The 576,716-nt window shown below is 39.5% G+C and overlaps 9 protein-coding genes, 1 long non-coding RNA gene and 2 other non-coding genes across 29 annotated transcripts; 7 read left to right on the forward strand and 5 right to left on the reverse strand.

Annotated features, from left to right (window-relative positions):
• The first annotated feature begins 934 nt into the window (after positions 1-934).
• Positions 935-6,496, forward strand: HSPA5 (heat shock protein family A (Hsp70) member 5). The gene is made up of 9 exons (XM_020967568.2): positions 935-1,044; positions 1,236-1,480; positions 1,911-2,142; positions 2,822-2,959; positions 3,636-3,748; positions 3,835-4,225; positions 4,350-4,587; positions 4,838-5,005; positions 5,787-6,496. The coding sequence occupies exons 2-9, from the start codon at positions 1,347-1,349 to the stop codon at positions 6,344-6,346; spliced, it is 1,974 nt and encodes a 657-aa protein (XP_020823227.1). The 5' UTR covers positions 935-1,044; positions 1,236-1,346; the 3' UTR covers positions 6,347-6,496.
• Positions 6,497-12,679: 6,183 nt separating this feature from the next.
• On the reverse strand, positions 12,680-41,047 carry RABEPK (Rab9 effector protein with kelch motifs). Of its 7 annotated transcripts, none has more exons than XM_020967554.2 (9): positions 40,290-41,043; positions 34,638-34,801; positions 33,944-34,002; positions 29,297-29,454; positions 27,268-27,420; positions 20,093-20,254; positions 16,751-16,900; positions 15,529-15,678; positions 12,680-12,988 (listed from the first exon to the last, which is right to left on the reverse strand). In XM_020967554.2, exons 3-9 carry the CDS (start codon positions 33,994-33,996, stop codon positions 12,702-12,704), a joined length of 1,113 nt encoding a protein of 370 aa, XP_020823213.1. In that variant the 5' UTR covers positions 33,997-34,002; positions 34,638-34,801; positions 40,290-41,043; the 3' UTR covers positions 12,680-12,701. The 7 variants fall into 7 exon arrangements, with proteins under 7 accessions (XP_020823213.1, XP_020823212.1, XP_020823211.1 ...); XM_020967553.2 differs by having other exon boundaries at positions 34,565-34,801; XM_020967552.2 differs by having other exon boundaries at positions 34,642-34,801; positions 40,290-41,042.
• A 161-nt stretch (positions 41,048-41,208) lies between these two features.
• Positions 41,209-84,648, forward strand: PPP6C (protein phosphatase 6 catalytic subunit). The gene is made up of 7 exons (XM_020967557.2): positions 41,209-41,362; positions 66,736-66,831; positions 70,053-70,118; positions 71,638-71,779; positions 76,912-76,991; positions 79,678-79,887; positions 81,863-84,648. Exons 1-7 carry the CDS (start codon positions 41,288-41,290, stop codon positions 82,109-82,111), a joined length of 918 nt encoding a protein of 305 aa, XP_020823216.1. The 5' UTR covers positions 41,209-41,287; the 3' UTR covers positions 82,112-84,648.
• A 4,058-nt stretch (positions 84,649-88,706) lies between these two features.
• SCAI (suppressor of cancer cell invasion) lies at positions 88,707-293,695 on the forward strand. Of its 2 annotated transcripts, none has more exons than XM_020967566.2 (18): positions 88,707-88,845; positions 94,338-94,382; positions 182,701-182,832; positions 219,617-219,712; positions 221,270-221,356; positions 227,971-228,069; positions 230,065-230,161; positions 231,323-231,421; positions 231,604-231,756; positions 242,860-242,961; positions 243,569-243,670; positions 245,193-245,271; positions 248,084-248,183; positions 252,456-252,537; positions 276,543-276,615; positions 278,586-278,759; positions 278,954-279,054; positions 283,699-293,695. In XM_020967566.2, exons 1-18 carry the CDS (start codon positions 88,796-88,798, stop codon positions 283,846-283,848), a joined length of 1,821 nt encoding a protein of 606 aa, XP_020823225.1. In that variant the 5' UTR covers positions 88,707-88,795; the 3' UTR covers positions 283,849-293,695. The 2 variants fall into 2 exon arrangements, with proteins under 2 accessions (XP_020823225.1, XP_020823226.1); XM_020967567.2 differs by having other exon boundaries at positions 283,702-293,695.
• Positions 218,693-218,796, forward strand: LOC144456010 (U6 spliceosomal RNA). The gene has a single exon (XR_013484922.1). It is a non-coding gene; the product is annotated as a U6 spliceosomal RNA (small nuclear RNA).
• Positions 293,696-296,124: 2,429 nt separating the features above from the next.
• Positions 296,125-357,859, forward strand: GOLGA1 (golgin A1). Of its 7 annotated transcripts, none has more exons than XM_020967559.2 (25): positions 296,125-296,213; positions 297,525-297,573; positions 298,344-298,661; positions 300,575-300,665; positions 303,918-303,992; positions 304,982-305,079; positions 307,112-307,144; positions 309,009-309,137; positions 309,933-310,102; positions 310,611-310,722; positions 318,413-318,508; positions 324,492-324,617; positions 325,668-325,763; positions 326,250-326,345; positions 326,439-326,534; positions 327,400-327,549; positions 328,092-328,187; positions 331,510-331,599; positions 332,576-332,678; positions 334,349-334,521; positions 350,530-350,688; positions 351,348-351,407; positions 352,028-352,198; positions 354,498-354,584; positions 355,425-357,859. In XM_020967559.2, the coding sequence occupies exons 3-25, from the start codon at positions 298,527-298,529 to the stop codon at positions 355,503-355,505; spliced, it is 2,523 nt and encodes an 840-aa protein (XP_020823218.1). In that variant the 5' UTR covers positions 296,125-296,213; positions 297,525-297,573; positions 298,344-298,526; the 3' UTR covers positions 355,506-357,859. The 7 variants fall into 7 exon arrangements, with proteins under 7 accessions (XP_020823218.1, XP_020823220.1, XP_020823219.1 ...); XM_078150128.1 differs by lacking the exon at positions 296,125-296,213 and adding an exon at positions 296,393-296,490; XM_020967561.2 differs by lacking the exon at positions 326,250-326,345.
• LOC144455918 (uncharacterized) lies at positions 307,101-345,740 on the reverse strand. The gene is made up of 3 exons (XR_013484772.1): positions 345,666-345,740; positions 327,203-327,266; positions 307,101-307,528 (listed from the first exon to the last, which is right to left on the reverse strand). It is a non-coding gene; the product is annotated as an uncharacterized LOC144455918 (long non-coding RNA).
• A 1,526-nt stretch (positions 357,860-359,385) lies between the features above and the next one.
• On the reverse strand, positions 359,386-375,192 carry ARPC5L (actin related protein 2/3 complex subunit 5 like). The gene is made up of 4 exons (XM_078150129.1): positions 374,865-375,192; positions 367,142-367,213; positions 365,225-365,401; positions 359,386-360,275 (listed from the first exon to the last, which is right to left on the reverse strand). Exons 1-4 carry the CDS (start codon positions 375,027-375,029, stop codon positions 360,213-360,215), a joined length of 477 nt encoding a protein of 158 aa, XP_078006255.1. The 5' UTR covers positions 375,030-375,192; the 3' UTR covers positions 359,386-360,212.
• Positions 375,193-379,090: 3,898 nt separating this feature from the next.
• On the forward strand, positions 379,091-384,095 carry RPL35 (ribosomal protein L35). The gene is made up of 4 exons (XM_020967526.2): positions 379,091-379,197; positions 380,142-380,278; positions 381,123-381,204; positions 383,908-384,095. The coding sequence occupies exons 1-4, from the start codon at positions 379,195-379,197 to the stop codon at positions 384,055-384,057; spliced, it is 372 nt and encodes a 123-aa protein (XP_020823185.1). The 5' UTR covers positions 379,091-379,194; the 3' UTR covers positions 384,058-384,095.
• Positions 384,096-384,148: 53 nt separating this feature from the next.
• On the reverse strand, positions 384,149-404,682 carry WDR38 (WD repeat domain 38). Of its 5 annotated transcripts, none has more exons than XM_020967521.2 (9): positions 404,388-404,682; positions 401,508-401,628; positions 395,557-395,673; positions 392,489-392,660; positions 391,709-391,789; positions 389,317-389,378; positions 385,903-386,111; positions 384,869-384,916; positions 384,149-384,573 (listed from the first exon to the last, which is right to left on the reverse strand). In XM_020967521.2, the coding sequence occupies exons 1-9, from the start codon at positions 404,601-404,603 to the stop codon at positions 384,301-384,303; spliced, it is 1,299 nt and encodes a 432-aa protein (XP_020823180.1). In that variant the 5' UTR covers positions 404,604-404,682; the 3' UTR covers positions 384,149-384,300. The 5 variants fall into 5 exon arrangements, with proteins under 5 accessions (XP_020823180.1, XP_020823179.1, XP_020823181.1 ...); XM_020967520.2 differs by lacking the exon at positions 389,317-389,378 and adding an exon at positions 386,142-386,274 and having other exon boundaries at positions 385,903-386,052; positions 404,388-404,680; XM_020967522.2 differs by lacking the exon at positions 389,317-389,378 and adding an exon at positions 386,142-386,270 and having other exon boundaries at positions 385,903-386,052; positions 392,489-392,586; positions 404,388-404,675.
• A 30,663-nt stretch (positions 404,683-435,345) lies between these two features.
• LOC144456080 (U6atac minor spliceosomal RNA) lies at positions 435,346-435,470 on the forward strand. The gene has a single exon (XR_013484986.1). It is a non-coding gene; the product is annotated as a U6atac minor spliceosomal RNA (small nuclear RNA).
• Positions 435,471-520,360: 84,890 nt separating this feature from the next.
• OLFML2A (olfactomedin like 2A) lies at positions 520,361-569,784 on the reverse strand. Its single transcript, XM_020967573.2, has 8 exons — positions 569,610-569,784; positions 548,961-549,224; positions 545,405-545,512; positions 541,632-541,817; positions 537,997-538,246; positions 530,637-530,903; positions 527,793-527,978; positions 520,361-525,672 (listed from the first exon to the last, which is right to left on the reverse strand). Exons 1-8 carry the CDS (start codon positions 569,676-569,678, stop codon positions 525,068-525,070), a joined length of 1,935 nt encoding a protein of 644 aa, XP_020823232.1. The 5' UTR covers positions 569,679-569,784; the 3' UTR covers positions 520,361-525,067.
• Between the last annotated feature and the right edge of the window lie 6,932 nt (positions 569,785-576,716).

The raw sequence follows: 576,716 nt of genomic DNA on the forward strand, positions 1-576,716 counted from the left end.
GAGTTAGGCTGCTTCAGATTTAGGTTCTGTGTTACACGAGCAAAGGCTGGTCAGCAGTATTGCAGAAGGGATTCAGGTGGCCGTGGAGGATCGCCTTCTCAAGTATTTTCCAACTATGCGATTCTAGGAAACGTAGTGCAGTGGGAAGATCCTAGGGCCTAGAAAGGGACCATTTGGTCCCAACCCCATTTTACAGAGAGGTTGTTAATCCCACAGCCGGGGCACCTGAATTCTACTCTGGAGATACCACAATTTACCGTGTCAACACAAGCAAAAACCTTGTCTTCCCCGGGCCTCAGTTTCCCCATTTGTAAAATGAAAAGCTAGAACTCTCTACGGAAACTTCCAGCTCAAAACATTACGTGAGTCTTCCCTAGATGCTTGGTGCTGATTCTAGTTTTGGGAGGGAGGCATTAATGCTCCGGGGCAAGAATATTTAATGTTTTGGAACTGTAGCGCCAATAGGCAGCTTAAGCAGAGATTACAACACAGAAGCGAGGATCGAAGGAGCCAAAGGGAAGGCCGGGAATGCTTGAAGGGGCGGGGACCTGAGCTCCCATCACCCCAACAGGTAAACCGCCTCCCAGCCTACACCCACAGCAGCTCCATAGGGGCTCCAGAGAAAAGGTGGGACCAGGGCGGTAACCAGCGGAAACTGCCCAGAGGGTTGAGAGGCCGGCGCACGCCACGCTCTGGCGATTGACAGCGGCTAGACCAATGGGATGCTTCCGCAGGGCCCAAACGCCTCTTCGATTGGTTCTCTTGGGCGCAAATTGAGACCAATGATACCCCGGGGGGAGGGTCGAGGCGATGACGTAGTCTGCGGCTGCGGCCGCCTCGAATCGGCGGTGGCCAGCTTGGTGTTTGAGGCCAATGAGCGGCGTCCAACGCGCGGGGACTCCACCAATCGGAGGCCTCCACGACGGGGTTGGGGGGTGGGTATATAAGAGAAGTCGGCGGCGGCTTGGGGCCCAGACTTAACCAACGGACCAACAGAAAAGGAGTGAGAAACTATTGAGACTTCCTCCGAACGAGCCGTGTGAGGTAAGCGCCACGACCTTGGGCCCTAAGCTGGGGAAGGGAGGAGGAGAAGAGAAGCGAACTGAGCTAGGCCTCGTCCAGACCCGCCGCCGGGGCCTGGCCGGTCCTGCGGGAGCTTCCGCTCATAGGCAGCCACGATGGGGCCCTGGTCGGCCCTGGCCTCCCCTCAGCGAGCGCGGCCCGTGTCTCCGCAGGTTGTCCGCTGTTCTCACCCCGGTCACCCCCATTGAGGGAATCTTCTCTGGCGAGCAGAGCGGCGGGCGGAAGCGCAGAGAGGCAGGAGGGCGGGCGGACCGACGGACAGGATGAGGCGCTCGCTCTTGGCGGCGGCGGCCGCTCTGCTGCTCCTGGTGGCCGTGGGGGCGCGGGCCGAAGAGGACGACAAGAAGGAGGACGTGGGCACTGTGGTGGGCATCGATCTGGGCACCACCTACTCGTGGTAAGAGCAGCAGCCGCTCCTGTTCGGCAGTCGGGGGTGATGGTCGGGAGCAGCCCTGGCTTCTCACAGCCATCTCCGGGCCTGGGCTCGCGGTTGGGTGGGTCCAGTCTGGAAAATTTCCGCAGGCCTTTGTTAGGCCTTTCTCCTCTTCCCTGGAAGGTGGGGATGGAGGCCAGAGACAGGGTCCTGGAGAGGGGCGCAGGCCCAGCCTACGTGCCCTTCCCAGGGATGAGATGGAAGCATCCCTTAGGCCCAGGCAGGTGTCTGGGCAGAAACCCGGCTTCTCAAGGTCGGGGCAGGAGGAGGGTCAGCGGGGAGGACGCTTTTTCAGCCTTTTTTTTTTTTTTACCTATTCCCACTATTAGTGGCTTCTTTCTCAACAACTGTATCCAAGGCTCATGTGTTTTCTCTGGCATGTTCCTACCTCTAGTGTTGGCGTGTTTAAGAATGGCCGTGTGGAAATTATTGCTAATGACCAGGGCAACCGAATCACACCTTCCTATGTGGCCTTCACCCCAGAGGGAGAGCGGCTCATTGGTGATGCTGCCAAAAACCAGCTCACTTCGAACCCCGAGAATACTGTCTTTGATGCCAAGCGGCTGATTGGCCGCACGTGGAATGACCCCTCTGTGCAGCAGGACATTAAATATCTGCCTTTCAAGGTCTGTTTTTCTCTCCTAATGTGAGTTAATAATCTATTGGTAGGATGAAGGAAGTTAAACCTCAGCTGATTAGAAGAACTCTAGGATGTAGTTTTGAACCTCAGCTCTGTTACTGAACTTTGAATTCTTAGAAAAGTGATTTAAAGCAAGTAGCTTCTTCCTGAGCCTTACTTGATATTAGTTTAACATGACTCCCTTGTTTTAAAGATCTCTAGTTCTATGATCTTTAAAATGGTTTAAACCATTAGAACACTAAGGGTGCTTGAACAAGCAGTGTTCCAGTAGAACTAAGCCTGGGAAGAACACAAGTTCTTTGTGAGGCAGTAATATTGGGCCAACCATATTACAAAGGAGTTATTTTTGGAATGTGGTCAGTATTGGCTTGGATTAAAATCACCAAAAATTCTTGGAAGGTATATTTAATTCAACAGAAACCTATATGACTACTTTGGACAGCATAGTACTAGTACTAGAAGGGCAAGTTAGACTAGTCTGAGTTCTCATGGTATCTAGTACGTAATTTAAGGCACTAATATAGAATTAACTTAATGGGGGGAAATTTAAGACCAAAATACCTCAATAATAGGTTAGATTCTTGTAACAAAGTGGACATGTGCCCATATTTAATACAGTTCATTTGTATGTAAATAATTAGATCTTCTTAATTCTTTTAAAATAGGTGGTTGAAAAGAAGACCAAACCATACATTCAGGTGGATGTTGGGGGTGGACAAACAAAGACATTTGCTCCTGAAGAAATTTCTGCCATGGTTCTGACTAAGATGAAGGAAACAGCTGAGGCATATCTAGGCAAAAAGGTAATAACTGTAGAAAATCGATAGTCATTTGGGGAAAATGTAGGACTCATAACGTTTGACATTGTTACTGTAACATAGTTTTGAAGAGAGGTAGAGTAGCATACTACATAAAAAAACTGGCTTTGAATGATGTATTGTTTCTGACACACATGAGCTATGTGAACTGTGGACAAGTAAATTATTTCAGCATTCCAAGCAGTTCTGTCAGACTTGATTTTAGAGTAGGTGGGAGTTTCTTATGCCAATGAAATTACAGGTCCTTTCACCATGTAGTGTAACCTTAAAACTGGTATGATAGGTGATGGAAGTGACAGGCAAGATGCAGCAGTAGAAAGCCCTTTACTAATTAGGAAAAAAATCAAGACATAAGTTTATATACCAGATGTATTACTTAACATGATTTTTGGAAAGATTACAATTTCCTCAATGCTCTTTTTCCTGTAAAATGAGAAAATAGAATAGACCAATAAGATCTCTAAAAATCTATGACTCTATGGCAGCTACTGACATAATCATGGCCTCAAATGAGGGATGTTCTTCCCTGAGCGCACTATGGTCCAAAACAAAAGCTTAGGCTGGGATGATATCTTCATGGACATGAAGTTCCAGTTCAGAACTATAATTATGAGTAGATAAAAATCACAGTGGAATTTAAAAGGACAACTTTTTGTTTTAGGTTACTCATGCAGTTGTTACTGTTCCTGCTTATTTCAATGATGCGCAGCGCCAAGCAACCAAAGATGCTGGTACTATTGCTGGTCTTAATGTTATGAGGATCATCAATGAACCGTAAGTATTGAAAACCTTGGAGATTAAAAATGTTTTGGAAATAGGGGGAATCCTAATCTGACCTAGCCCTGTTCTTTTCTCACCAGTACGGCGGCTGCCATTGCCTACGGCCTAGACAAGAGGGAGGGAGAAAAGAACATCCTTGTGTTTGATCTGGGTGGTGGCACCTTCGATGTGTCCTTGCTCACCATTGACAATGGAGTGTTTGAAGTGGTGGCCACAAATGGTGACACTCACCTGGGTGGAGAAGATTTTGATCAACGAGTCATGGAGCATTTTATTAAGTTGTACAAAAAGAAAACTGGAAAAGATGTGAGGAAAGACAACAGAGCTGTGCAGAAACTTCGACGGGAAGTTGAGAAAGCTAAACGGGCCTTGTCTTCTCAACATCAGGCTAGAATTGAAATTGAATCTTTCTTTGAAGGTGAAGACTTCTCTGAGACACTCACTCGTGCCAAGTTTGAAGAACTAAACATGGTGGGTTTATAGGGGATATGGTATGGTATTGTGAACTATGGTGGGATAACAGATTTTACTTACCCTGTTAATTATGGTGTGATAAAGACATCCAAGTGATTACATATTACTGGTTCTGTTTTAGGATTTGTTCCGGTCTACTATGAAGCCTGTCCAGAAAGTACTAGAAGATTCAGACTTAAAGAAGTCTGACATTGATGAAATTGTTCTTGTTGGGGGCTCTACCCGGATCCCTAAAATACAGCTATTAGTGAAAGAGTTCTTCAATGGCAAAGAGCCATCACGGGGCATTAATCCAGATGAAGCTGTTGCTTATGGTGCTGCTGTCCAGGCTGGTGTGTTGTCTGGTGACCAAGATACTGGTAGGTCAACATCTTAGCATTTCCAAAAGACTTTAATAGAATTCCCAACATATTTCTTTTTGGAGCCATTATCAAGAACTAGCTTATGATTTGTGACCTGTATTTGATGCAAGAATATCGAGATAGATTAGAAATTATCCACAGTGCTAACTGTGGTGATGTGGTATACATAAATTATTTTGTGTGGTCATTAAAGGACTATTACTAATGTAGAATTTACTTTGAAACTAATTCTTTTTTTGTCTCATAGGTGATCTTGTGCTCCTTGATGTGTGTCCTCTTACACTTGGCATTGAAACTGTTGGTGGTGTTATGACCAAACTGATTCCAAGAAATACTGTTGTGCCCACCAAGAAATCTCAGATCTTTTCCACTGCTTCTGATAATCAGCCAACTGTCACTATCAAAGTCTATGAAGGTAATATATTTTAATATAAAGAAATAAACCATATTAAGTGACCTTGACTATTAAGTGTTTTCCTTAGAATAGTATCATAATTAGAGATGAGAAAATTGAGACTAAAGAAAAATATTTGCCTGTGGCCCCAGCTAGTAAAATACCAGTTGGGATGTAGATACTTGTATATTATTCTGCCTACCATCTTGGGCACTGGGAAATGGGATGTTGCTCTGTTTAATTTCTAGTCATTGACACATCCAAAGTAACACTAAAATTTGGTTTTCCCAATTCCTGCCTCATTGCCTTCTTATTGAAACCATACTGCCTTTTGCTCTTAACTTTTTGAAATAAGATACTAAGCTAAGTATTTTGCTTATACACAAAACAAAGATTGGAACATTCAATTTTGATAGAGCTACCTTTGGGGAAGGAAGTTCTTGCCAGTGGTATACTTGGCTAAGGTTGAATGAACATAAAGGTATTAACTCTAAAGACAATGATAAAATATTAAGTTAAGAGTTGGAAGACTTGGGTTTGAGTCAGATATGTTTATTTTGATTAACCATGGGCTTGTCTCCCTTCTCAGTGACTTTCAGACTTCTCAGTTTCCTTACCTGTAAAATTAATTGTTGGACTAGTTAGCACCTGACAATTTGTCAGGTGTGTTGTAGAAGGAATAGGGGTTAGCCTAGATAAAGTGATCTAAAAGTTAAATGTGGTACTCTTCTATAGCCTGTGTGCAACTTGTACCAATTTGTATCCTAGCAGCATTGTAAGTAATGATGGAATATCTTTGTAGGTGAGCGACCTCTGACCAAGGATAACCACCTCCTGGGAACATTTGACCTAACGGGAATTCCTCCTGCTCCTCGTGGGGTCCCTCAGATTGAAGTCACCTTTGAAATAGATGTGAATGGTATTCTTCGGGTCACAGCTGAGGACAAAGGCACAGGGAACAAGAACAAGATCACAATCACCAATGACCAAAACCGACTCACACCAGAAGAGATTGAGAGGATGGTAAATGATGCAGAGAAGTTTGCAGAGGAGGACAAGAAACTTAAGGAGCGTATTGATAGCCGAAATGAGCTGGAGAGTTATGCCTATTCACTAAAGAACCAGATTGGTGATAAGGAAAAGCTGGGTGGAAAGCTCTCCTCTGAAGACAAGGAAATTGTAGAAAAGGCAGTGGAAGAAAAGATTGAGTGGCTTGAGAGTCACCAAGATGCAGAGATTGAAGATTTCAAAGCAAAAAAGAAGGAACTTGAAGAGATCGTCCAGCCTATTGTTAGCAAGCTCTATGGTGGTGCAGGCCCTCCCCCAGGGAGTGAAGAAACAGGAGAAAAAGATGAGTTGTAGACGCCATTTGTGTGCGCTGTAATATTGTAAATACTGGACTCAGGAACTTTTTGTTAGAAGAAATGGAGAGAACTCAATCTCGAATGTAATTGGAATCTTCACTATGGAGTGGAGTTGAAAATGCTATAGCCCAAGTGGCTGTTTGCTGCTTTTGTTAGCAGTTACTCATGGGGGTGGGGGTGGGGGGTGGGGGGAATGGTGGGAAGGGGAAGGGGATAGTGGACTAAAATTGGCTTAAGGGGGGAGGGGCAAAGAAACCTGGGTTGGGAAATGTGTTCACCTTGGAAATGTTCTATTTAACAATTGGGTCATGTGCATTTTGGTGTAGAACTTTTTTTCTACCATTAAGTGATACCAATAAATGTTTGTTATTTACACAGTGGTTTTAGTGACTTTAAAAAACTGACTTCTGTAACACATTTGAAGTTTACAAATAACCCGATGAAAGGTAAAGAGATTGCTAGTATTAGGACTCACTTTATAAGAGAGCAAGTGATGAATCAGCTTTCAGTCTTCAAGCCTAGTGGTAGAAGTTGGATACTGGAGTTAGAGCTGCCTTAGGACCTTGTCCACTTAGACACAACTAGTCAATGGCAGAAGTAATAAAACAGGATTTCTGAGTTCTAGGCCAATATTTTCTATTCCATCAAATAGTCCTTTCCAAATGGGCTAGAAACTAATTTAGTACTCTTACTTTCCATGTAGTAATATGGTTTCATTTATCCTCTAGGACAAGGATTCTTAATCTGGGATACACAAACTCAAATAGGGAAAAAACTACATCTTTAGTCTCAGTGCCCTTTGTTTTCCTTTCATAAGCTCGTGTGTGTGTGTATATATATGTCCATGCATTTAAAAACATTCTGAGGAGTCCATAGGCTTTACTATACTACTACCAAAGGAGTTCGTGACAAGAAACAAGGTTAATAACTCCTGCTCTGGGGCAGCTAAGTGGCACAGTGGATAGAGCACTGGCCCTGGATTCAGGAGGACCTGAGTTCAAATCCAGCCTCAAGACATATAACACTAGCTGTGTGACCCTGGGGAAGTCACTTAACCCCATTGCCTAACCAAATAAAAAAGTAAAAAAGAACTGCTCTAGGAAAGCCAGACTCAATATAGAAAGAAATAAGGTATTTATTGAGGAACAGATAAGACAGTGGGGCAAGTTCATTTATGTTTAGATATCTGTCAAATGAGGGCTGAACTAGATTAATAAAAAAGGTGCCTTTTAGCCCTACTCTTGATTTTTTTTTACCTTTTCAGAGATTTTTCAAAAGGGGTTACACTGCGAAGAGCCTATTAAGGTTAAACACAGCTACATATTCATTACTAGAATTGTTAAGTATGTTAAAACGAAAAGGGGCTTTAAAGAGCATCTATGAAACTCAAAGGAGGAAAAAAAGGACCAGAGAGATAACAGGACTTAGGAAAGGTTAGTTAACAGTTAAACATGGATCACGACTCTTGATCTGTGGTACATAGTTATTTTTTCTCTGCCAGGGCACCTTTGAAAATGACAACAAATTACTTGGATCTTAAAGTGCTTAATATTTATTTTGGTGCTAATTCTTCAATCTTTTCAAAAGTAATTCTAAGCACATATTGACATTTGATGGGAAGGGATGGATGACACTCAATTAGAGAATGATAATTACAAATACTCAACTAAAAGTTTAACTTTTAAATAAGGTTTTTAGGATTGTCATCTAAATACTTTAACCTAACAGTAACTTTCATGCTTCTGTTAACTAAAAGAACAGTCATAAAGCAATAGTGGGGTTTAAGTACAAGTTGGTTTCTAAGTTCCCCAAGATTTGTTTCTAACAAGTTTATTTCAGAAAATGCTCAGAAGGACCTAGACTTCAGTCTTCAGTATTTGTGTGTAACAAGGCAAATTAGATAATATCTGAAATTGAAGTGATCTGGTCTTAGGTCACTAGCTTCTGGATATGGTATACAGTTCACAAAGCTTAACAACTCTACCACAAAGGTATTATCACAGTTTTCTACATAAGAAAAAGGCTCATGAGTTTATATGACTTGCTTATTTATCACAGCTAATTACAAGTGAGTTTGCACAGTTTGCATTTTTTAGTTCACACAGTAACCTCACGGAAGATAATAAAGGTATTGCCCATTTTACAGGTATAAAAGGAGCTTGTAAGTTGCCTATGCTTAAATATCTAGGAAATTTCAGAGGCAGAAACTGAACCCAGGTCTTCCCAACAGTGAAGTTGGAGTGAGAATTCACATTTAAATGTTCCAAAATTAAGTTCCATGCTTTTTCTTCTATAGCTGTCTTACCAGATGACACTTTAGACTGGCTGCTGCTAGTTAATATTTTCAATTCAAACTCGTAGCAGCAGCAATACTCAATGACTTAGTATTCAAATTCTACAGTTATTTACATGTCCAAACACAACTCGGTACCTTCTCCCTCTCAAGACATTTCCCCCCAAACTTCCTTATTAATGTTGACACCACCATCCTTCTAGTCACCCAAGTTGACAGCGTCAGAGGATCAGTCTTAACTCTTCCCTGTGCCTTACTCCCGATAGTCAGATGAAAATTCTTGTCAATTCAATGTGCACAGCACCTTAATCCCCTTCTCCCCACTCTGACACTACCCTTCTTTCTCCTGGATAACTGCAATAGCCTCCCAATTAGAGGAGCTTTTAGTCTCCCCTTACCTTTATCTGCACAGTTGCCAAGATAATCTTACCAAAAAAAAAAGTCACTTTCCTGCTCATAGAATCTTCAGTGATTTCCTTATTGCCTCTAGGATAAAACGCAAACTCTCCAGCTTGACCTTCAAAGCTCTTCACAATTTTGACACTAATTCATCTTTTTAGATATTTCATACTGCTTGCCAGCCAGATTGATCCAGTAGCTCTTCCCCAAACCCAACATACATATCTTGCTCCTATTTTTATGTATAGATTGTCCTAAAATATGTCCCCTCTTCACAGCTCCCTCTTAAGAATTTTTAGTTTCCTTCAGTCCTCAACTCAGGTGGCACCCCACCCCAATAAGGAAAGCCTTTTTTTGACCTCCCTCAGTTGTTAACACTCCCTTCCTCTTCAAATTATATTTATTAAACTGTTTACTTGTATCTTCTAAAAAATGTAAGCTCCTTGAGGGCAGAGACTGTATGTCGTTTGTATCCTTAATACCTATCCCAGTACAATTACACATAATAGATGCTTTAAAATCATTATCAAATTCGAGTGCCCATCACACCCAACATCCTGTGCTAAACTCTGGGATTACAGAAATGAGATACCAACCTTATTCAAAATTTTTCACTACAGAAAGAGTGTGGGTTAGGGTTAGGGAGATAAACCATGCATAGAGATTTTTTTTAAAAAAATGCACATAAGTGAAATTCCATTTTGAGTGAGTTTTTCTGTTTAGAAAAGTGAGAATCATCCTTCTTGTGAAAATAAAGTCAAATGCTTAAATACTATATATTTAAACAGGTATGGAACTGTATGCCTTGATACAATCTATGGGAATTCAGGGAAGGGGGAGATCAACGTGATTTCTCCAGAGTTCCAGATATACATTATTAAGTCCAGAAAACACCCACACCCACACACACATCCCTGATGAGGTAGTATGTAACAGTATGAAGAATAGATTTAGTCCCAATTGCTGCTTATCTGTGTGACCCTGGGGAAAAAAAACTTCTCTGGGCCTCAGTTTCTCCATCTATTAAATGGGGGTGTTAAACTAGCTAGCCAGTAAGGTATCTACCAGTTCTAAATCTACAATCCCTTATTCTCTAGCTACTTATAGAATATCTCCACTTGGTCATCCCACTGGTCCATCAACATGCCCTAAATTGAATTCATTATCTTTCCTTCCTAAATATGCTCCTCCTGTCTTCACACCTCTGCCTCTTAGACTCCCTGGTTTCCTTCAAGAGTCAAGTGACACCTGCATGAAGCCTTTCCTTATCGCTCATCCCCAGCTACTATAGCTACAACCTACCCCCAAATTATTGTGTATCTTATGTAAATACCTATGCCACATACATAGTGTCTCCCTAAGCTTCTAAGCGCAGGAAATGTTTCCCTTGTTTCTTTATATTTCTATTTCCTCTAGCATTTGTCACATAGTAGGAATTGATCACACAGTGAGCTCTTTACAAATGCTTGTTGATTATTTGTCTGCAGTAGCACCAGTGATTCATCCAGTTTTCCACGTTCATAAGCCTGAAGTTATTTGCCTTCCTTCACCTCTCATATACAATCAATTATCAAGTCCTGTCAATTATACCTCTGCATATCTGCTTCTGTCCTGTTCCCTCTACCACCAACCTTCATAACCATCTGCCTAGGTTACTGTAATAGCTTCCTAGCAGAGATTTCTGCTCCCACTCTTTGCTTCTACCAATCCATACTTCATATTCTGCCAGAACACTGTTTTTTTTGTTTTGTTCTTACAAATAAATCTATTCATGTCATTCTTCTACTAAAAAATATTCTAGCGCTTTCTATTGCCTCTTGAGTAAGACTGATTCCTTTGCTTGGCATCCAAGGTCCTTCACAATCTGTTATGATTTTCCTCTACATACTCTATACTCCAGGAAAAAACGAACTGCTTCCCTGTCTCTAGAATCCACCATCTTCCTATGACTGCTATTGTTTACAGTTCCTTACACCTGCCATGCCCATCCTATCTAACCAAATCCTCAGCCATTATTTAATCTCAGCCCGAATGTCAGCTCCCCCATGAAGTTGTGCTTGATCCCCTAACATCTGTTAATGAATTTTCCCTTAAAACTCACATAACACTTTCTTTTGTGCCTAATTTATGTCATGTGCAATATAACTATGGGTGCTGATGTCTTATCCCTCTACTAGAGTGTAAACAGCTGAAAATAGAACTTGTGTCTTATTTAAACTTTCTCCTGGTATGTTGTACACAGTAAACATTTAATAAATGTCGAATATAAATGAATACTTATTATTATTATTATTATTTTTATCTTAGGCAATTGGGGTTAAGTGACTTGCCCAGGGTCACACAGCTAGTAAGCGTCAAGTGTTTGGTCTGAGGCCAGATTTGAACTCAGGTCTTCATTATGAATAAATACTCAAAGCAGAAAGCTGGTGTCTGGAATAGTGACATTAGGTAGATGAGGGTAGAACTAGGGACTTGAAAGTGAGGTAGAAATTTATATGTGATATGGTTATTAATAGGTACCAATTGTAGGTTATGTCTATAGAGTTGTAAGAAACAGAGCATGAAGGGTCCTTACAGATCATCTAGGCTAACCTTCTCATTTTGCACTTGAGGAAAATGAGACCAAGAGGGATTAAATGACTAAGGTCATGCAGTAAAGCAGTCTAGCCAACATTTGAAATGAGGTTTTCTGATTCCAGTATTCTTTGGATTAAATCATCTTTGTTTCTGAGAACTAAATTGTCTAAAGGCAAATTTCATAGTGACTTGCAAGATGTGGGACAGGGAGAGACAGGAATCAGGGAAGAAACCATTGCTTTGAAAAGAGACATCCTCCCAAGAACAGTAGGACCAGTCCTACCATACAAAACTCAATAAAGCTAATGAATGTTCAATCCCTCTCCTTGAATGGATAGCCTTTTGCTGAAAACTGTTAAGTAGTTTGAGATCTCTTTTCAGTTCAAGCTGCAATTAAGGCATTTGCTGCCGAACTACAGTTTAATACAAACCACCTGATTGTATTGGTATTTGTGAAACATAGGCATATTGGTTGATAAGTAGTTCTTGCAACATCTACGTCTTGCTGCTATGCAAGATAGGATTTCCATGATCGTAGGGAGAAAATGTGATAGAGGGGGAAAAGTACTGGACTAAATGTCAGGAAATGATGAAAGTCCTAGTTCTCTTACTAGTTGGTGTGACCTCAGGCAAGTCACTGAGCCAACCACTAAGTCTTAATTTCCTTATAAGTAAAATAAGAGAGTTGGACCAGGTGATCTCTAAGCCTGTTTGGAATTCCAACATCTTGTGTTTCATCTTCTAATAGTCTATATTCTAAGGCAGAGGTTCTTAACATTGGGTTTGCAAACTTGTTTATTCGTTTTTGTTTTTGTTCTTTAACATCCATGATGCACACACAAGTTTAGTCTAAGGTCCCCTTCCATCTCTAACGTTCTATGATTCATGAAGTTTTTTACTTTTATAGATAATCTCTTTATCTGGTCAATCTGACTGTGCCAATATGGAAACATCATACAGCACAAAACACTTAAGCTTCTAGCATAAAATTAGTATTGCAGTTCTATCTACCCCTAACAGTTGTTCACTTCTAATTTCTAAACATAGAAAATTTGAAAAGTATTAAGAAAGCATGTGAATTTTATTAGTCAACTAGTGTCACAACACAGTCATTGTAGATTTCCCCTTCAGTATTCATCCCACCAAACACTAAGCACAGGAATGTGTCTGTCTCCTTCTGATCTAAGTCATCACCTTTCACAATTTCATCAGCTAAGCCTTCTTTCTCTACATTGCTATTGACACTGCCTACATGTGTATGTTCTTCTGCAGAGGCAGGAGCCACATGCCAAGGAATGACGCACATTGAATGATCCAGTCGTCCAGGGGGTGAATATGTATCAAATTTAAGCAGGCTCCAATGTTGTTTTTCTGTGTTTGAAAACAAAAACAAAAAACAACAACCTAGAAACATTCATACATTATTATTGGAATTTAAAACTGGTAAAAAAAATTTTCAGGGGGCATTTTGGTAATATACAAACATCATAAGATGTTATCTGTTGTTCTAATAATTCTGTTATTGAGAATAAACTCAAAGTATTATCATAAAGAAAAAATGATATATGTCCATATGTTGTTGTTCAGTTGTTTTCAGTTATGTTGGACTCTTCATAACCTCATTTAGGGTTTTCTTAGCAAAAATGCTAGAGTAGTTTGCCATTTCCTTCTCCAGCTTTTTTACAGATGAGGAAACTGAGGCAGAGTTAAGTGACTTACCCAGGATCACACAGCTAGTAAGTGTCTGAAGCCAGATTTGAACTCAGGAAAATGAGTCTTCCTGACTACAGGCCTGGCACTCTATCCATTGCACCATTAAGCTGTCCCTATGTTCATGTATCTATATGTTATTAGCAATGTTTATAATTAGAAACTAGAAAAAAACCTAAATACCCCAAAATTCAGCTATTGAATAAACTATGAAATATGAAAATAATACTACAATGTCATTGAAATGATACTTAAAAAATACAAAAAGCAGCACAGTATAGCTAGAATCTAACACAGTACCTGATATGAGACATTTAGTTAGATGGTTATTGAATTCATTTGAAGAAATAGATGTAATTGTCCTGTCCCTACACATACTAGCTATGTACCATGGGCAATAAATATACTTAACCTGTCAGTGTCCAGACAACTCTCTATGGAAGAGCCACAAAGCTGCATTAATGGAGGGAGTTCCATATTGGAAGCTCTTTACTTCAATGAACTCATAGATCCGGAATCCTCCCTCCAAAAAGAAAAAAGAGACAAATATAAAGGCAGCTGAAAAGACATATAAAATGATGTGTAGGGAAAGTAGAACCAAAACAGTAATCACATTGATTTAAATCAGATTTTTAAAAAATGTATGAAAATATGTATAAGAAATGTATAAAGGTTGTGTAGATAGGACTACCTGCCTCAGAGTCAGGACCATGTACATTCAAGTTCTACCTCTGATACCTGCTGGCTGTGTGAACCTGGACAGAGTACAGCTTCTCAATGGTTCAGGCAACTCTCTAACAGGGACAAAATGCAGAACAGTTACTATTTGCACTGGTAGAGGGAATTTCCTTAAAGTTCTCTGCACTGATAAAATCACAAGTTCAGACAAATATTTAAAATGGATATGTTATATGTAGAAAGTATTTTTTAGGTATAAATAGTCATAAATGCATTTTATTTGGTGTTTCTGTTGTTGGAAATTAAGAGGTCAATAAATTATTTTAAAATGAAGAACAAAAAAGAGAAATAGAGAGAAAGGGAAAAAGTCAAAGGAATCAGTATTTATAGCAAGGGTTCTTAACCTGTGGTCCATGAATTTTTAAAAAATGTTTTTATAATGGTATTTCAATATAATCGACTTCCTTTGTAATTCTATGTATTTCATTTTATGCACTTAAAAATATTATTCTGAGAAGGGGTCCATAGGTTTCAATAGACTGCCCAAGGGACCCTGGACACAAACAAAGATTATGAACCATAGTTCTACACAGCATGAAACCCACCCCCTTCTCAGCCCAGGTACTCTGGGACTCACTGAATATGCCAGGCCTTTAAGATCTGCACAACAGTAATAAAGAAAAAGGCCTATAGTAGTTACTTTTATGTCAAAATTTCCTCATAGAAGACTTATGTGAACTGATGCAAAGTGGAGTGAACAGAATCAGGACATTGTACACAGTAACCTCAGTATTGTAAGGATGATCAACAGCATAAGACTTAGTTACTCTAATCAAGACAATGATCCAACATAATTCCAAAGGACCTATGATGAAAAATGGTATCCCTGTCCACAAAAAGAACTAATTAACTCTGAGTGCAGACTGAAGCATACTTCTGTGTATGTCTTTTCTTTTGCAACATGGCTAATATGGAAATGGGGCAGCTAAGTGGTGCAGGGGATAGAAAACCAGGCCAGGAATCAAGAAGTCTCATCTGCCTGAGATCAAATGTGATCTCAGACACTTAACTGTCTATGTAACCCTGGGCAAGTCACATAATCCTGCTTGCCTCAGTTTCCTTATCTGTAAAATGAACTGGAGAAAGAAATGGCAAATCACCCCATTATCTTTCCCAAGAAAACCCCAAATAGGGTCACAAGGAGTTGGACATGATTGAAACGACTGAACAACAATAAAATATGGAAATATGTTTTGTGTGACTTTATATCATATTGCTTGCCTTCTCAAAGGGTAAGAGAGGGCAGGAGGGAGAGAAAATTTGGAACTCAAAAATTTTTTAAACGAATGCTAAAATTTGTTTACATGTAATTAGAAAATAGTTAATGAAATAAAAACATATCACCATAATCCCTCAGACTCATTGCTACTCATATAGCCTCACTGAAAAATCAAAGTAATGTAGCATTTTCCAGAGTAACAGTTGAAACATTGGTTTAAAGAGGTAAAAATTGAACTTCCTACCTATGTGATATTGGTACATTGTAGCCAGTGCCCCTGTGGGAGCCATTCCTCCAAAGATGTATATGTGCTTCCCAATGGCCACAGCAGAATGGGCAGCACAGCCTGATGGGACATCCCCTGTGGCTTCCAACTTCTCCCATTTCATGTCATCTACCAAAAGAGTGAACACCATTTTAGAAGCAAATGAGAAAACAAGGGTTTCAGTTTAGGTAGATTTCCCTAATTCTCCACCCAGCTGAAAACATTATCTTACTCTTCAAGTCTTCCCAGAACATTTTGTAACTCTCTCCTTTGCTACCACATTTACCCTTTCCTGTAGACTGTAAGTTTCTTAAAAGCATGGACTATTTTGCTTCTCTAACACCTAGGACGATGAACATCGGTTTTAGAGCTAGAAAGGACTTTAGAGAGTCCCTCACTCATTTAAATCTTTGTTGTAAAAGCCACATTTCTATTTTACCTGCTGTTTGCCCAAGAGAACAAACATGACACAATGAAGTGACACTGACAAACACTGTCCAGTAGCCAGAATCATGAGGAAACCAAGGAGATGGCTAAGGGTGGTTGTTGCAAATTGTCCTTATGTAAAATCTGAGTTCTTTCTGGTGTTCTCAGAGCAGAATAGTGGGTCCTAAAAGCCACTAAATCTAGCTTCTTAATGGGTAGTGCTCTCTCAACTACAATGAACAGTAGTAGAAAGAATGCTGGAACTTCAGAGTATGGAAATCTGGGCTGAGATAAGAGCCAATACATCTGTAAAATGGGCAAAATTATACTTTTTCTACACATTTTGCAGGATTGATGAGAAGAAAAGTTCTTTATAAACTTTAAAACACCACAAGCAGCAGCACGGTGTAGTAGAGGGGGCACTGGCCTTGGAGTCAGGAAAGAACTAATCCCATCCATGAACTTATTAGTAGCATAACTATGGGAAAGTTGCTTAACTTCTCTGAGCCTCAGTTTCCTTATCTGTAAAATGAGGGGAAATAATGCCTATAGTACCTATCTCATGGAGGTGATTGTGAGGTTTAAATAAGAATATACCTTAACAGCTCTGCAAATCTTAAAGCATTATAATACTAACACTAATTGGTATTAAGTAAAGATTTAACAATTAATATTCAGCATGATTACCTGCTTGCAAATTTATGTATCTGGTATACCACAAATTGTTTTTAAAAGTCATTGTTCTCTTTCCCACCCCCATTTCTACTCCACTTACTTGTGTCTATGCAATACAGATCATTATAGAATTCATCCCCTGCCAAACCACCATGAACAAAGAGCTTTGGCCCCAATGCCACCATCACATGGCCATGACGGGGTAGGGGTGGTTCCCCACAGGTTTCTGGATGTGACCAGCTCAATGTTGCTGAAAATATAAAATACAATGACATTAGGCAGCAGTACTTTGGAAATACACAGGCACCCCTCAACTGCATGTATTACATTGGCATCATCTGAAATAGCAAACTTTTAAAGTTTTCTGAGAATAGATGTATCTCATTTCATGCTGAAGGTCATTCCTGAAAAGTTATGTTTAAATAGGATCTTGGTGAATAAACTGTCATAATGGGAAAAGCATAGTACATGGGCTCAAATGAGCCAGGTTCAACTCTCAGGTCTGGCATCTCTTGGCTATGTCACCTCATCCCTTAGAGGCCCAGCTTCCTCTTTTGTAAAATGGAGATAATAAAATTTGCAATATATACCTTATAGGTCTATTGTGAGCAAAGTGCTTCATAAACATTAAAGTGTTCTGGAAATTGGAGCTATTATTATACCCACAGATGTACAGCTAGAAGAGAACTCAGCATCTAGAGACCATCCATAGTCACAAAATTTGAAGATGCAGAAGAAATGTTAGAAAAGATTGTCACCATCATAGCATTTTGCTTGGCTTTTATCTTCCCCTAAACATTCTACTTTGTATCCTATTTGTGTGCACAGAAATATTTTTTTTGGAGTGGGGGATAGGGAAGGCAGCTAGGTGTCAGAGTCCTAGCCTTGAAATCAGGAAGACTTGCATACAAATTCTGCCTTAGACACATATTAAGCTATGTGACCCGAGGCAAATCATTTAACCGCTCTGTCTGCGCTTTCCTCATCTGTGAAATGGGGATAATAATAGCACCACCTCTCCGAGTTGCGAAGATCACATGAGATTTTATATATACATGCGTGTGTATACATATATAAATGGGCTTTACAAACCTTGAAATACTATGTAAATATTAGCTATTATTATTGCTGTTGCTATTTAATCAATATACAGCATGGCAGGTGTGGTAATTCTTTCCACTGATAAAGATTAGCAAATGGTCTGTATCTTGTAGTTTTAGGGAGTTGCCTGGAAGCACTGAGAGGTTAAATGATGACAGGAAGTCGATGTATGAGGGAGTACTTATACTCAATTCTTCCTGACTCTAGCTCTATGCATGCCACATCCTCTCGTTTTAAGCTTGCAGGTCTATGTCACTTTTCACCTTTGAAATTCAGTGCCTAGCACATGGCCTTGCATAAGTGCTTGCTAAATGTTTGTTGAATTATTATTTAAAATTATTCTATACTACTTCTATCTATCAGTTCTTTCTCTGGATGCAGATAGGGGGTGGGGGGAGGGGGGAAAAAGGAACAAAATTACATGATAATTTTGTTGTACACTTGAAGGGAATAGCAAGTTGTATATAGTAGATTTGCAGTTTCATATACAATCATCTTTTTTATTGTACAATGTTATGGAAATGCTTGTTTTATTCCATAAATTAATAAATGTTTTTAAAGTGATCTTGGGCTCTTGGAGGCTGTCTCAATGGTGTTAGGTTCTGTTAGGTTCTACCCAGCTGGAAAGATTTTGAATACAGGCTCAAAGAAGGACCACACTAACACAGTTCAAGGACCAGGCTAGCTAAGAGCAAAGAGGCTCAATGCTAAAAGGTTGGCTGAAAGGTGATGGGTTTTTTTTTTGGCCAAAGCCACTAACGAAATAGATAACTGCTATTATGTAAAAGAACTCTCATGGTGGAGTCTTTTTTGAAAGTAAGAAAATCCTTTGGTGATGTGAACAAATCCCTCTTTTTCCCTCCACTAAATTTATCTGCTCTGTAGCTTAAGATTTTGTCTGTTAGGTTTTCTCAAAGCAAGCCCCATCTGGAATGGAAGATGCAAATGAAAATTATATTTTACACCTGTCATTACTCTTTTTAAATCTCATTCAAAACTGCCCACTGCCAAAAGAAAGAAATGTAAATGAAATCACTGTTGGGAGTTTCCAATGAGAACTTGAAAGCAGGTCTAGAACACAGATGACAGATTGTTAGAGCTGGAAGGGATCTCTGAACACAGAATGTGAGAATATAGATTCTAGAATATCTGAGCTGGAATGGACCTTAGAACATGGAATTTTAAAATACAGAAAGAGAAGATCAGAGCTGGAAGGAACTTTAGTGATCATCTAATCCAGCCTTCTCATTTTAAAGATGAGAAATCTGAGATAGACATAGAAGAAAATCTAGACCCACCCAGCATTTAATTTTGTGGCTGAGGCTCATAAGCTTTCCAGAAAAAACAAACCTCAGAGTTCAAGCACATTTGAGCTTTATGTCCAAAAGATGCCAAATGACTTACCTAGTAGTGGTAGAATAGAAATTAGAACTCAGACTTTCCAAACAGAAATCTTTCCATGCTCCCACACTGTCTGATATTTGTATTGTCTCCCTGACTTAACTGTAAGCTCCTTTGATCAGGGAGCAGGTGCCCTATATCTGTCTCCCTCATAACACCTGATACCATGTTTTGCAAAGAAAGTACCTAATTTCAATTCAGTTCAACAAATATCATTTAAATGACTATTATGTGCTCAGCCCTGTGGTCAGTACTACAGATACAAAGATAAAAAATTGACAATTCCTAACCTCAAGAAATTTTCAGTCTACTAGGGGTTTGGGTGGGTATACAATAATGATATAAATAAATGTGAAACAAAGCAGGATATGATTTGGGGAGGGGGAAGAAAACTCCAAAGTACTCCAGAAAAATATGAGGAAGGAAAGACTACTTTCAGAAGAGGAAATCAGAAAAGGCTTCATTGAGGAGGTGGCAGCTAAGCTGGATCTTGAATTAAGAAAAGGTTCTCAAAAGTTGGAGATGAAGAAAGGCACTTCAGTCATTGGGGGTGGCCTATGTGGTTGCACAGTAAGAGGACACAGCTGCACAAAACCAGGGAACAGCTGAGTAATCCAGTTTGGTCAGCACCTAGAATGTATTAAGGGAAGATAATATAAAATTACTCATTTGAAGCCATGTAGTAGAAGGTCATGAATGCCAAGATATGCCATTTATATTTTATCTTATGGGAAATGGCGAATCATTGAAGGATTTTGGTCAGAGGAAGGCCATGATTAGATTTGTATATTAGAAAAATTATCTTGGCATCAGTATGAAGGACAGATTCAAGAAGAGAAAGTTGATGCAATGAGGCTATTAAGAAATAGTGTAAGAAAAAGGTGATGAGGGCTTGAAGCTTGTTGGATGACTGAATAAACGAATCATTTGTTAGCCATACTTGCGTCAAATATGTGGAGCTGCGTGTCCTGAACAGGCTTGGCACCTTTCTCTCCACCACCAAAAACATATAGCTGGTTTCCGATGACTGCTGATGCTGTGTGAAATGTTCTTGGGGATGGCGGTGTGCCAGTGACATTAGGAGTGCTCCATATCCTGGTTTCTGATCCACATGTAATTTTTATAAAACAATTTTGGGTTAGCAGGATTGCTATACTATCATCATCATCATATTGCAAGGCCATGAGCCAATTCTATATTTAATAAGAACCAATATTTATACCGCAACTGACTGTTTGCAAAGAGCTTTAAATATGTTATTTGATCTTCACAACAAACCTGTAAAGTAAGCATTTAAAATTATCCCTATTTTGTCCATCAATTGAAGAATGGCTGAAAACGTTATGTATATGAATGTAATGGAAAACTATTGTGCTGTAAGAAATGATGAAGGGGATGGTTTCAGGAAAACCTGGTAGGTCCTGAACTGATGTAGAATGAGGTGAGCAAAACCAAGAGAACAATGTACACAGTAACGGCAATATTATAAAGAGAATCAACTCTGAAAGACTTAGTGAATCTGATCAATACAATGATCTACCACCATTCCAAGATTCATGATGAAAAATGCTATTCACCTTTAGATAGAAAACTGACTCAGAGTAAAGACTGAACCATATTATTTTCTCTTTCTTCCTTTTTCTTTTCTTTTTTCACTCTTTTGGAATATAACTAATATCAAAATATGTTTTGCATGATTTCATATTTATAATGGATATTGTAATTCTTGTGTTCTCTTGGGATGCAGAGGAATAAAGGGAGGAAGAAAATCAGGAACTGAAAATAAAAATGAAATTGAATAAAAAAGTAAAATGATCCCCATTTTATTGATGAGAAAATTGAGGCTGAGAGGTTAAATGATTTGCCCAGGTTACACAGCAACTAAATGTCTGAGGAAGGATTTGAACTCAGGTCTTCCTGACTCCAAGTGCAGCATTCTTATCTATTGTGCCATCTAGCTGCCACCAATAGTATTTCAATATTTCGGAGATCTGTGCATGCTCTACTGATGTAGGATACAACCTCTCTGTACTTCAGTAGATGATCAAAATAAAGTAGATGATCATAATGAAACACTGTGGGCAAAGACATTCATTCCCTGGTGGCCAACTCCCTGGGGATAAACTTTTCTGCACTTAGCAGGGCTGGTCTTCTGACAGACACGCAGTCCCTTGTTAGGCCTAAACTTGTAGCTTTTCCATCTTTGTTTGCATTTTGGTAGTTATAGTCCTTAAGAACTCACAGCTCTTATTATAAGCAATAATAAAATTATTATTCAATTCAATGAATGAACCTTTATTTAGCCCTTACAGTTTGTATAACACTGTGCCTGGTGCTGGGGCGAGACATGATTGCCTCAAAGACTGCTCTGCACATGATAATGTCTTAATTAAAGTACTGTTGAATTTATATTTTAAATAAGGGATCAATGGAGCTAATTACCTTTAAAGTGGAATTCTAGGCAATGGGACGTAGGGGTATAAGAGTTATGGTGGTGACATTTTAATAACAACTCACATTTCTATTGGGTTTAAAGGTTTATAAAATACTTTCCTCCCAACATCACTTGGGAGGTTACGCAAAGATTATCATCCCCATTGTACTGATGAGGAAATTGAAGTTCATAAAGCAAAATAACTTGCCCTGGGTCATATGACTAACAAATATCAGAGACAAGACTTGAACTCAGACCTTCCCAATCAAAATCCTGGTAACTGTTATCTACAGATCCCCAGGTCACTCCTCTTCTTTCTTCAACGAGTTCAATATCTGACTCTCAATATTTCTCTCCTCCCCAATTCCTGCCGTCATACTAGGGGACTTCAACATACACATTAATTTTGCCTCAAAAACCCTAACCACTAAGTCCATCAATCTATTCACTTCTCATGAGCTATTCTTCCAGCCTACCTCAGCCACATACAAAGATGGTCATACCCTTGATCTTGCCATCACTCACAAATGTACCATGTCTATGTTAGAGAATCCTTAATTTCCCTTATCTGATTATAATCTGATTGGCTTTTTATCTCCCCCTCTGCTTTCTCTTACAAAACCCTACTCTTTGCACTGTGACCTTCAATCCTTTGACCCCTCAATTATCTCCTCAGCCATTTCCCCTGTACTAACTACTCTTTCCTCTTCTCCCCATCTTGACCACTTCGTGAATTAATTCAACTCTATACTGTCCTCCTCTTTTGAATCTCCAGCCCCCTTATCATATTAGCAATTGTGCCTTAGCAAAGCCTCAGTTTTGGATCATTCCCACCATTTGTCACCTTCACTCTTACATATGTGCTACTAAATGATGGTGGAAGAAATCACACCACTTTTCTGACTGGGTCCATTATAAATATATGTTACACAGTCTCAACTGGGTCTTCATTGCTGCTAAGCATACCTACCATACCTCCCTTATCAAGTCACTCTCCCATTCTCCACAGCAGCTCTTCCAAGCCTTTTCATCCCTTCTCAAACCTCTCATAGCTCCCCTTCTCACCAGCCTGTCAGCGGAGAACTTTGCCTTACATTTCACAGAAAAAATTGAGGCCAGTCACTGTAAACTCTCTCTTCTCCCCTCATCTACCCTCAGCTGCTTCTGCCACTTTCTCTTTCTTCACCCCTATCTCACATGATGAAGTGGCCTTACTCCTTACCAAGGCTAACCCCTCTACTTGTTCAAGTGATCTCATTCCATCCTGTCTCCTCCAACAGATTGCCCCCTATGTCATTCCCATTCTTTCACTTTTAATTCTCTCCCTTTCTACTGGCTCATTTCTTACTGTTTCCAAACATGTCCATGTCTCATCCATCCTGAAAAAACCCTCATTTGATTCTTCCATCCCCATTAATTACCATCCTATATCTCTTCCCCTTTGTAATTAAACTCTTCAAAAAATCTGCCTACAATAGGTTACTACACTTTCTCTCTTCTCTCTCTCTTCTTAACCTCTTACAATCCACCTTGTGACCTTATCTTTCCACTGAAACTGCTCTCTCCAAACTTACTAATGATCTCTTAGTTGCCAAATCCAATGGCTTTTTCTCAGTCTTCATTGACTACTCTACAGCTTTTGACACTGATGATTACTCTCCCCTCCTGGATACTCTCTTCTCTCTAGGTTTTTTGAATACCCCTCTCTCCTGGTTCTCCTCATACCTATCCGACTGCTCCTTCTCTGTCTCCTTTGCTGTATCCTCTTCCAGTCAATGCCCTCTAACCATAGATGTCCATTAGGTTTCTGTCCTGGGCCCTCTTTTCTTCCCCTATAATATTTTACTTGGTGATTTCACCACTTTCCATGGATTTAGTTACCATCTCTATGCTGATGATTCTCAAATCTATTTATCTTGCCCCAAACTCTCTGCTGACCTCCAATTTCCAACTGCCTTTCAGTCATTTCGAACTGGATGTCCAGTAGTCATCTTAAACACAACATGTCCAAAATAAAACTCATTATCTTCCCCCCTAAACCTTCCCTCCACTCCAACCCTCCCTATTATTCTAGAGGGCAGCACCATCCTCCCAGTCTCTTAGACTCAAAATGTGGGGGTCATCTGGGACTTATTACTATCTCTCACTCCCCACAGCCAGTCTGTTGCCAAAGCCTGTCAATTTCACCTTTACAAACCCTTCTACCCTCTGACACTGCCATCACTCTAGTGCAGGCCTTCATCATCTCACATCTGAATTACTGCAGTAACCTGCTGGTGAGTCAGCTTGCTTCAAACCTCTTTTCACTCCAGTAGATCCTCCATTCAACCACTAATGTGATCTTCCTAAAGCACGAGTCCAATCATATCACACACGCACCTCTATTTAATAAACTCCAGTGGCTTCCTATTGCCTCTAGAACCAAATGCAAAATGCTTTATTCAGCATTCAAAACCCTTATATCCTGGCCTCTCCTACATTTCCAGTCTTCTTACATCTTTCCTACCCAACATGAACTCTTCAATCCAGTGATACTGATTGTTACACAAACAAGACTATCTATCTCTCAGGTCCCAGATTTTCTCTGGCTGTCCCCCATGCCTGGAATGTTCTCCCTCCTCTACTTCAACTACTGACTTCTCTGGCTTCTATTAAGTCCCAACTAAAATCTCCAAGGCAAAACTGAAGTAGAGCATTCCGAGCTCCTATTGTTCTGATCAGCCACAGTCCGACCCACTGTAACTTGACTCTATAACAGTGATATCATTTTGGTCCTCTTTGAGAATGAAGGATAACAACCTAATTCTCCAAGCCCTCCTAATTTCACTGCCTTCCCTGTCAATTATTTCTTTTTTTATGCTGTATTATAGCTTGCTTTGTATAGATTTGTTTGCATGCTGTCTCCCCCATTAGATTATAAGCTCCTTGAGGGCAGGGACTATATTTTGTCTCTTTTTGTATCTCCAGCACTAAGCACAGTGCCTAGCACATGGTAGGTACTTAATAAATGTTTACTGATTGATTATAAGACCAAGACTAGTATATATCTTATATAACCTAGTCTTTTTCATTAATTAAACTATAATGTTTAATTATAGTTTACATTACCCCCCCATCCCATTAAACTATAATGTTCTTGAGGTCAGAGACCATGTTTTTGCCTTTCTTTGTATTCTCAGAGTTTAGCACAGAACACAGCATATCATAAGTATTTAATAAATGCTTGTTAACTGATTGACTTTCACCATTATACAACAATGCCTCAGTAAGAGAGAGAGAGAAAGTTAGTTTCTGGCTCCCCTCAAATTGTAACATGTAAGAAACCACCACATTTATCTTATTGTCCCTACGAATACCAGTTATGGAAGAAACCTGCCAGAGTTCTCTAAACCTCATAGTTGTTATAAAGTTGAGCAAAATATTAATAAAAATCCTGTGTATGTGTGTGTATGTCTACAAAGCTTTAATAGCTTAAAATTGCATTAAGACTTTTTGTGATTAGATACACATACATACACACACACACATCTAGAATAAAATATATAAATGTAAACACATATATGTATGTAGATGCAAAAATATAAACATACATATGCATATATGCATACTACATACACATATAAGTGTAGTGACATATGTGCATCTATGTAGTGATTTGTGAGGACAAACCAAGTACTTTCAACATATACTACTTTATTTATACAAACAGCCTCTGATGGAAAGTGTGAAGTAACTGATAGTTCAGAAACCTAAAGTGATTTGGCCCAAGTCATGCTGCTGCCAAGTGTAAGAGCTGGCATTGGTACACGGTGTTCTAATCCAGAGCCCAATGCTAAGGAGATAAAGCACACTATTGTGGAAAGGGTAGTAGAGGGGCAGCTAGGTGGCACAGTGGCTAGAGCACTGGTCCTGAAGTCAGGAGGAACTGTGTTCAAATATGGCCTCAGACCAAACACTTGACTCTTACTAGCTGTGTGACCCTGGGCAAGTCACTTAACCCCAACTGCCTTAAAAAAAAAAAGAGAGAGAGGGAAAGAGTACTGGACTTGGAACTCGAATCTTGGCTTTGACATATGACCTCACAGCCTCACTTTTCTCATTTGTAAAAAAGAGAAAATCCCATTCACACTATCTCCCTTACAGGAATGTCTCATGGAGGAATGTTCTGTAAAGTATTGAGAAATGTGAATTGTCACTGAGAAATCAGTTCCTGACTCTCCTACTCACCAGCTTTGTGACCATGTACAAGCCACTTGTCCTTGTTGGGCCTCAGTTTCCTAGTATATAAAATGCATTACTTTGTGCCACTTAGCTGCCTTTGAGTACAACTCTTGTGTTCTTTCCTCTATCCTACACTGGATCTCAGAGTATGGTGCCATCTCTGCAACTTGTCTTAATTATAAAAGTCATCCACAATGTTCTTTGTCTTTGATATTTCTTGGCCTATTGTCAAATTTATATTTTCTAGGGAAGGGACAGGAGCTGATGTAGGATCAGTTTCTATAACAGAAAATTTCAATTCTATCAATATCTATATTCTACTATAACTCCTACCAGACTTAGCTTATATAAGGTCAAGGCCCTAATTCTGTTCTCTATCCTGACCAGTTAGATTTGCACAGGCAGAATATTCTTTCCCTTCTCCTTAACTTTGAAAATGATTTACAAGTGGCTAAGAGAAGTGGGTGAGTGGGTAGGGCTAACACTTGGGTCTTGGAAGGCATAGAGAGAAATAGGATAGCTGTCTTAAAGGGGGACCACTTGTGGGTTGTTGTTCAAGGTTGGTTGGTCTTCCAAAGTCTCTTATAAACCTAGAATTCTGTGAAGGACTGCTCTGTGAAAGAGGAATAGACTTATTCTTATAGGAACAGTGTGTGGGAAGTAGCAGAGAGTCAGATTTCTACTTCATATGAAGAAAAACATCCTAATAATCAGAGTTATCCAAAAACAGGATGAGTTGACTTGAGAGGTAAAGAACTCCCTGTCCTTGGACATTTTTTTATAGAAGCTAGATGAATACTTGTGATACTTCCTGGCTCTGAGATTCTGAAAAATATATTGTTCACAAGGGAAACTGGGCAAAATTGTATAAATGGTTCAGTACATCTCATGCCCTATCCTGAAAAACCAACTCAGATGCAACCATTCCAACAGCTGATCAACAGAGAGTCAAACAATGCTGGAGTTGGAGAGGAACTTAGGGGTATTTAGCCCAACTCCCTACTCAGGGTAAGAATTCCTTCTATAATATCCTGCCACATACTTGAATTATAGGATTTAAATCTAGAAAGAATTCATTCTAATCTCTTTATTTGATAGATGAAAAAACTGAGGCCTAGATAAGCTAAGTGACATACTGAGGTGAGAGGCAGGATTCAAACCTGTATTTCCTCACCTACTGTCTCTCTCCTCTGGATATACCCTGGTTTTTCAATGTCCTTCCAAAATGTGGAGAACAGAATAGAATAAAACATGTGAAGTACTGCACATTTTCTCAAACATAAATCAAGAAAATCTAATCTACTTTCAGATTATTCTAGGAAATATAATTCTTATTTTCTGTAACATATTTTCTGTAACAGCTTTGACATACAGTTATTCACTACAATCCAAATAATTTCCTCCATAGGGAATGATATGATTTCCTCATCAGGTAATGCAGGTGGCCATGAGGCACTTACCAAGATCCAATGCTTGTAAACAATTTCGGTTCCCTGACTGGTCTGCTCCTCCAAATACCCAGATCCTGCCAGGGGTGCTGAGGGGAAGGAAGCTGGCATGCTCATAGCGGGCCAATAGACCCTCACAGTCTACTTCCTTCCATCGATAGGTAGCTGTAAAATATTTTCAACAATTATTGGGCTGGTTGGTCAGTCTCCTCTCCTGGATAACCTGGCTTATGCTGCTTGTGGCAAAGAAGTAATCTTCTGTGTATATGTCAATTGTAAATTCAGTCAGCCAACTGACCTTACATATAATAGACAATTAGTACATATTCATTGAAGTGATCGAAATAGTTCACAAGAAGGCATCTACTAAGCGTATGTTAATAATGATACAAAGTATAATTTACTGAGAATACTTTTCATGAGTCTATAGAAGACAAACTCAACATCCCAAGACTTTTACTTGACTACAAAAAAAGCTATTTTATTCAAGGATCAAGAATATAAAAGAGTAATAAGTGAATGACTGATTCCAGGAACTCCCTTAAACATGATGAAAACAATGAATTTTCTTTTCTTTTGCTTGGCAATTGGGGTTAAGTGACTTGCCCAGGGTCACAAAGCTAGTAAGTATTGTGTATCTGAGATCAGATTTGAACTCAGGTCCTCTTGACTTTAAGGCGTGCCACCTAGCTCCCAGAATGATCAATTTTCTATAATAATAATAGCTCACTAGAACCAGGAGAACATTGTATACAGTAACAGCAACATTGTGGGATGACCAACTTTGAGAGACTTGGCTCTTCTCAGCAATACAATGATCTAAGACAATTCCAAAAGACTCATGGTGGAAGATGCAACCCATATCCAGAGAAAGAACTATGGAGTCTGAATACAAATGAAGTATATTATTTTTTCTTTCTCTTTTTTTTCTTTCTTGTGGTCTTTTCCTTTTGTTCAGATTCTTCTTTCACAACATGGCTAATGTGAAAACATGTTTCATATGATTATACATTTACAGCCTATATCAGATTGATTGTCATCTTGAGGAGGGGGGAAGGAAGGGAGGGAGAAAAAAAATCTTATATAGCTAACATTTATATTAATGTTTACTGGTTCTTCTATAATATGAGAAAGACTAGAGGGAAGTCTTCAATATATTGGGTTAAATCCTATTTGGAGATTTTAGGGAAAGATATGGGCAAGAATTGCATAGCAAGAGGTAAAGAGTTTGGTCTTCACCAGTGAAGGCTCTCTGTATACACACTGAGATTTATCTGAAGTTGAAAGCTTATTAAGAATTTTATGACCATTATCTCATTTGAATGAATGAATAAATGAAAAAGCATTTATTGTTTCCTATATGAAAACAATCCTGGAAGATTGCTAATAATATAATAATGATAGCTTACACATATAGAGCACTTCATATATTAACAGGTCTCTCAGATTGTTTCTGGGAGGTTAACAGTGCAAATATTACCCCCATTTTACAAATGAGGAAGCTGAGGCACAGGGAGCCACATAATTGTAAGTTGTGTAGCTGCAAGGGACCTTACAGATCATCTTGTCAAGCCTCCTCATGTTATGGATGAAGTAATTGAAGCTTAGAGAGTTAAGTGACTTGTCCAAAGTCACACAGATAATAAGTAATAAAGTCAGGATTCACCCTCAATATACCTGACTGCAAGAGAAACATAAATGTCCTTACCTCTATAAAGGACATTTTTATTTTTTCAGTGTTTTCACTCCTTTTAACTTCACAGTAATGTTAGGACTGGTCATAGGACCCCAAGGTAATAGAGCTGAAAGAGACCTTAGAGCTTATGAATCTAGCCTCCTCACTTTACAGATGAGAAAACTGAGGCTCAGAGTTTAAAGGATTTGCTCAAAGTCACACAGTAAGTGGTAAAGCTGGGGTTCAAACCATAAGCCCAGTTCAAACTGAATTGGCTGAGAATTCTGTAGAAATTCCTTTTCGGCAACCCCAATCAAAGGGACAGTACAGTTTGAAATCAAGACACTCTGCAGTTCTCAATCTTACCCAGATCAATGTAGTACACATCCGAGAAGCTGCCATTAGGATTTGCTCCCCCAACCACGAAGACTTTTCCTTGATCTGTATCTTGACCAGGGGGAAGGTAGAGGCAGTTATGGCCAACTCGAGCACAGGGGCCATGTCCAGGGGGAGCCAAGGCATACCTGCCAACAGGATTTTGTGTTCAAGAGACCAAGGTGATAAATAAATGAAGCGGTGTGTGCTTTCCTTCACCATTAAATATGCACCAGGGAAAAGGAGTCTTGTGCACAGTGTGATTGTCTAATTCAAAAGAGCATTTTTCCATGTGAATAGAAGCAGTGTGGTGGTGTAGTTGAAACAGAACTGGAAGTAGAGTCAATGGAGCTGGGTTATACTAGCTCTGTGACCATATAAAAATCAGTTGATCTTTTTTGAGCTTTTGTTTTCTCTTCTGTAAAATGAGGGCAATACAGCTTGTATCATCCATGTCATTATATATATATACACCTATATATGTACATGTATATATATGCATATATATGTACGTGTATATATATATGCATATATATATGTATGTATATATATATGCATATATATTCATTAGAGCTAATTTGCTGCCTGACTTCTATATAGTAGCACCTTTGTATGTTTGTGTGTGTGTGTGTGTGTGTATGTGTGTGTTTTCACTCTTTTTCACTTCACAATAACCAGTTAAAATTAGTCATAGGATCCCAGGGTAACAGTTGGAAGGGATTTTTTTTTTTAGGCAATTGGGGTTAAGTGACTTGCCCAGGGTCACACAGCTAATAAGCGTCAAGTGTTTGGTCTGAGGCCGGAATTGAACTCAGGTCCTCCTGACTTCAGGGTCAGTGCTCTATCCACTGCACCACCTAGCCACCCCAGAAGGGAATTTTTAAAAGGCCATCATCTCTCATTCCCTCATTTTAAAGATGAAGCAACTGAGGTCAAGTGATGTACAAGGTCATGCTTTTGTATATAGTGGAAGAGTCAGAATTCAAACTCAGAGCCTCTGACTCTCAATCCAACTTTCATTCCTGGACTTCTCATTTTGTAGAAATTCAGGTTCAGAAATGTCAGAAGAACTTATTCAAGGTACATTTATCTAGGGTGTACTAGAACTGGGTCTAGAACTGTGGCCTCTTGACTCCTCTGGGCCCAGGGAATTTTCATTAAAATAAATTTTGTAGGACCACCTGCTTTCATAGATCTGCTATGGGGAAAGTACTTTGTAGATCAAATAAACGTCAGTTATTATTATTGCCAGACCTTGCTACCTTCTATTAACCATCTTTTTCATAGGTGACCATGACCAAAAAAACCCAATTACTTAGTGGCCAACTTTCAATACTTAGCTAGATTGGTTCTTGGACAGAAGACGGTTTTTTGAGCACCCCCCCCATTACCTTGTACTTATTTTGTATATATACATACATATGTACACACATACATACATACATATCTCCACCAATAGAATGTAAGTCTCAAAGGCAGGAACTGTTTCATTTTTTTATTTTTGTATCTCTAGCAACTAGTATAGTGCCTGACACATAATAGGCTTAATTTATGTTTGTTGGTTGATTGATTGAAATGAATGCATATGTGGTTGATTGACTGACCTTTACCCAAAGCCTTTCCACTTTGACAGGACCTACCAGAGCCTGGATTTTGCTGGAGCTGCCTTCAAGAATCCAGAGGCATCTCTAATACATGATGAGGCATCCAAGGAGGACATTAGTGTAAGCTTATTAACCCTAATGTCATGAAATATTATCTGAGAAATACTAGTTAATATGTTTCCTAAGTAACTGTAAAGCAGAAACTGATGAATCTTTGACAAATAAAATAATTTATTTTATTAATTTTAATTTATTAATTTTAATCATTAAATTGTTTTGAATGTGGATGTCATTTAGTCCTTTTTCAGTCATGACTCTCCCTGACCCCATTTGGGATTTGCTTGGCAAAGATATTAGAGTGGTTTGCCATTTCCTTCTCCAGCTCATTTTACAGATATGGAAACTGAGGCAAACAGGATTAAGTGATTGCCCTGGGTTACACAGCTAGTAAGCATCTGAGGCTGGATTTGAACTCAGGCAGATGAGTCTTCCTAACTCCAGGCCCAGAACTCTATCTGCTGTACCACCTAGCTTCTCTTTGTTGTTGTTTGTCCTTCATTTTCAAAGAAGACCAGGACATGTGGAAGGTAATGTCGTGACTTGCAAGTGAATTGGATTTAAGTGAGGCAGGGCTGTGCAAAGTCACCTGCTTTATTCTCTCCTCTGGAGCCATCTGGGTCCAGAGGCAAGATATAGATCAGGATGACTGGGGATGGCCCCTGATGCAGTGGGATGCCTTAGCCTTTTTAAGTTAAGGTCTTTCCAAGGTCTCAGTTTGTCTGAGACAATGCCCATTTGATGATTAAGTCTGGGTAAGAAATGAGGCAAAGAATGGCCCCTTTTACCAAGTCAAAAAAAAAATCAATCTGTCAGGGGAAGACCCTCAGGGTTTCTGGCCAAAACAGAAACAGTTGCTATTTATGCACTCTGAACCATCAGAGGCCAAATGATAACCAAATGAGGCTTGGGCTGGGACCTATTATTGGCCAATCAATGCTTTGGGTTTAAAGCATGGTCCCTAAAAAGAAATCTAACCTGTAAACCCCAAGATGTCTTGCAAGGTTTCAGAGATCAAAATTTATATTCCTTTGGGCAGAGTACCTGCAGGTAAGGGTATGATTCCCTATGTGGACAGAGGGAGAGGAGGCAGGGAGAAAAGGAGTTCAGAGGAGGAGAAAGGGAGGGAAAAGAGGAAGGAAGGGAGGGAGGAGGAAGGAAGGAAGGAAAGAAAGAAAGGAGGAAGGAAGGAGCTGAGTTGCCCAACTGGAACTGGCCAGTTGGGTCCCAAGTGGAGTTGCCCTTTGAACATGGATAGGACAAGCATAACCATAGCTATCACATATATAGCTCTTCACAAATTGATTAGACATATTATCTCTTTTGAGTCTTACAATCATCCTAGGAGGTAGGTAGTAGGAGCATTATTACTTGCCAATTTTATATAGGAAATAACTGAGTCTCAGAGACATAAAATGAACTTAGAGGGAATCTCATCATAGAATCATGAAATTTAGAGTAGGAGGGGACCTTGGAGATTATCTCATCAACCTTTTTCTTTTATAGATTAGAATACTAGGGTTCAGAGAGATTAAATGATTTACCCAAAGTCAGCTAATTAGTGTAGAAGAAAGGTACATGTTTTTACCTCCATCCAAATCCTTTTTTTACTGACTACAGTAACTTGCCTAGGGTCACACAGTCAGGAAGTGTTGGGGCTGGGATTCCAACTATAGGTTTCTGACTCTAAAAACAGGGCCCTTTCTATTATACTGCACTGCTTCTGAAGAGTACCCCATTGCTATTCTGAGCAATGGGTAGAGGAACAGTGATGCCAATTTAACTGAAACCATATTCTCATATTGGAAAATCTTTTGGTGAAATAATAACGCATGGTAAGAAATCACCAGCATTAGCTTTAAAACTGAGAACATTAGATAGTCATTGATTTAATTCTACCCAATAAATGCACTGAAGTAAAATGATGTCTGCTTTGCAATAATTATGCCTCTGATCCTCTTAAAAAAGTCAGTTTGAAACTAAATACAGAGGGTGCTCTTATCATAGAGGAAGCATGGAGTAGTAGATAGAGAAGTAGGCTTAGAGTCAGGGAAAGCTAGCTTCATAGTCCTTTTTCTGACACAAAGTAACTTTGTAACTCTGGGAAAGTCACTTAATTTTCTAAAACTCTAAGTCACAGAGCTGCATAAGTAAATGGAGTTTCCTATACTGACGAAATAATAAGTCCAAACAAAATTTATGACTGCAGGAAGATCTATATAGTCTACAGAGTTCTACAGGGTCTCTATCCATCTTTTTTTTTTAATGTAAACTATTTCATTTCAATCATAGAACTGTGGAACTGGATGGGGCCTTAATGGTTATGGAATACAACCCTCTGATTTGACAGGTGAGCAAACAGGCCCATAAAAGGGAACGGGAGGATGGAAAGAACACTGGGAGTCAAACAGAAGACCTGAGTTCAAACTGATGCCACTCCCCTGACTACTTTAGCTGTATGAACTAGGACAGAGGTGTCAACCAGCAGCCTATAGGCTATATGTGGCCCACAAACCTTTCCAGTGCAGCTGAATGAAATTAAAATGTAATTGGGAAATATTTAACAAATAAGTAAACATACAATAAAACACAGATAATTTTAAAATGTGGTTTTCTAAGTCAATATGCAGCCTTCAGGGATCCATATATACATATAGTGGCCTCTTTCTGTTTCAGTTTGACACCACTGACCTTGGACAAGTATTTTCTCCTTGCTGTACTTGAGTTTTCTCATTTGTAAAATGACCAGTTTGGACTACTATAGATGATTCCTAAGGTCCCTTCCAGTGACTCCTGACTCTGTCACTAGCTAGCTAGCTGTATGACTTTAGGTAAGCTGCTTTACTTGGTTTTCTCACCTGAAGACTAGATGCCCTCTAAGCTCCCTTCCAACTCTTAATATTCTCTAAAGCACTTTGTCCAATATGCTATAGCTAGTTATCGGCAAAAGTATGTACTCAAATCTTCTATTACTGACCATGTTGCCTTCTGCGGGCAGTCTCCAGGTTCCAAGACTTGAAGTAGCTTCATGGTATCCTAGAAAGGTGAAATGGAGGGACTTTTTAGCAACTCACTGTTGTTACCAGCAGCCTTGAGATAATGCCAGGCTCAGGAAAGCTGTAAGTTTTGACATGAGGACTTTTGTGCGGCCATTCATGCCCACTGTGGCATTAAAAAACAAAAACAAAAGTCCTGATCTTTGTAGACTTTAATTGCATAGGACCTCAAAGATGCAGTTCTCAATAAGCTACCAAGCTATACTCCTTGGGGAGTGAGTGGTCAACCCCTTTGGACTTGTGGAATTAAGGGAATAAAAGAGTGAAGGAGGTGGCGCGTGTGCTCTCGATTAGTAAATATGCAACAGCAGAAGCTTTAACACGGGGATAGATAACTTGTTTTCAAGTACTCATCCCTTAACATGCTGCTCTCCCATTCTAGTTTCAATGATCCTTCTCTCGGATCGAAGCTGTCCATCCTCTGTTGTCACCTTTTCAAACCTCCCAGTTCCCGCCTCCCCACCCCCACCCCCAATCCCGTAGCTCCACTCCACCCCCTCCCTCTCACCCCAAAAATTGTTTCCTGTATATTGAGCTCTCGCCTGCTATCGGCTCGATCTGGTGGCTGGGGAAGCTCCGGAATGTGTGGGGCCCATGACCGCGTTACCACGATACCTGCCTTGCTCAGGCGAGCGAGTGGCCTCAGTCTCTCCGGGCCACAGGATCCGCCCCGCTTACAGCCTGGGGCTCCACCTTCCGCCTGCACTGATAGACGGGGGAGGGGAAAGCGGAGAGGTTTGGCTTCTGTGGCTGAGTGTAAAGTAGTTGCTTTGGCGGTTCTGTAATAACAATAACAACTTATATTTCTAGAGCGGTTTAAGACTTATAATAATAACAGCTTTTATTTTTTTTAGCGCATTAAGGTTTGCTAAGTGGTTTACCTACTTTATCTCTTTTGATCCTCAGAATGATCCTGTAAGGTTATGTGTGCTTTACCCTGAAAGCACTGAAATATGACTTATTATAATGTCTTTTGTCCTTGAACCATGGTTTCAGTGGAGTATGGAACTCTCAGCAAGTAAACCCCCTGTGAAGATCTGCTGTTCTGTAATTTATAGTCTTGGAAAATTGTCTGGAGCACTGAGAGATTAAGAACCTGACTTTCTCTGAGTCAAACAGGAGCTATTATATGGCAGAGCCAGGCCTTGAAGCTAGGTCTTCTGACTCCAGAAGCAACACTCTTTCCAGTACACCTTATTGCTACCCTAAAAATTGTTCAAACGCTGCTCATTTTGCTCTTCCTGGAAAGACTAGCTAACTTGTTTCCCCATTTAGCTGAAAAACAACAATAAAAGCTCACATTTCTACAGTGCATGGTTCTCAAAGCATGAAGCGTTCCTGAGACCCTTTTAGGGTTCTGGAGGTAAAAATTATTTTCATAATCATACTAAGACATTTTAATTTCTAACATATATAGTAAATAACCACAAACGTATCCCATACAAACAAAAGCTTTTTGGGAGAGGGTCCTCAATAAAATCTAAGAGTAAAAAGGAATCCTGAGACCCCTGTAATGCTTTAAGGTGTACAAAGCATTTTCCTTAAAACCCTTACAAAGAGGCAGGTAGTAGAAGTATTATAATGACCACTTTATAGACGAAGAAACTGAGATACAGAGAGAGAGGTGAAATGATTTGCTGGTGGTCAGGACTAAAATTGTCTTTCCAGGAAGCTGTAAACACAGTTGGGGTAGTCAGCTTCTAGACCCTTCCTCTGTGCTCATCTCCTTCCTGGGGTGTCCCTACTGAAGCAGTATTCAGGACATTTAGGGGTTGGTAGCCAAAAACGTCCACAAGAAGGTTTAGAGTTGTTAGGGACCTTAGACATCATTTAGTCCATTCATTCATTTTACAGGTTTGGAAACTGAGGTTCAGAGAGAGAGATTAACAAGTAACATGAGAAGTATCATTAAGTAATGGAAAGAGCACTGTCCAGTTAAAAAAAAAAAGAGCCAGTAACTTTCTAACCTTCAGATTCCTAGTATTCTAAAGAGGACATTTCCCCATTCAAAAAAAAATATGAAGGATTATCCCCGAAGTAATTCTTTTTTCTTTCAGTTACTTTAAGGCATTGCTTTTTTCATGTCTTTATCAACTCATTCTAGAAACATTTAGGGCCTACAATGAGCAGAATGCTCTGTGGTAGATTCTGATTGCTAGATACTGAGCAAGACAAAAAGCTAATTAAGACAGGTACTACTCTCATGAAATTTATCACAATCCACTAAGTCACATATATTATACAGCATCCTGCTGTCTGCAAATGAAGATATTTAAACAAAGCTCTATGCTATAACTTCTCTTACTAAGCTCTTGATTAAGAGCTTTCCTCAAAATTATTATTCTGTTACTATCCCTATTTTCCAGATCAGGAAACTGAATGTCAGGGAAGAGAAATGTCTTCTTTTAGGGACATACCATTAGTAAATGTTCCAAATAAAAACAAGTTCTTCTGGCTCCGAATCCAGGGCTCTTTCCCTTATACCAATGTACTTTGTAGTACATCTGCTGTCCAGAGTCATGTTAAGCCAATTTTTTTTAAGGGAACTTAAAAAGCTAGGTGAAGCTTGAAAGCAATAGCAACAACCTATTCTCATAATACAATGAAGACTTTTGCCAGCAAGATCATGTTTGAAAGGGAGGAACTAGCTGGAGCCTATGGCATTCAAGAAAACTTGCCCAAGTTCAGTCATTCAATGCTATGATAAAAGTAACAGATTACATATAGAGCTCATTACTGTTGCCACAATTTTTAATGATCAAAACTTCCTTCTGAAATAAGAAGTACAGGCATTATCATCCTTGTTTTACAGATGAAGAAATGAGGCTCAAAGAGATTATTTAATTTACTTCAAGTCTCATGTCTGGCAATTGAACTCAGATCTTCGGACTCTGGGACCACCACATTTTCTACTAAGCCACACTGCACAAATTACCTCTCTACCAAACAACCTTTACATTTCACTCTGTCACATTTCCCATCCCAGGCACTTACCTACCATTCCAGGAGAATTTCCCTTCCAATTTCTAGTAAATGTCTGCTATAGAGAGAGAAAGATCCATCTTCCTGAGGGACCTTCACATTGTAAGGCACTTAAGAAAAGTGAGTAGTACAATACTTTGCTTGGAGACAAAACAGACACCTCAGACTTTAGTTGCCAAACTGGTAACTGACCCAGACCAATGAAGGAGGGTGGCTTGTAACAGTAATCCTTCACGCTTGTATTACACTTTATATTTTTCACAACTATTTCACAGCTAACATCTTGTGTGATCCCTACAACAACCTAGTGAGGGAAGCAGGTTGGGCATTGAAGCCCCTGATATTTTACATTTCTCCCATATCTCCTATTAATAATCCCCTCCACCTACTTTCTACTACAGTCAAACTTCACTCTTCTCTGTGCTCTAAGTATACCTCACCCTTTCCCTGCCTTTGGGCATCTCCTTATGATGTTTCCCATGCCTGGAATACCCTCTTAAGCTATCCAATTTCGACGTATATTTAAAACCCAACTCAGATGTGAACTTCTCCAAGAAGCCTTTCCTTATTCCTTCTATTGGTAAGGACCTTTCCTGCCAGAGCAGTTTGTTTGCATGTCTCTCATTCACTTATCATGGACTAGAGTTAACTGTATTGGTATCTTATTCCTCTTAGCTAAAGATAAGCACTATTAGGAGAGAGGGAGAGAGAGAGAGAGAGAGAAAAAGAGAGAGAGAGACAGTAAGAGAGTATCTTGAGTATGAGTTTTCCTGCCATGGCTAAAGATCAAAGCCCTTTCCACATGGTCTTCATGAGTTGATGTGGCTAAAATTTCATGCACTGATGGCCAACCTTCTTGGTGATGAGTTTCTCTGTAGCTGGCTAGGTTAGTCCCCTAATAGCAGACAAACACTTTGTCACCAGGCTGTACTCAAAGCCTTTACAATTGGGTGTAGGACTTTCTAGGCCTTTCCCTCTAATGGTGGAGAATATTGGAGGGGATAAATATAGAAAGGCTTTGTATGTCAGCTTTATGCAAGTAAAACCTTTTGCTAATAATTACAACTGTCCAAAAGTGGAATGAGTTCCAACCCATTGGAGGTGTCCAGGTTTCTATTGGATGATTGCCTGACTGAAGAAAAAACCTCCATTTATTAAGCATTTACTATGTGCCAGGCACCATGCTAAGCACTGAAAATACAAATACTAAAGTGAGTTAGTTCCTGCTTTCAAGGATTTTAATGTTCTAATGGGAGAGTGGTGGTCAGGGGAGCATGTTTTGGTCTAGGTAAGTCATAGGGGTGGTGAGCAATGCCATAGGGAAGTCTTACTAACATATCCTTTCATGAAGTAATGGTAGTCTTGATTTAAATACAGCTTCCAGAACAAGATGAGGAAGGAAATGAGGGTGAGAAAGATATATAGTCATGTCAGCATGATGGAAAATGGCTGGAGTTAAGAAGTATGGTCCCAATGAACAGGTGGACTTTAGAAAAACCTGAAAAGACTTACATGACCTGATGTTGAGTGAAGTGAGCAGAACCAGAACATTGTACACAGTAACAGTAGCATTGTAGGATGACCAGCTTTGATAGACTTAACTCTCTTATCAATACAAGGATCTAAGACAATTCCAAAACTTATGATGGAAAATGCTATCCGCGTCCAGAGAAAGAGCTATGGAATCTGAATGCAGATCAAAGCATGTTATTTTCTCTCTCTCTCTCTTTTTTGGCTTCTTCTTTCTCGTGGCTTTTCCCTTGGGTTTTAATTCTTTCAGTCAGAGAGAAAGTTTATTAAAACATGGATTGAGGTGGGCGAGATTTTAAGAATCGGAGCTATTTGGTGATGCTTGTATTGACAAGCAGGCCAGACTCTTAAGGAATCTGAGCCTTTGTGATGCCAGTACAACTGGGCTAGACTCTTAAGGAATCTGAGCAATTTAACAGAAAGACAGTGGGAAGATCTGGATGTGATCAAGAAGTGGCCAAGCAGTGTGGGGTTACTGGGAGGTAACAGAGAAGGACCCAAAAGGCCTGGGGTGCCCCAGGTGAATGCCAAGGACCTAGGCGCAAGGGGTCCAGGTTCAGATAATGAGGGCGGGGCTGGGTTAGAAGTAACGGAGATTGGGGCAGGGTCAAAGCCATAATGCAAAGACAATTGAAAGGATTATATTGAGAAGAGCCTCAGGCAAAAGCCAGGGTCACATGGGAGAGTTCAGGGCAAGTTGGGGGGGGCAGGGAGGGTTTCCAGGACCTATACCCTGTCACAACCATTTTTTTCCCCTGAGAAGGTCAGAGCCTACTATACAGACTCATTTCTCATTAGTAATCACAACATTTAAAGCTTGAAGTCTGAGCCTTTCATTCTGAAGGTGAAGAAAGTGGGGCCCAGAAAGAAGAGATTTGCTCAAGGTCACAAAGGTAGGAGGTTACAGTCAGTATATGAATTCAGATCTTCTGACTTTAAATATATTGACTGATTAAAAGATCCTAAAGGCCACAGTCCTATGTGGCTCCTATCCACTTTAAAAGTGACTTTGGCAAAGTGGCAAAAAGGGTTCAAAGGGTGCTAGGCATTATGTAATTTTTAGATGATCCACAAATTTTAAAAATAGCTTCAATGCATATTTCACAGGACTGTTGTAAATAGCAAATGAGATAATGCAAAGCTTTAAAAGCTTTTAAAAAAGGCATATAAATGTCAACAGTTATTACACCTATCTTTAAAAAATCACAGAATTCACAGCCTCACTTCTGACTCATTCTTGTATGTTAAAAGAGCAGTCCAGAGTCTTGGAATGCGGGTCAGTCATATACAGAGAATCCAGAGTGCTGGGTCTGTGTACTTTCGGACTGAGGGGACTTCATCGAGCATCTACTACAATCGACTCATTTTAAAGAGGCAAAAACTGAGACGCAGAGAAGGGAAGTGACTTGCTGAAGTTAACTGCCGAGGTAGGCAGAGTGTGTAGAACGACGGAACTGGGAGGCAGCTTGAAGATAATATGGTTCAAACCCCTCATTTGAAAGATGAGGACAACTGAGGCCCAGAGAGAGGCCAGAGTCCAGACTGGAACCTAGATCTCATGTCTCCTAGGACGCTTTCTATGATGCCACTTATTTGTTTTCCTGGATTGGGATCCCAGTCCAGAGTCAGTTAGTTCCCTCCAGTATCTGGGGCTGTCCTCTGCTTGGTGCCGCCGGGCGGGCCTAGGTGCAGCCCCCAGGCCTATGACGCGGAGGGGATTCCCCTCCCTTCTCCCCCTCCCCCCCACCTCCGTACCTGGAGATCAGTCAGTCCGCCCACAAGTTCCTACTTGGTGCCCGGCATTTGCTAAACCCTGGGGATACAAAGAAAGACAAAAAACAACCCCTGCTCTCTAGGAGCTCACAGTCCAGCGGGGAGACAACACGCAAACAACTATGTACAAACAAGATATGTACAGGATAGATTGCATGTAATCTCAAAGAGAAGGCACTAGCAATAAAGGGGATCGGGAAAGACTTCTTGAAAGAAGGTGGAATCTGTGCAACGATCTGAAGGAAGCCAGGGAAAGTAGAAGGCGGAGACAAGGAGGGAGAGTGTTCCAGAGATGGAGAACCGCTAGCGAAAACGTTCTGTGTCGGGAGATGGAGTGTCTTGTGGGAGGAACAGAAAGGAAGCCTGTGTAACTGGATTGTAGAGTATATGGAGGAGAATAAAGCGTAAGAAGCCTGGAAAAGTACGAAGGGACCAGAGTGTGAACTAGTTTCTGAGCTGGGGGACGCGGGGAAAGGTGAGGCGAGGGACAGAGAATCACGCAGGGAGGGGAGGGTTAAAGTGGAGGGCTCCACGGCGTGGATGTCCAGAGAAGGTTCTCCCACGTCACAATTCAGCATCGATCCCCTGCACGGCACAAGGCAGCCTTAGCCCGGTGCGTGCAGGTGTATGTGCAAGTCTCCCCGAAAGTGCGTTTACGTGCACAAACCAGAGGTATAACAAGAGCTGCTTGACATGGGAAACTACAAGTCCCAGCCGGCTTAGCGGCTCCTAGGAAGGCCCTACGGGTCCTGAGAAGTTTCGAGAGACCCACAGGTCCTTCTCTCCTGTGTAACTCCCGCGACTTTCAGTTTTGAGCCATTCAGAAGTAGGGTCGTAGGGGCGGGCAAAAGGAAGAAGCGGAAGGGCAAACTTTCACGCCCGACGCAGAGACGCTTCGCGTCTACGGGAAGTGACGTTGCACTGAGTTCCGGCTTCGGCCTTCTCCGCCGCCGCCGCCACTGCGGGTTGTTATTCCTAAAATGGCGCCCCTGGACTTGGACAAGTATGTGGAGATCGCGCGGCTGTGCAAGTATCTTCCGGAGAACGACCTGAAGGTAAGGGCCGAGCTTCGGGGCCGGGCCGGCGGGGCCGCAGGGCGCTGACTCCGGGGCCCCGCGTCTTCCGGGAGCAGTGCAGCTGAGAGTCCTCCCGCCCTTCTTCCCTCCTTCTTTCGGTCCCGGCCCCCGCCCCTGTCAGCTCCGGGAGCCCCGGGAAGAGGGGGCGGGCGGCGGCGCTGGCGCCTCCCCGGCCCCCGGCGGCTTCTGTGCCCCTTCCCTTCCCACCCCCGATTTCGCCTTCCCTCCACCCCGTGGAGCCGACATGCAGAGAAGGGGGGAGTAGCCACAGAAAGAGCTAGAGGGGACTTGAGACACTATCTGGTCCAGCTACTCCCTCGCTTTAACAGATGGGGAAACTGAGATACACAGAAGGGGACCCAAGAAGTCAGCGGCAGAGGTTGGCATGGGGGTAGGGGATAAGGGGGCATGGACAGTCGCCTGAGGTCCACTGGTGCCTCCCGGGGTCGGATCTTCCAGCTCGCTCGCCTGGCAGCTCCCCGCTGAGACCTGGGGATGCCTCTTCCTTGCTAGTCCTACATCAGGGGCGGGATGCCTGCTTGTTTGCTTGCTCCACAAGGAGATCCGCGGGATGCTTCCTAAAGCCCCTGTCAGTTCTGAGATGCACTGATTCTGTCATTTAAGGGGAAAGTTACAGTTCAAGTGTTTGAAAGGTTGTCATGTGCGAGAGGTATCGAACTTGTTCCGCTTGGCCCCCGGGAGCAGAATTAGGAGCAGTAATGGAAGTTGCAGCGATTGAGCCTCGATGTAAGGAAAAACTTCCTGCCAGACCACAGCTGACCAAAAGTGGAATGGGCCACATCAGATCTGTCCTTCCCTAGAGGTCTTCAAATAGAATCTTGATGGCCTAACTTCTTGGGGAAGCTGTAGAAAGTATTGCTGCTCAGGTATGAGTTGGTGCAGATAATTTCTGAAGGTCTTCTAGGTTTTAGATATTGGGGTTTTGCTAGCCGTTTGTACTGAAGAATTTGAAGGTTCTCCCCCCCCCCGGAGAATAGGGATTAGGTTTGTTTTACTTGGCCCCAGGGGGCAGAAGTAGGAACAAGTGGGTACAAGTTTTCAGAGTGGCAAATTTTTGAAATTTCCTAAAAATGAGGAGAGGTATGGGGCAGTATTATGGACAGAGAACCGGGGTCCAAGCCACGAAGATCAGGATTTAAGTCTTAAATCTTTGAAACACACAGTGCTTGTGGCCTTGGGTAAATCACTTAACCTCTTAGTGCTTAGGCAGCTGTTTAAGACTATGAATTGCTGAGAAGGTGCCAACTTAAATTGGTAAGAGTTTCCTCATCTGGGATTTCTGTACACCAAGTCAAAGCTTCAGCCCCTGTTCCTTCTTTGCTAGAAAAATAGACCAGTTCTATAATGGAGTCTACTCCCAGAATAAGTGGGAGTTTCCAGGTGCTGGATTTCTTCAAGCAAACAGTAATAGAGCTCACTTATTGAGGAAGATTTAGAGGGAATTTATGTTTCAGTTATGGTACGACTAGGTAATTTCTGAGGTCCTTTCTGACCAGGGGTTTTTTAATTTATTTTATTAATTTATTTATCAGTAATCACTTTCATATGCTTTTGAGTTTAAAATTTTTTCCCCCTTCCTCCCCACCACCCTCCCTAAGACAGAGCACAATGTGATATATGCTATACATGTACATTCCTGTTGAACATATTTTCACATTAGTGAAGCTGTAAGTACAAATTCTCACTAGTGTTTTGCTTTTGACCAATGCCTCCCTCAGACCCTCCCTCCCTTTCCCTTTTCTTCCCCTTTAGCCTTAACTGCTTCCCTCCCCTCTTCCCCCCTCCCCTTTCTTTCCTCTTTTCCCTACTGCTGCCTATAGGGCAAGTTAGATTTTTATACCTAACTGATTATGAGCCAAATCTGATGAGAGTAAGGTTCAAACAATGCTCACTCTCCTCCCTTCTTTCCCTGTGCTGTAATAGGATTTTCTGTCTTTTCCTGTAATGTAATTTACCCTTGTCTGCCTCCTCCTTTCTCAGTACGTTTTCTAAGATCAGACTAATCCACTTATTTGGATCCATTTAACCCACTTGATTAGATTTTTTTGTCATTACATTAAAGTCAACTAATATCCACCCCCTTTATGTATACTCCTTTAACATGGTGAAATAAAAATACAGTTCTCAAGAGATACAGGTGTCATCTTCCCTTGTAGGGATGTAAACAGTCCACCTTATTAACGACATATTGTATCTTTCTGTCCCATTTACCTTTTCATGTCTTTCTTGAATCTTGTACTTGAAAATTACCAGATGAAGAGAAGGTGCTGCAAGCAACCAGAAAGAAACAATTTAAATATCATGGAACCATAGTCAGGATTACACAGGACCTTGCAGCTTCTACATTAAAAGACGGCAGGGTGTGGAACATGATATTCCATAGGGCAAAGGAGCTTGGATTACAGCCAAGGATCAACTACTCTGCAAAAATGAGCATGATTTTTCAAGGGAGGAAATGGTTATTCAGCGAAATAGGGGACTTCCAAGCCTTCCTGATAAAAAAGACCAGAGCTCAACAAAAAATTTGATCTTCAAGTACAAGATTCATGACCAAGGGTTTTTGATTTTACTGTTGTTTCCCTCTTCTTAGAGGAGGAAAAGCCATTTTTTGATCAGATTCAGGTATTAAGATCAAACTTTTTATCTCTGTTTTAGATTCCAGTAGCCTGCCTTGTTTTGATTGAGCTGCTAATGATAGCCTCTTTTTAGACTTAACCATATTTACAGGGAAAGAAAGTTTTCTACTTTGTTGCAGAGTTTGAGTGTACAGTATTTAGGTTATTGTTAAAATAGGGTAGCAGATAGAGATTGTAATTTTAATTCAGGAAGGTGAAATAAACCATGTTTCCTTATTTGTCTCCCATCCCCCAAATTGGGGTTGGTTATCAGACATAGCAAGAGAAACTTACTTGCTGGTTGTATTTGTCTAAAGGTGTGGTAACATAAACTCTTTGTTAGAATATAAAATCCTTGACTGTACAGATTGTTTCATTCTTTATATTTTTATCTCCAGTGTCTGTCTCAGTGCCTAGTATAGTGCACCTACATAGTAGTGCTTAATAAATGTTTATTGATTGACTGGTGCTACTTTTAGCTGTTTTAAAGTTTAATTCCCCCCAAGTTGTTTCTGGTATACTACCATGTTTTAGTAATTTGAGAATGAAGGAATTTAAATCTCTGGAATATTTTTTTTTCTAAGTGGTTTCTGTGTTTGTGTGGTGCTTAGTGTTTGTGCTTACAAGTGGATACTAGTGCCAGAATATTGGTTTACTCAGTAAACTTTGATCAGGTGTTTGCTAAGTGGTTAGCCTGCAGTCAGATTTCTATCCCTTTTTGAGATATTAAAGGAATTTGTCAATGTGAAATGCATAAATTCTGTTCTTATGAGAGAGTCTTGCTTCTTTTGCTTTGTGAGTCTGCTCAGTTCATGAAATTTACACTTAAGTGTAACAATTATGGGTAAGCTCACTATTATATTTTCTGTTTGGAAGAAATTTAGGGCAACTTATTTTTAAATAAGATGTCTAGAAACAAATGACAAGTCAAAAGGTCGTTTCAGTAGTAACAGTTGTGCACATTTATATAGGTAGTACTTTGCAACTTACGAAGCACTTTCCTCATAATACTCTCATGAAGTAGATTATATAAATACTATCCTAGTATCCTCCAGAGAAGTGAAGTGACTTGTCTGTAGTCATGCAGCTAGTGATAGAGTTGTGATTGCAACTGAGGCCTTCTTCCTTCCATTTCCAGTACTATTTCCTTGAAAATTTTGCATTCAGCATTAGATACCATTGCCTACATTTTCTTTTGGAATGTATTCTTCTCCTTTAGCTTCAGAGATTTCCACGCTTTCCTGGCCTACCTTTCTAACTTCTCTGACACCTCATCTCAGTGTCTGAAAGTGTGCGTCCATTAAAGTTTTATCCTTGATTCCCCTCTCTTGGCAATCTCACTTCCACAGTTTCAGCTATTACTATATTACAGATGACACCCAAATCTTTTTCCACTCCTGGCCTCTCCTGAGTTCTGGATATACATGAATCCTTCTAGGGCATGTCAACCGAAACAGGACCTCTCACTGGCACTTCAAACTCAATACACCCCAAATTGAATTTCTTATCTTTTTCCCCAGTGCAGTGGAAAAAGCATTAATTTAGAGTAAGGGGACCTGGATCTGAGTCTAACTTCTGTTGTATGTCAGCTATGAGACCTTGTTTACACTTCCCCTGGTCTCTGGGCCTGACATTCAGAGACCTGAGTTCAATTAGCCTCAGAGGTCCTTAATAGCTTTGTGACCCTGACAAGTCACTTAACTTCTGCCTGCTCAATTCCTTCTTTTGTATAATGGGAAAAATAATAGAACCTACCTTACAGGGTTGTTATGAGGATCAAATGAGAAATTGTAAACCACTTAGTACAGTGCCTGGTACGTGGTAGGATCTTAATAAATGTTCCCTCCTTTCTTCCCCTCCCTTATGCACTTAGGTTGATTATGTGTCATTTTGTATTATAGTTGTAGGTGTATATATTTATTAGAGGCAGCTAGGTGGTGAAGTGGTTAGAGTACTTGACCTGTAGTTAGGAAGACCTTGAGTGCAAATCTAGCCCCAAACACTTACTGTGTGAACCCAGGCAAGTCACTTAACTTTCTGTCTCAGAGTCATCATCTGTAAAATAGGGATAATAATGGCACCAACTTCACAGGTTTGTTATGAAGATAAAATGAAATAACACTTCTAAAGTGCTTCACAAACCTTAAAGTGATATAGAATTATTATTTATTATTGTATCTATTATTGTGTCCTATCAGCCACCTAGAATCTAAACTCTGAGGGCAGGGATTATTTCTTACCTAAATTTTACAACTCCTCTAGTTCCCATTTACAAGGTGCTGCAGCTGTTCAAATAAATCTTTGTTGAATTGAATTAAGTTCCAAATTTAATTTTAAACTAATTTGTTTTTTGTTGGTAGCATTGCGCAGACTATACCAAACAGTTTAAACTTTTACCAGTGGTGGAACTAATGATAATAACTAATAGTAATAACTCATTGCTTTTAGAAATCAAATGTGTCAGTTGATTTGCCTTATGGCTGGACTCACTGTCTCTTTGATCTCTCAGATCAAACTCCTATCCTTTCCATAGTCACTACATCTTTCTATGTAGTGTCTCCTTCATTAGAATGTGGGAAGATTAAGGGGCAGCTAGGTGGCGAAGTGGATAGAGCTCTGGCCTTGGAGTCAAGAGGGCCTGAGTTCAAATTCGTCCTCAGACTCTTGACACTTAACCACCAGTATGAGCCTGGGCAAGTTGCTTAACCCCAATTGTCTTACCAAAAAGCAAAAAGAAGAAGAAAAAAAAAAGGAAAGTTAGGGACTGTTTTTTAAAATCCTATCCTTAGCACTTAGCTCAGAGCCTGACACATAATAACTGTTTATTAAATACTTTTTCATTTATCCTTTAGCACTTTAAGGTGTATAGAGTACTCTCAGTATAACCCTGGGAGGTAGGCAGTTCAAGTCTCTTATCTCCATTTTACAGACGAGGAAATTGAGGCGTTAAGAGAAGTTAATTGAGTTGCCCAAGGCCAAGTGACAAAGCAAGGATTAAAATCTGCCTCTTGGATCCTATTCTAGAGCTCTTTCCTTTATACTACCTTGTTTCCGTTAATATTATAAAAGTCACTACTAAATTTAAGAGCAGGGAATGGATGTGAGGTTTGGTTTTTCTTTTTCTTTATTAGGTACAAAGCTGTTCTAATAATTATATTTGCCAGTAATTAACTATTGCTTCTCATATTAAAGTTAGTCTGTTTTTGAAGTCTGATACCAACTTGAATTGTGCATTAAAATGTTTTCGGAAATAACCTGTTATTGTCTTAGACTTTAGAAAGCCATGATGTGCTCGACTTAGCTTTCTGTCCCACCCCTTCAAACTAAGGAAAAGTGTAGTTGTCATCACATTTTGTTTCCTTTTTGAACCCAGTTATTTTCTACCTAGTTTAAACTGTTATGACTTGCTGGGCAACAACAGATGAGGAAGTTTTTGGGTTTGCCTACAAAACGAGATCTCCCTGTTGGAAGGGCTTTGTGGAATGCATTTTCTGGGATTGCTAACTTTTTGCTTGCAGAAATCAGCTTTTCATGGGCGATCATGGTCAAAGAATTCATTGATTGATTCTTCCCCCTATTGGTGATAGCTAGGTTGTACTTAACTAGGCTGGTCCATGGATGGCAGACAGGTCAACTGTTGCTGGATTTATACTGGAAGTTCTTTCAGGTTGGTGGGACTTGCCAGAGCTTGCACTATGCTTATATAGCCTTTGGGAATACAAGATCATCTCTTTACCACAATCATCATAGTGAGACTTGTACAGTTTGACAGATTTCAGTTTGTTTCATTTCATGGAATTGATATAGAAATAAAAAGTATGGGCCAAAGAAAGGTTCAGGGTTTCCTTATCTGCAAAGTGAGGTTGGACTAGATCTTCTCTGGGGTCCCCTTCTTATCTAGCACTGCTACCTAAGGGATTCCAAGACCAATGTGCGGTATATTAAAGAGGAGGCAGATAGATGAGCTTTGAGATCACTTAATGATCATAGATGCCATCCCTTGCATGAAGGCTTCCCTCATAGCTGTCCTCTTCCTTATTCATCACTCAAGTAGTTATTTTGCTCTGCTCTAATATGTCTTGTCAATCAGTAAGCATTTATTGTCTATTGTGTGCCAGACATTGGATATACAAAGAAAAGAGACAACTCCTACCTTCAGGAAACTTATATTCTATTAGAGGAGATAATATATTTGCAGATGAAAATAATGGGCACATACAAAACAATACCTAGTAATGGACAGTACTAACAACTGAGGTACTAAAAGTGAGAGTTTTTAGAGTTGGTGCTTTTTAGAGTTGGTGCTTGAGGAGGAAAGTTCAGAGTGAGGAGGGAGGCTATTTCAGGCAGGAGAGACTGTCTTTGCATGAAGACAGGAGATGGCATGTTGTGTTAGAGGAGCAGCAAGCAAATCAGTTTGACTGAAGTGGAGTGTGCTTGAGGTAGGGTGAGTGGGAGGGTTAGAGTAATGTTTTGTCTGGAGCTAGATAGGAAGGAGTCTTTTAACTGCCAAATGAAGGAGTGTGGTTTTGATCATAAGAGCCAGTAGGGAGCCGTTGAAGCTTCTTGAGCCAAGGTACATGGTTAAGAATATCAATTTGGTAACCATGTGGAAGATAGATTGGATATAGGAGATCCTGGATGCAGGATGAGCTAAGATAATATTGAGAGCCCCCCTTATTTAATCTTTGTATCTCTCTGAGGACTTGTCACAGTGCTTTTGCATGATAGGTGCCTAATAAATGTTTGTTGAATGAAATCCAGAGGAAAAAAAAGTTTGTTCTGGTATGGAAATTAAATTAATTTCTCACCTAAATTATTACTTGACTTTTGAAGTGACTAAATTGGAGGTCCCTACTAATATCAAATGGATCTGTGACTTCATTGATTGGAAAGTTCCTTCCCAACAAACATGGAAACCCAACCATGGTAGCCCATTCTGTGTGATTTTTTTGTCCATGCCTACTCATAAGTTTGCACAAGGGAGTCCACCCAACATATTGGAGGCCTTTCTTAGTTTTTGCTATTGGAAGTACTAGATTAAATGGTAAATGCCAGGGTATTTAGGCTAATCAGCAAGATGTAGATATCCAGCACTAGATGGCAGCATGAAAATCTCTCAAGTTGGAATGTATAGGACTGTAGCCCGCAATCTATATCCTGCTTTACAAATAAGCTGTGTACGGAATAATGGATTATACTCATTATACATTTTTGGGAACAGGTGGCCTTGACCTATAACTTAATTGATATAAAGAAATCTTTGGTGAGGAAACTCCCTCTACTCGCTTAGATCTACAGCTGTATTTCAGCTTAGTTTGCGTATTGCCTAGAGCACCCAGAAGTGACTTAATAGGGAGCCAGTTTGTCAGAGATGAGACTTGAACCGAGGTCTTCTGATTTCCTGATTCTGAGGCCAAATCACTATTCACCATGTCCTGTTGTCTTTCCTATCAAACTTAGAATTAAATAAAATATTAAGCACCTTATATACAAAGCAGTGGGTTTAGACAGGATGCAAAGAGGAAATGTGACAGATTCAGAGTGTTAGAATTAGCAGAGGCCATAGAGACCATCTGTTGTAGCCTCATTTTACCAACAAGGAAAATGAGACTCAGAAAGATGAAGTGACTTGCCCTGGTCACTTAGATATCAGAAACAGTATTTGAACCTCAGGTTGTCTGACTCTTGTCAAGGGCTATTTAAAGTTAATTATACTGTATCTGCTACCCTACAGGTGCTGACATCTTTATAGTGTCTATTATAATCCTGCTGGATTGAAAACTATGAGGATAGAAGCCTTTTCTTATTTTTTGTCTCCTTGCAGTCAGCACAGTGCTCTGTACGTAGTATATATTTAATTGAATATTTGCTGCATTTAATTGTTCATTAGCATTCTGTCTTTGTTACTATCTGTGGGACTTGGGGTAAAGTTACTTGCCCCAACTAACTTTAAACAAACCTTTAAAAAAAGCCTTGTGTCATAACTGTAGTCAGCCACTTTCCTAAAGTTAGGAGGGAGTCATGTTTCACCTTCAGTCCTCCAAAGTTAAGACTGGTTACTTTCACAACTTGATTATTATCAGTCAAGCAGACAATACATATTTGCTGTGTCTTTTATGTGCCCGGCATTGTACTAATTATTGGAGATACCGGAAAAAAAAAAGTAAGAACAATCTCTGTCCTTGGAGATTTTATTTCGAATAGTAGAGATGACAAATAGGTGTATACAAGATACATGCAAAAGAGGTGGAAGGTAACCTTAGGGAGGAAGGCACTAGCAATTTGGTGGGAAGCAGGAAAGGTCTTATGTAGAAGGTGGCATTTGCGCGGAGTCTTGAAGGAAGCTAAGGATTGTAAGAGACGGGGGTTGAAGAGTGAGAACATTACAGGAATGAGGGACAGCCCGTGTCCAATGATAGGAAATGAAACTTATGTGAGGAACCAACATGGACCATTGGACCACCATGGGTAGACTGTAACGTACTTGGAGGGAAATAATACATTATAACCAACACCTACCCCAACATTGTTATATTTATAACAGTTTTTAAGGGACTGCTCCCTGTAACACTGTTCAATGAATATATTTTAGTGAGTTTGCATCAGAAGTTGCTAGATCAGTTTGCTACTGTGGCCAAGAAACCATCAGGAAGGTATTAGAAATGACAGACACATTGTCCTATCCCTGTATGAATAAAAGGTTTGATCGGAGTTCTGAAGTCTTTCAATACTATTTTCTTTGTGTGGTTGTGGTCATTGTGTTCACTTAACCTCTTCAGATCTTATTCTTTCAAATGAGATTGTTGAACTAATTGATCTTTTAGATCCTTTCCAGATCTTAAATCCTATAATTTTGTGATTTTTTTTTGCGGGGGTGGGGGGGGAAGAGGAAGGTCAGCCACTTAGTCCATCCAGGCTAGTATTCTCTGTGTTAGAGGTGTCAAATGATGCTTTGTCAGACAACTGAGGGAGTGAGAAATTTTAGATTTCCTTACTATCCATTGTGGTTCAGTCGTTCAGACTAGCTTTGTTGGGGTCCATTTATAAGTATATATCCCTTCCCATTGAACTTTGTCTTGTTAGAGTTTAAGCTTCTTAAGAGCAGGGGCTGTTTTTGCTTTGTCTTTGTATCAGTTCTTAGAACAGTGCCTGGCACATAGTAATAATTCAGTAAATATTTATTAATTTGTTAAAGAAGTGCACTTGATTATGAAGTAGCAATTCTCTTTTTTTGTTCAAAGCTTAACTCTCCACAGCTTCCAAAAAATGGCCCCTTGTTCTTGTATTCTGGAATTAGGTTAACAACTGGGTTTTGGTTATAATGAATTTTTTTGAAAAATGTTTTTATTGGTATTTTATTAGTATCCCATGTATCTCTCCCCCTCACAGAGATCCATCCCATATGATAAATAGTATTTTTAGAGAGGAAAAAAAAAGTTAGCATAACTGATTGGTTTATTGAAAAAGCCTAAAACTGCATTGTGTAACACATGTGGACCTCCTACCTCTATGAAGGTTGGGGGTATCTTCTCATATGTTTATATGAGTCCCACTTGATCTTTGTAATTTTGTTACATTTACTTTTGATCTTTTGATGTGTCATTCTTGCCATTTACATCATTGTAGTTGCTGTATATTCTTCTCCCTGCCCCTCTGCCCTTTGGTCAGTTACCTTCCCCTCCCCCCCACTTGTTATAATGTAGTCCCATAAATGAAGCATTCAACTGTAGGCAGGGTGTTGCCATGTTCTGGCCATAGTGGCTGCTGTCCGGCTCTTCACTGTTACTCCTAGATTTTTGCCTTAAATCTGTCTCCCAGGGTACATTTAGAAAACGTCTCTTGCTGGTCTCTTGTCACACTGTTGCTGTATTTATTCCTTTTTCTCACATTTCTCTTGTTTGGTATATTTGAGAAGTAAATAATTTCTTCAGTTCTGAGTTTCTTTATAAAAATGTTTCAAACTCTTTTATTGAATAGCTGTCTTTTGTCTTGTATGGTTAAGTTCAGATTTGTGGGATAAGTCACTCTGGTCTGCATCCTGAGCACTCCTGCTATTCTGAACACATTGTTCTATTTCCTCAACCTTTTTCTAGTTGGTGAAGAATAATCTTGCATTGTTTGAATGTTCTTTTCTTTGTATTTGAAGGTCTTTCTCCTAATGGCTCTAAGTACTTGTTTCTGAATCGAATTGTTAAATTTAACCATTTTGTGTCTTGGACTTGGAAGCCTTGTTCTTTTTTTAATTTTTTTTCCCCTGGAAGCAATCTGTGAATTCTTTCCATTGAAATTTCATTTTCTGTGTTCAGAAGTTCTGGGCAGTTCTTGTCTATGATTTCCTTTGTTATGGTGTTAAGGTTTTTTGTCCTATTATGTTCTTCTGGGAGACCTCTAATTGTTAGGCTGTCTCTGCATCCTGTCTTTTCTTTTTTAAGGCAGTTGGGGTTAAGTGACTTGCCCAGGGTCACACAGCTAGTAACTGTAAAGTGTCTGGTCTGAGGCTGGATTTGAACTCAGGTCCTCCTGACTTCAGGGCTGGTGCTCTATCCACTGCGCCACCTATCTGCCCCTAGATCAGTGTGTTTTGCTTGCGTGGTTTCCTTTATGTTATTGTTTTTTGCTTCTGTTTTTCTAGGTTGTCCATCACTTCTTTGCATTTGCATTCTGGATCTATTGTTCTCTCTTGTAATCTTTGGTGAATCTTGCCATTGCAGATTTGAGTTTGTCTTTTCTGCTCATTGTTTTTACTGTATAGGCCATAAAATTCTGCTCTTATAATTCTCATTTTTCTTTTAAACCATCCAGGATAGGCATGTTTGGTTCCATGTTCTCAAATTCCTCAGGGTCCTCTGTCTTATCAAGTGTTGGATCATTTTCCTTTATTTTACAGTATTTATTCATAGATTCCTAAACTTGTTTACTAGGACTTGAGGCCATATTTCCTTCCGTTTTAGTTTTTGTTGTTGTTGATTTATCTGTTTATGTTCAGACTCTTTGAGATTTCTTCTTTTTGAAATCTTTAGTACTTTCAGTCCCCATCCTCCTGTCACCCCCTCTCCCCCATTTTCCTTATCACTCATTTTCTGACTCTCCCCTCTGGTTGTGGTGTTCAGCCTCCTTCCACACTGGGCAATTTATGGTTTATTAGCCTAGGTGTCTGGATGGTTAGAACTGGCCCCAGCTGGTTGCAGTGCCCTTTTAGTTTTGGTGGAATGCTACACAGCCCTTAAAATTCCATTCCCTCCCCCATACAGGATGTCCTATACTGGTGACCTGTCCCACTTTCTTTATTCCTCAGTTCTCTGGCCTGGCAGTAGCAGTTCAGAGTTTTGCAGCATTGGTGCTTCTAGGTTACCACCTCCATCATGCTTTTGCTCTTGAAGGGCTGTGGCCAAACTGGCTATCCAGGCCTGAAAAAACTTAAGCAGGCTCGCAAACTTCTGAAAACCAGAGTTTCCATGGCATTGGAAAAAAAAAAGGAGGAGGGACCTGGGTGTAGAGGTAGGTTTTGATATGTGTTTTGTTTTTTTTTTTAATTCTGGATGTCCTACCACAGAAACAGCTAAAGTTACTTTATCTTTGGTGCGTAATTCCTTTTTTTTTTTGAAGAGGTTTAAAAGGTCATGGGGATTGAAGAAAATATCTGGTCCTCTATCTTGTTGCTCATGTGGTCTAGATATTGGTTATAATACATTAAGAACAGTCATTATGACTGTCTTGCAAAAGAAAAAACCAACCTTGGTTGGAATATACTGGGTTTTCTGTAAAGTTCCTTTCCTGCAGAAACAGAAATTTTTACCCCATCCATGATTTTATAGATTCTCATCTGTTAATAGATTGAATTCAGCACACATTTATTAAGTATCGACCATGTGCAAGACATTGGGGATACAAAAACAGAAGCAAAGTCTCCACCCTCAGAAGCTTACGTGCCTTTACCTAATTTACATGCCTTTAGCCTAATTGATGTAGTCTTTTTCTTCCCCATATAGTGTCGCTCTCTTCTTTTAATCATTTTATTCACACCTCTGTGGATCCCTGATGTTAAATTTTATCTTTCTTGAGGTAGTACATTGGAAACTGCATGCCTCATTCCAGGTGTGGAATTCATATGGCATTTTCTTTGTTATTTCCAGTACCCTTTCTGATCCCCGCTCCCTTTTTTGGACACAGTAGTACACTGAGGCATGAAATGGGAGATGGAATGTCAGGTTCAGGGAGTTTGGCTGGAGTGTAGACTGTGTGGTGAGAAGTAATGTGAATAAGCTTAGAAAGGTGTATTGGAATCAGATTGCAGAAGGCTTTAAATGTGTTATTTTATCCTGATAGTATTAAAAAACCACTGGACGTTTCTGAATAAGGGGTGACAGTGGCACATTTTTGCCTTGAAAATTTTTTTTTTTTGGACAGTCATTCAGTTGACAGATTGCAGAGTGGAGTGACTAGAATCCCGGAGACTAATCAGTAGACTATCACAGTAGTCTAGGTAAGAATGAGAGTATTAAGGAAAATAGTGTGTTTGGAGAGAAGGAAAGAGACTTTGTGGAGGAGAATTGGCAGTTTGGCCTGATGAGGGAGAGGGAAAAGTGAACTTCAGTAGTACCAGGATCTTTGATTGTGGGTCCTTCATGCTAGGTCTTGAAGCAGTCTGGTAGCCCTCATTCCCTCTTACTAGGATGTAATTAATAAGATGACTTAGGAGATAGGTATTATTACATACAGCGCTTTAAGGTATGCAAAGTGCTCTTAAAGTGCTTAAAGGTAATGTTGGTAAAAAGTCTTATGTGGAAGGGAATTGGTTCTGCTTAGTCCTAGAGTACAGAACTAGGAACAGTTGGTAACAATTGTGCAGTGATAGATTTACAATTGACGTAAAGAAAAATTTCCTAGCAATGAGAGCTATTGAAACATCAAATGGGCAGCTTCTGGAGATAGTGGGGTCTTCTTCACCAAGCGTCTTTAAAACAAAGGGCAGATAGCCATTTGCCTAGGATCTTTAGAGGGAGTTCTTCGGGTTGCTTCTGAGGTTTCTTCCAGTCATAAGATTCCTTGACTCTGTAACTCCAGGGTTAGGAACTTGGGTAACTTGTGAAGTCTGTAGAATCTCAGTGACTGAAGAAACAGATCCTATGTTTTAGTTGAATTTTTAATCTTCTTCAGTGTCCCAGCAATGCCCAGGACTTTGCACATAGTACTGGTTTAATAAATATTTGTTGAATGAAATAATCAGTCTTGTCTTGAATTGTTGCCTACAGCTCATATAATTTAAATTTTCTGTGTTATTGTCCCTTGAGCAATTCAAGCAAAACATTTGTTGAGCGCCACGGAGTTTAAATAAGCTGTGGGTAAGGAGATGTCTCTTCCCAGATAGATTTTAAGTGGTCACTTAGAAAGTAGAGAAAATATTCAGTTGTGTGTACCCCACAGTGAATGGCATAATGCTTTGCACTCACTAAAGATGAAACATCATTTAATGGAAAAAAAACAACATCGAACTGGGAGTTCACTGTATCACAGAATATGGGGGAAGAAGGAGTAAAAAAGACCAGAAAGGTGCCAGGTTATAAAGGACTTTAAAAGTGAGACAGATGATTGTGTATTTGCTTCTGGAGGTGTTAGGGAGCCACTGAAGTTTGTTGAATTGGTAGTGGTGGTGGATGACGTGGTCAGGTCTGTGCTTTATAGAAAGACTAGTTAGACAGCTGAGCAGAAGATGGATTGGAGTGGAGTTGGGAGAGACTTGAGGTAGGGAGACTAACTGGAAGGCTGTTGTAGTCTTTCAGGCAGGAGATGACATGGGTCTACACCAGGGTGCTGGCAGTGTCAGAGGAAAGAGGGGGGTTATATGAGATGTTTCAAAGGTAAAACTGACAGGAGTAGTCAGCTGACTGAGGAGGGAGGAGGAATAAGTAGTAGAGGATGACACCTAGGTTTTGAGCCTGGATAATTGGGAGGATGGTATCCTAATACTCATAGGGAAGTTAGGGAAAAGGGAGGATTCAGGCATGAAGTTATTTAGTTTGGTTTTGGACAAGTTGAAATTAAGATGTGTCTTAGACATCCAGTTTGAGATGTATAACAGACACTTAACACAATGTCTGGTACATAGTAGTTGCTTAATAAATGTGTATTGAATTAGAGATAAGGAGAAAAGTTGAAGCTAGACTAATTTGAGAATCATCTGTATGAAGATGATAATTGAATCTATGGAAGCTGATGAGATTACCAAGGGAAATAATAAACAGGGAGAAGAAAAGAGGGTACAGCATAGAGCCTTGGGAGACACCCATGGTTATTAGGAAAGACTAAGCTGTCAGATAAGTAGGAAAAGGAATCAGGAGAGAAGACTACACAAAAATCTAGAGAGAGAGTATCAAGAAGAGTATGAGTAAATTAAATTTGTTTTACGTATATATGGTAGAAAGCTAATGTAGGTATATCCAAAGATGAACAACTTAAGTATTTCAGTTAAGTGTTGGGCACGCAGCATGGCATGCATGATGCATGAGGTTCTGGACTTAACCAAAGTCAAACCAGGGATGCAGTGACATAATCAGGTTTGTTTTTTTAAAGTTCCTATTATGTGTCAGCCACTGTGCTAAGCCTCTGGATACAAAGAAAGGCAAACAAAACAAAACTACCCCCACCAGCAAAAAAGCCAGAAAACCAAACCCCAAAACACTCAGTCCCTGCTCTCAGGGAGCTCACATTATAATGAGAGAGACAACATATAGACAGTTATACACAAACAAGGTATGTGGTAGGATTTTGGGGAGTAATTGGGGCTAATCTCAGAGGGAAGGCACTAAATTTACAGGGAACTAGCCTCCTTGCCATTCTTCTTACCAGAATGCTTCTGTTTTCTATGCATTTTCACTGCCTGTCTCCTGTGCCAGGAACTCTCTCTCTCCTCATATGTGCTTTCTGACTTCCTTCAAGTCTCACCTGAAGTCCAGCCATCTGCAAGAATGCTTTCCTGGTCCTCCTTACTTAACTTGCCTTTCTTCTGAGATTATTCAAAATAGCTTGTATATATCTTGTTTTTACATAATTATTTTCGGGTTGTCTCCCCCTCTCCCTCCCATTAGAAGATGAACTTCTTGAGAGTAGGGGCTGTTTGTTGTTTGTATTTGCCTGTCTCTGTTTTCCAAGTGCTTAGTACATTTCACTGCTTGACACTAGGTGCTTAATAATGCTTGTTGTCCCATCAAGGTACTATGCTAGGAGCTTCAGGGAATATAAAGACCAAGAGAATATGACATACACAGAGATACACATAACACAAAGTATGATGTGAAAGTGTATTTAGAGGTACAAAATATTCAGAGAAAAGAGAAACAACATCTGGCTTAGGGATGTTTCAAGTCAAAATCTGTCATTGAAAATTTATTAATATACAAGCATTTCTTCTGGAAAGGGATCCAGATGGGCAGTTTCTCTTGCTGATTGAAATTCTCTCTGTAGCTTAAACAACATCCAGCTTATATTTCATAGTGATCATGAAGCAAGAGGTGAAATTCTACCAAGTAAAACCAAGATAAGTTTTAAGTTTAGAGTTTTTGTTTTACGAATCAGAACAGTTGTGATGTTAATACAAGATACTCTTTTTAAAAATTTTTAAAATTAATTTATTTTGAATTATCAACATTCACTTCCATAAGCTTTTGAGTTTTAAATTTTTCTCCCACTTCCTCGCTACCTCCCTCCCCAAGATGGCAAGCAATCTCATATAGGCTATACATATACATTCATATTAAATATATTTTCACATTAGTGATGTTGTAAATAAGAATTAGAACCAATAGGAAGAACCACCAGAAAGAGGAAACAAAACACAACAGATGAAAAAAAATAGCAAATAGTATTCTTCGATCTGCATTCAAACTACATAGTTCTTTCTTTGGACATGGATAGCATTTTCCATCGTGAGGCCTTTGGAGATGTCTTAGATCCTTAATACAAGATACTCTTGAAGGGAACTATGTCCCTGAAACCAGTTGTTCTTTTTCAGAACTTTTTTTTAAGGTTTCCCTTTCAGCCTGGTCGTAGGTGAACAAAGGGATCCCTCTCTTAAATTGATTAAATAAAAAGACATTTCCTTTCCATTTGATTATCATAATTGTTACTCTGTATGATTCTGAATCAACTTCCAGAATGTTTGGACTAATTCATAGCTCTACCAGCTGTTCATTAGTGTACTTATTTCTCCACAATCTTTTAACATTGACTATTCCCATTTTTTGTCATCTTTGCCAGTTTAATGGGTATATGGATGAGGCTGGGAGTTGTTTTGATTTGTACTTCTCTTATTTGGAGCATTCTTTCATATACTTATTTAATAACTTGTGTTTCTTATTTTGAGAAGAGTTGTTCATCAACCTAGAGCACTTAGAAGAAAATAATTTTCATAGTCTTTGTTTCTGTTTTCTGTATAACTGGTTATAGGAGTTATATCAGAAATATTTGATATGAAGATTTTTTCCCCCCTGGTGATAGCTTCCCTTTTTATCCTACCTGTGTTAATTTTATTCCTGCAAAAGTTTTAAATCTGGTGTAGTTGGAATTATCCATTTTGTCTTTTGTAATTTCCTCAATCCCTTGTTTAAGAATTTATACTCTCCCCATAGCTGTGAAAAGTATGATCAACTTCTTCTAATTTTTCTTTAATGATATGAACTTTAATGTTCAGGTCATATCATTTTGTGTTTATTGTGGTCTATGGCATAAGTATGCTTTCTGCCATATTACTTTGCAGTTTTCCTAGCGGTCCCTACTCCAATAGGGAGTTCTTTCCTAGGTAATTTGTTTTCAGTTTTATAAATTACTAAGTAATTAAATTCAATTATGTTTGATTTTTCTTTGTCTAGTCATTTCCACTGATCTAGTTTTCTGTTTGTTTTTTTTTGTTCTTACAAATTAGTTTTGTTATTATTTTATCTAGTTCTGTAAAGTGTCCCTTTGATAGTTTGGTTGGTCTGACACTAAATCTGTAGATTAACTTTGGTAATACTGTCATTTTATCATATTGACAGGGCTAGCCATTAGCACTAGTATTCCTCTAGTTATTTAAGGTGTTCTTTATTTCTTCAAAGAACATTTTCGTAATTGCATTTGTAAGAAATGACACCCAGATATTTTGTGTATTTTATAGTTATTTTGAATGAGACTTCCTTTTCTGTTATTGGCCCTTGGGTTTTAATAGACATGTTGATTTTTTAAAAATGAGTTTATTTTATAACCTTTACAGGTTTACTTTAACCTTTGCAGCTTTACTAAATCCATTGTTTCAATTAGTATCTTTGCTGATTCTTTAGGGTTTTCTAAGTAAAAACATTTTCTAAGTAAAATCATCAGCAAATAGGAATTGTTTTGTTTCATCTCTGTGTATCTTTATGACTCTAATTTCTTTCTCTTTTCTTATTGCCATTACTAGCATTTCTAGGATCACATCAAATAGAGACCAGGATAATTACAGTGCCATTTATTTATTTGTTCATTCATTCATTTATTTACTCACCCATTTATTTATTTATTTACTCACTCGCTCATTCATTCATTTATATATTTTTGCGAGGCAATGGGGTGAAGTGAGTTGCCCAGGGTCACACAGCTAGTAAGTGTCAAGTATCGGAGTCCAAATTTGAACTTGGGTCCTTCTGACTCCAGGGCTGGTGCTCTATCCACTGTGCCATCTAGCTGCCCCTACAATGCTTTTTTAAAAAGATACATAAGTAGAGAAACTTGTTTTGAGATGCCATTGTCCATGGGCCTTTTCAGTCTATCATGATATAAAAAAAGGTTAAGAACTCCTCCTTTAAGTACTCTTCTAATGCCTCATTTTGCATAGAAATTATCCTTAATTCTTAAAGGCTGTGTCATTGAAGTATAAGTTCTAGAATATCCTACAAAGTTGAAGAAGCTTCCATTATAGGTCTCTCTCTCTCCTTGGGATCAGCCTATCAAAATTTAGAGAAGCTTATGATCAAGTATCAGTGACTAGGTGATGAAGTTTTTAGGCTACAACAACTCATGAAGACTGCAGAATGCATAGGAAGGTAGGAAGTAACTGTACTTAGGAAATTAGAGATCCTTGAAGTAAGGGCAAATACAGGTTAAAAAAAAATGAATACACCAAAAACTCAGTACATGTTTGGCCAACATTAGCACTAGACCATATTCTTGCTTTTTGGTGAGGCAATTGGGGTTAAGTGACTTGCCCAGGGTCCCACAGCTAGTAAGTGTCAAGTGTCTGAGGTCACATTTGAACTCAGGTCCTCTTGACTCCAAGGCCAGAGCTCTATCCACTGCGCCACCTAGCTGCCCCCCTTTCCCCACTAGACCCCATTTTATTCCTTCCATGTATGTTTTTCTTTTTTCTTCTCCCTCTTTTAACAGCCAAGTCTCCTGTAGCTCATCTTTCTTTCTGAAGGATTGATAGCTCTCTTAATTGTCAAGAGCTCTTCTGTTTTTAGGTAACACAATAGACAATTTTTATCTTCCTGGGTCGCTGTATATGAAAATTATTTACCACTCATTCAGAGGCAGAACACTACAAATAAGTTCTCCACCAAAATCCATTTACTTTTAGACAGATACATTGTCCTTTAGAATTTCATCTGTACTATTATGCCCTGCTTTGTGCTTCTCATTTTAGGAATGGTTTTGATAACCCTGAGTGTGTCCTAAGAATGGGGCTAGGATAGTGAGGGAATTTGAAATATCATTCAGGGTTCAGCCCAGTGCTACTTCTCTGTAGTTTTCACTTTTCCTTCCTGTTAGTGGTCCCTTTCTCCTTGAATTTTCCTAAAGTGCTTTGTCTGATTCTTTCCTTGCTCCCTTTTACTTTTTATACTTATTATGCTTATCTGTGTACATGAAAGGTAGCCTGCTATAGTGGTTTCCATTTGGTGGTTCAGGAACTCCCATGATGGTCCAAGGGATTTGCACTAAAAATTCTTTAATGGTGTTTTAATCAATGAATAATTGCCCAGTTAGGTTACAAATACATTTTTTTCCCTCTCAGACAACAAGTATGTGCATACTTGAAGCATTATAGGTTTTGTTTCTGCAGGAATTCGGAACCGTCATGATTGTGAGCGCAATGATTTTGGTGTTTGTTCATTGATTGCACTAAGTGCAGTGTATTTTTGCAGTTTCTCAGCCGTTCACCAAGTTGTTTCCACAGTTGCCATAAGGGTTAAGCATTCCAGCTTAAGCCGATTCTCAACTGATAGATACATGTTCATACCTTCATTTGTGTACTGTTATCCCTCATTGCCCTCTGTTACCCTGTAATTACATCTCATAAGCTGTGGAATCATTTGATCAAGATGTTATGAATGATTGTGTTTTTGCAGTGCAAATGTCAGGCTGCTTGAAAACCACGATTGCTGGGCACGTGCATCATAAGCCGTCTTGAAACCGTCAAAACAAACCTTTTAATGTAGTATTAAAACCTTTCTGTTTTAAACCTATTCTTTTATTATGTTGCTATTCTTGTGTTGGAGGATTTTCAAATGATCTGGTTGGCCACACTGGTTCAGTTTTATCTATGTGAGAGTATAGTGATGTGCCAGCTACGTGGCACAGTGGATAGAGCGCTGACTCTGTAGTCAGGAGGGCCTGAATTCAAATCTGGCTTCAGACACTTACTAATTGTTGACCGTAGGCAAGTCACTTAACCCTGTTTGCCTCAGTTTTCTCAGCTGTAGAATGAGGAGGAAATGACAAACCCCTCTAGTGTCTTTGCCAAGAAAACCCCACATGGAGTCATGAAATGTTGGACGTGATTAATGGGTTAAACAAGAAAACTGATATGCCAGTCGTAGAAGAGAAGAAAGTCATATCTAAAGAAATTCTTTCCTGGGATGGTGGAATAAAAGCAGTGACTTGCTTGAGCTCTCCCCCAAACCCCTCCAAATACCTGTAAAAAATGACTCTAGACAAATTGAAGAGCAGCAGAACCCACAAAAAGACAGTGAAACAAATTTCCAGCACAAGACAGCCTGGATGGTTGATGAGAAAGGTTTGTTATGCAAGACGTGTGTGTGTGTGTATATCTATATATGTACACATATGTATGTGTATACACATACAGAGGGCACAAGGTGAGTTGAATATGAAGGGATGTTATCTAAAAAATAAAATTAAGGGGTGAGAGAGAGGATCGTATTGGGAGAAGGAGAAAGGGAGAGGTAAAAGGGGTAAATTATCTCACATAAAAGAGGCAAGAAAAGCTTTTATAGTAGAAGGGTAGAGGGGGGACGTGAGAAGGAATGAGTGAATCTTACTCATCAAATTTGGCTTAAGGAGGGAATAACTTATATACACACTCTATTGGGTATGGAAATCTATCTTATCCTACAGGAAAGTGAGAGGGAGGATTGGGGGAGGGGTAGTCAAAAGTAAACACTTTTGAGGAGGGACAGGGTCAAAGGAGAGGATAGAATAAATGGGGGACAGGATAGGATGGAGGGAAGTATAGTTAATCTTTCTCAACATGACTATTACGTGTTTTGTATGGCTACACATGTATAACCTATATTGAATTGCTTGCCTTCTCAATGAGGGTGGGTGGGGAGCGAGGAAGGGAGAGAATTATAACTCAAGAGTTTTGAAAATGAATGTTAAAAATTGTTTTTTACATGCAACTGGAAAATAAGACATAGGCAATAGAAATAGAAGGGGAAGGGGTTAAGAGAAGGGGGTGGGGAAGTGATAGAAGGAAGAACAGATTAAGAGAAGGGGTATTCGGAGTGCACACCATCTTGGGATGGAGGGAGGGAAGAGATGGGGAGAGAATTTGGAACTCAAAATCTTGTGGAAATGAATGTTGAGCACTAAAAATAAATAAATTCATAAAAAAAAGAAATTCTTTCCTCACTAAGGTTAGTTTATATATAGTAGAGCATCCCCAAAATTTTAAATTACGATAGCTTAGAACTCCACTAGGATTTTGGGATGCTCTGTGTAAACATTGTTTCTTTCTGGCTGCTTGCAGTATTTTCTCTTTGACCTGATAACTTTGCAATTTGACTGCAATATTCCTTGGAGTTTTCAATTTGGGATCTCTTTCAGGAGGTGATTCTTTTGATGATTATTTTACCCTCTGGTTCTAGGACTTTGGGCAGTTTTCCTTGATGATTTCTTGGAAGATGCTGTCCAGGCTCTTTTTTTCATCACGGTTTTCACAGAGATCAATAATTTTTAGATTATCTCTCCTGCATCTGTTTTCCAGGTGTGTTTTTCCAATGAGGTATTTTATATTTTCTTCTATTTTTTCATTCTTTTGATTTTGACTGAATCTTGCTATCTTAGAGAGTCATTAGCTTCTACTTGCCCAATTTTAATTTTTAACAAATTGTTTTCTTCAGTTAGATTTTGTACCTCCTTTTCCATTTGGCCCATTTTACTTTTTAAGGAGTTCTTCTCTTCAGTGAATTTTTCTGCCTCCTTTTCCATATGGCCAATTCTGCTTTTTAAGGAATTGTTTTCTGCAGTCAATTTTTGTCCTTCTTTTTCCAAGCTATTGACTCTCTCTTGCATATGTCTCATTTCTTTTCCCAGTTTTTCTTCTACCTCTCTCATTTGACTTTTAAAATCCTTCTCGAGTGCTTTCAAGAAGGCTTTTTGGGCTTGAGACCAGTTCACATTCCCCTTTGAGGTTTTCGATGTGGGTATGTTGACAGTGTTGTCCTCTTCTGAATTTGTGTTTTGATATTCCCTGTCCCCATAGTAAGAATCTATGGTCGTTGTCAGTTTCTGCTTTTTGCTTATGGTGTTTGCCTATTTCCTGGCTTTTTAAGTCGAGCTCTCCTGCTGGAGCACAAGGGTCACAGAGCCAAGCTTCTTGTGCTGTGGCACAGGGATCTGGTCACTGGCCTTGGGCTCTGGGGCCTCAGATGCTGGCAACTGGAGGCTGTGGGGGTCTGGCAGCTTACCTGTTGCTAAGCTGAGGTGAACCACACTGAAGCTCTTAGGGTGGTGGGGGGATTTCTGGCCCCTGGAGGATGCCTGCTGACCTGGGCTGCTTTGAAGCTACCTGCCTGCCAGTGCACATGTTGGTTTTCCAAACTAGAGTCTTCTAGTTCCCCTCCCTATGCCAAAACAGTTGGGGGTGGGGGGAGACCTGGTGTTGGTGCTTGCCTGCTCCACCACCATCCTGGGGTTCAGGGTCTTCCCCTAGTTTGCTGAGGTGGGGCAGAGTCATTCTGAAATGACCTCATGTTTTTACCTTACTGGGATGCCTCCTTCCACCAGGGTGAGAGGGAGCTTTCCCCTAATCCTCCCAGCTTTCTGGGCTGCAAAGACTGCTGCACCCCATCTTTTTGCTGGCTCGGCTGTTTCAGGGTTTTTCCTGGGATGATATTTTCTGGGTTTTTAGAGGTCAGTAAGGGAGGGAAGGAGTGACTTACTTCTTACTCTGCCATCTTGGCTCCTGGAAGTTGATCTCTGATTCTTTTTAGTTCTTACTGAATGTCCCATATAAACTATTTGTAATTATTTTGTAATTTTATATTTAGAATTTTCTTAATTATAGGCATAATGAAGTTTTATATATTATAATTGTATAGTATAAATTTTAACTTGGAACTTTTTTGGGCAAAAGTTATTGTAGTTATTGTAAATGCTTAATAAATCTAAAATAAGTAGTACATTAAATTTCCTTGGGGATTTATACCTTATTTTTGTTATTGAAAGGGTTTTGCTGAACAAATGACATTGTTTGTTGCATAGTTGTTTGCATAGTTTGTTGCATGGTTGCAGAGAAGTACTGACCTGTGCTGGTAGATGTTCCTCATCTCGAATTACCCTTTACCAGTGAAATCACAGGGTTGGCCCCTGACTCTGTATTTATAATAACCCCTCAGCAGAGTGTAAGCAAGCTGAGGGCATTTTTTCTTTAAATCTGCAGTGCCTAGCAGAGTGCTTGATGTGTATAATACTTCATTTTTTTGAGAATGTAGGTACTCCTAGTCATACATGTCGCAACTCATTTGTTACTTTACTTTCTTTTTAGATAGATAAGCATTTATGAATCAGGTTACTATATACTCTGCTAATCACATGGAATACAAATACAAACACAAAGAATGACAGCCCTTGCCCTGAACGACCTTACATTCTAATTTGAGAAGATTGTAAAGAGGTCTTGATGGGAAAATGGAAAAAGTAGTCCAAAAGTGTGGCTCTCAGCTCATCCTGTTTTTGAAGTGATTGTGGCTGGCCTAGGTACTTTCCCAAACGGAGGTACTAGAGAGGAACTCACCATTTGGAGGCAGGGTGGGTAGAGATGGAGAAGTAGTCAGGTGGTAAGTCACAGGGCTAATTAGAGTTTGAAGCACTATTCTTGTTTAGATGTCTTTTTATAAATCTTCTACAAGGGATGGACCCAAGAGTTTTCCTCCTAGGTCTTCTACTATTTCACGAGTACAAAAGCAGCATTTAACATTTGTTGTGTCTCATTCTTGCTACATGACCAGCTAACTTGCCTCCTTTTCAGTTGTCCAGATGCTATCTTTTATGCTATTACTTACGCAAGTTATCATTGAGTCACTTGCAGTTTTGGTTCTTTGGTAATTGTGCTGTAGCATCATTCCTAGCCATATAGTATCATTAGGAGACTGTTGTACATAGATGCTTAATAAATATTTGCTGATTTTAGTTTAAGCCATGATGAACTTTTTTTTTCTTTTTCTTTTTGGTGAGGCAGAGTTAAGTGACTTGCCCAGGGTCACATAGCTAGTAAGTGTCAAGTGTTTGGTCTGAGGTCTTATTTGAACTCAGGTCATCCTGGCCTGGTGCTCTTATCTACTATGCCACCTAGCTGCCCCCATAGTGAATTGTTAAATGTTGTTTGTAGGATTGTAGATTAAAAGGGGCCTGAGAAACTGTCTGGTCCAGGAAACTGAGATTCAGAGAAATTAGGTGATTGCCCTAGGTCACAGGCCTTTAATAGAGGCTTGATTTGAATGAGGGTTTTCAGACTGCACAGCCAGTGGTCTTTCTGCCATATTTTTCAGCTTTCCATCCACTGAAAGAACTGGGATCATTTAGCCTGGAGAGTAGAAGACTTAAGGGAGCTCAAGGGTGACTTGATCATGAAAGGTTATTACATGGAGTAAGAATTATCCTTGTACTAATTGGCTCTAGAGGGCATAAATAGAGAAATGGGTAGAAGTTATAAAGAAGCATATTTAGTCTCGTTAGGAGGGAAAAAAAGTATCTAACAATTAGAACTGTCCAGAAATGGAATAGGCTGATTTTACAGGGTAGTAGATTTCTGTAACTGGAGATCTTGGGCCAGAGTTTTGGTAACTTATTGTAGGGAATGTTATAGAAGAAATTCAAGTTGGAGTCAGGCTAGATGATCTCTAGTGTCCCTTTAAATTCTATGATTTTGTTTCATTTTTAGTTTTATTTACCAGGTCTTTATGAACTGCTACCTCTCATTTAAATGAGTGGGATTTAAAATTTAATTTAACCTCTCATTTAAATGAATGAGTAGGATTTTTGTTTTTTAAATAATTACTGATAATATTTTTTGGGAGCCCAGATTGTAAGAGTTTTAAAACACCACGACCAGCATAAATCTGACAGATTAATCCACAGCAATTGCAAGTTAATTTAATTTATGTCAAAAAATGTTATTAGTGATACCTGCTCATTTTTGTTAACATTGTGCTAATATTCTCAAGCTTTCTTTTTTTTTCCTAGCGATTATGTGACTACGTTTGTGACCTCCTGTTGGAAGAGTCAAATGTTCAGCCAGTATCTACACCAGTCACAGTTTGTGGAGACATACACGGACAGGTAAAAATCCCATGAGCAGATGTTTGTACTGTCCGTGTGTGTTTCTACTCGTTCTGCAAATTTTGACATGTAGCAGCTTCTGGTTGTCTAGGTTGCCTCAATTACTGTGATTTCCTGAGTCAGTGTTATGGTGAGTAAATGTGTAGTGGGAGGGTCATCCCTTTGGGATATTGAAATTTAGAATTTGAAAATGAAAATGAAAAATCACTCACTGGCCCTGAAGGAGAAATCGTAGGATTTAGAGCTGTAATGGACTTTAGAAATTGTCTAGTTTAATCACTTCATTTTGTTTTGAGGAAACTGGTGAATTGTCTCATCCAGTGAGTCACAAAGGTAGTGATTATTATCATAATTCACATTTATATAGTGTGTTAAGGTTCACAAACCTTTTTTCCTTCATATCAGTCCTATGACATAGTGCCATTATTATTATTTTAAAGATGAGACTTAGGACTGGCAAGTGAGAATCATAGAAATGTAGGTCTTCTGAATCTTACTCTACTGCTCTTTCCACTATATCACATCTTCAAAAGAGCTATAATATAAAGTCATTTTAATTGCCCTTTATTAACTTGAAATTTGGTTCTAAGTACTGTCTTCCCTTATTAATTTTTGAAACCTTTGAAAATCCTGTAGTTTTGTTAGTGAGAATAAATGTGGAATAACTGTCCTAAACAAATGGTTTTGGCTTACAGTGCTTAACCTAGAGGGTTAGGTTTAGAAATCTTCAGTGTCTTCATTTATCTGCTGACTAATAGAATATTCTAGCAGGAACAGACAATTGAGATCATCGATATAGTATAAAGCTCTGGACTGGGATTTAGGACACTTGTTTTTGAGTTTCAGCTTTTTAACTTTTTTTGGGAGAGTGAGTACAAGTGGGTCTCTCACTCAAAGTAGAAGTGTAGCAGCCATTCATAGTCCCAACTGCTTATTGGCAAAGAAACTTTGACCTGCTTGATTTGGGACTGGTTCATCCCTCCTTGGACAGGTTGGTGACCCTCTTTCCTCTTTTCAGTGGCTTATTATATTAGTGCCAGACTTAGGGTGTACACCTGATTGTCTTTAGCCCAGAACTCAAGTGATTTACCAGCCTTCTTTTCTTCAGTAACGGGGACTACAGGTGAGTGACCACCTGGCTGCCACTATCTTATAATGTGACCTTGGACATATCACTTCTCCTAATTTTTCTCTGTTGTCAAATGCATGGATTGATCTAGGTGATCTTGAAGATCTCCTCCAGCCCTAACATTATATGATTCTATCATCTAGTCTTAATGCCATTTTGTAGATGATGACACTGAGACCCATAGAGATATAGTGACTTGCCAAAGGTCACAGAGTTAGTAAATAAATGACAGAGTTGAAATTTGACTAATCATCTGATTTAAGAATATTGGGGAAATTGCTGACTTGTAAATACAGCTATTTGAAGAATAAAATTTTGATAGAGAATTGAAGGGTTATTTCTGACTTCGGGGAAAATAGAGTTGAAAGCGGACCCACCCATCAGTCTACCAATAGTTGTTTATTGAGTGAATGCTATTTGTGTGTGTCAGACTGTGTAGAGATACAAAAAAGTATATGACATGGCCTACTTCTTATTTGTACAGGATTTTTGGGAGTCAAAGTATTAGAATTTGAACTGAGTTGATAATTGATCTTGTAACATGCTGAAGATGATGTTTCTTGAATAAATCCTTTAGATGATTTTGTCTAAGTGGCCTATATTAGGCTTTTAATAAATTTTGATGAATGAATAAGTTTAACTCTCTCGTAAGAGAGTTCTCTGGTCCTACATTCTGCATCACCAACTTCCTGTTAAACATTTTGAATCTTATGTTCCAACAACACCTCAAACTCGTATCTAAAATAGAATACTCATCTTTCCCTCAAAAACCTATTCCACCTAGTAATATTCCTATTTTTGTCAGGTGCAGCCATGTTTCCAGTCACTCTAGTTTGTAGTCTTGGAGTCATTATAGAGTCTCGTACTTCTTTTCCTCTCAGATCCAGTCATTTAATCAGCATTTCTTGGTTCTATCACTACAGCTTCCCACTTACATATCTGCCACCCTATTTCAGGGTCTCATCAACTTTCTCCTGTGTTATTGTAGCACTATTCTTATCAGTTTGCATCATATCTTTCCCATTTCACTCCATCCTTCTCTACACAATTGCCAGAATGCTAGTCCTAAAACATCAGTCTTACCACGCCACTGTTTAGCTCAAAAAACTTCAAGAGCTCTTTTCTGCCTCTATGTTAAAATGCAAACGCCTTTGTTGGACATTTTAAACCCTTCACAGTCTGGCTTTAGCCTACTTTTGTAGGCTTATAACATATTATTCCCCTGCACACATTCTGTGTTCCAGCCTAGCTGACTTATTTGGTTTTGCTAGTATGTGATATTTTATCTTCCCCCCCATGCATAGATTGCATTTTTTCGGTCACCTCCAACTCTTAGAATGCCTTCCCTTCCTTCGAAGCTCAGCTCAGATGCAACCTTCTAAAGGAAACCTTTCTTGATCCCCTAGCAACTAGTGCCCCACTCCCATAATTCTTCTTAAACCTCTTATGTACTTTGCATTTAATTATATGTGTTTTCTTTCACTCATAAAAATGTAAACTCCTTGAGGGCAGAGACTGATACATTTTTGCTTTTGTATCCCTAGTCCCTAGCACAGTGCTGTTGTATAGTGGTTATCTAATTGCTTGTTGGTTCATTAATTGATATTTGAATCCCATTATAGGCTATGAGATTTTCTTAATTGTTGGAAGATAGAAACTTCCAACAATTGGATGCTTTAAGGTTCCACCCTGTTAAAGATCTAGTAGTAATTGTAATATTATCTGTTTGTAGTAGTAGTAGTGACTCTTAAAGTCATGTAGTGTAATGATTTATTTAGGTTTTTTCTGAGCTTAGGTTTTTAGGAGCTCATTGCTGCCATCATTTTTTCTCTACTCCATTTTTAGTATTATGTGTGGAAATTCTTAGGTTCTCCTTAGTCAGAAGATCTGTGTATTTAGAATCCTACCTCTGTTCCTTTTTGTCTGCACGACCCAGTACAATCTGCCTCTCTTCTTTGGGCCTCATTTTCTTCTTTTGTAAAATGTGGATATCTCAAAGATTTTTCAAAATTTATGTATTTTAGTTACTGGTTTTATAATTTTGCTTGCTAACAAGAATACATGATAGAGTTATCTTATTTTTCTTTTCTAGTTCTATGACCTTTGTGAACTCTTCAGAACTGGAGGTCAAGTTCCAGACACAAACTACATATTTATGGTATGTAAATACTGGTGATAAGTGTTTAGCTGAATGTTAATATAATTGAGTGTTTTAGTGATTTATATGATTAACAGGAGAGGTACTTATTCCTTAGGGGAATAAGCTTGTTCTCTTTGATCCTAGAGACCAAAGGGATGATCATTGGTCAGAAACTATAGGGAAACATATTTTGCTTCCCTGTAAGGAAAAATCTCATATCAATTCAGGCTTTCCAAAAGAGGAAACCTGAGCAGTTAGAGAGTTCTCTGTCACTGGAATTCTTCAAGTAAGTGACTGGATGATCACTTGTTGGAAAGGTTGAGGAGAAAATTCCTCCTTTTTCAGCTGGCTTTGGACTAGATTCTCTTCGAGGTGCCTTTGAACTCAAGGTTTTTTTGAGTTTTCATTTTGCTTTTTTAATGGTACATGTCTACAGAGATATTTTACAGAAAGTATTTTTGTTTCAGTGTTGTTTCCCTTAAGGTGACAATTCACTTATTTTCTCTTTGTGATTCTAAAAATATTTCTGATGCCAAGTTAATGTAAGGTGCATTTACTGTTTTCAGAGACCTAGAATTTTCCATTAGATGAGACATTAGAAATCATCTATTTTAATCTCCTTATATAAATGAGGAACTAAGACTAAGAAGTCAGATAACTTGTTCAAAGTCACAAAGCTGGTTAGGGTCTTGTGTCCTGTCATTTTTCTTCCTGATTGTCATTTAAAATGAACTGTTACTTTTACGTAACTTTCACATGACAAGCTTCTAATCTTGCAGACTTATAGATTACCTCCGTTTTAGTTGGTATATGTGCTCGTAATTTAATGCTGGCCTAAACAAAACTTAAGGGGAGTGTTAAATAGGGCAGAAATGTGAAACATGTGGTATTTGAAAAGTTGTGAACTCAGGAGACTGAGAAATCAGGTTTTGAAATCATTCTAAGTGTGTGTATTGGTCTTCATTTAAAAAAATTTTGTCATTCTCTTTTGTTTTTACATCTTCATTTTTGAATATACCTTCCCCTTTTATATCCATTGTAACATCCCTTATAACAAAAAAGAAAAGTAGTTGAGCAAAACCAACCAGCACATCAGCTGAGTCTGCTATTATCTGTCTATGCAGTGTTCCATGTCTGTGTTACCCCGCCTCTCCAGTGAAGGGGCGGGAAGTGCTTCAAGAAGCCTCAGGGTCATTGTTGTAGACATTCTGTACCAAAGCAGTTGCAACCCCTTCATGTCTTAGGAGACAGTTTGATGGGTTTCTGTAGTCAAAAATAATGCTTACTTGATAGGTAACTATCTAGTACTGAGCCTCTTCCAGTTTAATTATGTTTATATTGGTACTTGGAAGACAGACCTGCTCTTTTGTCACCTAGCCTATCTTGGGAGTCTTTCTAGAACATCTGCTTTGCTAACATAGCTTTTAGGAGTGCAGGAGAACTTGGCACAGTGAGGTCTATTGAAGGAAAGCTTTAATAGATGGTAGGATCATCCCGACTGCTATATTGCTAATACCTTTGTGCTTTTAATTTGCAGGGCGATTTTGTAGACAGAGGTTACTACAGTTTGGAGACCTTCACTTACCTTCTTGCACTAAAGGCTAAATGGCCTGATCGTATTACACTCTTACGAGGAAATCATGAGAGTAGACAGATAACACAGGTTTATGGATTTTATGGTAAGATTTTTCTCCCATTCTTTTTGTTTTGTATTTTTCCCTTCAGAGTATACGCTTTTCAACTTTCTTTTTTTTTCCACGTTTTAAAAAACACCTTTCATCATCTTCAAAATGTGAGTGTTGTAGTCTTTGTCAATAAATGTTAAATAATGAAATATTCCAGAGTTGGGGCAGTATCATTCATTTCAGGTGTATAGCTCACTAATTAAAACAGAATTCTGTATATTTTTCTGGAAGTGAAAATTTTCTTCACGTTCCTTGAAGAAAAGCTGTCATGCCACTGAGAATCCAAAGACTATCATGCTGGAAGCCAGGGTTAGAAAAGCTGGACATGAAAGTATTGAATACTAGATTTCAGAAGAATTTTGTCTTTCAGTGAGTTAGCTCTCTTCTAAGCAAATCTTTAAGCACTAATAGGATCAAGTGAACTGAACTTTACAACTAATTTAACATTGAAAGAAAATCTTTTAATTCATAAGATATTATGTTCAAGTGCAAACAGTATTGGATTCAGTATTAGAGGACCTGGGTTGGAAACCCAGTTCTGCTGTTTAATACTTCTCTTTCTTTGGGAAATTCACTTTCTCTCTCTGGGCCTCATTTTCTTTATCACTAAAATTAAAGAGTGGGGTTGTCCTAGATAACCTTTAAAAGCCCTTTCTAGAACTAATTCCTTTGAGTATTTCCCTTCTGTGACTTTTTCCATCATCATTTATTTGTTCACTTTCCTCAGTATTTGTGTGTATATTTTCCATTTATGTAATTCCAGATCATGTATAAGCTATTTTCATTTAGCATTATTTCATGTCTTTATTACTTCTTTTTATTTGAGTCAATGCAACAAGCATGTAGTAAGTATATCTGTATAGAGAGTACCTTGCGGGAAATACAAAGTTTAGATAATACTTAGTCCTTGCCCTCTTGAGTCTTAAGGAAGACCTGACACATGTGCTGAGAATGATGATTCAGAATAATATATAAGAATATATACCAACTGTAACGCTTTAGAAATATATGTATGCATATATGGGGGGGGTGAGAAAGGGAGAGGTTCTTTTAAAATATTCCATATTCCATTAGGCTGATTATACCACAGTTTGTTCAGCTGTTTCTCCATTGTAGAACATTTAAGGAGTTTTCAACTTTATTGCAGCTTCAAATAATGGCTATTATAAAGGAGATCATAGTATTGTATTTGTTATTGTGCTTTGCATGTTTACTTAAAGAGTGTAAGAGTTAGCACAAAATTTATCATCTTAAATGTCCACCCCCCAGTTCAACAGCCATCAGCAGTTGAAGCTGTTTTTAAGCTCAAATATTCCATCAGTTCTGATGTAAAATAGTGAATCTTTGAAAGACCTAGTCTTATAACTATAAATATTGCAAGATATCAATGTGGTTAACTAAGATCTCAGCCCAATATAGAACTAAGATCTCAGCTCAGTATAAAACAATTTTAAAAATTATTTTAATTTTTAAAAAAGTTTTTATTGATGTCTCCTATTTTTTACTTCATTGTAGTTATCCCAAGTATCCCTTGCGAAGCTTCCCACCTCTCAGATATATATCCCATATAACAAATAATATTTTTTGAAAAGGGGAAAAAAAATCAGCACAACTCATGAATGAATACATTGAAAAAGTATGAAAACATGTGCAATATTTAACACATGTGGACCTTCAACCTCCACAAAAGGGTGGGTTAAGGGTGTCTTTTTATATCTCTTCATTAGAGTTCTACTAGATCTTTATAATTTTGTTATTCATTTCTGGTTTTGGTATGTAGTTCTTTCATTTACATTGTTGTATTCGTTGTGTATATTGCTTTCATGGCCTTACTCTTTATCAGTTCTTGTAGATCTTTCCGTGTTTTTCTGTATTCATCACATAATTTCTTACAGCACAGTTATATTGTTACATTCACATACCACAATTTATTTAGCCATTCTCCAATCAATGGGCATTTACTTTGTTCCATTTCTTTGTTATCACAAAAAGTGCTGCTGTAAATATTTTGGAATATGTGAGAACTTTTTTCTTATCATTGGCTTCCTTGGTGTGTAAGTCCAGTAATGAAGTCTCTGAGATGAAGGGTATGGATTAACATTTTAGTCCCTTTATTTGCATAATTCCAAATTGCTTTCCAAAATGGTTGTATCCTTTCACAGTGGCTCTACCAATAATGTATGAGGTCTCATTTCACATTCTCATTCTACAACTCCTCCAAAATTAAGTATTGTTATTTTTTGTCAGTTTTTCCAAGTTTCAGAGTGTGAGGTGAAACCTCAGGGTTGTTTATGATTTGCTTTTCTCAATTCCTAGTGTTTTAGAGCATTTTTTATGTGGTTATGAATACTTTGCTATCCTTATTTTGAGAACTGTTTGTTCACATCTATTGGCGGGGAATGGCTACTAGTTTCTCTCTTTCTCTCTCTCTCTCTCTCTCTCTCTCTCTCTCTCTCTCTCTCTCTCTCACACACCACACACACACACACACACACACACACACACACACATTGATTGTTTGTTTATCTTGGATACCAAACTAAATCTGAGAAAAAGATTTTTTCCTATTCAGCCTCTTCCCTTCTTGTCCCTATGTGCATTCATTTTTGTCTGTGCAGAAGCTTTTCAGTTTCATATTACCAGTTGTCTATTTTATTTTTTTGTAATTGTATTTATCTCTTGTTTGCTTAAAAATATATCTCCTGTGCAAAACTATGAGATGTTTATGATCTGCTTCTCTTTTTATTTTTATGTAGTATGATATTTAATATTAAGGTGGCAGGCATATCCAATTAGAACGTATTGTGGAAAATGTGTAAGGTGTTGATGTCAACAGCACAATATAGGCAACTTCAAAAGACAAGCTCTTAGGACCTCTTAACATTCCTTAACATTGTCTATGCTTAATTTCTGCCAGATTACTTTCTAGTTTTCCCAGCAGCTTCTTTAAAACCAAATAAGGAGGTTTTTCCTAGATAATTTGTATTTTCCACTTTATCAAACACTGGGTTATTGAATTCTATTGTTTCTGATTCTCCCCTGTCTAATCTGTTCCATTGATCTGTCTCTCTATTTTTAAACTAATACCAGAGAGTTATGATGACTGTCATACTATGATTTTTATTATATTGGCCTAGCCATGAGCACTGAATATTCCTTCAGTTATGTAAGTTATTCTTTATTTCTTTAAGGAGCACTTTATAGTTGAATCTATACAAGTCTTTTGTGTGCATTGGTAGGTTGATCTCCAGATATTCTGTGCATTTAAGATCATAATATCTTACTGCTGGAATGGGCCTTAGGAATCATCTAGTCTAACCTCCTCGTTTTTGGGGGAAGGAGAGGTTTACTCAAGTTTTATTTCTTCTCTCCCTCAACCCCCCAATTTGGCTTTTTTTTTTCATTTTCTTATTTAATATTTTATTTTTCCTCAGTTATGTGTAAAAACAATTTTTAACATTCCTTTTTAAAACTTTGAGTTCCAAATTCTCTTCCTTTCTCTCCACCCCTCCTCATTGAGAAGTCAAGCAGTTCTATGTAGGTTATACATGTGTAGTCATGCAAAACGTATCTATAATAGTCATATTGTGAAAGAAAACATAGACAGGAAAAAGAACTCAAGAAAAATAAAGTAAAAATTAATTCTTCAATCTGTATTCAGATACCATCAGTTCTTTCTCTGGGGATGAGTAGCATTTTTCATCCTAAGTCTTTCAGAGTTGTCTTGGGTTGTTGCATTGCTGAGAATAGCCAAGTCATTCACAGCTGATCATCTTATTCCTGCCTCCCTCCCTCTATTCTGTCTTTCCTTTCACTCTGTCCCTCCTCAAAAGTATTTTATTTCTGACTATCCCCTCCCCCAATCTGTCCTCCCTTCTATCACTCCCCTTACTTTGTCTTATCCCCTTCCCCTCCTGCTTTCATGTAGGGTAAGTAAGATAGATTTCTATGCTCAACTGAGTGTATGTTATTCCCTCTTTGAGCCATTTCTGAAAAGAGTAAGGTTCGCTCACTCTCCTCCACCTTCCCCTCTTTTATGTGCCTCTTTTATGTGAGATACTTTACCCCATCCTACTTCTCCCTTTCTCTTTCTTCCAGTACATTCCTCTCTCACCCTGTAATTTTATTTTTTAGATATCATCCTTTCATAGTCAACTCACACCTGTGCATTTATTTAGAGTCATTTTTTTTTGGTTTTGTTTTTTGCTTTCTCGTGAGACAATCGAGGTTAAGTGACTTGCCCAGGGTCACACAACTAGTAATTGTCAAGTGTCTGAGGCTGGATTTGAATTCAAGTCCTCCTGCCTTCAAGGCTGGAGCTTTATCCACTATGCCACCTAGCTGCCCCTGAGAGTAATTTTTTTTTTAAGTTAACTAGAGTTAAGTGACTTGTCCAGAGTCACACAGCTAGTCAGTGTCTAGTGTTTGGTCTGAGGCCAGATTTGAACTCGGGTCCTCCTGACTTCAGGGCCGGTGCTCTATCCACTGCGCAACCTTGCTGCCCCAAGAGTAATTTTTAAAAAGTATTTGGAGAGGTTTTGGGGAGGGCTCAGGTGAGTCCCTACCTTTACTCCGCCATCTTGGTTCTGCTTCCACCTCCTCATTTTATAGATGAAGAAACTCACCTGCCTAAGCTCACACAGAGAGTAAATGGCAGAGCTAAGATTTGTCTTATTCCTTGTGATTTCAAATACATTGCTTTGTCTGTTACACCATACCTTCCCAGAGCTGAGATGATGAAACAAAATGATATTGGAAATCTTAATTGCCAGTTCAAATGGCCTCCTTATTCTACTTCTTGGGAATTTAGTCATACCTAAAATTGAGAGGTGGCAGTAACTGATTTCTATATACATCCCTTTTTTAAAATTAGTTAAAACATAGTGAGAGAATTAATATCTCTTTACTTCCAAATTTTTCAGTTACCTCAGCTGTTCCATACACATACTAGACTAACATTTGAAAATTTTAATCCTTTGTGGGATTGTTTGGAATGACCTAAAATTGTGAAGGAACCTTACAACATTGAATGCTAGAGTGAGGCATTTTATTGATTTTTACCTTTCAGTTCTAGAATTTAATCATTAATTTATGGAAAGATACTGATACTCTTATTTCTTTTGCAGATGAGTGCCAAACCAAATATGGGAATGCTAATGCTTGGAGATACTGTACCAAAGTCTTTGATATGCTCACAGTAGCAGCTGTAAGTTTATAAAGACACTTTTATATTTTCCTTCCTAAGTCTCATAAATGTGAATTCACAGTGCTTAATGTTTAGTTATCTTATTGAAGACCATAGAGTTTGAAGAGACTTAAGTCACATGGTCATAGATTTATAGAGAGAAGAGGCCTTGAGGTCATCTAGTCATAGTAGCATATATTTTGAATTAGAAAATGCAGATAAGGGAACAGGCTTAGAGAGTGAAATTGATTGCCTGTCCATGGTCTTGTAGTTGGTAAGTGTTAGAGATGAGATCTGAACCCAGGTCTTTCTTACTGCATGTACAGCATTTTATCTATTACATCATGTCTCCATACTGCAAAACTGCTCTCCTTATTTTAGAAATGTGAATATTGAGGACAAGAGTGGCTTATTGACGTGCTTAGGCTCACAGATATTAAGTAGGAAAGCACATTTAAACCCAAGGCCCTCTTCCATCAAATCTAGCACTTTTTTTCATGCTGCCTCTTTAATCTAACTGTCCCTGCCTGGTATATAATTTCTTTTCTCTGATTGCACAGCATTTCAGAACTAGAAGAGATTTCGGGAGTGTGTAACTAAATAAGAATCTTCTTTACAACATATTAGATAAATGTTCATCTAATCTTTGTTGGGTGGAAAACCTTCACTGAAAGGCCATTTCCTTAGCTAATTCCACATTTGGATAGTTCTAATTGTTAGGAATTTTTTCCTTACTTTAAGCCCAGATTTACCTTTTTGTAATATCCACCCCTTGTTCTTACTTGTGCCTTTGACAGCTAAGTGGGACAAATCTAATTTTTCTAAATGTCAGTTCTTTAGAGACTTGAAGATGGTTAGAATGCTCTCAACCTGCTCCCCATGTCTTTTTTTTCCCCCTACACTAGACATTTGTATTTCCTTCACATAATCCTAATCTTTTTCTCCTGGTTGTCTTCCTTTATACTATGGCATATCAATGTCCTTTCTAAAATATATCATCTAGAACTGAATCTAGTACTCCAAATGAGATCTGACCACAGCAGAGTACCAGATGGCTATCATCTAGTCAGGGTTGATGCAGCCTCAGAATGCGTTAACTTTGTTGGCCATCATTGGAAACTGTTGTGTCATTTGAGTTTGCAGTTCGTTAAAATTCCTAGACAATTTTTTCAGATAAATTCCAGTCTAGCCACTTTAACTTGAATTTGTGCTTGAAAAATTGATTTTTTTCTTAACTCAACTGTGCAGCTTTACATAATTCTTGTTAAATGTCATCATCTTAGAGTGATGGTCCTATATTCTATTCTGTATAATTCCTCTACAGACTAGAACATAGTACCATATCTGAAATAATATTCTTTCTTCCTAACATACAGCGTATTAGCAATCTTCCTTATCCAAGTCATTGGAAAAATATTAAATGTCATAGGAATAAACAGATTTTGGTAGTAGATACCTTCTTCCAGGTTGTCATTGACCTACTAATCACTTTTCTGCAACCAGCTCTGAAGCCATGTAACCACTATTGTCTGGCCCACATCTATCTTTTTTATAAGAATAACACGACAGATTTTGTCAGATACATCGATAAAATTTAAGTCACCTGTATCTTCAGCATTCCTCAATTTATAAATTTAGTGACTCTGTCAGTAAAGGAAATGCGGTTATTTTGGCACGACCCATTTTTTATAAAACTATGCTGGCTCCTTGTGATCACTATTTACTTTTCCAGGTATTTACTGGGAAATGTTTTCTATTAATGCAGACTGGCACTTGACAGTTGCCTGGGGCATCTGAGAGGAACTGAGATTTGCCTGGGCTCACAAACCCATTTTGCCAGAGGTCATTCTTTTTGGCAGAGAAAACAGAACCAAAATAATTGCTCAGACCTGCATTCTTGCTGTTGTTTGTTTTCATGACCCTACCCATCCTGAATGGAAGGAGGTCATGTCTCTTTCTTGATTCATCTCTTTTCTTCAGTATATCTTAAAACAAAAACAGCAAGAGCACGTTTTGTTGTCCTTAGCTGTTTCTTTACCACCTTTAGCCCTTTCTGAGATTTCACCCTCCTAAGATTAGTCTTAGAGAATACATCTCACGAGTACATGTCTCTTAAATATCCAAATTGGGTGGAACCAGGGTATTTCTTTTTTCACAGTCCTTCCTTTTCCCCATTGGAATTGCTTCTCTTTGGAGTCTTCATAATTTTGTTCTTGAGTTTTTCCTTCTTGTACTAACTTCTCTTAATATAATTTTAGACCTTGGGAACCTCTCTGCTCCCTTCATTTACCCTCTGACATGTGTGCCTGTTCTTGCTCAGTGGTCATCTAGCTTCTCAACTACTTCAGTAATGGTGAACTCATTACCTCATCAGACAGCTTTTTTATATTGTTTTAGCATGTTACTTTTACTCCTTGCTTTTGGTTCTGTCCCCTGGAGCTAAGCAGCTTAAACTGCTATTTCTTCTAAACGACAAGCCTTCAAATACTTGAAGAAGCAAAAGTCATGTTCCCCGTAAGTCTTTTTGACTTCATGATAAACATCTCCATTTTCTTTAATCAGTCCTGGTTTGTGTGGTTTTGAGCCTCCTCTTGATCGGAGTTACAGGGTTGTTAACTTGATTACATTAGAGTCTTTCTGTAATTATAACCTTGAATCTTACTTAAAAACATTTCACCCTAACCTTTTTGTTCACATTTTTCTCCAGTTAATAGATGAGCAGATTTTATGCGTCCATGGTGGTCTCTCTCCAGACATCAAAACACTGGATCAAATCCGAACCATTGAAAGGAATCAGGAAATTCCTCACAAAGGAGCATTTTGTGACTTGGTGTGGTCAGATCCTGAAGATGTGGATACTTGGGCAATCAGTCCACGGGGAGCAGGGTGGCTTTTTGGAGCAAAGGTCACAAACGAGGTAAAAGTCATTCTGGATTAATCTAGCATAAATTGAATTAAAGAATTGTAGAGCTAAAAGGGATCTTAGGATCATAGTTCCTCCCCTCTCTTGATTGTCTCCAGTTTATTCTGTCTATATCTTGTTTGTGCTTAGTCATTTGTATGTTGTCTCCCCCATTAGACTTTTAGTTCCTTGAGAGCAGGGCCTGTCTTATTTTTTTTTGGTGAGGCAGTTGGGGTTTAGTGACTTGCCCAGGGTCACACAGCTAGTAAGTGTCAAGTGTCTAGTCTGAAACCGAATTAGAACTCAGGTCTTCCTGATTTCAGAGTTGGTGCCACCTGGCTGCCCACTCAGGGCCTGTCTTTTGCCTTTCTTTGTATCCTGATGCTTAGCACAGTGCCTGTCACATCATAGTAAAATCTTAATAAATGTTTATTGACTGACTGTGACTGACTCTTAGAGTTGAAGGGAACCTTAGCATATGTCATATTCAAGGTGAAAGGGACCTAAAGAGATTCTTTAGTCCAGCTCCCTCATTTTATAGATGAGGAAATAGATCAGTAGAGGGCAAGTGACTTAGAGGATCACATAGCTAATAAGTGGCAGATCTGAGATCAAAAGTACAGATATCCGAGCCTCCTGGCTCCAAATCTAGTGCTTTTTAGATTGGTCAGTTACTGGTTGGTTGATCATAGAAATAATGGCTTTGTATTGGTGACTGTGGGTAGGTAACCTTTTGTTTAGCTGAGGAGAGTGGTAGGAGTAGAAACATATTTTATACAGCACTTCTTAAATTGTTCTTGCTTGGTGGTCATCTAGCTTCTCAACTACTTCAGTAATGGTGAACTCATTACCTTATCAGACAGCTTTTTTTATATTGTTTTAGCATGTTACTTTTACTCCTTGCTTTTGGTTCTGTCCCCTGGAGCTAAGCAGCTTAAACTGCTATTTCTTCTAAATGACAAGCTTTCAGATAGGGTTGAAACCCCATATGGGGTTGAAAAAAATTTGGCAATAGTAAAAGGTTTCTGAACGTGCAACGACCAAAAATTAATTTAAAAGTCAACCTTGTAATGAATTTGAGGTATTTCTGGCAGCACTGGCAACTTCACTGCAGCCTTGGTTCTGAACGCAAAGCACTGGCAGTTTGCACTGTACATGCAATGTTCTGAAACGTGAAAAGGGGTTGGGAGTGGAAAAAGTTTAAGGAGCCCTGATAGAGTATTAGATACATTATCTAATTGGATCTTCAGAGCTGCATTGGACGTATAGGTTCTGGTATTCTATTTGAAAAGATGAGAATACTCTCCTTAGTGATAAATTGACTTACTGACTGGATTCTGTCTTTTCCTACTCATTCAGTGGCTTTTAGTAATAAACATTTTAAGCCTTACAAATTGTATTCCTCACAACAATTCTGAGTAGGCAGTAGTGCAGGCTTTCTCTCTGTATGACTGGTTAGGAAACTGAGGTTCGAGGACCTCTCATTGAGTTTCCCGTGGTCACACAATCAACAAACATTTATTAAATGCTTACTGTGTGGCAGACACTGAGCTAATTCAGCATTGAGGGTATAAGTAAAAGGAACAAAGTGATCTTTAGTTATATCATCATGATACCTGACAGCTTGATGTACGGTTTAAGGCTTACAAATCACTTTACATTATGTTATCACATTTGATGACTGAAAACCACCCTTTTAGTCAGGCATTGCCAACATCATCACCTCTGTTTTATATATGAAGAAATTTTGACCCACTAAGGGAAGTGACTTGTCAAAAGTCTGTTTTTAGGTAAGATATTTGGCAACTGCTGGAGTTACTGTAAATAAGATTTTTGAAGCTTGATTTTCTGATGGAAAGCATACCTCTTTATGTAGAATTGAATAAGGATTTGCTAATTTAGTTGGCTACAGGTCTTATTCTCTCTGTACGTTGCATTTTTATTATCTGAATGTTTACAAGACCTATCTATATTTTTTTTAATATTTCAGTTTGTTCACATCAACAACTTAAAACTCATCTGCAGAGCACATCAACTGGTGCATGAAGGGTATAAATTTATGTTTGATGAAAAGCTGGTGACAGTATGGTCAGCTCCCAATTATTGCTACCGTTGTGGAAATATCGCCTCAATCATGGTCTTCAAAGATGTAAATACAAGAGAACCAAAGTTATTCCGGGCAGTTCCAGACTCAGAACGTGTAATTCCTCCTAGAACAACTACGCCGTATTTCCTTTGAGGCCTTCGCCCATCCTGCTGATCCCTTTTCCTACCCATCCCCCAAATTCCTTGTATTTACCCCTCTACAATATACTTTTTATTGAGCACTTTGCTGCTGAAATGCTGCCTCTTGCCTCCCCTCCCCCCTTTTTTATTTTAAATTATCTAAATTTATTGTGTATTATGGTGTCTATAGCAATGTTTCTCTATTGATTTCCTCCCCATCCCATCCCCACCTTGGACTTATTTGCAAAGACTTTGAGAAATGTCTTAACATCCACACTGCTGCATGTAGTTCTTGCTTATTACTGGTTTGGGGGGAAACAGGACATTTTTCCTTTTTTTAAAAAGCAAATTGGAAAGAACAGACCACACCGAAATATTCCCCTCCTCTTGTATTGTTCAGCTTTTTTTTTTTAAGTTTGGTAAGTTTTAAGAAATTTCAGCAGCAAAGTTATTATTCAGTGGGCACGATGGATTGTAAATGCCTTTGCGTTGTGTACACCTGTCCCAGCTGTAAACATTGTCCTTTGTTGGATGATATTTTAAGTGGCTACAAAATAAATTGGTCGAAAGGGCTGCCCTCTTTGTTGTTCTTTTAAATTCCAGGCAAAATGCAAATCCTGCTCCAGCTTATGACTTTGTACGTTAAAATAATTGTATCAATCCTTTTCAAATTTCCTTGTATTTTTTAATAAAATAATCTTAAATGAAACCCAGCTAGGTTAAATATTAGAAATTTCAACAACAACCTCCATTGTTAGCTTAAAAGTATACCTTGTTTGTTTTCCTAAGTAAGAATATCTTAACTCTTTGGTTATCAGGTTTAGAACTTGAATTGAAATTCAATGGTATTTATATTTTAAAAATCACTAAACTGTGCCTAAAGAACATAACTGCCATATGAATATTTTGGTTCTATCTTCTGTAGGTAGTATTGAAACATTTAATACTTGTAATGCTGATGTGTTAATTTGATACCAGTTAGTGGATTGAGATTAACTCAGTTTACAATCCATCCACGAGTACCATTAAGTAAAGTCATGATTTCTCTTGCTGTAACACTTGCCTTTCACCTTAAGAAAGAGTTTTGATTTGGTTGCAACTGGAAAAGTAAAAAGAGTCGAGGCTTCTTGTAAATGTGAAATGTAAATTCCTAAAAACCTTGAAGCTTAAGAGGAAGACAAGTCAGAGCTTTACTTAAAAGTTCTCTATCATATTTGAGGCTTTGTGTGAGTAGTCTGAACACCTACAGTGGTGTGATGATCACTTCTTAATATGCAACTGTCTGCTAAAGAAGGACAAGTGTTCCAGTAGCCCATCTCAGAGCTGTGGGTGTGAGTCATGTTGGCTTTGACCATTTTGTGAACTATCTTGGTATTCCTTGACTGTGGTTCATTTTTGTCATTCCAGGAATCTTGTGAAGCCAGCCAATTTTAATAAAGCACTTTAGTATCTGTTCAGGTAGTTTTGAAAATCAACTTTTCCCCTCTAGGTAAATAACCTCCAGGTCATCCTGAAATGCAATAAAAAAAAATCACTGTAGCTAAAGTTCTCCTTGGCACATTGTTTTTCATGGACACTCTTGGTTTGGTTTTGTGTTTGGGGAAATGAAGAGCACAATTCCCTTTGGATTTCAATTTTCTTCAATAGTTGGAGATTCCGTTTTTCTTCCTCCTTCACTTCACCCCTTCCCTAACAGTTTCCTTTGTGTAACTTTTGATTATGTAGCTATTATCAGAAAAAGAAGTGGCTTGGACACTTTTCTGCACACACTTGAACTAATGTCAGGTCAGTAGCTTTGAATTACTGACTTGACCCCAGTTGAATTCAGGGGGAAAAAAGGTATTTTTGTCTTATGGGACTGTCCGTAGTTGTGTATTTTACTAATTGTGGAACACTGGAAATCGATGATCTTTTGATATATGATGCAAATAACTCTTGTTTGTTTTGAACACCTCCTTATTACAGTATTTTTTCCGTTATAAATTGTATTGAATTGTTCAGCCTCTACTGCTTTTAAGTTGTACCAATAAAACTAGTTATACCTAGTACCCTGCCCTACCCTCTGACACTTCTATTCCTGTATCAATGTCATTGTTTAAATTCTCTCTCCAATGTGACTATTTCTTTTATGAGACTGCACTTGTATGTCACTGGTAAGGCATATGCTAATGATAATCCTGCATCCATTGCTCAATTGTGGACATGCCTAATTTCTTGTCAACGAAAGTGTAATAGCTTTTTGACTCAAAGAAAAAGGAACGTTTAGATTTACGAAGTTGCAAAGAAAAGTGAATGTATTAGACTTTTGTAAACTTAAGAAGGAATATTTCAGCTCCATCTCATGAAAAAGGGCTATGTACTATATCGAACAATAAATGTCTTTTGGTGTGGGAGCTAATTGACAGTCTTGATATGTTTGTAGGCAGGAGGATCTGTTACTCCCTTTGTAGGCTGTATGTGAAATCTTTTGTGTTGTATTAATGGGGGTGACTTATTTTTTACTTTTTTCAACATACTTGGTTTCTAATAAAATATCCTAGGCTGTAGTGAGCACTGTCTGCTTCTAATTGCCATCGACTCTCTTTTGCTGACATCCTATTATATATTTTAACCTTTTATTGCTTGATGCTTTTCACAGGAAAATCCTACTACTGTAAGTGGATTAAACTGGGTGCAGTGATAAGGGGCCTGGGTCTACAATTACAGGTAGTATATAGCCTGCATCATCTCCTTTGTACCTGCATGTCTAGAAGTGATAGAAGACATCAGCATCTACCTCAGGCATTTGAGGTAGACTATGGTGTTTCTGAAATAGTGTTGGCTGCTTTTGTAAGTTGTATTTGGGTGGTGCCGACTGTCCTTCGAATTCTCCCTTTTTTGAGGCTGGGCCGATTTTCTTTTCTTGTCCTCTTTTTAAAACTGATGCTTATATTGTGAAAGGATTTGGGACTATGCCTTTTTTCCAATTTGATTTATAACACAGAAACAGTATTCGTTTCCTGAAAACATCATTGGTCGGACTGCTATATGACAGCTTCCGGAGAATGGTGCACTTTGAATCAGAGACTGATTGCAAGACTCCTTGTTCTTTGTGTGATTGTTTTAAAATGTTGACATTTGTAAAAACACCTTCAGCTCTTCAGATGAAAGGTGCTATTATTATGCCCTTTGTAAATGAAAAATAAAAAGCTTACAGGAAGTTTGTCAAGTAAGTATTTTATCCATTGTATGATTTTTTTAGTAGGTATATATGAAGAAAATACTTCTGACAGTTGAAAAATGAAACCTATTTTCATTCTTACCATCCTAGAATCCTAGAATTATAAACCAGTAGAGGTATTAGGTCATCTAATCCAATCCTCTCATTTTACAAATGAAAAAACATTGTGAAATGAAATGACTTGTCATGACTAGTAAAGCATGGCAGCTGGAACTTGAACCCAGAACTCCTGAATCAGGGTTGAGCCCTTTTGTGTTTTATAGTGAGCAGAATTGAACCTGTTGTATATTATTTGGATGGTCTAACTCTTAACCATGTGCCACTTGCTTAATCCAGTTAGATGGGGCTTTACAAAGCTTTGCTTCCTCAGACCTTCAGGCTTAGCTTGGGGTTATTACAAAGTACTTTGTGTAACATTCTTTTTCTAATCCTCTTAGCCCTGTCAGATGGTTAATAATAGTCATAATTGTGAACATGTTTTATAAAGTGCTTTACTCACATTTACCCTTTGAAGTAGGTAATAGAAGTTGTTCTCCTATTGGACAGATGAAACTGCCTTCCTAGAGAGAGCAGAGATTTGAACCCCAGCTTTCTAATTCCAAGTTCTTTGCCCTTCCCGTCCCATCACCCCCTTTTTGTACTTTATTGCTGTTTTACAGATGAGGAAACTTGAAGCTTTGAAAGGGGACATGACTTGTTCAAGGCCATAAGGCTAAAAAGTGTGAGAGTTGGAAGTTAAATCCATATCCTGTGAATCCACTCCTTACCACCATGCCATGCTGCCTTATTCATTCTGGATTTCTTATGTGTAACAACAGTACAGTTTGGGGTTTCTCAGGGACTGTTTGAGTATGTTTAGTAACCAGAGGACTTGGTTTGAATCTGCATTTTACAGGAAAAATATCAGTTCAAGCAGTTGCTAGATGCTTTAAGGCTATGGGACCATAGGATTTAGAGCTGAAAGAAGACCTAGATATCTAGTGCAACCCCTTCATTTGACAGATTAGTTGTCTAAGGTCACCGAGGTAGTTAAGTTGTATAGCTAGGATTTGAATATAAGTTCCCTGACTCCAAATCCCCAGTGCTCTTTCCACAATACTATGCTGGTTCACTGTTTCAGATTAGAGCAGTACTAGAAGTATTAGAAAACCTGGCTGAGAAATAGGAATTCAGTTCTTGCTTTTATCTGACTTTCTGGTAGGACAGTGCCTGACACTTAAAAATATTAAGGTACACTGGACTTTTCTTCTGAGCTTCAGCTTTTTGAATGAGGGAATGGAATTTATTCTCACGGATAACTAACAACTCCATTTTAGCAAAATCCTGCAGCTGTTTTAGAAATCTAGCAGTCCCTTTAGCAGTCTAGTTCAGTCCAAAAGTAATCAAGTACCTACTCAATCGATGTGTTTCTTAAGTGCTGCCTATCTCATGCAATGCCCTGTGCTTGCTTAATGTTGGGAATATTAAAATGGAAGAACTGTATGTACACAGGTCTTTCCCTCAAGAAAATTTTAATTCATAGATAGTAAGACATTGCACATAGGATAGATACAATGGGGAGGGAAATTTGAGGATTGTTCAAAATCCAAAGAAGGAACATTTGGGGATCACTTTCAGTGGTGGGTAGGGGTAGTCTGTGGGGTCAGTGGTGGCTTCACGAAGGAGGTGGTAGTTGAGCTGAGCCTTTGAAGGACGACTAGGATTTTAACAGGTAGAGGTGTGGAGAGAGGGTGTTTCAGTTAGGTGGGCAGCTTACAAAAATGCATGAAGTTATGATGAGTCGTCTTGGGTTGAACTATAGGTGTCAAAGTGAATCACTGAATAAGACTGGAGGTAGGGTGGAGCCGCAGTGTAGATAGCCTTGAATGCAAGGCTAAGGAGCTGTTCATTAGATAATAAGGAATCACTAAGCCTTTTTGAGTGAGTGAGGAGGTTATATCTCTTCACCACAGGGAGATTATGAAGGAGGTTATGGAAGGAATGGAGTGGGGGAAAAAACTGGACAGGAGGCTGTTGAAATAGTTGTTGAACTATTGGTCTGAGTTGAACTGTTGGTTGAGACTAGTTGGTGTCTTGGCTACACATCTATACTACAGAACACTTCATCCCAAAGGATATGTAGGAAAAAGCTTGGGTACGTCGGGTGAAGTCAGACTTCTGTACCTAATTATTTAATCTGAATGGGTTTAACAAATGTTACACCATGAGATTTAGGTGCTTTAGTCCGCCTTTCTGTGTTTTGTGTGGTGATCCTTGAGTCTTTCAATGGATAGCATTTCCACGTGGGCTTTTAGTATAAGGCTAAATGGGTCATAGGATGATACAAAATCGAGCACCAAACTGAAAGGAGGGATGGGAAGAGGTTTTCATAATAGCACCTTAGATAAGCACAATTGCTGCCCTTTCCCTGAAGTTCTACACTTTACAAATTTACTTCCTCACAACCCTCCTGAGGCACATAAAGGCACATTAAAAATGTAAATTGCTTTGCAAACCTCAAAACACTATACATGTTATCTTACTATTAATGCAAATTTTATCCTGTTTTACAAGGAAAGAGACTGATGCCCACAGAACTCAACAGAATGGCAAAAAAAAACCCAAACAAAACAAAACACCAAGCCAGTCAGGAGAGGTGGGTTGAAGTTCACTGCCTGCCATAGTCACACATTGTGTGACCTTGGGCAGGTCCACTAACCTGGGCACGTCTCTTCATCTGTAAAATGAAGATGTCTTAGGAACTTAAGAATTTTGATTGGGGAAGCTACTTGCCCAGGGTCACACGACTCCTATCAATCAACAATTAAGCACCTACTATTTGCCAGGCTCTGCTCAACTCTGGTCAGGATTGGACCTGATTTCCCGTTCTCCCTCTTTTACCCCTACGCTACTTACCCCCCCAGGCCCAGCCCTAGTCCCATCCCCCCTCGCTGGAGGGCAGCAGGAGGCTTGAATGAGAACTTCACTAGGGTGCACCACCTCTGTGGTGCATAGGGGAGGTGCAGGAAGTTAGGGGATGTGGGCTTGGGGGAGGGAGTTGCGTGCAGGTGCTTGGTACGCTCCTTGCAGTTCCTCTCTGGGGCGCACGATGGCGCTTTAACTCTCTCCTCGCCCCGACTCGCTTAGCGGTAGCTAAGGCGCCTTTGCCGTCACCTGCAACCTCAACCGAACCGTCTGGACAGGCAAATCCAGAGGGACGGTGGCGCGAGCCACTCAGCAAGCGAGTGGGCTGCCACTCTAGCCACCCAGCCAATGGGGGGCGACAAGAATAGGCGGAGGGGGCGGATCTACGACAAGTTAGGTTGAGGCGTGGGGGGTGCTATCTCCCACCCCTCGGCAGCTACCGCCGCCGCCGCCGCCGCCGCTGCTGCTGCCGCCGCTGCCTCCGTCGCCGCCTCCGCCGCCGCCGCCGCCTCAGCCTCGTGAGCGCAGCGGCCGCCGGAGCAGCTCCCGCGGCGGAGCCGGGGCCGGGGACGGATGGTCAGAGGAGGCCGCCAGCAGCAGCCGCGGACCCGCCTGCCCTCCAGGTGAGCTGGGGGCCCGGGCGGTGGGGCGAGAAGGACCGGGGCGGCGATCAGCCGCGGGGAGGAAGGTCGAGGCCGAGGGGGGCGTGAGGGGCAGCGGCCGGGAGGGCGCCAGGGCCGGGGGGCGGCGGCATCGGGGGCCGTGGCCGGGGGGCGGCAGCAGGCAGCGGCCGGGAGGGCGCGCTGCCCCCCCGGCTACCCCGGTCAGGTCCCCGATGGAGTATTGTGCTCCAGTCTGGGCTGCACATTTTGGGAAGGATGATGACGAGCTGGAGAAGGTCCAGAGCAGAGCCGAGAGGATGGGGACAGCACCGGGCAGCGGCTGCGGGAGGTCGGTGCGAGGAGGCAGGACGGGTGACACGGATGCTGCCGCCCTGGAGGCTCGGAGGGGCTGCCCGGCAGGATGAGGACGACGAGGAGGCTCAGACTTGTTCGTGTTGGCCCCAAAGGGAGCGATGGGGGCAGTGGCCGAGGTAGAGCCGCTTGTAAGGAAAGGCTTCTGACCTGGAGAGCTGTCCAGAAGTGCCTCGGAGGGGAGCGAGTTCTCCATCACCTGGAGGGCTTTGAATGGAGGCTGGATGACCACTTGTTAAGGAAGTTGGAGAGCTGGGGGGTTCTTGACCTTTTTTTGTGTTGTCGTAGACCCCTTCTCAGAATGTTGTTTTTAATTGCGTAAATTAAGATACTGAGGATGAGAAAGGAGACCAACAGATACAATTATCAAATATATATTAAAACAAACAAGTTCACAGAACCCAGGTCAAGAACTGCTGTTGTAGAGGGAATTTCTGCTTTGGTACAGGTTCCATTCGAGTCAACAAGCATGTATTACATTGGTCACAACATGCCAGTCACTGTGCTAGGCTCTGATGATACAAATGAGCAGCGCTTGAACATGCAATTCTCTCCGTCTTCTCTTCCTAGCTCCCCTGGCTTCCTTCAAGTCTTAGCTAAAATCCCACCTTCCATAAGAATCCTTTCCAGACTCTCCTCTGATGGTTCTGTCTCCCCTCTGTGATGATTCCCAATTTAACCTGGAAATACTGTGTTTATATATAGTTATTTGCGTGTTGTCTTACCCCTTAGACTGTGAGCTCCTTGAGAGCAGCGGCTGTTTTTGGCTTTCTTTGTATCCTCGGCTTTTAGCACAGTCTTAGCACATACGTGCTTAATAAATAACTTTGTTGACTTGCTTTTCCCCAGGTTGGATACAACATAGATACAATTAGTCTAAAATAAGTATGTAGATTAGTAAATGTAAAATATACGAAAAGTAAATGCAAAGTTATTTTGACAGGGAGGGGAAAGAACTGTTAACAGATGAGGGAATTATGAAAGGCCTCTTGTAGAAGGTGGCATTTGAGCTTTGGGTTGAGGAAAACTCAACTCACAGATGGACGTGAGATGAGAGAGCAGTTCAGATATAAGAGATGCACTGTGGAAAGGCACTGGGGTGAAAGATAGAATGTTTTGTATAAGGAACTTTAACTAGGACACTTTGGCTGGAACATAGAGTACATGAGAGAATAATATGGCAACTTTATAAAAATAGGATAGTCAGGTCATGAAGGGTTTTAAATGCCAAATGGAGGAGTTTGCTTTTTTTCCTAAACGCACTGCGGAGCCACTAAACCTTCATGAGCAGGGGAGTGGCATGGTCAGACTTGAGTTTTAGGAGTATCCATTTGGCAAAGGGTGTAGCAGATTCCTTAAGGAAAGGGAGAGATGTAAGCAGAAAGACCAATTCAGGAGTTATTGTAGTAGTCCATGATGAGGATTTGAATAGAAAAAAGGAGGTGGTTATGAGAGATATTGTGGAGATAAAGTCTGTGACAGAGGTGGGGAACCTGCGGCCTCAAGGCCACATGTGGCCTTCCAGGTCCTTGGGTGCAGCCTTTTGACTGAGTCCAAGTTTTACAAAACAAATCCTTTTATTAAGGGGATTTATTCTGTAAAGTATGGAGTCAGTCTGAGAGCCACACTTGAGGACCCAGAGGGCCACCCCACCCCTGGTCTATGAGATTTGGCAACCGATTGTATATGGTGGGGGGTGAGGGAGAGGAAGAATTGAGGATATTTCTTGGGTGATTGGATGTGTGGTGGTGCCCTTGACAGAAATAAGGAGGTCAGGAAGAAGGATGGATTGAGGGGAAAAGATAATGAATTCTACTCTGGTTATGTGGAGTTAGGATTGCCTTTGAGACATTCAGGTAGAGATGCCCAGCAGGTAGTTGTTGATAGGGACTAGAGCTCAGGAAAGATGAAGAGTGGGTATATAGATTGGGGATCCATCTGCATAGAAATAATTGAATATAGAGTTTGATTGTACATAGTAACAGCAACATTGTGTGATGATCAAGTGTGATAGACTTAGCTGTTCTCAGCAATACAATGATCTAAGACTTCCAAAAGACTCATGATGGAAAATGCTGTTCACATCCAGAGAAAGAACTATGGCGTCTGAATGCAGATTGAAACAGACTATTTTCACTTTTTGTTTTTTCTTTCTTGTGGTTTTTCCCTTTTGTTCTGATTCTTCTTTCACAACATGACTAATGTGGAAATATGATTAATATGATTGTACATGTATAATCTATATCAGATTGCTTGCTGTCTTGGAGAGGGGAGGGGAGGAGAGGAAGAAGGGAGAAAAATTTGGAACTCAAAATTTTATAGAAGTGAATGTTGAAAACTATTTTTACATGTAATTGGAAAAAAATAAAATACTACTTAGTGGAAAAAGAAAGAATATGGAGTTTGCCAGTAGTGTTAAATGCCATGGAGGGACCAAGAAGCATGAAGACTGTTAAAAAGTTATTAGGTTGAGCAGTTAAGAGATTGTTGCTAATCTTGGAGAGAGCAATTTCAGTTGAGTGGTGGGTCTGGAGTTGGATTGCGAAAAGTTAATAATTAGAATCATGAGTAAGTGGAGGCAAAGAGTATAGATAGCTTTTTCTAGGAGTTAGGCTGTGAAAAAGGAGCATAGGGAAAGGGAAAAGAATGAATGGTAGGTTGAAGGGATAACAGGGTCAAGTGAAGTTTTTTTTTTCTTTGTTTGTTTAAATCTGGGATCCCTTAGCATGTCTTTAGGCAGCGGGGAAGGAGTTAGTGGATAAAGAGAGGTTGAAAATTAGAGGGATCTTTAAGGACCATCCTTCTTCTGTTTCCCAGGAGACTAATGGGGATAAGATCAAAGGCAAAAGTAGAAGGATTGGCCTTTGCTAGGAAAAGGACCATTTCTTTTTTACAGACTGGAATAAAGGACAGAAGAATAGGGGTGATGATGAAGCAATCTGAGCAGTGGAGTAGGGGAGAAGAGAAAGGCCATGATGAATGACCTTGATTTTTAAAATTTAATTTAATTTTTTTCAGTGAACAAAAATCTTTTTTTTCCTCTCCATCTTACCTCCCCCTCCCATTGGAAAAAAAGAAAAAGAAAAACAAAATCCTTATTACAAATATGTATAGTCAAACAAAACAAATTCCAACATTGATGTCTCAGTTTTCTCTGTAAAATCCTTTGCTGAGAGTAAGTAGGAAAATGGTGGTGTTAGGGACTTGAGCAGAGAAGGTTTGGAATAGATATTGTGGGATCCTGCAATAGAGTCAGAGTCAATCAGGGAAGAGTAAAAGGATTGCTATGTAGCTGTAATGGCCAAGGTGAGATGAGATGACATAAATTTGTGGTAGGCCCAATTAACACAGTTTTGTGACTTTCTCCAGCTGTTTCCAGAGGCATATGAGTAGAAGCGGAGGAGGTGTGTGATGAAGGTAATCTGGGATTAGAATTTGGGCAAGGATGAGCCAAACAAAATAAGACAAGGGGGCAAACAGTTAAAGGGTAGGTGCAAAGTTGAATTAGTTAACTACATATTAGGATTCTGAAGGGATAAAAGTAAGGCAGGAAGAGGGGTGATAGATTGGGAAAGGTTGAAAGGATAGAGTGACTGAAGGTTTCCGTAAGGATGAAGAATAAATTTAGAAGGGGTGAGGTACAGGGGGAGATGGCAAAATAGGAGGTTATGTTAGGTATTTCAAAGTTCTGGATTTTGGGGCTGGAGCATCCATAAGTGATAATGAGATTAAGGGTATGACCATCTCTGCATTTCAGCTGTGCTGATGTGAAGAGGCAGCTCCTGTGAGTTATGATCTTGATGCATTGGGTATATGAGGAAGCATCAGCACTTTTTATCAGAAGAGGTTGGGGTACAGAATAAGACCAAGCCAGTTGTTGAATTCCGTGAGAAAAGAGGGAGATTGTTGTGGAAGTGGGTAGATAATTAGATATAGGCTATTCACATTTGGATGATGAGGTTGTTGAGTGATGTAGGCAGGTTGGACTATAAAAGATCTCTTAGATTCTGTGATGAAATGATGAGGCAGTGGCTGTGAGGTAAGAGGAGCTGGGGGGTTGTGATGGAGAAAGTTGGGTTGGGGGTGAGAAGTGGGAGAATAGCTTTGTCAGTAGCTTTGAGGTCCTGAGCTGTGAGAGGAAGGAGACTGAAGGCATGAAGTTGTGACCGAATAACCTTTGAGGGACAGTAGATGTGGTTAGCCATGGATATAAGCAGTTTGAGTGAGGGGCTTTGGACCCAGAGAACCAAGCTTGAGGGGCATTTGGCGTAGAGGGACATTAGTTAATAAAAGCAGTGGTAATTAGGGACCAGGCTGTTAGGGTCAGTGGGCATGGAGGGGTCAGAATATAAGGGGGTTAGTTGGTTATATGGATAGGCTGAACTGTGAATAACTGTGGGTACTGGCACTGGACTATAAAGAGCAGAGATGACGGGTGGTCTGGATTGTAAAGAGTAGAAGAGTGGGACTATATAACCTGGACTGTGAGAGATAGAGAGCATGGAAGACTGTACTCTAGGGGGTTATTGGACTCTGCTGTCAGCATAGTGAGCATAGGTGGTTTGGGTTTGGGTTTCTTTGCTTACTTTTTATCTGGATATCTGAAAGTTAATGAACTGAAGAGGAGGGGAAAAAAAGGGCCCAGATGACCAAAAACTAGAGGATTGTTAATGGGAAGTTCATTGTGCTTTATAGATGTCATGAACAGGTCACAGCAACTTTACACAGTCATGAAGGACTGAATATGAAGTTCATAAGGCCCTTTAGGCATGATTGTGAATGGCAATAGGTATATATGGGGCTGATCTGGTCTGTGAGGGACGGTGTACAGTGGTACCTGGCATGAAGGTTAGTATGTGGGATTTTAAGTTTGCTCAAGTGATAAAAGTATTTAAGCACTGTGATATGAGCAGGCATTGTATTATAGGGTACAGTGGTCATAAGGGAGCAGTAGTCCTCATTTGGTATGAATAGTAAATGTGGTACCATTGCACTCAGGATTTTCCAGGCTGGGGTTATGAATTGGTTTAGAGAGAATGAGATTAATTCTGAATTGATACAAGAGGCTCAGGGTACCTTCCCTCTACCCTGTCCCTAGCCCCTTCACTATCTAATAACTGCTTTATCTATTTGGTCTCTAGACTAACTGGCACAGTGGAGAAACCACCTCGAAAACGGAAAACCAGGTAAGCTTTGGGTTTTATTTGCTTGTAGTATTTGGCTTCTGGGGCTCAGCCTTGCCTTTTTGCTCTGTTTCAGTGGATGGTGGGTACACCCTGTCCAAATTCTTCCTTGACTTATTTAATATGTACACTATAAATACATAAAGCACCTATCTTTTGAGTATTGTCTTTCTCTTAGTGTAAACTTTTGATTATCTGGGACAGTGTAGGTCATGGATAATTGAAATCCATTAATATTCCTAAATTCTTATTTTAGCCTGTAATTTTTTTTCCTCGAATTAATTTTTTTCATTCAATTAAAGTCTGCCTTCTCTCCTCCCCACATTCTTCCCCCACTGAGAAAGCAAGAAAAACAAAACCCCTATTATAGACACATAATGTCCAGGAAAACAAATTTCAAAGTTGGTCATATCCAAAACAAAATGTCTCATTCTGCACCCTGAATCCATTCCCCTTGCTCTCTGAACGTAGGTAGCATTTGTCCTCTGGAATCATTAACTTGTAATTTAATTTTTTTAGAAAGTGTTGCTAGGTTTTTGTTTTTACATCATCTATATTCCCAATTTTATTCTTCCCTCTCAGAAGGCTATCCCTAATAATAAAGAAAGGAAAAAAAGAGGAAGAAAGAAAGAAATTAACTAATATGTGAGAAAAGTCCTGTTATATGCAGTGTACCACACACATGGTCCCCCACCTCTGCAAAAAGTTGAGGAAGTATCTTCTTATATCTGTTCTTTGGGGCTGAGTTTGATTGTTATCATTTTGCAGTTTTCAGTTTGATAGTTTCATTGTTCTTTCTGTTTACATTGTTATAATTGCTATTTATGTTGTTTTTCTAGTTTTTTTATTTCCCTTTGTAGTAGTTCATATAAGTATTTTTATGCTTCTGTGTTCATCGTATTCATTGTTTCTTACAGCACAATAGCATTCCACTACATTCATGTACATTAATTTGTTTAACTGTCTTATCTACTTTGTTTGTAGTTCTTTGCTATTACAAGAAGTGGTTTGTAATTTTACCTTCTTTCCTGCAACTCTTTTATTAGAACTGTAGCAAGTTTATTATTTCATTATTAAAGTCATTGCCTTTTTTGGCTTGCTCGTTGAAATAAGCAATGGAGTATCTAAAATATAGGGAACTGGAGAGGAGAAGCAGAAGAATTTGATAACCCACAGATTAGAGAATTGTCCCTTGAATCCTGAAAGTTAAAGTTGCCCTTTAAATATGCCACTAAGAGACCTCTGTAGTTATGTAGTTATTTTAAATGGAGGCCCAGAAATAAGTCATTTAGAGTGAAATGTTCAATCTGTAACTATTGCCATGAGTAGGCTTATTAAATGATTGGAATTATTTTGAATAAACTTCATAGGTGGCCATTTTATTGATAAGCTATTAATGATAGAAATGAAAATGGCCAGCCACCTTTTCTAACTCCTTACAATGGTAGAATATTATTAGTGATGGATGAAACTTTGCTGTCAATATACTAGTGGTTATACCACTTGTAGAATAAAACATTTTTGAAGGTAAATATAAAAGTTTATATGATAATATGATATAGAGACCTCAGGCTATTAGTTCCAGCTGCCTCATAGCTGAGAAAACTGAAGCCCAGAGAAGTTTGTAACTTGCCAACATTTCATGGGTAGTAAGCTTCAGAGATATTTTTGTCTAATATATGTAATGGATGTATTTATGTATATAATTACATACATATGTATCTGTCTGCATCTTTCTCTATCTCTCTCTATCTCTCCTTCCCACCTCCATCCCCCACCAGGGCCTTCTGATAATATTTTGGACATGACTGTTAGTTCTTAAAAGGTCTTGGAGTCTTGAAGGTTCTGGTAGGTCCTACCAAAATGGATGAGTTTCAGGTATAGCCTTGGCCCTGTTTTTTATCCAAAGAACAGCCTGGCTTCTTTCAGGTAACCTTATTTCTAGAAGGTTAGTCAAGAGATGATGAGTATTTTTTGGCTACAGCAGTTCATAAAGAATATCTTTTCATGGGACAGCTAGGTGGTAGAGGGGACGTAGTGCAGGACCTAGAGTGAGAGAGGCCTGAGCTGAAATCCAGCTTCTGATTTATTAGCTGAGTGACCCTAGACAAGTCACTTAACCTTTGTTTATCTTAGTTTATTCTACTATAAAAGGGGGATAATATTAGCTCCCTACCTCCCAGGGTTGTTGTGAGGATCAAATGAAACAATATTTGTAAAGCACTTAGCGCAGTGCCTGGCACGTGGTAAGTGTTACGTAAATGTTACCTATTACTATTAATTATCATAATTGTCTCTTGGTTTACTTAGTTGTCATCTATATTGATGATAGGAGTAGCTGCATTGTTGAAATTGTGAATCTCGAAATATTAGCCTAGGTAGTGAAATTAATAAAATTCATCATTCTCTTGCTTTATTTTTTTTCTGGGGCAAATAAAAAATAATCTGAGTGTGTGGTTGCTGTCATTTCCAGCAAATGACCCTCACTTGTAACAAAAAGTATTATTAAGCCAAACAAAAATGATAAAAATGAGATAATAATTTGTTAAATTGCTTTGCAAATCTTAATGTGCTATAGAAATGTTATTATTATTGTTGTTAATATCTGACAACATGTGCTCTAGCATATGCATCTATAATTCAGCACCTCTCTACTGAGAACATGGAGGTACAGTTCACCATCAGTCTCTTGGTAACTGCATTGATCTGAGTTCAGTTGTTTTTTAGCGTTTTGCTGTGCATTACTGGGGTCACTGAATATGTTGTTGTTTTGTTCCTTCTTATTTCATTATACATTAATTCATATGAGTCTTCTCTGGTGGTTCTTAATGCTGTGACCATGACATATTAATTGTGCTAGTAATCTGGGCTAATGCTAAGGCCTTGTTCTGTGGGTGATTTTAGGGAAAGATGTCCAAAACAAGGAAATTCTTTCTTGCTTTTCAGTAACTACTGTCAGTAATGGCTGTGTAGGAAGGGAGTAAGTCTTTTCTTATTCTGCTGGAGACATGCTGGTTATTATATACACTAATAAAGATTTTCTTCACACTGTAGGGTTTGGGTTTTTTTTCTTTTTGGTTATAATCTTAAAACACAAGAGACTCAGGCATTATAATAGTTTTGGGAGATGGAATATGTGCATTTGTTATGCCATGTAAAGCAGAATAAATTGACTTCTCTCCAAGGTAGCTGCTTGCTGTTACCTGTTTTTCCTGAAGCACTTACTTCAGTAAGTCATCAGCATATGCAGCCTGAATCCCTTGAGACTGGGGCCATGTGCTACACAATGAGGAACGGAGAGGATCTGTTTGCTGCTCCATAGGAAAATGGGAGAAATTTGTCAGTCTAACCAAAGAAAGGAAAACAATGTGGATTTGTCTTCCACATTCCAGAATTTCTTTTACTGATATAGTGTCTATTTTTAAGAATAGTTTTATATGACATTGTAACTTACTGAATATTGAAGATGTACAGGTAGACAGAGAAACCTAGTTTAAATTCAATTATGGTTTTCTGTTAAAAAAACAAACAAACCCCAAAACTACGGCAGTGCAGTATTGATGTGAGTCCTTGGTCTTAGACTGGGAGTCACAAAGATATGCATTCAGATCCTTCCTCTGACACTTAGGAGCACTGTGACCAGAGGCACCCATTTTACTTCTTAGAACCTTAGTTTCTATGTCCACAAAGTGAACTCATTTGTAGTCCACTTATACCTGCAGTACTTGTCTCATAGAGTTGTTCTGAGGAGCAAATGGGGGTATGTAAAGCACTTTGAAAACTTTAAACCCTTTATAAATGCAAGTTTGGTGTGCAGATTGACTGAGACAAACTAAAGTTTATTGACTTTTGAGTTCTAAATTTTAACATACGCAACCTTACATTTTTGTACATCTTCAAAACATCTTTTAATATGAATTATATCCTTTCACTGTAATCATTTGTTTTACACAATTTATTTAGTTTACAAGATTTTTTGACATATTTTTAAGTTCTTTATCTTTATACTTTACTTCTGTCACATTGGATACTGTGTTCCTTTAAAAGAGAGTCCATTTTTCCCGACCTAACCTTGATTATAATCTATAGGTTTTTTTAACAGGCTTTAAACAAGGTGACTTTATAGGCCAGTGAATCATGTGTAATTTCCATTTCCTCTAAGGCTTGCTTAACTTTTCCTAAAATATGGCATGGTGCAGTGGAGTGTTGTTATATCCCATCTCCATTTGAAAATTTTTGTAAGTCCAAGACAATTATGCATCTGTGTATTTAATGGAGTTAATCATTCCCACAAGGGGAACAAGACTTCCAGGTCCACTGGAATTCTCACATTATTTTTATGGGTATTTTACAGTCTGATGAAGATGCCTGTGTCTTCTAGGCTTGCTTGGAATTCTGACAACAATTTTGGTGTCTATAAACTTGAATGGAAAAGTGAGTTTTGTTACTTGATTAAAATAATATAAGTGAAGTGGTCTGTAAACCCTGAAGCTGTATATAATAATTAGCTATTATCAGTTAAAATTATCTTTTTCTATTCTTTAGTATTTTGTTTCTGTATTATCTTGTCCATGACAAGCATTATTTCTTTATAGCAAGTTAGATTTTCCTTCCACTCCCTCCCATTTTTCCCTGTGTGCCACTGTAGAGAAATCAACTTTCCCCAGCTTCCAGGTCCTTCGTCAAATGTAAGCTTATTTTCTGATGATTAGTTAGGCTGTTTTGCAGCAATAGTGTCAATTCTTGGAATTGGTCTTTTTATTTTGACCTCATTTTCCTTTCAACTTTGGTGAGACTAATTCTGTTTCAATGTGGACTTGAATAATCCTTGAAACCCTTGACTTTCCCAGATCAGTAGCCATTGCAATAGCTCTAACAGTCATTGAAGTGTGCTCTTTAAAGCTACAACTTTTACACATTTCTTTTGAGAAATATCTGTTATTAAAAACTGCAGAATTTAAAACATAAAAGAGAGCAATAAAATATGTTTGGCACAAAATCTGGCGTTCAAGTATTTAAATATGGGGTAATAGCTAAATCTGGTTTCATCTGCTTAAGGTCAGACTTAAGGAGTCATTCTGGTGTTAGTAGTAGAAGCATGTATACAGTCACAAAATGAAACCATATAAAAATTATTGCTTATTTGAGGGAATTGGTGCACCACTGAATTATTACATTGCTAATAAAGTAGGAGGGGAAAATCATAGGTAACATTTCTTTTAGAAACACTTATAAAAATTGAAGTGGCATAATTTTTATACTTCTTTAATTCAGTGGATCTGAGACCTCATTGCTGTGAGTTATTCCCTCCAGGGATTCTGTATTACAGTCCATTCATGTCCTTACATCGTGTGTGACTTTTGTCCATGTCCTTTAGGAAATCCTTTGAAAAGCATCCAACATATGTGCTGGAAGCCTTCTTTTGATCCGTTTGGCTGTGTGGACACCAGTGGAACATGAGAGTTATCCAGTTATATCTTGCTCTCTCTACTTGATTATTCAGTCATGTGTCTCTCTGATAACATCATCTCTGCCATTATTTTTCTCTTACAAAATTTTTGGTTATCAATGGGGCTGTATCTCACTCACGCTCATCATGTGCTTCTCTGTTGCCCTCTGGGTGACCTTTGGTTCTTTGGAGACTCTGGTATCATATGATTTGGAGCCATACCATCACTGGACAAACATTGTTTAAAAGATGATGAGCCTTTATTTCAAGGAGAAGCTTGGGATCATTAAAAGTACTGACCAGTTTTCTGAAAGCTGTCTAGTCCATGTTCTGGCAATTTTGGTCCCAGATCATTGTTCATTCACAGTGCTTGTTAAAGAACTGTATACTGATGGACCAATTCTTTGAGTTGTCCATAGAATTGCATACTGTAGTCTGGATAATAAATATTTTTATCCACTTTTTTTCAATCAAGATTGTTAAGTCAAATTCTTTTTAATAATTATGGATCTTATTTAGGAGAGTCTGCAATGTTCTGGAGCTTGATTCAGTTAGCCTAATGTCATCTATAAACAGGAGCTTATGGAGGAAATCTCCATCTGTAGGACATCTCTCTTCCACTTGGGCTGTGCACTAAATATCCTCAATGACAGTGGCAAGCACCTTTTATAAGCATATATCTACCTGTTTTATTCCTTGCCTGATATTAATGATCAGAGGGTCATTGAACAAAGTTATCTCTGTTAACACCTTTTAGAGAATCTTGTATAATTTTAGCATATGCATAGGAGACACTTGGCTGGGGAAAGCCTTACCTGACGTCAAGGTATCCTTTACTCTGACAGTTGGCCTGTGTAACTTATTAGTGTCTTTATACCCTTCCTTTGTTCTCCACTGCCCCCTGGTGAGTGCTTGTAGCACAATTCCACCTATACAGACTGCTTACTTTTCTTCTTTTAATATTTATTTTTTGTTTTCAACATTCACTTCCATAAGATTTTGAGTTCTAAATTTTAACCCCCCTCCTTTCCCTTCCCCCTTGCCTCATCTGATACAGGCCCTACATTTATTCGTATTAAACATATTTTTACATTAGTCATGTTGCAAAGAACCAATGGGAGGAACCACAATAAAGAAGAAACAAAAACAAAACAACAACAACAGCAAAAGAGCGTAAATAATATACTTTGATCTACATTCAGACTCCATAGTTCTTTTTCTGGATGTGAATAGTATTTTCCATCATAAGTCTTTTGGAGTTGTCTTAGATCCTTGCATTGCTGAGAAAAACTAAGTCTATCAAAGGTAGTCATTGCACAATGTTGCTTTTACTGTGTACAATGTTCTCCTGGTTCTGTTCACTTCACTCAGCATCAGTTCGTGTAAGTCTTTCCAGGTTTTTCTGAAGTCTTCCTGCTCATCATTTCTTTTATTTTCTTAATTTATTTTGAATGATCAGCAATCACTTCCATAAACTTTTGAGTTTTAAATTTTTCTTCCCTTCCCTCTCCACCCCGGCACCCCCCAAAGACGGTGTACAATCTGATATGGGTTATACATATACATTCCTATTAAACATATTTTCACATTAGTGATGTTGTAAGGAAGAATTAGAACCAATAGGAGGAACCAGCAGAAAGAGGAAACAAAACACAACAGAAGAAAAAAAATAGCAGATGATATGCTTCAATCTGCATTCCAACTCCATAGTTCTTTCTTCTTTGTGAATAGCATTTTCCATCATGAGGCCTTTGGAGATGTCTTAGAGCCTTGTATTGCTGAGAAGGGTTAAATCTATCAATATTAGTCATCACATAATGTTGCTGTTACTGTGTACAATATTCTCCTGGTTCTGCTCACTTCACTCAGCATCACCATACAAGTCTTTCCAGGTTGTTCTGAAGTCTGCCTGCTCATCATTTCTTACAGCACCATAGTATTCCATTACATTCATATACCACAACTTGTTCAGCCATTCCGCAGTTGATGGGCATCCCCTCGATTTCTAATTCTTGGATACCACAAAAAAAGGTTCTATAAATATTTTGTAGATGTAGTTCCCTTTCCCATTTTTATGATCTCTTTGGGATACAGACTTAGAAGTGGTATTGCTGGGTTGAAGGGTATGGACTGACTGCTTATCCTTAATTAATTCTTAATGTGCTGGCTGCAGTTGTTGAGAGCTTACACAGTCTCCTACTCAATATAGAAATTCTTTCTATAACATCCCTGAGAAGCAGTCATTAAAGTCTTTTTAAATTCTTTTCCCTTTATACACCAACAATTTTAAAGAGTGTTTCAGTTCATCACATTTTCATTTCAAACATTCAAAAGTCTTATTTTAAGACTTGATTTTTCATTTCTAAATGTTCCTGTAATTTTTCCATGACTTAAGAATGGACCATAGAACTGATTTTAAAAATATGTAGCAATAATACACTGGATGTCATAGCTAGTATTATTTATTCTGATTTTAGTATTTGTTATTTGAACTACAATATTTTCACTGTAAAATATGAACAGTCCCCATGCCTGGAATGCTGTCCCTCCCTTTCACTTCCTTCTGGCTTCTTTCAACTCTTCGCTTTTTGCAAGAAGTCTTTCCAAATCCCTCTTAATGCTAGTGCCTGCCCCCTGTTGATTATCTCCAATATATCTATATGTATCTTGTTTATAAATGGTTGGTTGTGTGTTCCTCCCTTCCCCATTAGATTGTAAGTTCCTTGGGAACAATGACCTGTTTTTGCCTTTTTTTTTTTTTGTATTCTCAGCACTTAGCATAGTTTCTGGCACATAGTGCTTAATTAATACTAATTAACTGTTTAATCTTAACTAACCTCTTTGCTTTCTTGGCTCTTCAAAATTCCTGATTTTGCCCAATTGGTTTTTTTTTATGATTTATGGAATAAGAGAAGCATTTCCATAACATAGTAAAATAAAAAAGACTTGAAACTGCAAATTTACTATGCACAACTTCTTGTTCCTTTCAAATACATGACAATTATTATATAAATTTCTTTTTTTCTTCCTTCTCTCTCACCCCCATCCTAGAAATGGTTACCATTAGACACAAAAAGGTATATGTATGTAAAATTATTCTATACATACTTCTGTTTATCAGTTCTTTCTCTGGATGCAGATAGCATCTTCATATGTCATTTATAGTTAGAGTATTTGTAATAGACAAAATAACTTATTTGTTAGGGGGCAGCTAGGTGGCGCAGTGAATACAGCACTGGCACAGACCAAGCACTTGACACTTGCTAGTTGTGTGACCCTGGGCAAGTCACTTAACCCCAATTGCCTAAAAAAAAAAGTTATTTGCTCAAAGTTGTTATTAAAACAATACTGCTAGTACTGTATACAGTGTTCTCTTGGTTCTGCTTATTTTGCTCTTCATTATTTCATGCAGGTCTTTCTGTGTTTTTTTAAAATCATTGAGACCATCGTTACTTATAGCAGAGTAGAATTCCATCACAATTATATACCACAACTTGCTCAGCCATGCATCAATTGATAGGCATCCCTGCAGTTTCCAGTTCTTTGTCACCACAAAGAGTTGCCATAAATATTCCAGAACATATAGGCTCTTTTCTTTTTTCCCTAATCAGGTTTGGAAATAGACCAAGTAGTAGAATGGCTGGGTCAAAGGGGATAGGTAGTTTAATAACTCTTTGAGCATATTTCTAGATTGTTCTCCGAAATGGTTGGATCATTTCACAATTCTACCAACGATGAATTAGAGTCCCAGTTTTTCCACATTCTCTCCAACATTTGTCATTTCTTCTATCATTTTAGCCAATCTGTTAGGTGTAAAATGATATCTCAAGGTTGTTTTAATCTGTATTTATCTAATCGATAATGATTTAGAACTTTTTAAAATATGACTATGAATTGCTTTGATTTCTCCATTAGAATACTGCCTATTCATACCCTTTCACCATTTATCAATTGGAGAATGACTCACATTCTTATGTTTGACAAAGTTCTTTATATTTTTGAAATATTATATGAGACCTTTATCTAATAAACTACCTATAAAAATTTTTCTAATCTTGCCTATATTTGTTTTATTTGTACAAAACCTTTTTAATTTAATGTAATTGAAATTATCCATTTATACCTAATTTTGCTCTTTATCTCTTGTTCATTCATAAATTGTTTACCTATCCATAAGTCTGGTAAGTAATATATTCCATGTTTCCCTAATTTTCTTGTAAAATTTCTCTTTATATCTAGGTCATGTATTCATTTTGACCTTATCTTGGTAAATGGTGTGAGATTTTGTTCTATGCTCAGTTTCTGCCATACTGTTTTCCAATTGTCCCAACAAAATTTTTACCAAATAATGAATTTTTATCCCAAATCTTAAGTTTCTATGCTTGTCAAATACAAGGTTATTGTGTTTATTTGCTGCTGTAAATCTATTCCATTGATTTTAGCCTGTACCAGATAGTTTTGATAATTACTGCCTTATAATACAGTTTAAGATCTGGTACTGCTAAACCTCCTTCATTTATACGTTTTTCATTATTTCCTTTGATATTCTTGACTTTTTGTTTTTCCAAATGAATTTTGTTATTATTTTCTCTAATTCAGTAAAATAATTTTTTTAGTAATTTAATTGGGATAGTATTGAGTATATATACATTAGTTTGGGTAAAATTGTCATTTTTATTATATTAGCCCTGTCTACCCACAAACAGTTAATATTCCTCTAATTATTTAAATCTGATTTTATTTGTATAAAAACTTTTTTTATAATTTTGTTTATATAGTTCCTGAGTTTGTTTTGGCAGGTATACTCCCAGGTGCTTTATACTGTCTAGTGTTATTTTAAATGGGGTATTTTCCTTCTTGCAAAATTTTGTTTGTGATATATGAGTGCTGATGATTTATGTGTATTCACTTTATATTCTACCCAATTATTTTTGATGGACATTGGATCCTAACCTTAAAAAGCATTTAGAGTTAAAAGAAAACAACTTCTTAAAATAAGAAATAACCCTAAGGATATATATGGATACTGATTGTTTTGCATGCAGGTAGAACAAATGGACAGTCAGCTATGCCTCATACATTACTGGATACATTGGACAATAGTTGTACTGTATTCATAAGTTACCTTTTGGTAACAAGAATGGTTTTGACCAATCTTGAGTATCTTTTTTTTTTGCATTAACTGAATGGACATATTGCATATGACATACATAGGCAGTAAAGCACATGGTTTTCATTTGTGCTTGTCTGTCATTGAAGTAGAACCCCATGGGTGACTTAACAGAATCCCAGAGTTCTACAGAATGAGAAACTTTGGGATACAGTGTTTTGAAGACCCGATTTAATTCTAAACTTTTATGATTTTATGACAAAGAAGATTTTTCAATACTAGAGGATTTAAGATCTAAAATATAGCATGCCTACTTAATTGATCATTTTTTTTATTGGACAGATTAGCCGAGATTAAAGTTCAGTTAGAAATATGAATACCTGACTGAGGGTGGTAGTAAGAAATTGAGGGTAAAATGAGATTTTCATTATGTTCCCATATATAGTGAAGGATGGAAAACTCCAATTTGGGTTATAATTTTAACCATGTAATGTCAAAAGAACTGATAGAATATGGCTAGCAGGTTGGGTGGACTCCCTGTGTCAAATTTATGAGAGGACATGATAAAGGTCCTGGGGAATGGACAGATATGGATGGGGTATAATTAGATTTGTTATAGAGAATTATCTTGCCAATTAAAATACGGATTCATTGGAGTATTAAATAAAATGTTTAAGATAAAATGATTATATAATGTCATATTTATTTTTATTCCAGTGGAATATGTTCAAAAACTATATAATAATTTCCATCTATTTTCATTGTTTTCTGATACCTTCTTGTGGTGTGTAGGTGACTTTTGTTCTCAAAGGCTGACCTAATGGGACTGAAGCTTCTAGCACATGAGTTCTCAAAGTATAGTCCCCAGACTCTTGGGGTACCCAAGACCCTTTCAGGAAGTCCTCAAAATCAGAACTTTCATTAGGTATTATTTGCCTTTTAGAATACTCATTCACTTTCCAACTACATATCTGTGTGAGTCTCGATTTTTTTCATATACTTCAACACTTTTTTTTTTCATATACTTTATTTTTTCCCACATGTTTCAACTAAGACAATATGACACTAGATGGAATGCAAAAGCAGATATAGGGTGGCAGCTAGGTGGCGCAGTGGACAGAGCACTGGCCCTGGAGCCATGGGCGAGTCACTTAACCCCACTGCCTAGCCCTCTCCCCCCAAAAAAGCGAATACGAATCTAGGCTGTCTTCTACTAAGCCAAACATAAAAGAGAGTTGCAAAAATATATAAAACGTTACCATTCTTCTTACTAATTTTTTTTGTTTTGGAAAATATAGTTTTGAAAAAAAATAAAAATGTTATTTGTCAACATATCCTAATCTTATTGTTATTTTAAATGAATTAATATATTAAACAATTATCGGTCTTGATTTCTAGTAACAGTAAATATTCATAGATATAACCCATATAGAGAAAAGCTTTTGGAGTTCTTTAATAATTTTTAAGAGTGTAAGAGGGTTCTGAAACCAAAAGGTTTGAGAACTGCTGCTCTAGCAAAACCTACCAATCAGGAAAGCCTCTGGAGAGGCTTATCATTAGAAGATTGGCCATTAACTGATACATTTCTTTTGACTACAGAAGCTCATGAAGACTGATAGTGAGGGATTTTGAGTTAGATGAAACCATGGGCAGTATAGACATTGAAACATACTGTACAGCTTTACAAAAAACATTTTCATTCTTACACAGTGAGAACAAGTTCTTAGCTGCTGTTTTTTGTCATATTATTTAGGGGAGAGAATAATATTGAACTGAAGTGCTAAAAGCAGTCACTAAATTATAATTATTAGTTATAAGAGCATGGTACTTTTGTGAGTCTGGAAGCCACTGCCATTTTCTTAAGTGAAGGAAAAAAAAGATTTCATTGTTCCATTAGTTTGTGGGCCATTAGTTACTGAGTCTGAATCTGAGCATTAGTGGACATATGTTCTTATCTTCCTTACTAGATCTCAAAGAAGAATGTGGAATATATAATGAATATTGCCTATAAGAAGAATATGAAGAGAAAAGAATAGTGACGCTGCATATTAACGTTAAAACTTGATGGAGTGGTGTGGAAGTGTGAAACTTGATAATACCTTCCAAATACAGGGAGCATTATACTTTGATAAGGAGGTCTTTAGTGTTTTAGCAGCGAGGTGGCACAGTAGCTGGAGACTTAGGCCTGGAGTCAAGAGAACTTGAGTTCAAATGAAGCCTGACAGTTAATATTTATGTGACTCTGGGCAAGTCACTTAACCTTTATCTGTCACAGATTCCTTAACTATAAAATGAGAGATTATAATAGCACCTGCCTTCCAGGGTTGATTGAGGATCAGCTGAGATAATAATTGTAAAGTACTTAGCACAGAATCTGGCACATAATTGGCCCTTACTTAATACTTGTTCATTTCTCTTCCTTCTCCCTTCAGTAATGATTCACATTTACCTAAGATCGTAGAATATTAGAATTGGACAGAATGATAGAAATTATATAGCTTAACTGTATCATTTTATACAATACTCTATAGTTTATGGAAGGCTTTTTTCCCCACAACAATTCTGTGAGATGGATAGTAGAGGGATTGCTATCCCTATTGGATAGGGAAGAAACCTTGATTACAGAGCAGTGAAGAGACATGCTTAGGGCCTAGCAAGTTGGCAAGCCATTACCAAGCAATTTCTTCACAATCACCTAATGAAAGTAGGTAGCATATTAGTATCCTTCTTTTACAAATTAAGAAACTCAGGCTCAGAGAAGCTAAGTGATTTGCCACGAATCGCAACACTGGCAGAATCAGGACTGAAACCCAGTGCTCTTTCTACAACATTAATATTATTTCAGTATGAGCAATATCCTAACCACTGCTCCCAGGCAAGTTAAGCTAGTTTGCTTGTTGAATTTGAATATAGATTCTTGCATGGCTATTAGTATTTAAATCCATATCTTTTGACCATAAGTCTAGTATTCTTTCCATTATATTCCATTGCCTTGAAGGACTTCTTAAAAATTGCAAAGCCAGGGGGCAGCTAGGTGTCACAGTTGCTAGAGCACTGGCCCTGAAGTCAGAAGTACCTGAGTTCAAAATCCGGCCTCAGACCAAATGCTTGACACTTACTAGCTGTGTGACCCTAGGCAAGTCACTTAACCCCAATTGCCTGTAAAAAAAAAATTGCAAAGCTAATGGCTTTTTTTAAAGTTCTGTTGTTGGTTTTTGTTTTTACATTAGTCATTTCCAGTTATAGCACCTCCTCCCCACCCCCCAGCCCCTCCAACACCCCTCCAACACTGGACCTTTCCTTATAACATAGAAAAACATTTAAGCAAAAGACAATACAGCTATTGCATTTGATAGCGTATGTAACATTCTGTCTTATGTTGCCCGCCTATCACCTGAGAGGAGGCCAAATATGTTTCTTTATCTGCTTTCTGGAACAAGGATTGATCATTATAGTATTGTTTGATGTCCTTTTAATGTTCTTTTCATTTACATTATTCTGGTCATTGTTTGTTTTTCTTCTCCATACTTCACTCAGTTTATAAAGTCTTTCTGTGTTCCTCTGGATTACTTATATTCACCCAATCTTCACACTATTATTCTATTACATGTATATGTATACCATAGTTGTTCAGTCCTATATATAGGCACCCAACTTCTCGTATTTGCTACCATAAAAAAGTGTTACTGTGACTATTTTGTATTTAGGGCTGCCTTTCTGTCTTTCATTTCTTTTACATCATAGTGTTGTCAAGCAGTGAGATTTTATTGTTCATGTAGTCATGTTGGCAGTGATGCAGTGATGCCACTCCTACTGCATTTGGCTGGTTTACTAGATAGGTAGCACACTTATGACTCCATGTTGGAGAGGTTATTTTAACTGTTGAAGGAAGCAGAACATCTTTAGGTGTTGTTTTTAGGAATTCACAGGCATATGTGTATAGCACAGCTTCTGATTCTTTGCTTCTGGCATTTTTTTTTTTTTAGATTTCTGTAGACTCTGTAGCATGTCGAAAAAAATTGTTCTATATTTGGAAAAAATCACATCAAATTGAATTAATGTATGGTAGAGTAGAGAACCTTATCTCAGTCCTGGCAAGGATTCAGTTCTCAGAAGTCACAGGATTGTAGAATGTTAGAGGTCATTTAGTGGAGACCCCTTCAGCTTATTCCTCTTCTCCTCCTCCATCCATGAAAACATAGCTGTAATAGGCAAGTTTGAGCCATGCTAGTATCCTGTTTACATTTAGTACTGAATGAAATGAGACATTCAGGGTCATTCAGCAGTTAATAAAAGGAAATTTACTTAGCCAAAGCAGGAGAGGAATATTTAAGAAGAATATGTATTGATGACACCAAAGTTGATTCAGCTAAGCAAAGCTGATTTCCCCGAGTTGCCCATTGTGGAATACTAGCCAGGTATCAGAGTGGGCCTGGAGATTCCCTTGGCTATTTGTGTTCAGGGGACCCAGAAATGATGTCCACAATTTGAGCATCTTTAATACCTTTTAAGGAAACTACTAGCTTAACTTGCCTGGGAGCAGTGGTTAGGATATTGCTCATACTGAAATAACATCAATGTTGTAGAAAGAGCACTGGGTTTGAGTCCTGATTCTGCCAGTGTTGCGATACGTGGCCAATCACTTAGCTTCTCTGAGCCTGAGTTTCTTAATTTGTAAAAGAAGGATACTAACATGCTACCTGCTTTGTTAGGTGATTGTGAGGAAATTGTTTGGTCAATCTTGAATTACTATAAAAATATTAACTATTATTATAAATGAGGAAAGTGAGACAGAAAGGACAAGGGACCTGCTTAGTACCAGTGGGATGTGTAGTAGAAAGAGCCTGGGACTTCAGTCAGGAGAGAACAGAACTGAAATTTGACCTCATCTTCATTAGCTTTGTGACCACAGTGAAGTTATTTAACCTTATGAGCCTTAGTTCTTTTTTGTCTGTATAATGGGGTTAATAGCATTTGCCTCACTGGGTTGTTGTGAGGATAAAATGAGTAATAATAATGATAGCTAGCTTTTTTATAGTGCTTTAAAGTTTGCAAAGCGCTTTACAAAGATTATCCCATTAATCTTTGCAACAACCCTAGGAAGTAAATGCTATTATTATCCCCATTTTGCAAATGAGGACCTGGGAGAGACTGGTTAAATGAGTTGCCAAGGGTCTGAGGCTGGATTTGAACTCAGGTCTTTCTGACTTCAGATTTAGCGCTCTCTGCACTGCACTACCTAGCTGTTTAGGTAAGGTGTGAAAAGTGATTTGCAAACCTTGAAGTCCTATATAATGCCAACTTTTGTTATTGTTGCCATTTAGTCTCCTAGAGCTGAGATTAGAATCCAGGTCCAATGCTCTTTGCATTTAACCATCCTGCATTTTGTTGCAGGACTAAAAATGCAGGGCATTTGGGAACTATGTCTTAGATATTATTAACCTTAGCTAAATGCTTTGCATATGACTAGTACTAAATCTGTCAGTCAGGACACATTTATTAAGCACCTGCTAGGTGCTACGCACTGTGTTAAATGCTAGGAGCACAAAAAGAGGCTCACAGTCTAATGGAGGAGGCAATAAGCAAGCAAATATGTACAAACAAGCTATACACAGGAAATAAATAAGGCATTAGAATAAAGGGGAGATGAGAAACCTTTCCTGCAGAAGATTGGATTTTAGGTGGGACTTACAGGAGCCACGGAATCCAGTAGGCAGAGATGAGGAAGGGGGACATTCCAGGCATGGGGAACAGCCAGAGAAAATTCCACAAAGTGAGAGATTGTCTTGTTCATGGAACAGCAAGAAAGCCAATGTCACTGGGTGTAAGAATGTTGTGGGGAGAAGGTATAAGAAGACTGGAAAGATAGGAAGGGGTTGGATTATGAAGCTCCTTGAAGAGCAAACAGAAGATTTTGTTTTTGATCCTGGAAGCAGTAGGGACCCACTGGAGTTTATCGAGTAGGAGGGTGATGTGGTCAGATGTGCACTTGAAGAAAATCGCTTTGCTGATTGAATTGGAGGATTGGAGGAGGGAGAGACTTGGGGCAGGCAGACCTACCAGCAAGCTAGTATTACAGTATAATGAGGGCCTGCACCAGAGAAGTGACAGTGTCAGAGAAGGGATTTGATGAACAAATGACTGTGATTTAACAAAATTTCATTTAAGTAAGGACAACAGAATTTCATCTTGAAACTATCAGTCTCTACAAATGGGCTTTAAAGTTGGCTGAGGTATGTTAGTGCTGCTCAGAGAAGTATATATGTTAGGGTAGGTAAATATTAATTTAAGGTGTAAAAAGAATTACTCTTGGGGCAGAATATCAAGAAGTGTTTATGTTAAACTCTTCTAGTAAAAATAGTTCTTTTCCATGGTCATTGTTATCCTTTTGGGCTTAGTTAAGCTATTTGGTTCTACTGGCTTTTGATTTTTCTTTTCTGAAATCTATTTGTCTTTAGTTCCAGATTAAAATCTTGAATAAATGTTATAAAACTTTTCAGGCAAATAAATGAAAAAAAAGATTAAGTTCCATTCGGGTGAAATACTGATGTGTTTTACAAAATAAAAAAAAATATGAAAATGAGTGTTATTTAGAATTAATCCCCTAGAAACCTAAAGATACTTTTGATAAACATGTAGTATTTTAGTATCTTTAAAATATCTAGCTTGGTGCAGTAGACCACAGGGTTTCTTTCTTATAAAATGCTAGAAAAGGAAAGCATGTGGGTTAAGGGGGGAGGGGTCAATTGGAGGTCTGTTTCTACAAAGTATGTTAGGTTGCTGCCAAAAGAAATATTACCTAGCAGCCATTTACATGTGCCAAGAGAGAGGCCAGGGTAGTCTTGCAGGGGAAATTGTGCAGAGGAGCTGTCAAATTGGATCCCTGAGGATATCAGACAGGAAACAAGGAATGTGATGGTAAAAACCTCTTTGGATGACTGGGCCCTGCAAGAAGAAAAATTCCCATGTTCAGATTTTAATTTTGTTTTAGCACTGAATATTTTCTTTAAATAAAAATGTTTTCTGAATTCTAATTAGAGAGTAAGGAATCCACCAAGATACTAATAATGTATTGGCTTAGGGTTTCCCCTAAAAAGTTTCTCTTAACAATAGCCTGTTTGTTAGCTTGAATGCTGTTTCAGGAGACATGAACGATAAGTTGTTTTGAGCAGCAGGTAAAATTGCTGTATAAATCTTTTATTATCTCTCATTTTTGTGTTCTAAAATTTTGTATTTGAAGCTTATTCATGGTGAGCTTTAAATAGACAACATGGGAAACTGTAGAGACCTTTAGGTATAATTTTGAAACATAGCACTTTTATGTTTATAAAGCACTTTATATACATTTTAAAATTTTATCTTCACAATAATCCTGTGAATTAGGTAGTACAGATTTTGTTATTGATGTTTTTTAAAAAACAAATGACAAAACCTAGGCAACAGTGTTGAATGATGTACCCAAGAACACACAGTAAGTGGTAGCATTGTGACTCGAACCCAGATCTTATATGAAGTGACGTGTTCTTTTTACTACACTACACTGCATATTCTTGGAGATAAAATTGTACAGTGTAAGCTCTTTCCTCTTGTCAAAGAAAATGGAAGTTACAAACTATGGGAGTAGCTAAACTGGAATTTGATCTTTGAAGTGTGTCTTTCAGTAAATGTTCACATTCTGCCCCCCCCATGTTTCCCTACCCCCTGTCTTTCACATATACATATTTAGAATTTTGGAATCATGGCATTTTGAAGCAGGAAGGGATCTTAGAGATTTAATCCAATTTCTTATTTTTCAGATAAGGAAATTAAGTTACAGAATGGCTAAATGACTTGTTCAGGATCATACCACAGAGCTAGAATGTTTCTTCACACAGAACCACATTGATAACTGATGTATCTGACCCTTAGTTTGCAGCTAGAAGTTATTGAGGCTTGTATGTAGGTGAATAAGATGATCAAAATTATAAGGAAAACCATTTGAGAAACAAATACAGTGCAGACAGTGTAATTTAGATATCACAATACTAATTATTAGATCTATCTATTCTCTAATATATGCTTTTATCTATTAGTGACTGGGTAGTGCAGTGGATAGAGTATTGGATCTGGAGCCAGGAAGACCCACGTTCAAATGTGGCCTCAGATACTTAGTAGCTGTGGGACCCTGGGCAACTTATTTAACCTCTGTCTTGACTTAGTTTCCTTGTCTATAAAAGAGGGATGATAACAATAGTACTTACTTCCTCTAGTTTTTATGAGGATAAAGTGATATAATATTTGTAAAGCAGTATAAAAACCTTAAAGTGCTATATAAATGCTAAATATCAATGTCATTATTTTAAAAAATTATTGTAATTTTACTGAATTATTTCTTTTCTATGGATTGAAACTTTGTGCTTTGAATGTTGTGAATGAGTTCTTAATTGAAAAAAAGGTTATGAAATACAAGGAAAAAAAGCTACTATCTCCTCCACTATGGTCACAAATCCTCATGGAAAGTGTTGACCTAGTTTGAAAAACCCCATCTTAAACAGTAGAGTACCTTGCTGATCTGTGTAGCTTATCTCTAATGGAAATGTTAAAATAATAGGTATCTTAAGACTCTTATGCTATTTTTGCCTTCCTGGTGAGTAGCTCTTCTAAGTATTGGTGAAATTGCTAATCAGGATTAGTAATGAGTTCATATTGGTAAAATTTGAAGGGAGGAACTCTTAAGTTTAACTTGTCTAGAAATGTAATTTTGAAGTTGTAGAACTTCGTAGTAAAGGATGGTCTTTTAAGCAGCCAGGAAGAATCAGTTTATATATCAGTAGACAATAGTTTTGATTATGTAAAGACTATGTAACACAAGAAATGAATAAATAAGCTGAAATGTGATACATGAAGGAGAAATAATCCTACATCTCAACATCATCTGTTTTGCAAAATGGAACTTACTCCATCATAGAGAAATGTAGTTCTTTGATAAAGTCATATTAATTATTTTCCAAAGAGACGTCTGGATTTTGGTGGGCAGGTAGAACTTTCAGTAATTTAGAGTTGAATGTAAATAAGGAGTCTGCAGTAAAAAGATAACAAGCCCATTTTAGCTTGAAAGACAAAAGTTAGGAATCTGAGGGAAGTATCCCTTGAAGAGGGAATACACAGAACCATCATCCTGAAGACTTGAAATGAAGGAGTATGGGAGAGAAACAAAATGATATTTCTTTCAGTTATTGACACAAGAATGACCTTATGAAGATTATAAAGTAATCTTACCTTTTTTGAAAAGGTTACTCAAATCAGCAAAGGAATATTGTAGGTATACTTTACATAAGTTTTAACAAAGCATGTGACAAAATCTCATGCTATTCTTGTGGAAAAGTTGGAAAGATGTGAGCTAGATGTTGGTACATTTAGATAGAATCACAGCTGGATGAATCATAAATGTTCGCTGTCAGCTTGGATGGTCTCTCGTGGAGTGCTCTAGGGATCTGCGCTGCTTAACATTTTCATCTTTACCTTGAATAAAGGTAAAAATGGTGTGCTTATCAAATTTTCAGATGACCCAGTGAGTAGCACAGTGCCTAACACTACATGCCTGGCACATGTAGTAGCTGCTTAATAAATGTTTATTGAATTCATTATAGACCAAGATAGCAAATAGAGTCAATGACTGAATTGGGTTCCAGCAAGATCTCAAGAACTAGCATTTTAAAAAATATGTATTTTTTTGTTTAGTATTTTCTTTTTCCCCAATTACATGTAAAAACAGTTTTCAACATTTGTTTTTAAAATTGAGAAGCACTAGCATGTTATGCTGATTTAATGAAATGCAATTTAATAGGGATAAATGTCAAGTTTTGCATTTGATTAAAAACTCAGCTTCAGAAGTACAAGATGAGGGAAGTATTGCTAGGTAGCTTTTTTTGTCTTCTCAAAAAGAGCAGAGAGTTTTGGTGGACAATTATCTCAAAACAAGGCAGCAGTGTGCTAGGCAGAAAAGAACGGTAATGAAGTGTTAGGGTGTCCCGGCCTAGGTAATAGTCCTATTGTACTTTGCCCTGGTTGAACCACATTCGGAGTATTGTGGTTAGTTCTCAGCACTGTATTTTTAGGAAGGACACTGGTAACCTTAAGAGTGTCCAGACGAAGACATCTTTGATGTGGGGGCTTATAGCACATGCCATAGGAGGATTGATCCCGGAACTGGGGCTATTTTACTTGGAGGAGAAAAGACTTAGGGGATATACGATAACTGTCTTTAAGTATTTTAAGGGCTATAACTTGGAAAAGGGATTGGTTTTTTAACTTTAACAAAGTTTCAGGTTATAAAATAAATATACAGAAATGATCAGGATTTTCATATATTACCAACATAACTCAGCAGGAAGAGATAAATTCCATTTAAAATAACTAACAGAAGAATGAAATACTTGAGAATCTATTTACCAGGGCACAAAAAGGAGCTACATGACTATAACTACAAAATATTTTTTACAGAAAAAGTGATTTGGTTTTTTTTTGTTTTTGGTTGTTTCAGTCGTGTCCAACTGTGTGACTGCATTTGGGGTTTTCTTGGCAAAGATTCTGGAATGGTTTGCCATTTCCTTCTTCAGCTCATTTTACAGATGAGGAAACTGAGGCAAGCAGGATTAAGGGATTTGCCCAGGGTCACACAGCTAGTAAGTATTTAAGGCCAGATTTGAACTTGGGAAGAGTCTTCCTGACTTCAGACCTGGCACTCTCTACATTGTACCACCTAAATAATGATAGACCTAAATAATTGGAGGAATATTAATTGCTCATGGATAGGCAAAGTCAATATAATAAGAGAGACAATATTACTTAAATTAATTTACTTATTCAGTGCCATACCAATCAAACCACCAAAAGATTACTTCATAGAGTGAGAAACAAAATAAAATTCTTCTATAGGAAGAAAAGGTCAAGACTCAAGGGAAATAATTGAAAAAAGTAGGAAAGAAAGGAGCCTAGCATTACTGTATCTCAAACTATACTACAAAATAGTAATCATAAAAACAGTTTGGCCCTGGCTAAGAAATAGAAAGGTTCATCACAGCAGCATATTTAATATATTGAAGCAAATGAACTTAGTAGCCAAGTGTTTGGTAAACCTGCAGAATCTCTATCTACTGGAGTAAGGACTTACTGTTGGATAAAAACTCCCAGGAAAACTGGAAGTAGTCTGTTAGAAATTAGGTTTAGACTGACACCTCATTCCATAAACCAAGATAAGGTAAAAATGAATCCATGACTTAGATATAAAAGGTCACACTATAAACAAAGTATAAGATACAGGAAGAATTTACATTTGGATCTATGGATAGGGGAAGAGTTTGTGACCAAAGGATAGAGAGGTCACAGAAGGTAAAATGAAAAATTTTGAGTACATAAATTTAAAGGTTTTACACAAACAAAATCAATTCAGCTACAACTAGAAGAGAAACAATTAAATGGGGAAAAATTCTTGTAGCAAGTTTCTTTGATAAAGATCTTCTCTCCAAAATACATAAAAAGCTGATTCGAATTTGTAAGAATAAGAGCCATTTCTCAATTTGTAAATGTTAAAGGATATGAGTGGACGTTTTTGAAGGGAGAAAGTTAGGCTATCAGTGGCCACATAAATGCTCCAAATCACTAATAGTTAGAGAATACTAATTGAAGCAGCTCTGAGTTTCTACCTTTATTGCCATTAGGTTAGTGAAAAAAGAAAATGACAGAGAGAAAAAAGATAGTTCTTGGCAGGGTGATGGGAAAACAGTCACAGCAATATATTGTTGGTGGAGATCTGAACTGGTCTAGTGAGTCATTCTGAAAATCAGTGCAGAACAATGCTTAGATATTCAGTAAATTGTATATACCTATTGACTCAGTGATACCAGTAAGTAGGCCTATAAAAGAGATCAAAGAAAGAGGGAAAGGTTTTATATAATAATAATGATAATGATGATGACTATAATGATAGCTTGTATTTATATAGCATCTTCTGTGTGCTAACTGCTTTTCAAATATTATCTCATTTGTTCCTCATAACAACCCTGGGAGGTAGGTGCTATTTTTATCCCCATTTTGCAGCTGAGGAAACCGAAGGAAATATTTGTAAGCCTCTCTTTTTGTAGTGGCATAGAATTAGAAACGAAGAGGATCGCCATCAATTGGGGAATGATTGAACAAATTATAGTTTATAATTTGTAATGTATATGTAATGTATAGTAATGGAATTGTATTGTGTCCTAAGAAATGACAAAAGGAATGGTATCAAAGAGACCTGGAAAAATTTGCATGAAAAGACATTTTGGAGGACTTAAGCATTCTCTGATCAGTGCTATGATAAACAGTGATTATAGGGATCAGATGATGATTTATGCTATCATTCTGGTAGATAGGAGAAGAACTCAAGATGTGGAAACGAGACACATGATTTTAGACATGGCTAATGTGGGAATTTGTTTTACTCGATTATATACTATGTTATAGAGATCTGTTTTTCAGTGTCAGGGAGGTGAGAGAGAGAAAAAATAAATTATTATTGATTGAAAGTTTTTTTTAAAAAAACCACCTGATTACTATGCCGTAAGAATAAACTGTCCAGAATTTTTGAACAACAAAGCTCAAATTGACCAAATCCATAAATTGCCACTCTAGAGAAAAACCCTATTCTGGAAACTCCAAGGCAGGTTCTATTTAAATTTAGTAATTTTAATAACAACCAGTTTTTCGGTTACAAGGAGAAAGATCTTTAAACATAAAGAAATGCCAATTCAAATAATCCAGTATTCTTTTGTAGCCATGGGAATTTGGAGAAGGGAATGGAATAGTGTATTCCAAAATTTCAAGGAGCTCAACCTGTGACCCAGGTGGATATTTAACAAAAGAGAGGTATCTGAAGCATTTCTTCAAAAAACTCTTAGTGTATTTGACCTCAAATGATAGAAACACAGGAAAGATAAATAAGTATAATCATCAAGAAATGACCAAGCAATCAGTTTTCACACATTTTATAGCCTTTGAAAAACACATTTTTATTGATATCTTTTGTTTTTATATTACGTATATCCCACTATGTGACTTCCTTCATCCCCTCTGAGAGAGTTAACTTTTTACAATAAAGTATAAATAACACAAGAGGAGAAAGTGTGCAAAACTAAGTAACTTCAACAAAGTTGAATGTTATATATATTATCTCAGTTTCACGTTCCCCCACTTCTGTAAAGGATTGGTGTGAGGGTTTTGTCTTAGATATCTTCTTTGCAGCCAAGCTTGGTCATTATAATTTAGGAGCATTTAATTTTTATTGTTTCTCTGTATACGTTGAAGTCATTGGATATGTTGTTTTCCTGGTTATGCTTACTTCATTTTGCATCAGTTCAGATAAATTTTTCAATGCTTTCCTATATTCATTGTTTATTATTTCTTAAAGCACAGTACCATTTTGTTACATTCGTGCACCACATCTTGTTTAGCCATTCCCCAAATGATGAGCATCACATTGTTTTCAGGTTTTTGTGTAGGCTTGTACTTCCTTCCTTCCTTCCTTCCTTCCTTCCTTCTTTCTTCCTTCCTTCCTTCCTTCCTTCCTTCCTTCCTAACTTCCTTCCTTCCTTCCTTCCTTCCAATTGAACTGAAGGGTAAATGAAGGGATAAAAAGAAAAATCATTCAAATAAAAAACAGACCGAGGAGACTAAGAATTTGTGGGGAAATGAAAGAAGAGCTGAATTACTACTTCATGCACTGAATTCCTCTTTAGGTTAATCATTTTGGGGTGGGCAAGTGAACAGATAGGGAGAGAGAAAGTAATTGAGAGAAGAAAACTGGAAATTTACTACCATAGGTGAACAGAAAATGGACAGTAATTTCTCTAATCTTTTGAAGAGAGTTTGAGCTATGAGAGATTGATGGCACTAAAAACAATGGAGAGTAGGGACTGGGATGGGGGAAGGGGGATAGAAAACTATCTGCCCCTAAAAGAGGAGGGACCATTTCTATTGTAATGGGAAGTAAAGTATTTTATCTGGAGGGGAATTTTCACCTTAGGAGGTCACCTTCCCTGAGAAAAGATTGTACTTCTGGGGATTTTTTTCTGTACTGCAGCAGAAGGATGAAATCCTAAGGTTGCTAGTCCCCAGAGTGGTAAAGAGGGATGTAGGGAAGTAGAACTAATGGGTAGGATAACCTGGGATTAGGAGTGTTAGGACAAGACCTTATTGTTGAGGTCAGGGGTGCTGGGAACCCTGAAATTCAAACACAGAAGACACAGGTCCTGCCTTGAATGAAATTGACTCAAGCCTTTCAGTCAGACACAAGATTTATTAAAACACCAATTGAGGTGGGCAAGATTTTAAGAATCTATTGGCCAGATTTTAAGAATCTGAGCTTTTGTAATGAGAAAACCACCAGGCTAGACTCTTAAGGAATCTGAGAGGTTTAATGGGGGCAAGATTGACACTTATATCCAGAAAGACTATGGGAAGATCTGGATGTGATCTAGGAGTGGTCAAGTGGTCTGAGGTGACTGTGAGAAGAGTTCTAGAAGGGATTAAGGAATTCCAGACAATGAAGAGCTGGGCTAGGTTAGAGGTAATAGAGAATTTGAGATTGGGGCTGGGTCAAAGTCACAAAGGACAGTTAAAAGGATTATACTGAGATGAGCCTCAGGTGAATGCCAGGGCCACATGGGAGAGTTCAGAGGTAGTTGGGGGGGCAGGGTTTCCAGGGCCTATACCCCATCATTATGACTTGACACAAAGGAATTTCTACCATGTGAAACTGCTTCTATTCAGCATTATTTCTTACATGAATTGATTTTTTCCCCCTTAACAGTGAGGTATAGCAGAAAAAAGGGAAGAATCAGTAAAATCTATATATCTACGTAGAAATGGGGTAGAAGAGGGAGTTCATATTTTGTGCTCTATAAACTCAAATCTCATGAAGGACCCAGAGAAAATGAAGGTAAAGTAAGGGTATAGCTTGTATTTGGAGACTGCAATACCGTATTGTTTGAAGAACAGATAAATAAGGACAGGCAAAGGAAAACTTCTTGGAAAAGGGCACTGCTAAATAATGTTACTTAAAATAAGAGATTGGAGGGGAGGAGAAAGGAAGATTTTTGAAGCATATGCTTATTAACTGGACAAGAAAAGAGATCAAAAAGGGGAAGAGGGGTCGGAGCCAAGATGGCAGAGTAAAAGCAGTGACTTGCTTGAGCTCTCCCCCAAACCCCTCTAAATACCTGTAAAAAATGACTCTAAACAAATTCTAGAGCAGCAGAACCCACAAAAAGACAGAGTGAAACACATTTCCAGGCCCAGACAACTTAAATGGTTGATAGGAAAGGTCTGTTGTGCTGAGCTGAGAGAGGAGCACAGTTCAGCGTGGGCCTCGCAGGAAAGATGGGATCAGGGCAAACCCAGAGCAGGCCTCAGGAGACTGAATCCTCAGGGGCAGCTGTGATGGTTTCTAGACTTCTCAACCTACAGATGCCTAAGACAGCTTAGAAGGTGAGTAGGAAAGGTCTGTTGGACCTGGGTGAGAGAGGAGCTCAGTCCAGTCCTGGCTCTAGTGCAGCCCTGGGGTGGCAGCCAAAGCAGCAGCGGTTGCTTCCAGAGCTCTTGGCCTACAGATGGTGGGGAGATTGAGTGATTGATCAGAGGGGGATTGCAGGGATCTCTTTGCTGGCACTGAGGTAGGATTCTCTTGCTTTGCCTGTGCTTGGATCTGGGTCCCAGTCCTGGGTGGCGGTCTTGGGGAGAGGAGGAGCGCTGGCATGGTGGAGCTTGTGGTGGTGGTGGTGCAGAGAGAATCCTCACAGTTTCAAGGCAGAAAAGAGTGCTTGTTGTCACTCATAGAGCAGAATACAGGCAAGAAAAGGAATAAACAACTCTCCTTTGATCATACCACCTTGAAAGAACTGAAAATTTACAAGTCCCTAGAAGTGTCTCTGAAAACAGCTGCACAAAAACCCTGAAGCTTGGGACAATACACCCTCCACACTGGAAGCATAGCCCTACCTTAACAAAGAGTTAAAAAGTCAAGTAATTGGCTGAGAACATGAGCGAACAGCAGAAAAAAACCTTAGACTATAGAATCTTACTTTGATGATAAAGAAGATCAAAACATATAACTAGAAGAAGACAATAAAGTCAAATCTCCCATATCCAAAGCCTCCATGAAAGATGTAAATTGGTCTCAGGCCATGGAAGAGCTCAAGGAGGATTTTGAAAAGCAAGTCAGAGAAGTAGAGGAAAAATTGGGAAGGGAAATGAGAATGATGGAAGAAAATAATGAAAAATGGAGTCAACAGCTTACTAAAGGAGACCCCAAAAAAATACCGAAGAAAATAACACCTTAAAAAAAAATAACCTAGCCCAAATAGCAAAAGAGGTCCAAAAAGCCAGGAAGGAGAAGAATGCCTTAAAAATCAGAATTGATCAAATGGAAAAGGAGTTTCAAAAGTTCACTGAAGAAAATAATTCCTTAAAAATTAGAATGGAGCAAATAGAAACTAATGACTCTATGAGAAATCAAGAAATTATAAAAACAAAACCAAAAGAATGAAAAACCAGAAGACAATGTGAAATATCTCATTGGAAAAACAACTGACCAGGAAAATAGATCCAAGAGAGAGAATTTAAAAATTATTGGACTACCTGAAAGCCATGATAAAAAAAAAGAGCCTAGATATCATCTTTCAAGAAATTATCAAGGAAAACTGCCCTGATATTCTAGAACCAGAGGGTAAAATAGAAATTGAAAGAATCCACTGATTACCTCCTGAAAGAGATCCCAAAGGGAAAACTCCTAGGAATATTGTAGCCAAATTCTAGAGTTCCCAGGTCAAGGAGAAAATATTGCAAGCAGCCAGAAAGAAACAATTCAAGTATCGTAGAAACACAATCAGGATAACATAAGATTTAGCAGCTTCTACATTAAGAGGGCTTAGAATATGATATTCTAGAGGTCAGAGGAGCTAGGATTAAAACCAAGAATCATCTACCCAGCAAAACTGAGTATAATCCTTCAGGGGAAAAAATAGACATTCAATGAAATAGAGGACTTTCAAGCATTCTTGATGAAAAGACCAGAGCTGAATAGAAAATTTGACTTTCAGATACATGACTCAAGAGAAGCATGAAAAGATAAACAGGAAAGAGAAATCATGAGGGACTTATTAAAGTTAAACTGTTTATATTCCTACATGGAGAGATTATATTTGTAACTCACGATACCTTTTTCAGTATTAGGGTAGTTGGAGGATATATATACATACATACATACATACACACACACATACAGAGGGCACAGGATGAGTTGAATATGAAGGGATGATATCTAAAAAATAAAATTAAGGGGTGAGAGGATTCTACTGGGAGAAGGAGAAAGGGACAGGTAGAATGGGGTAAATTGTCTCACATAAAAGAGTGAAGAAAAGGCTTTTGCAGTGGAGGGGAACGGGGGGGAGATGAGAAGGAATGAGTGAATCTGACACTTCTCAGATTTGGCTTAAGGAGGGAATAACATACACACTCAGTTGGAAATGGAAATCTTACCTTACAGGAAAACAGGGGGGAAGGCGATAAGAGAGAGGGGAATAATAGAAGGGAGGGCAGATTGCGGGGGTGGAGGGCGGGTAATCAGAAACAAACACTTTTGAGGAGGGATAGGGTCGAAGAAGAGAATTAGAAAAATGGGCGGGATAGGATGGAGGGAAATAGAGTTAGTCTTTCACAACATGACAATTATGGAAGTGTTTTACATGAGTCTACATGTATAACCTATATTGAATTGCTTGCCTTCTCAATGAGGGTGGGTGGGGAGGAAAGGAGAGAATTTGGAACTCAAGAGTTTTAAAAACAAATGTTAAAAATTGTTTTTACATGCAACTGGGAAATAAGTTATATGGGCAATGGGGTATAGAAATCTGTCTTGCCCTACAGGAAAATAGAGGGGGAAGAGGTTAAAAGAAATGCGGGGAGATAGAAGGGAGGGCAGATTAGGGTAAAGGGTATGCAGTCTTAGGGTGGGGGAGGGGAGAGATGGGGAGAAAATTTGGAACTCAAAATCTTGTGGAAGAATGTTGAAAACTGAAAGAATTAAATGAATTAATAAAAAAATAGGAGGAAAGAATGACTTAAAAGAGAAATTAACAATTTAAGAAAAGTTGACGAACTTGGGATAGTGCAGCTAAATAGAAGTGATGAGGGCTAGGGAAGGGACTGTGGGAATAGACTAGACTAGAGTCAAAGTTATGGTAAGTAAAACTAATTGTAGAGACAAAATGTTCACTTAAAATAATGGGATAAAGATAAACACAAAAGTATAAATGGTGAAAAACATGCCTAATAATCACAGCCTTAAGCTTATGCTTGGAGAATAGTGTTCTGATTAGTCTCCCTTCCTCAAGTTTCTTCCTCCTCCAGTCTATCTACCACTCAGCTTCTGGAGTGATTTTTTCTAAAGTGGAGATCTGACTATTTCACTTAACTACTCAGTAAATTTCAGTTATTTCTAAGGATCAAAAACAGAATTCTCTGGCAATTGAAAGCCTTCATAACCTTGCTCCTTCTTAACTTTCTGGGTTTTTTTACACTTTACTCCCCCCATATTGTCTACCATCCAGCAAAACACCAACCTTCTTGCTGTTCTCTTGCACAAGACACTCTCATAATTTGACTTTGTAACTTTTCACCTGCTGTTCTTCTTGCCTGGAATGCTTTCCCTTATTTTCACATCCTGTTTTTCCTAGTTTCTGTTGATTCTGCTCAAATTCTGCCTTCTGCTGGAGACCTTTCCTGGTATCTTTCCTCCTCTCTCCTCTCCATTCCTTCTGAAATTGCCTTCTCTATACTCTGTATATAATAGTTGTTTTTGGATTCTTGCCGCTATTAGAATGTGAGCTCCTTGAGTGCAGGGACTGTGGTTTTGCCTCTCTTTGTATTCTCAGTGCTTAGCATAGTACCTGGTAAATGTTTTTCAGTCATTTTTCAATTGTATCCAACTCTTTATGACCTTCCTCCTTTTTTCTTTTTTTTGGCAAAAGTACTGGAGTGGTTTGCCATTTCCTTCTCTGTCTCATTTTTACAGATGAAGAACTGAGGCAAACAGGGTTAAGTGACTTGCCCGGGATCACATAGCTAGTAAGTGCCTAATAAATGTATGTTGACTGGTTAACTAAAGTATAAATGGATTAAGCAGTCCAACAAAATGAAAGGGTAGAAGAATGAAAAAGAAAACAAAATTCAACAGTTTACTGTGAGAAGAAACATATCTAAAAATAAAGACATATAAAATGAAAATGAATAGCTTGGCCAAAATTTATTATGCACAAGTGATTTTCCCCAAAATCCTTGGTGCAGTCATGATTCCAGAATCATTACTTTTCCGCCAAATGATGCTATGCTTCCCTGATTTATTAATAAAGATTAAACTGAACCTTAATTAAATTTAGCTGCTATCATAAATACTGTAACATATAGGTTTAAATGACATGCCTTTGAAGATTTCTATGCCCAAGGCCAATCTAAGAAAGACTTTGAGAATGGCCTGTATATAGAATGGTTGAGTGAACACTGCCTTCACTTAAAAGTCATCCTGATATTATTCTTGCTTCCTTTTCTCCCAGATCCCTGGTCTTCCCTCCTTTTATTCTCTTTCCTCCTTCCACCCTCAAGTCCACTCTGAGCAGTATCTAAGTGATGCCACTTTGAGTCCCTTCCAATTCTAATGTTCTGTGCTCTGTGATCAAAATTTGGAAGAGCTAGAAAGAAGGTTAAAGAGGATATTTGTGAGGAAGAGACTACCTAAAATGGAATCAGAACTAGACTAAGGCATTTTAATACTCTGGTGTGCTCTGAACATTGGGCCCCTTTATTTTTTGAGGCTTCAGCAAAATACCATATCATAAAATGAATTCTATGCTATGGAGAAAAGTTTTTTTTTCTGGTCATTAGCAAGGTATGCATTAAAACATATTAAAAAATATTCCTCATTATATTCCTTGCTGATTCCTAGCTGGGCTCTAGGTGGAATTAACTAAACTATTTCAGAAAGAAGAGAGAGGCAGTGGTAGTGTTTGTTAGGGGTCAGGGTTGGAGAGAGGAACGCAGTTTGTAAGGAAGGTAGTCAGAAAGAGTGTGTGGTATAAAGGAAAAAAACATTAGTTTCATATTAGCTTATATTCATATGGTACTTTAAGATTTGCAAAGTTATCTTCTTCATAACAACCTTATATATATGATAGGTATAATGAAATAGTATGATCCCTATTTTACAGATGAGAAGACTTAAGCAGAGAGGGGTCAAGTAACTTGGATAGGGTCACAAAACTATGAAATGTCAGAGCTGGGAATTGAGTCCAAGTCTCCTGACTCTGGATCCAGTCTCTATCACATCATATTTGTATCAAGTATGAATTACAATGCTTTTTTGCTTTTGGAGTTAGAAGACATGGGTTTGAAGTCTGGTTCTCTGTGCCCCTGAGCAAGTCTCTTAACTTTTCTGATCCTAGTTTCCTGTTGGGTGAAAGGAAGGGTTGAACAAGATGATGGCTTAGATACCTCTCCAGTTCTTGATGCTACAGTTCTGTGAAATGATAAGAGCTCTTCACTACATTGGTTTTCAGGTAGCACACTTACAATTTAGTTACTTACTATACAGTGTAGGGATCTGTGAAGAGAAAAAGCAGAAACTGTTTTTGCAGAGAAGGAAGAAAATACCAGGAGTGATTCTATGTGAAGAAGACAGAATATAAAACATCAGGGCTGGAAGAGACCTTTAGAAATTTCTAGTCTAATGTTTTTATTTTTTAGATGAAGATCAAAGCCAGAGAATTGCAGTGTTTAGTCTGGTGTCACATAGCTTCACAGTGGCAGGGTGGACAATAGATACTAGGGCTTTTGCCTTTTGATCTTGCACTTTTTCCACTGTATTATACGCAGTTATGTTAGAAAATCTCTCTTCCATTTTCTCCCTCACCTTCAGTACATTTTCAAGCCAAGAAATGATGCTTGTCAGGGCTGCTAGATGATTTTAATACACCTGGACTGGGGAAAGGGAAGCCTCTAAGCACTGAAGTGAAATTTACCCAATTCCAGCAAGATTGAAGGTCCTTGAAAGTGCCTGGTGATCACCTTCAAAATCTCCATAGAAATTTCCCTCTATCCTTATCTTTGACCACTTAAACCTGCTTTTCATTAAGCATCTGAATTGATGATAGCCATTTAAATTCAATTTTGTGTTTTGGTTTGTTTTTATGAAAGGGAAAAGTAAACAAGCATTTATTAAATGCCTTATACATATTATCTCATTTGATTCTCACAGAACTCTGGGAGGGAGTTCCTATTATTACCTCCCCCCTTTTATGGTTGAGGAAACTGAGGCAAAGAGAGGTTAAATGACTTGCCCAGAGTCACACAGCTAGTAAGTGTATGAAGCTGGATTTGAACTTGGGTCTTCCCGACTTTAGAACCAGCACTGTGGTCAGCTAGTCACCTAGCTCCCTAATTATGGATACCAAGTACACTAATATTGTTTTCTCCTGTTTTTCACTTCAAATGCATTAGTATTTCAGATTTACATTCAATATGTATATATCAAATATCTTCTAATTGTGAGGTACCGTATTTGGTGCTGGGGCTATGAAAATGAAAAAATTCATAGTTCCTGCCTACAATGGGGGGAAACCCATGCAAAAATTACTGTAATACAGATTAGAATATATGTGTAGAAGAAATACCAAACAGTTGCCTGAGAGATTTCAGGAGCAAAGAATCATAAGATACTTTTGCCTTTACGGCAACAGGGAAGGTATCATGTAGGATGTGCCATGGAGGTTTGTAGGGCAAGAGGGTGAGGGGAGAAGATTTCCACTGAGGATCAAGGACAGTGTGTATAAATATGCACAGGTGGAAGAGGGGAGGAAAAAGATTGGAGAAGAGCTAGCGGTGTCATTTATTATTTATTTGTTTTTGGAAGCATTCTTAATCTCTCCCTCTCACAGGCACCTCCTCCCTTGTCCAGATGTCTATGTCTCGTTCTGCATTTTAAATTTATCACCTTGCTGGTAGGAATTGGGTGGTGTGTTTAATCTTCAGTACTCTGGACTTATGGTTTATCATCACAGCAATCAGATTTCTGAAATATTTCAAAGTTGTTTTTCTTTATAATGTCATTGTATGAATTGTTTTCCTGGTTCTGCTCACTTTACTCTGCGTCAATTAATAGGATTTATGCCCAATTTCCTCGAAATTGTCTATTTCATAATTTCTTGTAGCGCAGTAATATTCTGTTACAATCATGTACTGGATTTGTTGAGAGCCATCCCCTAATAGATGGCCTCCCTTTTAGTTTTCGGTTTGCAGCTGTTACAAAAAGAGCTAGCAGTGTGGTTTGGTTGTTGTTGTTCATTCTCCTTTCTCCACTTGCTGGTGAATTGGATTTAAGTGAGGCAGAGTTGCAAAATCAGCCTCACTGCCGCCTCCAGAATCATTAAAGTCAAGTGGCAAGACCAAAGGCAAGGTGACAGCAATGGCCCAGCATGCAATGGATGACCTCAGCCTTTCTAAACTAAAAGCTAGAGCAGACTACCTGAAGGGAAATAGTGCAATATGGCTTGAAAAGTAGTTTGAAACAAAATTGTGGAGGGCTTTGCTGTGGCATGTATATGTTATTCATGCAATGAGGAAAACCCTGTAGTTTTTTGACTCGTTATAACTGTACATTAAGAACGAAGGGTAGTAACGTGAAAAGGCTTGTGCATGAAGTTTAATTTTTTGGTAAAGGCGGTGGTGGCTTAGAGTCAGGAAGACCTGAGTTCAAATTTGACCTTAGACACTTACTACCTGTGTGACCCTGGGCAAGTCATTTAACCCTGTTTGCCTTAGTACCTTGTCTGTAATATGAGTGGATTTAAAGGAAATGGCAAACCACTTCAGTATCTTTGCCAATAAAATATCAAATGGGCTGATGAAGAGTTGGATACAATTGAAAAATGACTCAACAACAAGTAAAGGATTTGGGTGAGAAGAGGAAAAAATTTTTTTTATTAATTTATTTTTAGTTTTCAACAATTGCTTCCATAAGCTTTTGAGTTTTAAATTTTCTCCCCTTCCCTTCCCACCTGCTTCCCTAAGATGATGTGCAATCTGATATCCTATTAAACATATTTTCACATTAGTTATGTTGTAAGGAAGAATTAGAACCAATAGGAGGAACCACAAGAAAGAGGAAACAAAACAAAACAGAAGAAAAAAGTGAGCAAATAGTATGCTTCGATCTGCATTCCAGTTCCTTATTTCTTTCTCTGGATGTCGATAGCATTTTTCCATTATGAGACTTTTGGAGATGTCTTAAATCCTTGCATTGTAGAGCTAAGTCTATCCAAGATAGTCATCACACAATGTGGCTATTGCTGTGTACGACGTTCTCCTGGTTCTGCTCACTTAACTCAGCATCAGTCCATGCAAGTCTTTCAGGGTTTTTCTGAAGTCTGCTTGCTCATCATTTTTTATAGCATAATAGTGTTCCATTAAATTCATATACCACAATTGTTCAGCCATTCCGCAGTTGATGGGCATCGCCTCAATTTCCAATTCTTTGCAAAGAAAAGAGGAAAATTAAAAAAAAGTATTTTATAAATGTTTTATTGATGCCTTTAAAAAGCCCCCACATTCTGTCACTTCCCAATATGTCCTTCTCTACCAGCCTAGTAGTATAGCTGTAACAAAGTATAGTTAAGCAAAACCAACATATTGATCAGCTGCTTACTTTTTTAAAAAAAATTCTTTTTTAATTTTGATAGTAAACCAAGAAATAATTTCTTTATATATAGTAGAATAGAAAAAGGATATTATATATATGAAATAATTTACATTTCACATTCTTTTCTTTTTTTCCTTTTTTGCTAGGCAGTCAGGGTTAAGTGACTTGCCCAAGGTTATACAGCTAGTAAGTGTCAAGTGTTTGAAGTGGGATTTAAACTCAGGTCCTCCTGACACCAAGGCCAGAACTCTATCCACTGTGCCACCTAGCTGTCCCACATTATTTTCTTTTCTAAAGAAGTACGTAATAGTGCATGTTAGTGTGTACCTGTAATCCTTTCTGTTGGGGAGGCTGAGGCTGGTGGATTGCTTGAATTTGGGACCTGTGAGCTGTAGTGGACAAAGCCAATTGCAGTGGGCAAGTCTGCACTGTCAGGTATCGATATGGTGAGACCCCAGGAGCAGGGGGCCGTCCAGCTGTCTAAAGAGGAGTGACAGCCCAGATCATAAATGGAGCAGGTCAAAGCTACTGTACATCAGTTGTGGGATCAGACCTGTGAGTGTCTGACTCTTGCACTTCTAGTCTGGACAAGATATATATGTTTAGTCTCAAAAAAAAAGTGTAATAAATTCTACACATTTCTTTCAGAATTGTGCTGCTTGTCTGTTCTTCCTTCTCTGCTTCTTTCTGTTCTGTGCATTTTCAAAAATATTTTAGGGGCTGTTTTTGACATTAGAATTGCTTGTATTTCTCCCAGCCCTGCAAGTGAAAAACCAAGGGGGAAAAAAATAACACTTTGTAGCAAAAAGGCACTGTTAAGCAAAGCAAATCCACACAGTGGCTACCTCCAAAAATGTACGCCTCTTTCTGTACCTTGAGTCCATCACCTCAATGTCAGGTGTATGACGTATTTCATTGTAGGTCCTCTGAAGTTTTGATTGCTCATCAGAGTTCTTTAATCTTTCAAAGTTGTTTTTCTTTATGATTGTTGTTGTCCTTGTATAATTTGTTCCCTTAGTTCTGCTCACTTAACTCTTATATTACTTCATTGTGCCTAGCTTTCTCTGAAATAGCCTCTTTCATCATTTCTTACAATGTAATAGTATTCCATTTTTTATATGCTACAATTTATTCATCCATTTACCAGATTATAGACACCACCATCTTGGATTCTAGCTTTCTTCCCCACCCCCCCTTTGTTAATCCTCCCTTTCAAGTTTGTTTTGCTTATAACTTTTTTTTGGGGGGGGCTAAGCAATGGGGTTAAGTGACTTGCCCAGGGTCACACAGCTAGTAAGTGTCAAGTGTCTGAGGCCAGATTTGAACTCAGGTCCTACTGATTCCAGGGCCGGTGCTCTATCCACTGTGCCACCTAGCTGCCTTTACTTGTAGCTATTCTTGCCCTGGGATTTTTCTCCTTAACCCCTTTCCCTCCACTGCGACCTGTTGAATTGGGTATAATTCTGTACTAAATTGTTTGTGTTCAACTTTCTTTTGTTTGATTCACCTTAGAGTGAAGTTCATCTGCTGCCTTCTTCCTGAGCTCCTTCCTGCATGTCTGTATACTTTTTTTTCTCATCCAGTCCAATTATGAGAAACAAAAAGTTTTATTCCCTCTTACCTCATTTCTATAGTAGTATATTCCTTTTATTCTTCCTTCTTAAAATTAGTAGAACAGAACCAGTCCATCCCAGGTCCTTGGTTTTTTTTTTAATTTAACTTGCCCAATGCAAGTTGTCAGAGACTTTAAGGTTCTTATGTAACACAATTCTTTTCTGTCTTTTAGAATGTTAACATTGCATCATCACGTACCCCTTCTAATTGCTCAAATAAATTTACCTTTCAGGGTTTCTCTTGGCTATTGTGTTTGCATTTCAGAGTTTCTACTCAGTTTTGGTCTTTTTATAAAAAATGCTTGAAAGTTCTGTATTTGCTTAAAGATCCATTTTTTTTCCTGTAGGATACTGTTCACCTTTGCAAGGTATGTTATTCTTGGTTGTAAGTGTATCTCTTTTTTACTTTTGGGATATTATATCCCAAGATCTCTCTCATTTTTAGTAGAAGCTGCCAGGTTTTATGTGATCCTGACTACACTTTGGTATTTGAGCTACTTCTTTTTGGATGCTTGAAACATTTTTTCTTAGATATGATAATCCTAAGACTTTTCCTTTTGAAGTTTCTTTCAGGAGGCAGTTGGTAGATTTTTTCTGTTTACACTTTGACCACTAGTTCTAACAAACAGATTTAGGTAGTTTTCATTTATGATTTCTTGATATAGTATCCAGGCTCTAAAACAAAAATCTAACTTCTTTTAAACATTTTTTCTTGGAAAATAAGATCCAAACTACTACCTTCTGAATGAAATGTTGGGATACAGCTACTTTGTAAATTTGATATGTCCTCTGTTTGAGAGTTTTGGGGTTTGAGAAATTGGTTTATGATATACTTTTTAGTATTACCTTTCATAAAGCTTTATCACGGAATTTTTTCAAACTGGTGTGTTATATAGAGAAATCAAGCTTTTTAGGCATTCAGGTAGAGGAGTTTAGATTTGGAAGAGAAAATTTTATCATATCAACAACACCTCTCAGATATAATATTCTGGTCACAGTCACAGCTTTTTAAGCTCCCACTCTTTCTTGTAGTAATATTCTGACACATTTCACCAACAGTATGCGAAGGCATAAATACACAGAGCATAAAATTAGACTGCCCCCTTCTCGTTGGGCTTATGAGCTAAATTAAGGATGTCGTTATACACTGGAATTGGCAATGGTGTCCTTAAAAATAGTTTAGATACCCGTATCTGGAGGGGTTTAAGTAGAATTCTGCCATAGGCATGAGGATAGACTACATAACTTCAATTTCCTCTGCAGCTTTGAGGATTCTCTGAAAAAATGTTGGACTTAATGCAGAGTCCAGGAATGCAGTGTTGTTGAAATGGTTCCATTTATCTTCTGAGGTTTTAGTAGCTCTGGAGGAACCAATAGCAGTGAGTTTTATGGAAATGTTTAAAGGGAAAGAATGTTAATACTTTTGATTCACTTTCATTCTAAGAAGAATTCATTTGTAGACATATTAATATTAATATGCTCATGATATGTAAAAAAAGTATGTGGTAGTTGATGCTTTACTTTTAGAAAGCTAGCTGTTGTGATTGGTGAAGATTTCTCATAAATATGATTTCATTTTCTATTCCATCAGTAGGGAAAAAGTTGAAGAATGCATTTGGAACTTAGAGTACTTTGGCCATTCTCCTTATTCCCTAGCAGGTTCTAGGAGTCTATTTTTTTTCTTATTGCTAAAAATAATAGCCCACATTTATATATTACATTCTGGTTAGTGAAGTATTTCCCTCACAACAACATTGTGAAGTATGTATTATCCCATAGAATCTCAGAGTTGGAAGGGACCTCTGGCCATCTAGTATATTCTGTACCTAAGTGGGAATCTTCTCATAGATGAGGAAACTGATGCCCAGAAGAGGTAAAATGGCCTGCTTAGAATCATCTGGTTAGAAATTGTCAGAGCCATTTCTATTATGACACACTCACTCTCTCTGTGTGGAACCAATACACAGTCGTATAGTACATGCTATTTACTTTATAAATTGCTCTGCTCCCTGGCCACTGTTTCTACCTCTAAACCTCATCATAAAGGGGAATAGTGAGAATGTGGATAAATCAGCAGGAATTCATTACCATTACTAGATAAATAAAGCATACTCTACTAAGATAATTTAATTATTCTATGTGAAGGACAGAGTATTATTATTTTTAATGTAGCTTAATTAACATTTTGTTTCATATTCAGAAATTTTTTATTTCATTAATATGATTGGGTGTGGTGTGTGCTGTCTACTAATGCTTAATGCCTTGGAATATAGTTTCTATACTACTGTTGCAAAAAAACAAAACAAAATAAAACCCCTCAAATCATTAATTATCTGGTAGCTAAATTTTGGTGATAAGCCTCCATACATTTAGCTAGGCTGATTCTTGGAAATAGACAACCTTTTCTCAAAACCTTTCCTTCTTGCTTAGGACATGCCAAAAACTTGCTGTTCTGTGGGCATGCCCTTTAAGAATCATAGTCAGCTCCATACCACGATGACGTGAGCCTTGGTGGTAAAGTTTGGTTCATGTAGGAACAGTTTTGTTTGTAGCATAACTTAATTTGATGCCTATATCTTATTTTTCTTCTAAGTGATAAATCATGGAGTCTATTTTTAACCTTTGTACTGTAATTTCTAAAAAAATTTATAGTGTCTAAATTCCCACTGCTTTTCTGGGACCTTGAAGGCAACTGAGAGAGCCCTTTCTCCTCCCAAATCCATAGAATGCAGTTACTTTGGCTTAAAAACTCCACACCAGGATATTTAGTGATGGCCAAAACACAATCAAGGGCATTGCAGATGGTTTGTGCAAATGCTTCAAAATGATCAGCAGGGAGTAGTTTGATACTATGGATACTTGAACAGATGCACAGGAAGGGAAGTGTCAAATAAAGAGACATTCGTAAAAGATGTACAAGAAATAAATTTATTACTTTAGAGAGTGGTTAATAGCAGTTTAACAGCCTTTACTGACAGGCACTTATTCCCAAACTTAGCACTTATCCAGAAAATTAGGAATTTGGGGGCTCTGCCAGAACCTGAGTCTGGTCTTTGGGATAGTTCTCACATTTTGTTCAAATCATAATGTGTATTCATTTATGTTACACAAAGACTAAAGTGACTTTTCTTGCATTCAGTATAAGCGATTATCAGTCATAGTATACATTCATTTATGTTACACAAAAACCAAAGTGGCTTTTCTTGCATTTCAACACTCAGTGGAAATTACATTCTAGTTAGCTGTTTCCTTTGGGGAAGAATTTCTCCCAGTCTTAGTTTGGAACATGTAGTTTTAGAGGTAATCAAAAATGTAGCAGCACCAGAATTAAATTGCAGTTATTTTGTATAGTATGACTGTATCTCTTAAGAAAAATCAGGTTTTCTCGTTTTAACGGTATGAGTTTGCATCAAATGTTACAAATGCTGGAAACTTCTGTAAGGTGCTGCTTATCTTTGAGTTTTCAAAGGCAAAACTTCAGTGGAGCCATGATTTTGTGGGCATAGCTACTCTATACCCTATTATCTTGGGTGATTATTATCTGTATTGTTCTCTAAATCTTGCAGGTTTTTCTCTGATAAAAATTTTTTTTGTAGATACTAATGCAATCTTCAAGCTGTCCCTTTGTTATTTCTTACCTCTTTGTGCCAATTATGCATTCAAAGAATGAGAGAAATGGAAACAGTTGGATAAATTTTAAAATACAGTATTTACCTGCTGATTAAGGAAAAAACCCCCCATAAGAACTAGAAAATGATCTTGTTCATGTGTAGGGGGAAGAAAACTCCACAACTGTTTGAATCTCTACTCCTAGATCATTTAATTGCTTTTGCCATAGTAGCTATTACCACAGACAAACTGAAAGTTTAATTACTAGATTGGTGATTTCCTTCTGCAGTATACAAATAGGAAAAACACCACCACAGAAGTTAATTAAACAAACTCTGCCACTCTAAGTTACTCCCTCTCTTATTCTCCAAATGTTGTGTGTCATACCTCTTTTTCAAGTTGTTCAATTAGAATGTCATTGGGTATTGGCAGTGCCAGATTTTTGTCCTGTAAAGTCAACCGGTTGCAAAAGAGTTTAAAACTCTTGCCACTCTTAAGAGACGTCTTTTGGAAGCAACAGCTGGATTGTTTGCATAATTTAGAGATATCAAATTGACTTAGTTGTTTTCTGGAGAAAAAAAATGTGCCATCTTAGGAACTCTTTTTATTAACCCATTTGAAAACTTTTATTGGCTACCATTTTGTTTTCACCATAAATCAAATTAAGTTGTTCCTTTAGTCTATTATAGAGTACCAAATTTAGTTACAAACAGTTCTTTTGAAAATTAGTACCAACTCAGAAATCAGAATGAAAAATGAGAACTACTAAGCTTTGTATTTGAGAGTGAGAGATCTCCCATTCTTGAATCAACAATTGGTTAGGAATATCTGTCCTTTCCAGCCTTTTTATTTATGAAAATAGACTATATTGCTTTTGTCACATTATTTAACATTTTGAATTTCTTAGTGTGATTTATACTTACCTAATTTATCAGGTTGTAAAAATGTATGTATATTTTATTTCAAGTAAACACTCTCTTGAAGTCTTTGGAAAATTTTTCCAGTCACAGGTGATGTTAGTTAGATGCATGTGGTTCCAAACCTCTAGAATAAGAGATTTCTATATATTAGCATCAAGGAAGTTATTGGATGTGGTGGAAGGGATATTGCACTGGGCATCAGCAAACCTAGATTCTGGTCCTATCTCTGCCACTATCTAGTTGTGGACAAATCACTTGACTGCTTTGGGTACCTTCTTTGGCACTCAGTTTCCTCGCTGTAAAATTGAAGGGTTTGGTTTGGTTGAACTCTAAAGTTTTTTCCTGCTCTGAAATTCTTTAATTACTACTTTAGGTTTTTTCTTCTTCCTCATTCTACCAAAATTATTATAGTCTTTTTTTTTTCCTTCTTTCTTTGAAAGTGAAGCTTTTTGATGTATCATATGGCAAAATTTCAGGTCACTTTAAACTCCTAAGTTGTTTTGAATGCAAGACTGCGAGAGTAAAATCTATGCACAAAAGGGGCATGAAATGTGGCAAGTAGTTGTGATTTTTTTTTGTAAGTTCTACATTATTTTCTACAAGAGCTCCCAAAATGAGGTGTTGGGTTTTTTTTGATGAGGCAGTTGGGGTTAAGTGACTTGCCCAGAGTCACACAACTAGTGAGTACTATGTGTCTGAGGCCACATTTGAACTCAGGTACTCCTGACTCCAGGGCCAGTGCTGTATCCACTGTGTCAGCTAGCTGCCCTTCTAAAATAACCTTTTAATATAATTTTTATACTTATTGAGCCTATCCAGTAACTTTTCATTCCCTCATTGGAGTACAGAACTGAAGGATGGACTAAAATAGTTTATTTCTTTTTTTTTTTAAAGGCAATTGGGGTTAAGTCACACAGCTAGTAAATGTCAAGCGTTTGGTCTGAGGCCAGATTTGAACTCCGGTCCTCCTGACTTCAGGGCTGGTGCTCTATCCATAGCACCACCTAGCTGCCTCCTTCATTTCTTTAAAAAAAAAAACCCTTCCCACAAAATCCAGCAACACAAAATACATTATCATGTATTTTTATGTTCTTGTGATTATTATTTAGGACTTATTCTTATACTAGAAACTTTTTTTAAGTAAAATAATTGACTTTTTTCATTTAAATCTCTTTTTACCCTATTGTAGAGTTAGAAAAAGCTCTATCTTTAGTATAGTAACAGATGAAAAAATATGCCTATGATCTAATATTCTTCCTGCCTGTAATCCATTATCATTTTACCTTGGTCTAATTGTTTTATTAAGAAAGTAACTTGTTATAATATAAAAAACATAAGACTTGGAATCAGAGAACTTGGGTTTGAGTCCAGGCATTGTCACTTACTAGCCAAGTCACTTAAACTGTAAGCTTCAATTTCCTCATCTGTAGAATGGATATAATAATATTCATATTCCTTGTCTTACAAAGTTGTTTTCAGGAAAATTCTTTGTAAATTGTAATGTATTATAGAGATGTGAGCTGTTATTATTAAGATGGGTTGCTTTAGCCATTATGGTGATGAGTTTCTCTGTGTTTAGTTTTACATATTCAGACAATATGTAGTTTGGGGTCTATATTTGAACTTCTCTAGCTTGGTAGAATGTGCTGCAGCATGTTGTCTTTTGGAATAGCTTTTGAGAACCCAAGGTTGTGAAACATCAGAATTAAACTTCTAAAGAGGTGTTAGGGAGATATTATTTGGGATATGGAAATATACTTCACAAGTATTCAAGACATGGTGTAACATGACCTACAGAATTAGTGGCTACTACTCTGGCTAGGTGTCAAAGACATAGCATACAGCAAAAAGTCTGTCATTTCCTTCTGGAGAAGGCTTACAATGAATTTCCATCATAATACAGTGAAAAAAATAGTGGAATTGGCAGTCAGAAGACTTGGTTTAGCTCTGACACTTATTAGATATGTATATGTTGGCAAGACATTTCACCTCCCTGAGCCTATTTCCTCATTTGTAAAATAGAGGTAATAATACTTCAAAGCTCAACTACCTTCTACAGAAAGGCTCTCCTAATCTCCTTGTTACCCCTAGCTTCTAGTTTCTCAGTCTTCCTCTCCTTTATCTTGTATCCTCTGTCTGTTTTTTATCTCTCTCTCTCTGTGTATATATTATCTCTGCTGGCTGGATTGTGAGCTCTTTGAGGGTTATTTCACTGTTGTTTTTGTATCACTCTATCTAGTACAGTGGAGCCCAGCACATAGTAGACATTTAAGAAATGCTTGGATTTTTTTGAAAATTAATTTATTTTGATTTATCAACAATCATGTCCATAAGCTTTTGAGTTTTAAAATTTTCTCCCCATCCCTCCCCACCTCCCTCTGATATAGGCTATACATATACATTCCTATTAAATATATTTTCACATTAATGATGTTGTAAATAAGAATTAGAACCAATAAGAAGAACCACCAGAAAGAGGATAAGAAATGCTTGTTAATGGATTGCATAGTATGCCTTGAAATGTTATGAGGGAAGTACTTTGTAAAACCCTAAAAATATATGAAGTTACTGTGTACTGCTATTTGAGCCTACAAGATATAGTGTGAATGAAGCATTACATTTAGAATCAGAAGATCTTGCTTAAAATTCCGTCTTGACTACTTAGGTCTCTTATTTCTCTGAGACTTTTTTCATGTAAAAAGTGGTGTTAATTATGCTTGTTTACCTCCTGAAGTGGCTATGAGAATCAGTGAAATAATCCACTTAAAAATGCTATTTAAACTGAGCTGTTATTATTAGTAATTTTTATAATTAGAAATAGTAATAATAACTAACTTTACCTATTGTTTTAAAGTTTTCAAAGTGCTTTACGTGTTAGTATAATTGGTAATAAAAATTCTGACATTTAGGGAAGAATATATTCTTTAGTTACTAGTTCATTGTTATTTGAATGACTATGTTATTATGTCATCCAAGCTCTTTCTGTAATGGAAATTGAAGACAATTTGTAGGTTGAGGAAAAGGACAGTGGAGCTGCTTTAGTCAAATAAAATGTTGACTTGTTTTCTAATTTTAGGCAGACTCTCAGGAGTGGGTCATTTTGAATAGCTCTGTTGGTCTTTATAATCAGTTAACCAACAAGCATTTATTAAACATCTGCTATACGCCAGGCATCATACTAAGCACTGAGGATATAGAGATTAAATGTAAAACAATCCCTACCTTTAAACAGCTGGTGTTCTCAGGTGGTGGCTAGGGGAAGGGGAAGCTACAACGTATACATGTCTAAGTATATTCAAAATATGTTTAAAAAAATGAATCAAGGTAGTTTTTTTGGGGGGGAGGGGAACAGGAACGTCTTACTGTAGAAGGTGGCATGATTTTAGTTTTTTAAAAAATAAATTTTTATTGATCTGTTTTGCCTGTTTATGTCATCAAAATTTCCCCCGGTGTTTTTTCTCCTCTTACGTCACAGAGAGCCATCCCTTATAACAAATATTTTTAAATAAAAAAAGAAAAAAATTTAGTAAAACTGATCAGTGTATTGAAAAAATTTGAAAGTATATGAAATGTACTACTCCTGTGGACCTGCTGTGATTACGAAGGAGTGGGGTAAGAGTGTCTTCTCTCTTTTCTTTGGAGCTATGCTTGCTCATTGTAATTTTGCAACATTTACTTTTGATTGTTTAGACTGTGCAGCTAGATGGTGAATAGGAGTTAGGACAACCAGAGTTCATATTATACCTCAGATACTTACTAGATATGTGATACTGGACACATTACTTAACCTCTCTCAGTTTCAGTTTCCTCATTAGTAAAAAGAAAATTAGCATCACCTACCTCATAAGGTTATTCTGAGGATCAAATGAGATAATATATGTATAGTGCTTTGCAAACTTAAAACTACTATGTAAATGCTAACTTTTTACTATTATTATCCTCATTGTTTCTGTTTATATTATTGGAATCATTGAGTGTTATTGTTTTCTTGGCCCTCTTCATTCTGCATCAGATTGTATAAATTTTTTTCTCTGTATTCATCATATTCATCATTTCTCACTACAATGTAATATTCTGTTATGTTCATGTACCATTGTTTGTTTAGCTGTTCTCTAAGTGATGGGCATCTATTTTGTTTCCAATTCTTTGATATCACAAAAAATACTGCCATAAATATTTTGGTGTATATAAGGACTTTCTTTATATCAATGACTTGAGCTGATTTTTTTTTTTGCTTTTTTGGTGAGGCAATTGGGGTTAAGTGACTTGCCCAGGGATCACATAGGTATAAGTGTTAAGTGTCTGAGGCTAGATTTGAACTCAGTTCCTCCTGACTCCCAAGGCCAGAGCTCTATCCACTGCGCAGCCTAGCTGCCACTGACTTGAGCTGATTTTTGAAACAAAACAGCACTTCCAAGAGGCAGAATTGAGGAGAGATATCATTCTAGGTGTAGACAGCTAGTATAAAGGCCCAAAGATAACAGATAATGTGTTCTGTGTAAGAAACAGCTAAAAGGCAAGTATGGTTGCATTGTAAAACATGTAGTGGGCAGTAATTTAGAAGACTGAAAAGGTAGAAAGAGGCCAGATTGAAAAGAACTTTTCATGGCAGATAAGTTGGTTGGTTGGTGGTTGTCCTTTCTTGAAGAGGACCAAAATGACATCACTATGCTAGAGTCAAGTTTCATTGTGTCTGACTGTGGCTGATCAGACCAATATGAGCTCAGATTGCTCTACCACAGGTTGGTCACAGATAATCCACATGCACATTTGGGGTGGATTCTCTAAATTTGCCCATCCTGTGTTTAGTCTGAACTATTTCAATTCTGCTTTGCTCATAGAGCCCAGCACTTCCTCTGTTGTAGGTGTGCCATGCTGAGCAGTCCTGTGCCAGTGTCTTCTATGTCATACAATCAATTCCAAAGTTCTTAAGAGATACCTTGAGAGTATCCTTGTATCGCTTCTTCTGACCACCACGTGAACGCTTGCCCTGCGTGAGTTCTGCATAAAATAGGGTTTTTGGCAAGTGTACATTTTGCATTCGAACAACTTGGTTAGCCCATCAGAGTTGCACTCTCTGTAGCAGAATTTGAATGCTTGGCAGTTTACTTCGAGAAAGGACTTCGGTGTCTGGTATGGTATCCTGCCAGGTGATCTTCAGAATCTTCCCAAGGCAATTCAAATGGAAGCAATTCAGTTTCCTAGCATGGCTCTGGTATACTGTCCAGGTTTTAGAGGCATACAACAATGAGGTCAGCACAACAGTTTTGTAGACCTTAAGTTTGGTAGTCAGTCTAATACATCTTCTCTCCCATACTTTCCTTTGGAGCTTCCCAAACACTGAACTAGCTCTGTCAATGCGTGTGTCAATCTTATTATCATTGTGTACATCCCTGGAAAGTACGCTGCTAAGGTAAGTGAACTTATCCACAGCATTCAAAACTTCTCTGTTTGCTGTTACCGATGGTTCCAAATATGGATGGTGGTGGTGGCTGATGGAGCACCTGTGTTTTCTTGGTGTTAATTGTTAGGCCAAAATTAGCATAAGCAGCAGAGAATTGATCCATACTTTGTTGAATCTCAGCTTCAGAGGCTGCATTGAGTGTACAATCATCTGCAAACAAAAATCACACACCAACACTCCCTCCACTTTGGTCTTGTATTGTAGCCTTTTCAAGTTGAAGAATTTACCATCAGAGCAGTAGCTGACCTTGATGCTGTGTTTATCCTCATTGAAAGCATTTGACAACATGGCTGAAAACATCATGCTAAAAAAGCACGGGAGCAAGCACACAGCCTTGTTTTACTTCATTGGTGACTGGGAAAGCACTAGAGGATTGTCCATTATCTAGAACCTAGACAAGCATGCCGTCATGAAGTTGACATACAATGCTGATGAACTTCTCCAGGCAACCAAATTTTGATAAGTAGAGGTAATAGAGAACCACTGGAATTAGGAGGGGCTGGTGACATGATCAAACCTATGCTTTAGGAAAGTCACTTTGGCTTCCATGGGGAACGATGGATTGGAGTGGTGACCAAATAGGAGGCTATTAGACCGGTTGAGAGGTGATGACAGCCTGAACTAGTGTGGTGATTTTATGAGTAAAGAGAAAGGCATGGATATAGAAATGCTGATGGTAATAGGGATTTAATAAAATCTACTATTATAAGAGATCTTAGGACATAGAATTTTATAATAGAATATAGTAGGTCATGGAAACTGAATAAATTGAGGGACTGGGAGATTAGAGTATTTGAGGGAACATCAACGTGCACGTTAAAATCAGTTAGTTAACATTTCTGGAGTGTCTGCTGTTGTGCCAGATACTCTGTTTAGCACTTAGGATCAAAGAAAGGCAAAAAACAGTCCATGCTCTCAAGGAACTCACAGTCTAATGGAGGAGGCAATGTGAAAATGACTACATACAAACAACATATAGACAGGTAACACTGGAGATAATCAACAGAAGGAGGGCACTAGAATTAAGGCAGGGGTGGAGGGAGAAGGAAAGGTTTACTGTAGAAAATGGGATTTAGGGGCAGCTAGATGGCGCAGGAGGACCTGAGTTCAAATTCGGCCTCAGACACATAACACATAGTAGCTGTGTGACCCTGGGCAAGTCACTTAACCCCATTGCCTAGCCAAAAAGTAAATGGGATTTGAACTGAGACATGAAGGAAGCCAGGGAAACCAGAAGGTAGAGATGAGGTGGGAGAATATTCCAGGCAAGGGAACCAGCTAGTGAACATGTCCAGAATCAGGAGATTGAGGTCTGGTGGGAGGGATCGCAAGAAGGCCACTGTCACTGGATTTCAGAGTATATGGGGGGGGTGTAAAGTATAAGAAAAAAGGAAAGGTTATGAAAGTCTTTGAACAATAAACAGAGAATTTTCTATTTAATCCTGGAGGTATTAGGGAGCCAATGATGTTTATTGACATGGTTACACCAGCACTTTAAGAAAATCACTTTGACAGTTGAGTAGAGGATGTTTTGGAGTAGGGAGAGACTTATGGCAGCAAGCCCAGCCAGCAAAGTATTGCAGTAATCTAGGCGTGAGGTGATGAGGCCTGCACCAGGATAGTGGCATAGAGGAGAGATGTTATGAAGGTAAAATTGGCAACAGATTGGATGTGGGGGAGGTGAGACAGTGAGGACTCAAGGATGAAACCTTGGTTTCTTGCCTGAGTAACTTGGAGGATGATGCTACCTTCAACAGTAATAAGGAAGTTAAGAAGAGGAGAGGGTTTGAAGAGGAAAGATATTGAGTTTAGTTTTAGCAATGTTAAGTTTAAGATGTCTATAGAAAATCCAATTTGAGATGTCTAATAGGCAGTTGGAGATGTGACTGAGGTCAGCAGAGAGGTTAGGACTGGATGTATAGATTTGAGTATCATCAACATAAAGGAGATAATTGAATCCATGGCAGCTGATGAGATTACCAAGTGAAATGGTATAGAGGGAGAAGAGAAGGAAGAAGAACAGAGCTCTGGGAGGATGTCCATAATTAGAGGGCATAATCTGAATGAGGATCCTGCAAAGGACACTGTGACTGAGCAATAAGTTAGGTAGGAAGAAACTAGGAGAGAGGGGTGTCACAAAAACCTAGAGAAGAGAGAATTTCTAGGAGAAAAGAGGGTGATTGACAGTGTCAAAGTCTACAGAGAGGTTAAGAAGGATCAGAATTGAAAAAAGATGATTAGATTTGGCAATTAAGAATTTATTGGTAACTTGGAGATAGCATTTTCAGTCTTTTAGTATGAGGATGTAGATGTTGGGGGTGGAGAGGGAAACTGAACCAAGCACTGAACTCATGGAGAAAGGAAGGAGAATGTTTGGAGAGTCAGTAGGTATCAGCTGCCAAGACCTAGCTGGGGTGATTAATTTGGATAGAATGAACTTGAAAGGACTGGAACACTTTGGTGACTTGGTTGGTATTCAGATTTTTAGTTCTTAGATCGAACTGTCATTTTTGAAAATTCTAAATTTTGATAAAACTTTAAAAAGTTAAGCAATTGAAAGAGATGGATGGCTTCCTGACATATTTCAACTTTCATTATGCAAAGAAAAATCTTTCTGTCACTGACCTCCTTGAGGCATATGCCTAGCAGTGGAATTTCTGGGCTAAAAGATGTGGTCATTTTATCATAGCTTTCAGGTAGTCCAGTAATTCTTAAATTATCTCTCTTTGATGTATTTCTAGATCAGTTGTTTTTCCAGTGAGATATTTCACATTTTCTTTTATTTTTTCCTTCTTTTGACTTTGTTTTATTGTTTCTTGATGTCTCATGGAATCATTAGCTTCCACTGTCCAGTTCTAATTTGTAAGAGTGTATTTTCTTTATTGAGCTTTTCCATTTGGCTAATTCTACTCTTTAAGGAGTTGTTTTCTTCAGTGGCTGCAAGAAGTTGTAGCATGTACAGTGCCCCCCCCCCGTAAACCCTTTCAGCAGACAGGCTAAACCAGGTTGAGGGTAACAGAGTGGCCTCAAACCTGTCGGTGAGTTAGGGGATGTCTAAAGGAAGGACCTAGAAAGTATTGTTAAATTTAAGAGTTTTTCTGCTCTTGTTGATATGATTTATTATATTTATTTTACTGGGTTTAAAAGTCCTTGCATTTCTTGTTATCCTGCTTGCCTCCGACTGGTAATTTTTTGGATATACTGTTATATTCTATTTGTAGGTATTTTGTTTAATATTTTTCTCTTAAGTTTTTTTTCTAATTTTTAGGCAATTTTGGGGTTAAGTGACTTGCCCAGGGTCACACAGCCAGTAAGTGTCAAGTGTTTGGTCTGACACTGGATTTGAACTCAGGTCCTCCTGACTTTAGGGCCGGTGCTGTATCCACTGCGCCACCTAGCTGCCCCTTTGTTTAATATTTTTATGTCAATATTCATTAATTATTTTGGCCCATAGTCTTCTTTTCAATTAAAACTATATTTTACCTTCAAGAAATCCTATTTCTCTATGTTTTGAAATATTTTATATGGCACAGGAGTTATTGTCAAATTTTCTTATGAATCTATCTAGATGTAGAGCCTTTATATAGAGCTTTTCTTTAGTGACCTATCTGACTTCTCCTCCTTAGATTGATCTATCTAGGTAATTCATTTCTTGTTTTGTTAATGTTGGTATATTATGTATCTGTAGATAACAATTTATTTCTCTTAGATCCCCAAATGTATTAGTATAGACTTCTATATAGTACTTTTGGCAGTTATATTTATTTTGTACTTGTACTCCCTCCTTTATTATTTCTTATTTTCGTGGTTTTAAGTTTACTCTCTTCTTTCATTTTAGACTTTCTTAGTTTGATCAGTTTTGTTAGTCTTAAAAACTAACTCTTGAATTTACCTATTTAATTTTTTTCTTGTTTTCTATTTCATTGTTCTCAGCTCTTGAGCTAGTTTTTCTTGTTTTTGTTTTTGTTGTTTTGTTTTGTTTTCTGTTGCTTTATTCCTTTTCTCAGTTTAAGTACAGATTCAGTTTTATGAGTTCTATCTATTTCTTATTGATTTAGGCATGCATTGTAAATTTGCCTCTGTTGATTTGTTTTTATCACATAGATTTTGATATGTAGTATCAGTATTGTCATTATCTTTGATGTATTCAGCTCTTGTTTTTATAATGTCCTCCCCCCAGTCATTATTTAATACTTTAAAAACTTTTCAATACATTTTGTTCATTTTATCATTATTTACTACTCTGTCAATAAACATGTATGAAGATGGTCTGTACTCTCGAGGAGCTCACAGTCTAATGATGAAGACAATATGCAAACATATGTAGAAATGAGATATATACAGAACACATTGGAGATAATCAACAGGGAAGGTGTTCTTATTAACAAATGTAGCGTATAACATTTCTGTCTATATTTACCCATTAGCTCTTTTGATGAGGCATGCTAATGTTGATCTTACATAAAACATTACTATTTAGCAGATTTTTTCATAGACTTATAGAATTAAATGGGACCTTTTGAGGTCATATAGTCCACTTCCTCTCATCCTCTTACAAATAAAGCATTTAAAATGTAGAGAATAGAAGGGATTTGGCCCATGGTCATTGAACTAATTAGTGGGAGAGCCTAATTCCCAAACCATTGCTTTTTTTTTTAACTGCACCATAGTGTCTCCCTGCTGTTTTCTGTCCATCCTTTGGTTAATCTAGTAAGTCTTTGGCATTGAATCTTTTTTTTTTTAAATAAACCTTTCTTCATTTTGGTAGTGACTTTACTAGCTGCTTTGTAACTTGTTTTATTTGACTTCCTGTTGCTAAATATATAGCATCTCCAGTGTCTCTAATTCTTCTAGATCACGTATTAGGAAAATTCACTGTCATTTTGGCTTAAACAACAGAATGCATTTAGTTTTACTGAGATTTGAAAGAATAAGTTTAGGTCTCTTTATTAAGAAATTAGGGCTGGAGAGGATTCTGGAAAGATGGTGGAGGAGGTCAGAAAACTCATCTCTCCAAATTTCTTCCGCAAAAAAAGACAGAATATCACCTCAGAGCAATAGATATAAATACCAGCTAAAGCAGTTGTCCTCCTAAGAGAATTTGAGAAGACCCCAGCAAAGACCAGACCCCCAAGGGTGGAGGTTCAGTCCTGAGTGCAAATACCTTCAGGCTGACTCTGCAGAATTAACAAACGACAAGCCCTAGGGGCAGCTGGGTTGAGAGGCAACCACAACCTTAGAAAATTCGCCTTGAAGACAGTGTTGGGGGGTGTGGTGGGGTCTGACAGCTGACTAGAAGATTTGAAGGACGTCCCCTTGTTGAAGGATGCCAAGCACGGCTATGCGGACCAAATGTATCCTGGGCTGTGCCTGCAGGAAAAGGAGCTAGCACATACCTGGTGAGTGCAGTAGCAAGGGGCAGGGATCTTTGGCTCTGGGCACTTACGGTAGAGTAGAACCTCTAGTTTCAGTTTCAGGGCGGAAAGGACAGTTGTAGTTTGCAGCCATTAGAGGGACTGTAGGAAGCAAGATCATTCAAAGTACAGTGTAGCTGGGGTCCCTAGCCATGGCTTATTAATGGAGAGGAGAGCCCAAGATTGGGCCCTGACACAATCTTCAGAAAATAACAGTAAGAAGGACCTGAGGCTTGGGGCATCATTCCCCATACCTTGGGACTACAACTTGATTACACTAATAGCTGCTTAAAACAAAAAATAAATTAAAAAAAATGAGTAAGCAAAGGAGAAATAACCTAACCATAGATAGTAACTATGGGGATAGAGAATATCGGGGTTCATATTCACAGGAAGATAATGGCGCTAAAAAAGCCACGCCTTTTTCAATGAGAAACGTCAAATGGTCCCAAACACAAAAAGAGTTCTTGGAAGAACTTAAAAAGAACTTTAAAAGTCAAATAAGAGAGATTGAGGAAAAAAATTAGGAAGAAAAAAAGAGCAATCCAAGAAAATAAATTTATGAAAAGAAAGTCCCAATTAGAAATGGATAATCAAAAACTTAAGGAAAAAAAATAATTCCTTGAAAACTAGAATTGGGCAAGGTGAAGCTAATGATATTCTAAGATACTAAAAAAATCATAAAATAAAATCAGAAGAATGAAAAAACAGAAGAGAAAGTGAGATATCTCATCAGAAAAACAACTGATCTGGAGAACAGATTGAAGAGAAATAATATAAGAATAGTTGGACTACCTGAAAATTACCAAAAAAAAGAATCTTGATAAAATACTACAAGAAATTATCTAGGAAAATTGTCCTGAAGTTCTAGAACAAGAAGGCAAAGTAGAAATAGAAAAAAATCCACTGCTTACCACTGTTCCAGGAGGAAAACTTACAGGAATGTCATAGCCAAGTTTCAAAGCTCCCAGGTCAAGGAGAAAATATTAGAAGTAACAAGAGAAAAAAACCATTTAAATATCATGGAGCTACAATAAGGATTACACAAGACCTAGCAGCTACTACGTTAAAGAACTGTAGGTCTTGGAATACGATATTCTGTAGAGCAAAAGAGCTGGGGTTACAACCAAGGGTAACTTACCCAGCAAAGTTAAGTGTGATCTTGAATGAAAAAACAGGGTATTTAACAAACTGAAAGACTTTCAGGGTTTTTTTGTGACAAACCCCCCACAACTTAAGGGAGAGTGTGACATATAACATCCAGGAGAAATACAGGTAAACACTAAAGATCAATGATAAGGGATTCAATAAGGTCAAATTATTTACTCTGTATATGTGAAAATATTAGCAGTATTCTTATGATTGTCATCATTATTTGGGTAGTTTGAAAGAAAGGCATGGGCTGAGATGACTATAATGGGGTGATTCTAGAAAAATAAAACTGTGTAGGGAGAGATAAAAAGGAGTAATCATCTCATACAAATGAGACATAAAAGGAAAAACTGATACAGAAGAAACTAGTAGGGGGAAGGGTAGATGGTTATGGAATCTTACTCTCATCAGGAATGGGTTAAAGAAGGAACAACATATATATCTAGAAGGGTATTAAAATCTTCCAAATTCAGAAAGAAATAAGAGGGCAAGGGGTATAGGATAAGGGGAGAGAATAAAGGAGGGACTCTTAGAGGAATGGGTAGGTTAAGGCAAAGTATAGGTAGAAGTAAAGCAGAAGAGTGAGAAGGGATAGGGTAAATAGGGTGAAGGGGATAGTGAGGAGAAATAGGTTGGAGGAAAATACACAATAAGTAATTGTAGCTTAGAATGTGAATGGGATAACTTTACATATAAAACAGAAATGGATTACAGATTAAAAAATTGAATTCAACAATATATTGCTTTCAGGAAACATTGTAAAATGAGAAATAAAATATAGAGATAAATATAAAGTAATAAAATATAAAGATAAAATAATACGAAGGTAAAATAAAGGGCAGGAGTAGAATTTATTATGTAAAAAAAGCAGGGATGGTAATAATGATCTCAGTCAAAGTTAAAGTTAAAATAGATTTAATCAAAAGTAAAAAATAGAGATACTACACTATGTGTCAGCAATATTGTTCAGTATTGTTTTAGATCATTTAAAATACCTAGACAGTGTAAAATACCTGAGCGTATACCTGCCAAAACAGACACAGGAACTATATGAACATAAATATAAAACACTTTTTATACAGGTAAACTCAGGTCTAAATAATTGAAGTAATATTTATTGTTCGTGGGTAGGTAAAGACAATATAATTTTTAAAATGACAAGTTTACCTGACTATTCTATTTATTCAATGTTATACCAATTGAATTACTAAAACATTATTTTGCTGAATTAGAAAAATAATAACAAAGTTCATGTGGAAGAGCGAAAGGTCAGGAACTTAAAAAAAAACCAGGAAAAATGATATAAAGGAAGTAGATTCAACAGTATCACACCTTAGACTATATTACAAGGTAAGAGCATTGTTGAAATGTAAAAAGGATAATTTTAAGTATTTTAAATTAAAATTTTCTTATATAAATAAAAGCTATGTAGCCAAGAAAAGAAATGGCAAATTTAAAGCTCATTACAAGGAGAAACTTCTTTTGTTGAAAAATAAGTTTTTATTGTTATCTTTTGTTTTTATACCACCTAAATTTCCTGCTGTATTCCATCTATTCATCTCCCTAGCCATCTCTTATAACAAATAAATATTTTAAAAGAAAAAAGATGAAAAATGCTGACAATAAAAGTAATGTTCTATACCTGTGGACCCCTCCTTTCTTTTTTTTTTCTTTGGTGAGGGCAGTTGGGGTTAAGTGACTTGCCCAGGGTCATACAGCTAGTGATGTTTTGTGTCTGAGGCGTCATTAGAATTCAGGTCCTCCTGACTCTAAGGCTGGTGCTTTATCTACTACGCCACCTAGTTGCCCCTGGACCCTTCCTTTCTGCGAAAGAGTAAAGGGAACCATCTTCTCTTTTCTCTTCTTTGAACCCTGCTTGTTTGTAATTTTGTAACATTCAATTTTGGTTGTTGTGTGGTTGTTGTTCTGTCAGTTTACAGTGTTGTAGTCATTGGAAATGGCAAACCATTCCACTGTCTTTGCCAAGAAAACCCCAGATGGGCTCGCGACATGACTGAACAACAAAATTTGCTGTATTAGAAATGAAAACATCTTACTGTTATTATGGAAATAATTTTGACTTCATGGACCATCTGAGGTCCTTGTACTACACTTTGAGAACCACTGGGATAGATGAACTTTGCTATGCCTTGCAGCTCTGAGATGTTATGATTCTATTCATTCTTAACCTCCCCTTTTTTTCCCTACTGTCCTCTCAGAAGCACAATGGGATGTAGGGGGAAGTGTGGGAGACAGAAGACCTAATTTATCAGTCTTAGGACTTTGGGAAAGTAACTTACATTCTCTGAGCCTGAGTTTCTCTTTCTATAAAGTTGGATTGATAATTGTATTAGCTGTCTTAAAGGTTGGTTGTGAAGAAAGCATTGTAAACTTTAAATTGCTTTAGAATTGGACTTGTTATTCTTACCAGAGATAGCTGTTTGTTGTTGAATAAAAAAAAAAACCCAAAACTTATTTCTATGAACCTTTTTCTTTTTTCTTTCTTTCTTTTTTTTTTGGCTAGGCAGTGGGGTTAAGTGACTTGCCCAGGGTCACACAGCTAGTAAGTGTTACGTGTCTGAGGCCGAATTTGAGCTCAGGTCCTCCTGAATCCAGGGCCTGTGCTCTATCCACTGTGCCACCTAGCTGCCCCCCCATAAACTTTTTTCAAAGAAAAGTTATCTATCTCTTGTTCTAGGTAGTTTTAAACACATTAAACACATTATCGGCCTTTATTAGGAATCTTTCTCTCTCTTGTTTTTCTCTTTTCTGTGTTATAGTAATTTTCTTCTAATGGAGAAGGTCTTAACCTTTTTGGAAAGTCTGATGAAGCCTATGGATCTCTTCTTAGAAAAATGTTTTTATTTTATTTTTCATAGGTTTTTATTGATATCTTATGTTTTTTACATCACTGTAATTATCCCAAAGGTCCTTCTTCCCCTCTTGGAGGACCTTCGCATATGACAAATAGTAGTTTTTTAGAGAGGAAAAACCCCAGTGCAACTGATCTGTACATTGAAAAAGTACAAAAACATGTTCAATGTGTTGTTATTCATGTGGACCTCCCACTTCCACTAAGGGGTAGGTTGAGAGTGTCTTCTTATATTTCTTTATTCAAGTCTTCTTGATTTTTATAATTTTGTTATGTTTACTTTTGATTTTTTTGTATGTAGTTCTTTCCATTTACATCACTGTGGTTGCTGTGTAAACTGTGGTCTTGGTTCTGCTTACTTCATTCTGGCTCAGTTCATATAGATCTTTCCATGCTTCTCTGTATTCATCACGCATATCATTAATTACAGTACAGTAATATTACTGTACTTTGTTTAGCTGTTCCCTAGAATAATGTTTTAAATGAGTGAAATACATAGGGTTAAAAGGCAAGCCAATTATGTTAAATTTCATTTATCAAAATATTAAAAAAAATTTAACCCCAAATTAAAAACCCCTGTGATCTAATACTTACTTTGTATCTTTAGGGGTGCTACATATACTTAAAATATAGATACATTTACACTTCGTCCTATTCAGTGCACTAGTGATACTCGTGGCAAGACAGGTTTTTTACATTTTCAGTTTCCAGTAACTTCCATCATTTGTTGGATTGTTGTTCGTCTCTGCATCACACCTATCCCCACTTCCCTGCCAGAAACACTCTAGTGACCTTCCTTGTTCATATTCCCTTCAGAAGATCATAGTGGAAAATGTTAGGCAATTTCTTAGTGTAGTAAATTTACAACTCTTATTATAAGAGTGTTGAGGATACTTTGTCTAAAATTAGGTTTTTGTGAAGTTCAATTTAACATGTTACGCAGACTGGTAAATTAGATACTTTCACTTGTATTAAGTTTCTGAGTAAGTCACTGACACAAAAATATGCATTTGGAACAATTGGAAGAGGAGCAAAAATTTACATTCTACTGTCAAAAGATAGCCTTTTGAAATGTAAATTTTATAACATGCCCAATTTCTAGTTTCTTAGTGTCTTCTGAACTCCCTGTTAAGTTACATTGGTTACTTTATGACTACGCTAGAAATGGGCTTGACAAAAAGAAGTAATTTCTTAAGGTGGATCAGAGTAGTAGTTTATCTTTCAGAATCAACACATGCACAAATTACACTGGAATGGAGTGTCACTTTTTATTCAAACTTAGATATTCTATGCTGGTTCACATTTGTTAAAATCATGGCTACTGGAAGACATTCTAAATTGATTTCTTAAAAGTTGATTGTATTACCAAAAAAAAAGTTGATTGTATTAGAAGACGCTTGCAATTTTATTTATAAAACTGAGTACTTTCGTAAGTTGATATACATGTATGCAGTTCTTGAAGATGTTAGAACAAAAAAGTTGCTTCAGATTTGTAATCTTCTAGATGTCCAATTGGTGGAAGTTTGACATTTGAGAAGCTTTCAATGAAAATAATAGCTTTCAAGATTGCTGGTGTCAAATATAGAATCCTATTTAAGTATTAAGGCCAAAAGATACTCAATTCATAAATTATAGGATTATGATTTAGGAGATTAGGGCCTTTAACTCCACATCTTCTACATTTCCCACCGTACCATACTGCCTGGATGGTTTTTGAGTATGAGAGAGAAAGAGATTGAATATACTTATTGGTCTACTTAGAAAAAAGGTCACCTCCTTTTTCATAGTCTGTGTTGGTTCCTTTTTTGTTTCTGGGAGTGTGATTCAGTATGTTTAGTCTTTATGGCTATCTATGGTTTGGTTTTTGGCTACCTTGTCATATGTATTTCGATTTCTGCCTAATTATTACTATGTGTGAAATCTTTCAGTTGAGTATATGAGAGTATGAGAGTCAAGGCACTCAGTTGTGAAACAGTTTCACAAAATTGTGAAAGGCAACCAGGTATAGTGTAAGTATTGCTTAAATGTATATTCAGAAGACCTAGGTTTGAGTATTGCCTCTATAAATTTCAGAACCCCATCCCAGCAGTGGATTATCTCTATCACTTGTGTGTCACTATGTGTCTTTTCATTTAAAAAAGAAAGCACTCTGTAAACTGTAAACCACTATATAAAAGTGAGCCTCAGCAACCATTAAACCCCTAGCACACAATAAACATTGTTTAGGTGGTTGAAAAGAGCCTAATTTCTTTTGTCCGAATTCTTACCTTGTATTCATTCAGCTACTTATTGAGCTTCTGTTATATGTATAAAACTGTGCTTGATGCTATGGAATTGTGATTCTTGTTCCAGCTAAGTAGGTTTTGATATACAAGGCTAACCTTCAGAGGCTGTTTTTGTCTTACATTCCTTAAATTTAGTGACTTCCACCAGATGACTACAACCAGGTCCCTCTTTGTAGGTGTTGGGTTTTTTGTTGTTGTTGTTTTAGGTTTTTGGTGAGGCAGTCAGGGTTAAGTGACTTGCCCGGGGTCACACAGCTAGTGAGTGGCAAGTGTCTGGTCTGAGACCAGATTTGAACTCAGGTCCACCTGACTCCAAGGTCAGAGCTTTATCCATTATGCCACCCAGCTGCCCCCCCCTTTTTTTATAGGTCCCTCTTACTGTGGGGAAGATCCTGTGATCCTCTGAAGTGGTCACATGTATTTGAGTGCACACTTTTGTTATAATTATGTAAAATATGATAATTGCTTCCAGCCCAATGGAAATGTGCAGTGGGAATTCAAATAATTTGTCCACTTCCTGGTATTCATTATTCTCACTAATTGGAACCTAGCTGTAGTGGTACCTGACCCTTGCTTAGTAGACTAACTGTATAGGCTTTTCCCAGGCATGAATAACTAAAGTCATTTAAATTCAGCAAATTATTATATGATCCAGTTTTATTGAATAATTATATTGGTTTTCAATTTCAATTCTCAGCCTGTGAATTACTGCAAGAATCATTATCTCTATTTTATAGATTAGGAGGAGAGATTGTAAATTGCTTATATCTAGTAAGTGTTGGATTTTGAATTCAGACCTCGGTTTTAAAATTTTCAAATCTAATGTTCTTTCAATTATGCCCCACTGTCCACTTTCTAATTAGCTTACTATAGTAATTTACATGTTTAGTGATCTTAAATAGGTCATATGTATAAGTATTTAAGTCCTTTAAGAGTCCATATTTCATTGGTGTGGATGTTCTTTGTATTGATGAAGATCACATCTTCCACCCAATCAAAATCCTGGTAGCTGTCGTGACCTCCAGGGCATACTCTTTCCTTCCCCTGTCAGTTTGCATCTGCCTCGCAGTCTTTCTCTCCTCTCCAACTTCTGCCCTTATACTAGGAGGCTTTAACATATGTATTGATATTCCCTCAAACACTAATCTCCTAGTTCCTCAGCTTCCTAGTTTATCATGATGTACTCCTCCACATCACCTCAGCTACACACAGAGGTGGTCATACCCTTGATCTTCCTGTCACAGGTAAGTATTTCATGTTCGCAAATTCTGAAATTCCCTTATTTGATCACAGTTTGTTCTCATTCCACCTCTCCTGCCTTGCAACCCTAAACCTACCTCTGAGACTTTTTTCTTATGTTCAATTATATTTTATTGTCTGTTTTGAATTTCTTCCTTCCCACCTCCCCTAAGTCACTAATTGAGAAAGCAAGAAAAACAAAACCTGTTACAGGTATGTATAGTCAAATAATACAAATTTTCACATTAACCATGTTCCCTTTCCCTTCTCCTCCTGATACTTTACTCTGCACTTTGAGTTTATCACTTCTCTCTTTGAACCTGGATAGCATGTTTCATTGTTGAACCCCGTGGAACTGTGGTTGGTTCCATTGTGTTGTGTAATTTGCGGCTACCAAATTGGGCTTCTAGCTTTTCCTCTAGCTTTTGGCTTCTGGAGGTGGAGTCTGTAATATCTATTCAGAAAGAAGTTTCCTAATAAGCTATCTGGTGGCCATGTAAATTCAGGTTACCAGACGCAGACCTCTCTCATATCTGCATACACTTAGGCTGCCTGCCTGGATCACTCTGTTTGTATGTGTATTTTTTAAAATTCTGAATTTAAAAAACACTAAATAAAAGGAGTATTTCCATATGCAATTTAGAACAGAAAAAAAGGGTTGTGCTAGAAACTATGAATTTGTTGTGGTTGACTTGATTTTCTTTTTAAATATATAATAAACCTGGATTACTTAGCATATAACAGGAGGTATTTTCAGTCTTCCTTGCCTGTCTGGTTTCCTTTTTACTCAATCTAGGGTTTGTTGCCCTGAAGTCAGGTTTAAAATAGAAGAATCATATCTTATAATACTTCATAAATTTATTATAATTGGCTTCTCCATCCATTTCCTATTGCCTCATATTTATTTTCCAACTTCATATTTTCCGGAGAAAAATACACTTGTATAATATCTAAGAGTACACTTACTGAAGGGAATTAGAATTAAAAGACAGATTTCACCATGGGAAAGATCTGAAAAAATTCTACTTTCCTTCTCCCTGTCTTCATCTAGATATTCCCAATGCACTAGAACGATCTTGTAGGAGGGCACATTCCTGTGTTCCATTGTCACAATAAATCAGTAAAATAGAAGAAAGCATCTCAGTAACATCTACTCTGGCTCCAGCCTCTTGTCTGGGGGACCAAGGGAGAGGGAGAGACAGGAATTGGCATGTATCAGACAGATCAGAGCACCACCATCACCTTGACCACTACTTGCTCTGACATGCTACCGCATGTCAGACAGCCCAGGAGCACAGAGAATACAAGCATTCCCCAAACCACTGGTCATGTTTGCAGCCTAGTACCCATCCAAGGGAGCAGACGTGGTGAAGCTGTAACCTGGCAACCCCTGCCTCCTCAAGAGCCATGGTTACTGACTATGCAGAAAAGAAAAATCTCACCAAAGCCCTTGGCACACTCAAAGCTCTGTGTCAGAAATGGGTATGGTTTTATCAATGGAAATGACACTTAGTAAGATGCATTACCATCTGCTTGGCTGTTGCACTCTAAGTACTATTGGGCCTTTCCATCTGTTTTACATTTGAAATTTCTTGAATGTGTTGTCTTTGTCATTATAATGTGAGCCCCTTGAGAGCTGGGATTGTTTTACTTTTCTTTCTCTCCCCAGAGTTTAGCAGAGTGCTTTGTACCTAATAAGTGCTTAGTAAATGCAAGGTAGGTCAAGAATCCAGCTGTATATATGTCAGAGGCAGGTTTAATAATAATACTCCACCCTACCATCCACCCCCTACTCCACCCCCAACCCTGGGCTCTGCATACTACTGGATGCATTATTTCCTCTTTTTTGTGTGAAGTGTTTCATAAACCTTAAAGTGCTATATAAATGTTAGCTATTATTATTCTCTGATTGGTCTCTAGTGGGTTTCTGTAGCATTTAAGCATCAGGGGTCACTGACATATGAATGTCTTAAGTGAAGGATTTGGAGGCCTCCACCCAGTGGCTAGAACCAGCTTTACCTGGCAAGCATTAGGTTCATTGTCCATGTGATTTTTCTTCTGCAAGTCTCCCTAGTATTTTCTGTATTCTCTTAGTTTTAAATGCTCTGTTCAAGACAACAACTAAGCTTTCTTTGTATGTTAACAGTTCTAGACAATTCATTTTTTTCCCTGTGTTACAAAGATACAAGGGAATGTTAAGGAAAACAGAGTGTCTAAGCAAGTGTTAAACAAGATTGCTGTTTTTCTAAGGATTGAATCATATTAATCTGTCTCTCTCTAGCTACTAGCAGGGTTCTTTATAATTTCTTTAATGTTAAATTTCTGATGAGGGAGCTCCCTCTATTCATGCAGATCTGAATCTGTCCTTCAAGTTATAGCCTTAAAGAGCTCCTTTGGGGGCACTGAGAGGTTAAGTGACTTTCCCAGGATCACATAGCCAGTATGTATAAACAAATAAGACATGAATCCAGGTCTTCCTGAGTTTGAGGCCTGGTACCTATTGGGTGTCTAATAAATATTTATGGAATTGAATGCAATTTCTTGCATGGGAGATAAATTAAGTATGTGCAATGAAATGTAATCTATAAATGCTTTATCACTTCAGAGGACTGATAGCAGTGTACCATATGAGAAAAAATCAAGTGTTTTAAAAATGATTTTAACATTTTAATGTTTTAGAAGATGGAACTTGACTATGAACCATAACAGTTTTAAAATCTTTGTTATATTTTGACATTAATTACTTCCCAGCTAATCTCTAAACGTATTTGCTTTTAATGAAATAATATTCTACATCTTGGTAGAGAGAGAGGTGATGAACGAGAGGGTCTTAATCTAGGTTTCACAGACCCCCAAGATATCCATGGATAGTTTTCAGGGGCTCTCTGAACTTGGATTAAAAAATATCTATTTACAGATAGCTTTATTTTCAAGAATCTTTGTTTTCTGGGGGCAGCTAGGTGGCACAGTGGATAGAGCACTGGCTCTGGAATCAGGAGGATCTGAGTTCAAATCCAGCCTCAGACACTTGCTATGTGTGTGACCTTAGGCAAGTCACTTAACCCCCAATTACCTCCCAAAAAAATCCCCCCCCCAATCTTTGATTTCCTTTCTAATCTTATGTATTTTGTGCTTTTTTATTGTTGTTGTTTTGGCAAGGCAATTGGGGTTAAGTAACTTGCCCAGGGTCGCACAGCTAGTAAATGTTAAGGGTCTGGTCTGAGACTGGTATAGAACTAGATATGCATTCTCAGATATGGGTAATATTTGTTAAGTTTGACTAGACATATTTGTTGCAAGGATGCATTTCTTCTTGAAGGAAAAGGAAAGATAATCCCTTCCAGACCTTATATTCTTTATGTAATTTTGACTTTCAGTTGGTGTAATCAGGAGAGTTCTAGGAGGAGGGGACATTTAAGTGGTCTTTAATTGGAATTGAATTGAATCGGATACAAATATTGCTGCCAGGATTTTTTACCTGACTTGTTGAGGTGGTGGTCCAAGAAAAGCACTTTTCATGGTTACAGCCTGATAAGAAAAAACCCAAGACAAATTTGGCTTACTCTCCTGGAAGTCCTAAGTCAGCAGTTCTTCTCTGTTTCGATGACATCATCATCTTAGCACATTTTGACCCCCAGGTGGACAGTTAGCACCAGGAACAGATGGAGCCCTTTAATAGCAAGGAATTTTCTTTCCTGTCTGTGGAAATCTGAAAAACACACCACACCTTTCACATTGTAAGCCTGAATTAAAAGTTTTTAGCTAATGTGAACTTAGATTGAAAGGTACGAATTAATAGAAGCTTTAGCTTGCTTTTGTTGTGGGACAAATGTTCATGTAAATTATCTTTTTTTAAAATTTAACTTTTAAATTACTGGAAAATTGATTTTCTTTCTCCATTTCATAGGTAAATCAAAATAGAGCAAAGTAATGGATATAGAGATTTTATCTCATATGCAAGTAAAATACTGTTTAAGTGCCTAGCTCAGTATTTAATCACACTTATATACTTATACTCAACACTCACATAAGTAATGGAAGTATTGTCCTCATTTTACAGATTAGAAAAAAGCTCAGAGAGATTAAGTAACTCATCCATGATCATTCAGCTCAATTAGTATTAGAGTTGTAATTTGAGCCCAGGTCTTCTGATTCCACTGTTGCTGACACTGCTTTGTAAGTAATCATTCAACAAGCACGTGTTAAGGTATTCCTTTTACCAGGCATTGTGCTAGCTGCTGGGAATCCAACAACTGAAATGAAATATTTCCTTGAGTCAAGGAATTTATATTCTAACAGAATGAAATTTTTCCTTATCCTATCCCCCAGCCCAAATTGATACTCCTTTGCCAGTGTGTATGTGTAAATTCTATTGGGAGAGAAATCACAGATAGCAGATATCTTTACAAGTCCTTGTTGCTCTTGTTCATCCTTTGCTTTGGAAGTATCAGTGTGTTTAAAGAATTGGTTATTCAGTAAAGTTATTGCATATATAAATAGGCTTCATGCCCTCAGAGAGCTATAGTGACACAGATAAATGTAATAATAAGCAACTTGGTACGGTGGAAAAATTACTGAAGATTATACTTGTTGAAAGGGAAGACTGAGGGGGGAGCCAAGATGGTAGGAAGCAGTACAGCTGAGCTCCTTTCCATAATTCTCCAGACAAACATAAACTTAATCTTGATCAGGAAATTCAGAAAAAGTCGTAGTGAGTCATTTGTCCAGCCCAGGTTGGCTTAGGAAGATGGACAGGTCTGCAGACACTGGGGTCAGGTCAGGAGTATACCATTTGTGCACTCCAGTGCACAAGGAGGTCCTAGATCCATAGCAGACATCCTCAGACCCATACTGAGGCACTGTGATGGGGACAGGTGCCAAATGGCAGCTTTATCACCTGCTATCTAGTTCTGGGTCACAGATCCAGGGCAGACTGAAAATGAGACTTGTACCCAGGGGTGATGTTCCTAGGTAGGGAGGCCCTGGGGGAATACATGGAGAAAGGAGGAAGTTTAGAAGCAAGTAGTAGTGATATAGCTGAGACATTCGGAGCAGTACAGGGTCTCAATTCCAGCATCCACGTCTCAATTCCAAGTCTCCCAAGGAGTAACCAGAGCAGGAATCCTAGACCAAAGAAAAGCCTACAATTCTGTCACTGAACTAAAAGAGATTTCCATGGGACTGACAGAGGCTGAGTCCATTAGCAGTCTATTGTTGCTCAGCCCTAACCCCAGGTTAGCATCCAGACTTGCCCTAGATCAGGCCACTTCAGGAGCACTGAAAGCTTGGGAGTCCCTAGCCTGAGCTGTCTCTGAGATCCTGGAATAACACAACACTCAGTACTCCAAGAAGATGGCAACAGGACCAACCCAGACCTTCCATCCTGAAGTGCCACAGAGCCCAGCCCTAACATCAAATCCAAAGTTAGTAAGTAGGATTGGAAGACTGGCCAAACATAAAAAAAATCCTCCCTGAAAGAGCTGTAACTTGAAAATGTCTACAAGGAAAGTATCAGAGAAAAACACAGCTTGGTCACAATTAGAATTCTTGGAAGAGATGAAGCAACAGTTAAAAAAGTTTAAAAATATTTATTTTTTTTAATCAATGAAGTAAGAGCATGAGGAAAATATTGGAAAAGAAATGGGCACTTTGGAAGGAAGAATTGCAAAAAGAATGGTTTGGTATGAAAAATACAAAACTTTGCTCAAACAACAAACTCATTTAAAATTAGAATGGACCAAATGAAAACCAGTTATTCTGCAAGACAAAAGAAATATTGAAACAAAGTAAAAAAGACTGAAAAAATAGAAGAAAATGTAATGTGATATCTCATAGCAAAAATACCTCACCTGGAAGATTGATCAAGGTGAAATTTTTTTTTGGCTTTTTTTTTGGGTGAGGCAGTCGGGGGTTAAGTGACTTGCCCATGGTCTGAGTGGCAGCTAGGTTGCGCAGTGGATAGAGCTCTGGCCTTGGACTCAGGTGGACGTGAGTTTAAATCCAGTCTCAGACACTTGACACTTACTAGCTGTGTGACCATGTAGACATATACCCGAGTGGATATCTATATAGACAAGGAAGGAGGAGTTGGCGAAGCAGGTGACAGTTCAGTGTCACTCTCATCTGAACTGATTTAGAACAGAAGGAAGAATACACACACACACACACACACACACACACGCACACACACACACACACACCCCACTCACACATACACGCATACACATACAGATACAGAAGTACCTTTCATTCACCATAGAAATAGGGGAAGGGAAAAAGGGAGAGGGAAAGAGAAGAGGGAGAAGAAAACTTTGGGGAGGGCAGATTAAGAGAGAGGGATTAGTCCTAAGCAAAATAAACTTTAATGATATACAAAAAAATATTTATAGCTGTTTCTGAGGTGGCAAAAGAATGGGAATTTGAGGAGGTGCCCATAAGTTGAGGAATGGATGAACAAGTTTTATGGTATATAAATGTGAAGGAATACCATTGTACTGTAAGAAATGATGGAGACTTTCAGAGAATCCTGGGAAGTCTTAAATGAAGTGATAAAGAATGAAATGGTCAGAACAACATAGAATGATGACAGCAAAATGGTAAAGGCAAACACACGTTTTCTACCTGTCTGAACTCTTCTGGACTTCTTTGGACTTCTCTATTTTGCCATCATGCTCCAGGGGCCTCATCATTAAAAATCATATCTTCTTGTAGGATCCAGTCAGTGTTCTTTGCCCCTCTGATTTGGAAGGCAGAGCCACAAATTCCAAAGCCTCCATTTAAGGAAGGGGTCCAGGCCATCTCTTTTCATTTTCCACATGCCTGTACTCTTTTGAACTTCTTTGGATTTCTCCATTATGTATTTGGGTTCCTCCTCTCCCCCTACCACTTTTCCAGAATCCTTTTTCTGTTGTCTTATCACAGCTTTATCAGGGCAAAGACTGATTTTTTTTTTGTTTTGTTTTTTGTATTTGTATCCTTTGCACTTAGCACAGTGCCTTTCACATAGTAAATGCTTAATAAGTGCTTATTGATTGACAACTGTGAAGTAATCATGGAACTCTTATCAGCGTAATGACCAACCACAATTCCAAAGGATTAATGATGAAATATATGAAGCCACCTCCTGATAGAGAGGTGAAGAACTTAAAATACAGAGTGAGAAAGATATTTTTTGGACATGGCCAATGTGGAAATTTGTTTTGATTGACTCTAGGTTTACAGTTGATTGTTTTTCTTTAGTTATCAGTTGTTCCAGGATGAGGTGCGAGGGCAAAAGGACAAACTATTTTAAAAGGGGGGCATTGGTGACAATTAAAAACTCCACAATAACGTAAGGTAGGCATTTCTATTTGAGGCAAAGAGAGTTGGTAGGTAGTGATGGTAATTAAAGAAAAGAAAAGAAAAGGAAAGAGAGTCAATGAAACATTTAAAAGAATAAAAGAAAGCAGAAGGAAATTGAGAAGAGGAAATAGTGCATTTCTGTTACTATAGTATTAAGTTAAAATATACTTTAGAAAAAAATCTCATATTCTCTTTTCTTTTTGTGTATTGCGGTGTTTATATTGATGTTGGTTATGTTCATAACAAATAGGAAATTGAGAAAAAGAAAAATTACTGAATCATACAGCTTTTTTTTAAATAAAGGTTTTTAAATATCTTTTGTTTCCTAAAATATTATAGTTATCCCAAGTATCCCTTCTACTTCCCCACTGAGAGAACATAAGTAGTATTGTTTTTGTTTTTGTTTTTGTTTTTTTAATATTTTATTAATTTATTTTGATTTATCATCAGTCACTTCCATATGCTTTTGAGTTGAAAATTTTTCTCCCCCTTCTTCCCCCCCCCCACACTCCCCAAGACGGCACACAATCTGATATAGGCTTTGCATTTACATACCCATTAAACATATTTTTCACATTAGTGAAGTTGTAAGTAAAAATTAAAACCAATAGGAGGAACCATCAGAAAGTTGAAACAAAACTCAACAGAAGGTAAAAATAAGTGATAGCGATTCGACTTCCATAGTTCTTTCTTTGGATATGGACAGCATTTTCCATCCCGAGGCCTCTGGAGATGTCTTAGATCCTCATAATGCTGAGAAAGGTTCAGTTTAACAATCTTAGTCCTTGCATAACGTGGCTTTTATTGTGTACAAAGTCCTCTTGGTTCTGCTCACTTCACTCAGCATCAGATCATATAAGTCTTTCCAGGTTTTTCCGAAGTCAGCCTGTTCATCATTTCTTATAGCACAATAGTTTTCCATTACGTTCATGTACCACAACTTACTCAGCCATTCCCCAATTGATGGGCATCCTCTCACTTTCCAATTCTTTGCCACCACAAAAAGAACTGCTATGAATATTTTTGTACATGTGGGTCCTTTTCCCATTTGTTTGATCTCTTTGGGATATAGCCCTAGAAGTGCTATTGCTGGATCAAAGGGTATGCACATTTTTGTAGCCCTTTGGGCATAGTTCCAAATTGTTCTCCAAAATGGTTGGATCATTTCACAACTCCACCAACAATGTATTAGTGTTCCAATTTTCCCACATCCTCTCCAACATTTATTATTTTCCTGTTTTGTCATGTTGGCCAATCTGATAGGTGTGATGTGGTACCTCGGAGTTGTTTTGATTTGCATTTCTCTAATCAATAACAACTTAGAGCATTTTTACATACGACTATAGATGGTTTTAATTTCTTTATCTGAGAACTGTCTGTTCATATCCTTTGACCATTTATCAGTTGGGGAATGGCTTGTGTTCTTATAAATTTGTCTTAATTCTCTATATATTTTAGAAATGAGGCCTTTATCAGAGAGACTGGTTGTAAAAATTCTTTCCCAATTTTCTACCTTCCTTCTAATCTTAGCTGCATTGGCTTTGTGCAAAAACTTTTCAATTTATATGTAATCAAAATGATCTATTTTGCATTTCATAATGTTCTCTGTCTTCTGTTTGGTCATGAATTCTTCTGTTCTCCATAGATCTGATAGGTAAACTATTTACAAGTAGTATTTTTTTAAGAGGAAAAAAAATCAGCACAACTGATCAGTGCATTGAGAAAAGGCCAAAACTATATGCAATTCCTAACGTGTGTGGACATCCCAGCACAATGAAGAGATGGATAGGGAATGTCCTCTCTTAAGTATCCATTCACTTCTTACTTAATCTTTGTGATCTTCTTACATTTACTTTTGCTTTTTGGGATCTGATTGTTTTTTTCATTTCCATTATAGGTTCATATATAACGTGTTTTCTTGTCTCTGTTTACTTCACTCTGCATCAGTTCATATAGCTCTTTCCATGTTTTTCTGTATTCATCACAAACATTTTTTCCTTACAGCACATAATATTCCATTACATTCATGTGCTACAATTTGTTTAGCCATTCCCCAGTCTATGGGCATTTTCTTTGTTTCCAATTCTTAGCTATTACAAAAAGTAGTAATATAAATATTTTGGAGTATATAGGGACTTTTTACTTATTGATGGCTTTTTTGGTGTGTAAGCCTAGCAACAGAGTCCCTTGTTCAAAGGGTATGATCATTTTAGTCACTTTATCTGCATAATTTCAAATTGCTTTCCAAAATTATTATACCATTTAACAGCTCCACCAACAATGTACTAGTGTGCCTCTCATTTCACATCTTTAGTAGTGACTATTGCCATTTTTAATCATTTTTGCCAGTTTGCAGGGTATGAGGTAAAACCCCAGGGTCATTTTGATTTACATTTTCTCTTATCATTAGTTACTTGGAGCCTTTTTCATGTGGTTGTGAATACTTCTTTTGAGAACTTTTTTGTATCCTTTGACCCTTTATACATAAGGGAATGGGTATTTGTATTATGTATTTATTAATTGTTTATATATCTTGGGTACAAACCCTTATCAGAGAAATTTCATACACAGATTTTCCCCCTATTCAGCCACTTCCCATCTTATCATAGGTGCATTAATTTTGTCTGTGTAGAAACTTTTCAGTTAGAACTGAACATGAAACAAGTAATTGGTTCAGGATTGGAAAAGGAATATGATAAGGCTGTATATTGTCAACTTACTTATTTAACTTATATGCAGAGTACATCATGTAAAATTCCAAACTGGGCAAATCAAAAGCCAGAATTAAGGTTGCCTAAAGAAATATCAACAGCTTCGGATATGCAGACCATACCACTTTGATGGTAGAAAGTGAAGAAGAATTAAGAAACATCTTGGTGAGGGTGAAAAAAGGACAGTATAAAAGCTGACTTCAAGCTTAACATAACAAAAAAGCAAAAATGAATTTAGATCATTGCAAGTGGTCCCATCACTTGCTGGCAAATAGGAGAAGAAATGAAAGTAGTGTCAGATTTAATATTCTTGGGCTCAAAGATCATTGCAGATGGCGACTGCAACAATGAAGTTAAAAGATGTGTGCTCCTTGGAAGGAATGCTATGGCAAATCTGGACAGCATACTAAAAATAGCAGAAAAATCACCTTGCCAACAAAGGTCTGTATAGTCAAAGTTGTGGTTTTCCCAGTAGCAATGTATGGCTCTGAGAGTTGGATTGTAAGGAAAGCTGAGCACAGCAGAATAAATGCTTTCAAATTCTGGTGTTGGAGAGTACTTTAGAGTCCATTGGACAGCAAGGAGATCAAATCAATCAATACTTAAAGAAATTAGTTCAGGTTATTCATTGAAAAGTCAAATATTGAAGCTGAAGTTTAAGTACTTTGGCTACATAATGAGAAGATGGGACTTATTTGGAGAAAAAAGCCTGATGTTGGGAAAAATTGAAAACAAAAGGAGAAGGAGATGGCAGAGGATGAAATGGATAGATAGCTCCATGGAAGCAATGAATATGAGCTTAGACAGACTTTAGGAGGAAGAGGACAATAGAAGAGCCAGACGTGCTATGATTGATGGAGTCGCAGAGTTAGAAATGACTGAACGACTAAACAACAACAAAGAAGCTTTTCTGTTTCAAGTAATAAAAATAATCTATTTCATCTTTTGTAATTGCCTGTATCTCGTTTGACTAAGAATACGTAGTGAGAAGACAGTACCCAATGTAAAAGACCCTGATGTTGAGAAATATTGACAGCAAAAGGAAAAGGGGACAGCAGAAAATGAGATGGACAGATAGTGTCATGGAAACAATCAACATGAACTTGGACAGAGTTTGAGAGATGGTGGATAGAAGGGCCTGTCATGCCATGGTACGTGGGGTCACTAAGAATTAGACACTACTGAACAACAACAACAACAATAACAACAACAACAACAACATCTTTTTCACATAGCGGCAAGAGGTTAACCCTAACCCTAACCCTGTATGATCGGTTTCTCTTCTAATTTTTGTATAGTATGATCTTTAATATTGAGGTGGTGTATCCATTTAGAATATATGTGTCTCTGGCCTCCTCCTCCTACTCTCCTCCCCCTCCTCCTCTTTCTTCTTCCCCTATCTCCTTTTCCTTTTACTCTTTCTCCTCCTCCTTCCCCTCCTCCTCTCTCTCTTCCTTCTTGAATATTGTAAGGTGTCAGCCTAAGACTAATTTCTGCCAGACTACTTTTCCCAACAGTTTTAAAAAAATTAAATAAAGAGTTTTTTCCTAAGCAATTTATATTTTCCACTTTATCAAACACTGTTATCTAGTTCTATTGTTTTTTATTCTTCCTTGTCCAGTGTGTTCCATTGATTTTTTTTCCCTCTATTTTAAATTAATATCAGGTAGTTTTGACAACTGCTGCATTATAATGTAGTTCAAGGCCTGGAAGTGCCATTCCCCCTTCATCTTTATTTCTTTTCATCATTTTCCTTGATATTCTAGATCTTTGGTTTTTCCAAATGAATTTTGTTAGTATTTTATCAAGTTCTGTATTCTCTTGATAATTTTGTTGGTATAGCATTAAAAGTATAAATTAATTTTGGTAGTATTGTAATTTTTATTGGCATTGCCCAGAGCACTCAATATTCCTCTAGCCATATAAGTTGTTCTTTATTTGTTTAAGGAGCACTTTTGAATCTATATCAACCTTTTGTGTGTTTTGGTAGATTGGTTCTCAGATATTTTGTACATTTTTATGCTTATTTGGAATGGTGTTTTCCTTTCTATTATTGCGTCTTGTGTTTTGTTATTATTGTTATGATTATATAGAGATGCTGTTGATTTTTGAGGATGTATTTTGTAGCCTGCAACTTTGTAGAAGCCATTGTTTCAGTTAGTATCTTTGCTGATTCTCTGGGGTTTTCCAAGTTAATGTCATAGCTTCAGCAAAAAGAGATAATTTTATTTCCTCTTTACTTATCTCTATTCCTTTAATTCCTTTCTCTTACTGCTATTGCTAGCTTTTTCAGAACTATATCAAATAATAGTGAGGAGAGTGGGCATTCTTGCTTCACTTCCATATTTATTGGAAAAGGGTCTGTTGTATCCCCATTGCATGTAATGCCTGCTTTTCATTTTAGAGAGATGTCTTTTATGGTATTTTTAAAAAATCCCTCTTCTGTGCCTGTACTTTGTAGGATTTTTAGCATAAAAGAATGTTGTACTTTGTCAAAGACTTTTTCTACATCTGTTGAAATGATCATGTAGTTTTGGATGTTTTGGTTTTTAATATATTAAGTCTTTTATATCTGTCTGGGAAGGTTACTTCCGAGATATTTAATGCATTTTGTTTTCAGTATTTCCTTTTCTAACAATCTTCCTTGATTTTTGTTAATAAAGTATAGAAATGTTGATGATTTCTGTGAATTTTTTATCTTGCTAAAGCCATTATCTCCATTGATTTTTGTTGATTCTTTTCAATTTTCTAAGTTAACTTTCATATCATTTGCAAGTATCAAGTTGTTGTTTTTTTTACCCTTTTTTGATTGATATTTTATTCCTTTGTTTTCTTGTTTTCTGGGGAGAAGAGAGGGGAGCTTCCTATGAGGCAGGATCTCAGTGTTTCAATCTGCCTTTGATTCACACTGGTTGTGTGAATTGGGCAAGTCATTTAACATCTCAGTGCCACAGGCAACTATATCCCTTAAAGACTGTTGGTTTCCAAGCCTGTGCAGATCTACATTGGAAGGAGTTTCCCATAACAGTGAAATTAGGTCTGGTTAAAAAAAAAGTGTTGTGTATCTTTGTTAATGCTTTGTATTTTTCCTTCCACTTTGAACTCATTACTATTCATGATTTTTTTGGAGTCAGATGAGTCATAATAGATTATTTTGGTTTTGGATTGTCTTTCTTTTAATACAGTGCCTGGCACATAGTAAGTTTTAAATAATTACTTTTTGCCTGACTGATTGAATGAATGAATGAAACCATTGTGAGACTACTAAATGTTACATGATCTGCAGTAATTATCTTAAAAGATAAAATTTTATAGGTGACCCAAAAGACATATGGTGGGAATAACTAAGTGGACTACAGCTTTCTGAAGATCACTTTCACATGAGAAATCAAGGACACTTGGGATTTAAAACGCACTGGGCTAGTAATTTTGTGAGTGAGAGATAACAGATGGAGTGCTATAGTTCTCTAATGGTATTTATAGAATGTTTAAAGAGCCAGAGAAACTCCTCCAATGCATAGATTACCTATAAAAGATTTATAGAAAGGCAGGAATGCATTGCATAGGATTTGAAAATGGAGAGTTTTTAGTTGGATTGTTGAAAGCACAGGTCCTTTGAAGCATTCAAGAATATTGTGACACTGTTTGTGACACTATGATCCAGTAACCATTCAGCTAGTGTTTTGTGACTCTGAATTCTCAAAGGTTATGTTAACTTAAAAGTCCTGCTAGCAGATGCCAGGAGGAAGGCTGTAAGAAGGCAGGCTTTAAGGGTCAACTTCCTCCACTGTAAGTGTCTACCTGGCACAGACAAGGACAGATTTTTATAGAAAGATTCATCACCAGAATTTTGGGCCACCATGTAATGCATAGCAACTCATGGAATATGGAAGGATTTCAGTCTACACTAGCAGGACATTCATTTACTTTATTCTCAAGATTATTCCCACCAACTGCCAATCAATTTCCTCACAAAAGCAGCTTAGCTGAAGCAGCAAGTTACCCTGCAGGAGAGATAGGAGACAACGTGTTCCAGGTTGATCACTGCCTTGACCACCTTGTCCCCTTAGGCCCAGACCATTTAAGCCCAATCTTGTGGAGATTGAGCCTGAATAGTCAACAGATCACAGTATTCAGCTAAGGACTATGGGACTTTTCCATCTGATTTGCACTTGAAACATTCCATATATGTTATTTTCTCTAGAATGTGAGCCTTGAGAGCAGGTACTGTTTCATTTTTCTGTTTATATTCCCAGAGCTTATAGTAAGAACTTAATAAATGCCTCCCTTCCACCCGCCAGTCTTCTTACACCTTTCCCCTTCAACCCCTACCCATTTACTCTTCAATCCAGGGTCATTGACCTCCTTGCTGTTCCCAGAACAAGACAATCCATCTCTTGGCTCCAAGCATGTTTTCTGGATGTCCCTCATGCTTGGAATGCTCTCCTTCCTCATCTCTTCCTCCTGGTTTCCCTGGCTTCTATCAAATCTCAGCTAAAATTCTACCTTGTCCAGGTAGTCTTTGCCAACCCCATTTAATTCTAGTGCTTTCCTTTTGTTGATTATTTCAAATTTATCCAACATATAATTTGTCTGTACAGAATTATTTGCATGTTGTCTCCTCTATTAGTTTATTTGCTCCTGGAGGGCAGGGACTGCCTTTTAGCTTTTTTTAAATATCCCCAAGTACTTAGTATATAATGCCTGGCACATAGTAAGCACTTAATAAATGCTCACTGAATTATTGATAAGTAATTCTAATGGGAGAGCCAACATGTAATAACTGTATAAATACAAGATATTTTCTGAAAATATGGAATATAATCTTAAAAGATAGACTTAGGGAGGTGGAGCAATCAAGAAAGGCCTGCTGCAAAGATTAAATTTTAGTTATTTTGAAGGCAATGAAGGAAGCCAGGAGGTGGAAGTGAAGAGACCAAGCATTACATACGTGAGTAACAGACGGTGCTGAGGCACAGAGATGAGTTCATGGAGGGGAATAAAATGTAACAGAAAGAGTCCAGGTTGTGGAAAATTTTAAATGCTAAACATAGAACTTTATATTTGATCCTGTAGGTAAAATGGAGCCAATAGATCTCATTGTACAGGGATGTGACATGGTCAGACCTTTGCTGTAGAAAAGTATTTTGGCAGCTGAGGGGATAATGGACTGGAATGGGGAGAAACTTGAATCAGGGAGACCAACAAGAAGGCTATTGCAGTAGTGCAGACATGGGGTGATGAGGGTCTACATGAAGGTGGTGCCATGTCAGAGGATGTAAGGGGGATTATATGAAAGATGTTATAAAAGTAGAATTGATGGGACTTGGCAACTGCTTAGATGTGGGAATTGAGAGTGAGGGGTCAAGAATGACATAGAGAGGGGGCAGCTAGGTGGTACAGTGGAAAGTGCACCGGCCCTGAAGTCAGGAAGACCTGAGTTCAAATCTGGCCTTAGACCAAACACTTGACACTTACTAGCTGTGCAAACCTGGGCAAGTCACTTAACCCCAATTGCTTTAAAAAAAAAAAAAAGAATGACAGAGATTATGAGCCTAGGTGAATGGGAGGAAGTTGGTGCCCTTGACTGTATTAAGGAAGTTTGGAAGAAGGAAGAAATTGTGGATTGGGGGAAGAGTATGAGTTCTGTTTGGGCCATGTTAAGTTTGAGATAGGTTTAGGACATCCAGTTTGAAGTGCCCAAGAGGCTGTTGGTGATGTGGGACAGAGACAGTCAGACAGTCAAGAGAGAAGTTAGGGCTGGATATATAGATATGTAGATGTGGGAAGTGTAGGGATGATAATTTAACCTATGAGACCTTATAGGATCACCAAGAGAGATAGCATAGAGGCAGAAGAAGGGAGGCTAAGGATGTAGCCTTAGGTTAGTAGGCATGACCTGTATAAAGAGTCTTCAGAGGAGACTACAAAGAAGCAGCCATACAAATAGGAGGAGAACCAGAAGAGAATAATGTCATATGAAAACTGAGGAGGAGAGTATCTCCAGGAGCAGAAGGGAGTCAGTGTTGGAGGCTGCAGGGAGGTCAAGAAGGATGAGGACTAGTAGATTAGATTTGGTCATTAAGAGATCAGTGGTGATTATGTAGAGAGTAGATTCACTTGAATGATGAGGTTGGAGGCCAGACTGCAGAGTTTAGGATTGAATGAGAGGAGAGGAAATGGGGCTACTGAGTATTGATGGCTTTCTCAAGGATCATAGGCCAAGAAGGGGAGGAGCCATGCAGGATGACAGTTTACAGGGATGATTGGATCAACTAGGATGTTAAAGACATGAGTATGTTTGTAGGCAGCAAGGAAAGACCACTTGGATAAGAAGAGATTGAAGGTTAGCCAGACATCCAGGATAATAGGAGGTATAATCTGCTGGAAAACTCAGTAGATGATGATTTCAAAGGTACAGATTTTGCCTTGGGGTTTGTCTTGGCAAGGAAAAGAAGCTCTTCATTAGAGACCACAGTGAAAGAGGAGATAGGGGAATATGTCTGAATGATGTGAGATGAGGAGAGTAGAAAGATCTCTTGGTAAATAGCCTTAATTTTTCTGTGCAGTATGAGGTGAAGTCCTCAGGTGAGAAGTTGCCATTGCAGTCTTGAGGAGGGATGAAAAAACTTGGAATAGGTTTACTGTTGAGTGGGATGTAGAATTGATTGGGATGTATAAAAATGTTGTCTGCCTTTAGTGAGGGCCCTGTGAAGATTATGTGATAAATTTGTAGTGGATCTAATCAGCACAGTTTTATTATTTTCTTATGCTCTATTTAGCAGCATATGAATGTTTATCAGCACAGGAGGCAGATGGTGGGAATAATCCAGGATGGGGTTGCTGTGATTGATGATAGAATAAGAGACAAGGTATTCAGGAGTAGAAGATAGTGTAGAGTTGAGTTGGCTTATCCAAGGGTTCAGGTAGGGAAGGGAGGAGAAATGTATATAACCTGTTGTAGGGGGTGGTAGCCTGGGGAGGAAATGAAAGGTGGAAGGAATGGAGTTCATAGTGTGGATAAAACAGAGGTTGTAAGAAATAGTGAAAATGGAACAATGAAAGATTATGACCAGAAAAAGAATTTCATAATTTGTGAATATGGAAGTAGAACAGTTGTGAATAGTGACACAGTTAAGGATTTGACTATCCCTGTGTATAGCTGAGATTGGGTGAGGGAGTATTTAATGGGAATCGAGTAGATAGAGGGATTAGGAAGTTGGTCTATTTCAAAGGAGCATCAAATAAATGTATTGAAATTCCCTAGCATGAGGCATGAAATAGTGTGAGAGACTATAAACTATTTATTGAACTCATTGAGAAGGGAACAAGAATGTCCTGAATGGCAGAAATCATGAAGTTGGGAGGAGGAGTGTGTATAAGGGAAAAGATAATAAGCTCAATTATGGACATAATACTTTCAGCTAAACCCCACGTTCAGCAAGAAGCCTTTCCCAGTTCTTAATCTTAGTGACTTCCTTCTCAGATTACCCCGAGTTTATTCTGTATATTTTTCTTTGTAAGCAGTTAGGTGGCACAGTGGATAGAGCACTGGGCTTGGAATCAGGAAGACTCATCTCTATGAGTTCAAGTATGGCCTCAGACACGTCCTAGCTGTGTGACCCTGGGCAAATCACCTAATCCTGTTTGCCTCAGTTTCCTCATCCGTAAAAGTGAGCTGGAAAAGGAAATGACAAACCACTCCAGTATCTTTGCCAAGGAAACCCCCAAATGGGGTCATGAAGAGTTGGACATGCCTGAAGGACAACAAATTTTTTTTTGTATCTTCTCTGGAGGATTTACAGGAAGACACAGACAAGACTTTTTCTTTATTGGAAGGAATGACAGGGTGTACTAGTGGAAAGAGTAACCCCATCAGTGAGACTATGACTCATTTGGAATATATTGAGGTATTCCTTGTCTAAATCAATGCTTCTTATTTCACATATTCTGGTAGGTCTGTGATCTCATTGCTTTTGCCATAGGTAAAGCCTGCAATTCCTCCTTGCCTTCTAATCGTATCTGATTCTCATTCATGGAAGTAGCACAGCATAGATACGGAAGCTTTGGTTCTGGAATTAGAGGACCTGAGCTATAAGCCCACCTTCAATACATGTGTGCCTCTGTAACTTTGGGCAAATCACTTAACCTTTCTGTGCCAGAGAGCCTTCAAACTAGTGGTCTTTATCACAGAGCTCTAGATCACAAGATCACAAGATCACAGAATAATGCATTTATTGCCCAAAGGGCTCTTAGACACCACCTGGTCCATCTCCTTTATTTGTAAAATGAGGGGAATTTAGTACAGAGAACTTAAATGATCTGTCCAAGGTCATACAGGTAATATATCTGAGATGGAATTTGTACCCATGTCACTTTGACTACCACATGGTGTGCTTTGTACTACACAATATTGTCTCCCCACAAATCTATGATCCTGTCGTCTTCAGAAGGTCCACCTAACATTCTGGGGGCCACTTTCCTCTTAGTTTCTCAATGTCATGTGGGTACCAGTACATTACATAGGCAGTATCTCTTCTTCCTCACTCTCAATACATAATCTGTCTACTTTTTCAATCATACCTTTCTTTGATATTATCTTTTATCCTACTTTTTGAATGCAACTCATTGCTCATAATATGCTGAAACCTTTTCACTTTCTATTTTGTCTCTCTTTTGTACTTTGGGTGACCCAGAATTTTTATTTCTCTAAGATTATAGTATTTCGTGATTCACTGTCATGTTAGAAAATGTTGGGATTTGGTTCTCAGAAGAGTTAAAATCTCATGATTTTCTGATGACTCTGGACTGGCATTCTGACTTCACCTCTTCCCCAGAGGCTTCTGTTTTGGAGCCTTTGTCACTTAGCATTGTAGGGCTCAGTTAGCAACCAAATGTTTCCCAAAGGGTGACAGACTCCTGCCACACATTCCCATGAGTGCTGCTACTCTGTAGGAAGCTGTGCTTGTAAGAGCACTTTTGGATTTTGTTCCATATGCCTAAATAGGCCAATATCCAGGCAACCGTGCCCTTGAATATAGCGAGTACCCTATGGGATCTGGTGAGATACATTAGTTTGTATCTGATATGACAGGTATGTCTTTATGAATAAAGAGTTTTTGTGGACCATGTGAATCCTAGAAGACTGAAAAGTTCTTAATAATTATGTATGAAAATTAAACACTATAGTTCAAGAAAAAAAATCAAAGGATTTATTGGGTGACTTTTGCTCTGATTAAACAAGGATTATCAGTCTTTAAAGTATGTTTTGGTGTAATTGTTTGGTCCCTTTTGCCAATAAAGTATTCAGAAGCATCATTGATGACAGGACAAGTAGTCTCCAAATCAGATGCCACTTAAAAATATGTATAGCTTGGCAAAGCTGTAGGAAAAAAAATTCTTGGCTGAAATGTGAGTTGAAAAAGTCACTCTCTAGGGTCACTGTGCTTAAGTACAGTGGCATTTGAAGAATCTTGCTTTCCAGAGAAAGCAAGTCACAAGGGAAAGAGAATGATAGTAGACAGGAAGAAAGATAGTTCTTTCTTCAGTTTTAATGCCCTCTGCCTTCTACTTGATAATTTGGGGGCCTGGGCTATAGCATTTTAACTATGCAGATGCTGAAACAAATAGGTCTATGTGGAGGGTTAGATTGCTTGAATTGAAAGGAATATCCAATATAGTGGTACAGTGTAGCTAATTGGCATAATGTGGTCATTCACTTACACTAAATGGAACCCTTGTAGGGGTAATTCAAAGGAACTTCTATTTAACTGGATGGAAGATTTTTGGGACCTCTTTGGGACCTCTACCCAGTATTTTAACATTTTGGAGACAAAAGCTCTCAGGTTAAATGCAGGTACATTTATCTGGCAAAGGCAATGAATGCTTCTAAATCTAAAGGATATTCCTGGCATTCCAGATGGAAAACAAGGTGAGCAAATCACCTTTTAACATCATTTTTATCAAAACAAGAAAAACTTGAATCATTGTAGGCTACCTAGGATATGCCAAAAAACACTATGAAAGGATGATCATGGTTCTAATGGAAGAAGTGACATCATTTTTGTTTTTAAGGAGAAAAGAACAGTTATTGTCACTATAATTAAGCAAACTGGCAATTCATATATTGCAGGCAAAAAAGCTCATACAGATTTACCCAGAATTAATAGGTATGGTGTCCAGGACCAGAAGTGCTGTACCATTAATCATATCATATTTGTACCAAATTTTAGAAAGAACACTAATTAGATAGAAAGTGTCCAGATGAGACAAAGGAAGCCAAGATAGTGAAGGGATCAGGATCATGTGATATGAAGAATAGTTGATGGAAATGAAAATACTTATTACAAAGAAGAGAACCCTTCAGAGGACATAATAGCTGATTTTGAGTATTTTAAAGTCTTTATGGAGAATAAAGGATTAGATTTGGTCTGCTTGGTCCTCTAGGGAAAAAGTAGAAACAATAGGTAGAAGCTGCACAGGGACAAGTATAGACTTGATGCCAAGAAAATCTTCCAAATAATTATAGCTATCCAAATATGGAATGGGCTGTCTAAAGTAGTAGATAATGGGTTCCCCCTAACTGGAAGGCTTCAAATTGAAGCTGGATAAGCTCTTGTTAGGAATATTTTAGAGTGAATCCTTGTTTAGGTATAAGTTGTACCAGATGGCTTCTGAAATCACTCCTTTTAAATTCAGATTTTTTGATTTTAGAAACTGGAGAAGAGGTTGAAGTAAGAAAGTATGCCTGTATAAGAAAGTATAACAGGAAGGAATAACCTGATCAATGAGATCATGACCTTTTTGGAATGTATTGAGTATGTAGACTTTTATGATAAATTATTTTTATAATTCTAACACTCTTTATGGTCAATATTAAAAATCTAAATATATTTCAGGTAACTAACAGAAGTTTAATCAGGTCGTAAAGTTCCCAGCACTGGAAGTATTCTTGCAGGTACTGGATGACTAATTTTTAATTTTTAGGATGAGATTCCTACATCAAGTGGGTAGTTGGATCACTTAAAAAAATGTTTTTTTAAATTTTATTTTCTTCTCAATTATGTATAAAAAGTCTTTAACATTCTTTTTATAAAAATGATTTTTGAGTTCCAAATTCCCTCCCTCCCTATTTAGCCTCCCCCATCCTTGAGAAGGCAAACACTCTGATATAGATTATACATGTGCAGTTAGGTAAAACATATTTCCATATTAGCCATATTGCAAAGTAAAACACAGACCAAAAAAAGAAAAAAGGAAAAAAAAGGAAAAAACCCAAGAAAAATGAAGTTAAAAAAAGCATGCTTCAATCTGCATTCAGATTCCATTAGTTATTTCTCTGGAGGTGGATAGGATTTTTCATAATAAGTCCTTTAGAATTGTCTTAGATTATTGTATTGCTGAGAATAGCTCACTCATTCACATTTGATATTGCTGTTACTGTGTGCAATGATCTTCTGCCTTGACTCCTTTCACTTTGCAGTTCATATAAGTCTTCCTGGGTTTTTCTAAAAGCATCCTGCTTGTCATTACTTATAGCACAGTAGCATTCCATCACAATCATATACTACAGCTTGTTCGGTCACTCCCCAATTGATGAACATCCCCTTAATTTCCAATTCTTTGCCACCACGAAAAGAGCTGTTACAAATATTTTTGTACCTATAGGTCTTTTTCTTTTTCCTTTTTAAAAAGACCTTTTTTGGGGGCAGCTAGGTGGTGCAGTGGATAGAGCACCAGCCCCTGGAGTCAGGAGGACCTGAGTTCAAATCCAGTTTCAGACCAGACACTTGACATTGACACTTACTAACTGTATGACCCTGGGCAAGTTACTCAACCACAATTGCCTCACCAAAAAAAAACAAAACAAAAAAAACCCCCTCTTTTGGATATACACCTAGTAGTGGTATTACTGGGCCCAAAGGGTATGCATAATTTTAAAGTCTTTTGGAAATGGTTCCAAACTGCTCTTCAGAGTGGTTGGATCAGTTTACAACTCAACCAAGAGTGCATTAGTGTCTCAGTTTTTCTGTATCTTCTCCAACATTTGTTGTTTTCCTTTTCTATCATATTAGCCAATCTGATAGGTGTGAGGTGATATCTCAGAGTTGCTTTAATTTGTATTTCCATAGTAAGTAGAGATTTAGGGCATTTTTTCATATGACTATAAATAGTTTTGATTTCTTCTTCTGAAAACTGCCTGTTCATATCCTCTAACCATTTATCAGCTGGGGAATGAGTCATATTCTTATAAATCTGATTCAGTTCTCTATATATTTGAGAAATGAGGCCTTTATCAGAGAAACTTTCTATAACATTCTCTCCCCTCTCCCCCATTTCCTGCTTTTCTTCTAATCTTAGCAACACTGGTTTTGTTTTTGCAAAACCTTTTTAAGGTAATGTGACCAAAATTACCCATTTTGCATTTCATAATGCTCTCCATCTTTTGTTTGACCATAAATTCTTCCCCTAAGCATAGATCTGACAAGTAAATTATTCCATGCTCCCTTACTTTGCTTGTGGTATCACCCTTTATGTCTAAATCATATACTCATTTTGATTTTATCTTGGTATATGCCATGAGATGTTGGTCTATACCTAGTTTCTGCCAAATTTCTTCCCAGTTTTCCAAGCAATTTTTGTCAAATATTGACAAATACTGAGTCCTTGTGCCCAAAGGTTGGACCTTGCATTTATTAAATACTAGATTACTGTGGTCGTTTGGTTCTATGTATTGTATACCTAATCTATTCCATTGATGCCCCCAGGGCTTGTTTGTTGATTCATCTGAGTTTGCCTGGAGGTTGTTTGCACTTTAATCAGGCCAAACCACTGCCTTTGGAAGTCAGGTCTTTCCTAAGGTCCTCTCAAGTTGTCTTATGAGTACAGCTGCTTTTCCCTGACTTAATTATTTCTGCTGCTCAAAGTTCACTTCACAAATATTTTATCTTGTTTGTCAGAGAATTTGGGAGAGAGTGGTATTTCCTGTCGTAGTCTGCCATCTTCCCAGAATCCTCTCTGACCCAATCATTCTTTAGGATTAGATTATTTAGTTTCCAATTTTTAATCTGTGTCTCTGTGGTCCTTTATTGAATGTAATTTTTATTATATTATGATCTGAAAAAGACATATTTAATATTTCTGCTTTTCTGAATTTGTGTGTGAGGTTTTTATGCCCTAATATATTGTCAGTTTTGTGAAAGTGCCAGGTACAGCTGAGAAAAAGGCATATTCCTTTCTGTTCCCATTCAGTTTTCTCCAGAAGTCCATCTTAACTTTTCTAAAATTCTATTCATCATGATCCAACCATTTTGGAGAACAATTTGGAACTATGCCCAAAGGGCTACAAAAAGGTACATACCCTTTGATCCAGCAATAGCACTTCTAGGGCTATATCCCAAAGAGATCAAACAAATGGGAAAAGGACCCACATGTACAAAAATATTCATTGCAGCTCTTTTTGTGGTGGCAAAGAATTGGAAATTGAGAGGATGCCCATCAATTGGGGAATGGCTGAGCAAGTTGTGGTACATGAATGTAATGGAATACTATTGTGGTATAAGAAATGATGAACAGGCTGACTTCAGAAAAACCTGGAAAGACTTATATGATCTGATGCTGAGTGAAGTGAGCAGAACCAAGAGGACTTTGTACACAATAACAGCCACGTTATGCAAGAACTAAGATTGTTAAACTGAACCCTTCTCAGCATTATGAGGATCTAAGACATCTCCAGAGGCCTCGGGATGGAAAATGCTGTCCACATCCAAAGAAGGAACTATGGAAGTCGAATCGCTATCACTTATTTTTACCTTCTGTTGAGTTTTGTTTCAACTTTCTGATGGTTCCTCCTATTGGTTTTAATTTTTACTTACAACTTCACTAATGTGAAAATATGTTTAATGGGTATGTAAATGTAAAGCCTATATCAGATTGTGTGCCGTCTTGGGGAGTGTGGGGGGGAGGAAGGGGGAGAAAAATTTTCAACTCAAAAGCATATGGAAGTGACTGATGATAAATCAAAATAAATTAATAAAAAAAATAAAATTCTATTCATCTCTTTAAGTTCTTATTTATTTTTAGTTTTATTTATCTAATTCTGAGAGGGGAAAGTTGAGGTTCCCCACTATTAGTTTTACTGTTTATTTCCCCCCTGCAATTCTTTTAACTTTTCTTTAAGAATTTGAATTCTAGGGGCAGCTAGGTGATGCAGTGGATAGAGCACTGGCCCTGGAGTCAGGAAGACCTGAGTTCAAATCTGGTCTTAGACCAGACACTTGGTACTTACTAGCTGTGTGACCCTGGGCAAGTCATTTAACCCCAATTGCCTCACCAAAAATAAAACAACAAAAAAACAAACAAAAAATTTGGATTTTATACCATTTGGTGAATATATGTTTAATATTGTTATTACTTCATTGTATATGGTACTTTTTAGCGAGTTATAGTTTCTCTGCATATCTCTTTTAATTAGATCTATTTTTGCTTTTATTTTGTCTTGGATCATGATTGCTACTACTGCTTTTTTTTTTTTTACTTCAGCTGAAGCATAATAGATACTGCTCCAGCCCCTTATTTTCATTCTGTGTGGATCTCTCTGTTTCAAGTGTGTTTCTTGTGAATACCATATTGTCTCGTTCTGTTTTTTTAATCCATTCTGCTATCAGCTTCCATTTTATGGGTCAGTTCCTGTCAGGATTAATTCACTTATAAGGTCCCCTGCAATTCTGACTACATTCACAGAAACTTAGAGCTAGCATTAAGTTGCCTTCCTGCTTTTCCTACTTATTTCTCTGAGCACAGAGACTCCTGAGCACTCAGGAATTCTGGGTTTATTTTTTAACATTGTTTTCTAACATTATCAAAATATCAGAAGAAGAAAAAAAATAGTCCTTTTATATATGAAAGTCCATGTTTACCTGTCTCAAATCACAGAGAAGTTGTCTTTGCTGCTTGAAGGTCTGTACTCTGATTAGTAACTTATTAGAGTATAATGAATTTAACTAAATCTTAATTGATTCCATAACAAGAATCACATGGGTAGAATTAAATAGAAACTTGCTTCTTTGGTATGAAGTTTTGTCCTCTGTAGTGACTGTTACCCAATTTAATTGCACAAACATCTGCTAAATATATACTGTATGGAATGCATTGTTGATGCAAGAAAAAAATGAAATGGACCTGTCCCACAAAAATCTCATGTTCATTCTACTATAGAGATGTAACCCATTTGTACATAGATAGGTAAATGCAAGGAAATTTGAGGAGGTAGAGTACCAATAACTGTGAAGAACAGGAAAGGCTTTCCATAACAGGTGGTAAGTGATTTGAGCCTTGAAAGAAGCTAAGGAATCTAAGGTGTGGAAGTAATGTTGTAGGAATGCATTTTAGGGAAGGGAGACAGCTTGTGCAAAGGCATAGGGAAAGGAAGATGGAATACTGAGATCAGGAAACAGCAAGCAGGCCAGTTTGGCTGACATGGAGAGTGCCTGAAAGGGAATAATATGAATATTAATAGACTGGAAAAGCAGATGGGAACCAGATTTTGGAGGGCTTTTAAAATGCCAGGTTGAGAAGTTTGTGTTTTATCTCATAGGCAGTAGGATTTTAAAACTGAAAGGCATTTGAGAGCCTCTATTTTACGCTTAGTGTGTGGTCATGGGTGGGAATGTGGAATGCATTGGACCCTCCTTCTGACTTAATTACCCTCAATGCAGTTGGAATTTTGTTGCAGTAGTGATGTTGGTTAAACACACACACATACACACACACACACGCATGTAGGCATGCATGAACACACATACATACACACCCCTTATAGCATGCTGCTGGTGCTTGCCTTGCCATGAAATGTAATAGTGAATCTAACAGAAGCTAACTTGTATATTGAGAAGCTATTTATTACCACAATTTGCAAGTTGATTTTAAAATAAAGTAAACCAAATAGTGAATATATGGTTAGCTGTTCTTTGTGTTTGTAGGGTGAATAAATGAATTATAGTTGAAGAGGGAGGTAGGTTTCCTATCATAGTGATACTTCTAGTGGTGGTTTTTATGGTATTTATTAATGCAAAATACCTTATGTTATCCTCCTCTCCAACTAATGTAATTTCCCAATGATGCAGCTGAACCCTTTATAACCAGTCCTTCCTATACCGTTGCAACCTAGGATGGGATATAATCCTGACCTTAGCTCAGTGAAAAGTCTAGGTTCAAAATGCACCTTTACCACTTGTTATTAGCTTTGTTGCTTGGACAAGTTACTTTTCTTTTCTGAGACTTATTTGTCTCATGTGCAAAATGGGGATAACAAGCCAGTCTTATAAAAGTTTTTCTTGGTTACAAAAGATAATAGGTAAGAAAGTGTGAGTTATTCAGTGCAAGATACTGCTTAACGCTATATGAAAAACAATCCAGGTTCTATTTTGAATTTATTGTGCAGTATGTTATAAGATATTGATCTAAACCTAATTTCTGTCAAATTGTTTTCCAGTTTTCCTGGCAATTCTTTTCAAATAGGGAATCTTTTCATAGGTAATTCACATTTTCAGATTTATCAAATGCTGGATTATGAAGTTCAATCATTTCCAATACTTCCTTGTCTAATCTGTTGCATTAATATATTTTTTTCAGTTTTTTTCTTTATAATATCATAATGAAAAAAATCCACGACAGTATCTGTTTTTCCATACTCCCTCCTACATTGACTATTTCCATTTTTATCATCTTTGCCACTTTACTTGGTATGAGGTGAAACCTCAGGTTTGTTTTGATTTGAATTTCTCCTATTTATTTAGAGTATTCTTTTTTTGTGGATCTTAATAGCTTGTAATTCTTTTGAGAATTGTTTGTTTATACCCTTTGGCAAGAGCAGTTAGGTGGCTCAGTGGATAGCTTGCTTAGTCTGGAATTAGGAAGACTCATCTTCTTGAATTCAAATCTGGCCTCAGACACTTAACTAGCTATGTGACCCTGGGCAAGTCACTTGACATCTGTAAAATGAGCTGCAGAAGGAAATAGCATTCAAATATATTTGCAAGAAAACCTCAAATGGAGTTATGAAGTTGGGTGCAATTGAAAAACTGAACAACAACAGCAACAAAATCCTTTGACAACTTATCTATTGGGAAATTGATTTTGGTCTTATATATTTTTAAGGGTCTAATATTCAGGATAGATAGACAGCTGTCATAGGTATAAGATACAAAATTTTCCCCCAATTTACCACTTACCTTGTTAGCCTAATTGTATTACTTTTGTTAATGTAAAAACTTTTCAATGTCAAGTAATCAAAATTGTGTGTTTTATTTTTTGTAATAACTTCTATACCTTATTTTTTTTATAAGAATTCATCCCTTAATAGCTGTGTGACCCTGGGCAAGTCACTTAACCCCAATTATCTAAAAAAAAGAAAAAGAATTCACCCCTCAGCCATAGCTGTGAATAGTACTTAATAGATTGTCTTCTAGTTTTTTAATGGCTTCATCTTCAATATTCAGGTCATATATGTATATGTATACATAGATTTTGAATTTATTGTATAATATATAGTAAGTTGTTGATCTAAAGTCAATTTCTGCCAGATTGCTTTCCAGTTTTCCTGGCAATTCTTCTCAAATAAGGAGTCCCTTCCCAGATAATTCATAGGTTTAGATTTATCATGTAGTGGACTATTGAATTCAATAACTTCTGATTCTTCCTTATCTAATCTGGTACTGTAATATATTTTTTCCATTTTTGGGGGGGTGGTAATACTGGACCAAATGATTTCGATGATCACTGTTTTAAGAATATTGTTTGAAATCTGGAAGTATTATTAGTCTTTTATTACTACCTTTTTCATGATTTCCCTTGATATTCTAATTTTTTTTCTACAAATACAATTGTGAATTGGTATAGCCATTTTGGAAAACAAATTGGAATTATTCAAAAAAAGTGACTAAAATGCACAAAGCCTTTGCCTCAGAAATTCCATTGCTACGCTTGTACCCCAAGGAGGTTGGTGACAAATAGAAATGTCCCATATAACCCAAGTTATTTTTGGCAGCACTTTTTATTGTAGAAATAAGTGAAAACGAAGTAAATGCCCATCAGTCAGAGAGTGGCCAAGCAAAATATAACTATAATGTAATATTACTGTGCTGTAAGGAATGATGAACGTTGATTAAAAAGAAAAAAATGTATTTACTGATGAAAAATGAAGTGAACTGGGCCAAGAGCCAGGAAAACAACATATCCCTTCTCTGAAAAAAGGAAAAAAGAGATACAGTGTGAAATATAAAACCAAAATATGTCAATAAAAAGTGTACTTAAAGAAAAATGATCCAAGTACTGTTATGAGCTATGCATCTTTTTCTTCAGCTACCACATACATATAAAATGATATCATTGATATAAGTTTCATAAAAATATTGATTAATATTGTGATTTTACTTAACATAACTTTGTACTTACTTTGCTGTTCCTATAATAGTATATGCAAAAAGGTTTTCAAATGAGTAACTATTTGGAAGCATCCAAATAGAGTAGAAGGGACACTGGATTTGGAATCATAAGACATTTACTTAAAGTTCTGTCTCTACCATTTATTAAGCTTGAAATATTGAAAAATTACTTATTTTTTCAAAACCTCAGTTTCCTCATATTTCAAATGTAGATAATACATGCATACCTATTTCAAAGGTTTCTTGTGAAGAAGATGTTTTATAAACTATATGCTATTATACTGTCAACTGTGAGCTACCATAGTTATTTTGTATTGTCTTTTTAAAGCTGATTATTTTATAGTTGACCAAACATCTTCTGTTTGTTTTTTTTAATTTCAGAATATCTGTGATATCAGTTGTTTCAATATTCCCTGCACTGATGCAGATTGTAATATCACTAATAATGGTTTTGTGAGTTGTGGCTCTTCCAAAGTCTTACCTGATATCCAACCTTTTGGTGATGAACCCTTGGAATCTTATCCATTCTCTTTCTTAAATAACGATTCATATTCTTTCATCTAATTCAGTTCAGTTTAGTTAACATTAATTGAGCACTTACTATGTATAAAGTACTGATCTTGGTTGGATTTGCCAGAGTTTATGTTAGGCTAGTATAGTTTTTAGGCCAAAGTCACATCATGATGAAATATCAAAGTAAGACTTCAGTTCAGTGGTTATAATATTTGAGAATATTCTTTCTTTAACTGGTGCAGTTGCATGTATGTAGTCTTTTAACCTTTTTTGAACTCGTTTAGCTTAAAGCACAAATCTGTGCTTTTTAAAAAATTTTTTTGGAAAAAGTTGAACAAATAATTGGAATATTAAAATCTAATCTCTCTTTTTGTCTTTACCTAATGTACGTATGAATATGAGCTTTTTTTTTTTTTAAACACATATAGGACTGAGTTTGCTCTTAAAGAAATCATGTCCTCTGGAGGAGCTGAAGATGATATCCCACAGGGAGAGAGAAAGACAGTCACTGATTTTTGTTACCTACTGGATAAATCTAAGCAGCTGTTCAATGGGTTAAGGTCAGTGAATTCTTAATACTTTATTGTGAATGGCAAATGACCCCAAATATTCTGTAGCATCGAATTTTTGTGGACCTGAATGTGCCAAAGTTTTCTAAAATTAATGTATAATATATTTTGTAAAGATCTGGGAGAAAACAGATGAACAGATGAAGTTTTTCCTCATTAAAGCTTCCTCTTAAAACGTATGTGAATTAAACACATTTGAAAAATGGATTGTTTGTAATATTGAACCTAAATTGAGGTCTATGATTATTTTAAACGATTACAAGACTATTATTGATTATTGTAAATGATTACAAGACTATCATTCTTAATATCTTGGTAGTGCATGAGGTTTGAGATTGAGAATTCCCTTTTACCAAACTTTGGAGTATAAAACATATCAGTATAAATGCGTGATCTGCTTTCTGCATGGTTAAGGAAGAAGCTACCATGTGGGACCAGCACAGAGATGGGGTATTTTTGCTTTTAAATATTTTTGTTTTTTTCTTTCTTTCTTTTTTCTTTTCTTTCTTTTTTTTTTTTTTTTGATTAGGCAATGGGGTTAAGTGACTTACCCAAGGTCACACAGCTAATAAGTGTTATGTGTCTGGGGCTGGATTTGAACCCAGGTCCTTCTGGATCCAGGGCCAGTGCTCTACTCACTGCTCCACCTGGCTGCTCCTCTTTTATTTCTCTAATTTCCTATATTCACATTTCATTGAGAGGATAACTTCTTTATTTCTTCATTTTTCTGTCCTTACAACAAGAGTCAGCCTGATTTCTTCAGGAATAAGTCAGTCTAGATTAACCAGATTTCCTCTTTTGACAAGATTAGTTGTTGATCAATTGTTTTTTCAGTCACGTCTGACTCTTTGTGACCCCATTTGGTGTTTCTTGGAAAGATACTAGAGTGGTTTGCCATTTCCTTCTCCAGTTCATTTTACAAATGAGGAAACTGACTTGCCCAGGGTCACACATCTAGAAATGTCTGACTCCAGTCCTAGGACTCTGTCCACTATGCCACCTTATTGTAAGACACATCTAACCAAGTGCGTAGGTGAGGGGAATGCTGTAGATGTAATTTACTTGTATTTTTTAGTAAAGCTTTCAATGAAGTCTCACGTAATTTTCTTGTGGAGAAGATTACATGTTATGAATTAAACAGTAATACAATCAGATGGATTCAGAATGGTTGGATGGCCAGACTCAGAATTAATGGGTTAGTGTTAGCATGGCAAGGGTCTCCAGTGGATTACCCCATGTATCTCTACATGGCCTTGTGTAATTTAACATTTTTATTAATGACTTGGATAAAGGCATAGATGGTATTCTCCTCAGTTTTGTAAAATTACGCATTTGGAAGGCATAGTTAACATACTGGATGACAGAATCAGGATCCAAAGTTGAATAAGATGAAATTCAATAGGGATGAATATAAAGTTTTATATCTGGGTACAACAGAAATCAGCTCCATAAGTTTGTGGGAGGCATGGAGAAAAAGCAGTTGTTCTGAAAAGGATCTGGGAGTTTTAGTGGACCGCAAGCTCAACATGAGTCAGCAGTATGATGTGGCAGCCAGAAAAAACTGGTACAAGCTTGTATTGCAGTAGGAGGGGCACAGCTTTCAGGAACAGTGAGTTGATACTCCTGCTATACTTTGCCCTTGTCAGACCTTATCTGTGGTATTGTCTTTAATTCTGAGCACTATGATTTAAGGACATTTATAATCAAATGAGATTAGATTTATTAAAAACAAGCAAACAAATCTCTTAGCACAGTAATGGGCACATCATCATTATCATCATCATCTTCTTCATCATCATAACTAACATTTATATAGCATTTACTGTGTGCTAGGCACTGCACTAAGCACTTTATAATTATTATCTTATTTGATCCTCCCAATAACCCGGGGAGGCGGGTGCTTTTATTACCCCCATTTTCCAGATGAGGAAACTGAGTCAAACAGAGGTTAATGACTTGCCCAGGGTTACACAGCTAGTAAGTGTCTGAAGCTGGATTTGAACTCAGGTCTTCCTGTCTCCAGGCTCAGTGTTTTATCCAGTGCTGCCCAGCTGTCCTAGTGGTGCTGTATAAGTGCTTATTTCTTCCTCTACCTTCTTCTCCACAAGTAAACTGGAGATTGTCCAGAGGAGGGCAACCAGGATGATGAATATATTTGTGTTTTATGACAATTGGTTGAATGGAGTGAGGATATTTAACCTGGAGAAGGGGAAACTCTGGGGTGGTGGGGAACATGATAGTCACTTTAATATTTGAAGTGCTGTTCTGTGAAGTTAGGATGAGACTTGTATTATTTGGTCTCACAGGGCAAAACCAGGAGCAACAGATAGAAACTGCAAAGACGTAAATTTAGACTGCATATCAGGGGAAAATGTCTGAATAAATAGAGGGTCCAAAAGTGGAAGGGCTTGCTCTAAGAGTTCTGCCTTTTTGTTACTTGGACATCTTCAGGCAGCGGCTAGACATCACCTTGGTGGATCCTGTGTAGTGATGCGTCATTCATTTCTGGGTTGGCCTCAATGGGTGCTGAAGTCTGCCAACTGTCAAATTCTGTATGTTTGTGAAACCAACATGCACACCAGGGATGGATAAAAAGAGAAAACCTGTGTATAGCAGGTAGGTGACCAAATGAAATCATAAGGTAGGGTCATGGATTTGGAGCTGGGAAGGACCTTAGAGACCATCTAACCTTCTCCTGTCACAGATGAAGAAACTAAGGCTCGGAGTTGTTAAGAAAGTTGCCCAGGGTCACACAGTTAGTAAATATCAGAAGTAGGATTGGAAATTAGGTCTTGCTGTCTCCAAGTCTAACTCTTGATATCAACTACGCTTCTTAAAGGATATTGTGAACTGCCAAGTAGGATCTTAGGACTGTTGGAGGTAGGTGGGGTCTGTTTTCCTCCAACATGTATTGAGATTGAAGTAGTGAGGTGGTAAATGCTGCAAAACGACTTCTGATTTTTTTCTTTTGTACAGGAAAAATCCCTTCTCTGACATGTGTTAGGGATGCTCCCTCAGTTTTCAGGGGCTCCATGGTGGTGATTGGTAATGAAGCAAAATATTATCTGATACTTAACATTTCTAAATCCAAATTTTGGAGGATCTCTGACTGTTGTTTGATGGGGCAAAAGACAGAGAAAGAGAAGTCAGGAGAGAATTTTTCCGATAGATGATTTGGGATCTGTTCTTTATGGTTTTTGCTGTATTTTTGAGAAACTGTCCCTTGCACAGATAGTCATGAGATTATACATAGAATAATGATGCCTAAGTTTGTTCAACATGCTTTTCTGATTTAACTCTTAACTTTTCCATTCATTTGTGATAAGATATATACTTATGTCTGTTTCTCAGCTGTATGTAGGATGGATATAAGGATGCCAATCAGGAGGATTTTATAACTCTTCAGGAAGGAGGTGATGAGTACCTGAACTGGGTTGGCGGCTGTATGAGTAGAAAGGGAGGTGGATGTGAGGGATGCAGTCAACAAGATTTAACAGCTGATTGACTAGGGGCAGAGGGACACACATATACAAACACATATGTGAGTTAGGGGCAGCTGGGTGGCCCAGTAGATAGATTTAGCCCTGGAGTTAAGAGGACCCAAGTTCAAATATGGCCTCAGACACTTACTAGCTGTGTGATCCTGGGCAAGTCACTTAACTTTGTTTGTCTTAGTTCCTTGTCTGTAAAATGAGCTGGAGAAGGAAATGGCAAATTCTAGTATTTTTGCCAAGAAAACCCCAAATGGGGTCACAAAGAGTCAGACACAACTGAAACAACTCAACATCATGTATATTTATAGAAGTATACGTACACAAATACATGCACATTTTTATTAATGAAAAAATTTAAGTTCATGCATTTTGGCAGGGTGTTGTATTTATGGTAATATTTTTTTAAACATTCCCAATATAAAAATACATGGGAACATTTGATGACCAATATTGGTAGATCTTTACTTCTGAGCAACTTTGCCATACTTGACCACGGTATATAGAGTCAAATAACTTAATCTAATAAATTAGAGTCTATCCATCAAGTCTAAAAGTGAATGGGAAACTATATCATCATGGCTTGAGGCTACCAGGAAACTGTCAATACCTAGGAAGCTTGAGCCTTCATGCCTAGGTCAGTTGCGTATTGGGGACAGCATACTTACTGTTTAAGAAAACAAACCTACACTGCATAATGGGGAAGACCCTGATAATGAACCTCACAACACATCTGTCCAGCTTTACAACCTTCAAGTCATCCTTTACTTTTCATATTCCCTTGCTCTCCATCATTTACCCAAGTCTTGCTGATTTTACCTTTACAATATCTCCAACCATCTCCTTTTTTCCCTGCTCACACTCCTATCATCTAGTTTAGTCACTTATGACCTTTCACTGGGAGTATTATAATGTCCTCCTAACTTGTCTCCATCACTCCAGTCACTGCCTCCTCTAATCCATCCTGCGTACAGGGGCTACATTGATAAGTTTAAAGCACAAATCTGACCATGTTACTCCCTTTCAAAATGTTTTAGTGTAAGTGTTCTTAACCTTTTTTATGTCATAGATTCTTTGGCAGTCTGATAAAGCCAATAGATCCCCTTTCAGGATACTGTTTTTTAAATAATTGGAGGGAATGCTAAATTTTAGTTAGAGGTTAGTGAAAATAGAGATGTAATTTTTTTTCTCCATCCAATTTCAAAGATCCCTTGAAATATACACACAGAAGGCTTGGGGTCTGTGGATCATAGATTAAGTCTTACTCCTAGGATAAAGTACCTTGCACTCTTTAAGGCACATAAAAAGATCAGTTATCATTATTATCATCATCATCATCATCACTATTTTCATAAATTAGTGAAAAGTGGTATGTGTATGTGTGTGTATATGCACATGTATGTATAATTGGTAGTTCAGATGGACTTCTGTCAGGAATTGTTCTAGAGAATGACTGGGTTGATAAAGACCCTTGAGACCATGTGATAGGATGTGTTGAAGTAAATGGGGACATACAGTCTTGAGAAGAGACTTGGCAAACATGATTGAGATTTCTGGGTCATGTGACCGACAGGATAGGAGATTAGACACATTCTCTTCTTACAACTTCACAAACCTTTCTAAAATAAGAATTATGCCCAAGAGATAAAGACATTTCATCTGCCTCCACAATGTAAGGCATGAAGAACTGCAAAGAGGTAACTACAACTCCACGAACTTACAACAGAGAAGACTAATCCCGAATGTGCTTACTCAGCACCTCTTCCCTAACAGCTACTATCCGCTGGGCAGGTCTGCACAAGCCAATCCTTGACTTGGAACAGAACTTAACACTCCCCCACCCTCATCCTTTCCCAGTGCTGTGGAAGGGCAAGAGCAGAAGCTTGCTCTGCCATGGACTACAGTGAGGCCATACTCTATGCTTCAACAGTACTCTGCTAGAGAACTGAAGGACAGAGGGAACTAGGGCAGGATGCCACTGTGTGTGTGTGTGTGTGTGTGTGTGTGTGTGTGTGTGTGTGTGCTGTATGTTTGTGTGTGTATTTATTCACTAGGCCTGAAGTAAAAGGGACTGGCATCCAACTGGCACCAGTTTTGTCTTTTGGATGTCATTTGGGACAAAAACTGAGGCCAGTGAAAAATAGTTGCCCAGTTTGAGAATAATCTGAGACAACTCTGAGGCCCAACTTCCAGGAATATCGAAGGGGGAGAAGTCAGAAAGCAATAGTGGAATATAAGGAAGAAGTCTGAAATTATCAAAGACTTCAGGAGGAAGAAAACTCAGTCAAAGTCCTGAGTACAAGGAGATAAACCAACAGGGAAGATATTATTAACAGAAGGGAAAATGGCCTCCAGATCATCTAAATGAGACCAGACATCTGTGAATAAATATAATATGACAAAGGAAAATGAATCAACATCTGTCGAGGCAGAAAGCCTGGTAGTTTCTCAAGAGAGCATGAAACCAACAGCAGAATGTTCTTGAATGGCTTAAGAATTAGGAATTGGGAAGGTAAAATTTGTGCCTTGCACAGTAGAAATAATGAGCAGAATAGAAAAACTTGAATCCGTAGTGACAAGTGTCAGAATATATTGATCTTGAAGACAGAATATGTAGGTACAACTTAAGGATTATAAGCCATGTTCTGAAATGAACATAGCAGGCCACGTAACCTGATCACCATAATGTAAGAAATAATACAAGAAAACTTCCTAGAAAACAGAACACAGTGGAAATTGAAAGAATGTAGAGTACATACAGAACAACAAACAAAACCCTAAACTACAAATTCCATGACACATAGCATTCAGTTTAACAACAAGTTCTGCAAATGACCAGGAGAAAGACCTTCAAAATAAAGAAAGGGAAATTTGAATGATATAAGTCTATTCTGCACCCACCGGAAAATGCAGGAGAGAGTGGGATAAGATGTTCCATAGAACAAAGGTGCTCAAGATGCAACCCAGAGTAATTTCCTGAAAACCCTAGACAAAGTATTAATGAAAAGTAGATGGACATTCAGAAAAAAAGAGGCATTTGAAGCATTCCTATAAAGAAAACCAGACCTGAACAAATTAATTTGTTCTGAAAACAGAAATATGAGAAAGGTAAACAAATACAGCAACCAAAGGAAGCAAATTTACCCTACACAAAAAGAGCACAAACTAAAAAGAGGACACCTATGAAATTAACAACTGTACAGCAGAAAAAGACCATTAAGAAATTTCTTTTTGAAAGGACACAAGGATGAAAGTGAAAGTTAAATAAAAGAAGTGATGGAGGAACATATCCTGAAAGATCATGGACTGAACCTCACAACGCCCCACCTATAGGTGAAATCAGTCAGGTTTTTTTTTTGTGGGACTAAACTATAGAATGAGAGGGCATATTAGACTATGATAGAGGGGATGATGTGAGGTACCTTAATCAAGTGCATGGTTAACAAAGAAAGGAAAATAATACCCTTATCCTCTTAGGAAAAAGGAGGCCTTCAGGAAATTGGGTGAGGTTGCAAAAGTGGAATTTGGCACACAGGGAGAAAAAAGGGGGAAATCTTGTTTCAGTGGTGGTAGTGTGTCCCACTGAGCTTTGAAGAAACTCAAAATAGGTACCTTAGAAGATTTAATTCCTTAAAGAATACAGAAACTAAGGAATAAGTAAGTACAAGGGCCATGAATCAAAGAATAAAGTCTGGAGTATAATGAACTGTGCTTTACAATTTATTGAAATAAATTGAGGTCGCTCATAAAGAGCTCCCTCTTCTCCCTTTCTTCTAATTTCACATCACCCAGATAACCTTTTGCCACTATTTCTGACTTCACTCCTCTCTCACATGATTATGTGGCTCTTCTTGCCAGTGCTAATCCCTCTGCCTCCATATTTTATCCCCTTTTTCTCCAGCAGATTTCTCCCTTTCTCTTCTCCACTGTCTCAACTATCTTCAGTCTCTCCCTCTCTACTGCCTGCTTCCCTACTGCCTATAAACATTTTGATGTGTTCCTCATCCTTAAAAACCCCTCATTTGATCCATCTATGCCTGCTAGCTTTCATCCTCTGATGGCTAAATCTCTTCTCTTTTGTGGCTAAACTTAAGAAGGCTATTTGCAATAAATGCCTCTACCACTTCTCTTACTCTCTTAACTATATTCTGGATTCTGACCTCATCGTTCAACTGAAATTTCTCTATCCAAAGTCACCAGTGATCTCTTAATTGTCAAAGCAAATGACCTTTTCTCAATCTTCATCCTTCTTGACCTCTGTGCAGCCTTTGACACTGTTGACCATCCTTTTCTTCTCTTCTCTTTAGGTTTTCAGGATACTACTTTCCTGGTTTTCCTCATACCTTTCTGATTATTCCTTCTCAGTCTGCTTTGTTAGATCTTCATCTAGGTCATGCTTGCCAATAGTGGGTGTCTCACAGGCCCCTGTCCTAACCTTCACTTCTCTGTCTATACTATGTTACTTGGTTATCTTATCAGTTCCTGTGAATTGAATTATTATCTCTATGTTGATAATTTTCAAATCTACTTTTTCTGCTGACCTCCAGACTTGTATCTTGAACTGGATGTCCTCTAGTCATGTTAAACTCAACAAGGCCAAAACAAAACTCATTATCTTTCCTAACTTCTCTATTACTGGTGAAGATACTATTATCCTCCAAGTCACACAGATGAGCTAGCAAGTTGTTATCCTTGACTCTTCACTCTCTCTTGTAATGAGGAAAGAGATGCCACCATAGATTAGACAGATGGGTGTCCTTTTCTTGCAGTCAGAAACCCTTGGATGTTGTGTTGTCTCTAGTTCTTTTATAAAGCCTGCCGAGCAATAGTACTGGGCAAATATTCCTAGCTACCAGTTCTACTTTGTGTCTCCTCCCTAATAATTTTTAGCATAGAAGGATATCTGATATTTGAACACAGATGGTTAGTCAAGTCCTCTACTTATTTTCAATGAACTATTGATAATATTCTTCATTTGCTTAATGAATTGGATGTTTGGACATAAAGTAATACAATCTTTAATCCAGAACTCCAGTTTATCCACTCAATGAAAAGTAAATAAGAGCTGTAAGGCATGCCAGTACCATATTGTGGAAGGTCAGTTGTAGGTAGTCCATGAAGTTTTGATAAAACATATTGTATGGTTCTTCTGCTGTCTTGGAAATGCCCTAACCAGGGGTCGGTTTACTTGGTGTCCACCACATACCTGCTGAACAGCCTGCTTTGCTAGCTTTGTACACAATGCATTATTTTCAGTAGAATTGCTAAGATGCTCCTTTGGGGTAGGGTAGAAGAGAGGGAAGCAGCAGCATGAACTAAGATAATATTGGTGCATGGCATGATTCCTGTTACCATCATCAGTGTGTTGAGAATGAGAATCTCTGCTACTTAATCAATACTGGGAATGATAAAGTACCAGCCATTGGTTTAGAAGGGAGACACTTGTTAGAGGACTGACTGGAAGCTAAGGGAGGTCAATTTGGAAAATTTTTGAAAAATCCAAGTTTCACGATAGGAAGTTATAATTTTTCGTGACAATAAATTATGCTATCTTTTTTCCTACATATAACTGAATAAAATGAATGCAGCTTCTTATTTTACCATAACCCATTAACACGCTCACTGCAGTGCTTCTTAGGCTTACTTTCAGAGCTGAGAATAAACAGTTGTCCTACTTTCCCTACCCCAGGTGTTTGAAATTTGTGTTCCTTGTGTTACTATCAGCTAGGGCCTTTGTGCCCTTGCTAAAAAACACATGTGATTTGGCTTGCTGCAAAATAAATGCTTGTGTGCTATAGAGAATAGAATTTCCTGGCATTGACTATATGTATATGTATATGTATATGTATATGTATATGTATATATATATATATATATATGTAAACTCATTATGGATTTCTGGAAAGATGCGAACAAGGACTGGAGAGATAATAGGCACAAAAAAGTGTCGTGATTTGCATTAGTGGAGAGAGTATCCATCTAAGTAAACTCTCAGATCCCTATGCACCATTTATTTAAACTTCTTAAAATGCTTTCTTTGGAAAGCTATCTTGGGTCAAATTTCCCCCTTAAACATTTGTTGATGTTTATTTTTATCATCTTAATATTCTAGGAGAGATCTTCCACCCGTAATCAGTAAGTCATGTCTCATAACAGAGAATTTAAAAAGAAGAAATGTGTTTAGAAAACCAGCTAGCACATGTAACTGAGTCTGACAGTATATGCAGTTTTCCATGTCTATAATCTCTTATCTCTAGAAAGGAAGGAGGTATATTTTATTTTAATTTTCTTCTTTATGATGAAAAACTTGACAAAAATGAAAAACACTGACATTTTCTTATGTAAATATGATCATAAAAAGGTGAGTGTATGAAATACCATGAATCTCTGTTACATACAATTTATTCTCTTAAAAGTATACAGCAAATTTTTCTGAGTACTTGCCTCGGCTTAGCTGTTCCCACTTCTGCACATTTCCACTCTTACGCTTATTTTTAAATGATTAATTGACATTTTTCTTTCATTTTTGGTATCATTATCATTATCCTCTCATTCCTCCTATACTGCCCCAGTAAAAGCCTTTCCTTTTTTAACAATTACAGTTAGATACAACAAAACAACACATTGGCCATGTCTGGAAATGTATCTTATTCTGTACCAAGGAGGTGCATTTTCAGATTGGTCATTATAATTGTATTTTCATAGTCTTTGTGTTTATTATTTTCCTTGTTCTTTCTTGCTTCACTTTGCATTGGTTCATGTAAGTCTTTATATGCTTTTGTTAAATCTTCATCTTTTCCATTTGTTATGTTGTAGTAATAGTCATGTTTTAATGTACCAGAACTTGTTTGCCCATTACTTAATCTCTGGTTAGCTACCTTGTTTCTAATTCTTTGCTACTACAAAGTATACTACTATGTATATTTTGGTGTGGGGGGGGACATTTTTTTCTACCTTTCACCTTTTGGGGCTATATGTCTAATAGGATCATAGGATATGGACATTCTGGTCCCTTTTTGAGTATAATTCGTAATTGCTTTCCAGAATGGTGGACCATTTTTTACTTAGCTCTATCAACAGTGTGCTAGAGTTCCTCTCTAATGTTGATTATTTCCATCTTTTGTTATCTTTGCTAATCTTCTGAGTGTGAGGTAAGAATCTCAGATTATTAATGATTTATAATAATTTTTCACATGGTTATTTATAGTTTGTAGTTCTTTTGAGAACTGTTATGTATTTTGACCGCTTGCCTGTTGGGGAAAGATTTTTATTCTTATAAATTTGTGTTAATTTTGTATATACCTTGGACATAACCACTTACAATGAATATTTGATACACAGTTTTTTTCCTCTCGACTAACAGAGAGCATGTTATACTGCATAGAGAGCTGGATTCAAACGTAGGAAGAGCTGGCTTCAAATTTTGCCTCTGACATATTCTGGTTTTGTGATCCTGGATAGATCATGTAGCTTCTCAATGATCTGGGCAACTCTTTAAGACTCTGAGTTGCAGAGAAGGATGGAGACATTATTGTTAGAAGGAGTTTTGTCAATTTGAATGAAATGAGGTTCAATCATTATCCTTATCTTTTACTTTTTGCCTTCGGGGTGGGGACTATTCTTTTTCTTATTTAGGGTTATTCCAACCATTTCTTGTTTGAATACTATTTATTTTAGCTGCTTCAAAATCATGACGGTTCTATTCCTCAAGCATAGTTCTGTCATACCTGTGCATAGCACAGAATTGCACTCTGCATGTCCTCTATTATTTGCAGAGTCAGTCTTTGATCCTTCCTTTGAATTATCTCCAAGCATCACCAGAGAACCAGTTCATTATGACAAATACAATTTCTTCACTTTCTTGATCAAAACTTTCATTCCCTTCGTGCCAAGATTTCAGCTGGGTGTGAATTGTGGAAGGCAGTAGCTCTGTAAATCAGTGTTTTAAAAAGCTTGAGAATCATATTCATTTCACTAAATGCATTCAAGTGCCTCCTATATTTAGACCACTGTGATCAATCCTGTGGAGGATTCCCTTCCTTTTATACCCCCAACTTGCAAGTCCAAGAGACACATACATAGACATCTGTACAGCGATACTTGAAGGATCTGTGATTTCATTAATACTCCCTCCATTGAGGAGGATTAGAGCCTCCCTGTGGTTCATAGTTGGTAGTTGGTCTTTAGGAATTATTGTGGTTGGAAAAAATCTACATTATCCTGTGGTCAATTTGTGGATCGGTCTATCTAAACTTCACTAACTGGTCCTAAGGCAACAGACATTCAGTCCATTGCTGGGTCCATGCTTGAAGCCTTTCTAGCTTTGTAGGAACTGCCAGAGCTGGCACTTGTCTAGGTTATCTTCAAGTTCTTCCAGACAACTATACTTTGTATAATAGTAACACATGTTAAGTGCAGTAGAGAGTTCCTTTTCCCCAGTAGAATAAGACATGAACTTTGTAGGTTGTCTTTAAGACCTGATTCAATCCTTCTCCAACTGACCTTTCCATTCTTATTTCACATTACTTACTGAACTTGATATCCCATCCCACAATACCTTGAAGTTAGGGATTGCATAATTTAAAATATCTTTGTATCTTTGAGGCCTTGCACAATGACTTGCACAAATTAGACAATTAAACATTTGTTGACAACTTTATCAAATATTTGTTGAATTTTGTTGAATTATAAAAGTGTGCAAGATAAAACCCTCAGACCAGGATTAGCAGTTGTGTCATGGAGGATATTTGAGTTGAGTTTTAAAGGAAGGGTAGGAATTCAGTAAGCAAAATGGGAAAGGAAGGCATTTCCAGCTTTAAATGCCATTGGGAGCAAAACAAACATCTTAACCATATAATAATCCCATAGACTCCTCCACCATCATTAATTCAACAAAATAAAACACCAAGACAAATCATGAAGGACCATTTCTCATTTCTTTCCTTACATACCCACTCAAGGCGATCCTTTTGGTACTAGCAAATTTTTATTTTTATTTTTATTTATTTATTTTTTTTACTAGCAAATTTTTAAACAAATATTAATTAAGTACTTGTGTGCCAAGCACCTTTTAGGTGCTGGTCTAAATCAAACATTTTGCTAACATAACTTTGCTTGCCTTCATGGAACTTGCATTCTAGTAGATCTACTTTCCTTTTCTACTTTCCTTAATATATGCCTCCCTACTAAGGTATGCATGATTGAAAGTATCTTTTCCTAAGTAGTTGCTTTTTAAACTAAATAAATTTGTAATTCTTCATATGAATTTTTTCATTAATTCATTATCATGGCATGGATGTGAATCTCGGTTGAGTGCAGACACTAGCAGGTCCCACTAAGAAGATGAAATGGGATTTATACTAGGAATTAAAAAATGGTTTCACATAAGGAAAACTATTAACATAATTGATTACATCAATAATAATAGTAAAAAAAATCATGAGTATATCAATAAATACAAAAAAGACTTTTGATAAAGTTCAACACTCATTTCTATTGAAAATATTTGAAAGCGTTTCATGGATGGGTTTTTCCTTAAATTGATAAAAAGGCATTTATCTAAAATCATCAGCAAGCATTATTTGTAATGGGGATAAACTAGAAGCCTTCCTGGTAAGCTCAATTGTGAAACAAGGATGCCTATTGTTACTAATATTATTCAACACTGTATTGGAAATCCTAGCAATAACAATAAAATAAGAAAAAGAAATAGAAGGAATTAGGATAGGGAATGCGCTATCTTTTCTCTGGTTAACAATATCTGAACTTTTAAAAATCATCTCTTCTAAGACCTATGATGGGTATATCAAACACAGTGGGCTGCATGTGGCCCAGGATACTCCCAAGTACAGACAGAACTAGAGTAAAATATAGTTGGGAACTATTTGACAAAATAAGTAAAAATATAATGAAACATAGATAATATTAGATTTTAAAATTAAGTCAATATGTGGCCCTCAGGATTCCTTATGTATGGATTAGTGGTCCCCATTTCTATTTGAGTTTGATACCACTGATGTAGAGCTTTTCCAATATTCTCCTTCAATCTACATTTTTTTGTTTTTGTACAATTCATGGTAGGTGGTCTTAGTGGATATTTGAGGTGGTTTTATTCAGTCTTTCGCAGAAGTCAGTCTAATGTCATGGCATCTTTTAAAAATGTTTTAAAATAAATTTTAATTTTAATGAATAAAAACAATTTTATCTCTTTCCTGCCTCTAGTCTCACCATGAAAAAAAATTAAAACAAGTATGTTCATGTAATATCCACTACCTCTAATTATAGAATTTACAAAGTAGAAATATAATTCAGTATAAGTATATATAAATAGTTTTGTATCAATAATCTTTAATGTTAGAGTAGACTATATAAATAATTTCATATAGATAATCTGTAATGTTAGGCTAGACTACTTATTTTCTGGAGTGAAGTTGTGCTTTTTATGGCAAGACAAAGTGATGTCATAGAAAAAGCACTTCTGAAATTTTCATTTAAGCTGTTGAAATGTTGGGCAAATAAAGTAACTGTTTTGTCTCTGTGATGTGAAACAAAATTTTATTTTCTTTTTCTTCCCTTTTTTCTTTTTCTTCGTTTTCTTTCCTCTTTTCTTTATGAATTGATTCAATAAACTGACTTTTCAGAGAATGTTAATACATGTCTTATTTTAATAGTGAATATCCAATTAGGAATTACTCTAAAACAAGAAGAGTGAAAATAAAAGCATCTACCCATTGGAGGCTTATTGGGTTTTGTTAATTGGATTGTGCTAACACAATTTGTATTAAGAAGTATATAAAGCAGATTAAAAGAATTAATTAATTAATTAATTAAAGGAATGAAATGCGTAGCATTTTAGGTTTTATTGATATTAAACCTAGACCTCAAAGTATAAAACCTTAAAATAATGAATTATGCATTCTTTTACTTTTTTTAGCTCAGTAAAATTGTAATGAATTTTTAGAACTTTAATCTTATTTTAGGATATCAAAAGGTGTTAGAAGTTTATACTCTTTCATTCAACAAATATCCTTCTAGCACTTTTCATGTGCAGTGCAATAAGTTGTTAAAAATTAGAAGTCAACTTTTTTTTCCCTCAAATTTAAATTGAAGTGTTAACTTTAATGAATCGCAAATGGGCCACTAACTGTAACTATCATTTTTCAAAGTAGGTTCCATTTCCCAAAATGAAGAGATGAAAAATTGCCATTAGCCTCAACTATCCAAATTCCACAATTAATAAATCTTACTGTAGTTTTCAAACTAGTCAGAGCTAGTCATGGTTTACTCAGTGGATTGTAAACCTCCATTATTGGTTCTGTTCTGATTTCTCACCCCTGCTTTCTCCCTCTCTAATTAATCATGTCACTTAAAAAAAAATCTTCCTTGAGTATAAATCTAATCTTCTGTTGGACTGAAACATCCATAGTTCTCATGAATCCTAGGAGCTGGCTGTGAGCAACTTTTTTTCTACAACCTGAAAATGTATGATTTATAATTTGTTATTTGTATAATTTGTTAAGATTATCTTCCCAGAGTAAGAGGAAAAGAGTGGGCATTTATATAATAAATTTACTGAAGACTTCTGGGTCAGGTGATCTAGAAGATGGAGGTCCAGAGATTTTCATTGATGCTCACAACTTTTCATATCTACCCAAAATAGTTATGCTGTGCCACAGATAAAACAATTTTAGTGCTCTCTGTGATCTAGGATACACCAACCTAGACAAGGTAAAAACTCAATGAACTAACAGCAGAGAAGACCAATATTCCCTAATCCCCAAGGAACACTCACTCAGCACCCTCTTACATACTTCCTGCAAAGCTCTAAGCAATAAGGCTGCACAAATCAACCCCTGGAATTGTAACATACCTCAGCTCTTTATCCAGTCCCTCCTTCACAGTGCTTCAGAGATCCAGATTCCAAAAAGGCAGAAGTATGCTCGGGCCTCAATAGCCCCATGGCAATGTTATGTACTGGAACAGAACTTGGCCCTAGTGAAGGATCAGAGGGAACAGGAAAGGACACATTTTTGCACTCACAACAGAGTTCAACTCTCTCTCACACCCCTACCCCTCTTCCTCTAAGTGCCAAAGAGATCCAAATTCCAAAAAGCAGAAAATTGTTGAGGCCATGATAACCATATTACAGCACTCTGCTTATAAAAAACTCAACTTGATGTCCTTCCCTCCTTCCTCCCTCTTCTCCTAGAACTAAGGAGATCCAAATTCCAAAAGACAGAAATTTGCATACCAGTGCTCTGTGCCATTGGGCTAGAGAACTGAGTAACTGAGGGACCAAGATATGATGTGTGTTGGGGATAGGGAGTGGGGGGACTGGGAACTGTGTGGCACTCCACTAAGCCTGAGGGAAAGAACATCCAGCTGGGGCTGGTTCTGTCCAGAGACAGAAGTGCCAGAGACCTAGGCTGGTAAACCATGAATTGCTCAGTATGGGAGGAGGCTGAGATACTTTGAGATTAGCACCCAAGGAAACTGCCATTAGAAGAGAGGGAGTCAAAAAGTGAGCAATAAGAGAAAATAAAGGAAAAAAGATTGAAATTACCAAAGATTACACACAGGAGGAAGAAAACTCAAAGACCTTTAATATAAGGAGATAAACCAATGTGGAAGATGTGAACAGCAGAAGGAAATATAGATCTCAGATCTAGAAAAAGTGTTCAGGCATCTATGAATAAATAATGCAAAGCAAAGGAAAATTATTCAACACTTGATGAGGACCCTGTGGATTTTGTGTGGAGCATGGAACCACAGCATGCTGTTCTTGAATATCTTAAAAGAGAAATAAGAAAAACAAAAACAAAGATAGGAGCAACTAGGTGGCGCAGTGTATAGAGCACTGGCCCTAGAGTCAGGAGAATCTGAGTTCAAATCCGGCCTCAGACATTTGACATTTACTGGCTATGTGACCCTGGGCAAGTCACTTAATCCCATAGCCTAGTGAGAGAGAGAGAGAAGAATTGTGAGAGCAGAATTTTTGGCCTGCACAGCAGAAATAATCAGCAGAATAGAAAAATTTGAATCTTTGGTGGCAAGGGTCACCAAAGAAACAACAGAGAGGATAATTGAACTGATTGAGAATGCAGATACACAGAAGCAAAAGACAATGTGGAAGAAGAGATGCAAAAAACAGTAACATGAAAAGATAGCATTTTCTCTATACAAGCGAAAAATATTAATTTCAAAACCTGTCTCAAAGACAGGTTCTGTAGAGATAACTTAAGGATAATAGTTCTCCCCCCACCCCAAACCCAACCACAAAGTAGGAATAATACAAGAAAACTGCCTAGAACTTCTTAACGCAGAATACAAAGTGCCCATTGAAAGTATCCATAGATGTCTTCCAGGAGGGGAAAAAAAAACCCTCAACAAAAACAAGAACAACCTAAGCTGCAAACTCATGGTTAAATTTAATGATTCCATTGAGAAACAAATTTTGCAAGGGACAAAGAGAAAGACCTTCAAATATAAAGGAAAGGTAATTTGAATAACACAAAATTATTCCAAACCTACCAGAAAATGTAGGAGGGAATTGAATAAATGTTCCAAAGAGTAATAAAATTCAGGATGCATCCCAAGGTGTACCTTGTATCCTGCCAATCTAATCTTAGAATAAATGAAAAAGATAGACAATAACATTAAAGAATATAGAAGTATTTGAAGCATTCTTTAGAAGCAGACCTAAAAAGATAATTTGCTTCTCAAACACCCCAAAGATCAGAAGTATGAGAAGGGTAAACAAATGCAAGGAATGACAACAACAATAACAAAATAACAACAAAAACTATTAAAAGCTTCTTTTTACAGATAGACTTTTGTCTAAGAGAAGTGATGTTGAAGAAACTGGCCTGAAGCATCATGGGCTAAGCATATTCATAGATCACATTTGTTTTGCAGCTTTCCTATTGTTTCCAGTTCTGAACTCTAGAACCATGTTGAATAATTTTAATCCTTCAGATTAAATAATTTTGTCCTCATATAGTTGTGGAGTCATGTCAACACCCTGATTGCTGTCCTCTGGGTATGCTTCAGTCTGTCCATGTTCTTCCTAAAATGTGGTATACAGATGCAAATATTATATTCCCTAGGATCCTAGATTTACAGGAACATACCTTAGAGGTCATCTAGTCTCACCCCCCATTTTATAATATAGATAAGGTGTCTAAGGTTCAGAGAAGTTGACTTGATCAATTTTCTAATACACTAACAGGATTTGAACTTGGGTCATCAGATCATAGGAACAGAGATCCATACAGATGAGGAAACAGAGACAGATCCAGGTTAAGTGACTTGCCCGGGGTTACATAAATAGTAAGCATCTGAGTCCAGATTTGAACTCAGTTTTTCCTGATTCCAGGTCCAGCACTCTGTCCACTGTACTGCCTCCTTGCCTCTTACCAGGGAAGAATACAGTGAATTACTACTTTCCTTTTTTTTTTCTGAATTCTATAACTCTCTTAATGGTAGATTAAGATTTTCTGATCTTTTTGTTATGATATCATACTCTTGACTCAATGAGTTTTCAGTCCACTAAAACCCTGAGACCTTTTCCACGTGAATTATTGTTCAGTCCTAGCAAATAGCCTATATTTGCATGTGGTAGTTTCTTGGCATAGTCCCATCCTACCCTGCTTTAGCTTACTGGTTTTTTTTTCATTCCCCGATTCTTGTTAGTTTGTTCTCTAAGACCTATTTATAGGTATGTCCTGCATAACATAGCTCCAGTCAACATCATACTCCAATAATTTCATTAATACAGTATACCAAACATCACAACATCATATCAACCCACTATAACATTACTTGGGCAGTCCCCTATTTATCACAGTATTCCTGTAGAGCTAATTTCCTCCTGTAAAGTTGTTTTCCGTAATATCATATTTTTGTAGAACTCCTTAATAGCTTTCAGAGGAATATCCCTGTATTCTTTCCTCAAACCAAGCAGAATTTTATCTCCCTTAGATGGCCTATAAGTGTGGCGTATTTTTAGACCCAGTCCTCTTCTCATTTGAATTCCTCACTCTAATTACTTTTTTTTTTCTGTTTCTTGCCTTCCCTCCTCCTCATCTCCCCAGTCACATACTACACAGGGAGCTATCAGCATTAAAGATCTCACTCTAGGGATATAGTCACCTTTTGTTTATCTAAGTCACAGCATTGCTTGTTATTTTGATTATATAGTAGATAGGATGTATCAACATAAGTATATATGATAATTTTGAGAATAATACTTGTGGTATTTTAAACAATCCATTATTTTATCAATGTAAGTACTCCTTTTAAAAATCAAATTTATTATTTATTTTTAACATTCATTTAAAAATTTTCGAGTTCCAAATTCTCTCCCTCTCTTTGGTCCCTTCCCCACCCATTAAGTAGGCAAGCAATATAATATTAATTGTGTGTATGAAATAATGCAACACATATTTCCATGTTAACCATTTTTGCAAATAGAAAAGCAAGAAAAGTAAAGATAGGGGAAAATTGTACTTCACTTTGTACTTAGAGTTCATCAGTTCTCTTTCTGGAGGTGGATAGTATGTTTCATCATGAGTCCTTTGGAATTGTCTTGGATCATTGTATTGATGTGAGTGGCTACTGTGTACAATGATCTCCTGGTTCTGCTCCTTTCACTCTGCATTAATTCCTACGGGATTTCTCAGGTTTTTCTGAAACCATCCCTGTTATCACTTCTTATAGCACAATAGCATTCTATCATAATCATATGTCACAACATGTTCAGCCATTCCCCAGTTGATGAGCATCCCCTCTATTTCCAGTTCTTTGCCACCACAAAAAGAGTTGCTATAAATATTTTTGTACTTATGAATCTTTTCCTTTTTCTTTCCTCTCTTTGAGATACACATCTGGTAGTGGCATCAAAGTATATACACAGTTTTATAGTCCTTTGGGCATAGTTCCAGATTGTTCTGTACAATGATTGAACCAGTTCAGAATTTACCCAACAGTGCATTAGTGACCCTATTTTTTCAAATTCCTTCCAGCATTTGTCATTTTTCTTTTCTGTCATGTTAGCCAATTTGATAGATGCAAGATGTGTGTTTAGAGATGTTTTAATTTGCATTTCTCTAATCACTAGTGATTAAGAACATTTTTTCAAATGACTGTAGACAGCTTTGATCTTTTTCTTCTGAAAATTGCCTCTTCATATCCTTTGACCATTTATCAACTGAAGAAATATGAGTACTCTTATTTGGGTTGTTCCTTGCTTAGTGAGAGCATGGTCCATTACTATGTGTATACTTAAAGTTTTTCACTTTGATAAGATTTGACAGAATTTGTGCTTAGCTGGTATACCTTCAAAAACTTAGGATCTCTCCCATGTCCTGATGAGGCAGTAGAATATGATATTGGAGAAATGATAATAATAATAATGATAGTTCACATTTATGTAGCAGTTGACATTTTGAGATACTTTCCTGAAAATTACCCTATAGATATCAAGTGCAAAAGCCCAGAAATTATTTTATGTCCTCCCTTATTGCCATTGATGCACACTTAATAATCACTGGGTCTTAACCTTTAAAAGGAGATTAGAGAAAGAATAAGAGTTTAGAGTGGGTCTTCACCATAGCTTGCTGACTCTATAGCAGCCTGAAGTTCTTTCTCCCCAGGGTTGATGGTGGTGGTAGTAATAATACCATAAATCAGAAGGATTAGGGAGGTGCCTGTTATATGAGATAGAAATTGCAGTATCTTCACTCTTTTTTGGCCTGGGGTATGAGTTCTTCTTGCTTTGCTGCTTTTTTTTTAATGTTGGGCTAAATAAAGTTTGTCCCTTTTCTGTGTTACTTTAGCCTAAGTCTTTTCATGGAAGCTCAGAGTCCTTTTCCTTTTTGTTGTGCCTAGTTAGGAACAATCAAATTCTGAAGTGCCTCAAGGGAAAACCTGTGTGGGAGACCAAGCCAAAGAATGGAATTATTGAGAAGCTGATTATAGCTTTTACCCACACCACTTCCTGCATATAAATCATCAGAGGTAATATGCTATAGCCTGTGTATGACCATCATACAGCTTTCCATTACACTTTGGATCATCATGTTCCCTAAGAAATAGAATCCTTCAAAAAGACTAAATAATCCTCTGAACATTTTATTATTTTTTACCACAAAAATCCTACTCCCCATTCCCCTCTGTCTTCTCTATCTCATGTACTAATTATAACAGGGAATCTCCCTACAGGGATCATAAGATTGTGGTGGGTTTTTATTTTAACCAACCCTCGACAACTTAAGTCCTAAAGGAATTAATCGGATTTCAAGAAACAAGGATGAAAGGAAGGATAGAAAAGATCTATGCTGCAGTAGGAGTAAATGAACATGAAGGCTGTAAGTGAATCAATTTAAGGCAATGATTTGAATATTTAAGTTATAGTCAGAAGACCTGAGGTCAAATCCTTGCTATGCTACTTAGTAGAAGTGAGCCTGAGAAAATAATTTAATTTCTTTGAACCTCAGATTCCTTACTTTTAAAATAGAGATAATAATCCTTACCTGTCTACTTAACAGGGCTATCTGAAGCCATGCATTAGTGGATAGAGGGCTACTGGCCTTAGAGTAAAGCAGATCTGAGTTCAAGTACTACCTCTGATTATGTGACTTTAGACAAATCACTTATGCGGGTGTTTATTTTTCATACTACTCTTAACACACACACTCTTTCTCTCTCTCATTCTCTCTCTCCCTCTCTTTCTCTCTCTCTCTCTTTCTGTCCCTCCCCAACTCTCTTTTTCTTTTTAAAATTTTTCTATCAAAAATTTTTTTATTTCAAAAATAAATTTTATTAATTTTTGTTAATATAATCATTTCAGTTAAATAAGCATTTATTAAATTCTTCTTATGTGCTATATATTGAGATTACAAAGACAAAAATGATAAAGTATCCTGCTTTCAAGGAGCTTACATTCTTCTAGGTGGGAGGCAAGAGATACATATACACAGATAAGTAAATGCAAGATATATACAAAATAAAATACAAAGTAATTTTGGCTGAAGGGAAGGAGATTAACAACTGAGGGAATTAGGTGACACTTAGCTGAACCTTGAAGGGAGTTGAGTATTGTATAAGACTGGATGAGGATAGGAAGCAGTTCTGACTCGTAGGCCAGCCTGTGGAAAGGCATAGAAGCAAGAGATGGAGTTTTGGAAACATCAAAAAATTAGTTTGGCCAGACTGCAGAACGCTTGTGATGGGGTAACATTAAATCAGTCTCAAAAGATAAGTAGGCTCTAGATTGTGAAGGGTGTTAAATGTTAAAAGGAATTTATAGTTACCTTAAAACAATAAGGAGCCAAGGAAGCTTTTTGAATACAAGAATGACATTGTCAAATCTGTGGATAAAGGATCAGAGAAGAGAGAATGAAAGTTGAAAAACCAATTAGGAAACTATTGCAAGAGGCTATGGAGGGTTTTTGATTTAGGATTGAGACAGAAAGGCAAAACTTAGAAGATTTGGCAACTGAGTATGAGAGGAAGTGATTAGTGAGAGTGCAAGGTTGGGAATGTTGCCTAAGTTATAAACTTGAATAACTGGGAAAATGGTGGTGCTCTCAACAGAAAGGGGAAGTTAGGAGGGAGAGGGTGGGTTTGGCAGAAAAAAAAATGAGTTCGTTTTGGATATGTTAATTTTTGAGACACCTGTGGTACCTTCAGATGTACAACAGCCACTGAAACTGCCAGACTGGGGCTCTGAAGAGAGTTGAGGGCTGGATATGCATATTTGGGGATCATCTGCTTTGATATGATAGTTGAAAACTGATGAGATTATGGAACAGTAAATATAGAGCAGTGGGCCCATGGTACAACTTTGGGATACATTCATACCTAAAGGACAGAACACGTGTAATGATCCTTCTAAAGAGACCGAGAAGTGTTGGTCAGACAAGTAGGTGAAGAAGTAGGAGAGAGCAATGTCACGAAAACCCAGGGAGAAGAGAGTATACAATCACATCACAGTCATAGTTTTCCCTAGCAATATACCTTCCCTTGAAACAAAGAAAAACATTTAAGTAAAAATAACTAGTACAATGATCGTGCTTGGCCATGTATACAGTATCCTTTCTCTGCAGTCCCACACCTTTCAGCGGAGGGAAAAAAGGTTTGTTTCATTACCTAACCTATTGTACCATAAATAGTCAACGTAACTACTCATGGATTTTGGCTCCTTTTTTTGTGTCTTTTTAATTTAAAATATTATAGTCATTTTGTATGTCGTTCTCCTGATTCTCCTTGCTCCATTCTGTATCAGTTTGGATGTCTGCATATTTTTTATTTTTGGAATTCATCATATTTTACTGCATGATAATATCCCATTACATTTATATACCACACTTTGTTCAGCCTTTTCTCAATTAGTGGGTGGCTACTAGGTTTTCAGTTCTTTGCAAAAAATGATGCTATGAATATTTTGTCACAAAAAGGAGCTGTCTTTAACCTCTTTGGGAGGATCACTTTAGTGGGATCACAGGAACAAAGATTATTATCAGGGTAATAATTTTTTCACATCTTTCCGAATTATTTTCTTTCTTATTTTGAACTTCACAAATCAACAAATATGAACATTTCAACATATAAAGAACAGAAAAGAAAATTGTATATAAAAACATAAACCTCTGTAAATAGTTTTAAAGTATACATTAAATTTAACAAAAGAGTAACTTGTCTGTATCCTCTTTGGAACTACCCTCTGTTCCCTTCTGAGTATTTTAAAAAATGGTGTGGGTTTTTTTTGAGTATTGGTAGCTTAAGAGCAAACAGAGTTTTATTTGTGTTGTGTGTAATATAGAATGTGTCATGTTAGCATTGGGTATATTCTGTGTCTTACTAAATCCAGCTGATTTTTTTCCTGAGTGTTGCTCAGTCAATGGACAAAGGATAAAAAAAGTCAGAATGTTTCTACTGAAGTTTTAAAACCTCCAAAATATAGTCTTATCATTGTGTTCATAATTTCTGCTAAGTTGGAGAAAGAGAGACAGACATAGAGAGTCTTTCCTCATTTGCAGAAATTTATGACATGACAAACTACAGACTACATTTATGACTGAAATGTCATTTGTTTAATGTATAATTTCAAAATTGTGATGGGAGTATAGTTTTAGTGGTATATATTGAAATAGCTTAATAGGTTTTTGAGAATGCAGCTCTTTGGACCATTGAAAGTAGAGATTTTGTGAATTTTACATACAAATAGCATTTCCTTCCCTGAGGAGTGAAATTTTTTTTGTTTTGAAAGAAGGTGATTTCACCAACTACAGAATGTTTAGTCCTAAACTAAACCAAAGCCAGACCAAAAATTTTGTTCCTAGTAATTCTAAAAGCAAAGGGAAAAAGCAGCTTTGCAGTTGAAACTTTCAGAATGTCAGCTGGAGCTTGAGAAATGTCTTAGTTCAAGTATTAGCTTGCTCTTCTTGAAAGAGGCTTGTTTAGTAAAAGGCAAATAATTTAGAAAAAGGTAAAAAAACATTTTGAAAGTGAATATTTATGGTCTTCTCTGAATGATTTGGTAGAATTTAATTGGCTAAGTAAATTAGAAGCAAGAGCACTTAAAGGAAATTAAAATACAACATACATTTGTAGGCTCTTAAGTAAGAAAAAAATTGGAATCATTTTACTTGGCAAAATGAGGAACTGCCCATAATCCTTCCAGTTTCCATTTCGATTAGGGAAAATAAAAGTTTTGCAATGAATTTCAGATGTAAGTTAAAATTAGTTTTGAGATAGGGCAGTGGGCAGTTAGGTGGCACAATAGATACAGCACTGGTCCTGGAGTCAGGAGGACCTGAGTTCAAATCTGGCCTCAGACACTTGACACATACTAGCTGTGTTACCCTGGGCAAGTCTCTTAACCCTGATTGCCTCACCAAAAAGCAAAAAAAAATGAAAAAAAAAGTTTTGGGATTTCTAAGCTTTACTTCACAAATTTTGATCTTTTTGTGGATGGGGAAAAGTACCTGGAATCATGTAGTGATATTTAGAATTGAGCAATTTAAAATGTGGACTCATGTTGGGTTTGGATAAATTGATTGAGGAAAATTATTATTGTGCTCTGAAGAATAACTGCTGACACCACCTTTGTAACCATAAGAGCACACTGCTTCACTTTCCTCAACTGTAAATGGGGATAATAATAGCAATTACCTCCCAGGGTTGTTGTGAGGATCAAATGAGATAAAATAGTTATTTTTTAAAAAGTGCTTAGCACAGTGCTTATACATTTCCCTTTTTACATCATTATCATTACTCAGAAGCTTCCTGTCTCTTGTAACAAATAGGTATAGGAAAGCAAAACAAACAAACACATTTGTGGTGTATAAAAAGTTTGAGAGACATTGTTTCTGGGTAATTAATAATTTTATTAATCATGCTAGCAGATAATTAATAAAAGGGGTCAGTGGCACTCTCAAATGCCAAACATCCTTCGTGGAACCTACTCAGTGCTTATGTGCCTTTGGAATAGTGGGTGTTCCTGAGAGTGGTAATCAAGTCTGATTAGTTAACAATTAATGAGAAGAATGACTATTATAATGAGAGGTGGACTTATTCTAATGAGGGGCTGGGGGATGTGACTCTGATCCCAGCCTCAGGCAATCTAGACAAAGGATCTACACTCCCTGCCCAAACCTTCCAGAGTAGAACACAATGGGCCAGAATTCACCTTATATTACATTCTTTGTCAAGTTTTCTAGTTGGATGGGGCAACATCTAGGTGGGATAAATTTTTGGGAAAGGTCAGGATAATAATTTGTTATTTAATAATCATTTATCTCACATTTGCTGTCAGTAAAAATATGTCTCATTATGTACCCTTACTCCTTCACTGCTCTGTCAAGAGGCGGGATGTTTGTTTTATTATTAATTTGAACTCATTATTCATCATTGCATTGATCAAGAGTTCTCAAGTATTTCAAAATTGTTTCACTTTCCATTCTCTTGCTTTTTTCTCATTTCACTTTTGTGTCAGTTAATACAGGTCTTCCCAGGTTTTTCTGAATCTGTCCCTTACCTTATTTCTCATAGTACAGTACTATTTTATTATGTCAACAGACCATTATTTGTTCAGCCATTCCCCAGTTGGTGGGTACCAACTTTTCTTTCAGATCTTTGCTCCAACAATAAATGTTGCAATAAATATTTTTGTACATGTGGTTCCTTTCCCTCTTTCTTTGATCTCTTCTTGGCATATATAACTAGTAGTGGTATTGGTGTGTTAAAGTGCATGTATACTTTAGTGATTTTTTTTGGTATTGTTCCAAATGTATTTCCAAAATGTTTGGACCAATCGATTGTCCTATCTCTATGGCTGTTTTCTCACATAGTACTTTCAGCAGCTGCTGCTGTTGTATTGAGAAATCAATGAGCGAGACCCAGACGTAATTTAAAATGTGGGTTTATTAGCACGTGGCTGCAAGGGGTATGCACACCCAAATCAAACAGCCCCGATCAGGGGTCGAGCTAGGGTTTATGTGGAAAAGAGCATGGGAAAGAAATGCCAGGAACACTGATGAGGTAATCCAAAGGTGCAGGTGTCTTTGGGGGCTATGGATGGGAAAGTACAGGGAGTATACCGGACAAGGAGGGAGATGGATCTTTGGAGTCTGGAAGGAGGAAGAGTCCTTGGGCTGGCCAAGGACACCCCTCTCCCTTTGTCTTGATGAGAGAATGCTCTGCAACAAGGGAAAGCTTTCTCACAACACGGGAACTTACTAAGGAATTGGGAGGCTTCCAGAGACATGATCTGAGGGCTGGGGCCTGAGCAGCCCAGCTCTGTGTAGCTGTACCAGGGAGAGAGATAAGGGTCATGCTGAGGCCCATGCATGAATAACTGCTAGGCACAGTGTCCTTGGGCTGGGGAGTGGTTGTCAGAGACAGTGTTTCTGAGACTAGGGAGAAATTGGGGCACAAGTACAAGCACAAGCACCCAAGCATCCCATCATTACAGGTCAGAGATCACACAAACTAGACCAGGTGTCCTGGTCTCTGGTATAAACATAATTATCTAAAGCAATTATACTGCAAGCTTTCTTATCCATTTGCGTTAGAGATATGGGCTGTGCTGAGCTATGCAAGAGTACATCTCACTATTGTTTAGATTTAGGAGAAAAGAGGTCTGGGGCAAGATTAAGCAGTAATTTCTGCTTTCCATGACTTAAAGGGCCCTACTACCTAAATGGTAAAATAATGTTCTGCATTACACTACTTTGCTCTTTCATGGTCACTATTCTCATGGGAGCAAAGTTAAAATCTTAAGAATTGTTTTTAATCTGTATTTCTCTTGTTAGTGATTTGGAGAATTTTTTTTCTTTTGGTTGATAGTTTGAATTTCTTCTGAGAAGTCTTGTTCATATCATTTAACCATTTACTTATAACATTTATTTTTCAGAATAATTGCACTGATTCACAACTCTTCCAACAGTGTGTTAGTTTGCCTGTCTTTCCACGATCCCTCCCAATTACTTTTTTCTGTCAATGTTGTTGAGATTGTATAAATTGATCTCCTGACTCTCCTTTTGTCACTTGATATCAGTTCATATGAATCTTCCCAAGTTTCTCTGAAACCATCCCTTTCACTATTTCTTAGAGCACAGTAGTCTTCATTCATATACCATAATTTGTTTAGCTATTCTCCAACTGAAGAGTACTCCCTAAATTTCTAGTTCTGTGTCGTTACGAAAAGAGCTACTATAAATATTTATGTTCAAATGGGTCCTTTGACCCTTTCTTTGACCACTTCAGGGTATTGGCCTGGTAGTAGTAACTTTGCTATGTCAAAGGGTATGCATAGTTGAGTGGTTTTTTGGGCATAGTTCCAATTTACTTTTCAGAATTGCTGGCCCAATTCATAGTTCTATAAACAGTGCGTTAACAAGTCTGTTTCCCCATAGCCCTTCCAGTAATTGTAATTTTCCTTTTTTGTCATCTTTGCTGATGTATTACATGTAAAGAATCCATCATTATCTCAAGGTAGCCCATTCCACTTTTGCAGAGCTGTAATTGTTAGGAAATCTAAATCTACCTCTTGGAAACTTCTGTTCATTTTCTCTGGGTTTGCCCTGTGTGTCAAACAGAAGTCTAATTCCTCTTGCACATGACAGCTCTTCAGATTTTTGAACATAGTTGTCATATTTCCCATGTGCCTTCTATATGTCAAGAATTCCTACATCTAAAAAAATTTTAAAATAATTCCTACTTCTGTCAACCAATCCTCATATGATGTGGGTTCATTATCCCTGTTGACCTTGGCAGGATGCGTTTTATGATCCCTTTCAGATGTCCCAAGCTCAGGAGATATCTTGGCTCACACAAGTTTACATAATCACATAACCATGAATACTTAGTGTAGCACTTGAGCTGTCTATAATCCCTCACTAATGTACTATTATTAATATACCTCATTTTCCATTTTCTCACAGTATTACCCATCCACCTCATTTTGCAATCATACATTGTCCATAATTATGTCATTTACACCAGTAGTGTCAAACGGATCCCTGCAGGCTGCGTTTTGACTTAGAAAACCACAAGTTAAAATCATCTATGTTTTTTTGTATTTTTATTTATTTTGTTAAAGATTTCCTAATTACATTTTTAATCTGATTCAGGCTGGGCTTTGGAGTTTTGCCTGCTACATATAGGCTATGAGTTTGACACCTTTAATTTACACCATTCTCATGGGTAATCATTGTTAATGTGCTATATTCTGTCAAAATCCATCATGCATATTTCTGTTGCTCTTCAGGTCCTCTGCAGTTTTGTTTCTTGTGAAATTATGATACTTATGGTAGAAAACATCACCGAGAAAGTATTAGTGTTAAAAAAAATATATGCTTTTATGACATGGAGTAGCTTGTGATCATTGAAAGCATTGCACAATTTCCCTAATATGATCCAGCCTGATTTTCTCCTTGTATTCGGTTTTGAGTTTAGTTTATTTCTTATCTATAGCACCTATCCAACAAATAATTTAGTCTACAGATAGACTAATTTAGTATACTTCAGAGCACTCTGAAAACCCATTTGATTTCTATTTACTGCAGTTCTTTCTAGGAAAAATTGAGGCATGACTCAGGACAGTGTTCTTCCTTATTTGACCAACCAAAGTAAAATATTTTGTTTTATCCTTGACTAAGATATGGCCAAACTCTTTTTTTGGAAGGCCCAGATCAGCCTGTTCATGATATAGATACCTTTGCAGAATGTGAAATCCAAGGTTATTTGAGCTTATGAGGCAATTCGCCAAGTCCCATTTAATTTAATTCTCTGGGCCATTAATTTTCCATCTCTGCTGACAATAATAATGACCAGAAGATATATTCAGTGTTTTAAAGAAGAGCCAAATCCCGGCCTGTAAAGAAATTAATCTTCAGCTTTTTTGGACAAAACCTTGGTCTGTTATGTACCATGGCCATCCTTTCAATATTTCATGTTTTAGCCCACATGAATGTTTTTCATTAGAAAATCTTTCTCTTTAGTTATTTTAAAATATAGAAAAGCAACCACATAACTTTAGGGAAGAAATTTTACTTTTATAAGGGAGCATTAGATCTAAATATTTATGTTCCTTTGTAAAATAATATCTTTTTTCTTTTTTTTTAAATTTGGTATTTTATTTTTCCCTAGTTACATGTAGAAACAATTTTTAACATTCATTTTTAAAACTTTGAGTTCCTAATTTTCTCCCTTCTTCCCTCTCCAGCCGCCCACCCCCATTGAGAAGGCAAGCAATTCAATATAGGTTATACGTGTGTAGTCATGCAAAATATATCCGTAATAGTCATGTGAAAGAAAACTTAGACCAAAAAAAAAACCCCAACTCAAGAAAAATGAAGAAAGTTAAAAAAAAGTATCTTCAGTCTGTATTCAGATACCATCAGTTCTTTCTCTGGGGATGGATAGCATTTTTTCATTGTTAAAGCCTTCAGAGTTGTTTTGGATTGTTGTGTTGCTGAGAATAGCTAAGTCATTCACAGCTATCTTCTTACAATATTGCTGTTACTTTGTACACAGTACGTTTCACTTTGTATCAGCCCATGCAAGTCTTTCCAGGTTTTTCTGAGAGCATACTGCTCATCATTTCTTATAGGTATAATAGTATTCCATCATAGTCACATATCGCAACTTGTTCAGCCATTCCCCAGTTGATGGGCTTCCCTTCAACTTCTAATTCGTTACTCCCAGAAAAGAGCTACTGTAAATTTTTTTGAACATGTTAAGTCCTTTTCCTTTTTGTTTTTTTATCTCTTTTGGGATACAGACCAAGGAGTGGTATTGCTAGGTCAAAGGGTATGCATGGTTTTATAGCCCCTTGAGCATAGTTCCAAATTGTTTTACAGAATGATTGAATCAGTTCACAACTCCACCAACAGTGCATTAAAGTTTCATTTTTTTTTCCATGAACCCTCCAACATTTGTCATTTACCTTTTCTGTCCTGTTAGCCAATCTAATAGATTTAATAGGTTTTAATTTGCATTTCTCCAATCAGTGGTGAGTTGGAGTATTTTTTCATATGGCTGTAGATGGCTTTGATTACTTCACCTGAAAACTGATCATATCTTGATCATTTATCTATTGGGGAATGGCTCCCTTTTTTTTTTAAATTTGACTCTGTTCTCTATATATTTGAGAAATGAGGCCTTTATCAGAGAAACTTGCTTCAAAAATTTTTTTCACAGTTACTATTGCTAATTGTATTTTCCTCCATTCTAATCCCTCCTCCCCCTTTCATTCTGTTGTCTCTCCTTTCATCCTGTCCCTCCTTGAAAGTGGTAAAACAGTATCTTTTTAGATTAGGTCTTATTTAGAAGCACTTTATAATCTGGAGCCTACTATTTAGTGCTGAATAAGTTTTTCATAATGACTAAAAATCATAAAGTAGAAGCTACATGGCCACTTGTTGGGGATGTTCTAAAGGGTTTTTCCATTAAAGTGTATACCTAAGGATTTGTTGACGTCTGAGACTTCAGGTCTGTGATTTTATGAGTTATTTTTGAAAGGAGTATACAAAAAAACAACAACAACTTTATGTTCTTCTGAGGCAGCTAAGTAGCATAGTAAATAGAGTGCTAGGTCTGGAGTCTTCAGAAGAGCTGAATTCAAATATAGTCTTGGAAACAAGCTCTGTGACCCTGGGCAAATCACTTAACCTCTGCTTTGCTCTTCTTAAGTGCAAAATGGTGTAATGTAAATGTAAATGCAAAAAGTGTAAAATAATAGCACCTACTTCCTAGAGTTGTCTGAGGATCAAATGAGATATTTGTAAAGTGCTTTTTAGTGTAGTACCTAGCACACAGTTGAAGCCCAATAAATGCTTGTTTCCTTTTCTTAACTAATAGCTGTTAAAGAAGATGCTGCCATTCCACATCTGGTTACAAAATAAAAGTTTTATATTCTCTATAATAGACTGTCTGAAGAGAAAACAAAACAGAGAACTTTGAGCCTAAATAATCTGGCCCACTCTGTCAATCCAAACCTTTTTCTCAGTTCCCCAACATATACTGTCTACTCTTGTCAGGCCTGTAACATCACTGTATACGTCATCTCTTGTGTTCATTCTCTTCTCTCCACTAAAAATCCAGTGCCTAAGTTCAATAACTTACCACTTTTTCTTGGACTATTTTAATAGACTCCTAATTGGTGTTCCAACTTTCATGTCATGATCAAAATAATCATTCTAAGGCACAGTTTCCACAATTTGATTCCTACCCAATAAGTTTACAATCTTATTTATATTCCACTCAAATTGAACTAATTCTTATCTGAAACTGAGATTGTCTTCTTCATTCCATTTCTTTGCACAACTCCTCTTCATGCCTGAAATGCACTCCCTTCTTACCTTTTGCCTTTCTGAATCATTGTCATCTTTCCAGGCTCAGTTTAGGGGTTACTTCCATGTAGCTTTCTCTGATCCTTCCACTTAATACCTTTCTTTCCTTCCACAATTTACCATTTAATTATTTACTTCTATGCCTGTTATGTTCCTCCTTGAAAACTAGGACTGCTTTTAAAAAATATGCTTTCTGTGACTTGGACTTGTAGCCATTACTTGAATTGACTTTTAAAAGTTTCTTCACTGTCTAATATTCTTGTGACTATGAGAAAGTTATATGTCGTCTCTTAGCCTGTTTTTTTTTAACTCTAAAATGAAAGGGCCAGATTAGCTCTCCATAGTTTCTTCTAGTGCTGACATTTGGTTATTCTGTGATTTGGCAGGGAAAAGTTAAACTATGAGCTACCAACAGTTACAAACTAGGTCAAGAAGCTTGCATCATATTTAACTGAAAAATAGAGACCATTCACCAAAAGCTCCCTCTTCTTCCTTTTTCCTCATCTCACATCACCCAGATGCTTTCTACCATTATCTATCTCCTTTACCGCTGTTTTACATGAAGAGGTGACTTCTTGTCATGACAGATACTTCTACATGCAGAAGTGATCCCATTGCCTTTCTTCTTCTCTAGCAGATTACCCCTTCTATCATCCCTGCTCTTTCACTTACCATTCTTTCTTTGTCTGCTGGCTATTTCCCTGCTGCTGAGAAACATGCCCTTGCCTCCCTCATCCTCAAAAAAACTCTCACTTGATCCATCCATCCCTGCTAGCTCTCATCCCATATCTCTCCTCTCTTTTGTGGCTAACTTCCTTTAGGGTGGGCCATCTACCTGTTATTTCCTCTCAACTCTTACTGTGCAATGCAAACTGCTCTTTCCAAAGTTACTGTTTCTTATTTGCCAAACAGAACGGTCTTTTCTCAATCCTCATCTTTCTTGATTTCTCTACAGCCTTTGACACTGGTCAGTCACTGTAATAATTTTAAATTTTATATTGTTGATGTGATAGTTATTGCTTGATGTCATAGTTATTCTTTGGTTTTATATTCATAATGATAATATTCCAAAATGGAGTCATTTAGGCTAAGCAGTTCTAATGTTTACAGGGACAAATAGGAAAAAACAGATAGTTTGTACTTTTCTACCATTAATTAAATCTATGTCAGTTGGGTAAGGCTAGCAGATTTTTGATTGAATGAATTTTCAACCTGCTGCAAGGGTCTTAAGTCATGCTGTTTCTGCTGCCTTGGTTAACATTAGATCCTCCTACCAGTTTGTAGTTTAGATAAAGAAACAACCCCTATCCAAACTTCACTCAAGCTTAGTATCAATAAGGGATGCTAAGACTTTTGTCAGATGCCTTTAGTGAGGACAAAAATGGCATCAAGGTCAGCTGCACAGATGGCAAATTGTTTAACTTGAAAAGGCTATAAGCCAAGACTAAAATGGAAGAAGAGTTGGTGCATGACTTTTTGTTTGCACTGAATGCAGCCTCTGAGGTTGAGATGGGTCGATTCTCAGCTGCTTGTGCTAATTTTGGCCTAACAATAAATACCAAAAACAGCAGAGGTTCTCCACCAGCCAGCACCACACCATCCATTTATGGAACCACTTGTTATGGCAAATGGAGAAATTTTGAATGCTGTGGATAAGTTCACTTACCTTAGCAGTGTACTTTCCAGAAATATACACATAGATGATGAGGTTGACACATGCATTGCCAGAGCTAGCTCAGTTTTTGAGAGGCTCTGAAGGAAACTGTAAGAGAGTAAAGGCATTAGACTGTCTACTAAACTGAAGGTCTACAGAGCCATTGTGCTGACTTCATTGCTATATGCCTGTGAAACCTGGACATTATACCAGCCTCATGCCAGGAAACTGAATCACTTCCATTTGAATTATCTGAGGAAGATTCTGAAGACTACTTGGCAAGATAAAATACTGGACACTGAGGTCCTTTCTCGAGCTGAACTGCCAAGTATTCAGACTTTATTGCAGAGCACCACTCTGATAGGCTGGACATGTTGTTCAAATGCCAAATGTACATTTGCCTAAAAGATTATTTTATGGAGAGCTCATGCAAGGCAAGCTCACACATGGCAGTAAGAAGTGACACTCTCAGGGGCAGCTAGGTGGTGCAGTGGATAGAGCACTGGCCCTGGAGCCAGGAGGATCTGAGTTCAAATCCAGCCCCAGGCACATCATACTCACTAGCTTTGTGACCCTGGGCAAGTCACTTAATCCTGATTGCCTTGCCCCCCTTCCCCCCAAAAAAGTGACACTCTCAAGATCTTTCTAAAGAACTTTGGAATCGATTGAGACATGTGAGATACTGGCACAGAACTACGCAGCATGGCATGCCCACATCAAAGAAAGCATTGTTCTTTATGAGCAAAACAGAATTGCAGTACCTCAAAAGAAACATGAGATCTGTAAATTTGGAGACATCTCCACTCCAAACATGTATGTGGACTATTTGTGCCCAGCCTGTGGTAGAACCTTCTGGCTTCTGCTGGTCTGCTCAGCCACATTTGGACATGCTGTACGTTGGCCCCGACACAGTGATGCCGTTTTGGTCCTTTGTGAGAATGAAGGACGACAGCCAGCTAACTGCCATCTCGGGGTCTGATTGGAATGCCCTCTCCTACAGCTGGCACCAATTCTCTGTTCTTAGCCAAGTCCATTCTTAGGGTCTATAATTTTGCCACCTGGACCCCAACTTTGAGCAGGTTTTCTTCCCCACAGGGCTACTTCACCCTCCAAGTGGGGTGAGTTAATTGCATGTGGGGACAAACCTCTGTCTGTTTCTATTGCCATCGTGTATATATGCTTTGTTTGCCTGCTTGCTGCATCACGTAACAATAAGCTTGTGTTTACATCATTTTCCTGAGTACCATATGAACCCAGATATTTGCTTTACCCTGAGCCATGAGGCCAAATAAAGCAATCCCTGTCTTCTCCTTGATCCTCTCTTCTTTCTAGGTGTTCTTGACACTACTCTCTCCTGGTCCTCTTCCTACCTACCTGACCTCTCTTCATTCTTCTTTACTGGTCCTTCATTCCCGTTATTCCCACTAACGGTAGAGGTAGACTCTATCCTGGGCCTTCTTCACTTCTCCCCCTACACTGTGTCACTTGGTGATTTCATCATCTCCTGTGGATTGGATTATCATTTCTATGTTGGTGGTTTTCAAATCTGCTTATCCAACCCCAATCTCTCTGCTGACCTTCAGACTTGCATCTCCAACTACATATTGGATATCTTAAACTGGGTGTCCCTTGGACATCTTAAAACCTAATACATTCAAAATTTAACTCATTTTATTTCTCTCCAAACTCTTGCCTCTTCCTAACTTCCCTATACCTATTGTTGAAAGCACCACCTTCCCCCTTACCCTTGTTCATTCTGGATGTCATTCTTGACTCCTTACCCTCTTTCCTATCTCCATATCCAGTCTTTTGCTAAGACTGTTGATTTTACTTTGCAGCATCTGTGCATAGGCCCCCTTCTCTTCTCTAACCTTGCCATTATTCTGATACGGGCCTTCATCGCCTCATTACACAACAAGCAGTAACCTGATGATTGTCTGCCTGCTGTGGGTCTTTCTCTACTTCAGTCTTTCCTCTATTCGGTTCTCAAAGTGATCTTCCTAAAGTATAGGTCTGTCCATGTCACTCCCCTCTTTGATAATCTTTAGAGGCTTCCTATCACTTCCTGGATCAAATATAAAATCCCGTTTATTGTTCAAAGCCCTTCATAACCTACCTATCCCTACACCTTTCCGGTCTTCTTATTCCTTACATTTTCCACATACTCTGTGATCCAGTGACACTGGCCTCCTTGTTCTTTGAGCAAGACACTCCATCTCCCGACTCTGATAAATGGCTGTCTCCCTCCTCTGCTCCACCATGCCTGGAATGTTTCCCTTCTCATATCTACTTCTTAGCTTTCCTGGCTTCTTTCAAGTCCCAGCTAAAACTTCACCTTCTGCAGGAAGCCTTTCTTGGCCCTCTTTAATTCTAATGCCTTTCCCTCTGTTGCTTATTTCCATTGTGTCCTGTCAGTAGCTTGTTTGTACATAGTCATTTGTATGTTGTCTTCCCCCATTAGATTTTAAGCTTTTTGAAGGTGGCAGTTTTGCCTTTCTTTGTATCCCAAGCACTTAATACATTACCTTGTTCATGGTAGATGCTTAATAAGTGTTTATTGACTGACTAGGTGTGAAAGCCAGCAGAGGATCCATCATTCAGTCTAGTTAGTGGTTTGCCTTTGTTTATGAGATTATTAGAGATTTTCCGTAGACAAAGATGAAGAAGAAATATTGGGGAAAAAAATTCTTGAAGTATTGGTTGAGCAACAGTCTGAAATAAGCAAGTTCTCATTCATTGTTTGATTCTTAATGCTTTTGTTGTAAACTCCTTGGGAATAGGGTCTTTTATCCCATATACCCAATCCAAGGATTTGGACATAGTAGGTACTTGAAAAGTACTTGCCAAATGTTCACTTTAGCAGCACATATTTTAAATTAGAATGATACAGAGAAAATTAGCATGGTTTCTGTACAAGGATAACATGCAAATTTGTGAAGTGTTCCAAATTTAAAAAACGAAACAAAACTTGTTGAATGAATGAATAAATTTCATCTGTATTTATATAATAATAATAATAATAAATGGCTTATAGTCTATAGGTTTTTTTATTGTTTACAAGAAGTTGCTTTTATAACAACCCTTTGAGGCATAAGTAGTATACATGTTTCCCTGTTATACAAATGAGGAAACTAAGGCTAAGAGAAGCTGCTTGGATGCAGCAAGGTTGTGTATAGTGAGATGCTGGGCTTGGGAGTCAGGAAAACTTAAGTTCAAATCCCACTTCATATACCTGGTGGCTGTCAGGTGACCTGGCAGGGTCACTAAACCTCTCTTAGTCTCATCTGGAAAATAGTGCAAATAGTACTTGGGTTGCTGTTGGGCTCAAATGAGAAAATATTTATAAAATGCTTTGCAAACCTTAAAGTGCTATATAAATGTTAGCTATTATTTTCCTCAAATGATTAGTCTGTGGCTACACGGATAGTGCCACTTTATATTAGAACACAGATTTCTTGACTGAAAATTCAGTGCTTTTGCCATGGTACCATGTTGGTTTTCTCTATGTACAGTATACACTTAAAACTAGGAATTTCATATTTTCAGCATAAGCACATTCCTATGTAGAGAAAAACATACAAGGTGATCAAATTATAGTCAATTAGTGGGTGACCTTATAGCATCCCTATTTCTACCGTGATATGCCATATTTTTTTTAATAAAGCCTCATCAGAAGTGTTTCTGAACTGTCAATATGTATTAAGATTGTATGTGTTTTTTTAAAACGTTTAACTTGGTGCAGGTTACAAATAAATATACCCTTGCTATTACAGAGACTTGCCACAGTATGGACAAAAGCAGTGGCAGTCCTACTTTGGGCGAACTTTTGATGTCTATACCAAACTCTGGAAGTTCCAACAGCAACATCGGTAAGAAACTGAATCCTGTTAGATTTTCTAGCTAGAGATCATTATTGCAAACCACAAAGGATTTGTTGAGACAATGACTACTACTTCTTGTGATGATAATTTAGTCTTCATAAATTGCTGTGGCCATAAAAATCATCACTTACTGATCAGCCTTCAGGGGCTGAGCCCTCTTTAGCTAGTTGATAGTCAAAGATAGTTCATACATAATCTGTTGGGTATGGGGAAGTAGTACTGGAAGTCTTTTCAGCTGACTAAGATCTACTAGCTCTACTATTGCAGTTTTCAAAAACCTGGGTAACCTCCACACTATGATGACATAGTGAATATGTTTTAGAGGATTAATGACTGAATGAATGAGTTAAAAAAAATATTAAATGCTTACTATATACCATGTATTGTGTTAAGCTCTGGGAATAAAAATATTTTAAAAATCGACTCCTTATTTTCAAGTAACTTATTTTTTAATAGGGAAAACAATATACATAGGGAAGAGATGACTAGGTAAGGGTTTTGTTTTTGTTTTTCCTGGGGGACAAAAATGGAATGGGGGGGTGTGCATTGGGGAGGGATTAGGCAGATGATGAGATAGCTGGATGGAATGTGATACTGGAGAGGTAGCCAGTAAATATAGCTTACTAGATTGTACATCCTTAGTCAGTAGTCACTGGGTTGGGCCCTTGAATGGGAGCTCCAAAGATGAGTGGATTAACTTCTTCATAGACCAGTGCATACATTTAAGAAGACCTGAATATGGAGGTCCAAGTGTTGAGTCTGGTGTGGGTAAAGGGTGCTAGTCTAGGTAAGGAGGAACAGATTGGTGATGGCAGATGGTAAGAAGGTCCAGTGAATGGCTGGATGGCCAGGGTAATTCTGCTTTCATTCTGATTGTGACCCTCATTATTTTGGTGGCCAAAGACACCACATTTCATTGTCCTGCCTCATATGTGTGTGTGTGTGTTTTTACTGGCCGAATGATAGTAATGGTTTGCTGGATTTTTATAAGTTAGAATAGGAAGAAAGAAATGTAAAAATGAATATTTGAAAATGTAGCACATTTATCTGACCTTTACAGAAATGTTACTTAACATTTGTAATTGTGCAGAAGGAACTCCTGTAATAAATAGATCATATTTTTAAATTTTAAAATAGTTTTCCTTGTTACTTATAGAATGACATTCATAGAATTTTTAAGTTGGGAGGTGCCTTTGAGAGCATCTAATCCAACCCTACTAATTTTAAAGATAACTTTGTCAAGGTAACATAGTGGCAGTCTTGAACTTAGAGTTTTCTAATATAATATGCCAAGCATGATTTTACTTTGCATTGGTTTTAACTTTGTCCAGCATACTGTATCTTTGGGATGTTTCATCAGCTTGTCCTAGATATCACTTGTCCCATCTAGAATCCATAAGACTAGATAATGAATGCTTTTTGAAGTGGTCATATAGCTCACTTTGAAAATTTTGAATAGTACAAATGTATTGTACTTGTAAACTTGTGTTTTCTTCCCTCTTCTTCAACCCTCATGTCTTCTCCCCTCCCTTTTTTTTTAAACAGTCAAGTCTTGGATAATCGGTATGGCTTGAAGCGGTGGCAGATAGGGGAAATTGCTTCCAAGATTGGACAGCTTTACTACCATTATTAGTAAGTAAACAACTTATATATAGACTCATGTGTTATACTGAGAGGAGTGAATTAAAACATGTAGGAGTTGAAGTGTGGTTTAACCTCGATTCCTAGTGTAGGAAGAGAGCAGCTAATCAGACAGAACATTCTGAGAGCTTAGAAAACAAAGAACAGATGGGGATGACATGAAATGACTGACACTAAAACTACATGTCAAGGAATCACCAGTCTGTCTCAGAGACCTCCATACTTCATGGATTGTATTTGCAGACCTATATGTAGTGTTTAGGAGTCTGCTCATAATTTCAGACAAATGATTTTTCATTTGTCTGGAGGTTTTATTACTCTTCTAGGAGCTCTAATGATATGTGTGTGTATACATGTACATACATGTCTGTATCTTTCTATATATTACATACATATACATGTATATATATTATATATATTTAAATATGTATGTTTATATATTTAAATTTATATATAAGTATGTATATTTAAAAACAGAAAACTTACAGAGTAATGAGGTATTTATTAAAAATGATGTGTGGTGGTAATCATTTTATAGTTGACTATGTCCTTAGAACAATAATATCTGGGAAAAGGGGGGGACCCCCTTTTGGGAGCCTCTCTTCATCATGTAGTTATTTATTAAGTTAAAAAAAAGCTTTACATATACAACATAAGGTAGGTATAGCTGGACAAATCATTCATATAAAAAAGACATGAGGATTTAGTGAACTATGAACTCAAACAGGAGTCAGTACTGTAACATTGCAGCCTAGGATGGCATCAGCATTTTGAGTTGCATTAATAAGAGCATAGTGTAGAATAAGAGTGGAGATAGTCTCCTGGCACTTGGCTGTAGTCAGATCACATCTAGAATATTGTGGCTGATTCACAGCAATGTATTTTAGGAAGGATATTGGCAAGTTGAAGTTTTTCTGAGCATAGTGATTTCTTTACAATTTCCTGTAATTCCTATAATATATGAGTCCATGATGTATGGCTAAGACCAGCCCTCTTTTGGGTGCCATCAAAAGTATTTTGAGAGGCACCAGACTCCCTTTTCCCCCCTCACATATGTTCTCCACAAATATGCTGCTTGCAACCTTCACAATTAAAACCACTTTTTGGTTACATCTATTGTCTCAGGAATGCCATTATTAATATACAAACTGCTCATTTAGGAGCCATTAAAATGCAGAGCCCAAGAGACTAGGCAACTCCTAAAATTCATTGGCAGAATTCCTACAGAACCATAAAATCTTTGAGATTTATGTCATCTAGTCCAACCTGTCTCTGAACAGGAAACTTTTCTACAATATTCTGAAGAAGTCATCCAACTTTTGCTTAAAGACTTTCAATAATGGAGAACTCACTAATACCTGAAATAGTCCATTCCTTTTGTGGACAGATTCTTAGTATGTTTTTTCCTTTTATCAAGCCAAAATTTTCTATTTGACTTCTACCCCTTGTTTTCAATTCTTCCGTTTCAAACCCAAGCAAAACAAATGTAATCTGTTCTAATATGACTTTTCCATAGTAGCCCTTTAAATGCTGGAAGGCAGCAATTCTTACCCCAGTCTTCTCTTCTCCGAGTGGCATGGTCACCATCCTCTAGTATCAGCTTCCCAAAATGTAGCTAAGGACTGAATCAAGCAGTCAGGGATTGTTCTGATGAAGAGGGATAAGTATTTAATACTCACTGAGCACATTAACTTTGATTACGTTTAAAACTAGATGAAGCTAGGTGGTGCAGTGGAGAGAGTACCAGCCCTGGAGTCAGGAGAACTTGAGTTTAAATCCAGCCCCTGACACATAACACTCACTAGCTGTGTGAGTCTGGGCAAGTCATTTAACCCCCCAACTGCCTCACCAAAAAGCAAAAAAAAACCCAAACAAACCAAAAAACAAGACTAGATGAAAATAAGGTCATGAAAGAAAGAGATAAAAAGGACAGATGAATTTTGATTAAGAAGTTGTAGATCAGGAACTATTTTAGAACATAACTATCTAGGGAATGACTAGAGAAAAACCTGTCCTCGGATGTCTCCTTTCCCTGTTATGAGTTGATGAAATTATGCTAGTGATAGCAGTAGGATAAGAGAAAGAAATTAGGGCATAAACATAAGGAAAGAAGAGATAAAATTACTCCTATTTATTTGATGATATGATGATTTACTTAGAAAACTCCAGAGAAACATCAAAGAAACTAAGGGAGAATTGGCTAACTTTGAGTGAATTAGTCAGATACAAAACAACTAACAAAAATAATGAATATTAAAGTTCTCATGTTTTAAAAAAAATTTAAAAAAGATTAAGTATCTTTCACTAGGTAATAGTGGAAGACCATGGGGGAACTCTTAAACAAGGTAAAAAGGAGATGCCAAAGAATAAAATAAATAACTTCAGGTACATGAAAGTGGAAAACTTTCACAAGCACAAAATTAACAAAAGAAGGGGAGCATTTGACTGGAAAAAATTTTTTTTTATCATCTATCTCTCAGAAGGGTCTGATATATCCAAGATATATAGGCAACAAACATAAATTAATGAGGCCAAAAACTTATTTTCTAAGAGATAAGTGGTCAAAGGGTAAGAACAAATGGTTCTCAAAAGAATTGCAGATCATTAGCAACTACATAAAAGATTGCTCCACATCATTAATATTAAGATTTTTTTTTTTGGTGGGGGGCCCAAGATGGTGAAAGAATAGCAGGAAGAATTAAAGTGAGCTCTCTTCCACAGTTCCTCCAAACAGACCTTTAAATGTATAAAACCTAATCCTGCTTGGAAAATCCAAAAAAAAATTTTACACTAAGTCATTTTTCCAGTTCATGTTGTAATAGGAAAATAGACAGAGAGATCTGTGGCAGCTGGGGAAGGGGTGTAGATAGGAACAGCCACAGGGAGAGGCTGTGTACTAGGGCAAAGAGATTACAGATCTCAGAGAGCAGACTAAGCTTGTTCATAGTGCTGGAAAAGGTGCCAGTGTGCAGCTCTGTTGCTCATTATCCTTTTCTAGGTAACATATCCAGGGTGGATGAGGAGGGGACCTGTGCCTAGGGGTGGCATTCCAGTATGAGGAGAATTTACACGCCGCAGGCTATGTATAGAACAAGGAGCAAAGTCAGAATCAAGCCATAGCAGCGAACAGCTGTCTGCGGGGTTGGAGGATGGGAGTGGAGAGAAGGTCTCAGTTCCAATTTCCAACCCAGTCTGAAACCTGCAACAGAATAACCAGGACAGGAATCTCAGATCTAAGGGGAGCCTATAATTTTGTTACTCGGAACCAACAGAGCTTTCCAGTTGTCTAGTGGTGGCCGAATCCAAGCGCATGCTACTAAAACCTCAAATAAGGGGATCCCATGGTCAGGAACTTGTACAGTTCAGACCAGGAGGGCAAAAATTAGACTTTGCTGTGAATCAGACCACTTTGGGAGCACTGAAAGTTTTTAGGTACCTAGCCCAAATTGTTTATAAGATCCTGGAATAACAACACATTTACTCCCCCAAGAAAGCTACAGCAAGATCAGACCAGCCATTCCCTCCAGAAATACACAGAGCTCAGGCCTAACATAAAATCCAAAGTCGGGAAGAAGTCTGGAAGAAAGAGAAGAAAAAAGGAATGTCACCATAAAAAAACTATCATGGTGACAGGGAGGTTCAAGATACAAACCCAGAAAAAGAGAATGATTCCATTACATCTACAAGCAGAGCCTCAAAGAAAAACAGATCTTCAGCATGTTCAACTGGAAAGAGTTGAAGCAAGAGTTTAAAAAAGTTTTTAATCAATAAAATGAGTGTACTAGAGGAAAAAAATTGGAAAGGAAATGAGAGCTATAGGAGGAAGAAGTGGAAGGGGAATTAGCAGCTTGTCACAAGAGATACAAAATCATGCCCAAACAACAAATTCCTTGAAAATTAGAATGAATCAAATAGAAGTCAATGAATTCATGAAACAAGAAATGTTAAAACAAAGTCAAAAGACTGAAAAAGTAAAAGAAAATGTAAAGTCTTTCATCCAAAAACAACTGACCTGGAAGAGATTGAGGATAGATGATTTAAGAGTTACTGAATTGCATGAAAGATCTGACCAAAAAAAAAAGACTTGACATCCTATTTCAAGAAATATTAGGAGAAATCTTCCCAGTTCTCTTAGAACCAAAGACCAAAGTGGAAATTAAAAAAAAAAAACGTCAGTTACATCATGAAAGAAACCCCAGTAACAAAATTGCTAAAATCTAGAACTTCCAGGTCTAAGAACAAATAGTGCAAGCATCTTAAAGAAAGAATTCATATACTGAGGAGTCAAAGTCAGGATCACACATATTTTAGTAACCACCATTCTAAAGGAATGAAGAACTTGCAATACAATATTTAAGAAGGCAAAGGATATGGGCTATAGCTAAGAATACCTACCTAGCATAACTGATTATATTGGTGGGTGCAGGGTGGGAATGAATCTTTAATAAAATAAAGGACTTTCAATTATTCCTATGAAAAGGAGCTGCATAGGTACTTTGAAGTGCAAACACAGGAGTCAAAAGAAACACAAAAAAGTAAACGTGAGTGTAAGTCATAAGGAACTGAAAAAGGACAAACTGCTTATATCCTGATATGGGTTGATAATAATTGTGTTCTGTTTCCCCACCCCAACCCCAGAACCCTATCATTAGGGATCATAAAGGGAGATTAATTAGACTCAGAGCTTGGGAACAGTTCTATTATGTCTTAATGAATGAACGAAGGATGGAAAGTGAGGGGAAGAAGAACATACAGGGGGAGAAAGGAAGGGTGGAGAAAATGATCTCACATAATCAGGGCATATAAATAGAAGTTTATGCAAAAAAATGACAGAAGGGGTGTGGGAGGGGAGTGTACCACTGAAACCTAACTCATCTAAACCAGCCAAAGGAGAGAGGATCTCTCTCTCTCTCTCTCTTTCTCTCTCTCTCTCTCTCTCTCTCTCTCTCTCTCTCTCTCTCTCTCTCTCACACACACACACACACACACACACACACAACAAATACACACACGTACAGAAAAAACATTTTACCTAAGGGAAACAGGAGGGAAAAGGAAGGCAGGAGAAAGGAAAATAAGGAGAGCATATTAAGGGAGGGAACAGTCCTAAGCAAAACAAACACTAAGAAGTTCAAAAATCTTTGTTGTAGCTCTTCATGTGTAACAAAGAATTGGAAACTGAGGGGGTGACCATTAATTGAGGAATGACCAAACAAGATGTAGTATATAAATGTGATGGGATACTACTGGGTTGTAAGAAATGATGAAAGGGATGGTTTCAGAGAAAACTGAAAAGACTGATGCAGAATGAAGTAAGCAGAACCAGGAGAACAATTTATGCAGTGACGTCAATACTGTAAAAGCAAACAACTTTGAAAGACTTAAGAGCTCTGATCATTGTAATGACCAAACATGATTCTAGAGGACTCATGAAACATGCTGCCATCTCTTGATAGAAAAGTGAAAGACTGAGTACTATTTAAGATTTTTTTTTAAAAAAAGACATGAGGGGAAAAAAAGGCATGGACTATACAGGAATTTGTTTTGCTTGACTAAACATGTAGCAGGGTTTTTGTTTTTCTCAATTGGGGAGGGGCATGAGAGGGAGAGGTTTTTGCTAACTGAAAAAAATAAAAATTTAAAAAAAAGAAATGCAGATCAAAACAACCTTGAGGTTCTACTTTATACCTAGCAAATAGGTAAAGATGAGAAAAGAGGGAAGCAGTCCATGTTAGAAGGGCCATGGAAAGACAGATTCATTGATCCCCCTTTGGGGGATATATATGAATTGGTCCATCTGTTCTGGAAATGAATTTGGAATTATACTTATAAAGTGACTAAAATGTCACTTTTTAAAATGACCCAGAGATCTCACTTCTAGGTGTTTACCCTAAGAATACCCTAAGTGAAACAGAAAGAAAAGCTCCATATACACTAAAATATTCATAATTTTTATAGTAACAATATATAGATGCCTGTCATTTGAGGAATGGTTAAAAACAATGGTATATTAATATTTTGGCCTATTGTTATGCTGTAAGAAATGATGACTGAAAAATCTAGGGAGGGCTGGCTTGGTTGAAGCACTACAGTGGGACAAGTTAAGTAAGATGAGAATACTCCTTCAGTACTTGGACTAGGTGGTACAAGCAGGAGACACACACCTCAGAAAGTGTGAAGGTGAAGGAGCCTAAAGACAAGTTTTGCTTGTTTGACAGTTTCCCAATTTTTTTTTTACATTGAAGAATCTTGTTCATGCTCACAGCACTAGAGGTCATTTAGTTTAACCCATATCTAAAGTATGAATCCCCTTTACAACTTCTCCAACAAATGGTCATCCAGCTTATTTGAAGATGACAAATAGCTAGTTACTTTCCAAGGCAGCCCACTTTATTTTGGTGCAGTGCTGGTTTCTAGGAAGTTTTTCTTATATTGAGCTGAAATTTGAATTCAAGAAGGTGTGCTTCCTCCCGTTGAGGAGCTTATAGTATGGAAAAGAAGCTCCAATATTTTAGTAGACAGTAGAAGAATCAAGTACCTATATATTTGGAGAGTTTGAGATACACCCAGGTATAGAGAATTAAGATGATATATTTCTCCTACAGCCTGCGTACATCTGAGACCAGCTATCTGAATGAGGCCTTTTCCTTCTACTCTGCAATCAGACAGAGATCTTATTACTCTCAAGTCAGTAAAGAGGACAGGTATGGTGGAAGTAACACAATACCTATCAGTTTATAAATATGCTATCTAACACTCATGAACTACACTTTATTTAGTTTCTGCATCTAAGTGAGTGTATCACACAGAATAGTTGATTAATATTGATTGAATTGAATTATATAACAAAATTAGGTAGAAGAGCTCAAATTTTTGTGATATTTTTGTGTTCATCTGAATAACTTCAAATTTCAATTCTGTCAAAAGAGAGGAAAGATTTAAAGGTAACTTGATGATTAAATGTTTAATTGTGTACTTTGTAACCACTGTTTGACTGATTGTATCTTGAGATAACTCCGAGTACGAAATCAAAAGAGAATGATTCTTCTTGTTACTTATACTTTAGCAAAACTTGCCTGTACCTTTTGAAATTTAACAGCCTCAGTAGAGCAAACACAAGCTATCTAATATAGCCTCTTCATTGCCTAGTTTCAACCATTTCATAGTGTTATTGCCACAGGATAGTGATTATAGAATGTGTGTATGTATGTGTACACATATACATATATGTATGGATGGAAAGAATATATAATTTAATTATTGGTTTCTTCATATGATGAGGAAATGAAAACCTTGGAATAGTGATGATGATCCCTTATATTTATATAGAGTTTTACATGTTACAGAGTACTTCATAATCTTACTTAATCTTCGTAACAAGACAAATGTTATTATACCCATTTTATTGACAAGAAAACTGAGTTTCAAAAAAATTAACTGACTTTCTAAACCACATAGTTAATAAGTAGCAGTGTTGAGACTAGAACAAAGTTCTTAGAATGAGTATTGTGGTGTAAATTCAGTTGTCTCAAGGTGACACTGGGAAGCCTTTTATTTTCAGGCTGGTAGAGAAAGGATAAAATCTTTGTCTCTACTTTCTGTGTAATAACAATGCGTATTTGAGATTACACCAATGTGTTCTAAAGGACTAATTAGTGTCTTATAGCAATCCTGGCTTTCCTTATCATTTTTTTTTATACCCAGCGTCCTTATCTCTCTCCCTACTCTCAAAATAATTTGAATGCCTTGTAATTTTAAACATGGAGTGAGTGCAGCTTGTACTTGCCATTTGCTGTGCAGCTCACAAAAAACATGTCTTAATACACCCTCCTGAGTGAAACTCAGATCTATTAATTCTTGTAGAAGTCCATATGATGCCAACCACAGGCATGCACAGGTGCCACGCCTCATCCTTCTTCACTCATATAGCCTTTAATCATACAGGTTCGTAGGATCATAGAGATTCTTTATCCACACCTCCCCCTACCTTACTGTACTTGTACTATGGATCTCTCCAGCTTCATTTTATTCTTTTTAATCCTAGTAAGTTCTCCTTTAATTTCACTTTCTCTTTAGGTAGCCTTAAAATCAAACTTCCCTGCAAGCATTCAATTCTCAGCCAAGTAGTGTATACAGCTTTCCTACTGCTTTTGTATACTCTTCATTGCAAACTCCCCATGTGCCCTGCTGACCCCTGCTCCATTCCTATAAGCCATTTTTTCTCCATTTCTGGTCTTAGGCTGTATATGTATATAAAATATTCCATCTTGCCTTCCTTTTCTTTCCTTGTCTTCCATAAAAACTCCTTCTTTCTCCACCCTCCAGAAGTAGACTCTAACTTGAGGCTTGCTTCAGGTTTGGGAGATTTTTTATATATAATATGAACCCCTATGGCAAACAAGTCATGATGGATACTTTTTTTTCCTTTCATGTATCATAGCCAAAGCTATTTCAGATCCTGCCTGTACCACTAGCACTGCCATATATCCATATGAGGTCACCACCTTCTCTCACCAGTTCAGATATTGTCACAAGTATACCACAGAAGGAGAATGTTTGGGGAAAACTACTATATTATATCTCATCACAGGATCTGACATATTGATGATATAATGGCTTATGAAATGCCATGGAAAACAAGGGTGGTTAAATATGTATTTTTAAAAAAATGATAGTTATTTCATCTTTTCCTGCTGTAGACCTGAGTTGGTGGTTAAGAAGCTACGGTACTATGCAAGATTTATAGTGGTTTGCCTTCTCCTTAATAAAATGGATGTTGTGAAGGATCTGGTCAAGGTATGTGGAAATTGGAACAATGAAGAACTTCAAACCTATTATCACTATTTTTTCTTTTATTGATTATATATATATATATATATATATATATATATATATACACACACATGTATAGGCACATATATTTGTATATGTTGGTTATAAAATGATAAATAATTGAGCTTAGCCAAGATTTTCAACCTGGTTCTTCCATCCTAAGTAATAATAATGTATTAAACTGAGAGCCATTAATGTCCCATTTTGGGGGTATCAGATTGAATTTTAAAATGACTTCTATAGTCTCAGTTATTCTTAGAACCTAGGTTAGTTTTTTACTGACAGAGTAATAGCAAAAGTCAGTAATATCTCAAGCAAAAAAAATTTAAGTATTAGCCTGGCATTCAGAGCTCTCCAGACAGAGCTCTATCTGCTTTTCCAACTTTATCTCCTTATTAACCTTCATTCACTCTGTATTTCTGTCAGACTAGATTAGCCGTTATTTACTTGCTTCATCCTGCCCTCTTCCCATGCTTGTACATGTATACAGGTATGCCTGGAGAACACTACCTCCATCCCCTTCCCATCTCTACCTTTCAAAATTTTTACTTTTCTTTAATGTCTATCTCATCTGTCACTTTTCCCATAAATCTTTTCCTCATTCCCCAACCCCTCCATTCCCTCTACCCTCACCTAGAAGGATTCTCCCATTTTTCCTCTCTGTTCTGATATTCTGGTTGGATCTTTCCTCTGTACTTATATTCTAACTTAAGTAGTCAGGAGGAGGTGGCGTATGAACTGATGGGTATAAGAATTTCTCATGAATGTGCAATGCCATGTTCTAGTTTTGGCTCGAAGACATATTTAGGTTCCATTCTTTCCTTCTTTTTGGGAGTTTTGCAGTGGATTTATCATAGAATCTTAAAGTTGAGTTGAAAGGGCTCGAAAAGATTCTATGAGGTCATCTAGTTCAAACAGTACTAGAATAGTAATCCTATCTATAATATCCCTGGAATATAGTTATTCGGCTGTACTTAAAGAGCTTCTGTGATGACAACATTTTCAAAATAAGATTGTCTGCATATGTCAATTCCATTCTTTTAGGTATTGATGATTTTTAAATGTTCAGATACCCTTAAGTGAGTTGTCTAAAGTCTTTCTTCCTTTGTGGATTTTTAAAATCAGGAATTATCCGATGAAATTGAAGATTACACTCATCGCTTTAATACTGAAGATCAGGTGGAGTGGAACCTGGTACTTCAGGAGGTTGCAGCCTTTATCGAGGTTGGCTTACTTGGTTGTTTATATCAGACTATGCATTTGTATGGGGTCATGTTTTTACCATATAGAGTATGTGTATATGTTTGTCTTTGCACCAAAAAGAGAAGCTTTATTGTTTGCATCTATAAGTTTTTTCCTTTGTAAATATTTTTGTATAGTTAACTTGTGACTGGTTCTTTTTCTAGGCAGATCCAGTCATGGTTTTAAATGATGACAATACCATTGTTATCACATCTAATCGATTGGCTGAAGCAGGGGCCCCCTTGTTGGAGCAAGGGATGATTGTAGGACAGTTGACTCTGGCTGATGCACTCATTATTGGCAACTGTAATAATCAGGTAAAGAATTGCCATGGAATATTTAAATTTGACCTAGAAAAATAGGAGACTTGTCAAAGTAGGATTGGTAATATTATTTCCTAATCATTTATCACATTTTCTTGAAGTATATGAGGATTCAAAATCAAATATTAGATGCCTACTGTTTGCATAATACTATGTCAGGAATCTGGAAAGATACATGGCTTGATTAAAAATATGATCCTTGCCCCCTTTGAGCTTATAGTCCAGTACAGTGATAGAGCATCTACAGAAATAACTACATATGTTTCTTGGAAAACTTAGGAAGAATAGAATAGACCTCCGTCATTAAGCACAACCCTATATCTATGTATCAGTGTGTTGTGTTAGTTCCCTAGCATCCTATGCCTTTTAATTACTATAGCTTTTTGGAAGAAATTTAGATTTATTAAAAAAGAAGTATTTAAGAAAATGAATTTTGTACTTCAAGACCTTTTGTTATTTATTGTACAGATTTTTGAAATCTAACATTTAATTTTGTGTTGTAGACACTAAAATAATTAATTGCAAAAGTTCTTAAACATTTCTTAAATTTGAAAAAGAAGCAAAGTATATAATTTTGCAACTATCTTTTCTTTACAGAGAATTTTATCCCATGTTCTAGCAAAGTGGAGGGAACATGTGGTTCAGAACGAAAAATTTTAATGTTGTCATTTGGGAGTAAATCATAGAGCTGGAAGCTAATAAGTTAGATGATCTTGAAAGTGCCTTTTACCTCTTGCTCCTATGATGCTAGTACAATTTCTTCCTTTTTTCACAAAGGAGAAAACTGAGATCCAGAGAGTAGCCCAAAATCATTCATGTAGTAAGTATGGCTAGGATTTGAACATCTGATACCAAAATCAGTCTTCTTTCCAGTACACTGTTCACCTTTCTGTACTGTGCATATGCTGACATTCATGAAACCATGCTGACAGGGTCCTTCTTTTATAAGTTTATGTTGGATAACCTCAACTGGATCCTCATATCTATAAGGCAACCCTTTTAGACCTCCCCAAATAACTTATTCTCTCATTCAGTGTGATAATTCTTCCAAATCTTTTCATTTCTCCTCAAACCTCCCACTCTTCCTTCTGCCCCTACCCTCTCAATGGAGATGCTTGCCTCATATTTCACTGAAAAACTGAGGCCATTCACCAAAAGCTCCCTCTTCTCCCTTTCTCCTAATCTCTCATTATCCTTCTGCCTTCTGCCATTATCTCTTCCTTCACCCTTGTTTCACACAAAGAGATGATTCTTCTCCTTGCCAACGCAAATATTTCTACATGCACACGTGATCCAGTTCTATCCCCTCTTCTCCAGCAGATTGTCCCTTCTCTCATTCCCACTGTCTCATTTATCTTCATTCTCTCCTTGTCTACTGGCTGCTTCCCTGCTGCTAAGAAACATGCGCAATGTCTCTCCTGTCCTCAAAATCCTCTCACTTGATCCATCCATCCCTGCTAGATTTTGTCTCATATCTTCCCTCTATTTGTGACTAAACTTCTTAATATTAGGCCATCTGCATACAGTACTTCCATTGTATTTCTTCTTACTCTCTTAACTCTCTACAGTCTGGCTTCTAGTCTTTCTAGTCAACTCAAACTGCTCTTTCTAAAGTTACTTTAATGATTTCTTAATTGCCAAATGGAATGGCCTTTTCTTAATCCTCATCTTTCTTGAACTCTCGGTGGTCTTTGTCAATCACCCTCTTCTCCTTGATACTCTCTTCTTTCTAGGTTTTCTTGACACTACTTTCTCCTGGTCCTCTTCCTACTGTGGTGGTGAAATCTAAAATAACTGAAGAAACAAAGGCTCAAGCTTCCAAATCTATTGATTTATTAAGCAGTGAATTCCAATTGCATAACAAATTGGGACCAGGCCTCCTCAGCTTGGCGCTGGACACCACATATAGTGGGAGACAGATTTATATGCATTAAAAGATAAAATTAGGTAATCTCTTCTAGATTTTGAAGTGGGGACAGTGAACAGGTGGACTTTTCTGGATGTTAAACAGGATGTTACTCAATTCTCATCATTAGCAAGCAGGTGGAATTTACAGAAAAATGAAACTTAGGTCTCAAAATGGGGTCAGTTTTACAAGATGGAGTCATTTTGGTTCATACAATTCCCACACTTCTTTCAAATGCCCCTTTTGATTCATAGGGGAGGGACCAGCCCACTCCCTCCCATAGTTCCCTTAAATGTAAGCCAAATTTATAAAGTTTTTGATGTGCTCATTCTCACTGTCAATATTATATAATAAGAAAAGACCACTGGGAAGCATCTTCTCTCGTAACTTAGTACAACAGCTATCACAGAGTTTAAGAGCAATAATAATGGGAGCGGCTAGGTGGTACAGTGGATAGAGCACCAGCTCTGGAGTCAGGAGAACCTGAGGTCAAATCTGGCCTTAGGCACTTACTAGCTGTGTGACCCTGGGCAAGTCACTTAATTCTGATTGCCTCAGGGAAAAAAAAAAGAACAATGATGACAATATACAAACCTTGTTAAATAGACTAAAAGTAAACTAAATTGGGCTACAGATTAAACCACTTAGAGGACTCAGAATAGATCAGTTTTAGGAGTGGAGAGTTATGTGTCACCAAGGTAACCAAGAAAACAGCATAAATACCAAGAAACAAAAAGCTAAAACAATATAATGATGATCATCAATATTAAATAACATCAGCTCTCCTGGTATCCTAGTAACCTACTATCAATGTTTGTTTATTTATTTATGTATTTTAGGCAATTGGGGTTAAGTGACTTGCCCAGGGTCACACAGCTAGTAATTGTCACGTATTTGGTCTGAGATCGGATTTGAACTCAGGTCTTCCTGACTTCAAGGCTGATGCTCTATCCACTGTGCCACCCAGCTGCCCCCAACCAGTGTATATTTCATCAACATCTTGAGTCAGATGTTCCATGTAGTTGTCTAGTCCCTGGAAATAGCTTTTCTTGGACATTCTGGAATAGACCTCCTTCTTAGGACAGTTCTGAAGGAGGCTCTCCCTCTTTGGTTCCAGATCACTTGCAGAGATTCTTAGGTAATTCTGCTAAAATCTGCCTATAACAAGACAATCCCAATTTAGTGCAGCTTCCTTAATTTGGTTTTCGAAACCTGAAACTTTAGAGAATTTTAGTTTTTATGTACTACTTGCTAAACCCTGTATGTGATCTAAGAAACTTTTAAAAAAAAGTTCACGAGTGTCTAACTTGTAAAATGAACCTGTCTTTTAAAAATTATCAGACAGATACCTGAAAAATGAGAAAATAATTGCATTTTCTTTACAATTATCAGTGTAATTTTATGTGTAAAATCTTAATCCAATGTTGAGAACTCATTTCTAAAACATAAGCAAAGGCTGAATTTCCATATTAGTTACATTTTGAAGTCAAAAGTCATTATACACACACACATACACACACACACACACATATACACACACAAAATAGAGAAAACAGTCTAATACTGTTGCTTTCTCAAAACTTACTATTCCATTAAGTAGAAAACTTTTACATTGCATCTTTGTCTTATTACTTTGTCTAATTCCCCTCTTAGGAGTATGTCATTCTTATATTATAATTTGACCACAAATATAGATTAATATTGTAAGATATTTCATATTTGCATCATATTACAGTAACTCAGAGATGTTCCAGTATCAATCTGTTAATTAACAGATTTAATTTTATACTTATAAACCTCTACTGCTCATCGGGCCAGATTATAGAAATTTACTAAGAAGGAAAAGGAGGGACGTAGTTATAGCAGTGTCAAGACTTGTCCCCTCCAGGGTGCAGACTAACCTGACATCAACTATAACAGGAAGAACTACCTTATCTCTGTTTGATACCAAGCATGAGTCATATCTGATAGCCAGTCATGTGGTAAAGCTCCACATTATTCACAGGATATCAAAAGCCAGGCTCAGGTTTAACCAGGTAGGGTAATTTCCTATGCAGAAAGGCAGTAGCATAATGGGGAAATTGAGTCAATAAGGTCCGACCTTAGGTCATACCAAGGTTATCCTCTCAACTTTTCCCAGGGACAGAAATCCACAGACATCCAGTTCTCAGACTGCATCACATGCCATTTTCTTGTCTTGTCTTCATGATAATCCCTGTAATTCTAACTCAGGAGAACATTGTACACAGTAACAGCCACATTGTGCAATGACTAATGTCGATAGCCTTAGCTCTTCTCAGCAATGCAAGGATCTAAGACATCTCCAAAGGTCTCATGATGGAAAATGCTATCCACATCCAAAGAAAGAACTAAGGAGTTTGAATGCAGATTGAAGCATATTATTTGCTGTTTTTTTTCTTCTATTTTGTTTCCTCTTTCTGATGGTTCCTCCTATTGGTTCTAATACTTCCTTACAATATCACTAATGTGAAAATATGTTTAATAGGAATGTATATGTATAGCTTATATCAGATTGTGAGCTGTCCTGGGGGGAGAAGGGGGAAGGGAGAAGGAGAAAAATTTAACACTCAAAAGGTTGTGGAAGTGATTGATGATAAATCAAAATAAATTAATGAGAGACTCTTCTAGTGCTGAGCCTAGAATCAGGAAAATTCGTCTTCCTGATTTCAAATCCAATCTCAGACACTTACGAGCTGTGTGATCCTGAGCAAGTGACTTAACCATGTTTACCTTAGTTTCCTCATCTGTAAAATAAGTGGGAGAAAGAAATGGCAAACCACTCCATTATTTTTGCTAAGAAAACCCCAAATGGGGTCACAAAGAGTTGGACATGACTGAAACAACTGAATAATGACAACAAAAGTTCCTGGTCACCTCCTCCTCTCTTGTCATTGTGAATATCTATCCCTATTATCCAGAACAGGGTGTGAGCCAAGATGATGGTTGGGTGAGTTAGGCCTCTTTGGTTTAAATCACCCTTTCTATTCCTTAATTAAATTTTGCTCATCTTTTAAGTTACTCCCTAATTTAAACCAGCTTTTCTCTTTTGATGGTCAAGAAAGGTTTACTGCCAGGTAAATTTCAACTGCAAACTGCAGATTTATGTTTTCTGCCTCTAATCAGTGAAACTGCTTTTCTTTATTGCACAAAAGTAATAGCTCTCTCAATTTCCAGGGAAAGGGTAATAAATCTCTGTAACTTTCACTCTCAAAATCTTATTCTTATTTTTCCTTAAAACAATTCTACAGAATAGTCCCCCAGAACTCATTTCAGTATTTCAGCATATATTAAGTTACTGCTAAGTGTTTTGTCAGATAAGACAAAGTGAAGGGGGTAAGTTCCTGCAAATACCTAAAGCCCCAGGAGTTCTCCCTTGCGGTCTTAAAATAATTAATCTCCAATCTCTCTAGTCTCCAAACCTCCAAAATCTACTAAGGTGTTTTTTAGCAGTTACCATAATTTAGAAATGTGTGGGACAGCGACCCTAACCCAAATTAAACCCAGAGACTTCTCAATGTGGAAAGTAAAAGTTATTTTTATTACAATCTCAAGAGAAGGGGTATCTGCTCCCCCTGGTATACTTCCAAGAGGAGAAAGGCAAGGCACAGAAAGCAAAATGAGATTATATACCTTCACCCACCACTATCCCTTACTCCCATTGGCTGGGGAGGTGGGCTTACATTCTAGGCACGAAAATTCAAAGACAAGGAAACAGGGTATAGCTAATCCAAACATACATGTCCTTAATTAGTAAACCTAATGCTGACATAGCAGTGGTGTGATGATCAGGAGGGGTTTAGGGCCAAATTCCCATGAGTTAGGTAATTCCTGGGAAACCAAAATCCACTGCAGTCTCCTCTCCCCAACCCCCTTCTCCCTTATCCCAGAGACAAGAGAAAGGTGGGAAGCTAAGGGCAAACAGTTCAGGTTGGGGGCAGGGCTTATTCTTTCTGTTATGTGCTTGAAAACGGGGTCTGAGTGGGGGATGATTTTGAAAGCAATAATCAAGAAGTATTGACCTTTGAGGAGACTTCACTTCTGAGAGTTCATCTCTCACAGAAATTTACAGTAAACTTATTACATATCGATTACAAATTCAATCATTTATAATGCCACAAATTTCTACAAACCAGGAAAAAGTTTTCCTTTCTTTGATTATCTGATTTAATTTCTGTAACAACTATATCCTAGACAGGGTTGATATAACAGAGAGAAAATATTTTGCAGGGTTTTTTTCTTTTTACCTTAATCTCCAGCAGAAAGCCTAAGGTGGGAATGAGTTCTGCTTACTGGGACAGGGATCTTAGCATCAGATTACAGAAAGTTCAGAGAACTGGTTCAAGTATAAAACTTCATTAATCTTCCCTAGCATGCTAAATTCTTTGGCTGCAGCTTTTTAGCAGTCTTTCTGGCTGGCGGCATTTTTCCTCAGAAATCTTTCAAGGTAACAGAATCTACAGACAACACTAAATATGACACAGAATATAGTTTTTCTGAGCATTTTGCAAAGACATAAAAAATCAAAATCATAAGATATACTTGGAGACCTTATCTTCTGCTGAAAGTCTAATCTCAAAACCTTTAATTTGCTGCAATTAAAAGTCCCTTTTTCAGGCCAATTTTGTGACCCATTTAGATTTTTATATATTTTAGCATAATTTGGAAGTTCTATCTTTTAGTCACCCCCTCCACTGCTGTGTGGAAATTTCCCTGAGGGGGTGTCAGTTTGACATGCACTCTTTCCCTGGTCTTATGCCAAAAGACATTTTTCAGGGGGCTTTCCCATCAGAATGCTACATTTGGATCCCATAATTTCCCCAAGGGAACTTGCCCAACAGTGTGGAGGCTTACCCTAGCTTATATTTCCTAAGGGGATTTCTCCTACATTGAGGAAGCTTATCTTTATCTGTTACCTTAAAGGGACTTCCCAGGGCTATCTACTTCCCCCACAGTGTGGGAGTTAACCTTCTCAAGGAGTATGGGGGAATTATCTTTCCCAGTGACATAGGATCTTTCCCAGTCTTCCCCAACAAACAATGTATGGGGTTTGCTTTTCCTAGCAAACAGTGTGTGTGTGTGTGTGGGAAGTTTACCTTAGCTTGGAAAAAATGTAATTGAGACAGGGGTTGGGGGGGGGTCTGATATCCAGGGCAATCTTCTGTAAAAAAGTCCCTCAGTGAAAGGTTAACCAGATTATTCTGGTTTTCTGAAAGACTCTTCTGGTAGTCAGGATCCTGTATTTCAACCTGCATCAAAAACTGGTGGGTAAAATCTGAAATAACTGAGGAAACAAAGGTTCAAAGTCCCAAGCATGTTGATTTATTAAGCAGTGCATGCCAATTGCATAACAAATTGGAACTAGGCCATCTCAGTTTCACACTGAACCCTAAAAACAAGGAGAGACAGAGTTGTATGCATTAAAAGACAAAATTAGGTAATCTGATTGAGAATTGGTAGTGGGGAGAGTGATCAGGTGGACTTTTCTGGATGTGAAACAGGATGTTACTCAATTCCCATGATTAGCAAGCAGATGGAATTTATAGGAAAATGAAACTTAAGTCTCAAAATGGAATCAGTTTTACAAGATGGAATTAATTTGGTTCACATACTACCTAACTGACTTCTCTCCATTCTCCATGACCATCCTTCAGGTCATGCCCACTAATGGTAGGATTCCTATAGGACTCTCTTAGGTCATCTTCTTTTCTCCCTCTCTGCTATGTTACTTGATGATCTTATTGGCTCCTATGAATTGGATTATCATCTCCATGTTGATGATTTTCAAATCTTATCCAACCCTAACCTCTCTGCTGACCTCTAGCATCTCCAACTCCCTATTGGATATCTTGAACTGTATGTCTTTTCAACATCTTAAAACTCAGCATGTCCAAAATTGAACTAATTTTATTTCTTTCCAAACCCTCCCTTCTTCCTAACTTCCATACTACTACTGTTGAGGGCACCACCACCCTTCTAATTTCTCTTGTTCACAGTTTTGGTGTCATCCTTGACTCTTCGTTCTTCCTCCTCCATAGCTAATCTTTTTTGAAGCCTGTTGATTTTACCTTTGCAACATCTCTGCATAGACCCCCTTCTTTTCTCTAACCCTGCCACCACTCTGGTGCAGGCCTTCATCACCTCATTACACAATAGGCAATAGCTTGCTGGTTGTGTATCTGCCATAAATCTTTTCCTACTTTAATTCATCCTCTACTTAGCTGTCAAAGTGATCTTCTTAAAGTACAATTCTGACCATGTCACTCCACTCTGATAAATTCTAGAGGCTCCCTACCACTTCTGGGATCAAATATAAAATCCTCTCTTTGACATTCAAAGTCCTTCATAACTTGTCTGTCCTCCCTCCCATTTTCAGCTTCTTATTCTTTACCCTCTCTACATAATCTTTGATCCAATGACACTGACCTCCTTGCTCTTCCTTGATTAAGTAACATGCTGTCTCCTTATTCCAATAATATTTTAAAATGTCTTTTTTAAAAATTGTTGAACTTTTTTTTTAAAGGCAGTTGGGGTTAAGTGACTTGCCCAGGGTCACACAGCTAGTAAGCATCAAGTGTTTGGTCTGAGGCCGGATTTGAACTCAGGTCCTCCTGACTTCAGGGCAGGTGCTCTATTCACTGTGCCACCTAGCTGCCCCTTGAACTTTATTTTTGATATTCTGAACTTACCAAACTAGCAAGCATGAACATTTCTACACAAGGAAGAACAGAAAAAAAAGGTTAGAGACAAAATCACAAATCCCTATGTACACCTTGGCCCTTTTTTCACTTTAAAGTCTGCCCTCCTTGCCTCCCTGCCTCATTTTCACCTCTACTGTAAAAGCTTTTCCTTGTGTGTTGTATTTGGAAGTCAAATTTTCTATTCAACACTGGTCTTTTCATCCGTAATACTTGAAAATCTTCTATTTCATTAAATGTCCATTCCCCAATCCTCTTGCCCCCCAAAAAAGATTTATGCTCCGTTTTTCTGAGTAATTTATTCTTGGTTGTAATCCTAGCTCCATTGCCTTCTGAAATATCATATTCCAAGCCCTCAGCTCCTTTATCCTGACAGCTGTTAAATCTTTTGTGATACTGACTATGGCCCCACAATATTTGAATTGTTTCTTTCTGGCTGCTTGCAGTATTTTCTCCTTGATCTGGGAGCTCTGGGATTTGGTGATAATATTCCTGGGAGTTTTCTTTTTGGGTTCTCTTTCTGGATGTGATGGTTGGATTCTTTCAGTTTCTATTTTACCCTCTGGTTCTTGGATATCTGGGCAGTTTCCCTTTATAATTCTTGAAATATGATGTCTAGGCTCTTGATCATGACTTTCAGGTAGTCCATTCATTCTTAAATGATGTCTCTTTGACTATTTTCCATGTCAGTTGTTTTCCCAATGAGGTATTTCATATTTTCTTCTTTTTTTTTCATTCTTCTGACTTTGTTTTGTTGTTTCTCCATGTCTCATGGAGTCATTATCTTCTACTTGCCAAATTCTAATTTGTAAAGAATCATTTTCTTCAGTGAACTTTTGTACTTCTTTTTCCACTTGACCAATTCTTCTTTTTAAGTTCTTTTCATCAATGAAGCTTTGTACCTCTTTTACCATTTGGCTAATTTTTTTTTAAGGTGTTATTTTTTTCAGTATTTTTTGTGTCTTCTTTACTGCACTGTTAATTGTCTTTTCTTACTTTTCTTGCATTGTTCTCATTTCTTTTCCCAATTTTTCCTCTGCCACTTCTTTGAGTTTTTAAATAATTTTTAGCTGTTTTAGGAGTTCTTGTTGGACCTGTGTCCTATTTGCATTTTTTTCCTTGAAGCTTTGCTTATAGCTATTTTGACATCATTGTCTTCTCTTGAATTTGTGTCTTGATCTTTGCTGTCACTATAGTCCTTTTTTATAGTTGGGTTCTTTTTTGGTTGTTTGCTCATTTCCCCAGCCTATGTCTTAACTTGAATTTTATGTTAAAGTTGAGATCTGTTCACCTGAGGGAGGGAGTATAGCACTGCCCCAAGCTTCAGGCTTTTTTGCTGTGCTATTTTCAGAGCTAGTTCTAAGGGTTTGGAAGTTTTCAGTGCTTCCATGATAATGTGATTTGGAGGGAGGTCACAGCTCTCCTGGTCTTTGTTCTCATCTTTACTCAGAAAGGGTCCCTCATCCCCTGCAGCCACAGGCACTACTGCTCCTCAGGTTCCGTAATCCTTTGTGTCAGAAAGGGCTCCTCTTTGCCCTCCAACTGCAATTCAGAAGTGGATATGTGCAATGGAGTTGCCTAACAGTGCCCTGTTCTGTGCCCAGTGCTAGCACAGGGGTCCCTTGTAATCTCTTTCTAACTGTTTTTCCAATTCCCTTACCATCTCTGGGCTGAAAGCTCCTGGAACTCCTGCTGCTGTCATATCTCACAGCTAGTATTGCTGTTATGTATGCTCTGTGCCAGCCCCCATTCCGGTGTCACAGACCTCTCTGACCTCCTGGTTGTCTTGGACTGGAAAAATGTCTCACCCCAACCTTTTCTTGGCTTTGTCCTTCCAGAAATTAAATTTGATGCATTTATCTTAAAGTTGTTTGGAAGGGAACATTGAGAGAGTAGTGCTTCCTCTATTCTCCATGTTTGCTTCCGCCACACATGCACTTCAGTCATTTTCAATGACTGTTTCCCTTTTCTCTGCCACTCCCCCTTCACTCCCCTACTCCCATGCCCAGAATGATTCCCCTCCTTATTTCTACCTCCTGGCTTCCTTCAAGTCACAACTAAAATCCCACCTACTATAAGAAATCTTTCCTAATTCCTCTTAATTCTAATGCCTTCCCTCTGTTGATTATTTCCAATTCATACTATATTTAGCTTGTTTGAACATAATTGTTTGCGCATTGTCTCTCCCATTAGACTGTGAGTTCCTTAAAAGCAAGAACTGACTTTTACCTTTTCTTGTATACTCAGTGCTTAGCACAGTGCATGACACATAGTATGTGCTTAATCAATGTTTATTGACTGACTAGTTACTTATGGGGCTTCTTTATAGTTAAGAGAACTTAAGAAAAGGAGTTAAAGTTGACAGTAGCCTTCTTCAGCATGTTATAATTAAGTTCTTTGGTTTACTGGGCTTTGCTTAAGACTGTATCTTTCCCTTGACCAATGTATTAATGTTTTGGTCTATTTCTTTTGTAGGTGAAGTTCAGTGAACTAACGGTTGACATGTTCCGGATGTTACAAGCCTTAGAACGAGAGCCAATGAATTTAGCTTCACAGATGAACAAACCTGGAATGCAGGTGACACTCCTCTGTGGTTTTTAAGCTAGATAAAACACTTTGAGCTGCTTGTACTACATACAGAAGGAAGTCTATATTTCTTTATAACCCAGGGATTGGTGTACAGTAAAAGCAATTCTTCAGGCCTTCAAAAGATCTGTGTTTTCATTACTATGGATGTTTCTTTCACAGATGTAGATTGCAACCCCTCTACTACTTGTACAGTCTTCTTTTTTTTTTTTTTACTATGATCAGAATATGTTTCATCAACTAACTGGTATTCTGGTAGTGAGCCTTTTGCATTGGGCTAGGCTCATCCTCAAATGACACATAGTTCCTCCCTGAATCTGTAATCAGAGCTAGAAATATCAAAGCTAGACACTACTAGAAGTAGCTTTCAAGATGTAGATCTACCTTTATACCATGTTCATATATCAGAGGAGGTCTTCTGTGAAAGGCCTTAAGCCATAAAAGTTTTTCTTTCATAAGCAACGTGAGTAGGAAGGTCCAATAAAATAGCATTTGTTAGTTAGTGTACCAGAACGTATTTGCTTCATGAAAAACATTGAAAATTGTCCATTAAAATAAACTTGAGTTATTTATTTTTTGGTATTTTGTATGGTTACAGGAATCTGCTGACAAGCCTGCCCGGCGAGAAAACCCTCATAAATATCTGCTGTACAAACCAACCTTCAGCCAGCTATATACATTTTTAGCAGCTTCTTTTAAGGTTTGTGTGATCACATTTTCTATTGCCTAGAAAAAAAATGGGTCCTCTAAGAAACAGATCATTAACTATTCTAGTGACAAATTTGGTGAGCCATATTAAAATGAAACACCTACTTTTGAACTGGGAAAATACGAATCCTAAGTATCACTGTGTAGCATAGAAAGAGCTTGTGATACATATTTTCCTGAGGAAAATTAATGAATTTTTTTTTCAACAAAGTTAATGAAATGTGTTGGTGAACTACCACTGTGCTTACTATTAAGTGTTCATGCCCCAAACACTGCAGGCATAATAGTTATTGCCAGTACCCCATCAGGAGAAACAGTGTCTTATTATGTATATTTGTCAGATATCAAGAAGCACCCTAAATATACTTTTGCTTCATTTGTAGCAACTTGGGAGATTAAAGATCTCAGATTTTTTTTTCTCAGCCCCAATATAGATGCTTTTTAAACATGCCTGAGAGGAGAGTTTGTCTTTTAGCCCAGTAATTATTATGTATCTATTTTAGGCAGAGCTGGAACAAGGCATTTTTGCAACCTAGGAAGACTTGAGTGTTATACCCTTTTACTTTTGAAAAGGGTGCCATTTATGTATGAATAAGTGTTCACTGGGGCATTCATGCAGTTATAAAAATCTGTACCTTAAAAGCTGTCTCTTGTACCACCCTTTCCATTTGCTGTGTATTAGACCCCTGCCTTTTTTTTTTTAACCTAACTCTAGCTCTGAATCTGAATTTGTTGTTAATTTTTCGGTCATGTCTGACTCTTCATGAACACATTTGGAGTTTTCTTGGCAAAGATGCTGGAGTGGTTTTCCATTTCCTTCTTTAGCTCATTTTACAGATGAGAAACTGAGGCAAACAGGGTTAAGTGACTTGCCTAGGGTCACACAGCTCTTAAGTTTCTGAGGTTGGATTTGAACTCAGGACAATAAATCTTCCTGATTCCCAGTCCAGTACTCTATCCATGGCACCACCCAACTACTTCCAAATCTGAATTTAGGTATGCAAAAGATACTTATTACTTGGGTGTTAGTGTCTAAAAATAATCTTTATAACTTGCGATGATATATATACATTGATTAGTGGTTAGCTTTTTGATTATTTGTTGTGTAGACAGTTACGAAACAAGTAGAAATTACAGAGTAGAAGTGTTGTTAGTGGTAAGGCCGTTAAACTTGAGCCAGAAGACCTGTGTATGGGTCCACCTCTGCTATTTAATAGTTGTGTGACCTTGAGCTAGTCATTTAGTTTTCTAAGCTTCAGTTTTACTATCTTTAAAATGAGGGGATTGGACCAAGATGATTACTAAGCCCCGTGCACCTCTCATGTTCTGTGATCTCTAAGCCAACAAAACTAAAATTTCTGCTGGAAAATAGAATAGGATTTTAAATTTGGCTCTAGCTGTCACCACATTGTGGTAGGGGAATTTATTGCTCTTGAATATGTCACAAATTGTTTTTTAAAAAGCACATTTCTCCTTATTTATTGTTTTATATATGTGTATGTCTTAAATTCCAGGAGCTGCCAGCCAACAGTGTGCTCCTGATTTACCTGTCAGCCACTGGAGTTTTTCCCACAGGTCGTTCTGATAGTGAAGGTATAATAAAGGAATGCTCCCTGTCATGAGCAAGGCTTGAATTCTCTTTATATTCTGCAAGATGATGGCCTGTGGCCTCCTGACTGTCTCAAAATGCCTTTCTCAAGAGGCATCCAATTTAAAGTTCCAGTTTATCTTTGAATGTAATGCTTCTGTAGACCCCCAGCTAATTTTATTTGCTTAAACAGTATATATAGAAATGTGTTAGTCACATGAAAGAGCCCTAGACTGAGTCCAAAGACCTGTAGATTTGAAATCATGCTCAATTGCTTTTTAGTTATGACCATTTAGTGTCTTTACTTCCCTGGGCCTCAATTTCCTTCTATAAAATGGAATTTGATAAGATCATCATCTCTAAAATACAATCTAGCTCTAAATTCTATGTTTCTATGAACCTATTGATCACACATTAAGAGCATGCCTCAGTTTTTGCCTGAATATCATCTGAACATTGTTGATTTTGAAGACCCCCAAAAGCTCATTTGGTTTGTTGTTCTGGATTTCATAACATGATTTTCTCCTTCATGATCATGTTCCCTGAACCCCTAGTGAATTATAGTTGGGTCTGTGGCTGCAGTGTGGCTGAGAATCTTTGTAGAAATTATTGTATTTTTATTACTGTGAAAGTTCAAGCCCTTGTCATGATTTTGTTGATTCTGTCCTTCTTTACATTTCTCTTTTTTTTTTAAACCAAGTTGAATATTAGGGTGTTGCTGGTAAAACTGAAAACTCTCTGATAGGAATAGAATGGTCAGAATATTTAGATAAGTTGATTTAAGTAATTAAAACAGTTTCTTTGGTGGAAAGAAATTCTATCTCATTTTCTTAATATTTTTTTCAACTCATTTCTGTTTTGAAACTTGCATTCCTTTATATGAAGCATGCTGTTTTCCTCTTCCTTGCATGACTCATAGACTCTCTTAAAATGCTGAAAAGAAAATCTCTGAGGTTTTTTTGTTGCAGTGATTTTTTTTGAGGGGGTAAGAAAAATACAATTTGATATTTCATGTATTATTTGCATCAGTGTATGCTGGTTTATATTTCTTGTACCTAGGCTAGCCAGTTTGACTTTGGGTTCCTCCCTATTTGCCTCTCCTTCTTAAACCTGAAAACTTGAAGTGAATTTTTCGTTAAAGAGGATTCTGTTTGTTCCACAGTGTGTTTATTTTTACTATTTCTAGTAACTACTCTTGAAAGCCTCTGTGGACAAGTAACTTGGATTCTATACTGTGTCTAATGTGTGATTGGTAAAAACATTAATGCCTAGGATATTGGACCTTTACTAATTTGCTCATTTTCTAACTTCTTATAGTGAAATACCATATTTTTAGTCATGTTTCACAGTAGCTAAGTCATCCTAGAAGCTAACTTCAGAAGTATGTTTGATTATATTAAATATACCTAGTTCTGGATTTATAGATTCTTTTGTGGATCCTTATTTTTGCTTGGTTAGTTATTCCCTCCACTGATGCATATTGTAAACCCCTGTCCTCCATCTTATTATTTTGTACAATTTTTATTCAAGTCTTTCCTCTAGTCTTCCAGTGTGTTGAAGGATTTCCTCTGATCTTACAGACTTCTCAGAATATGCAGAATAAGAAAAACAATGATGATGATTTATAAAACATTTTCCAAAGAATGACCCTGTAAGATAGAGCATGTAAACATGATCATTCCCATTTTTAGATGAGAAAACCGAGGCCTATAATGGGGAATTGATGTGCCCAAAGTCACATGGCTTGAAGGTATCAGAGCCAGTTTGAACAGCACATTTTCTATTATGCCACATTGCTTCATGATGAAATAGTTTGAAAAATAATATTTCATAATATTAAAGTGTAACTTCAGAAAGGGGCAGAGGATAGGAACTGGAGATCTCATTGATATAGAGAACTTCAGGTGAGAAATGTAAGTCTGCAACTTATAGTCCTAGAGAATTTCTTAGAACAGAGATGTCAAACTCACAGCCTGTGAGGCCCAAATCAGATTAAAATGTAACTGAAAAATGTTTAGGAAAATAAAAACACAGTACAGTATAGATGATGTTATTTTGTGGTTTTCTAAGTCAATATGTGGCCTGCAGGATTTGAGTTTGATGACACTGGTCTAGAACACTGAGAGGTTAAGTGATTTGTGCAGGGTCACACTCCTCGAATATTTTAGACATAGGACTTGAACCTGGGTTCTTCTTGCTTTATGTATGTCTCTCTGTGTACTATGCCATGCTCACCTTAACAAGGCACTTGATATAGCACTGACATTTGCTGCTGTTTCCTTGATACTGAAATATTTATCATTATGAGACTTCCCAAACTTCTAAAATAGTTCAGTAATGTTTGCTTATAGAGCAAACCTAAAAATAGGTAAATTTTCCCATAGCTCTTTATAAGAGATTATTAGGAAAAATTTCAATTCTTATGTCTATTGTTTCACATAATATTTAGGACCTGTTGACTTTAATTTTCATATGAAATGTTAGGAGGTTTTTTTTGGAAGTTTAATTATAATAATTCAAGTTTTCCATCACTTTTGTTATTCCCAATAATGTCATATAGTAAGTTTTTACTTTGTTTCTCATTATTCCCTAATTTAGAAACAAACAAATAATGCAAAAAACCCTTAATAATGTTGAAGTAAACACTACTTGAAATTGTTTAGAATAGATGCTGCATTATATAATGTGATTAGAAAATGTGTACTTTTCTTTCTCTCCTGATGAGAATGTATGTTAACTTGTTTTCATTTTGTTTGAACCTAAGATAAACAGTAACATTCCAACTAATGTCAGGTTTTATTCCCTTTCGTTTTACAGGCCCATATGATTTTGGAGGAGTCCTCACTAATAGTAATCGAGATATTATAAATGGAGATGCCATCCACAAACGAAATCAGACCCATAAAGAAATGCACTGGTAAGAGAGCTGAGCTAACTTTCAGCTATTCCTTTCGGGGGTGGGGAGAGAAGGAAGGAAACAAGCATTTATATAGCACCTACTATGTGCAGTTCACTATTCTAAGCACTTAACAGTTATTATCTGGTTTGGTCCTCAGAATAACCCTAGGAGGTAGTTACTAGTTGCTATTATTCTCCCCATTTTACAGTTGAGGACTTTGTGGCAAATAGAGGTTGAGAGTTGCTTAGAGTTATACAGCTGTGTCTGAGGCCAGATTTCAACTCAGGTCTTCCTGACCCCAGGCTCAGAGCTCTATCTTTTGTGACACCTAAGTATGTCAGTCCTGTTGTATACTTCCTATTGAAATAGAAGATTTCCAGTAATAGAGAGATGCAACAGAATATAATTAAGCATTCATTAAAATCCAAAATTAACCTAGAAATAGGTTTGCTGGGAAGGGATCTTTGAAATGTAAAGTGTGAAGGCATACGGACCTAAGAACATGGAATGGTAGGTAATCAGAACTTAAAATATTAGAGCTATATAGTACTTTGCAGAGCAAAGATGAGGAAACTGAGGCTCAGAAAGTCAGAATGATTTCCTTAAGTTCACTTAATCAGTGAATGACAGAGCCAATTGATACCAGTTACTGAAGGCTTTTTGTTGATTATCCAAGAAAGAAAGAATCCTTTTATTCATACTGATCTTAACATGAGTAAGATCTCTGAAACTGAGAGCTCTGGTAATTGATATAAGCAGAATTGTAGGTAGAAAGTCATATTCCAAAGACCCTCTTCACAACAATGTTGTTCTTTTCCTTTGTCTTCCTACTAATGGCTTGATGTTGAATAGTAAGAGGGCAAACCTATATTTGACAGCTAGAAAGGTGGGACTTAATGGTATTGGCATGGGAAGAGAAACATTCTGCCATCCAAAAGCCAATCTCTGCTCCAGAGAGAGAAGGGACAATATGGTTTAATGGAAAGGACACCTACCTGGTAATCAGGAGACCTTGGTCTTCTCTTAGCGCTTCTTTTCCTGATCTCTCTGGTCAGGAATCATTTTTATTCCTCAGATCTTCCATAACGCCTTATACCTCTCATATTCTGCATTCTAGTTATTTAGTATCATTATTGCATGCTAGTATATATGTATATCCCACTTTGAGAGATTGAAAGCTAGGAAAGGGTGAGGGCTCTATCTTAATTCTATCTCCTAACTACTAAAACAGTGCTGTAAGTGACTGAATCCTACTATCTGTTTTACATGGTGCAAATCATAGTCTTGCTTTAATTTCCTCATTTAAACAGTGAAAAAGGTGAATCAGATAATCTCTAAGGTCATTTCCAGTAATAATGTTTTATTAATATATAATTACTATTATTCAGAGAGAGTAAAGGAAATCCTTATTTATATTTCTAACATCTTAGAAACATATATAGATTTTAAGGTTTAAGGAGCTTGAGAATTTAAGTTGTGCTAATGGTTTTTGTAATCCCTTCCCTTTTTGTCAAGACAAGCACTTGGAATCACTTTCTGAAAAACAAGAAATAGATACCCTCTCCTAAAGTTCATAGCATTTCAAATCTTTCTATTTCAGTGGGAAGGGTTCTGCCCTTGGAATCTAGAGGCCTTTTTTCATATCTCACTTCAGACACTACTTGTGTAACCCTCAAGACTTTAGGTTCCCCAAGCTAGCTTTAATTCTTTTCCTATTAAATTACCAAAGAATTACTTTATAGAACTAGAAAAATAATAACAAAATTCATTTAAAGAAATAAAAGGTCAAGAAAATCAAGGGGAATCAATTAAAAAAACAAACAAACAGTGAAGGAAGAGGGCCTAGCAGTACCAGATCTCAAACTATGTTAGGAAGCTCTAATTGTCAAAACAGCTTGGTAACTGGGCAAGAAACAGAGAAGTTGATCAATGGGATAGACTAGGCCACAATATACAGAAACAAATGAGCATAGTAGCCTAGTGTTTGATAAACCCAAAGATTCCAGCTATTGAGGTGAGAATTTGATATTTGACAAAAACTACTGGGAAAACTGAAAAATAGTCTGGCAGAAACTAGGCATAGATCAACATCTCACACCATGTACCAAGACAAGCTTACAATGGTACATGATTTAGACATAAAGGGTTATTTAAACAAGCTAGTGAAACATGGAATAAATTACCTGTCAGGTCTATGCATGGGGAAGAATTCATGACCAAGCAAGAGACAGAGAGGTTCATGAAAGGTAAAATGGATAATTTTGATTACATAAAATTTTAAAAGTTTCTGCACAAAGCCAATGTAGCCAAAATTAGAAGAAAAATAGGAAACGGGGAGAGGGGGGAATTACAGCAAGTTTCTTTAATAAAGGTCTCATTTCTCAGGTGTATAGAAAATTGAGACAAATTTATAAAAATAGGAGCCATTCCACAGTTAATAAATGGTCAGATGATGTGAACCGGCAGTTTCCAGAGGAAGAAATCAAAGCTATCAATAGTCATATGAAAAAATGCTCTAAAGCACTAATAATTAGAGAAATGCAAATTAAAAGGATTCTGAGGCACCACCTCACACCTGCTAGATTGGAAAATGACAAATGCTGAAGGGCATGTGGGAAAAAAGGTACATTGATGCACTGCTGGTAGAGTTGTGATCTAGTCCAGCCATTCTGGAGTACGATTTGTAGCAATGCCCAAAGGGTGATAAAACTGTGCATATACCAGCATATCTCCAGCAATACCTCTACTAGGTCTGTATCCCAAAGAAATCATAAATAGGGGAAAAGGACCCACAATGTACAAAAATATTTATAGTAGTTCTTTTTGTGGTGGTAAAGAATTGGAAACTGAGGGGATGCCCATCAGTTGGTGAAATGATGAACAAGTTATGGTATATGATGGTGATGGAATACTATTGTGGTATAAGAAATGATGAAGGGAATGTTTTCAGAGACACTTGGAAAGATTTGTCTGAACTGATGCAAAATGAAGTGAGCAGAACCAAAAGAACAGTCTGTGTACAGTAACTGCAATATCATAAGGAAATCAACTATAAAAAGCTTAATAACTCTGATCAACACAATGATCTACCACAACTCGAAAGCACTCATAATATAAATTGCTATCCACTTCCAGATAGATAATTGATGGGCTACAGTGCAGATTGAAACATTTTCTCGCTTTCTTTAATTTTCTTGCTTCCTTCCTCCCTCCAAACATAGCTAATGCAGAAATGTTTTGCATGACTGTGGGTGTAAGGGAAACTGAGGAGGATAGAACCTCCCCAGATCCCTGTGTAACCATCTCATGACCTAACAGTGTAACTGCCTCATGACCTCACATAAAGATAAATTGTAGTTATCATGCATGGCCGGAGCTGACCATGGAGACAAAACATTAAGTAACAAACCAACAAGCCATGTTACCTGGGAAACCAACTTATCTCAAGGAACATTTTTCTTGAGAAAAGTGTGTAACTGTCCAAGGAATTGATCACTCCTTGGAGACTTACACAACAAACAGGTATTTGTGGCTCTGATCAAGCCCCAACTTTTGTTAGAGATGTGTGTGTGCCTGGACGTGAGCGCTCACCAAGGATACGTACACAAAACAAAATATCCAGATTATCTTTCCCTGGTTTACATGGATATAAAAAGGGTCATTGGATAGGGAGATTTTGGAGACTTTGATTGCAGAGATAGGGACGCCAGCTCTCTGCCGGAAGCGGATCACGTGCAGGGCTTTCATTGTGTCTCGGGGTAGGATGCTCCCTGTTGCCTCCCTTGACCAGACCTTTTGGCCATTCTCTGGTCTCCCTGGTCTATTAGATATTTGAGCTCGCCTGGTCAGTGAGTATGTGTCCTTTCTTTTCTTATTCCTACTTTCCTTTATGTTGATTATTACTTATTGCATTGAATGTTATTCTTACCATTATTGCTTGTGTGGTTTTTAATCATTATTAATCATTGTAAATAAATGTGATTATTTGTTAAGTTTATCCTGAGTACGTGTCATTATATCTTGAGATCCGAACCTAAATTGAATCTTCGCGATACGTAATCCTTTTGATTACAGTGGGTATCATATTTCTTTCTCAGTGGGCAGGGGAGAGGGTTAGGGAGAGAAAAAATGTGGAAGTGAAAATATAAATAAAAAAATAAAAACTGACAAAAATTTAAAAATTCTTTTTCTTATGTATTAGCTAAAAAAAGAAGCATTAAAAAAAGAACAAGGCCTGTAATATTTGACTTGGATGGTTGGGCTTACTGAGTTCTTTATTTCTCTTCCTAGCCTTCATCCTGGAGATCTCTATCCTTTTACCAGAAAACCTCTGTTTATCATTGTGGACTCATCTAATAGTGTTGCATACAAGGTAAGTCCAGCAAGAGCTAATGATAATATGTTGGTTATAAAATTCTAGTCCCAGGACTCCCTTCTTTTTACTGTGTGTTTTGTGTCTTGCTTTTTTTATTTTATTTCTTTTACACAGTTTGTATTTAGTCTTTCTTTTCTTTTGAGGTTGTGCATGCTAGTAAGGATCTGGTGCTATGAATAGAAACAAGAAGAAAACTGCATGAATGGACGCTCAGTGGAAAGTAATAAATCCTGCAGAAAAAAAAATCAAGATTTCCAAGATCTCTGGTGGGAGGTTCATTTATGTTATATACCCTAGGATGTCTGCTTTTGTGGAGGTGGGGATATTGTGGAGAATTTTTTCTTTTTTTTCTCACTTTTCAAAAAATTTTTTACCCCCTGTACTCCAAGTTACTTTTAGTTTTTGAGTGAGCTTGCTGTGCCATATTTTTGCCATATAACCTATTCAAATTATTGTCCTGGCATAGAGATGGATGACTATAGATATGTACACCATTAAGGTTTTTTTCAGTCACAACAATGAGATGATGATGGCAGTAGACTTTGAGTCAAAACTTTTGGTCGGCTTACACAAATCCTATAACTAGTCTGGGCCTTACTTTCCTAATGTGTAAAATGAGGAATTTGGACTGGAGAGTCTTTTTAATTTCTTTCTGTTTCTATATGCTTTGATCCTTTTAATCCTATATCCTACGGCAGTCATTTAAACTTCTTCGAGGTTTAGGTTCCTTATCTATAAAATAGGATATTAATGTTTAGCTTTCCCTCCTCCTGTGGTTATGCAGATCAAATGAAATAATGGACCTAAAGTAGCTTGTGAACCGTGAATCAATTTGTCAGCTATTATAAAAATAGAGGAAAGTTATGGCACAGGATACTAAAATAAGATCTTTTCTTATACATTGTGAAAGTAAAGTTTTAGTTTTTTATACATAAATAAAATTTTTAGTTTTTTATAGTAGTTGAACACTTTATAACTCAGTAATTATTATGATTCAAACCAGGTAATTCCCAGAAAAATGCCAACAAAAACTGTGGAGTCTACTGGATCTGTGTAGAATTATTTCGTTAGTGAACATTATGCCCAAAAATATGCAGGGTATGCAGAGCTGCCACTTTTCCCTACTTTCTATTGTATGTTCTCGTATTTATGACCAGATCAGAGGAACTTGAATTTGCAGATTTATTTCTAGAGAGTGATAGGGACATCTGTTGACCAAGAAATCTGACCCTAACTATATGTTTCCCATCTGGTTTCCATGTTTAGTTTTACCTTTTAGGATTGAACTATGAATTTTAGCAGTACTTTCATACCAAGCAGTTGTTAGTACATGCCCTGATATTCCATTCTGTTAATTAAATTTCAGGCCTTTCAGTTGCTAGGAAAGTTAGCTATATCTGTGTGTTTGTTTGATTTTGGATTTGGAGTTGTGATTACTCAGGGGTGTTTTGTTTTGTTTTTAAAGAGTGGAAAAAGATGGCTGGTGGCTTTTCAGGCAATATGTTTTAAAAAGAAGCTTAAACAAAACAAAGGAATGAGCTGATGTTGTATAATAAAAGAATAGAATATTCCTATTGTGTGGGACAGTGACTCTAAATCAGTTAAACCCAGAGACTTCTCAAGGTGGAAGCAAAAGCTACTTTTTATTACAATCTCGGGAGAAGGGGCGTCTGCTCCTCTGGTATACCACCAGGAGGAGAGGGCGAGGCACAGAAAGCAAAATGAGATTATATACCCTAACACAAACAAACCTCCACCCATCACTATCCCTTACTCCCATTGGTTGAGAGGCGGGCTTACATTCTAGGTGGGAAAATTCAAAGACAAAGAACAAGAAAACAGGATATAGCCAATTCAAACATACATGTCCTTATTTAGTAAACCTAATGCTGACATAGCAGTGGTGTGGTGATCAGGAGGGGGTTTAGGGCCGAATTCCTATGAGTTAGGTAATTCCTAGGAAACCAAAATTTACTGCAATTTCCCCTCCCTAACCCCCTTCCCCCTTATCCCGGAGACAAGAAAAGGGGGGAAGCTTTTGAAAGGGCAAGCAGTTGAGGTTGGGGGCAGGGCTATTCTTTCTGCTAAGCATTTAAAAAAAAACAACAACCAGGGTCTGAGCGGAGGAGGGTTTTGAAAGCAACCATCAAGAAATATTAACAACAACTATTGATCCCCTGAGGAGGCTTCACTTTTGAGAGATCATCTCTCACACTGTGGACAAGTTGAAAAATGTTTCTCTAATGTAGAGAAGTTCCTTTATTTTGTTGTTTTAATGCAGCTAGGTACATAGTGTTGGACTTTGTGAGTCAGAAAGACTTGAGTTCAAATCCTGCCTCAGTTCTTATCTGTATGACCATAGGCAAGTTATTGAACTTCTCAACTTCAGTTTTCTCATCTGTGAAGGAGGGATGATAATAGTGCCAACCTCACAGGATTTTGTGAGGATCAAATAAGATATATATGTGTAAAGCACTTTGTAAACCTTAAAAGTGTTATATAAATGCTAGACATTATTATGAAGAGTAGTAGTACTAATGAAATGTATTAACTTCAGCTAATGGAAATCTTTATATCTCCAGTACTTCATTTTAAAAATTTTCTCTATTATGAACTTAAATAATAACAAACACAAACATTTCCATATACAAAAGATAATGGGAAAGATGTCCTTCATGGAAGTTAAAAAATAAACTGAGATACAGCTGCAAGGAGACGTGGCTTGACAGCAAGCAGTTCATTAAAAAAACAAATACTCAAAACGTGGGGACTTTAGTTGAAGTGGTGAGTTATCCATTCCTACGTGTATTTAGGCAAATACCAAATGATGATGTGTCAGCAATGTTGTAGAGTATGTTCCCTAGTTGGGTGAAAACTTGACTTAGACGATGTCTAATGTCCTTTCCAATTTTAAGACTAAAACTTAGTTCAGAAAAGGAGATTGCATGAAATTCTATGACCTGAGCATTGGACATTTTGTAACCTGCTATTCTCATCATTCTTGTGGAGCAGTAGCTAGTTACATGTTTAAGTGATACCATTTGTTAGTAGTGGTATATTTAATGGGAGTAAGGGTGAAATATTCTGAGCTATTCTGTGATGTGGTTTTCTGTTTTTCTTCTTTCTTTCCTTTTGAAAGAAGAAACCCCTTTGAAGAACTGAAGTGTAATGAAAAAGATGGATCCTTGCCAAGAAATGATTTGCATCTTTATCAAATTCGACATAATTATGCACAGAGCCTTATTTTTAAAGCACTTGGCTCATCAGGCAGACAGCTGCAGCCTGTTCATAATTTCTGATTTTCAGGAAAACTACTAAAAAGTTAAAACTTTTGATGGCAAGAGGTGATTTAAGAAGACTGAAATATACAGCAGATGCTGATGCACTATCCCATTGTGTCACCGCAACATAGCTTATGGAGAGATGGCTTTGAGATTCAGATGATCAAAGATCTGGAGCTGGGAGGGACTTTGAAGACTACTTAGTTCAACCTTCTCATTTTACAAATGAATAAACTGGGGCCGTGGAAGGTTAAATGACTTGACCAAGGTCAGCTTTATAGCCAGCATCAGGAAGAAGGAAGTCCAGGAGGTGGGCAGCCAGTATGGAGAGAATTAGTATTCAGGAAATGTCACTGGGAGGCTACCAGTTTAGGATGTCACCAGCTCCAGCTTGCCAGTAAGATTTTTGGAGAATCATTTTTGACAATCTACTTCCCATGACAATAAGACCCTATTAATATTTCATAAATGCCCGTCTATTTGCCTGTAAATCTGTGTCAGCTACTCTTCTTGCTCCCTGAGGAAAATGTGTTGGTCTACATGGGCTTTTGCTGTTCTGCTGAAGGCAGCGTAATGGCTTAAACATTGAAACAAATCCTTGCTCCTCTGTAGCATTCTGTTCAAAGTAGGAGCCTCCTGCCAGGGGTCATATTTGCATATGACCCTTTGCATATTAGCCTTTTTTACTTTCCCCATGAAATGAATTTTGAATTTTTTCCCCTTTTCTCTCCTACCTGAGTATAACATGTAAAGTACAGATAATTTAAATAAATTACCTAGACTATATTGGTTTTTAGCTTTTTTCCCACAGAGCAGCTTTTAGTTTAATCTATTATCCTCTCACTCACTTTTGTACGCCAATGTGGATGTTTGTGCTACTTTTAAGCTTTTGTAATACTTTTTATCTTTATTACATTAATAATCTGCTGCTATTTTGTAATAATGTGTTCCATTTTGTAAGTCTCTATTAAACTTTGATATCTATATTAGGTTAATTAGACCAAGCTATTCTAACATTTTAACCTTTAATTTATGACAAGCAGATTAGGTAAACACAACCCACTAGAACTCCTAAATTGAATTAGATTAGTACCAAATAATGCAAAAATACGATGTCTTTTCCCTGAATATCATTTTGTTGGTGTTTCTTTTGGGGAGGGGGTTGAGGATAGGAGTTGAGTATGGACTATAACACTTTGATTAAATGTAATTTTAAAAATTCTACTCTGCCCTCTTCTGTCCTTATGTTGAATTAACTTTCTGTGAGTGTTTTAAATTATTACGTAGGAGTTTGAGTTTTATGTGATTTGTATTTTCTGTGGTTTATGTGAACCAGGTTAACTGACATAGTACAGACGCACCTGCTCTATTTTTTTTTAATGAATACTAGCTTCTTGTTATCTTTGCAAGAGGCTGTAAGTGATGAAAAAAGGAACAGAATCCATTCACCCAAAGTGTTGTGCTTTTACATAAAGTATGCCATTAACTGACAACAATCTAAGCAGAACAGATCTTAACTTACATGACTTAAAGCAAAGGCAACGTTCTTATGTCTAGTGGTGTATGTTTGTAGTACTTCTCTAAGAATTTAGTAAGAAAATAAAGTAGAAAAGCTGTCCCTCATCTCTTTCTCATAATTTTTTTTGAAAATGTACAGATAGCGGTTAATCTTTATTTTCTCCCAGCACATTTTTTTTTACCTGAAAATGTTTTAAAATGTATTGCCCATTCAAATGAACAGATTCTAAATGGAAGCCATTCTTGTTTTAAAAGTATGTGTTAAAAGTTTTCCTTGTTTTCACTTCATGATATTGCCACCTGCAGGACATACATGAAGATTGATAGACATACCCCAAAAGAAATAACTCACATTTCCATGCTTGTGAAAATTTGCCATTTCTTTATGCCATTGAATTTACCAAAGCATATTTTTTTATTCTAAAGCAGATCACTCAAACCAACTCTTAATACGATATGAAAAACAGTTACCCTGTTATTATGCTAATTTCAGGAAATGATGATCTTACTGTCAATATAAGCTTTCAGTTTTATTGGATGGAAGTTTTACTATTTATTGTTAAATTTCTAAGTTTTACCATGCATCTGTTTCAGATCAAAGTACTTACATGTTATGTAGATAGAAGTCTTTTAAAATTTTAATTTATTTCTTTTGTTTTTATATCACCTACTTTGACATTATGCAAGAGGAGGAGAAAGTAGTTCAGCCCAAGTATCTAACATCATTCACGTCCTACCGAACTTTGGTAGTTCCACAATCAAAGTCTCTTCCTTTCTCCCTTGAAAAAATAGCAAGGAGGTGTATTCACATGCCTCTTTTGGAGGGCCAAGCTTGGTTATTATAATTTCAGAACATTCAGCTTCATTTAATTTGTTTTTGTTTCTATTTACATTGTTGAAGTCATTGTGCATGTTATTTTCCTGATTTTCTTATTTCATTTCGCATTCATATAAATGATCCCTTGCTTTTCTGTATTTACCATTTTCATAATTTCTTACATCACCATTACATTCATGTATTAAAATTTTTTTTGACTGTTCTTCAAATTTATGGACATCTAATTTGTTTCTAATTCTTTGCTACCACACACAAAAGATGTGTTGTTGTTTTTCAGTCGTGTCCAGCTCTTCATGACCACATTTGGGGCTTTCTTGGCAAAGATAGTGGAGTGGTTTCCCATTTCCTTCTTCTGCTCATTTTGCAAATGAAGAAATGAGCCACACAGGGATAAATGACTTGCCCAGAGTCACACAGCTAATAAATATCTGAAGCTGGATTTGAACACAGGAAGCTGAGTCTCCTGACTCCAGCCCAGCACTCTGTCCACTGTGCCTCCTAGCTCCCCTAGTACCAAAACAATAACAAAAAAAATGCTGCTTTAAATTCTTTGGCATATGTGGAACTTTTCTTTGAGCACTTGACATCCTTGGGGTATATGTCTAGATCTCTAAGTCAAAGAGAATGGACCTTTAAGTCACTTTCTTAATATAATTCCAAATTGTTTTCTAGAATAGGTCTATATTAATTTACAGCCCTACCAAAAATGCCTTTCTATGTCTTCCAACATTTAATATCGTAACAGTGACAACAACCACCACCACAATAATAATAATAATAAAAAGAAGACAAAGAACAAGTAGCATTTCTATATAGCACTTTAAAATTTGCAAAGTACTTTACAAGTATTATCTAATTTTATCCTTACAACATCTCTGGGAGATAGGTGCTCTGATTGTCCCAATAAAACAGATGATGAAATTTAGGAAGACAGAGGTTAAGTGACTTGCCCAGGGTCATACAGCTAGTGAGTTTGTGAGGTAGAATTTGAACTCAGGTCTTCCTAATACCAGGTCCAGTATTCTCTCTACTGTGCCACCTAGGTGGCACTTCTCAGCATTCTCAACTCTTATCATCTTTGCCAACTTGCTTGGTGTAAAGTTAAACCTCAGGGTTGTTTTGATTTGTATTTTGCTTGTTATTAGTAACTTGGAGCTTTCTTTCATATGGTTGTTAATAATTTGCAATTCTTCGTTTGAGAACTGTTTGCTCTTATCCTTTGACCACTTATCTATTGGGAAATGGCTTTTGTTCTTCTAAATGCTGTTGGTTGTCTATGTATCTTGAATATCAAACCCTACTAGAGATAATTGATTCGAACATTTTCCCCAGCCAATGGTTTTTCTTTTTATCCTATTTGCTTTAATTTAGTTTTGTGAAAGCTTTTTAATGTCATATAATTTACCTGTTCAATCTCTTTTGTTCTCCCTTATTTCTTTTTTTGTGATGAATTTGCCCACTAGCCATAACTGTAACTGGTACTTGATCTGGTTCTCTTCAAATTTTGGTAAGATATTATCTTAATATTCAGGTCACATATCCATTTTAAGCTTATTATAGCATATGTCGTAAGATAAAGTAAGCATTTATTAAGAGTTTATGATGTTCCAGGCCCTGTGCTAGGCTCTGGGGACACAAACCAAAAAGCAAGATAGTGCCTGTCTTCAAGGTCTTTGGATTCTAGAATCTTCAAGGATTCTGATGGAGGAAGACATTTAAAGGGGAACATGCTCTGGAGTTGGTGGCCAGGAAGTGAGGAGGAGGCCAGGTTCTGGGGAAGCTAAAGTGAAAGATTAAAGTGAAAGAGCCCAGATTGGTTCCAGAAGCATAGTCCATGGTTCCATTGGGGAAGATGTGGGGATGATGACTGGAGTGGAAATGGCATGGTTTGGAGCTGGTGGCTGAGGAGTGCAGTGGAAGCCTGATTGTTCTAAGCCTAATTTTTGCTCAGCTCTTTTCTAGTTTTCCCATCAGTTCTTGGCAAATAGGGAGTTCTTCCCCAAATAATTTAATTTATAACCCAATGGAGTTTTTGAGATAAGTTGTTTCTGATTCTTCCTTATCTGTTTTGTTCTACTTTTCTACTTGTTCTACTCTTCTACTTTTCCTTTTTAACCATTAAAATTTTTTATGATCACTGCTTTATAATGTAATTTGAGGCTTAGGAGTGCTATTTCCCCTTTGTCCTTTGTTTCCATTGAAATTCTAGACCCTTTGTTTTTTTCCAAATGATCCTTTTGTTATTCTTCTCTAACTCTGTGAAGTATTCCCTCAGTGGTATTTCAGTTCTGAGCATTTAAAATGTTTATAAAATTTTCAGTTGTTAAAAGATATGTTTATTTTTGGTTTTTGAACATCAGATATATTGAAATATATTGAAACCCTAGTTGTCCATAAGAGACAATGATAATGTACCTATGATTAATCTTTAGTGATCTTGAAGTAAAGAATATGTTGTAGACTGTCCAAAAGTAGAATGGGCTGCTTTTTAATATTGTACTGTTTTGGCTGTACCTAACTCAATATTGGAACAAAATGAGACACTCATAAGTCATCCACCAGTTAACAAAAAGGTTTACTTAGTTAGCAAGAGGAGGATCTGCGAAAGGAAATGTAAGCACTGAAGTCATCTCAAGTTGATTTAGCTGACTGAACCTGCTTTGCCATCATGATCCACAGTTTAAGTCTGCAGGCACTCCTTCAGCTCCTCATGGTTGCTTTTTACCCAAGCAGTGAGGCAGCAACGTCAACAGCCTTTAATCCCCTGAACCAACCTAGTCTCAAAGAATGCCTTAACACTTTTAAGGAAAAACCAGCCTAACTTGCCTAGGGGAAGGGTTAAGATATGTCTTTTTGCTCTTGCCACAGAGGGGTTCTCTGTCTCTGGAGGTCTTCTTATAAAACTTGGATGCCTACTTTGTGGGGATCATAAATTCTAAAAAAGAAGGAAGTGGAGTAAGCATTTATATAGTGCCTACTTTGTGCCAGGCACTGTGCTGAGTGCTTTACAAATATCTCATTTGAGCCTCACAACTATTCTGTGAGGTAGGTAATTATTCCCATTTTACAGCTGAGGAAACTGAGTTAAATAGAAGCTAAGTGACTTGCCTGGGATGATACAGCTGGCAAGCATCTGAGGCTAGATTTTAACTCACGTCTTCCTGACTTCAGGCCCAGGCCTATATCCATTGGGCCATCTGGCTGCCTTGTGCTACTTGTGTGTTAGAACAAGTACCTTCTAGAGATATTATTATTTTATTACATTATTTACATTTAGTTACATTAGTTAACTAATTTTAATTATGTAAGTTAACTACATGAATTAACTAATTAGTTAACTCTAATTTAGTTAAATTAGTTACATTTGGTGTTGGGCTTCTGCTTGATTAGGCTCAGATTGATTAGGGCTGAGTGCTTGCCGAACGTCTGGGGTATCTTCTGGGCACTTCATTTGGGGGTGCTGTGAATTCACTTTGGCCCAAGGAACCAGTTTCACTTAAGTCACCTGTGTTTAGAGTGATCTGCTGTGGAAGCATAGCCCTACTATAGGCATCACAGGACCCAAGTGGGTAGGGAGCTCTGATCAAGTGGTTTTTCTACCATTTTAAAAAAGAGATTGGCCCTTCTGACCTCTGCCAAAGTTGCCATATCTTTATGTTCTTGATTATCTATCCTGTCAGCCTTCTAAGAGCTTGGCTCATATCATTCCCTTCCTTCCTTTTTCTTTTCTAACTGGCTCTGTCCCTGCTGGTTACAAACATGTCTTATCCTTAAAATACCTTTACTTGACCCAGTGATATATCAAGTTATCATTCTGTGTTTCCTTCCTTTTATGGCCAAACTCTGACAAAGAATCTTCTATACTTACTGCTTCCAATTCTTTACCAACCCTTCCTTCTCAATCCCTTACAATCTGACTTCACCTCACAATTGAAAAATGCTGTCAAGGCTGACAGTAATCCCTATGGCTAAATCAATGGCCTTTTCTCATCTCTACTCCTGCTTGATGTCAGTGAAGCTTACCAACCACCACCTCTTCCTCCTAGATGCTCTTCCTTGTCTTTGATGACATTGTTCTCTCTGGATCATAGCATTGCCTCCCTGACCACTTCTTTTTAAGATTCCTTGCTGGCTTGTCCTCCAGTTGGAAAGGACCTCAGAAGCCATCTAGATCAAGAATATAATTCTCATATTCTATGAGTTAGCTTGCTTGAATCGTATTCTTTAAACAGTCAAAAAGTATGCTTTCGTGAATACAGTGGTATGAAAGAATGCTAACATGTTTATGCGTGAAAAGAAACAATTTGAGTTTTCTTTCCTTTGAGTACATTGCCAGAGGAGGACTTTATGAACAAAAACTTTCCTTTTAAAAATATCTTAATGTTGGAGAGGCAAGGTATATTCACAGTGGATGAGTTGGAGTCTATAGGCATCTTCCAGTAGTCTTGATTTGTCCAAAGCAATGCATCTTGTAGATTCCTGGCTTGTTTTGCATAGCAATTTCAGCTCAAAGATGGTAGAGAAAGCAGTGACTGAAACTGCTTCTCTGTACTTCATTCTGATTAATAAAGTGGAATGAGTTAGTAAAGTAAAAATGATTGGGACTCCTTGGAATCATGAACATGATGACAATAAATAAGGGAACACAAGCTTGGCATAGTTAGTCGTAAGCCCTGTGCTTTAAAAATAACCAAACTAACAGATATCCAAAGGTTCAAAGAATACTTGAGTCTGATCCCCTGGCCAGAGACTCTTGAAGTGAGGATGCCTTAAGAAGAATAGGTCTCAAAAATGAAACTGAAAAAAAAATCTAAAAATAATCAAGATGAATGCTCCTAAAATAAAGTTAAGTGATCACTGTAGCTAAACAGATTTTTCTGAGATGTTGAAATTTTCAAACTACACATGCTCAAGATAGAAGGAGGGCTATATAACTAAGGATAAATATGAAGAAATGGCATGGCCCTATTAGAAGAGTGTCAGCAAAGTGAAAACACAGAAGGAGCTTTTAGAAATATTTAGGGACAATAAAGAGGGTTTGGATTTTGTTTTGTTTTTTAAATTATGCTTTTTGCTAATGAACCATGAACTAGGCCCAGAATTGAATAAGTAAAAGTGATCAGGCTGGATTACATGGGGGAAATTGCTCCAAAACCAGTCTTTGTAACACCACTATTCCCATAGTATAATAGCAAATCATGTTATACCATTATCAAAAAAGAAAAACATATATAAGTGACCTAAAGGATAATGGAAAGATACACACTCAGTGTAAGGATGCAGAAGATTACCAGTAATGATTTGTTCACCAGTATTTTGGTTCTGGAGCTTGTCCAGAGAAGGGTGTTTTGTTGATGAAGAAGCTAGGGACCATGTCACAAAGGCTCAGGTGAAATAATTAAGTGTGATGGGCCTGGAGAATAGGAGGTATTGTGTGTGCAGGGGGAGGGTAATAGCATGGGGTGACATGATATGCTTATATTCATGTATTTGAAAGGCTATTATACACCTGGAGGAAAGATTTGACACATTCTGTTTGGCTCCAGAACAGAACTAGGAACACTGGGTTGAAGTTGCAGAGTGTCAGGTTTTAGCTCCATGAAACTTCTAAATAATTAAAGCTATCCAGAATAAGGATGGGCTGCCCCTTGAGGATGTAGGCTCTTCACTGGACGTCTTCAGTTGGAGACTGGGTGACCACTTTACAGAGATTTTGTTGAAGGACTTCTTGGTCAGGTGTAGGTTAAACTAGATTACATCTGAAGTCCTTTCTGCTTTTAGCACCTGTAATCTCCAACAAATGATCATTGCCTCTTCACTTAAAGACTGCCAGTGAAGCACAACCTATGACCTCCCTGGCCAGCACATTCTAATTCGGGACAGCTCTACAGTTTTCCCTTAATCAAGCCCAAATCTGCCTTTTTGTAGCTTCTATTCATTACTAATAGTTCTACCCCCTTGGGCCAAGAAGAACAAGTTTAATGCCTCTTAGAAAATGAAGGTCTTGGAATACTTGAATGTGGTTCTTCTGTCCACTTTTAGTTGTTTTTATCTCCAAACTAAACATGCTCATTTTCTTTAGCCTATCCTCATAAGACAGGATGGTCCTCTCACCAACCTGGTTGTAATCTTCTGAACATACTCCAACTTGCCTACTTCTTTCCTAAAATGTTGTGCCTGTAAGAGTTTCTACAATCATGGACTGATTAGGGAAGAGTATAATGGAACTATTCCCATGCTTTTTCTGGATACTATACCTTTATTAATGCAGCATAGCATAGAATTAGCTTTTTTGACTGCCATGTCACACTGTTGAGCTATATTGTGTTTGAAGTTCACTAAAACTCCTAGACCTTTTTCACAGGAAATGTTATCTAGTCACATTTCCCTCATCCTGTACTTGTGAAATTAATTTTTTAACCCAAATGTGGAATTTTGTTATTATCCATGTTAATGTCATTTTATTTGATATATCCATTGTTCTAGCCTGACACTCAATAGACAGTCATCTATTGTTAACAGCTTTCCCTTCAAGTTTATGATCTGATTCCCAAGCTCCTTCCTTCCTTCCAAGTCTTTAGTACTATTCTCCTATGACAGTATAACATGTTTTTTTAAATTCTCTTGATCCTGGGGCAGCTAGGTGGCGCAGTGGACAGAGCACCGGCCCTGAAGTCAGGAGGACCTGAGTTCAAATCCGGCCTCAGACCAAGCACTTGCCACTTACTAGCTGCGTGTCCCTGGGCAAGTCACTTAACCCCAATTGCCTAAAAAAAAAGAGAGAGAGAGAGAAATAAAGTCTCTTGATCCTTACTCAAATGATTCTCCCCTTATATACCTGGATTTCTTAACATAATGTAATATAAATAGGTAATACTAACTTCCCCATTTAAAAAATCTGTTCTTAGTATATCCTACCATGTTGTAAGTCCCATTTTCCTACCAATTCTATTGTTAACTTTGAGGTGAAGTTCCCTTTCTTATGTCTGATTTACCCTGTTTATTACCCATCCTTTGTAACCAGACCTCTGAGGCCAGGGTTTTATTGCTTTCTCACAGGCATTCAGGCAAATACATTTTTACTAGTCCCCATTAGGTGTTCTCTTTCCCTCGCTAAGAGCTTATTATTCCTAAGTTGTGCTCCAAAAATCCAGATGCTCTTCAGATACCATCTTCTTAGCTAGTTGTTCACATTCCATTTCTTCCTTTTTCCCCTAAATCATTTAACTTAGATTGGAATAGAGATGGAAGCACCATTGTGGTCCAGAAGCATTCAGGTTTTCTTCTCCCCTGGGACTTAATAATAAACTAGATATCTTAATGGATAGAGTTCTGGGTCAAGGGTCAGGACAAGCTCAGTTCAAATCCTACCTCAGTTGCTTACTAGCAGTGTGACTCTGGGCAAGTCACTTAATTGCTATCTGCCTCAATTTCCTCCACTATAAAATTGGGATAATAATAACATCTGCCTCCTAGGGTTGTTGTGAGGACCAAGTGACATAACAGTTTTAAAGTGTTTAGCACATAGTAGGTACTTAATTAATGCTTGCTTCCTTCCTTCCTTGGCGATCTAGCTTTCTTCCTTCTGGTTATACAGTTTGTCCTCACATGTTATCCGGTTTGGCAGTTTGGAGGATGTTCTCATTCACATCCTGGATAAAGGCCTCAGGAGTTGACAGGCCTCCCTCTTGTTTGTGCCTGGTAGACAAGGCACCTCTCAGCATGGAGTCACGAACCACTATCTTTGTTTGATGTTGGATGTTATAGAGCAGTGGTGTCAAACTCATAGAAATGGATTGCGGCAGCCCGCATGTTGACTTAGAAAACCACAAATGAACATCATCTGTGTTGTGTTGTATTTTTATTTTTTTTTATACATTTCCTAATTACATTTTAATCTGATTTGGACTTACTCAGAGGTGCGTGTTTGAAACCTGTATTGTAAAGGGCATTTCTGTTAGTTACAGATGTGACTGGGAACCTCTGAGATCTCTTTCTCCTTTGAGAGCCTCTGACATGGTATAAGAGACTTCATCAAGGACATATATAACCAGAAAATAAGTTGAGCTAGTTATTGAATGAGAATGAAATAGTAGATGAAGTCTACAGGTGTTGTCATTATCCACTAAATGTTAAAAGAATCAGAGGCAAAGTTACTAATGAGCTTTAAGTGGATTGTCTGTGGAGGATTTGCATACAGACATGGACAAGAATTTCATAGAGTGAGAAGCTGAAAATGAATCCATCAAACTAATCTTAGATCAAGAGAAGAATATGGAAGGGATACTCCTATTGCTCGGGTCAGTGTTAGGGGCCAGGGTAATACCCAAGTTCCTGAACCCCTAGACCTAATCTATAGGGAGTAACTAAATTTCTGGATATGTATGTCAGTTTAGAGGATTTCTGTTTTCTTTTCCAAGCAGATTCTCAGCACACCATGTGGACCTCAGGCAGCTCCTGCATTTTCTTAGGGTTGAGAAAGACCTAAGGAATCTCACGCCCCACAGGCCTACATTCCCTACTCTGTGGCTCAAAATATGAAGATCTTCCCTTAAGGCTAAGATTTTTATAGAGACAAAATGATCTTTGGTGGCTCTTCAGCATTTGATTTCAAAGCTCTGATGCAAGCCTTGGAAATACCCAAGTGTTTTTTCCAACCTTAGTTTTAGATCTACTCACCCCAGCCTTAAAACTCCCAACACTAATCTCTGATATATCTGCCTAGTCTTCCTCTGCCCAGCTCTGTGAGCCTAGTTACTCCTATTATTGGACTCTGCCCTATTCGCCTGGCACATCACCAACTACCTGTCACCTGTTTTCCTGAAGCCCAGACTCCTCTGTATCAAATCCACACTTACTCGACCTTACATTGCCCAGTCACTATCAGGATAAAGCAGATCCCACACCTGCCCCAGCTACTGTCACCTGATCCTCCTCCACCCATCACTGTGAACTGTCCATTGAAGCAGCTTGTTCAAAGGATGCTTCCACAGCCCCACCTGCTGGCTGGTTTTTCCTTTACTACTCTACTTTTGCTGAAAGGTAACAGAGGGATAAATCTTGAGTCAGATTTTCTAAGTTAGAATCCTGGCTTTGCCGCTTAATAACACTATGACTCTGAGCAAGGCACTTAACCTCTCTAGGCCTCAGTTTCCTCATTCCTAAAAAGGGAGTTGGACTAGATGGTAAAGTCCCTTCTTTCTCTAGCTTTATGATCCTACATAGTGCTAACAGATGACAAAGAAAAGAGGATATTGTAGTCAGGTTCTAAATTTTGGAGTGAGAGGATTTGATAATGAGTTCTAGCTCTGGCACCCACTAATTGGGAGCTTCTGTAAGTAATTTAACCTCCCTGATCCTCAGCTTCATTATCCACAGAATGATTAGTTGTGCCTCCCTAAATAGTTGTTTATCACAAAATTGTTTTGAGGAAAAAGCAACATCAAACCTGATGTTTACAAAGACATTGTGGCATTAAGGGGGTACCAGTCGTCTTGCCCCATGGACTGTCCCCTTCCCCCCATGTACTCAGCAGTCCAGTGACACTGGCCTCCTTGCTATTCCCCACACAAGACACTCTGTCTCTCAAATCTGGGCCTTTTCTGCGGCTGTCCTCTATGTCTTGAATGCTCTTCCTCCTCATCTCTGCCCGCTGGCTTCCCTGGCTTCTTTCAAGGCCTAGAAAAAATCTCATCCTCTGCAGGAAACCTTTCCTGATTCCCCTTAATTCTAGTGCCTTCTCTCTGTTTATTATTTCCAATTTGTCGTGTTTGTGCATAGTTCTTTGCATGTTGTCTCCTTCATCCTCCATTAGACTGAAGCATCTTGAGAGCAGGGACTATCTTTTGTTTTTCTTGGTATCCACACTACTTATTACAGTGCCTGGCACATAGTAGGTGCTTAATAAATGTTTATTGACTGACCTGAACAATCCAAAGGGCTGGGTTCCATACAATTCTGCCACTTCCTGGCCATATAACTTTAAATAAAATCACTTAATCTCTCTTAAGCCTAAATGTCCTCATTTACAGAAAAGACAGTAATGATTTTTGTGCTACTCCCTCCTTGGGCTAGTCTTTCATCAGATTTAAAGTGCTGTGGAAATGTGAGTTGTTGATGCTGTTAGCAGTAGTAGTAGAAATAGATAATTTATACTTTGCATTCTCTAGCTAATAGCCGTAGGATCATAGAACTAGAACTGGAAGGTGCCATAAAGATCTACTATACCAACCTTCTCAGTTTGCAAATGGGAAAACTGAGGTCTAAAAAGATTGAATGACATGTTCGAATTCACACACAGTAAGTAGCAGAGCCACTGATGAATAGTAGAGATAAAATTTTATTTTTCTCCTAACTGTGATACTCTTCCCCTTTCCCCCTCCCCTACCTTCACCTCACTTTATTCCACAGTACTCTCCCAAGCCATCACCATGACTCTGGCTTTGCTTTTCTACCCTCCTACTTTCAACTCTGTAGTTAACTTATTCAATATTAAATTGTCCCCTACTCTCAACTCCCTTTTTAACTAGTCCTATCACAGCTCATACCTTGCCAAACCCCAACCCTAGGTTATTCCCACCAGCAGTCTCTGCTCCTACTCACATGCCACTGAAAGGAACTGAAAAATATTAAGCAACCACTCATCTAGCTTGGATTCACTATAAAATTATGCTATTTAATCTCAACTGGTCACTCGATGCAGTAAAGCAATCTTTTTTACTCCTCCCTAATTGATTCTCCATCACACTCCTCACAGTTCCAAACCTTCTCTTCTCTTTTCAAGCCTTCCCTACTACCCTAACTCCACCCTTATAACTGAGGACCTTGCTTCTCACTTTACTCAGAAAACAGAAAGCCATTATTTGTAAGCTCCCTCTTATCCCCTTCTCTACTTCTCAAAACAACTGGACATTAGCCTCCTTTATTCCACTCTCTGAAAAGGTGACCCTTCTCCTATCCATTTACATAGACCCTTGAACAACTGTTTTAGCAGACTGCTCTCCCACTAATTGCCTCTCTCCCTAATCTTTGGCTCTTCCTCTCTGCTGTTTTCTCCTTCTTTGCCTAAAAATACACCCAGGTGTCCTGATGTATACTTAAAAAACCCAGAAACTTTAGATGCCCTTGCTGTCCTCTCAAGCTATTGTCCTTTATCTCTAATTCTTTTCTTAGCCAAACTCCTAGAAAAATCTTTCTGCTCTATTGGAGCTTTCTCTCTTCTCACTCCTCAACTATTTGTGATCCAGCCTCATTGGTCGTTTCAAAATCCTTTTTCCAAAATCACCAATGTTCTCTTCATTGCTAAATATGATTCCTTTTTCCTCATCTTCCTTGACCTCTCTGCAGCATTTGACATGTGGACCATCTTTTCCTGGACACTCTTTCCTCCCTGGGTTTTTGTGACACTGCTATTTCTCTTCCTTCCTCCTTCCCTCCCTCCCTCCCTCTCTCCTTCTCTCTCTCTCTCTCTCTTTCTTTTTCTTTCTTTCTTTCTTTCTTTCTTTCTTTCTTCTTCTTCTTTCTTTCTTTCCTTCCTTCTTCCTTCCTTCCTTCCTTCCTTCCTTCCTTCCTTCCTTCCTTCCTTCCTTCCTTCCTTCCTTCCTTCCTTCCTTCCAGTGGAGTTAAGTGACTTGCCTACAGTCACACAGCTAATAAGTGTTATGTGTCTGAGGCCAGATTTGAACTCCTGAATCCAGGGCAGGTGCTCTATCTACTGCACTGCCTAGCTGCCCCTCCTCCCCTCTTTCTAAGCTAACCATTCCTCAAATCTTCTTTGCATTATTACTATTCGTGTCACATTCACTGTCTTTATGTGCACCCTAAAGCTCCGTCCTGTATACACTTCTTTTTTCTCTCAGTTGGTGACCTCATTAGCTCCAGCAGGTTTAATGTTCCCTCTGCAGATGACTCAGATTGAGATATATATATATATACACACACACATATAGGCATAGTCGCTTTCTCTGTAGCTCCAGTCCTGGATCATAAACTGCTTATTGGACTATTAAAACTGGATGTTCCTGAGGCATCTCAAACTTAATGGCTGTGATCTTTTCCCCAAACCTACCCCTCTTCTAACCTTACTCTTTTTCAATCAGTGATGGTACCACTATACTTCAGTTATCTAGGTTTGCAGCCTCTAATGTATTTTTGACTCTTCACTGTCCTTTAATTCACCCTATTTATTTCCTAAGCTTCCTTCATCCTTAGAAAGCCTTCTCTAGGTTCTACTCTCCCTCAGGTTATTATATTTTATCTCTCCTTTCTCAGCCAAATTCCTAGAAAAAGCTGTCTACTCTACTGCATTGTTGCTTTTCCCTTCATCTCACTTATTCCTCAACCCTTTGCAGTCTAGCTTCTTACTTCATCATTCAAATGAAACAGCTATCTCCAAAGTTATCAATGATTTCCCAGTTGCATGATCTGATGGCCTTTTCTCAGTAATTCTTGACTTTATCTGTTGCATTTGACACTGTGGACTATCCTTTCCTGCTTACTCTTTTCCTTTTTTTTAAATATTATGTTATATTTTTTCCAGTCAGCAAAACAAAGAGCCTTTTCACCCTCCCACTCCAACACTTTAACCATTGAAAACAAAAGAAAAAACAAAACAAAAACCATCACAAATACATATAGTCAGTCAAAACAAATTTCCACATTAGCTATATCCAAAAATATATTTGTCTTATTGTGCCCTCTGAGTCCTCCTCATTCTCAGGAGGTAGGAAGCATATTTCATTATTAGTCCTCTGGAATTACGGTTGATCATTACAATGATAAAGAGTTCCCAAATCTTTCAGACTTAATGCCTTTAACGCCTTGTTTATTGTATAAATTTTTCTGGTTTTATTCACTTTCCTTTCTATCAGTTTATATAAGTCTTCCGAGGTTTCTCTGAAATCCTTTCTATCATTTCTTATAGCACAATAATATTCCATCACATTCATATGCCATAACTGGTTCATCTAATCACCAATTTATGGGCACCCCCTTAAATTCCCATTCTTTGCTACCTCAAAAAGAGCTATAAATATTTTTGAACATCCTTAGTTAGTTGGTTTTGCTTAGGACTTTATCTCACCTTTAATTTGCCCTTCTAATTCCCCTGCTTCTTCCCTTTCCCTCCTATTTCGCTTTTGAGTGAAATATATTTCTGTACCCAAGAGTGTGTGTTTGTGTTTGTGTGTGTTTATTCTTCCTTCCTTTAACCAATTCAAAGGAAAGTGAGGTTATAGTGTCGGCTGCTCCTTTCATCCCTCCCTTTGTGTCTCCCTATGCCAACCTGGGCTGGACAAACGACTCACTGTGACTTTTCCTGGATTTCCCTATCAGAATTTGATCTGGTGCATTTTCTAAGTCAGAAGTTTTGTAGAGGGGACTTCAGCTGTACTGCTTCCTGCTACTCTGCTTTTTCCTCTCTTCCCGTTTTGGTTTTTGTGGTGTTGTCCCCTCCTGGTTCTCCTTCTCCCTGATTGCCCCTTCTCTGTCTCCTTTATTGGCTCCATCCTCCATATGCCCATTAACTATGGCTGTTCGTCAGGGCTCTGTCCTTTACCTTCTTTTATATTTTCTCTACATTCTCTCTCGGGGACCTCATTACTTCCATAGGCTTAAGGATAATCTCTATGCAGATGACTTATATCTACTATATCCAACGCTAACAACTTCCATGAGCTTTAGTTCTGCATCACCCCCCACATGCCTACATTCTCCAATCTGTGACTCAAAATCTGAAGCTCTCCCCTTAAGGCTAAGACACCATACTTTTATAGAGCCAAAATGATCTTTGGTGGCCCTTCAGCACTTGATTTCAAAGCTCTGATGAAAGCCTGGGGAATACCTTAACCCTGGTTTTAGATCTACTCACCCCAACCTTAAAACGCCCAACACTAATCTCTGATATATCTGCCTGTTAGACATTTCAAACTATATATTCTGGTGGCATCTCAACCTCAGTATGCCTCAAACAGACCTTATTTGTTTTCTTCCATTTTTTTTCAGACTTTTGACTTTAATATTTTTTTGTTGTCTCATGGAGTCATTGTTTTCTATTTGGACCATTCTAATTTTCAGGGAGTATATTACTTGGGTGAGGTTTTATACCTCTTATGCTAAGCTGTTAATTCCCTTCCCAATTCTTTCTTCCAGAGCTCTCATTTTCCATTTTTTCCCTCTAATTCTCTTATTTCATTTATAAAAACATTTTTAAATTTAAAAGAAAAACAAACCTTCCTTCACTTCTTCAAGGAATTCTAGTAAAATTTGTGTCCATGTTGCATTTTTCTTTGAGGCTTTGCTTGTAGATGTTTTGAGCCATTCTCTTGTTCTAGGTTTGTGTCGTGATCATCCCACTATAATAGCTTTTTATGGTAGTATTCTTTTTTTCTTTGTTTGCTCATTCTTCCAACCAGCTTTCTGATTCAATGAAACTTATTTTTACTCCCAAACCCATCCTTTGTGTTTCTGCTGAAGATACCATTTTCACTATCTTTCTCAATGCCTCAATCTCTCTCCCTCACTGCAAATATCCAATTTGTTATAAAATCTTGCCATTTCAACTTCTTCTCAACATCTTACTTATCCAGCTGATTCTCTCTGCTCATACTGCTGCCACCTCAGTCCAAGCCTTTATTACCTTTCACTGAAACTTTTGCAAGGGCTACCTAATTGGTCTCCTTGCTTCAAATCACCCCTCCTCTGCTCCATACTGTCCTCTACGTAGCTGCCAAGATGTTTTTCCTTAATGAGAAATCTGACTATCTGACTTATTCACTCAGTAAATTCCAGGTCTTTGCATTTTTTTTAGGATGAAATATAAAGTCCTCTGTTTAGCTTTTGAACCTGATTACATTTTGGTCCCAACCTATCTATCTTTTCAGCCTAATTATGCATAAATCCTCTTCCCATAGGTGATAATCCTATTCAAACTGGCCTTTTTTTCACTGACTTTCCCATGCCTGGAATACATTCCCTCCTTATCACCACCTCAGAGAATCCCTTTATTTCTTCAAGAAGCAGCTTAAATGTCTTATACATGCAGTTTTTACTGATTCCCCTAACTTCTTGGAAACCTCTTTAGCTTATATTTGTTTATATATGTTGTCTTTATACTTATTCTGTAAATACTTATATATGTGACAGAGTGGAAAAAAGAGAGCCTGCCTCAAAACTAGGAAGACCATAGGTTCAAATCCTTTCTCTGATACATACTATATGAACCTGGGTAAAGCCCTTAACCTCTCAGTGCTCTAGTCCAGAGTTGTCCCAGAATAACTAAAAATACAATGAAACATAGATAATGTTAATATGTGTTTTTCTAAGTCAATATGCAGCCCTGAGGGATCCTTACGTGTAGTTTAGCTGGCTGTTTCTTTTTGATTTTGACATGACTGCTCCAGGCAATTCTCTAAGAGAAGGTTCTGACTTTTAAAGAAAGTTCATCCATTGGGAGTTCCTTATACTAATGAAATAACAGGTCCATTCCCTATCCATATGTGTGTGTGTGTGTGTGTGTGTGTGTGTGTACATATATATATATATATATATATATATATATATATGTACACACACACATATGTATATACACTTATATACTTGTCTCCCCTGTTAGAAAATGTTGAAGCATATCAAAAACTTTTTAGTACAACTGCAGATATCAAGAAATGATATTTTCTCCAGCCTAAAACCTGTTTCAGATTTTTCCTTTTAGGAAAATGTGTAAGAGATCAAGAACAAAAGCTAAGGTAGAAGGATAAATATCTCTTTTCTAATAAAGATTATTGCTTTGCCTGTTCCCAGAAGGGAAGATACTATGATCAACCCTTCTCCATTCAGAAACAGTTAAGTATTAAGCAAGGTAGAAATCGAGAAGTTCTAGTTTAAGATTAAGTAACTGTCTTAGTGACTATTGTTTTGGATTGTTAGCTTAAAACTATATTTTAACATGTTGTGACTTTTTTTCTTCAGGATGCCTATAAATATTACTTCACATTTTCTTGGGGTAGAGACATGTCCCAGGGCATGGAGGTGGGGAGTACTATAACAGTTCAGATCTTACTCTGAGCAGGGCTTGGATTTTGAATAATGTTTAATTAATCAGACTTGTACTTAAAATGTACCTATAGTACAGTATTAAAATTTTTTGTTTGACAATGTAAGCTCCCTTGAGAGTAAGGTTTCATTCTCTGTATTGGTAACTCCAGCACCTACCACATTGCCTGGCGATATAGTAGATGCTTAATAAGTGTTTATTGGTTTATTAAAAGGTAGCAGGCTAGATGATTTTTAGCGCAATGTAGAATTGGTGTTAAGTAAACTTGTATAGGCAGTTTTTATCTTTGCTTTTACTTTTCTATCTGCATTCCTTCCTTTTCTCCCTGAGTTATCTCTTCCACTTCTCAGTTTCTGTTCTCTTGGTACCATTAAATCTTTGCTCAGGAGTTAACTGTAATTAAGGCATTAACTAGTAACTCCTTCTGGGTTGGTCCTTCCCAACTGTATTTGCATATTAAATGAAAAGCCGTTAAAACTCAAAGGAGTGAAGCTATAATGTTGGAATAGCTGATAAATTTGATATTTTGGAATAGGGGCTGCCTGCCTTTAAAATCACCACTGGGCGTGATATACAGGACAATGGAGAATAATACTTAATCTGAAAGACAATTACCTTGGAAGCCATTGTACTATTTCTGTTGTGTTTTGGTTATTAAGAGAGATTATGTAGAGTATGTAATGATTTGAGTCAATAAATCCTGGATTCAAATCCTATATCTGACACATAACTGTATGACCATGGACAAATGACTTAAACTCAGGTGCCTATTGAAGACTGTAAATTATAGACAGATTATCATAGGTATAGGGACATTACATGTAACTTTATATTATTTTAATTATGCTATATTTGATATTTAAAACACCCTCTACCCACAGATATACAAAAGTGACACATTAAGGTGTTTGTATTTGAGGGGAACGGGTTGCATTCTGTCATCCTCCCTTTTCTTCCCAACATTTTGTTAGTTCCATTGCCTGGAATCCAAGGTTCCCTAGGGCATCCCTGACCATTTCTATTAAAAAACCCTCTTCCACTGCCTTGTCATACCTTGTTGATGATCCTGGAATCTTTAAGATAATTCAGGGAGAACAAAGTTTCTGGCAAATCCCAGCAGCCTAGAAAAACTCAAGAGAATTTGCCAAGTTAAGAGATGTTCCTTACCAGAGAGTTAGCCATCTGGTGATAACGTTTTTGGCCCTAGCACATATCTGGTAAAGTGTGATGACTATATGCAGACCATATCAGGTAACAGAGGACTACCTTTACACATATAAAATCATGACTATCTTGAAATACCCTGACAATCATGCTGACAGATCTTCTCAGGAAGCACTAAGTTACTACTGCCCTATCTCCTTCTTCTCTCATACATGTAAATAAATAGACACTAGATAAGGAGAGAATAAAAGAAGATATACTCCCTCCCACAGGCTGTCTGCCTCATCTAGGTAATCCTTTGAATTAATGGAGTCATTTGCTACATTAATTTCTTAACTTGAAATTATAATCTGAGTGTATGTAACTGATTCTCCTAAGCAGTTTCTTGGGTTTTAATTGCTTTTACTTTACTTTTCCTACTTTTTTCCCCTAGATTTCTAGTTCATCAGAGCATTTGGATCATAATTATATCAGAAAAATTTAATAATAGGACATAGTGTGATATAGAAAAAAGGATGCTAAGATTAAGATCCAGAGGAATTTGGTTCAAATCCTAGTTTGATTCAAGTCTCTTCTCTGTGATTTGCTACCTGTTTGACCTCAAGTTTGTAACTTCATCTCCCTTGCCCACAGTTTCTTTATAAAATGAGGGCTTTAGCATCTAAGGTCCTTTTCAACTTTAAATCTATGATCCTATGAATAAGTATCTATTATGTTTAAGACTACAGGCAGACTGGAATAGATAGCTTGGCATAGACCAAACCTCAGAGCCAAGAAGTCCTGGGTTCAAGAAGTTCTGCCTCAGACATATCCTGGCTTTGTAACCCTGGCCAAGTCACCTAACTTTCAGTGCCCTGGGTAACTTCCTCTGAAAATAAATAGCAAAGCAGGTGCCAATCTGCTGTATTTCATCAGGAGTTCCCTAATCTAATGAAATCACAGGTCTGATTTTTTTTTAAAATGTTACAGGTTACTTTCCTAGCCAAGTAAAATTTTGACCTTTCCATTATTAATGTTCTAGTTTCTGATGTGCTATGTGTGTTTATAAGTAACTAATCATTGAGAAACAAATTTGTTCATTGGGTATATTACTGAGAAACTAATTTTGGCCAGAGCCTTAATGCTTGTTTTAAATTGTTATATGTTACAGAATTTCACAAACTTGTTCGGACAACCTCTAGTCTGCTTGCTTTCTCCAACAACATATCCAAAAGCATTACAAGGTATGTTTTGTGCTGATATACCTAGGTCTAATTTAAACTGGTTTGTTTTTTGGGGTTTTTTTTGCTTTGTATTTTTAAACTTGATTTTCCTTTCTAAGGGACACGTGTAGCACTCATTGATGAAAAACAGATACGTGGCATATGTCAGACTAGAATTGGCTTAGCAATGAGGTTATTTGCTAAATTTTAGCTCTTTGCTAAAAGTAGACTCTTTGATTCAGAGGGTCTAGGCAATACTCCAGTTTCCGTATGCTAGCTATCTTCCAAGAAATACCATACAATATTATTAGAAGAAATATTGACTATCATTAGATTTTTTTTTTTGCCTTCTGCTGTTTTGGAAATTTTCATGGTTTATGGCCTTTTTGTTTATGAGGTATTTATTTTGAAAATCAAGAGATTCACCTTGATTTTACATCTCTCCCATGTAAACTTTTAATTTAAATTTTATCTATGTCATTTTGTTTTTTAAACTAGTCATTTCCCATAAAAACTGCTCTGCATTGAACTTTTTTTCATGTAGCTAAAATTTAGACAAAAGGAAAATGAGAGTCTATGTCAGTTAATATTGTGTTCAACAGCTATAATCTCTTCCGTCTCTACTGAGATTACTCAATATTCTTGACACACCATGTAAACTATTAAAATGTTTATCTTGGCTTGAAGAAGTTCACCTGGCTCCTAAACACGTAGCCAAATTGGCAGAACTTAAGCGAATTTTTGATTTTTGTTTTTTACATTTTTGTTGTAAAGAGACCCTCTCTCTGAGTGTTTTACCCATTTATCATGTGGCTGTGTGAAAATTAGAAACATTCAAATTTATCCACTGGTTGTATACACTCTAATACCAGCCAACACCTGTGAGGTCTTATTCTGCTCATTCATTCTAGCACGAGGCAACATGAGCACAAAACAAAGCTTAGAAACAAAAGCAGAGAGATTTTGAGAACTGTTTTAGCAGGACCTTCACTGTTTCACTGTCTCCCTAACTGTGAATAGTGTTGGTGTCTCTCAGTGAGAGATGGCAATTTACTGCTACTTCCCAGCCAGAAGTCCAGTCTGCTGACATAGTTTGACACAGGAAGTGGTGGTCAGCATTTGAATGCCTGAGAGAAGCTGGAGACTTTTCACCGTTGTTTTAAGGTAAGTTCTGCTCTTTATTAGAAAAACATATAGCAGTAACATTCAATAGATTTGTCTAAGCATCAAATTACCTATTCTACTAAATGATACAACTTACCTTAAAACAATGGTGAAAGTCTCCTACTGGGGACCTGTTACCCTGTTTCTATTACTTCAATAATATTTTAGTTCAAATAACTCTCCCAAGATTTAACTTTGTCAGAATTTTTGAAAAGTAATCCACAGTTTGGGTTCATAGGATCACAGAATTTTAAAGTTGCCAGAGAGCTTGGAGATCATCTCATTCAGCCCTTTCATCCTACATATGAGAAAACAGGCCAAGGGATGTAAAGTGTTTTACCTAATGTCACACAAGTAACAGAGCCAGGTTTCAAACAGAGATCTTCTGTCTGACTCCAAATCCAATGCTTTTGCCACTATGCTCTGTTTTTTTTTTTATCATGTACTTTGTCAAATAACTTTTAATTGAGAAAAGAGGGCACGCAAAAAGGTTTCCAGCATTCATGAAAGGAGGTATACAAATTCTATTAAATGTTGTCTATTTAAATAAAATGGCTTATTCAGCTGTTAGATAAGAAAGGTAAACTTTAAATATTAAAGCATAGAGAGAAGAGCTGCAGACCATATAGTTTAAGGTTGATGAATGTGGACAAACAAGATATAGAGAGTTTACTTATGGGCCTATTTTGTCTTTCTTGTGTGCAAGTAGTCTCCATTGGCTTGAATGAAAGGATTGAGACCATTTGGATAACACAGCCTGGAATTACAGAGAATTGTATGGTCTTCCTGGTTCATTCTCTCCCAATGCAACCTATTTCTTATTTCAGATCAGTCTCAACGTGGTAGCCTCTTCACTCTCTTTCTGAACAATCCTCTAATGGCCTTCCTGTTTGTCTCTGGATTGTCAAGCATGCGTAGAGGTCTGTGGGAAAAATGTCAAGAGTACCTTCGAAAAATCAACCGGGATATTGCCCAACTGCTGACCCACTCACGTTCCATAGGTACCCTCTTGACACAATTTACCAGAATTTGGAATGGTGGTTAAATCTCATGATACTTTAAGTTTGTTTGACTTTCAAATGGTCATTTAATATGTTACACACAGGAAAATTGAAGTTTTCCCCCAGTTTTTCTTTTTTTTTTAAATTTTTTCTAGTCAAGCTTTCTTCCAACATCACCTTTTTATTCTTTTCAGATCAGGCTTTTCTCCAGTTTTTCGGGGATGAATTTCTTCGCTTGCTTCTCACCAGATTTGTCTTCTGTTCAGCTACCATGAGGATGCACAAGATTTTTCGGGTATGCAGAGAAAATAGTCACTTTGGGCACTGTTTTAATAAGATTAGGCATGTAAAACTTACACACTAATCTTTGAAAGAAATTGAGTTCTGTGGTAAAGTAGTTGAATGGATTGACCAAATAAATGATCACTTGACATGGATACTATTAAGGATGACTCATATGGTTTCTGCATTTAAGTTTAAATTTGAATTTCCATAGTGCTCATAAAGGACTTAGAAATCAGAGTTTGCAAGTAAGGGTTTTCTTGCTATCCATATATTTTAATGAGCACTTATTGTTTTTAGGGTCTTCTTAATTTACATAAATTCAGATTAAATTTACATAAATTCAAATAAATTATTTTTTATCTCTGCTCTCGCTTCTATACAATTATACATTAGTTTCATCTATTTTATGGATTGTTTTTGTACAGTAATCCTAATTGCATATGTACTTTTAAAAAAGTTTCTATTAAAAAAATTCCTATTAAATCTCAGGAGTTGTTACAAGAACGTATGAATTACCTCATTAGCCACTGCTGTCATCACATAGGAAGAATTTCACCCTGGATACTGTTCTATCTTGTTCAGAGTCCTAGGGCATCAGCTCCTCTTTGCAATCTGTCCATGGAGCTTTTCCATGGCTCCACGGCCTTTGCCACTTTCTAAATCTTCTTTGATTACTCAACTCTAATTTAAGGCCTCAAACCTTCTGATCTTTCATAGTCCCTGCACCTGCATAGGCTCTGTGGATTCAAAAATTCGCCATACCCAATCCCTGATTACCTTTCTCTTTATTCTGCCCCTAATACTGTAACTGGATGCCTGATTCTAACATCTGTTCTCTCTTTTCCTTCCAGCCTCCATTGTCAAAACTCCATGCCACAAATATGTATTTTCGAGGGTTTATTTGCATGAGAAAAGCTACCATAGATAAATAATTAAGATGCCAGGAGATATATCTAGATATCCTGTTATCTTTATATATATGTATATGTGTATATGTGTGTATATTTTTAAATACCCAGTAGTTCCAGATTGGGTACTTCCTTTTAAAAAGGAAAAAAAATTTGTTTTAATCATTCAAAATCTGCTTTTTCACACAAGAAAAATAAAATGTATTACAAACATGAATAGTCAATCAAAACAAATTTACACATTGTCCATGTCCCAAAAATGTTTGTCTGATTCCACATTCTGCATTCACCTATCAGGATATAGGTAGTACGTTTTATTATTAGTCTTCTGAAATCATGTTTGATTATTATGCTGATAAGAGTTCATCATAATAGTGTTCCATCACATTTTTATACTATTACTTATTCACCAAATCTCCAATTTATGGGCAACCTGTAAGATTTTCATTATTTCCCACCTCAAAAAGAGCTGTAAATATTTTTAAACATTCTTAAAGTTTGTTTTTCTTAGAACTAATCCCTCAGGGGTAGCTAGGTGGCACAGTAGATAGAGCTCTGGCCTTGGAGTCAGGAGGACCTGAGTTCAAATCCAGCCTCAGACATATGAAACTTACTAGCTGTGTGACCCTGGGCAAGTCAATTAACCCTGATTGCCTCACCCAAAAAAAAAACAAACCAAAAAGCAAAAAAAAAAAAAAAAGACTAATCCCTCCTTTAATCTAGTTTTCCTCTAATTCTCCCTCCCTGCTTCTCCCCTTTGCTTTGTATTTCTCTGTGGAATGAAATTTATTTTTGTGCCCAATTATATGTGTGTATTCCTCCTTTTTTTTAAACAGTTCAGATGAGAGTAAGGTTCAAGTTTCTACCACACCCCTCACCCTCTCCTCCTTTTTTGTATAGATGGCTGTCTTTGTACACCGATTATATAAAAATAATTTCCCCCAACATTCCTTTCCTAACCTCCCCCTTGCCCCCACCTCCTGCACCAGTATATTCCTTTTCCCTTTGCTTTTCATTCTTTTCTTAAGATCATCAAGAAATAACAGAATCACTGCCAGGCCTAAATGAATCACCTCTATGACCCCTGATGATGATAGGGTTCTGAGGGAACACATGTATCATTTTCCTGTATTTTAATGTAAGCAGTTTATCCTTGTTCAGTCCTTTATCATTATTCATTTGTATTTCATTGTCTGCCTTTTTCTGTTTCTCTTTGTTCCATTGTTTAAATTTAAAAGTTTCTCTGCTGCTCTGATATTTTTCATCAGGATTTCTTGGAAGTCCTCTGTATCAATAAAGGTCCATTTTCCCTACTTTTATTATAGTTATCCTTTCCACATCATGGGAGCTAGGAGTGTAATGCCCCCCTGATCTGGAAAATCCACGTAAAATTTTTTGGACCTCCCTTCATACCACAGAAGAAGTCTGAATTTTTTCTTTTATGGGGTATTTACAGTACCTTTTTGTAAAATTTGGGTTGCTATTATACAATACTATACATATTTTTTTTGTATTTCTGAGTTTCTAAACTTTTTCTATGTTGTCTGCTAGCCTTCATGTGTTGTCTGCTAGCCTTCATGTGTTGTCTGCAGCTTCTGCAAAACTCCCAAAAAATTCCCATTTAATTTCTTATGCTGACCAATGATATATCCAAATTGTGATGGGGATAGTCACTATGTGGAAGGGATAATTAGGTACTCAGTTTTGCTGGCTAAGTTCTTCTTGGCTGTAAACCCATATCCTTTGCCTTCTGAAATACAGTCTTCTAAGTTTTCCTCTTCTTTATAATGGTGGCTGCCAAATATTGTATGATCTTGACCATAGCTCTTCTGTCCTTGAATTCTTTCTGTTTGCAATATTTTTTCTTTGACCTGGATTTTCTTTGACCTTTTGGATTTTGGCTATGATTTTCTTAGGGATTTTCATTTGGGAATTTCTTTTAGGAGGGTGACTAGTGGATTCTTTCTATTTTCATTTTGCATTCTGCTTCTAAGACATGTAGGTAGTTTTGTTTTTAAAGATTTCTTGAAACAGGATGTCTAGGTTCTTTTTTTTGTTCATGGTATTCATATAGTCAAATGATTCTTAATTTTTTTATCTCCTTAATCTGCTTTCCAAGTCAGTTGTGTTTGCTTTGAGACACCTTACATTTTCTTCTATTTTTTTCATTCTTTTTATTTCGTATTACTGTTTCATGTTGTGTCATGAAGTCTTTGACTTCTATTTAGTTCATTCTAATTTTCGTGGAATTTGTTGCTTGGGTAAGGTTTTGTACCTCTTGTGCTAAGCTCTTAATTCACATTCCAATTTTCTCCTCCATAGCTTTCATTTCTTGTCCAGTTTTTTCTTTAAGTGCTCTCATTTCATTTATAAAAACATTTTTCAGCTGTTTAAAAACTCTTTAATCATCACTTCCAAGAATTCTAATTGAGTTTGTACCCAAACTGTTTTTCCCTGAGGGCTTTGCTTGTAGAGGTTTTGAAGTCATTTTCTTCTAGGTTTGTGTCTTGATTATCCCTGCCACCATAATAGTTCTTTATGGGAGGATTCTTTTTTTTTTTATTTGTCTATTCTTTCAGCCTGCTTTGTGGCTGTAGATTTAATATCAGAGTTAGACTCTGGCGCTTCTGGAGGAAAGGCCAATGCTGTTCCTGTTGTTGCATTCTTGGGTTATTGAGTGTTGAGTTATTCTAGAATTTTAGGGATAGGCTGGAGGCCTGCAAGCTTTCAGTGCTACCAAAGTTTGTGTGATCAAGGGCAAAGTCTGATTGCTGCCCTCCCCTTCTTGTTCCCTCTCCCCTCTTCCCCCCTCCCCCCATTTGAGCTTTGCTAGTTCTTGATCTGCATCTGAACAAGAGTATACTGCTGCTGGATTCAGCCTTTGTCAGTCAACTGAAAAAACTCTTATTGGATCAGAGTGGCAAAATTGTAGGCTCTCTTTTAATTTGGAATTCCTGCCTTATTATTCTTATGCAGGCTCAGCTCTGCCTCAGGGTGGGATCCACACTGCTTGCGTCTCACCCTTCTCCTTTCATAGTACACCACCTAGGGCCTCCCTACCCAAAGATGCTTATATCCCTTTGTGCAGATCCCTTTCAGTACTCTCTGAATGTGTGACCTAGAACTGGACAGTGGGTGAAAAAGTCACTAGTTCACACTTGTCTCTGTTGCAGTATCCTGGTATGGGTCTGTGACCTTTTCTTGCCCTGGTGCCCAGTCTCTCCCTGGGTACCAGAGTGCTCCGTGTGTTGTGTGTTCCTGGCCTGACCCCATTCCCAATGTCTGCAGACTTCCCTGTCTGTCTCCCTGTGTTGAGCTGGGCTGCATAAATGAATTACTGTGACTTTTTCTGGACTTCCCCATCAGAATTCTGTCGGCTGTATTTTTTAGATCTGTTTAGAGTATAGTGGAAGGGAGCTCACTATACTGCTTTCCTAACATTCCACCCTCTTGGCTTTGCAAAACTTTCTAAGGTCATCTAGTTGCTCTTTTACAGGTCTAGCTTGGTCCATGATCTTTCCTGGACTGGAAACAATTGGCTATATTCACTGTCTCTGACAGTGTTACCAAAGATGTGATAGAAGAACATGGGTGAATCCCTTGACAGGAACATTTACCTGTATGTATGGGAAGATGAGGTACAATTTATTGTCCTAAGCTTGAAATGCAGTCATTTATATTAATTAATTTTTGTATATGATCTATCTTTATTAGATCATAAAATTTTACTCCTCTCCTTTGTCTAGCAGGAAACCCGAAATTATCCAGAAACATATCCTCAGCTGCCAAGGGATGAAACAGTTGAAAACCCTCATCTTCAGAAGCACATTTTGGAGCTGGCGTCCATCCTAGATGTGCGAAACGTGTTCTTTGAGAATACTATAGATGACTATTAATTGAACTCTTGTTGAAACTGTGTTTCATTAGCCACAGATTTTAAATGGTGCAGTTTTTTAATGTGATGATACATAGTGGCATTAAATTTTTATTTTTAAATTTAGGACCACCATTTTACAGACAACTCAAAATAATATTCTTCTGACAGATAGGGTAACTTTTGTAATCCAATCTTTGCGATCTTTTAAAAGCTAGAATAACCCTGAAAGTTGTTGTTGTTGTTGTTGTTGTTGTTGTTATTAGGGGTTGAAGAGTCCCAGCTCCAACAACTGGTCCTAAATTCAAACACATATTCAGTGACCACTCTCACCCAGAGAAGAATAAATCATTTATTTTTGTATGATGAGAAAAATCCAACAGTGATATTTTATCCTGAAAAGTCTGGATTTGGAAAAATATAGAATTGTTCACAAAGATGAACCCAATCAACGTAGACCAATACTAGGAAAAACAAAAGCATAGCCCTTCCATAACACTTGTTTTCACTCAATATCATTATTTAAAGAGGGGGAAAAAAAGGCTGATTCTTTGAGTTTGTATGAATTTGTCTCCTTTAATCATTCACTTTCTTTAAATATTTTCAGAGTTTTAGATTTCCATAATTAATTTGCTGCTGAGTTTGAATTTTTCTTGAAAATTTGAGGTGGTACCTGACAATGTATTAGAGTTATATGTATCTTTTTCTGTCATCACATGTATGTATGTCTTATTTTCTAGCTTTTCTCATATTGCCAGTCATTTGGGAACCACGTCTAAAATACTTCAATATGAGTAACAAGCCCTCTCTAGCAAAATGTCATGCTTATTGGCTCCATAGTACATTGATGTTGGCAGAAAAATGCAAATTTAAACTCTTTAACTAGTAGGACCAAATTTGTAAACTGAATTTTTATCTGTGATATCTCTAGCTGCAAGGGTGCAAATAGAAAAAGATTGAAGTTTTAATCATGTCTGTGCCCAGCTCTAAATCTGTATGGTTTCAAATATAAGGCTGAAGATAGGGAAGAAGGGAGAAAAATGGGATGAGGGAAAATTAATGTTTGGTATATATGGGATCTTTTGTATCCACGCACACACTTTTTTTTTTGTGAGGGGGAAGGCTGTTAAAGAGAATTTGGTTTCCGTCTGTTACAGTTTATTTGTCTATTGGCACCAGCAAAGAATCAACTTTTTTTCCCTCATTGGGATTGAATGGAGCTATCCTATTGTATTCTTTTGATTGTACTATATTCTAAGTCTAAAAGCAGAGGACAGAAAATCTATCAGCCAAAATGCCTATTAATATCATTATCTGGATAGACCTAGTGCTGTCTCCCTCAGCCTAGAAAGAAACAAATCAAGTGATTATTTTTGTTACATACGCCCTAGGGGAAAATTTACTTTGGTGTTACCTTGTTTAGAGCCATGCCAGAGTTTGTTTGTGTTAATCTGTTTTAGATTCCTCAGATAGAAATTATAATTTGCTGGGTTTTTCTTTGAAATATTGAAGATTTAGGTAATAGTTATAAAACCTTAGCATTTTAAAATGTGCAAAGGTGAATTATTTTGAAGAAAGAATTCAGTGTTTAGTGGATCCTTTTTCCTTCTCAGATAATGATGGCTTTTTTTAGTAACTGATTCCATTTTGTAATGCTTTTCACCTGGCACTGTGAACTTAGAAACAGGATGGCATTGGCCCCTTGAACTCAATTCAGTGATTTTTAAAAAAACAAACCAGCTTTTGAGACACAGATATCCTTAACACATTTCCCATATTGGCAGGGTTTGAAAGACAGCCTACCCAGAGCAGTGTTCTATCTGTGGTGTGTATCTGAAGAACACTAGACTCAGAGCCAGGAGCCTGGACTTCCAGGGCCAGGCCTTTGGTTAGCTTTGAGACAAATCCTAAAATCTGATTTGGAGCTCAAGAGTCATCTAATGCAACCCACACCTGAAAAAGAATTTTCTCTACAATTTCCCCAACAAGTAGTGATCTGATTTTCACTTGAAGACCTCTGGTGACACTGAACCAACTACCTCCCGAGGCAACTCATCCTGCTTTTGAACTGCTTATTAGAAAGTTCCTTTCTATGAAGCCTAAATCTGTCTCTACAACTTCCATTTCATGCTCCTAGTTATGGGCAGAACAAAACTAAAACCTTGAAGACTGGCCATCAGGTTCCCCCAAAGAAGTCTCTTCTCCAAGCTAGATGTCACTCAGATCCTCATCTGGCATGCTCTAACATCCTCTCACCATGCCAGTCACCCTCCTGTAGCTGTACTTGTTTGTCAGTATCCTGCATAAAATGTGGTGCCCGGAACTCAATACATGCACTGATCTATCCATTCTGCACACTGTGCTGTTTTTAATGCACTCCAAAGATTGCAACATATTTTTTTTGGTTGCCATGATTGACTCACACTGAGCTTTTTCAGTCATTTCTCCCAGGCCTTGGTTTCTTTTTTTTTTTTTTCAAAATGGAGTTGTACTAGGTGCTCCATGAGGTCTCTTCTAGCACTATAATTCTAAGATATTAGTTACTCATTTCAAAAGAGAGTGATTTTCTGAGGAAGCATTTGTGACCTAAATGCATACACACTACCTTTCATGCTCCAGAAGCAGTCCAAGCCCTGGGTGTGTTAGAAATCTCCAGCCAGGGTCAATAACCAAGCAATAAGAACTGATTTGTCTTGGCACGCTTGCTCTAACAAAGACTGATGCACAATTTTGCTCCTTGGGTTAAGGTATAGTTTGTTTCTTTGTAGCAGTTGTGTTTTCTCTTTGGTAATAGTTAATCTCTAAATGGATCTTGAGAGGAATCATGAAAAGAATGGAAACATACTAAAAACTACTAAATCAGGGCTCCGCAAAGCAAATTTCAAGCACAATAGTTTATTACTACTAATTTTCATAATAATTATAGTAATAATGATATTTGTATGGTATTTTCAATTAATTGGTAATCCCATTTTATTCTCATAACTCTGAGGCAAATAAGATATGTATTATTCCTGTTTTCCAAGTAAAGAAACTGGACCCTAGAGTCTTTGATGCTCATTTAAAATCACAAACATGGTTAGTGATAGAGCTAGGTCCAAAGCCTAGGACATGCTATCACCCCAGCATTTTTTCCACTAGACTACACACTCCTATAGTGTCTTTTTGAAAAGTTGTTTGTTGTTGGGGTTTTTTTTGGCAGTTTTTAGCTGTGGCACTTGCTTTAGAATATATGAGGTTTTTTTTTTGTCAAATTGCACAAAACATTGTCTTATTCAAAAACAGTTGGGTGAAATTGAGAAACTAAAGACTCAGCACACATGTGCAAGTTTTTGGGTTTTTTTTTTACTTAGGATTAAAATGACATACTTAAAATTGCATGGATTTATTTTTAGCAGAGCTATATTCCTTCTTGAAGTGTATTTCCTAAAAGGAAGTGGATACTCTCAAGAACTTGAAGTTAAAAATCGAAAAAGCACAGCACATTTGACCTTTTTGTACCTTCCATAAATTTTATGAAACTGAAACATTTAAAGACTGTAGTTGTAAAATACCATGCAGTCCTGAGTCCCAATCACTTTCTCTCATAGGATTCATTTCTCTTTTTTTCCTTATGTTTTTATTCCCTGAAATAGATTAGAAGTATACTGTATTTGTGTCACACTGATGGAAGGAGTGCACCTGGTTCGGAGTGGGTCCTGTGGATAGATCAGTAATTGAACTTTCTCAACCAGTTCCTTCCTGCCAGTTATGCCTTGCTTACTATGAGTTAGTTATTTTCTGTCTAGTTGATTGCCCTTAGAGAGTGGATTCAATTGTGTTGACAGTTCCTTGTGAGAGAACTGGCACCAAAGTTGTATGTAGCCAACACTGATCAGAATGAGATGTGTTCCATTAAATTCAACAGAAATTTATCAACACTTACTCTGTGTAGCCCAACTCAGTTCCAGAATTTGAAAGCATAATGAGTGCAGGACAGTGATAGCTGGAGATGCGTGGCACTTCACTGTAGTTGGTTCCTGCCATTGCTCCAACAACAGATTTAGGGTGAACCTAAATTACTTTGACTTTGATGTGAATGATACTAGGGCTTTCCTATTAGTTGGTTATGGCATGTTGAGTGTGTTTGTATGTGTGTATATGTGTGTGTGCATTCACGTGTTGGGAAAGTAAGCAGTATCCTTTTGAGGGACTGTGGTTCTATGGTTGGCTTTATTTATTTTAAAATCCTTTTTCTTGTAATGGTATATACGTATATATATTTTTGTGATGCTTGATGCAATCTTGTGAGTGTACATGTATGTATATGTGTATATATTTGTAAATACATTGGTATGAAATGACACAGTATGTGTATATTATATACAACATGGCTATTGTGGCATGAATTTATTTCGTTCATTGAGGACATCAGAGTGGCATCATCCATGCTGTTCTCATACAGGCTATGGCTGTATCCCTTTCAAGAGCCTCTATTTTGAGGGGCTTATGTTTGGGTCAATAATTTGGGAATTAAAATTAGAACCTGACAATCTCAGCAAGAAAGCCGGTCTTTCACAGTTTGGAAATCATCAGAAATTCTCATTTAATTTGTTGATAAATTTGTGAAATAAACCTATGGAGACTGGGTATATGAAATGAAGATCCATTTCTTAAGTGGAGGCACGTGCTGGTACTGTATTAGTCTCTTATTTCTTGATCTGGTGTAGGGTATCACTTTGTACTTAGTAGGTTACCCATTAGAGACTAATTATGGGAGTGTGGATAACATGTGATTTCATCATAAACCAAGATGAATAGATGAATATGAAAGGTCACCTCTCCTTTAAAAAAGGAAAAAATATTTCCCAACTGCACTGAAACCTGATAGTGGATTTAATTTTTTCTTCATTCCTGTGGTTTGTTTTTTTACCTGTGTGTGTCTTTGTGAGGCAGGGAAAAGGACATTTGCTATCTTTAGGCTTCTGCTCTCCTTGAGATAACCCTAGAAAAAAGTACTTAAGGTAGGTGAGCTGCAATTTCACCAGTCTGCTTGTTCTGAAGCAATGCATTTGTTGGGTGTACCCATCTTGACATTTTTCATTGTAAATCCTTCTGATTAGAGTAAAAATGGCAATTGAGTACCAATTTTAAGTTGGTATTAGGGGTGTTTAGCTGAACCATGCTAGTCTCCAATGGTTAGAAAGAATCAGTGTGAAAGTTAGTTTCTCTATGAAGGTGTTTGGTACCTTCATTTGGATGACAAGCTGAGAGTTGAAACAGGGTCCCCCGTGTGTTACGTGTGTAGTATCCTACATACTGCTCTTGATAACTAGCAGGAACGGAAGAGGAAAAGAATAGGACTTCAGCAAGAATAATGAATAGCTTTGTGAACTTACACCCATTTTAGGCCTTGGAATATAGTTGGACTTACAGTGTTGAGTTATTTGGAAGATACCACCATCTTTAGATAGCATGCATATTTGCATGGAATAGTTCAAGAGATGCTCAATATTTCTTTTGCATTTGGGGTGCTTTTGATGCAGAAATTAAAGTAATACTTCCTGCAAAATAAAACATCAGTCAACCCTCTTTTCTTGATTGAGATGAAATTTGTTTCCCAAATTGTCATCCTTGATTTTTTTGCTGTGCTAACAGAACAGCCAAAATTTTGTAACATTTTCAGTTATAGAATATAATTGAAAGTGAAGATTCAAATACTTAGCAGTTTTTCTTAATAAAGGAATTTTAGAATTTGACATGCCTGCAAATTAGTGAAAGTGTCTGTAGTGTTTAATTCATATTTTGTTTCTGTAAGAAAAAGTAAGTCATTGCAATTGGATACCAAAAGAGTGGGTGTTATTTTATTTAGCTTCATGAAAATGGTACACCTTCTGTATGGATTTTAGTTTGAAGACAGTAGCTACAAAAAGTACTGGGTAGGTAGGCTGGTAATTCCTATTGTGATATATTCCTTGGCCCAAAAGTTGGAATGTCAGTTCTTATTTTGTGCATTTAGTAGAACACAGATTTGAAATCCTATACCCTTCAAAAAATAAGTCTGTCTTTTCTAATTATAGTTTTCTGTACTTTTATAAACTGGTACTTTGTAAATGTAGGTGCTATCTCCCCATTTCCTCCCAAATACGGTGATTTTTCTTTCCTTTTCACCTGCATTTGAGTTAAAAACATGAAACTCATAATGTGTCCAGGCTTCATTAGGGTTTGTATGCATAAAACTATTGTAGGATGGGGAAGGCTGTATGTGCGTGTGTGTGTGCACACAGGGGCGCACCCATGTGCGTACATAAATAACAGTCACCTACTGAGAAGCAAGGAAAAGAGTAATAAGAAAAATTATGGGGAAAATATCTTTAGGAAAATAAAAACATTTTAAATTAAGTAGGGCTGATTTTCTGCATTATTGAAACATTTTCTTTGAAACTGTATATATGAAACATGTTTATGATTTTGATTATTATGATTATTTTCACTTTTAAATTGTTGTATAATACTGAATTTATTAGTGTTTCCATTTCTATTTGACAATGTTACCTGAACACTTGATTGAAGTATCATTTTAAAATTTCATATATCTTTTCTTTTGATATTTTATCAGTTTGATAAGCAATGACATTTTTAAAACACAAGATGTTTGCATAGTAGGGTCTGTTTTTCCTATAGATATATTACATTGTGTCTGTTGTAAAAGCCAGATACAGTTCCTTAAAGCTGTTTTTGATGTGGGGGCTAATTTTAAGTAGGGAATTTTTTCTTCATTTACTGGACATGGTTTATATCCCAAGATAGTAACTGGTCTTACACAGAAAGAGTAAAAGACATTGGGGATTTTTGGTTCCAAGCTCATGAATGAAAATTTATAATTCGGCCCCTTACAATACTGTACCATTATTTTTTTTTTTAGTGGGGGGAGGCAGTTGGGGTTAAGTGACTTGCCCAGGGTCACACAGCTAGTAAGTGGTGGAGGCTACATTTGAACTCAGGTCCTCCTAACTCCAGGGCCATTCCTCCATCCACTGCACCACCTTCTTGCCCTGCATTATACCATTTTCAAAGTGAGATTGTAGAGAATTTATGAAGAAACATTTTAGGCATTGTTCCTAGAAGTTAGATCTTAAACTTAGTTTTTTTCACCATACTATTTTCCATTTGCTTTTATGGCTATTCTGAATCTTCTTCTTCCCCAGTATTTTAAAACTTAAGAAATGCCAATGCTATGTTCTCTAGATTTTAAACCTTCCTAAGTATACTGATATAACAGGCCAGCATTTAAAAATGCATGTTGATAACCCCAGAAGAGATAATCCTGAATAGAAAAGACCATTTTGTTAAAATAAATAAATTTACCCAATATGTCCTCTACCTTTTCTTCCTTAAGAGCATATTAAAGGAATTGCAAAAAGCTGTTTTAGGGAGAGATAATGGAAGCAATATCTAAGACTAGGATAGCAAGAAAGTAGGATTTTTCTTTTTTTTTCCTGATTCCAAAAGCTTTATGCTTTTGACTATTTATTATATTGTCATTATGTAGAGTTGCTTATTTATGCCTCTAATGTAATATTTTAATTTTTTTTTCACAGCATTTTATACTGACCTGAATGTATTCTTTATAGAGTCACTTAGACTCTCATGCCTGGTTCCCTGGGTGCTTTCGGCTTCCATTGATCTTGCCATATAGCAGTAATCCATTCTGAAGAGAAAGAATATTTACATTTCAACCTGTAATACTCTGAGATTTATGAAGCACTTTCCTCACAACAACTCTATGAAATAAGTAGGGTAGTTATTAAACCTATTTTACATATGAAGAAACAGGATCAGAAATTTTGAACATTGTTAGAATTGAGGTAGAAAGACCTTAAGTGATGGAGACATAGACTCTGAAAACATTTTGCTCTTTTTTTCACCATTTATTTCACCATTTTAGGGAGCTCCCTTTCTCTATCAGTTCAGATGATCATCTGCTTTGCAGTTTATAGTCTTAAAGAGTTGCCTGCAGCAATGAAAGGTTAACAGCTGGCCCAAGGTTACTCAAAATATAAGAGACAGGTCTTGAACCCAAGCATTCCTCACTCTGAGTCTAGCTCTGATCCACCTTGCCAGGACTTTCCCTGAATCTTTGTTTTCATTGCAAGTTGTCACTTGTACTTGGGTTATCCACCTTCATCTTGGTGATTGTGTCTAATCACTTGTTTAGGACTTAATGTTTTTAAGGAATCAGGAATAGTTTAAACTATTAATTATGGTAAATTCAGGCACTGTTAATTGTCATCCCTCATATTTGCATAGTACTTTATGGTTTTCAAATTACTTTCACATACATTATCTCATGTGAACCTCACGACAGCCTTGTTGAGGTAAGTAGGGCAAACATCTATCTATATATTTTTTGGCTAGGCAGTGGGGTTAAGTGACTTGCCCAAGGTCACACAGCTAATAAGCATTATGTGTCTGAGGTTGGATTTGAACTCAGGTCCTCCTGAATCCAAGGCCGTTACTCTATCCACTGCGCCACCTAGCTGCCCCCAAATATCTACATTTTTGAGATAAGGAAACAAGTTCAGAGATAATGTGACTTTGTCTAAGATCACAAATGTAATAAGTGACAGAACAAGGGACTTGAACACTGGTCAATGTTCTTTATAGTACACCAGAGTCTACAAGGAATAATTGAGTAAGATTTTACCTCATTCATGTAAAACTGTCATTAAAGCTCAAGATAGCCATGTGATGACTAAAAATATAGATGGATCTGTTTTTCATGGAAATTATTGTGAACCTTTTTTTGCATACTGTGGTTGTTAGGCAGAAATACACTTTTTTGTTTATATACATAAAATTATATTTGGAAATCATAATAACTTGATTTCCTAGTGAATAATGACTTTTTTTTACTGTGGCAAATACTTGTCTATAACTGAAATGTTACTGAATTGTGAAACAAGTTATAAGGATTATACACCTGTATATCTTTTAGGAGCTCTCTAGAAGAGACTGAAGCACAAAAATTTTACATGTTTCAATCCTTTTCTAAGTGCTGCAAGTCTGTAGTGCATATGATGTAACTGTAAGTGTAAGAACCTACTTAGCATTCACAGTCTTGTAATCTTTGATACATTGTCTTGTTTGTCCATTTGTGTTAAAATTTAAGGGATTATGTGTTTTTTAAAAAATGACTTGAAAATCAAGCCCATCAATTTAGTCCTATCAGGTGGCAGTTATCTGGATACATTCATTTCATAATGTGTTGTCAGTAGATTCAATTTTGAGGGAATGTTTGCTACCAGTAACTAAGAAAATATTGCTTTGTCAGTACCAGTTCATACATTTGACATGAAAATCTGATACCTTACATTTGTGATATTGTATAGGCCTTGTCTGTTGATGCATCTCAGTTGCTTAAGCCATAACCTTAACAAATGTTTCCAGTTTGTTTCATCCCATCAGAATAACTTTTCTAGCTCTTGAGTCTGTTGCTATTGCTATTTCGTAGTCTATGCTTCGCTCTTTTCACCGTTGTACTTCAGTAAATGAACTCAAAAGTAAAACACTGTGATTCTGCAGAGCTAATGGCAGCAGGACCATGTCTTTCCTGGATTTTGTTCTTTTGAAAAGCTCCTGACTGTGGCATTCAGGGTGCTTGAAAAAAGCTAGGTATCGTACTGTTTATATGGCATTGAATAACAAGATTATGGAGGGTTTGATTTTTGCTGTCAGTGTATTAAAGCTATTTTCTCATTGATAAATGTTCTCTAGGAATGTGACTACCTTCATCATTTGTGAACTATTATTGTACATGAATTTTGTATCTGGAATCCACACGTATATTATGTGTACTATCAATATAAAAATAAACATATTTGCTTAAAGTGTTGGTACTTGGTCAGTTCTGAGCTTCTCACTTAATCCAAATTTCTGAAGAGATCTGTAATTTCATTTCCAGTAGGTGCTCCCTCTTCTGAGAGATCCACCCACCTACCTACTCACATTAATACATGGTTTCATAAATTTCTGTGGCAAAAAAAAAAAAGCATTCCTTGGTGGCCAGACTTTTCTTAAAGATACCCTTAACGTTTAGCTGGCTGGTGCCTGGTGCCATGACAACAGAAAAGGCATCTTTTGCTAGACTGACATCCAAAACCTTTCTAGCTTAATGTGTTTTGAGCTTGCATTCTGTGGATGTAGCCTTCAAGAACCCAGAGTTATACACAGTGTAGCTGTCACCCTAACTCCTCTTCCCTTCCCCCATAAAATAAAATAATAAGAGACTTTGAGGGGTAGTGGCTAGAGTGCTGATCTTAGACTCAGAAGTCCCCAGATAAATCACTTAACCTTTTGTTCAGTGCCTCAAGCAACATTATCAGATTCTAAGTTGGAACCAACCTATCTGTCTGCATCTAGAGACAGAGTTGGTTATCTAAGATAAGTTTGCTAAAGAGGTGCTGATCTGAATTGGTAGGAGTTCCCTCAGCCAATGACTGGACACCCTTTTTCCACCACATGATAAACATGAAATGGCATAAATATCAGTATAAACACCATAGGATCCAATGAGCTCTGCCTACTGAAATACATCAAAGCTTGCTAGACCCAGTTTACTTTTTTCCCCAGCCTCAGGAAGTTGTGATACTATTCTTGACTCACTTTGGCTCTTTCCTTTGCCCCATCTTCCACCTGGCATCATAATCCTCCATGTTGTATGAAGATTAGGTAGGCAGTGGATAGAATGTTGGACTTGGAGTGAGGAAGATGAGTTAAAATCCTGCCTCTGGCACTTAATAGCTGCGTGACCTTACCCAAAGTCATGCATGATTTTAACCTCTCTCAGCCTCAATTTCCATATTTGTAAAATGGGGATCATAGTAGCACCTACTTCACAGAGTTGCATCAAAGGAAATAACATATGTAAAATGCTTTGCAAACCTCATAATGCTATATACATTTTTTTTACATATCTCATTAAATTAAAAACTGGAGGTAGGGTCTTTTGCTTTTTGTCTTTGCTTCTAAAGTGCTGAACACAGTGCATTGGATATAGTTCGTACTTAGTAAATATTTGTTGAGTTCACTGTTCTCTGTATGCTCCTAGGGAGACAAATGTGGAACTCATTCACACTAACTGGGTTTTATTTGTGCCAAGAGCTCAGCTTACCACCTCAGACAGGCCTTTAGAGTAGAACAGTTTGGCTGTTAACTATGAGGGATGGGGCGAATAGTATTTATAAATTTTATTGATATCTTAACATTTTTTTATCTTTTGTTTTCATATCACCTTCACTTGTGAAGAATTTCTTCTTCTCTCCCTTACCCAAGGAAACATTCTTTGTAATAAAGCATAAAAAAAAAAAAGAAAAAATTCAGCAAAACTACCCAACACATCAGCAGAATCTGACAAGGGTGGATGTTTCGTACCCATTATTCCACCCCTCTGCAAAGAAGGGAGGAGAGTACATTTTCTCTTGCGAGTTGGGTTGGTAAGTTTGGTTATTATAAGTTGCATAGTACTAGAGGTTTTTGTTGTTCTTTCTGTTAACATTGCTGTAGACATTCGTAGTTTTCCTGGTTCTGCTTGCTTCACCGATTCAATTTATATTTCCCTGCTTGAATTCCTCAAATTCATTGTTTCTATTTGATTGCAATACATTTCGTCTATATCTTTGGACATCACTTTCATTTTCAAAACTATTTCTCTCAGACACGTAACCAGAGACCCAACCCTGCCCACAGGCAATAAGAGGAAAGAAGTAGTTCTGCAAAACCAACACATCGATTGAGTTTACTGATTCTTTCTGTGCCATTTCCAAGTGTTTTCTCGAATGCTCAGACCAATGCATTCCTCTACAAGCGTGTGGGAGCGCCAGACCCTCGTTTTCCCAACTATTATCCCATTTTACACATGGGAAAACTGAGGTCCAGCGCCAGCTCACCCTTTTCTTCCCTCCGAGTCACGTCACTGGGAACACCCGGTGACGTCCCCCGAGACCACCGAGTTCCACTCCGCTGACGTGGCCCCGCCAGCCGCGCACGCGCCTAGTCGCTCCACGGGACCGTGCCGTTTAACAGTCCTCGCCAGGCTCGCGTCGACGTGTAGTCCCACTCCACTCAAGCCAGAAAAAAAAGTGGCGAGGGGAAAAGAAGGGAACCGGGTTAGCCACCTAGGGGGGCTTGCAGCGCAGGCGCAGAGCCCTCGCGTCGCTCCTGGGCCGTCACAGTCACTTCCGGTGCCGCCTGCTGCGCTTCCGGGTCCGGGGCTGCGGTCTCCTCGGAGGTGCTGCTGACGCCTCCTTCGGGGCTCTGGGGACTGGGTTCCGGAAGTTGCCGCAGCCGCCACCCCCTTCCTCTCCTCCTGGGAGACAGGGGCTTGGGCCGAGTCGGTGCGAGCCACAGGTGCGCGGGCCCGGAGCAGGAGCCCCTGGTCAGGCCGGGTGTCCGCGGCAAGCGGGCGGGCTGAGGGATCCCCCCCCGAGAGGACCCCGAGCTGCGCACCGGGAGCCCTCCGGAGCCGCCCTGGCTCCCCGCTCCCCGCCCCCCGCCCCGTCCCTGCTTCGCGCTGGGAGCCGGACGGGGGTGGTCTGCCCGCGGGTCTAGAAGGAGGTCCCTCCTGGGAACCCGGAGGACTACACCGCAGCCCCGGCCCCGCCACCGCCTCCCGGTGTCACCCTGGGCAAGTCACTTCGCCTCCTCGGGCCTCAGTCTCCCAGTCTGTTAAATGGTGGGGGCGGGGTGGGCTTGGTGGTCTGGAGGGCCTGTCAGGCTCTCGCCGTTCTGCAGGAGGCCGAGCTTGTTTGTCCTGAAGTGATCCCTGCTCATTCCTAAACTCTCGAGACTGAGTTGTACTGAAAATAGTTCTGGGTCTGCTGTCAGAAAACCTGGCCCGAGTTCCAGAGTCTGCCTCTGTCAGTTGGGCAGATCCCTTCTTCCCTCCTTTGCATAATGGGAAGATTGGATTAGATTGGTAGGAGGTCACTTCTAGCCCTAATTGGTTAACCCCTTGATAGAGGAGGGCGAAAAGATGATGGATGAACAGGATTGCAAATGTCAGCAGTTCTTTCCCACTTGGGGTGTTTCTGTATAGACTTCAGGCTTCATTAAATTTAGGGTTGCACTTCTCAGAGGCATTCTAAATGTGAGCCTGGGCGAGAATGGCAGACCAGCATCAAGAAGCATAATCAGCTTGTTACATGACCTTTGTGACTTGTCAGAACAAACTAGGAAGTAGGTTCTGGCCAGTGGATTCTACCTTATTTCATTTTTGTGTGTGTATGTGTTTTTTTTTTTGTAATCCTGTCCCTTTTCTTCCTCTTCAAAGTTTGGAAGGTAGAATCAGGAACTGACAACATCGTAATATAGTAAAAAGAACACTGGGTTTCCTAATCAAAAGATTTAGCGTTGAGTCATGAATCTTCTGCTTATTAGCTGTGTGGCTTTGGACATATCACCTCCTGGGGCTCAGTTTCTTTATCTTTAATATGAGGATGTCGGGCTCGAGGAATCTTTCCAGCCCTAAGTTCTATGATCCTATGGAAAATAAAGTTAATATTTTTTGATCAGCTAACAGAAGAACTGGGCAGATAAGACTATTGTACAAAAATGTGAAATGGGATAGTACTATATGTTGTGTTTCTGTGTATGTTTCCTCTGAATTAAAATTGGTAGAGGAAACATCAAATGTATTTTGTCTTTGCCTTCTTCACACAGGACAGAATGCAGTAGCAAGGAAGCTGATTTTAAGTCTGGTAGATAACAGGTGAGTGAGTGATTCAAAATAGTTGAAGATGAAATAGATTGTAGAATTTTGCCAAATTGCACAAGTGCAAATGAATAGTGCGTGGTAAGAAAGATCATCTTCATATTTGTGTCACGTTCTCAGAACAAAGTTTGGCAATAATAATCCTTCACACACAAGAAAGGTGATGATTAGAACTCAGTATTGATGTTCTTCAGACTAGTGGGAGGGAAGAGATCTAAATCTGAGGTGTTGTATGAATATGTTATTTCTGCCACAGGAATGAAAAGTGTAGTTTGGGGTAATCTTTATCAGATTACTTAAGGAAAAGTAATCATATGGTTGGTAGCATTCACTGAAAACATGTATAGAGTTCTGATGCCTGAATCATATTTCTTACCTGCTTACCTCTGGGATACCAGCCTTGAAGGAAGGGACATCTAATTAAAAACTATCCAGAGCTTCTGTATATGCCTCAAATCATTGCTTAGCTCTCTATTCCTTTCCTTCACCACTGAAGTAGTTAAATTACAGATGGCTGTCTAGGTCAACTTGTTATCTTTAGTTTTATATCTTGAATAATTTGAATAAATGATAAATGTATTACAGCTTTTTTGGTTACCTAAGTAGTTTCATCCATTTATATTTGTTAATTTCATGTTGTTAACTGTATTCTTTTAATTATCTGTCTAAAACCTGAAGCCTGAAGTTCAAACCTACCCTCAACCCCCCCCACACCCTCCAAAAAAGATGTCCACAGCTCAGAACTCTCTTTTTTTTGCTTTGTTTAGATAACTGTGATGTCTTGAACCCTTGGAGGGTTTGGGAAGTTCATCAGGTTTAAATGGAAATTTTGGCAGCTGGAGCTTCTTGATGGCCCATCAGTGATTTTCCAGTAGATTCTAGGGTACCATTGCTTTGGTTTAGTTCAGGTTTTGGGGGAGAAGCCAGAGAGGGTATCCCTACTGTGGAAAATGTTTGCCAGACTTAAAAAGAAGATTGCAGAGGAGGCTGCCATTGCACCACGGCCAGGAGGAGCTACACGAATCCCAAGGTCTGTCAGCAAGGAGTCAGTTGCTTCTGTGGGGGCTGACTCAGGAGATGACTTTGTAAGTAGCTCTTCTTTCTTTTGGTTATTTAGCATGACCCATGGGTATGGTCTTGTAAATGTTTTTCTTAATGCCTTAGAGGATTGTTTTGATGTTTCCCTTTGCTCTCTACATACTTTTATTTGATTCGGTAATTTTAGCCACATAAACAGTTTAAGTCTCACTCTTATTGTTCTTATTCAGGGATTTTTCTCTTAGTTTTGAGTAGATCACCCTCTTTTAGGTTTAATGTTGGGAAAAACTTCCTAACAGGACCGAAAAATAGAATGGACTGCCTTAGGAGGTAATGGGAGCCTCTTCACAGAAATTCATAAATAAAAGATTGGATATTCGCTTGTTCAGAATGGTTTAGAGGGCGTTTTTGGTCTGTTACGGTTTGGACTAAATGTCTTCTGAGGCCTATCCCAATTCTGAGATTCTCTATGTTTTCCATATTCCTCTTGGACTCTGAAAAGTGTGTGCCCCTGGCTATTATTTCCTCAGGTGTATTCATTTTGAATGTCACTTATTATTTTTTATGAATACTGGACATAATGGTATAAGAGAGACTAGATGTATTAACTATTTGTCTATCCACCCTGCATTCTTTCTCATTGAATTGCTAAGCTTGTCAGTTGTGATTTTAGCAGAGAAGGTGGAATGGGCACGTTTCTTTAATCTTAAAACTAATTTGTAGTTAAAAACACTGAAAAAGTAAGAAGTCAGTGCATTTAAGGAAATGATATTCTTGTGGATTACAGAGTTCCTTTGTTGAGTGACTGAAGCGGTCTTTCAAGTCAGATGACTCTTCCCATTTTTATGCCATCTGGATCCTGGGTTGAATTACAAGGCAGTGGTTGTTATTGTACATCGTAGGTATACTTCAACAGGCTTCTAGACTTGAGTTTGCTTTGGCTGCCAGGTATAACAGGAAATACAAGTACACATGTGCATCAGGCAGGAGAACATAGAGTTACCAGTACTTATGCTCCGGCACAAGCCCTATTTTTCCTTGATTGCAGCAAGAGCAGTCTTTTCTAATAAATCAGGGCTGAGTTTTGTAACAAAAATCCATATACTTAGAAACTGTACTTGGGGAAATATCTCTCTTTGGGGCTTTTGACTTCATATATTTGCCCTATTAATTATGTATCCAAAATGAATCATTCACTAACAACAATGAAGTTCCCCCTGTGTCTCCCTCATGTGTTAAAACAGTCTGAGTTTTTGGGTAAGGTTAACTCAGACTCAAGAATTTCTGTCAGTATCATTGGTGTTTTCTTAGTTGTAGACCTAGTCTTTTCTCCTTATTTAAAGTAGATAAAGTAATTCTTGTGTCACCAAATTTCTTTTAGGATTGGATGCTCTGGAAAAGAATATTAAGAAGTAACATACTTTTAGGATTGTTGCTGTGAACATATTTTATACCTTATATAAATATTTTGGCTCTGCCATTTTAATTTAAGATCTTGAGTTAGGTCACTTCCTTCTCTTGGCTTCATGTTACTCACCTGTCAAATGTGAGAAAGCTAAAACTAGGTGATCTCATTTATCACTAACATTCTATTAGTCTATGAGTTTACAGTGGATTTCTTCTAAACAGTCTGTATTCTAGGAGTCACATATCTTATGGGACCTTGTGAAAGAGACATTCAAACTCAAACCCTTTATCCACAAACCCTTTCTAAGATCTATGAAGTAGATGAACACAGGTAGTATTATTTCCACTTTACAGGCAGAAAAACAAAGAAGCCAAAGGACTTTGCTAAGGTCACATAGTTAATAGCATAGTCCTGCCTTAAGTAGATGTGTCTGAACTTCTGGTTCAGTGTTTACTTCTCAAAATTACTTTAAAATTATTCCTCATTTGACTCTCCAGAAATGTTTGAACAGTATTTTTCAAAAATTATTTACAGTTTTTTATAACCTGACAGGCTTCAGATGGAAGCAGTTCTCGAGAAGACCTTTCATCCCAGCTATTTAGAAGAAACGAACAGATAAGGAAACTAGAGGCCAAACTTTCTGGTAAGTTCATTAACTTGTAACAAAGTGAACACAGCATCCTTGTGTCTCAAAAAGGCAAAAAATTTAAACTACATCATAATTTGGATTATATCTGAATTAGAGATTGTCTTTACAAGGCTTAGTTTATCAGGTGTGTTATCAATTTCTTTTCTAAATGAAAACAGAGGTATCTTGAAAACACATCATTCTCTCAGGACAGATTATTTTAATCATACAAAAAGGTCCTTTTTTTTTCTTGTGATCTCATAGGTGTGGGGATGTTCCTAGTGCAGAAACTCCCTTCCACTGATGCATATTGACAACTCATCTGTAAATTATAGTCTTAGAGCTGCCTAGGGCTCCAAGCGGTTAAATGACTTGCCCAGGGTCACACAACTAGTATGAGAGGGGAAAAGGTTATGAATCCAGGTTTTCCTGACTCAGAGGGTGGCCTTCTACCTGCTAAGCCACACTGTGCTTCTGAATGCATGCAATAGAGTGTGAACTTTTGTCTAAGGACTTAGGAAGGGCGCACGTTCTCAACCTCGTTGTTCTGCATTGTGGTACTTGTGTTGGACTAGCTGAAGGCAAGAAACATTTAAAGCAAAACTGATTTTTATTTGAGTTCAGGCCTAGTCATGGACCATGTATTAGTCCTTTGATGAGGACCAACCCAGATGAGTGCCAAGAAGCTAATCATCCAAATGTTACCACCTGGGGATGAACTTTTTGGGCCACAACAGTTTATGAAATCTTCTCATAAGACTTGGAGGAATTACAATATGTGTTGGAAGCAGCATCCAGATCAGTAACTCAAAGATCGTTGAAGTAGGATACAGCTTTAATGAGATCTGTACAGTGATGCTTGTGTGCCAACACTGATCTTCATAAAACTAAGTAAGCAAATTCTTTCACATTTTTGTTTTTTATTAAAGCTGTGAAAGTTAGTTTTCTTTTCCTCAGCAATTGAGCTTAGACAGATAGCTTCCATTATTCAGTACTGTAGAGAACCCTATAGAGGTCGTGTACCACCTGAACTGCATATATATATATATATATATATACGTATATATATATATATATATATATATATATATATATATATATATATATATATATATATATATATATATATACACACACATATATATATATTTATATATATATAGTTATATAGTTATTCTTTTATGTGAGTGGGGGTAGTCTGGAGACATACTTTTTGTAGCTCTTTCTGTATTTCTGTGACTTTCTGACTAGAAAGGAAATAATTGATATCCTTGCATTATTCTATTAACTGTGAATTCACTACTCTGGTTTGGGGTTTTTTTCCCCTTAGGTTAAGGCAAGAGTTACTTAGTATACATTTTAAAGATTGAAAATCTAAGTCCACCTTTACTGGTTACAGTGGCTCATAGTCATGGAAGTATGGGGCATTATAATGTTCATTAAAACAAATATGCCATTTTGCCCAAGACCACTCCAAGAAGAGGCAATATTAATGAAGGCAGTATGGCAAGCAAAAGGAATGATAAACCTTCTGAACAAGAAAGGAAAGGAAGTCTTTAAAATGTACCTGGGTATTCCTTAACAAAAATTTTGGAATCAAGGTATGATTCCTTGCTAACAGGGAATATTTTCGTGTGGCATTGATGACTTTATGCAACTTTGTAACACATTTCCGTCTTTAATTTCCATTGGTATTTTTCTTACTCCAACACTTGTCTCCAGATGATAGCTATTATTAACGTGTTGGAAAATTAAGAGTTTTTTCAGTACTCCTTTTACTTTCTCAGTCCGGTAAGGTACAATTTCTTCTTGGTGAATAGAGTGTCTCATACTGTTATAACTGCACACTGATGCTATTAAAAGACTTTACTTCTTTGGATACTCTAGGAATATCTTTTTTGGCTTGTGTTTTTTGTGCTTTCAGTCTTATGGTATTTATCTAATACCCTTTTTATTAGGATTATAGTGGTAGACTGTGGAATTTACTAATAGGTTTACAGTGAATTCATTTATGTCATTATTACTAAGGCTATCTTCCATTAAAGACTTCCTATTATAAACTTTATCTTGGGATAGAGGTGGTCAGCCCTCGATTCTGGAAAGTTATTTCAGCAGATCCCAAGCTCTGATGGGTCTAACCAAATTGGAAAGGTCTTAGTGTGGACCCAGCATAGAAATCATCAGTTTGTTGTCAGAAGACTACCCTAGCTGAGTGTAAAGGGACTCATCACTTTGAGTTTTGACATATATGTGATGACTATTTTTAGCCTTTGTCTACTAAAGCATGGAGGAGTTGCCATTTATATTAGTGGAAGAAATACCCACACTGATGAAATCACAAATCATTGAAATATTAAAATAGACCATATTTCATATTTCATTTATTTATTTATTTGGAGGCAGTTGGGGTTAAGGGACTTGCCCAGGGTCACACAGCTAGTTAAGTGTCAAGTGTTTGGTCTGAGGCTGGATTTGAACTCAGGTCCTCCTGACTTCAGGGCTGGTGCTCTATCCATTATGCCACCTAGCTGTCCCTCATATTTTATATTTCTTTAAAGTCAAAATAATGTTATTCCATTTCCTTCCTTCTAAACCCCTCCCCCCAAAAAAAAACTCCAGAAAATTGGAAAGACAAAATTAAGTGTTCAACATAGATTTTATAGGAATGATTTACCCATTGAAGTATAGTTAGGTTTTATTGTGGAGGCTGGGAAATGAATAAACTTCCCTGAATTTCTAAGTTTATATTAATGTTTCTCTTTGAATATGGCAAGTGTTGATCAGATTCTACTGAGCCAAGAGCATCATATTCCTAAAGTATTAAGTATTTATACTCTGAGGTCACACTGGCATGCTGTTAGCTGAGCCAGAATGTTACTCTCGTGTAGTTTTGCTCAGCTGTCTTGAAAGACTGTAAAAGTGTGGACTGCAAATGGGTTATTTAGTGAGTTGCCAGCTATCCCATTTATATAGCCAAAAAGAGAAATGGGGTCATGAATTTTGAAATGAATTATTTTAGTAGCAGAGCATGATAATTGGAGCCAGTAGTTGTTCTTTTGAGCTAAGTAGGATCTTCTGTTTGCATTCAATATTTTGTACCATAATTAATTTGTTGTAGAACTGTTTGCTTGTATTGCTCATTGTTAAGGAGAAACTTTACTTGATTTTCAATTTCAGAAAATCATGATTGTTTTCAACTCATTTTAAAAATTTCCTTTCCTAATATTTGTCCATTCCTGGTCTGTGCATCTCCCTTCCTTACTCAAGAATATGCTGAACAGGTGCGAAACTTGCAGAAGATAAAAGAGAAGCTTGAAATTGCATTAGAAAAACACCAGGATTGTACGTATTCTTTTCCTTTTTTTTTTTCAGTTGGTTAAGGACTAAGGTTTTTTTAATAGAGTATTCTAGATTTTTTCCCTTTAAAAATTGAAATCTTTGAAAGTAATATAACCAGCAATATAGTTGGTATAATATTTGACCACAAATATGTCCTTTTTAGACAGAAAGTGTAATTTATGTTTACGTTGAATAGATGGGAGTGATTGTTATCTTCCCTGGGCCAGATTTCTTGGTATGTTAAAACCTAAAGTTGATTATTAGCTTCCCTCAGTTGCCATTTAGGGACAAGAGATTAAGCTATAGTCTCAGGAGATCTGGCTTTTAGTCTTAGCTCTACTGGGGACCTGATCTCTAACATAGAAGCCTCTGGTGGTTATGATAGTAATAATAGATTACATTTATGTTAGGTTTTAAGGTTTACAAAATCCCTTACATAATTAATGTAAGGGTCTTGTGAACTAAATAGTATAGGGATTATTATGTCTAATTTTACCAGTGAGGAAACTTTGCTTCAAAGAGGCTAAATATGACTTGCCTAAACAATGACAAAGTCATTATTTGAACCCAGGTCTACACATTCCAAGTCCAAGTAGTACACTACATAGCCTTCCCCCTAACAAGATAATGTAAAATTTGCCTAGATTGATGAAAGAGAATATTTTTAAAGTCCTTTGGGCACCGTAGGAGAGAGATGCTGAGTGTAGTAGAGATAATGGTAATATGTTATCTTAGTGTAATTTATGCTTGATTTAATTACCACCAGTGACCTCCAGAATAAATACCTACCTACCTGAACATTACTGAGCTTAGGAGATTATGTTTGTTAATAATAATATTAACATAGTCTAGTTCAGTTCCAGCTTCCATAATCTTCTTGTGTTGTGTCCACCTTTCTGTAGATGAATGTCTTAAAGTAAATTCTGGTGCAGTCTAAGTCAGGTTGTTCCTGAAATATTCTCACTTTTTTAATAAAGGCTCTCTGTTAACAGCTTCCATGAGGAAATTTCAAGAGCAGAATGAAACATATCAAGCCAACAGAGCCAAAATGGCAGAAGGAATGGCTTTGGCATTAGCAAAAAAGGACCAGGTAATTTATACATGGCTTAGGCCCAACCGAAAAATTTGTATTTATTTATTTAGTAGTATTACAGAATTATGACAAATGTTTTTATGATAGCTAAGGATAAAAGGAATTGTACTATTATGCAGATTCTGTGACTTATCTTTGGACTTGGGGTTGGGGAAATAGTATAAAAGAAAAAAAAACAACCTGATTTTAGTAGTGAAATATGTGCCAGGGTCTAAAAGACCAATGAGATTCTTCCATCTCCAGCTACAGGTTTATGGAGTGGAGAAGGAAAATACTACCCTAGTAGCATCCTCACTTATCTGGAAGTCAGACTTTCATTTATGCTGGTGAGATGAGTATGTTTTTTTTTGTACTCCTAAAACTTGAAAGTAAGCAGTTTATATAGTTTCTATAAAACACAAGTAGTAGATGCCTACAGTTCACTTTTGTAGGAGAAGCCTTTGAGCTATCATTCAATATTTAGTGATTCAGTTTACACAAAATACTAAAGACATCAGTAGATTAGAAAAAACACGAGGCAGACACAGTGGCAAAAGGAGTAGTAACCATCAGCTTTGTGGCAAGGGAAGAGAAAAAAAATGCTTTATCATAACCTAGTATAGAAATTATGGATTATAATGACAGCTTAGAGCCATTAAAGAAAGATTAAATTACGAGGCTTTGTGGTTTGTTTGTTTGGTTTTTTTTGGATTGAGTTTTGAAGTTTTAGAAAGTGCTTTGCACTTATTATCTCATCCGATTTCTCATAATAACCTTGTTGGCGGGGGGGGGGGAACTACAAGTGTTATTATTTCTATTTTACAAATTAGAATGCTGAAGTTTGAGGGAGGTTAAGAGAGTTAATTAGCCATGGCCACACAGTATACTCTGTTTAAGGAAATAAAGAGGTATGTTCTTCAAGAACAGATTAAAAATGTTAAAGTTGTGGTGATTAAAATGGTCAGCTTTAGTCTTCTGAACAGTTTATTTTTGGAATACTCTTTCTGTCAGTGACATCTGAGTAAATAAGTTGCAACTATATTTTAAGGAGGTGGTATTTTGGAGTGAAGTGGGGAGTTTGCAGTCATGGGCCATTGGGACGTAATGTTAATGATAGTTAACGTTGTTTAAGTTTGCTTCTCTGCAAAAAAAATCTATTTTTAAGGTCGTTTTTGTTTTTTTAAGTTTGCTTCCCTGTAATAACTAACAAATAGTGCTTTAAGGTTGCAGAGCACTTTACAAATATTATCTCATTTTATCTTCACAACAACCCTGGGAGGTAGGTACTATTATTATCCTCTTTTTAACAGATGAGGAAACTGAGGCAGACAGGTTAAGTGATAGCTAATAGGTGTTGAGACTGGATTTGAACTCGGGTCTTCCTGACTCCAGATCTAGCTTTCTGTCCTCTATATAATCTTTTATTTCTTGGTGCTAGCATCTGTTTGGCAAAATGAAAAGAGGACATAAAAATTACGACATGGACATAGCTAATAGGAAAATGTCTCCAGGATTGATTTAACTTTTTTTTTGATCTCATTAGTGTGTGAAATGATGATATGGTTGACCTTTGTTTTTTGACTTGTGATAGTTGGGACATTGTATGGGCGTAATACCCCACACAACATTGCTCTAATACATTATTGCAATAGCATTACTAGTTATTTAACCAAATCCCACATGTGAAATTATGTTGTGATGTTGTTACAGCTACTGTATTTATTAAAATGCTATTCCGATAGGGTTAACCACTCTCACTTCCCAGCAACAATGTTTTACCTAATTTCAAGTTTTAGTAAAGCTGTTGTTAAGTGAGATGTACCTTTCTAGAATTAAGTGTTCATGCTTTTGCTTTGGTATCAGTAGCTGGTTAAGAATCTGTAGCCTTTGTCGTTTTGCAAACTTTCATAAGTTCATTTTGTTATTTCAGTTATAACTTGTTTCTTAATTTAAGCCAAGTTAAATGTTTTGTAACAGGATTTTTTTCTCAAAATCTTGACCTTGCTATTCTTTAAAACTATAATCATTTTTGTGGTTTTGTCTTTTTTAGGAATGGGCGGAGAAGTTGGCTCAGCTTGAAAAAGTGAGTTGTGTTTTTATTTTTCTCAGAGTTATGTGTTTGTCACTTTGGATTTATGAAATCTGTTCTTTGGCTGGCAATAAATGAGGCACCATAGGAATGAGTATTATTGACAGAGCCGCCCCTGTAGGAGGTAAAGCTGATTAGTAAATCTCTTTGTATTCTTGTTTTTTATTAGTTAAAATTGGGAATACTTAGAAGAGTAGTCCGAGTGGAGAGTGTTGTGAGGTCTCAGCATCACCTTGCTGAAAAAGAACCTCTCCTGACTGGATAATGTTCAGAAAAGTTGACTGCTCCAGTAGTCCTAGGCAGGCCCTGAAGTGTCCTCTTCAGTCTTTAAGATGTTTCTTTTTAGCTCTCTGATGGAGACAAGGTTTGCTTTCAAACCTAGGATGGAAAAAACATTTTTAATTTCAGATAATCAGTGACATCAACTATCTACATGTTCTGCTACTAATCCTTTCTTCATTCTCACTGAACATACCTTTTCTTCAAATATAGAGAAGGATTGAAATCTTCCCTTACCTTCTAGCATAAGGTAGCCAGACCTAAAATCCATCCACAGCAACTCTTGTTTATCAGAAACTAGGTTTGAATACTACATAATTTGCAATGAGCTAAGCTAGGGGCTTTCTGAAATTGTTTTCTCCCTTATCTTTCCTTATCAGTAATAGCTCATACTTTAACACATTGTTTCCCAAACTAATTCCCAAACACAGAACACAGATAGAAATATGGTGGAATCTACTAACGCTGGCCTTTAGGTCCTAGAATAAAAGATTGGCCAGAGAAATTTTAAAGCAAAAGAGGAGACGTTATCCTCAAAAGTTCTCCTTCTCCAGTTAGTCTTGGGTATTTTCATATGCCAAGTCTGCCACCCATAATTGTTATTTTTGATAGCTGCGTAACTTGATTTTTTGCGTGAGAAAACATCATTACCAACTAATTTTTCTTAATGAATTCCTGTGACGTGGGGTATTGAGGTTTTGTGGAACATAGTTGCAAATCACTCACTCAATAAAACCACAAGTTTTGATGATGATTGCCCACTTAGGTAAAGAGATTACTTAGGTCAGATATTCTAAAGCTAAAAGAAATGTAAAAGTTGTAGTTTTTAAAATATTGAAAACCACTGAGTTAAGTTAATGAACTAGACTTTATTTTTGTATTCCTAAAGTAGCAGGAGATATGCTAAATAGGGTCAGACCTGGGTTCCCTTCATTTGATTTTAAGAAAAATTATCTTTGGGGCTAATTATAGGGCAATGAAAATGCTTTTCTAGGACTTTTAAACCACTATGAATGTAGGCAATAATAAATCTTATAGATGAATTTAATATCTTTTAAAATTAGAGGTAGAAATAACGTGTACATTTGTGATCCTTTACAGCAATTGTTGGTCAACAAATTTGGCTTGCTGACACCATTTGTGTCTAATTGTTATCAGTTTAGCTAGAGTTCCGCTTGAATATATTACAATTTTTAAAGGCATTCCGTCTTGATCTAGTTATTAGTCAACAAGTTCAAAATGTCATTGTGAATGGAGAAGGGAAATGGCTATTTGGAACTGCTGGTCAAATTTAATTGTCTAAATGCTTCAAAGAGTCTTGGTCTTCATCTACTTCTTCACTGGCTATTTTATAAAATTACTTATTAATTGAACATTATTGCTAATTATTAAGTCTTGGTCACAGTTATAATTCTATGGTTAACATAAAATATTAAAAAGCTGTTAATATTATAAAGCTGTTAACATAGAATATTCCTCTAGGGACTTTTCTTTAGGTAAGAATTCTTTTTGCAGAAAAAAAAAACAACCCACTTCCTCTATCTTAGTGTCTAGAATAGTATCTTGTTCTTTCAAATAGGATAAAAGGCTGTTGACAGCTCAGTTACAGGAAATGAAGAACCAAAGTTTGAATCTGTTCCAAAAGAGGGACGAAATTGATGAATTAGAGGGATTCCAGCAGCAGGAGCTGGCTAAAGTCAAGCACATGGTAAGCATTTCTGTTAAGTACATCTAGTACTCAGTTAATAAAATGTTTGTGAAGAGATTAATCTTACCTGATGAAAGTTAAAATAAACACCACTAGTTACTCTAGAACATTGCCATTCAAGTTTTTTTAATTGTTGGTACATATTCATTTTTGTTCATATACACTGAAAATCTTTCATGGACAGGAAGGTATTTCTGTGTGAAATGCTTGTCTTTTTTGCACTACAATTGATTCACCAAAAGACTATATAAAATTGTTGTGCATATATATTATATAATTTCCTTTGAGGCTTGTAAGTTTACCTTGCTTAGATTTTTTTTTCCTTGAGTTCAAATCCGGCCTCAGACACATAACACTTACTAGCTGTGTGACCCTGGGCAAGTCACTTAACCCCATTGCCTAGCCAAAAAAAACAAAAAACAAACAAAAAAAAATTACTATTCAAGTGGTCTCTTAGCATCAATCCATGTTTACTCTAAACGTTAACATCTTAATAGCTTTAAAAAATTTAATGATGATTTTTACATGCTGTCATCTCCCAATAAAGTTCCGTAACCCAAAGAACTCTTCATTATAATGAAGAAAAACAATTAAGCAAAAAAAAAAAAGTTTATACAACATTTTGTAGCCATGGTTCTCAGCTCTGTACTAAAAACTGGGAAGTGTGTTTCATCACGTGTTCTCTGAGTCCAGAGTTGTACATTGCATGTAAATTGAGTTTAGCTGCCTTTTAGTATTATTTTTGTTGACTTTATTATAGCCATTATGTGTATTCTTTATTTTGCATCTTGAAAGCTTTTGAAAAAGGAAGAAAGTCTGGCAAAAATGGAACAGGAAATGGAAGCTAGAACAAGAGAACTGAGTCATGCACAAGAAGAACTGTTGGCCTCTAGTCAGGTCTCTTCAAATTTAAGCTGTGAGCTGGAGATGTTGCAGAGGCAGTATTCAGCGCTGGAAGAACAGAGGTTATTGCTTGGTCTGTGGGACTGATGGGCATTTTTTTTGATGCCGTTCTGAACTTAGCTGGCCTATAGTCTTTTCCCAGTTTCACCTTGTAATATTCTTTGAGTTCAGTCCATTCCAGAGGGACTGAATTAATTCTGCCTTCCCTGTGCCTCATAAATGGGTTCAGCATTTGGTTCTAGGTTTGTTGTGACAGCGAATCTAGTTGAGCCTGGGATCACAGGATGGCTGTAGATTGAGCTCCCTCTTTCCCTGCAGTGTAATGGCTTATTTTTTGATCAGTGTTGAGTAAGCATTTGTCTCTGCCAGTGAAGCTAGATCAGAATTTCTCACAACTGCGTAGTTGGGCCCCGTCTCTTCTTGTATCCTCTTTTAAGGAAAACAAAGGGAGTAATTTCTCAGTTAGTTGTGTTTCAGATGAGCTTGAGGTTTTTGCATGCAGAACATGTTTTAGCTGAGTTATCCAGATATGCTCATTACATGCTCTGTGTGTTTTCTTTTCCAATTAAGGGATCACTTATTAGCTGCAGAAACAGGTGCAGAAAGTAAGATCACTACTTTGGAGCAGAGGGAAAAGGAACTACAAATGTTCATTCAGCAGCTTTCTGTTGATTTGCAAAAGGTGAGTTATGGAAGAGAACCTGGCTTTCCCTGATTCATAAAACATAGTATAACAGATTGAATTATTATGTATTCTATTGTATATAAAGTATTGTGCTGGCCATTGGGCAGATATAAAGTTCATATGAGACAATGGGACAAAGTCCTTGTTCTCAAGATGCTTAGAGTTGAGTTCAAGGATAGCACATACATTCTTAGGAATAATACACACTGTTGCAGGATAAGTGCGGTGGAGAGGTGCAAAACCCAATGCTATGTGAAATCTCAAGGGGATTGCTACTTACAGGAGAGATTAGAGAAAACTTTCTTAGCAGGGACATTTGAGTTGGACTTCAAAGGATGGATAGAAATTCAGTTGTCAGTGAGGTAGAGATACTTAGAATAGGAGACATCGTGGACAAAGGCACGGCGGCAAGAGTGCAGGGCAGTGGGGATGGGGGAAAGTGATGGGTTATTCTCATGTCCCTTGTGGGCTGTTCCATAGCTGAGCTCGTAGAAGCAGTAAGTTTGGAACTGTAGTTTAGGTGTTTTGTTATATAGTATACGCCTATACCAGCAGTTGGTGAAAAATTCAATGTTCGGTTTTGAATTATAAGAATACCTCATTTATATTATATTTTAGTGTTTACATAGCATTTTCTTAACAACCCTGTGGGTTAGAGTGTCTTTTTTTTTTCATTGATAGATGAGGATTCTAATGTTCACGGTCATATCTAGTGATAAAGCCAGGACTTGAACCCCATTGTCTTGCCTCTAGGCTCATTGTTCTTTTCTTTCCACCACAGTGCTTAGAGAGGAAGTGACCATTTAGTTGAGATTGAGTTTAGCTTAGTTAAGAGAAAGTGAGGGGGAGTCTAGCGTGGTGGTGCTTGTCCTGACAGATTTTCTGAATAATGCATTTTTACCTGTTAGCCATGTCAGTAAAAGGGAACATGACTGCCCTTTGACTTGAGCACACAAAAATTTTCTGATCTTTAGAATTCAAAGTAGTGATAAAGGTACCTCCAGCTTTCTGTATAATGATGGATTTTCTAGTCTGATTGTTAATCCAGGTGACATGTTTTTCAATAATGTAAACTAATAATTGTAGTGATAACTTGTTTTTAACAAATCTTTCAGCAGCATATGATTTATACATATGATTTATAGAGTTGATACCTGGGGAGGTGAATGGGTTAAGAATCAGGTGAAATATTAGTGACTGATCTGAGATATCTGAATTTTGAGAATTAAAGAATTTGCATTCTTATAAACTTTTAAAAGTGCTTTATAAAGGTGAATTACTGTAATGATAAATAGATTTATAGAGTAGTTTCAAGGTTTGTAAAAGGTTTTATGTACGACTGCCCTTTAATATTTGTAGGACAAGCATAATTATACTCATTTTAATAATAGTTTTTTTGTCCACATCTGTGCTTTTATTGGTCTAGATGAGTACACTTTCTGCTGATACAGTTCTTCACTTCTGCAACTTAGATACTTAGGGAGTTGGCAGTCATACTGAGAAGTTTAGTGACTTGCCCAGGGTCACACTGTCAGGAATCCAAGTTGTCTTGACTTAAGAGTTCCAACATCAGGTCTCTATCCACTATGCCACCTTAATATTTTAGTGGTAGTAGATGTAGTTTTAGCTGTAGTTGTAATTATCTTCATTACTGTTGCTGTAGCAGTAAACAGAAATTTCAGCTTCTCTATAAACCTGGGATATGGCCAGACCAGATATGATCCTTCAATATTGCCTCAGATGCTTCACAGTCGTACAGGGATTACTAGCAAAGATTTTACCAGCTTCTTTTCAGTTGCAAACCTGATCCTACCTTTCTTGATAGAAAGCATTTTATTACTAGATAATACAAAGTACTCTCAGCTTATATCACTAAAAAAAGATCTCTATACATGAGAAAATAATATATTGACTGAGGATTAAAAAGAGGAGTAACACGAAGTCCCAGGGGTTAGAGTCTTTGAGTGAACAAGTATTTATTAACCACTTCCTCTGGATAGGCACAGAAGTGCTGGGGATACAGAATGAATGGCAAAAACAAGTTACCTATCTTCAAAAGGCTCACATTCTAATGGGGGAGACAACACACAAACATTCACGAACATATAAGACATAAATAGGATAGATGGAAAATAATCTCAGAGGGAAAGCACTAGCAGTGGAAGGAGAAAGACTTCTTGTAAAAGGTGAGAGTTGAAGAGCTCTGGCCTTGGAGTCAGGAGAACCTGAGTTCAAATCTGGCCTGAGACACTTGACGCTTACTAGCTGCGTGACCATGGGCAAGTCACTTAACCCCAATTGCCTCACCAAAAGAAGCAAAAAAAAAAAGGGTGAGAGTTGAGCTTAGTCTTGAGGGGAGCCAGGAGGCATAGGTGAGGAAGAGGAGAGAGTGGGGTATGGGATGTAGTCAGTGAAAATAGATTTGGGAGATGGAGTGTCTTAACCAACGAAGACTAAGGACACTGGATCATAGAGTACGTGGAGGTGAGTAAAGTGTAAGAAGACTGGAAAGGTTGGAAGGGACTAGGTTGTGAAGGACTTTAAAAGTCAAACAAGAGGATTTTATATTTAATTATGGAGGTAATGGGGATCTACTGGAGTTTAGTGAGTAGGATGATGACATGGTCAGACCTGTGCTGTAAGAAGATAAATTTAGCAACTGAGCAGAGGATAGAATGGAGAGACAGGGCTTGGTTTCCAACCAAAAGGCTATTGACATAGTCCAGGCATGAGAAGATGATGGCCTGCACCAGCGTGGTGATTGTGTAAGTGGAGAAAGTGGTTATGTAGGAGAGATATTTTGTTTCTTCTTTTTTTAAATTAATTTATTTTGAATTATCAACAATCACTTCAATATGATTTTGAGTTTAAATTTTTCTCCCCCTCCTTCCCCACCTCCCTCCTTAAGACGGCACACAGTCTGATATAGGCTATACATATACATTCCTATTAAATGTAGTTTCACATTAGTGATGCTATAAGTAAGAATTAGAACTAATAGGAGGAACCACCAGAAAGAGGAAACAAAACACAACAGAAGAAGAAAAATAGCAAATAGTATGCTTCGATCTGCATTCCAACTCCATAGGTCTTTCCCTGGATGTGGATAGCATTTTCCGTCATGAGGCCTTTGGAGATGTCTTTCATCCTTGTATTGCTGAGAAGGGTTAAGTCTGTCAATATTAGTCATCACACAACGTGGCTGTTACTGTGTACAGTGTTCTCCTGGTTTTGCTCACTTCACTCAGCATCAGATAGGGGAGGTAATTAAGGTAGAAAGAATAAGATTTGGCAATATATTCAAAATGTGAGGTGAGTGTCGTTGAGCGGTGAAGAAGTGACACCAAGTTTATGAGCCTGGTAACTGAGAAAATGATGATGCCCCAACAGTGATAGGGAAGTTGAGTTGAGGGGAGAGTTTGGAGAAAAATATAATGATTTCAGGTCTGGACATGTTCGGTTTAAGATGTATTTGGGACATCTAATTGAGATGTAGTCAGTTGTTGATATGAAAGTGGAAGTCAGGAGAAAGGTTAAAGTTAGACAAGTGGATTTGAGAATCATCTGCCTAGAGGTGATCATTTAATCCATAGAAGCTGATGAGAACACCAGGCAAGGTAATTTAGAGGCATAAGATAGTGTGTAGAGATAGACTCTTGGGGAGCACCCATGGTTGGGGAGCGCCCATGGTTAGGGAGCATAATCTACTGGAAGATCTAAAGCAGAAGTCATCTGACAGGTAGGAAAACCAGGAGAGTGCAGTGTTAAAAAAAAACACCCCAAAACAACAGAGAGGAGAGAATATCCAGAAGAGAAGATGAACAGTGTCAGAAGTTGCAAAGAGGTCAAGAAGGATGATGACTGAGGTGGCAATTAAATTTGACAATTATGAGATCATTGTAAAGAACAACTCATTGCTCTGGTAATTGTTGAACAAGCTACCTAACAGCTCTTAACACTTATAATGTCTTTTAATTATTACATAGCTTTTGACTCAGTTCCTCACTCATGGCTTATTTGTATGCTGCCAATTATAAAAAATATACCCCAGTATTGTCAGAAAACTAGAGTACCTGAAATTCCAAATGGAAAACTCTCTTTAAAATACTGCCAAAGCAGTAGTGTCAAGAATGATTGATATAAAACATGGCATTTTCAAGGGGACCATTTAAACTCGTCGTGGTTCTGTATATTCTAAAATCCATTATTATCTCTCTTAAATACAATTTCAGGTGTAGCTAGGTGGTACAGTGAATAGAGCTCTGGCCTTGGAGTCAGGAGGACCTAAGTTCAAATCTGGCCTTAGATACGTGACACTTACTAGCTGTGTGACCCGGGGGCAAGTCACTTAACCCCATTGCCTCGTCAAAAAGCAAAATAAAAATACAATTTCAGTATTCCAAATTCAAGAGTGAATTGAACTACAACATCTTATTAGTTATTTGAAGCACGTGGTAATATTACACTGTAATAGCTCCACTGAGAAAGACATTAGATGTCTCATAGAATCTTTCTGTACTGTTATCAGAGTGTCAGTTGGAGACAATAAGTACAAAATTCTTAATGTACACCAAGGAAAGAATTTGAATTGAATCCATTGAATCAATGGATGAAGGTAATATCTACAGATATTTTGGTTTCTTCCAGGCAAGATGCATTAGGAGTAAAGGCTGTGACTGACTTTGTTAAGAGGCTTATTGTCAGCATAAAATCAAAACTGAACACATTGAAAGCAATTAATACCTGTACAATACCAATTTTAGTGACCATTTTCAAAACTATAAAATGAACAGTAACAGATTTGGAAAGTATCCTAAACAAAATCCATACATTCTTGACAAAATTCAGGGCCTATCATCCTGAGGTACCTATAAAAAGATAAACACTTCATCACCAGAAAGGAGGAAGAAAATTGATAGATATTTTGCAAAACAAATGATAAATATGTTAAAAAAAAAACCTATAGAAATACTTTTGAAATAAGCAGTTGACAGTAATAAGCACGTTACATGCCATCATATAAACTGATAATAGATACTACCACTGAATTTGTACAATGTACCTGAAAGTGGTTTCCCCCTGCATGCAGCCTGGAAAATGGCTTAGACTCAGGCCTGGATATGAGGACGTTTACAGTGAATCTAAGAGGATGGCTTGTATGCTAGTACTTTTATTCAACTTGAACAAAGAACAGTTATTTTATCCACCTTTCCAGAGTCTGTAGAATGTCAGATGTAAAAGAGTAATAGGAGAATGACTTGATGCCGGACCGTTTCTATCAGTCCTATCAACAAAACTAATAAGATGATGATAATGATGATGGTCACTCCCACAATATGAACCAAACGCAGGGGGCTGTCACCCCAGGGTAGCCATGAAAAGTTTAACACTTCCTCATCAATAAGGAGGAAAATGAATGAAAGATGTTTTCAGAACAGATGATTAACAGGTTAAAAACTTAACCAAAATGTTTATGGAACTAACATCGCTTCAAAGAGTGCTAGTAAGAGCTAACAATAGGGACTTGCCACTCGGTGGGTCAGATGTATCCAAAAGTGATTCATACCTCCAAATGTGTCTATGAAACAGCTAAGATCCAAGAGTGAAAGCAGACGGCTCACAATCAGCAACATCCACATGAATTCAACCAAGAGTATATCAAGAAGCACTTAACAGATGGCTGAGTCTCAAGGATTTGTTTACAGAAAGGGATTTATGATAGGGATGAAAGTACAGGTTTTACCACCAGAAATTACAGAAAGGTTACTTTTTCAGAGTTCAGACTTCGTGATCAATGCAAATTTTGTAAGGAAGTAGTAGAAACTGCAACATAATCACTTACAACAGTTTGTAAAAATTCACCTCCTACTGATATCTTAGAATACCTGATGGTCAGAGCTTGCATTAGAAGCTCACTCTCCTTCATAAACTAATAGGTAACAAATTCTTGTACTACAAATACAGACCTCAAAATGTCCTTGAGAATTCTGGGAGTAAATTGCACTAGAGCTAGAGTATCATGACAAAGGGAGCTTTTGCCCTCAGTTACCCAGACATAATACTGATCCATAAACATTTTAATAGGTGTCTTCATTCCAAGTACTTATAATTTCCTAACTATATGGAATAAAAGTTTTCAATATATGGAAACCTAGTGGAAGAAATCAAAACCATGTTGGAACAAGATTGAAGTACATGTTCTCCCTGTCATTCTTCCTAGTGCTAGAAATGCCCCAAAATTCCTTTCAGGGAGCCTAGAGAAGATGATCTGACATCCCTGTGCTTTATAGCCAGTCTTTTTAAAAAGCTGTTCACCTGCACAATGGTCCATAGAGCATGATATATAAAAGATTAGCAACAACATAATGACCTTTCCCAGGCCCATTTCTATTTGAACTTCATTGAATAAAGATAAGAATGACATCATGAAAACAATAATTTTCATAATGATCAGAGCAGATTATTCAAGGAAATATATTTCACTGTAGACTATAAAAACATCACCTACTTAGCAAGATAGGACCTAGTGACTATATTGTTCTTCAGAAGCTTGCTATTTTTCATAAGCCAGCAGATGACAAATCTGTGTTACATAAGTATAAATTTTACAAAATCTTTGAAATTTCACCAGATAAACTAGAATTTGACTATTCAGACAGTTGTTACCCACAGTTGCTCAGACATAACTGATCCATGAAATAAAAAGTAAATTAATAAATATCAACTTAACAAATATATAATCTCTCAGCTACATCCAGAAAAGCTTTCAGAAAACATAGATACCAGCAGGAGAAATCACAATCATGCAGGATCAGGATGAAATACATATATGTGTGTAATTTCTGTCATTCTGACTGCCACTGAGGCTGTTCTGCATTGCTTTCATTGAGCCTAAAGAAGACCTTATATCCCAATTCTTTCATTCATTTGTAAAGAGTAGTTATTTATCCACTGGTGCAAAGATGTGTAAAACATTAAATACGAAAGATAACTGTCAAGATAGTGCCTTTCTTAAGACAATTTCTAGTTAAATTCCAATGAAAAAGGTGAGAAAGAACCAGATGAGGATTAGTAAAAATAGCTTACGTTTGTGTTAACATAGTAAGACTGAGAAGATGTCACATTGGCTTCTAGAGCCACTATGGATGCTTGCTTTTTCTGCCAGCCTACCAGCAAGTCACATTGCTATGGATCTTACAAGAATTACTCCCTAGAATTCCTTCACTTCATGTGATCATTCCATGCTGACCTCCAAATCTACCCCCAAGAAATCATCATATACAAAGCCATGCAAGAATACCTCATCCAAAGCATGTTCGTTGAAAGTGGGTTTACTTATTCGGTAAGTCAGCGGAGAAATGGAAAGGCACTGCAATGCATTTCTTGGTGCTGGTTTATTCTGAGTAGCAAACTAATGTGTCTGTAGTTTTTTTGTATTCTTACTCTAAAAGTATCACCAAGTCATTCTTGATCCCATTTCTACATTTTCTATAATATTTCCATAATATTTGACAATAAGTTGCATCTTTTGTTCTGTAACATTTGAGTTAATAGAGTCTTTGCAATGTTTTTCATTATTTGTTTGTTATACTCTTAGAATCTTGGAATTTTAGAGCTGGAAGGGACCTGCCCGTTAAAAAATATATATATATAATTCAGAAACTAACTCTCCTTCCCAAACTTGTAGGCTCAGGGAACCGCAGCTTGTTCTGAGAAGAGGTTGGGCACATTGCAGGCTGAGCCTGAGTCTTTGAAGCTTGAAAATGAACAGCAGAACCACAAGGTAGGGGAGTTCAGGATAGCAAAGGGAGTGACAAAACTGAAGTAACAACAAGAAGAGCGGCAGCAATGATAGTAAGAGATCAGATAGTGTCGTGAGGTAGAAAGGGCACTGGATATGTAATCAGAAATCCTGGGTTCATGTTCGGGCTTTGACTTCTTAGCTGTTGACTGGCCAAGTCACTTTACCCCTTTGACTCTCTTATCCTCTTCTGTAAAATGGGGTTGGCACTAGCACTTAGCACTAACATTAAGTGAGTTGTTCGGTACTTACCTAGATCCCAGGACCTGCAGACAAGCTGGATACCCTCCCTAATATCTACATCAGGGATTTGAGCTTTGTAAATTTGAAAACTACATAGAAATGAGGGCTGTTAACTGTAATCTATTGCTCGAGCATTTATAGTTACAAAGTGTTGGATTTCTCAAGATAACCTACATAACATGTCCTTAGTGTTGGGGAGTAGCTTAGAGTAGGACCCAGCAGCTACTCTACCTAGCCGTTTCTTTTTATCTAGTCCCTTCCTCTAGGCTCAAACATAACAGCTCCTAGGCCTGACCAAAAACAGTTCTTCAGAGCCCAAAAAAAGAAACAAAAAAGCCACGTTAATGCGAAATGCAAAATAAACGTCCAAGGAGTCCAACTACTGATCCTACCGCTCACCTACACCTAGAACCTTCATTGGATTCCTCCTTCCTGTTCTCTTCCAATTAAACTTTTTCTGTTCTACACAACTCACAGTCCGATCACCCAGCAGTTATGCCAGCAGTCTTCAAACCTTCATTGTTGGAATGTCCTGGCTAACAGCTGCTGTGGCCGAAAGTGCCCATTACCATTACCATTGTTTGTATCCTCTGTAGCTCCAGGAAAATGGAAGCATCCATAGTGGCTCTAGAAGCCAATGTGACATAGTCATTACATCATAAGACTTAGAACTGGAAGGGAAGGGACCTTAGAAATTACTTGGTTCAACCCCATCATTTTATTTTTTTTTAATTCAATTTTATTTTCAGTTCCAGATTTACTACCTTTCCCACCCCTCCCCACCCATTGAGAAGGCAAGAAAAACAAAACTCAGTACAAATATGTATAGTAATACAAAACAAATTTCCACATTAGTCATGTTCATTTAAAAGAAATTTGGTATATGTGTGTGATGGAGTATCATTGTATTATAATAAGTGACAAAGGGGATAGTTGCAGGAAAACCTCTCTTTCTTGTCCAGTACCAAATTGTTTTGACAAGTACAACTGTATATAGTACAGTTTGAGATCTGGTACTACTAGGTCCTTTTCCTTCCCATTTTTTTTTCCATTGATTTCTTTGATATCCTTCCCTTTGTTCCTTCAGGTGAATTTTGGTATTATTTTTTCCAGCTCTATAAAGTAATTCTTTGGTAGTTTGATATGGTACTGAATAAATAAATTAATTTGGGTAGTATTGTCATATATGTTATATTGGCTTGGCCTAGCCATGATTAAATAACATTTATTCAGTAGTTTAGACATCTTTATTTGTGTGAAGAGTGTTTTGTAATTGTGTTTGTATAATTTGTTTGGGTCTTAGCAGGTAGAGTTTCAAATAGTTTAATAGTGTCTTTGGTTATCTTAAATAGGATTCTTTGTCTCTTCCTGCTGGGTTTTGTTGGTAATATACAGAAATCTGGATGATTTGTGTAGGTTTATTTATATCCTACAGTTTTGCTGAAGTTTATTATTTTATTTAGCTTCAGTTAGTTAGAATTGACTCTAGGGTTCTAAGTAAAGCAACATATCTGTAAAAAGTTATAGTTTTGTTTCCTCATTGCCTGTGCTTATTTCCTCAGTTTCTTTTTCTTATTTTTTTGCTATAGTTAGCATTTCTAGTCCATTATTGCATAATAATAGTGACAGTGGGCATCTTCACTTCACTTGCTGATGTTATCGGAAAGGCATCTAGCTTATTTCCACTACAGATAATGCTTGCCTCTGGTTTTAGAGAGATACTAGTTATCATTTTAAAGAAAACTCCATTTATCCTGTGTTTTCCAGTGCAATGAGTTTTAAATTTTGGCAAAAGCTTTTTCTACATCTCTTGAAACAATCATGAGATTTTTGTTGGTTTTTTTTTTAATGTGGTCATTTATGCTTACAGTTTTTATGATATTGAATCAGCCCTGCATCCCTCTTATAAATAATGCATGGTCTTTGTGATATGTTGTGTAGTCTCATTGCTATTATTTTATTTTACATTTGTGTATTAATATTCATTAGGAAATTGGTCTATAGTTTTCTTTCTCTTTTGACTCCTCCTGGTTGAGGTATTAAGAAAGACTATAGTTGTGTCATATGAGAAATTTGGTACTACTGCTTCTTTACTGATTTTTTCCAAAGAGTTTATGTGGTACTGGAATTGTATATTCTTTAAATGTTTGGTAGAATTTGCTTATAAACCCATCTGGTCCTGGGTTTCTTTCCTTGGGGAGTCCACTTATGGCTTGTTTGATTTCTTTTTCCTAAGATTGAATTATTTAAGCATTCTATTTCCTGTTCTGTTAGTCTGGGCAATTTATAATTTCGTAAATATTCACCCATTTCATATAGATTGTCATTTTATTGGCATATAATTGGGCAAAATAGCTCCTGATTGCTTTTATTTCTTCTTCATTTGTTGTGAATAACCTTTTTCATTTTTGATACTAGTAATTTTGTCTTCTTTTTAAAAAAAAATCAAATTAGCCAGTGGCTTATCTGTTTTATTGTTTGTTTCTGCAAAAAAACAATTCCTAGGGGCATCTGGGTGGCATAGTGGATAGAGCACTGGCCCTGAAGTCAGGAGGACCTGAGTTCAAATGCGGCCTCAGAGCAAATACTTGACAGTTACTAGCTGTGTGACCCTGGGGAAGTCACTTAACCCTAATTGCCTTAAAAATAATAATAATTTTTAAAAATTCCTGTTTTATTTATTAATTCAGTTTTTTAAACTTTCAGTTTTGTTAATATCAGGATTTAATTAGTTGTTTTTCTATTTTTTTTAGTTGCATACACAATTCATTGATTTGTTCTTTCTTTTATTGTTGTAAGGAATTGGAGGTATAAATTTTCCCCTAATTAGGGTTCAGCTTTGGCTGCATCCTGTAAATTATGTTATCTGATTGTTGTCATTTTCTTTTCTCTCTCTCTCTCTCTCTCTCTCTCTCTCTCTCTCTCTCTCTCTCTCTCTCTCTCTCTCTCTTCTCTCTTTTTTTTTTTTGGTGAGGCAGTCAGGGTTAAGTGACTTGCCCAGGGTCACACAGCTAGTAAGTGTCAAGTGTCTCAAGCTGGATTTGAACTCAGGTCCTCCTGACTCCAAGGCCCAAGCTCTATCCACTGTGCCGCCTAGCTGCCCCTCATTTTCTTTAATGAACTTATGTTTCTATTCTTTAGTATTAAGTTAGTTTACAATTAATTTTTAATCTGTTTCAAAGACCTTTTATTGAATGTAATTTTTTTTTTTTGCATTTTGATTAGCAGAAGACATAGTCAGTATTTCTGCTTTTCTGCATTTCTTTGTGAAACTTTTATGCTGTAATACATGGTCAGTTTTTGTGAAGGTGCATGTATAGCTAAGAATTAGAAATAGTGTTTTCTATTCTCATTCAATATTCTCTGTACAAGATTTTCCATATCTAACTTTTCTAAAATTCTATTCATCTCCTTAACTTCTGTCTTGTTTATTTTACGGTTAGTCTTGGTCTGAGAGGGGTTAATTAAGGCCCTTAATTATACAGATGGGGAAATTGAAGACTAGAAAGAAAAAATGACTTGCCCAAGATCATATAAGCATCACTGTGTTCTGCAAACAGCTGTTTGAGATGGTTTATTAATCTCATTTTATAGACGAGGAAACTGAAGCCCATGAAGGTGAATTGACTTGTCCTTCCATGATAATACAGCCAGTAAGTGTCATAACTAAGGTTTGAACCAGGTCTTAGGACTCCCAAGTCAGTGTTACTCCATGCACACAACACTTGGTAACTTGCTGGGTTCAAGTTCCATCAACTTTTTGTGATGTCTTCCTCACAATTTTATTTAGACCTCTCATACACTTAAAATAACCAGTATGATTTTTCCTCAATATATTTTTCATATCTTCTCTACTATTATTGGGAATAGTTACTGACAGCATGTAAGGTTTTGGTTTTTTTTTTTTTAAGATTTAGCATGTTATCTCATTTGACCCTCACAACAAACCTATGAGGGTAGGTTTTGTTTATATTATTATCCCCATTTTACATGTGAAGAAATGGACATTCAAAAAGGTTAAGTGAATTGCATTTGGTCACAGTTAGAAGTGTCAGAAGTGGGATTTGAAGTAAGGTCTCTCCTGATTCCCATTTCCAGCATCCTTTGTGATATACTATCACACTTCTTTGTAAATCTTTGTGAAGTCCTGAAGAGCTTGGGACTAATTTATGCTAATATTACATTCTGCTTTACACAGCAGAAGCATTTAACAAATGCTTATGGGATATAATTGAAGTGATGGCAACTGGTAACTAGAGGGGTATTATCAGACCAAAGCCAAATACCTTGCTTAGCCATTGATGATTTAGTGATTGGTTGTAGTCAGAGGAAGACTTTAATTTTTCCTAAAGTCTTGTCTCTTGTTTAGCCAACTAGAGCAATCTAAGTGAATGTGATATTTGGGAGCATTTTCTTTTTCCTTCTTTTTAAAAAATTTTATTTAACTTAGGTTTTTTTGTGTGTTCTGAAGTTAATAAATGATGTGGTCATAGATTAGATGAGATTATTGTGGGTTTTTTCTGCTTTTGAACTTTGTTAGAATTATTCTCAAATTATATAGTTGAGTCTTTCCCTAGAAAATTGCTTTGCTTAGGTCATTCTAGGGTGATAGTCAGCTTGTATTTGAACTGGAACATCTTTTAGTTTCTTTGATTTTCGTTTGTTAGTTCAGTATTCTGTCTTTCTGAGGTGATCAACAAAACAAATTTTATTTAATTACCTAGTGCATGGAAATTACTAAGCCATTAAAACACCATATATTTCAGGTTATATGACTAAATTTTGCTCAGTGTTTGGGTCTCCTTGGGTCTTCTACTTATATTTCCTTTCATGAAACTGCTGAAATCAAAGCTGAGAGCCACCATCAGGAGCTCACAAAATCATGCCTATAAGGAGCGTCAGGTCATCCCACCCCGTCCATATTAAAATAAGAATCCTTTTAACAATATCCCTAATAAATAAACCTGGGGTTAGAATTGTATATCCTAAGTATAGCCACAGTTCTCCATGATTCTTTTGTCATTTCTAAAGAGTATGTCACTGACGTGATTGATCAGTGACTAGCACTAGATTTTTAGCTGTGCACTTGTATACAATTAAACTTCATTAAATTGATTGGGAGTTGATCTTTGATTACTGCAAAAAAAAGTGAATTTTTAAAGAGTTATCAATATATATTTCATTATTATTTTAAATATTCAAGCAGCCTGCGTACAGATGGATTTCTAGTCATATGGCTCACTTTTCAAAAACTCAGCCTCTGCTTTAGGGTAATCTTAAGCTCTTTTGTGTTTTTAAGTAAATGAAGACAAACCTCAGAACATAGGCTCAGCAGTTCAAGTGCTGCTAGTCTTGATTATTACAGCATAGGTGATATGATTAAAATGAGTTCTGACTCATGAAAACATAATTTAATTTTTTTTAAAGAGGAGGATCTAGTATCCTGGCTAGTTTCCAGGAGAGATAATTGCATTACTTCTTCCAAGAACTCCTATTGCTTTAATTGGGGAGAAAGATGTGATTGACTGAGTGTGTCCTGAAGCCATTTTTCACAGTTTTGGGGGGCATGGAGGCAAGTGAAGGATTTCCTGGTCAAGTGTGAAGTAAGGAGTTCATCTTTTGGGATCTACAAAGAGTCTTTTGAATTCTGAGGAACTTTTGTGTGTCAAGAGAGAGAAGGATTTGCTTAGAAGGTGAACATCCCTGCTTTTTACTATAATAGGCTGCTGTCAAGGCTGAAGAGGGAGAAAAACTCATCGAACATTTGCAGAAAAAAGTTTTGTCCCTGGAGAAGAGACTAGAAGGAAACTTGTCAGGGGAGGAACATGTACAGGAGCTACTTAAAGAGGTAATTTAAATCTACATCACCTTCCCCTTGGTTAGTGTCAGAGTGAAACAGTAATGAGATGTGATTTCTCCTACCCCTTCTTTTGTTGAATACTTACCTTACCATCCTTTCAAGCTCAAGTCCTGTAAAATCTGCTTTATGACTTCCCTCAGGGCTTCCCTTATTTCCCCAGTGAATAAAAAACTTGTCCTAGGGTACTTCACGCATACGTTTTGGGATGGAACTGGACCTAGGATTTCATCATATTGAGAATTCTTATCTATTCATATTAGCACCTTTTTCTGCAACTTCTGCTGCTCTAGAGCTGCCTAGGGCACTGACAGTTAAGTGACTTGCCCAGGGTCACATAATCAGTATGTGTCTTGTCAGTCAAGACTTAAACCTAGCTCTTCTTGAACCCAGCGCTGGCTCTCTACCAACTGTTTACACTGTCATATGCTATTGAGTGTTATAGTTACTGGTGGTCTTTTTGTCATATCCCCTACAAGAATCTAGTGTCCATGAAGGGCAAGAACTGTGTAAAATCTAAATTTAGTGTTTCTTCCAACATTCTAGTACAGTGGAAATTGTAAGTGCTTCAACTGTTTTTGAATATGAATTCTGATATTTCATAGGGTCATAGAATTTTAGAGTTGAAAGAACACATTAAAAGTCAGAAGATCAAGGAAGAAAGTTTTCTTTAACTTTACTGTTCCCATAGAGATAATCTTATTGCACCTACAGTCATCCTCAAAAGACAGTCTTCTCCCAGGGACTGAAACACTTTTTCTTCTGCTTGTGAGAGATAGTTATGATTTGATGAGATGCTCTTTACAAATAGACTATACCCATCATTCTGTGCTACTTGGAGACTACTCTCTCTACCTTGTTCCCCCTCCCCTTTGTGTTCTTCTGTGAGTGAAGACAAATAGTTATGGATGCAGGCTTTTATTAAGAAAAGATGCTGCTGCAGTTTAGCTATGCCTGGTTTATGGAAAACCAGACAGGGTGATTGTTGGCTAATAGTGTGTGTGTGGGGGGGGTTGCTTTTCTTTTTTTCAATTGTTTCAGAAAACTGTTGCAGAACAGAAATTGGATGACACAAGGCAGCAGCTGTTGGCTGCTAAGACTAGCCATGCTGAGACAGTTAGCCTGCTGGAGACCCAGGTACTTTTTCCATTGTGTTCTTTGTTTGTATTGTAAGTGCTTTATGTCTGTGAAACAGTGTGTCTGTGTGATTAAAACTTACACTATAATTATAAATCTCTTGGAATTATAAATTTAGGAATGCTTTTCCATCTCATTGTTTTTAGTACCAGAAGTATGAGTGATTCGGTGAATAGTACCATCTGGTCCCTCCAGGCTTAAAGGGATCTTAGTGATCAGTCTAGTAAAATAGCTACATTTAACAGATCGAGAAACTGAGGGCCAGAGAGGGGAAGTAGTGTGCCCATTATCACACAGTTAGTACGTAGGTAGGTAGGAGATTCAGCATTACTGGCTTCACCTCTGAGAAAGGGTCTTACTATATCAGCTGTGTACATACCAGTCACTTGGAGGGATCCTCCCTTTAGTGGGAATAGCTGTCATGCTTGAAGTTCTCCATCCTCTATTTCTCTGAACAGAAAGTATTTCTTTTTGTTTTATTTCTAGATCACAAAACTGAATAGTCAAGTAACTGACAGCCATGCATTACTTCATGAGAAAGAAGAATTTATAAAAGGATTAAGAGAAAGCAGCCTTAGTCAGGTGAAAGTCAAGCCTGGGGAACTGGCATTCTTCTCTTAATGGTGTCTGCATTTGTTGAATAGGGAAGAGTATTTCTTTTCTTTCCCCATTTAGGTAAAAGAACTTGGGGAAATGCTGCAGATTTCAGATGAGAAGCTTAAGAAGAGCAGTGAAATAATGATTGAAAAAGAAGCACAGATCCAGAGGCTTGTAAGTGTTCTCTGCTAGTTTCATTTTCTGGCAGGAAGAGGATGCGTTGTGTCTCGGGATGGATTTTCTGGTTTGAATCAGTTAGGAAGCATCATGCCCTGACCTTACTTGTGGCTGTGCCTGTCATTTGACACACACTCAGATTTTCTGTAATTCATAGATTTGTTTTTATGGGTGCTTTTTTGTTTTTGAGAGATGGCAAGAACTATTAGGTTTGACTGGGTGAGTGTGATGACAGCTTATCTCTATAGAGAGACAAGATCTTCAGTAACCCAAGGCCTGTGGAAGGATCCCTTTAAAAATTCTTTTTGTTAAATGTTTATTCAAGCTTCAAAAGACCTGTCATTTCTTTAGAATGGGGGTTCCTTCCACTGACAGAGATCAGAACCTCTCCACATGTTAATAGGCAATCCGCATATAAGTTTCTGTGACCAAAAAAATTCATCTCAGGATGACAAGCTTCTCTGCAATCAGCAAAACTGATCTGAAGATGGCAGTAATACCAACCTGTTACCTGACATATCCTGGACACTCTAGCCTTAGAGTACCCAGAGTCCCCTGCATGCCATGAGGAGGGCTTCACTGGACTCGATTTGAAGAGAAGTAGCATAATCTAAAAGAAACAGCTCCGGGTTTACTGTCCAGGGAGACATGGCTTTGAATCCTACCTTTGACATTGGCTATCCTTGTGGCCATGGGAAAGTCATTCTCTCTGAGCCTCAGTTTCCTGATCTGTAAAATGGAAATAATAGCTGTAGTACCTGCTTCATAGGTAAAATCACTTTGCAGATCTTTAAATTGCTGCACAGCTGCTAACAGCTTATTAACTAGATAATAAAAAATTGTTTTTGGGGGTTTTGAACAGTCCAGTTTGGCAGAAGAAAGGAACAAATTGCAACAGCAGGTCTTGGTCCTGGAGCAGCAGTATGCAGAGCAGGGGAACCGACTGGAGGCTGAAATAGCTGCCCTTGAGAAAACTCGAGCATCTGACGAGACAGCCGCAAGCCACCAGATAGTAAGTAGAGGAAAGTGCTTGACACAAGGATATTATGGTCACCGAGGCCCTTCCTTCAAGGCCAAGAAGCTGAATATACCAAGGACAAACAAAATGTAGCTTTTGTAATTGTTTCCATGGAGATGAGGAAAGTCATTCTCTGAGTTGCAATATTTTAAGTAGCAGTTTATAAATTTTTTGGAGATGAAGTTTTAAAATGTTTCATATTGTAGTACATAAATTTCCTTTCTCTTCATGTCCAAATTGTATTGGTTCTTTACTCTTTTTCCCCCTCTCCACCTTGTTTTTGCTCCTTATTCCCTTCTTTTCTTGAACTCATCTCCCAGCTGTTTACTTTTCATAATTAGGAGTGTTCCTTTTCTTTGCTCTTTACCTTCCTTAATCCACTGTATCTTAGAAGTAATCCTATAGTGACTTCTTTTGCAAAATACTGGTTTGAAGGTCCCTATAGTTAAAGAACTAGTAACTTCAGTATTATACAGATGAACAGTGTAACTGTTTAAAACTTTTTTCTTTTAATACCTATTCTTTCTAATTTTCAGCAACTGCTGGAAGAAGAAAATGCAAACCTTAAAGAAAATAGAAATGAATGTGAAAGTTCTTTAGAAGCCCACAAGCTTGAGTTGAAGAAATTGAAGGTATTTACAAAATTAAAGGAGGGTGCTTCCAGCAATGTGAATCCTTTTGAAAGGTTATCAGCATGGTGTGGCAGAAAGAGCCTTGGGCTTGGAATCACAGAACAGTGGTTCAAGTACTTACAGTTACTTCTGTGACCCTGAGCAAATCATTTCAGCCTCAATTTATTCATTGATAAAATGAAGAAGTTAAACTGGGTTGTCTCTATGTTTCTAACAGTTTATTTTATGTTTTAAAGCCTTGCCTGTCTAATATCCTTTGGTCTAAAGCCCCTTCCAGCTCTAATTTGTGATTCTACAAAAAAGCAAGTAGCGTAGGCTCTAGCGCAGGGGTGGGCCTTGAGGCCCCATGTGGCCTTCTAGATCCTTAAGTGCAGCCTTTTGACTGAATCCAAATTTTACATGGATTTGTAGTCATTGGTCATTCCTGGGCTTTGTAGTCATTGAGATGCAAGTTAACTTGAATCACGAAGCTAAACTTAATGGGACTGGTACATTTTTTATTCCTTCCTATTTGGTCAAATGAGTTAGTGCTGCTGTCTTGCTTTTGAGGAAAATGTTTATCCTACAATGTCCTGGGATGGTAGGTACAATGGAAAAGAACAGTAGATTTGTAGTCAGAGAGGTCGTAGGCTTGAATCTCAGCTCTGTATGATATTTGTGTGACACTGGACAAATCATTTAACCTCTCTGCACTTGATTTTCCTCATCATGAGGGATTTGGCAAAAACGACCCCAACTTCTGGGGAGAGGACTTACTATTGGACAAAAGCTGCTGAAAAAACTAGAAAGCAGTCTGGCAGAAATTAGGTGTAAACCAATAACTTACACCATTTAACAAGATAAACTCTAGATGAATACAGGACTTGGACACGAAAGGTGACATCTTAGACAAATTAAAGGAATAAGGAAGAAATTACTTTTGGATCAGTGGATAGGACAGAGTTCATGACCAAACAAAGGATAGAGAGGGTCACAGATAAATGTTTTACACAAACAAAACCAGTGTAGTTAAAATTAGAAGGGAAATTGGCAACCAAGAAAAATCCTCTGCAGCTCGTTCTCCAAGATGTATTAGGAATTCATTCAAATTTTTAAGAAGACCCATTCTCTCCTGCTCTTTGACCATAGGTAAATGGTCAAAGGATATGAATAGACAGTTTTCAGAGAAAGAAATCCAAGTTATTAACAGTTTTATTAAAAGAAAAGTGTTCCAAATCACTAATAGTTATAGAAATGTAAATTGAAACAAGTTGAAACTTCTACCTTAAATCCCATCAGATTAGCAGATATGACAAGAAAATGACATGTCTGGGTCATGCATGGGAAAATAAGCACATTAATTCATTGTTGGTGAAACTGTGAATTGGTCTAGCCATTTTGGAAATCAGTTCAGAACTATGCTCCAGAAGTTACTCAACTGTACCTAGCACAGTTCCTGGTACAGAGTAGGCACTTGATAAATGCTTATGGACTCAACTTGCATGCTTTGACCCAGTGATGTCACTACTAGGCCTATACTTCAGAGAGAGCAAAGAAAGAGGAAAAGAAACCATATGTACAAGACTATTTATTTCTGGAAGCTCTTTGAGTATTGACAAGGAACTCTTTGAGTAATGGGGAACCTGTCTTTTGAAAAATGACTGAATAAATTATGGTATATGGATATAATTGAGTAGTATTGTTCCATAAGAAATCAGGAAAGGGGGGGCAGCTAGGTGGTGCAGTGAATAGAGCTCTGGTCTTGGAGTCAGGAGGACCTGAGTTCAGATCCAGCCTCAGACACTTGACACTTACTGACTGTGTTGCCCTGGGCAAGTCACTTAACCTCGATTGCCTCACCAAAAAGCAAAAAGAAATAAATCAGGAAAGGGTTGCTTTCAGAGATGCCTGAGAAGTCTTATATTAACTGATACAGAATGAAGTGAGCAGAACCAATAGAATAGTTTGAACAGTAGCAACAATGTAATGAAAACTAACTTTGAAAGACTTAACTCTCATCAGTTTAATGATCTTATCTTGAAGGAAGAGAAGGACTCTGTAAGGTGAGAGGTAGAAAGAGGAAGTGCATTGTAGGCATTTGGACCAGCAATATCACAGTACCAATGATGAATGCTGCCCTTCTACTGACTAGAGGTAATGAATTCAAGGTGCAGAATGAGACATGCATTTTTGGACATGACCAATGTGGGAATTCAGTATTTTTGACAATGCAGAAATGTCAAAAAGGTTTAACTTTTCTTTTTTAATTGAAAGAGGAGGAGGCAAAAGAGGAAGAGAAGGGGTGGGGATAGTTTTCCCAAACAAACATAAAAGGCCAGCAGGAATCAGTTTTGGAAGTTTTACATGTTAAATTTATCATGTATTTAAAAGGAAAAGCAAGGACCAAACTAACCTCTTCATTGTTCCATATACACAACACTCTTGTCCATCCTAGTGCCTCTGTACTGGCCGTACCACTTGCCTAGAACATGACTACCTCTGCCTCAACTATTATTGCCTTCCCTCCTATACTTTGTATAATTTGTATTTATTGAATTTACATAAGAGATTTGAAGTTTCGTGTACAATTCCCACCTGTTCCACAGTGTACTATAGTAGGGAAATTTGGTGTTTGTTAAGCTTTCTGCCAAAGATGGTGCTTGAGCTGCATCACAAAGGAAGAAAGGGACTCAGGTGCCAAGGTAAGGAGGGAAGGCATTCTTGGCATGTGGGACGGCCTGTGCAAAAGTACAGAAATGGGAGATAGAGTGTCATGTGCAGGGAACTGAGAGGAAGCCAGCTTGGTGGAATTGCAAAGTGCTGGAGGAAGTGATGCCCAGTGAGGCTAAAAAGGTAGCTTAGGGCCAGGTTGGGTAGGCTTTAAAAGCTAAACAGGAAAGTTTATATTTTATCCTAGCCATGATAAGGAGCCACTGGAGTTGATTCAGTAGGAGAGTCATGTGGTTAGATCTGTGTTTAAGGAAAATTACTTTCATTGTAGGAGGTTTCCCCATAGAAGGTTCCTTAGTACCTCTCTTAGTGATAGCTCATGGGATTATAGGATTTAGAGATAGAGACCCTAGAGATTATTTAGTCCAATCCCTTCATTTTACAGACAGAAAACTGAGGTCTACAAAAGGAAATGTTTTGCTGAAGGTCATATTAATATCCAACTCTGCTTCTCTGACTCGAAATCCATTGGGTTTTAATATGATCTATTGATCTTACTCAGTGCAGCATTTCTTATGTTGCTATGTTTAATAGTAATTTAATATGTTATGATCAAAGGAATGTGAACTAGAATTTTAGCATCAAAATCTCATGAGTGTATCTTGGTTTGTAGGAAGAATGGAGCCAGAGAGAAACTGTTAATGTGGAAATTGCCAAGGCACTAGAAGAAACCCGGAAACAAAGGGAAGATTTTCAACAGCAGGTTTGTCCAGTTGTGGCTACTTATTAAGGTCACTGCTTTTACCTTAGCATTCATATGATAGAGAGCCTGGCAGCATTCTGTCAGAAATTTAGATGACTAATAAAGAAATTTTTAGCTTATAGGAATTGACTCCACTGAATATTTATGCTTCATTATTTGTTTGCTACTTATCTCAGAGTAGAGGGATACGGAAGAAGGTCACAAAAATGCTATAGCCTGTTTATCTAATTTATTCACCAAAGGAGATTATACTTCAGTGAACATTATTGCAGTATCCTAAAAGAACTAAGACTTTGTAGGTTTTCAGCCCCTCCTGGTAGATAGTTTCATGGAATGCTGTTGCCCAACCAATTCATTACCACCTAATAGCCAAGGCCTGTTCTTGATTGAAGCCTTTCCAGTATATTAGGAGTTACCCTAAGTTATTCTGTATTCTTAGTTTTCAAGAACATAGGGTCACTGCCATGCCTTGATGGGGCATTGAAGGGAATGCTTCAGTTGGGGTAAATACTCATATTACTGCCCAAAGGTCACCACGTCATTTCCACATCTGGCCTGTGCTGTTATTGGAGGGTTCCTTATCAGAGGGTTGATGATTGTCTTATAAATATTACCACACCCAGTTGCCTATTGATCTCTGAATTATTGAGCCTTTGAGAAATGGATTCCTGCAGGCTAATACCCTGAAATTCAAACTAAGATTATTAGTGTCTTAGTTCGAATATCTGTGTATAGCCAGTTTTGGACAGGGCCCTGCTGAGAGATTTGGCCAGATTTTCTCTGTTGGCCAGAGTGACAGTGAAAATAATTTCCACGGAATCTGTGGTTGAAAAAGGAATGGTCCATCGGGTTTTCAGGACAGAACTTGTGAAATTTTTGAGGCTATTTTGGGATAGTAACAGTGGTGAATTGTAGAGTGGTGGTTCAGTTTAGGAGTAACTACTGTTGATACATGTTGGTTTTTCTCTTCACTAAGGTTGCTGACCTAACAACATTAATAAAGGAGAAGGAACAGTTTCTCAATGAGAAAACTAAAACTCTTCTCCAAAAAGAAGAAGAAATTGACCAGCTGAAGAAAGGTTGGACCAACCAACTCTATCCTTTATGCCCAATCACTGCTCTTCTAAGCATTTGTTCTTTTGTTAGGACAACATTGAAATACAGATCAGCACAAAGTGCTCAGGCCCAGGTTCCTTCCTTCTGGAGGCATAAATTCAGTTAGGAAATAATTCCTAAAATTGCTCTGGATAAATACTATAGTTAATATCCCAGTCTGTGTCCTGAAAGTAGGAAGAGACCAAAACCTGCATTTCTCAAGTTATGTTGGAGCCTCTGGTGTTCCATACAATATGAATAGAGATTTTGTGATAAAATAGAATACAATAGACATTTAACAGAGCATCTAGAAGAATGATATAGAGTATTGTGCTATGCACTGGCTTTTAGGCAAAGCTGAAGTTTAGCTATGGCATGATTCCTGTCTTCCTAGAGCTGCTAGCCCAGTAGGAGTTTTAAGTCACCAGCACAGAATCTGTAATAAACAATTATACATGATAAATGCTTTAGTGGGTGCAAAACTAAATGCAATGTGAATTCTGAAGGAAAATGTTATTGACAGAAAAATCAGGGAATGCCTTCCCAAGGCAGTGGTGTCTGATTTGGACTTTTAAAGGTATATGAACTCAGTAGCAAAAAGGGAAGAGAAAGAAAGGCAGTCTTGGCATAAGGAGCATTACAGAAGAATGCAGGCATCAGTGGGTCGTCTACTGTGGCTAGACTATTGAGTGTGGGTCACATGAAATAATGCTACACAGGTGGAGAGGCACCAGACATTGACCAAACAGCCTCGGGTGCTGGGCAGAAGAGTTTGGAACTTCAATAACAGCAATATTTCTTTTTTAGTTCAATTAAAAAACATTTCTTAAATGCTACCTCATATTGCAAGATACTAGGGATAGAAAGAATTTTAACATTTCACAGATTCTGGCTTAAAGGGGTTTATGTTCTACAGTAAGGAAATAACATGTGTGTGTAATATAAGATAGAATGACGATAGAGACAGGAGGGATCCAAAGTTCTCTGTAGAGAGAGAGAATAATTTTAGTGAAGGATATCAAGTAAAGCTTTAGAAAATTAACTAAAAATATAATAAATTTAAAAAAAAAAGAAACTGAGCCTTAAAGGAAAAGGAAGATTCTGAATGGATAGCCAGTCATGGGGAACTGGCCAAACAAGCAAATGCACAGAGGTGACATGGCTAGTAGTACAGTGTAGGGGAACCACTTTGGGAGGTTAGTATGAAAGTACAGATGGATGGTAATGAAGGCCTGCTCTAAGGTGGTGGCTCTGGGAATGGAGAAAAAGGGAACAGATAGAAAAGAGATTATTGAGGTAGAAGACTCTAAAGCTGCCTCCCAGATTTTGAGCTTGAGTGCTAGGGAGAAAAGCAATGCCATCAACAGAAATACTAGGTATGAAGTTATTCATCAAAAATACTTGTTTTGTGCAACAAAGTTTTCCATATAAAAATATATATGATTTTCTTGCATTTTGCTCCAGGATTGCCCCCACTCTTTTATCCACAGGATATTCTATAACTCAGACCCTTATATATATAGCAAAATAAAAACATTCTGTGGACAAATGAGTCCAGGAAGTACAGTACCAGAAAATTACTACTGGGGCTGTTTTCAGCATTTGAAAGAGAAATAAAAGGAATCATGTGGTGCCTCCATGTGTTCTGACTCAGGGCATGACATTGTCCTGCTACAACTGCACCAGTTGCAGAGTGACATGGAGGCCTGCAGGTGTAAAAAAGCCAAAAGGGAAGAATCCACAGGAAAAGAGTTGAATGTGTTGAGGCTGCAGATAGAAGAAGAGGAGGAGGAGGAGGAAACTCTTGAAGCCCGGGGTGAGCCAAATGTAAGTATACTGGCCACTGCTTTAAATATATGTTCCCCCTCAGCAAAGGGATTGAGATTTGTGGATTTGTGAATTGTATTGTGAATTTTTATTTTATTCATCTCTGTATTATCTATATAGTTTGAAAATTAGTAATATATGTACAAAACATTATGATAATGTTTTGTTGATGCTTTTTGTTATTTAAAACATAGTCACTTTCCCAATAAAATCCCTCCTTGCCACAGAACTCTCCCTTATAACAAAGAGAAACAGGTAAAACCAACCTACCTAGTTGATTATGTTTGACAGCATTTTCAACATTCTACATCTGTAGTCCATTGTCTTTCTATTGAGAAAACAGGTAAATATTCTCACCAGTCTTCTGCAACTAAGACTGGTTGTTGTATCCAAGCTGATTCTGATGTCTTTTTGGGTCCTTTTCATTTAGCTTGTTGTAGTCATGTCTTTTGTATTCTCTTGGCCTTCATTTTGCGTCACTTCATACAAGTGAGACATTATAGTATTCGGTCAATGGAAGGTGTATTGACTTATTATATTGTCGTGTGTATTTTGTTGGAGATCAATAAAAATAAAAATAACACTTGGTGCACCGACGGATTTATAGACCCTTTGCAGTAGCTCCCTGGCACTTCCAAGTTTTCTCAATAGGTTAGATACCTCTGATATGGTCCAATTACTTCATTTTACAGAAAGGGAAACTGAGTCCTCTTAACCCAAGTTGAAACAGCTAGTAAACAGAACAGGTGTGCTCTTTCCACTATACTGAGATACCCTATGCAGCTGAGCTGGTAAGGAAACAAAGGGATCTCTAGGGACAAAGCTGAGAATGATGCAATGACCCAGTGGAGGGGGCTTCTTACCTACCTGCCACAAACATAGAATTGACTCAGTAATATTTTGCTAGTTCGAAGTCTGTAGAGGAATAAGAGGAGCAAAAAAAAAAAAGCATGCATGTGATCAGGAGAATGGGAGAAAGAACAAAAGCCTTCAGAACCCCAGAAGTAACTTCATAAAACACTAGGCTTCTCCCCTTAATTGGAATCTATCTATTCCACACACATTCACTAATCATCTACTCTGTCCTTGAGTAGACCCTTGCATAAATTAGGGCGTCATGGAGAGATTTGATTATCTCCTTTCCTGAACACATTTGGACCTGGGATGGGGTTGGGGGTAGAGACATAGATTAGTGGAGAGCCCTGGACTATGAGTCCAGAGACCTCAGAATTAGTCTAAGAGTGTCATTATCTCACTATGTAACTTTGGGCAAGACCTTTTACCTCCCTGGGCCTCAGTTTCCTCATCTGTAAAATGAGGGAGTTAGGCTATATGGTCCCTTCCAGCTCCAAAATGCTACTTTTCACTTGTTCATTCTAAATACATAGTTTCAGTGGCTTGAGGAATAAAATTAATACAGTTCTCTATATTGAATTCTTATGAAAATACTCTGTGAGAATAGCTACACATTCCTTTTGGGGTGGTGGTGGAGCGATTAAAACCAAAGCAGTGGTAGAATTCTGGTCCATGAACATACTCTAAGTGGAAGATGAGGCTGGTCTTAGTGGAAAGAAGAAGGCAGAAATTTCTCCTGGTGTGCGTGCTTTGTCGGGATAGGAGAACAAGGAGAGCTGAAGAAAGGTGGACCTCTGTGAATCATGATTAAAAGAAGTATGCTTTCCCTCAAATCTTGACTGAATCCCCATAGTCTCTAAAAGGGAATGAACTAAGAGACCCCAGCATTGGAGACAAGGTTTGGTGATAGTGGCCCCAAATGATCTGGCAAGTAACCCTGTCCACTGCCATCAACTAATAGACACTTCTACCCCCTAGAACCAGTACTAATCCTAAAAAACTTTTTGATAACAACAAATAGAATAACAAAGGATTCAACATTATGCTTTTAGGAAATCTGGACAGCATGGAGGCTTCCTGTAGCCTGCATAGAATGCACACTGTCTTTTTACCATATTCAAGTAATTGTTATCTATGCTTAAAGGTCAGGTTTGTTTACTTTCTAGATGAGATGGTGCAGGGTTCAAATGACATCTCTGCCTTCCTGGAGGTGAGGAGATTATTCTTTCCAAAAGGGGGAAAAATGACTTTATTTTGAAAACAAAAAGATCTGGAGGGAGCAAGGGGAATTCTGACCTGTACCCCAGTAGAGAATGGAAAACAGTGACAGGAAAATAGAAAGATCCATATATATATGAGATTCATCCCAAACAGGGAGCACCTGCTCTTTTACAAAGAAGAGTGAAGTAGATTCAAAGTTACTATCAGGTGAGATCCTTTGAAGATAAGAGGAAGAAGAGGTGAATCTAGAGGCAGCTATTTTTCAACCTGATAGAAATAGAGCTCTATCAGGGGCAGCTAGGTGGCACAGTGGATAGAGCACTGGCTCTGAAGTCAGAAGGACCTGAGTTCAAAACCAGCCTCAGACCAAACACTTGACACTTACTAGCTGTGTGACCCTGGGCAAGTCACTTAACCCCAGTTGCTTAAAAAAAAAATCTGTCATGGATATGATGAACTTCCCAAGCCTTGTATAAACCTGATGACCACTAGCCACCTTGGATGATTTATGTATGCACAAATGATATTGCCTTAAGGAAGCTGTAAAGCATTGCTATTAAGTGTTGGCCAGGAAAGTATATATTATGGGAGCACAAGTATTGCTTTTTATCACTCTGCTGGTCAAAGGTGAGATCTATTGAAGAAAAAGGCAAATCTGAGAGATGAACAGTTGGATAAGTCTACCATTTCTGAGAATAGGGTTTGGATTTTGGACCATTAAAAGAAATTTGAGTAATGGCTTTAAATATGGAAATTACAAGTTCCTGGCCAGGGATAGCGTATACCTAAGAAAGACTGGCATGAATTTCTTGGCTTAGTCTTTCAAAACTAAAAAGTAAAGGAGTGAAAAAACTACCTTAGTGTAGCCACTCACTGGAGACCAAAGAGATAAACATCTTCCATATGAAAAGGATACTGTATCTAATGATGCTGAGAAATTCACAGGAGACAAAAATCTCCTGAACAAGCAGTAAAACTCATGGCTTCAGATATTTATACACAAGTGCACGCAGTAAAGAGATCCTAATGTAGGGAGGTAAAATTTACTTCATAGCTGTCACTGACACTGGGTAAGATGAGAATTCCATGACTGGAATATACTTCTGGAAAGTGTTTTCTTATAAAGAAAAAACAATAGGTAGAAGCAGAAGGAGGAGAGGTAGCCTTGTATATTAAGATAAGCTCATATGAAGAAATCTAGGAAATAGAGAGGGAATGTATGGTATAGGTAAAGATTAATGGCAGTAAAACCAACAATGATATTGTCATTAAAGTATACTAAGATCACCTGGACAGGAACAAGTGGATAGTGGAGTTTAATAAACCATAAGCCTGGTGTGGTTATTTATAATACTGATGGGGGGACTTAATTATTTAGACATAAGGTATTACATTAGAGCTACAACAGAGAGAGTACAGAAGCTATCTGGTACAACTGCCTCATTTTACAAGTGTGAGAACTAAGACCTATGGAGTTTATGACTTATTAAAGTTTACACAGTAAATGTCCAAAGCAGAAATTGAACCCAAGTCCTCTGACTCCAGATCCAGTGTTCTTCACACTATATCATACTACCTCATCTCTTGGAACTTTTGTCAGCCAAAGACAGAGCAACTTGTACTTTTTTCTTGTCTTAATGGTAGTACAACTTCAAGAGGTACAGGAAACAATGAGAACTGGGTCTGACTCTTACCAATAAAGAGAATTTGGGTGAAAATGAGACAGCTTTGGTGGAAATGACCCCTCCTCTTTTGAAAATCTGACAGAGTTTGGGGAAGGGAAATGAGAATGAAAAAGGAGCTGTGCAAAGAAGCCTAGGGGCAGCTAGGTGGCACAGTGGATAGAGCACCAACCCTGGTTTCAGGAAGACCTGAGTTCAAATTCGGCCTCAGACATATAACATTCACTAGCTGTTTGAACCTGGGCAAGTCACTTAACCCCAATTACCTCACCCCCCCCAAAAAAAAAGCCTATGTAGATGCACAAATTAACACCTTAAATTTTTCTTAAAGAGACATAAAGGATGAAATCAAAGGAATTAAAGATCAGAGTGATCTGAGACTGACAAGAAAAAGTAATAGCAATAATGAGTGTTTTTAAATTTTTGTCAAAGTAGGGATAGGACCGCTGCATTGAATATATAGAATAATGATGACTGGTGATAGAAAAGGCAAAAGCTCCTCAACTTATTTTGCTTCTGTTTTCTCTACCAAGGAAAGTGATATATGTAGTGGAAAAGACAGAATTAAAATGGCTAATACCCAAGATGAATAAGGAGAGTAAGAGAATACCTAGTTGCTCATGATGTCACCGGGCCAAGATGAACTGCATCTAAGGTTCTGAAAAAACTGGTGGATTTGTAGATGGGTCACTGCCAGTGATTTGTGAAGACTGTGGAGAATAGGAAAGGTGCCGCAAGACTGGAAAAAGGCAAATGTTAGACCGGTGTTTTAGAAGATGAAAATAGAGTCTGCAGATTATAGACTTAAAGCTTAACTTTGATTCCTGAGAACAAAATCTGTAAAATGTAAGAAAGATAGTGACCGTCTAGAAAAGGAAGCAGTGTTCACAAAGAGCCAGTCTGGTTTTATCAAGGGCAGGTCATGCCCCAAGAACTATTCCCCATTAGGCAAAATGCATAAAGAATATGAAGGGTCTTCAAAAGAAGAAAAGTAAACTGTCAACTATGTGTAAAAAATGTTCTAAGTCACTATTAATAACAGAAATGCTGTCAGATATGATAACAGATGGAGATAGTTGATATCACAGCATCTCTTACAACTGACTCCTGCATTCCACTCACACAAGTACCACCTTAAAGATGCCATCACTTTTTGCCTAGATTATTATAATAGCTTCTTAATTGGCTTTCCCGTTTAAAATCTTATACTACTCTAGTCGTCTTATGCATTGCTACTAAAGTAATTTCCGTTAAACACAGATCTGACCATATGCCTTTTGCCAAATCAACTCCAGTCCTGTTGTCTCTAGGATAAAATACAAAACCCCACTGTTTAGCTTTTAAAGCCCTACCCAGCGTGGCTCCAAGTTATCTTTCCAGCCTCTTTGGATATTACTACCCTTCTAGCCACTCTGCATTCCATCCTAAGTGACCTTTTTTCAGGTTCTCGAACACACAACACTCCTGTTGTTCCTTTACTCAGGCTATCCAGCTTAACATACTTTTCTCTCTATTTCTGCCTAGCTTTTCCTGGTTCTCCCAACCACTAGTGCCCTCCCTTCCAAACTACTTTATATTTGACTTTTTTGTATATTTTGTATTTATATTTGGCTTTTTTGTACATATTTTTATTTATTAACTTTATATTTACTCTGTATGTTTTTATGTGTACTTGTATCTCCCATTAGAACAATGGCTCCTTGCTATTTATGTCTATCCTGATAAGAGAGGGGCAGGGGAAGAGGTAGTAATATTGCTTATGTGTAAATTATGTAATTCTTTAAAAAAAAGTTTTTTAATAATTGTCCTTTTTAAAAAAAATTATCAGAGCCATAATGGCTTCCTCCTTTCCCTCTCTGCCCTCCAACATAGATGTGAATGAAAGCTTTTTTATAGTCTCTTCAAGAATTCAGTGAGTTTGATTCCAGTACTTGGGGGAGAGGAGGAACTTTGCCTGTACACAGACTTAAGACCAGTTTTAATAAAGGTGTATGTGTTAAAAGAAAAAAATAGCATAGACTCTTTGCGGGTAGGAATTGTTTGATTCTTTGTACTTGTCTCCCCAATACCTAGCACATAGTAGCACTTAATAAGTAGTGATTAATTGGAGAGACTGTGGGAATATAGACACGCTAATACTCTGCTGGTAGAGCTGTGGATTAGTTTAGCTGCTTTGAAAAACAATTAGGAATTACTATGGAAAAGTTACCTGTTCATGCACTCTGACTCAGTGATCTAACTCCTGGGCATAGACCCCAAGGAGGTTAGACAGAAAGGAAGCGCCTACATTGAGTAAACTTTTTATAGGACCTCTTTATATTGTAGCAAAAAAAAAAAGCAAGTGGAATGGGTCATCATAGATTGGGAAATGGTTGAACATTATTATGGGTACAATAATATGATGGAATATTATTGCACCATAAGCAACGGATAAATAGGAAAAATTCAGAGAAATATGAGAAGACTTGTAAGAAATGATGCTGAACTCAAAAGAAAGCAGAACCAGGAGCAATATAAAGTGACTGCAGTAATGTAAGTGAAAACAAGAAAAACCAGCTGAAATCAGATTAATTCTAATGGTCAGTCTAGATCCCAGAGAGTAGATAAGGACATTTCTTCTTTCTTGTAACACAGTGGAAGACTAAGGCAGAATTTTGGTTTATGGTGTCAGATACAGTTGCTTTTCTCTATTGTTTTTTGCTTCTTTTTCTTTGTTGCCAGGGAGAGGATAATGGACCCTGGGTGGACGGGGGGTGGGTGTTGGTGTATATCATAAGTTGACTATGATGTGGGGAAAAGTAGTTGTTAATAAAATTGAGCCAGCCAGACTAACCTTATTTTCTTTTTTACAGGGTAACTAGACTGATAGGTCAGAGGAATACTAAAGTTTGACTGGGCAAGTCACTTAAGCCCTCTGGGCTCCATTTTCCTCGTCTATAAAATGAGGATCTTGGTTTTGAAGATTGCTAAAATCTGTTCTAATTTTGAATCCATAATCCAATGAGTAGTTATTAATAGTTTGATGTCATCTTGAAAAGTCTCCAGTGGAATGTCCAAGAGATTGGAGTGTTCTTTAACGTTTTTATCAGTGACTTGAATAAGGGGAGAGTTGGCATGCTTCCCAAGATTGCCAATGACAAGAAATGGGAGGAGAGAGCTAACTGGGTGATAGAATCAGTATCCTAAAAGATCGCAAGCTAGAATCTTGAGACAGATATAATAAAGTGACACTAATTAATAGAGATAAAAGTAAAATCTTAAAGACAGAAAAGCTAATGTGATCTTAAACCACATTAAGAGAGGCATAGTACTGAGACTTAGGTGTCAGGCTTGCTGTACTCTGCCCTGATTTGATCATATTTGGAGTATTGTTTTCAATTCTGGGCCTACATTTTATGAAAGATAGCTGGAGAGCATCCAGAGGAGGGTGATGGGCTTCAAGATCATGCCATTTAAATGAGGATTGGTTGAATGAACTAGTGATATTTAGCCTGGAAAAGAGAAGGCTTAGGAAGGACAAATTAGCTTATTTCAATTATTTGAAGGGCTATTATATTAAAAAGGGAGTAGACTTATTCTGTTTGACTTGCAAAACAAAAAACTGGAAGCAAAGGGTAGTTGCTGCAAAGAGGCAAATCTAGTTTTGTTATGAAGAAAAAATTCTTTTTTTTAATATGAATTTATTTATTTGTAGTTTTCAACATTCATTTCCACAAGTTTTTGAGTTCCAAATTTTCACCCCGTCTCACCCTCCCCCCACCCCAAGATGGCATGCATTCTGAATATCCCTTCCCCTAGTCTGTCCTCTTTTCTTTCTCTCCCCCCTTCTCTTATCCCCTTCCCCTTCTATTTTCCTGTAGGACAGGATAGACTTCTATACCCCATTTCCTGTATTTCTTATTTCCCAATAGCATGTGAAAACTTTTTTTTAAACATATGTTTTTAAAACTTTAGGTTTCAAATTTTCTCTCTTCCTCCCTCCCCACCCACCCTCATTGAAAAGGCAAGCAACTCAATATAGGTTGTACGTGTGCAGTTAACGTAAAACACTTCCATAGTAGACATGTTGTGAAAAACTAACTCTATTTCCCTTAATCCTATTCTGCCCTCCCATTTATTCTATTCTTTCTTTTGACCCTGTTCCTCCTCAGAAGGATTTACTTCTGATTACACCCTTTTCCAATCTGCCCTCCTCTCTATCATCGCCCTGCTCTCTTGTCCCCTTCTCCCCCTATTTTCCTGTAGGGTAAGACAAACTTCCATACCCAATTGAATGTGTATGTTATTCCCTCCTTAAGCCAAATCCTATGAGAATAAGATTTACTCATTCCCTCTCACCTTCCCCTGCTTCCCCTCCACTGAGGAAAAAATTCTTAACAGCACTAGTCATAAGTGAAATGGGCTGCCTTTGGCTGTAATAAGATTCCTGCACATTGGAAATCTTCACATCAAGGGTAGATGACCCGGTGTCAGGTTTCTTTTTAAAGGTGATTCTTTTTGAGATATAGGTTGGTTTAGTTAACTATAGGAACTATTACAAATCTGAGATTCTGTGAAATTTACACCTGTGTTTACACACTTTGCTATCAAATAATTATGGCTTGATACTTCAAGTATAAGCATTAAGTATCTATTTTGTGTTAAGTTCTGTACCAAAGTCCTTTCACTCAAGGAGCCTACATTCTATTAGAAAATAAAGTATGTTCACAGCACAGGAAATACAGATGTATACAAAATAAGTGCCCAGTGATTAGTGGGTGGGGAAGACTATACTAGGAGAACTAGGAAGGGCTTTTGGAAGGAGGTGTTAAGTACTTAGGTTGAGAGTTGTGAATGTATCAATGTGGCTGCTCCCTTTATTGAGGCAGATCCTATTCCAGCATACCTCATCCTATGTAGTCCTTGTTCACGTACTTTCGTAAATCTTTCATAAAGCATCCATCCATTGCTAGAAGACTTGATCTAGTTTTCATAATATTTCATAGATACTCTTGCATCAGTCAGGCTATCCATCTGTTTGTTCTCCTTTACTTTTGCTGCATGATCAGCCTACCTCCTTTTCTGTGTCTCTAGGACATGTGTGCTCAGTGCTGTCACTTCATTTCACTTGTTCCATGGATATCACCATTAGCAATACCCTATGGTCTGCTTACCCTCTACCATGCTGGCCCTTTTTTCCCACTAGTGAGTTCCTTTTTGGGATGAGCCCAGACTGACCATACTTCATTCCCTCCTGGATGGTACCTTCAGTCCCTTCTCTTCACTTCTTTTTTAGTTCTCTTTTATGTATTATTACCTTTCCCTCTAGAATGTAAGCTCTTTGAGGACAGGAATTGTCTTTTTGCTTGTGTTTATAACCCCCACACATGGCACAATACCTGACTTGTAGCAAGCCCTTAATAAATGCTTGTTGCTTCACGCTTTTCCCCACCCCTTGTCTTTTCATTTTATTTTGGGTTAGCTACCACGCTGATTTTTCAGAGATGATGATGTTCCATAATTTGTAACTATAGCATAAACAGGAGAATGCTAATGTTAAAAAGATAGGTTTCTGTATCCAAGAGTAGATTGGGAACATAGAAAACATTGCATAGTTTCACAATAAGATCCACAGCCCTACATAGGAGATTGTCCTATCAGTTTATACATGAGAAGTTTTGTATATGAGGCCTCTTACCTCTAGAATCAGCACTCATGCTTCAGACAGAACTGATATTGCCTAATACCATTTTAGGAACCTTGAGGGTAGGCATCCCTGTCCAATAGTATTACATCCATTTGCTGTGGCGAGCAAATTCCTCCTTTCTTATCAAACGAATCTCTGTGATTCAGAGTTACTGACTACGGAGGCAAAAGGCTTCTTCCCTGCCACCACTACATGATTTCTAGTCTCTGTCTTTAGCCCTGCTTACTTATCCCCTTCTGTTCTTCCACTTTGTCCTATGAAGAACTCCAAATTTATAATTAACAAACTTTCCTTTATCTTAAACCTCACCTTCTCATACTCCTTCCGTTATTTTTTACTCACACTCTGGTATTGACCCAGTATGCACTTTCTGTCATAACCCCCAAAACATAACTGCCATTTCCAGACCTCCTTTCTATATCCATCCTTTAGCATCCTTTTTCCCTTTGAAATCTACATATATTACCTTATCTATTCCAGGTTGTAGATATCTACATGGTTCACAGTCATATGTTCCACACTAACCCTTGTATTTATGCTTGGAGGTTTCATTAGATGTGTTATGTCCCTTGCTGCCCTCCCATTTCCAGTTACCTAGGTTCCTGTGAGCTATACTTTGACCTCAGCTACATGTGGGGAGGGTCACACCCTTAATCTCAACATTCCCTCTAAGTGTTCTGCCCTCGTGATCAAATGAGATAATGTGCATAAAGTGTTTTACAAACTTTAAAGTGCTATGGAAATGTGAGCTATTATTGTGATTCAGAAGTCTGACCACAACCCCCTCTCCTTCCATCTCTCTACACCTATTGTTTATCTTCACTAAATTCTAGTAACTCCACCCATCCCTCTTTAGTATATTACCCTGACTCTGGCCTTATTTTGCCCTGCTTATAGTCTTAACCCAATATTTTACCACTTCAGCTATCTATCTCCTTGCTCATGATTCTCTTTCCCATTTGCCATAACCCATCTCTGCATTATCCCCATCATCCATCTTAACTCTCAAAGGCATGATGCTGAATGGCGTGGAAAGTCACAACTGTTCAGACTAGGTCTGCTATAAATTTGTTATCTAATTTCAGCCCCTCTTGACTGCTAGCTACACAGCAATCCTTTTATTTTCCCTAATTGACTTTCATGCTTTCCACTGTGGCTGTTCCAAACCTCTTCTTTTCTCAATTCCTCTCTCTCTCTTTTTCCAGCACAGGACCTCACCTCTTACTTTACTGGGAATATAGATGCTGTTCATCACAAATTCTCACCTCCCTTAGTCTACATGTTAAAGCCCCTCAACATCATCCTCTGTTTTCTCCTCCTTTGCTTTAATCTGTCACCAAGATAAACCTTTACAGTTGTGCTCTTGATCCCATACCTTTGTAAATCCTCTGAGAGCTTGTCCTTTTAATCTTTCTCCTCCCTCCCTCATTTCTGTGAGCTTTCCTGCTGCCTACAAACATGTCTAAATATACCCTGTAATTTGAAAAATAATTTGACTCTCCATATTCTCAAGCTACCATCCTATATCTCTCCTGCCTTTCAGAGCCAAACAGTATTTCCCCTCCACCCATTTCTTAATCCCATGTAGTCTGTTTTTCTATTTTACCAACCAACCAAAACCACTTTCTACAAAGTGGCCAACAATCTCTTAAATAGTCACTATGAAGGTCTTTTCTTCTTCCTCGTCCTTGATTTCTTACCATCATTTGACATGATTGACCTTCCTCCTGGATACTTCTCTTGCCTAGGCTTTCAGGATACTGCTTTCACCTGGTTCTTAGTCTCCATTGTTGGATCATCATCCACACCCTTGTGTGGGTCTGCCCCAGGGTTCTGTCTTGAGCTGCCTTCTCTTGCTGTAGAATATCTCTTAGTCATCTCATCAGCCCTGCTGGATTTGATTACCACCTCTCTAGTACTGCAGACCTATATATCTAGTCCATCTCCTGAGCCCCAGTTTTGTATCACAGACAACTTATTTTTTTTTAAATATGAATTTATTTATTTTTAGTTTTCAACATTTACTTCCACAAGTTTTTGAGTTCTAAATTTTCGCCCCATCTCACCCCTCCTCCCACCCCAAGATGGCATGCATTCTGAATATCCCTTCCCCTAGTCTGTCCTCTCTTCTATCTCTCCCCACTTCTCTTATCCCCTTCCCCTTCTATTTTCCTGTAGGGCAGGATAGACTTATGTACCCCATTTCCTGTATTTCTTATTTCCCAGTAGCATGTGAAAACTTTTTTTTTTAAACATATGTTTTTAAAACTTTAGGTTTCAAATTTTCTCTCTTCCTCCTTCCCCATCCACCCTCACTGAAAAGGCAAACAACTCAATATAGGTTGTACATGTGCAGTTATGTAAAACACTTCCATAGTAGACATGTTGTGAAAAACTAACTCTATTTCCCTTAATCCTATCCTGCCCTCCCATTTATTCTATTCTTTCTTTTGACCCTGTCCTTCCTCAGAAGTATTTCCTTCTGATTACCCCCTTTCCCAATCTGCCCTCCTCTCTATCATCCCCCTGCTCTCTTGTCCCCTTCTCCCCCTATTTTCCTGTAGGGTAAGACAGATTTCCATACCCAATTGAATGTGTATGTTATTCCCTCCTTAAGCCAAATCCTATGAGAATAAGATTCACTCATTCCCTCTCACCTTCCCCTGTTTCCCCTCCACTGTAAGAGACTTTTCTTTTCTGTTTTTTTTGTGAGATAATTTACCCCATTCTACCTCTCTTTCTTCTTCTCCGAGTATCATCCTCTCTCATCCCTTAATTTTATTCTCCAGATATGACCCCTTAATCTTCAACTCACCCTGTGCCCTCTATCTATCTATCTATATATACATACATATAATTTTTTTCCTTCAACTACCCTAATACTGACAAAGTTCTCATGAGTTATAAATATCATCTTTCCATGCAGGAATGTAAACAGTTCAATCTTAATAAGTCTCTTATGATTTCTCTTTCCTGTTTACCTCTTCATGTTCCACTTGAGTCCTGTATTTGAAAGTCAAATTTTCTATTCAGCTCTGGTCTTTTCATCAGGAATGCTTGAAAGTCCTCTATTTCACTGAATGACCATTTTTTCCCCTGAAGGATTATACTCAGTTTTGCTGGGTAGGTGATTCTTGGTTGTAATCCTATCTCCTTTGCCCTCTGGAATATTATATTCCATGCCCTGCGGTCCTTTAATGTAGAAGCTGCTAAATCTTGTGTTATCCTGATTGTGTTTCCACAGTACTTGAATTGTTTCCTTCTGGCAGCTTGTAATATTTTCTCCTTGACCTGGGAACTCTGGAATTTGGCTATAATATTCCTAGGAGTTTTCCTTTGGGGATCTCTTTCAGGAGGAGATCTGTGGATTCTTTCAATTTCTATTTTGCCCTCTGGTTCTATATCAGGGCAGTTTTCCTTGATAATTTCTTGAAAGATGATGTCTAGGCTCTTTTTTTGATCATGGCTTTCAGATAGTCCAATAATTTTTAAATTCTCTCCTGGATCTATTTTCCAGGTCAGTTTTTCCAATGAGATATTTCACATTGTTTTCTAATTTTTCATTCTTTTGGATTTGTTTTACAATGTCTTGATTTCTCATAAAGTCACTAGCTTCCAATTGCTCTATCCTGATTTTTAAGGAAGTATTTTCTTCAGTAATCTTTTGGACTTCCTTTTCCATTTGGCCAATTTTTCTTTTTAGGGCATTTTTCTCCTCATTGGCTTTTTGGACCTCTTTTGCCATTTGGGTTAGGCTATTTTTTAAGGTGTTATTTTCTTCAGTATTTTTTGGGTCTCCTTTAGCAAGCTGTTGACTTGTTTTTCATGATTTTCTTGCATCACTCTCATTTCTCTTCCCAGTTTTTCCTCTACTTCCCTTACTTGCTTCTCAAAATCCCTTTTGAGCTCTTCCAAGGCCTGGACTGATTCATATTTTTCTTGGAGGCTTTGGATGTAGGAGCTTTGACTTTGTTGTCTTCTTCTGGTTGTATATTTTGATCTTCTTTTTCACCAAAGTAAGATAATATAGTCTGACTCTTTTTGTGCTGCTTGCTCATGATCCAGCCAATTACTTGAGTTTTAAACTCTTTGTTAAGGTAAGAGTCTGCTTCCAATGTGGAGAGTGTACTGTCCCAAGCTTTAGGGGTTTGTACAGCTGTTTTCAGAGATACTTGTAGGGACCTGTAAATTTTCAGTTCTTCCAAGGTGGTATGATAAGGGTGAGGTGTTTACTCCTTTCCTGGCCTGTGACCACAAGTATTCCTTTCTGTCCTGTAACTGTGAGGAGGGGTTCCTCTCCACAGCCACTACAAGCTCCACCAAGCCAGCACTCCTCCTCACCTCAGCAACGCTGCCCAGAACTGTGACCCAGATCCAGACATGGGCAAAGCAAGAGATTCCTGCCTCAGCACTGGCAAAGAGATCCCTGCAATCCCTCTCTGATCAGCCACTGGATTCCCCCTCAGTCTGTGGGCTGGAAGCTCAGGAAGCAGCTGCCCCCCCCCCGCCACGCTCTTGGGGAATGGAGCTGAAACCCCGCCTTCCTCTCTGACCACTGACAGAAACAGACTTTTCCCACTGACCTTCTAAGTTGTCTTTGGCATTAGTGGATTGAGGAGTCTGGAAACCTCCACAGCTGCCTGAGATTCAGTCCTCTGAGGCCTGCTCCAGGTTTGCTGCGGCCTGCCCGCCCATGCCGCGCTGTGCTGCGCTCCCAGCCCGGCGCGATACACCTTTCTGATCAATCATCCAGGTTGTCTTGGGCTGGAAATTTGTTTCACTCTGTCTTTTTGTGGGTTTTGCTGCATCAGAATTTATTTAGAGCCATTTTTTATGAGTATTTGGAGGGGTTTGGGGGAGAGCTCAAGCAAGTCACTGCTTTCACTCCAACATCTTGGCTCCATGCCCCACAGACAACTTATTAACCTCTCTACCTGGATGTCCCATGGACATCCTCAAATCTGTCTAAAATAGAGATCATTGACTTCTCCCTTACCTCAAATGTTGGGTTTTCCAAACTTCTCTATATCTGTTGAAGGCATCACCATCTTTCCAGATCCCCAGGTTCATAATTATATTTCCCTTGTCCCTTCACCCCCAATAATGCTGTGTGTTTTCTTTTTTTTTTTTATTGTTTTTGTTTGTTTGTTTGTTTTAGGCAGTTGGGGTTAAGTGACTTGCCCAGGGTCATACAGCTAGTAAGTGTCAAGTGTTTGTTCTGAGGCCGGATTTGAAGTCAAGTACTCCTGACTTCAGGGCCAGTACTCTATCCACTGTGCCACCTAGCTGCCCCTGCTGTGTCTTTTCTATTATATCTCCTTAACATCCTTAGTGATTGTTCCTTTTTCGCCCCTTATAAGATCTTAGTTTAGGTCTTCATTACCTCTCACTTCCAGCTTTCAGTTTTTTCCTTCTTCAGTCCATCCTGCACACAGTCCAGAATAGTCTTCCTAAAGTATAAGTCTAGCTATATCATTTCCCTGATCAAGAAACTCTTGTGGCTTCCTCCTGTCTCCTCAGTAATACAAACTACAAACAATACATATTCCCCATCTTGTCAGGTAAGGCCTTTCACAAAACCTGGCTCCAGACTTGTTTATTTAGACTTGTATTCTCATCTGTACTGATGTGTTCCAGCCAAACTGACCTATTTGTTATCCCTACACTTGGCAATCTATCTCCCTCCTTGGTGCTTTTGCACGGTCTGTGCCCGTTTCTAGAATGTGCTCTCTCCTCCAGTCTGCTTCTTAGAATCGCTGTCTTCCTTCAAGGCTCAAGTTATAGGCTCCCTCCTATGGGAAGCCTTCCTTTGCCATCTCCCCTTCTTTTCCTCGGATTATCCTATATAAACTTAACTGTTTATGTGTTACATCCTCCCCCAATAAAGTGTAAGTTCCTTGAGGGCAGGGACTGTTTTCATTTTGTCTTTATATCCCCATCATCCAATCCAGTACCTTTTGCATAATAGGTGCTTAATTAATAATCGTTGGTTTGATTTGTAAGCTACTAGATGACTTTGTTGAATTGAAGTAGATAACATGCAGTTGGATAGCAACCCACTAAATCTGTCACTGCCGATACCTAGAAGAAGCATTTGAAATGGACAGTGACCTGGGCTCAGGGTTAAGTAGGAAGAAGATAGAAAGCTAGATCACCTTTGGGAACTATAGCAGTGCTATCAGATAAATACTGTTAAAAAACATTAGGCAGATTAACATTACTGTGACTGAAATTTGTTGTACCCTGATGTAAACTGTTATATCTTTGGGGATGTTTATTGGGTTGTGTTTGGCATGCCTACTTTGTGTCTGGCCTATAAAAAATTGCCCATTTAGATTCTTTTTTTGTCTGAAATAAACACCAACTCTGTGTCTTTGCACAAAGAATTAGGATTTATTTCTAACTGGCATTCCACAGTGTATTGGATGAAGTAACAATCTGAGCAGACATCCTATATCTGGAGGAAAAAATTGCGTGGTTTATTTTTGTACCTTTTCTACCTGTGAATAAGCTCAAGATTAATAGCAAAAGAGTCTCTGAGATGTGCTTTCTCCACCCTGACAGGTAATTGTTTTTGGAGAAACAGCAAAGGAATTGAGTGATGATTTATACCCACTCTCGAGTGATGAAAGAACGTTGAACGGAGAAGTGGATTGTGTTGATATGGTACAGCTACAAAAAGAAAACCGAGACTTGGAGCAGCAGATCATAGAAAAAAACAAGGTAACAAGGGACCCTTCTCACGATACCAACCTCCACAAATCATTCAGCCAGTCATCATTAAGTGGCAACTGTGAGCCAGGTATTTTACTAATCACTAAGGCTATAACTATAAAAGTGAAACAGACCACACCCTCAAGGAGCTCACGTTCTATCATCGACAGCAATATGTCTACATTTGTATGTACAAAATATATACAAAGTTAATTACAAGGTAATTTGGGGGGTAGGGACAGAGCAAGGCACGAGGAGCTGGGGAATCAGGAAAAACTACATGTAGAGAGAAGCACTTGAGCTGAGCTTTAAAGCAAGCAAAGGATCCTAGATGGTGGTGGTGAGGAGAACTGTACTGCGGACATGGCAGACTGTGTAAGACTGTAAGGAACAGAAGGAAGGCCAGAATACAGAGTGTGTAGAGGGGAATATTGTGTAATGAGCCTGAAAAGAGAGGATACAGCAAGGGGGTAGAGGATTTTAAATGCAAAATTAAGAGTTTTTATTTTATCCTAGATCTAATTGGGTGCTTATTGAGGAGGAGAGTGACATGGTCAGATCTGTGCATTAGGATAATCCCTTTGGCAGTTCTGTGAATTGGAGAGGGAGAAGACGAGGCTGGGTGACCTTAGGTCTAAATCTCTGATGCCATGACATTTGTTCCACAGACTATAAAGCAGCTGCAGCAGAGAATGTTGGAACTCAAGAAGACCCTCCAGAAGGAGCTGGTGAGTGACCATCCAGATGAACTTTCATGACATGGCTGCTTGGGGAGGCAGGGGCAGGAGGGACAGACAAAAGTGTGAATATTTCTTTTCTGGTGCTTTTTCCCTCCTTAGCCACAACAGTCCCATACCTAGACCTTGCCTGTGTACCACACTTTCTGTCAGGCATGTTTGCTTCAGAAGGAGTCTTCTCTTTCCCCAAGAGGCCATAGCTCCCCCTAAAAGGAGCACAGCATAATGGAATAAACCCTAGATTTGAAGTCAGAGGACCTAGGTTTGAATCCCAGTTTTGACCCCTTAACTATATGTGTGGCTTTGAGCTAATCACTTACTTCCTTTTTGGGAGTCCTCAGTTTCCTCTTCTGTAAAATGATAAGAGTTAGGTCCAATGATCTCTAAATCTTTCAGCTCTAAATCTTATGAAATCTTAAGGATCAACTTTCAGTTTGGTCTAACTACTTACTTGCCCGTTTGCAGGTAGGGAGAAGGCATGGGGGGAAGGGCTCAAAACTTGGATTATTTCCATGCTGTCTGAGAAATGTTAAGACACCTGACCTACTTTTCTTAGGAAGGAAGATGGTAGCATATTTCAATGTTTTTCTCCTTTTTTTTTTTCTTTCCAGAAAATTCGGCCTGAAAATGATATCTTTGAAGTTCGGGAGAAACCCAGTCCTGAAGTGCCTACTGCTTCCACAACTGTCACCAATAACTCAGACTTAAATGATTCTCGAGAGATAAATTTTGAATACCTCAAGCACGTGGTTTTAAAATTCATGTCCTGTCGGGAATCAGAGGTAAAAACACTGGTTTCAGTTTGCCCTAGATTTTTATTCCTGTATGAGTTTTCACATTGAGGTCCCCATGCCATCCTATTTCTCTCTGTCCCTTTCCCCTACTTAGGTTTAATAGCTGAATTACAGCTTAGGCAATGATTTATAGCAGCATTTAACATGTTTTCTAAATTTAAGTTCAGCTTTTCTTTTCTCATAATAGTCATAGTAAAATTAAATTTACAAAGTCATTTTGCCACTGAAGTTCTGTGAGTTGGATAGTACTAGTATCATGCCCATTTTACAGCTGAGGAAATTAAGGCTTTGAGAGTTGCAGTGTTCTTATCTCTGTTCACACAACCGATTACCAGAGCTAGGATTTGAACCTGGTTCTTCCAACTGCAAGTTCAGCTCTTTGCTCCATTAGCTCTAGCTGCCTGTGAACTAAAGCTCTAAGAACAGTGAGCTTAGACTCTTAAGGTCCCAGGCAAGCAGCTGCTTTGCCACTGATGAGTTGGGTACCCTTGGTTAAATCACTTCACATCTTTTTTTGTTTTGTTTTGTTTTTTACTTTTTAGTGAGGCAATTGGGGTTAAGTAACTTGCCCAGGGTCACACCGCTAGTAAGTTTCTGAGTTTCTGAGGCTGGGTTTGAACTCACGTCCTCCTGCTCCAAGGCACTGTGCCACCCAGCTGCCCCTACTTCACATCTTTTTTGAACGTTAGTTTCCTCAGCTGTAAATGGGATAAGCACATAATACACATATACATACATGCGTGCATACATTTCAGTCCATATTGGACTAAATATAGCATAATAGTTTTTCCCATATCTAGTTTATAGAACACCCTATAGTAGCCTATAAATAAATCCTAATATGAGAACAACAATGAAAGGGACAGATATTAAGGTAATAGTGATAAAATGAAATAAAACATCTTTTTTTCTGTTTTGAAAGAAATGTTTCTTAAAATTTCACAGGAAAAATATATTTTTTCTTTTTTTTTTTCCTTTTTTTAGGCAATTGGGGTTAAGTGACTTGCCCAGGGTCACACAGCTAGTAAATGTCTAGTGTTTAGTCTGAATCTGCATTTGAACTCAGGTCTTCCTGACTTCAGGGCCGGTGCTCTATCCACTGCGCCACCTAGCTGCCCCCCAAGAAAACTATTTTAATGAAATTTTGTGCATTTTATTTCAGTATATCCCTTTTTTTTCTTTCAATGAGATCTTATTTTAGGGGTCTGACTTTATTGAAAGGTGCCCTGTATTCAGGCCAGTACATTAATAGCTAATAATAATCATGATAACAGCTAGCATTTATATAGCACTTACTATGTGACAGGCACTGTGCTAAGTGCTTTACAATCATTATCTCATTTGATCCTCACAACAACCCTGGGAGGTACGTACTGTGTTTATCCCTATTTTACAGATGAGGAAACTGAGGCAAACAGGTGAAGTGACTTGCCTAGGGTCATGAAGCTAGTGTCTGAAACCTGACTAGAACTCAGGTCTTCCTGACTCCAGGCCTAACGCTCTATCCATTGTACCCCCCAGCTTGTCTTACACAGTACCTTTCACAGTAATACCTATCTCATGAAATTTTTGTGAAGACTAAAAAAGATGTTTGTGCAAATGCTTTGTAACTTACAAGAGCTATATAAATGTTAGCTGCTATTGTTAGTGGTAGTAATGATTACTTTCATTATTACTGTTATGATACCTACACTGACATTTTCCTATCTGTACATTACTGTGTTATGGATGTGTCCCTGGGGTGACAAAGGCTGTTTGGTAGTGCCTGTGCTGTTACAGATACTGGACTGGAAAGGAAACAGATAGAGGCCTAGTGATGGACTGAGAGGCTTATTCCCAAAAAGTCACCCACCAGAGAATAAATCTTTTTTTGGCCACAACAACCCAAGAAGACCATTTGCTTTGATGTGGAGGGGAAATCAACACTGATGAAAGAACAGAATACCCAAAGTAGCATTCGTTTAGTAAACCTAATGGCCATTCATTGCTATTGATAGAAAAGACTACAAGGGTTTAAAAAAAAACTTTTAAGTTTTTGCTGACTTGGAATATCATCTCAAATTTTGACCACAAATTGATTCATAGTAATCTCATCAGGCCATAGGCTAGAAATAAAGGCATGTTCCCACTTCAGCCATTGCCCCATGGCAGTCCTCCTCAGCTGAGTGGGGGACACATCTACTGGAATATCTAGGCAGCTCCTGCACTGCACCTGCCTCCTGTCCCCCGGGTCCTGCCAGCGTGCTGGGCATTCTCCTCGGAGTAAGCAACGTCTCTTCTGTTTCAGGCTTTTCATCTCATTAAAGCTGTGTCTGTGCTACTGAATTTTTCACAAGAGGAAGAAAACATGCTCAAAGAGACCTTGGAGTATAAGGTAGATCTGTTGTTCCTCAGAGCAGTGAAAGAGAAGAAGTCTTAGATGAGAACAGGGGTAAAAATGAACCTTCTGGAATCTTAGGGAGCCAGTGAGAGGTGCTAATATGTATGGTTAAAGATTGAACCTGGAAGAGTAAAAGTAGCAAGCACTTAGAGATTATTTGAGTGGTGACCCCCTCCCTGATAGTGAAGCTTATCTTTTATAACTTATGATTCCTTTCTAATTTTATCAGTCTTATAATCATAGTATCTCACCAGACGAGACTTCAGGTCATCTAGTTCAGCCTTATTTGATGCTTGAAACTTCTCCTTAAATTCCTGCAATAATAGGGAACTTAGCTATGAAAGCAGCTTTCGGTGTTGAGCCCATCTGATTTTTTGAACGGTCTTTCTTCTCAAAATGTACCTATGTGTAATTCTCAGATAATGAAGTAAGGTCTTGTTCTGGGTTATTTCCCCAGACCTATAAGCATTATGCATTATCCAGACTTAGAAATGCTAAGGCAGTTCTTTAAGGGGCTTGTTACCGAGACCCTCAAACAACATAGTATGGTGAGAGGAGCCTTGAATTCAGTTTAAGTCTCAACCTGTTGCTTCAATGTAGGCTGAAGTAGCAGATCTCTAAAGATTCCTTCAAGTCATCCAGTTCCATGCAGATAAAATTCAGTCATCTTAAAGTTTAACCTTTTGTCCTGCTTAGCAGCAAAAGGCATGTGCAGACCAAAGGAACCGGTGACAAATTTCTGTAGAGGATGGATGGCCTTTGTTAATTATTCCATCCTTTTTTCCATAGACTTTATTATCCTAATCATTTGTTGTTCTTCTGTTTAAATGATAGATGTCGTGGTTTGGGTCCAAGCCATCTCCCAGAGGTAGCATTCGGCCATCCATCTCAAATCCCAGGGTGCCATGGTCTTAAAAGAAACCTGAGAATGGAAATTCCATGTGTAGCCACTTTTTCTATGAAAAGAACACAGCACACCAGTCTGGGTGGGTTTTTTAATCACTGTAATTGCAGTATTTTGTACAAGCTTTGAAACATTGTTTACAAGACAAATAATGTTTCGAGCTTCTTTCATTGCAAACTGACAGCCACAAAACAGAGCCAGTTTCAGAGATTGGCCCAGTTTTGAAAGGAAGGGGTCGCTTTCCATGGGCTTTTTGGGGGTGGGATGACAAGTAGCTTCATGGGAAACTCCTCTTTCACATAGTGCTGCTATAAATCCCCACTTTGGGCCCTAGAGGGTTTGCATGTGGACTTCTCTAACCCCCTAGCACTTAAGAGTTGTAATTATTAATGTCTGTCCAGAAGGCTAAATGTCAGTGGACAGCTAGTGCTGTGAGGGGTTAAAGTGACTGATATTAGTGGTACAGGACAACCTGATTCCTCCAAGTTGCATCTTGCTGAATTTCCCAGAGCCCCCATAAGGACTCATGTGTTTTGTAAAGACATCACGAGGCATTTCCCTTCTAGTGGTTTGGATCCCAGGAAGGAGAAAATACTAAAATGTCCTTAATCCCTCCCCACCAGTTCCTGAAGCTAGGTATGTCCTGACTTCAGAATGTGTCAGAAAATAGGATTTATGCCTTGGGGGCTGATATTAGTCAGTGAGGGATATGCAGCTTTCTGGAGGGATCTCGTTTTACTTTTCTTAAAGAAAAAATATTTTAAAAAAGGTGTTAATGCAGTACTGAATATACTCAGTTGCCTTTTTAAACTAGTATATGTCTTGTACAGGTTGCCGGTAAACCATTTTAAAGCATACTTTTTAAAGCCAAATTTGCTTGTAAACATTTCTTCTGTCTTGCAGTCAGTTTACCAGTGTTCTTAGAGAAAAATCAGAGAGGTAAAAGGAAATGCCTTCCATCCTAGATTCTGTCTTTCCCCCTTCAATTCCATAGCACTCTTGGACAATCTCCTGAGAAATCAGTATCAGTATCTTCTTTGTAGCAGAAACCTGGATTTGCTCCCAGTTCTATGCACAATTGAGACTCTGAGCAAACTTTGATATGGTAAGGATAAAATATATTGCCCCTTCTACCCTCAGGCCAGAAGCCCAGTTAGAGATGGAGAACTGCAGCATACCCTCAATTGCCTTGTAGTTTGGAAAAACACTAAGCCTCCACTATGTATAAATAACACTACAGATCGTATGTAACGTATATAGGATTTGCAGAGCTGGCTACCTTGAAATGCTCTGGCTGTAATTGCTAGGACCATTCTATTTACCAACTATTTCTAAGGAAAAATCAACATGTATTCAGCCTAATAGGATCTTAAAATGCATTTGAAAAGATCATTTCAAAACAGTTTGTAGCTTGCTCAAGGCTTCATCCTGGTTAACCAGACTTAAGAACCAGTTGCAGGATTATATATATATGTGAACGTTTCCCAAGCTCTGTTTTCATCAAATGGTTATTTCTTCTTGCCAAATAACAAGGAAGGGAGATGTTTTTCCAGAAAAATAAAGATTTATATTGCTTTGCCTAAGTTCTTCAAGAATGTGCCTGGTATTCCCAAAGAGGGGGACAGCATCACTCTCCCCACAGCTCAGTGTCCATATTCAAGCCTATCCAAGCTGCCTCTCATCCAAGGGGAGGTTTTAAAAGGCTGATAAATTCTTGCAGGTCTGTGAGCTGAAATATTATTTACATTTATAACATGACATGTTTGGAAGCATTTTTTTTTCTGAACAAGAGGCACTCCTACACAGAACTAAGTTTTACTTCTAATACATTCAGCATATGTTCAGCAAATTTGCCCAGGGGAAAGGGAAAGGAACTATTAAGATGAAGTTATGATGGGCAAGTCTGAGCAGCTACATACTCAGTTCAAATAAACACACCCTAGACGGGAGTCATACAGGCCTTGCTCCTTCCTGCCTGAGTCATCTGACCATACCATCTCTCTCCCTTGGTGAAGGTTAATTATATAATTTTTGGGAAGCTACTAACTAGGTCTCTGGGTACTTAAGTATTTTACTGATTTAAGTATATTACTGAACTGATTAAGGATTCCTTGCATGTTGATTTTTAACTTAAGAGCAAGAGTGGTGTAAATATATATTGAGTGATTGACTGGACACTTTGACATGTATAAACAACACAAAAAACCCTACTATAGTAATACATACAGTCCATATGTATAATCCTTTATCTGAGCATTCGCTCTGGGTCTTTCTCTTCATGTTGTAAACATTCATTGTATTATGTAAAACTGTTGAATTCATTTGTGGTGCAATAATTTTTTTTGGATTAAAGCTCTTAAATCTAGGCTGTGGTGGATTTTTGATTTATTTACAATTAATAGGTTTTCAGATGAGCTATTTATTAGCTATGTGACCTTGGACAAATCACTTGACTTTCTTTGGAGCTTGTTCCCTCTCAAAACGAGAATTAGTCTGTGGCCATCCCGTCCTGGTCTAAAAGTTCTGATGTCACCTAATAAAGACAAATATTGGGGAAGTGCTGAGTCCAAATCCTGATTCTGCTACTTTCCCCAAAGTTCCTTGTCCTCTCTGAGCCTCAGTTACCTCATCTGTATTTAAAAAAAAAAATGGGGGGTGGGGCTGACCTTATTAGGTCTCTTAAGTTGCTACAACTTCTCTATGCATCTGACCTCTTACAAAGGAAAGGCAACTTCCTGGTACCGGTAGTATGTTCATACATGATAACCAAAGGGTTGAAGGTTTTTAAGCACAGCTCATTGTTATTACTTTTTATTTTTGTGGCTTTTTGGTGAGGCAGTTGGGGTTAAGTGACTTGATCAGGGTCTCAGGGTCACACAGCTAGTAAGTGTCATGTGTCGATAAGACTGGATTTGAACTCATATCGTCTGACTTCAAGGCCAGAGCTCTATCCACTGTGCCACCTAGCTGCCCCCATTTTTATTACTCTTGACAGAATTATATTGAATGTTGTAAGAACCTTGAGTCAAGAAACTTGGTTTCAACTTCAACATAATTTACAAAGTCTTCCATGTAGTAGGAGCCAGTACTACACATGTTAAAAAAAGTTATATATGCAAGCTTATGCTAAAGGAAAATAGATATTTTTAACAGGCCACGTTGGCACAGCCAGGGATAGTGCAAAAAATATGAGAGATGACCTGGGTTCAAGTCACAAGTTGTCACTTTCTCTCACTGTTCCTTGATTTGTCTATCTGCAAAATGAGGATATCTATACTTCATTCAGGTTGATGATGAATGAGAATATAGTTACAAAGATAAAAGGTAATAAAATTACAAAAAGTATTTTATCCTTATTTGTTCATTAAAGAAAATTTAATTCACAATAGAGCAGAACCAAGTTTACTTTTATTTAATATGAATAACACCACTCTCTGGATTTGAGAAAAGTGGAATTATACAGCTTATTTTCACCTAATACTTTGATTTTCCTTATTACCACCCTCATGAAGTCAGTCTTAAGCAGCAGTGTCTCCATTTAACTGATGACGCTAGCTTGTTCAAAGTCACACAACTAGTAAGTGGTGCAACCAAGACTCAAATCCCCTAATCTCACTAACCCCACCAGTTTTGTGCTAGATTTGATTCCTGTTTTCTTACTGGCCTCCACCCATTTTTCATGTGTGGTTTTTGTTTTGTTTTGTTTTTTTAAGCAAAGGGAAAAGCTGTCTTGTAGTAAAACTATATCCTCTGTGTTTGGGAAATTCCATGATACTCTACACTGTGATGACCTCCTATTCACAAATCTGACCAACACCAGCATTTTTTGCCCTTTTAAAATACCCCTCTGAGAAAGCCATACAAAAACACTTTTAAAATATGGACAAAGTATTAAATGTGGTTGGTACTTTATTAACTTAAGATCCAAGATGTACAGACAAGGTAAACTTGAAATTGTATGAAACAATAAATATTTAAACACGAAACATCATTTTGCCTTCCTGTGATCCATTAGCTAGGTAGTGATGCAGAGCTAATGGCCTGATTGTATGTAGACTAGACCCACAAGCTGCATCCATCCACATGGCTTAAGAGCCAAGACATGCAGCTTTCCTGTATCTTGGTCGGTCTCCCTGAACGACTGAGAACCCCTGCCATTTAGCATCACTCTTCTGTTTTACTAGATGAAACACACCAAAATTAATATACTAATGAGTGAAGAGCTTTATTGATCCAGCAGGCACTTTACAATAAAAATCAGCCCCAGAGTCTGCCTCCCTCCTCTAGGAAGTCTATTTCTGTACAAACCCTCAGATTCTTTGAAAATATAACACCAAACAAGCACTCCCTTTCCAAGCAGCAAAAATTCTAACACCTGCCAAAGGCATCCCAACATTCTACATCAGCAGTGCCCAGGAGCCACCAGCAGAACGAAGCCTCCTTTCTCCAATATCCAATTTCATTGGTGGCAATTCTGTTACTCCCAGGCAAAGGAGAATGTCAGATCATGTGCAGGATTCAGAAAAGGCAGCAGCAGAACATTGGGTTTCCCCCCCTCCACCTCAAAAATAAAAAGCATTTTCAACAAATGAATGGTCTGAAATAGATTCATGGTAGTTTTGGGGAAGATGGGCCAGTGTCATCTCCATTATTCTTTCTTCCTTGTCCTGGGTCCCCAAACTCTTCTGGTCTTCTCAGTACAAGTTAAAAGTCTTTTTTTAAACAGTTTTTCTTGCTGTGAGAACTCTTATTATGGAACCTAGACCACCTACTGCTAATGCCTATTGGAGTGAGAAAAGGAGACCAATAGTACAAGTTAGATCATTTAGTCACAAACCGCCACCCTACCCAATGAGTTAACATTAACACATTTCTATAGCACTTGAAGGTTTACAAAGTACTTTCTTCACAATACAGTCTCATGAGGCAAGGAGTGCAAATCTTAATCCTACTTTTTAGAGAAACACAATTCAAACAGCCACTATCAGTGCTGGGACTCAACCCCTGTTTTCCTGAGTATATTTACAATATTCTTTCCACTATATCCAACTGCACACGTTCTAATCTTTATTTATTAAGCACCAACTGACCAAAAATAAAAAAAGACTGCCTCACAAAGTGTGTTCCCCATTGTTTAAGGTTTTTAAACAACAATTGGAATGACCACTTGCCAGAAATGTTAACAAAGGAACATCCTACTCATGTCAATGTTCATCTAGATGATGCCTGCCGTAGCCGTTCACGAGAAGGGATTTATGTGACAATAATGGCTTCTGAGCTCCTTTCCAACTCTCAGAGTCTATGTGCACAATTTTTTTTGGGGGGGGGAGGTGAGGGCAGATAGACTACACCTCCTGACAAAGAACTGACTCTGCCAACGTATCTCAGACCTCAGATAGTCTTAACTGAGTTGTGCAAAATACTTAAGCTCAGTAAAAATTAATTCTCATACCCTGTGCTGGCAATGGCAGATGCTACTATATTTAATCAGAACATAGTCCTTGTAGGGGCAGCTAGGTGGCGCAGTGGATAGAGCACCAGCCCTGAAGTCAGGAGGACCTGAGTTCAAATCCGGCCTCAGACCAAACACTTGACACTTACTCGCTGTGTGACCCTGGGCAAGTCACTTAACCCCTCTTGTATGGCTTCACATATATAATGGGAATCATATTTCTTGCCTTCTCCATGGGTGGGGAAGGGGACAGAGGAAGAATTTGGAACTGAAAATAAAAATAAAAAGAAGATGGGGTAGGATCTACTCTGGGGCAGCAGTGAGAGGGGAGACTTCACATATATGGAGAACAGCCTGAAAGCACAGAAGATAAGAGATCTTGGACATATTCAGGAGTAGGCTAGGTTAGCTGGAGTACAGAAGGTATGGACATAAGTCTGGAAAGGTAGGTTGGTGTCACAATGCTAGGCTTAGGAGTCTGGACTATGTGATAGACAAAAGGGAGCCACTGAAGGTTTTTGAGTAAGAGAGCAATATAATTGGAGAACTACATCTTGAAAGACTGATTGCAGAGGGTGAAGAATGCTGGGAAAATCTGCTTCAGAGGCTACTGTAACCATCCAGAAGAGTAGTAATAATTCATTTACTGACATCCTCCAGGGGTTTTTCCTCAGGGCACCATGACGACTAGAATCCTCACCAGTACTTGGGGGGGGGGGGAGAAGCTACTTACCTATTGCAACTTCCTATTATGATACAGATAATACTAAGCAGAAATGCTTCCGTTAATCAGCCAGACCCAGATGAGGTGGGCAGAGACCCTATGTGGGCAGCCACATGAAAACATTTCTACACTTTTATCATACAGGCATTATTTTAGGCAAGATAAATTTGCCTTGGCTCTTTAGAGGGGGAAAATCATTCTTCAGGCACACTCTACACAGTACTGTCTCAACCAACACCATCCTAACCAAATTCCACTAAGATCTGGTGGGCCAGAGCATCAGAAAGAACAACTGATAACTCATTAAAGCTATCTTTTTGGGGCCAACAAGGTATGTGAAAACCACTGAGCATCACATTGTTTATCATGCCAATCCCAATACTGTTTGTACAGAATCAACAGCCCCTGTATGGCTACTCCATCTAATAGGAATGCTTTCATGGAAATAAGATGTTAAGAAAAAGGAGTACTTGTGTCCCACATTTGTTTGTTAGGGTTTTTTTTTTTTGGCTTTTTGGTAAGGCAATTAGGGTTAAGTGACTTGCCCAAGGTCACACAGCTAGTAAGTGTTAAGTGTCTGAGGTCACATTTGAATTCAGTCAGTCTTCCTGACTCCAAGGCCAGAGCTCTATCCACTGCATCACCTAGCTGCCCCCTCTACATTGGTTAAGTAACAGAAAAAGACTACTGCCTGTTCCAAAGAGTACAACAGAAGAAAAACTGGACACTAGAGAGGGAATTTTTAAAGTAAACTACTTGCAAAAATTTCTTTTGCTTCTTTCTTCAACCCTATCACCATCATTTCACTGGAACCAATGATTTCCTAATCACCAAATCTGGTGGCCTCTTTTTATTCCTTAACATCTTTGACCTTATGGCTTTTGACACCTTTCACATTGGGTACCTTTCTCCTCTCTTGCTTCAGAGTCTGTCTCTGTCTCTCTCTCCGTCTGTGTCTGTCTCTCCACGTTACCACCACTATGGTGAGTAATTCCCAAGCATCTGGCATTGGCCTTCTTCTCTAGCTACTCTGACCATATCTATGCAAGGTTCCCAAATCTGCACCCCAAATCCTGATGTCCCAAGTTCCATACAAGCACCTCTAACCACCTCTAAGATATCTCCACTTAGATGTGCTACGCAGCACCCCAAATGAAATCTGTCCCACACCGATCTGATTATCTTTATCCCTAACCCTCTACCTTGTTTTCTATGCACATAATCTTGGATTTCTCAGGCTTCCCATCAGCTTTCAATTACCACCAGATCCTAATGATTCCATCTCCAAAAATCTTGCTATCTCTCCCCGTCAGTCCATTCCCACTGTCCCTACCTAATTTAGGTCCTCATTACGACTTACGTATACTACTGTAATAGCATCTTTACAAGTCTTTTCCCCCTTCATTTTCTCTTCAATCCATCTTCTGTATGGTTACAAGAATAATCTTAAGCATAATCTAGTCATGTCACTCCTCTGCTGAAAAATTTTACCAAATAAAATTCAAACCCCCCTGTGTTGCATAATCTGGGGTCCCTCTACATTTCCAACCTTCTGTTATTTCTCCCTTCTATGCAGTCTACACTCCAGCCAAACTGGACTGTTACCCAAACATGCCCTGTGATTTCCTGCCACACTCGTCCTGTGCCTATGGAGAGTGTCTTCCCCCTTCTCCTTCACTTGTTAAACTCCTACCCATTTTTTAAAAACAAAACCTATGATCCTAAACGCTGTCACCTGTATCAAGCATTCCTTGAACTGCTCCACATGGACAGAATTATATCTTATCTAAACTTGGTATTTTCTGTAACCTCTATCAGTGTCCTGCACACAGCAAGTACCTTCACAAATTGTATAACCCTTGTGAATGTATGAATTCTCTCTGGAGCACCCCCAAGTGATCATTAGGCCTCTACTTGAACACCTTCAGTGAGAATGCACTCACTGTCCACCAAGTGAAGACTTGTAGAATATCAGAGCTAAAAAGGAGTTCAAAGATCATTTAATCCAACAGCTTCATTTTACCAGTGAAGGAATTATAGCCCAGAAAGTTGCAGTGACTTGCCTCCAATCACTCTAGGTCATCTGACTCCATGCCCATTGATCATTCCAGTCCATTATGCCAACCATTCTACTTCTGAATGCCTTAGATTTTCCAGAAGTTCCTCTTTACATTAAGCTGAAATCTGCCTTCCCAAAAGTGTCCCTCCCATCCCAGACAGGTGGACATCCTGATTCTGTACTCTGGAGTCACACAGAAATCTTGGAGGATCATAGTATCAGAGCCGCTGTTTCTTAAAGTCTTTCCAACAATGAGAGCACTTGCAGTTTTCTTTCCTAGCTAATTTTTCTTTCATAGCAAAAGCTACCTCACACACTGAGTAATCCCAGACGAGCGATGAATTAGATGCAGGGTTAATTTAGAAAACAGACTGACCTATGTAACTACTTCAAGTGACAAATTATAACGTGGAGCTTAAAGGAATAGCCCACATTGTGAAGTCTTTATTAATATTCAACCACTGTTATTCTTGAAATTATCTTCAAAACTGTCACACTGGCCACCTCTTTAGATAAGCCAAAGAATATACAAGAATACATACACATGTACTCAACTCTGAACAATTCAGTCTGTAAGGTAGCAAGAAATGCAACTCCCCAAAAGTTTTGCCACTGTACCCTTGACTTTGCCCAACAGATCAGGAAGGATTGTGTTTACCTAAAAAACAGCCTGACCCAGTCAGTGCACAAGCCTCCATGGGCAAAGCCTGCCAGTTGCTCCTAGGTGGGATGTGCTATTCCTAGCCCTATATGCCAAAGAGTACATGTTGTTTCCTAAGGCGATTAGCCTTTCTAAGCTTTGAGACACCTTACCTGCCTCTCTAAGGGATGCTCTATGAATCATACAATAGGAAAGCACCTTGTAAACGATCAAGTACTATAGAAAAATGACTCAATAAATCATTTATTAATATATACCAGTAGTACCTACTATATTGTAACATATTATTATTATTGAATGTGACTAAACTCATTAATGGGAGACCCCGCCTCAAAAACACATACTCCTAGGAAATTTTCACAAGCATTTGAAGAAACAGAATACACTCTATCTTTACGGACAGCTCTGCCACTATGTATTTGACCTTTGGCAATCTCTCTTCTCTTTGACCCTCAGTTTTCTCATCTATAAAATGGGAATAATATCACCACCACTAAAGGCTTCTGATTCCTAATTGCAGCCTGGTGCCTTCCATTCTTAAAGACTGTGTGCTAGTTCTGGCAGATCTTATAAAGATGAAAAACTTCACGGAACATAACTAATGTTAAGAACAAGGTGTCCACCTTGCTAAATGAGACAGGCTCATCACCAGAAGGCTGGCCACAATAACTCATAAAAACCAGCTACCAAGGCTTGGAGAGGTGGTCTGCCTCAGTGAGGCACTTAATTAAGGACTAAAGCGATTACAAAACACTTTAAAACAGAGAGGAAACAGCGGCCATACACATGGCACTTGCTTTGTGAACAGACCCCTGCGAAGGAAGAAGCACATACCTTCTCATGCCACTGAAGTAACACAGCGCTGCTATTCTCTGTGGGCTTTTCAAATCCTTTATAAATGTACTTCATTAACAAGTCAATGCCATTTCTGTCTAATGATTGTACAGCCTGCTCTATCTCACTGCTTTTAAAGTTCGTGAGCACTTTCAGTACCACTCCTTGGGCTCGTTCCTGCAAAGACAGAAGAGAGAGTGGTGAGATCCAAGGGGCCATTCTAGGGCAGGTGGCAAACGAGACAAAGTGCCCTCACACAGAGCAGGAAAGTGGGCGGGGGCTCCTTTCTTCTCAGTGTGTCTGGAATGGCTCCATTTTTTTCTCACAGGGTCAGAAGATAATACAGAGAACTAATGTCTGTCCATAAAACAGATAACAGAGCAATCACTTTTACTTTCCCAACATGCTCTCTGATTATGAGAAGCAGTGCAGTGAATCAGCACCAGATTTGTCATGTGGATCCCTGACTTGAAGTCTAAGGTCTGCCAGCTGCCTATCTGACCTCAGTAAATCATTTTGCCTTAGTTTCCTAGTCCGTAAAATGAAGATAAACCTCATACTACCTTCCCCACAGAGCTATTGTGAGAATCAAATTAAGTAATAAAGTGCTTTGTAAACAAAGCATTATTTCAACGGAAGCTATCACTGTTACCTATTTAAAGCCAAACATTTATCATTATATAGTCCAGATGCAGCCTCAGATTATCTAATTAACAATAACTAAGGCAAAGAAGCAACGCTGTACATTTCTACCTCACTGGAAGTCAAAAGAAAGGCATATGGTCCTTTTTTGGCTTTCCTGTATTGCTATGGTTTTACATGTGACCCTGTGGCTACATTAATGAGAACAATGTGAAATTCCAATCTATTCTTATCTTTTGGGAGATCACATTTTATAAAGCCGATCTTTAAAATGTTATTTTCTCTCAAAAAGCTTTTCTCAAATAATCAGTATGTAAGAGCATTTTTTAAAGCTCTTAAAGATATTACCTAGCCCATGAGATTTTAACTGCCATACTGCATGTCATGTACAAAATCATCTGGGTGGCATTTTCATGTACTAGAAATAACACTGAACTCAGAGTCAGGAAACCTGACCAGGAATCTAGTCTGATCATTAACCAGGTGTATGCCATCTGGCATGTCACTTTCCATCATCAGGGGCCTTAGCTTCTTCCTTGATTAAATGAGAGCAGCTAATCTCTTAAGATCTCTTCTAGTCCTAACTCATTCTTCCTTCACACTACTACTAGACTAATTTTCCTAGATAGCTTCCTTTTCAGACCCCTTCCCTCTTTCTAACATCCTATCCTCTTTAAGGCCCTTCCAGGACCAACATCCTACTTTCCTTGGCTCCTTCTAGAACTAGCCAAAATCCTAAGGCCTGAGACCCATCCCAGTGTCAACATTTTACATCCTGAGGTCCTTTCTTGCACCAACATTTTACACCCTAAGGTCTTTCCTGGAACTAGTATTCTATTTCCTAAGGTCCCTATCTTGGTTCATAAGCTTTTTTGTGTGTGTCATGGACTCCTTTGGCTGTCTGGTAAAGTCTATGGCCTCTTCAGAATAATTTTTTTAAATGAATAAAATACAAAGATTGACAAAGGAAATCAAATATAATGAAACAGTTACAAAAATACTGTTTTAAACAAAGTCTTTTCTAGCACTAACAGTCTATGCCCTACAATTTTCTTGTTCTGTGCTGCTCCATAAGATTTTTTTAATTTCACAATTTGTTAAAAGTAATAATGCAGAAGCTCTACTTTCAAATAAACTTTTAGCTCTCTAAGCAAACCCACATAACTCTTTATTGAGGCTATGTATGATATGGGGCAGGGGGGGGGCAGTTTTCAAAATCCAGTCTGTGAAAATATGTACCCAATAACCCACTTCCAAAACCGCTATCCTGTTTACCTTCACTGCTTGATTCTTCGCATTGACAGGGGAGTTTCGTAAAGCTGCATGAAATGCTCTGAGCATATCACCTGTGCATCACTGACAGTCAAGGATCACTCTGATGGGATAGAATTTTTAAGCCTGCTACACTAAACACATTCATTAAGTTCTTAGGATGAAAAAGCTAAATAGGATCTTCCTCTCATCCTCTCCCCCCATTTCCTCCACAGCAATATGTGAAAAAGGGCAGGCAAAGAGGGCAGTCTACCCACTGAGTGTTATTTTTTTAAATAACCAGTCCTATGTCCTGATGGGTGGTGGTAAAGGTCCAAGTGGTGGCATTAAAAGTCTGTGATAAATTGCTCCCCCTTCAGTCTAGCCAAACTGCAAATCTTCTGTTACTCATACCTTAAGGATCTTCTAGTCTCTCACCTCCAATTCATAGGCTACCTAGATTCCTTCAAAGTGTGGCTCAAGCCCAACCTCCTACAAAAGGCTTTTCTGAGGTCTCCCATCAGCTAGTACCTCTCTCACCTGAAGTTATTTATTCTGTGTGTATATTTACCTAGATTTACATTTGCATAGGTTGGTTCACCAATAGACTAAACACCCTAAAGGTAGGGACTGTTGCATTTTTGTCTTGGTAATTCCCAGCATCCAGCACAGTGACCAGCAACACAGTAGGTGCTTAATAAATGTTTTTTGTTTCATTTGATAATGTAGGACCAAATTTATTAACTTCTATGAGTCTGTTTTCTCATGTGTGAAACATCTATAAACAACACTTGCTGGCCTTCCCTCCCAAGCGCCATTGTGAGGAAAGTAATTTGTACATCTTAAGTGCTATAAAAATGAGAAGTTATTATTCAGAGAAGTTTCACCTTTAGTCTAAATTTGCATCAAAGCTAATTTAATCTCAAGACATTTCTAAAGTAAGCATAAATGCCTTACTTGCATTCAAAGAGGATTTTATGATCATTAAACTCTCAAAGAAATGAAGATTAAACTATAAACTTTCACTGTCTTCTTCCAAGTCTAACCTGAACCAGGGAAATCCCAAAGCACTGATTAATATCCCTAAATTAATCTAGTGAACAGTTCATTGCAGAACTATCAGAACCTTCCTCTTCCCAACCTCAATTACAGTATTTCATTCACATACACTGTTCCGTATTCAGAACAAAGTACATTAGAGAAAATCTAGGTTACATCCCCAAAGGTGACACTTATTTTTAGCTACATTACATCTGCTAGTCTTAATTTCCTCTTTTAAAACATGGTGTGGCCTTTTTAAAAAAATTCAAATATAGACCAAATACATACATAACCTCTGCTCGGCCAAGTCCCTCCATAGCTCAAACCAATGAAACTTCAAAATTAATGAATTCTCTGAGCTAAGTATATAAAGCAGTCTTCCTAAATCTAATGAAGCAGCATTCGAATTCTTATATAGCTCTCTGCCTAACTGAAGATGATTAAATACACCCTCAAACATTTATTTGTCTACCACTCTGCCCCACAGGTAGATCACCAGACACACCAAATAAAAGGCAGGATGGTATAGTGAATAAATCACAAGACACGGAGTCAGAAAAAGAACTAGTGCAAAGCCTGAATCTGTCACTTTCAGATAAGAAACAACTGATGGCCCTGAGGACATCAAAGCTGAGTAAGAGAAAACTTAGGAGTGACATAACAGCTATTTAGAAGTACTTAAAGAATGATCAAATGAGATGGATTAGACTTGTTCTGCAAGTAGGAAAAATGGGTAGAACTTTCAGAGGCAGGTTTTAACATATGAAAAAACTTCCCCAAAATTAAAGCTGCCCAGAAATGGGATGGCCTGCTTCAACAAGTAGGTTTCATATCATGGGAGATTTTCAAGTAAGGCTCATATATCTAGAGGTATTAAACGAACTGTTATGCCGTGGTCCCTCCCAACTAAGATTCTGAGACATCTTGTTAACTTAGTCAAGTCTCTTTTCTCTGAGTCTCTTTCCTCATCTATAAAATGAGGAAGTTGGCTTTGAGTACTTTCGCAGTCCTAATATGCTGAGTATATGAAAATCATTTGTGTCTAATTTTTCTTCCACAATCCTCCATCCTTCCACCCCCCCCTCAATGTATCCACTCCCAGTGTTATCTCCTGTATCAAAATGGTAAAAGTATTTGATATCAGTAACTTCCACTAGTTTGAATTATACTTTATTGTGAATGAGTTTTAGTTAGGGTATATCCTAAAGGCATTTGAATAAATCTTGTTACAGGTAAAGACATTTTCCTAACTCATAAAACTGTTTTCATGCCATATGGGGTCTCGACCCACAGTTTAAGAAATGCTGGAGGGGTCTCGAGTGGAAAAAGTTTAAGAAGCCCTGAGCTAGATGATCTAGGTGGCACTGTAGCACACCAGGAAAAACATCAATAGTCAGGAAACCTGGGTTTTAGTCCAGTTACCACTTAACTACTTTTGTTACTTTGGTCAAATTATATGCGATTTCAAGGAGTTAAGTTTCCTTGTCTATAAAATGTGGGGGATGGAATAGAGCATCACTAAAATCCTTTCTAGAGACTTGTACAAAATGATATAGAGCACACATGGCAGGGTCAAAAGAATACTTACTATACAATACTATGCAATGAATACAACAATGAAGGGCTAAGAAACCTCAGGTCAAATACAATGTCATGTATTAATACTGTACTGTTAAATTTAAAGGATACTTTTATATTTTCTACTAACAACTGGTAAACTAACTTTTTCAGGAAATGTGCTTTGTAAGGAACTTTGCTGTGGAGTATATGACTTGTCAAAAACACCTGACATTTATAAGGCTTTTGAGCCTTACAAAACCTGTGAGGTAGATACTAGTTATTATTCCATTTTACAGACAATGAAACAGGCTCAGAGAGGTTAAGTGACTTGCCCATGATTACTCAGCTAGTGTCAGGGATGTTGTTTGAACCCAGGTTTTCTTGATTCCAAACCTAACATTTTCCCCACTATGTCAGGCTGACAAAACAAAGCAAATGTACTCACAACCTTTTTTTTTTAAATACAAGTCATTTTAAATACAAGTCTATACTGTTTTGACATTCTATTTATTCTCTTTCTGTTTTAAGGTTCCTTTATGTTTTAATCATCATGGCACTCAATCAGGTATTGGCAATTTCAGCCCTTTATCTCTAGTTATGGCAGCAGCTGATGGTCCACAAAGATCAAATGAGATATTGTAGTGCAATATAAATGTTATGTATTGTTATTTTAAGAAAGGGAAAAGACTAGGAATCAGAAGACATTTGAGTCCCACCTCTGCCAATTATTAGCCCTGTGACCTTGGGCAATCACTTCACTTTTCTGAAAGTCAGTTTCCTTTTCTGTAAAATGGGTATAAACAGTCCCTGACCGAAACCCTTTCAGAGGTGATGTGAGCGTAAAATGAAATATGTTAAAACACTTACCACTATAAGTAGGGAATACAAGCTTTACCTACACTACTTGTGTAATTTTAGGCAAGCCTCTTAAGCTCTCTAAGTCTCAGTTTCCTCATTTATAAAATGCAAGGGGGGGGGCCCAGTTGCACTAGATCAGTTCCCCTCTGGCTCTAAATGGTACAGTGGAAAGTGTGCTAGGCTAGGCTAGAATACCACTTCAAGGGGCAGCTGCCTGGTGCAGTAGATAGAGCACTGGCCCTGGAGTCAGGAGGACCTGAGTTCAAATCTCAACTCAGACATTTGACACTTACTGGCTGTGTGAACCCAGGGAAGTCACTTAAGCCCAACTGCTTAACCCCCCCCCCAAACAGAATGTAACTTTATCTCCTTACTACTGTAAATGAGAGGGTTGGTCCAGATGGACTCTTATGATCTTAGCATCTGTAATACAATGAAATCTAGCAAGATTCCTGAAATCACTGTTTTACTATACTGGCCCTGAAGTTCAAGCCTGTAATCCAGACCTTTTGGGGTGACTTGAGGAGAGGGAAGGGCCTGGAGCACTAAGCGCAAGACTTGAATCCAGGTCATCCTGACTCAGATTAGCTTCCCCACCCACTACACTAAGCAAGTTCCCTCTACCCCAGGCAAGAAGTCTACAATAGGTCCCTTTTCTCCCCACCTTCTCTAATCAAAACACCTTCCTAACCCCCTGAATTATTTTTAGTATTTAATGGCATACTATTTTACTCTTCTTGCTCCCGAGTTCATTCCAGAATGTATTTATATTTCCTCTACTAGGTATACCTCTGCTGATGACAGTTTCTGTCAGTGAACTGTTATATCAATGTTAATACAGGGATAACTGTACCTATATTATGTGTTTACATAGTTTCAAAATATTTGAGTAATTTTATATTCATTCTTTAGGTCTCATATCTGGCCTGTACTGAGGGTCACAAAGTCTAACAACCAAACAAGCAATCATTTGACTATTAGTTTTCTCTCACTGTAGGTCTTCAAGCCAAGGCTGAATGACTACTTGTCAATGATGGTATAGAAGGGATACTTATTACTATGAGAATTGGATTAGATGGCCTCTAAGATCCCAACTCTGACATCATGTATTCTACACAACAACTAGTCCAATGGGAAAAAAAACACTTCTTTTTTCAGGTGAAAGTTAATAACCATCTCTGTCTACATTTTGCTGACAGACATGATAGCAGAGCTCTGGATGGTACAAAGACTGGAATCCAGTCTAAGATCTCATTTCTAAAAATGTTTCTATTCAGACAAAAAAGGTTAAAATCACCAGAAGTACCACCATTTAATAAAAACTGTTGAACTTAAAGACTGCTTTAAGTCTCTGCTCCTCCACTCATTAATAACCCCTTAGCATTAAACAAATCACTTCTCTCTGGGCCTCATTAGCTTCATTGTAAAATGAGGACACGAGACTAGATCAGCAGTTCTCAAGGTGTGATCTGAGGACCCCTGGGAATCCTCAAGATGGTCCACAATGTCAAAATTATTTTCATAATAATATTGAGATGTTATTTGCCTGTTAAATTTCTCTTCTTTTTTTCCAACCACTTATCTGTGGAAGGCTTGATTTTCTTCCTTTACTTCAACCAAAACAATATATAATAGACTGACTGCAGAAACAGAAATCAGCTGTTTTCTATTAAGCCACACATTAAAGAAATTTACAAAAAAATACGTAAAATAATGCCACTCTTTTTTTTCTTTTGGAAAAGGTTTTTTCCATAAAAAATATTTATGTTAACATGTAATGAGTTAATAAACAATTATTTTTTGATTATCAGTTTTAATTTCGAATGTGGTAAATATTAATAGCAGGGCAACTAGGAGGCACAGTGGATAGAGTGCCAGGCCTTGAGTCAGGAAGACTCATTTTCCTGAGTCTGGCCTCAGACACTTACTAGCTGTGTGATGCTGGGCAAGTCACTTAACCCTGTTTGCCTCAGTTTCCTCATCTGCAAAATGAGCTGGAGAAGGAAATGGCAAACCCCTCCAGTGTTTGGGGTCACAAAGAATCAGACATGACTGAAAATGAAAACAACAAAAATATAACTAAACACCACAGAAACAAAAGCTCTTTGAGATCCTCAATAATTGATAAGAGTACAAAGGGTGCCTGAGACCAAAAGGTTTGAGAACCCTTAGATGAGATGTCAAAAGTCTCTTCAAAATCCTGTGATTTCCTATGATGTATGGTTTCATTTGAAGAATGCAACCTATATTTCAATCACTATAGTATTAGCCACATTTTACAGGAATGTGAAACCTAAAGGGGTTAAGTTACTTTTCCAAGGTCACAAAGACAGTAAGGAGCAGAAATAGAATTCAAACCCAGTGCTTTTGACTTTACAAGTACAGAGTTCTTTCTACTACAGTATATCTCAAAAAATTTTAAAAGGAAAAGTATCCAATTAAAGTTAGCAATAGCAACGTAGACTGGGAACTGACCTTGAAGCCAAAATCTCTAACTTAAAAAGTCTCTGTGACCCTGAGCAGGTCCTCTAGGCAACTTTCTAAGACACTCAGTTGCAAAGAAGATGTAGCCAATACAAAGAGTGAGTTTCCTGAGAATTCTTTACAGCAGTGAAATCACAGGTCCTGTCTCTATGCGTAAAAATAATACCAGTTTGTTTTTTTTTAAATTTTTAGCAAGTCAGATTTAAGGAGGGAAAAGAGTATGATAAGACCAAAAAAAGAGAAAGTATAGTCAGACCAAAGTGGCAATATTTGCACTACAGGATTGTTGTAAACCTAAGACATGAAAATGGGAGCCACCACAGGCTGTTAAATTTCCTCCACTTGAGACTGCTCTCTAAAGTAGTGCTTATTTTCTGAGATGTAGTCAACCAATTAAAGATCCTTGGGTAAATAAAGGCTGCAAATTATAAGTGTCAAACTTCTTTACTGGAAGTTGTACCAAAGAGACACAGCTAACTATAACCATCACTAAAATGAAGAATATTCTTTCTAGAGTCACGAAGAGCTGGGCACAACTTGATAACCATCCTGCTTATAAAGATTTCGTTTCTATAGTCAGAAATAAGACCATTTCCAGAGTTTGAGAGCCTATTTTTGGACTTTATGAGAAGCTGTCTCATTTTTTAAAACTGCTTCCAACCTCAAAGGGGAATATGGAGAAAAAATATGCCAAACACGGAACACTAAAAGTAAAAGATGGCTGTTGAAATAGCAAAAACATACGAACAGAGAATAAGATGAGGCTATTTTTAGAAGCCGAACATTCTAGGCAGGAGATAAAAAGTACTTCTGGGGAAATGAAGATGAAAGTCACAATTTAAGGCAGTGGAAACCAACACTAGCTCTTCAAGCTTTTCTTTCTATTCGCAGGCAGGGGTAAAATCTCAAATCCACGGGGCCTTCTGTTCTAAAACTGCTTCCCTCACTTCCCCTCCCCCACCACACACCTATTTTTAACAAGACTCGCTCCCTGTCACAGCATGAAGGTATGAAGCATGGTTAATGAATGCAGATCTGTATCCAGGACTGCTCTGACCCCATCTATTACTCAGCATTGGATCACCTTGAGCACTCCCCAGATGGAGGCTGACGAGAAGGGCCCCATTTCCTGCCCCATTTCCCCCCACATCTCCGCTCCGCAGGGTGGGGTATTATACAGTTAAAGACACCCACTTCTTCCATTTCTAAACAGGTAAAACCAACCACTCCACATTTTTCCAAACTTGGCCCATCCCTCCAGCCCTCATCACACCTGTATTCAGTCCCAGGTTGGTGGGATGGGGAAATCAGGACTTAGAGAAGCCAGAGTCCCAGGGCTTCGGGGGCAAGTTCCCAGAGGCTCCCAATCTCTTTACACAAAGCAGGGGTGGGGGGTGTAAAGCACCAGACGGAGAAAAAAAGATGCTGACCATCCGAAAAAATGGGGGCCGGGGAGTCCCTCCCCAGACCTTTCCTAGCCTTAGCTACATACATTCTACAATGCATGGGATAACTAAATCCGCAGGACAGAACAAGGGAAGAGGGAAATCTCAGAACCGCAGGACCTGTGGGATGCAGCAGGGTGGGGAAGGGTCTCCGAAGCGGGGAGCAGCCTTGGAATGCTCTCGGGGTGACCGGGGTCCCTGGGGTGGTCCGCGGGGAGCGGCTCGTAAAGACATTCCAAGACGGTCCCTCTTCCCTCCCCCTCCCTCCGCCCTTGTACCCCCTTCTCCTCGGGGTCTCTCCCCGCCCGCGCCCCCTCCTCCTCTCCCTCCCCCGAGCCCGCGCGGGTGGCGGAAGGATATTGCCGCAGCAGGCTGTCCACCTCCCCGGGGTCCGGGTCCGAGTCCGGGCCCGGCTCCGCCGCCGCGGCCGCCGCCGCTTCCTCCTGCTCATCCACGAACTTGTTCTCGTCGAACTCGTCGATGTCCACCTTGCGGAAGCGCGAGGACAGCGTGTTCCGGGCCATGGCGGCGGCCGCCTCCGCCTCCCGCGCAACGCCGGGAGAGAAAAGAGAGTGAGCGAGGAGAGCCCACAGAGACAGCGCTCGGAGCCCGGCAACGGCCCCGGCAACGGTCCGGGAGACGACTCCGCCGCGCCGCGCGCCGCGACGCACGCCAGCTTCCGGCGAAGGCCGGAACCGGATGTGGGTCAGCGGGGGCGCGGGGCTGAAGGGGCGGGGCTGGACTGGGGAGGCAAGGAGGCTGCTTTACACTGGCGAGGCTGGCCCCAGGTTGTTTCTCCCAGGCGGTGGCGGCGGCGGGCTTGGAGGGAGAGGCGGGGTGGTAAATAATCACTCTAACCCGAGGTTCCTCCTTCGTGTGCTTCAGGATTTACGGAGAGCTTTCCCCATCTCTAACAGCCAAGGGAAGTAAGAAGGGGTGAGGACTAAGTTCTCTTATGCAGATCATTAACCTGAAGGGAGTCTGGAGCATCTCTGAGGTCCATGTCTGACCTAACAATCTGAGAATTTGGGAGTGATTTTGCCCAGCTGGCAGAGGGAGTCAACACGCATTGGTGGTTGTTACTGCGTGCCAGGCACTGTGCTAAGCGAAAGGGAGACAAAGCCCCCCCCCCAAAAAAAAAGGAAAAGAAAAGGCCCTGCCCTCAAGGAGCTCAGTCTAGTGGGGAGACTACCTAAACAGCTATGAACAAATGACAAGTAGAGGCTAAATTGGAGATAATCCCAGAGGGAAGACACTAGTAGGAGGGAGCAGTGGGAAAGGCTTCTTGCAGTACGTTTATTATTGCAATCAATCATTCATTAAACATTTATTAAGCACTTATTATGTACTAAATTGTACTAAATGCTAGGGATACAAAAAGAGACAAAACACAATCTTGCCCTCAAGGAACTTACAATCTAATGTACTTGAAGGAAGGAGAAGTTAGGAAGTGGAATCGAAGAGGGAGAGAATTCTAGGCATGGAGGACAGTTCTCCCCTTCAATCAGAGGGGTCCCAGAGGCAGAGGGTACTGATGAGATGAGAGTACCGAGGCTGATATGATGTGGTTTTACAGGATGATGAGGTTCCTGGGGGAAGCTGACTGAGTGCTAAATGCTTTACAAATATTCTCTCTTTTGATCATTTGATTACAACTCTATGAGAACCAGGGCTGTCACACATCTTTGCCTTGCCCTTAGTGCTGATGAATCACAGATCACAATACTTACAGTAGCTGTCTAATAAATGTTTATTGAATGAACCTTAGAATGGGGCAGACATTCCCAAAGAAAGGAAATGACCTGCTCATTTAAAGCTGAATGGGACATTAGAGATTACCTACTCAAAACCCTCTTATAATGAGGACAAAGAAGCGGAGGCCCAGTGCGTGGAAATGATGTATCAAAAGTCACTAATCTTTGTAACTAGAAAAGCAGAGATTGAAATCTGGTCCTTGGACTCCAAATCCAGCACTCTTCTGACCAACAGATCCAGCTTAGAATCTGTTTCCTACTTCCCTGGAGTATCTTTTCTTTTCTTTCTTTCTTTCTTTTTTGGCTAGGCAGTGGGATTAAATGACTTGCCCAGGGTCACACAGCTAGTGTCAAGTGTCTGGCCTGAGGCTGGATTTGAATGCAAGTCCTCCTGACTCCAGGGCTGGTACTCTATCCACTACACCACCTAGCTGCCCCCCTGGAGTATCTTTTCCAGGAGGCCGTGTGGACTTTCCAGTCTTTAAAACTCAACCTGCCAAAAGACAAAAGTGAAACCCAAGTCATGATCATCCAGTAATATTACAGGGTGTGGGAGGTACAAAAAAATTAATACAAGAAGGGGAGTTGGGAGAAGTACAAGATTATGTGACAGCTGAGAACGATGTGAAGGCCCAACAATCTTCACCTGGTCTGACCCAAAGGCACCAATTTCTGGCTCCCCCTCTTTTATATCCTGGGAAAGCTTTGGGGTGAGTGGGTAGCAGATTCTCTGTCTTGACCTACCTGGTTCATAGTGTTCTGAGGAAAGCATTTTGTGGATCTTAAAATGCTGTAGAGATGTGTTACTGTTGTACTTATTTTCCATTCCCCATCTCCAAAAGGCACTTTTGGAAAGCAATCCATATCTCGGGGGCTAGGGATTGACATCCTCAGTGGGAGAAGGAGTAGTTATTATTGTCACTTGACATTCATGAAGCGCCCACAGCCTGCTTGGTACTGTACCAGATACAAAAACAGCCCCTGCCTCTGTTGCTAAGCATCAACTGGTAACTACATATTAGAGATGTTAATTGCTGACAGGTTCTGTGTGTGAGCTAGCTATAACCAATTTCCAGGAGTGAAGTGGTATCAGAGGATCAATCCTAGTGAGGAATGTAGATACTGTTTAAATCCAATTCATTTTTAGGGCTCAGAGAAGAAAATGACTTGCCCAGTATCACATAGGGAGGAAGTAGTGAAGCCAGCATTCCGATTCAGCTTCCAGACACTGGAACACAGCTAGAGAATTTCAAAAAACCTGTCTTTTCTTTCCCACGTCCCTTAATAGTAGGTTTGGTAGGGAAAACTAAAAACTAAGATCTTTCCAATTTTTTGAACTCTGGTCCAGATCCCTTCTACCACTAAAATAAGTCTAGTTACGGGAAATATTGTTATACCAAACATTTATATATAATAATAATTCATAATGATGCCCTTTATTATTTTAACACTTTATAGTTGCAAGAAGGCATTATAAATGGAATGGATGGAACATTGAACCGAGGAGTCACAGGGCCTGAATTTTATCCTCAGCTCTTCTGCTGGCTTGAAGCTTTGGGGGACAGATTTCAAGAAATTGGGTTTTGGATTCAGTTGTTATCCTTTTCTGAACCTCAGTTTTCTGAACCTCTTCGAAATAATGGGATAAGTCTTAAAGGGTCTCTAAAAGCCCTTTAACTCTTAAAGGGTCTTCCCAGCTCTAACATTCTGTGTTCTAACATCTATGCCCTATGAGCCTTTCCATTTCTACTATGTATTCTGTATCTTAACATTCTGTGTTTTAATGTTCCTTGATTCCACATGTATTATCTATTTCAAATCCTGGAATGCTGGTTTTCCTACTTGCCGTTTGTGTGATCTTGGCCCTCTAACTTGCTTGGACTTCCGTTTCCACTTCTGTACAAAGGTGATTAGACTATTTCTAAGGTTCCTTCCGGCTTTAAATTTGATGTTATTGTGCTATTATTTCTTGTGAGTCTCACTAGTGAGGTAGACAATGTATAACTGTCCCCTATGATGAATCTGTCAGTAAGCACTTATTAAGCACCTACTATGTTTCAGGCACTGTGCTAAGCTCTGGAAATACAGACAAAAATGAAACAGTCCCTACCCTCAAGGAGCTACGTTCTAATGGGGGAGACAGCATGTACATATGTAAGTTTATATAGATATAAATAAAGCTATATATAAGTACATATATGCACATAGATACTTAAATACAAAATACAAGGTCATTATGGGTGAAAGTGCATTAGAAACTAGTGAGATCAGGAATGGTTTCATGTAAAAGGTAGGCTTGAACTGAATCTTGAAGAAAACAAGGGATTGTGAAAGGGGATTATGGGGAAGAGCTGTGGAGGGAATGAATTCCAGGCGTGGGCACAGCAAGTACAAAGGCAGGGAGACTGGAGATGAATAATCCTGGGGGCCTACAGAAAAAGTAGATCAGTGAGACTGGACTGCTAGATATGTGCAGGTCAGGAATGTGTAAAGACTACTGGAAAGGTAGGATTGATCGATTTTGCAGAAGGAAAAAACTGTTCTAAAGGTGAAGTACAAGTTGTTAAAGAGAAATTCGATGGGAGAAGAATCAAGGAGGGCTTCCAGGGGGAAGAGCCTAAACTGGGCCTTGAAAAATGGAAGAAGTTCTAGAGCAGCCCTGGCTTTAACCGCGGGTGGGTGTGCATGCCTTCGTGAGGCCGCCTCCCTCCCCGCTTTCTGCCCTCCCCCCACTTCTGCCTTCCCCTCCTTTCCCCTCCCCCTCCTATCCCCTCCCCCTTGCCCTTTCTGGGCGGACTGTACCATTCTCCGTACATATCACCTTTCCTCTGCTTTGGCTTGGTCGCGTCCGTGACCCGGTAGTAGTTCTCAGGGTCGGCCCCTCCCCTTTCCTCTTTCCCTTCAGAGCAGGTGGCGGGGTGGCTGTTCTGCGATCATGGTGAGCTCCGCGCCAGGAATCCGCCGTCATCCTCGGGCTCCGGAGTCCCCCGGCTCGCGCCACACCCGGGGGCCTCCTGCCCGGTCTCCGATGGCGGGGCCGTGGAGGCTCCGGAGCCGCGGTCCGGGGCGCTGCGGACGCCTGACGAGCCTCCGGCTGCGGCGCCGGGCTCTTCGGCCTTGGCACCGGTTCCAGCCTTAGGAGGGTGGCGGGGAGGAAAGAGGGAGAGGCGGGGCTGGAGCCGCGGCTGCCGGGGACCCCGCGGTGCGCCCGGGACACATCGCGGTCCTTTCTAGGCCTCGAAAAAGTGGAGGGGCGGGTGGCTCGACCCAGTCTGAGGGCCCTTCCAGTTCTGACGGGTCGCAGTCAAGTAACTAGAGGCAGCGTGCTCGCGACAGCCGTCCAGAAAGGCCCAGGGATCTGTCATGTCTTCAGCAAGTAAGAGGCAGGACCACAATCCACATCCAGGTCTGCTGTTAACACTGGACCATGCTGCTTATACCGTTCCCACGATTATATCCATCAGTCCTTTCCTGTTAAACTTATTTTTGCCTTTTTTGGAAAGCCCTGGTTGTATTCTCATTTTAGCGGAGCCATGAACTTGGAGTCAGGAATCTCAGTTCAAAATATGACTCCAGCACTAATTAGCGTGTGTGACAAGTTAGTACATCTTGGTTTGGGCTGTAAAATGGAAGTGGAAATAGTTGGAAATTGGAGGGGAGGGTGAAAAGAGTATTCTTGCTGTTATCCTATCTTAAGATAACAAATGATAGATGTTATGAAGGTGGTTGGTTTTCTGGGAGGAAATGGGCCCAGGGTTCCTCCTACCTTTTCCCCAGTAAATGTAATGACGGCCCTAATTGAAAGTCTTCTGCTTTTCTTCAGTCTCCCCAGCCTGATCATTTGGCTTGCTTAAATTCCTACTGTTTTGCTTCTGACATTAGGCAAAAATCAAGGCCAGGGATCTTCGTGGGAAGAAGAAGGAGGAGCTACTCAAACAGTTAGATGACTTAAAGGTGGAACTTTCCCAGTTGAGAGTGGCCAAGGTCACTGGAGGAGCTGCATCCAAGCTTTCTAAGATGTGAGTGTTTTCAGTTTCTTTTTTTTTTTTCCATTTCTTTTTGTTGAGGCAGTCAGGGTTAAGTGACTTGCCCAGGGTCACATAGCTAGTGATTGTCAAATCTCTGAGGCCAGATTTGAACTCAGGACCTCCTGACTCCAAGGCAGGACGAGCTATCTACTGCTACACCTAGCTGCCCCCATCTTCAATTTCTAAAGAAATTTAGCAGTGGAGTTGATTTATGTAATTTGCTGCTTCTCTGGTTTTCAGAGTGCACGTTAGAAATTCCTAGCTTGTGACTAGAGTTATGGAAAATATGTTGTTAGAACTGGAAAGGACCTTTAGAACAGTGATGGTTAGAATGCACTGGAGGAAACTTGTAGGTGAGTCTTGGTTCTGCCACTCGATCACCTGCATGACCTTGGGCAGGTTACTTATTGGGGCCTCAGTTTCCTCTAAAATAAAAAGGGTTTAACTAGCTGATCTGTAGTTTCTATCCTCCAAAATCTGGTGTCTATTTTAAGAAACCTACCTGTGAAATAACAAAGATTGAGAAACAGCCTATTACAGTAGAAAGGTAAAAAGCACCATGTTAAGCCACTGACAAGCTGTGTGCTCTTGAACAGAACCATTTCTGCCATGGGTTTAAATTTCTTTCATCTATAAAGTTTGACCAGGTTTCCTCCAACCTCATTCCATGTTCTGGGGTCTGTTCTATAACAGTTCATAATTCTCTGACTGAACTTTCTGTGTAACAGCAAATCTCTAGGTTTTAGTTCTAGGGCAGACTACTGGTAGCATGAAGTGTGTAGGATGTACCATGGCCCTGTTTTGCCTCCTAAGCTGAAATCTCTTTCATTAACAGCCGAGTCGTCCGAAAATCTATTGCCCGAGTTCTGACTGTCATCAACCAAACACAGAAAGAGAACCTCAGGAAATTCTATAAGGTGAGTTGAGCTCTGAGAAGTTAGTATCTGTCTTGTGGATAAAATCAACTTGAACTAAACTGCAAGACACACACCCAGCACTGCTCTGACTTACAGAGAAAGTGTGAATTTGATCTTGCTACAGAATTCTCCTGCTGGGAAGCATAAAAACTGTATTTTTACTCAGTGAGCTTTCCAGAAGGTACAGTTTGCATTTCTTTGTCCTTTGCTTAAGGTGGTTTGAATGGAACTGGGGACTTGAGAAAGGTCCTAGAAAAAGGAAAATGAGGAGTGGTATGGGTGTGTGAGAAACCTTTCATTTCATGCCAATAAAAGTGGAGGTGTTTTCTGATACGATAACTAAGACTAATAGGTGCTGGTTTCAAAGGAGGCAGGCTTTAGGTAACAGTAAGATTTCCCCAGGGAAAATGGGACAGGCTGCTTTGGGTAGTAAGTTCCCTATCCCTGGGTATTTTTGAGCCAAGGCATTGCTGGGAGAGGGATCACAGAATCTAATCCAATTGATCCAGTTCAACCCTTACCTAAATGATATTTAATAAATGGTCCTTTCTCCTCTGCTTGAACATTTTTGGTCGGTCTGTTTGCTAGATTTTTTCCTTATGTCTAGCCCACAGTGAGTAAATGTTTGTTAATCAATCACCTGCTATATGTGTAAGCCACTGGGATTGAAACACGAAAAGGAACAGTTTGCTCTCAGGTAGCTTAGATTATATCTGGTATTATAATATGGACGCAGGTAAGTAGATACAAACTGATTTGAAGGCTGAAAGAATACCATTAGACTGGGGCATTCCAGGTATGCATAGGTACAGATTGTAAGATTAACGGCATTGTAGCTGGGAAAGACTTTGAAGGTAGATTTCGGGTGAAGAAACTGAGGCCTAAAAGGCTAAGTGACTTAGAAAGTCACACAGTTATTAAATGACAGGGCCAGAAAGTGAGCCCAGGTCTCCCGATTTCAAAATCAGCGTCCTTTCCACTGCTTAATTGGGTAGGCGGCTTTCAACTGTCAAGCCAAACAGCAGCTGGTTGTTCAGTTTGGCCAAAATGAGAATGAAATAACAGGAGATTAGTCTGAGCCTCATGGTGAAAGGCCCTAAAGGAAGAGTGGCAGAGTTTGTGATCTTGGTAGCCACTAAAGATTCTGGAGTGATCAAGACCCATGCCTTGGGAGAATGGATTTGGCAGCTGTGTGAAAAAACGGAACAAGGAAATGTGTTGAGAGCCTGAAATAAATGTGATGTTAGTGGGAATAGAAAGAATATCAGCATGAGAGTTTGCAGAAATAAAATGAACAGCATTGGGCCTGGTTGGCTAGGGAGGGGTGGGATTAAGGGAGAGAGAATTAGGATTTATTCTCAAGACTATAAACCTGAGTACTTGGGAGCGTGGTGGTATCCTTAGCACAAGGAAGGAGTAGATTTTTCGATGTAGGACCAAGCAGAACAAATTGATTTCATCTTCCGCAATAGCCTTTCAGTATTTAAGAGAAGTATTTATGTCCTTTCAGGCTAAATGTCTCCATTTCTTTAAAACAGTCTTAATTTCTGGCATGATCTGTAATCACCTCACCAATGTGGTCAGCCCCATCTGGATGTTCTCCAGTTTTAACATTCTTCCTAAAATGCAGCATCCAGAACTAAACATTACATCTGGTCTGGCTAGTGCAGAATCCAGTGTAGTATCTCGCCTCCCTTGTTATGGACATTGCTTTCCTTCCATTTGTGGGATTGGGGGAGCAGGGAGGCTGCTGTGTCATACCATGGATTCACTAAGGTCCCAGCCCAATAAGATAAATGGTAAGGAACTGTATAGGAGTTGAGAAGAAGAAGAGCTCTCTTCAAGCTAAGGTGCTCTGGTTAAGCTTCCGGGATGTGGAATGGGACCTGAGTGCTAAAGAATTTATTTATATTTAGTCTATGTGCAGTAGCATGGCAGAAGCCCTGGTGGGAGGAAAGACTGAATTTAGGACAAGGTTTCTTAAACTTTTTCCACTCTCAACCCCTTCAGTGCTTCTTATCCACAGTTTAAGAAGTGCTGGATTAGGGGGCAGCTAGGTGGCACAGTGGATAGAGCACAGGCCCAGAAGTCAGGAGGACCTGAGTTCAAATCCGGCCTCAGACTAAACACTTGACACTTACTGGCTGTGTGACTCTGGGCAAGTCACTTAACCCCAACTGCCTAAAAAACAAACAAACAAACAAGAAGTGCTGAATTAGGAGACCAGTTAGCTATAGGAACTCAAGTCACTTCTGGGCCCCCTTTTCCTTAACTTTGAAACACAGCAATTGGACTAAGGGGATACAAACAGGATTCTAGAGTGCAGGATATGGATTCAAATTCTACCATTAATTCTACATCTGCCTATCAGGCTAATAAGAGGCTTAGGTTTCCAGTTGAAACTACAGTTTCAAGCCAGCATGATGAAGCCTTTGAATCATGGTTCTGCCACTAACCATGACCCTTGGACAAGTAACTTCTCTTCCCTTGGTCTAATTTGCAAAACTGATTTTGGACTAGATCTTGAAGGTCCTCATAGTTCTGACTTTCATGATTCCATAAACCTAGAAAGATGGTAGCTCTTTCAGGAATTACTAAAATTAATACCTTCTGGTCACCTGATTTGGAGTCTCTTGTTCCAGGTTTTATGCGCTGATAACATGTGATTGCTTTGAGGGTCATGGCTTATTTTCTCAAAAACAGGGCAAGAAATACAAGCCCCTGGACCTTCGGCCTAAGAAGACCCGTGCCATGCGCCGCAGGCTTAATAAGCATGAGGAAAGCCTGAAGACCAAAAAACAGCAGAGGAAGGAGCGCCTGTACCCCCTTCGGAAATTTGCTGTAAAGGCATAATTTGCTAAAGTGCTCAATAAAAAGACAAATTGTTATAACCTGTGGAATACTGAAGAAGACTGCCTTTTGGTCCCTTTTAAGAAGCTGAGGCTGTAGTGTGTTGGTTCTTTATTGGTTACTGTGTAAGGTATTCATTTCATAAGAAGACTTAGTTTCTCCTGATAGTTAAGTTTAAGGTTAACCCCAATGCTGTTTCTTTTAAACTCCTTATCACCTAGCTTGGGTCATAGATTTTCAGTGTTCTCATCCTGTGGTAGAAATGGTGCTGCTCTTAGCTCTCTTTATTGTGGCTCCTGGTTCCAGGTTTAGATTGCGTATTTCAGTGGCCTTAAAGCAGCTGTCACTTAGAGTTGACTTCTGAGAGGCTGAATGGCTCATCTGACAGCGCCTGGAATATTCTCCAAATACTTGACCATCTGCGATTCCTTCTCCAAATATTCGGTGATCAGCCGACCCTGAAACCAGCAACTTCCCATCTGGGGTGAAAGCACAGACGTGGGCCACTTCTAAAACTCCCTGCCAAAAAATAAAGTAGAAACCCTCTATGGGTTGGGAACCAGAAGACCTGTTCTCAAGTCCCATTTCTGCCACTAAGCAGCCAGGTGACCCTGGCAAGTCACTTCTGATCACCTTCATTCCTCTTTATGAGTGTTGGACTAAATGACCTCAACCACTCCACAAAGAATGTTATTAACTTGTTTTGCTACATGGTTTGGATGCTGTAGGAAATAACTCATTGATTATTAGAGTATATAACTTGCTAACTTAAACCACATTTTCTACCCTCACACACCCACCTGCTGTATCTTACCCTCAGACTCTCTGTGCATGTTCCAGTCGTACAATCCCAGATTTTAACCTATTTAAAAAAGGGGAAAATGTCAAAAATATTGGGACTTGGAAGACCTGGCTTTGGGTCCTACGGGAAGATCAGGTGAACTCATGTTTGAGCTGTTTTTATTATGTAGTCTCTGCACTTTTAAATTTAGGTTCCTGTTATAGAAACAATCTGAACATTGAAAAGAAATCAGTTAAAGCATAGGCTTGTGTGTGACAAATTGTACACATTTTTTACAGAGAAGCAGGGTAATAATGGAGTATACTTGGGGTCTGGTTTTACTAGCTTGTGACCCTGGTCAATTTCTTTCACTGAACTTGTTTTTGTCATCAGGATTGGACTAGTTCCCTTGTAAGATCACTTGTAGCTCTGCCAGCCTGAATGGTGAATAATCTAGCTTGATACACCTACTGTGGCTGGAGGAAGCCTGAAAGCTTTTGTGGAGCTACCTGACCAGCCTTGCTCAGCCTTACCAAGCAACAATCAGGAAACAGAGCAGGTGAGATAGTAGACAAGATGAAAACCTTTTAGGCCATTCTGTAGAGCCAGCCACTGCTTTGGCCACAGCGCACAGGGAATTCAAAGGATTTTTCCTTACGGAGACGTTGTGTATGCTGACTGCATTTATCCCCATTTAGGTCATAGGATCAAAATGTAGCTTCAGGCATAGATGGTGCTTTTGAGGTCATCTAGCCCAGTGGTGCCAAACTCAGGCCACTTATTGATTTAGAAAACCACATATTATCTGTTTTATTGTGTATGTATTTGCTAAACATCTCCCAATTACATTTTAATGTGATTTGGGCCTCAGGAATGCTTACCACCTCTGATATAGCTCAACTCCCCTATCTTACAGTTTGCAGCCTGCTTCCTTAGCAGGTGTAAGGTCACAGAGTTGGGATTTGAATTCAGTTCCTTTGTCTCCAAAGCCAGCCCTTGCCAATAGTACCAGACCTATGGGTAGGGTAGCCAAGCTCCAGCTAGGAGGAAAAAGTGGTAAGGATTACCATCTCAGAGTATTCCGAGCTAGCCATGCGAAGCCCATCGGCAGAGAAGGCCATACTCTTCACCCAGGTCAGATGTCCTAACAGTTTAATGAGGAGCTTCCCTGTCTCAGGCTTCCAGATGAGGATGGTTTTGTCCCAGGAGCCCGAGGCCTGTGGGACAAGTGGGAGTGTTTTGATAATGGTCTTTCCTGAGATGCCTTCTCTCCTTCCTAAGGGACAGGAAGAGAATCCCAGCTTACCAGGAGCCCAGATGGGGAGAAGCAAACACAGCTGACATTTCCTTTGTGGCCTTCCAGTGTTTTTTTTTTAATCTTATCCAATGTGTGTAGATCCCAGACTTGAACTGTAGAATCCCAGGAGCCAGTAGCCTGTCTCAAAGAGATGTGATAAGAGCTTTGGAGAAAGGACCATCTTAGTGTATGTTCTAAGATTCAGTGTTCTAAGAGGCAGAGCCTGCTGCTGGCCAGCCACTAGGGAAGGGATGGGAGAGAGCTGGGTCTTGATAGTGACAAGCAGTAATTGACCCAAATCCTTCCCTCACAGTCAGAGTGGCCATTTATCTGCATAGAAGCCCTTCATGGCAATACACAGGAAAATAGCCATCATCCATTGGGGGATGAAGAAAATTCAGAAGAACTTTTTTAGGTCTATACAGACATGGCTAGCATGACTTGAGAGACCTGAAACCTTTATAGTAGATCCAGCCTTAAAACAAAGATAAAGAAGGTGAGATGGGAAGAGATCGGTGTTGAAATCTATGTCAAGTTTGAAGCCATCACAAATAGCCAGGCTTCAGATGTCTGCTTGGGGGCATATCCAATCATCTTTACATGCTGAATAATTTATGCTAGGCTAGTAAGAGAGATTCCATTAGCTGGTACCTCATGTACCAAGACAACCCTGGAGTTATAAGAAATTTCAAAATAAAAAACTACAGAAGTAAAGAAAAACAGAAGATTGTTATTAATATGTAAAAATGACAATGCTACAAATTAATTTACAATTGGCATACCAATCAAACTTTTGGTTTGCCAAAGTAAACCAAAGGATTACTTTAGAACCAGACAAAATTCATCCAGAGGAACAGAAGAATCTCAAGGAAGATTGGAAAGGAGGGTAGTACCAGATCTTGAACTAGCCAAAAAGAAAAAGCTGTAGTCAAATCTCAAAACAAATAGAAAAACTGACTAATGGAACATGACACAAGTAAGACATAAACAGTGGCCTGGTGTTTGATAAAACCACGAGATACTAACTTGTTGGGGGTAGGGGAAGGGTAGAGAGAATGGATATTGGCAGAGAATTCCCTGTTTGACCAAAACTCCTGGGAAAATTGAGAAGCCATCTCACTTCACACCCTCTACCAACAAAAGCACCAAATGAATACATAACCTAATTATAAAAATAATTAAATGACATTCACAACTATGTTTATAAGAATCCTGGAGATGTAGACAATCAAGATAGGAAATTTTGATTACGTAAAAATGAAAAGCCTTTGCATAAGCAATAAAGCAGAATTTTTCTGAGAAAGATCTTATATTCAAGATACATAGGGAATTGTTGCAAGCATATAAAAGTCATTCCCCAAAAGATAAATGAGCAAAAGATAGGAATAGGCAGTTTTGAAAAGAAATGCAAGCTACCAATAACCATAGGTAAAAAATGCTCCAAATCAAGAGAAATGCAAATTAGAACAATTCTAAGTTTCTGCCTCATGCCCATCAGGTTGACAAAAATGACAAAAAAAGGAAAATGCCAATAAGGGAGAAGGGGGCAGAAAAGGGTAGCAGCAGGTCTTACAAACACAGGCACATCAATGAACTGTTGGTTGAGCTGGGAATTGGTCCAACCATTCTGGAAAGTAATTTGGAACCATATTCAAAAAATTACAAACTATATATACTCTGAGTCAGCAATACACCTACTAGGTATCTACCTTAAAAGAACATATAGATATATATATGTGTATATATGTATGTATATATAGGTATATATGTATGTAGATACATGTATGTGTGCATGCACACACACACATAAACATAGCAGGACTATTGTAACAAAAAAATGAAACATTATTGCATCCTAAGAATAGGGACTAAACCTGTGATTTCCTGGTCAGGATCCTCTTTGTAATTTATAATCTTCCAAAGAGTTGACTAAGGAGTGGCGCAGTGGATAGAGTACCAGCCCTGGAGTCAGGAGGTCCTGAGTTCAAACTTGACCTTAAATACTAGCTGTGTGACCCTGGGCAAGTCACTTAATCCCTATTGCCTTCTCTACACCCCCCCCCCCGAGTCCCCCTTCCTCCCCCAAAGAAAAGGTGGCTAGAATATAGAGAGGTTGAAGTGAGCCCAGGTCTCTCCCTAGCTCTAAGATTAGGCACCTCATGGTGCCTCTCATACAAATTGCATCATAGAAAATGAAAAAAAATAAGATAAATTAAGAGAAACCTGGGAAATTTTATAGGAATAAATGAAGAGTGAAATCAGCAGAACCAAGAGCGTAATTTACACTGACCACAGTAATGGAAAGGAAAATAAGTGAAAGATTGAAGAACTCTGAGCAGTTCAATGACCAAAGTCATGGCTTCAAAGGACTGAAGATGAAACATTCTTCCCAGCTGTTGGCAAAGAAGTAGTGGAGCGCCAGAGAGATGCAAAATGAGACACATTTTCAGATGTGACCTGTGTGTCTGTTTGCTTTGCTTGACTATACTTAGTTATATTTTACATCTGTTTTGGAGGGCTGGAGAAGTTTTAATGGAAAATGGTGGGTAGCAATACTGATGGGGAGCAAAAAAAAAAAAAGAATCAAGAAACATTGAAAAAATACACAGAAGAGAGAGCAGGAAGTGCCGAAGGGCACAGAGACCAGCAGGGCAATTTTGTTTCTACCACGTTAAATGTAACACACATTTTTAAAACACATTGTAAGTAGCCGAAGTTTACAGTTTCATATAGCACCCTCTCTTTCTGTTCTTTGGATACTAAGATGTTCATGTTGATGTTTGTCAAATTCATAATAAAAAAGAGAATTTAAACAACAACAGCAAAGAGACTGGCTATGCCATCTTACACTGGCCATCTTTCTCATCCTCCTCCTCCTCCTCCTCCCACTGGAATCTTAGCCTCTACCCCAAGATGACTGGGTTCTGATAGGTGAACATTCACATTTTCTTGCCCAGAATCCGATATCACCCACTCCACTTCCTGGCTATTCCCAAACCCTGGCACTGTGGGCAGAGGCAACTAGGGTTGATACAGTGAGAAGAGCCCTGAGCCTAGAGTTATGAAGACCTGAATTCAAATCCTGCCTCAGACATTTACTAGCTGTGTGAACCTAGGCAAGTCACTTGAACTCTGTTTGCCTCTATTTCCTCAACTGTAAAATGTCAATGATAACAGCACTTACCTCCCAGGGTTGTTTTGTACCTGTTTGCACCTCGAGCATAGGAGGAATGCTTATTCCCTTCCCTGTTGAATACAGTAAGCACTTAATAAATGTGTTATCATTTTTTTAAAGCCATATTCAAGCACAGTCATCAAAGAGAGATGCAATGCTAGAGAGTGGAAAGAATTCAGGATTCAGGATCAAGGAACAGACTTGTGATTTCAGTGATCTTCCAGACAAGGAAACTCCCAATGCAGGTCAATACCTCCTCTGCAAATTAGTCTTCAAGAGTCCTGAGAGGTTAAGGGATTTCCCCAGGGTCACACAGGTACTATGTATCAGAGGTGAGACTTGAACCCAGTATCTTCCTGATTCTAAGGCCGACTCTCTATTCACTTGGCCAAGGCTGCCCCAGGATAGAAGAGTTAAAATCTCACTTCTGACTCCACCCACTGCATGACTAGGAACAAGTCCCAAATTCTCTGAGCTCCAGTTTACTTCTCTGGAGAATGGGTCTTGTTATCCTCATTTCACGGGTATTATTGTACTGTCTTACCCACCTCAAAACATCCCCTGTGTGGGGAAAATGTTTTCTAAGCTCTAAAGCACTCCAAGGCTTAAAGCCTACCTATCTAAATGCTAACATTCCATGTGCTAACAAAGGTGGGGGAGAAGAGGAGATCACCCCATTTTACCCAGACCTTCAGTAGCTTGGTATGATGGAAACCAGATAGTGAGACTAAAGGGATGTCCTACTTTTCTTTTCCTTGATTGCTTTTTTTCTGGGAATAGTGTTTTGGAAGGAGCTTTGTTTATATGACCCTGGGAGTAGGAGAGGCTAAGGAAGGTAAGGGGAGCACAGGGAGGCTGATAGAAGTTTCGCAACTCAAGCATTTTTGGTATTTCATTCTTTGATGTTCCATGGGGGAGAGGGAATGTTGTTGAAGATTTTTTGGTTTTTTGGGGGAGGGAGGGGCATAGAGGTTGGAATGGCAGGGAGGGTCTGGACTTTATGATTTCTGTGTGGAAATTCCCTTCACCTGTAAATTACCTGCAACTTTGTCTTAGAGAATTGACTGAGATACTGAAAGTGATTTTTCCATAGTCATACTGCTGATATGTGTCAAAAAGCAAGATTTGATTCCTGACTCCAAAAATGGTCTTCTGCTTTACCATGATGCCTTTGGGGGAGGGGACAGGAGGCTGTGATAGTCTGATATTTCAGCAATTGGGTTCACTTTTTTTTTTTGATGAGGCAATCAGGGTAAGTGACTTGCCCAGGGTCACGCAGTAAGTGTCAAGTGTCTGAGGCCACATTTGAACTCAGGTCCTCCTGACTCCAAGGCCAGAGCTCTATCCACTGCACCACCTGTCCCAATTAGGTTCACTTGTAAATTACATTCATAAAGCATTTACTACATGGAGGTGTTGTGCTCAAGGTTAGAGGATGCTAAGATGAAAAAAATCATGTAGTCTTTGCCCTCACTAAGCTTTACAGTCACTTGTGGAGAAGGGACGGGGAGGAATTCAACATCCACAAAGATGAAGCAAGGAGAAATTAATAAAGGACCAAACAGAAATACAGACAAAGTGCTCTAAGAAAATTGGATGGTTGGAAAGAAAACTTTCATCTGAGTAGGGAAGGGTAGAGATGGGGGGGGGGAGGGATGGAAGGAAGATTAGGGACCCTGAGCTAGCTGTCTCCAAGGAAAAGTTTGGTTTTTTTAAATTTAATTTTATGTTAGACAATGGGGTTAAGTGACTTGCCCAGGATCACACAGCTAGTTAAGTGTTATGTGTCTGAGGCTGGATTTGAACTCAGGTCCTCCTGAATCCAGGGCTAATGCTCTATCCACTGCTCCACCTAGCTGCCCCCAAGGAAGAGGTTTTTTTTAGCAGGTAGAGCTGAGGAGTGCATTCCAGGCATAAGGGACAGACACTATGTGTAAATAGTGTCTCCAGGTTGGGATTTAAGAGCAACCATTAATCCAGAATGTCTGGAACACAGTGAGCAAAAAGAGTCATGTGAAATAAGATTGGATCAATAAGCTGGAGCCTAACTGTGGAGGACTTTAAATGCCAGGTTAAGGAGTGAGTTTGTGAGGGCATGAACTAGAGAAGTAAAGAGGAGCATAGACAGGAGAGGTATGTGTTTGTGAATGAATGAGAAAAGCATCTATTAAGTGCTTCCCATGTGCCGGACACTAAGCTGAACAACGTCGTACAAGGGATGTTGTGGGAGGCAGAATGAAGAGAAGTCAGCAAGTGGCTGGATTGGGAGGCAGGGAGGATTTGCAGAGGGCTGGGAGGGGGATAAATAAAATGGAGGAGTTCCAGTTAATCCATACAGGGGCAACTCTTGAAGGTCAAGGTGCCCACCACTGCATGTGCTGAAGAGGGAGGTGACACTTACAAGATATTTTGAATTGGGAGAAAAGTCACTGCTTTGGATGGCATCCCGATGTCCAAGGAGTTGAGTGATGGTTTGGCCCGTCTAAAAGAGAAGGAAAATCTGTTGAAATGTATACGTCAAACTAGTATACATGCAAAAGAGAAACATTAGAAGTAAGGGATGTGAAGGATCATCTAGTCCAGCGTCCTCTTTGTGAACGAGGAAACTGAGCCTCAAAGAGGCTGTGACTTGCCCAAAGTATCATAGTTGGGATTCAAACCTAAGCCTCCTGCTGTCCAGGTCCTCTTCCACTATGTTCTATTGCCTCCTACACGCATTCCCACCAAAAAAGAAACAGGTGTAAAGCAAAGCTGACCATTGTCACTACTTCTCTTTGACATAGTTTAGAAATCCTCGTTCTAAGAGCCCTCTCAACTCTAATAAATGGTTTCTATGTTCTGATCTTTCCTATGCTAAAATCTGATTTAACTTGCATTCCTCAGAGATTCCTAATACTGTAGATTTCTCTATTCGTTTCAACCCCACTGCTCCTAGTGAAGTTAGTTAGTGTATAAAATACATGTATTAAGGGACTCTTTGTAGAACAATGATCCCTGATGAAATGTGAACAAGTGATCCCTCATTTTGTGGGTTTGGTTTTAGTGAATTTATATTAGCTGAGTTTCCTAGGGTAGACCACGTAGGGCTTTGAAGGGGGGAAAGCCCTATTCCTGGGAAGCCTAATTCCTTAAACACCTTACCACCACCACCACCATACCCAGTCTTCCCCCATTCCCATACCTGTACTTCCCAGAGTATAGCCTTGCGGTCCCAGCCTCCAGATGCCAGCTGTTTGGAGTCTGGACTGAAGCTGACTGTCTCCACACCCCTGGAGTGACCTGGAAGACCCCAGCGCAGGCCAAAGTATGTAAAACAGAAACAATGAGCTCCCAGCACTGGTCTCCTGCCCTGTCTGTGCCATAAAAGGAGTGGCATAAGGCAGAGGAAAGGTGGTGATTGGGCTTCTCTTGCCATATACTCAAAGGGGTGACTTTCTAAGTACATATATACAATGTGCCTTAGAGGGCTAAAGGTAAGAGCCAGGTTGTGACACTTACTATTTGTCCTGGGATCACCTGTTCACCAACCTCCCAAGTTTTATGAGAATTTCTTATACTTGGATGGGGATTCCTTTGGAAGTGATGAGGGAATTCCAAGGGATGGTCAGTCACTGTGTAGATACAGGACCTCCCTTCCTTGGGACCTTGCCCACCTCTGCCTATCCATAGCTTTGAATATTTGGTATGAACATAGAGAGCCCTGGGAAACCCTGAAATGAATAATGGTGGCTTACTTTGAAAGTACTTCAAGTTTCATAAGAGATGATGACCTCACACTAATCCTGAACCATATATATTAGGTGTGCCTCACAGGATAACTCATCATTTTCTGGATGATGAAATTGAGGTAATGAAGGTAAAGAGATTTACAAAGATCACAAAAACAGGATAGATGAGACTTGCTTGAAAAAGATCTAGGGATGTTAGTGGACCATAAATTCAAGGTGAGTCAACAGTATGATGTGGTAGTAAAAGGAAAAAAACAAAAACAAAAACAAACAAGAAAAGCAAAATCCTATTATGATCTCGGGCTGAATTAAGAGCAGAGCAGCTTTTTGGAAGAAGGAGGTGATAGGCTCTCTGTACTAGGCCCTTCTCAGGACTCAGCTGGAATATTGTGTTCAGTTCTACACTGTTGTTCATCCTTCATTTTACAAATGACATTACAGGGTGAAGTCCTGCTTTGAGTCTAAATTGGACTTAAGTGAGGCAGAGTTGCACAAAGTCTTCAGCTTTTCTCTCCCTCTCTCTTCCATAGTCATCAAAGTCCAGTGGCAAGACAAAAGTGTAGAGGACTGGAAATGGGCTGAGATGCAGCAGATGACCTTGGCGTCTTTGATGACTGTCCACCCTCTAAGTGCTCCACAGCCCCTGCTTTCACCCCTCTCCCTCACTTCAAAACTATCTCAGCAGATGGGCCAAAGCAGATCAAGGTAAATGACAGGCCTCAAACCTGTATATGAGTTAGGGGGATGAGCCTTTAAAGACTCCCCCCAGCAGAATGGGTAGATGAAAACAATTTCTTCCAATTCTAAGCTAGTCTATAGTTTAAGAAGAGCATAAGCCGGTGAGTGTTCAGAGGAGAGCAATCAGAATGGTGAAGGGCCTTGAGTTCATATCACAAATAATCAATAGCAAGCATTTATTAAATAAGTGTTTTCTATGTGCCAGGCACCAGCTAAACTCTGGGGATAGAAGGACCAGTTGAAGAAACTGGAGATGATAAGAATGGGCAGCTGGGGTGGGATGGGGAAGAACATGATAATTGTCTTCAAGAATTTGAAAGGTCATCATGTAGAAGATGGGTTAACCTTGTTTTGTTTGACCCCAGAAGAAAAATGGGTAGAAGCTGAGAATAAGACAAATGGAGACTCGATGTCAGGAAAACATTCCTAACAGAGTTATCCCAAAGTGGAATGGGCTGCTTCAGGAGGTGATAAGTCCCCCTCCTTGAAGGTCTCCAAGCTGTAACTGGATGACCAATGATCATGTACTGATATAGTGAGGATTCCTGGTACTTGAACTTGAACTTGGGTCTTTGGACTCTAAGCCCAGTCTTTTTCCCCTCAGCAGGAGAGAACAGGAGACCTGGATTGGAATCCTGAGAAAAATGAGCTTAAGAGAAGTTATGGTTTTGGAGGCAATTGGGGTTAAGTGACTTGCCCAAGGTCACACAGCTAGTAAGTGTCTGAGGTCAGATTTGGCCTCAGGTCCTCCTGACTCCAGGGCTGGTGTTCTATCCACTGCACCACCTGGCTACCCCAAGAAGTTATGTTTTGACTTAACCTTTTAGATTTCAAGATGACAGAGCCATTGGCATTCAAAGCCAAACATTTGTACTCTAAGTTCAATATATTTCTGTGGAATAAAGGGAGGAATGAACCAGGACTTGGTGAGAAAGAAGGAGCTCCCATGTATCCTTGGAAGGAGGCAGGAACTTTCATAGTTTGAAGCCTAGAGGGGGCTCCTGTCAGAAGCGATGAGCACCATGGGCTTCTCTGGAGCTCCAACAGGAGCTATGAGCTCTCTCTACCCTCCTGGTTTCTCTTCAGACTCGGGACCAGGACCTGGCCTAGCTTCCTACTGTTTGTTGTAGCATCATAGGACACACAGCTGGAACAGAACTTGGAGGTTATCTAGTCCAAGGGTGGCAAACAACAGGTCAAGGGCCGAATCCAGCCGGCTGCCGGTTGAACTAAGAATGGTTTTTATGGTTTAAGATTTTTTAAACATTAAAAATCATTCTTAGCTTGCTGAGTCATTTTTCAGTCGTGCCCAACTCTTTGTGATCCCATCTGGGGTTTTTTGGCAGAGATACTGGAGTGGTTTGCCATTGCCTTCTTCAGCTTATTTTACAGAAGAGGAAACTAAGGCAAACAAGGTTAAGTGACTTACCCAGGGTCACACAGTTAAGTAAGTGTCTGAGACTGGATTTGAACTCAGGAAGATTCCAAGCCAGTACTCTGTTCTTAACTTGAGGGATGTACAAAAACAGATCTGTGTTGGGCCTCAGGCCATAGCTTGCTGACCCCTTATCGAGCTTAGTGCTTTCCTTATATAGCTGGGAAAACTGAGGCCCAGAGAGGGGCTTGTTTAATGGCACACAGGTAGAAGTATTAGAAAAGGATTCAAACCCAAGTCCTCTGATCCACACCAAACTCTATCTGAAACCAGTGGTGATCACCTGGCCCAAGGGCCTTTCTCCCTGCCTCCCCCCCTCCACACCCCAGTCTCTTTGGTTCAGGTCACCTCTCAGAACCTGGAGGCACTCAGTGGTTTGGACATCCCATAGCCGGACTGTGCAGTCACGAGAGGCACTTGCAAAAAATCTGCCATTAGGAGAGAATCTGCAGAATAACACTGGACCTGTAAAAGAGAGAAAGCAGAACTGGGCCCATTGTGTTGGCAGCTCACAATAGAATTGGGAAGAACAGGCTCCCCCAGGGAATTACACAGTGTGTGTAGGCTATGGAAAATGTAGGGTCTGAGCCTTTGAGAATGAGGCCCAATAGTCTGGCTTCCTGCAGGTCAGCTAAGTTATGGGCATCCTCTAAGGCTGAAGAAAGCCTGCTTTCATGTATGCTGCTTAGATACTAGGACCCAGGCCCAGCCCTAGCCCTAGAGACATCCCCTGTAAAACCAGAGATGTTAATGACCTAGACCCCATCCAATAGAGTCTTCTATATCAATGGACTTGGAAGAATAGGGTTATAGGAACTGAGATTTTTGAAGAGGCCCATTTAGACCCCGCATTTTACAGATGAAGAAATTGAGGCTCCTAGGGAGAAAGAGGCTTACCCAAGGTAACATAGCTAGTAAGTGATCCTAACAATAGTATCCAAGACTAAGGAATTAGTAGTCCTACTGCGCTCTCCCCTGGTGAACTACATCTGGGGTACTGTGCTTGGTTCTGTACGCAACATTTTTAGGAAGGCCATTGACAAGTTGGAAGGAGTCCAGAGGAGAGTAACCAGAATGGTAAGAGGACAAACGAGGGTTAAACCATGCCAGGTGAGGATGGTTAACCTGGAGAAAAAAAGGCATAGTGAGGACAGGCAGCTAGGTGGCAAAATGGATGGAGTGCTGGACCTGGACTCAGGAAGAAGAGAAGACCTGAGTTCAAATCCTACCTCCGACCCTCATTAGCTATGTGTTCCATGGCAAGTCATTTAACCTCTGCTTCAGTTTCTTCACCTGTAATATGAGAGTAACAGCACCTATATCACAGGGTTATTCTGAGGATCAAATGAGATAATATTTGTAAAGTGCATTGCTAACCTTAAAGTGCTATACAAATGCTAGTTATTATAACTATTATTATTGTCTTCAAATATTTGGAGGGTAAGAACTTTTGCTATGCTTGGCTTAACCAAGCAGAATTGGGAGTAATGGGGAGAAACTGATTGCAGGGAGAGAGAGAGAGAGAAAGAGAGAGAGAGAGAGAGAGAGAGAGAGAGAGAGAGAGAGAGAGAGAGAGAGAGAGAGAGAGAGAGAGAGAGAGAGAGAGAGAGAGATTTGGTGCAGCATGAGAAAACACTTCCTAATAATCACCCATGTCCAAAAATGGAACAGGTGTCTCATAAAGTGTTAAACTGCCCGTCATGGGAAATCTTCAAGTGAAGGCTGGATGACTACTTGTTGGGATTGTTGTAGAAGAAATTTCTGTTCAGAAACAGGTTGGACCAGATGGTCTTTTGAGGGCCACTTCTGATTTGAGATTCTTTGATTCAGAAAACCTGTTTTTCATTCTTGGTTCGAAACTTACTGACCTTAAGCAAGCAGCATTAAGCACTGAGGGCACAAAGACAAAACTGATAAAAGTCCCTGTTCTCAAGGAATTTATATTTACAGCAGCTATGAGATTCACAATCACCTGACTCCTCAGACTTCCTCTCCATCTTGCCCCTCAAGCTCTTCCCAGCCTCTTTTTCTGTTTTGTCTTCACCCATTAGAAAAGTTAGCTCCTTGAGGACAGGAACTATTGCATTTGCTTGTAATTCTATCCCCAGCACTTAGCACAGCTCCCAGCATGTAGTATGCATTTAATAAGTGCTCTATCTATCTACCTATCATCAATCTATTATCTGTCTCTATATCATCTATCATTATCTATCATCTGTCCTTTATCATTTATCAATCATCTATATACATATCTACCTATCATTTATTATCCATCATCTATGAATCATTTATATAACTACCTACCTATCTACATACCTGTCTGTCTGTCTATCTATCTATCTATCTATCTAGTGTTTCTCATTCCTTTAATCTCTCTCAGCCTTAGTTTCTTCATCTCTAAAATAGGGATAATAATACTTTCACTAACTCGCTCAACTTCAAAGTGCCATACAGAGGTAATAGATTATGTGTTGTCAGTGTTCCAGGCCACAGTCAGAAAAGGTGAGATTCCAGGCCTAAGCATCATTTTCCTCTTCCTCCCAGGCTGGGGATAATCAATGGATCTCTTGTTTCCTAACTGTGCATTCAGCTGAAGATTCTCTCAGTGCACAAACTGAGAGTAATGGTAGCAGGAGGGGGGTGGGTGGGGGGTGGAGGTGGCCCAGGGGAATGTTTCCACTGTTGATTGGAAAGTTTATTGGACAGAAGTGGATGAAGAAAAGGAGACATTTGGGGGAATCTGGCTCTGGAGGGCTTGAATTGAGGGATTTTGTCACAGTACAAATGAGATGATGTCTTATCTTGGGAGAACAGAAGTTAATAAGCCAGCAGAGACAGCCTGAGTTTCAAAAGTGGTAGAGGTATAAGATTCAATATGTGATCAAAGAACCATAAATTGGCAAAAAAGGCTTGACTGTGAAGGTAATGAAGGTGTTCAAATGAAGGTTGGAAGATGTTATTGGGGAGATTGTGAAGGGCATTTCTATGGAGGTAAGGGGTTGGTCTAGATGGCTTTCATGGTCTCTGTCATCTCTGGCAGCTAGGAGACCTGGGTTCTAGACCTGGCTCTGCCATACCAACTCATAGTCTTTTCATCTGTAAACCAAGGGGACTAGACTCAACCCTTTAATAAAAGGATTTGTTCTGTGAAGTTTGGATTCAGTCAGAGGACCGCACTTAAGGACCTAGAGGGCCACATGTGGGTTCCAGGCCACAGGGAACCTGTAGACTAGAGGATCTCTACTGTACCTTCTAGCATTGATATGATATGATTCTAGGAACTGACTAGATAGATAGACAGACAGACAGATAGATATAGCTGTGTTGCTAAATGGCTACATAGAGAGGAGAGGGGGGAAGATGAAAGGAGGGAGGGAGGGAGGTGGAGAGAGAGAGAGATCCTTCAACACTGATGGTCTGTGGTTTGGTCAGTATCATTGGTCATTTGGTCACTCCATTCACTAACACACCTCACAACCCCTTCCTGACTTAGGGCAGTTGATATGGCTGAAAAAATTCATACCCTGGTGTCCAAACCTTACTACTGGAGACCTGATCGAGGCTAGTTTTCTGACAATAGACCCTTCACAGTTATGTTCTCATTGCCAGGTTTTTATTCCAGCCTGTTGGGGTCTATCCAAGTTTATGCTCTGCTGCCATAGTTTCCAAGAAACCAAGGCCACTGCTATGAGACATCAGAGGAAGATTTTATCAGGCAGCTACATAGATATTGTGAAAAATGAGGGGAACTGAACTCTGGACTTATTTGTAATCAACAAAAAAAGGAGCTGACAAGAACTTTGGAAAGTCTCTTTGGGAAACACTAGGCATAGCACAGTTCATTCCCTAGACTTTTTTAAATTAAAAAATGTTTGAATTTTTAAAAAATCTATTTTTTCTGCCTCTCAGCTTCTTTCCTCATTGAAGAATAAAACAAAACAAAATTATTGTAACAAATATGTATGGTCAAGCAAAACAAATTTCTGCATTGGCCATGTCAAAAAACTATATTTCAAGCTGCATCCCGAGTCCATCACCTTTCTGAAAGAGGTGGGTAGTATGCTTCATTTCATTATGGGTCTCTCTGGAATTGTGGTTGGTCATTGCATTAGTTAGAATTTTTTAAAATTATATTTTATTTTCCAGTTACATGTAAAATAATTTTTAATATTCATTTAAAAATGTTTACTTCACTGTTTATCTGCTCCTCCAAGTCTTCCCCCATTTCCCTGAAATTATCCCTCTCATTATTTCTTACAGAACAATAATATTCCCTAATTGATGGGAACATCTTTAATTTCTGTTTCTTTGTCACCACAAAAAGAACTGCCACAAATATTTTGTACATATTGGCCCTTTCCCTCTTTTTTAATCTCTTTGAAGTGTCGGTCTACTATCGATGCAATGTTCTTAGGGGAGAGTGTATGCACAGTTGAGTGACTTTTGGGACATAGGTCCAAATCATTTTGCAGAATGGCTGGACCAATTTACAACTCTACCAACATTGCATTAACATGCCTGTTTTTCTACAGCTCTTCAAAAATTTTTCAATCTTATTCTGTTGTCAACTTTGAAATCTCATGGGAATGAGATAGGACCTCAGAGCTGCTTTAATTTGTATTTCTCCAATTTTAAAATGATTTGGAAGATTTTTTTTCATACGGTTATATTGATAGATAGCTTGGATTTTCTTTTCTTGAGAACTGTCTGTTCATACCTTTGACTACTTATCAATTGGAGAATGGCTCTTATCTTATAAATCTGAACCAATGCTTATATATCTTGGAAATGAGATCCTAATCTGAGAAACCTGTTGCAATTTTTTTTCTTGAGTTATCTGTTTCTCTTATAAGTTTAGCTGCATTGGTTTTGTTTGTGCAGAAACTTTTGAATTTTACATAAACAAAATTATTCTTTTTATCTTTTGTGACCCTCAAAGCAATTTCTTCCTTTCTTATCTAATTTGTTTAAGATGTTACCTTTTATGTCTAAGACATTTATTTATCCATTATCACTTAGATTTCAAAAAAGCAAATTTTTAAAAAGTTTGAAGAAAAGATAGTTAAGATGATCTCATTGTCAAAGGATCCGTAAAAAGAGTTCCTAAGAATGAAATTATAACAATGCAATTTAGAATTATTCCAATAAGAAAGAAAGGGGGGGGGATGTCTACAAAAGTCTGACATTACTGCACAATAAGCTCCACTGAGTTTAAATCAAAAGGGACAAGTTAGAATGGAGAATGAATCCAAAAGGGTGGCAAAAGGGTCTTGTAAGAAGAATGTCATGAAGGTCATATATAACCCAGAGTAAGCTAAAGTTCGTGAATTAAGCTAAGGCAAAAAAGATGGGCTTTAAGGGAAGAGGGGTGGAAGGTTATTTTGGGAGCAATAATAAAAGCTCACCCACAAAATGCTTTCCTCATGAGGACCCTGAGAAGTTTGGGGGGTGGGGAATGCAATATTATCTTCCTTTTACAGAAGAAGAAGCTGAGGTTCAAAGGTAAGTGCTTTGCCCAAAGAGACACAGCCACAAATGGGGACGCATGGATTTGAAGAGTCTTCTGATTATTCAATCAGGCAGTCTCCTCCTCCAGAACCACGCAAGCAAGGGGTGGGTTGGGGCTGCTGGGAAGGGATGGTTTGATTGATGTTAATAAAAGGAACTCAGAACCACTCCAAACCTATTTTTTTCCCTTCTTTTTCTGTCAAGGAGAGGCAGTGTGAAGGTGGAAGGGTCCTAAGGAGGGGCCCTTGGAACAGAATGTTGGGAAAGGGATCTGAGATTATTTGGTTCAATAGTACCTTATAAAGAAGGCAAAAGTTGAGATAGGCTCCCAACACTTCTCTTACAACCCCAGCAAAATTCAAACCCTCTGAGAGCCAGATCAACAAGGACCAAAGACCTAGAGAGCCTCGCTACTGTGCATGGACCTGGAGTTTTTCTTACTGCCCCGTACTCTCCCGAGGGCAGCCTGAGCCCCAAAGTGGCTCGTCTGAGAGTGCTGGAAGAAGCCCGCCTCTACTCCCTCCCTACACTCCCTCCTGCTTTGCCCTGAAGTCGTCTGATGCTGTTCCAACTCTCGATCGGGGTGTCAGCCTCTGACACTTGGCAGAGAGAAGTGGGCATCTATCTATCCCTGACGGCCTAGGCCTACCTGCAGTTAGTTATGCCACAGCGCACGGACCCCGGGGCGATGTTGGGCGCTGGTCTGCAAGCAAGCTGGAGGGCAGAGGAGGGGGCGCGGGAGCAGGAGGGGTGGGAGATGAGAGACCGGTTGGGACGCCCGCGCCGCCCACCTTTGTGACCCTTCAGCTTCCGCAGCAAATTTCCAGTCCGAGCCCCCCACATGTACACCTTGTTGTCATCACAGCACGTGAGGAGGATCCGAGTGTCCGGAGAGAAGGCGCACGAATTGACCTGGGAAGGAAGAATTCTATTGGATTCCGTTCCAAAAGGAAGTAGCCAGATAACCCGGAAAGAATGCCTGGCTCAGAGGCGACTCTCTGAGTGTGGGTCATTTCATCTTTCTAGGCCTCAGTTTCCTCATCTGCAAAGTGAGGAGGTTGAATTAAACAGTCTCAAGAAAGGCTCTAAATCCGTGATAATGTTTTAATTTACTTGTGACTTTCGTCATCAATAACAACAGTATTCCTCCATTTGGATACACTTCATTCCATAATTTAATTCAATTTGAAAACTGCCATTAAGTTTGACAGTTCAATAATTTAATTCGTAATTCCGCTCACCAAGCTCCGTGAAAACAGTGCCTTATGTAAACTTCTGTCCCTCAACAATGCAGACAGTAGGTTTTAAATAAATGTTTATAAAATTTAGTTTAACTGCTGGGTACTAGGGAACTACACTTCTGCTTTAGTCCTTTTCCCTTGTCTGTATCTCTCTATCTGCTCTGTTTCTCTTTCTGTCTCTCTGTCTCTGTCTCTCTGTGTCTATGTCTGTCTCTTTTTCCCTCTGACTCTATGATCTTATCAGCTCCTTATGAGTTCAATCAACCCCATGCAGAGGATTCCCAAATCTTTATACCATTCCTTCTATTTCCAGAGCTCCACTGTACATCATCAGCCATCTCCTGGACATCTCTAATTGGATTCTCATCTTCTGGGCTCTCCAATCCATAATGTCCCTTAAAGCAGGGATCTGAGCCCATTATTCCCCTGCTTTCAGTGGTTCCTTATTATCTCTAAGCTAAAATTCAAGCTCTTCCATTTACATTTTTAAAGCCCTAAATTACAATGTATCTCAAATCTACCTTCTTCCCCAATTATTTCTCATGATTCCCCTTTGTTACTCCCTCAAAGGTTTCAGCCAATTGCCCTACTTACTCTCCCCACACTTAGCCGTCCATCTTCCCACCTCACTCCCTCCTCACCTCTACTTCCTAGAATCTCTATCTTCCTTCTAGGCTCAGTTTCTGAACCACCTCCTACAGGAAGCCATTCCTGATCTCCCTTGTTACTGACCTCTCTCCTGTCTCAAATTATATGAGTATATTTATTATCTGTTTACATGTTGCATTTTCCTAGTAAAATTTAATTGCCTTGAGGGTAGGGATTCCTTTTGTTTTGTCTTTTTATCTCTAGCAAAAGTGCCATGCACATACTGCTTAACCAATGCTTGCTGGATTGGTTGGAAGGTTAAAAAAAAAGTCTAGTTAAAACAGTTCCAGCTTTCATTGAACTCACAGGGGGAATGATAGGAGAATGACAGTGATAATTGTCCTCATTTCTATACCAACTTTGTGATTTAGAGAATCTTTTCTCATCAAGCTTGTGAAACAGACCATGCAAGTGCCCCTTGACAGAGAAGGAAACAAGATAAGTGAGTTTGTGAAGTGGCTTGCCCAAGATTACCTAGCTAGTAAATTCTGGTATCAGGGTGAAAACCCAGGCCTCCTGACCAAATCCAGAGGCCTCTCCACCTTTTTGTGGGGCTGCTTCCAGGTCCTCGGCAAAGAACAATACCCTAGAAGTCACATGACCTGGGTTAGATTGCTGACAGTGCTACTTCTTAGCTGGTTGATCTGGGAGCCACTTCACCCTTCTGAGCCTCTTTTTCTTCATCCTACGGAGTGAGGAGTTTAGACCAAATGATCTCTAAAGTCCCCTCCAGCTCTACCCGCTAATCTGACTTTTTAAGGTATTTCCTATGACATCATCACATTTTGACAAATACACAATCGATTATAATACATAACATCTAAGTGAGTCAAAGATGTACAAGAGTGGTACATGAGGTCTGAGGAGACTGGGAGGAGAGTCAAGGAATACTTCAGGGAAGAAGGGGCTTTGAACTGGGGTTTAAAGGATAGGTAGGAATCCAACAGGAAAGAGGGGAAAGGTTAAGGGTCAATGAGATAATGTGAGTAAAGATATGCATAATGGGAAAGCATGGGAGACATTTGCCATGTGTTGAGTCGTTTGGTTAAAGCATATAACGGTTCAAGGAAAGAAAGAATGAAATATAAAGCTGGAAAGGTGGGGGTGATGACTGATGGTATTGAATGGCTTGTATTGATACGATGGTGTTGATGCCTTGAATGCCAGGAGGAGGTGTCTGAACTTATCGAGAAGGTAAAAGGAAAGGTTTTGAGCAAAAGTGTGATATGACCAGATCTATGCATAAAAAGCATATGCATATAAGCAGGTCACTTACTTTTGCTGGGCTTCAGTGTGCTCCTCTGTTAAATGAGGGGCCTGAACCAGATGATCTATAAGTTCTCTTCCACTTCTCTCCCATTAGATTATTCCACCTAACTGCAAGATGACTTAATTAGAAGGGCAGCAACACTATCTTAGGGGGGCCATTGTAATTGTCCAATGAGTGATAAAAGGATCGGGGCTGGAATTGTGGTAGAGAGAAGATAGAGGGTTCAAACATGTGATTGACTGTTTGGGTATACGAAATGAGGGAAAGGAAAGAGTCTGAGATTACCAAGACATCGAGATGTGATGATTCCCCAGACCGCAAAAGGGTAGTCAGGAAGGGTAGCATTTTGAGCGAAAAATTAGATGGGGGTGTGCTGAGAATAGGGAAGGCAGAAAGAGGCTTGATAGCCCAAGCAGCACCAGAGAAAAGGGGTATGTGCTGTCCTGGGGGCCCAGGTAGCCCGCTCCTCCAACTCGCCACAGCTTTGGCCTCTATCCACATCCCCCGCTTACCTCCCCCTTGTGACGACTGAAGTATTTTATACTGCCCACGGTCAAAGGCGCCCAGGCCTTTCCGGTTGGTGAGGGTGGGGTCTGAGGGGTCTGGGTGGAGGACGTTGATGTGGTTTCAGATGTAGCTTTGTCGGGGCTTCGATCGCGAGGGCTTTGATCGCCGGCCTTTCCCCACAACCCAGGCAGCTCTCTCATGGTGACTGTGGATCTGGGCATGGTAGGGCTGTTCTGGGGGAGCAAGGGGTGGGGAGGGGGTTGTGTACGCTGGGGTCTCCATGGTGACCGCCCCGCCCAGTTTCCTCCCCTTTCCTCTCCTCCGAAGTCCGGCTTAACTCCACTAGGGGGAGCCGTCAGCATTCTCAAACAGCAGCTATTAAACGCTTGGTGTGTACTGAGAATCCCTGTGATCCACGCGAGAGATACTGGAGAACCCTAGCCTTCGTGAATTTTAGGGTATGTATAGGCGGCATGGTAGAGGGGAGAATATACTGCTGGGCTTGGAATCTGGCTCTGACACTAAATATATAACTCAGCCAGAGCCAGTCTCCCACTGGCCCTCTTTGAGCCTCTCGGTTTATTTATCTGTAAAAATGAGGATAATAAACTTTGTAATCCCTGCCTCACAGGGCTTTTAGAAGGAAGACATTTTATAAACCTTGAAGAGCTTGTATAAAAATATGAGCGAGTTTAAAAAAATACTTGTAGGGTCACAGCTAGAAGGGACCTCAGAGGCCATCTAGACCAGTGGATTGGATCAGATAAAACTGTAATTGAGAAATATTTAATGAAATAAATAAAAATAAAACAGAAACATACTATTACAAATGCAAAAATACAAAAGAACACAGATAATGCTAATATAAGACAGCTAGATGACCCTGGGCAACTCACTTAATCCTGTTTGTTTCAGTTTCTTCATCTACAAAATGAGCTGGAGAAGTAAATGGCAAACCACTCCAGTACCTTTGCCAAGAAAACTCCAAATGGAGGAACAAAGAGTTGGACATGACTGAACAAGAAATTGTTAATGTGTGGCTTTCTAGGTCAATATGCATTCCTTATGTACAGTTTAGTGGCCCTCATTTATGTTTGTGTTTGACACCACTGATCCAGACCAACCCCTTCATTTTACAGGTGAGGAAACTGAGTCCCAGGAGCATTGAAGTGGCTTGCCCAAGGCCATGAAGGTAGCCAAGCTGTCAGAGGTAGAATTTGACCTCTAGGTCCTCTGACTCCAAAGTTAGTGATTGCTGTGAAAGATTTGGCATCTTATCACTCTGGGTACCATATGACACCTACCATGTTTCCTGAGTTGCCAATCTCCCGGTGGCAAACCAGTAAGTGATTTACCTCTCTGAACTTAACAGCCTGGTCTTGGGACAACATGTACGTGTAGATTGTCACCAGACCCACAGCTGAGAACTTTCCAGCTTAGAGAACCCAGGGCTACCTGGATGTGATGTATCAGAAGAGGCTTCTGTTGGAGTCAGAATATCATAAATGCCATCAAGCCATCAAAACAAAGTGCTCTGAAGATCAGAGGAGGTGGAGGGATTGCTTCTAGATGGAGCAAGCAAGGGAGGCTTTTGGGAAGTAGTGGCACCTGTGGTATGCCTAGAAAGAAGGCAAGGATTCCAACTTGAAAGAGATGAAGAAGGTGAGACACGAGGTCTAAGGAACTGGGCCCAGATACTGAGATGGGAGAGGTGTGACAGTCTTTCCACTATACCTTTAAGGCTGTTGTTCATTTGTTTCACTCTTGTCTGACTCCTTGTGATTCCATTTGGGGCATAGATAATTGGAACGGTTTGCTATTTCCTTCTCCAGCTCATTTTATGAGGCAGACGGGGTTAAATGACTTGCCCAGAGTCCTACAGTTAGTAAGTGTCTGAGGCCAGATTTGAACTTGAGAAGATGAGTCTTTCTACCTCCAGGCCTCGAACATGGTGCAACCTAGCTGCTCACCTTAAGGCTTGCTCTTGGCAAATCTGCATGGTTAGTAGTAAGGCTAATAGGATAAGGCAGTGCATGGGGCCAGACACCTTCTAGCAGATAATGTAATTTGATTCAACAGTCTTAGGAATTTGGCAGTTGCTGTTAAGCAACTTGAGGGCAGGGCCCACATCTCTTTTGTCCTAACATCCAGTGGATGCTTGCTTACCAAATGTCAGTAAGTTCGGCATCCCAAACTCAAAACCAGATTTTCTGAATCATAGAATCTCTGAGTTGGAAGAAGACTTCAAAGACCATCTGATCCCACCCACACCTCAACAGAAATTCCCCCTACAGCAGCCCCAACAACTGCTCAATTAGCCTTTGCTTGAATGTCTCCCATGATGGGAAACTCACTACCTTATAAGAAAACCCATTTCATTTTTAGATGTGGTTGATTAGGATGTTTGTATTATGTTAAGCACAAATCTGTCTCTGAGATCAATCCTCTCTCCCTCCATGCCCGTTACTCCTAGTACTGCCTTGCTGAGCCAAACATAACAAGAATTATTACTTTTCCACATCATAGGCCTTCAAATACTTGAAACAACAATACTGTCCCTACTAATTCTTCCTCATCTGATATAGTCTATAGTCCTCTCACCATTCTTGTTTCCTCCTCTAGACACATTCTACCTTGCTAATGGCCTTCCTAAATATATGGCATCTAGGACTATGCACAGTACTTCAGATGTGGTTCAACTAGGAAAGAACACAGTAGGACTATCATATACTACTGATACATCCTTTGGACCATTTACTGGTTGTGTGACCTTGGGTATGTCCCTTTTCTTCTCTGGGCCTCTCAGTTTCTTCATTTATAAAATAACAGATCTAGGCAGGCCCCTTCTAAAATGTATAATCCTAAAGGCCTTCTACATTTCAATGAATCCCATGACCACATGATATCCATCTTCATGTATTTGTGCAGGCTGGCCTCTGTGCTTGGAATCCAATCCTCCTTCATCTTTATCTCTCAGAATCCTGAGCTTTCTTTATGGCTTGGCACAGGCACCACTTTCTCCATGAAGCCTGCACTGATTCCCCCCCCCCCCCGTGCTCTAGAGCTTCCTGCTCAAATCATTGTATTTTATCTGTATATATGTAGTATTCACCCAGAAAAATATAAACTCCTTGAGGGCAGGGAGCTCCTGTGTCTTTTTATCATTAGTGTCCTGCATAGCACTGTGCACATAGTAGGTGCTTAATACATGTTTGTTGAATTGAATTACAATATCTCCTCCCTTCCTTCCTCGCATCCCTCCCTCTCTCCCTTCTCTCCTTCCTTCCCTCCTTCTCTCCCTTCTTCCCTCCATCCTCTTCTTCTTCCTTCCCTTCCTTCCTTCCTTCCTTCCTTCCTTCCTTCCTTCCTTCCTTCCTTCCTTCCTTCCTTCCTTCCTTCCTTCCTTCCTTCCTTCCTTCCTTCCTTCCTTCCTTCCTTCCCTGTTTTCAGAGCCTCTGCTAGAGGGCGCCCTAGTCTCATGCACTGCCTGGCCCTGCAAGATTGAGAGCCCTCACTGATGTTGAGAAGCTGGGGTAGTGCTGAATGGATCTGTGTAGTTGAAGGGGCATATCAACCCCACCTGAATCTGGCTCAACTACAACCTGGTCCATACTCCAGGTCATTGTCAAATTCATTCTAAAACTTTGGGCTAAAAATGTTCTCAGTAGGGGGTTAACCTTCCCAAAAGATCCTTTGAAAAGGAGGGAGGATTATTAATAATAAGATTATTTATGTGTTTTTAAAATGTTATAAATAATTACAATAATATTTATATAATGCTTTAAGGTTTACAAAAGCACTCTAATTATATTATCTCATTTGATCCTCATACAACTCTTGAGAGAGAGGTGCTGTTATTATCCGAGTTTTACAGATGAAGAAGCTGAGGCTAACACAGTTAGTTAGAATCTGAAGCAGGATTATGAGCTCCAGTCTTCCTGAATTCAGGCTGAGGGCTATCCACTGAGCCACCGACATTCAATCTTCCCATTTATTTCAAATACCTCAATGTCACTAACTAGCTGTGTGACCTCAGGTAAGTTATTTCCAATCTCTGAGTCATAGTTCCTTCCTCTGTAAAATGAAGGAATTGGAAACTGGAAGTAAATTAGAAATTGATGTTGCAAAACTACAAAGAATAAACTGGCTCCCAAAGAGACACAAGAAAGTAGCTCTCCCCAACTCTTTTTTTGAGGGGGCAGTCCATAGGTGTGGAAAATTGAATACATTATTAGATTTTTTCCAGTGTTTTAATTGGTTTTACTGATCCCCCCATCTCCTTCCTCTTCTTTCTATTTTTTAAAACATTCTTTGTTATAAGGAATTACCCTTTCAGAGGGAGAGGGAACTAGGAGAACATTAGCTTATGTAAAAACAAAAGACATCCATCAGCTTTTATTTTTTTAAGGCAATTGAGGTTAAGTGACTTGCCCAGGGTCACACAGCTACTAAGCATCAAGTGTTTGGTCTGAGGTCAGATTCGAACTCAGGTCCTCCTGACTTTCAGGACCTGTGCCCTATCCACTGTACCACCTAGCTGCCCCTATCACCTTTTATTTTAAAAATGAAAAGTTTGGACATGATAATTTAAAGAGCCCTCCATCTCTGATGTGGTATATCTACCATTCTAGCTCTAATATTCTGTATTTTAAGATATGTTCTGGTTCTAAGTTTTCTGATGCTAGATAAGGTTCACTTCCAGCCTTCATATTTTAAATAGCAATTTGCCATTTGCAAAGGGCTTTCTGTCTCATAGGTGGTACAGTGGATAGAGCACGGGGCCTGGAGTCAGGAATACTCATCTTCCTGAGTTCCAATCTGGCCTCAGACACTTACTAGCTGTGTGATACTGGGCAAGTCACTCAACCCTATATGCTTCAATTTCCTTACCTGTAAAATGAAGTGAAGGAGGAAACGGCAAGCTGTTCCAGTATCTTTGCCAAGAAAACTCCAGATGGGGGTCATGGAAAGCCAGACACAATTGAAAAACAACTGAACAACAGTAATTTCTACCTCACGATAATCCTGTGAGGTGTGTAGTGTAAAGATTATTTTCCCCACAGTAGGAAACAAGAGGGAAAAAAATGATCAATATCACACAGCTAGTAATGAGTTATTAAAACAACAGCAACAGCATCAAATATTCTTATAATTATAATCTTACAATCTTTTGTCAAAGATCCCTGGCAAAGTTAAGCCCAGGACTCCTCATGTGTAAGCCTTGGCTACGCTGGTGAGGCCCTAAGATCTCTCTCTGAACCTGGAAATAGACAAGGTCACAGCAACCTGCTCCCCATCCCCCAGCCTGGGTGTCTTGCCCCTTGTGGAAGAGACCACAAGAGCCCGTGGGAGAGGAATACAAGTTTGGTGTGGTTTTCTAGCCAATACCTCAGCCAAGAAGGCCATCCGGACCCTCCCCAGCCTGTGTGGGAGTCTTTCCCCACTTCCAGGGAGCAGAGATCCAAACAGTGGTGTGGTTTCCAAGTGGAACAGTTCCCCCAAGCTGCGGCTGTTTATTTTTGTTTCATTTTTTTCCCCAAGACAATCTGTTGCCCAACTCCAGCCCACCCCCAACCCCCTCAGCATCCCATCCCGAGGGAAAATATTATTTCACTAAATAAATGATTTCCAGCCGAAAATGATTACAAATCAGAAACAGATGCTGAGGTTGGGTGAGGATGAGCATGGCTCTCCATGGTACCCAGCCCAGGCTTGAGGCCTGCTTTGCCCTTAGTCTCCTGGGTTAAGCTGGCCACTAGAGCTGAGGTAGTATGGGACAAGCTATCTCTAGCCCTAGGGCTGTTGGTTTTTGAGACCCAAATCCTACCCTTCCCCTTTCCTCCCTATTCCTATCCATCCCATACAACCTGGCATCTTCCCCACTGGGCCTCTTGAAGACTAACCAGGAGGGGGGTGGGGCTGAGAGGCAAACAACCATTCCTCCTCTTATACACCAAGTCCTACCTTATCCACATGGTCCCTCAGGGCCTTGCTTTCCATTAAAGGGGAGCAAGAAGAATAAGAGGCTTTGGGAGAAGTGGAAAGAACCTCAGCTTTGGAGCCTGAGTTCTAATCCCTTCTCTTGGGATTAGATAAATTTCTTGACTCTCTGGCTTTCAGTTTTCTCAGATGTAAAATGAAGGAATTGGATTAGATCAGGGGTTCTTAACCTGGGATCAGTGAACTTGTTTAAATAAAGAAAGATATATATATACACACATATACATGTATGTGTGTATATGACTAATATTTCAATATATTTGATTTCCTTCATGAGCTTATGTATTTTATTTTATGCATTAAAAAAGTATTAACCTGAAAGGGATCTATAGGGATCTATAGGTTTCACTAGATTGCCAAAGGGGTCCATATCACAAAAAAAGTTAAGAACTCTTTCCCCAAAACAGCAACAACAGATTACATTTGCATAGCAGGCAGTACTCTTTCTTCCCAATAGCCCTGAGAGATTATCTTTTATTGTTGAGTTTTGTTTTGAGACCGGATCTATGTTTTCATTCGTAAAGGGAACTCCCAATGAGGGGACTCCCTCACTTAACCCCTCTTCTGCAATATCCAGCCACTTAGAGTCTTAAAGAATTACCTGGAGCACTGAGAGGTTAAGTTTCTTCCCTAAAGTCACACAGCCAAGCATGTGTCCAAGGCCCACTTGGAGCTGGTCTGGCTGGCTGGCTCACTGCACTGGGCTTCCTCTCAAAGAAGTTGGCAGTCCAAGAATTACCATTCCCATTTTATAGGTGAGGGAACTGAAGCCAAGAGAGAGACTTGCCCCAAATCACACAGCTATTGGATGATAATAACTGGCAAAGTGACATTTTAGACCCAGATCTTCTGATTTCAATGAATGTGTTCCAACCTGTCCTAAAAAAACTGAAAAAGTAAATTTAAAAACAAAATGCTTCTGTAAGGTCAAAATCCTCTTGCTTTCAGCCAAGGTAACCTCTCCTCCCCTTCCCTCCCAGCTGGATGGGAAAGTGAAGCTTTTGCTGCAAAGATCTTTTTGTACAGATTACTGTCATGGTCATGAGCAGGGCTATGCTGGAGTCAGCTCTTGCATGCTTAGAGAATCCGGTTGTTAAATTTTTTTTAAGAAATAGTGCTTTATTTTTTTCCTATTATATGTAAAGACAATTTTTAGCATTCATTTTTACAAGATTTTGAGTTCCAATTTTTTCTCCTTCCCTTCCTCTCCTCTTCCTAAAATGGTAAGTAATTTGATGTAGGTTATATATATGTCTTTTTGTTAAATTTTCATGAGAGTATTTACACTGTAAAAATTGTCAAACACTATAAATCAGGGCTTGGCTTATTGTTTTGCTAATTGTTTAGACTCAAGACTTTGACAATGCAAATTAAATTTAAAATTTCCAAAGAACTGGTTGTTAAACATTTACTAGAACACTCCTGGAAGGTCCCTGTTCCTCAGCCCCCTTCCTCTTCAGGTCTGAGAGGCATGCCTATTGTTCTAATGGGGTGAGTGAGAGAGCCTTTTCCATTATATTGGCAAGATTACTAAGATTGGACTACGGAGGCACACAGCTAAATGGTGGAAGAAACAGACTAGAACCTTGGTCTCCTAATACCAGTCTAGTACATTTTCCCTAAAACTGGCCCAGTTCCTTTCAATCCTGATCTTTGCTACTCTTTCTATTGCCCGTAAGCTTTAGCTGTTAGAAGGACCATAGAAATCATCTAGTATAACTTCAACATTAAACAAAAGAGTAAACTGAGGCCCACAAAGGGGCAAGCAGCTTTCTGAAGATCATGTAGATAGACAATAGCAGAGCCAGAATTTGAACCCAGATCCTCTACTCCAGATTAAGTGCTTTTCCCAGAACACCACTTGCTTGACTCCATTAAATAAGAGACAAAACGTGCAAACCAGTATGGATGAAGTTTCTATTCATGATCTCTGGAAACAATTGAAATATACATTGAAAAGCCCTTTTTTTAACCTGGACAGGACCTAGGACTTGATTGATTTAGGGAGGTTCTGATAAGGAAACTCATCAGATGCAATGCAGAACTCAATCAATGCTCTGTACCTATATTGTTGTTCAGTAGTTTTCAGTCATGTCTGACTCTTTGTGACCCCATTTGGGGTTTTCTTGGCAAAGATAGTGGAGTGGTTTGTCATTTTCCTTCTCCAGTTCATTTTTACAGATGGGGAAACTGAGGCAAACAGGGTTAAGTGACTTGCTCAGGGTCCCACAGCTAGTAATTGTTTGAGGTCAGCTTTGACTTCAGAAACATGAGTCTTCCTGACTCCCAGGCCCTGCATTCTATCCACTGTGCTATCTTGTTGCCCTTAGGGAATTTCCTGAAATCCAGGGTGTGTTGGTAAATGTTTAACAGCCAGCTCCTGGGGAAAAAATTACTTAATTTGGCTGGACACATTTTAAAGTTTAATTGGCATTAACAGTTTCTCCATCACTTTTTTTAAAATTTTTTTTTATTTTTAGGCAATTGGGGTTAAGTGACTTGCCCAGGGTCACACAGCTAGTAAGTCTCCATCACTTTCTTAAGCCTAAATAAACAAAACAATAAACCAAGTCCCGATTTGTAGCATTTGCTGATTTCTGAGGTATAAACGCTCACGCTGAAAATTTTATAATTTGTTCTCCATGTTAGGAATCGGCTCCAGGACACATCTATCTGAAACTGATAAATTGATGGTTAGAAATACTGCCAGAAAGAAAAAGAATGAGAGAAAGAGGAAGCTACATAGGTAGTTGGAAAGAAATGGAGACATAGATAGGAAGATAGATGGAGAGATAGAAAGATAAATGGTTAGATAATACAAACTTTTCCAATGTTATAGTCTAAGAACTTTATCAAAAATGACTCTTTTCCCTTAGACTGTCACCCACTTCTTGAGAAGGGGGATTCTCCAAGGTGAGCCATAGAGAGGGATCACTCCAAGAAAGACTCTAGACCAATAGCCCTGCCTCCTTGTCCTACACTGCCCCCCCCAACTCCTATTCTCCCCCAACACTAGTGTGCAGACAGAGATCCTTCCCCCCAGGAAATCATCCTGACAGAGGAGGGTAGATTCATTCCTCACTCCAGGGCCCAGATAGAGGGGGGCCAATGGCTTGAGCCAAACACTGATTACATTCATGGCCCTGACATGATTCAGGCTACCAGGGTGGGTAATTGCCCCATCCCCTAATCTTCTAACCCACCCCCCCTTTCCTTGCTCCTGCCACCTCCTAACAGAGTGAGCTATTCAGGCTGCTGTCCTAGGCAGTGCCTGCCCTACCCCCCTCTCTAATGCCAATGGTTACGTTATAGCCTGCCTTGACATTTTATCTTCTTGGGGCCCCAGGCATTAACCATTGACTGATGGGACTTGTGCCAGACCCATCTGGCATCCTCTTTATGAGACAGGGATGGGGCTACTCTTCCTACTCAATAGGGATGGGAGTTATTTGGTATTCTTGGTGGGGAACGGGAGGTTGTTGCCAGTGTGAGGGAGGAAAACCTGGCCATGTGGACTCTTTCCCAAGAGGAAAGGCATTTTAATTCATGATCTGTAGCTCTAAAGGATATCCAAGAGGTTTTTGTGCTCTCTTCAGAGCTCTAAGGGACCTTAGATAAAACCTAACCCTTGATTTTGGTCTTAGATCATTGGAATAGTGATGAAGTATGGAACTGGGAGCTATTTCAACACTCAGTTCAATTCTATGTGAATTTGATGAGGATCATGGAGGAAACTTTATCTGGATAATTCAAACCCTAGACCACATTACCACCTCAATTAACCGGATAATTCACATTCATTATTACTTCAATATGCCCTGTGTGAATAGAACTGCCTTTGTCTCTGTCTCTATTCTCTGCATCCCTGTGTCTGATAGATTTGTTGGAGATAAGGAGGAAGAAGTGACACTCAGTTTAAATAAATGAGCATTAAGGACGTTCCATGAGCAGAATCTAGGCCTCAGTGATGGAGGAGGTACAGTCTAGGTAAGGGAAGGCAGAGCCAAGATGGCAGAGTAAAGGCAAGGACTCACCTGAGCTCTCCCCCAAATCCTTGCAAATACCCTTAAATAATGACTTTAAATTAATTCTAGAGTGGCAGAACCCACAAAGATGGAGTAAAACAATTTTCCAGCCTAAGACAACTTAGTCCACAGGAAAGGCATGTTGCACTAGGGTGAGAAAGGAGCACAGTCCAGCACAGACCAGGCCCCAGTAAACCAGCAGCAGGTCTCAGAGTGACTGAATCAGTGGCACCGGTGGTGGTTTCCAGACCTCTCAGCCCACAGATGGTAGGGGGATCAGACAATGAGTCAGAAGGAGATCTACAGGGGTTCTTTTGCTGGTGCCAAAGGCAGGACTCTGTTAAATTTCCTATACTTGGATCTGGGTTGCAATCCTGGGTCTTAGTCCCAGTGGAAAGAGGAGCACTAGCAAAGAAGAGTTTTTGGCCACAGGGGAGCAGGGACCCACAGTTCCAGTGTTAAAGAAAGGCTTGTGATCAATCACAAACCAGTGCCCAGTACAGGAGAGTAGTAAACACACCTCTCCCTAGATCATACCACCTTGGAAAAGCCAAAAACTTACAGGTCCCCAGAATCACCTCTGAAAACAGTTGCACAAAAAATCTGAAGCTTGGGACAGTGCTCTCTCCAATTGGGAAGCAAAGCTCTGCTTTAGCATAGAGTTACAAGTCATGAAATAGTCTAGAAAATGAGCAAACAACAGAAAAAAAATTCTGACCATAGAAAGTTACTATGGTGACAAGGAAGATCAAAAACACACAGAAGAAGACAACAAAATCAAAATTCCTGTGTCCAAAGCCTCAAAGAAAATATGAATTTATCTCAGGCCATGGAAGAGCTCAAAAAGGATTTTAAAAATCAAGTAAGAGAGGTAGAGGAAAAATTGGGAAGAGAAATAAGAGTGATGCAAGAAAATCATGAAAAATGAGTCAACAGCTTGGTAAAGGAGGCATAAAAACAAATACTGAAGGAAATAACACCTTAAAAAAAGACTAGGCCAAATGGTAAAAGAGGTACAAAAAGCCAATGAGAAGAATAACTTAAAAACAGAATTGGCCAAATGAGAAAAGAGGCACCAAAATTCATTGAAGGAAAAAAACTCTTTAAAAAGTAGAATTGGCCATATGGAAAAAGAGGTGCAAAAGCTCACTGAAGAAAATAATTACTTAAAAGTTAGAAGTGGGCAAGTGGAAGGTAATGACTTTATGAGACATCAAGAAACAAGCAAACAAAATCAAAAAATGAAAAAAATAGAAAAAAAGTGAAATATCTCATTGGCAAAACAACTGACCTGGAAAACAGATCCAGGAGAGATGATTTAAGAATTACTGGACTACCTGAAAGTCATGATCAAAAAAAGTGCCTAGACATCATCTTTCAAGAAATTATCAAGGAAAACTGCCCTGATATTCTAGAACCAGAGGGTAAAATAGAAATTGAAAGAATCTGCTGATCACCTCCTGAAAGAGATCCCAAAATGAAAATTCCCAAGAATATTATAGCCAAATTCCATACTTCCCAGATCAAGGAGAAAATACTGCAAGCAGCTGAAAAGAGACAATTCAAATATTGTGGAACCACCATGAAGATATACAAGATTTAGCAGCTTCTACATTAAAGGACTGCAGTCTTAGAATATGATGTTCTAGAGGGCAGAAGAGCTAGGATTACAACCAAGAATCATCTGCCCAGCAAAACTGAGTATAATCCTTCGGGTTGGGGGGGATGGATATTCAATAAAATAAAGGACTTTCAAGCATTCCTGATGAAAAGACCAGAGCTGAATAGAAAATTTGACTTTCAAATACAAGAGGCAAAAGAAGCATAAAAAGGTAAACAGGAAAGAAAAATCATAAGGGATTCAATAAGGTTTCACTGTTTATATTCCTACATGGGAAAATGATAAACTTCTCATTATTAAGGCAGTTAGAAAGAGTATACATAGACAGAAAGCAGAGATGTGAGTTGAATGTGATGCTATGATTATCTTAAAAAATAAAATTAAGGTATGAGGAAGAAGAATGCACTGGGAGAAGGAGAAAGAGAGAGATAGAATGGGATAAATTATCTGACATAAAAGAGTGGGAAATGGGGAAAGCAGAAAGGGGAATCACAGGAATCTTAGTCTCATTGGAATTGGCTCAAAGAGGGAATAATATCCATACCTAGTTGGGTGTAGAAATCTGTCTTACCTTACAGGAAAGTGGGAAGGGAAGGGGATAAGAGAACGGGGCATAGCTGATAAAAGGGAGGGTAGTTTGGGGAGGTAAAGGCCAGAAGCAAAACACTTTTGAGAATGGACAGGGTAAAAGGAGAGAAAGAGAGTAAGATAAATGGGGGGGGGGAGAATAGAATGGAGGGAAATATGTAATTGGTAATCATTACTGTGAAAAAAATTTTACAGTGAATTTTCTTAATTTTTTGGGGGGCAATTAACATTAAATGACTTGCCCAAGGTCACACAGCTAGTAAGGGTCAAGTATTTGGTCTGAGGCCAGATTTGAACTCAGGTCCTCCTGACTTCAGGGCCGGTGCTCTATCCACTGCACCACCTAGCTGCTACAAGACTTCATTTCTCAAATATATAGGAAACTGAGTCAAATGTATAGAAAGAAGAGCCATTCCTCAACTGATAAATGGTCAAAGGATATGAACAGGCAGTTTTCAGACAAAGTAATCAAAGCTATCTATAGTCATATAAAAATGCTCTAAATCAGCATTGATGAGAGAAATGCAAATTAAAACAGCTCTGAGCTACTACCTTACACCTGTCAGTTGGCTAATATGACAGAAAAGGAAAACGACAAATGTTGGAAGGGATGTGGGAAAATTAAAATACTAATGTACTATTTGTGAGGTTGTATACCGATTCAACCATTCTGGAAAGCAAGTTGGAACTATGCCCAAAGGGCTATAAAACCATGCATACCTTTTGACCAAGCAATACATCTACTAGGTCTATATTCCAAAGAGATAAAAAACGAAAAGGAAAAGGAACTATGTGTACAAAAATATTTATACCAGCTCTTTCAGTGGTGGGAAGGAATTAGAAACTGAGGGGATGTCCAGCAATTGGGGAACGGCTGAACAAGTTGTTGTATATGATTGTGATGGAATACTATTGTTCTTTGAGAAATGATGAGCAGGATGCTCTCAGAAAAACCTGGAAGGACTTACATGAACTGTTGCAAAGTGAAATGGGCAGAACTAGGAGAACATTGTACATAGTAACAGTAATATTATATGATGATCTACTATGAATAACTTAGCTATTCTCAGCAATACAATGATCCGAGACAATTCTGTAGGACTTAGGATGAAAGGTGTTCATCTCTGGAGAAAGAATTGGTAAAGCCTGACTGCAGATCAAAGGTACTTTACTTCCTTTATATTTTTTTTATCTGTGTTTTCTCTCACAGAATGACTTACGTGGAAATATGTTTTGCCTGACTACATATGTATAACCTATGTCAAATTGCTTGCCTTCTCAATGAGGGGGGAGAAGGGGAGGAAGGGAGAGAATTTGGAACTCAAAATTTGAAAAAAAAGAATGTTGAAATTGTTTTTATATGTAATTGGGAAAAAATAAAATGTTAAATAAGATTTTTTTTAAAGACTGGATACAACTTTGTTCCTGTCTTTATGTGACCAAGTCTAGTGGATGATAAGACTGTTACATAAGAGCAGTGGAGTGGCAGAAACAATGTGCCAGGTGAGTTTCTAAGAGGGAAAAGTTGTTTCTGACTGGGGATCAGGAAAGGCTTCATGGAAGAGGGAGACTTTGAGCTGGGCTTTAAAGTCTGGGTGGGAATTCAGCAGGGGAAGAGTGGAAAGGAAGACATTCTAAGCCCAGGCATGGAGGTGGTGCAGGACAGGTTATGTGCAGTAAGTAGAGAGTAGTCTAGTTGGACCAAAGCATAGAGTACATGAAGAAGAGTAACATGACACAAGGTTGGAAAGGTAAGTTAGGGAGGTGCCACATTGTGGAGGGCATTCGTTTCTTTCAGTTGGAAGACAGTACCAATCCACCAGAAGATCCTGGTACTTCAGATCAGTTAGAAGGAAGGGAAAATAGATGAAGAACTGGGAAAAGAGATCACAAAGGAACAGAATAATAATAGTAGTAGTGACAAGAGACTGCAATTATCTGGATAGCTTCTAGAGGACTATCTCAGCCATAAACACAGTAGTTAATACTTTTTTTTTTTTGGGTGAGGCAATTGGGGTTAAGTGACTTGCCCAGGGTTACATAGCTAGTAAGCGTCAAGTGTTTGGTCTAAGGCTGGATTTGAACTCAGGTCCTCCTGACTCCAGGGCCAGTGCTCTATCCACTGTGCCACCTAGCTGCTCCAGTATTTAATACTTTTTTGATTTGCCTTAATGATAATTATATCTTTCAAAGGGTGGAAGTAACAAGAGGAAGTTTTTTTCCAGATCTATTCTCACTAATTGGTTCCTGATTGGGGGTGGGAAGGGTAAAAGAAAGGGAAGATCATGGCACTTTGTGGGGAATTGACCATTCCCTCTTTGACTTTGTAACATAGGAGGAGAAAGCTGGGTGCAGGCTGATATGAACCCTGCATTTTTGGAGAGTAGTTTTCAAAGGGAGGACGGATAGGGAGGCTCCCATGGATTAAAATTCTGCAGGGAAGTCAATCCAAGAGGATGAGAAGCTTTCAAGAAGGATATTCTGAAGACTCAAAGAGAAATAGTCCCATAATGAGGAAGAAAAAAGTAGCATTTGCCTGAAGAGATTGATATGGATGCACAGGGCCCTCACCAACCAGTATAACTCTTAAAAGAAATGTGCAAAGAGGCAGACAGGTGGCATAGTGGAGAGAACACCAGCCCTGGAGTCAGGAGGATCTGAGTTCAAATCCGGCCTCAGACACTTACTAGCTGTGTGACCCTGGGCAAGTCACTTAACCCTGATTGCCTCCAGAAAGAAATGTACAGAAGATGGAAGCATGGTCAGGTAGCAAAGGATGGAAGGAAGAGTCTGGCATCTCTCTGTAATATCAGAAGTGGTAAAGCTCAGCATAAGATGAGGCTACTGAGGAAAATTGAGGACAACAAAAAAGAGTTTGGGTTTTTAGCTCTGTGGAGGAAAGGGGGGGAACAAGTATTTATCAAATGTCTACTCTGTGCCTAGGATTGTGCTAAATGCTTTACAAATCTAACGATCTCATTTACATTTTTTTTCTTTTTTAGGCAATTGGGGTTAAGCGACTTGCCCAGGGTCACACAGCTAGTAAGTATCTGAGGCCAGATTTGAACTCAGGTCCTCCTGATTTCAGGGTCAGTGCTTTATCCACTGTGCCACCTAGCTGCCCCTTGATCTCATTTACATAGCTTATTAGAGCCTCACCACAACCCTGGGAGAGAGGTGCTATTATTATCCCCATTTTACAGATAAGAAACTGAAGCAAGCAGAAGTCACACAGCTAGTGAATGTTGGAGGGTGTTTTCGAACTCTGATCTTTCTGACGGCGCATCCGGCTCTATCCATTGCACCACCTAGCAGCCTAAGAAGGGAGAAGATTACTGTTTGGGGTAGTTGGAATGATTATAATTGACAACAGAGAGAAGATAGAGCTTCTCAAGTCTTAATTTTCTTCCTTGATTTTCTGCCAAGGAAACAAAGCTTTGGGTTGGTGTCTAGTAGGGCGCTGATGCCAAAGGTAAGTCAGGAGAAAGTGAGAGTACGTCACTGGCCATCAGAAGTTCATGTTACCTGGGTCAGAGGAGCTGCAACCTTAGGTGCTAATAGAATTGACAAAGGTATTTACTGAGCCACTGTCTCAGCACAAGATTGTGGTGAATAGAAGTACCGTAGGATTAAGGAGAAGGGCATCAGCACGACAGAGTGGATGGAGCACCAGGCCCAGAGTCAAGAAGACCTGAATTCAAATCTGGCCTCAGATACATCTAGCCATGTGACCCTGGGCAAGTCACTTAACCGTGTTTGCCTCAGTTTCCTCATCTGTAAAATGAACTGGAGAAGGAAATGGCAAACCACTCCGTATCTTTGTCAAGAAAACCCCAAATGGGGTCATGAAGAGTCAGGCAGGACTAAACAAACAGGATTAGAGAAAGAGTCAACCAGTGCTTTGGGGAAACGAATGTACCCACAACACACTTTAAAGTTTATTCTGCATTATTAATACTTTCTTAAGCCTAAATAAACAGCAAAGTAATAAATCAAGCTCTCATATATAGTGTTTTCTGATTTCTGGTGTGTAAACACTCACCCTGAAAATTTAACAATTGGCTTACTGGGCCAGTTCAAGCTGGCTCTAGCACACCCCTGGATGGATGTAAAATCATTCACTTGAATTACTCTGTAAGTATACAATATGAGAAGCATGCTTAGATAGCAGTTTGTATGAAAAAAAAGACCTGGGAGTGTTATTAGACTAAGACTCAGTAAGATTCCGTAGTGGGATATGACAATCAGGAAAACCAATGAGCTTATAGCCTGCATGGAGATGATAATCCTGCTGTCCTCCACACTGGAAGGACCACATCGGTGGTCTTATCTTTCATTTTGGGTGTTACATTTCAGGAAGGACACTGACAAGCTTGACAGCACCCTGAGAAGTGTGACCCATGTGGGGTACGGCCCCCAGTGCCATGTTATACAAAAATCACTTGAAGGACCTGGGGATGTTTAGCCTAGAGAAGAAAGAGATCAGAGGGAGACAAGATAGGAATCTTCAACAGTCTAAAGGACTGACCCAAGGAAGAGGGATCAACCTTATTCTGCTTGCTTCCTGAAGCCAGAACAGCAATGGGTAGAAGCAGCAGAGAGGCGAATTTTAGCTTAATGAAAGAAGAAAGCTTCCTATCAATTAGAGCCCCCCCCCCAAATGGAATGGCCCTCATTAGAGGCCTTCAAGCAAAGGCTAGATTACCTCTTGTCAGGTTTGTTTATCTTGTAAAGGAGATCTAGAATCTGGATAGATTATAGAAACAGGTATTATACATATATATATATATGTATATATATTATATATATATAGCTATAGGTTGATCTATATACAAAGGAGATTATCTATCTATCTATCATTAGGCAGCTAGGTGGCACAGTCGATAGAACACCAGAAGACCTGAGTTCAAATTCAGTCGCAGACACTTATTAGCTGTGTGACCCTAGGCAAGTCATGTAACCTCTGTTTGCCTCAATTTCCTCATCTGTGAAATGGGGATAATAATAGCACCTACCTCCCATGAGGATCAAACGAGATAATTGTAAAGCACTTAGCACAGTGCCTGGCACATAGTAAGCACTATATTAAAATGTTAGTCGTTACTATATTATATTGATGACTTTTGATTTTATCACAATCACTTCCAGCTACATCTTCCACCCACTCAGGAGACACATAATGGCCCTCCCCTCTCCTTTTTTTGAGGAAATCGGTGTTAAGTGACTTGCCCAGAGTTACATAGCTAATAAGTGTCTGAGGTTAGATATGAACTCAGGTCCTCCTGACTCCAGCCGGTGCTCTATTCACCGCACAACTTAGCTGCCCCAGCTCTTCCCTTTTAACAAAGAAAGATAGTCAAGTAAAACTAATCAACATGGTGAGCACTTCTGACAATGTATGCACCATTCTACACCCATAGTCACCTACCTCTTTGCCAAAAAGAGGGAGGTGCTTTCTCATTTCTCTGGGGCCATGATTGTCCATTATAGTTACATTATTATATACCATTCAGCTTAATTTGAACATTCTTTTTATTTATATTCTTATACACATGATGCATTTCTCTATACTTCTTACTTTGCATCTATATCTATTCATGAAAATCTAATTTTCTCCCTAGATTTTGAGGGTATCCTTGTTCAGTTATGATTAGACTAAATGGCCCGTCCAGTCTTTTCCGTCTTTATGTTGCTGTGATTCTGTGAAGCCTAATGCTCTTATTTTACAATGTAGGAGACTGAGGCCCAGAAAGAGAAAATGACTTGCTTCATTTTATAGCATGGCTAGTACTCAAACTTCATTTTTTTGACTCCTGGTCCTTAATACAATACACAGTTCCTGCACTTGGGGTCTCATCACCAAAGGGGCATCTCAGGAACCCACAGCATCTCACCTTACTTCCCCCATAGTACCAGGTTCTCCAAACTTGGACCTTTGCACAGGAGGCTTCCCACAGGAGGCCTCTGGGTACTGCTCAGTCCATATTCCTCATCTGGGGCTGGTGGCAAGGGAGGTAAAAGTAACTTTAGCAATGAGAGCAAAGTCAAAGTCAGGAAAAAGAACGACTTTCTAGCCAAAGCTAATAAAGGAGATTCCCCTGTTGAATGAAACCAGAAGGCCACTCCCGTACTGTGGGCCACTCCCAGCATCTGCCAAGGACTGCCTAGTGTGGGAGGGAGGGAAGAAGGGAGGGAAGGCCTTTGGCCCTGGGAGAGGGAACCAGAGCCAAAAGGTGGGAGGCATTATCGGAAGGACACACACAGGCATCCCTAACCATATGGACAGGCTCACAAGGACATTCACAGACATACGCAGTGGTACCCAAACTCACAAACATAGATTCACACATATTTACTGGCTACAGTCAGATATCAATACATTCACATACATAAGAACTGGAGTGTATAGACGTACAGACAGAGATAGTTATGCACTCACAAATACTTCCATTCATGCATAGACACACACACACACATTCTGACACATATTCATAGACACCTGGACACACCTAGACATTCCCATATTCACTTACATTCACACAAAGATTTAGTCAGCCAGGCTCTTTCTCTCTCCGTCTCTCTCTGTCTCTCTGTCTCTTTCTTTCTCTTTCACACACATATAGACACAAACATACGCACACGTATGTAATGGGGCCCAGTCACAGATGATGGTCCTTGGGCACAGAATAACCTCTGAGTTTTGTCCCAGGAAACAAACTCTGTTTCTTGGTGTTCTACAAGTCCCCAGCCCAGGTTGGTCCCTAGACACCAGGCCCTGGGGTCCAGCATCCAGGCTCTGTGCTCTGATATTTCCAGGAAGGATCCCCTTTCTTTTTTTGACCTCAGAGGTTCCCTATGAGGGAAGATCCATGACTAGAAGATGCCTGTGGTTGTGTTCACAGGAGGCTCCTTGCTCCAGGGTAGGGCCCACCCACAGGAGGCCTTGAGCAGTAAAGGAATATGCCACTAAGTAACAGAGCTGGGATTCATCCCAATGGTTCTGACCCTAAATCTAGTGGCATAGACCCTCCACTTCCTTGGATAACACAGTAAGTAATTAATACATGTATTCTTTTTTTCTTTCTGTTTCCTGATCTGTAAAATCAAAACATTGGCCTAGATGACCTGGGGTCCATGAAGAAGTCTTTGGATAGACTTGGTGGGGGGGAATCGTTCATGAACTGGATGAGAAAAAACAATTGCATCTTTATTTTCACTAACCTCTAATTGGAATTGAACATTCCTTCCATTGTTTAACAACTTCTTTCTGAGAAGGGGTCCCCAGGCTGCCAGAGCAGCCTATGCCACCTACCAGGTTAAAAACCCCCTGGACTAGAGGAACTCTAAGCTCTAGAATCCTACGATCCTAGGACCAACAGTCTTCCTCCAACCATATGCATTCCAGACCTGGCAGAGAAGGGACCCCATCAATCACCTCTCTCTCCCTTAGAGGAGGGAATGTTCCCCACAGCTCTTGAGCCTCAGGGAAGCTGCACGGGAGAGATGGAAACCAGACAAAGTAACAAGACCCTGTTAGTGGATTCGGAGCCAAGCTTCCCTCCTGCCCCACCCCCGGCCACCCCCTTCCTATTCTTGGTCCTGAGAACTATCCCCTCCAGAGAATTCTCGGAGACCTCACGGTGGGTGGGGAAAGGGAGGAGGCCCTGTCCCCAGCGGAGCTTCCCAGGCTCTGACTCATTCTATAGCTCCCCCGGCCCCCAAGTCTCACGGTTTCTGCAAGACACCACGGCGGCAATTTAGCTCTATTTTAGGCACCAAAGGAGGAGGAAGGGAGGGAACAATGTGACCTTTGTGCAGCTATGACCACAGTCGGTGCCCACCCTCCTGGAAACAAGAGCAGTCCAGTTGGCAGGAACCAAGCTGTAGGGCAAGGGCTTGGAAGAGGGTCGGGGAGGGGAGGGAAAGTGAGTTTCAATGAAGGAAAGTTCTCGCCTTGGCTCTGCTAACTCATTAACTGCATGACCTTGGGTAGGTCACTGGCTGCCTCTCCAGGCCTGTTTCCACATCAGTAAAATGGACTAGATGAGTTACCATCCTAAGGTCACTTTCAGTTCTGAATTTCTTTGTTCTATGTCTCAGCATTCTGTTCCAAGATCCCCCCTCCAGCTCTGACACTCTAAGTTCTAAAATCCTAAGATATGATAATCCTGACACATACTAACCATGAGACCTTGGATAGATCACTTCCCTTCCTAAATCTCTGTCTCCTCAACTTTAAAATGGGTGGAATAATACATCTATGGGGTTGTTATGAAAATCAAATGAAGTGGTTTATATGAAAATGCTTTGTAACCATAATGCAATGAACTGCCATCATCATTATAATTCCACAACTCTTACTTCATACTCCTAGTTGTGGTATGAGGGGAAAGGCTGTGATTAATCACTTAATCAACAAGTAATTATTTATTGTCTACTGTGTGGTGTGTGATAGGAATAAAAAGACAAAAATTAAAGTCTCTGCCCTCAGTGAATTGGGAAATGCCGAAGGTAGGAGGTGGCAGCTCACCTGAGCTTTGAAGGAACTGAGGAACTCTTAGAAGAGGTGAGGATGGTGCACATTACAGGCACCGTGGACAATTTGTGCAAAAACCTGGAAGCAGGAGATTCAAGATTGAGTGACTTTTTATTCAACAAATTCAGAGATCTCATCAGTCCATAATCTACTGTTTTTTAAACTTTATTCATTTCATTCTGAACTTAAGAAACAAAGCAAGCACTTCCATAACATAGTAGAACAGAAAAAAAGATGATTGTACATGAAACTGAGAATCTACTATGTACTGCTTGCTACATTTTAAATATAAAAGTTTTAAATATAAAAGTTATCATGTAACTTTCTTTTTTCCCCTCCCCCCTACCCCACAGTAGAGATAGGTACCATTAGATATAAATACGTGTGTGTGTATATACACATATATATATATATATGTATATATATATATATATATATATATACATGTAACCATTCTATACATACTTCTATTTATCAGTTCTTTCTCTGGATGCAGATAGTGTCTTCCTTCACAAGTCCTTTATAGCTAATTTGGGTATTTATAATAGTCAAAATGACTTAGTCATTCAAAGTTGTTCTTTTCTTTTTCTTTTTTTTTTGGGGGGGTGAAGCGATTAGGGTTAAGTGACTTGCCCAGGGTCATACAGCTTGGAAGTGTCAAGTGTCTGAGGCCAGATTCGAACTCAGGTCCTCCTGACTCCAGGGCTGATACTCCGTCTACTTCACCACCTAGCTGCCCCCAAAGTTGTTCTTTTTTAAAAATTTTAATTAATTTGTTTAGAATTATCAACAATCCCTTCCATAAGCTTTTGAGTTTTAAATTTTCTTCCCCTCCCTCCCCACCTCAAAGTTGCTCTTAAAACAACACTGTTGTTTTTGTATACAATACTCTCTTGGGTCTACTCATTTTGCTCTTCATTATTTTGGAGCACATAAGTTCTTTTCCTTTTTCCCTAATCGTCTTGGGAAACAGACACTCTATTTTCATGGTAGAGGAGAAGTAAACTGTGGTGGTGACAGAAGGAGGGGAGAGGAAGGAGAAGAGACACAACAGAGTGGAGTGGAAAGAGCCCTGGAGTTAGGATCAGAAAACCTTGGTTCTGGGGCCAGCTTTGCTCCTCAGTCCATGTGGCTGAATGATTTGGGGCTGGTCATTTCATGTCCCTGGATCCCAGTTTGCTCATATATTAAAATAAAAGGGGAGACTAGATAATCTCTACCTTCAATTCTGATGGTTCAGAAATCTATGACAGGGGCAGCCGGATTTCACAGTGGATACAGCACTGGCCCTGCAGTCAGGAGGATCTGAGTTCATATCTGACCTCAGACACATAATACTCACTATCTGTGTGACTCTGGGCAAGTCACTTAACCCCAATTGCCTCACCTCACCAAACCAAACCAAACCAAACCAAAAAACCCACCCAGAAATCTATGACAGATTAGATACTGAAAAGCATGAAGTGACAGGGTTCTGGTACGTGACCCATCCAGTCAGAGATAGGCTGCAGGCATTGCAGGCTTGGTTGGGAGAAGGTGATTGGTTGTGGTCCCCCAGGCTTCGAGAATCCTAGATTTGGAGTTGGTCATCTAGCAGGTCCCCCTCATTTTACAGATGAGGAACCTGAACTTCAGAGAGGTTAAGTGACTTGTCCAAGGTCGCAGGCATACTTTGGAGATATTGAGGGTTTGGTTCCAGATCACTGCAATAAAGTGAATATCGCAATATGGCAAGTCACAAGTTTTTTGATTTCCCAGCATGTAAAAGTTTTGTTTACACTATGCTGTAGTCTATTAAGTATACAGTAGTATTGTACCTAAAAAAAATCCCAATGTACACACCTTAATTTAAAAATACTTTATTGCTAAAAATTTGTTCTGTGAAGTTTGGATTCAATCAAAGGGCCACACTTGAGGACCTAGAGGGCCACATGTGGCCTCAAGGCCGCAGGTTCTCCACCCTTGATCTGAGCCTTCAGAAAATTGTAATCTTTTTGCTGGTGGAGGGTCTTGCCTCGATGTTGATGGCTACTGACTGATCAGAATGGTGGTTGCTGAAGATTGGGGTGGCTGTGGCAATTTCTTAAAATAAAACAACAGTGAAGTTTGCTGCATCAATTTTCACAATTTTCACAAAATGTTTCTCTGTAGCGTGCGATGTTATTTGATAACATTTTACCTATGGTAGAACTTTCAAAATTGGAGTCAATCCTCTCAAACCCTGTGGCTGCTTTATCATTCTTCAGTATTGTGTCTTAGGGAATACAGAGGCCCAAGGAAAGAGAGAGACAGGGTCAGTGGAGCAGTCAGAACATACAACATTTATCAATAAAGTTTACCATCTTATATGGGCACAGCATGGTGCCCCAAAACAGTTACGATAGTAACATCAAAGATCACTATGATAGATACAGTAATAATGAAACAGTTTGAAATATTGGGAGAACTACCAAAATGTGACACAGAGACACAATGTGAGCACATGCTGTTGGAAAAATGGCACCAACAGACTTGCTTGACACAGGGTTGCCTTCAATTTGTAAGAAAAAACAATGCAGTATTGGCAAATCGCAACAAAGCAAAGCACAATAAAATGAGGTGTGCCTGCATCTGGAACCAAGTCCACTGACTTCAAACCCAGCATACTTTTTTCTTCTTTTTATTATCAACGAATAAATGAAAAAAATTAAGTACGTACTGTGTGCTGAGCATTGGGGAATGCAAATTCAAGCAAATAAAATAACTCTTGCCCTCAAGTGGTTTATATTCTAATGTGGAAAGACTACACATACCTAGGAATGATGAGTGGTCAAGGATTTGGGGCAGGGAAGTCAGAAGGGAATGGTAACTGATTGATTTGGCACTTACAAGGAAGGGTAATGTTGCTTTGATTCCTATTCTCTGACCTAGAATTGAACTTAACAAACATTAAGAAACATGAACGTTCAATGTATGAAGGAGAACAGAAAAAGAAGATTTTCTGTGAAACTGTGAACTTCTATTAGTTGTAGTTTTTTTGAGGAGGGGGGTTGTTAGGGGTGGGGCTGATACTAACAACCCATTAGTTCAGGTTTGATTTCGGGTCAAAATGAGTCACTAATAAATCACAAGTTAATTAAAAAAGATTTATTTAGCACTAGCATGGCAAGAATATGTAATGAGGATATAGTTGCACTTAACTTTGAATAGACTCAGATGAGACCCCTTTGTCTCCATACGGAAATGTGTCTGATCAGCAAGGTGCCATTCATGGTCTTCAGACACCCACCAAGTCCATGTGGGTGGGGACTTTTTACGCCTTTAGATGATCAAGAAGGGAAACAGTGGCCAATTAGGTCCCAGAAATAGCTTTGAGCAAACAGCTGGGATGGGGGGAATCTTGGTCCTATTACAAAGAATTCAAGGGGTTAGATAATTTCTGACCAATCAATTCCTCATCCCTTTCCACAGCTGGCATAGTCACGGAAAGTATCAGAGAACGAGGTATTAAACTAACTATAAAGATGCCTCTATAAGCTGAATCTCTTTACAAAGTATAAAAAAAATTCTTTGAATTAGAAATGATGCCATTTAAAAGGCTGGCAATGCCCTCACGTCCCTTTGAAAACAATTCAAGTAGTTTGAGGGGAGTCATTTTAAGAGGGTTTGAGGCACAGTTGAGAGAGCAGAGATGAATATTCTCCAGACAGACATGAACACACAAAGTACACTAGAGACTAGAAGCAGCTTTAAGAAGTATATTCCCAGGTAGCAGAGAATACGACCTTTGCTTCAAGAGAGAACTGGCCCTTGCAAGTGGGAATCAAGCTGTGAAGAAGACTCATGAAGAGGGAAAGGATATTGGGACCATACAGTACCAGAGCCACAAGTTGCCTTGGTCATATGTGTTCCCTACGTGTGGGCCTCACCATTATACCATTATACACCATATACTATTCTTCCCATAAACACTGTATATATTTGTGGGAGAGTAAGCCACAGGTTTGTGGGCAGTGGATGTTTTTCAGTGGCTTTTATTTCTACACAATCTCAGGTATCTAGGTGGCACAGTGAGTAGATCACTGGACTTGGAGTCAGGAAGACCTAAGTTCAAATCCTGCTTCAGACACTAGCTGTGTGACTCTGGGCAAGTCACTTAACTTCTGTTTGCTTCACTTATGCCATCTGTAAAATGAATATAATAATAGCAACTACCTCCTAGGATTGTTGTGAGGATCAAATAAGATAATATTTATGAAGTCCTCTGCAAATGTTAAAATGCTATATAAATGCTAGCTATTATTATTAGCAAATACTCTTGCTATGAACTAATCCTATCTCCAGACTGACTGTTAAGGTGAAGCTCACCAGTGGGGACCCATGAGCTATAAATTTAAGAGCACAGATCCACAAAGTCCTCCAGGATTTGTGAGAGTAGTATCTATCCTATGGGGAGGTAAACCAGCTGAGGTTCTACTGATGACTCAGTGGATCATTTGAAAAAGAGCCTAGCCAGAAACTAACTCCTCTTCTAAAAGGTCCACTGAGTCATTAGCAACTTCGAATCAGAAGCCAATAAGGAGAATGTCATCATCTCAGAATACAAATCTTTTAGCCCTGAGCCATTCATGGCTTGAAGTGGTCCCAAAGCTCCCAGTAGTGAACCACATTCAGGAAGAGAAGCTCTGAGGCCTTGTTACACTACACTTAAGTATATATTACATTTAACGCAGTAATACAAGAGCTGCCTTGTTTATCTGGGTCCCTTTCTGAATTTCCTTCTGTTCCCTTCTGGGTACTTTAAAAAATGTTTCAGTGATGTTTTTTCTTTCTCTTCTTAGCAAAAATATCATTACCCACCCATTCCCCCTTATGACTCTATTCCTTTCTAAATAAAAGCCCTTCCTTGTAGGTATAGTTAAATAAAACTAATTCACACATTAGTGATGTCTGAAAATGTAGGTCTCACCCTGCCCCCTCTAGTCCATCATCTCTCTGCCAAGAGATGAGAAGCATGCTCTCATCTTCTGGCTAAATTGATCGAAATTACTCCAAAAATTTGCATTTCTCTTGTTATTTTCATTTCATTGATCAGACTTCTTAAGTCTTAAAATTGTTTTCCTTTACACTATTGTGGTCATTGTCTAAATGTCCCACTGGTTCTGTGCTACCTCAGTTCATATAAGTCTCAGGTTTCTCTGAATCCCTCCCTTTCATCATTTCTTATGGTGCAGTAATAGCCTGTTACATTCATATAGAATAGTTTGCTCAGCCATTCCCTAACCGATGGGCACACACTTCATTTTCACCTCTTTGCTACAGCAAAAAGTGCTGCTATACATATTTTTATACTTACAGGTTCTTTCTAAGGATGTGCTGGTAACTGTTTAACAACAGGCTCTCTGGAAAAATTAAAATGTCCAACAGCACACTTTTAAGTTCGATCTTCATTATTCACATTTTCTCTATCACTTTCTTAAGTCTAGACAATCAATAAAACAAGAAATCAAGCCCTGATTTGCATTTACTGACTTTTGAGGTATAAATGCTCACACTGAAAATTTAACACTCTGGTTCTTTCTGGTATGAGCTGATTCCAGCACATCTCTGGTCCTTTCCTTCTTATCATCGAGTAGTGGGAAGAATCCTGGGTTTGGAGTCAGATGACTGGATTCAAATCTCAGTTCTGCCACTACCTGTGGAACTTTGGACAGATCACTTATCCCTTTTATGCCTCAGTTTCCTCATCTTTAAAAAATGAAGGGGTTTCACTAAATGGTCTTTCCAGGTACCTTCCAACTCTATAGCTCTGATCTTATGATATTTGAAGTATACATCTACATTGGGTCAAAGGATATGCACAATTCAGTAACTTTTTGGATAAACTTTCAGATTGCTTTCTAGAATGTCTGGACTTATTTGCAACCCCACAACAGAGCATTAACATACCTGTGCTCTCATAGTCCTTCCAACAATTGTCATTTTCTTTTTTATTGTCACTTTTACCCATTTGATAAGTGCAATGAGAACCTCAGAAATGAGCATTTTATTATTATTAGTGATTACAAATTTTTTTTCATATTGTTGTTGCTAGGTTGCATTTCTTCTTTTGCAAATTGCTTGTTCAGGGCAGCTAAGTGGCCCAGTGGATAGAGCAATGGTCCTGGAGTCAGGAGGATCTGAGTTTGAATCCAGCCTCAGACACATAACACTCACTAGCTGTGTGACTCTGGGCAAGTCACTTAACCCCAATTGCCTCACCAAAAAGAAGGAAAGAAAATTGTTTGTTCATAATCTTTGGCTTATTTGATCTTTAGGGTATGCCCAGCATACTCTTTATCACTATTACTGTAGTATTGAATGATGCCTTCAAGACAAAGGACAGTTCTTTGATAGTCTTCCTGAGAGGTTATAGGTCATAGGATATACAGCTAAAAGAGATCTCAGAGATCATCCAGTCCAATACTTTTATTTTACAAACGAGATCAATAGAAGGAGAGTGACTTGCCCCTTGCCACACAGCCTGGAAACAGAAAGAGCCAAGATGTGAGCCTGTGTCTTGCAATTCCAAATCCATTGCGTTGTACTATACCCTCTCTTGGAGTAATGAAGTCAAGCTTTTTAGATCTCTGTTTTCTAGGAGGTGAGGAATAAAGAATATGGAGTCAAGGTAAATATATCTGTAAGTAGGGATTGTTACCACAATTGTAGAAGGTGATAAAAGTAGCAACAAGATATTCCTTCATAATCCTAGCATGTGCTTGCCCACAAACATGTAAAACATTAGTGGTAAGACCAGACACATGTAGAGAATACCTTTAGAGAAGTCTGCATGTGAGGACGTGTACACGGTACAGGGTCCATGTCAGAGTACACACGTAGAGGGGATCCCATGTGGGGAACACGTCAAGCTAGAGTACACTCACGGAAGAGCAGCTCACATCCCTGGACTATTGTTTGCTGGACCAGGCGTGGCTATATACTGCTCTGCTGTGGTTTCTGTCAACTAATGCCTTGCCAGATGCTGTTGAACTGGATACCCATCATCTCCAGGTTCTGAATCAGCTGAAATCGTTGGCCCTTTCCTCTCTTCAAGGCAAGAACAGAAGCTCCATAGTCTTTAAAACACACAGACACACACAGACACACACACACACCATTTTAAAAAAAAGTTGGGGTTTTTTTGGGGGGGGGACTAGGCAATGAGGTTAAGTGACTTGCCCAGGGTCACACAGCTAGTATTATGTGTCTGAGGCCGGATTTGAACTCAGGTCCTCTTGAATCCAGGGCCAGTGCTTTATCCACTGTGCCACCTAGCTGCCCCCAAAACAAAGATTTTTAAAATTATTTATTTAGTATTTTATTTTTCCCCATTACATGTGAAAACAATTTTTAACATTTGTCTTTTTTTTTTAAATTTTGAGTTCCAAATTCTTTCCCTCTCTTCCCTCTCCCCTCATTGGTAAGGCAAGTATTTGATATAGGCTATCTGCCTGTGCAGCCATGCAAGACATCTTTCCATTTTAGTCATGTTGTGAAAGAAAACACAGACCAAAAAAAAAACCCAAGAAAAATAAAGAAAGTTAAAAAAAAGTATGCTTCAATCTGCATTCAGACTGCACCAGTTCTTTCTCTGGGGATAGATACCATTTTTCATCATAAGTCCTTCAGAATTGTCTTGGATCATTGTATTGCTGAGGATAGCTAATTCAAGCATCCTGCTTGTCATTTCTTATTGCACAATAGTATTCCATCACAATCATATATCACAGTTTGTTCAGCCATTCCCCAACTGATGGGCGGTCTCTCAATTTCTAATTCTTTGCCACCAGAAAAGAACTGATATAAATATTTTTGTACATATAGGTCTTTTCCCTTTTTATTTTTTTATCTCTTTGGCATATAGATCTGGTAGTGGTCTTGCTGGGTCAAAGAGTGTGCATGGTTTTATAGCCCTTTGGCATAGTTCCAAATTACATAATGGTTGAATCAATCCGCAACTCCACCAACAGTGCATTATTAGTATCTCCAACATTTGTCATTTTCCTTTTCTGTTGTATTAGCCAATCTGATAGGTATCAGGTAGTCATAGGTCACAGGATGTGCTTCAGGATTGTTTTTATTTGCATTTCTCTGATCAATAGTGATTTTAGTACATTTTCTCATATGGTGATAGTTGGCTTTGATTACTTCATCTGAAAACTGCTTGCTCATATCCTTTGAGCATTTATCAATTGGGGAATGGCTCTTGCTTTTATAAATTTGACTCAGTTCTCTATATATTTGAGAAATGAAGCCGTTATCAGACACTTGCAGTAAAAGGTTTTTCACAGTTATGGTTACTAATGTTTCCCTCCATCCTATTTCCTCCATTTATTCTATTTTCTCTCTCTCCTTTCACCCTGTCCCTCATCAAAAGTGTTTTGCTTCTGCCTACTTCTTCCCCTCAATCTGTGCTCTCTTCTATCAGATCCCCCCTTCTTTTATCCTCTTCCCCTCTTACTTTCCTGTAGGGTAATATAGATTTCTTTTTTTTTTTAGGCAATTGGGGTTAAGTGACTTGCCCAGGGTCACACAGCTAGTAAGTGTCAAGTGTTTGATCTGAGGCTGGATTTGAACTCTGATCCTTCTGACTTCAGGGCCGGTGCTCTATCCACTTCGCCACCTAGCTGCCCCCAAGATAGATTTCTATATCCAAATTAGTGTGCATGCAATTCCCTCTCTGAGCCAATTCTGATGTAAGGTTCTAGTGTTGCACCTCCCCCCTCCCTCTCCCCCATCTTCCTGTCCACTGTAAAAGCTCTTTTGTGACTCTTTTATGTGAGATAATATAGCCAATTCTACTTTCTTTTCCTTTCTCCCAGTGCATTCTTCTTTCTCACCCCTTCTTCTTCTTTTTTTTTTAAGAGAATCATCCCGTCATATTCAACTCACACCCATGCTCTCTGTCTATGTGTACTCCTTCTAACTGCCCTAATAATGAGAAAGTTTTTAGAAGTCACAAGTATCATTTTCCCACATAGGAATGTAAACAGTTTCACCTTATTGAATCCCTTGTTATTTCTCTTTACTGTTAACCTTTTTATGCTACTCTTGAGACTCGTATTTGAAAGTCAGATTTTTTTTATTCAGCTCTGGTCTTTTCATTAGAAGTGCTTGAAAGTCCTCTGTTTTATTGAATATCCATTTTTCCCCCTGAAGGATTATACTTGGTTTTGCTGGGTAGGTATCCTATAGTCTTTAAAGGCCACAAGCTTTTTCCAATTCTTCTAGAAAAGGTAGAAATTCTTGTCTAGAACTAAGTAAAAAGCTTCTGAGTTCTTTAGAAAAAGGCAACATTAGGGCCCAAGCTCTTTAGAACAAAAATAAGGATCTTGCCAGATAACTAATATGCCCAGACAGAGTTTTCTTTGGACTCCTCTTCCCAGTTCAGAGTCTTGGATCCCTCTAATAGAGACTTCACTCTATATTTATGATGAACACGGCATATAGTTCTCAATTTTCAATCTCTGAAGGCTGGGTGAAAACAAACTAATGTTGTTTGCCCAATAGCTACCAACCCACCTTTGGAGTTCATAGATTCCCTAGTTTTTGAACCATAAATATCTTCTATTTTCTCACATCAATAATTGGGTGAGAAAATAAATCACAGAGACAAATGTAATGTAGACTACAAACATGAAGAACTTTGTATAAGACTCTGTCTTATTGGTGGAGAGAATGAAGACTTGGCACCATATGCCTATGTGGAGAGTAAAGCTGGATTGAGAGCTTTAGAGAGGAGAGATCTTTTTCCTTTCTTCTTTGAGAGAGGACATATGCAATTTCAGACTTTTCCAGACTGATTCTGGAAAAGACTTAACAAGTGTCAGACATGAGGAGGAGCTGGCACTTTAACAAGTCCCTGATTTCTAGCTTGCCTCCCTACAAACTTAGAGAAATTTCCCATTGTTTGCTATCTGGGCCTCTCTTTTGATTGAGCTGAGATATCTTGCTCCCAGTAGGAGAGTTCATTCACTCTAGTTATCTTCTGTTATGTCATAATCTATAGAACTCTGATTTTTGTTTGCTATCTGTTTGGATAAATGTGTTTGCTTACTTTTAACTATTTGTGATGATTTTTTGTGTAACTAGCATTTGGTGGGAAAAGGGCAATCTTGTGGGTGTAAGCTTGGGGTTACCCTTCTTCCCCTTGTCTTGTATAAAAGAAGAGAGTGTTGTATGAAAAGAGAGAAGGTTAGCACTCCCCTTGATAAGGAAGGAAGAGGTCCTAGTGGCCTTTACCACAAAATATAGTTAAGGCATTGCCACCTACTCTGTGGCATCTAATCATGTTTAAGAGCAGCTAGGTGGCACAGTGGATGGAGTACCCAGCCTGGAGCCAGGAATACTCATCTTTCTAAGCTCAAATCTGGCCTCTGTCTCTTACTAGCTATGTGACCCCGGGCAAGTCATTTAACCCTGTTTGCCTCAGTTTCCTCATCTGTAAAATAAGAGAAGGAAATGATGAACCACTCCAGTATCTTTGTCAAGAGCCCCAAATGAGATTATGAAGAGTTGGACATGACCAAAATGGCTGTATGACAACAAACCAGGAAAGTGGCTTGAACCTAAAAAATTATTCCACTAGACTAGTAATATTTAGGGGGGCAGATAAGTATAACTCTAGTCCAATAGCCCTATCTCTCAGAAGAGAGCAGAGCTAGCCTAATTGTCCCTTCTTCTGTTCCCTCTTGGCAGTAATCAAAGTCACCCTTGAAAAGGGAAAGTGAGATTCTAGAGATATCTATCAATGCCTTTCTGAGAGCTGAATTTGGACAGCCCACACGGACATATATAAAGTACATAGGTAGCACACACCCTACTCAAAGTAAGCAAAGGTGGTAATGGCATCATCTCTTCTACCTGCTTAATTACATTCCTGACTTTTTCACACGTAGATGTATCCAGCAAAGTCTGGAAAGGGGCTTTGTCCCATGGGTTTATATAACATACATACTGTTTTTTCTCCAAACTAAGTTTCTCAAAGGAAGGGTTTCTTTTTTGTCTCTGCACCCCCAAAATATAGCACAACACACAGAGAATAATTTCACTACATTTTTGTTGGATGAATGGATGAATGAATAATTCCAAATTCATGTCTAAAATATCTGGACTTCTCCATTTGAATAAAAATTCCTTGAGAGTAGGAATTGTTTTCTTCTTTATATTTGTATCCCCAGCACCTAGGACAGTGCCTGGTATATAGTAGTCACTTAACAAATGCTTATTGGTTGGTTGATTGGACTGATTCCAGCAGTGTAGCAGTGCACTTCCCACCATCCCTACAACATTGACCATCCATGTTTTCTGTCCCTTTGCCAATTTGCAGCTGAGATGAAAATGCCCTCTTTTAGGAACCAGATCCAGATAATTTAAGTGAGTAAGAGATCTAGAAAGTGGCAGAAGTCATTCCCCTTGGAAAAGGTCTTTTTGATCAGAGCTTCTGACATTGGAGGAGGTAGGGAGGGAAGAGAAGGGTTGGGGTGGGGGGGAGGGGTCTTCTGAGGAGCTCTTGTCAGATACCCTGGCAGAGACCCTGAAGGGACGATGATGAATGTTATCCTTTTCTAGAGTTATTGGGTCCCAAGGAATCATGATTTCTATGAAATAGGAACCGAAAAAGTTTCCAAGAAACTGGAAAATGACTTGGCTTTCCCAATGGCTCATCCTTTTCCACTTGGCAAGTAGATTGTTCTTCCCTACCCTCCCTATCCCTCACCCACCAAGTTCAGCATCTCCAGAAGGGAAGATGGGTGACTAATGAGGCCCAACCCTATTTGATTTCTCTTTAGCTGCCAACTTTCTTCAAGCCCACCCATTCCTCCAGGATTTGCTCTTGTACATGGGGAGTTCTGTGCTGGTGGGACTCCATATAGGAGAGGAGTATAAGTTCCTTTGTTGTTCAGTTGTTTTTTGGGTTGTGTCCAACTCTTCATGATCCCATTTGGGATTTTCTTGGCAGAGATACTGTAGTGGTTTGTCATTCCCTTCTCCAGGTCATTTTATAGATGAGGAAACTGAGGCAAACAAGGTTAAGTGACTTGCCCAGGGTCCCACAGCTTGTTAAGTGTCGAGGTCAGATTTAACCTCAGGTCTTCCTAACTGCAGGCCTGGTTCTCTATCCACTGAACTACCTAGTTGCTCTATAAGTTCATATTACTTAGCTAGAAGGGACCTTAAAGTTTATTAAAGCCAAATGTTCCAGGACTGTAAGGCATAATTCTGCCTGGGGGGTGGGAGGATGGCTGAGATCATCCATTCTCCACCTATCTTCCATGGGTTGCCAGAGTAATCTTCCTAATTCCTCAGTCTGATCTCTATTTAAAAAAAAGTCCAGTGTATGCCCATTAACTACTAAATGCAATTTATATTATTGAATTTTCATATTAGTTCCCTTTACATATTCTGTGTTCCAGCCAAACTGTACAGGTGTCTCTCCCCTTGTCCTGCTTCCTCTCATCTCCTCTCTTTGTTTGTGCCATCCCTCAGGTCTGGAATGGACTTTCCTTTACTTTCTTCCACTTCCATCTGTTAAATCCCTCCCTTCCTTCAAGGCTCAGCTCTGATGCACTCCCTCCCTCTAGCCTTCCATGAAATCTTCCCTACTTCTTTCCCTACCTCCAAAAAGGTTACTCCCTCCTCAAATTTCTCCTGGCACTTTTTGTGGACATCTCTTTTGCCCTGGGCACACACTACCTTATTTCCTGTTTATCTGTAGATTATGCTACATTTTGTTCTAGACCGCAAGCTTCTTGAAGGCAGGGATGGTGCCATTTTTCATCTGTGTATCCCTAATACCCAGAACATGGTCTGATACACACTTACTGCTTATTAAGTGTTTTTTTTAATTGAAATTTTTATTGTTGAATAACGAAGGCAATCATTGCTATTGCAAGAAAGATCCCTTCTTATCCTCCAAGAAGCTAAGAAAAAAGATCTGAGCTTGGGTTTCAGCCTGGAAGAGAAAGCAGTGCTAGTAGAAAACACTGGTTAACTGGTGTTCCAGTTACAGCTCCCTTGCTGAATAGCAGCTGAGGCAGCTAGGTGATAAAGTGGATAGAGAGCTTAGCCTGGAGTCAGGAAGATCTGAGTTCAAATCCTGCCTCAGATACTTACTAGATGTGTGACCCTGGACAAGTTATTTAACCTCTGTTTACTTCAGTGTCATCATCTGCCAAATGGGGATGATAATAGCGAATACATTCTAGTGTTGTTATGAGGGTCATATGAGGTAATAATTGTAAAGCACTTAGCACAGTGCCTGGCACATAGTAGGTGCTATATAAATATTAGCTATCATTATTAGCTGTGTAACATTGGGCAAGTCAACATCGAATGTTAGAGCTGGAAGAAGCCCTAGAGCTGGGGAAGGGGTCCTAATCTAAGGTTAGTGACCTTGAAACTTTGAATATCTCAATAACTAGATTTCACTATAATTGCTTTCTTTTTTTAATCTTGTGTATTTTATTTTATGCATTTAATAATGTAATTCTGAGAAGAGGTCCATAGGCTTTACCTGACTGCCAAAGGGTTCTGTGATAAAAAAAAAAAAAGGTTAAGAATCCCTGCCACAGAGTGTTTAGGCTGGAAGATCTTAGGATATAGGAAGTTAGAACATAAGACATTAGAGCCGCTGTAGAAGGGGCTTTAGGACATAAAATTGACCCGGGCTGGGCCCTTCAGGTACGCCTCCTCCCCTGGGAGCTGGGCTTCGGACGTCTCCGGACCCACCCTGGGGGAAGGGTGGGCTCAAGGACCAGACAGTACGCGAGTGTGGTGTATGCTCTTTATTGTGGAGGATCCCCCCGATCCTTTGTTCTCAGCCCGTTATATACACTTCAAGGACCCTCCTCCCGAGCCTCGTAAGACTCTGCGCCCCTCCCCTGTTCTACCCTAGAGGCGGAGCCTCCTTGTAACCGTCATCTGAGGCGGTCGGGTCTTCCACGCCCTTCCTAGGAAGCCAGGGTCCAGGACGCCCCTGTCAATTCCCCCTTTTTGTTTAAACAAAGACAGGGTTTTTCTTAGGGAGGGAGAGGTCGGCTTTGACGTTCTCAAGAGAGCGTCGCAGCACACGGAGCCAACAAAAGAAAAGGCAAGGGGCCATAAAGCAGATAAGGATCAGGAAGCCTGCACCATAAATGAGCCAAAGAAGGAATTGCGAAAATCCCAGGTTATGTAACCAGTTGAAAAATTGATCGAAAGGGGAATCAGGGAAGAGATTATCCCTTGTTTGACGGGTGACATTGCGAATATGCTCCAAAATAGTGTCCAATTGACCAAGGCAATCTTCTATTTGCTCAAAGTCAGTCAAGTTCTTAATCAAAGAATCAATGGCAAGAACGCCCTGCTGAAAATAACAAGTCCCACCACCAGTTCCGAAGAGTGCTGTTGTCAGATAGAGGTGCACTGTTATCTGTGAAGTGGATCAAGGGGCCAAAGGCAGCAGCCAGTTTCCACAGATGTACATGGGCTATAACTCCTCGAGGGCTTCTCACATGGGGTACCGGGGCCGCAAACCAAGGACCCGGTTGTCCATCCAGAAAGTAGAGTTGAGTCCCATTCACGTTTTCGCCACCTACTTGATGCCCTGTAGAACAGACTTGGAAGCCTGCAAACATGTTAGGGGAAGGGGTGCAAAGAGGGAGTGGAGAGGGAAAAAACCCGCTAATAGTACTATGCTGATGTTGCAATACATAAAAGTGTAAATGATCCCCTTTCCCTATCCAACCGTGGGGTCCATGCGGTAACTCAGTGATAGTATCATTTTCTACTCGAGCACAACCGGCATGGGTACCTTTGCTGAGGCAAATGGGTAGTGTGGGACTCCTCATAATAATGGTCTTATTTTGAAGATGGGAAATAACTGGCCGTCCCACCCCTTCGCCCATAAGAAGTGATGCATTGGAAACTACAATTAGGGGAACAGGATCCCCATTCCAAGTAACTGGACGTGGTTGGGGGAAGTGTCGTACTAGTGCCCAATAGGTATACTCCTGGTTAAGATTATTCCAGGGCTTAGCAGTGTGATTTAGCTGTGCAACCAGGTGTTTCGCCAAACGCCCTTCGGCGCCAACGGGTAATCCCCACCCAAGGCCAAGACTAAGAAAGGCTAAAGAAAAAACACAGTGAGAGATCCGCTTCTTATTCTCCCTCTTCAGCCTTCTGGGTTGACATCCGCGGCGTCCTCGCTTCCGCCACCTTCTCGGCATCCGCTCCTGTCGCCAGTTCTCGAACCCAGCGGACGGGAACCCAGCGACCTTCTCCATTCTGTGGAGACACAAATAGATAACCCTTCCCCCGGATGGTTACCCTATCTGGACCATGCCACACACCCTCAGGGTCTCTCCACATAACAGAAGCGCCTTGCTCCAGCAGCTCCTGCCGTGGGGTCAAAGACGGTGCGTGCCCACCGGTATCACATGGGCGAAAAAATCTCTCAGCTCGGGTTAGGCCATCATCAGTCACTTGTAGGAAATTTAAAGTGAATAAAACCTGATCAAGGAGGGCCTTGGTAAGTCTGCCTGGGACTCCCCCTTTCTGTTTAACAAGAAGCTGCTTCAAAGTTTGGTGGGCTCGTTCAACAATGGCCTGTCCGGTGGGATTATGGGGAATGCCAGTCACGTGCCGTATGCCGAATTCGGCAAGGAAAGTCGCGAGAGAGCGCGAGCGATAAGCGGGGCCATTGTCCGTTTTAATTGTGTGGGGGAGACCGGCTATGGAAAAACAATATAGTAGATGAGCACGAACACTTGAGACATTTTCACGAGGTTGAATGGAGGCCATAAGGAAGCCGGAATAAGTGTCTATAGACACATGAATAAGGGTAGTTTGAAAATGGGTCACATCCATTTGCCACAAGGCATTAGGTGCTTGACCACGGGGATTGTAAGTCGGTATAGAGGGTGGTGGTCGAAAAGGAACACAATTAGGGCAAGCTCTCACGATTTGTCTGGCTTGCTCTCTGGGAATGCCAAACATTGTTCTTAAAGTACGAGCAGAAAGGTGTAATTTCTGATGAGCCGAGTAGGGTGTCATAAAGAATACATCAGTAGGGGCTTGTTGTAAAGCCGCATCCGCTACGGCATTGCCCTGATATAAAGGCCCATATGGGCCTATATGAGAGCGGACATGAAGTATATAAATCGGTGTAGTTCGGCTCAGCAGATGTTGCTGCAGTCGTTGAAAGAGTGGAAGGACGGACGAAGGTGACCGTGCCAAGGCAGCATCTGGTAAATGCTGGAATGCATGATAACAGTACATACTATCTGTGATAAGATTAAAAGATTCTGTTGCTAAGAATTCACAAGCGCTGATAATGGCTGCTAATTCATTCTGCTGAGCAGAATTGTAGGGGGTAGCATACACTTGTAAAACCTGTCTTTCTGGGATATAAAAGGCTGCTTTTAGGTGTTTTGTGGCGTCTGTAAACACATTTGGTCCCTGCACTGGTTCTGCAGCAATTATAGTGCTAGGACGTTGAAGGGGAACCGCTTGCCACAAACGTAAAGCTGGGGGTAACGTTAACGGTAGAATGGTGTGGGCAACAAGTAAGACCGCCCAAGCTTCGCTAGTCAAAGCGAGCTCCTGTAGCACCTGAGGGGTTATATTAAGAGTTATAAGAGGTTCCTTACCGCTAATTCTTCGTGCCGTGGCACTTGCTTTTAGCAGTAAGCGAGCTTGAGTTTCTATTCTATTAGGGAGTGCTTTCTTATCTCTGTCTGGATAGACCCACATAAGCGGACCGTGCTGTTGGTAGATTACTGCCAACATGCCTTTATGTTCATCTTGTAAGAGAGTGAGGTAGAGAGGACTTTGCAAATCCCTTCGTTGTAACTGCTGTTTACACTGCTGCTGAATATATTGAATTGCTTCAAGGGCGCTCGTGGTCCATTGTCTGGGAGAAGTTAAAGCAGAGGGCCCTTTAAGGCAATCATAAAGTGGCTGCATTATAGTATCTGAGATAGGAATCACTCCTCAAGCCACTGTATAGCACCAATTAATCTTTGAAAATCATTGAGTGTCTTTACTTTGGAGGTATCTATTTGAGGCCATGGACGATAAATGGCAGTCTCAGTCACTTGGTGGCCTAGGTATGAGACTGGATCGCCCTTTTGTATTTTCTCAGGAGCCACTTCTAAACCTGCTCGTTCTAGCATTCTTAGGCATTGCTGTAATATAACCTCCGTTTCCTGAGTATTGGGGCTGGCTAACAAGATATCATCCATATAATGGATGATCATTGCTTTTGGATAGGCCTCCCGGAGGGGCTGGAGAACGGCTTGTACAAAAGCCTGACACATGGTTGGACTGTTAATCATCCCCTGAGGGAGGACAGTAAACTCAAAACGGCGATAAGGCTCTTGAAAATTCGGAGATGGAATAGAGAAGGCAAATTTTTCTGTATCCTTCTCTGCCAAGGGAATGCTGTAAAAGCAATCTTTTATATCTAATACTGCAATGGCCCAATGTCGGGGAATCATACTAGGTGTGGGGAGCCCAGGTTGTAAGGCACCAAATGGGTATAAGGCCTCATTAACAGCCCTGAGATCAATGAGCATCCCCACCTTCCTGATTTTTTCTTAATAACAAACACAGGTGAATTGTAGGGACTCTGTGAGGGCTGTACGTGCTTGGCCTGTAGTAGACCATTTACTATATTATTTAGGGCTTCAATCTTCTCTATAGTTAGTGGCCACTGGTCTATCCAAATGTTTCATGTTTCCACTTAAGGGGAATGGGTTGTGGCCCCCCAGTGGCCCACATTAGTTTAAAGGATCAGTAGTCAAAACAGCTCCCATTTGCTCCAAAATGTCACGCCCCCATAAAGCTATGGGCACTCCTATAAGGACATCAATGCATTCTTCCCATGTGGGGTCTGGTAACTTTGACAACAACCCTCGTGACTGTTTAAGTCCTTCTTTGAAAAGCTGTATCAGCAGCTTTTGGGCAACATCTCCTGCTCCATATCTCTTTTCCACAACCTCTTGTGCTCGGGACGCAAATTCCATGGCACTTTCTTTTGGCCTTTGCACGAGTTTGTTTAAAGGAGGTTGTGATTTCTCCCCTAGTCTATCCAATGCTCTTAGCGCCACCATCTGGGCACCTTGTATAACAAGGTCTGGGAGTAAAAGCTGTGCCTGCAGCCCAGCATACTGGCCATACCCAGTTAGCATATTAATGGTATCTTCTACATTCTGAGGGAAATTAACCTCCGCCCAGGTCCTAGCCTCTCGGCGTCTGTACGCTGACCAGGCGGTGTAAGCAGCACTCTCTAATACAGCAGACATAATTTCATCCCAATCCCCTGGGGTCCAAGCGGCCACAGCCACAGTAGATTGCAACAGCTGCTTGACATAAGAAGAGCCTGCTCCATATAATTTAGCCGCCTCTTTTAAATCTTTCATGAACTTATAGGGCACTGGTCGGTGAGATCGACCACCTCCTCCGGCTCCTCCTTGGACAAAAATCGGGAATTCCTGTCCCCACTCTTTCCAGTCTACTACCTGCCCATCCCTAGCGGCCTCTCGCAATGAATGCTGTAAAAGTGAAGTCTGCGGGGTCTGTTCATTCTTCCCTCTTTTATCAAGCTGCATTTGGTTTATTTGGGTCTGTAGTTGCTGTATCTGCATTTCTAACTGCGCCACAGGTGGAACTTCCTCTTTCTGGAATTCTAACTGCGCCACAGGCGGAACTTCCTTTTTCTGCTGCCGACTTGGCACGTACGGGGGGAGTGGCTCCGGGGGGAGTGGCTCCGGAGGGAGCGGCTCCAGACTCGGCCATGGTGCGGACGGGATTTCAGAGGGCTTAGGGGGCTCAGGCCATGGCTCTTCCTGACCCTCGAGGTCTTGTTCCCCTCCTAATAAGGATGTTCCTACCTGTGTCTCCTCCGCTACTATTACCGGCGGAGGGCGCGGAGAGAGGGCAAAAGTCACAATGCCATAAAGAGTAAAATCCTCTGGTTTTAAGAACCCTGGTTCTGTCTCTGCGTAGGAAGACATCTGGCTCCCAACTATTTTCCATCTTTGATAATCAATCCCTTGGTTCTGTAACCACGGGGACACCACTATAAGTTTCTCTACCCACTCCTGACAGCGTCTCAGCTGTATTTTCACCCCATTGTCCCTACAAAGTTTATAAACTTGTAGGACTAGCACTCGCTTATCCTCCGGTGTAATTTCTTTACTGTATCGTGCTCCCATCTCTCCTCTGCGCAGCCCCGATCTGCGCAGGCTGTCTGTCCCTTCCTCTCTTTCACTGGAGAGAGGGTACTTACCCGTACCTGGCGGGGTCCCCGAAGAGGAACTTCTATCTCAAGTCCCCGTTCGGGCGCCACTTGACCCGGGCTGGGCCCTTCAGGTACGCCTCCTCCCCTGGGAGCTGGGCTTCGGACGTCTCCGGACCCACCCTGGGGGAAGGGTGGGCTCAAGGACCAGACAGTACGCGAGTGTGGTGTATGCTCTTTATTGTGGAGGATCCCCCCGATCCTTTGTTCTCAGCCCGTTATATACACTTCAAGGACCCTCCTCCCGAGCCTCGTAAGACTCTGCGCCCCTCCCCTGTTCTACCCTAGAGGCGGAGCCTCCTTGTAACCGTCATCAGAGGCGGTCGGGGTCTTCCACGCCCTTCCTAGGAAGCCAGGGTCCAGGACGCCCCTGTCATAAAATTATAAAAAAATAAGAATAGAATGTAAGGACATAGAACATAGGATGTTAGAGCTGGGAAGGGACCATTTGTGATCATCAGCCCCAGTTATTTTGTTTTATAGATACTGAGATCTACATATAGATCTGATATAGATATAAATACTGATACTTTATTTTATAGAACTGGGGCCCGAGGAGGCTCAGTGACTTGCCCAAGGTCCCATAGTGGGGTAGTGGCAGAATTAGGACTAGGACTCCAGACCTTTAGGTAGGTAGGAGCTGCAATGGGGAAAGCTTTGGACCTGAAGTCAGGAAGACTCAAGTTCAAAACCTGCCTCAGATACTTACTAGCTATGTGGCTCTGGGAAAGTCACTTAACCTCTGCCTCAGTTTCCTCAGTTGTAAAATGGGACCATAATGCCATCTTCTCTCAGGGTTATTGTGAGGATCAAATGTGATAATATTTGTAAAGCATTCAGTGTAGTGCCTGGCACATAGCAGGTGCTATATAAATATTATTGTTGTTGTTCAGTTGTTTTTAGTTGTGTCTGACTCTTCATGACCCCATTTGAGGTTTTCTTGGGCAACGACACTGGAGTGATTTGCCATTTCCTTCTACAGCTCATTTTACAGATGAGCAAACTGAGGCAAACAGGGTTAAGCAACTTGCCCAGGGTCACACAACTAGTAAGTGTCTGAGGCCGGATTTGAACTCAGGAAGATGAGCCTAGCTGACTCTAGGCCCGTCAATCTATCCACTGCGCCACCTACTTGCCCTATTTTTATTGCTACCTTCCAATCATTATTACCTTCTTAACGCCTTGCCCATTGTCCTTTCCACTCTACCACATTTCCACTGTCTTGGTTTTCTAGACTTTGCTTTCAGCTTCTGAACCCTCTGCCCAACAGCTGTCTCCCCCTCTTCAGATGGGACACAATATATCAGATTTCAACAGGGAAGGACAGTGCCAAGTGCACAGGGATGTGGGGGTGTGCTCTGGTACGGCAACGGATGCCTTGGCACACTCTGCAGTCTCCCCTCCCCTTCCCTCCTCCCTTTAGCCTGTGATCTAGCACTGCCCCAGCTGTTCCCCTACCTCCTACTCCTCAAAGACACCGCCACTGGGTGCTAGTTAAAAGAAAAAAAAAGCCATTTGGAAAGGGAAGAGCCAGCTCACCTCCATGGAACAGCTGATACCATTAGGGCGATGGGCTCCCACAGAACTCCAGCTTGGAGTTTCCTCGTCTGTCAAAGCAGAGGGTTAGACTAAATGACCTTCGATGTTCCTTCCAGCTCCGGCATTCTGCATTTTAAGGTTCTTGTTAGGCACTATATTCTAGCATTCTGGATTCCAAGTTCTAACATCTTGTGGTGTAGTGGAAAGAATGCTGGTTTTGAAGTTAGAAGATCTAGGTTTGTGTTCTGGCTTCACACTTAACAACTGTGTGACTGGAGGCCTGGAATGTTACTAATCTCGGCTTTTTCATTTATGAAATTGGGATGATAATCCTCGTGCTGACCAATATTCTATTTTATAAGGCCTCTTCCACTTCTAACATTCCATATTCTAGGTTCCTTTCCATCTAGAATGTTCTGTGAATTCCTCCCAAGGAGGGTGGCTTAGGTTCTTTGGGCTCCAAGACAGAGATGCAGAAAATTAAAATTCTAAGTGATTCCTTACAGGTCACATGGTTAGAGCTTATGATTAATAATCACTGACTTTTAAAAAGAGCTTTAAGGTTTGTAAAACACCATTATCTCATCTGTTTCTCACAATAGCCTTTTCTTTGGTGAAGCAATCAGGGTTAAGAGACTTGCCCAGGGTCACATAGCTAGTAAGTGTTAAGTGTCTGAGGCCGGATTTGAACTCAGGTCTTCCTGACTCCAGGGCTGGTGCTCTATCCACTGTGTCACCTAGCTGCCCCCACAATAGCCCTTTGAGGTGGTTATTATTGCCATTTTTCAGATGAGGAAACAGATTATGTTACCTACTCCCACAGCTATTAGTTGTCAGAGGCCTCTCATGACACCAAGTCCAGTGCCCTTGCCTCTATACGATGTTGCGTCTCCACGTTCAAGTCCTCTGACTTCTAGGCTCTGGCCTTCTTCATCACCGGCAGAGTGACTATAGCCTCTTATGGGTCTGTCCACCAAAACCTACCCTTGATGTTTCTTCCCTTTCCTTCCAAGAAAAGGAAGCTTGTTATCTTGTGGCCTTTGCCAAGACTGTCAGATTCACAGGCTGAGTGGGAGAAGAGGGACCCCAGGGAGCTATTGGATTTCTCCCTTGGCTGAAGACCCAACTGCACCCCCCGTGGAGCTCAGCTACTGCCCCTGGAGATGCGGCAGGGAGCCGCCACCAGGCTGCTGCCTCCCATCAGCCTCCTGTCACCAGCAGTGGCTCCCGCCAAGCTCACCAAGGGAGGAGCTGGCAGAAAGATCTGTGAGCAAGGCCTTAATCAGGGAGGGTCCTCCTGCCCAGCCCTGGAAAAATAAGAGGAAAGTATCTGCTGAACACACACGGAACAGAGGAATGTTTTCCTAGACAACTGAAGATAGTAAAGTGTAGTGGACAGAGCTCTGGCCTTGGTGATACGAGTTTGATTCTATGCTCCATCACTTACCAGCTCTATGACTCAGAGACCTTTGTGCGCCTCAGTTTTCTCATCTGTAAAATAATGCTTTTCTTGCTTACATCATAGGTTATTGTGAGGAAAGTGCCTTGGAAGAAGAAGAAGAAGAAGAAGAAGAAGAAGAAGAAGAAGAAGAAGAAGAAGAAGAAGAAGAAATTGTTCCTCCTAATCTGTAAAATGGGATAATAATAACATCTACCTCCCAGGGTTGTTGTGAAGATCAAATGAGATAACATATATAAAATGGTTAGCATAATGCCTGGACTATACAAGCTAAGCACCATGTAAATGTTAGCTATAATTGTTTTCATTATTATTAATTTATATGTCATTTTAAGGTTTGCAAAGCACTGTACATATGATTTCATTTATTGTTTTGTTGATTATCTAGACTTATAAAAGTGATGGAGAAAATGTCAATAAGGGGGGGAAAGGAAGAGAATAAGCACCTATACAGCACCTACTATATCCTAGGCATAGTGCTAAGTGCTTTACACAAATTTATCTCTGAGCCTTACAACAACCCTGTGAAGTTGGGTCTATTATAATCCCCATTTTACAGATGAGGAAATTGAGGCTTAGAAAGATTAAATGAATTGCTCAGGGTCACGAAGCCAGTAAGTGTCTGAGGCAAGATTTGAACTCATCTTCCTAACTCCAGTTCAGAATGCTTACCTAGCCGCACTACCTTAGCTGCCACTATATTGTAATCCTTAAAGTGCTATGAAAATGTGAGCCATTATTGTGATCTCCAGTGAGGATTCATTTTAAATGTAATAGAATTATATTCGAATTATATATATATATGTTATAATATATTATATATAAATTATAATAGAACAATAGGATTTTAGAGATCATCTAGTTCAAAACTCTCATTTTATACATTATGATGCTGAGGCCCTCCTCTGGGATTTAATGTCATGAGTACATTGTCATCTATAAATTGTAGCATCAGGAACACCTCCCCACTCACAGAGAATCCCTCTACAACTTGGCTCTTGCACTAGATATCCTCTACCATAGTGGCAAACATTTTGGTCAAAACATACACCTCCCTATCTGATGTCTCACCTAGTTGTCAAGGATTATATAGGAGTGGAGCTGAGATTTGAACCCATGTTCCCTGACTCTACAGCCACCACCATACTCAGATGCTATATAACATCCTACTAGTGTTTAATCAGTCTCATTCTCTACTTCCAACAACAATGTCTTTCCTTTAGGAAGAGTGGCAAGGAGAAAAACACGTTAATGGACTTACACATTCCTCCCTCTCCCACTCACCCATTCTTCTAGGGACAGCCTTTTTTTCTTCACCATCTCTTCATTGTCATGTCAAATGGTATATGTTTTGCTTCAAGATAGCTTTATACAATATGAATATGAAACTACCCTCTCCCCTTAAACACCTGGGGCCCTAGCATCATACGGCTTGAGGGCTGCTTTCCTTAAGTCTACAGAAAGGCAGCGTGTAACTCTATTAATTATCCAGACAGAGAGTACAATGTTAGACTTGCCCACCAGGTGGTGTTCTACTTGAGCCAGCAGGCTAGTATTTATTTATTTATTTTTTTCTGGAGCATGGCTCAGATAGTCCTTGCCAGGAGGCTTTTAGAAGGTGCTTAGCCCACAACTACCTAGGCTATTCCTCCTCCTGTCAAACGCATAATGTCACTGCAGTGGAGGCACTAAGGAGTTTGGATTAACACCTGCTGAGTCTAAAATTAATCTAAGGGATGAACTGTAATATTGCTCAAAATATTAAAATATGAAATTTGTTGTCTATACCTAGTTTGTAAGCATCTACTTGTCTGTGTTCCTTTCTTTTATTTAATTTACTTCTGCATTCACAGATTCAAAGGTCACAATAGTTTATTGTAAATGGAATAAAGCAAAAAAAAAAAAAGCAACCCTAAATCATGCGTTCATTTACGGAGGTTTCTGCCTCCAATCATCTCCTAAAACTCCTCATGGTTGCTCCTCTAGTTCTTTGGGTAAGGTTGAGGAGGCATCTTGACCAAAATCAAACATGGATTCATCGTAAAGGCAGAAAGGAAAAGGGCGTCCATTCCTTGTCTCAGGATAATGAGCTAGAGGTTAGGGGAATCCATTTCTCCTAGCTCACCAGCTCAGTAGGATGCAGAATAGCTAGTAATCTACCACTTCGAGTCTTTACGTCCAGGCTGGACTGGCTTTCATTTACCTTGCTGTCATTTTGCTGTGTTTACTGACTATATGAGTTGTGATCTCTGCACTTCTCTACTCTTTGGTAACTGGCCACTTGCTTTGACTTCTCTCATGGAAGTCTGGAATGGCAAGGCCAATTAATAACAAAATAGCAATAGCTAGCATTTATATAGCACTTGTAGGTTTGCAACACATTCTGTAAATATTATCTAGTTTTATCCTCACAGCAATCCTGGGATGGGAGGTAGCTGCTGTTATTATCTCTGTTTTACAGATGAGGAAGCAGAGGCAGAAGGTAGTTAAGTGACTTGTCCAGAGTCACACAGATATTAAGTAACTGAGGTTGGATTTGAACTCATGTCTTTGAGTCCAGGGTCCGCACTGTACCACCTAGCTGCCTCTATTCTGAAGAAACACAGAAAGTAAATAACAGACATTGCATTGTTCGGGTTGAGTATTCCTCTCTTATTGCATGACCTCCTGCCCCATAGCCCACTCAGGGCATGACAGCTTCTGCCATCCTCCTTCTGACCTAGAGGGAAAGGATTGGAGCAGTCTCATTTTTGGGTGGGGTGTCACACAAATTGTGCTCTGTGTCCCTCTGTGCACACAGAGGGCCCTAGGGGTCTTTAAAGGTGACACAGAGGCATTGGCAATATGAAACTAATAAGTGATATACTTTATGAAAGTCAAGTTTAGTCACATTCTGCTGAGCAGAGCTGATGGAAATCACATAACTAAACCTCCTGGGGCCACGACCAATTTATATAGTTTAATCTCAACTGGACCCTCACTGCTTCAAGCAATACTCCTCCTCCTCTCTAATTGCTTCTCTAGCCCACTCCCCAAAGAGGCTGTGCCAAACCTTCTCTCCTCTAGCGTCTTCTATGACACCTCTCCCACTCTCTTAGCTAAGGACCCTGCCTCATACTTTAGTGAGAAAATAGAGACCATCTATCATTCCCTCTCCTCCCCTTCCCTACATCTCAAAATTCCTTCTCATCATCCCTCATTCCCCCCTCCCTTACTCTAGTCTGATTGTTAGATCAAAAGATATAAACAGTTTAGTTGCTTTCTCTTGCAAAATTTCCAACTGATATCTAGACTAGATGGGTCATTCAAAATTTCTTCCCACAGCCCCTTCAACATCTCCTCTCTTTGGTTTTATCCTCTTTAAAGCAAAGAGAATGATTTTTAAAAATCTGAAAAGAACCAAATTGGGTATCTTTCACAGCTATAGCTAAGAAAAGAATGTTTTTTTTTCCAGCAGCCAATCTGCATGGTGTGAGATGAAACCATAAAATCGTTTTGATTTGCATTCCTCTTAATATTGAAGCATGTTGCTAAATGGCCATTTATATTTTGCATTTCTTTTGGGAACTGTTTATTCATGTTGTTTGATGTCAAACTATTGCAGTCCCTACATATTAAAACATATTTTGATATATTTCATTTTCATATCATCTTCATTCTGAATATCTCTCTTCCTCTCCTACCCAACAAGCTATCTCTTAACAAAGGATGAAAAGGCAAGAGATAAAACAAAGGTTTGGCAAAACTAATCAACACATCAACCAAATCTTATAGTACATAGAGTATTCCGCCCTCATAGATGCTTACTTTGGTAAAGAAGGAAGGAAGGAAGGTTCATTTTCTGAGCATTTCTCCAGGATCAAGTTTGGTCTCATTATGATAATGTAGCATTCATTTTTGATATTTTGTTCTTTCCCTTTACATTGTTTTAGTCTGTTTTTCTGGTTATCTTTATTTTATTTTTCATTAGTTCACATAATCTCCTCATAAAACTCTGAACAGTTCATCTTCATCATGTTTTAGAGCACGGTAATATTCTATTCTATTCCAGAGGAATTGTGGTCTAGTGAATAGAGTATTGGACTTGGAATCCATAAGACCTGGGGTCATATCCTGCCTCAGACACTTACTAGCTGTCTAGCTGGGCAAATCACTTAACTCTATTTGCCTCAGCTTCCTCATCTGTAAAAAGGTCTGGAGAAAGAAACGGCAAATTACTCTAGTATCTTTGCCCAAAAAACCCCCAAATGGTATCACAAATAGTTGGACACAACTGAAATGACTGAACAAAAACAATGACAACTTAATGACCTCTAAGGTCCCTTCCAGCTCTAAATTTCTGATCCTATGATCTATGAATGTGCCATTTTATTTAGTCTTGCCCTATTGGATGAGCATCTGCTTTGTTTCCACGTCTTTTGCTACCATAAAAAAGTGCCTCGATGTGAATATTTTGGTTTGTGGGACACTCCTTTCTGTCTTGATCCTATGGACCAAACAATATGGACATTTTAGTCACTTTCTTAGCATTATTTCATTGCTTTTCAGAATGGTTGGAACAATTCATAGCTCTAACATAAGTATATTAGCGTACTTACCTTTCCACAATTCCTCCAACAACTGTTTCCATATTTTGTCATCTTTTCCAGTTTGCTGGATATGAGGCAAAATCTCAGAATTGTTTTGATTTGTATTTCTCTTCTTAATAGTGATTTGAAGCAATTTTTCATGTTGTTTATCATTTATATGCATATTTTAAAGAACTGTTTGTCCATATATTTTGACTATTTATCTACCGGGGAATAGTTCTTAGTCTTATATGTATGCATTAGTCTCCTATATATCTTGGATTTCAGGCCTTTATCAGAGATATTTGATGTAAAGATCTTTTCCCAATCAGCAACTTCCTTTCTTATCTTAGTTGCATTGATTTTGTTCAAATAAAAGCTTTTAAATTTCCTTTAATCAAAATTATCTAATAATTTCTGCAATCATTTTATTCAGGGGCATGGTGGAGCCAACTAGGTCTGGCTCTTGAGAGCTGAGCTGATGTGTTAAGTTTTCAGTGTGAGCATTTTCACCTCAGAAATCAACAAATGCTACAAATCAGGGTTATTTTGTTGATTATCTAGACTTAAGAAAGTGATGGAAAAAATGTGAATAATACAGATCAAACTTGAAAATGTGTCATGAATACATTTTTTTGGAAAGCCAGTTAATTGTTAAACATTTGCTAGGTAGATGAATAGATACATATATATATATATATATATATATATATATATATATATATATATCTCCCTATATATATCCCTATATATCCATGCGTGCATATACTTTCATAACATTCCAGTCAAAATGGACCTCCTTTCTATTCCCCCGACCTGGTCTGGCCTCCTCTCTGCCTCTGTGCTTTTACTTACACTAACCTCCCTGACTAATGTGCATCTTCTTCACATTCCAATCTGTTGAAATGCTTCTTTTCCATTTATATAAATGCTTTAAAGTTTGCAAAGCACTTTATATATGTTATTTCATTTGATCCAGCAACTATTTGAGGTAGTTAGGTGCTATTATTATCCTCATTTTACAGATAAGCCTTAGTTTCAAGGCCATGAGAAATTAAGTGACTTGCCCAGGGTCATACAGTTACTGTCTGAGCTAAGATTTGAACCCAGGTCTTCCTGACCCCAAGTCCAGTGAATTACCAACTGTGTCACCTAGCTGCCAATCCAAATGCCAGATATTAAAGTTATCTGAAGATGTCCCATTCCTCTTATTAGACTGTGTGATCTGAGGGCAGAGATGGTGCTTTATTTACCTTTTGTATCCCCACCTTTTAAAAAAAATTTAATAGTATTTTATTTTTTTTCCAGTTACACATAAAGACAATTTTCAACATTCATTTTTTGAAAGATTTTGAATTCCAAATTTTTCTCCTTCCTTCCCTCCTCCCCCCACCCCCAAGACTGAAAGCAATCTGATATAGGTCATACATGTAAAATCAAGTAAAACGCATTTCCACATTAAGTCATGTTACGAACAGAACAAAAGGAAAAAAAATACACAAAAAACCCAACAACAAAAATAGCATGCTTCAATCTGTATTCAGACTTCATCAGTTCTTTCTCTGGATGTGTGTATTTCCATCTTTGAAAGGAGGATTGAATTTACAAAAATTTGATTGACACATAACATTTCAGGAAAACACCAGTTGGCTCAAAAAGAGAGTGTCATCTAGAATAAGAGCCTGGGATCTCATGTTACTTCTGCTACCATCATGACCTTGGGCAGTCTCTTCCTTTCTCGGTGTCAGTCCTGTGTATAACTCTGTAGGACTTGGTATTGCAATTCGCCGGTGGGTCCTTGTGGGTCTCTTTTTTCAGCAAATATGCCTCCCCTTACTCTGGTACCTGGGTTGTTGAGAGGGAACATGTAGTAATGTTGATTCTGCATAGAAGAAAAATAGCAAAGCTCACATTTCTCTGGTGCCTCAAGCTTGGTAAAACACTTGCCTCCCAGTATCACTAAGAAGTCATTAATGCAAGGGTTGTTCTTTCCATTTTACAGATGTGGAATCTCTGGTTCAGAGAGAAGTTACTTATAGGATCATAGGATTTAAACTAGATTGGACCATAGAGTAAAGTGGGCATACAGCAAGCATTTATTAAGTGATTACTATGTGCCAGGCTGTGCCCTAAGTCCTGGGCATAAGAAGACAAGTAGAAAGAAAGTCCTTGCCCTCAAGGAGCTTACATTCTAATGGGGGAAGACAGTACATAAAAGAGAGAGGAAAATCAAGAGGAAGGGAGGAAGGAAACCATGGTGGCGAAAGCATAGCAGGGAGATGAATGAAGTCTGGCTGGCCTGGGCTTGTCTTCCAAATGGAGGCCCTAGCCAGAACTCACTCCTGAGAGAAAGGGGCTGGCATGGAACAGAGGTGTTTCAGGGTGAGAGACTTCAAACACTGAGGGATGTTCAGGACTAGGAGGGGAATGAGAATGGCTGGCCTGTGCCCATCCTCAAAATGAAGACCCCAGAAGAAATTTAGAATGGGAGAGCAGAACCAATTAATCCAGCACCCTTGTTTTAGAGATGAGGAAACTGAGGCTTAGAAAGGTTAACTTACTTCTGCCTAAGATAACTCAGCCATTAAGTATCAACTAAAGCCTTATAGATGCATGGGAGTTAGAAGGGACCTTGGAGATCCTTTGGTCTAACTGTGTCATTTTACAGATAAAGAAACTGAAGCTTAGAGAGCCTAAGTGATTTTTCCCAAGTCACACAGCTGGTGAGCTAGAGAGCCAGGAGTCAGACCTGGATCTGTATCTCATCCATCTGTTGTTCTCTAACCAGGCCTAAGGAGGAATGAAAGGGACTGGATGGAATTGGAAGGGTACCCTCCACCCCATCCAGTTACACATCCCTCTCTATGGAAGGAACTTTGTCTCCCTTTCTTCCCTAACCCTAGCCCTCACCTTAAAATGCCCTCTTGGGCACTTGGCTGCATAAACAGTATCTCCTTGAGATATTAAGGAATCTGCCTGACTTCCCAGCTCTACAAAGGAAGGAAGTAACTCCTGGGAAGCTAGTTTATTTTATCTGCATTTGCTTGTCACCTATTGTCTGGTAGAACTGAGCTCTGGAAAGAGCTCTGCATTTGGAGTCCGAAGACCTGGGTTTGAACCCTGCCTCTGCCACTTCCTAGCTATGGGACTTCAGGTAAGCCCCTTTCACCTCCCTATGCCTCAGTTTCTTAGTCTCTAAAATGGGAATGATAAACCTTGAACTGTTTATCACACAAGGTTGTGTGAAGATCAAATGAGATAATGTATGTGTAATGGGGATGATGGGGGATCCTCCGTTAATTAGACTGGGCACTTCTCATGGGACAGAGTCTGTGCCCTGGCCCCTTCTGGTGGGCCCCAAGTTTGAGCCTCTTCCTATGACGTATGCACTGCAGCCCCTTACTAAAGGGAATGCACAATCAGAGGCTCTTGGCTGGTCGCTTGGTCCTTGTGTTGGGGGTTGGGGAGACTGTGCCAATGAGGACTGGTGAGTGAGTCTCCCCTCTCCTCCCCTCCCTTTCTTCCTTTCCTTCCCTTTCCCCTCCCCTTCTCTTCCCCTTATAGAATACGGCAATGAGAGCATGTGCTTGTGTGGGTGGACCTGATTTTTATTCATTAAAAAAATAAAATTACATTTAAACATTTTAAAATACAAATGTTTGTTGCTTCAAGAGATCTTGGGACATCTAATTTGAGAACATAGAATGTTAGAAGTGGACGAATCATAACACTATTTATTAAGGACTTTAGTTAGGTTTACAAAGCACTTTATTCATAGCAGTGCTATAGGTAGGGGAGATATAATGGCCCCCATTTTACATATGAGGAAACTGGGGCTCAGAAAGATTAAATTTTTAAATATAAGAGCTGAAATCTGAACCCAGATTTCCTTACTTTAGCTCCTTTATTTGTTCCACTATGCCACACTGAAAAGGATTTAAAAATAACTTAATTTGCTTCCCTTCATTTTAAAGATAGCAAAAACACGACTCCTGGTTCTGTTGCTTTAAGATGGGAATTCTGGTTTAGCCACGAAAACTGCCTGCCTACATTATTACCAGTCATTCTTAGACCAACCTTGCCTGACTAGGCTTGTTCAGAGCCTGTGGAATTAGGCAACTGCTGCCTGCCTTTTAATGTCCCCAGAGATCACAGCTGGTCCCAAATAAGCCCACAGCTCCATATCCTCCTGTTCATCTGATCTAATCCTGAATAGGCAGCAGCTGTTGGAAATTTCATGGCAGCTTATGATGGAATTTTATGACCCAAGCCGTCAGGTCTCTAGACCCAACCAGAAGCCCAGAATCCACACTCCCCACTATCTTCCCAGATCTACTCCCGGCTAGTCTGATCCCTGTTATTTCAGCCCCTCCCAACCTACTCTCTAGGAGCTACTTATCAGATATGTGTATCCAAATAATACCACTATGAGATGCCTAAAGCTGTCAGCATCCCAGCTCTTTCTTAACTAGGTCAAAGCCTTGGCTGGGGAGCTTTTTTCTAGATAGGCAGATCAGGAAGCTGGGGAGCTAGCTACACAGCTTGGGCAGATTCTTTTCTACATGTAGCTCACAGCATGGTATAACTTGAAGGGACCTTTCATTTTACAGAGGAGCAATCTGAGGACCAGGGAGAGGAAATAACTTACTTGAGGTCACATAGTTCTTTTTTTAAAAAATTAATTTTACTCATAAGTCTGTTGCTTTTCTGTCACAATCATTTCTCTGTATTTCCCCCACTATCACCAAATAAGGTATTCCACATAAAGCAGTTAAACAAAATCAGCGCACACGGCGATTGCATCTCATTGTGCACACAACGTTCTCAGTCAGTTTTCTTTCTTTTTTATCAGGACTTTTAATTGCTTTTTTATTCTGAATGTAACAAACACCAAATAAGACAAGCATTTCCATATACAAAGTAGAACAAAAAAAAGAGACTGCATGTGACACTGTAAATCTGTATTATAGACCATTTGCTTTTCTTAAGTATGTAATAAATTTAATGTGTTGTTTTCAAAGCTGACCCGATTTTCCTGCTTCCTACTGACTTTCCTTCTGTTCCCTTCTGTGTAGTTTTGGAGATGCTTTAATGACTCTCCTCTCCTCTCCTCTTCTCTCTTCTCCTCCAGCCCTCTCTTTTCTTCTTCTTCTTTTTTTAGGCAATTGGGGTAAAGTGACTTGCCCAGGGTCACACAGCTAGTATGTGTCAAGTGTTTGGGTCTGAGGCCGCATTTGAACTCAGGTCCTCCTGACTTCAGGGCCAGTGCTCTAACCACTGCGCCACCTAGCTGCCCCTCTTTTCTTCTTTTTATTCTGGTAACTGTCATACCCTGCCCCCTCCCCCACTCTCCTTACAATGAAAAGAAAGAAAAAATTTTGTATTAAATATATTTGTGACAGAGGTGTGGTCAATAGGTGCCTGACTTCAGAGCCTGTGCAGTGTTCTCCACGTGCTGTCAGTTCACACAGAGGCTTGGATAGCTTGTTTTTGCTAATGCATAAGGAAGGGGCCTTGGTTCAGAGCACAAACAGATATTCTGTGATTGTTTTCCTGCTGGCTTACTGGATGGTGAAGAAAAGCCTGGGTATATACAAGGTGAAAACAAGACAATTCCTTCTTTCTCTTTCTTGGTGGCAATTGAGGAAAGAAGCCTCTGAGTGAGGAGAGGGGCCTCAGGCCCTTGTCTCCCCACTGGGCTTACCTCATGGCCTTCTGTCCTCATAATGCTGTCACATTCACAAACCATACTTTCATTTGGCCATTCTTCAAGTGATGGGCATCCTCTTTGTTTCCAGTTGGCAGCAAACATGATGCGTGTTATCTTCAGGCTCCTCAAGGGTGGCACTTTTTGTCTTTGTATTCCAAGTACCTAGCATAGTGCCTGGTCTATAAAAGTTGTTGTTCAGCTGTGTCTGATACTTCATGAGACCATTTGGAATTTTCTTGGCTGGAGTGGTCTGCCTTTTCCTCCTCCACCTCACAGTAACAAGCAAACAGGGTTAAGTAACTGGCCCAGCCAGGGTCACACAGCCAGTAAGTGTCAGAGGCCAGATTTGAACTCAAAAGATGAGTCTTCCTCCATCCACTGTCTCATGTAACCTCCTAGTATATAAAAGTATATAAAAGGCACTTAATAAATACATGGTGATTGCTCTTTTTTAAACCTCACAACAACTCTTGGAAGAAAACACTAGAGGCATTATTATCCCCATTTTTATGGAAGAGTAAATAAAGTCCAGTGCTTTGCCCCTTGCCCCTGCCATACAGCTGGCAAGTGTCAGGTCACATAGCTCTTAAATAACAGAGCTGGGCTTCAAACCCTGATCTGGATCCAAACCATAATTTACATTTTTATAGCACTTCAAGCTTTCCAAAAAGCTTTCCTCACAGCAATCCTAGGAGCATGGGCATTCACAGAACATGCCTTTAGGTAAGCAGTACCATTGAACCTTTCCCTAAGGTAAGGGCTCTTCAATTTTTTTGTATCATGGATCCTTTTGACCATCTGCTGAGGCCTAGGGACCCCCTCTCAAAGTAATGTTTTTCAATGTTTAAAACAAAATTTGTGGGATTACAAAGGAAACCAAAGGTTAATGAAAACAACTATGTAATTTTTTCCCCCATCCAAGTTACCAACTTCCTGAAATTCATCCATGGAACACCTGGTATCCATAGACCGCCCCCCCCCCCCCGCCCTGGAGTCCTTGTCCTAAAGTGATATTCTGTGTTCCAAGGTACTATTCCATTGGTCAATGAGAATGTTCATCTCCCAGTGTGCTGACAGACATGTCATTTCCCAGCTATAGCTAAGCAAATAAAGCTCCTTTTGTTTACTGTTGGATGGCCTACAAGTGTTTAAATTTCATTCAGTTTCCAAATCTGAAGCACCAGACTAGCCTGAGTCAGACTTGCTCTACAACACTGACTAATCTGGACTTGGTAACTCCCAGCTCTGCTTCTTCTTCTTCTTTTTTTTTTTTTTAGGCAATTGGGGTTAAGTGACTTGCCCAAGGTCACACAACTAGTAAGTGTCAAGTGTTTGGTCTGAGACTGGATTTGAACTCAGGTCCTCCTGACTTCAGGGCTGGTGCTCTATCCAATCTGCTTCTTTTTTAAAGCATCTTCCACGGGTGGTCCCCATCACATTGCTTTGTAAGTGACTTCTTAGCCCCACTAGGACCTGGATTCAAAGAACCCTCTCTTTTTAGTCCCTATCCTTCAGAGGCTATAAGGCTAGGTGTCAGTAGACGCCTCACAATGGCAGCATCTGGACGTGGGAATGCCTAACCAATAGGATGCTACAGTTGCAAGGAACCTTAGAACGGAGAGAGTGTTAGAACCAGGACAAAGTTTGGAACAAAGGGAGTTAGAGCATTGAATGACAATGGGAAGACTTAATAATTTGTCTCTCCTCACTCTGGGAACAAGAGCCAGCTGGCCAGCTGAAAGGCCTTTTCCCTAACTCAGAGCCAAGAACACAGTCCCAAAGAGAAAATGAATTATTTCTACATCTTACCATATATAGCCTGAGTGTACTGTATCCATCAAGAATGACCATTAACCTGTGACCTTTTGGTCACTGTTAGATTAATAACGTAGCAATCAAAGGAGGAAGAGTGGAGTTCAGTCTCCTTATAGTCCTTCTCCCTGAAATCTCCTGGGAAAGGAGGTTTAAGACAGTTTAAGAAGCAGTGTGAGGTGGTGCAGTGGCTAGAGGACTGGCCTCAGAGTCAAGAAGACCTGAGTTCAAATCCAGCCTCAGACACTTACTACCTGTGTGACCCTGGGCAAACCACTTAGCCCCAGTTGCCTCCCCCAAAAAAGAAAGAAACAGCTTGGGGTAATGAATCATGAATGAGGCAATCTGAGATTTAGCCCAGCTTCTACCACTTTCTCTGTGTCTTTGGGTAAGTCATTTCATTTCTCTGGGCCTCAACTTTCTTTATCTTTAATTTTTTTTTCCTTTTTGTATTATTAACTTAAACAAAAAAAAAATCTCGCAAAAGCTTCCATATACAAAAAAATAAAAAAAAGATTAGATATTTGTATATAAACATACATAAAACCACGAATCTCTAATGTATATAACTTGCTTTTTAAAGTACTTGGTAAATTTAGCACAATAGTATAAACACTGCCCTGTTTGTCTTTGATCTCCTTTGAACTTCCTCCTGCTCTCTTCTGTGTATCTTTTTTTACTGTCTCATTGATAGTCTTTTCTTTTTTCTTCTTCTTTTTTTTTGTATCATTAACACTACCCACCCAATACCTTCCACAACTCTATTTTCCTCCCTCCCCCAAATAGAAGCCCTACTTTGTAACAGATAGTTCTAATCAAGCAAAACAAAGGACCCCACTGGCCATGGCTGAAAGTGCACACCTCATTCTGCTCCTCTAGTCCATCACCTCTCTGCCAACAGATGAGAAGCATGCTTCAGTACCTGTCTTGTGGAGTGGTGATTGATCATTGCATAGTTGAATTGACTTCGGATCCAGATTCACTTTTCTTTCCATTATTCCATACTACCTCTAGAGGAAAGTATCATTGGGGTAAAAACCTGGCTCTCATCCTAGGTAACTATAATTTTTTTTTTCGGTTTTAATTCATGAGCTAAACCATGGTAGAAGAAGTGGGGTGGGGTGGCTCAGTGGTACAGTAGAGAGAGCACCAGCCCTAGAGTTAGGAAGATTTTAGTTCAAATCAGTGCCTGAGCACTGACTACCTGTGTGACCCTGGGCAAGTCATTTAACCCCTATTTGCCTCAGTTCCTCATCTGTAAAATGGGGACACACTGGAGCGGGAAATGGCAAACCACTCCATTACCTTTGCCAAGAAAACTCCACCAACAAATCCATGGAATCACAAAGAATTGGACAGGACTGAATGACTGTAACAACAATAACAAAAAGCCATGGCCATTTCACCTCTCTTGGGGCCTCAGTTTTCTGCTAAATGAAGGGTGTTAGAACAAATGATCTCTAACATCTACTCTAGCCCTAAGATTCTATATTCAAAAGTCACTTCCAGTTCTGACATTCTGTGTTCTAAGGGACTTTCTAGATGTAGTATTTTATGTTCTATATTCTAACATTCTGTGTTCTAAGGTCACTTTCAGTTTTAACATTCTATATTCTAGAAATCTATGTTCTAAGGACCCTGCTAGTCCTAACATTCTATGTTCTAGATTATCACATTCGCTGTCCAAAGGCCCCTTCCAGTTCTAACATTCTGTGTTCTAACATACTATGTCCTAAGGATTATTCTAACTCTAATATACTTTGTTCTAAGAACTATTCCAACTCTAACATTTGATGTTCTAAACTTTAACATTTTGTATTCTAAGGTGGGTTCTAGATCTAACATCCTATGTCCTATAGTCTGTCATTCCATGCCAGAAGATCTGTCTCAGGTCTGTGTTCTATGATTGTATGATTCTCAACAGCATTTGAAGCCAGCTGGTGTCCAGATTATCACAAGCTCCCAATTAGCGGGATCCCCAATGAATAGGTTTTACTGTGTTGTGACTTTTCCCAATATATTCACTTGACAGACCCCAGCTGGGACAGCTGCTTTGGAGGGCATGAAAGGATACTCTGTGGGTGGTGGTGAATGACTGTTCTTTGTTCACTCAGGAATTCATTCAACACATATGTATTATGCCCCCCCCCCACTCCAACCCGTCATTGCATGCCCAGTTCTGTGCTGGACATTAGAGAGGGGATAGAACGAAAAGGAAAAAATCATTCTCTCTACCCTTGAGGGGCTTACAGTCTGGTGGGGAGGGAAGCAATGACTTTGAATAGTCTCCCCCTCCCAGATTTTTTAGGTAGAATCAATACTGACATATAATAACAATTTCTATTCTGTGTTAAGGCTAATTCCTCCTGTCCTGACTCTTTAGACTTCTTTCTCACCATGCTCCAGCAGACTTTTCGCCGTAATAAATCCTTCTACCCAGTGGTGTGCTGGAAGCAGCTCTGATCAGCCTTTTAGCTGATAGCCAAGTTTTCAGTGTGAGCATTTATGCCTTGGAAATCAGCAAATGCTATAAATCAGGGCTTGATTTATTATTCTGTTGATTGTCTAGACTTAAAGGGATGGAGAAAATGTTAATGAGGGGGAAGTAAGGAAATAAGGATTTATATAGTGCCTACTTACTAGCTGTGTGACCCTGGGCAAGTCACTTAACCTCTGTTTGCCTTAATCCGCTGGAGAAGGAAATGGCAAACCACTCCAGTATCTCCAGCAAACCACTCCAGCCAGGAAATCCCCAATGATAGTATTGGTGTGCTATGGTCCACAGGGTCACAAACAGTCAGATATGACGAAATGACCAAGCAACAACTGTGTGCAGCACACTGTACTAAGCACTTTTACAAATACCTCATTTCATTCTCACAACAATCCTTTGAGGTCAGTGCTACTATTATCCCATTTTACAACTGAGGAAACTGAGGCAAACCAATGCTGAATTTGAACTCAGTTCTTCCTGACTTCAGGGCCAGCTCTCCATCTACTACATCATCAGCTGTCTAATAATGCAGATTAAATTTAAAAGTGTGTCTTGGGCAAATTTCTTTTTTTCTGGAGAGCTTGTTGTTAAATATTCACCAGCATACCACTGCCTCCACCCCTGTGATTTCTTCCTTAGATTAGTTAGCTCTTCTCAGAACCATCATTTTTAGAAAGGGCCCAAGCTTAGCCTGTTTCATTCTTTCATTCCTCTCCAGGCTCCACTCGTGACTCTTTGGACTGTTTTGTCTGCCAGGCCCTCTTCCAATTCTCCCAGCTTCCTGCCCCAGTTCCTTTTATGTATTATCTTCCCCCACTGGGATTTTAAGTTCCTTTAAGGCTGGGACTATCTTTCTCTTTGCTTCTTCCTATTGCCCATCCACAGTACCTGACTCACAGAAAATCCTTAATAAAAGTGTGTCAATGTTTGCAGGATGCTAACATGCTTTGCTCACGACAACCCTGTCAGGTAGGAAGGACAAGAATTATTATTACCATTTTAAAGTTGGGGGAAATTGAGGCCCGAGATTTTAAATGACTTTCCTGTGGTTATTTAGGGATAGATCTGGGCCTTGAATGTTTCCTCAATCAATTAAGCATTTATTGTGTGCCAGGCACTGTGCTAAGTGCTGGGGATACAAAAAGAGGCAAAAGACAGTTCCTAACCTCAAGGAGCTTGCAACCTAATAGAAGACAGCATGTAAATAAGTATATACAAAGCACTCCTAGCTCAGGGCTCTTTCCAATACATTTCTCTGCCCTTTAAATGTTAGCTACACTGCTAGTAGTGCAGTGGATTGAACGCTGGGCTTGGAGTCAGAAAGATGAGTTCAAATCCAGTCTCAGACACTGACTAGCCATATGACTCTGGGGCAAGTCACTTAAACCCTATTTGCCTCAGTTCCTCATCTGTAAAATGGGGACACGCTGGAGAAGCAAAGGGCAAACCACTCCAGTATATTTGCCAGGAAAACCCCACGGACAAAGTCTATCTTGGATACAACTGAAAGATGGAGCAAGAACAACATACTTCTGCACCCCCATATAGAAACCCACCCACAGTTCTTAGCAGCACCTCCTTTCCCACACTCTGTCTCCCAGCACAGAAAAGGCAGGTGGAGATGTCCTGACCCTCAGTTCAGGGCTCTTTGGAGCACCCCTTGATGCCTCTAGGTGTACAAAGGCATGCTATTAGGGCATTCCTGCTCAGGATGGCAGCCTACACTAGGTACTCTTTGAGTGGGGATGGGGGTGGGGGCAAGAGGGTGGGGGGATGGGGGAGTGGGGACCCTCCTAGCTAGAATTCAACAAGTTTGGTTTAACGAAACTTAAGTACCTACTGCAGGTAAGATATTGGTGTGAGGTGATGAGGTATGTATAGTAAAAGCAAAGCTGTCCCTGGCCTCAAGGAACTTACATTCCACTGGAGATAGAGATGAGGGGTACAAAAAGTCCACAGATAAATAAATACAAAACAGGATAGGGAGAGGACCTGTGATTTCCTTGGTATAAGGAACTTCTGAGTGAAGAAACCTTAGCACTGTTCTGCACTGGATTGTCTCAAAGAGTTGCCTAGAACACAGAAAGGTTAAATTACTCACCCAGGGTAACACAGCCAGTATGTATCAAAGTCAGAATTTGAACTCAGACCTTCCGGCCTTGTCATACTACCTCCCCGGACATACATGCCCCCCATACATATAATTACAGATACGTACATGTAATACATAGATACCTATATGTATCAGTACATATTTTACATGCATACATGTGTGCAGGAACAGGCACTCAATGTCAGATTTGTATTTCTCTGCTCTCCTTCAAAGCCTCTGAGGGGAAAAATATGGTTATTGATCAGCCCAGTGGTGGCCACCAGGGACAACAGTATGGCTAAAACGATGAAAATGAAGGTTGGGTGAGGTGACTTGTGCTGACCTGAAGACAGATGTCCCTGCCCACAGTTCTGATGGGCGAGGTGAAGCCTCCTTCAGTATGTACATACTCTCCTTCTTTGGGAGCAGAGGAAAGTGGCAATGCGCAGCCAGCAATCCTTTCCCTTGCGATTTTTGTCCATTTCATCGACACTGTTTAATCTAGTTTATTAGCAGCTGCTGACCCAGTTTAACGTTTGGTGTCGGCCAAGCTAGTAGAGATTGGGCTTCTGCACTGGACAAAGGGAAAGACCTACCTAGTGCGCACTGGGAGATTGGACAACAGTGAGGCAGCCAAGTAGTAGGTTTTCCCGCCTTGAATCACAAATCCTTTGGCATTGCCTGAGGCATTTTTGAAGCCAGCCCGAGGTGATCAGTAGGAGAGATAAAAGACAGAGTGTGAAAGAGAGAGATTTATAATCTGAGCCATAATTCCCTCCTGGAATACACAAATATGTCTGTAAGCGTGCATAATTACCTATATCTCTTTATTCTATATCTGCCTAGCTGTCTGTCTCTCTTCCTCTCCTTCTACTCTCTCTGTCTCTGTCTCTCTCTGTCTCTGTCTTTGTGTGTGTCTGTCTCTTACCCTTCCCCCCACCTTCCCATCCCAAAGCCAAGTACAAAAGAGAGATTGAGGAAGGGATTGTGCCATGTGGGCTTTCCTGGGTTCTTCTACCCTCAGCATCAGAGCCCATGTTACTTGTGGAAACTTCACCTACAGTGGCAGGGTGTTTAAAAACTACATGCGTGCACACACACACACACACACACACACACACCGGAACACAGTAATGTCAAGAGGGAGAGAACACTAACAGGCTGGGAAGGAGAGAAGGATCAGACTTTGTGCAGGAGATACCTCTGAGCTGTGCTTTGAAGGAAGGCACATTCTAAGAGGCAGAGGGGAGAAGGGAGAGCATTCCAGACACAGGGGAATACCTGTGCACGGGGAAGAAAGAAAAGATAGAATGCCATGTGTGGGGAACAGCTAGCAGGTCAGTTTGACCAGGACAGATAACTTCCAAAGTTGAATAATGGCATCTAAGACTGGAAAGAAGCTATAATGTAGAGAGCTTTAAAGCCCTGGCTAAAGGTTTTGTGGGGCAGCTGGGTGGCCCAGTGGATAGAGCATATTTTTTTGAGTCAGGAAGACCAGAGTTCGGATATCACCTCAGACACTTACTAGCTCTGTGACCCTGTTTGCCTCAGTTTTCTCATGTGTAAAATGAGGTGGAGAAGGAAATAGCAAACCACTCCAGTATCTGTGCCAAGAAAACCCCAAATGGAGTCACGAAGAGTGGGACATGACTGAACTTCAACAAAGACTTTCTATTTTATCCCAGAGACACAGGGAGCCGTTGAAGACTTTTGAACAGTGGAATAACATGGCAAACTTGAAGGTTCTTTGATGATTCTATTATAATTAGAATATTTATACTTTTAGTATTACTAGGTTTTGATTATTTAATCCTTGTAAAAAATACTATGTGATCAAAACTACTTGTAAGTCTGTTCATTTAAACATTATCTAAATAAATAAAAATATCTGTTTGGAAAAGCACTTTTAATAATAACACCAGAGCTGTAACTAGGAATTTTTCCACCTAGGACAGAATAATTGAAGGGGGTGACTGTAGCACAGAGGATAGTCTGCTGATGGGGGGGTGGAGGTAGGACAGAGGACAGTTTGGTACAATTTAGTACAGTTACATAAGGAGAAGGGATGGCCTATCCCTCAGATAGGCCTGCATCCCATGAGACTAGAGGGAAACCTGGGCTCCAGAAGAAAGATGGGCAGCCTAGGGCTGGGAAAAGAGGAGAGTTGTCCCATGTGACACTGGACATGGTGATAGTGGTCTTCGGGTCACTTTAGCTATGACTGACACCATTACAGCTGTCAGACAAGGGGAAGTCTATGCATCGCTGTGCTATGCAACAAACATGCACCCTTCTAACTAGGAACTACACCTTCCATATAGCCCCAGCCCTCAATGAGTTAAGCTTCCCCTTGTTTGATTCCCATCATGATAACATAAGAGTAGTTCCCAACTAGGTAGGACAGCCAATAGAATGCTGGGCCTCCTGCCTAAGACACTTACTAGCTGGGGGATCCTGAGCAAGTCACTTAACCCTGTTTACCTCAGTTTCCTTGTCTGTAAAATGAGCTGGAGAAGGAAATGGCAAACCACTCCAGTATCTTTGCCAAGAAAACCCAAACAAAAGAAGTCACAAAGAGTCAGACACAGCTGAAAAATGACTGAACGACAATAGCAACAACATGGCAGGTAGGCTGCTAAGCAGTTTTTATAAATATGGTCTCACATCTGTGAGCAGATGCTATTTTATCCCCATTTTACAGTGAGGAAACTGAGGCAAACAGAGGTTAAGTGACTCGCTCAAGGGCCATACAGCTCATCTGGGGCTGGATTGGAGCTCAGGTCTTCCTGACTCCAGGCCCAAAGCTCTATCCACTTTGCCATCTTGCTGCCCGGCCTGGCACGTAGTAGGCCTTACACAAATGCTTATTCTCCTCCTTCTGTTACATTACACTTAAAGTTTATACAGCATTACGGTATCCCAGAGCTTTAGAGTTGGAAGGGACCTCGGTACCCATCTCGTCCAACCAAATCAGAAAAGAATCCTGACAAGTGGTTACCCGGCCTCCGCTTGAAGACAGCCAGTGAGGGGTAGATGGCTCTAAATGTTAAGAAGTGTTTCCTGACCTCAAAGTTAAACTGGTCAACAAACTTCTTTTTGTTATTCCTAGCTCTTCCTTCTGGGGTCAAACAGAACAATTGTAATCCCTCTTCCAACAGGACAGCCCTTCAAACTCTTGGTTTCAACAGTCAATCTTTTCTTCTCTAGGCTAAACATCCCTTGTTCTTTCTTTCTGCTGATCCTTTGTCGTGGTCCCAAGGCTGGTCACCACCCGAGCTGCCCTCCTTGCCCTCCTCTGGACATTCTCCAGCTTACCAATATCTTGTTGAATGATTGGACCCAGACCTGAGCACAATATTACTAATGTGCTCTGACCAAGGCAGATTCAGAGGCCCTCTCCCTTCTTTGGTCCCAGAAGTCGTGCCTCACTTTAGCCCAACATCACATTCACTTTTCTGTTTGTTTTTGGCTGCAACATCACACCACTGACTTGTACCACACTTGTAATTCATGAACCTTGCCTGTTCTTTTCTAGATAAAATGCTAATCAAGTCTCCCCAGTCTTGTGCTTATGAAATAGAAGCTTTGAATTTAAGTATAAGTGTTTACATTTATCCCCATCGAGGTCAGGTTTATCACTGTAGGCTGCCAAGATCTTTTGGGACCCCAACTCTACCACCAAGTGTGGGGACTTTCCCCCCACACCTCCACCCCCAGTCTGTGTTATCTGCAAATTTGATGAGTACTGTCTATGCTTTTATCCAAGTCATTGAGAAACATGTTAACCAGCACAGATCCCAGATCCCTCTGTGCTCCCCTACAGACCTCCTACCAAAGTGACCCTGAGCCGCTCTTTTATTCAGCTACTTCTAGATCTGTCTGCCTGTGTCACCATCCAGGCCATATCCCTCTAGCTTTCCCACAAGAGTAGCGTGAGCTACGTTATCAAAAGCTTTGCTAATAATCAAGTAAGCTACAGTTGTAACATTCCCTGAATTAGTTTAATAACTAATTTATAGTTTAGCAATTACTTTAACTAGTTTAATAACCTTCAGAAAAGGAAATAAGTCAGAAAAATCAAGAAGTTTAGTCTGCTGTGGCTAACCTGATCTCGATAAAGCCAGGTGGGATCTTTGTTATTACCACTTTCCTTTCTAGATATTTCTTTAGGGATACTTCACAGAACTTTCCGAGGCATTGAAGTCGAGCACACTATTTAATAATCTGCGAACTCTGTTCAGTGCTTTTTTTTTTTTAAATCGGGCCACCATGACCTGTTATTGTTGTGTAGTCATTTCAGTTGTGTGTGACTCTTCATGACCCCATTTGGGTTTTTTTGTTTGTTTGTTTGCTTTTGGGCAAAGATGCTGGAGTGGTTTGCCATTTCCTTCTTCAGCTCATTTTAAGATGAGGAAACTGAGGCAAACAGTTACGTGATTTGCCCAATGTTATGATGTAAGTGAGGCCAGATTTGAACTCAAGAAGATGAGTTTTCTTGACTCCAGACCTGGTGCTCTATCCACTGTGCCACCTAACTGCCCCATGGTCCTGTGATACTTCTTTGTCACAGTCTTTTAAATGTCCCTGATTGTGGTTCAATGACTCTATTTCTTTCAGAATGCAAGGACACAGTTTCATCTGGACTAAGTAATTTAAATTTGTCAAGAGAAACTTACTTATCCCCTTCGTTGTCTTGGGAATCAACTACCTGTTAGTCATTTGGTTCTGACAATTCCCCTTTAAAAAGGTCACCCTCCTCGGCAGACAAAACCCACAAAATCGATATAAGCAATTCTGTCTCTCTCTCCTGAGGGATTCTATTCTGCTTCACACCAAGGAGTCCAATCCATTCTCTTTGGAGCCCCCTTTGTCTTCTTCTCTTTCCCATAGAGCTTTTTAAGAAGCAGCATTTTTATTGTTATTGGCTTTCCTCAGCAATCCCAGCTCATTCTGAGCCATAGCACTCTCGAGTGTTTTTATAGGACCTTGCCATGATCATCCTCTGTTATCTACCTGTGAGATGGCTAGTGCAAAGATGATTATTTCCCATTTTGCAGATAAGTAGATTAAGGCCCAGATAGGGCCAGTGACTTGTCCATGATAACATAGCTAGTAGACAGAGCTGGAATTCGAACTCAGGATTCCTTACTTTAAATCACAGAACTGGAAAGAGGCTTGTGTACCTTTTAGTCTAGTCCAAATCTCACATTTTGCAAATGGGAAAATTTAGGACTAGCCAGTTAGTGATGGATTTGGGACTACGAGCCTGGTCTCCTGACTCTCAGACCAGTGCTTTATCCATGGATACAAGGTGGTTACTACAATCTATGATGGATGCTAAACGGAATCAGTTAAAGTAGAAGGGCCAGAGATGTGTCTTGAAAGTAAAACAAGGCAGAAAAAGAAATGGCAACAACATTCCATGCTCAGGGCACAGACTGAGTCCAGTCAAGAAGCATTTATTAAGTACCTGCTTAGTAAACCTTAATGAGCAGAGGGCCTTGCATCAGGCTAAGCATTGGAAGGAGGAGAAAGAGAAAGGAAAAGAAGAATGTACCTTGTTTAATGCAAACTATTTCCCACACATGAGACAGGCAGCCATTAAGGCCGCTTCTGGGCCCCATTACCACAAAACCTCAACTGAGGAAGAAACTGGGTAGAGTAGTTGGGGGAGGGAAGAGGAGAAGTGGCCTTCTTGTTTTTGTTTTGTTTTAGGCTATTGTGGTTAAGTGACTTGCCCAGGTCACACAGCTAGTACGAGTCAAGCGTTTGGTCTGAGGCTGGATTTGAACTGAGGTACTCCTGACTTCAGGGCCGGTGCTCTATCCACTGCACCACCTAGCTGCCCCCAGCTCTCTTGTTTTTACTAAGCTGATGTGGAGACAGGACTGTCTCCTGTTGTGATGCCCAAAGAAGAGTTAGTGGAAAGGAAGGCCACAGACTGTCCAGGATAATCTACTGAGCTCTGGACCCAGACTAGACTGGACCACTTTTTGAGAGCACAGAACGTTAGAGCTGGGAGGGGCCTTAGAACAACATGTGTTAAAATATAGAATGGAGAATGTCAGAGCTGAAGGGACCTTAGAACAAAGAGTGTTAGAATATAGAACAGAGAATGTTAAAATATAGAACAGAGAATGCCAGAGCTGGGAGGGACTTTGAAAGATAGAATGTTAAAATATAGAACAGAGAATGTTAGAGCTGGGAGGGACCTTAGGCCATAGACTCTGGATGTAGAAGATAGAATGTTAAAACAAAAGGGGACCTTCATAGGTCATTTAACCCAACCCCTTTGTTTTATAGCTAAGGAAATTGAGGATCTGAGAGAATAAGTCACTTGTTCCAGAACAAACAGTTAGCAAATGGCAGAGCCAGAATTTGAACCCAGATCTTCTGATGCCAACTCCAATGCTCTTGTCTTTATATCACAAATTGTAGAATCTCAGAATCTCAGAGCTGGAAGGGACCTTAGGGTGCATCTTGACTCACCCACATCCAGGGTGTTGTGTGGCTCAAATGAGATGATGGATATAGAGCATTTTGCAAACCTTAAAGTACTATATAAATGCCAGTTATTGTTATCATTATTATTATTAGCCTCCAGTCACGAGGCCTCCAGTCTGAGGATGACTTAACTTCCCAAGCCTTCTGTTGCACTCCTGGAGAGCTCAGCAGTGTTTAAGATCAATACGGGGGGTGGCTGGTAAATGTTTAACAACCAGACTGGAGGTGGGAGGTAGGATTAGTGGGAACGGATGTATGCACATGTATTTTAAAGTTTAATCTATATTACAAATACTTTCTTAAGTCTAGACAATAAGCAAAACAGTAAATCAAGTCCTGATTTTTAGCATTTACTGATTTCTGGGGTATAAATGCTCACTTGGAGAGTTGACTCAAGCCTACTCCTGCCCATGTCTTAGCAGGAATCTAGAACTTCTAGAATCTCCCCAGCTCATAATCTTGAAACCTTTGCTTGAAGACTTCCAGTGATAGGGAACTCACTACTTCTCATGTCAGCTCATTATGATTTTGGATGGCTGTTTGTTAGGAATTTGTTAGGAATTGTTTGATAGCAATAATTTCCTTCCATCAAGCTGACATCTCATTCCCTTTAACTTTCCCTGATCACTCCTATTTCTGTCTTCCAGAACCAAGTACAACAAGCCTAATTCCTTATTCCATTATTATCCTTTGAATACCAAACAGCAGTGACCACATAGCCCTGAGCCTTCTCTGCTCTGCAGGCATTCACAGCTCCTTCAGCCAAGCTTGCATCATATTGCCTGCCAGAGACAGATTAAAAGGAAATAATAATTCTCTGGAGCACTTTCAATTTTCTATTATGTTTCCCTTTATGGCAGCCCTATGATGCAGGTAGTGTACAGCTGATTATTCTCCCATTTGACAGATGAGAAGACTGTTGCTCAGAGGGATGAGGTGGATTTGCCCAGGATCCACAGTTAATTTTGGCAGGGCCAAGATTCAAACTCAGGGCTTTGGACTCCAAGCCAGTGATCTTTTCATGACACAGAGCTGCTTTTCTACCCAGAGCACAGCCAGGCCAAAATAATGGGATGGCTACAGTGGGTCATGACCTCAAACCATAGAAAGAAAATAAACAGACTAGTATCCTGCTCTGGGCTTCCCAGCAGGGTCTCTGCTCCTGAGTCAAAGGCTCTGGCGGACCATGTAGCTGCAGAAGGCAAGAGGAGCTGGAGGAGCCGTTCTGGCATTAATTTAGGATTTGGAGTTGGAGAGGATCTTAGAAGTCGGTCCCCTCATTTTAACAGATGAAAAAACTGAGGCTTAGAGGAGAGCTTGCCTAAAACCACCCAGGTAGCCAGTAGGAGAACTGTGATTTGAAAGCCTCCCCTTTCCCCCCCTCCAAATCTAGTGCTTTAAGCTTTGCAAACATTATCACTTTTGAGGCAGTCCTGTGAGGTTAGTATTATGCAGCCCTGTGGCTAGAGCTCTGGACCCGAAGTCAGGAAGACCTGAGTTTGAATCTCTCCTCAGGCACTTACCATATGTGTGACCCTGGGCATGCAACTCACTTTTATTTTATTCTCGTTTTCTTTTTCTGTAAAATGAGAATTACAATTGCATCTCCTTGATAAGATTATTGTGAGGACTGAAGGACATAATATAGGTGATTTTTAATAGGCAAATGTTAGCTATAACTATTATCCCCATTTTACAGATGAAGAAACTAAGGCTCATAGACTTACTCATGACCATATAGCTAGTCAACTTCAGAGCTGAGATTTAAGAGTCTGGTTCTTCCAACACCAAATCCAGCACTTTCTCTCTGCGTTCTCTTCGGGGTAGATGGTTTTTCAATAGGGGAAGATGTGAAAGTGTGGGAGGATTCTGAGTGGAGGGAACGGTGTCAGGAGCAGGTCACTGAGCTAATTGGAAAGTTAGCTGGACATAGTTTCTGCCTCATAGAGCTCAGAGTCCAGTAGCGGGAATGAGCCAGTGACACAGATTACTATAATCGAGATGAAGTATGATGGACTACTGGATGAAGCCATCATTGGAGAATGCCTACTCTTAGAGTTCAGAAGAGCACGAGGAAATAGAAAGATTGATCAATAAGGTAGAAGAAAAATTGCATAGTGGATAGCCACTGAAATTAACAGGAAACTAAAATTTCTAGGAGGGTATAGTCAGAGGTGACAAAAGCTACAGAGAAATGTCAAACAGAATCAAGACGGAGATGGAAATGAGGACCTTCATGTTCCTGTCTCCAGTAGAACTTTAATTATAATGGGGGAAATTTTTTAAAAATAAAATTGTAAACTGGCTTTTAAAAATAGATGTCCATGAACAGTTGCGTAAAGATCAACTTTGGGTAATTAATATCTTTTAAATTCTAATTGAACGAAGTTGGTAGTGAATCTTTCCAGAATGAGACAAATTCTATATTCTTAGAATGTTAGACCTGGAATGTGATAATGTTACTACTACTACTACTATGATTACTACTGCTACTTCTACTTCTATTTCTACTACTAGTACTACTACTACTACTACTACTTCTACTTCTAGTTCTACATCTACTACTACTATACATTCTATATTCTTAGAATGTTACATCTGGAGGTGATATTACTACTACTACTACTACTACTACTAAAACTACTACTACCACCACCCCCACCATGTTTTCATCATATTTTAACATTCATAATGAATCTTTTTCACAACAAACCCATAGTATAGTACAAGCACTTTATCCCCATTTTACAGATGAGGAAACTGAGCCTCAGAGAAGGGAAATGGCCTGCCCCTGGCCACACAGCTTGGAAATAGCATAGCAGGACTGAAACCCAGAACACCTAGATGACCAAGCTAGCATGACTTCCACTATACCACCAAATGTTCAACTGGAATAGACCTTAACACGATAAATGTCACTGGAAGGAACTTTAGGACAAAGATTTTAGACAATCAAATGTAGAATGTTTGGCCTCCAAGGGCATAGAAAAGAGAATGTTAGAGCTAAAAGGAACTTTAGGACATAGAACGATTGGAGTGGAAGAGGCAAGGAGGATTTCTGACCAAGGATGAGAGGACAGTGGGCCTATCTGCTTTTGTCCAGCTGGCCTGGAGCCAGGGCCTCCTGGACTCTGACTGGGCGTGGGCCACTGCCCGAGAAGCACCAAGACTTCACAGAATCACAGAATGTCACAGATAGAAGGCACCGGAGAAACCAACTAGTACAACCCCTTCATCTTAGGGATGAGGTTATTGAGGACATCAGAGGGAAAGTGACTTTTCCAAAGTCACACGGCTAAGTGACATAGCCGGACAGCACAACCTTGATCTCCTGAGTAGTGGAGAATGCTGAGAAACGAAGAGTATTCAAACTTATTTGTTAAGTCTGGACTTTTATATGTTGTTTTTTTTTTCTTAATTTGGAGCTCACTGATATTCTAAGCATGTTGGCATAGCAAACTCTATTACTTTATTTACTTATTTATTTTAAAAGAAAGATCCAAGATTTGGGAAAGAAAATGCCTTAAGTCCTTCTCCATCACTCAGTCAAGGTCAGGCAAAGGTCCAGAAAAAAATCTGTTTGGCTAGTTACATAGATGAACCCCCAACCCTCTGGGTATTTGCTCTTCTTGGGCTCCCCACTGCTCGAGGGAAGAAGTCCAAATTCCTCAGCCCTCCACTTTAGACCCTCAAGAATCTGGCTCCAGCCTCCACCTCCTACTGGTCCATCACAATCACCATCCCCTTCAACCAAACAGGAAGGCTGACCCTTTCCCAAACATTCCTCAGACTTTCTGGTATCTGTACCTTTGTTCAGGTCACCATCTCTTTCACCTGGAATACAGCCCCACACAATTCCCCCTACTCATCCTTCAAGGTTCAGTTTGGATGCTACGTCCTACATGAGCCCTTTCCAGACTGCCCTCCAATTGAGAGTGTGCTCTCCCTCTGAATTCTTAGAATTCTCACACACTATACCATCCACTAGATGATCTCTACTGCAAAACTGATAGGTACTGAGGCAGTGTGGAACAGCAGAAAGAGCCCAGACTTAGAGAAGACCTGGGTTCAAATTCTATCTGTTCTATCAAATTTTGTCTATTTGAATGTACTAATTATTCTCTTTCCCTAAACTGGGGATAGAATGGGTAGAATGCTGGGCCTGGAGTCAGGAAGACTCACCTTTCTGAGTTCATATCCAGCCTCAGACACTTACTACCTGTGTGACCCTGGGCAAGTCACTTAATCCTGTTTCCCTCAGTTTCCTCACCTATAAAATGAGCTGGAGAAGGAAATGGCAAACCACTCCAGTATCTCTGCCAAGAAAACCCCAAATGGAGTCACAAAGAGTTGGACATGACTGAACAACAAATAGGTGTTGTTTCTCACATTTGATTGTAAGCCCCTAGAGAGTACAGACTGTCTCACTTTGAATTTTCACTTTTCATTTTCAACTCATTTCTGACTTTTAGAGCATCTCCTCTGTAGCTGCCTTTCCACCCTTGAGGTTACCTCTGCTGTGAGGCCTCCCTCCCCTAACTGGTGATTGCTGGCCCAGGTCACTGTTTTAGGAGGGATCCCAACCAAGCTTCTCTTTGCTCTCAATGACTCTCTAGACTTCTCTTCCTCTTCCTCCTCCTCCTCCTCCTGTCTTTCTCCCTCTTCTCCCTCCTTCCCCTCCTCCTCTGCCTCTCTATCTTCCCCCTCCTTCCCTCATCTTACTCTTTTTATTCCTCTTCTTCCTCCTCTTCCTCTTTCTTCCTCTTCTTCCTTCTTTTCCGAAATCCTCCTCTTTCTTCTCTCTCCTCCTCAACTCCTTGTCCTGTAACTAATCTTCCTTTCCAGCTTCTTTTTATATGTTGTCTTCCCCCTCCCTGCTATTAAAATATAATCCTTCTTGAGGGACTATCTTTTTTTTTTTAAGGCAATTGGGATTAAGTGACTTGCCCAGTGTCACACAGCTAATAAGTGCCAAGTGTTTGGTTTGAGGACGGATTTGAGCTCAGGTCCTCCTGACTTCAGGGCCGGTGCTCTATCCACTGCACCACTTAGCTGCCCCAACTATCATTCTTATATTAAGCACAAACTAAGTGCTTAATAAATTCTCTCTCTCTCTCTCTCTCTCTCTCTCTCTCTCTCTCTCTCTCTCTCTCTCTCTCTCTCTTCTCTTTCTTTCTGTCTCTCACTCTCTCCTTTTTTTCCTCCTTTCTGAGCCTGTCTCTCTGTCTCTCCCTCTCTGTCTCTGTCTTTCTATGTCTCTCTGTCTCTGTCTTTCTCTCTCCCTGTCTCTGTCTCTCTCTCCCTCCCTCCCTTTCTTTCTCTCTGTCCCTGTCTCTCTGCGTCTCTCCCTCTCTGTCTTTCTGAGTGTCTCTGTTTCTGGATCTGTCTCTATCTCTTTCTCACCTATCTAGCAAGTGCTTAATAAATGCTTTTCCATTCTTTCCTTCCAGATCTAAAGTTCCACATTCCTAGGTCCTTTTCTTGATTCTATGTTGTAATATTCCATGTTCTAAGGTCTCTCTTAAGCTCTAACATTCCATGTTCTAAGAACTCTTCTGATGGTAAGGGAATAGAATTCAGTCATTCAGTCATTCTGTTGAAAAGCTTATTATGTGCCAGGCATTGTGCTAAGTCCTAGAAGTACAAAGAAAAGCAGAAACAGTCTCTGCCTTTTCCCTTGTCATGGGTGAAAGGGGAGGCAAGGGGCTGGATGGATATCCAGCAAGTGTCTCAATTTGCCCTTCCCTCCCCATCACAGGGTGGGGGTTGGGGAAGAGGGCTGGGACCATGGAAGCTGGCCCAGGAAGCTGTCCATAGGGTATTACCTAAGTGTGAAATGATGTCCAGATGTGTCCAGGGCAACACAGGCTGGAAGAGCCTGTCCATCCTTCTAGGAAAATAAGCTTGGTAAGCCAAGCCAGCTGAGAGGCACCCTTAGATCCAGCTGGGATGAGATAGGGAGGGTTGGGAGGGGGGCAAAGGCATGACATAAGAATGAACCAAAATAGTTCTACAGAATGGGAGGGAGAGCAGAGTGGCCATCTAAATCATCTCCCTGCCTCTGAATATTCCATTTTAAGAAAATCCATAGCCCTAGATTGTGAGTCACTAACTAGATGCATGACCTTAAGCAAGTCACAAATTTGATGCTATTTTGACCTCAAAGCAGTCCAGGCTTCTCATCCCATCCAACCTCCCACCCTGGTCATTTTGCTATCTGCCCTGCCACTGAATCATTTCCCCCATCTAGAATAACATCCCCTATACCAGATCTCCACCCCCACCCTTCTCCCCAAAACCATGTTTTCTTTTCTTTTTTCCCATCCCCAGCTTTTTATCCCTTGCGCAGAAGTCAAATCAATACTACCATTGCTTCTGGAATGGGTTTCTCAGTACACCATCCTGTGGATAAGCTCACCATCTTAGCACTTCCAGAAAACCGAAATACTGTTCTGGCCACCACACCCATATGTGTGTTCTCACCCCAAATTAGTAAGCTCAGAGGACAGGGACCCTCTCACTTTTGTATCTGTACCCCCAACACTTAGCATGGCTCCTGCATGAACTAAGTGATTAATAAATGCTTTTTCATTCATTCTTTCATTCATCATTCATTCATTCATTCATTGTTTCCATATCAGTAAAATGAATTTAAGTATAATCTCCGTATCTCTTCCCACTCTAACATTCTATGCAGCAGTGTGCTGAAGTCAGCTCTGATTGTCAAATTTTCACTCTGAACATTTACACCTCGGAGATGGACAAATGGAAATCACAGGTTGGTTTAGTTTTGTTCTCTAGATTTAAGAATGTAAAGGAAACAATATTAATAATTCAGATTACACTTAAGAGTGTGTCGTGTTTACTTTTTCTCCCAGAAATCTGGTTGTTAAAACTTACCAGCACACCCCTGGGTCTGGCCTTCTGTATTGCGACATTCTATATAAAGTGTTAGGCTTAGAGTCCAGAAGACCTGAGTTCTAATCCTGTTTTAGACCCCTAACTGTGTATTGCTGGGCAAGTTACTTAATCTCTCTGAGCCTCGGGCTCACCTATACAATGGGCATAATAATAGCACTTACTTCATAGGGGTATAATGAGGGTCAAATGAGATAATGAAAAGTGCTTTGCAAACATTAAAGGACCGTAAAATCATCAGCTATGAGGAGGAGGAGGAGGAGGAGAAAGAGGTTCCTGGGAGGGTCTGAGGTCCATCCCAACTTTTACCTTCTGTAGTTTCATGTATCTATGGTGCAATAACAATTTGAGGAGTGGTAGAAGCAAACAGCTTAGTGTAGTAGAAAGCACCCTGGACCTGAACCCAAGAGTCCAGATTGAATCCTGGTCCTGAAACTTCTTAGGGCCTCAGTTTCCTTCTCTACAAAACATAGATAATAATAACCCTTGCCCTACCTATCTCACAGAGTTCTTTTGCAGAAAGTGTTTTGGAAGCCTTAAAGCCATAGAAATTCAGCTATTATTGGCGCACAGGAGAGCAGTTAGAGGCCTCCTCTCAGTCTGTCTTTTCAGCCTTCCCGCCACCCCCACCCCGCAATGTTCTTTGGACATTTGGGGGTCTTGGCCTTGGGGCCAAGGCTGAGACAGCCTCCTTTGTCCCTCTGAGACATTTGCATTGGGAACACAGGGAAGATTGGAGCTGCAGTATGAATGACTTTCTTCATTCACCAAGCAATGATCCTATTCCCTTCCTTCCTTTGCTCCTCTAAGGTCTAAGCAGACAGTGTCACCTTCTGTGTAACCACATAGAACTGCTTGTCTTCTTATAGCTGGATGTGGGCCAGGGAGGGGGCAGGGGATAACTCTTCTGGTCTCCAGGAGGCAGACGACCCACACCACTCAGAGGGCATCCTGGTAAAGCAACCAGACTTTTATAGCCTCAGAGATCTAGAGCTGAAAGGGACCTCAGAAATGGCTAGACCCCTGGGTCTAGGGGAACAATCTCATTTTACAAATAAGGGACCTGAGGCTTAAGGAGCTTATGTGACTGGCCTAAGGTCATTTAGGTAGTAACTCCTTTAGGTACCTGAAGCTGGATTTTAACAACCTACTTTTTTTTTTAAGTGAGGCAATCAGGGTTAAGAGACTTGCCCAGGGTCACACAGCTAGTAAGTGTCAAGTGTCTGAGCCCAAATGACCTACTTTCTAGGGGGGGGAAGTCAATGTAACACCCTTTTAAGTTTAATTTGCATTATGAATATTTTCTCCTTCACATTCTTAAAGATAGAGCTAATATTTGAACCCAAGACCTAGGATCATAGATTTTGAGTTTTAAAGGACCTGAGAGGCATCTAGTCACACCCTCCACAATTCCATTTTATTTTATTTAAAAAAATTTTTTTTGGGGGGCAATTGGGGTTAAGTGACTTGCCCAGGGTCACACAGCTAGTAAGTGTCAAGTGTTTGGTCTGAGGCCGGATTTGAACTCAGGTCCACCCGGCTTCAGGGCCAGTGCTCTCTCCACTGCACCACCTAGCCACCCCAATGTATACCTCTCTGAAGAGAAGAGGGAGACACAGTTTGTCATTAGTCCTCTGGAATCCTGATTGGCTTCTGGTGCTCTTCCCGCCCCATCAAGCTGCCTCTGAAAGATGATGACTGGTCCATCTAGGAGCTGGCCAGGGCAGAAGCCTCACAGCTCAGCTGGGGGTGAGGAAGACTGGATTTCCCCACAGAAAGGAATGTCAGCGATCTTCTGTCTGTCATTTCAGACCGATCCTGGGCAGCTCAGAACAAAAAAAGGCGCACTCCTGCTCCCTAACAACAAAGACTGGGATTAGAATTGGAGGACAGTTTGTTCTTGGGCAGAGGAAAAGACTCAAAAGTATGTTTTGTTTAGGCAAGGCTTTGTGGGGGATATTTAGATAGAGCAGAGGCATAGACTCAGGCTGAAAAACCACAACCCACCCACACAAAGGCCCCAAATCACCTTCTTCCTCAAAACTTCTTCTAGAGATGAGAATGCTGTAGGTTATGGTCATTGTTTGTAAAGCAGGAAGAGACTTGAAGAGCATCTAGTCCAACCCCCTTTTTAACAGATGGGGAAACTGAGGCTCAGAGAGGGGAAATGACCTGCTCAAAGTCAGACAGATGGCAGAACCAGTGTCTGAAAATGACGATCGTAGGATCATAGATTTAGAGCTGAAAGGGATCTTGAAAATAATTTGTTCCAACCCTCTCATTTTTACACATGAGGAAACTGAGGTCCACACTGCTTAAGTCACTTGCCTAAGGTAGTAAGTAGCAGAGTTGGGATTTGAACCCAGGTCTAGGGCTCTTTTCACTGCATCAATATGGAAAGCTATCCTGTATCCCATAGTAATGGCCAGAACAGTGTGTTCACAGAATCTAGAGATCCTAGAGTTTTTGGTGGGCCAAAGGGTAGGTTGGGATGGGACATTTCTTCGGTCAGCCAGTCCACTCTTCTGTCCAATGCACAGAAACCTTGTAAAGCATCTAACCTCTACCTGAACACACCCAGTGTTAGAAGCCTCATCCTCTTTCCCCTGCAAAAGCCCCTACAGGAGCAGAAAGATGGAAAGAGAAGGGAGGGAGGGGAAGGATGCTGAGTTCCCATAAATCCTAACCATTGGAGCAGGGGACATTTGTATTTGTAGTCCCATGGAGCCAAAGATGGGGCAGTCTTCCAGTCCTTAAAAAAAAACAACCCTAAACAAACATTTCTTTTATGCCCAATTCTTTCCATTTAATTCAATTTGACACACATATTTGGTGCCTACTTTATGTAGGGCACAGTGTTGAGTACTGAGGACAGAAAGATGAAAAATTATAGTTCCTAATCTCAAGGAGTTTATAAGCTATTTAGAAAACTCTGACATGTATAAAAACAACTCTGCTACAAGGAAGAATGTAATAAAGGCACAGGAGAGACCAGAAAGGGGTGAGGGATGGCAAAGGAGGAATCACCTTTAGCTGAGGGGGGATCAGAAAGGCTTCACTGAAGAGATAGGCTAGCAAGGTGAAGGTGTAGAGGGAAGTATAGTGGAAAGAGAGCAGCTAGGTTCCTAGTAGCCTGAAAAATAAATCTTATGAAGTAGCAGCAAGTATTTGAATTTGCTTTATTCAAAGTTACAATTATGTAAAATGTAGTAACTGGTTCTAGTCCAGTGGAAATATGAAGGGTGAATCCAAATAATTAGACTGCTTCATAGGATTTGATATTTGTACTAATCAGGACTTAGTATAAATGTCTGTTGAGTGGCTAATTGATAATAGAACCCATTACCCGCCAAAAGAACCCTTATTATAACACTCTACCCCTGGTCATGTAACTGTTGTGTGAAGACCTCCAGTGAGGAACTTGACATCTCCTGCAGCTGCCTGTTCCACTTTTTAATAGCTCTCATTGTTAAGAAATTTTTCTTTATCTCGAATGTGAATTTGCCTCTTTGCTGCTTCCCCACATGGCTCCTGGTACTGTCTTCTGGAGTCAAATAGGACAAGGCCCAGCCCTTTACAACCTGGCAGTCTTCTAAGTACTTGACAACTATTGTGTCTCTCCTGAACCTTCTCTTCTCCAGGCTAAATATACCCAGTTCCTTCAACAAATCCTCATATGCCTTAAAATATGAGGCCCTTCAGTATCCTAGCGGCCCTACTCTGGACGGTCTCTAGCTTTGGCCCCTTCTGGCTCAGATGTTCTATGATCCTATGGGTACATTCCAGACACCCATGATCCCAGTTATGAGCAGAGGTCCAGAAACTGGAGAGGTCAGGAAGAGATCAGAGGAGAGCTTGGTCAATCATCTAGTTCACTGGAGCACAGAGAACATGGAGACAAGGGGTGGGGGGTAAGGAAGGTCTGAAAAGTGGGCGAAGACAGTTTGCTGAGGATCTGGAATAATAGTCTATGGAGACAGTGTTTTATGCAGAAAATAGGAAGCAACTGAAGGTATTTGAACAGGGGAGATGTGTGTATTGGAAAGATTACCCTAACAATGAGGGATGTAGGGATTGGAGAAGGGAGTGATCAGAGGCAGGAAGACCAGTTAGGAGGCTTCTACAATAGTCCAGAGAAAAAGTCATGAGAACCTGAGAGTGGGGGAGGAGGGTGGCAAGGAGAGTGGTGAGGAGGAAGGAGGTGGGTGTGAGAGCTATTGTAGAGGATGAGTCTATGGGACTTGGCAGCCCATTGGATATGGTGGGCCAGGGAAAGGGAAAAGGCAAAAGTAACAAGTGGCAAAAATTTTAACACCAGGTCCCCTAAAAATTGTCCCTCAGGATCCCCAGGCCTTGAAAAGCAGTCTGGTACAGTAGAAAGGGCAGCCAGGTGGTACAGTGGATAAAGTACCTACCCTGGAGTTAAGAAGATTCATCTTCCTGAGTTCAAACCTGACCTCACCGTGTGACCCTGAGCATGTCAACTTAACCTTGTTTGCCTCAGTTTCCTCATCTGTAAAAAGAGCTGGAGAAGTAAATGGCAAGCCACTCCAGTATCTTTGCCAAGAAAACCTCAAATGGAGTTGCAAAGAGTCAGACACGACTGAAAACAACTGAACAACAATAACAATATTGCTTTGTACCTGCAGGGTTTTGGAGCTCCTTGGGCAGTAGCCACAAGCCTGGCTTTCTACCAACACTTGATCTTTTGCCTTCGCAGCCTCCACTCCTCCTAGGGCTGTTGCTAGGGGATACAAACAAACCCTTTCTCACACCCTCGCTCAGTATATATGTCTTTGTGGGGAGATACAGATTATGAGAGATTGAAGGCTTCTGGTGGATTTGAGAGGGTGTTCATAAATCAAACTAACTCTTTTCTCTAAGGTTTGTGTTGACAAGAGTGAAAGTTCAGTTCTATTTTCCCCTCAACCATTCCATGGAAGGGGCTACCTTTTCTGAGCATGAGTATAGGGACACAGGCTGACAGAATCTAGGGCATGTTGGCTGAAGTCAGAAGGCCTAAGAGGCACCCTGGTGTAATGCGTAGAGTGATGGTCTCAGAGTCATAAACACTTAGGTTCAAATCCCACCTCAGATACTTACTGACTGGGTAACCCTGGGCAAATCACTGAACCTTTCTTGTTTTCACTGCCTCATCCATAAAATGAGGGGGTTATACTAAATGGCCTTTAAATGGCCTTGAAGGCACTAAAGGTCTGTAATGGCCCTTCCAGCTTGAAGTCTATGACTCGGTGACCTCGCTTCAAACTCTAGCCTTGCTCCTTAACTGTGTGATGGAGGGGTTGGACACATCGACCTTTAAGGACCCCCTTTGGCTCTAAATCCCATGAGTGTTGGAGTTTGGGATTGGAAGAAAAGTGGGGAAAAAAATCTATCAGTGCTCTTTGGATCCAACCTATGGAAATATAATTGGTGTTGTCTGACATTCAAGACTCCTCAACTTACCTTTCTCATCCCATTTTTACCCCACCTTCCAGCCAAACTGGACCATTTACTCAGTGTTTTCAGAACTGTCCAGCATTCTGTACCTTACTCATATCATGTGCTAAGACTTTTCTTAAGAAATTTCCCCTTGTCCTTTTAGGTTCAGTTCCAATACCACCTTCTCCAGGTAGCCTTCACAGATGACCCCAGCTTTCAATGGCCTTTCTCTCCTTGCATCTTTCTTTTTCCTTTTTTTTTTTGGAGGCAAATTGGGATTAAGTGACTTTCCAAGTGTCACATAGCTAGTAAGTGTCTGAGGCAGGATTTGAACTCAGGTCCTCCTGACTCTAGAACCAGTGCTCTATCCACTGTGCCACTTTCCCTGTTTGAATCTTGGATAGCAATACTGCATTTAAAATATAGGATGTCAGTCATGGAAGGGACCTTTTAACATAAAATGGTCAAGTAGGATGGGACCTTGGAGATCACCCAGCCAATTTTTCTCACTTTACAGAGGAGAAGACGTGATTTCTCCAAGGTCACATAGTAAGTCAGAGGCAGAGGGGTTTTAGAACCAAATTTCCTGATTTCCTGTCTAGTACTTCTCCAATTACATACTATGTTCTAATTTGTATGATATTCATTTGTACATGTGTCATGTCCCCTACCAGACTGTCAGCTCTCTGAGGGCAGGGGCAATGTCTGATTCATCTTTGTACCTCCCTTAGCACGTGTAGTACAATGGTCTCCACATTTGTTGTTTTTAAGATGTTTTTCAGTTGTGTCTGGCTCTTTGTGACCTCATTTGGGGTTTTCTTGTCAGAGATACTGCTTGCCATTTCCTTCTCCAGCTCATCTTACAGATGAGGAAACTGAGACAAACAGGGTTAAGTGGCTTGCCCAGGGTCACACAGCTAGTAAGTGTCCGAGGCTGTATTTGAACTCAGATCCTCCTGACTCCAGACCCAGTGCTCTATCCACTGTGCCACTATGCTAAGGTAAAAAGACATTTTAAAAATCATGTGTCACTCCTCTTCCCCTGGCAACCTCCCTTCTTTGCACAGGCAGAAACTGTGGGTGTGGAATATTGTATGCATCGTCAGACACGGTTGACATGTTGGTTGGTGTTACTTCTGTTTCTCCTTTGTTGCCATTTTAAATCTTTGTTCCAAGGGACGTCCTGATGAGTAGGAGAGGAAGAAGACATACATTCAGAAATGAAGGCGATGTAAAAACAAAAAGATTTCAGTACAAATAAGATTTTTTAAATCACATGCCCCAGTTTCCACAATGAATCCTTTCTTTTAGTGGAAAGCCTTCTCCAACCCCTCTTAACTCTACTACCTTCCTTTCACTAATTATTACCCCTGTATCCAGTACATGGCTTGCTTTGTATATATTTATTTGCAATTGGTTCCTCTTCCCCTTTAGATTGTAATCTTCTTAAAGCCTCTGGCCCTCTTCCCAAGGAAGGACAAGCCACAACAATGTGCTTGAGGGCAGGGATTGTCTTTTGCCTCTTTTTGTATCCCCAGTGCTTAGCACATTTTGTTTTTGTTCAGTCTTTTCAGACTGTTCTCGACCCCATTTGGGGTTTTCTTGGTAAAGATACCAGAGTGGTTTGCCATTTTTTTTCTCCAGTTCATTTTATAGATGAGAAACGAGTCAAACGAGGTTAAGTGATTTGCCCAGGGTCACACAGCTGAAAAGTGTTGGAGGTTGGATTTGAACTCAGGTCCTTCTGACTCTAGGGCCAGCACTCTATGCACTGAGCCACCTAGGATGATGATGATGATGATGGTGATGGTGATGGTGATGATTGCTGCTGCTGCTTAGCACATTGCTTGCCAGTAATAGGTGCTTAATAAATCTTTACTGACCCTGAACACTTGCTCCTATCTCCCTTCCTTCCCATGATGTTTTGGCAGAAAGCTTTGAGGAGACCCACTTGATCATGATGGAAAGAACATACAACTGGTGGTCAAGAAACCAGGGTTCTGGTCCTGGTTCTGCCATGGACTCCCTGTAATATCTGGACTTCAGTTTTCTCATATGTTGAATTAGGGGGTTGGACTAGATGGTCTCTAACATTTGCTCCTTCTACCCCAGCTCTAACACGCTACTTGTCTCACAGGGTTGGGAGAAAAGCATTTACAAACCGTATAGTTCTATGTACAAATGAATTACTATTATTATATTCTATAATTCTATATTCCAAGATGCCTTCCAGCTCTGACATTCTGTGATTCCATGGTTCCAGGGTAGAAATACCTCCTAAAGCATCACTGGAAATAGAAATGTAGTGGGCACACTGAATCTCTACTTAGCAATGAGCTTTCCGCCTACAGACACATGAGTAGGAAATCAATTAAGAGACCCACTCACCATTTTCCAGCAATTAATTTAACAAGCCAGATGGAGCTTTTAAAGTTCAAATAGATGCCTGCATACAGTTTAGCAAAGCTGTCAACCAGGATTATCTTTCATAGCCCTGTGCAGACTAATCTCGTGCCAAAATAGTACCAAGGGAGGTTTATCCATCATTTGTACTAAATCGTTCCCTTGTACCGACAAGCTCCCTTCCCCAGTCTGCCTCCGCATGGGCTCCTGTCGGGTTACTGAGGGACTTGGGGAGAGGAGGACATGGGCAAGACCCACAGGTGGTGATGCCAGGCAGGCAGGGCAGCCAAAGTACACAAGCCATGGGATGGAAGGAGCCAGTGGGGTGCATGTTTGGAATGAAGCAGGAGAAGAACCCGGCAGGTGTATCTGCCCTAGTGAGACACCAAAGTCAGCGACAGCAATTGAGATGCACAAACACAGGATCATTGGACTGTCAAATGTTAGACCCAGAGCTTGAAAATAATCCAGTCCAATCCCCTTACTTTGCAGAAGAAGAAGCTGAGGCCCAGAATGAGGAAGGTACTTGGCCTAAATTCTTACAAGTAGTAATTAGCAAAACCAGGAGTAGAAATCGGGTCCCTGACAGCTGACCTGCTCTTTCTACTGAGTTTGTTCAGTAAATACTTATTACATGTTTTCCTGGATTATTGAAATGGCCTCCTAATGAGACTCCCTTCTCTCATCAATCCTTCACATGTTACCAGCCAGACTCAACTGTCATTCCCTTGCTTAAAACCCTTCATTAGCTCCCTACTGTTTATAGGATAACGTCCATACTCTTAAGCCTGGCATTCAAAGCCTCCACAACCTGACTCTAACCTACCTTTCCAGCCTTAGGCTACTCTCCTCTATGACCTCTTGTGCCATTTTGGCTCTGCCTTCTGTGACTTTGGACACAATATTTTGCATGCCCAGAATCTCTCTGCCACCCCATTGCTCTTCCTGTTGGGCTTCTGCATATCCTTTAAAGCCCAGATCAAAGGACTCCTCCTCCAGGAAGCCTCTCTTGCCTCAGACCTGGAAAAGCACTTTATAACAATCTTATGCTTTTATGCCCTAGGCAGCTCTATGTTATTATACAGTTTTTATGGTGATTGCATGTCTGTGTATATCTTAAAACCACTGATAGACTGTGAGCAGCTATGTGGTACAGTGAATAGAGCACTGAGCTTGGAGTCAGGAAGGCTCATCTTTATGAGTTCAATTCTGGCCTCAGACACTTACTAGCTGTGGGACCCTGGGCAAGTCAATGTAAAATGAGCTGGAAAAAAAAATGACAAACCACTGTAGTATCTCTGCCAAGAAAACCCCACATGGGGTCATGAAGAGTTGTACATGACTAAAATGACCCGACAACAACAGACTGTGAGCTCCCTGAGGGCAGGGACTCTCATCTTTTTATAACCCCCATGACTGAGCATAGTGTCTTGCACATATTGGGATTTAATACATGTTCATTGAATGAGTGAAAGGATTCAACTCAACAAATCAATACTTAATACAAAATACTTAATACAAAGATAGACATAACATAAGCCCCACCATCAAGGAGATTTGCAATAATAGCTGACATTTCTATAGCACTTTATATGAATCATTTCATTTAAGCCTCAAAGCACTCACCTGTGAGGTAGGTACTACAGGTACAGATATCATTGCTCCCATTTTATAGAAAAGGAAGTCAATGCTCAGAAGCTCATGTAAATTTCCATACAGTCACACAGTGAATAAGTGTCAGAGGCAGGCTCTGAGCCAAAGGTGTTCTGGAGCCAGCTCATGCTGGCTTACAAGGGTCAATTGTTAGATTTTCAGTATAAGCATTTCTATCTCAGAAATCTGCAAATGTTAAAAATCTGGGTTTGATTTATTGTTTTGTTGATTGTTTTAGATTTAAGAAACTGATAAAGAAAATGTTAATAATGAAGATTAAACTTAGGTATGTTGTGCTGGATATCTTTTTCTGTTTTGGAAGCTGGTAGTGAAATATTTAGCAGCAAGACCTTTAACTGAACCCAGATTCCTAGATTTTGGCTCCAAGTCCACTCGCCATGTGTTGCCTTTCTTACTGGAGGAAAGACAAGTACAGAAATAGTGATGGTAATTGGGAGATGTGAGTGCAAAAGAAAGATCCAGGTAAAATAAAATGACACATTAGAGAAGAGGGAGTCCATTCACCCAAGGAAATGAGAAAAGGTTTGTGGCAAAGATAGCATCTGAGTTAGACCTTGAAGGAAGGGAAGACTTTCAACAGACAAGTGATAGGGAGAGTCTATCGCCATGGAGGATGGCATGAAAAGGGAATGGGCAGGATAAGCCTGGAGGATAGAAAATCATCTAGATTAGCTGGAACATAGGGGATATGGAGGAAAGCATTATTAGATAAAACTAGAAAGGTCAATTGGAGTCAGATTGTAGAGGGATTTGAATCCTAGTACAAGAAATTTCTATTTCCTAGGCTTCCCTCATTATAAATTGGGGGATAAATACCTGTCTTTATCATCCATTTTGATTTAGTTCAACAAACATCTATTCAGCACCTACTATGTGGAGCCCTACTATGTGCCGGCAGCTAGGTCACACAGTGAATAGAGTACCAGGCCTGAAGTAAGGAAGATTCATCTTCCTGCATTCAAATCTGGCCTCAGAAACTTGCTGTGTGACCCTGGGCAAGTCACTTTACCCCGTTTGCCTCAGTTCCTTCATCTGTAAAAGAGCTGCAGAAGGAAATGGCAAACCACCGCAGTAACTTTGCCAAGAAAATCCCAAATGGGGTCATGGAGAGTGGGACGTGACCGAAGCAACTGAATAACAACAACAAAAGTATGCTAGAGAAAATTCAGATTAAAAAAGATGAGCAAAACTACAGTTATTAATAGAACCAAAACAGGAGGCACCTCATTTTCCTGTGCCTTTTGTCCTGATTCAAGACATCATCATCATCATCATCATTATCACTAAAATTTATATAGCACCTACTATGTGCCAATCACTTTTACAAATATCTCATTCGATCCTCCTAACAGTCCTGCAAGGGTAGTGCTACTATTATCCTCATCTTACAGTTGAGGAAACTGAGGCAAAGAGAAATTAAATGACTTGCACAGTGTCACACAGCTGGGAAATGGCTGAGTCTGGATTTTAACTCAGGTTTAAATCTAGGCCCAACTCTCTATCCACTGAATGATTTAGTTCTCTCATCCTCATCCCTAGCTATCTCGTTCAAGCCTCTTCATTTTACAAATAAAGAAACTGAAACCCAGGGAGTTTAAGTGATTATCTAGGGGTCACAAGTTAGTAAAGAGTCAGAAGTAGGTTGTGAACATGGGTCCCCATACTCCAAAATGTGGATAAAGGAAAGGGAAATGACTTGGCTAAGGTCACACAGTGAGTTAGTGGCAAAATGAAAATTGTACCCATGTCCCCTGATTCCAAGTTCAATGCTTTTTTCACTGTATCATGTCTAACATTCCATGTTCTAACATTGTGTTTTCCCCCATTTTGTTGATGCTCTCAGATTGTACTTTCTGTGTCCTAAAGAACTTTCCAACATTAAAATTCTGTATTTCTAGAGCTAGAGTTGTATTTGCTTTTAGATAGGTATTTCAGGTATGAGGTAGATCTTGTCAGGAGATCCGGAACTTTGGTGTGACCTCTCTGGCCTTTAGGTATTTATTGGTGACATAAAAGGGATTGGGGGATGGTCTAAGTTGGTTAGGTTACTAGGATCAGAAGCCACTGTTAAGAACTGACCCCAGGCTAATCTGACTAGACGTGTGCTTGACCATGTGTTGATAAAACAGCCCCACTTTCCACTCCCTGAGTTGTCTAATAGAGAGTAAAAGCAGTTAGGGAGAGTGAGCGAACATGGTTTGCCTTCAAGGCTGATTTAACTGCGAGAAGGCTAGACTAACCTGTGGGGAGACCAGTCCTTGGAGCATGGGCAGATTTTTTCTGGTAACCATCAATCCAAGTGACCTGGGGAAAACCTGTTTCTGGCCACATATAACTGAGGGGCTTACACTCTGTGATGACAAAAAGTCTTCTAATTGATTTCAGAGCCAGAGTAACCAATGGCTCAGGGGCTGCTGAACCACAACTGAATAGGTACACAACCTCCACTCTGTTTCTGCTGAACTCTCCCTGGGGATATGGAATGATAAATAAGGAAAGATAGTAGGGAGCTTTTCATGTTATTGAACTATCTGTGTTTATTGCCTTTACTTTATCATTGCATACTCCTTTTTTTTTTTTGGCTAGGCCACTGGGCTAAGTGACTTGCCCAGGGTCACACAGCTAGTAAGTGTCAAGTGTCTGAGGCCAGATCTGGACTCAGGTCCTCCTGACTCCAGGGCCAGTGCTCTATCCACTGTGCCACCTAGCTGCCCCTGCATACTCACTTCCTAACCCTTTGTAATTTGGCTCATCACTACTCATCACTGCTCTCTCCAGGACTGCAAATGTTCTGTGAATTGCCAGATATGATAGCCTGTATGATATTTGACAACGTTAATCATCCTTCCCTCCTTGATACTCTTTCCTCCTTGGATTTTCTTAAGATTGCTCTGGTTTGGGCATCCTCCTGCCTGTCTGGCCAGTCTTCTCTGCTAGATAACTGTCTTCCCCCACCCCCTATGAATAAGCATGCCTGGGCTCTCTTCCCTTCTCTTTCTACACTCTCTTGGTGATCTCATAAGCTCCCAGGAGTCTCTCACCTCTATATATTTGACTCCCTGATTTATATATCCTGTCCTAGTATATCTCCTGTACTTCAGGCCCATGTTAATGAATTCCTAGTGGGCCATCTAAAACTGGATATCCTGTAAGCATCTCAAACTCAACATGTCCAAAATAGAACTCGTTATCTTCCCCCTAAGACACTACTTCCTAATTTCCTTATTTTTGTACAGGATGATACCAATTTTCCAGCCACCCAGGTTCACAGACTTGGTCATTCTCAACTCTTTTCTCTCCCTTACCCGTCACATCCAGTCGGTCGCTAAATCTTGTTGATTCAGCTTCCACAACATAGCTCACATCTGCTTTCTCCTTTCTGCTCCAGCGCCAGTTCAGGCTTCTATCATCTCTCACCAAGACCGTCGCAGAAGCCTCCTGACTGGTCTCTCAGTTGCTAGTCCCTTCCCTTTCCAATCCATACTTCACAACGCTGAGAAATGGATAATCCTAAAGTACAGATGTGACTATGTCCCTCTCCTACCTGTATGACCTTTGGTAAGTCACAGCTTTCCTGAACCTCAGTTTTTCCATTTGTAAAATGAGGAGGTTGGGCTAGATGGTCTTCGAGATTCTCCCAGTTTGAGGTCTATGACTCGTGAGCCATTGAGCTCCAGTGCTTCCCTCTTTCTCCCAGAATAAAATACAAATTCCTTTATTTGTTGTTGTTGTTTTGGCTAGGCAGTGGGGTCAAGTGACTTGCCCAGGGTCACACAGCTAGTAAGTATTATGTGTCTGAGGGCGCATTTGAACTCAGGGCCTCCTGAATCCAGGACTGGTACTCTATCAACTGTGCCATCTAGCTGCCCCCCCCCTTTTATTTGTCTTTTAAAGGCCAGCATCATCTGGCTCTGCTCTACCTTTCCAGGCTTAAAGTAAATTACTTTATTTTACACAGTCTATGTTCCACAGTGGCAGCTAAGTAGCCCAGTGGGTATAGCTCTGGACCTGCAGTCAGGAAGACCTGTGTTCAAATTCTGCCTCAAATACTTATTAGTTGTGTGATTCTGGCAAGTGACTTAACCTCTGTCTGCTTCAGTTTCCTCAAATGTAAAATGGACATGATAATAGTGCCTACCTCCCAAGGTTGTTGTGAGAATCAAATGAGATAATATTTATAAAGCGCTTAGCACAGTGCTTGACACATAATAGGTACTTTTAAAATTCTTCCTTCCTTCCTTTTCTTCCATCCTTCTTTCTTGCTTCTTTCCTTCCTTCCTCCTTTTCTTCCTTTCTTTCATTCAAACTTGTTCACTTTTTATTTTTTGTGCATGGCATTGCACCTCCTATCTCTGCTCCCATGTATTGTCAGTCCCTTATACCTACACCTGATTCTCCTCTCCTCCACCTCTTAGAATCCCTAGGTTCTTTCAAAGATCAGACTCAGTGTCATCTCCTACAGGAAGTCTCTTCTGATCCCCTGAGTTGTTCATGCCCTCTCTGCAGGAAATTACTTTGTATATGAATTTCATTTTCAATCTACATGTTTGCCCTGCTCACCAATAGAATGTAAACTCCCCCAAGAAAGGGACAGTTTTGTTTTTTTCTTTTCTTCTTCAGTACCCAGCACAGTGCCTAGCACATACTAGGCACTTAATAAATGTTTGCTGGTGGAATGAATAAATGCATATTGACACATGGAGTGTGGAGCTGAAGTACTGTTAGCATTTTTGCCTCACTTGTCCTCAGGAAAGAGAGAGACTGATTTGGCCAGAGAGTGCCTTGTATATTCACCTCAGTCCTGGCTCCACAGACAATCAAAAGCCCCCACTCAGTAAGTAGACAGGAGACAGTTACCTGTCCATGGTCTGAAAAGGGGAGGAGGAATCTCCATTCTCCACCATCACACCCTTCCGGAAGGCAGCAGGCTCCTCAACCCCAAACATGGATCACAGCAGGCAGAGCCTATTGTGCACACTCTTCATGCTGGGTCCTCACTGACCTGTCTCCCTTTACAGAAGCTTTTCCTTCAGCCTAAATCTATCCCTTCAGCCATTTCTACTCGGAGATCCTCGTTGTCTCTTCTGGGACCAAACAGAACAAGTCTAATCCCTTTTCCAACAACCCTTCAAATACCTAAAGACACCTATTGTCCTATATCTACCACTTACAAGCCATATGATCCAGTTCACTGAGCCTCAATTTCCCCATCTATAAAATGGGACAATGGGGGGGGTGCAGTAGAAAGAACACCTGATTTGAATTCAGAGAAACTGGGCTTACATCCCAGGCTAGCTAGCTGCATGACCTTAAATGAATGAATGAATAAAAATGCATTTACTAAACATTTACCATGTTCCAGGCACTGAAGATTCAAAACTTGAGCAAGTCCTCACCCCTCCTTGCCCCACCCCTAACTGTTTTTGCCCCAGGTAAAAATATTCCTCATTGCTACCCAGCCAGAGAGAGAGAGAGAGAGGGAGGGACCCTGACTCTGTTTCTGCTGAGTCTGCCTTGGTAACATGGAATGTCTTACTCTCAGCATTATTTCATCGAGTCATAAAATACCCCCATGATGATGAAGGAAACACTCATTTTAAGGAAGGGTTGCTAGTTAAATTTTCAAGCAGATGGCAATGACACATCTTCTATGATGGGAATGGCATCCGTAGGAAATACCCTGGCAGTGCAGAGCTGTCCTCCTTAGGGCTGCAGGGCTGGGCTCTGGCATTGTCTGGGGGGGTATTTTCTGAGAACGAAAAACAATTGGCTTTGTTTTCCTAGTTCTCTTCCTCCTCTGAACCACTACCATTCTTTATTCCAAGCTCCTTCAGAGCTTTGACATTCAATGCTCCAAAATGCTCTGTCTGAAGGTTCATTCCAGCTCAAACATGTTGTTTTCCTATAGTCTAACATTATATATTCTAAGGTTTTTTCCCCCCAACTCTAACATTCTATGACCTAGGCTCCAATCCAGCTTTAGCATTCTGTGATTCTGCAGATCTATTTGGGGGTCAAACAGAATAGTTATAAAAAGCTAAAATAGCCTCATAATTAAATTCCTCCATAAAATTCCTACTCTGAAGCTTCACTCTGGGTTCTCAAAGACTGTGCCAATGGAGCATGAGATCTGGCAGGTTCTATCGAATTAGAAAGGCTTCAGTACAGTCCTGGCAACAGATTGTGTTTACTGTCTAAGGCCCAGCTTAGCCAAGTACTTAGAGACTTATCACCAGTGGGTGGGGCACTAGGTGATGAGTTACATTGGCCAATGAAATCAAGAAAAACTCAGAGTGACGCTGAGTCCTTTGGGACTCCTATCTATTTCTTTCTTTCTTTCTTTTTTTTTTTTTGCTCCTATCTATTTCTGCAGTGACAGTGGTGGAATAGTGGGGAAAGGGGGCAGGAGGTGTTGAGAATCACACAGTTTTGAAGATGTCTTTAAATAGTAATTTAACTCTTAGTACTCTAAGTGTGAAATATTTGTCCAGTGGCCATGTAATTTTTGTCAACTGGACTCCATTAGTACCTGGCACACAGTAAGTGCTTAATAAATGTTTTGTTATTCATCATTATTCCTGTGCTAGTAAAAGGAGCAACTGAATTACATCAATATTGACAGAAACCAGAATCCAGAAAACAAAGAAATTGTGGCTAAGTGGAAGGATGGCTTGCAGGTTTTCTTTGGAGAGGTGAATAAGGGGATTGATAGAATTGGCTTCATAATGGGCCCAAGGCAACAAGACAGTTTCCCTGGGGCCTGAGTCATTTCATGGAACACTTGTTCATCTTGCCTAGCAGTGCTCATGATGGGTATAAATGAAAGGACCACTATGAATGTAATTGTAGTTAATATCAATCACAGCTGAGGGTGAAGAAGTAAAGAAATTCTATGAAAAATCAGAAAAGGTCTTACAAACCAGTTCAACAACCAATCTTCAACCACTAAACATTCATTAAAAAGCCTACTGTATCCTACACATTTTGCTAAGTAGCAAGGATGCAAAAATAGAAAGGAAACACCCACAAGGAGCTTACATTCTACTGAAGTGAAACAGCAAGTTAACAGGGAAGTGAGTGCAGTATATGACAAATAAATAGAATGGTTAGGATGGGGCTTACTAACAACTGGGAAAGTAAGAAAAGACTTTTGAAGGAGATGGTGCTCAAGCTGAGCCTTAAGGAGAGTTAGGGATTCCCAGAGGCAGAGGTGAGAAGGGAGAACATTCCAAGAATGAGGGACAGACCGGCCCTTCTTTCTGGTCATTTAAGGGCATTAAAAAGTCCTAGCCATGAGAAGTCTGGGCTCTTCAAGCTTGGTGGATTTCTGAAGATCTTGACCATGTCCTTCACCATATCTTATCCTGATGATCAGATGGATTTCCATATGGAGATGATGGGGCCACATCCATGGAAGCTACATGCTACTGTATCCTTGTTGCATATCCTTGCTGTGTTAAAGCAGATCAAACATCCTTTTGTTAATCATTCAATGACTTGCAAGTGCCTCATTTCATTGCAGTACCAAACTTGGATTAAGAAAATGCTGGCCTTAGAATTGCTTCTCTGACACTTGGTGAATCTCATGCTTGTAGGCTATGAGCACTTGTTAAAAGAAGTGAGTGGAAGGTTCTGGTTACAACAAGTACCAAGCAACACCACCCAAAATGGTTAGAGCAAAGGTTAAATTCAACACAAAATGAGAAGAATAAAGAGAAGATGCCAGAGTTTCAACCTGAACTATATAGAGAAACTGTTAACTTTGCAAAATGAGGAATGAACAAAAGTAAAGATAATGATGCCAATGATCACAATTTCACTGAGTGATTGATTTAATCTAACTTTAGTAATTCCACAAAAATAAAACCCAATTCAAATGTATAAACAAGAATAAAAAACAATGCATGAAACCGTTAACTTCTACCTTAAAACAAAAACAAATGTCACTCGCTTTCCCAATGAGAACTATACTGTCAAATTGGGTTCTTAGAAGGGAGAGTATGATTTCTCCCCTCAGGGCTCCTAGGGATAACCCTGAAGGGTGGTGGCTTCTAAAACTCATGATGGCTCACTAAAGCTCCCTATCCATAGCACTCCCCAATACTGATCAATCAGTTGACATGAGATAGTTTTTACAAAAGGGATTTTTACTGCAAGATAGAGAAAGGGCAGAAGTTACCAAAAAAAAATTCACTAAACCAGAAATCCTCTCTTCTCTTCAATATGCAAAGTCCCTTTGGAGAGTGGTTTGCCACTTAAAGGACAAAACTGTGAGGCACACAGTAGGGAACACATGGGGCCAAGAAGCTGGAGGTTCCTGGACCTCAGCATCCTTTTTTCCCTTCAGGGAGTCCCTACTAGGTTCACTCTTGGGCATGGTGTTAGCAACAAATGAGTCTCTCTTGCTCAGCGGAGCAGGCTCCCTGTAGGACATGATGTCTCAGCTGAAAGGTCAATCCACTGCTGAGCTGGGTTAAGCAGTCCATTCAGCTGTTGCAATGGCTCCTCATCAGAGCTGGCTGCTGCTGCTCCATGGACTCTGCCAGTAGGACTTCTAATGGCTTTGAGGGATCTCCCAGTTTCATTGGTTACCTAGGCACTCACTTGTCTGCCTAAAATTAAGAAAGAATAGGGGCAGCTAGATGGCTCAGGAGACAGAGCTCTGGCTTTGGAGTCAGGAGGACCTGAGTTCAAATCGGCTTCAGACACTTGGCACTTACTAGCTGTGTGATCCTGGGCAAGTCACTTTAACCCCAATTGCCTCACCAAAAAAACCCCAAAACAATAAAATTAGGAAAGAATAAATACAAAAGGAACAGCAGCCCCATGTGTTCAAAAATACATGATGACTGAGTGAGAGATAAGGCAGCTATTGCCCCTTCCCTACCCCAGAGCTCAAAGTAGTTTTCTTGCCATGATAATGACCAGGAAGGAAAAGGGCAAAAAGGGCTGAGGAAGAGGCATACTGTTGCTGTTGTTTGTGAACTCAGTCCCAGTTCAGCACTTCCTGGGTCACTGGCTCCTCAGAAACTACAGCTAGCCAGAATACTCATTACCGAATACCACCAACCCCCTAATTTCTCATGGCCAGATCATTAAGCTGCACTATGTGGTTGGAGTGGAAGCAGGCTGGGAAATATTTATACATGTTAAGTATAACTCACCAGGAAGGGCAAACATGAGCATATCCAATCCAAGTCCTCATTGGCCTGTCTCCCCTCCCCATCATATTTATATTAACAAGACAGTAACAACAATGTCTTGTTTACTTCTCTGTCCTCTTCTGAATTCTTCCTTTTGTATATTTTGCCAGGACTGTCACCATTTCTTAGAGAAATGTAATGAATGTAAAATAGTCACCATGAGAAAGAGACCCCAAAAGCCCAGAAATCACCTCAGCTGGCAACATTTGATTTTCTCGCAATGGGAGAGACTTTGCAGCCAAGGGCAAGGCCTCTTGAGAGTAAAAACTGAATTGCAAAACATTTCAGAAGAGAATGGCAGAAGATTGTGAGCATCATCACTTCACAAAATAGGGAAAAGCACTTTTAAATGAATTAAACAAATAGATGCAAAATAGAATGGAGATGCCAGCATTACAGTAGTGCTCTAGTTCACTCTGGAGTGTGCGGGGTGTCCAGGGAGAAATAAAATCCCTGGTACGAAGGATTGCTGAGCTCTTTTCAGGACTGTTCATCCACTGTTAGTGTCCAAACGGTCACTCATCCTCACCTGTGGCTCCAAGAAGGCGTAGCATGCACAGTGGCTATACCCTCGTAAAACTGTCTTGGCAGGTGGGCTAAATCAGGCTGAGGGCAACCAATGGGCCTCAAACTCATCAGTGAGTTATGCGACGTCTACCCCAAGTATGTGAAGACTTTGCCTGATGGACAATTTAGTCCAAAGACCACGAAGGCAGCTGAAGCAGGCACTGTGGAGCACTTAGAGCTTGGTCAGCATCGAAGATGCCAAGGTCATCCACTGCATCTCAGGCCATTGCCAGTCGTCCTAACTTTTGTTTTACTACTGGATGTCTGTGACTCTGGAAGAGAGGCCGATGACTTTGTGCAGCTCTGCCTCACTTAAGTCCAATTCGTGTCCATGTCAAAGCATCACCCCATGATGTCATCAGTCCTCTCTGAAAACAAAGGACAAACAAGAACAACAAATGCTCTAGTTTCATCATCTTTGACAGTGAAATTACCTCCTTTGAATGTCTTGGTATCCAATATGCTCTATGAGGAAGAGGAAATAGCATTTAAGAAGATGGAATCAGGAAGAGCACCCAGACGTGACCAAAGGGGCCCATAAGAAATCTGTGCTGTAAAGAATTGGAAATTGGGGGGATGCCCATCAATTGGGGAATGGCTGAACAAGTTGTGGTATATGAATGTAATGGAATACTATTGTACTATAAGAAATGATGAACAGGCTGACTTCAGAAAAACCTGGAAAGACTTGTATGGTCTGATGCTGAGTGAAGTGAGCAGAGCCAGGTGAACATTGCACACAGTAATAGCCACGTTGTGCGATGACTAACTTTGAGAGACTTAGCCCTTCTCAGCAATGCAAGGATCTAAGACATCTTCAAAAGTCTCATGATGGAAAATGCTATCCACATCCAAAAAAGAACTATGGAGTTTGAATGCAGATTGAAACATACTATTTCCCATTTTTTTCTTCTGTTTTGTTTTGTTTCCTCTTTCTTGTGGTTCCTCCTATTGATTCTAATTCTTCTTTATAGCATGACTAATGTGAAAATATATTTAATAGGAATGCATATGTAAAGCCTGTATCAGATTGCACACTGTCTTGGGGAGGGAGGTGGTGAGGGAGAGAAAGAAAAATTTTAAACTCAAAAGCTTATGGAAGTGATTGTTGGTAAATCAAAATAAATTAATTAAAAAAATAAAACAATAAATCTATTGTAGATGATTCAATTTTGAACGCGCCTCAGAGGTCAGTCTTTACTATATCACAAGTAAGAGGAAGATTCTAAAAAGAGTGGTGAAAAGATCATAGATGGTATTATTTTTAAAATGCTGACTGCCAACCCACATGTCTACTTTCTCATCTCCATAACAACTTTTTCTTTCTAAAATTTAATTTGAAACATTTCAATTACTAAAAATTCTCTTCTTTCCAACCTCCTTCTCTCTTTGAAAAAAGAAAAGAAAACCCTTAAATGTGCATAATCAAGTAAAACTGGCTGTATCAAAATATATATACATATATATGTATATATAACCTCAGTCTGTACCCTGAGTCCGCCACGCCTCTACCTGGATGTGGGTAGTATGTTTCATCTTGGACTCTTTGGAACTGTTGTTGCTCATGGCATCAATCAGGGTTCTTAAGTTTTTCAAAGTTATTCATCTTTATGTTAGTATTATATTATTATTATATTATATTATTATATAAATTGTTCTGCTAGTTCTGCTCACTTTGCTCTTTATCGGTTCATGCAAATCTTCTCAGGTTTCTTTGAAACCATCCTTTTCATCATTTCTTATACCATAATAGTATTCCATTACATTTATATACCACAACTGGCTGAGTATGGACTCCAACTTATCAGCACCCCATTTCCATAACATCTTTATATTCATTAAACCATAACATCTCTTTGACATCTTTATGTTCATGAAAAGAATGGACTTTTGGGGACAACCTGTCTTCTATCACCTTGATCCCTGTCAAAGGAGAAGGAAGAGGCAACCTGGGGCCCAAGTCTTTTGTTCAAGCTTTTCTAGCTCTCAGGGAGTTGGCTGCTTCTGAGTGGAGACAGATGGGGAGGCGGTAGCAGTTCCTTGCTGAGAAACAGAATGAAGTTTCTGTAGCTACACAATTGGCAATGAGGGTTTGCGAGCCAAGTAGTCATGGCAAAAAGGCTGCCTAACCTTTGAATGTGAAATGTTTACATGCACATGTCTGACTTAAAGATGAAGATGTGTGAGTGGAGGCCCATGTGGCCCCAGGTCAGACTATGTCCACCCCCTCCAACTGGCTACATTAATGGGAGATAGTTCCTCAGAGACAGTCATCGTGCTGTGAGGAGGTTCTCATGAAAGCCCCTTCTGTTTCAGCCATACAAGGCCTCTACAGGAATGTGCGTGGCTGCTGGGTTTATGCTTGGAAAGTAGGAGGCTAGACATTCTCCAGAGTTCAGACTTCTTCGCCTGGGATGGGGCAGAGCCAAGACCGATGCCAGAAGACTGCCCCATAGGTCAGAAAGAGTGAATGTACAACATGCAGGGGAAACTTATGGCAGAATAGGCTCTCAGAGTTGGAAGCAACCTCAGCGGTCACCTGGGGGCAGGAGAATGAGCCCCGGCACAGCCAGAGTCAAAGAACTTGAGTCTGAATCTTGGCTTTGCCATGTAAAAACCTTGGGCAAGACACCCAGGTTTACAAACTTGGGGTCCATCATCAACTCCTTTCTTCCTCAGCCTATAATCAGTTGCCAAATCTTATCATTTCTACCTTCCCAACATCTCTCACATCTGCCTGTTTCTCATGTGACCACCACCCTAGTGCAGACCCTCATCACTTTCCACCCAGACTATTGCAAGAACCTTCTGGTTGGTCTCCCTGCTTCAAGTCTAGTCCACATTCCAAGCCATCTTCTCTCCAGCTGCAGAAATGATTTTCCCGAAATGCAGGACTGACTGTGCCACCTCCTTACTCAAACTTCAGTGGCTCCTTCTAATCTTTGGGATCAATTATAAACCCTTCTATTTGTCATTTGAAGCTCTTCCCAACCTGACCCCATCCCACCTTTCCAACTCTCTGATCCATTACTTCCTTCCCCACACTATAGTCCAGCCATACCATTCTACTTAACGTAACTCCCACATGCTACTCTATCTCCCATCTCTGTGCTTTCATCCTGTCTGTCCTCCATGACTTGAATGCTCTCCACTCCTCCCCTCCACCTCTTGGAATTCCTGGTTTCCTTCAAGATTCAGCTCAAGCTCTGCATATTGGCCTTCCCTAGTGCTGTTCTGCCTTCCCCCAGGGCCAATGCTTCTCCCTCCAAGGTTACATTATATTTGCCTTATATGAGTTCTGTATGTCCATATATATATATATATATATATATACATATATATATATATATACATATATATATGAGTTCTGTATGTCCATATATATATATATATATATATATATATATATACATATACATACATATATATATACATATACATATACATATACATGCATGCACACACACACACACGCACGCACGCACGCATGCACGCTGTCTTGGTTAGATTGTAAACTCCTTGGAGGAAGGGATTCTTTTACTTTTTGCTTTGTATCTCTAGTGCCTGCTACATAGTAGAAACCTAATAAATGCTTTCTTTCTTTCTTGACTTCCTGCTTTGGGCCAAAGTTTCTTTAGGCGGTGGTGGTATTAAATTTTTTGTTGCTGAGTCGTTCAACTAGATAATCTCTAATTGGGGGGTGGGGAATCTTTGATATTTGAAGACAATGAAGCTTCTCCTCCCTCCCAAGTTATAGAGGCAGATTTTGACAAGTTAGTGAGAAAGAACTTATTAATAATAGAGCTGTCTTCAAAAAGACTGCCCTAGAAGGTAATAATATTTTGATATTTCAGTATTTTATCAGAGTGGCTATTCCATTCATTGATGCACCTTAGTAACTCATCTTCACTTAATTTTTTTAATTTAATTTTTCAATGAACAAAAAATCTATTTTTCTCTATCTTCCCTTCCCTTAATGAAAAAAGAAAAAGAAAACCCATGAAATAAATCAAGCAATACAAATCCCCTCATTGGCAGATGTCTCAACCTGCATCCTAAATCCATCACCTTCCTCTCAGGAGATGAGTGGCATGCTTCATCACTGGTCCTCTGGAATTGATCAGAGTTTTAAGTGTTTCAAAGTTGTTCATCTTTCCAGTGTTGTTATTATTGTATAAAGTGTTTCCCTGGCTCTTCTTACTTCACTCTGTATCAATTCATGTAAGTTGTCCTAGGTTTCCTGAAAATCATCCCTTTAATCACTTCTTATGGCACAATTAGTATAAATAATGTATCGTGTGAAATGATCACAGTTATTAGAACTTATACTTTTCAAGTTATAATTATGTGTAAAATAGGGTAATTGGTTCTAGTCCAATGGGAATATGAAATAAAAAAATTTAAATGAGTTTTTTATCTGTTTATTAGTGACAGCAAAGGATAAGAAAAATATGTTTTTGATTCAAGTTTATTACAAAGCATTAGAGTAGTTATATGAAGCAAATTTTTAAAAGTTAAAAAATTACTGAATGTTATACATAAAGATTAACCTACACCAGTAATACAACAAAAAAGTTATTGTCATTTAAAATGTTTTAGCAGTGTGGACTAAACTGTCTTTTCTCTCTTGAAATCTTCATATGTATGCTCGTAGATGCAAAGAGCTACATCTTAGTGAATCTGCATATTCATCGGCATCTAATTTTCTGCTTCACAGCTTCTACAGCTGGAAAGATATCTGCAAATTCTTTGAGTTTGTTTCACTTGCACATTTTCAACTTCTTTGGCATCATCAACTGTTTCTTTAAACACTCTTCATGGATCTAAATGAAGAAGATCATCTTCAGCCAACTCTTCCAAGCGTAAATTGAAAAATTCACAGGCATCATCATTTTCTAGTTCATCAAAACCAAGCTTTCTTCCAACATTTGTTATTTCTTCTCTAACAGTCTGCCTCTGAAAGCGAAAATTTTCAAAAATGCTACTTGCACAATGTAGCAAATTACAATTCTACACCTCCATGTCTTCATCTTTCCTCGTCACTCCCCTGGAATTTTAACATTATGCAACTAAAATTTTAAAGTGATCAAACTAATCAACATTAAAGTAGATGTTTCTTTACTATCTACTTTCTTTCTATTTCTTTCCCACTGCCTCAAATAAATCTGAAGCTTTTGTCTGAACGGTTGCTCTGCTAAGAGAAAGGTATTTGTGATGGCAATCTTGAACTTATATGGCTAAAAGACAGATCCATTTCCATCATTGTGATACCTCCTATTCCTTGTAGTCATTTGCAGATCACAAAAAGTTGACCTAACTTTGCCTTTTTCTGTTATTGCATCCCTGTGTTTTATAATATTCCATGCCATAATTGGGCATTTTGACTTCTTGCCCTATTTTAGAATTTCTATGACCATATTCATGCCATTCAATTACATTAACTTTTTGCTCCAATGTAATAACAAGCCTCTTCTTTTTTGCATTGGTGGTGTTTCCATCCAAAGTATTCTTCCCTTTGTCTATTTTGTTGAGGTGGGTTTTTTTTTGAAATTATAACATCTATCACAGGATGTCCACATAGGACAATAGACAAATGCAGACTGATAATATAGCAGCATATTAAAACCTGCAACTAGCTCACATGCATTGCATTGATTGAATTTAGGTTCACATTAAGTATCATCTTATAATTAGCACTAAATTGAAATTTGCATTATTCAAATTCACATTGATTGCAACCTAGCTGTATTCAATTATAACTATATACCACTATACACCACTATTTGTTTAGCCATCCCCCAATTGACAGGTACCTTCTTAGCTTCCAGTACTTTGCCACACACAAAAAAGAGCTGCTATTAACATTTTTATTTAAAGACTTAAAGAATATGTCAATCTGTAGGTCCTTTTCCTCTTTTTTTGCTCTCTTTGGGGAAAAGGTTTAGTAGTGATATTGCAGGGTCAAAGAGCGGTCCCAGTTTGGTAACTTTTTGGGCAGAGTTCCAAATTGCTTTCCAGAATGGCTGGACCAGTTCTCAACTCCATCAACAATGCTTTAATGTGCCTATTTTCCTGTAGCCCCTACAACATTTGTCAATTATCTTATTCATCAACTTTGCCAATATAATGGGTGGGATGCAGAACCTCAGAGGGGCTTTAATTTGCATTTTCTAGAATTATTAATTTTCTGGAGCATTTTAAAAAAATTATAATTTTTTAAATTAGCAAAAATCTACCTTTTTGCCTTCCTGCCCCAAATCTCCCCCCTTCCCCCATTGAGAACTAAAAAAAACAAAACCTGATACAAACATGTAAAGTCAGTCAAAACAAATTTCCCCATTGGCCATGTCCAAAAAATATTTCCCTCATCCTGAGCCCTTCATATTTCCATCAGGAGGTGAGTTGTGGGCAACAAAGCTACCATTTAGAAACTTTCTTTTTCATAGTACCCCAATATGGCTCGGTAGAGGGGGTATCTGGCATGGGTCTTGGACTTCCTCTTGCCCCAGGTGCTAGAGTGATTTAAGCATAGTGTGTTCTTGGATTGACCTCATCCCTAGTGTCCCCAGATCTCTCCTTCTGTTTCCCTATGCTGACCTGGGCTGGACAAATGACTCATTGTGACTTTTTATGGCTTTCCCCTTTAAGATTCTATCTGGTGCCTTTTCTACGTCTGTTTGGAGTTTTGTGGTGACTTTCTGTGACTTTACCATACTGGCTCTTGGAGCATCTTTTTTAAATATGACTATGGATAGCTTGAAGTTCTTCCTCTGAAAACTGTCTATTCATATCCTTTGACCATTTATCAGTTGGGGAATGGCTCTTATTCTTATAAATTTGAATCAGTTCATTATATATCTTGCCATCCTCACTTTCTTATGCTGAGTTATCATTGTCTATTTCTTTTCACAGATTCTTCATAGAGGATCTACCCAGTGCACTGGTGGCCTTCCTCTGGTTCTTTTTTGTGGCTACCAGTGCAAAACTTGTATTCACATGTGGCCAGGCCCAGGTGTGGTGAGGATTGTGAGGATTGTCTTCTGCATGTAGCGTGGAGGCATGATTGTGTGGCTTGATGGGAGGCAGAATAGGTATCTCCATCCTCTTCTCTAACCTCCCCCCTCTCCAGGAGAGACTTTATTTTCTGCCAGGTAGGGAAGCAGGAGGTTGGCCCAGAGGGTTCTACTCTTCTTGAGGAGGAGTGCTAGACCACAATCCCTTAAATATTATCAGTCTAGGAGATGTGATTTTCAGATTCAACCCAACTTCCGATTGCTGTTCATTATTGGGGGCAAGCAGGACCCAAGCTTTATGAACAAGGCTTTACCCTGTTCCTGCCAGATACCAGCTCCATAATAAACACAAATAGCACTTAGCCAAGAAGACTCATTTATCTAAATTGGTAGCAAAACAGAAATTAGAATAGGTATACACACAGGAAAACATACATCAGATAATAGAGTGAAGGAGCACAGCCTAAACATCCCTAGTTCCTTCATCTTCACATGACACAATCTCAAGGTCTTTCGATATCTTGGCCGCCCTCATCTGGGCCCTTCAGTTTATCAATATTTTTCCTAAATGGGATACTCAGAATGGAAAATGATGCTTTGAAATGTGCTCTTTGAAAGAGTCTGATTTGATGACATGTCAGGCAGGCAGGCCGGCCCCAGTTGGACTGAACCTGTCTGCCTCATACCTGAGGTGCCCACAAAAGCAGAGAGAAGACTGTGGATGAAACAAAGCCATTCTTCTCCCTCCCCCCCCAACCCCCAACTAACTGAAGGGTACATCTGAGGGCTTTGCACAGTCTCCAAGATGGCTTTGGCTTCAAAGTCTCTGTGCAGACCACATTGTTTAGATATGGCACAGCCAAGAAACCTTTCTTCCTTCTGAAATATCTTGGAAAAAGGTTGAGACATGTTGGTTCTTCTCTGACCCCAGATCTTTTTATTTGTGCTTTCCTTTGCCAAGGGTAACAATTCACAGAATCACAGAATTTTAGGGCTGGAAGGAACCTTAGAGAATATCTAGTCCAGGGTCCTAAATTTTACAGATGTGGAAACTGAGTCCCAGATTAAGAAAAGGATTTGCCCGAGGTTCCACAACTGATAAGTGACTAGGACTCCAAATCCAATGCATTTCCCCTTATAATCAGCATAGATTAATTGAATGCTAGAGCTGGAAGGTCTTATAATACAAGCTCTTCCTTTTCCAGATGAGGCAAATGAGGCCCAGAGAAAGGAAATGAATTTCCTGAGGTTACACAGTGAGTTAGTGGCACAGATGAGCCTTGAACCTGGGCCTTCTGACTCCTTCTACCTCTCTTAGTTCAGAGTTTCTTCCATAGCTTCAGGTCTATCCCCCTTCCCCCAGCAGGTCGGGAGAGCCTGGCTTACCTTGTAATTTCCATGCTTTAGTTCACCAAGATTAATAATTCAGCTCTAACTCCGACGATTTCTTTTGTATCTGTTCGTTAGGTCTTGATAGCCTTTTTTTTTTTTTTGGCTAGGCAATGGGGTTAAGGTCTATCCACTGCCCTATGATACTCTTTTATTTTTGCATTTCAATCACCAGCCTCCCTCCCCTTCAAATTTCCTCCCATTCAAGAACCTTAAAAAAAACAAAGAACGCAACCAACAAAGCAAAGCTACATAATGGCCATGTCTGAACACGAGTATCATCCTCTACTCCTGTCAAGAGGTGGGAAGCATGTTTCAACAGTCCTCTGGAGGTGTGGCTGGTCACTGCATTGATCATAGTTCTTAAGTTTTTCAAAGTTGTTGTCACTGGATAAATTGTTCTTTCTCCTGGTTCTGTTTGCTTCATTCTGCATCTGTTCATATGAGTTCTCCCAAACGTTTCTGAATCTGTCCCTTTTATACATTCATATACAATAATTTGTTCAGTTATTCTCCAGCTGATGGGCATCCACTTATTCTAGTTCTTTGCTACAGTGAAAAATGCTATTATAAATATTTTTGTACACATGGATTCATTTCCTCTTCCTTTTCTCTTGTGATATAGTCCTAACAATGATATCACTGAATTAAAGGGTATGCACCATTTAGTAACTTGTGGGATATAGTTCCAAATTGCTTTCCAGAAAATCTGGACCAATAAACAGCTCTACCAACAATGCATTAGGGTGCCTGCTCCTTTCCATCATCCCTTTTAACTACTGTATTTTCTGCTCTTGTCACCTTTGTCAATCTGATGCATATGAGATAGAACTTTATAATTACATTAATTTGCATTTCTCTTATTATTAATGACTTGGAACATTTTTATACAGTTCTGGATGGCTATTTTTTTTTCTTTTGAGGACTGCCTGTTCATAGCCTTTGAGGATCTAACTCCTAGGAAATGACTTTTGTGTTTATACATTTGAATCAATTTTCTATGTATCTTGGATATTGACCTTTATTAGAGAAAGATTCCACCTTCCCCCTGTTAATTATTGCCTTTCTAATTCTAGCTCATTATCTTGTTTGTGCAAAAACATTTCAACTTTATGTAATCAAAACCACCCCTTTTGTGGCCTGTGATTCTCCTAATCTTTTGCCTGTCCAAGAACTCTTCTACTCACAGTTGTGAAAAGTATATCCTTCTCTGCTCTTCTGATTTATTTGTGATGTTACCTTTTACATCTAGGTCATATATCCATTTGGAGTTTATCTTGTTATATGGTATAAGATGCCTCTTTCCCCCACCCCTTCCTTTTTAGGTTTTTCTTGACAATTGTATTTGCATTTCAAAGTTCCTACTTCATTCTGGTCTTTTCATCAGAAGTGCTTGAAAGTTCTTTATTCCATTAGAAGTCCATTCCCCCCTCTCCCCAGAAGGATTATATTTGGTCTTGCAGGGTAAATTATTCTTATTTATAAGCCTTTAGTATTTTGCCTTTTGGAATACATTATTCCAAGATCTCCTCTAATTTTTAAGAAAAGCTATCAGATTTTGTGTAATCTTGACAATGTTTTCCTTGGTGCTTCTCCTGATTCTTTCTTGGTGCTTGAAATATTTTTTCTTTGATATGTGGACTATGGATTTTGGCTGTGACATTCTTGGGACTTTCCCTTTTGGTGTTTATTTCAGGAGGTGATCAATGGTTCTTTCTCTCTTTACTTTTTCTTCTGGTTCTAAAAGATCTGGATAGTTTTCATTGATGACTTCTTGAAATATAGTGTCCAAGTTTGTTTTTTTTTTTAATCCTGGTTTTCAGGATATTTGTTTATTTTTAAATCAGCTCTTCTTGACTTGTTTTCCCGATCAGTTGTTTTTGACATCAGATGTCTTATATTCATTTCCACTTTTTCAATCTTTTGATTTTGGTCTAATATTTCTTGTCTCATGGAGTTATTGATTTCTCTTTCATCTATTCTAGTTTTCAGGGACTCTATTATTACACAGGCAGGGTTTATGACTTTCTATTCTAATCTGTTAAGTTTCTTTCCAGTTTTTTCTCGAGAGATTTTTGTTTCATTACCTTGTTCCATATACTCCTGACATTTTGCAAATCTCTCTACTCAGAGTACGCCCTTTATTTGCTGTCTGATACCACTGAATGTTTTTTACTTCCTTATCCTGCTCTGTCTAAAGGTATCTATGACTCATGGAACACAAATAGAACAGAATGAGATGAGGAATATATAGCTCTCTATATTTCTAGCTTTGCAACATACATGTAGCTATCTTGAATTTAGGTACTACCCAGATTCTAACATATTCCATTTAATATTTGTGCGACCTAGGGAAAGTAATTTTTCCCTTCTGAGATTCATTGTCCTCCTTTATAAAATGAAAGCACTGGTTTAGACAATATCCAAGGTCCTTTCCAATGCTAACATTCAAGGTTGCAAAGTTTCTCTACCGCTCCATGTTCTCACATTTTATGTTCTAAAGTAGCCCTTTCCAGTTCTAACACTATTTTCTGAGGTCTCTTCTAACTAATGATTTGTGCTATAAGTTTCCTTCCAGGTCTTCAGTTCTATGATTCTCTAAGTACAGGTTCTTCTTTTCACTTAACCTCCCTGGACCTCAGTTTCCTCATCTGTAAAAGGAGGGGGTTGTACTGGATGGCTAAAGGTCCCTTCTAGCTCTAGACCTTTGTTTCAATGACCTGGTGATTCTTGGAGCCTGACTTCTGGCTCCCTCCCTCCACTCCCTGTCCTTGGGAGAACCAGCTTATGTGGTAGCCTGCTCCAAGTCTTAAAACTTGGCTCCCAAAAGTGAAAGGCAGGGCCTGAGCCCCCAGCTACTCTCTCACAGAACAAGCCCAAGCAAGGCTTCCTTCTTGGGCTGAGTGGCCTAGGCCCAACTGGGGTTTTCTTTCACTGTTTCCCTGCACAGTCCCCTTACTGACCTGAAGCTTTGTCCCAAGGCAGCTTCCCTGTAAGTGATCTGGTACCTATCTCATTCGGAATGAGATGACTTCCTGCTGTGGTCCCCTTCCACCACAGTGCTGGGAGAGTTCCATAGCAATGCATGGGGAATCATCGCCCGCCTTCACTGTTTTGCCCCCTACAGCTGCCCTGACTGCCCTTGAGTCTAAGCATGCTCCAACTAGCATTTACCCTCTAAAGAGAAACCAGCCGCATTTTGGCCTTCTTTTCCTAGACTCTCAAACCTTACTTTAGTCTAGGCTACTTTTTTTCCCCTTTCTGTAGAACTTGGGGCCATAGAATTCAGCCCTGGAAAGGATCTTAGAGGTGACCTCAGTCAACTGACTCATTTTGCAGAGAAAGAAACAGAGGCCCAGAAAACTGAAGTGATTTGCCTAAGATGATAGGGGTAATAAGGAGCAGAGCTGGGACTTGAACCTGATTCTGTCTCCAAATCTAACGCACTGCCATTGCAATGCTGTCTTCTGCCAAAGATAATCCTCTGGATGCTCTGCTCTGCTCACATGACTCCTCTACACAAAAGCTTCTGTGGCTTCTTATTGTTCAGCAACAAAACCTTGAACTTCTTGGCCTGATGTTTAAGATCTTCCCCATGCCCCCTCACCATATCCAATTGAGTCAATTCCAACTCTGAGGGCCCAGGATTCAACCTTCACTACATCTTATGGGAGGGGAGGGTATAACCAGAAATATCTGATTGGCTTCTCACCTCTGATACCAAAGGCTGGAATGTGTCTATTAACAAGGTTGGAAGTTTCCAGTAGGGATGGTTACAGATATGGAAGGATCCAGAGAAGGAACAAGGCAGGGACACCTGGCAGGACAGGGAGATGTCTAGAGTAGAGATAGTAAGAAAGGTGAGGTAACTCAGTTTGTCACGAAACCAGATTGGTGATTTGTCCAAGGTTATATAACTAGTAAATGTCAGTTTGTTTAGTCATTTTTCAGTTATATCTGACTCTTTGTGACCCCTTTTCGGGGTTTTATTGGCAAAGACACTGGAGTGGTTTGCCATTTCCTTCTCCAGTTCAATTTATACATGAGGAAACTTAGGCAAACAGGATTAAGTGACTTGCTTAGGGTCACACAGCTAGTAAGTGTCTGAACTCATGAAGATGAGTCTTTTTGACTCCAGGCCTGGTACTCTATCTCCTGCACCATTTAGCTGCCCCTGAGAACACCCCCACCGCTCTCAATGAGTTCCACTTACTAGGCCCTGGTCCAATGGGAAAAGTGTTCTATTTGAACACTTTTCAAATCCAGTCCTGACACTTACTAGCAGGTGACTTTGGGAAAGTCACTTAATCATTCTGATCTTGGATTCCTCATCTATTAAATGAGGGCTTGGAAGGAGATACTCTTGTAAGGTCCTTTCCAACTCTAAATCTGTGTTCCTATGAATTATGTCCTAGGGCAATGAAAGAACTGGCAGATGTACTTTCTGGCCCATTCTTCTGGTCTTTGGAAGATTATGGAAACCAGTTCAAGTGCTCCAGGACTATATTCCAATTTTCAAATAAGGAATAAGGGTGGGCTCTGCAACCTGTAGAGCAGGGAGGCTGATTTTGATTCTTATCAAAATTGAAGAACATCATATTAAAGGAATGATTAATGGGCATGCAGAAAAGTCACCAGTGATCATAAAGAGACAGCATATTGATAGAATGGAGAGGCAGTATGGCATCATGGAAAAATGCTAGGCTTGGTGTAAAGAAAACCAGGATTCAAATCCCCCCTCTGACGTTTTCTTTTCTTTTCTTTTTTGACATTTTCTAGCGATGTGACACCTACCCAGGTGTCACCTTAACCTCTCTCTTTAGGCAACTCCCTAGGATTTACCTCAATTTCTAATGTCCTCTCCTTCAAAATCACTTTGCATTTAATTGTTATATATTTACTAGATGGCGTGCTTATCACATATCAGACGTCAGGAAGCTGAGTGGGAGGAGTGGCAAACAGAGACAGGGTACAAAATGATCTAGGCAAGTTAAAATGGGGCAAATCTAGTAAGATGAAATTATTATTCTAGGATCTCTAATTTCACTGGGGCTGGATACTTCCCTCGACCACACATGAGAAGGAGGATGAGAAGTTCAAGGCAGCTAAGGGGAACAATCTATAGCGAGTACTGGACCTGGAGTCAGGAAGACGTGGGCTCAAATTTGGCCTAAGACACTTACTAGCTGTGTGACCCTGATAAGTCAATGAACCATTCGGCCTCAGTTTCCTCATCTGTAAAGTAGGGGTAATAATAGCACCTACTCCCCAGGATTGTTGTGAGGATAAAATGAGATGATACTTGTAAAGCACTTAGCAAACATTAAAATGCTATATAAATACCAGCTGTAAAAGGAGCTATGAAAGGCAGTCATTTAGAGGAAGGATTAGAATTGTTTTGTGAGGCCTTGAGGGTAGAAGTAGGAACAATGAATCCAAGATGCAGAGAGACAGATTTAGGCCTAATGTTAGTAGAAATATCCTAACAGAGCCTTTGAAAAGTAGAATAAGCTGCCCAGTGAGGTTAGGTTCTCCCTCACTGGAGACATTTAAGCAGAGGCGGAGTGATCATTTTCAGGGATGTTGTAGGGGATTCTTATAGAGTTATAGGTTGGACAAATGTCAGAGCTCCTGTACAATGGGGAGATGATGTGATTCTGCATATCAGAAAGGACAGATGCCTGGACTGAAGAATTCCCTTCAGGGTCACTCAGCCCTATGCTGGCAGCCCTGCCTCAGAGGTCAAGGGCCATTCTCCAGCCCAGGGATCTTCTGACGTTCTTACTCTCCTTCCTTGTCCTGCAGAGGCATCTTCCTTGAACTCTACCATTACTTCAGGGATTAGAGCAGAACATCTGGGGGTCCACGTGGCTGCAGCCTGTTTTTCCTTGATAATCAGAACACTCAAGCTGGGGCAAGATCTTTGCCATTAGCTAATGTTTGGAGTGTGTTCAAATAGTTCTCCAACTGGATATCGGTCTCCTATGTTCAAAACCTTGGGATAATCCCCGACTCTTCCCTCTCCCTCACCTCCTCTAGTCAATCAGCTAGCACATCCTGGGGATTCCATCTCTGTTCCATCTTGTTTCATTTATTCTCTTTGTAGCACCTACCACAGAGCACAGAGCAGCTGCTTAATAAATGGTTGGTGGCTGGCTGTATGATCTTGTGGCTATCTCTTCCTTTTTCATTCCCACAGCCAGCACACACTGGTAAAGGCTTTCAATACCACTTGCCCAGACTATCTATCACGATAGAATCTTTCTCTGTGTTCCTGCCTCCATTTTCTCTCACCTCCAATGACTGATTCATCTTCCTTACGCATAGATCGGGTTCTATCACCTCCCTCTGCTCACAGTCTCAACTCCCAACGACCTATAACTATAGCTCAGAATCCTAAGATTTAAGTTCTCTAATACAGGAGGCTCTCTCTAAATGTAAGATCATAGGATTCAGAACTAGAAGGAAGCCTAGAGACCTTCTGATCTGATCCCCTCATTTCGCACAGACAAATGGAAGCCCAGAGAGGCTTACCTGAAGTGTGGCAGAACCAGGATTACAACTGCAAGTAATAATAATAGCTAGCAATTTTATAGTGCTCCAAGGTTTGTAAATCCCTTGACCAATATCTTATTTTTTCCTCACCACCTTGGGAGGTAGGGGCTATTATTATCCCCATTTCACAGCTGAGGAAACTAAGGCAGGCACAGGATAAATTACTGGCCAGGTCACACTGCTTTTTGTTGTTTTGTTCAGGTGTTTTGGTTGTGTCCAACCCTTGTGACCCCATCTGGGATTTTCTTGGCAAAGATACTGGAGTGGTTTGCCATTTTCTTCTCCAGTGGATCCATTTTATTTGAATCCGATCAGAGGTTCAGTTACATGCCCAGGGTCACACAGCTAGTCAGCATCTCAAGCTAGATTAGAACTCAAGTCTTCTAGCACTCTATTTACTATGCCACCTAAAAAAGCACTGGAGGCAGCTGGTGGCTAGAGGTATGGTGAGGATCAAAAGAGCTTAGCACCGTCTGGCACATAGTAAGCGCTATATAAATGCTTTTCTCTTCCTTTCCTTTCCACTGTATCATACTGCTAGATTGAATTGACTAACCCACCTGCATGTCAAACTCAGCATACACCAAATACTCTTGATCCTTCCTCTGAAACCTACCTCTCCTCCCAATTTCCCTGTTTCTTTCAATGGCATCACCATCCTTCTTGTCCCCCAGGCTCAGAATCCAGGGATCATCTTTGACTCTCACCTCTCCTTCACTTCTCCCATTCAGCTAGTGGCCAAGTCCTGCTGATTCTACCTTTGAAATCTCTCTCCCATCCATCTCCTCTTTTATACTCTCACTGCACCTGATCTCATCACCTCTCCCTTGGGTTATTTTAACAGCCTCCTCCCTAGTCTCCCTGCTCCTTTCCTCCCCAACTCATCCTTCACACCAATCCCAGAGGAATGTTCCTAAAGATTCCTATGCAATATGGCCTGACGTTATTGCTCCTCTAGTCGAGCACTATCAGGGACTCCTTGTTGCCCATAAGATAAACTACAAATTCCTGTGCCTGGCATTCAAAACCTTTTCAGCCTTATCTGCACCACCTCGTGCATTCTAAAATCCACCATACCAGGCTCTTGGTGTTCCCTGAATTTGTTCTACTTTTTTTTCTTGACTCCTTGACTCTGCTCATACTGTCCCTTCTATTGGGAATGCCCTTTCCTACCCAATTTTCTATGTGTTCAAAGTCTCTCTAGCCTTCAAGGCCTGGCTCCAGTGCCACCTTCTGCATTAAGCCTTCCTTGGTTCCCAAGGGAGGAAGGAAACAACTCTCTCACCTATGAGCTCTCTGAAGCTCTTGTACCTCTTGTATGCACTTGTATTCCCATTTTCTACTAAAGTGATTTGTGTACATGTTTTCACTGTAGTTCAACCAATTAAACTCAAAGCTTTGGCCCATGCCTCCTCCAGGTAGTGCCCTCCCTCTGAAATTCCCTTCCTCAGGAAATTATTTGCACTTATACTGTATGGATCTTGTATGTACAATTTCTTGCATGTTTTAGAATGTAAACAAACTCCTTGAGGTTGGGTACTGTCCTTTTGTCTTTCTTTGCATCTCTAGAGCTGAGCACAGGGCCAGGCACACACTAAGCACTTAATAAATGCTTGTTGACTGACAAACATTTATAATAGCACCTGTGTATAGGGTCCTGTGCACAGCACTGGGGAGAAAAAGATGGAAAAAGGACAGTCTCTGCCCTCAAGGGGCTTATAGTCTAATAGTGTGTGTGTGTGTGTGTGTGTGTGTGTGTGTGTGTGTGTGTGTGTATATATATAGTATGAAGAAATATGATGTGTGGCATAATAATAATAGCTAACATTTACATAGTATTTACTATGTGCCGAACTAAGCACTTTACATTTGATGCTTACAACAGCTGTGGGAGGAGGTACTATTATCATCCCCATTTTACAGATGAAACAACTGAGGCAAACAGGGGTTAAGTGACTTGCCCAGGGTCATACAGCTAGTAAGTGTCTGAGAGAGGGTTTAAACTCAGATATTCCTGACCCTAGGCTTGGAATCAGAAAGACTCATCTTCATCACTTCAAATCTACCCTCAGACACTTACTAGCTGTGTGACCCTGAGCAAATCACTTAACCCCATTTGCCTCAGTTTCCTCATCTATAAAATGAGCTAGAGAAGGAAATGGCAGACCACTCCAGCATCTTTGCCAAGAAAACCCCAAACAGGGTCACAAGGAGCTGGACACGACTGAAGTGAATGAACTTTCTGACTCCAAGTCCACCACAGTGCCCTAGGAAAAGCTGAGGAAGAAGAGACTTTCAGCTGAGGCTTCATGGAGATGGTAGCACTTTTGCTGGGCCTTGAAGGAGAGGGCAACAGATCAGAAATAAAGAAGTTAAACTTCAAGGAGACTTGGCTTCCTGTCTCTAAATTTTCCCATGACGCAACACTGTAGGTTGCTATTAGGCTTCTATTTAAAAGTCCAGTGTCCCTCAAGACGGCCTTTGCAGTGACTTCCTTCCAATCCAGGGAGCTGGTGAGCCACGCTGAGGATCATGGGTATGTTCCCCAGCTCTGCTTGTGGAGGTCAAAAGGCAGGAGTGGGGACAGGAAATAAAGAAACAGGCTGGCTGCAAGGACAGAGATCAGACCAGACCACAGGGCACTGAGGAAGGAGTGGGGAGATGGGCGACACCTGCCTGGCTATGCAGTCCAGCTGGGATGCTTTGACCCTGAATGGCTCCTTCTCTCTCTTGGGCCTCCTGTTCCCAACTGCTGTCTGGTGACCTTCTAACTTCCAACTGACAGTATCCAGAGTAGAGCTCTGTTTGGCTCTGCCCAGACCTGTTTGATCTACTTAATGCCTTCTAGGCTTGTTCTATAATCCCTTCTGCCTCATCTCAAACAGTGATTCATAGCCTTATTTGAGTGCCAGCATCCATTTCCACTGTTCCATTCCCTCTTACCTCCCCACCTACCCCGTCCCCAGAATGCTTTTCATCTTTAAGTGCCTTCTAGTTCTAACACTCCATGCTCTAAAGACAATCAGAACTGTACAATGGAATGGGCTTTCTCAAGAGACAGCTAATTTCCTACCACTGGAGGCCTTCACTTGAAGACGGAGAGATCACTTGTCAAGAAGGGATTCTGTTGAGGTACACATCAGTAAAAGGGACCCCCTGAGGCTCCTTTTGGTTTTGAGATGCTGTGATTTTGTGAAGGCCATATCTAGTTCAGTCTAATACTCGATAGAGTCTTCTTCCATGTAAAACCTAGTGTATGTGAATGCATATTATTTGTTGCCTCTACAGATACAGGAGAGGGGCTAGGGAGGTCCCAACAGTGACACTGGATTGCAAGGCCAAGAGGATTTGCATAAAGAAATGGGTGATCTGAATTATAATGTGAGCTCTACAAAAGAGCCTTTTCATAACCATTTTGTAAGTGAAGTGAACTAACTAGGTTGTTCAAGATTATCAAGGCTAGCACACAAGAATGGTCAACAAGAGTTGCCTTGAGAAGTAGTTTATCAGTATTTATTCCCCCCCATTCTTCTTCCCTATCATCTCTGAAAGAGTCCGCTAAAATATGCCACAATCTTTTTGTACTTCTGCCCATATTCTCCAGGGCTTTTTCAAAAAATAAACTCATGGGGGCAGCTAGTTGGCACAGCGGATAGAGCACCGGCCTTGAAGTCCGGAGGACCTGAGTTCAAATCCGGCCTCAGACCAAACACTTGACGCTTACTAGCTGTGTGACCCTGGGCAAGTCACTTAACCCCAATTGCCTAAAATCAAAATAAATAAATAAACTCATGACAAAGCAGTCTGGAAAGCCTAGGACAGGGTTAATTAGGATTTCTTATTCTGTACAGTATTTGTGAGTAGGGATGGGGAGGGCTCTAGGTCTTAGCAAAGTGGAAGCAAGAGTCATTGCTCTGGGGCTGGCCTTGTCATTGGACTTCTTCATGTGGATGTGGTTTCATTCCGAGTAGAGGCAGAGGACAGGACCCTCTTTTTGTTTCTTCTGGTCCAAGGAAGTAGTGCTGAAAGTGTGGTAGAAAGAATCAAAGACCTGAATTTGAATTCTGGCTCTGCTGCCACTAGCTCTGTGACCTTACCTGAGTCATTTCCTTGTTTGGGCCTCAATTTCCTCCTTTGTAAACAAGAGTTTAGGAACATCAAGGTGGCACAGTGGATAGAGTGCCAGGCCTGGAGTCAGGAACATTTGTTTTCCTGAGTTCAAATCTGGCCTCAGACATTTACTAGCTGTGTGGTCCTAGGCAAGTCACTTAACCCTGCTTGCCTCAGTTTCCTCATCTGTAAAAATGAGCAGGAGGCCCTGCATTCTAATATTCTATGGTCTAATGTATCTTGAAGTTCTCATAGTTTGATATTTGTGTTCTAACTTCCTATGTTTCAAGGTTTCCTCCTGCCCAGACATTCTGTGATTGAGCTTACCGGGTCCTTTCAAAATCAGAGGTCAAGTGTCCAAGCCCAGTAAAATCTCCTACCGCTGGTGACTGGATCAGGCTGTTGCAGTTTCGTTATGGAGTCCCAGTGTAAAATTGAACCCTTGGTCTCTGAGGAAAGGAAGCCAGTTTGCTGAGGTCAGTTCTCCTAAGAGGAGCACCTGAAATAAAAGCTCACCAATCAGGCTGGGCATCAAGAATTATTTCTCCTAGATTCTGACTCCTGGGTCTCTGGCTTATAGTTTGGGGCTAGAAGGGAACTAAGAAATCATCTAGTGACCTAGGGGTTTCTCTCTCTCTCTCCCCCCCCACATATATATACACAATACATACATATATATATACACATTAATATATATATATAGATAGATAGATAGATAGATATAGATATAAGTATACATGTATTTGTTGTTCAGTCATTTCAGTCATGTTCAACTCTTCATGACCCTATTTGGGGTTTTCTTGGTAAAGATACTGCAATGGTTTGCCATTTCCTTCTCCAGGTCATTTTACAGATGAGGAAACTGAGGCAAACAGGGTTAAGTGACTTGTCTAGGATCACACAGCTAGCATATGTCTGAGGCCATATTTGACTTCAGGAAGACTCATCTTCCTGACTTCAGGCTCAGCACTCTATCCACTGTGCCACCTAGCTGCCCTATTCGTGTGTGTGTGTGTGTGTGTGTGTGTGTGTGCGTGTGTGTATATGTATAAGTATATATTTTAATATAATTGGTTTCCCTGGAAATCCTACATACTTATTTTATTCATTTAAAAACATTATTCTGAAGAGTACATAGGTTTCACCCGACTGCCAAAGGGGTCCTTGAGACAAGAGAAGTCAAGAAGCCCAGCTAGGCTAACCCTTCAATTGGACACTGGAAACTGAGGAAACTTGAATTGGAAACTGAGGCCCAAAGAGAGGATGAGGGGGCAACTTGTCTAAAGTCATTAACAAGTGTCAGAGCTGGGATTCAAACAGTTCTCATTCTTTCCCCACTCTGCTATCCATGTTAGTGTCCTAATCACCTACTAGACCCTGAGTTCCATGAGAGGAGGGATTTATCTAAGTATTATATTGTATCCAGTTCCCTGAACACAGTGAGTGATGGTGGACTTGTATTTTGTGGTGCGTATTTACATTGACCCTCCTCTCCCTTGCCTGATTTTATTTTACACTAGAAGGACCAGGTGTGTAAACTGAGGCACACTTTTTTGGTCATTTTATTATAATTTCTCCTCTCTGTGCAAATGTACCTTAAATCAAAATAATTGCAAGCAGAAATTATAATTTTACTCTGAAATAAAAATGTTCCTCCTACTACCTCTGATTTCTTTCCCTTATGGATTAAAAAAAAATCACTGCCCCCTTCAAGGTATCCTTAAATTCCCATCCTGCTGTTTAAATTGATCCTATGTTGTTATTTCTTTATTCTCCAAATGCAGCTAGTTTGAAGTCTCATTTTTATGAACTTTTTTTAAAGTAGTAAATCCTCTCACATGGTTAAGCTGTGACATCATGGGACACAGAGTCTCGTAAAATAAACCAGAAGGTCAGCAAAACAAACACCACTTTCACTGTGGGAGAATGACTTCAAAACTTCAAAAGAGCTGAGATTTTCTCTGCTTTCCCCCATGCCTTAGTAATAATAACTGGTGTTTCTGTAGCCTTTAGCGTTTACAAAGCACTTTATATGCATGATCTCATTTGTGCCTTATAACCCACCCTTGGGAAGGCAGAGATCATTTTCCTCCTGATCAGGTGGTGAAACAGAGGCTTTAGAGATGCCAAGAGGTGACTTTCCCAAGGCTGTGATTATTTATGTGACAGAGCTAAGACCCAGACTCAGGTCTTCTGATTTCAAATCCAGTGTCCTCTTCCACTATGCCAAGCAAGATAATTCTTCCGGAGTTCTTGTGGCCAAGAAAATTTATCACCTGGAGATAAGCTTCCTTGTAGTTGATGGTGGTTGGACCTCAAACTGGGCAGGTCCTTGGAAGACTTTCCGGTTTAACAAGCCTGGCCAGAACCCAGATTGCCGTTGAGAACTCAGTATCATCTCCATGCCACAATGAGGGTCACAGTATCACAGAGCTGGAATGGACCCCACAGCCATCTGGGCCATCTAGACCAACCCCATCATTTGATAGATGAGGACTCTGGGGTCCAGAGAGGTATGCCCCAGGTCGCATAGTGAGTGGAAGAGCCAGGTTTTGAACCTAGGTCCTCTAAATGGGGTAGTACATAGAGTACCAGACCTGGAGTCAGAAAGACTCATCTTCTGAGTTCAAATCTGGCCTCTGATATTTCCTAGCTGTGTGACCCCGGGCAAATCACTTAAAATTGTTTGCCTCAGTTTCCTCATCTGTCAAATGAGCTGGAGAAGGAAATGGCAAAGCACTCCTGCATCTTTGCTCGGGAAAACCCCAAATAGGGCCACGAAAAGTCAGACACACCTGAAAAACGACTGAACAAATCTATGACCCCTAGTTCAGTCCTCTTTCCACTGCATCAATACTAGTGGAAGATGACATAATTATCACACAGACAACTGAAGTTGAATCATATGGTTGTGATAGATTTTACTCCCCAGACTTCTTTGTCCTAATCTTCAAATAATATTTATTTGAAATGAAGCAATCCTTTATTTGGGATCATAGTTTTCTTTTATTTCCAAGACTTGTTACATGTTTAAAAAAAAAGCTGCCAACCAATGTGGATGCATGGCTGATTCTACAGGACGCATATTTGTATACTTTGCTTTATGAGGTGAGGCTGTTCTCAGGCCTTCACAAGAGGTACAGGAGAACTTTGGGCTGGAGCTGGGTTTGGCAGATGCCAAGGCCCATTCTGACTTTAAATACAATGAGATATTATTCTTAAATGTCTAAACCATCCTTAGCTCATAGCAGGACAGAAATAGGCAGTAGGGCAAACATGACCTGCAGGACTTAGTTTGACAATCCCTACTACAGGGTCCAAAGGAGCCAATTCTGAAACCCTAGTATTGATATATGATGGAGCGGAACCCATTTCTTCTTCTTTCTTTAGAGACCCTCAGAACAGCCCTGAGTGGGGCAGATCAGGCTCCACAGCTTACCTCTGTGTCCATAAATAATGATACATGACTGGGCCCTCCACATGGGCCCTCCACACTAAATGAGCAATGGCATTGGGCTACCTCCTTGCAGTGAGGGACTTTTCGATACCATCATGGGAAATAGGGCAATAATCCTAGCCTTGCATAACTCACATGGTTGTTGTTCAGAAAATGATTTATCAAAAAAAGATGGTTTGTCAACCTTAAAGCACTATAGAAATGGGATTTATTATCATAGAATGTCAGGGCTAGAACGGACCTGAGAGATCAAGTAGCCAATCCTCTCATTTTATAGAGAGAAACTGAGGTCAAGAGAAATTAAGGGCATTGTCTCAGGTCACGTTGGCAGGATAGAAAAGTCAGGATTTGAATCTAGGTCCTCCATCCCCCAAAGCAGACACTCATGGTCTCTTCCACCTCTAAAGTTTTTTTGATGACTATATGTAAACACAACTCCTTCCTGATCCCAGAGTTAATAATTCTGTGACATCTAGCTATATTCTCCACCATTCTCTATATGAGAAGCTGTACTCACAAGGAAATGGGCTTCCAGATTGGGAGAAGTGGACCCGTCTTCAAACAGACGTTAAGATGGGTCTGCTGAAGGACTGGAAGAGGGGAGATACCATGAAGTTCACACCTTCCTGCAGAGAGTCAGGTGGGAGGAAGATAAGGCCACAAAGAGATTCCTAAAAGAAGGCCATATTGTGAGGGAAATTGTAGGAAATACTTTTGCCTATCTGAGAGGCAGGTTAAGAATGGCTATACACACTCCTTCACAACAAGCAGTGGGGTTGGTGTCATGTCAGGGGCAGAAACCATGCCTGACTATCCTGGGCCCACTGGTGTCAAGGGCCCCAACCACTGGGATGGATGTCACCTTGAGAATGCAAGGAGCTAATGGGGTCCTTAGAATGAACAATATTAGAGCCGGAATGACCTCTGAATATATATATATATAGAATGTCAGGGATGGATGAGACCTAGAAGACAGAATTGTAGCATATCAGACAGTCAGTCAAGAAGCATTTATTAAGCACTTACTACATGCCAGGCAAAACAAGTCCCTGCCTTCGAGGAACATATATTCTAAAGGGGGAGACGTGCCAGTAACTAGATATGTACAAGGTATATACAGAGTAGATGGAAGGTAATCTCAGAGGGGAAGGCACAAGCGGCTGAGGGGGCCAGGAAAAGCCTCTGGCAGACAGTCCAATTGGAGCTGAGTCTTGATGGAAGGAAGCTAGGAGGCAGCACTGAGAGACAGCATTCCAGAGCCACAGAGATGGAGTGTTGTGAGCAAGGAAAAGCAAGCAAGCCAGTTGTTATAAAGAGCACAGAGGCCAATATAAGGAAGGAAGGGACTAGCTGTAAATGCAGATTTTGCTGTTGAGTCATGTCTGACTTCTCAACCCCCATTTGGGGTTTTCTTGGCAAAGATCCTGGAGTGGTTTGCCATTTCCTTCTCTGTCTCATTTTATAGATGAGGAAACTGAGCAAAACAGGATTAAGTGACTTGCCCAGGGTCCCACAGTTAGTAAGCGTCTGAGGCTGGATTTGAACTCAGGTTTTCCTGACTCCAGGCCCACTACTCTATCCACTGCACCACCTGGATGCCCAAATTCAACTTAGTGTAATTTATATTTCCTCCGCGTGCTAATAGGGAATCACCGGAGTTTACTGCAGGGTAAGGGAAGGGGGAGGGCATAGGGGGAAAAATGACAAGGCCAGATTTGAGCTTTAGGAAAACCACTTTTGGTGGCTGGGGAGAGAGTGAAGGCAAGGAGGAATAATACATTATTGCAATTCTCCAGGCAACAGGTGATTAGGGCCTGAGCTAGAGTGGTAACTGTGCGAGTGCAGAGAAGGGGATATGTAAGAGAGATTTCATGCCAAGATTTCATATCAGCATGTTAGAGCTCCTAGATACAAGGGTGGGGAACCTGTGGCCTCAAGACCACATGTGGCCCTCTAGGTCCTCAGGCGCGTCCTTTTGACTGAGTCCAAGTTTTACAGAACAAGTCCTTTTATTAAGGGGATTTGTTCTGTGAAGTTTGGATTCAGTCAAAGAGATGCACTTGAGGACTTAGAAAGCCACATGTGGCCTTGAGGCTGAAGATTCCCCACCTCTGTCCTAGAACATAGAACATGACAACTAGAAGGAACCAGATTATTAGAACATGTAACACTGGATCATAAAACATAAAATATTAAAATTAAAGAGGACTTTAAAGATGATCTAATCCTCCAATTAAAGAGGACAAAAAATTAGAAGGTTAGTGGCTTGTTCAAGGTTACACAGTGCGTTAGTAGCAGCCTCAGCACTCAAATTCAGGTGCCTCCATTCCCAGTCCAAGACTATTTGCACTCCCCACCCTGTGGCTTCATTCAGACCTGACTGTTCTTCTCCCATCGAAAGAGAGCCTTCAGGGCTTGTATGCTTTCAGAAAAGCCTGGCCCCTTCTTCCCCACGACTTTCCCCGATTTTTTCTTTCTGTCTCCGGTCAGTAATAGGTCTCCTCTCTCCTTCGGAAAGCCTTTGCCAGCCACAAACCACATACGAAGCTCCTCCCAGGCCAGAAGAGCTCAGGACTCCTGCTGTCTGGGCCCCCAGCCATTGAGATACGAGTTACATAGGATGTCCCAGTGCTGACAGTTTGAACTGGATCCAGCAGAACTAGGGTGGGGGTTCAAAAGGAAGGATGGAAAAAGCTGCTCTTTGCACGCACAACGCTGCTCTGAGTATAGGCCGTGCCATTCCCACCCTCCCCTTTGAAACAACTCCCAGTGCAGCCCATAATGGGTACCGCTGTTCAGCCTAAGGATCACAAATCTTAGAGCTGAAAGGGACCTTAGATATTCCCCTCATTTGACAGATGAGGAACCAAGGCCCAAAGAGGTCAAATGATTCTGCCCAAGGTCACAAACAGCAGAGCCAGGAAGCCAAGTGGACTTCTTTAATCTAGAGTCCAGTCCTATACCAAGCTCCTCCACTAAATTACAGAATTTCAGAGCCGGAAGGATCCTTGAATGTCACAGGTAGCTGAGCAGGAATCCTTTGTGCTGTATCCCTGACAACTGGCCTTTACTAGAAGCCCTCTAGCAATGAGGCCCTCATGACCTCTAAAAGCAGCCCATTCCACTCTTAGCTATTTCTAACTGGTAAGAAGTTTCCCTTCTATTGAGCTGTTTCTATAACTTCTACCCATTTTTCATTGTTCTTTCTTCTTCCAAAAATGTCTAATTTTAATATTTGGGGAAGGGTCAGCCTATATTCAGAACAATACTGAATTCCATAGCCTGGCAAATAGCAAAGGGGGTGATTCGCAGTATGGTTTGGGACAAGTGATTAGTCTGATGAAAGTTTCCCTGAGTGTGTAGGAAGTATGTTTAAAATGCCCGTTGTGATAGGATTCAGAGCTAGAAGGGACTTTAGAGATCACATTGAACAAGTCTCCTGTTTTACAGATGAGGAAACTGGGGCCTAGAGAAATGATTTGTTAAAGGTCATACACAAGGGATGATACGCCTTTAGCAGGTGCACTCTGGGAACCTCAGTTTGGGGACACGGTGAAAGCTGCCAAAATCATCTATTGCATGATACCAAGATGGGAGTTGGGGTGGGGAGTGGGGTGGAGGGCAAAGATATCAGGCATTTGGCCAAAGCAAGCATTTCTGCAGTGGGAAGGAGCCTCAGGCTGGGCCAGAATTGGGGGGGGGGGTGGAGAGGAGGTGGACGAGCTGATGGAAACAGTGCTCCCCTCCCGATATTTCCTGGCACACAGTCACTTACGGCATTCTTGGGCCCCAACTGCAGAAATAGATGACAACATTTATGAATTACAAAAGAAAAATCAGTGTAGAAGAAAGGGAGAGGACCTTGGAACAAGTTCTCATGTTTTCTTGGTATTTGATTTCAGGCCGGCTCGTGGGTGACTGTGGAGGGATGGAATGTGTGTCGGACAATATACAACAGCATCCCAAGAGATGAGGAAGTCACAGGCCTGAATTTGGATCAGAGCAGCCTGCAGAGGCCTGAGGCTAAATACAGCCCAGGTTTACCAAGCAATGGAAAATGTCCCCTAAACCAGGGCTCTCTTGCATACAGAAGACACTTAATATTTGTTGAACTGGAATAAGTCCATAGACCACAGGATTTAAAGTTGGAAGGGACTTGAGAAGTCATCTAATCTGATTCCCTCATTTTCACAAAGAAGGAAACTGAAACTGGCAGACGCGAAGGGATTTGTCCAAGCTGGCACTGGCAGTCACTTGCAAAGTCAGGATTTGAACCCAGGACCCCCAGCTGAGGCAAGACCAGATCCCCCTTGCACCTAGTCCAGACCTTTCTTCCCAGTTCAATAGATCATAGATTTAGAGCTGTGACAAAACTTAGAGGTTCTCTAGTTCAATTCCATAGAAGAGGAAATGGAAGCCCCAAGAGAAGAGAGGGGACTTGATTTGCCCAAGATCTTTCACGGATCAAGCATCAGAGTCATTTGTGAGACTTAGGCTTTTCTTATTCCATAATTAGTGTTCTTTCCACTAAGCTATACTGCACCAAATTAAATTAAATTAAACCCAGGGAAATGACTGTTTCTTGGGTAGACAAACAGGGAGAAAAAGACAAACCAATAATGCTTTCTCACTACCTCTGTTTTGCCATTAAGCTATGCACACACACATGCACATACAGGTATATGTGTACATGTATGTATATACAAGCAGGCACACATATGTATACCATGCATATACCTGTGTATATATACATATATGTATTTGGTACACACAAACATATACACATATATAGTTGTAACCTCACTGATGTTTTTTTCAAAACACTGATACGTCCTCACAGTCTAGATGGGACCCCTGGTTCTCCTAGGCCATGCCAGTGAAGCCACGTTCTGGTAGAGACACGGAGCCCTGCCAGCCTAGCAAAGTGCAAAGGGCTCCTCCATAGAAGGATGGCTGCCAGGGATGAATTTTTTTGGCTCCAGAAACCCACGAAACCACTCACTTGGGGGTGGGGGCCTGGTGCTAGTTAGAACCTGTACTGGGAGAAAGAGCAGCCATGCCAAGAGCATCTCAGGTCTTTGAAGTACTGTGTTATATATGTAATCTTTCTATATTATGTAGTCACATGCATTTATTCTGGTAGGAAATTATGTTGACCCTTGATTTCCATTAAAGAGGGCAACATATTTCAGTCCTCAGAGGCCTCTCAGTAAAGGGTCAGTTTGGACTAGACAACCTCAAAGGTTCCTTTCAACCCAGAGGTTCTAGGATTCTCTCATTCTCCATGCTATAGTGGCCTGTCTTCTGGTTCTGGCTGCAGGAAGTTCCATGGGAACACAAGGGCAACTGAATTTTATTTCAAGAATGAAGAGACCATAGAAGGGAGAAAGAGGAAAGGACAGAGAGAGGATGGGGGTCTAGCTTGAGAAAGCTTTTAGGGATAGGTGAAGCCTATTCCAAGCCTTCTATAAAGTATGCCCCTCTCTCTGCTCTGTCTCTCTCTCCCTGCCTCCAGTAACACCACTCCAGTCTGGGCCGCCCCAGAAATGTTCCAATACACCCCTGCTCTGTGAGCATGGGGGCTATCATGAGTAATCTCAGAGGGGAGCACTGTTCACCTGTGGCCTCTTTCTTTATGCCTGGGGGGTGGTGGTGGCCAAAAAGTGCTTCCCACTGTGGTGGGAGAGAGGACCCCTGCTTCCCTCAGACCACAAAATGGAGGGTGTAGGTAACCTGGTGGCCATTGTCCCAGGCATAGAGGACCCTCTCCTTGGGATTGTAGTCGATCTGGGTGGTGAAGGAGTGCTCATTGAGGAAAGGCAGCTTGGGGTAGGCATCAGTGTTGGTGTGAGTGTCGAAGGCATAGGAGATCTGCCCCTCCCTCTGATTGTAGACATCCACTGCGTACAGGATCCCACAGACTAGAAAGCAATTCCCGTAGGAGTTGCGCCTCAGGCGGGTTTTCCAGGTGGTCTCCCGCCTCACAGACAGGTCACCAGGGTCCAGCCGGCTCAGCACAATCACCTCCTGCTGGGAGAAGCCACCCTCATCCACTGACGGGTAAATGACCCATAGCCCACTCTCATCCACGGCAAAGTCAATGTCAGAGTGGCCTCGCCACTTCCATGGGGTAGTGTCCTCATACACCACATCTGGGAGCAGGGTCCAGGCTGCCACATAGCGCTGCCGGAGATCATATTTGATGATATTTTTGGTGAAGGCACGGTTGTAATAGAAAGCGCCCTGGAACACCACATGGCCCGTCCCAATCCAGTTATACGGAAGTTTATACATGTTACTCCAGCGGCCTGGAGGGAGAGCAGGAGAGATTAGAAGGTCCAGTTAATGACCCCCACACCAAAAATGTTTCAGGGCTCTTGGACCTAGCCCAGCAAATCATAAGAGAATGGAGCTGAAAGGGACCTCAGAACAATCCTTTTACAGATAAGAAAAAAAAAGACTCAATGGGTTCAATGGAAATAATGTGGTGCAGGGAGATGAAAGCACAGGCTTTGGAGTTAAAGGATCTGGGTTCAAATCCTGATTCTGAAGCCTACCACTTGTTCAATCCTGGGCAAGTTATCTAACCTCCTTAGTCTTTGGCATCCTCAAAGAGGGCAGAATAAATGGCTCCTAAGACCCTTCCAATTGTACTCCAGTGCCTTGCCCAAGGTTGTAGGGTCCTAGGAATTAGAACTAGAAAAGAACCCCAGCTATGTAGTCCAGCTCATTCTTTTAAAGATAAGGAAATGAAGGCCCAAGAAGTTAGAATGACTTGCTTTAAGTCACACAGGTAGCAAATGGCAGACCCAGGATCTGAACCAAGGTCTTCTGACTCCAAATCCAGGGTTCTCTCCATTGTACCAAACCCCTTCCAGCTCTAACATTCTCTGTTCTAAGTTCCCTTCCAACTGTAACATCTTATGAGTCAAGGAACCCGAAGGAGAGAGCACAGAAGGTTTATAGGGATGGAGGCAGCCCCAGAGATTTCTCCCAGGTTCTGAACCCCTGGCATGTCATTTCCATGTCAATGAAAACCAACCATTTCTGGCATCTTCTCTTTGATTATGTAAGCCTGCATTCAGGTTCCAACACTGTCCTGTTTCTGCTGGGCACCAATCCAACCTCAGGAAATCCTGGAGGGTTCTCAGCTCCTGAGCTCATGAAAAGCACCCACTGATCTTTTATCTTGTTTAAACACATGGACTGCATTAGGCACATTCCAGCCCTCTCCTCCTTGCCCCCTGCAGCTAGTTGACCTCTTGTAGCCTGATGCTCAGGGGGCCCTTTTGGCCCATTTATATAGGTCGTCTTTCCTAATTAAAAAACAAGGGCAGATCTTCCTTGCTGGCACCCAGGCCCCCATCCCAGACAGGAGAGCTAGAATCAGAGATGTCAGAACACAGAATGGCGGAGCTGGAAGGGCCATTCACATTGTTGTTCAGTTGTTTCAGTCTTGTCCAACTGTCTGTGACTTTATTTGGGGTTTTCTTGGCAAAGATACTAGAGTGGTTTGCCATTTCCTTCTCCAGTTCATTTTACAGATGAGGAAACTGAGGCCAACAAGGCCTAAGTGATTTGGGTCACATAGCTAGTGTCTGAGGGCAGATTTGAACTCATAAAGATGAGTCTTCCTGATTCTAAGCCTACTGCTTTATCCCCTGTGCTACCTAGCTGCCCTCCAGAAGGGACATTAGACATCATTTAGGTCCATGCCTCGATTTTACAGGTATAAAACTGAGGCCCAGAGAGCAAGATTTTGACAGAACCTGGAATAAAACGTGAGTTGTACAGATGCCACTACAGTGCTCTTTTTATCATAGCGTTCTGTTATTACATCCAACAAAATCCATTCTCAAGTGTTATCTCAACTATAACCAAACTGCTTCCCTGGCAGAATGGGGTGTACTTCCCAAAATGGACCAAGTATGGAGCTGGACTAATTGACTTTTAAGGTCCCTTATGGATTCTGAGATGCTGGAATTCTTCTACCAGTCTCTGCTTCAGGGTCTCTCATTCTAGGTTTGACATTCTGGGCTTTATATCATAGCATTCTATGTACTAAAGTCCCCACCACTCCTAACATTCTATTTGCTATATTCTAATATTCTATATTTTGAGGTCTCTTAGAATTCTGCTATTTTATAATTCATAAACATAAAGACATGGAACAGGAGAGGAAACTTCAGGGACAGGGGAAAGATGCCTAACTACTAGCAGTCAGGTCAAGGGAAGGGACTACTCCCTTACCAAACAGACTATCAGGTTTCCCTAGATCATATGTCCCATGGGCGTCCATAAATACTCCTCACATCCTCGGGAAATCTGGTTCTGAAAAACTGGTCCCTGCCATATACCCAGTGGAAGCCCAAGGGTTTCCACTTTTTGACTCAGTCCCTCTCCAAGAATTTCCCCTATGATTCCCAACCTTGTTGGAAATTGTCCAGGTTACGGAACTCCACCAGACTATTCCCATAGTAGTAGTTGGTGACGTAGATCTTGTCATCTCGGGCTGTAGGGTCCTTCATCCAAGCTCCCTCATTCCGTCCATAGCTGTGCTGCTTCACAGGAGGATCAACAGACTTGATGGTGCCTTCACACCCCACTTCTTTGACTGTAGGAAGAAAGGATATACATTAATGAAGCTTCCAAATCACAAAAGTGTGAGATTGTGGACAAAACTGAAGGTCAAAGGACCTGCTACCAATGTGACCTTGGGCAAGCCACTGTGAGCTTCAGTTTCCTCCTCTGTAAAATGAACAGGTTAGACTAGATGCTCTCTATGATCATTTCCAGCTCTAAATTCAACGATCCTTAGTAAGCCCAGATCATCTCAGCCTTTCTCCTGCCTTTGGACAGCATCATCCCCTCCTTTGGCTCAAAGAAAACAGTCACACCTGTTCTTAAAGGTCTCCAAGAACTGCAGATATGATCTTTGTCTACTGAGATCCTCTTTGAAGGCCTAGCCAAAATGTTACTTCTAGGAAGCCTTCTCTCATATCCTCCTTAGTCACATTACACTTAGCCCTTCTCTCATTCTCTTATCCACATTCTATTCTGCATTATTGTTATTGTGTGTTCTATCACCTAAGTGTTAGATAGATCTACATACTGCACGTCCCAGGGCTCTCACAACCTGTGTGACTTAGCAAGGCACTTCTCCAGACTTCACTGTCTAGTATTCAATGACAAAACAAATTACAGAGAAGAGGTGCTTTGACTTTCAAATTGTTATTTTCATTCACCATCCCACACTTTAACTGTGGATGTACTCCAAGGCTCTGTCTGTCCTGGGTCCCCTCTTCTGCCATTCAATATTCTTTCTTGATGACCTTACTTATAACCTCCCCTGGGATCAGTTACCATCTTTATATAGACAACGCCCAGGTTTTTCTCTCTAGCCTTGGTCTCCTTCCTGAGTTCCACCCCACATCACTGACTGCCTACTGGACCTTCCCAAGAGGATGTCCTATAGGCATCTCAAAGCCAGCACTGCCTTTCACTCCAAACCCACCCTTTACCTGACTTTCCTCATTTCTCTTCAGGGCACCACCAACCTTCTAGTCACTCAGGTTTGCAACCTCAGGGTAATCCTTAGCTCCTCTGTCTCCCTCACCCCATATCCCAATCAGTTGCCAAGTTTTGTTAAGTCTCCCACCTAATTCAGGGCCCTTCACTTCTCACCGGACTGCTGCAATAGCTTCCTGACTGCTTTCTTTGTGAAAGTCTCCACTCCAAATATATCTGCCACACAGCTGACAAATTATGACCCAAGCAAAATTCTGACAATGTCACTCCTCTCCTCAATAAACTTCAGTGATTCTCTATCACCTAGAGCATAACTACTAACTCTTCTGTTTGGCATCTAAAGCTCTCCACACTGACTCCATATCCCTCCATTCCATATTCTACATTCCCACCAAACTGGCCTCTTTACTATTTCTGCATATGACATTACATCTCTGTGCCTCTGAAAAGGCTCTTTTCCATACCTGGAAGCTCTCCCTTCTAATCTTTGCCTCTTAGAATCCCAAGCTTCCTTCAAGACTCAACACAAAGGCCACTTCCCATCTTAGGTCATATTGAGCATGTCAGCTAGTACCCTGGGCCTGCCAAATTATTTTGTTTTTAATATATTTTGTATTGTTTTTTATCTGTACATATGTTGTTCCCCCCTTGTTGAATGTAAGTTGTTTGAGGGCAGAGATGTCATTGCTTAGCGCTATGCATTTTACAACATTGGTTCTTAATAAATGCTTACTGAATAGATGAATGGAGAAAATGAGACCATATAATAGTGTGTGAAGAATAATAGCTCTGTATAGATGTTGCATAATGTAGTTTTTAGTGATGATTCATAGAAAGTTAGATCTGTGAGGGCTTAGAATACAGAATATTAGGACAAAGAATACAAGATGTTAGAGCTGGGGTCCAGGGTGTGCTAGTGAATGCTTAACAACTGGCTCTCTAGAAGAAGAAAAAAATACATACAACACACTTTTGAGTTTAATCTGCATTATTAACATTTTCTTTATCACTTCTTAAAGTCTAGACAGCCAACAAAACAACAAATCAAGCCCTGAATTGTAGTGTTTGCTGATTTCTAAGGTGGAAATGCTCACACTGAAAATTTAACCATAGGCTCTTGTGAATCAGTTGGAACTGGCTCCAGCACACCCCTGGCTTGAAGGGATCTTAGAACATAGAATGTCACATCTGGGAGGGGTCTTAGAACATGGAATGGCCACCAGAGAATGTAAAATGTTAGAGCTGTAAGAAAGTTGGTGCGAAGTTACTTCCAAATACCCACCCCCAATTATGATCTAATCTAATATAATATAATATAATATAATATAATATAATATAATATAATATAATATAATATAATATAATATAATATAATATAATATAATATAATATAATATAATATAATATAATACAATATGATAAGATATAATAATGTGTCTTGGAGGTCCTCTAGTTCAACTCGGATGAGAGTGGAGGCAGCCCCTATGTTAGAGATACAAGAGATCTAGAATATTAGAACTAGAAGGGACCCTGGGCACAGAATCTTAGAAAAAAGAGTGCTAGCTCTCAAATGGCCTCAGAGATGATGTGCTTTGGCTCCTTCATTTACAGAAGAGGAAGATAAGGCACAAAGAGATTAAGCGACTTGCCTGTCACTCATATCACTCATGGAAGAAATAGAACTAGAACCCAGATCTCAGTGCTCATTCCACCGTCCCTGACATTTTAAAGCCTGATGCCATACCTTGGTTAGGACTTTCTGACCCATTGGGGCCTGCAGCATTGTATCCAATGGACAGTATGGTGACCAGAGGGTTGTTGGTAGTAGTGGTGGTGGTAGTGGGAACCATGGTGGTGGGAAGAGGGGTAGTGCTTGCAGGAGGGCCAGGGGTGGGGCCTCCTTCATCTGTAGCTCCCACTTCCTCCTGCTCATCAGAGTTGGGTTCCAGGTGCCTTCCTTCTAGCTTGGTTTCTTGCTGCTCCAGCCCTGTTACTCCCTTGAGGGTGTTTTCTATGAATAATAGCAACAATAATCAACCAATAAACACGTCAGATTATCTTCTGTATGCCAGGCACTATACTAGGCAGATAATAAGACAAAAACTAAAGAGATCCTGCTCTCCAGTGGGTACAGCACTAGCCCTGGAGTCAGGAGGACCTAAGTTCAAATCCGGCTTCAGACACTTGACACTAGGCTGTGTGACCCTTAACAAGTCACTTAACGCCAATTGCCTCGCCTCCCCCCAAAAAGTCCCTGTTCTCAAGGGGCTTACATTTCTTTGGAAGGGGGAGGCAACTTGCACACATATAAATATAGTCAGAATAAATACCAAATAAATACAAAATAAAGGCAGTTTAGGGCGTTAGAAGTTGAGGGGAGATCAGGAAAGTTGAGGGGAGATCATGTAAAAGGTACTGCTTGAGTTGAGTCTTGACGGCAATAAGGCATTCTATGAGGCAGAGGTAAGAAAATACTAGCAATGATAACAACTCACACTTATAGAGCAATTTACAACTGTTAAGCACTTTATGAATATGGTATCATTTGATCCTCACAAAGGCACCATAGCACAGGTAGTTTAAATAGAAGCGATATAATACAATCTCTTCACTTTGCAGATAAGGAACTCGAGGTTCAGAGAAATCAGATGACCTGCCCAAAGCCTCACAGCTAGTAAGCAATGATTCAAACTCCTAGACCAGGGGTGGGGAACCTGAGCCCTCAAGGCCACACTTGGCCTTCTAGGTCTTTGGATGACTGAGTCCAAGTTTTACAGAATAAATCCTTTTATTAAGGGCATTAAGTTGGGATTCAGTCAAAGGCCCTGCACTTGAGCACCTAGAGGGCCATATGTGGCTTTGAGGCCACAAGTTCCCCACCCTTGTTCTAGACCCTCTCCTAAGGGGAGGAAGCTCTTGGTGCATAGAGGTCCAAGTCCTTGGGGGAATGGAGGGGTTGGCCCACTCCCTTTTTCTCTTTTTCCACCCCTGCCTCTCATTCTCTTCTGAATTCCTCCTGAGCACATTACAAGTTGTGGGAAGGTGGAAATACACTGGGGCTAGACATGCAGATTCACTGGGCCCTTGGCAGGGCAGACGAGGGAGGTGGGAAACAAACCAGGCCTTGTGCTGGAGCCCTCTCTCCCCAGCCACCCTCTTCTGATATAGGGAGGCCACAGAAACATCTACAGGAAGGAAACAGATTCCTCCAGCCTTGTTTGTCATGGCAGCCTCCTGATGTCTGATGCCCGCCTGGGGCCATTAGGTATTCAGAGAGCACATATCTCAGGCAGCCTGTGGGCCCCTTATCAGCAGGTGGTGGTTTTGGTTTTTGTTTTTTAACTGGGCTGAGGTTGTCCCCTTCCCCAAAGACCATGTTTCTAAAGACACTAATATGAATTAGAGGGGCCAGCCTGTCATTATGGAAAGAGCATTTGATAGGGGAGCAGAAGTCCTGGCTTCAGATCCTCTGTCTGTTACTAATGACCTATGTCACCTGACTCCCTTGAAGGTTCAGTTAATGTGCCACCTCCTACAGGAAGCCTTTCTTGATTTCTTACCCATACAAGCACCTTTTCCTTCCTCAAACAATCATACATAGTTCTCTCTTTACGAGCTGTAGATTTTCAGTAGAATGCAAACTCCATGAGAATTAGGATTGTTTCATCCCTTGTCTCTGTGTTCCTGGCACCTAGGACAGGGCCTTGTACATAGCTGGTGCTTAATAAATGCTTCCTGGATTGGATTGGGTTGGACAGGTAAATCAGTTTCCTTGGCTGAGCCTCAGGCTCCTCAGGTATAAAATAAGAAGCCTGGACTAATAATGTCTATAAAGTCTCCTTCAACTTTAGCACTTTATTAAAGGGTCATACAGCCTAACCCTAGATGTTGATCATCATAGTGAAAAAGTGCTGGAAAGTCCTGTTTCTGCCCTGTGGTGGGCCAATCACATCAGCTCTGAGGCCTGGGTTCTTGCCTGATGTGGGAGGCTCCTAACACTTGTACTGCATGTGGGTCAGTGGGAAACGCTCCCCATCTGGAATCAGATGACCTCCACTCCGGTCCCATTTCTTCCACTTACTGCCTGCGTGGTCTAGGGAATCACACGTCTCTTAGCCTCAGTTTCCTCATCTGTTAAATGAGGGAATAGGTTAGACACCCTCTACAGGGTCCTTTACAATGCTGGATCTACAATCTCACCTGACAGGGTCACTGTGAAGAAAGCACTCTGTAAATTTATAAGTGCTCTCTCTAGAAGTACAAGGTGCAATGATTAGTTCTTGAATCCATTTCCTCTTTTCCATTGCCTCTGCACCCTCCCAAGGCCAGCCCTCCTTCCCTCTTGCCTGGCCTGTTGTAACTGCCTCACTGCTTTCTTTGTCCCCAGTCTTTCCTCTCCCCAATCCAGAGTGACCTCACTGGTGCTCATGATGTCTCTGATGCTTTGATCAAGGTCGCCTTCCCCTTTGCATAAACACCTTCAGTAGTTCCTCATTACTTAGAACAGGGGTTCTAAACATAGGGGTCTTTGGATAGATTTCACGTGGTCCATGAATTTGGATGGGAAAAAAACAATTTCATATTTATTTCAGTATAATTGGCTTCCCTTGTAATCCTATGTATTTTATTTTATGCATTAAAAAATTATTCTGAGAAGGGCTCTACAGGCTTCACCAGATTGCCAAAGGGATCCCTGACAGGTTAAAAATCCTTAGCAGAGAGGTTAAAACCTGCCTATGGCCTGGATTTCAAGGCTGTCTATAATCTATCCTATACCTACCTTAAGTTACAGACTTCCCTTTCATGTACACAGAAACAGCTAGGGCCTGGAGTCAGGAAGACCTAAGTTTGCATCAGATACTATTTGAACCCAGGCAAGTCATTTGACCTCTATTTGACTTAGTTTCCTCAACTGCAAAATGGGTTGCTGGGGAAGGAGGGGGAAATCAAACGAGGTAATATTTGTAAAGTGCTTAGCACAGTGCCTGACATACAGTAGGTATGATATAAATGCTCATTCCTTCCTCTCACCCCTCTCATGTTTACTCTACATTCTCGCCCACCTGGCTTGCTTGTTTTGCCCCAAACGAGCCCACTTTTTCCTACCTCTGAGTCTTTCTTCAACGAGGAAGAGAGAGAGATGTTATAGAATTAGAACTGAAGTGATTTAGCAAGTAATTGGACATGAGAGGTGAAGAAAAAAGTAGATAACCAACAGGTTTCAAATGCAAGAGGATGGATGAGTGATGGGAGCCCTGACAGAAAGCAAGAAATCAAGAGAAGATGCAGCCTTGGGAGGAGGTTATCAAGACCATTCGGAACATACTGACTTTGAGGTAAACTGAGTCTTTTCTGAGAGAGGCGCCTCATTTTGGTTTGGACTAAAGGAATGTGGGAGTAGAAAGAACTGTGGAAGAGACCTGGGTTTGAGTCCTGGCTTGACCATGGACTTTATGTGACATTATCCAACTCACTTGTTCTCTCTGGGCTCCAGTTTTCTTATCTGAAAAGTGAAAGGTGATCTCTAGGGTCTCTCCTGGCTCTCATAATCCAGGCTTTATGTTTCACCATGTTATAGTCTTATGTCCCTTCCAGCTCGGACATCCTCTGCTCTCAGGTCCCTTCTGCCTCTGATGTTCTATGTTCTAGGGTCTAACACTCCCTGATCCTCAGGGTCCTGAGCCTGCTTCCATCTTTACACCCTGCTACTCCCCCTTCGTCTCTTCTCCCTTTTGTTCTACTCCTTTCCCCCTACATGCTTCCTTTTTGTTACCTTGACTTTGTTTGCTACGGGGGTTAAAGGTGCCAAAGCCGCCTGCTCTGTACCCTGGCTCCCAGGGAGACAATATTATTCCCGACCCTGCCACCAAACATCAATCACACGGGTCCCTCTCCCTAAGAGTCAAGACATCCACTCCCTCTCACTAAAAAGGTCACTTGAGACAACTTGGCAGCAGGACAAAGGCTCCTTACTAGCCCTGCCTCTCAATACTGTAGCTGTGGGTGGGTTACAGAAAAAATATACAGGGAAAATGAAGGGGGTCACTTAGGACAATAACTCATAAACTCAGAGAATGCTAGAACTGGAAGTGACCTTGGGACATAAAATATCAGTGCTGGAATGGACCCTGGAATACAGAATGTTAGGGCAGTAAAAGACCTCAAAACATAGAAAGTTAGAATGTAGAATCTTAAGGTTGGAAAGAACATAGAGTGTTACAGTTAGAAAGGATTTTAGAGGTCATGTAATCCAACCTTTTCATTGGACAATTTAGATAGCAGAAGTGGCTGGATCCTGTGCTTCATGAATTGAGTACCAGTCCAATGTTGCTTCTACTACACCATCCTACTTAATTTCTCCCTGGGGATTATCTGATTTGGTTTTGAAAAGTTTTAACCCTTGCTTATTGGCAAGACTAGCCTGGTTCTAGAAAAGAGAGGTCCCCTCACCTTTTCTTTTCTTTCTTTTTTTTTTGCGGGGGGAGGGGCCTTTTGCAATTCATTTATGGCAGAGTTCAAACCCCCAGTGTAATCCCAATCAGCCTAGAATCTGGCTGACTTTTCCTTGGCCTGTAGCCAAAAACTACAGAGCCAAACCAACCTTGGTCAAACAACACACAAAGTGACCACAGCATCCCTCTTTATCCCTAGGCTGTGGCCCCAAACCATAGAAACAAACCAGCCTTGGCCTCCAAGCACTAACTTAACCCCTGCTCCCCATCAGGCTCTCAGAGTGATGGTCAAACACCACACGCAGCTAACCACAGCATCCCCTTTTATCCCATCCCCACATTCCTCACCTATAACTTCTCCCCCACAATTCTGCAAATCTTCAATTCTGAGGCACAGATGTAAGCAGCTGGATGCCTAATAATAAGGGATAATAATAACATTTCTGTAGGACTTTAAAGTCTACACGGCACTTTTTCTCCCCCACAACACCCCTGCGAGGAAGATCGTATGTTATTCCCATTTTATGGGTTAGGAAATTGAGTCTCAGAGGGATTAAGTGGCTCACAATCAGTCAGATCTGTCTCTTAGAGACCCATAATTGAATTAAAATACCAGCTATGCCACTTATTACTTTTGTGACCTTGGCAAGCCACTTAACTTCTCAGTTTCCTTAACTAAAAAATGAGGGGGTTGGGCCTTTGGAGTCAGCTTGAAACAGAAAGCTGATTTTCACTGTGAGCATTTACACCTGAGAGATCAGAACTTACAAAGCACTACCAACCAAGGCTTGATCTATTGTTTTGTTAATTATCTAGACTTAAGAAAGTGTTAATGATGCAGATAAACGTGAAAGTGTGTCCTGTACACATATCCCTCTCCTCCCCTTCCACCTCCCACCACTGCTGCTAAACATTCATCAGCATGCCCCTGCCTAGATGGCCTCTTAGGTCTCCTCCCACTCTAGAGTTACCGTCTTGTACCCAGCTCATCTTTGGGAAGGGAGGCAAGGGTGAATTATGGTGATTCACCTTAAATCAAGTGAAGAAAATGTAGGATGAAAGAAGGATAGTGTTAGAACATAGAATCCCAGTGATGGAAAGGACTTTGGAACAATAAATTACATACACATGTCTTCCTGAGTTCAAATCTAGCCTTAGACACTAGCCATGTGACCCTCGTCAACTGTTTGCCTCAGTTTCCTTATCTAAGGAAATGGCAAACCACTCCAGTATCTTTGCCAAAAAAACCCTCAAATTGGGTCATGAAGAGTTGGACATGACTGAAATGACTAAACAACAAAAATGTGTGTATCTAAATATACATGTGTATATATGCATATATACACTCATACATACGTGTGTCAAGCTAATAGCTTAAACTCTACCAAGAACTTTTCTCAAAACAACACGAGAGAGACAATACAAGTATTATCCTTATTTAACTGAAGAGGAAACTGAGGCTGAGAGCTGCAGTATCTTGTCCCAGAGCCAGGATATGAACCTTGGTCTCCTAGTCCTAAGTCCAGAGTATTTTCCATTATACTTTACGAATCCAAAATGCTGGAACGTAGAATGTGAAAGCTCAAAGGGACCTTAGAAATCATTTCACCTCACCCTTCATTGTACAGCAGAAACAAGGGCTGGATCCAGGGGTGCTGGGGTGACAGTGGGGAAGGGGAAGTCAGCCTTGTCTAGACCAGGTTCTTCCCCTAGCCTCCCCTGCCTTTGATGTGTTCTCAAGGTCACATCAGCATTTCCTTACCTTCTTCCTGTTCACACATCAGGCCTGGCCCTGGAGCTGCTCCCAGCCAGAAGGGAAGGTGGACATTAGGGCCTTGCATCCCTTTTCAGAGTCCTTGCCATTGGCCTGGCCAGCCCGGCAACACGGGAGGGAGAGGGTGGGCGGGTCTTGGGCGGCTGGCCAGAGAGAAAGCCGTGGTTCCCACAGGTCTTGTGGGCCAAGTCAGATTCCTGCAGCTGTTCGTCTGCTGTGTGCCTTTTTTTGGGCAAAGTCAGGGAAGGAATAAATATGGGGACATGGAGCCATGTTGCGGCTCTTTCTCGGTTGAGCTGGGCAGAAGGGAGCACCTGACGCTGAGGAAGTCCTGCCATTGTATGAATTATGGGTGGTAGGAGCAGCAGCAGAGAAATCCTCAGACATTCTAACTAGTCTCTTGACCACAGGCTCAGTTTAAACATTGACAATTTAAGGTCTCTTCCTGAATATTCTAAGGTATATATGATCAAATTCTATGTTCTCAGGTCCCTACCAGTTCTAACATCCTATTTTCTTTCTTTGTTTTTCTGGGTTTTTTTTTTTTAGGCAATTGGAGTTAAGTGACTTGCTCGGGGTCACATAGCTAGTAAGTGTCTGAGGCTGGATTTGAACTCAGGTCCTCCTGACTCCAGGCCAGTGCTCTATCCATTGCACCACCTAGCTGCCCCCTAACATCCTATTTTCTAAAATTCCCTTTCTACTCTGTCATTCTATGTCAATTTTATGATCACACATTCCATATTTTATTTCCCTTGCCATCCTGTCCCCACCCCATCCCTAGAAGCTCCAACATTCAAGGACAGCTCACCAATCTGCTAATGTTATTGTTATTTGCATCAGAGAAAAATCTGAATCCTCCTTCTCAAGACACTTACCAGCTGCATTCTCCACGTCTTCCTGCTTTGTGGATTTGTAGTAGGTGATGCCTCGGATCACTGCTTGCTGGTGTGGGAGGACCCGGGGCCTAGCTGTGGCCTGCAGGGCTTTGCCCTTCACGGTGTCTTTCCTCACTTTCTCCACCTTCAGAAGCTTGTCTTTGGGAGGCCTTGGGACAGCCTTGTCCCCAAAGTTTTTCTTGACTCCAGAATATTTGCTGGCTTCTCTGCCTTTTCCACCAGCTGTTTCCTAGGAAAGAAAGAGGAAAAAAGACTCCTAGAACTGCTGGGGGCCACTTCTGACGCTATCTGAGGTTTGGAATTGGGAGAACAGATTTCTAGTAGTCAAGTCAATGCCCATGTAACAATTCTCATTGTCCTTGAAGGAGCACAAAGAGTAACTGGGTGTGGAAGTCAGGAGACTGGTTGTGTAATTTGCTAGTTGTATGATCATAGGTAAGTCACTTCTCTGTGGCCCTCAGTTTCTTCATCTGTAAAATTATAGGGTTGGTTTAAGTTGACCTCTAAAGTCTCTTCCAGCTCTAACATCCTATGTTCTTTGTTCTAATGTCCCTTCCAGGTCATTCTATACTTCAAAGTTAGATACCAGCTTACTTTTTTTTTTTGGCTAGGCAATGGGGTTAAGTGACTTGCCCAGGGTCACACAGTTAGTAAGTGTCAAGTGTCTGAGGTCAGATTTGAACTCAGGTCCTCCTGACTCCAGGGCTTGTGCTTTCTCCATTGTGCCACCTAGCTGCCCCACCAGCTTGCATTCTATAATCCCAAATTTCTTCCAAGTCTGACATTCCGTGATTCTTTCTCTCTCCAAGCTCAATCTTTTACTGGTTATTATAACCTTATTGGGGGCAGCCAGGTGGCACAATGGATAGGGTGCCAGCCCTGGAGTTAGGAAGACTCATCTTCCTCAGTTCAAATCCAGCCTCAGACACTGCCTAGCTGTGTGACCCTGGGCAAGTCACTTAACCCTGTTTGCCTTCATTTCCTCATCTGTAAAATGAGCTGGAGAAGGAAATGGCAAACCACTCCAGTATCTTTGCCAAGAAAATCCCAAATGGGGTCATGAAGAGTCTGACACAACTCAAACAAATGAACAACATGACCTCATTCTTCCATTCCTAGGAGCAGATTCTAGTGTATAGGCATTTGGAGAGCTTGTTCCCGATTATTATTATGAGGATGAATAATGTTATTTTTATTACAGCTCAGATGACTCTGGTGTTAACTCACTATAACAGCATGGGGGCCCTATTGGCCAAGTCCATTATGTAATCTATTGTTGTAGCAGATCAGGGAAGAATCACAGTAGAAAGCACGCCAAACTGGGAGTCCAGAGATCTGGGTTCAAGTCCTGGCTATGCCATTAATTCTTTGGATGGCTTCGATCAAATCATTTGCCATGGAGAAGAAACCAAGCTTCTTTGCCATTTGTTTAAGGAAGTCCTAAATAAAACTTGCATGAAGAAATTTGTTTTAAATTGAAGGATTTAGACTAGCTTATCCCTAAGCTAATTCCACTCCTAACATTCTATGATCTTCTGAGGGGTCCATTCTAACTCAGATATTCAATGTTTCTAGATCCCACAATTTAAAATCTATGAAATCTCTTGGTGATATGACAAATACTACATATATAATCCAATTCCCAATCATGTCAATTGTCTTTTTTCCAAGGCAACGTGTGGCTTTCATTTGATGTTTATTTTAAATGTCCGCATTTCATATGTAATACATTATGGTCGTTAATGATACTACTAATAATCCCAGAATCCCGGAGTTGGAAGAACCCTGATGAAACAGCTCGTCTAATTTGGACCTAAGGAGGAATCTCTTCTCTATCTAGTCTTTCAACCTGAATCAGTCAGCCAACCAACAGAGCAAACTACTTGTTAAGGAATTTTTCTAAGACTTTACCACAATGTGCAAATAAGTCTTTTTAATCAGCTTCACAGGATTATAGAGCTTTGGCCATTTGATGAAGGCAGATGAAGCCACATAGGAGATATCTTGTGGATGGCTGAAAGAATCAGACATGTCTCTGAGGCTATGCTCGGAGGCAGCTCAATGGATAGAGTTCTGGGCTTGGAGTCAGGAAGACCTGAATTCAAATCCAGCCTCAGATACTTACTAGCTGTGGGAAAGTCACAACTTCTATTTGCATCAGTTTGCTCAAGTGTAAATAGGGATAACAGCACCTAAAAAATTGCTGTATCAGGAAGACTCATCTATCTATCTATCTATCTATCTATCTATCTATCTATCTATCTATCTATCTATCTATCTATCTATCTACACATATATATGTATACACACATATGCATAGGACATCTAGGTGGTACAGTGGATAGAGTGCCCGGCCTGGAGTCAGGAAGACTCACCTTCCTAAATTCAAATTCAGTCTTGCACATATACTAGCTGTGTGACCCTGGGCAAGTCACTCATCCATTTGCCTCAGTTGCTCATCTATAAAATGAGCTAGAGAAGGAAATAGCAAACCACTCTAGTATCTTTGCCAAGAAAATCCCAGTGGGGGTCATGTTGAGTGAGAAAATGGGGATAATAACAGCACCTTGCAATACTGTTTTAACTGGTAAAGCACTTTAACACTGTGCCTGGCCAGTAGTACATATTGTGCAAATGTTTATTCCCTTTCCTTCCCCTATGCATCATACAGTAGAAGGCCAGTTCAATGGTGGAGGATTTCAGATTATGGAGCTGAAGATTCCAGTTCCAAAGTAAAGCCTCTGAGAGGGAATCACTCTTGGGGTTGGGGGAAGAAAAGAGTCTCCTCTTCCCCCTCCCACCAGTTTAATTGGAGAGATTGGAGCAGTAGCAATCAATGTGTCCAGCTAGGATCAGAGATACTGGACTGGTAGGAGACAACACAACCAACTGAGTGACCTGTTGAGGACAAGCAGAGGTGGAAAGATGGTCACCAGAGGAGGAAGGAAGCTTTGAGGAGCACAGCCCTTTGCATCAAAGATGAATGCTAGCTCTGGACTAAAGAAAGGACTTCTGGCACAGAGTGCCAGAAGTTAGGAGTTACCCTTTGGCACTTTTGTACCTTAGGGATCAGCTGGTCTATGTGTGCCTGACTCCCACTGGCCTCTCAGTGTGAGCTGCTTCTTCCCATGCTCCTGTATCTGTGAGAGAGTGTGCTTTGGGGAAGAATCTTTTATACCAACTGTTCTTAATATGGCATCTTAGTAGATGCTTTTGCTTAAAGCTTTAAGCTTTAATTAAGTAATTTGATTAATTGAATTAATCCTGTTTGGTTGATTGTTAATAGGAAAGAGAATGGTGGGGGCTCAGGAGCAATGGTACTAGAAGCATAACCCCTCAGAGTTACCCCTAGAACCTTGTGAGAGAAGTAGTCAGTCACCTTTGGAGACTCTAACTGGCACCAAAAGTTTAGGGGAGTAGCCAAGAAGAGATACCTCATTGTGTGACCTTAGGCAAGTGACTTCCTCAGTTTCTTCATGTGTAAAACAGGGATAATAATCCATTTGCATGACTTACCTCATGGGGTTTTTGTAACGAATCAACTTGCCAACTGGAGAGCATTCTAGTAACATGGGCTGTTCTCATGATTAATATAATCCATGGCTCTGGCTTACCTGGGCTTTGCTCTCAGGACCAGCAGCTGCATCCTTCTGTAGCAACTGGTAGCCCAGGCTGGAAATCTCCTTCTTAATACTCATCATGATGTCTGAGTAGTTCTCATAACGCTTCATCTGGTGGGTCAGGTGGGCCACGCTTTCTTTCATGAAATCATTCTCCCGGCTAAGGTTTGTCTTAATGGTCTGCAAGGGACAGGGACAAGAAGCATAACACTGTTGTAGAAAGAACATTGAACTCTTGAGTAGAAGCTTCTGGTTTCAAGTCCTAGATCTAGTAGTAGCTGCATGACCTTGGACAGGTCACTTCCCTTCTGAACCTCAGTTTATCGATCTGTATAATGGAAATAGTAATCCTTATACTTTCTCTCTCCCAGGACTACTGTGAGGAAAGTGATATTTGTAAGTCCTAGGTGGCCCCAGTGAATAGAGTGCCAGCCCTGGAGTCAGTAGGATCTGAGTTCAAATCCAGATACTAACTAGCTGTGTCACCCTAGACAAGTCACTTAACTCTGTTTGCCTCAGGTTCCTCATCTGTAAAATGAGCTGGAGAAGCAAAGGGCAAACCACTCCAGTATCTTGGCCAAGAAACCCCCAAATGGGGTCACGAAGAGTAGGACATGACTAAAGAACAGCAATAAAGCCCTCTAGTGGTGTTGTAATTACTATCGTTACAGCCCAGCATCTCTCTTTACTCCTCATCTGCTTTCCTCCTGTCCACCACTGCAGGGTGCTGTGAAGCAGAGAGAGCACAGGAACTGGAGTAAGGTTGTAAGACCTGAGTTCAAGTCTTCACCCTGTCACTTACTAGCCATGTAACCTTAGGAAAGTCATTTTACTGCTCGGAGCCTCATTTTCCTCATCTGAAAAATGGGGAAATGATACTTTTGTGGGCTGCTTTCCACATATGTACCTCAGCTGACTCTACAACATCTCTGGGAGAAAAGCAGTGTGTATTTCATTCTCTTCACTTTATACATGGGGAGACCGAGATTAAGTGAGCAGACATGTACCAAAGTGACTTGCCCAGGATCACACAAGTTAGTGGCAGAGTTCGGACTCACACCCAGGTTTTCTGATTTTCTGCTTCCTGAGGTTGTTGTAAGGATTCTATGCAGCCATTATCATGTGCTTTTTGCTAATAGACTGGATAAAGTCAACGTTGATTCTTCACAGACCATGATATTCCATGGCTGGAGGCTAGGGAGCATCACCAGAAGCAGCAGGGAGCTGAAGGGTGACTGCTGATTTGGAGTCAGAGGAGTTGGGTTCAAATTCCTCCTCCGTGACCTTGGGCAAGTCACTTAACTTCCTTAAAATTCAGTTTATTCATCTAAAAAATGAGAGGGTGACCTCTTTAGACTAGATGACCCCTAAATTCCCTCCCAGTTCCTTGTCTATAGTTCTATCATAAAGTTCCACATGTCAGCCACCACTATTGTACACATTATATTATTACGATGTGAGTTATGAGACTCCCTCAACCGTATGACATCTTTTCTTCCTTCCTTCCTTCCTTCCTCTCTTCCTTCCTTTCTTCTTTCCTTCCTTCCCTCCCTCCTCCCTTCTCTCCTTCCCTCCTTCCTTCCCTCCTCCCTTTTTTCCTTTTTTTTTTAAATAACAGGATGTAATTTTTTTTTCATAGCTAAAAAATGTAGTTAAGGGTCTTGACTTGATAATCAAGAAGCCTAGGTTCTCAGCTGGGCCTATCACCTAGCTGGAGGCAGCTGGGTGGTACATTGGATAGAATATTGGACTTGGAATCAAAGAGGACCTGAGTTCAAATGCTGCCTCAGATACTAGTCTAGTAATTCTTAGCAAATCACTTAACCTGTCTGTATCTGTTTCCCCATATGTAAAATGGGGACAATAATAGTACCTGTCTCCCAGAGTTGTTCTGAGGATAAAATGAAATAATATCTGTAATGCGCTTTGCAAACTCTAAACACTATATTATTATTATTGTTGTTGAGTCATGTCTGACTCTTCGTGACCCCTTCTGGGGTTTTCTTGGTCAAGATGCTGCAATGGTTTGCCACTTCCTCCTCCAGCTCATTTTGAAGATGAGAAAACTGATTTGCCCAGGGTCCCAGAGCTAGGAAGTGTCTGAGGCTGGACTTGAACTCACAAACATAAGTCTTTCTGACTCCAGGCTGGTGCTCTACCCACTGCACCACCTAGCTGCCCAGCTATTATTATAAGATTACTACTAATAATACCAAAGTGGACATTCCACCAGCTTTGCCACTCTCTGGATTTCAGTTTCTTCATCTGCTAAATGGGGACAATGAGACCTGCAATACTGGTATACTTCACAGAGTCGTCTCAAGGCTCAAATGAGATGAGACATGGGAACTATGTAAATGGGCATGTTAATCATTATTAAGTATTGACAAATCCAGCTTCTCTCTTAGATGCACCAAAGGGGAAGGTGAAAGATGCCCACACCGAAGTTGGAAGAGTCTGAGGGAACTAAGAGACAAAGAAGGCGGGACACAGACTGGAGGCAGGGGCAGGAAGCCTGAAGGGACAGGGGCCTTTTCCCAGCCGAAGCTCTGGGGGGTAGGTTCGGGTAGAGGGGGCCTAGAGACCCAGCCAGGAAAGATGGAAGATAATAATAACTGCTCGTATTTTATATTTACAGAGTGCTTTCATCTCCACGGTCCAGAGGAGTGCAAGAATGACTACACACACTGTATGGGTGAGGAAAATGAGGCTCAATTACATTCACTTACAAACACTTATTAACTATTCACTATTGTGAACGGAGCCTTGGGCTCATTGCCAGTAATACAAATCCACATACACTGGGTGCTTTACAAAGCCCTATACAAATGCTATAATTGTTAGTTTGGTTATTATTTACTATTTACAGAGCATTTCATTCACCTTCTCTCACCTTAACCTCAAAGCTACATCTGGAGGTAGATAGTTTCGGCATTATTGAGCCCAGTTTGGGGAAATTAAGGCCCATAGAGAGGAATATCAAAGTCATGCAGCAGGTAAGTATTAGATCTAGGCCCATAAACCAGGACTCCAGACTCTAAGTTCAGTTCTCTTTTCATTCCTCCAGGCAGTCTCTAACAACAATATTAATGAAGAGTTGTCTATGGATGTTCTTTGTCTCATAATTTCCCCTAGGTCAGGAGGCTGCCTAGACTAGAGGCAGCTTTTGGAGTAATGAAGCAAAGAGGAGTTAGAACAACTCATATTTGTGTCATATTTGAACAGTCAAATAGCAAAAGGTAGAGAGGGCAAGGATTGTTATTACCATTTTTCCAGATGAAGAAACTGAAGCTAAAGGAAAGGAAGTGACTTGTCCAAGGTCACACAGCTAGGAAATGACAGAGTTAGGATTTGAATTCATTCATTCACTCCACAAACATTTATTAAGCACCTTTTACATGCCAGATACTATGTTAGGGAAGCAAAATTAAGTCTCTTGACTCTAAGGCACTCCCTCTTTCCACCAAATCTCCATTTTGGTTCTGAAAGGATTAAGGCTGGCCCAGGAAGCACTTGGTTCCATTTGTTTGGACCCCTGAATGGTAGAGATGGAGCTGTTGCTGGTTCTTTCCTTTTGCTCTAGATGCCCTAAAAAGGAGAAGGTATGGAAGGGAACACAGCCTTTTTTTCCTGGTGGCCTGGAGTTCATACAAACAAGATTTAGGGGTACAGTGTACCCTGTATTTGAACCAATATAGAATTTTGCTTCTACTCCAGTCATTAATCCCAAGCCCTGTTACCATCTTGGAGGAGTCAGACCATCTCACCTCTTCCAGGGCATTCATCTGAGAGGCCACTTTGTTGATGTAGGCGTGGACTTTCATCAGGTCCATACTGTATAATGTCCCTTCCAGGAGGTCGACCATGGACTGGAGCTATAAAGAAAAAAGGCCACAGTTTTCCTCCAAATCTCCAGACTTCACATCCAGACCCCCACCTGGGGCCCCAAACAGTGTTGGAAGATAGTGAGCTCCCTGTCTATGGAAGTATGTGAACAGAAGTTGGATGAACATTTGTTGGAGATGGTGTAGAGAGGATTCACACTCCAGCTAGGGGTTGGGTCAGATGACCTATGGCTCAGGGAGCTCTGACAGCAACGAGGGAGAGCTCTACTAAGTATTTCCATCAGTTTCAACTTCTCAGCAACTAAGGCTCCATTGCTGTTGAACAAGGATTAGTTTCCATCAAGAATCTACTTCAACTATCTGAACAGCCGTCATGGGAAAGAGGGATTTGATTTATTCTGGTTAGCTCCAGGTGCTGAACTGGAAGCAATCAGAGGAAGTTATAAGGAGGCAGAGTTCAGCATGAAATAGGAAAGAACCTCCTAACAATTAGAGCTCTCCAACATTGGAAAGGCTTGCCTCAAAAGACAGTGAGTTCCCCACCACAGGGGATTCAAGCAGAGGCTGGATTTTGTAACAGAGAGATATACATTGGGTAGGGGATTGGGCTAGGTGACTTCTGAGATCTACACTTCCCATACTTGGTCTCTTTGATACTGTGGTTTCAAGGAAAATTGGTGTAGTGGAAAGAACATTGGACCAGGACTCAGCAAACCTGGGTTCCAGTCTGGAGTTTGCCACCAGCTCACAGTGTGATCCTGAGCAAGTCATTCCTCCATCCTTGAACTCTAGTTTCCTTCTCTTTAAATGATGTTATTAGACTAAGGTTCCTTTCGGTTTTGGCAAGTCCCTTCAAGTACTATGTTCTAAAGTACTTTTCAATCCTAACATTCGTCTAAGGTCTCTTCTTATTACCTTAAAGCTATTACACTTTATGTTCTAAGGTCCCCTCCAGCCCTGACATTCTGTTCCAAGGCCCCTTCCAGCCCTGACATTCTATGTTCTAAGGTCCCCTCCAATGCTCACATTCTATGATCTAAGGACTATACTCTATATTCTAAGGACCTTTGTAGCATTAACAATTTCTATATTTTAAGGTCCCTTCTAGCCCTCACATTCTGTGTTCTAAGGGGCCTTCTAGCTCATGGTCTATGTTCTCAAGTTCCTTCAGTCTTCATAGTTTGGGTTATAAGTCCCCTTTCAACCTTCTTTCACCCTTAACATGTTCCATTCTGGGGTTCCTTCCAAGTCTAACAATTTGTGATTTAGGATACCTTCTAGCTCTAAGCCCCCTGCTAGCCTGGATGGTCAATGTCCCAAAGGTTCTCCCAGTTCTAACAACTGATGGTCTATAGTCCTTTATGTCCTAACATTCTATGTTGTTTCCTTCCAACCGTAAAATTCTGTTTTAAGGCCCTTTCTAGTCATTGCATTCTATGTTCTAAGAACTATTCTAGTTCTGAAAGTCCACATTCTAAGGTTACTTTTGCCCAACAGTGCATGAGGGTCAAAAAAAACCAAACCAACAAACAAAAAACAACCCCTCACAAGAGCCTAAAGCTGGAAGTTTCTTATGTTTGGTGGGCTGGGGTGCCCCTCCTCAGAGCCCACTCCCCTGCCTTGAGGCCTTGGGACAGTTCCTGAGGACTCTTACTGCTTTAAATTCCCCTCTCTTCTCATGGTCCTATGCCCCCTTCCTGCCTGGAAAGCTGGCTCCTTCCCATATGTGTTTGATGTTACTTTACTTGATCTGGGAGCAAAGAGGGAAACAAAGCCCACACCCTTTCCCTCATTGATTCTATGTCTCAGGTCTCCTCCCCACACCAAACTGGAAAAATGATGAGACAAAAAGCACACACCCAGGACATTGTCCTGATTGACCTTTAACTGAAGTCACTGCTCCCTTAGAAGGGGGTGGAAGGGCTGGCATGAGAAGCCAAAGGACTTGTAGGGAGAGGTTATCACACAAAACAGCTCTTGTTGGGGGGAGGGACATCAAAGGCCATGGCTGCAGAAAGAGCTGCTCCTAACTCCTCTCCTCTCTCTTCTGCCCCCATCCCTGCAAATATTCCATTCCCCCAGTTCTTCCCTATTTTCCATTGGTTCTTCACCTATCTTTCCACCTTCCTTGATGTATACCCACCCCATCCCACCATTTTTCCAAAGCACCATGTGGACAATGATTATTCCTCAGTCTTTTGAACTCTACCCTCACTAACATCTGCCATCTTGTGACATTTGTTTCCCCTTCTCTGGAAGCCTCCTAAATCGCCAGCCTCAATCACATATATCCCTCCCCTCAACCAATGCACACAGGAAACATGGGTTCGACTCTTATACTTTATTTAGGCCCCAAGGGACAGAGCTGATCCTCAGCTCCCTGGCTCAGTTTTCTGAGGCTAGAATCTGACTCATTCCTCTCCCCCCCCACCTCTAAAAAGAGGGCCTGAGATCTAGGACCTGGAGAAACACCCTTACTAAGAGTCTGGAAGGAAGACAGAAGTGAAGAGCAGAGTTCTGCCAAAACCCTAAACAAAAAGAATGCGCAAGTGACTCCCTGGAATTTCTTGGACAGACATTGAAACCCATGTGCTGCTAGTAGATAGAGAAGAAAGAACAATGAACTAGGAGTAAGAAGGCCTGTATTCTGATCCCCAATCTTAATTAACTGTATAGCTCTGGACAAATCTCTTCCTCTCTCTGGGCCTCAGTTTCTTTATCTGCAAAATGAAGGAGTAGGATTAGGTAACCCCTAGAGTCCCATTCTATGTTCTAAGGTCCTATTCCATGTTTTCTTTCCTAACATCCCATGTTCTACAGTCTTATTTCAAGTTTAACATTCTACAGTCAAGGTCCATTTCAGTTGTAATTTTCATTACAGTTATCCATTCCACATTGTGAGGGTTAGGGACACAGCGCCCCCACGATTTGGAAAATCTGTGTAAAATTTTTTCACCCTCCCTTTGTACCAGAAAAGAACTGAGTTTTTTCTTTTTCTTTCATGGGGTATTTACAGTACCTTCTTGTAAAATTTGGGTTGATATTATACAATACCATACATGTGTTTTATGCATTTCCAAGTTTCTAAACTTTTTCTGTGTCATTTGCTGGCCTTTGTGTGTTGTCTGTAGCTTCCAACAAACTCCTAAAAAATTCCCATTTAATTTCTTATGCCTACCTGTGATATATTGAAACCACAGTGGGGATTGATTCTACAATTCACTGAGATTAGAGATCAGGTAATTTGTTGAGACTGTGACTTTATGCTGGAACAGTAACTTGCCATTTTGATTGAGTATGAGAAGTCATGTTTTTTGTGATGACTTACTGCCGAGTATCAGGGGGTTCCCCCTACAGGTCCTGCAATGATGTGAATCTGGCCCCTGGGCCTGCCTCCCTTCCAGCCTTTCCACCACCAGCTACTGTGGCTGCTTCCCCATCCCTGGAGTGAGTACCTGCTCAGCCCCACCCCACATACCTTGAAGAGTTCAGGTGCTTGTTTCTTGATCTTTTCCATCTTCCATTCATTCTCGCAGGGGTTGAGAGAGGAAGGGGGTGCGGTACAGGAGCAGCGGCAATCAGCCCCAGAGCTCACAGTTTCCACTGTGTAGAAGTCCTCCACTCTCATACTCCCACTTCGGACTCGGCTGCAGGCGTCTTTGCTCAGGGGTCTCAGGATGCACTTGCAGCGGCAGTCAGAGCCCTCAGACGTCATCTGAACCTGTTCTGTATCACCGAATACCTGGGGTGGGGGAAGTAGCAGAACAGAGGTCCCTGGAGAGAAGGCCCAAAGATAGACTGGGCACTGGGAGAGAAGTGCCCATTTAACTGATAGGCAGAGTAGGCATATGAGTTATAGGGACCACCAACATTATTGAAGTTGAAGGCTTCCTCCTCTCTTAAGTGGAAAAATTTCCCTTTTATGGGAAGTGAAGGAAGTAACAACTAGACTTATCCTGGACCCGATTCTCACCAACAAGAAGGAATCAGCTGCTGAATTAGAAATATTGACCACCTTGCAGGGAAGTTACCACTCACTTCATCTTAAAATCTCTGATACAGGAAGAGAGGAGATGCAAGGATAGTCTGACAGGCATTCTAGATTTTCAGAGAATAGATTTCAAAGCATTTGGAGAAAGCTAGGTAGGAGCCCACTGCCAAAAATTCAACAGGGGAAGTCAGTCCAAAGGGGATGGGAAGCTCTCAAGAATGAAGTTCTGAAAGCAGAAACAAACAAACAACTCTAATGAGGAAGGAAAGAGGGTGTTGTCTATAGCAGGGCTTTTTAAACTTTTTCCATTCGCAACCCCTTTTTGCCCGAGAAATTTTTTTTTTGCCCGAGAAATTTTTACATGTCCCCGGGTATACAGATATGTAAAATAAGTATACAAATTATAATTCCTTGATATAAACATAATTTTACCATTTATCAAAGATGAAAGCCAATTTACATATTAATGAGATGGATATGCTTGTTTATTTTCACATAAATAATTAAGTCTTGGTGGAATATTTGATACTGAAGGACGCAGAACATCTTCCACGTTTTTCAAAGTTGATTGAATTTTGATTTTATAATTGTCAATGTTGATAACGCCGCTTCACATAAATACATAGTACAAAATGGCAGAAGTATGTTTAGGGCCATTTCAGAAATTGCTGCAAATTCTGTCCTAATCCCAAGCTAAAATTCATTTAACAATTTTGTAGGCACACTAAAAATACCGCAATTCATAACATACAACAGTCTTGAACCTGAGCCGAGGTGTTTCTGGCAGCATTCCTGTTGTGTTGCATTGTGTGACGGCATGCACAGTGCAAAGTGCGCATGTTGTGCGCTCAGAACCAAGGCTGCAGTGAAGTTGTGCACAGGCAACACAAGCAAGTGCTGCCAGAAACACCTCAGATTCATTACACATTTGATTTTGGATTAATTTTTGGTCATTGTGCGTTACTATTGCCAAATGTTTCGTGACCCTCATATTCAGTTACGCAAACCCATGCTGGGTCGAAATCCACAGTTTAAGAAGCGATGGTCCATAGAGATCAATGCAGACTTTAAGGAGGATATAAAGGTGGTAGGAGAAAGTATAGGTAATAGAATCAAAGTGCTCCAGGGTCTTGTAAGAAGAGTGCCAAGAACATGCTGACGTTACCATGAGTATGGCATTTTAGTTCTATTGGACAAAAGAGAGAAGAAGCCTGGGACTAGATGGTGCAGCAGATAGAGCACCAGCTCTGGAGTCAGGAAGACCTGAGTTCAAATCTGGCCTCAGATATTTGATACTTATTAGCTTTGTGACCCTGGGCAAGTCACTTAATCCCTAATTGTTTCGCCAAAAAAGAAAAAAAAGGAAGGAAGCCAAGAAAAGATAAGACAGCTATTCAGGAGAGTTGGAACAAAGATAAAGGATAATGGAGAGAAGGCAGAACTACTCAACTCATTTCACTTCTCTTTTCTCGGCTAAGAAAAATGATCTTGGACTAGAAAATGATTTGTAAGGAATTGGAGCCCAAGATAAGGAAGGAGATAGTAAGAGAATGCTTGACTGCCCTTGATGAATTTGAGTGAACTACATCCCAGGGGACTGAAGGAAGAAGCAGTATAATTATTGAACCAGCTGCAGAGATCTTTGAAAGGCTGTGGAGAACAGGATTTATGCTTCAGGACTGAATATGGGCAAATATTCCAATTTCTAAAACCAGGAAAAAAGTAGAGTTTGTCATTTATAGGGCACTGAGCTTGATTTCATTTCCTGGGAAAATCCTAAAATATACATTAAAGGGATGGGTTGTGAACATCTAGAAAGGGAAGCAGTGATGAGAATGAAACTGTGTGAATTCCCCAAGAACAAGTCTTGGCAGACCAGACTCACATGCTAACAGCATGGTATAGAAGAAAAGCACAAGATCTGCCATTGTCTACCGCTATAAATGGGAGCAGTTTTCTCATCTGTAAAATGAGGGAGTGGTTGATGGCTGAGGTTTCTTCTTGTTTTAAACCTATGATCCTGTGATTACAGCAGGCAGCTAGGTGGTGCAGTAGATAGAACACTGAGTCTACAGTCAGGAAGCCTTGAATTCAAATCTAGACTCAGATACTCACTAACTGCTTGACCCTGAGCAAGTCAGTTACCTTATGTTTGCCTCAGTTTTCTCAACTGCAAAATGGAGAACATAATAGCACCTACCTCCTATAGTCACTGTGGGAATTAAATGAAATAATATTTGTAAAGCACTTAGCATAGTGCCTGGCACAGAGCAGGGACTTAATAAATACTTGTTTTCTTCCTATGATCCCTCCTTTTTTTTTTTTGATCAGGGTTATTTGATTGATACATTATAGAAATGTTGTAGGCATTGTAGACTTGATTTCAGCAAAGCATTTGGCAATGTCTCTCACGCTAACCTTGTGGACAAGATAAAGACTTGTGAGTACAGTCTGGTGGATTCAGACCTAGTTGAATGAGTCCTAAAAATTTCAGAGGTAGGAGAGGGAAGGGTGGAAGGCCCTGAGCTAAGTACTTTACAAATATTATTTCATTTGATCCTCTTAACAACTTTGTGAGGTAGGTACTGTTATTATTCCCATTTTACAGTTGAGGAAACTGAGGCAGACAGTGGTTAAGTGACTTGTCCAGGGTCACACAGCTAAGTATCTGTCTGAGGCTGGATTTGCACTCAGGCCTCCCTGACTCCAAGCTCATCACTCTATCCACTGAGCTGCCTAGCTGTCCCAAGGTAGATATCAACTTGGAAGAAGGTCTTCAGTGAAGAGTACCCCAAAGTTCTGTTCTGGGTTTTGTGCTTATTTGATCTTGTTATAAATAACTTAGAAAATGGTATCAGATTTGTACATGGAATAAAACTTGTGGGGATAGCTAACTGAATGATGGAGCCAGGATCTCAAAAGACCTCCATAGGCTAGAAAAATGGCCTAAGTCAAATAAGATGAAATTTAATAGTGGTAACTATAAAGTCCTACAGTCAGGTTAACAAAAAAATCCTGGTTCTTGTGAAGATCTGGAGGTCTTAGCGGACTGCAAGTTCTGTTCAACATGACAGTCAGCAAATTTAATTCAACCTTAGGTTGGATAATTTGGGCAATGACAGCTTTACTGTTGTTCTTTACCTTGGTCAGAACTCATCTGGAAAGCTGTGTTCAGTTCTGCCTGCTATGTTTGAAAAAGGAGAGTAATAACCCCATTGCCTAGCAAAAAAGAGAGAAAGAGAGAGAGAAAGGAGAGTAATAAGCTAGAGAGGGCCCAGAGGAAGGCAATTGGGATGGTGAGGAACTTTGAGATCATGCTAGGTGAAGAATGTTGGGAGGAACCAAAACATTTGGCTTGGAGATTTGAGGGGCTGAGAAAAGAACCATGATAGTTATCTTTAAATAAAGTGTCATATGGAAGAAAGATTAGGCTTCTGCTTTGTATTATAACAAAATGAGAATAACTACAAGTAATCTGAGCATTCCCAGATAAGAAGACATAAAGGAATAAAGAGAAGGGCCCTGCAACGAGATTCAGGAGGCATGGTGTTGAGCCCTCATTTCTGATACATGATAGTTGTGGTCTTGCACAAATAATAGAATTAAGAACTGGGAGGGGTCTTAAAGATTCTCTCAGGGGTGAGGAACTTGTGGCCTGAATTCAGTCAAAGGACCTCACTTGAGGACCTAGAGGACCACATGTGGCCTTGAGACCAAAGGCTCCCCACCCCCTAGTCTGTCCCTCTCCATTTAAAGATGAGGAATCCCAAGCCCAGAGGTAGTAAGCAGAAGAGTCAGGATTTGAACTCAGACTCTTTAACTCCAAAAGCAATGCTGGTCCCTTAACCCTTCTGGGTCTTAGGTTCATCTTTAGATAAATGGGGATAATAATCCTCTTAACACAGGGTTGTTATGAAAAAAGTACTTCTCTTAACACCTCTTAACACAGGGTTGTTATGAAAAAAGTACTCTGTAAAGTTAGGAGGCAATGTGTTGAAATGAAAAGTACACTGGGTTTGAATCCCAGCCCTGTTACCTGAATGATACTTCCCTTCTCTGGGCCTCAGTTTCCCCTTCTGTAAAATCAGAGGGTTGGGCTAGATCTCTTTAAGATCTTTTCCAGCTCTAAATCCTATGATTCTGTGAACTGTTAAAGGACTAGAGAAATGTGAGCTATTAACAGGAAAATCATTTCCACTCTCCAACTTAAGTTCTTCATCTGCAAAATGGGGAAAATAATATTTGCATTGCCTACCTCATAAAAGTTACTATGAAAAGAGTATTTTGCAAACAAGTACAGAAATATGGGCTTATTGCTTTTATGATTTGTTTTGGATTCCCAATTTTGTGGTGGTGGTAATTAGATTAGCATTAATCTTTTAAAAAGCTGCTTTTCCTATAGTCTTATTTCTTCAGAATCTTGGTCCCTGGACTTGTGTCTTCTCTTTCCTTTTTCTGGGAGTTTTTGAAAGGGAAGGCCAGGCATAATCCTCCAATTCTAACCTCATAATCCTGTGGAGAAGACAGACTAGTCCTGAGCAGGGAGCTCTGGGACTGCTAGAGGAAGTTTTTGGTAACAAGCACACTTTCCTGGCAAAACTTACTTTTGAAGTTGCCAGGTAATTATCTCCTACCTGTTAATGGTTAACACTAAGTCAGGATGAGGGCTTGGTGTTTGCTGCATTCCACAGCCCCATGCCATTTGTATGAGGAGCTTCCAAATGCTAATTCCATCTAATCAATCATAGAATCGCATATGCTACCTGGGCTGGAAGGCACATTAGAACATGGACTGTTAAAACAGAGAAGTTCGAATATTAGAATGAAAAGGGACCTTAGACACAGAATCTTATGGCCTTAGAACATTGAGGGTCAGAAATGGAAGGGGCCTTAAAACACACAATGTTAGAGCTAGAAAAGATGTTAGAACCCAAAATATCAGAGCAGAGATGATAGAGACCTTACACTTCACTAGTTTAATCCCCTGATTTTAGTTAAGAAAACTGAAATCAGTAAAATGAGGCCCTGTGAGGGCTGTGAATCTTGCCCACATCACACAGATGATTAGTGGCAGAGCCAGACCCGAATCCAGGTCCTTTGACTCTAGCTCTCTGAACTAAATGGGACTGCCTCTCAATCCTGTAAAATCATCCCCAGGGGTCTGCAGACTCTCAGAGAGTCTGTGTCCTACTAGCCTCTAGGTTCCCAGCTTCTGCCCACTCACAATCCCAGCCTGTGCCTCTCTGGCCTGGTCTGATGGGGCCCTAGCAAAAGGGGAGCTGACAGAAATTGGGTGTGGGGGACTTCACTGGAGCCTCCCCCGTTACTGGGCAGGAAAAGCTGTTTAGCTCATCTGCCCAAGCAGCGACCATCTGCTACATTCTTTCCCTCAGTGATGAGGTGCAACGTCCTATGTGGTGCAGGGAGGTTGGCAAAGCTTACTCAGGCCCACTGGGGGGTCAGTTTTCAAGCTGGCCTGGAAATAGCCTTTGGTAACAATCCTGGGTTTGGTCCAGGAGGGGAGCCCCTCCTCACCCCACCCCAAGCCAAATCCTGCCCAGGGGGCTCCTGCCTCCCATCCCCCACCCAACTCCTGTTCCCTCCTACCACCCATCTTTTCACTTTTCTCAGGACAAAGCTCTGTGCCTAGTGGAGGTGGAGCTGATTCTGAATTCCTTCCTCTCCTCCACTAATTCACACAATGAAGGAAGACTCCTAATAACCGAATGTTAGAGCTCGATGGAATCTCAAAACATAGAATGCTAGAATATAGAACACAGACGGGCTGGAAGGAACTTCAGAACATAGAATGTTTAGACTCTAAAAGAAAGAGTGTGAGTTGGCAGTGACCTTAGGGGTCTATCTTCTTTGTCCAACCCCTTTATTTTAAAGAAGAGAGAGACCCAGAGAGAGAAAGCAACTTTCCCGAAGTTAGAGCCCAACCGGGGCAGAGCTAAGATTAGAACCCAGTTCTCTTGCCTCCCAGTCTAGGGCTTGTTCCAGGACACCACTCTGTAAAGGGCCAAGAGAGCTTTGAAATGACTGTGTTCCAGGCATCCTGGGAATCTTTTGGTGACTCTTTACAACTGGCTCTTTTTCTTAATCCTGTCCTCCCTCCAGGCAAACCTGGAAAATATGTTTCTTCAAGTCCAGATTTCCCTGGTTCCCACTCTCCTCTTTCACTCCCACCCCTCTGCTACCCCTGAAACAAAACTCCTCACTACCCACATAGACGGCTGCTGTCCTCATTTTCTTGGTTGTTTTTATGTAAACATGACTCTGAATGCTTACAAGTAGTTCCCAATAGAATCCAAAAACCATCAGGGGGAAAATTAGTGGTTTTACTGAAAACGAGTCAATTAGATTCAAAGATGGATCAAATTCTTCGAGGACCATTAGTGCCAAAGAAAGTTGCTATTCTCCCTTTCTATCCCTTTGTATTTCCTCTCCAAGCCCTCACCTCCTTTCACAAGGATATCCTGCCACCTGCTTGGAAGGTGATTCTGTCCTTCTAAAAGCCTGAAAATCTGGCCTCTGGAGCTCTTGCTTGAGACAATTTAGTTACTTTAACATTAAGCAATGGAGCCTAATTTACATACAATGCAAATCACCTAATTGTGGACATGCCTCCCCAGTTAGTTCCAGTCTTTTTGGTCTTGTCGCTCTCACTCCACCCCCTGCATGCTAAATTTGGGGTCAGTTGGCATGAGTCCTAACCCTCATACTTACTAGCTCAGCAATTCATGTCACTTCTTTGACCCTCAGTTTCCTCATCTGCAAAGTACAGAAAATAATCCTTACTTCCTACCTACCTCAGAGGGATTCTGGGAAAAAATGTTTTGTACATCTTACAACACTACAGAAATATTCACTCTCTGTAAAGTGCTGTGGTTGAACTAAGGTCAAGGGTTATTAACCTGGGCTCTCTGAACTTATTTTTTTATATTTTGATAACCGTATTTCAATATACTTGATTTCTGGGGACATCTAGGCGGCTCAGTGGTTAGAGTACTGGCCCTGGATTCAGGAGGACCTGAGTTCAAATGTGGCCTCAGACATATAACACTTATTAGCTGTGTGACCTTGGACAAGTCACTTAACCCCATTGCCTAGCCAAATTTTAAAAAAAAAAAAATATATATATATATATACACTTGGTTTCCTTTGTAATTCTGTGTTTTATTTATTTTTAAATTTCTATATTTTTTAACCAAATGAGATAACATTTGTAAATCTAGCACAGTGACTGGCACATGATTGGCTGTTAATAAATGTTTGCTCCCTTCCACCTTATATTATGCATTTAAAAATATTATTTTGAGAAAGGGTCCATAGGTTTTACCAGACTGGCAAAGGAATACATGACACAAATAGGTTAATAACCCTGGACTAGAGGATCTCTAAGGTTCTTTCCAACTCTCAATCTTTTAGTCTTCCTATCACTTCTCTTACTACTCTCCCTCCTCCTTCTCCTCCTCCTATTCCTCCTCCTCCTCCTCTCCCTACTCCTATTAATACTACTATTCCTGCTCTTCACTACCCCCATCCCCCCACACTCCTCCTCCTTTTACTACTCCCTGGAAGATCTCATCTACTCTCAATGCTCCAAATATCTACCTTCCAACCACTCTTCAACCTCCTTCACCAATTCCTTCTCTTTCTCTTGCTTCCTAAGCATAAGTTCATAGTTCCATAGCTTTGGAACTGGAAGGGAACTTAAATCTAAGTCCTTCCCCCTCATTTTATAGATGAGGAAGCTGAGGTTAAGTGATTTCCAAGGTAAGGGACAGATCTGGGATTTGAACCCAGATCCTCTGACTCCAATCCAGGGATCTCAAATGTAACCTACTACAAAATTCCTTTCCTCATCGATAAACTACTAGAGGTCTCCTTCCCTAAACGACCTTACTGTATAACGTATTCTTTTTGGATATATTTTGGATATGCTTATATAAGCCAAGTTGTCTCCCACCTCTGGAATAAGCTCCTGAAGGAATGTTTAGCAGAGTGCCTGGCATACAGCAGGTGCTTAATAAATGTTTGTTGATTGATTGCACCCCTGCTGAACCCTAACACTGTCTCGGACCCTCTTCTTTCTCTATACTTTCGTAGTCTAATTAATTTCCATGGGTTCAATGATTGCTTCTATTTAAATTAGTCCCAGTTTTATATTTCTAGTCTTGATGTCCTTTCTGAGACTTCATCTATGTGTTGAACTGATTGCTGAATATCTCCAACTAATTGTCCTAACAGCACCTCCAACTCAACATATTCCAATCTGATTTCATCATTTCCCGCCCACCCCCATCTGTTTCTCCCCATGACTTCTCTATTTCTATTCACAACAGCACCACCTGTATTTGGTCACTTAGGCTAGAAACCTTCATGTTGACTCTTCCCTGCCTCATGCCCCCACATTCAATCAGGTGCCAATCCATCTTAAGAGTTCCTTCAAAAAATCTCTTCCAACCCTTTTTCTCCTCTTCTTTACTTCCACTGTTATCACCCAAGTTCTGGTACAGAGGAAAGAGCAGTGACTCTGAAGTCAAAAAACTTGGGTTCAAATCCCATTTCTGATAATACTACTTGGATGACTTTGGGCAAATGACTTAAGCTCCTTGGGCCTCAGTTTCTTGATCTGTAAAATGATGGGTAGATGTGATGATCTCTGAGATCCCTTTCTGGTCTAGATTTATGTTATTATAACAAAGTGATCTCCCTCTTTGTCCTTCCAATTCATTCTTCATACAGCTTCCAGCTTCATCAGATTGAGAGCTGGATGCCTAGTGAGCTCATGGTCACACAAGCAGTAAGTAACAGAACCAGTCTCTGAGTCTTCTGGCTCTAAATCCAGTCCTCTTTTCATTATACCACACTGCTTCTAGGCTCAAGGCACAGCTGTGACTATGCTTTTAAAAAACCCCATGCCTCCTCACTGCCCACACACCTCAGCCCATCATACAAGGCTCTCCACCTAAGTCTCTAGTCTTATTTCCTATTACTTCTCCACTGTAAATGAACTATCCAGTCAGTCGACATTCTCCTTGTATTCTCAGCCAAGGAGAACAAAAATAGTTAATAGGGAGTTGAACCTAAGATAAATGAGGAGATAGTTAAGCTTGATGAGTACCAGTCACCTGACGTGAATGAAGTAGATCCCAAACTACTGAAAGAACAATTAGATGCCACTATTGCGTTATTGTCAATGATCTCTGAAAGACTGTGGAAAATGGGATAGGTCCCACAGGACTGGAGAAGGGCAAACACTGCTCTAATTTTCAAAAAAAGGGAAGACAGTAGAGTCTGAAAACTATAGAATGGTACCTCTTTTCTGTGCAGAGGTGGGGAGCCATAAGTCTTGGACCCAACAGATAACAGAAGCTTGATTTCAATTCCTGGAAAAATTCTAGAACATATTATTGAAAGGATGATTTGTTAACATCTAGGAAGGGAAACAATGATGGCCAAGAGCTACCATGTTCTCTTTTAAAAAAGGTCATGACAGAGAAATCTCATTTGTGTTTGTTTTTTTTTTTTACTGGGTTCAAAGACTGCTAGATCAGGATATTATGGCAACAATTTTTTTTTTTGCTAGATTTCAACAATGCACTTGACAATGTCTCTCATGCTATCCTTATGGACAAGATACAGAGATACAGGCTAGAGGAGAGTACAGTTAGATGGATTCAGATCTGGTTCAATGACTGATCTTAAAGAGTCTTCATTCATGGGTAGATGTCAGCTTGAAAGGAGGTCCCTCACTTAATGCCCCACAGGCCTATCCTGGGCCCTATACTGTTTAATATTACTATAAACAACTTAGATGACAGCATAGATGGCATGCTAATAAAATCTGCATATGACACAAACCTTGGCAAGATAGCCAATACATTGGATGACAGAACCAAAATCCAAAAAGACCTCCCTAAGATGAAATTTAATAAAATAAATATAAAGTTCCCCACTTAGAATTTTTAAAAAATCAATTCCACAAATCCACATACATAACAAGGGACATATGGTGGTTAGACAACAGTAAAAAAGGTCTGGGGGTTTTAATGGATTGCAAGCTCAATGTGAGTCAGCAGTACAACATGTTAGCCAGAAAAGCAATGAGATCTTGGGCTTTATCAAGATGTTTGAAGCATCTTGTCCATAAATTGTGAAAAGGCCACGTTCTTTGCCTTGGTCAGTTCACTTCTAGAGTAGTATATTCAGTTCTGGGTACCACATTTTAGAAACTACTTCACTGACCTGGAGAAGTTGCAGAGTAGGGCAACCAGGAGGATAAGGAGCCTTTTGACCATGTCATAGAAGGAATGACATTGAATGAACTGAAGATATTGAGTCTAGAGAAGAAAAGAGTTGGCAAGATAGCTAACATTAAGTATTTGACAGGCTGTCAAATGGAAGAGGGAGTCCAGGGATGGGGAACCTGTGGCCTTGAGGCCACACATGGCCTTCTAGGTCCTCAGTGAGGCCCTTTGAGTGAGCCCAACTTTTACAGAAAAATCTTTTTAGTAAAGGGATTTGTGCTGTGAAGTCTGGATTCAGTCAAAAGGATGCACTTAAGGACCTAGAAGGCCCACATGTGACCTCAAGGCTGCAGGTTCCCCACCCCTGGATTACACATATTCTTCTTAACCTCAACTGGCTGAATTAGGAGTAATGGCTGGATGCTGTAGAGAGGCAGTTTTGGGCTTGACATAAGGAAAAGTTTCTTAATAAGTTACAGTTAACACGATGCCTGGCACATAGTAGATACTTCATAAATGCTTACTGACTGATTGATCAGTTACTACTGTGCTGGGCACTAGGGATATAAATAAGATTAAAGAAAGAATCCCTACTAGTAAGCCTGAGAAGGCACCTCCCTCCCCGAGTTCTGAGGCGAGGGGCTATCAGTCTGGGGCCCTACAGACAACTTAAGGCTGTCTGGATGGGTTGCTTAGTTTTCCTAACCTGTTTTCTCTCTCACTCTCTCTCTCTCTCTCTCTCTCTCTCTCTCTCTCTCTCTCTCTCTCTCTCTCTCTCTCTCTCTCTCTCTCTCTCTCTCTCTCTCTCTCTCTCTGTCTCTCTCTCTCTCTCTCTCTCTCTCTCTCTCTCTCTCTCTCTCTCTCTCTCTCCGTTATTCTTTGTTGTAAGGGATGCCTCTCTTGGAAGACAAAGTGGGAAAGGATACATTTGGAAATGTATCTGATGTAAAAACAAAAAATATAAATAAAAATGTTTGAAAAAAAATGACAGCCAACCTCCAATGGAATGGCCTGCCTTGGTAGATAGCCAGAGGTCTGTCACTAGAGGTCTTTAGGTCAAACCTGGATGAATACTTGTTGTATACTGTATGGGGGATTCCTGACCAGCTAGAGATGGGACTGATTGGTCTCTAACATCTCTTCTAATGCTGAGATTCTACAATTCTGTCATGGAAAAAATGCCTCTCCATCTTGGTACCCAGTGTTTACTCCCTGAAATGCCTGCCATTTTCTTCTCTTGCTTATCAGAATCCTAGCCATCTTTCTCAACTCATTCAATTACCTCACTTCCTCCAGGAAGCCTTCCCTAACTACTACAGTTCACAGGAATTTGTCCTTTTTTTTTTAATTTTGATTTATCAATTTATTTTGATTTATCAACGATCACTTCCATATGCTTTTGAGTTTGAAATTTTTCTCCTCCTTCCTCCCCACCACCCTCCCCAAGATGGTGCACAATGCGATATAGGCTATACATTTACATTCCTAGTAAACATATTTTCACATTAGTGAAGTTGTAAGTAAAAACTAAAACCAGTAGGAGTAACCATCAGAAAGAGGAAACAAAACTCAACAGAAGAGGAAAAAAAGATAGCAATTCAACTTTCACAGTTATGATTACTATCTGTGTCTTTTTCTCCATCCTCCCCGCCCCTGTTTATGCTTTTCTTTCCCCTCTCTCCCTTCTCCCTCTCACCAGTACTTTGCTACCCCTTTTCCCTCCTACTGCCCATAGGGCAAGTTAGATTTCCATACCTAACTGATTATGTTATTCCCTTCTTGAGCCAAATCTGATGAGAGCAAGGTTCAAACAACGCTCACCCCCCCTCCCTTCTTTCCCTCTGCTGTAATAGGATTTTCTGTCTTTTCCTGTAATGTAATTTACCCTTGTCTGCCTCCTCCTTTCTCAGTATATTTTCTAAGACCAGACTAATCCACTTACTTGGATCTATTTAACCCACTTGATTAGATTTTTTTTATCATTACATCAAAGTCAACTAATATCCACCCCCTTTATGTATACTCCTTTAACATGGTGTGACATAAATACAGTTCTCAAGAGCTGCAAGTGTCATCTTCCCTTGTAGGGATGTAAACAGTCTGCCCTTATTAACAACATTTTGTATCTTTCTGTCCTTTTTATGTCTTTCTTGAATCTTGTACTTGAAGATCAAATTTTTTGTTGAGCTCTGGTCTTTTTATGAGGAAGGTTTGGAAGTCTCCTATTTCATTGAATATCCATCTCCTCTCTTGAAAAATCATGCTCATTTTTGCAGGGTAGTTGATCCTTGGCTGCAATCCAAGCTCCTTTGCCTTATGGAATATCATGTTCCATGCCCTGAGGTCTTTTAATGTAGAAGTTGCAAGGTCCTGTGTAATCCTGACTGTGGTTCCATGATATTTAAATTGTTTCTTTCTGGCTGCTTGCAGCACCTTCTCTTTCATCTGGTAATTTTGGAATTTTGCTATTACATTCCTTGTCGTTGTCAATTTGGGATCTCTTTCAGGTGGTGATTGGTGTATTCTTTCTGTGGTTATTTTACCTTCTGATTCTAGGACTTCAGGGCAGTTTTCCTTTATGATTTCCTGAAAGATACTGTCCAGGCTCTTTTTTTCATCATGATTTTCAGGTAGTCCAATGATTTTTAAATTGTCTGTCCTGGATCGATTTTCCAGGTCGGTTGTTTTACCGATGAGGTATTTTATATTTTCATCAATTTTTCATTTTTTTGTTTCTGTTTGACTGATTCTTGCTCTCTCATAGAGTCTTTAGTTTCCATTTGTCCAATTCTAGTTTTTAACAGATTGTTTTCTTCTGTTAGTTTTTGTACTTCCTTCTTCAATTGGCCAATTGTATTTTTAAGGGATTTGTTTTCTTCAGTGTACTTTTTTCCAGTTTGCCAATTGTGTTTTTTAGGGACTTGTTTTCTTCAGTGTACTTTTTTTCCAATTGGCCAATTGTATTTTTTAAGGACTCTTTTACCTCTCTCATTAGACTTTTAAAATCCTTCTTGAGCTCTTCTAAGAAGGCTTTTTGGGCTTCAGACCAGTTCATATTTCCTTTTGATGTTGCAGATGTGGGTTTGTTGGCAATGTTATCCTCTTCAGAATTTCTGTCTTGATCTTCACTCTTCTCATAATATGAATCTATGGTACGTTTCTTTTTACTCATGGTGTTTCTTTATTCCCTGGCCTTTAAAGAGATTGAGCTCTCCTGCTGGGGAACAGAGGACACTGACCCAAGCTTCTTGTGTTGGGAGCCTAGGTCTTGGTCACTGGCTTAGTGTGCTGGGGCCTCTTATGTTGGCAATTGGAGGCTATAGAGTTTTGGCAGCTTACCTCACGTTGAGCTGGAATCAGCAAGGCTGGAACTTTCAGGCAATTCTAGGTTGCCTGCTTTTCCTTTCCTTTAGCTTTCTTCAGCTCCTTTTAGATATGTGATGCAGGGTGTTTATCTACCTGGGGCTCCTTGAAGTGCTGTCTCCCTCATTTCTGCTAATGCACTGGGAGGTTCCTTTGTAGTAGAGTGCCGAGGCACTTGGTGGTTTTCTGAGCTGGTTTCCACCAGCTCCCCCCACCCTCACTGAGGCACTTGGAGGTCCAGGTGTTGGTGTTTGCCTGCTCTACTACCTGGGCTTCAGGATGTCTTCCTGGTTGAGAACTGGAGGTTCTGACAGCTTACCTGGTGTTGGGCTGGAATCAGCAAGGCTTGGACTTTAGGAAGACTTTAGGTTGCTTTCTTCAGCTCTTTTCAGATGAATGCTGCAGGGCACTGGGAGCTCCCCATCTTTCTTCTAGTTTAGGTGTTCCAGGGTTTTTTTGGGGGGTGATATTTGCTGGGTTTTCAGAGGTTGATAAGGGAGAGTGAGAGTGACTACCTTTTTACTCCGCCATCCTGGCTCTGGAATTTGTCCTTTTTCTAAACTCCTACATGACACTTCTTGTCTGTTCCATTCAGTTGGCACTTAAAATTCAACAAACCAATCTTTCTCTCTGCTTTATGCAGAGCATTGCTCTCAGTGGCTGAGGGAGAGACAAAGTTTAAGTTAACTCTATTGCTGCCCTCATTGGGCTTACATTTTAATTGAAGAGTGATATAAATTAGAGAATAATGGAAAGAGCATTGGACATGGGTTCAAACACTAGTTCTGTTACTTACTAGTTGTATAATGTTGGGGAAATCACTTCCCTCTTTGGGCCTCAGTTTCCCCATGTGGAGGATTAAATGATTTCTATAATCTTTTCTAGTTCCTTCGATTTTCTTTGTTCTGTCTGTAGATTATAAGCTCCATAACAAGAGGGACAGACCTGAAATAGACCTATTATGCAATCTATAAATGCTATTGGGTGATTGGTTGTCAAAGTTCAATCCATGTTACAATACATTAAGCACAAAGAAATCCCCACCCAACTCTTGTGTCAGGCTAGCTCTGCTCAAAATGGGAAGTTTACTGGTTGGGTTCTGCTGTCAGGCCTGTAGGACTTGAAAATCTCCAGGTCTCAGTTGCTGGCTGATACCACCACATTTAGTTCTCTTCCTCTGAAGCAAAGCCAGAATCAAAGCTATTTCCTATCAGTATTTGATGGAGGAGCATAATGTCTGTCTGTCTGTCAGTCAAAGGAAATGCTGAGAGATCTGGCTCCTCCTCAACTGGAGCCAGTATCTGGAGTTTTCAGGAAGCCAGAGTGTCGGTCCCCTACTTTATCTTCATTCTCACCTTCAACCACCCTCCCAGGACAAAGTTTTTCCAGACTGGAAATCAGGGTCAATCTCATTGTCTGCCAAAAACTCGAATTTAGGCTCTGTGACCCATCCCAACCAATCAATGCCTCCTTTCCCACTTCTGCATGAAAGAACTTCCAACTTTCTCAGTCTAACTGGCTATCTGCCCCTTATTGTCTTTTTCTATCTCTTTCCTGGCTTGCCTTTTTTTCAGGTTTCCCTCTCTTTGTCTTCCTGGCATCTCCATCTTTCCAGTCTCTCTCCTCCCCTCCTTTCTTTTCTCTCCCTCTCTTCATCCTATTCCTCCTCTGTCTCTAATCTCAACTCTACCCCCATCACTTCCCACATTCTGAAATCTTCAATCTCACATGAAGGTCACATAGTACACATTTGTGTCCAATAAACCACATCTAGTCCCCATTCCTTTAGGTTGGGGTATGTGCAGAGCTTCAGGGGCTTTGAGGAGTACAGGGTTAGGAAGAGCTGAAGTTAAGGGCAGGCAGCAGCCAGAGACCTTGCTGGAAGTATGGTTAGGTTTTCAGGATCAAAGGATTTCAAGTTGAGAGGGACCTTAGAGATCATCTAATCCAGCCCCCTTGTTTTACAGATCAGGAAACTGTGGTCTAGGGAGGAGGAGTGACTTGGTCATGGTCACAAAAGTAATATAAATGGCAGAATCAACATTTAAACCCAGGCTTCTGACTCTAAACCCAATGTTCCTACTAACTACTTTACAGTGTAAAGGAGAAGAAGGGAAAGAGACTAAATGGGAAGTGAAACCTAAGAAGAACAGAAACTAACAGTGGGGAGAAAACTTCCAGAGGTAGAGAGACCCCAGAAAGATTATCAGAGGGAGAGAAACTGAAAAATGGGACTATTCCAGTGGTGTAGGGACGAATCCCAGAGGTGTTTCCAGAGGCAAGGTTTCCAGTAGGGGGCAAAGACCTAATGGTGGGACTTGCTAGAAAGAAAGGAATCCCCAGACTAAGAAACTCCTCAGTGGAGCCCTGAGAGAAACCCCAAAAAGAGGCTCTCAGAGCAAAGAAGGCCCCTATCGGTGTGGGAGGGAGGGGCAGAAAGGTCCCTAGAGGTAGGTGGAAGAAGAACCTCAGAGGAATTAACAGAGGGCAAAGAAACCCATTGTAGGTCCACCAGAGGCAGAGTGATTCCAGAGAGCAAACTGCCCCCACAGGCAGAGTGATAGGTATTCCTGAAGCAAAGGTGGCCTCATAGAGGGGAGTCCTAGAGGAGAGGGTCACTATTCGGGGCAAAAAGGGGCACCGCCTCCCTGGGGTGGAAGTCAGAGATCCCACAAGAAGATCCCACATGCTCTGAGCCTGCCCTTAACTCTGGCCCTGGCACTCATGGTCAGAAGAGTTGGGGGGAAGTGGTTGAGGGGGGTGAGGGGTTGACAGCTGCAAAGAGCTTTTCCTGCTCCAGCTCCTCCTGTTTCCAATTACACCCCCGGGCGGAAACTCCACAAGTCAAAGAAGAGCCACCTAAGCCCAGGAGGCCATCAGGGCCTGGAACATGTGAGCAGAATCAGCCCTGCCCGATGCTGGGGGCAGGGTCTGAGCCAGGGCCACCTCCTGCCAGCTTCCTCCCCAGCCCCACCTGCTCCCCAGGGACCCCAGGGTCAGCCTGGAATTGAATGAAGCCTGGCATGCCTGGGGCTGAGAGCTCCCCTGGCTTGTTACCAGCTGCTTCCTTCTCTCCCATCCCAGCGTGCTGTTGGTTATTTCAGTAGTGGCCTCCTTCCTCAGGCCTCTCATACCCAGTGATCACCAGCTAAAAGGATGCTTCCTCCACCCCCAACCCCAGCTCATTGGTCTGACAGAGGACTCAGATCAGCCACAGCTCCCTGCCCTACCCCAACCCCCAACCCATGTAGAAACCTACACCTGCTAGCACCTGCTAGGAGTCTAATCTGCAGAGGAGACTATATTCATGGGAGATGAAGGCTGTGATAAATCATAGGATCATAGAGTAAGAGCTGAAAGAGGCCTCAGAGGCGATCCAGTCCAGTCCCCTCAATTTAGAGATGAAAAAGTCAGAGAGGGCAAGTGACTTTCCCAATATCACATAGGTAGTAAGTGACAGAACAAGGATTTGAACCCGGGACTGTCTGATGCTAAATTCAATTTGTCTTTCAGAGCAGAGAATATTCGAAGGTAAAATGTTAAAGCTGGAAATGACCCTACAACATAAAATGTTATAGAACACAGAACAACACCAAAAGGGATTCGGTGACTCCTTTTGGGGTTTTCTTGGCAAAAATACTAGAGTGGTTTGATATTTCCTTCTCCAGCTCATTTTTACAGGTGAGGAAAATGGGGCAAACAGGGTTAAGGGACTTGCTCAGGGGCACACAGCTAGTAAATGTCAGGGGCCACATTTGAACTCAAAAGATGAATCTTCCTGACTACAAGACCAGCACTCTAACCACTGCACCATCTAGCTGCTCCCATCTAGTTGAACATACCTTTGGATTTAGAGTTGAAGGGACCTTAGAGATTTCTTAATCCAACCTTGTTATTTTGCAGACAAAGAAACAGGTGAAAGAGGTGAAAGTGACTTGTTGATGGTTATATCATAACAAATAAATAGCAGGGCTGAGATCTGTACCCAGGTTTCTTCAACCCACATGTGGCCTGGAGGCTGCAGGTTCCTCACCCCAGTCCTATCCCTTAGGGCTTTCAGCAAAGAAAGAAAGAGAAATTGAAAACTCAACTTTTATTTTTCCCAGCAAGGACAGACTTGGAGCATGCTAACCAGAGTGCCTCTTCCTATGGAGTGAAGATTCCTGTCTTTATATGGCAGAGATGCCTGGCTCCCCAAATGCTCACTCACCACAACAGCTCTAGCCACAAAAGTCATCCACCTGGGACCAAGCTGTTTTGTTTGTGATTTCTTAATTTTTTAAAAAGTAAGTGATATTTAGCTAACACAGCAAATTTGGATTTTCATCTTCTCTGCTTTCAATTTAAATTCTTCTGCCACAAGCCCACACAACCTCCTGCTCTGTTTAGAGAGACATTAGAGGATGAAGGAGAAAAAAAATAACAAGATGATATTTGCTTCCTGCATCTATGACAAAGTGAAATAGTGGAAATAGCTGATTCAGGAGACCTGGATATGGCCACTAACCAAGGGCAAGACACAGACTCAGAAAGATTTAAAAGGGACCTTAGACTATAGAATGTTAGGACACTGAACATTCCAGTCTATTCTTATTATTTTACAGTTGGGAAAACTGAGGTACAGAGAAGTGAAATGATTTGTCCAGAGTCACCTAGCAAGTTAATGGTAGATCTGGGAAAGAATTTTTTTTTTGGCCTCACGTACAGAAACCATGCTTCCCTCCTCCAGATCCAACCAACCTTCCAAGTCCATCCTAGCTCAAAGACCTCCATTTCTCTTCTGCTTAGCCTAGGTAGCCAGAACAGGAAAGGGCAGGAATTTGAAAGAGACAGATTTAAATTGACATTCAACAACTTGATCTTTAGGACAATAAAAAGAGCTGCCTCACTAGAAGACATCAATGGAAGGGTGGCCAACTACTTGTTGAAAAGTATTTTAAAGGAGATTCTTAGTCAGATAAAAGCTGGACTAGATGACCCCTGAGGTCCCTTCCCATCCTGAGATTCTTTGATCCTTAACATTCTAGCACTCATGGTTTTCAGTCTATGTCTTAACATTGTATTAAGGGCAATTGGGTAGTATAGAGGACAGAGCACTGGATCTGGAATCAGGAACATCTAAGTGCAAATCTCGCCTCAGATGCTTACTAGTTATGTGAACCTGTACAAGTCTCTTGACTACTATCTGCCTCAGTTTCCTCACCTGTAAAACAGGAATAATAATAGCATTTCCCTTCCAGGGTAGCTGTGAGGATAAAATGTGGTAATATTTGTAAAAGTACTATATAAATGGTAGCTATTATTATATTCTAAGTTCCTTTCAAGTTTTCTGGAAATTAAGTGAAATTAATATTTCGGGGGGACCTGAACTAACTCACCTGGCATCTAGGAGTCAGAGGAAAGATATGTAAGAAAAAGCACAGGGGACTCTAGTCCCATCTGGGAGTCTTTCCCCCTCCTCCCCCAGGAATGGCATGGTCAATGAAAAAGAGATACTTCACTACAGGTTATCATTCACTGCAGGCAGACATTTACCACTTTTTGTAAGTTACACTTTCCTGGTGAAAGCCCCACCAGAGGCTTTAGGTGAACTAGCTACAATAGGTTGTAGGAGACAGTCCTGCCTCCTTTTTCTTTTTATGCTCAGACAGTGTTTTTGCCCTTTCCTGCCTCATTCACGTTCACTGAATTACCAGGGTCAATAGATGGATCTTTTTCCCCCCACCTCCTTCTATTGGAGATCTAGTAGCTTATGGAGGGTCTTGCAGAATCAGAATGTAAGAGAGTTGGAAAAGATCTTGGAATGCAAAATGTTCTAACATAGAATGTAAGAACTTAGGACAAAGAATATTTAAGTTAGAAAGGACCTTGGAGGTCATCTGGTCCAAGTTCCTTATTTTACAGATTGAAAGGAAAAACAGCTCTGGTCTCAGATCCTGAATGCATCCTAATATTGTACTATTTACATTAACTTAGTAAGAGTTCAAATTGATTGAGATGTGTGCTGGGCAGGGTGATACTAAGCATAAAAAGCACTGGTCAAAATGTCCCCTTCCAGGATCCTATCCCCTTTCCCAGGCCCCAGCCAAGAGTATTCCCTCCCGCTGCCAGGCCATAACATTCCTTCTCCTGGTCACAGCACCACCCCAATCCAACACTAAGAAGCCACAGGGTCAGTTCCCCGAGGGGATGACTGGTATGAGAGCTTTTAGCAGATCACCCACCAGTAGAAAAGAGTGGTTCTAGGGACATAGGTCTCTAGTAGAGGACTAAAGAAAGGCAAGTCATTTTCCCTTTCTGAACCTCAGTTTCCCCTTTGACATCCTATATTCTAACATTCTAAGTCCCAGGGTCTCCCTTAACTCTGACATTCTGTGTTTTAAGGTTGCTTCCAACCCTGACATTCTATGTTCCAAGATCCTTTCAAGTCCTGACATCCTAGGGTTCTAAAGACATAATGATGAAGGGAGCCGGTGTGAGCAAAGGAATCACTTCCCCTGGGCTCCCTAGGACTTACCTTGCTGTTGGCCCTCACTGAGGCGACGTAGAGCACCAGTGGCAACCAGAGCAGTCCGCGTCGGGCCATGGCTGGGGCTGGACAGGCTGGACAAGAGGGACGAGCCGCTGGGCTGGGCTCAGCTCGCAGTTAGGTCCCTGAAGCTCCCGCCGCTCTTTCTGACCGCCCCGCCCTCGCCTGCCAGGCTTGTGTAGGGGCCGGACCAGGGGGTGGGGCCGGAGTGGCCAGCCCCACCCCCCTCATTCCCTTACCCCTGGGACCGTGGGTTGGGCCCTGGCCGCCGCCCTGCCCCGCCCATCCCTCCGGCCCCCAACCCTCGGCGCTGGGACTTTCCCATGAGCAGAGTGGTTTGTTTGAATTTGTGATTCCCTTTCCTCGACTAGGCACGTGTTTGTTTTAAAAAAAATTTGAAGTATATTAAAAGCATTTGGTTTGGAGAATTTCACAACCTGGAGACAATTGGAGACATTGGGGTGGGGTGTCAAAACTGGGATTATGAAGGGTCTCCTCATTTCTCTTCGGCTTTTTCCTTGCTCTCTTCCTTATTAGACTTCTCCGCCCCCGCATCTTGTCTACTTAACATACTCTCCCAGTCTTTTCTTCCCTCTATTTTTCTCTCTCTAATCTCCTGCATCTCTGTCTTCTCTCCACATACACCCCCCTCCTTTTTTCTGCTTCTATGACCTCTTTGCCTTTCCTCTCTATCTCAGTCTTTGTCTCAACTTCATTTTCTCGCTTTCTTCCTGTTTGCTTGGACTCAATTCACTATGTCTTTCTGTGTCTCTCTTTTTCTCTCCCTCCTCAACGTAGACTCATCACTTCTTTAGTCCAGAGCAGAGATTTCTACACCCTGACCCTCAATTCCACTTTCTCTAGCCAAACATGTGAAACCAACAATTGGCACGAGCCATTACTACTGGGTTCTTTAGCTCACGGTTTCCCACTTTTTCAGTGGTGTCCGACTCTTCATGACCCCATTTGGGGTTTTCTTGGCAAAGATACTGGAGTGGTTTGCATTTCCTTCTTCAGCTGCTCATTTTACTGATGAGGAAACTGAGGCAAATAGGGTTAAGGGATTTGCCAGGGGTCACATAGTTAGTAAATGACTCAGAAAGATGAGCCTTCTTGACTCCAGGCCGGGCACTCTAACCACTATCTAGCTGCTCACATTTCCCACTCTAGAACCACCCAATTATCATTTATTCTTTCAACATTCACGACCTTCCACCCGGAGCAGGGACGTAAACTCCTTGAGGGCAGGGGCGATTACTTTCTATACTCACAGTTCCAGGCATAGAGCCTTGCATCCAGTAGTTATTGTATTATTTACATGACTTAGTAAAAGTTTAAATTGATTGAACTGTGTGCCAGGCAGGTAGTAAGCAGAAAAGTCTTTGGACTAGGAGGCCGAGGATGTAGATTAGAATCTCGGCCCTGTCATTTGCAGCTGTGGAAGCTTGGGCAATAGTTTCCTTTTTCTATAAAATGGGGTTAAGGATACTGCACAGAGCCGTCGTGAGGTAAGTGCTTTGGAAAGCATAAAAGATGATCTATTCCATTACTTTCTTGGAAAAAACAAGAAAAAAAGAAAGAAAGAAAAAGATAGAATTACGATAGAAAATGGCAGAGGTCACCAATCCCTTTCTCAATGCCCTCAGGGATATTTCCCCCTTTCCTCTTTCCCTCTACCCTATCCTTCAGCACTTTCCGAGCAACCTCCCCTCTCCCCCATCAGTCCATGCAAAATAACGGAGCTTCAGAATCTCAGAACTGGGAGAGTCCTTAGAGGTCAATTGGCCCAAGGGTTCCCGGTCTTTTAGAATTATGAGGATCTCTTTTAAAACAACAACAAAAAATATTTAAATTGTAAACCTCCCCCCCATACACACACAACCTAGTAGTACCATTAATATCCATTGAGAAAATACATGACAAAAAGTTAGTGTGAATTCAGAAGTATTGTAAATAAATTTGTTTTCTTAATCACAACATCTAAATTCAATTAAAAACAGAAAATATGTGTGTTGAGATAGTTTATTCAATCTGCAGAGGGTATATTTGCTTATTGTATTGAATTATGCTACATATTTCATTGGAGCTAAATAAAAAGGACAATGGTTGGTGGGCATTTGGGTTTCTGGAACCCTTGCAAAAACTCCAAGCCCCAGGAACAGCTAATGGCACAGTAGATAAAGCACTTGGAGTCAGGAAGGATTGAGTTCAAATCCAGCCTCAGATACATGACACTTATTAGCTGTGACCCTGAGAAAGTCACTTAACCCCGATTGCCTTACCAAAAAAATAAAAAAAAAAACCCTCTGAGCCCCGCTGCCCTGTCAAAGGAGGGACGTCCTTGGCCTATAGGTTGGGAATGACTGATCTAGTCCAACTGATATCTGAACAGGAATCCTAGGGCAGTGCATGGAGTGTTGAACTTAGAGTCTGGAAGACCTAGGTTTGAATCTTCTTTCAGGTACTTAATAACTGTGTGACCCTAGGCAAGCAATGCAATCTCTCTGAGCTCAGTTCCTTCGCCTGCAAGATGAAAATATCAGGGTTGTTGCTAGGATTGGATGAGATGATCTAAATAAAGTGTTTTGTAAAACTTCAAGTGCTATACAAAAAACAACTTTTATTTTTATTTAGATAGGAAAGAATCAAGAATTGATCATTTCATGTCTCTCTGACATTCAGTTTCCTCTGTGAAATCATGCATCACTGAAGTATGGAAGCACACATTTATTAAAAGGCATCATGGTATACTAGTTAGAGCTGACCTCAGATTCAGGAACACCTGAGTGTGAGTCCTTTCTTTGCCACATACTGGTGTGTGAGTGGGTCATAGAACCTCTCAGTGCCTGAGGCAACTTTCTAAAATTATAAATTGCAAAATAGATGTAGACCTGCATTGATGCATGAAGTTTCCTCAAAGGGAGTTCCTTACACTAATTAAATCACAGTCAGGTCCTCTTTCCACCCCAATTTATTTAATTGAGCTCCAACTTGGATACATTGATGTATTATCCTAGAAGTGTTCAGAACATAGTGGCAGTGGGAGATCTCAGTTATAGGGGAGATCATAGGGGAGGAAGACTGAATAAAAGATGTGGTGGAAGCTGTGGGGCTAGTCTAGCGTTTTCTCTGAATGGTGGCCAACTGCAGTATCCCAAATCCTGTCACTGCAGTCTTTCTGCAGATGCTTTCCAAGTTTAACTCAGCTCCTGCCTGCCACCTGGTGTTTTTCTGGTGCCAAGAAAATAAGAATTAAGTAAATTTTGCAAGCTTTTTTTTTCTTTTTCAATACCTACGATAACCCTTTGAGGTCAACTGTGTAGGCATGAATTTATCCATTTCATGGATGAGAAAACTGAGGTCAAGGAAAATTGCCTTGACTAAGATTACATAGGTAGTAAGTGAAAGAGCTAGTACTTGCACATAGGTATTCTGACAGTGAAGTCCAATGCTCTTTTCACTTTGCCACCATTGTCTTTAAATCAAGAGTCTCAAAAGCTAAATCAAGAGTCAAAAATGCTTGTTAGAGCCTCTCCTGCTGCTCAGGTCACCTGACCACCACTCTCTAAAGAACCAGAATTGTAGGTCACCCAAAGGTCAGTGACAAGTTGTATGGCAGATGTGAATAGGCTGAAGCATATTTCCAATGAAAATCTACGTGGAAAAGTGGTGTAAATGATATTCGGTTTATTTTAACATGCATTTATTCAGCACCTGCTATTTCCTGGCACTGTGCTGGGCGCATAAAGACAAACAATAACAGTAACTGCACTATCCTGCATTAGGGGAGAGGTGGCATATGTACAACACACACAAATAAACAAATATGATATAATTTGAGGAGGTGAGAGAACAAACAATTAGGGGATTCAACAATCAATCAAGCAATTAACAAGCATTTATTTATTTATTAACTTATAAATTTTTATTTCTTTTTAATTTTCAACTTTCAGTTTTATAAGATTTTGAGTTCCACATTTTTTTTCTCCTTCCCTCCTCTTCACCCTCCCCAAGACAGCATGCAATCTGTTACAGGCTATATGTGTACAATTATATTAAACATATTTCCCATTAGTCATGTTGTGAAAGAAAAATCACAACAAAAGGGAAAAACCACAAGAAGGAAAAAAAAAGAGAAAATAGTTGCCTCAATCTGCATTCAGACTCCATCTAGATTCTGGATATGGATGGCATTTTCCATCTTGAGTCTTTTGGAGTTGTCTTAGATCATTATATTACTGAGAAGAGTCAAGTCTATCAAAGTTGGTCATCACACAATGTTGCTGTTACTACATACAGTATTCTCCTGGTTCTGCTCACTTCAGCATCAGTTCATGGGATGGAGGTCAGGATTGGTAGATAGAAAGAAATGTTGAGTAAGATTTTTTCAAAATGGATATCCCTGGTTTGTAAAAGCATCTCATGATGTGTTCAATAAGCAGTTTAGATGTTCACATTCAATCCCTTTTATGATCATCACCAACTGAAAAACAATTGAAATCACCTATTTTAATAGTGAGAATGGAAGAAAATGTAAAAATACCTCATGGGAAAAACAACTGGCCTAGAAAATAGATGCAGAAGAGACAATGTCAGAATCATTGGACTACCTGAAAGCCATAATCAAAAGGAGGACCTAGGCAGCATCTTTCAAAAAATTATCAAGGAAAACTGCCCTGTTGTCCTGGAACCACAGGACAAAATAGACATTGAAAGAATCCACGGATCACCTTGGGAAAAACATCCCAAAATAAAAATTCCAAGGAATATTACAGCCAATTTTTAGAAAAAACAGGTCAAGGAAAAAATGCTACAAGTAGCCAAGAAGAAACAACTCAAATATCAGGGAATCACAATCAGGATTACACAGGACTTGGCAGCTGCAACATTAAAGTATCAGAGGTTATGGAACATGATATCACAGAAGGCAAAAGAGCTAAAACTGCAAACAAGAATCACTTACCCAGCAAAATTAAGCATAATATATCAAGGGGGAAATGTTCATTCAATGAAATAGGATTTCTAGCTTTCATAAAAAGACCAGAACTATACAAAAAATTTGACCTCCAACATCAAGACCCAAGAGAAGCATAAATAGGATTTCCAGTTCAGTGTTTAAATGGGGATTTCCTAGCTTCTTTCAAAATGCTCTGGTCAAGTGCCACTTCATATCAAAAGCCTATGCTAATTTCCCCATTGTTAGTTGCTTATACAAGAAATAATTTTGTATATTCTACATTTGCATCTATTTTTAAATGTTAATTTTCTCCATTCATTTTGTTTTCACTTAATCAGATGTAATCAATCATATGTAAGTTCCTTGAAGCCAGGCTTATTTTGTTCTTGTCATTGTATTCTTAGAACCCAGTACAGTTGAAATAATGAGCAGCTCTTTTTACAGTGGTGATTTGCAATATTCCTGTAAGGTGTTTCTGAATTATTTCCTACTAATAGAACATGTGTTCTAAGTACAGGGGCTGTTTCTTTTTCTTTTCTTCTTCTTTTTGGCTTTGTGTCTCTAGAAACTAAGACAATATCTTGTACATAATTGTTGCATGTTGAATTGAATTCCAATTGTTTTAGATTGTATGTGTTTTTCCTTTCTTAAAATTCCTATTGCACACATTATATATGGACTCTATGGACAATCCTTTATTCATTCAAGACATACTGAACTCAAACAGTCCTCGAATTGTTTCATGTATATTTATTTTGTTTCTTCAAGTAGACATTGACTGTTCTGTGGACAAGAAGTATGTTGTATTTCTTTGTAGCTCTGATATTGTTGAACACACTTATAGGAGATACATAAATAATTGTTCACAGATTGATTGCTAGAGCAGAATGTCTTAATTGATATGTTCTTCTTTTCCTCCTTCTTGCTCAACCAGGTTTTTGTGACTATGAATTATATTCCCCTCATAAATAAAATGTTATTCATAGAAAAAAATACCTACTCTATGTTGGGCGCTATAATTTATTTATTTGTTTATTTAATTTTTTAAAGGCAATTGGGGTTAAGTGACTTGCCCAGGGTCACACAGCTAGTAAGTGTTAAGTGTTTGGTCTGAGGCCGGATTTGAACTCAGGTCCTCCTGACTTGAGGGCTGGTGCTCTGTCCACTGCACCACCTAGCTGCCCCTATGTTGGGCACTATAGACAATGAATAAAACAACCTCTGACCTCAAGGAGCTTACATTCTGTCTGAGAATCCAACATGTAGATATGTAAATATACTTTTAAAATATACAAAATAAATATAAAATAATTTGGGATGGGAAGAAAGGGATTTGAGGAGAGCTAAGAGAGCTCAGGAAAGATATCATGGAGAAGTGTCTATTGAGCAGGACTTTAAAGGGATTCTAAGAGTCAGGAGTGAGAAAGGAAGGCATTCCAGACCTGAGGAACAGCCTGGGCAAAGAAGAAGAGACAGGAGATGATGTCTCATGTGTATAAGAAGACTCATTTGATCCCCCAGTTGATAAATGGTCACAGGATATGAACAGGGAGTTCTCAGAGGAATAAATTAAAGCTATCTATAGTCATACGAAAAAATGGTCTAAATCACTGTTGATTAGAGAAATTCAAACCAAAACAACGCTGAGGTAACCACATCACACCTATCAGATTGGCTAGCATGACAAAACAGGAAAATGATAAATGTTGGAGAAGAGGTAGGAAAATTGGAACACTAATGCATTGTTGGTGGAGTTGTGAACTGATCCAACCATTCTGGAGAACAATTTGGAACTATGCCCAAAGGGCTATAAAACTATGCCCAAAGAGATCATAAAAATGGGGAAAGGACCCACCTGTACAAAGGTATTTATAGCAGCCATTTTTGTGGTGGCAAAGAATTGAAAATTGAGGGGGATGTCCATCAATTGGGGAATGGCTGAACAAGTTGTGGTATATGAATGTAATGGAATACTGTTGTGCTATAAGAAATGATGAGCAGGTGGATGTCAGGAAAACCTGGAAAAACATATATGAACTGATGCAGAGTGAAATGAGCAGAACCAGGAGAATGTTGTACATAGTAACAGCCATATAGTGTGGTGACTGACTTTGATAGACTTTAGCTCTTCTCAGCAA

Source organism: Phascolarctos cinereus, unplaced genomic scaffold (genome assembly GCF_003287225.1).
Source record: "Phascolarctos cinereus isolate Bilbo 61053 unplaced genomic scaffold, phaCin_HiC Scaffold_2;HRSCAF=192, whole genome shotgun sequence".
NCBI classification, from domain to species: Eukaryota; Metazoa; Chordata; class Mammalia; order Diprotodontia; family Phascolarctidae; genus Phascolarctos; species Phascolarctos cinereus.

Coding starts and splice junctions, on each gene's coding strand:
- HSPA5 (XM_020967568.2), top strand. CDS start 1,347: ATGAGGCGCTCGCTCTTGGCGGCGGCGGCCGCTCTGCTGCTCCTGGTG. Junction 1,481..1,910: donor CTGGGCACCACCTACTCGTG/GTAAGAGCAGCA, acceptor TCCTACCTCTAG/TGTTGGCGTGTTTAAGAATG. Junction 4,226..4,349: donor AGTTTGAAGAACTAAACATG/GTGGGTTTATAG, acceptor GTTCTGTTTTAG/GATTTGTTCCGGTCTACTAT.
- RABEPK (XM_020967554.2), bottom strand. CDS start 33,996: ATGAAGCTACTTCAAGTCTTGGAACCTGGAGACTGCCCGCAGAAGGCA. Junction 29,455..33,943: donor TGCCCGCAGAAGGCAACATG/GTCAGTAATAGA, acceptor TCCTGTTGGCAG/GTATGCCTTGGCTCCCCCTG. Junction 16,901..20,092: donor GCTCCACATATTTGACGCAA/GTATGGCTAACA, acceptor TTATATTTTCAG/CAACATTGAGCTGGTCACAT.
- PPP6C (XM_020967557.2), top strand. CDS start 41,288: ATGGCGCCCCTGGACTTGGACAAGTATGTGGAGATCGCGCGGCTGTGC. Junction 70,119..71,637: donor ACACAAACTACATATTTATG/GTATGTAAATAC, acceptor TTTAATTTGCAG/GGCGATTTTGTAGACAGAGG. Junction 71,780..76,911: donor ACAGGTTTATGGATTTTATG/GTAAGATTTTTC, acceptor TTTCTTTTGCAG/ATGAGTGCCAAACCAAATAT.
- SCAI (XM_020967566.2), top strand. CDS start 88,796: ATGGTCAGAGGAGGCCGCCAGCAGCAGCCGCGGACCCGCCTGCCCTCC. Junction 221,357..227,970: donor CAGCTTTACTACCATTATTA/GTAAGTAAACAA, acceptor TTTCTCCTACAG/CCTGCGTACATCTGAGACCA. Junction 231,757..242,859: donor TTGGCAACTGTAATAATCAG/GTAAAGAATTGC, acceptor TTTCTTTTGTAG/GTGAAGTTCAGTGAACTAAC.
- GOLGA1 (XM_020967559.2), top strand. CDS start 298,527: ATGTTTGCCAGACTTAAAAAGAAGATTGCAGAGGAGGCTGCCATTGCA. Junction 303,993..304,981: donor ATTAGAAAAACACCAGGATT/GTACGTATTCTT, acceptor CTCTGTTAACAG/CTTCCATGAGGAAATTTCAA. Junction 326,346..326,438: donor GAGAAAGCAGCCTTAGTCAG/GTGAAAGTCAAG, acceptor TTCCCCATTTAG/GTAAAAGAACTTGGGGAAAT.
- ARPC5L (XM_078150129.1), bottom strand. CDS start 375,029: ATGGCCCGGAACACGCTGTCCTCGCGCTTCCGCAAGGTGGACATCGAC. Junction 365,402..367,141: donor CGAAGAATCAAGCAGTGAAG/GTAAACAGGATA, acceptor CTGTCTTTGCAG/GAACGAGCCCAAGGAGTGGT. Junction 360,276..365,224: donor TACTTCAGTGGCATGAGAAG/GTATGTGCTTCT, acceptor TCACTCCAATAG/GCATTAGCAGTAGGTGGTCT.
- RPL35 (XM_020967526.2), top strand. Junction 380,279..381,122: donor GCATCCAAGCTTTCTAAGAT/GTGAGTGTTTTC, acceptor TTTCATTAACAG/CCGAGTCGTCCGAAAATCTA. Junction 381,205..383,907: donor ACCTCAGGAAATTCTATAAG/GTGAGTTGAGCT, acceptor TCTCAAAAACAG/GGCAAGAAATACAAGCCCCT.
- WDR38 (XM_020967520.2), bottom strand. CDS start 404,603: ATGCCCAGATCCACAGTCACCATGAGAGAGCTGCCTGGGTTGTGGGGA. Junction 401,629..404,387: donor TCAGTCGTCACAAGGGGGAG/GTAAGCGGGGGA, acceptor CTTCCTTCCCAG/GTCAATTCGTGCGCCTTCTC. Junction 395,674..401,507: donor GAAGCTGAAGGGTCACAAAG/GTGGGCGGCGCG, acceptor TCTCTTTTACAG/GTCCAGTGTTATTCTGCAGA.
- OLFML2A (XM_020967573.2), bottom strand. CDS start 569,678: ATGGCCCGACGCGGACTGCTCTGGTTGCCACTGGTGCTCTACGTCGCC. Junction 549,225..569,609: donor CAGTGAGGGCCAACAGCAAG/GTAAGTCCTAGG, acceptor CCCCCACCCCAG/GTATTCGGTGATACAGAACA. Junction 545,513..548,960: donor AAGCACCTGAACTCTTCAAG/GTATGTGGGGTG, acceptor TTTTCTTTATAG/CTCCAGTCCATGGTCGACCT.